We start from the raw sequence: 576,716 nt of genomic DNA, 5'->3' as shown, positions 1-576,716 counted from the left end.
AATGTCTATTTCTGGCTGAGCTGATCTAAGCTGGACCAATGATGTAAACTATTAGGAAGTGGGGGTGAAACCATGGTTTCCTCCAGGTGGAGTGGAAAGCAGAGAAGGACAGTTTACAGAAAAATAGAGACAGATAAAGTAAGAGTAAAAGACAGGTAGAATAAAAAAGTGAGTCTAGTTTCCACTACGTATCCACAGTAATTGCTAAAATGAACACACATAGACAATACCAAGTGTTAGTGGTGATATGGAGCAAGTGGAACTCACATCCACTGCTGGCGGGAATATAAAATGGTACAACTGCCTTGGAAAACAGTTTGGCAGTTTCCTATAAAATTAAACGCGCATTTATCGCATGACCAAACAATACTACTCCTCATATATTCCATACATGTGTGTGCACCAAGAAACGCGTACTTGGATATTTACAGAACTGTGATTGTAATAGTCTCAGACTGGAAATAACCCAACTGTCCATCAATAGTAGCACGGATAAATAAATTGTGGTATATTCACACAATGGAATACTCTATAGCAATGACAATGAGTAAATTACTGCTATATACAGCAACATGGATGAATCTCACGACTAAAATATTGAATGAAAGAAGCCAAAGTAAAAATAGGTGAAATTAATCCATGCTGTTAGATGTCAGGATAGTAGTTAGTATTAGGGACAGTAAGTGGAAGCATGGGTAAGCAAGACTTCCGAGATGTGACAATATTCTGTTTCTTGGTCTGATGCCAATTATGTGTGTTTAGTTTGTGAAAACCAGTCAACCTGTACACTTCTGATATGTGCACTTTTCTGTATGTGCAGTTCAATAAAAAGTTTTAAGCACATGAAATTTCATTAAAGATTTAAAAATGAGTGTAGGTATGGAGAGATGGTTGCCTGCTAATGTCAGTAGCATTCCTTACAGAATGAGAAATTTCACCCTGATCCAAAATTTCCTTTTTTGGACTTAAGAAATCTTGAGTGAGTTTCTCTAGGCTGGGGGAACAGTCCGTGATTCCTAAGCCTCTTCTACCAGAGGGGAGCTTTCCACACTGACAAAGACTGGGGACCAAAACTCTCACCTTCCCTTCCCCATGCCTGATCCTGGCCATCTTAAAAAGTGAACACAATTCGGGAAAAATAGCTAATGCATGCTGGGCTTAATACCTAGGTGATGGGTTGATAAGTGCAGTAAACCACCATGGCACATGTTTATCTATGTAACAAACCTGCACATCCTGCATACATATCCCAGAACTTAATAAACTAAAATAAAGAAAAAAAGTGGATGCATTTGTTCTCTGTATAAAGCAGATCATCTTCCAATTTTCAATCTCTAGTCTTCCATCAAGATCAAATCTCAACATTTATCAAATTCTGCCACAAATCTTGAGTTCTTTGAGGAAAGATACCCTGAATGTATAAATCACTGGTGACTTTCCTTACAAGTCACTCCAAAACAGAGGCAGGATCTAGAGTTGCAGACATTTTAGTTTCAATTAACCCACCAAATCCTCTACCTCCCCACATGGAAAGCAGCGTTGCTCAGATGCCTGGGATGTGAGATGGAATGCTTGTGGCCAGGTCATCAGCCAGCACAGTCTCAGGACACACAATCTGAGCTGTTTCAGAGTCAGCCCAGACACTGGATTGTAGTCAAAGCTGCATTTCAGAAATTTGGTTATTTATCCCCCAGTTCATTCCCCTGGATGGTTTCATAAGAAAATAGAAACCAACTCAGAGTCCAATTCTTCCCACATGATTGCAAGAGGACAGACCTCCAGCCCATGAAGCAGAAGTGGCAGGGCAATGAGGCGTTTACAGCCGAGTAAAGATCAGAGCCTTGGGACTGAGCCCTAAACCTCTCCAGATGGTTTGGCTGCCCAAAACTAATCCAAACACAGATAACTCAAGTAGCATCTTCTCTAGACAAGCTCAGGTTTATCCAACCTCATCCAATACAGTAAATAATCATTGTGAAGCAAAAGTTATGGAAGCTCTACTCTATCTGTTCTCTATGCATCTTGAATGACTATTTCCATCTGATCTTTCTTCTTTAATGGAATGGATGACCTCACTTGCCTTCAACCACAATGACTAAGACTCAAAGACTATTTCTTGTTGGAAATAAATTTGGCTTCACTAGCATCTTTCTGCCTCTATGTGGATTATATATCTCCAGATTTCCTTGTACTGTCTGGAAGACAGGGGGAGGCTTGGAGACTGGGTACTTCTGGAAAGTTCACTTAATGTCATGAAAGAGTGAGAACTTTATTCATTTACTCAACAAATGTTTATTCTCTGACATCAACCACTCTATGTACTGAGACTAGTCATGAACAAGAAAGTTCTTCTTTCATGGGGTTTACATTCCAGAGGGAGGGAGATAGAAAATGAACAAGTAAACAGTAAATTTTAAAAGAATTCCAGATATTAATAACAGTCATGGAAAAAAAGGAAACGAGATAAGATAAAGAGTAGCTAGGATGGTAGTTAGTTGCTTGGATAAGTGGTTGGAAAAGACCTCTCTAGGGAATATCCCATTTAAGCTGAGACTTGAATAACAAAAAGATGCATCCAGCAAAGATCTGGGGGAAGGGTATTCCAGGAAGAAGGAACAGCAAATGCAAAGGCTTTAAGAAAAGGCAGGGACAAGCCTGGCGTGTTCAAGAAAAAGGTCAATATGCCGGAGTGAAGAATAGAGTGATTTGAGATGAGGCCAAGGAGGTCTGCAGGGGCCAGATCACATAAGATTGCAGACTATAAGAAATAAAACTTGTCTGCCTGTTGTGGACAATCATTCAAATCTATTGGAGAAAATACAGTATTGAGTATGAGAGATGGTGTACAGCATAATGATTAGGGGCTCAGGCTCTGCAAATGGAACTCTTTTGGGATATATCCCTGCTCTGCCACTGTGCTGTGTGAGCTTTGACAAATGGCTTAGCCTCTCTGGGCATTTACCAGTGAAAGAGATCTGAGTTACCCCAAATTACTGTCAGTGAATCCATATGCGTCCACAGCAACTTCAGTCCTTGCCTCCTCCAAAGAAAGAATTCGACTGAGGGGCATAAAGCAGAAAAAGAGACCAAGCCAAGTTTCAGAGCAGGAGTGAAAGTTTATTAAAAAGGCTTTAGAACAGGAAAGAAAGGAAAAATTGCTTGAAAGAGACTGAAGCAGGCACCTGAAGGTCAAAGAGAGAAAAGAGAGCAAAAGAAGACAGCAAAAAAGGGGCCTTTAACCTTGATCCTAGTCTCGCCTCTTTCCCATGATCCCTCCCTTAGAGTGAATTTTCCGCATGCCCAGTGCTTTCTTACCCTTGGGAATTGAGCACCCGCAGTGCTTAGGGAGTTACCCACGTGTCCCTCTGAAGCTTTCTTTCCTTTTCTGGTGGCATGTGCCCCCAAAAGATCATACTTCACCGTTTTTGTCTCTTAACATGCATGCTGTTAGATACGAGTTCTAAATTTATCTTCAAAGACTCAATATGTCAGTATGTTCAGTTCTTTGCCTTCTACTTTTAAACTTAACTTCCTCATAAAGCAACCTTTTTCGATCACCTGCTCCACCCTGACTCACTCCGATTACCTGCTCTGCCCAGACTCATTCTCATCAACTGCCCCACCCTGAATCATTCCAATCACCTGCTCCACTCTGACTCATTCCGATTACCTGCTTCTCCCTGACTCATTCTCCATCCTGACTCATTTTGATTTCCTGCTCTGCCATAACCATTTTTCCTGCCAAACCACTCACCCCATCACTCTCTTTAAATTAGCCAATCGGAATTAGTTTAGCCTGTGCAGTCTAACCCCAGCCAATAGGGGAAGGACAGGGCAGCAGGTGCCACGTGCGTCAGGAGTAAGAACCCCTTCCCCTCCCTTGTCCAGGTGTGCGCTCACCATTGCTCCATCTGTGAGGGTGCACCCTTCTATAGAAGTACATTGCCTTGCTGAGAAGAAAAAAAGAAAATGTTATATTCGAGTGCTATTTCTCCCTGGGCCTGCATTCAATTGACATTTTGATGTTAACAGGTGTGGAGCATCAGGAAATGGCCTGTCAATGGTGCTGCTGAACTGTCATTTTTAGAGAGGCAATGAGATAATTGCCAAACCATCACCTGACATTTCCAGAGGGTGGTAGGCGGAGAGCCCTGTCCTGCCCTACTCATGCCTAACTACCAGTAACAGGGTCTCAACTTCTTCAGCTTTTAAGTTGGACATAACAATAGTTCTACCTCATAGACACTATTTTAAGTATTAAATAAATTTTTATATATAAAGAGCTTAGAACACTGCCTGGAATATAGTAGTGCTTGAGTTTTATTTGATTAATTGTTGCTGTTGTGATTGTTATGGACTTATTATTAATGAGAAAAGAACTTTCCATGGATTCTTCACTATGTTAAATTTATTTATTTTTTATTGAGACAGAGTTTCAGCCTCCCGAGTAGCTGGGATTACAGGCATGCGCCACCTCGCTCGGCTAATTTTGTATTTTTAGTAGAGACGGGGTTTCTCCATGTTGGTCAACCTGGTCTCAAACTCCCGACCTCAGGTGATCTGCCTGCCTCAGCCTCCTGCAGTGCTGGGATTACAGGCGTGAGCCACCACGCCTGGCCCACTATGTTAATTTTAAAAATGATTAGCAGAATAACATCATCATAGATTGCGTTATCTGTCCTTAATTCTTCCTTCCCTTCCTGCTCTTGCCAACCTTCAGTATTAGTTTGCTATAGTGACTTAAACAAAAGAAATTTATTTTCTCACAGCTTTAAAGGCTGGAAGTCTGAGATCAAGATGTTGATGGGGTTGGTTTCTCCTGAGGGCTGTGAGAAGAGAATCCAGGCCTCTCTCTTTGACTTGTAAATGACCATCTCCCCCTTAAGTCTTCACATTTTCTTGCTTTGTGTCTCTATGTCCAAATTTCTTCATTTTATAAGGACACCAGTCATGTTGGATTGGGCCTACTTTGATAACCTCTTTTTAAGTTGATTATCTCTGTAAAGATTCTATCTCCAAACAAGGTCATATCATGAGGTACTAGGGGTAAGGACTTCAACATGTGAAGTTTAGGGGACGCAATTCAACAATTTCCCTGAGTGGAGTACTCTTCCTCATCCCACTGATAATGGGCTTGGTCATATCTGGCTTTGGCCAGTGGAATGTGAGCAGAAGTGACACACTCCAGTTCCAGGATGACACCTTAAGAGATATCACATGTCTTCATTTGCCCCTCTTAATCTTGGGATGTCTGCTAATAGAAAGTTATGCCCCAGGTCATTTTGGTCTCTGTAGTCAGTCTCAGAAGGAAGATACATGGAGCAGACCTGAATCTAACTTAAAGTCTTGGATACAGTCTAGTCATGCTGACCCACATCTGGCCTACCATCAACCTGCCTACCAGTTGGCAAGAAATAAACATTGGTTGTTATAAGCTATTAAGAGACTGGGGGTTATTTGTCATGTAGCATTATAATAGTGAAAACTGGGTAATACAAAATTTAAAGTTTTTAAAACATTTTCACTCAGAATGTAATAATCAACTGCCTATGTTTTCACATCTCCATTCTTCCAATCTTGATCCTGATGCCTACATACAATTTAGTGATATTTAATTATGTGTCATTATCATTTTGTCTGTTAACACCATGTCAGACACTTTCATGCTGCTATGCAGTTGTCATAACAGTCAAATTTCTTGTTCACAAAACACCTCTCCATCTGCTCTTCTTTGGGGACCACCTGTGAACTCAGGCCATCCCTAGCACAGTTTGCTTAATCCTGAGTATTTTTACTGCCTCCAGATTGTTGCAATTATACACATCCTCATTGGGATGCTGAACACAAAAGGGAAGGGGGCCACACTGCCTGCAGGCCTGCCTGCTGGCTACCATGAGGCTTCCAGGATGACCTAGCTGATCAGTGAGTGGTCTTTGATCTTGCTGACTTTCAAGAACCCAAATAGGTTGGTGCTCCAAGATGAACAGATGCAGGGAGACAATGATGTAAATGAAACCTGGACATTTTCAGCAGAGAGAATCTCCCTATGCCAAGGATTGGATGATTACTATCCCAAGACCAGGGCTTCTACTTTCCCAATACTGATGTCTTTCAGCAATTACATTTGTTGTAAGATTGGCAAATTTGGAATCATTTCATTGTCAAAAATGAAAACTGTTGACGGCTATTTCATCCAGCCTGGGAGGGAGATCTAATGAGTGATAATGCAGTGTGGTGCTTGAGACCCAGGTCTCTCCTCAGGCCTGTGCTGGACACTTGTTGAGTTTCTTACTCTCTGATGCCATGGTGTTTCTACACTGTCTCCAGAGGAATCAGAGGGCCTCCGCTGGTGGAGTTGGGGTGAATTCCCCTTATCAAATTGCTTCTGTGTAGCTTAAATATGATTGCCACCACTTGAGATATTACATTTGAGCTCATCTAAAGTAATAAAACACTTGAAGAAGTAATCCCAGCACTGTGGGAGGCTGAGGTGAGTGGATCACTTGAGCTCAGGAGTTTGAGACCAGCGTGAGCAACATGGTGAAATTTCATCTCTACAAAACATACAAAAATTAGCTGAGGTTGAGAGATCACTTGAGCCCTGGAGGTCGAGGGTGTGGTGAGCCAAGATTGTGCCACTGCACTCCAGCCTGGGTGACAGAATGAGACCCTGCCTCAAAAAAAAAAAAAAAAAAAAAAAAAGAAGAAGAAGAATAAGGAAAAAGAGAGTGAATAGAAGGATGAGGCAGAGGAAGAGAAGATATTAATAATAGGTTCACATTGATAAATAAAACAGAGCAAAAGGGGAAAAAGGATGGAGCAATAAAGAGGATTGTCTTAGTCAGTTTGAGCTGCTCTAACAAAGTACCATAGATTTAGTGACATATAAACAACAGAAATTTATTTCTCACAGTCCTGGAGGTGAGAAATCCAATATCAGGGTGCCAGCATGGTGAGGTTCTGGTGAGAGCCCTCCTCCAGGTTGCAGACTGCTGACTTCTTATTGTATCCTTATGTATTAGTTCGTTTTCACACTGCTGATAAAGACATACCCAAGACTGGGCAATTTAAAAAAGAAAGAGTTTTACTGGACTTACAGTTCCACATGGCTGGGGAGGCCTCACAATCATGGTGGAAGGCAAGGAGGAGCAAGTCACATCTTACGTGGATGGCAGCCGGCAAAGAGAGAGCTTGTGCACAGAAACTCCCGTTTGCAAAACCATCAGATCTCATGAGTCCCATTCCCTATCGTGAGAACAGCACAGGAAAGACCTGCCCCCATGATTCAATCATCTCCCATCGGGTCCCTCCCACAACATGTGGGAATTATGGGAGCTACAAGATGAGATTTGGGTGGGGACACAGAGCCAAACCATATCACCTCATAAGGCAGACAGAGGACAAGATAACTCTCTGGGGTCTCTTTTATAAGATCCTATTCATGAGAGCTCTACTCTCATGACCTAAGTACCTCCCAAAGGCACCCCCTCCAAATATCATCACACTGAGGGTTAGGATTTCAACATATGAATTTGAAGGGGATACAAACAGTCAGTCCATTGTGAAAATGAAGAAGAAAGAAGAAAAAGCACAAGTGGAACAAGAGAGGAGGAAGAGGGAAGAGAAGGTATGAGGGAGGTAGAGACATACCTTCCAATATGAGCTGGTGCCTTAAGTTGGTTTCAGAAAATGGTCCACACCTTCACAAAGTTACCCTGTGGCATTGGTTACAAACTTTGCAGGTTCAGAAATGTAATTTTGTTGAAACACCTGGAGATAATCATGGGCTAGGAAATTGGTTCTTACTTAGTGTGTTTTATGCTGTTACAACAGAATACCACATACTGGATAATTTATAATGAGGAGAAATATATTGGCTCATGATTTGGGAGGCTGGGAAGTCCAAGTCAAAGGGCTGGCATCTGATGAAAGCTTTCTTGCTGTATCATCCCATGGTGGAAAAGTAAAAAGAGGGGAGGGGAGAGAGAGAGAACAAGAGGTGCCAAACGTGTCCTTTTATAGGGAACCTACTCCTGAGATGATAGCATTAATCCATTTATGAGGGTGATGTCCCCATATCCCAAACACCTTCCATTAGGCCCCACCTCCCAGCAGTACCACAGTGGGGATCAAGTCTTCAACACATCAACTTTGGGAGACACATTCAAACCATATCACTAATCAAACTCAAAGGATATTGATAAACTCCAGAATGCTACTTCATTATCTTAAAGATAACACCCCTTTCCAGTACTTGCAGAGTGATGTCTCCTCTCCTGAACTCCCTGTTCCTGGACTTAGATTACATAACTAGTGTATCAGTTTGTTTTCACACAGCTGATAAAGACATACTCAAGACTGGGAAGAAAAAGAGGTTCAATTGGACTTAGAGTTCCACATGGCTGGGGAGGCCTCAGAATCATGTCAGGAGGCCAAAGGCACTTCTTTTTTTTTTTTTTTTTTTTTTTTTTGAGATGGAGTCTCACTCTTGTTGCCCAGGCTGGAGTGCAATGGTGAGAGCTCGGCTCACTGCAACCTCCACCTCCCAGGTTCAAGCAGTTCTTCTGCCTCAGCCTCCCAAGTAGCTGGGATTACAGGTGTGCACCACCATGCCTGGCTAATTTTTATATTTTTAGTAGAGATGGGGTTTCAGCATGTTGGCCATGCTGGTCTCGAACTCCTGACCTCAGGTGGTCCACCCGCCTCAGTCTCCCAAAGTTCTGGGATTACAGGTGTGAGCCACTGCACCCGGCCCCAAAGGCACTTCTTACATGGCAGCGGCAAGAGAAAATGAGGAAGACACAAAAGCAGAAACCTTGATAAACTCATCAGATCTCATGGGACTTATTCACTATCACGAGAATAGCAGGGGAAAGACTGGCCCCCATAATTCAATGACCTCCTCCTGGGTCCCTCCCCAACATGTAGGAATTCCAGGAGATACAATTCTAGTTGAGATTTGGGTGGGGACACAGCCAAACGATATCAACTACAATCAAATCAGGGCCCTGACAAGTCCTGTGGGACATTTTGACTACCCAGTGGAAGGACCCAGACTCAGCTTTCCTTTTGGCTAAAATTTTCATTTCTACTTGTGACTTTCCATGCAGTAAGTACTATTATTGTGTTAAAATTTCAGAGGCTTATAGACACTGAGGAACTTACAAGGATTCAGATTTAGTTTCACTAACTGCAGGTCCTGAAGACATAACAGATGTGAGAATGGTTAGAACCACATCTGTCACACGGTAGACACTCAACACAGCTGCCCCCTCTACTACTAGATGCCACCACTGTGCTCAGGGAAATGGGCAGTTCTTGCCACTGCTATCCAGATCAATTTTCCACCATCTTTGTGTTTTGCACTTCTTGGTTTGGCTTTGGGTGCATCTTAGTAACTGAGCCTAAGTGATTTGTTGGAGCTTTCAGGATGATCTGGGGATTACCACATGGTGAGCAGGAAAATTCATAACCACTGACCCTGGCCTGATACACAAGGCATGTCCAAGCAGAACTATTATTCAGGTGAAACAAAATAATACAGCCAAACTAGTTGTTAAAATATTGAAATGCTTCTATATTGGTTGGTAAGTCATCACTAACCCCAGTTGCTAAGATCCCCACCACCATCCAGGAAACCTCAGTTCTCCCCTAAGACACCCTGGACCACTCCTCCCTTAATTTGGTAATTAAAGAGTTGATGGCACAGCATGGAGCCTTTGGGGCCTTCCTCCAGCCACTAGAGCAGAGCATCATTGTGACCGGCCCTCCCGCTGTGTGTGGGCTTCCCGCTGCACCAGGTAACGGTATCCCTCGAGGGCACAGAACAGAATGGAAGAGGAACTATGGCTCTGACCTTCTTCCACATCATGCCAGATCCCAGCCATTGTGCCCCCAAACAATGGTGCCTTTCCTTCCAGTCCAACAACACTGCCTGCTTCTCAGGCTTAAGTCAAATGCTTCAATAAGTCATTGCCATCTATAAGTGAAATCTAACGGGGAAATAGGCCACAGACAGGATATGGGGCATGGTTGCTACAAGGACGCCATGGTACACTGGTTTGCAATTGATTTGTGTTCTAGATCCAAACCCCAGTACCTATTAAAAAAAAAAAAAAAAAAAAAAAACTGTACCAAGAGCCCACAGGAAAAATAGCTAAATGTTTTCATTCTTGCTGGATCCATTCACACACAGGCTTATGTAGGAAGGAACTGCATGATATTTTCCATTCTGCATATAATTTCCCAGCAAAATCAGATGGAGAAAAATGTAATTAATTCAATAAGGAAATCAGTCTGTCACAGAAAACTTCTGCGGGAAGGGAAAAGACAAATCACAGGGAAGAAGATAAACTACCAAGTTTGTAGGGGAGTTGTGGTTCCAACATTCCTTCTCCTGTGGCCCATCTCAAACATACAGTGGTCAGAGGGTTTTCCAGGACCCCTGCCCACACTGCATCACTGAAGGTCTGTGTTAAGCAATAAAACAATCTCAACCTCAGGGCTTTAAAAAAAAACAAAATCAGTTCCTGCCTGTTCATGTGGGTTTAACTGTAGTCATAAGGCCTCTGGCTCTATTCATTCTGTGTAAGAGATGTGTTAAAAGAGAAAGAGTGTGTGTGTGTGTGTGTGTGTGTGTGTGTACGTGCGCACACACTGAGATTAAAGGGAGAAAGGATGGGAGAATAAGAATATGGAAAACAGAATGAAGCAGCATTTTAAACAGATGGAGGGAACTGAAGCGACGGTCAGAGCTGAGCATTCAGCACTGGCAAACCACAGGGAGCTATGGCAATCCAGCCAGGAACTTAGCAGAGGATCCTGAAGGCTCCTGCATTGGCCACTGTCTTGCCACTTTTCTAAGTTAGACAAGATGACCTGCAACTAACACCTTACATTCCCTGACAAGCTAGTGACAGCCAGCATTGCTTTTTAGCCTTTAAATATTTAACTTTTACGGCTGGGCGCGGTGGCTCACGCCTGTAATCCCAGCACTTTGGGAGGCCGAGGTGGGCAGATCACTTGAGGTCAGAAGCTCAAGACCAGCCTCACCAACATGGAGAAACCCCATCTCTAATAAAAATACAAAAATTAGCCAGGCATGGTGGCATGTGCCTGTAATCCCAGCTACTGGAGAGGCTGAGGCAGGAGAATCACTTGAGCTTGGGAGGCAGAGGTTGCAGTGAGCCAAGATCACACCACTGCACTCCAGCCTGGACAACAAGAGTGAGACTCCATTTCAAAAAAAAAAAAATTATATATATATATTATATATATATAATATAATATATATGTGTGTGTGCGTGTATGTACATATATTTTTAACTTTTACCTTTCTGCAGTTTTGGTATTTGTCTGATTCTATACTCATGGGATGGCGTAAGCAATCCTGCTGGTGCCAAGATGTTGAACAAATTCCAGAACCAGGGTTCTTGGCTGGCAGATGAAGGTCATAGGATGCTAGGAGCCCCAGAGAGAAAGAGCAGACTCCTGGGGTGCCTAAAGACAAAGGTTGCCACGCTGGGAGTAAAGGTGGCATAGGCTTCTTCATTCTCACCTGATAATGTTCTAGGATAATAAGGTGACAGGAAGGGAGTGGGAAATGGAATGGGAGAAAGGTTTCATTGGCTTAAAAAGCTTTCAGCTGGACTTGTGATGACTCCTTGACATGGTAAAATGGTGAAAAGTCATTTAAGCATCCCAAGGTTCTGTGAGGCAGCCGCATCTCTGACTTAGAGGAATTTTTTAATACCTGTGGCATTCATATGTTATAAAAGAATTATTTCTCTCTGAGCAGAGGGTAGATTGTATTTTTTAAAATACAACATCTTTCATTGTACATATTCTTCTATAACAGGGGCTGGCAAACTATGGTCTGGGAACCAGCTGCCCGTTTTTAGAATTAAAGTTTTATTGGAACATGGCCATGCCTATTTTGTCTATGGCTTCTTTCATGCTATAACAGCAGAGTTGAATAGTTTGCAAGAGACTGTATGGCATGCAAGTCTAAAATATTTACTGACCTTCTCTTTAAGAAACAGTTTGCCGAACTATTTTCTAGAGCCTTGCCACTTCCCACCTTCAACAAGAAATGTGGATGGGGAGGGAGGGTCTATGTTCCCTTGCACTGGGCTGGGTGGAACTTTGTGACTGCCTCAACCAGTAGACTATGCAGAGTGATGCTATGTGACTTCTGAAGTTGGATCGTAAAAGATCATAATGTTCCACCTCGCTCTTTTGAGACACCGGCTTCTGGAACCAAGCCTCCACACTGGATTCCAGGCTGGGATTTCTTATGTAGGGGAATCAGAGGGTAATCACATTACCAGTAGTTACATTGTTAGGAGAACAAACCAGCCTCCTGAATAATATTGTTAGGAATTTCCTGGGCTCCTGTTCTCTCTCTTATCCGAAAAGTGGGCTATTCTGATCAAGCAGAAATCATTCAATCAACCAATCTGGCATTTACCTTTAGTCAGCAATGTGTTGGTAGAAGTAACAATGTTTGCTAACACAAGACAGAATCCCTTCCCTCAAGGAGTTCACCAGCTGGCTGAGAAGACAAGGTTAATGCAAGTCAAACATTGTTACAAAATAATATAAATCTACATTATTCATATTATTACATAAAATAGAATATATTCTTGTTGTGATAATGACTATTAATAAAATGTAACTTTCTCATAGTTTATAGCCCTTTAGTGTTTAATGGGCATTTTCATACACTTTGCCTCATTTTTCCTCTCCCAATAAAGTACATAAGAATTTTTACCCACATAATGATGGGTAAAAATATGAAACTGAGGCAGATAGTTTGTAAAAGGAGATAGGGGCTCGAGGTGAGCCTTGTAGATGGGCCACCCTGGAGATGGAGATGGAATGAGAAAAAGGCAGGCAGCGGCAGGTGGAGCTGGAGGCAGGTCTGAAGGCAGACGGGTTGCGGTGTCATGTGGTCACCAGCCTGAGTGGAGTGGAGCTTGAGAGCAAAGAACCAGGACTGCTGGGCTCCCAGCTATTTTAATGGAAGGAGCGTCTAGGTGGCCTGAACTGCTTGAAAATCTGGATGTTGGCCTTCTGAACCCCCTCCCATATGGAACCAGTTACCATGGAAATTCAGCTACCATGTTCCTCCCTATACCCCAGAAGATTTTATTGCTGTCTGTCTGTTCCATGAGCTCTGCATTTCGGCAACTCCATATTACATTTTTCCTGCCCCAGAGTTGATCATAGCCAATGAGCATAACAATTGCTGGAGAGGAAAAGCTACTGTCTGTCCCTGTCTAACCAAGATTCCCTGCCCTATCTGTACCACCCAGCTGTCTCCTTCCCTACTCCTGCAGTCATTCTTCCAGGCAGCTGTGTCAGCCCCATCCCTGGAAGACAACTTTACCCTGCACTCTTTGAGAAAGCAGGGCCAGGCAGAGCCTGCTGTTATAACACCACCAGGTACTTCTAGAGAAGTGAGATGGTTATTTTATCTTCTAAATTTCTCAGCCCTTTCCTCTACCCAGCCCCATTCAGCCACTAGAATTCCAGACCAACCATCAGCAGGCCAACTCCCATCCAGCCATGGGAACCAGGGTGTCAGCAGCTTCCCAACGACCACCAGGTGAGTCCAAGCAGTATCGCTGCACACTCCCTGGCCTGGTGTTGGTGTGAGCCCTGGGCATCTGAGTGCCACCCTTGCCTCTGTGGGGCTTCCTCCAGCATTGAGCCTCCATCATGGGCCTCAGCCTCAGGTCCTGATCTCCACTCCAGCTCCCCCAAAACCCAACCATTTGTCTGGAGCCATCTGCCTAGTCCTTCCCTGTCTCCTCTTTACCCCTTCCACACTTCCTATCATTAGAATGCAGATATGAGGGTGTGCTACTCCCTAGATCTCAGATCAAAGAGAATGAAGAAAAGTATAAAGCCAGTCACTGAGAATGAAGTCACAGATTTAAAAGATGCTTTTCATTCAGGGAGGAATCATAGGGTTTTCCCCCACAGGGCAGCTTTTAATTTAAATTACTTCCAATCCATAGCAAGACTTGCCTGTATCCACGATCAGTCAGTTCCAGGATGGCCCGTGGCAAGGTCTGTGCAGCCAAAAGGTTGAACTGTCTTGGGAAGCCAAATGGACAGCTGAGAGCACTCAGGTGTGCCCTTAACCATGGGGAGGAACTGGCATGCTACCTCCTCGCCCCGAGAATTGGGGACAATTCCGAAGGATGGGCTATGTGAAGAGGCACATGGGTTCATCTGAAGGGTGGTGGTCTGGGCACAATTGGCAGAAACAGCCACTTGATTGGAAGACTTAAGATTTAGAGTCTGTTTCTGCTGATTTAAGTTGGTTTCTTCATGCATTTAGCAATTGACCCCTTCTTAGAATGCTCTGGAAAATGAAGTCTCTTATAGGATCTGCTGAGCATCTGGCTCAGATCCATAGCCTGTTGTTTACATGCTTTCTAGAATCAAATGAGAGTCTCCAGCAAAGGGCAATGACATTTGTGTAAAATGGCTTAGGTAAAATTCATTGACTCAGGCATACCCTTCTGTGGCATTTCTCCAGGTACAAGTTTTGGTTACTGTTTTTAAAGAATTCATTGTACCTGACTTTTTCATTATTAAGGGTAAAGAAGGAGAAAGTCAATGAGCCTAAAGACCTCAGCCTTGCCCTGGATCTGCAGGGATTTACACTCTTGGCATCTCAGTTTCTCTGTCCATAAAGATGATGTGAAATTACCTATCCAATAGGGATGTTCGGAAGGTCAAATGACAACCCTGGATGAAAGACCTTTATAAGCTGCAAGTTGCTAAAGATAAGTAAGATTATTAAAACCAGTTTCCCTCCTCTCAGATTCTCCCTCCTCCTTCCACACACACTAAACTCAGAATTTGCTGTTAAAGTTACAGAATATCAAACCCAGAAGTGTCTGATCATATTCCAGCAAATAAGTTTACATTTCATCCAAAAACCAAGCTATGATTAGACCAAGAGTTCAGGCTAAATGAGTCACAGATTTGGCAGGGTTTTCCTCTAGTGCTTTGACAAGAAAGTATGTATGGGGGCAGGGGTGTGTGTACATGAACACGTGTGTGTACTCTTAAATACCAGGGGTAACCACTCACTAGGTTCACTCTAGTTGATGGCATTTAAAAAATTGAAGGACTCTGCAAATGTGTCCCTTCAAGACATTCATTCAAGGAACATGCATACTGCACTCATCTTTGTACTCTGTTTCTTATGGACTCTCAACAAATAGCTGCTGGTGGAAGGCTCTGAGGGTGCTAAGATGGCCTTGGGCACTACTTCTGGACCCAGCTTGTTGTATCCTTGTGTTTCTATTGCACTTAGGGTTTCCATGACTTTATCTATTTTCCTTCATAAGCATTATTTTTGTTACTAAGTTGGCAGTAGTGCAGAGTCCCTCACAAAGCTGTCTGCCATAGTATACCTGCTGCTGCCCCGGAAAACCTCACTGTGGTTTGTGTCAGGTCTCTTCCCCTCACACTTCCAACATGAATCTTTTCACTGCAGGACAGAGCTCCCTGCCCCCAAGATAAATGGGCTGATTTGAGACAAGGAGGAAGAATTATAGAATCATAAAAATGTGCTTGGGATCTTGAATTAAAATTCCTCCACTTCTTCCTCTCTTGCTTATTAGGGAAAGATATTTTGGAAGAATGAACTTGGGTGGGAGGAGGGGAATGGCTGAGTAAGGAGAAGTGGGGCATGGCCTTGACTGCTCTGATCAGATGAATTTCCACCAGCTCTTCCTCTGGAACTCCAACTCTACTTCTGGTTAGCAACATGACCAGAAGATCCAGGCTGATGTGTCTAGTGGATATTGAGAGAGAGTCACGCCCTGGATGAAGTAACTTCAACACAGAGCCACAAATCCAATGCTCTCTGCTCATTTCTGATGCTTACCTTGATGGTGTCAGATTGGGAGGGGCAGAGGTCAAGGAATCAAATGACAATTTGGTGAAGTCCACAAAAAGGGCACAGCTGAACAATTTAAGAGAGCTATAACCCAAGGTGAGTTCGAGACATGATGTTTTCTAACAGTATTTGTGATCAAATGATTATTTTTTAATATATAAGTTATTACTGGCAGAGTTATTAGCAATCTTCCCCATCCACCCCCAAAAAGTTTGCCTCCATTTTTCAGACTATCAGATGTCTCAGTCTCTCAGATCAACTCTTATCCCTTCCGAGGCCACTTTCTCTCTTCTGCTCTGTGTGTACACCAACTCAATCTTCTATCCCTCTCTGCCCTCAAGTCCTTCCACTGAGCCCCTTGGAGCCCATGTTAAGCCATCACCAAAAGTTTCTGGAGCCCCGCCATCTTCTCTGAGCCTTCATGAAGGCTCTTGCCCTAACTCTGGAGCTTAAGTCTGCCCTGAAGACACCACCTCCCTTCAGCCCACCAAGTGGCACCTCTTTTGTTCTCTCACAGATGGTCTCCTTGCTTCCCATTGCTACTTCCAAGACATTTTCCAACATTCTCTCTTCAAAATCCCCAGCTACTCTGAAGTTCATGCTTCTGAACTAGACCACTCCAACTCATTTCTGGTCCTGTCCTCTAACAACCCTTAAGTGATCCCCTGAATCATGCAAGTTTCTGGCACCTGACTCCCTATTTTTCTCTTCACCCTGGCTCTGAAACCCTTCTTGGCAATGACTCACGCAACACTTGGCTCCTCTGTTCTTTCACTTCTTCACCTCCATTTCAGTTTCCTTCCAATGCCCCCCAGCTATCCTCACCATTGTCATTCTCCTGACCTTGTCACCACTAATAAAAGCACAATTCAGAAAACTTTCTGCTAACTCTACTCAGACAGCCCACTCCAACCCAATAAGCCTGCATCTTCACAGAGACCTTCAATCCAGAAGCCACTGTTTCCTTATCCATTAGCCCCCTTCAGTCCTAACCCTCCTTTTCCCCTCATCGTTCCATTCCCTGCCCAGCAATCTCCCCACCCCCTCACCCCTCTCTCTTTCTCTCATATGCTCACCTGATTCAATCTCAATTCAGATTAAGCCCAACCATCCACCCACTCCATACCTCCACCTGAGTAGCAGATTCCTGTTGGAGAAAAATGCATAACTGGTCTCACAAAAAATGCCAGCTGGTCTCACACTTAATTCATGATGACCACAAGTCTTAAGGGGGCCCTGCCTGGAGAGCCTGCTACACTGCCAGGGCATGCCCCACCACTCCTCAATGCAACCATTGCGAGCTTTCTTTTCTGTCCTCAAACTGCCCACATCCCTTCCTCTTGCTTCGCTCCCAGATGAGTATCTTGCCTGATATTTTACTGAGAAAATAGAAAAAGCAATCAGACAGAAACTCTTCCATCTTTCCACCACCAAATCTCCCAATTTGTCTGCATCTGTCTCTTCCACGTTCCCTCCATTAAAATGATGAAGTATTGCTGTTCCCATATACAGCCAATACCTCCCCCTCACCTTCTCAAGGTAGTCACCACTGCAATTATTTCTTATCCTTAACACTTTGGACAATCTTAACATCAAACTCATACACTCCAGTGTTCCCAGGAAAACTTCTTTATTTCATCGTCTTTGGGCAAGGCCAGTACTAGGCTGGAGCAAGAGAGGTACCGCGGGCACCTGTAAGTGGTCCTGGAACTTCAAGACCTCACCGCCTCTCATGCTTTCCCCCATTCATGGCCTTGTCTCTGGATTCTTCAGAAAAAAACTCCTCAAAAGACTCGTCTTCAGTTCTTCTTGCTATTTCCCAGTCCCTTTTCACATCTTTTCCCAAGACCGTGGCAAACGCCCATCTCCTTTATAACATTCATCACAATGATAATTAAATAGTTGTGTAATCATTTGTTTGATGTCCATCTTTGCTACCAAAATATAAGCTCCCAAGAACAGAGGACAGATCTACAAGGTCCCTGCCATAGCGCCTCTCTGTTCCTCAGTTTTCCTATCTGCAGCATAAGGATAATAATGTACCCAATAAATATTAGTTTTTATGATATGATATCCCTAGCATCTAGCAAGTTCCCAGGCAATCCATCAATAATTGTTGAATGAATCAATAAGTGAAAGAATAATTCCAGGACTGACATATGGAGGAAGATCAACAGGGTTGAATACTTTTCTGCCATAAAGTATAGTATGGTGTGAAAAAGTGGCAGTAAAATGGCCTAAGGATGCAAGGCTCCCTGCCATGTTTTGGTGGCAATGAAATGTACTCCATATCTTCCTTTCCCATGTTTTTGGTACCTTCATTCTGGCACCTAAGGTGCCTATCATCAAGTCAGGTCCAACCTGCCCTTTGCTTACCAGCCCAAGAGAGACTGATGGTGAAATCTTTGGGAAAACCAAATCATTAGTGCAGTTTCCACTGGCACACTGGGAAGGGCTTGCCACAGGTCTATAGGGAAACATAAAGGCAGAGAGACTGTCCTGCTGTTGCCACAACAGAGGGGTTACTAAGGAAACAGCCCCTGCCCCCTCCTGCCTCCTGGCTCCTCGGGACCTTCTCAATTCTCCCAGGGCCAACAAGACTTGGGAAGGTCCCTAGAACTCTGTCCCCACTGTCTCCTTCCTCTCCTTGAGAGGGAGAAGGAGGCACCAAGTGCTCACAGGAAGAAGAGACCCATGGAGGCCTTGCAGAAAGCCTCCAACACTCCGGGTCCCTCCTGGCCGTCTGCTTTCAGAGGCCTTGGGGTTCAGAGCCAATCCCTTCCTGCACCTTCCCCTCTCCATGTTCCTCCTCATAAAATCATTGGCAGGCACGACCATCAGAAAATGCTGAGGTGCAGGCGTTTGCATAGCCCTGCAGGGACTATTACAGCTTCCCCTGGCGTTTTCCCGGAGGATAATGATAGGTACAACTTGCTTGTAGTACCAGAAAGCAAGTGGCATTTAGAGGCAACTCCTTGGTCTCTGGCTGCGATTTTTCTTAGCTTGGCGGCCTGGATTACAGGGCTTGCAGGAGTCGGTTCAACATCACCCTCAGGTCCTGTGGCTGCATCTGCAAGAGCTCTTTCCTTTTATTGCTCCCCATCACCCACTGTTTCCCAATATAATTTGCAACTTGCTTCAGGTTTCCTTTGGGGTCAGGCTGTCTAATATTTGGTTTCACCCCAAAGGTGCTATGGCCATCCCTGTTGCCCTGCCTTGAAGCGTGAACCAAACCCACACGGCTGCTAACCTGGGAGTGGGCGAAACAGCCCCATGTTTCCCAGTTTTCTAAAACTGGCCCATTGTGTGTCTCGCTCTACCCATCAGCCCTTGCTTCGAGATGAACTGGCTCCAAGCCACCAGACTTGGCAGACGCCTCCTTTTCTCAGCTCTCAGAGGAAGACCTGTGGCTTTGTTATGAGAGAGAAGCTCTTTTAACAAAATATGTTGCAAAAAGAAAGCTCTTTAAATATTTGTTTTAAAATAAAATTCATAGAAAAACATACTTTTTCCAAACCAGCCTTTCCTCTGTATTATTCTGGAGGGACAATCCCAGATCAAAAGGAATAGGAGCTTTTTATTGGGAACAGTTCCTGAATGACTTGATTTCAGTCACAGAAATATCCGCTTTATTTTTTTGGTCAGAAATTCAGTGTTGGCTTTAACAGGACATTGAAAACTCACATTAATAGTGATAGCTCCTTGTCTTTCTGTGTGTTTCCTTTCTAAGGGGCCCCTGCAAGCACACCAGGTCTTTGGACAAATGAAATCAATTATTGCTCCAGCACCATGGCTAGGTTAAAAACGTCCTTGTTGCAAAACAATTCTGGACGTGGGAACAGGCAAAGATTACATGACGAAGACACCAAAAGTAATTGCAACAAAAGCAAAGATTGACAAATGAGATCTAATTAAGCCAAAGAGCTTCTGCACAGCAAAAGAAAGGATTAAGAGTGAAAGACAACCTACAGAATGGGAGAACATTTTTGCAAACTAGGCATCTGACAAAGGTCTAATATCCAGCATTTATAAGGAACTTTAAGTGTACAAGAAAAAAAAACTCATTAAAAAGTGGGCAAAGGACATGAATAGATACATTTAAAAAGAAGACATACATGTGGCCAGCAATCACATGAAAAAATGCTCAACATGACTGATCATTGGAGAAATGTAAATCAAAACAACAATGAGATACCATCTCATACCAGTCAGAATGGCTATTATTAAAATGTTAAAAAATAACAGGTGCTGGCGAGGTTGTGGAGAAAAAGAAACGCTTATACACTGTTGGTGGGAGTATAAATAGTTCAGCCATGTGGAAGACAATGTGGCAATTCCTCAAAGACCTAAAAACGGAAATACCACTTGACTCAGCAATTCCATTACTAGGTATATACTCAAAGGGATATAAATCATTCTGTCATAAAGAAACATGCATGCTTATGTTCATTGTAGCACACTATTCACAATAGCAAAGACATAAAATCAACCTAAATGCCCATCAACGGTAGACAGACAAAAAAAGTGTGGTACATATATATACCATGGAATACTATGCAGCCATAAAAAAACCACAAGATTATGTCCTTTGCAGGAACATGGATGGAGCTGGAGGTCATTATCCTTAGCAAACTAATGCAGGAACAGAAAACCAAATACCACATGTTCTCACTTATAACTGGGAGCTAAATGAGGAGAACACATGGACACATAGAGGAGAAAAATACACACTGGGGCCTATCAAAGGGTGAAGGGTGGGAGGAGGGAGAAGTTCAGGAAAAATAACTAATGGGTACTAAGCTGAATACCTGGGTGACAAAATAATCTGTACAACAAACCCCACAACACAAGTTTACCTATATAACCAACCTGCATATGTACCCCTGAACTTAAAAGTTAATTTAAAAAAAAAAAAAAAGAGGCCAGGTGTGGTGCCTCACGCCTATAATCCCAACAATTTGGGAGGCCAAGGTGGGTGGATCACTTGAGCCCAGGAGTTCGAGACCAGCCTGGGCAACATGATGAAACCCCATCTCTACTAAAAAATTACAAAAAAGTATCCAGGTGTGGTGGTGTGTGCCTGTGGTTCCAGCTACTCAGGATTCTGAGGTGCGAGACCTGATCACAGGAAGTTGAGGCTGCAGTGAGCTGAGATCATGCCACTGCACTCCAGCTTAGGTGGCAAGAGTGAGACCATGTCTCAAAAAAAAAAAAAGAAAGAAGAAGAGAAAGAAAAAGAAAAAGAAGATGTCCTTGTTAGGCATTTCAATCTGTGATCAACTGAATTGTAACAATGAGGTGAGCCACGATAAGCATGTGTATGGCCGTTCCTTACACACACTCATTACTTACACACTTGTCAGCTGTGAGAGCTTCCCCTCTCTGAGTTTTGGCCTCTTCAAATTTATAGTAGGAATAATATTGCTTCCCTCACACCATTTTTGCTAAGAATTACACTGGGATCATTTATGTGAAGCACTTAGCATGGTGCCTAGCACATAGCAAATGGGAGTTACAGCCAGAGATACAAAACAGATTCTGTTATGCAGGTTCAATCTGGGGGTGCTGAGGGAGGTTGATAAGGCACAAGACTCCTTACAACATAGTTGTCCATTAGTTTCATCCTGCCTGGGCCCCCTATCTTTAATACCTGAAGAGGTTCACTCACTAGGGACTTTATTAGGACAAGTATGGGTTTGACAAGGGATGTCTGAGTCCATAAAATAGAATGAAAACTGTATATAGTTGATTGTAGTGAACCAAAAATTGGGTAGTGAAGTAGCAATCAGGGATTTTTTCCCCTTCTTCTTTAGCAAAAGAAGCTGTCAAGTCACAATTGAGCACATCTTCAGGGCAACTCCTTGCTAGGAAGATGTAAGCTTGGGAAGGCCCTGCCATGGGGAAAAATACCTTTTATTTGACTAGGGAAGTTGTTTCTCCTGTGGCATGCAAAGGTCTGAGGAAGATCTGCATAAGTTATAAAAGAATCCCAGGGATCTCCTAGAAGAGAAAGGATTGATTGGGTTTCACCACTACCAACCATGGCCAACATCAGCCCCAACCATCATCACCACCAAAACTACCACCTCCACCACACCATCTCACCACCAGCCATGATCAGCACCACCACCACCACCACCTCCACTTCCATCACACAACCTACCGCCAACACTTCCGCCACCATTGCCATACCATATAGTGTTCCTACTATCACCACTGCATCACCACTAATCACCACCACCATCTTCACTCCCCTCCACCACAATCATACCACCTACCATCACCACCACCACCATCACCACCTTCATCACACAGCTCATCATTGCCAGAACCACCATCACATCACTCTAACACCATCATCAGTACTAACACCATCAGCCAGGTTAAGTGGCTCATGCTTGTAATCCCAGCATTTGGGAGGCTGAGGCAGGGGGATCATTTGAGTCCAGGAGTTGGAGGCTACAGCAAGCTATGATTGTGACACTGCACTTCAACCTGGGCAACAGAGCAAGACCTTGTCTCTAAAAAAATATATACATATATTACCACGATCACTAACAACACCACCCACCACTGCTGCCATTGCCACCATCACTCTCAACAGCAACATCACACCGATATGGTTTGGCTATGTCCCCACCCAAATCTCACCTCGAATTGTAATAATCCCCATGTGTCAAGGGCAGGGCCAGGTGAAGATAATTGAATAATGGGAGCAGTTTCTCCCATACTGTTCTCACCATGTAAGACGTGCCTTTGTATCTCCTTTGCCTTCCACCATGATTGTGAGGCCTCCCCAGCCATATGGAACTGTGAATCCATTAAATCTCTTTTCTTTATAAATTACCCAGTCTCAGATATGTCTTTATTAGAAGCATGAGATCAGACTAATACAGTAAATTGGTACTGGTAGAGTGGGGTACCCAAAAATGTGGAAGCAACTTTGGAACTGGGTAACTGGCAGAGGCTAGAACAGTTTGGAGGGCTCAGAAGAGGACAGGAAGATGTGGGAAAGTTTGGAACTTCCTAGAGACTTGTTGAATGGCTTTAACCAAAATGCTGACAATGAAGTCCAGGTTGAGGTGGTCTCAGATGAAGATGAGGAACTTGTTGGGAACTGGAGCAAAGGTGATTCTTGCTATGTTTTAGCAAAGAGACTGACAGCATTTTGCTTCTGCCCTAGAGATTTGTGGAACTTTGAACTTCAGAGAGACAATTTAGGGCATCTGGTGGGAGAAATTTCCAAGCAGTAAAAATGTTCAAGAGGTAACTTGGGTGCTGTTAAAGCATTCAGTTTTATGTATTCACAAAGATAAAATTTGGAATTGGAACTTATTTTTAAAAGGGAAGCAGAAATTAAAGTTCGAAAAATTGCAGACTGACAATGTGATACAAAGAGAAAAACCTTTTTTCTGATGAGAAATTGAAGCCAGTTGCAGAAATTTGCCTAATTACAGGGACCCAAATGTTAGGTGCCAAGACAATGGGGGAAATGTCTCCAGGGCATGTCAGAGACCTTCACAGCAGCCCCTCCCATCACAGGCCGGGAGGCCTAGGAGGAAAAAATGGTTTCATGGGCTGGGTCCAGGGCCCCCCTGCTCTGTGCAACTTAGAGACTTGGTGCCCTGCCTCCCAGCCGCTTCAGCCATGGCTAAAAGGGGCCAAGGTACAACTTGGGCTGTGGCTTCAGAGGGTGCAAGCCTCAAGCTGTGGCAGCTTCCACATGGTGCAGAGAAGTCAAGAATTAAGGTTTGGGAACCTCTGCCTAAATTTCAGAGGATGTATGCAAAGCCACAGGGGCAGAGCTGCCCAAGGCTGTAGGAGCACACCTCTTGCATCAGTGTGTCCTGGATGTGAGACATGAAGTCAAAGGAAATCATTTTGGAACTTTGAGGTTTCATGACTGCCCTATTGGATTTTGGACTTGCATGGGGCCTGTAGCCCTTGCTTTTGGCCATTTTCTCCCATTTGGAACATGTGTGTTTACCCAATGCCTGTTCCCCCATTGTATGTAGGAAGTAACTAACTTGCTTTTGATTTTACAGGCTCATAGGTGGAAGGGACTTGCCTTGACTCAGATAAGACTTTGGACTGTGGACTTTTGAGTTAATGCTGAAATGAGTTAGGACTTTGGGGGACTGCTGGGAAGGCATGATTGTTTTTGAAATGTGAGGACATGAGATTTGGGAAAGACGAGGGGTGGAATGATATGGTTTGGCTGTGTTCCCACCTAAATCTCACTTTGAATTGTAATAATCCCCACGTGTCAAGGGCAGGACCAGGTGGAGATAATTGAATCATGAAAGATTCAGTTTCTGGATTGAATGAAATCATTCATTCCCCCACACTGTTCTCATGGTAGCAAATAAGTCTCACAAGATCTGATGGTTTTATAAATGAGAGTTCTCTTGCACAAGCTCTCTTGCCTGCCACCATGTAAGACATGCCTTTGCTTCTCCTTTGCCTTCTGAGATGATTGTGAGGCCTCTCCAGCCATGTGGAACTGTGAGTCCACTAAACCTCTTTCCTTTATAAATTGCCCAGTCTCAGGTATGTCTTTATTAGCAGCATGAGAACAAACTAATACAACCACTAACAACAGCATCACCCTCCCCACCTCTATTCACAACATGTCACCACCACCATTTCCTCCCCACCTTCACCATCACTCCATCCCACAAAATGTAGAGTGTAAGTCTAGAAAAGGGGATGTTGGCTTCAGCCAAGATAAAACTTTATTGGATATTGATTTTGAAATTCAATCATTTCTGACCATAAACACCTTCTTGTTCACCCCCAGTGAGGCCAGCTTGGGAACTGGTCATGACTAGGATGACTATATGTCCCTATTTGCCCGAGAGAGAAGTTGTTTACACTCATTGTCCTGGCATAATTATCATTATTTTATAACTATATTGATATTGTGGTTGAGGTATAACTTAACATCAGTAAAGTATATACCTTTTAAGAGTACAGCACAACGATTTTTTAAATATGTACACACTCATGTAACTATTCTCCAGATCAAGATATAGAACACTTCAGCACATGCCTTCTTCAGCATAATTATTAACAGCATCACTTTTCACTCTCAAAAGTTCTTGATTTAGGCTGGGCACAGTGGCTCACACCTGTAATCCCAGCACTTTGGAAGGCCTAGGTGGGTGGATCACAAGGTCAGAAGTTCAAGACCATCCTGGCCAACGTGGTGAAACCCCATCTCTACTAAAAACACAAAAATTAGCCGGGTATGGTGGCGCATGTCTGTAATCCCAGCTACTTGGGAGGCTAAGGCAGGAGAATCACTTGAACCCAGGAGGCGTTGCAATGAGCCAAGATTGCGCCACTGCACTCCAGTCTGGGCAACAGAGCAAGACTCCGTCTCGAATAAAAAAACAAACAAACAAACAAAACAGTAAAAGAAAAAAAAGTATCTTGATTTGAATGATCAAGATGATAAAGAGTTACTTTAGTCATCCTAATAAAATCTTTCCATGGTTTCTCCTTGACCCACCTGAAGAAGGGTGGATTTCATTGCCCATTAACATTATACAGTCCTGTGGTCTTTGAGTAATATTTTATACTTGGCGGAGAATCAAAGTAAATATATTGCAGCTGTTTGGAAACCAGGGAGGGTTTTAAATTACATCAGCTTGACTTGATGGGCTCTAAGGATATGTGGACTCGGGAAGGTGGAAATTATTAGAACAAGCACCTTCATGGAAATTACCATTAACTCAAAGTGTCTGAACTTCCCTTTACCCCATCTCCACCACTCCAACCTTCCCCTGCCAAACTTTCCTTTCATTAAAGGAATGAGTCATTCCCAATGGGAATCATATAGGAACTGTTGGGGAAAGTATGAGATGTGGAGTGGTTCAGGCTTGGTCTTGCAACTTAATTTTATCATTTGCTAGCTCCATGTCTTTGGGTAAGTTAGTTAACTTCTCTGGGTCTCAGTTTCCTAATTTATAAAAGGGATAGCATGACCTACTTTGAAGAGTTGAGGTCAGGATTAGATATAATAAGGTACCTGGCACATGGGTATCAAATATATGACAACTAATATTTAAGCCAGATCTAAGGATCAAAATGAAAGCAAGGTATGGCAAATTAGATTTTCCAAATATGGCCACAGCAATGTTTCAAATCCTACCCATTCTTCCAGACATTGCTATTCCCCATCAAGAGGCAGAGTCTATCTTCCCTCCCCTTAAACTTGGGGAGAACTTTGTGACTGCCTCAATGAATAAAATGTGGCAGAATCAATGCTCCAGAATTCTGAGGACAGCTGAAAAAAGACAACCTACCTGTGCTTGACTCTCTCTTTTTTCTCTCAAGATGTCCATAGTGGGAATCCAGCCACCACGCTTGTAAGAAAGCCCAACTAGCTCACATAGAAAGATATATCCAAAGGCCCATGTGAAGGGGAAGTGAGACCCCCAACCAATGCCATTATTAATCATCAGACTTGTGAGTGAATAAGCTTTCAGATGATCTCAACCCTCAGCTGTTGAGTCTTTCAATGAGACCCCAGAAATTAGAAAAAATAATACAAACCATCCCTATCAGTTTGAATTATTGGTCCACACATCTATGAGCATAATACATGGTTATTTAAACTAAGTTTGCAGTTAATTTGCTTTGTAGCCATAGGGACTGGAATTCAAAGTAATCAGGGTTTCATGGATGGGGCTGATGTTCCATACATCTGAAACAGGCAGGGTAAATGTGAGCACAGCCCTTTGCTGTGGTCCATCCAAAACTTAAAACAGTGTATGAATCAGGATGGGCTAGCTGGAGAGTTCATTATACAAATCTGTCCTGTTGCTTCTGATTGGAGCCCCATGTACATATTTATGCTCACAAAATGAATTGGCTCCATTTTTCAAACTCAGAATTGTCTCTTACATCTAAATTCCTAGAGCCCTGTCTGTTCTTTGAAACTGACCATTTACTAGCCTGGAAGAAATGGAACCATAACATGATACAACTAGTTTTTATTGCTGAAAGTGCCTCAAGTTATATAGGCAAATTGCCGCTACCTTCTTCAAACAGCAGTTGTACAAGCTCTAATCCTATTTCTTGATTTTCTGTGTCACAATGATGGAAACTTTGTCCAGTGCTAAGAGTGCATCTGGAGGAGAGAGTTGAGGAAAACTAGCAAGACCCCAAGTCACAGCCAAGGGCTGTGAAGAATATCAGACCAGAAGTTAAGGCAGCAGCAGGACCAGCTTTCCAGACTGGCACAAACCAGGAAAAATGGGTTCAAGGGGCAGATCATGCAGACAGAGCCCAGTCATGGCCTGGAGCCTGTCACACGGCCATGGTAAGGAAGTTAGTGTGATGGAGTGAGGAGAACATGAGCTTTAGGGCAAACAGACTGGGTTCAAATCTGGTTTTTCAACACACCAGCTGTATGACCTTGGGTAAGTTACTTAACCCCTCAATTTTGCCACTTGTAAAAATAGTACTGTGTCCGGAATTTATTCCTTCTGGTGGGTTCTTGGTCTCGCTGACTTCAAGAATGAAGCAGTGGACCTTCGCAGTGAGTGTTACAGCTCTTAAAGATGGTATGTCTGGAATTTGTTTCTTCAGATGTTCAGATATGTCTGGAGTTTCTTCTTTCCGGTGGGTTCGTGGTCTCGCTGACTTCAGGAGTGAAGCCGCAGACTTTCGCAGTGAGTGTTACAGCTCTTAAAGGTGGCATGTCTGGAGTTATTTGTTCCTCCAGGTGGGCTCGTGGTCTCGCTGACTTCAGGAATGAAGCCGCAGACCCTCACAGTGAGTGTTACAGCTCATAAAGGTAGCGCAGACCCAAAGAGTGAGCAGCAACAAGATTTATCATGAAGAGCGAAAGAACAAAGTTTCCACAGCATGGAAAGAGACCCGAGCAGGTTGCCGCTGCTGGCTGGGGTGGCCAGCTTTTATTCCCTTAATTGGCCCCACCCATGTCCTGCTGATTGGTCCATTTTACAGAGTGCTGATTGGTCCATTTTACAGAGTGCTGATTGGTGCATTTACAATCCTTTAGCTAGACACAGAGTGCTGATTGTTGCATTTTTACAGAGTGCTGATTGGTGCATTTACAATCCTTTAGCTAGACACAGAGTACCGATTGGTGTGTTTTTACAGAGTGCTGATTGGTGTATTTACAATCCTTTAGCTAGGCACAGAGCGCTAATTGGTGCATTTTCAATCCTCTAGCCAGACAGAAAAGTTCTCCAAGTCCCTGCTCGACCCAGGAAGTCCAGCTGGCTTCACCTCTCAGGACTACTTGTGGCAGAGGCAGCTAGTCATCCACCTAAGAGATGTGTCCCTTTTGAATAGTACTACTGTGGCTGAGAAGCAGCTGCCCAGGATCTCAGTTGCTCCATGTGACTAGGTGGACATATGTGGCCATGGAATATGAGCAGAGGTCATGTGTGTCACTATCAGATTAAGACGGCTAAGTATCCTGTGTGCTTTGCCCAGGCTATTATCCCCTTTCATGGTGACTTTACAGGCCATAAGTTGAAGACAGCGACATCACAGGACAGAATATGCCTGGACCCTTGTGTCCCCACTTGGAAGAAAGCCATCCAACCAGGAACAAGTATATTAGACTTTGTATGAGTAAGAAATAACCTTTTACTATGTTAAGACACTAAAAATTGGGGCTGTTTGTTACATCGGCTAACCCACCCTGACTCATATACTGCTTTAGAGAATTGTTATATGCATAATTGTAGATATAATTAGAATGGGTTGTTTACCATTTGTCTTCCCTATTTGACTGGATGCTCCTTAAGATCCTTTTGACCCAGCTGACCCTTATTGCCACTATAAACCCTATTGACCAGTCCCTTACATGCATCCGGTACACACAAAGTAGTGAGTAAATTTGAATTGGTTTTCTGCAGCTTGACTAAAAGAAGAGAATTAGAATCTGGACTCTTTAGCAGTAGGAGAAAGAAAAGGTTGATGTTTAAAAAGAACATTACATCAACACTTCATTACCAAAATTAAACAACCAACCAAAAAAAAAAAAAAAAAGCCACTCTAACAGTTTGGCTTTTTTGCCTATTTGGCACTTTGATGCCACGTGGGACCAAAGAAATGAGTTTTCCTATTAGAAAGTTTTGGAAACCAATTTACTATTATATTTTCTTTAAAGTTCCACAAAGCTTTTATAAGTTAATTTAATGGTTGGCTTAACCACTGGTTCATGTTTCCAGCAGATAGGTGGTTTTATCTAGGGAGGGAAACAATTGTGTAAATGCAAACGTGGTAGCAAGAGTTGTACTTGAAAATGATACCTTACTGGGAACATCTGAGTTTTCTCTATCAATTATCAATATGAATAAACATACCTTGCATGTATATAGCACTTTTCTTTTTATTGCTCCCAGTGTGTTCTGACAAGAATCCTAAGAGTTGGGGCATATTTTTTTGTCATCATTTCACAGATGGAAAAATCGATAAAACAGAGAGAGTTGTGATTTGGCCTACGTCTCACGGCTCATGTGAGAATCAGAAACCAGGTCTCCTGAGTCTCAGCACAGGACTTTTTCTCTACCAGACCTCCCAGGTTGATATGTGTTCAACATGGATGACAGCCCAGTAGGAACCAAATCAAACAGACGAACTGTTTTCAAGCCCAGTCTGGGAAAAGTCTCATGCTTGGGTCACTTACAGGATAAAAAGTAAACTAAGACACAATCCTACAGCCTGACAATAGCCAAGCTAATGAGAAAATAATCTAAATAGGTGAATCATTAAAAATAAAGAAATAAATCATAAACTAGCAACGCCTTTTAATAACAGAAGAGATGGGGTAAGACAGGATAAGACTAAATGACAAATAAGTATCACAGTCAAGAAATGCGATGGTATTCTAACAAGGGAAAGAATACATAGGGCTAGGATACCAGAAAAGGCTTCATGGAGGAATTGGGATTTCCGAAAAAGGTAAAATTACGTAACACAAATTGCCATATCAGCTCAGCACTTCTCCCTTACCCTTTTGGAAATGTATCCCCCTTTCTTTTGGAAATTGCCCCTTCCCATTCCAACTATTGGGGATTATTCTGGGTGAGGCTGCCAATGTTAGCGTTCTGCACTTTAGCTACTAGAGTAGACATAGAATCCAATTCTAGACAATTAGAATTCTTAAAAACAAGACACACACCCAACTTGGAACTAACAGAGAGGAAGAGGTCCTGCTTGCATGAGATGTGAGGAAAAGCTACTGCCGGTCATGAATCCTGCTTTAAGAGGAGATTGGGCTGAGAAAAGGCAGCTGAGATTAGAAATAGAGCAAGACAGTGCTGATGACATTGGAGAACTTGGTTCCAGTTTTCTCACAAGCTCAGTGAACCTCTGCTTTCCCTACAAGTTACTCCACTGAGCCAATTATTTTCTTCTTTTCCCTAATGGTGGTCAAGTAAGGCTCATGCCACTTGCAAACATAGTCTTGACTATGGGAATAGGTGAAGAGGAGAGGGGAAGCTGCTCAGGCAGAAGCTACTAAATGAATCAAAACAGGAAGGCATGAGGCAAAAGCTTCTTTAAGGGACAATTTTTAAAAACTATGTTCTCATTTTTTTTTAAGTTCAAGGGTACATGTGCAGGTTTGTTATATAGGTAAACTTGCATCTTGGGGGTTTGTTTTAAGATTATTTTATCACCCAGATATTAATCCTAGTCCCCGTTAGTTATTTTTCCTGATCTTCTCCATCCTCCCACCTTCCACCCTCTGATAGGCCCCAGTGTGTGTTGTTCCCCTCTATGTGTCCATGTGTTCTTATCATTTAGCTCCCACTTGTAAGTAAGAATATGTGGTATTTGGTTGTCTGTTCCTGTGTTAGTTTGCTAAGGATAATGGCCTCCAGCTCCATCCATGCTTCTGCAAAGGATATGATCTCATTCTTTTTATGGTTGCATAGCATTCCATTGTGTATATGCATCAACTTCCTTTATCCAGTCTATCATTGATGGACATTTGGGTTGATTCCATGTCTTTGCTATTGTGAATAGTGCTGCAGTGAACATATGTGAGCATGTGTCTTTATAATTGAACAATTTATATTCCTTTGGGTATACCCAGTAATGGGATTGCTGGGTCAAATGATATTTCTGATTTTAGGTCTTTAAGGAGTCACCACACTCTCTTCCACAATAGTTGAACTAACTTACACTCCCACCAACAGTGTATAAGCATTCCTTTTTCTCTTCAACCTCACCAGCATATTTTAATAACATCATTCTGACTGGTGTGAGATGATGCCTCCCTGAGGTTTTGATTTGCATGTCTCTAGTGATCAGTGATGTTGATCTTTTTTTCATAAGATTTTTGGCCACATGTATGTCTTCTTTTGAAGTGTCTGTTCATGTCCTTTGCCCACTTTTTAATGGGTTTTTTTTTTCTTGTAAATTTGAAACCAGTGTTTTTAGATCTGAGGACTGGTATACCTAAATCCTCAAACTGAAATAGCAAGTTTTGAGCACACTGAATTTAACACCACAGCAGAACAAACCAATAGAGACACTGAGCAGGCAACCAAGATGTGGAAGATAGGTCTCCAGAGAGAAATCACAGCTGATAAAACTGTAGTGAAAAGAGCACTAGACTCAGAGTTAAAAAGACTTTGGTGTGAAAGAGCTTTTATATAGATTAAATAAGTTCATGGATTTGAGAAATATTAACTTGGGAACCATCTACATGCAGGTTACTGTTGATGTCATGGATACAGAAAATTACCAAGGGAAAAAGAGAAAAAGCCTTTGATAAATGCTCACAATTAGTCAAAGACAATAGGAGCATCAAGGAATTAGGGAAAAAACAGGGTCACAAAAGTCAGGTATGTAGAGTTTGAAGAGGGAAAGCTTGAGTAGTGGTGAAAAGAACCAAGAAAGCCATTGAGAAAGTTGAAGAGAGTTTATTGCACTTACAGAGCAAGACTTTATTGGTGAACTTGGAGATGGCAGAATGCCAGCCAAGTGATAGACAGAAGGATAGTTAAAGACATGCTGATGTGGCAGATGGTGTCAGTGCCCATCCATATTCCTCAGACTTTCCAATGGGCCCCTGCTGATTTTCCAGTGTGGAATCTGCCTCTCTGTGTTTGAGAGAGTTTTTTTCTCAGAACCACAAAAGACCATTCTGCTCATGAGGCAGGCCAGAAGTGGTAGGGAACTAACAGCTCTCAGGAGCAGCTCTTTGACTCAAGAGTTGGTGGAGAAATACCCCAACTCCTTTGCCCTGTCCCTGGAGTAAGACAATTCTAGGCATGCATTTCATATCATTTCCCAGAATTTTCCCCCAGATTAAGCTTCCATTCTGCACCGGGGTAGCTGGTTTAATAGCATACTCTTTATTAGCTGTGTTTCTTTCCTTGTCTTATTTCTCTAGTCTCCAAGTAGTATATTCACTGCACTTCCCAAATAAACTACAGCCATGAGATACATTAATCATGGGGATATGGTCTGAGAAATGTGTAATCAGGCAATTTTGTCATTGTGCAAACATCAAGAAGTACACTTACACAAACCTAGGTGGTGTAGCCTGCTACATACCTAGGTTATATGGTATAGCCTATTGCTCCTAGGCTACAACCCTGTACAGCATGTTACTGTACTGAATACTGTAGACAATTGTAACACAGTGGTAAGTATTTGTATATCTAAACATATCTAAGCATAGAAAAGGTACAGTAAAAATATAGTATAAAAAATTAAAAATCCTACACCTGTATAAAGTACTCATGATGAATGGAGCTCCCAGGACTGGAAGTGATTCTGGGTGAGTCAGCAAGTGAGTGAATGTAAAGGCCTAGGCCATTACTGTACACCACTGCAGGCTTTATAAACACTATACTCTCAGGCTACACTAAATTTATTTTAAAATATTTTTTGTCCTCTAATAATAAATTAACCTTAGCTGATTATAACTTTTTTATTTTATAAACTTTTTACTTTTCTTAACTCTGATTCTTATAATAACTAGCTTAAAACAAACGTCTTGTACAGTTGCACAAAAATGTTTTATTTCTTTATATCTGGTATGGTTTGGCTCTTGTTCCCACCCAAATCTCATCTCAAATTGTAATCCCCACGTGTGCAGAGATGGACCTCTAATCCCCATGTGTCGAGGGAGGGAGGTGATTGGATCATGGGGGCGGTTTCCCCCATGCTGTTCTTGTGATAGTGAGTTCTCATGAGATCTGATGGCTTTATAAGGGGGTTTTCCCCCCTTTGCTTCGTTCTTCTCTCTCCTGCTGTCTTGTGAAGAAGGTGCCTGCTTTCTCTTCTGGCATGATTATAAGTTTCCTGACGCCTACCCAGCCATGCAGAACTGTGAGTCAATTAAACCTCTTTCCTTTATACATTACCCAGTCTCAGGGAAGTTCTTTATAGGATTGTGAAAACTGACTAATATCTTAATTTACAAGCTTTTTCTATTTTTATTTTATTTTCATTTTTAAAGCTTTTTTGTTAAAAACTCAGACACACAGACACATTAGCCTAGGCCTACAACAGGGTCAGAATTATCAATGTCACTGTCTTTCACCTCCACATCTTGTCCCATTGGAAGATCTTTAGGGGCAACAGCATGCAGGGAGGTGTCATCTCTGGTGATAACAATGTCTTTTCCTAGAATAGCTCCTGAAGGACCTGCCTGAGAATGTTTTACAGTTAGATTTTTTTTTCAGTAAGTAGAAAGTGTACACTCTAAAATAACAATAAAAAGTAAAGCATAGTAAATACATAAGCCAGTAACATAGTCACTTATTATCATTATCCAGTATTATGTTTTATACATAATTATATGCGCTAACCTTTTGTATGACTGGCAGCTCAGTAGGTTTGTTTACATATGCACCACCACAAACACATGTATAACGTATTGTGCTACAACCTTACCGCAGCTACTACAATACATGCTGCATTGTTGACCTAAGGTAGTTACACAGCTCATGACCACACTTGTGGTTAATCTTTGTCTCACTGTCGGCTGCTGAGGGAACCCAAACTAAGACAGGTGATCTTTTAATTTATGGACTGAACTAGGATGCCTGTGGGAGAGAAAAGGGAGTGGACACTGTTAATAATTATGCCAGGACAACTGGCGCAAAGACAGGCTTTCCACACCTGAAGGTATGGCCTTCCTCGTTACATGCCTCTCCTTTGAGAAGATGGAGTGGGCCAGAAGAGATGTAAAATTTAAATACCAATTCCTTATAATAACAGAGAGCAAATAACAGAGAGTCTTTTATTTAGTGAGCATTTTTCGTTATGCACTATTACCTCGAGGGCTCTGGAAAGGAATATGCCAGCTCAAGAGCAGACAAATATCTCAGGAGGAGAATGGACCATAAGAAGTAGGTCAGTGTCCAGCCCAGCTCATGCATTTCTGAAATCCTGGGATTCAAGGCTCGGGGCCGCAAGCAATCCTGTCAACCGTAGTCAATAAGACAGTCATCTGAAAGCATCGCTGGGCGCCCCCCCTTGCTTCCTCTCACTTCCCATTAGTGATGCTAGTGCCTTCCTCTTTGTAGCTGCTCAAACAGAAAAACCTCCTTTGACAGCACATTCATATCCTCTCTGTTGGTCCCAGCAGCCCCAAGGATACCATCTGGAAACCTGGATCCTTTACTACCCAAAGCCTTTCCACTTCAGATGCTTCCCCATCTATTGTTTCATCATCTCTCTTCTAAAGAGATTTTCCTCTTCAAGAAAATCTTTCAAGAAAACCATTCCATTTCCTCGCATGGTTGAAAAGGAGCTGGTGCTGCAGGGAAGAGCCCCCTGGATGTGATGGTACTGAAAAGGGGGGCAAGAGACTCACATTTTTTTCCTTCCCTGTGCACGTATTAATTCCATCCCTGGATTCAAGATGGGAGTTTCCATGTGATGATGGTGGTGTGGTCTGAGATCTCTGCTGGGGAGGGGCCCTCTGTTCTCCAGCGCCAGGTGGCAGGCTGGCCTGTGGTACTGGGTGTCTCCAATGGTACCAGGATGCTCCTTTCCTGGGAGATGTGTCCCATCGCTCTGACTCCCTGCTCTTGACAATCTGGCTTGCAGCTGCCCCACTGGAATTTGGAGTTGATGCATAAATAGAAGGATCGACACACACGATGCTAAGTTGTGTCTATGTATTAACTCGCCTCACCCACACAATTCTATGAAGTAGATCTTGTTATTCATCCTGCGTTACAGGTGAGAAACTGAGATATAGAGAGGCTGTATAGCCTGCTCAGATAGTAAAGTGTGCCATTTAAGCAACTGACAACAGAAAAGCCCCTGGGATACTTCATAGATCTTTAGGTAAGGCTGGGCTGGTCAGCTGGGTTGGTTGCAGGAGGAGCTGACTTGATGGGTCTCAGTACCACAGAGCTCTCTTAGCTTTAGTGGATGAAAATCTGTTCTGTAGCTACATGCCTATCCTAGACCTTGACACCTGGGGGTATGAGCTCCCATAAAGGGCCCTGGGAGAGTTTATCAGGATGCCGGATCATGCTCACTAGTTTCCAATACCCAGCATCTTTCTGTCCGCTTTGCCTGGGTCTTAAAATCTCCTGTTAAAAGCACCCCTGACTTTGCTCCTGCATCATAGGCCCAATTCATGACCTCCTCAGAAAAAAACCCTGATGACTCTTCCACCCTCCCACTGCCCCTAGAGATTACACTCCTGCGTTCTTCCCTGCCTGATGTTTGCTCATCCTCCATCATAACAGACAGCAGGCAGTGGACATGGGTGTCTCTCAGCTGGACCTGCAATTGATGAGCAAGACATTCTCACAGGTGTCTCGGGGCGTCATGTTTATATTCAGAGGGGTACATGCTGAGCCAAGCCACTTAATTCTTCCCAAACACATTCACAATTTCCTGCCTTGATGTCTTTGTTGATGCTGTTCTTGCCCCTGTGAATGGCCCATCTCTGAAGGCCTAAACTCCAGCCATTTGTCCATGCACAGTACCATGCAGATACCACTTGATGTCTTCGTAAGAACCTCACTGGAAGTCTTCCAAACCTCCTCTGAACCTGTGTAGGTTTTCTGTCTGTATCCCTCTTCAGTAGTAGATGTAATGCATTCTTCTGTGAGATATGTATTTATGTTTATACTTCCTTTTCTAGCCTGTAAGCTCATGAAAGGCTGAATCAGTGAGTCATGATTCAACTATGCATCTTCAAATTTGCTTAGCAGAGAACCTGGCATGTAGGGTGTTTTTGAATGAAATGCACTTACACAGACAGGGGAAAAAAGCAATATCTGGTAAGGGAAACTTTGGAAATTTCAAATAACGTATTTGCAGAGTAGATTATGTACCTCAGGCATCAAATAAAATAAAATTTATATTTCAATTTCTGTCTTCCTTGGGCATGAGGTCCAGGGTACCACTGTTTGATCAGAATTCAAACAGATACTAACTCTCCACTTAAAAGAATAAATTCTATCATTTAATTAAATTATGTATGAGAGGGGACTTGAGGGGGGTTGTTTCAGAGTCAAAGCTTACTCAGTCTCCTTTCACAGTTCTATTTTTCTTTCTAATTAAAAATCAGTGGAATTTTGAGAAACCGACTCCAAACACTTCATACTTTCTCTGTAATTTTTCCCTTAAAAAGAGTAGTCTGATGCTGAACCAATTATATATTTTACACAAGCTTTATAGAAGGCTCTTCATCCCTCATTCTGTAGAAGCTACATAATCTCTCAGCAGATTTGGGGAGTAGTGGCTCATAATAATAATGCAATTGTATCAATAATAATAATAACTACCAGCATTTTACAGAATGCATTAGTCAGGGCACTTTGATCACAAGCCACAGAAACAGATTCTGGCTAATGTAGGCAGGAAAGGAGACACTGGGAATTTTAATAGTTGCTATTGGTGCTCCACCAAGATCCTTCTTACCTTTGGTGCACTCACCCACCAGCTGCTGTGAGCATTGGTTACAAACAGTGCATAACTGCCCCCTTCTCCAGCAAATTGCCCTCTGCCAACAAGAGTCCACTCATCTGGGGGATTACCCTCCACTTCCCATTGGATTGATATGGGAGATTTAAAAAGCCAACCACTTTGCCTGAAGGCAGAACTTACTCTGGTGTGCAATTCATAACTCACAGACTCTTAGGCTAAGGCCAGACTCCAGCTAAGATAACATCTTTATTCAGCTCTTTCCCCCATCCTATTCTGTTTCCCTCACTTTTTTATGATTTCTTTCAAGGGCATCAATAAATCATGTGACAAGAATTTCCCTCAGGCTCTGTTTCTAGGGAACCCAAGCTAAGGCCCACAGAATGGTGAGAGGACAGGACTCACAGTAGTACTGGGACTCTCGGAGAAGAAATTGAGTGCTGGCCTCTGGCCTCTTCAGCCTGCCCCCCACAGGATGAATCAACTCCAACCATTTTAAATGTTTTTTCCTCTCTACCGAACATTTAAATTTCCATAAAAAGAGTCTAACTGACTTATCCTGAGTCACATGCACACCTTAGCACAGAGAGAGGACAGGGCACTTCTTTCAACCATCCTAACAAACTATCCAGTTTCCTTGTGGTAACATTTGGGTACCTTACCAAAAAGAAAAACAAATATCACCTGGACAAATATCATCTCATTTAATCCTTAGGACAGCTCATGAGGTAGATGCTATTATAGTTGTTATACAAATGAAGAAACTGTGGCACAATTTAGGAAAGGCCAAGGAACTAGATCAGCACCCCCCAAATTTCTTGTTTTGAAGGTCTCCTACTTTGTAGGGTTGACTCTCCAATATTCATTCAACCCCTACCCGGTTAATAAACCTGTCATGGCAATCCCAAGCCTGTTTAGTCTGTTTTGTGCTGCTATAAGAGAATACCATAGACTGGTATAGCTATAATGAACAGAAATTTATTTCTCACTGTTCTGGAGACTTGAAAGTCCAAGATCAAGGGGAAGGCTTCTGACAAGGGCCTTCTTGCTGTGTCATAACATGGCAGAAAGCATCATATGGCATAAAAGCAAAGAGAGAGAGAGAGAGAGTAAAAAGGGGCTGAACTTCCCTTTCTATAACAAACCCACTCCTGTAATGACTACATTAATCCATTCACTCCACCCTCGTGGCCTAATCATCTCTTACCAGGCCCCACCTCCCAACACTGTCACACTGGGAATTACGTTTTCAACATACGCTTTTTGAGAAACACATTCAAACCACAGCACATACCCCTCGGCAGTTATTGGTTCAGGAATGGGTATGTGTCCATGTTCTGGCAACAGAATACGAGGAAAATTTTCCTGAGTCATCTGGGAACTATCTTCTTCTTCCTATGGAGACACAAGATGAGACCATCCCCAACTCTTCGTCTAGACATTGCTAAGTGTGCCTCAGACAACTTGCTCACCTCTGTGGTCAATGCTAGCACAAAGAGGTGGAAAGAATCTAGAAAGAAATGGAGCAGAGCTTACGTATGTCCTACCTGAAGTCCGCTGAACCTCTGTTCTCTGTTATATGGCAAAATAAAATTCCCTGTTTTTAAGATACAGCTTGAGCTGAGGATTTCTGTTACTTTTAGCCAAAAGCATCTTAACTGATACACTCACTACTCTGGGTTGAGAAAGATGCCAAAGGAATAAAGACATTTTCAAAGATAAGTCCCAGGACAACTCATGATTTTGAGAATTTCCATTGACTAGCTGTGTAACCCTAGGCAAGTCATCTAACTTCTCTGAATCACAGCTTCCTCAGAAATAAAATAGAGATAATACAGTTGGCCGTCTGCATCCATGGGTTTTACATCCATGGATTCAATCAACCACAGATGGAAAATATTAGGGAAAAAAAAATTCTGCAAAGTTCTAAGAGCAAAACTTGAGTTTGCTGCATGTTGAATACTATGTTGAGTTCATGTAAGCATTGTTTTAGGTATTATAAGTAATCTAGAGATGATTTAAAGTACACAGGAGGATGTATGTAGGTTGTATGCAAATACTGTGTTATTTTACATAAGGTACTTGGGTGTTCATACATTTTGGTATCCATGGGGAGTGCTGGAACAAATTCCCCATGGATATGGAGGGATAGCTGTGCTTGTATCTACTTCATAGTGTGGTCATAAGAATTAAACAGGATCAAACATTTAGAACAAACAACCCACTACCTGATGCTAGTAAGTGTGCAATAATAGCTGGCTATTAGATATACTCTTGGAAGAAAAGTTAAAATAGAAAAACTAATATCTATTGCTTTAACACTATTAGTGAATATTTAACTATTTTTCTGCATTCTCCCCTCACACATCATTTCTGATATTTATCTATATATGTACCTAATTCAGTCAATGCATCATCTCCTTTCAATGAGCATAACTCTGTCAGTGCCTCCACTTACAAGTTTGACCATATTTAAATTGTGAAAAGGCAAAGATTCCTCATGTTCTCTTTGTTTTGCTTTGAATAGCCCCCAGCATAATTCCAAGAACATGCAGACACAATATATTCTTAGTTCAGTGGCTTTTAACCATGGGTCAAAAATCAAATTCAACTGCAGTGGTTCTTAAACATTTGGGGGTCATGAACCCTTTTTTGAGAATCAAATAAATGCTGTGGACCAATTCCCGGACAAATGCACCGCCAAGCAAAATGTCCATACACGAGATGCCTCCCCTCCCCCAGGCACAAGACTCCCTGAATTAAAGTTTTTAAAATAAACCAAAACAAAATGATGAATAAGCACCACCACGTACCAGAGGCTTTACTAAATACCTCTAGTATCAAATCTTTGCATTTAATTATTTATTTACTATATGCATCCATTCACACATTCATTTAATCTTTACAAAAATACCAAGGTGAAGGGACTGCTCTTGCCTTTTGTGTTGATTCAGAGATGTTAGGTATCCTTCATGAGGTCACACTATCAGCTAAGTGGTTTCACTATTCTATCTTATAAGCCCTCCTTGTTGCCTCACAACCTTCCCTAGATCACCAACCAAAGTCACAGGCAGGAACAAGCATTTTCCCATCAGTTCTCCTGATTGGGAAATAAAGGCATTGTGAGGAGAAGGCCTCACAAGAAGTAAAAATGTTAAAATGAAGTCAACTCAGCTCATGGGAGCCTGAAGAGGCCTCCATTCACTGGCTCCTTTCTTCTTTCATTCTCTCAACACATGTGAGCTTTGCAGTGTGCCAGGCGCTATGCCAGGAACTGACATCATGCAGCATTACAGGAAGAACCCACAGAGAATAGATCTGAATTTCAGCTTCATCATTTAGCTGCTATGTGACCTCCAGGAAGATAATTAATTCCCTGAGCCTCAGTTTCCTTATCTGTAGAGTTACTTTAATCTTCCTTGCAGGGTTGTCCCACATATCAGATGTCAAGACAGCAGCCTGCCTAGGACGTGCACAGGATGGGCGCTGAACAGAAGTCAGTTGCTGACAGATTTCATACCTCTGAGGTCCAACAGAGATCCTTAGAGAAAAAAAAGTAAAGTCCTACTCATGAGAGAGACCCAGCAAAAAGGGCAGAGCAGGGGCCTGAGCTAACACAGGGAACAGCAACTTCCTCTTCTCTTCAGACCATTCAGCTGACACTCCTCTTAGTTTTCATGCTGAAAAGGGGAAAATATTTTCCAGGCAGTTGGGAGGAGAGTTTTTCCATTAATCTTCCCCTTGCACATTGCTTCACTAAGATCCAAAGTGACACAAAACTAACTCCAGGAGTTCACACCAAGGAGGATGGAAAAACATACCCCTGCCAGAGCTAAGGAAAGGAGCTCTCTCCAGGCAAGGGGGCCATTTCATCAGGGGAAGTGTCAGCACCGCCCTCCAACCCATCGCTGCACCCCAAGAGCACACATGAAAGCAGCATCCCACAGGCCTCCCTAGCGTGTCTGAACACAGTCCTGAAAGAGTGCTTTACAAATTTCTGGACATCCAAGCAGAAGCGACATGCCTAGGAAGTATGGGGGCTGAGAAGGAGGGTCAGCCAACCACATGAGCCCTGTCTTGTGCCCCAAAGCCTCCATCAGAGACTAGACCTCAACTTTTTTTTTTTTTTTTTTTTTGACATGGAGTCTCGCTCTGTCACCCAGGCTGGAAGACAGCGGCTGATCTCGGCTCACTGCAACCTCCACCTCCCAGGTTCAAGTGATTCTCCTGCCTCAGTCTCCTGAGTAGCTGGGATTACAGCCGCATGCGCCACCATGCCCAGCTAATTTTTGTATTTTTAGTAGAGATGAGGTTTCACCATGTTGGCCAGGCTGGTCTTGAACTCCTGACCTCAGGTGATCCCCCCTGCCTTGGCCACCCAAAGTACTGGGATTACAGGTGTGAGCCACTGCACCCAGCCAGATCTCAACTTTTTTATTCAGTTTCCCTCCAGCCATGAAGGATGATCTTTGAAGTGGACTCCTTCAGTCCAGCCTGACAGCCCATCCAGATCTGGGTACCCAGATTTCAAATGGATGCCCTCCACATTTATAGAACCAAATAAACAGGGAGGGAAGAAGCTAGCAGGAACTGCTATCCCAGAATCCAGTTGGGATTGACCAGAAAGTGCACTGAAGCCTTCCCAGTGTTTGGCAGAAAATCAGCCTCCTTGATCAATGGGATGGTTGTTTTGCTGCTGACAAGCTAGCTATTGATGGTGCCAGCTGGCCTTTCCTTTCACACCAAGGCGGAGCTGGGAGCTGAAGGGTAAGGCAGGCATCTGGAAGTGCACATCCTGGCTCTAGACACTCTTCCTGCTGCTTCAAGGGTGCTGGCCCAGAAAAGAAAGAAAAGACGGAATAAGATGCTCTTAACCTGTGCATCTCTCCCTCCAAGGGCAAGTGGTAAAGGGAACATGAGGCTGGCTCTAGTCCAGGCTCTACAACTCAAGTTGAGACAGAGTTTCGCTCTTGTTGTCCAGGCTGGAGTGCAACGGCACCATCTCGGCTCACCACAACCTCTGTCTCCCGGGTTCAAGCAATTCTCCTGCCCCAGCCTCTGGAGTAGCTGGGATTACGCCTGGCTAATTTTTTGTATTTTTTAGTAGAGATGGGGTTTCTCCATGTTGGTCAGGCTGGTCTTGAACTCCCAACCTCAGGTGATCCGCCCACCTCAGCCTCCCAAAGTGCTGAAATTACAGGCATGAGCCACCATGCCCGGCCCCACCTCTTCTCTTGAATTGCTCCCCGTGACAGACTGATCTGGAAACCCCTTTGTCATCAATGGGTCCTCCCTGCACTTTACCTCTATCTCCTTCATCCATATGTCTCTGTCAGAGACACCATTCAGTCATCCATTCACTCAGCAAACATTTAAGGAGACTTGGCCACAGTAGTGAGTGAGACTGATGTGACACTGCCTCATGCCACCTGCAGCCTGGCTTCTGCCCTTGTTCGAGCCCTCCCCACAACTTGTCTGAACCGTTGCCATTGACAGGTCTCCTCACCATCATTCTGTCTTCCCTCTACTCTGTCCCCACAGCTGCCAGAGAAATCTTTCTAAGGAGCGGCTTTGACCATATTACTTCCTCCCTCTTTCTTAGTCCCAATGTGTTATCTATAAAAACTCAGAAGGATAAGCAACATCACAGCATTGAGGTGAAGATAAAAGGAGATCATATTCTGTGAACACCCTTGGCTCCACAATAGGTATTTAAGAACAATTTGTTGAATTCATCTGATTTGTTTGGCTTTTGTCGGTTAGCAAGATGCCAGTAACCAGTGAGTGGCTTACTAGATCCCAGGTGCTGAGCCAGGCATTTTGTGTACATCATTTCTTTTCATCTTCTCATCAATTCTGTAAGGAAGGTTCTTTTCACTACACCCATTTTGTGCCTAAGAAAACTGCAGCCCAGAATGTTAAAGTAATCTGTCCATGGCCCCTTCTAGAAAGAAGGCAGAGCTAAGACTCAACTCTAAGTTCTGGTTTCAAAGTCTAACTCTAATGCTATGGAGCCTCTCTCAAGAGTTTCCTTTTTTGTAAACATAATGTTGGGGGTCTCCTCTCCTCGAGAAATGCCTGGAGAATTAAATGAGTTATATTTTAATGAGCTTGGAGGGCATCATCTCCAACCATCTCATTTTATAGATGAGAAAACCGAGGTCCAGGGAGGCAACTTACCCAAGACCCAGCAGCTGGTGCCAGAACCTGGAACAGCAGGTTCCAGTTCTGACACCCCCATGCTCTATTGTGAAAAACAGCAGGCATACAGAAAATAAAACTGCTTCATGGAATATCAAAAAACAGTCTTGCAACCACCAGCCATGTCAAAAAAGAGAACATTCCAGCATCCCAGGAACCCCCTCTCATACTCCTTTCCCTTCTAAAAGTAACCAATATCCTGACTTTTATGGGAATCATTTACTTGTTTTTCATTATAATATGATACATATATCCTATATATCACCAAACTATGCATTCCTAAGCACTATGGTTTAACTTTTCCTAACTTTGAGTTTTACAGTGTAACACCACAGTGCATACTCTTTTGTGTGTAACTTTTTTTCCTGAATATTTTGTCTGTGTTTCAGCCATGTTGCATGCAGCCGTAGTTCATTCATTTTCATGGCTGTATAGTATTTGCACTCATTGAATTGTGTCCCCCAAAAAGTTCACATCCACATAGAACCTCAGAAAGTGACCTCATTTGGAAACAGGACCTTTGCAGATGTAATCAGTTAAAATGATTCATACCGGATTGGGGGGCCCTTAATCTGATGACTGTTGTCTTTATAAGATGTTCATGTGAAGACATTGAGAGAAACAGGGAGAGTACCATGTGAAGATGGGGGCAGAGATGGGAGTGATGACAGCTACAAGCCAGGGAATGCCAAGGATTGCAGGCAAAGACCAGAAGCTGGGAGACAGGCATGGAGCAGATTCTCCCCGAGAACCTCCAGAAGGAACCAACCCTCCTGATACCTTGATTTTACACTTCTAGCCTCCTCAATTGTGAAATGATAAATTCCTGTTATTTTAAGCCACACAGTTTGTACTAATTTGTTATGGCAGCCCTAGGAAATGAATATAGTATTCCACTGTATAAACAGCTGCAGTTTACTTATAAATATACCACCATTTCTTGATCCATTCTGACGTTGATGTCGTTTGGTTAGTTTCTCATTTGGAGCTATTATGAGCAATGCCACTGTGAACATTGTTGTTCATGTGTCCTGGTGCAAGGATGTGCACTTCTCTGGATGACATGCCTCCACTGCCACCCTGCTTCCTGAGCAGTCAGCCCTCTATGGCTATAGCAGTAGAAATTCTGGGTCCTGGTAATGAAACAACTCAGATAAAGCAGAAAAAGACAACAGTGCAGCTAGCCAGAGCCCTGCTGGTGATGCACCCTCTGATTCACTGCAGCTCCAGCCAAGCTTCTCCTGCATGAATTCTCCATTCCTCCATCCCTGACCTTGCTGTGGCCCTGACTCCAGCAATCACTACCTCCCACTGACAGGGGAGGATCCTCTCCCTGATTTTGGCTCTGCCCTGCCTCCACCAGAGTCTCTACACCCCCTTTAGTCCCTTTCTTTTTTTTCTTTTTTTTTTTTTTTGCTAGCTGATCGAGTTTGGAACTGGTCTGTTCTTTGTTGCCCCCCTGGACTCAGCCATAGCATCTCAGACCAAAAGTTCCTAACAATGGTCCCTCCTTGCAAGGAGAGGCTTCCTGAATTATTTTCTCCCCCATTTACCAGGAAATCCACTGATTTTAGAGATTTTCCACCCCTAAGGACAGTAAGAACCTGAGGGCAGAGAGTGTAAGGCATCACGGGGCAGGAGAGGTGAGCATCTATGTGGTGGAAGCTGGGGTGCCGATGCACGTGGCTGCAACAGCATCTCCCAGTGGCCAAGTCACAGGGGAAGAAAAGAATGTTTGTGTCAACCACCAAAGGGCTGAGGTAAACAGTTGTCTTCACTCACTGCCCATTCCTGAAGATGAGTCACTTCCCAAACTTCCAGAGCTGTGACGACAATTGTTTATCTGACATGGACATTGAGCTTGTTTTCATTGCTGCAATACCATCTCAAAGCACACTGGGTTGTCCTTCTTCTGAGTAACAACATCCTCTTATTATGAATTCTGTATTTCATTTGGACCCACCTTCTTAGCATTTGTATTACTCCGTACAACTTGTTCTAGGAAATTGTGAAAATAGCAATATTGAGGTAAATAGAATTCTTTTTCTTTTTCATTTATTTTTAGGAAAATCTTACTGCTTTGATTTTAAAATCTGATGACAAATCTGTGGTTAACCCCACCCATCACTGTGCTGAAGAAAGAAATTGGATATTTTTTCTGTGGAATTTCAGCAGTCAATACTCTTTCCTTATTGCTCAAAGTCCTCCCACAGAGAAGTTCTGGGGAAATAGAGAGAAGGCAAAGGGTGGCAGTTGGGAGCCAAAATGCTTAGAGTTATAGTAAATGCAAAATGTGTTAAAAAGAACCTTGAGCTTTCAGTGGTACCACTGTCTTATATCCAACTCACAGAGCAATGTGGTGGGGGATGTATCAGGCAAGGTTCAATCAAGGAAGCATGACCACGATGAATGATGTAGAAAAACACAGATTTGCAATAGAGATTGGACCTGGAGTCATGATGGGAGCTGGTGGAGATGTCTGTGCAAGGCTGTTCCCTCTGCATTTGGTGGGCCAATCCTGAAGTTGCTATGGGTCAGCAGGCCAGGCTGTTTGGATGGAAAGCTGGGCATGAAGTGCAAAAAAGCAAGGAAAACGAAAATCTGTGAAGACAAAGAGGAATCCATAAGGACCAACTGAAATCCACAGGGACCAACTGCAAGTCATATCTGTCTTCTACCATCTCAATCTCAACCACATCGGTGACCCGCAAGCTGGGATCCTCCATCATGGAGTGACACACACTCCTGGCCAGAGCAGCTACAGGAGGAGGTCCAGAAGGAGGAGAGGAGGTGCAGGCCCAGCTGCTGCCCTGTGTAGGTCCGTGATGAGTGAAGACTGCAGCAGCCCCTTGTGTCCGACACCGACCTCCAGACAGTGATGGCTGATGCTCCACATTCACCTTCCAAATCTCACGCAGATTCCTCACATGGCACTCCTAATCTAGACCATACAGGGGAAGGAATTCTGGGAAATGTAGTTCTAGTAGCTAAGTTGACACAATACAAAACCATCACAGTGGTGGAGTCAGAAATACCAGGCAGATAGTTAAGTATGGTGCTCCCTTCTAGAGGCACCACTAAGCTAACACGCATACACTGCTTACAATGTGCCAGACACTCTTCCCAGCACTTGACACACACCAACTCATTCAATCCTCTGAACAGCCTGATGAAGTAGTTACTTTCATTATTCCTATTTCATAGATGAAAAGCTAAGGCACAGAGAAGACCACAAAGATAGTAAGAGGCAGACAAATTCTAGCATGATAGTGGTCATACTGGGCAGCCCTTCATCTGTACTTTTTATGGCCTGCTATTTTTAAATCCTGAATCCTGCTTTCTTCTAGTTTTCTGTTTTAATATGCTGTTCCCTCTCTGTCAGATCTGGGGGCCCTGACTGAATTTTCTTATGAGTGAATTATTCTGGTATGACTATAGCTCTCCTCTTCCCTGTAATCCATGTGAAAAGAAATGTATGTCTTTTCTCATATTGTCTTAATTCCAGGATAAAAATTTCTGCCTGAAAATAACTCACCTAAGTATTAACTAGGTTTATTTCTCAAGATCATATAAGGAAGTGATTAAGAGTATGGAATTTAGAGGCAGATTTGAATTCCATCTGCACTGGTCACTAGCTGAATGATCCTGGTCAAGTCATAGGCAAATTGGCTATTATTATTATTATTATTTGTAGCAGCCATTTATTGCTGGGTAACAAATCAACCCAAAACTCGGTGACTTAAACAACAATCATTAATTCTTGCTTGTGTGTTCAAAGGTTGGGTGTGGTTCTGTTAATCTAGTCTAGCATCAGCTAGGTATCTCTGAAGCAAGTTGAAGGTACAGCTGGGCTTGGCTCCTCACTGATTTGGGGCTCATGTCTACTCCATGTGTGTTCATCATTGCTAGGAGGCAGGAGCTTCCCAGGACAAGCTCTTCTCATGGTAATGGTAGAGATACAAGACAGGCAAACAGAATCAAGTACTGTCACTTAAGACAGACCCAAAACTTTGCCATATTATCACTTTCACTCACATTCCATTGGCTAAAGCACAAGTCTAGGTCAGGGAAGTACAAATATAGATAGTAAATATAGATGGCAAAGGGTGTGGACAGAGGGAGGAAATAATTAGAGTCAATAATTTACAATATTATTAAAAAGCAAATAGCTCTCCTGAGGTTCCCCTTTTAAGTATATTTCTAGATATCAGAAGTTTAACTTTGAGAAGAAATGCAAAAGTGAGTGGATATTTCAGATTGGATAGTTGATTAGGTGGATGACATTCAGAGAAGAATTTGGAGCATATTTTCCTGCTCTCCTTGCAATCACTTTAGGTCAAATTCTGCTGTGTGACATCCATCCTATATTCCTGTGATCCGTTGACATAGGTCCAGTCATTGATGTTGTTTACATATTGAAATCCTTCCCAGCATCAGTTCTGGGTTTGGCCTAGAGAACCAAAGACCCATTTTAGGCTCTCACCATCTCCCATTCCCTTACTACACATCTCACTCAAGGACATTTTGGCCGGGCGCGGTGGCTCACGCCTGTAATCCCAGCACTTTGGGAGGCTGAGGTGGGAGGATCACGAGGTCAGGAGATTGAGACCATCCTGGCTAACACGGTGAACCCCGTCTCTACTAAAAATACAAAAATTAGCCGGGCGTGGTGGAGGGCGCCTGTAGTCCCAGCTACTCGGGAGGCTGAGGCAGGAGAATGGCGTGAACCCGGGAGGCGGAGCTTGCAGTGAGCCGAGATTGCGCCACTGCACTCCAGCCTGGGTGACACAGCAAGACTCCATCTCAAAAAAAAAAAAAAAAAAAAAATTTATCCCACCAACAGAATTTGGACCACAATTCTCAAGGATTTTAGGGACAGACTGGGCCTCTAGGGAGAAAAGTCTGTTTCATCCTTGTGACTGAGTTACATCAGAAGCACACAGGTTGAATTTCCTGATTTCTAAGTATCTGCCTCCGGTGTCTTATTTATTTGTCAATGTATCATTTTTTTAAAAAAGAAAAAAAAGGTTTTGTTTCCATGATGAGATATGTCATCTACATTTATTCTCTTGGGTGAGCTTTATTCATTTTTTTTCTCCTAGAAAAAAAATTTAAGCATTTTTTAGAGCAGAATTAACGTTGGTCCGCTGAGTTCCCAGTAAATGAGGCAGCCCTCCCCCAGAGTAGCATCAAATCAAAACCAAACCCTGTTACCCATTGTCCACTACAGTATAAGCTCCTTGAGGAAAACAAGTCATGTTGTCTTCATGTTTCTATATGTACAGGGCCTGGCACAGTTGAAGCTCAAAATATCTTTGTTAATTAAATGACTAAATTCCAGGCCTCTGTGACAGAGTCCATTGTAACAAGACTTCAAAAAACAAGAACACTGTCATGTTGCATGGCTGTGGATGTAGGTTCTCATAGGAGACATTTTTTAGGGAAGAATTAATTCTTGGCAAAATTATGACATGGTCATAAAATTGTTTTCAGGTCTCAGCGTCTCAACTGTGTGGTCACCTCAAAGCCCTGCTACCCTATATCCCTCTGGTTTCTTCCCATGATGCAAAAATGTAGGTAGGGTTCAGGGACATTCATTTATTTTTTTATTCACATTGGTTTATTGAGCATCTATTATATGCCAAGCACTATGTGTTAGGTTTTAAGAATTAAAAAAATTAAATATAGCATGGCAACTGCCCTTAGGGAGTTAATAGTTTACTGACAGATATATACATGTAAGCTGACCATTATTACACAACATGACAAATTCCCAGATACTGTGGGAATTCAGATGGGATATTCCTAGTCCTTCCTGGAAGAGGTGACATCTGAAATGATTCTTGCTGGACAAATAAGAGTTGAGAATGAGGTGCGGTTCCAGGAGAAAGAACAACATGTACAAAGACTTAAGCTGGAGAGCAATGAACATTCTTGGAACACCATGGAGCTCAGCGTGACTGGGGAAAGGGGTGTGAGTCTGGGTGTGACCAGAGATGTGGCCAGAGAGGGAATCATAGCTGGATCATGCCTGTCAACTCTTAAGGCCTGCTGAGAAGTATTGATTTATCCTTAGGACAATGGGCAGTCACTGAAATTTGTAAACAGAAAAATGACCTGATCAGATTTGTGATTTTAAAAAGGTATAGACTTGAATCAGGGAGACCAATTAACTGAGATCGCCACAATTATCCAAACAAGAGGCCCCTGTCTAGAGGTTCCTGCATAGTGACAGGTCAGTTGCAGTGCAGGGTTTCACCTGCGAATACCCTGCGTGAGCTCTGGTCTACGTGCCTTTGACACATTACAAGCTTTGGCCACTCTACTCACACTTGACTTGAATTTCCGCCTTTGGTGATTATTTTTTCCTGCCAGGTTTGAAGTTGACAGCTTCCAGTGTTTGATAGATTTTTGGTACATCGCTTTCAGACTTTTTATTTCCTTTTAAGTAGAAAACTGTGGGGATTTTTCATACTTGAAACGCAAGATTGCATGAATGACTTAGTTCAAACTTCTCCCAAAATATTGACTTTGGGTAAAGACCAAATCTGAATTTCAGGCTGGAGCACAAAAACAGGTTTGGACATTGTTGTTGTTTCTTCTCTTTGAAAAGAAGGAAAAAAGGAAAAGTGTGAGCAAAGCAAAGAGAAGCAGAAAGTGAAAGGAAAGGGGAGAGAGAAAGCAGGAGGTTTTTCATTTCACCGTTCAAAGAATTAGCATCCGAATAATAAATAATATCCATGTGAACTTCCCTCATTCTATAGGAAACAACAATGCCAAATTCTGAACCTTCTGAGCAAAATGTCACAGACTTAATGTTCCCTATCGACACATGAATTGACTCCGGTTCCCTCCCTTCCCTGCCTTTCTATGCCTGCAGTCTCTCCCTAAATCACCACCACCACGATAGGGTCAAGTGTGGCCTCGGCTGCCTGTCACTGGGATAGAAAGGATTTCTCTTCTATTGATTCTCCAAAGAAACAATTATCAAGTAAAATGAAAATTTCATTTTCAATTTTCATAGGCCTACAGCCCTTGCTATCTGTATCTGATTCTGAAGTTCTATAAGGCTGAATATGATGCATTCAGTGTAATCTATTTACTGTCCCTTGCAAGGTTAACTATTACTGCATAAAACCACTCTAAAGCTTAGGGACTTTGAACAAAACAGTTTGCTATTTCTCACAATTCTGTGGGTTGATCCGGTGTGTGAATACTTCACTGGGTTTGGCTGGGGTAAGGTGTGTGTATACTAAACTAAGGTTGGCTGGGGGCATTGGGATTGTTAGAAGGCCCTAAATGGCTTCACTCACATAAATGTCAATTAGTGCTGGCTGTCAGCTGGGAGCTCAGCTGGGGCTGCTGGTTGGAGGCCTCAGTTATCCAGTTTGGTTTCTCACATGGCTAATTGGGCTTCCTTGCAGCACAGTAGCTGGGTTCCATGAAGGGGTGTTCCAACAGGTGGATGCTGCAGTTCTCTTATATAAAGTACTTCTGCTCTGTTCTGTATGTTAAAGCCATCCACATAGTCAGTCCAGATAAAGGAGAAAGAAAATGGCAAGGACATACCATAAATGCATGTGGGAATGAAAGATATAATTGGCAGAAAGAAAAAGCCAATAGGAAGAGGTTACATTGAACAGCTAACCTCTAAGTGTTTAGATCTGGATGGTACAGGATCAGACTCAGTTGTCCCTGGGGAATGTTCAGTGAGTAGCTAAGAACTAAGCCCTTTGTAAAAAGCCTCATTAGGTTCATAGCCTGTGAGATGATCATATATATCCTTTCTCTAAGAATTCTGTCAGTCTCTTTAATTTTGGCACAGTACACAATACACAACTTGATCCTGATGAAAGTAGTTATTACAGTTTCCTTCAAAATAAGTTGCCAAGCTCTAGGTCATAAGACCCTGGCCACAACTGATTGAACCAGGAGTCCAGGCCAAGGAAGCTGGACCTAAGGGAGACCAGCAGCCAATAACAAAGCCTAGTGTGAGACTCTGACCAATAGGACCACTTCTTATTAGATAGTATTAATCAACATACCCAGATCCTCACCCTTGGGAATTTTTAATGCAAAATGAATTAAGAGAGGGATAGAAAAGCAGAAAGATGTTCATGATGAGGCACTGAGAGAGAGAAGCCCATTCAAAAAGCTACTGAGTCATGAGGGTGACAGAATTAATGGAGTAGAAAAAAATTGATTTCAATTCTGTGGGGACAAGATATTTGGGGCACCAGTGCAACCACTGGGACTAGTGTTGAACACATTGTGGTTTTCTCTGGGCCTGACCTCATCTCCCAGCACTCACCCTTACTCCCTATGCTTCTGCCCCACTGGCTTTCTTTGTGTTCCTAAAACTTGCCAAAGTTTTAGGGGCATTGCAACAGTACCTTCCTATGCCTGGAAAATTCTGCTCCCAGACCTACTCCCAGCTGGCTCCTTCAGAACTCTCAAGGCTTGGTTACAATTCTACTTCCTAAGAAATCTTTCAGACCATGCAATCTAAAGTAGCCTCACACCCTTCTCCCTATCCCTCTTTACCATGTTACCAGATTCTTTCCTTCATAGCACTTACCACCATCTGAAGTCACCTCATTCATTTATGCCCTTTGTTTCTTATCCATCAAACATACAAGCTCCGTGCAAGTAGGAACCTTATCTGTCTTGTTCACTGCTAGAGTCCTTACAGCCTAGAACACAGTCATCACACAGTCGGTGCTCAACAAATATTTGTCGTGTGGATAACAGTGCACTTGCTGAGACAAAACAGCACTCCTCACTTTCCTTGTGTATCCTTAAAATGAATGTGAATACCCATCGTCAAATTTTCAACTGAGTATTCCCCTCCATTCCTTACAAATGGAAAGAGTCTCATACCTATGGTGGGGGTCCTAGAGACCTTCATGGTGGAAGACTTTGTGATGAGGGAACTATAGTGCCAAAGTCATGGGCCCCATCATTGGGAAGCAGCCTGAAGGTTCCCTAAAAATAAAACAAAAACTATTCCCCCAAATAAAGGCAAACCTAAGGACATTTGCTCCCCTTTAATTAACATTATTACTTTCCATTCACTCCCAAGGAAGACAGTCAGAATGAGAAGACAGTCAGGATGAGAAGACAGTCAGGATGAGTCAAGTAATTTCTGCTCACTGGAAATTTTGAGACTCTTCCTTCTCTCAACAGCACCACTGCCCTCTCCTCACCATAAACATACATTTTAAGGTCATGCTTATGTTTGCATTTGCAGGGTATTGCTAAAGGGGTATGCATACTTTATTTTTCATGTCTAGTCCTCTAGGCCAGTGTTCCATGCCTAGGACATTTTATCCACTGGCTCTACAGGCACAGTAATTTTGAATGCCCTAAGAAATATTTGAGACCTAAAAAAAATGATATTGTCTCTCAAATAGAATAAATATAATTCAATAAATGTTTAAGTGCACGTTGAACATTATATGATGTCAACTGCCACATCCATGTACTTCCCAAGGAGGTGGAAGGACCTTTTACTGCATTTGGGATGGTGCAGACGCCACCAAAGATCGCATGCCCAGGGCTGCCCAACATCCTAAAATGGCTCTCACACTAAGTCATGACTGACATGGCCTCATCTATGCATGAATTCTTTTGTATGTGACATTCTTGCCACACAAACAAGGTCTAAAGAAGTGAACTGGCATGTACCTGATTTTTTAGTTAGGGGATTCGTATGTGACCCATCACTAGGATTCCCAATTCCCTGGGACAGAACCAGTCTCAAGTACACCACATCCTGCTTTGCCCATAAGTACACTTGCCCTTGTCAGATCCCATGTCATTGCTTGGGTTCAGAAACCATAGCCAAGTATAGAGGACCAAGGTCCGAGGGTATGGCTGGAGAAGGCAAAGGGAGTGAAAGAGGGTCTCGGTTCAGTGTTCCCTTAACTGCCTCTCAGCTGCCTCCCTCGTCCCAGTCTCCTGCCTCCACATGTCTCTGTTAAAGCAGCGATTGGGGAATAAAGACCCATCGAGAGAGTCTTCTAGAAGTCTTGGGACCTAGATTACAAAAGAGGTGAGGAAATGAGGACAGAGCCTGGCGAGAGTATGCAGAGGTTACAAACTTCCTTACACAATTAAACAGAGGTAGGAGGTTACTTAATGGGGAAAAATCCTATCAGTCCCTCAGAGGTGAATTTTAATTTCCATTTGTGTGGTAGACATAATTTTCCAAACAAAGTTGTGTCCCTGGGATTTTCTGCCAAATATTAATTTCCTTCCTCTGCGTTGGAGCTCTAGTATCTGGGCATGTTGCAAAGCGTCTTCAATATGTGTTTAATATTGTACAGGCAATCAAAGGATGTGAGGACTTGCAGCAAATCTAAAACAGCTTAAACTCAAGAGTTGTTGAAAATTAAGAGCTTTGTGGTTGTCATGTTTTCCTTTTTTTTTTTTTTTAACAGACTGTCATTCCAGACCATTACAGAGTGAAGAGAAGTTATTCTATTTTTAAGGACCGCCAAAGTAGATTCCACTGTCTTCACAACCTATTCTGGTGTCTACGAGCTCTCAGCATTGGCAAGTTTTCCTTGGGATCTAACAAAATTCTGTCCATAGAAGCTCAGGCCAGCCAGCCAGCCATGGGAGCCAGAGAAAACTTCCACCACCCCAGATAAAATCTACCTCAGATTTTCAAGATGGTCCGTAAACCTCTGGAGCCATGATAATCCTAATTTCCACAGCCTCCTTTGGCATTTGGAGAGTTTGCTGTGGAAGCTCAATGCTGAACTTCCCCTCATAGGGAGACCTCTTCACCCACCAGAGAGGAGGGAAGCCAGCACCAAACAGCGCTTCAGCCTTGCTGAGTTTAGAGGGTGAGGGGGTGAGCGAGCCATTGTCCCGGTGCCCACAGAGGCCTGCCCGCTCACACCCTGGGCCTGCCAGCTGCTGTTGCTGCCCCCACCCCTCTCAGCACCCTCCCCTCCATGTCGAGGGACTGGCCCTCCCCCGCCCCAAGAGTGCCTTCCGGCCTTCAAGGAATAGAGGCCAGAAGTATCAAGGAAACATGGCCTCACCCAAGAGGAAAAGGAAGCTCAAAAACCAGGCCAGAGGGTGAGGTGGTGCTGGGGCATAGGATGCATCTGGCCGTCACATTACTGAGGGAGGAAGGGAGAAAAGGAAACCAAGTGCTGGTGGCCTGAAGGCTGCCCAGCCTCAGCGATTTCTTCACACATGCCTCTGATTGCCCTGACCGAGGTTCAAAACCGGCTTGAAAATTGCTTCCAGCTCACATTCTGATTCCAATATAAAGGTAACACATGAAAGACAGTGGAAATGATGACCAGGCAGGACCCTGAAAAACAAACATTTGTGAGTAAAAACTGTCTGCGTGGGGATAGACTGCCTGTACTGAAAGAGTAGCCTCGGCTGTATGCACAGTTTAGGCGTTCACGGATTCCCCCAGGCCTGCGGGGAGGATGGGCTCCAGAGTGCAAGGCATGTTAACTAGCACAGCTGTGGGTAGAAAGAGCACTGATCTTAACGAGAAAGGTCTGGGTTCCACCCCAATCTCTGGGAAGGCACTGGGAGTCTGTTTTCTAGGCTAGATCAGTGTTTCCACTGATGGATTCCTATTTTGTGCCCCAAAATGTCATGTTCCCTCCACATGTGGAGTAGCATCTTCTATGGTGAGCTGGCTTCAAAAGATAAATATAAGACAAAATGATTGCTCATGTAAAAGTTTCCCTTTAAAACTTCTTAAATTACTGACAAATACAGAAATACACTCTATCATGAGAGGTTTGGGCAAGAGCTGAAACCCACTGAGGGGAAGCAGTCACATCCACCAATCTGTGCTCAGCCTGGGCATCCATCCCTTCATGGAGCCAAATCACCAACTCTATTAAAAGACTGTGGGATCCCAGCACTTTGGGAGGCCAAGGTGGGCAGACCACCTGAGGTCAGGAGTGCAAGACCAGCCTGATCAACGTGGTGAAACCCCATCTCTACTAAAAATACAAAATTAGCCAGGCGTGGTGGCACATGCCTATAGTCCCAGCTACTCGGGAGGCTGAGGCAGGAGAATCCCTTGAACCCAGGAGGCGGAGGTTACGGTGAGTCGAGATTGCACCATTGCACTCCAGCCTGGGTGACAGAGTGAGACTCTGTCTCAAAAAAAAAGATGGTGGTTTAATTTCTGTTTTGCTGTTTGTAAGAATTTCTTTTTTCTCTTTTTCTTTTCTTTTTGTTTTGCTAAACCCACAGAGTCATGTTTGCATAGGTTCAATATGCATATAATGCAACTCAATCCTAAATATATTTTTAAATATATGTTGATTTTTAAAATATATTATGGGTCCAGCTGCAGTGGCTCATGCCTACAATCCCAGCACTTTGGGAGGCCGAGGTGGGAGGATTGCTTGAGACCAGGAGCTGGAGACTGGCCTGGGCCACATAGTGAGACCCCCATCTCTACAAAAAAAATAGCTGGGCATGCTGGTGCACACCTGTAGTCCCAGCTACTCAGGAGGCTGAGGCAGGAGGATTGCTTGAGTCCAGGAGTTCAAGGCTGCAGTGTACTATGATTGTGACATTGCACTCCAGCCTGGGCTACAGAGCTAGACCCCATCTCTTAAGAAAAAATAGATTATGGTAAATGTGACTGGAAACTCATGAAAGTTTTTCTATGAATTTGTGTTTTATTCATTGTAACAACATTCATGCACATTTACAAAAGAAAGAAATGATATACATGTGTGGTGAGATACGTGAATTATCCAGGCATAGATGATGCTAGATGCAGAGGGATTAGCTGGCCTCTGGCAGTGCAGCTGAGGTGGTCAAATGGGAGCCAAATGAATAAAATGGCCTAAATAATGCACAGCTTGAAATCTTGATGCATCTGTGGTCTCAACACAAGTCCATGCTCATTTCAACTCCATGCTTATACTTGGCTTTCAGCTCACATTTCAGAAAACTAATTTTGAACAAGGGAGATTGAAATTATTTTTATTTAGCCCCTGATTTTTATTATACTTTATTTGTTACTTGTCATTTTTAGGGTGCTTGTGTGCATTATTACCTGTGGGTCACAAAACACTCCCAGGAGGTAGAAAAAATGAGTATGTCACCCATTTGTCAGATTCAGAAACTGAGTCTCCAAAATCCAAGGGTCTCATCTGAGATCAGACAAGCTAAATAATGTTAGAATTGGAACCAGAATCCAACTCTTCAGATTTAAAGTCTGCCTAGATTCAAACAATTCTTTTTGACTTAAAACTTTAAATATCACTGTGCTTACCTGGAAAGGTTTGTTTAATTTTTGTCTAAAACAGAGGAACGCTTTACATGACCATTGAACTTCCCTTCCAGCCCTAGAATAAGTATTTACATTCTCTACCCAGAGTTCTAGATGGGTGCTGTGCACTGGACCCTGTTCGTCTGCCCCCCTCTGGTGGCCATTAAACAAATAACAGATCCTAGAACAACTCCTAGGGCAATGGTTGCTTTCTCTTTCGTCAATCATTCATTCATGCAAACAGCACCTAATATGTTCCAGGCTCTGCACGAGGACATACACAAATAAACAAGATAGAGTGCTGCCCTCAAGGCTGGTAGACAAACAAGTGAATAGATTATTATAAAATAGTAGGACAAATGTCATGCAGAGTATGCAGACAATGCTGAGAGTGTACAAAGGATGCCTGGACTGGCCTTTTGGGGGAAGGGCAGATATTAAATAGTTAGGAAAGGCAGGCGGTACCCAGGCTGAGTTCTGAAGGAGAGATAGGAGTCAGGGATGGAAGGAAGCATTAGGAATTCAGGGAGCTGCCAGGATGCCAGTTCAAGATGGTGGAATTTAGAGCACAGGTTTTAAGGGGGCAGAGCAAGAAGTGGGGTCAGGGACATTGGCTGGGCCAGATTAGGAAAGGTTTTTTATGTCACAGTAGCATTTGAGCTGGTATCCACTAGCCTAGTGTCCCCAAATGTTTTTTTAATCTTGTTCCCCATCAATAAAAATATCTGCAGATGCATCCCTAATTTGTGGGTATTTATTCCTTTATATATTTTATACCCAGGCAGTATAGCATAATGGTTTATTCATGGGCTCTGGAGCTAGACTGACCAGGCCCAAATTCTTCTCTAAGAAGAACTTAGGACAATGCCTGGTACATGGTAAGTGTTACATGTTAGCTAGTATTATTGCAGAATTATCCTATTTGGTGCCATCATAAAGGTAGGGTTGGGAATTACACCATGTAGTGGCTTCACCTACTCCAAGAAAGTCTCTTTTAATATAAATATACTTCAAAATATCAAGAACTACTCTAGTCTTCAAAATCTCAACCAGAAGAACAGACCACTCTCAACCGTCTCACCTACCCACCCACCAAAGAGCAAAGTAGCTCTGTCATCTCCTGATTGTACTTATGGCAAAACTCATCCACGCAGAGGATTCCTCCATTTAACTCAAAGCAATAAGATGAGGCCTGGGGTGGGGCTTGAGAATCTGCAGTCCTAATAAACTCCCAGGGGATGCCGATGCTGCCAGCCCAAATTCCACACTTTGGAATTTTAAAAGGAAAATATAAATAATAAACTGTTTTTTAGAACATTATTTTACAATAGACACTGAGAAATTCAAGAGGGGGCCAGGGAGGGGTAAGTGTTGAAAAATATCCTACTGGGTACTATGCACTGTACCTGGGTGACAGGTTCAATTGTACTCCAAACCTCAGCATCATGCAATATAACCTTTGTAACAAACCTGCGAATGTGCCCCGTGAACCTATCATAAAAATGTTTTCATGTTCATTTTAATTATTAGGGCACAGCATCTTTGTGTTCTCACTTTTTAAAAAATGTGTTTTAGCAAAGGTAAATATGCTTGAATTTTAATAATCATTAACACTGTGAGGTTGCTGTGTGCAGTCCTAGGTCTAAATTCACATTATTCCAGTACATGGCTTTGAAATAACTGAAAAGGGGCTTCGCCAATATGCATAGATAACAAATGAAAGAAGTGCTTCATGGGCTATGCCTAAAAATAGTGAAAATCATTTTCAGCCTCATTCACCAATTTTGCAGAGGTCTTTGTTAAAATTCAGCTAATAATTTCCATTTTTCCTGATGTCAATCAGTTGTACTTACAAAATAATTAGAAGATTTATCTTTTCACATTACTAAAAAACCAGTTTATTTTAGAAGATTTTTTATAAGGTTAGAATATCCTGTTTCCAAGTTTTTAAAGTAAACAGATACGATAGTTTTTATAGATGGCCTGCTTACGTCATTTTCAGCCTCGAAATCACATAACCCTGGAGACACTTTCACTCTCCATTTTCAGTATACTCTCCCCAAAGCATGAATTTATTTAAAAGGCTATTGTTTTTGCACCCTTGTTACAACATACCCTTGGCCTTGAAAAGACAAGTGTATTTATTTTTTCCAAATATCTTTTAGGTACATTTTATTGACACCGCTTTCATCACAAAAAAGGTCAGCAAACCTGGAACGTTTTCCATTTATAAAAGAAAAATTCATGACATGTTTAAGTTTGATAACTCTTTTAAGTACTTTGTCATAGGAAACCCTTTTTGCCTCATGTAGTATTAAGCTGTATTTCTCATCCTCATTTATTCTATTTCTAACTAGGGAGCTATAATTTGCTTTTCTCCACATCTTGCTGAAAAAATACATACACATACACCACACACACATGCACACACACAGCACCACCACCACCACCACACCAAACATATACATACACACGTACAGTTGAAATACATATCACTCCTGCTAGCATAATTTTAATCCGGCAGTGTGCTGTTACGTTAAAAACCAACTCTCTGAAAAGAAGACAAGGTCTTGAATTGTAGCATTTGCTAACTTCCATGGTCCAAATATTCCCACCATGGTCAATTTCAAGCTACTAACATGATGTCACTGATCACAGAGTTGAGAAGATATACACAGCAGCACACCATTATATAACATGCCCATGATGCAGATACAATAGATGTAAATGACCTCAAAAGCATACACAATAGCAAAATGTAACAAGATCATTAGGAAGTGATTCGAAGTTTTAAGAAATTATTACTTGTGTTTTTAAAATAATTTAATTGTGAGTTTATGTAATTTGATTTTTAATAATGGCTATGTTTATCAATCAGCTCACAAAATTCCTAAAAATGTAGTAATATATTCTCATGACCCACTTGAGCCAGCTGCACGTGCCACTTTGACATTATTTTGCTAAAATAGCAGAGCCATGTGTGTCTGCTTATGTGTTAGAGAGCACTATAAACAATGCTTACTTCTGAAGAAAATGTTTTTTAGACACACTTTTTAATGACTTTTTTAATATAATGAGTTTTTGAAATAAAATATTTTTCTTAAAAGAATAAGTCAGTCAAGCTCTGACAAAAATGCTGATAATGTATTTGGAATTTGCCAGATATTTGTAAATTGTCAGAATAATCAATACCTTTTTAATACTGACTTCCAAGCTACAAATGAGCATGTCTTTCCATGTATTCAAGTTTTCTCTTTACCTCTCAATAAAGTTTTATGCTGGTCCTTTTTAAGCATGCTGCTGGATAATACATAATTCTTCATCCCATGGCAAATACAATGTATTTTTTCCCAGATATTTCCAGATTGGCCATTGATCTTATATATGAATGTTATTGGGTTTTTTTTGGGGGGGTGGGGTGCGGAACTGAGTCTCACTCTGTCACCCAGGCTGGAGTGCAGTGGCATGATCTCGGCTCACTGCAACCTCTGCCTCCTGGGTCCAAGTGATTCTCCTGCCTCAGCCTCCTGAGTAGCTGGGATTACAGGCACGTGCCACCATGCCCGGCTAACTTTTGTATTTTTAGTAGAGACGGGGTTTCACCATGTTGGTCAGCCTGGTCTCGAACTCCCGGCCTCGTGATCTGCCCACCTTGGCCTCCCAAAGTGCTGGGATTACAGGCGTGAGCCACCGCACCTGGCCTATTGCTTTTAAAAATATATTTATTATATGTTGACAGCTTACTGGAAGATATTCTTTGGCTTTTAAAGTATGTAGCAGGGCTGGAGAAACTCAAGCAGCTCCAAAGTCAGATGGCTCAGGTTGGATCCTGGCTCCACACCTCACCAGCCACTGCCTTCTTCACCTGTCTGGAACTTAATTTCCTGGAACTTAATTTCCTTTTCTATAAAATAGAAACAATAATAAATGGACCTCACAGGATTCTTGTGAGGGTGAAATGAGATCATGCCTATGAAGCACTTAGCAGAGGGCCTGGCAGGCAGGAAGCACTGGCATATGCAAGTAATTTTTTATTGTTGAGCCTCTTGGGTTTGTCATGTAGATTATCACATCTGTAAATTTTATAATCCTTCTTAACAACATTGACATCTCCTCTCTCTCTCTCTCTCTCTCTCTCTCTCTCTCTCTCTCTCTCTGTCAACTAAGATTAGTGGGTTCTTTTTCTTTTCTTGTTGAACTGAAGTGTCCAAAATTTTGAAAAGAGTGTTAAATAATAATCATGTTATTGAATCCCAAGCCTTATGCCTGTGACTTTATTAGGTAATGTTTTACCCTTTCTCTGTGAAATATGATGACCATCATCATTTTAAGAAAGGTATTCCTGATACTATTTGCTTTAAAAGTTTTTTATCTTCCTTATTTACTAAGATGTTTTTCAAGGAATAAGTAGAAGGTAGAAAATTTTCTGGAATCCATCAAGTGTAAGTTTTTTTCTCTTTAGACTACTGATGGGATGAATTATTATAGTATGTTTTACATGGTTCTTTACCATTTAGTTACACAAATATTATTTGAGGATATCCTACTTGGAAAAATGTTAAACAATACAGAGCTAGATACAAAAGATAAAAGTTCTAGATCTAAGATGGTCGACTAGATGCAGACAAAAAGAGCATCTCCCACTGAGAGTGCAGACCGTCAAGAAGACTGGCCCACTCTGAGTTAAATAAGTGAGGCATGGCCCACTCTTGCCACGGGCCTCTGGAATCCTAGCTGCAGGAGACCCCACCATGCCCAGAGACATTTGAGCTGGCAGAGAGAGCTGCTTGGAGAGGTGGCAGGGATGGAACTCCTGCCTAGGTGGAGCCCAGAGAATTTGGTGTGGGAACAGCTGCAGTGGAGCATGGCCAGGGACGCCCCAATGCTCGCCACACTCCTGAGTGGGCTTTGCCCTTTATTGGATGTTGGACCTGGACAGAGCAGGGCTATCTTGCCCATGGAACTGGGCCAGTCTTGTCTTAGCACCCCCCTGTCTACTTGCCTCTCCTGGGATCCCTACATGGCCATGCCCGCTTGCAGCACAGCCTTGGCTGCCCAACCTGGGCACTTCCTGGTAGCCACCGCCATAGCTCCTTCGTCAGCAGACTCTGCCTAACCATTGGAGAACATCTCTTCAGAGAGGCCCCCACCAGCACGCACTTGCCCACAGCCTCCCCTCACCACTTTGCTGGTGTGACTTGTCCACAGCCTCCTGCCGCTGCATTTCCAGGGTGCACATGCACGTGGACTTTGCCACTGCTGCCCCACCACCACTGACATACATGTGTGTAAACCCCACCACACTGCCACCACCAGTGCATGTGCACATACATGGACGCCACCACACTGTCAACCCACCACCACCAGTACACACACATGCACAGACCCCAATGCACCGCTGCCACTGGTGTGCACGTGCAAGCACAGACCCCACTGTTACTGCCCCAACAAAGTGCTTTTTCTAGCATCCCTGATCAGTGTTGTTGCCAGAAGACCAGGAATATCTCAGTCCCTCCAGTGCAATAGGTTTATAACCTCGAGGTGCCAGAGAATAAAGCTATGGGCCTGGACCCAGTCCCCAAGGGTTACAGCATGCAGCTCAGGAGTGCTGAGCTGAATTTTAGCCCCCTAAATTCATCCAGAAATGAAGCCAGTTGACTAAACCCAAATTATATCACAGTCAAACCCTCAGGGGCATCAAATAATATAAAAGCAAAAAGCCCCATCCAAAGGATAGCAATTTCAAAGATTAAAAGAACATCATCCCACGCCAATGAGAAAGAACCAGTCCAAGAACTCTGGCAACTCAAAAAGCCAGAATGTCTTCTTCCCTCCAAACAATTGCCTTTCCTTCCTAGCAATGGTTCCTAAGGCTGAAATGGCTGAAATGACAGACATAGAATTCAGAATCTAGATGACAATGAAGATCATTGAGATTCAGAAGAAAGTTGAAACCCAATCCAAGGAATCTAAGGAATCCAGCAAAATGATGCAAAAGCTGAAAGATAAAATAGCCATTTTAAGAAATAACCAAACTGATTTGAGCTGAAAAGCTCACTACAAGAATTTCATAATACAATGAGAAGAATTAACAGCAGAATAGGCCAAGCTGAGGAAAGAATCGCAGAGCTCAAAATCCAGTTCTTCAAATCAACTCAGTCAGACAAAAATGAAGAAAAAAGAATTTTAATAAATGACCAGGCTGGGTGCAGTGGCTCACGCATGTAATCCCAACACTTTGGAAGGTCAAGGTGGGTGGATCACCTGAGGTTGGGAGTTCGAGATCAGCCTAGCCAACATGGTGAAAGCCTGTTTCTATGAAAAATACAAAAATTAGCTGGGCGTGGTGGTGCACACCTGTAATCCCAGCTACTTGGGAGGCTGAGGCAGGAGAACCACTTGAATCTGAGAGGCAGAGGTTGCAGTGAGCAGAGATTATGCCACTGCACTCCAGCCTGGGCAACAAGAGCGAAATTCCATCTCAAAATAAATAAATAAACAGAATGACCGAAAACCTCTGAGAAATATGGCATTATATAAAGAGAGCAAATCTACAACTCATCGGTGTCCCTGAAAGAGAAGAAAGTGCAAGCAAATTAGAAAACATATTTGAGGATATTGTCCACAAAAATTTCCCCAACCTTGCTAGAGATATCAACGTTCCAATTTAGGAAATTCAGAGAACCCCTGTGAGATACTATACAAGATAACCATCCCCAAGACACAGTCATCAGATTCTCCAAGGTCAATGCCAAAGAAAAAATATTAAAAGTAGTTAAAGAGAAGGGGCAGTTCATGTCCAAAGAGAACCCCATCAGGCTAACAGTAAACCTTTCAGCAGAAACTCTAAAAGCCAGAAGAGACTAAGGGTCTATATTCAGCACTCTAAAGAAAAGAAATTCCAACCAATAATTTCATATCCACCCAAACTAAGCTTCATAAGCAAAGGAAAAATAAAATCTTTTTCAGACAAGCAAATGCTAAGGGAATTTGTCACCACCAGGCCTGTCATATAAGAGGTCTTTAAGAGAGTGGTAAATATGGAAACAAAAGATCGTTACTGGCCACCACAAAAACATACTTAAGTACATGAACCATTGACACTATAAAGCAATTACACAATCAAGTCTGCATAACAAACAGCCAACAACACAGTGACAGGATCAAATCCATACATATCAGTATTAACCTTGAATGTAAATGTGCTAAACACCCCCACTTAAAAGGCACAGAATGGCAAGTTGGAGAAAGAAGCAAGACCCAATTCTGTGATATCTACAAGAGATCCATCTCACATACAATGACACTCATAGGCTCAAAGTAAAGGGATGGAGAAAAATCTATTAAGCCAATGGAAAACAGAAAAAAACAAGGGTTGCTATTCTAATTTCAGAGAAAACAGACTTTAAATCAGCAGTTATCAAAAAAGACAAAGAAGGGCATTGCCTGATGGTAAAGTGTTCAATTCAGTAAGAAGACCTAACTATCCTAAATATATGTGCACCCAATACAGGAGCACCTAGATTCATAAAGGAAATTCTTAGAGACCTATGAAGAGACTTAGCTAACCACACAATAATAGTGGAAGACTTCAACACCTTACTGACAGTATTAGACAAATCATTGAGGCAAGAAACTAGCAGATATATTTAGGGCCTGAATTTAACATTTGACCAAATAGGCCTAACAGACATCTACAGAACTCTCCACCCCAAAACAACAAAGTATACATTCTTTTCAACTGCACACAGCACATAATCTAAAACTGACCACACAATCAGACATAAAACAATCTTCATACCAAACACACTCTTGAACCACAATGCAATAAAAACAGAAACCAATCCTAAGAAGATCTCTCAAAACCACGCAGTTACATGGAAATTAAACAACCTGCTCCTCAATGAGTTTTGGGTAAACAATAAAATTAAGGCAGAAATAAATTCTTTGAAACTAATGAAAACAAAGTTACAACACACCAGAATCTTGGCCGCAGGTAAAACAGTATTAACAGGAAAGTTTATAGCACTGAACACCCACACAGAAAAGTTAGAAAGATCTTGAATTAACAACCTAACACCACAGCCAGAGGAACTAACAAAACATGAGCAAACCAACCCCAAAGCGAACAGAAGAAAGGAAATAACCAAAATCAGAGCTGAACAAATAAAATTGACATGTGAAAAATCATACAAAAGATCAAACCAAAAGTTAGAGTTTTGAAAGAATAAGATAGACCGCTAGCTAGACTAATAAAGAAAAAAAGAGAAGATCCAAATAAATGTAATTAGAAATGATAAAGAAAACATTACCATCAATCCCACAGAAATACAAAAAAACCCTCAGACTATCATGAATATCTCTATGCACACAAACTGGAAAATCTAGAATAGATATAGACATAGAGTCTTCCCAAATTGAACCAGGAAGAACTGAAACCGTGAATAGATAAATAATGAGTTCTAATATTGAATCAGTAATAAAAAGCCTACCAACCAGAAAAAGCCCTGGAGCAGATGGATTCACAGCCAAATTCTACCAGATGTATAAAGAAGAGCTGGTGCCAATCCTACTGAAACTATTTCCCCAAAAATCAAGGAGGATGGACTCCTCCCTAACTCATTCTATAAGGCCAGCATCATTCTGATATTAAAACCTGGCAGAGACACAATGAAAAAAGAAAACTATAGGCCAATATTTCTGATGAACGTAGATGCAGAAATCCTTAACAAAATATTAGCAAACCAAATCCAGCAGCACATCAAAAAGCTAATCCAGTACAATCAAATAGGCTTTATTCCTGAGATACAAGGTTGGTTCAACATATGCAAACCAATAAATGTGACTCATCACATAAACTGAACTAAAAACAAAAATCACATGATATCTCAATAGATGCAGAAAAGGCTTTCAATAAAGTTCAACAGCCCTTCAGGTTAAAAACCTTCAACAAAGTAGGCATCAAGGAACATACTGCAATATAATAAGAGCCATCCATGACAAATTTACCGTCAACATCACACTGAATAGACAAAAGCTGGAGGCATTCCCCTTGAGAACCAGAACAAGACAAAAATGCCCTCTTTCACCACTCCTATTTAACATAGTATTGGAAGTCCTAGTCAGAGCAATGAAGCAAGAGAAAGAAATAAAACACATGCAAATAGAAAATTAGAAAGGGAAACTATCTTTCTTCAAAGATGATACAATTTTATACCTAGAAAATCCCATAGTCTCTGCCCAAAGGCTCCTAGATCTGATAAACACCTTCAGCAAAGTTTCAGGATAAAAAAATCTATGTACGAAAATCACTAGCATTTCTACAAACCAATAACATCCAAGCTGAGACCCAAATCAAGAATGCAATATCATTCACAATAGCCTCAAAAAAAATACCTAGGAATATAGCTAACCAGGGAGGCAAAAGATCTCTACAGTGAGAATTACAAAACACAGCTGAAAGAAATCACAGATGACACAAACAAATGGAAAGGCATTCCATGCCCATGGATAGGAAGAATCAATATTGTTAAAATGGCCATACTGCCCCCAAGCAATTAACAGATTTAATGCTATTCCTATCAAACTACCAACAACATTTTACGCAGAATTAGAAAAAAAACTATTCTAAAATTCATATGGAACCAAAAATAGCCTGAATAACCAAAGCAATTCTAACCAAAAACAACAAAGCTGGAGGAATCACACTACCCAACTTCAGACTATACTACCAGGCTACAGTAAACAAAACAGCATGATACTGGTACAAAACCAGACACATAGACCAAGGGAACAGAATAGAGAACCCAGAAATAAAGCTGCATTCCTACAATTATCTGATCTTTGACAAAGTCAACAAAAGCAATGAGGAAAAGACTCCCTTTTCAATAAATAGTGCTGGGATAGCTGGCTATCCACAAGCAGAATATAAATACTGGACCCCCTACCATTCACCATATACAAAAATCAACTGAAGGTGGATTAAAGACTTAAATGTAAAACCTAAAACTGTAAAACTCCTAGAAGAAAACTTAGGAAATACTCTTCTAGACATTGGCTTAAGAAAAAAAAAATTTATGATGAAGACCCCAAAAGCAATGTAATGAAATAAAAAATAGACAAATGGAATCTAATTAATCTAAAGAGTTTCTTCACAGCAAAAGAAACTCTCAACAGAGGAAACAGACAACCTACAGAATGGGAGAAAATATTTGCAAACTATGGATCTTACAAAGGTCTAATATCCAGAATCTATAAGAAACTTAAACAAATTAACATGCAAAAAAACCCCATTTAAACATGGGCAAAGGACATGAACAGATACCTCTCAAAAGAAGATATACATACAGCCAATGAGCATATGAAAAAATGCTCAACATCACTAATCATTAGAGAAGAGCAAATCAAACCACAATGAGATACCATCTCACATCAATCAGATTGGCTATTATTAAAGAGTCCAAAAATAACAGACAGAGGTGAGGTTGCAGAGAAAAGGGAATGCTTATACACTACTGGTGGAAATTTAAATTAGTTCAACCCCTGTTGAAAGCAGTTTGGAGACTTCTCAAAGAACTTAAAACAGATCTACCATTCAACCCAGTAATCTCCTTACTGAGTATATACCCAAAGGCATATAAATCATTCTAACATAAAGACACATGCACATGTATGTTCATTGCCAACACTATTCACAATAGCAAAGACATGGAATCAACCCAGGTGTCCATCAATGGTGGACTGGATAAAGAAAATGTGGTACATATATACCTTGAAATATTACACGGCCATTAAATAAAAAAGAATGAAATCACGTCCTTTGCAGCAACATGGATGGAGCTGGAGGCCATTATCCTAAGCAAATTAATGCAGGAACAGAAAACCAAATACTACCTGTTCTCACTTGTAAATGGGAGCTAAACATTGAGTACACATGGACACAAAGAAGGGAACAACAAACACTGGAGCCTACTTGAGGGTGGAAAGTGGGAGGAGGGTGAGGATCAAAAAACTACCTATCAGGTGCTATACTCATTACCTGGGTGAGGAAATCATCTGTATACCACACCCTCACAACATGCAATTTACCCATGTAACAAACCTGAACATGTACCCCTTAAACCTAAAACAAAAGTTGGAAAGAAAAAAAAGTAGCATTGTATTTTTTTAAAAAGTCCCACCTCTTTGGCCCCCACTACTATCTCCATTGATCCCATTCTCATCTCTCAAGTTATCTTTTGTAGACAGATCTTCTTTATATTCAGTTACATTTACATGTGTAGATATATAAATATATAGCTCTATTTTTTAACTTTAATGGGATCATTCTATAATATGATTTAGCTCACAAATTTAGTTTTTTGTTTGTTTTATTGCTTTTAAAAAAAACTTAATGTATCAGAGCTTTTCCTGTTTCAGTACATAGAAAGTAACAGTCTTTTTAAACTGCTACCATGTATTCCTAAGTATGGTGGTAACACTGTGATTTAATCATTCTCTTACTGATGAATATTTAGACTGTTTCTCTTTTTTTGTATTACCAAGAAAAAATGTTGCAGTAAAAACATTCTTGTACTAACATCTTGTGCCCATAATTTTTTAGGATACAGATAACTGTAAGAGGAATTGCTAAGTCACACATTAGATGCATTTCTAAATTTGATAGATTGTACCAAATTATCCTCCCCAAAAGCTGTATCAATTTATTTCCCCACCTACAATGTTTGAGATTTTTCTATTATTGAACTATGCCTGCATTCTTAGAAAAACCCTGATATCATATTGTTCTTTTGTTGTTCTATTGAATTTGATTTGTTAGTATTTTACTTGGGATTCTTGGAACCATATTCACATCTGCGATTTTAGTAGATTTCTGCCACAAGTTTTGATACCAAGATTATGCTACTTTGGCAAAATTAAGTGAATCATGCTCCATTTTTTCCTATGCCCTGGAACAGTCTAAACCACATGGCAATGATGTGCTCCATGAAGTTCTCATGGAATTAGCTTGTAAAATCTAGACACATTTTGGGAGAGCTTTGACAACTTTTAAATTTTCTTCTAAGATCATGAGTATATTTATATTCTCTTCTTCTCTAATAAATTTTGTTTGTGTATGTTTTATTAGGAAATCATTCATTTTACCCAGATTTCACAACTTTTAGCACAGAGTTCAACATAATCTACAAAATAAAACCTCTAAATCTCCCCTTTACTTGTCATTATATTCTGTTCTCATCCCAATTGTTTGTTTTTTCCTCTTATTTATCTTGACTAGCTTTGCACATGTTTCTCTTTTTTTTTTCTGGTGTTTTAAAGAACTATCTCTGGTTTATTTTTCAAATTCATTTATTTTCTCTCCTCTAACCACTCATTTCTGCTTTAGTCTTTATCAATTTCTTCTTTCTATTTTCCCGGTCATATTCTCTTGGCTCTCTTTTTAACTTCTAGTTGAAAAATTTATTTCTATTCTTTTTGCTTGTCTAATTACAAAAGCCCTTAAAACCTCTAGTTGTTCTATGTGTACAACCTTGGCCTTCTCATTTATATAATGTTCTTGTTGTCATTGTTTCTGTATAATCTGTAATTATAGTTTTGATTTCTCTTTAATCTAAAAGTTATGTAGGAGTGTGTTGTTGGGTTTTTATTATTTTTAAAGTTTTGGCGTTAATGCTCAGTTTCTCTGCACCGTGTTCCAAGATTATGGCCTGCGTGATTTCTTGTCCTTGGAACGTATTAAAATTTTTCTTGTGGCTTAATAACTGATCACTCTTATTAAACATTTCATGGACCTGAGACAGAAGATGAATTCATTGCGGAGAACAAAGTGTGATAGGTATCTGGAGTTGGGAAAAATATTTTGATACAAACTGATTCAAGTAAGTCAATTGCTGAATGGAATTTTTAACTCAGAGCACACGTAAAGCATTTTTTATTGAAAGGGCCAGACTTTGTTGAGATTTTAGCAGAAGGCAAAGGAGAAAGACAAGGGGGAGGAAGAGGAGGCAGAGAGAAAGAAGAAAGGAAGGAAGTCAGTTTGCTTAGAATTCCAGAAACTAGGGTTTAAATATCATCAGCCAATCTTAGAGGACTAACCACAGAGATTTGTACTATGAACCACAGACTTGAGAGGACCCAAAAAATGATGTAAAAGCCATTTTCATACTCAAAAAAATAAGTGCTTAAGGCAGGAAGAAGGCTTGGAGAAAGGTAAGAAGTTTGGATGCAGATGAGTGTTTCTGAATGGGGGCTGTGGTCCTGCCCCCTCCTAACGTTGAAACCCTGAAGAGGGAAGGAAGGACTTAGGTTTGAGGGTCTGGAGAAAGCCCTGCCTCTCCCCTGGAGTGCTAGGAGGAAGAAAACCCTCCAAGTGTCCTATGCCAACATGAAGTAACCAGCATGGAGTAGAAATAGTGGCAGGGCTGACCTAGACAGAGAGAGGACCCACTGTTTCTCAGATGACAGCTGAGAGGGAGTGGAAGAGTTCACCAGGGCAAGGGGCACAGCAACCTGAATTGGAGGGCCCAAGTCACAGAGAGACCTCAAGGGATCTTCCAGAACTGAGGAGAGGCCCAAAACTCCCAGAGACCCTTAGGCACAGGTCAAGCCAAGAAAATGGACCAGCTGCGACCTTTGGCAATCAAGGAAAGAGGCCACTACCAAAGGCCAAGCAGGACAAGGCTGTTTAGCAGAGGCCAGCCTTGTTTCATGCAGCCCACAGACAAAATACCCATCCCTAAAGCCATGAGGTCATCTGAACCTCTTAAACCCAAAAGAAACCCAGAGGAATAGGAGAACAACCCTGAAAGATGCAAATTTTCTTCACATTTTTCATACCTCTGAAACAGGGCTGAGAGTTATAATCAATGGCCTCTTACAGTAGCATTTAATTGGCCATTGTCTGTTTAATGTGGAAGGTCAAACATACCAGCTTCAAAACTTGCAAAATGAGCAGGTGTTGGCAACTTTGGATAAAATCCCAAAGCAATGAAGAAGCAGTCATTACCTTTAGGAATAAAATGGTTGTAGGGAGGGGTGAGAGAAGCAGTCAATCAAACATTCCCCAAACAGGAGTCAAAAGTAGGTGTTGCAGATTGGGCTTCCCAGGAAGCAGACTCTGAAATGGATATAACTATGCCAGAGGTTTATTAGGGGATGCTCTTAGATTCACTACTGGTGGAAGGAAGCAGGATTGGACAGAGGAAAAAATTGAGTTGTGACACAGTCACAATAAAGGCCTCAGCCCAACCCATGAGGAACTCTGAAGCTGGGATGATCCTTTCTACTAGTTCCTATTTGGGACAAGGGACCAGGCCTTTATACCCATGTGTTGGCCAGTTTGGGGAAGGAAGCACAACCTTGGATGAGGTGGCCCTCTTTAAAGTGCCCCCTTCAAAGGCCCAGTCTCCAAAGGGGACTGACAGGTAAAGGCTCTCTGCCAGCAGCACTCCCAGCATCAGAGAGCATGCATGCTTCACTGCTGAAGGAGAATCTGGGTGGCACATGATAGCTCCCACCACAGAAGGCTGGCAGCACCTCACTGAAAATCCAGCTTAATAAGAACCCAGAACCAATGGCTTTTGGGTTTTTTAATGGATTGTTTAAAGAAATGCTGAGCCACCAAAGCTTCTGATGGCAAGGAGGATAACATTATGTAGAAAAGACAACACGAATGACTCAGTAAAAAGGTATTACAGAACAACGGACTCTGAATGTGGAGGAGACTTAGAAATCCTTAACCAATTTATTTTGCTTATATTTCTCTTTGTCCATATGCGTGAGAGCTCTATATGAAAAAAATCTGTGTCTAATGGTGTCTAAAAGAGTTTTTTCAATAAATATAAAAATTATAAGTGATTTAAAAAAGCACAAGGAATCTGAAATTTTCTTCCAAGCTTCTGATGCCTACCCCTTTTGCAAGTTCTGAGGCTTGTTCACACATGTACAGGCAACAACAACTACATCATGATGGCAACCACTTTATGACCACCACCCATCACAATTCACATCACCATATTTAGGATATTAAAATGTGAAAAGAATGTGTGTCTTATACATTAATGAAACACAGTACCTATATAGCAACCTATATAAAGTTCCACCTTAAAATTAATGACAACCTTAGATTTCTATAAACTTTTTCATGAAGTATAAACTTTGTGCATACAGAAAATTGTACATATCATAAGCATGTGGATCAACAAACTTCCAAAATTCAACCCCCATGTAATCAACACTCAGATCAAGAAACAGAACATGAGCAGCACCCGGGATCCCCATCATGGCCACTTTTAATCACAACGTTCCCATAACCATTCTCCTGGCTCCTCACAGCATGGATTCATTTTTCCTGGATTAAAACTTTATAGTAATGGAGTTGTACAATATGTACTCTTTTGAGTCTGGTTTAATTGGGGGGGTCAACATTACACGTGAGATTCAGCCACATTTTTGCATATGTTTGTAGCTTGTTTGTTCTGGTTGTTTTAATGTATTCCATTCTGTGAATATACCACAATTTATCCATTCTACTATTGGTAGACATTTGGATACTTTGCAGTTTTTTTACTATAGTTGATCCTTAAACAATACACATTTAAACTGCACAGATTCACTTTTTTTCCCAATAAATTTTACACTGAGTGTGCCTGCCTCCCATTCCACCTCCTCCACCTGTTCCACCTTTGCCTCCCCTGAGACAGCAAGACCAATCCCTCTTCTTTCTCCTCTTCCTCAGAGAACAAAGATGAAGGCCTTTCTGATGGTGACCTTACATTTAATGAATAGGAACAACTTTCTTTTCCTTATGATTTTCTTAACAACATTATCTTTCCTCTAGCTTACTTTATTGTAAGAATACAGTGTATGATACACATAGCATACAAAATATGGGTGAATCAACTATTTATGTTGTTGTTAAGGCTTCTGGTCAACAGTAGGCTATTAGTAGCTATGTTCTGGAGAATCAAAGGTTATACATGGATTTTGAACTGCATGGGGGGTTGGCACTCCTAACCCCCATGTTGTTCAGGAGTCAACTGTATCATGAATAGTGCTGTGTCTTAGTCTGCTCTGGCTACCATAACAAAATACCATAGATTGGGTGGCTTGAACAACAGGAATTTATTTTTCATTGTTCTGGAGGCTAGAAGTTCAAGAGGAGGGTGTCAGCATGATTGGGTTCTAGTGAAGGCTCTCTTCCTCGCTTGCAGGTGGCCACTTTCTCACTGTGTCCTCACAGGGTAGAAAGAGTGACAGCAAGCTCTCTATGTCTCTTTATAAGGGCACTAGTCCCATTATGAAGGCCCTACCCCCACATCTTCACCTAAGCCTGATTACCTCCCAAAGGCCCCATCTCCAAATACCATCACATTGAGCATATGAATTTCAGGACACAATACAGTCCATAGCATGAGCTGCTATGAGCAACCTTCTGATGGATACATACATAGAAGTAAATGGCTGGGTCATAGGGAATTCAAATGTTCACCTTTAATAAATATTCTCAAATACTTTCTGAACTAGTTGTACCAATTTGCATACCTACGAGGTATAGTGCACTTGAATTCCATTTGCTCCACATCCTTGAATTACAACTTAGATTTGAATAAACATAGTACCTGCTTCAAAGAAATTGAGTTACCTACATTCCAAAAGTAGCTAGGTTATTGTGTAAGTTGGGTCTTTGGGAAGCAGATGCTGAGACAGAGTTTAAAAGTGTAAGGGATTTACTGGAGGGTAACGCCTGTAAAAGATTTTTAAAAGGAAAGAAAGAAAGATCAGGAAGGAAAGTCTTTAGACTGTGATGCAGACCTTAAAAGAAAGAAGAGAGGAAGCAAAATTGGGCAGAAGGAGTCTCAGATCACAGTGCACATCTGCCAACATCTTAGCCAACCCAGTGGAAACTAAGATTGCCTATTGAAGGAATCTTATGTTGGGCAGAAATGGCAAGACCCTAAAACCTCCTGCCCTATTTAGTCATTGGCTAGGACCTTCCAAGAAGATTGTTGTCTAGACTTAACAGAGGCAAATCTGAAGGTATTGACAGCTGGAGGCTGTCAGCTAACTGACCTCCTGACAGCTGGATGGCAAGTTCTTTCATGAAGGAAGATCTCGGCACCACACCTCCATGACTGCCACAGTGCTCCCCTTGTGCCATGTGATTCCACTTTCATACACGTTTATAGAGCAGCTCTTCCTGGGTTCCCAAGGGCCTCACTTCTTATGGGAAAACTTAGAAGAGGGAGGTTCATGGGATGACCTACAGCCCACTCACTGTTGGTCCTGGAGTCACAACTAGTATTCATCAACTCCTTTGTCCACTATCCATTCTCAACTTCTCTCATTCTCAGCTACTACTCCAGCTGGACTGGGTGACTCACCTGGTAACATGAACCAAATCCTCACTCTTGAGGAATATGAGTCCCTGGTAATCACACCTTTATGAAGCTGGGCTGGCGGCACTTATCCTTCTGTAGTCATAATTCACCAGGTGATGCCACCTCACTTCCAAATATATTTCCCCATCCCCACTGTATAACATAGCCCTACCTCCTCCTTTTTATTAAGTCAATTAGCCCTGCCAACACGATGACTCCTTTTCTTGCCTGTTGGTCCCTAATCACAAGGAATTCAAAAATGCCTATATTTTAGTGTGTAGTTCAATTCTCCTTTGACATGTCCTCTGGAGAGAGTATTTTACCTTTGGGACCAGTACCACTCACACTGCAGACCCCAATGTTGTGGGTTAGGGAAGCATAAAGCCACACAATAGGTCACTGGGATTGATGCTACTTAGGACCACTTCTGCTTCTCCCCCTTGATTATCCATGTATTTTTCCCTGCAGGGGACACAGAGTCAAGTAGGGTTCTCTGATTCAGTGCTTAAATCATGTCTTAGAGGAAGGCACCCACACCCCATTCTCACAGAGTATTGCCTCAAGCGCCACCAGAACATTTCAATGCTCTATCAAGTGCCAGCTTCTAGGCCATATGGTAAGTGATACAACCAATGGATACCATGATCATGGGCCCATGCTGCAGCTCCTTCACTGTGAAATGGTTATCCTGATCAGATACTACGTGTTGTGGGATCCCATGCCTGTGGGCCAGTTTCTCCATACGCCACTGGATAATGTGCTGGATGAGGCTCTGCAGGCATGAAAGGTAGACCCACACCCAAAACAGGTATCTACTGCTATGAGAACAAATTGCCACCAAGTGATCAATTGGTGTCCCCAAAAAGTAGTGCCATATTTGGGGCTCAGCATTGATCTCTAGTACTGGCAGGTTAGACATTCAGAAGGGGCAATAGCTATGTCAGTCTTTTTAAGTGGTGGTCCATGCAGTTGCGTTCATGTGGGACCTCTATCTCTGCTACCATGACCACTCTATTCATGGGTCCATTTGACAATCTATCATGCCAGTTCTGGAGGAACCAATGATGAATGCTGACTAATGTAAACTGGCTGAGCATTTTGTCTGTTTGTATATCCAATGTCATTTCTGTGACAGATGCTTTATAATGGACATTAACACGTCACACAAAAATCTTTACACTTTATGCCCATTTCCACGGGTCTGTCCACGTGCCTCTACTCCAGATCTCCTTGTCTCCAAGTACCCAGTCATTTTCTTTCTAGACCTCTAACTGGTCCATTAAATCACTGGCCATTTCCCATGAGTATATATATGTTCTTATCTTGGCCACTTGTCTTTCCATGCAAAGTAGATGACCAGATGCATTACTTGCAGCTCCATCCATCAACAATATTTTTCTTCTCTACTTTATTTAGAGCCTACCCTGAGTGTGGTGGTTAATATAGTAGCTGTTCATTTTCAGCCTGTATTTGTATACTGAGCCAACCCAAATATAAACCAAGCTAAGGCTTTTTTCTTTTCCTTAGCTGGTCCTATGGGATCCCACATATGGCCACAGATGTGAGCTGAGGGAGGGGTGCTGATGCAGTTGTGATGGGCGACATGGGGACCGTTGCTCCCTGCCCATGCAGCTTCTCATGTCCTCTAGTCTTGCTTGGGCTCAGTTCTAGTTGTACCTTTTCCATCTTACAATGGATTGCTACTTAGCTTACCCAGATCTATGACTTGGCAAATCTAACAGTTTTCTACAGGAAACTTAATTCCATGTCACAATCAGAGCCCATAGGAGCTACTCAGTGAGAACCAAATTTTCTCCTTCTTTGCATTTATAATAATTATAGCATTTTAAAAGATGTACCAGGGCTCCAAGCTCCCAGAAGAAGCAGAAACAACGGGGATGGTGGAAGTTTGGCGATAAGGGATTTATGATGATGAGAACCGAGAATTTGGGGAGCAACTTCTGTGGCAAGACAGACTGGTTCCAAGCAGAAATAATACCTCTTCAGGGACAGAGTTGGAGGCAGAGAAATTCCTACAGTGAATGCTTGACTAAAGTGGGAGCATTTATAAATAGTGAGGTGCATATTTTGGGCACTTATATGCTCAAGGTTCCTTGAATACAACTTTTTTTACATATTTTATTTGCATCTTTTATTAAGCAGAGAGGTGAGATAAAGCACAACTGAAAGTGGAGACTGACTGCCTGTATTTGATTATGTAATGGATTAAATACAGTCATCAAGTCTTTGCCCCTCCTTTCAGTGAGAGGTAGAATCCCCTCCCCTTGAATATAGGCTGGCTTTGGCCCAGTTTTGACCAATCAAATATGGTAGAAATGTTACTGCTGTGCAAGTTCCATGGCTGCACCTTAAGACCACCATGCTGTGAGGGAGCCCAAGTCCCTGGAGAAAGCAAGGCCATATGGAGGAACCCAAGAACGCAGAAGCAGCAGAGATGTGCATGAGGCCAAACTTAGAGCTGAGCACAGCCACTAGCTGAATGCAGCCAAATGAATGATCCCAGCTGACATCACCTGGAGCAGAAAGACCACCCAGCCAAGCCCTGAATTTGTGACCTACAGAATTGTAAGCTGATTAAATGGATTCTAAAGTCCTGACCCATGGAATCGCAGGCAAATTAAACGGTTGTTGTCTTAACCAAATAAGTTTGGGGTAATTTATTATGCAATAGATAACTACTGCAGGTTGTTACAGTGTTTAGTGATAGAGGACCTTATGGAAACTAATCTCAATAATGACTCATAGCCCCCTTAGATAAATTAAAAATAAAATCATCAGCAGTCTGAGTGAGAAGTAGCAGAGAGGGAATTCAGAGACGATGACTCAATTAGTCTGTCTCTTAAAAACAGGAGTTTTCTATTTGGTTTCCCAGGGCTCCCTGTTATAAAGGGGGCACTGGCTTTATTAATAGAGCAGCTCACATGAATAAGCCAATGTTTCTAAATTCCTTCTCTTCAACTGCACCTCCCTCTCCCCGTCTCCACCACCACCACCACCAATTCCTTGCTTGAGAGTTATTCTGTAAGTTTTGACACATGAATATAGTATCATGCAAACAAAAGGGCATTTTCAAGACAATGTATTTAACTGAAAAACCACATTTTAGAGTTTTCACGTGGTCTTCTTGACCTTGATGAAAAAGTAAATGCAGGAAAATTCCAATGCTATCTATCTACTTGGCTCTGCAGTGAACTCCCTGGAACTTTCTCCCCTGAGTCCCACTGTCAATGAAAGGGAAGCAAGGATTAGCTGATGAATGTGGCTTCTAGCATGGAGGAAACTGATGTCTACTCCAAAATGCCTCAATAATGTTTGTGACTTAGAGTCAGCCTCAGATTCTTTGTCTTAAATGGAATATACTTCATTAAACAAATATTTATTGACTTCCTATTATATGCCATGCACTATTCTAGACAAAATAGGCACAAAAGACAAAAATCTATGTCCTCTTACTGCTTACATTTCTACTTGGGAGGGACAAACTATAAATATGATAAATATATAAATTATATGTTATGCTAGAAGATGATGCATTCTATGGAAATAATAGAACAGGATGACGAGGAACAGCAATAGAGAGGAAGAAGGCAGTTTGCAGCACTGCATAGTACCATACATGCCAGGGTGGACCTCGCTGAGAAGGTGATGTTTGCACAGATATGAAGGAGGTGAGCGAGTGAGCCACATGGATATCGGGGGGAGAGTGTCTTTGGCAGATAAACAATGAGGGGAAAGGCCTTGAGGCGAGAGGTGCCTGATGAGTTCAAAGAACAACAAGATTATTGTGTCTGCTGAGGAATGAGGGAGGGAGTGAATAGTAGGAAATGAGATATATAAAGGGCTGGGGGGATAGGAGCTGATCATGTAGAGCCTTTAGCCATTGGAAGGCTTTGGCTTTACCTCTGGTGGAAGGGAGAGCCACTGGAGAGTTCTGAGCAAAAGAATGGCATTTTCTGATGTACCTTTTAACAGAATCCCTCTAGCCTCTGAATTAAGAATAGATTTGAGGCCGGGCGCAGTGGCTCACACCTGTAATCCTAGCACTTTGGGAGGCCAAGGCAGGCAGATCACAAGGTCAGGAGTTCAAGACCAGCCTGACCAATATGGTGAAACCCCATCTCCACTAAAAATACAAAAATTAGCCAGGCATGATGGTATGCACCTGTAATCCCAGCTACTCAGGAGGCTGAGGCAGGAGAATTGCAGGAGAATTGCTTGAACCCAGGAGGCGGAAGGTTGCAGTGAGCTGAGATCGCGCCACTGCACTCCAGCCTGAGCTAAAGAGCGAGGCTCAAAAAAAAAAAAAAAAAAAGATTTGCAGGAGGCCAGGACAAAAGCAGAGTCTAGTTCAACAGTCCAGGGAAGAGACAATGATCTAGGCTTGATTTCTTTTTCTTATTGTGGGCTCTCTCAAGTCAATGGCAAATAAAAATAAAACTTGAGGGAAAGGACAAGGGCAAGGTAAATTATTTTTCCTGTTTTGTTTGACATGTCTACCCTGTGCTAGGCTGTGGCTGGAGGCTGGACAGGTCCCAGCTGACCTTTCTTGGAGTTTATGACTGACGGGAGAGAGGTAGTGAGGGAGAAAAGACAACTGTTTGCTTGCTTCCAAGCTTGTTTGTTGGCAACTGCTCATCTTAGAAAAGTGGCTGGCCAGCTGAGGGAAATCTGATCCTTGGCTGGACGTATATTTTGGGGAGATGGGTGATTGTGCACTTTTTGAACAGGAAACTCAGCCAGCCAGTCAATAATGACTGGGTTTTAAAACTGAAAATACTTCCCGACTAGAGGACTGGTATCCAGTTCCCTCCAAAAGGATGTGGGGAGGAGCCTGCAGCCAGGGCACACAGGAGGATGCAAGGGCTGGAAGGAGAGTAAGTTCTCCTGGGCTTTTGATGTTCCACTGTCACTTCCCTCACATATGATGCATGGAAAATCCAGTGCCTGCCACATTCAAGGAATTATTCAATGAATGTTATAAAGGAAACAGGAAGGATTGGCCACTGTGCATCACCCAAGACACATGTCAAATACTGGGAATGATATGATTACCAGGTGACTCGTCTTGTTCCTCTAAACACATGGAACCCCCAGACAAATCTACTCCATCAAGGGCTTTTATGGGTTGTGGTATTGGAAATCAAAGCTTGCTGTATTTTATACAGACCTTTAGGAACCTTAAGAAGATTTAAATTTTAAAAGATGATGTATAGTACTGACCATTGTGCCTTTTCTAAGTATGTGACTTCCTCCTTTTCTTTTTTTTCTTCCCCACCCACTGCCTTCAAGACTCTCACTGTTTCTTTTAACCAACACCTTTGGGTACCTCCTATGTACCAAGCATGGAACTCAGCTCCAGATGTTCAGAACTGAGTAATTCAAAGCCCCTGCCCTTCAACTGTATTTGTTCTAGGAAGGAGAAGGAACTTCACAGAACCCTAATGCATTGTGAACAAGGGCTATGACAAAGAACCCCAAAGAAGGGATAGATTTGTCCCTGAATTGGGTCTTGGAGGGTGAGATAAATAGGGAAGTATATTCATGGCAGAGTAAATAACAGCTAATAGTTACAATTCGCTCTCCCTCTCAAAATGTGTGCATATGTATATATATTTATATAAATTATACTAATAGAATGTGTACACAATTTACAAAAATAATGAAATATATAATACTTATTATTGTAAATTCCATTTAGCCAATGAATTCTCATAAAATGCTTTCAATGATTTTGCTGAACTCTTGTATCCATAGCCAATCTATGGTTGCAACTGACAAATGAGTGTAGCTGTGACAGATATGTTGGTTGATATTTTTGTTCGTATTAATAAGATAAAAATGAGACAAAAATGTACATCAGAACTTCACTCATTGGTCAATGACATGAGTAACTATAATTAGTTTGCTGAATCAGGTAATAGTCTTAAATACTGGAAGAACATTTTCTCAAATTTTTGTGCTGTTCATATTAGGTTGGTGCAAGTTATTGCGGTTTTTGCTATTACTTTTAATTACTGACATTTTCTCCATCATTTTTTAAGTCTAAACAATCAACAAAACAATAAACCAAACTTGAATTTGTAGCATTTGCTGATTTCTGTGGTGTAAATACTCCCAACATGAACAATTTCAAGCCACCAGTGTGACAGGAGATACACAGTAGCTAGTTATCATTCAGTAGCTCCAACATACAGACACAATAGACACGAATAACTTCAAGAGCATAAATAAGAGTAAAATAATTAGAATATGATAAGTTGAATTTATTGCCTTTGTTTTTAAGTGTAAGGTAATATAATTGAATTTTAATAATGGCTGTGTTTAACAGCTGTCTTGCAAAATTCCTGCAAATTGAACAATTAAGCTTCTCGTGAGCCTGTCCAAGCCATCTTCAGCACACTACTGGTCCTAGCACACAGTGAGAATTCGATAAATAACACATACTATTGGGTATTATGCTTATTACCTGGGTGATGAAATAATCTGTACACCAAACCCCCGTGACATGCAGTTTACCTATATAACAAACCTGCACGTGTAACCCTCAACCTAAAATAAAAGTTTTTTTAAAAAGAATTCAGTAAGTGACAGTTGAATTGTTTTTCTTTTATTAAGGAACAAAAAATTAGAAATGGATTAGCTAAGTTGGATAAAACAATGATTGGCATGAGTGCATGAAGAAAGGGTTTTCCAGAAAGCATGGTCATGTTTTCCCCTCCTCTGCCTGAGTGCTTTCAGTGTCATTTTCCTCTGGAAGTGTCAGGCCTTCTTTTCACTGTGAAGGAGAAAAGGCACCACGGAATGACCCACATGTGTCAGTCTTCCTCCTGAGCAGGCCAAGCATGATGGGCCTCCCCACAGAGCAGATAATGTTCCCACTTGGTGTGCAGACAATGCTGTTCACCCCTACCTGACCTCTCACACTGTGTCAAGTGACACCAATAGATTGTTTCCAGTGGTGCAGCCATCTCTATGCCCAGCAAGATCTGGAAATGTTTGTGACTTTGCTACAAAGAGTGCTTCTAAGGTGTCAGTCAAGAAAACACTCCCTCCTGAAATTTATGCAATAAAACCCATGGAGAGTAAGCTGCTAATATTGAAATAACAAAATCTATATGCTCCCTGGCAGAAGCTTGGGTTCTGAAATACACCTCACCATCTCTGTGAGCTGGTGCTTAACTCCCCAAGACACTTCCCGCAAGCACCAATGTGCTTGCTCTCAGGACAGCAAAGGAGCAAAGTGTTTCAAGTGATAGTCCAATGGTCTTTGTAAAATGTGCCAATATCTTTCACTTGGAAGCCTCAGCAAGTCTTCCTTTGCCTACAAGCTGGACGATGGGAACAGGTAAAGAGAAACAGAGAGAGTTCAGGAGAAGGCATGTCCACAAGCTAGGTTGTTAAATATGAATTCTAAATTTCTCTTCAAAGAATTAATATGTCAGTATGTTCAATTCTTTGCCTTCTACTTTTAAACTTAACTTCCTTGTAAAGCAACCTTTTTCAATACCTACTCCACCCTGACTCATTCCGACCACCTGCTCCACCCTGACTCATTCTGATTACCTGCTACCTGCTCTGCCCTAACTCATTCTCCACTCTGCATAACCATTTTTTTCCCGCCAAAGGGCTCACCCCATCATTCTCTTTAAATTAGCCAATCGGAATTAGTTTAGCCTGTGCAGTCTAACCCTAGCCAACAGGGGAACAACACAGCAGCAAGGGCCACGTGCCTCAGGGATTAGAACCCCTTTCCCTGGCTTGTCCAGGTGCGTGCTCACCATTGCCCCACCTGTAAGGGCCCACCCTTCTATAGAAGTACCTGGCCTTGCTGAGAATTAAAAGAAAATTTTATATTCGAGTGCTATTTCTTTTGTGGCACCAAAATTTGGGGGCTCATTCAGGATTATGTTCCCCTCTGAGGGCAGCCTCTGGTTCTCTCTGGTGCATGCCCCGCCCCTTGTGGCAGCCTCAACAGGGAGAAATCAGAACCCACCCAGTGCCAGGAATAACCCGAGCTCTCAGCAATGAAAAAAAAAAACAAAAAAAACAAAAAACTGGCCAGCAACCTAGCTTAAAAGATCCTCACATACTGTGGCAACGACTCTGTGCACAGACCAAGGAAGGAGAAGCCACGAGAGCCTGTAAAATATTTCCTTGGTGATCAGGACCAAGATAAGAAAGCTGCGGCAGGGGCGGAGAAGTATTCCTTGGTCAGGGTGGCTTAGAGGTTAAAAAGCGGTAAGACATCCCTACTGGGGGGAACTGAACCTCACACAAACCTCCAGTAGTAGAAAAGGCAATAAATTTCCAGTGGGGAAACTGAGCCTCACCCCAAAAGGTGAGAAATTTCCAGTAAGGGAAATTGAACCTTGAACCTTACCCCAAAACCATCAAGATGGGAAATACCCCAAGCAAGACAGGGAGCAAGGGGGATAAAGATGGTAACAAAGATATCCCCTCGGATAGACCCCTAGGTCTCATGCTAAAACACTGGAAGGATAATGAAAGGACTAAACATAGGAAAAAGCAACAAATGATAAAATATTATTGTTTTATTTGGACTCAGGGACCCATCCTCAAACCCTCAATCTTCGGGCCAAAGTTTGGGTCGAATGAGGATGTAATGTGTCAGCTTCTAATCTGATATGTTAATGAAAAAAGTCCAGTGTCTCAAGAAGAACTAGGTTATGTCCTTTGTTGGAGACAAGGACCTGCCCTCCTTTTTCCCTTAAAAACAAATAGGGAAGAACCCAATCTGGCACCTCAAAATGAAAAGTCAGAGGAGCCAGCTCTCATGCCTAAAGATTCCAGCACATGGGATCCCCTAGACTATCTTCCTCTGTTCAGAATCCCCAATCTTTCCCCTCAGACAGCCACTGCTGCCTCAGATTCCATTCCAAATTGCCCCTCTACTCACGTTATCCCTCTCCTTATACCCCTGACTCTTGGGAATTACAACCCCACCAGCCTGTTCCCTCCCAACTTAAATACCCCTCTCTAAAAGGACTCCAGCGTGAGGTAGAACAATATAAAAAAGATATTCAGAATTTCCCATTTCCCTCTGTACCTAACAGGTGAGCCCCAATGCTCTTCCCTTTGAAAGAGGTACCACAAGGCGGGGGCAGGCATTGGCTTTGTAAATGCTCCCCTAACCAGTTCAGAAGTCCAGAATTTTAAAAAGGAGTTTAAACCACAACTAGATGACTCTTACAGAGTGGCAGACCAAATTAACCAATACTTAGGACCTCAGTTATACACTTAGGTCGAGTTAATGTCCATCTTGGGCATCCTCTTTTCAGGGGAAGAAAGGAATATGATTTGTAGGGCTGCTATGGTAGTTTGGGAACATGAGCACCCTCCCGGTGAAACGTTCCTATGCAGACCAGAAATTCCCCGCCTGAGACCCCAGGTGGGACAATAACAACACAGATCACCGGGAATATATGCAGGACCTAAGGGAGATGATAATAAAAGGAGTTTGGGAATCAGTACCCCGAACCCGAAATCTTTCTAAAGCACTTGATATACAATAGGAAAAGGATGAAGGGCCTATGAGATTCCTAGACAGACTGAGGGAGCAAATGAGGCAATATGCAAGCCTCAATGTGGATGATGCCCTTGGGCAAAGAATGTTGAAACTCCAATTTGTCACTAAAAGTTGGCCAGACATTTCAAAAAAGTTACAAAAGATAGACCATCCTCTAAGTGAGCTTCTCAGGGAAGCTCAGAAAGTATACATGAAAAGGGACGAAGGAAAACAGAAACAAAAGACAAAACTTATGTTTTCCACCTTCCAACAGATGGCTCCAAACCCAGGTACTTCTAGACAGAGCTTCTAGAGAGCCAGAAACTATAAAGGGTCTGAACCCTCTCTTAAAGGACCCAGCCTCCATCTGGAGGACAAAAGTCCTCGTCTACCAGGCCCCCTAAAGAGTATAGGGGAGCAAGGTTAAAGAATCCCAGAACTAAGAAGGAGAAAGGACAAGATAGGGGCTAGAGATGTGGAAGAATAGGCCACTTCAAGAGAGGATGTCCTGAACTAAGAAAGGAGAAAGAAGCCCTTCCACTCATGACTTTCGAGGAAGAATGGGGGGTCAGGGGCTCTGTCTCTTTTATCTTGAGTCCCACCAGGAGCCCTTGATAAATTTGGAGGTGGGACCAAACATGAGCTTATCACCTTTTTAGTCAATTCAGGGGCTGCTCGCTCCTCTGTTTGTTTCCCCCCATGTAATGTTGTCTCCTCCTCAGAGGAACTTTTAGTCTCCAGGGTAAAAGGGGAAGGATTTAGAGAAAAATTTTACAAAGCACAGAAGTTAGATACCAGGATTGCTCAGGTCATATTCTGTTCTTGTTAATCTCTGAAGCAGGAAGTAATTTACTGGGGAGGGATTTAATGTTAAAGTTCGGCATAGGTGTACAAGTCAGCCCAAGAGGATTCCTTACCTCATTAAACCTACTCACCACTGCAGATGAAAAATATATTAATACTAATGTCTGGTTCAAAGAAGGAAACCGAGGGAAACTCCAAGTTCCTCCTATCCCTCAAGCTAAAAACCCCGAGAGAAGTAGTATGAAGGAAGCAATACCCTTTTCCCCTAGAAGGTAGGATAGGGTTGAAACCTATAATCAAAGGCCTTATTAAGGATGGGCTTCTCAAGCCCTGTATGTCCCCTTATAATACCCCAATACTGCCGGTCAAGAAATCAGACATGTCATACTGGCTAGTAGAGGACCTTAGAGCTATCAACCAAATAGTCCAGACTACCCACCCCGTTGTCCCCAATCCTTACACTATTCTTAGCAAGATTCCATATAATCATCAATGGTTTACCGTAATAGATTTCAAGGATGCTTTTCAAGCATGTCTCCTGGCTGAAGATAGCTGAGATATATTTACTTTTGAGTGGGAGGATCCCTACTCAGGGTAGAAACAACAATATCGATGGACAGTCTTGCTCCAAGGGTTCATAGACTCCCCTAATCTTTTTGGCCAAATTTTAGAACAAGTACTAGAAAAAGTTGTCATTCCAGAACAAATATGCCTTCTTCAATACATGGACGACATTCTTGTATCTGGTGAAGACATAGAGAAGGTAACTGACTTCTCTACACATATTCTTAACCATCTGCAGTTTGAGGGGCTACAAGTCTCAAAAAGAAAGCTTCAGTATGTACAGCCTGAAGTTAAATATTTAGGTCACTTAATAAGCACAGGAAGCAAAGAATAGGGCCTGAACGAATCAAGGGAATCGTGTCCCTACTCTTACCTCAAACTAAACAAGAACTCAGGAAATTTTTAAGGTTAGTTGGATACCGCCACTTATAGATTCACTCATATGCACTGCACAGTAAACTGTTATATCAAAAGCTTGCCCAGGAGAAGCCTAACTGTCTCCTGTGGACTTCTGAGGAAGCTGACCAAGTCGAGAGGCTGAAGGAAAGGCTCATAACTGCCCCTGTTTTAGTCTTACCCTCCCTAGAAAAGCCATTCCACCTTTTTGTTAATGTGTACAGCGAGGTAGCTTTAGGAGTGCTAAGTCAAGAACACGGAGGCCGCCGGCAGCCCGTAGCCTTCCTATCAAAGGTCTTAGACCCAGTCACTTGTGGATGGCCTCAACGCATCCAGTCCATCACGGCTACGGCAATACTAGTCGAGGAAACAGAAAGTTAACCTTTGGAGGGAAATTGACAGTAAGCATGCCTCACCAAGTTAGAACTATCTTAATCCAAAGAGCAAGGAGATGGCTTACTGACTCAAGAATCTTAAAGAATGAGGCCATTCTGTTAGAAAAGGATGATTTAACATTGTCCACTGATAATTCACTCAACCCAGCAGGTTTCCTAACAGGTAACCCAAATCTAAGGAGAGAACACACATGTTTAGATTTAATTGATTAGCATACAAGGTTCAACCAGACCTAGGAGAAACCCCCTTCTGGACTGGACAGCACTTATTCATAGACGGTTCCTCCCGGGTGATTGAGGGAAAAAGACACAACGAGTATTCAGTGATTGATGGAGAAAGTCTCGTAGAAATAGGGTCAAGAAAATTGACCAACCAACAGTTGGTCTGCTCAAACGTGTGAGCTGTTTGCACTCAGCCAAGCCTTAAAGTACTTACAGAACCAGGAAGGAACTATCTATACAGATCCCAGGTATGCCTTTGGAGTGGCCCATACGTTTGGGAAAATTTGGACTGAACGAGGTCTCATTAATAGTAAAGGTCAAGACTTTGTTCACAAGGAGCTGATCACCCAAGTATTGAATAATCTTCAGTTGCAGGAAGAATAGCTATTGTCCATGTTCCCGGACACCAGAAAAGCCTTTCTATTGAAAGTCAAGAAAATAACCTAGCAGATCAGGTAGCCAAGCAGGCTGCTGTGTCTTCTGAAATGTGTATTTTTCACTTAACTCCCTACCTCCCTCCTCCTACCATAATCCCCATTTAGTAGAGAAACTAATAAAAATAGGCACTAAAGAGAATTCAGAAGGAAAGTGGATACTGCTAGACCAGAGACAAATGTTACCTAAACCCCTTATGAGGGAACTCTTCTCCCAACTACATCAGGGGACCCACTGGGGGCCCCAGGCCATGTGTGACGCAGTTCTCAGAGTTTATGATTGTATTGGAATTTATACCCTGGCCAAACACGTTACAGATAGTTGCTTAGTATGTAAGAAAACTAATAGACATACTATAAAAAGATTACCTCTAGAGGGAAGGAATCCAGGCTTAAGGCCATCCCAAAGTATCCAGGTTGATTACACAGAAATGCCTCTAATAGGTCGTCTAAAATATTTACTAGTGATAGTAGACCACCTCACTCACTGGGTCGAAGCTACTCCTTTTCAAATGCAACAGCAAATAATGTAGTTAAGACCCTAATTGAAAATATAGTATCCAGGTTTGGACTAATAGAAAATATTGACTCAGACCATGGAACTCATTTCACCACACACATTATGAAAAAGCTATCCCAAACGTTAGACATTAGATGGGAACACCATATGCCCTGGCACCCACCCTCATCAGGGAGAGTAGAAAGAATGAATCAGACTCTAAAGAACCACTTAACCAAATTAGTATTAGATACTCGATTGCCATGGACCAAGTGTCTTCCTATTGCCCTGCTGAGAATTCGAACTGCACTAGGGAAAGATATTGGTCTTTCTCCTTATGAGATGCACTATGGATTACCTTATTTGCACTCCCCTGCTGATATTCCTACCTTTGAAACAAAAGATCAATTCCTTAAAAATTGTATACTTGGTCTATCTTCTACTTTCTCTTCTCTTAAAACTAAAGGTCTATTAGCACAAGCACCGCTCTTGGAGTTCCCAGTGCATCAACATCAGCCTGGGGATTACGCCTTCATCAAGAGCTGGAAAGAGGAGAAGCTTGAGCCAGCCTGGGAATGTCCTTATTTAGTGCTCCTAACTACTGAAACCACAGTCCGCACAGCAGAGAAAGGATGGACTCACCATATCCGGGTCAAGAAAGCACCGCCCCCTCCAGAGTCATGGGCCATAGTCCCAGGGGAAAACCCTACCAAACTAAAGCTAAGAAGAATTTAACTCTCTTTCATCTATTTTATTACTGTTTCTTCTTTCCGCGCTCTATCACTGACCATCTAGTTATTAACATAACCTAGTCAATTTTGCCTCAAACTATTGTGTTTGATGCTTGCCTTTTTATACCCTGTGGGGATTTCTCAAGTGAAAGACAGCTCTCTACTTCAGAAAAGTACCTCCGTCCCTCCTGGCTCTCCTCAAACTGGGCACTAGTGAATTGGTACCACTTAATCTGGGGAGATTTGGATAAAGACCAGGGTCAACCAGGAGTCTTGCCCCCGATGTAGAGCTTTTATGCCGTACTTGGTCCAGTGTTCTGTGGACCACTGAAGAGTGAGGATGGACTGCCCCAACTAGTGTTTGTAATTTCCTGAAACCATACATTCATTTTACTAAAGGAATAGCCCCCCACAACTGTCAGCTAAACCAGTGCAATCCTATACAGGTTATTATTTTGAGCCCTCAAAATTCTTCCCCTTTTCTAAGCCAGTTACCTTCTTCAAGCTGGTTTTATGGTATGGGGGCTGAGGTTTCAGGGACAGACCCTATTGGATTATTTGAAATGCATTCCTTTGATCCCGTGCCACCTGCACCTGCCTCTAAGCCTTTTTCCAAAACCTCTTACAACGGAACCATTGTTCCTCCTCCATCTAACAATAAGGCCAAGATAGCGATGGTAGAAGTTAAAGACTTAAAACAAACTTTGGCAATTGAGACAGGATACCAAGATGTAAATGCCTTGTTGGAATAGATCAAATATGCCATCTGCATGTAAACAAAAGCAATTGTTTTGCTTGTGCTCGTGGCAGGCCAGAGGCCCAGATTGTCCCTTTTCCACTAGGGTGGTCCTCTGGTCGACTGAGGATGGGCTGCACGGTAGCTCTTTTCCAGGATTCTACAGCCTGGGATAACAAGTCATGCCAAGCTCTCGCTCTGCTATATCCCGAAGTCCGGCACCCTGCGGGTTAGCCCCAGAGGGCCGTCCAGCTTCCGTCTCCCAACACTAAGTTCACTTTGTGTCTCTCACGACAGGGAGGAAACTTAGCATTCCTTGGAGACCTAAGGGATGCAGTGAGCTTAAGAACTTTCAAGAGCTTAGCAATCAGTCAGCCCTTGTTCATCCCCAAGAGGCTGTGTGGTGGTATTGTGGTGGACCTTTACTGGACACTCTGCCGAATAACTGGAGTGGCACTTGTGCTTTAATCCAATTGGCTATCCCTTCCACCCTGGCATTTCATCAACCAGAAGAAGGAAAAATAAGACATCGTAAAGCGAGAGAAGCCCCTTATGGATCTTTTGACTCTCACATCTATTTAGACACAGTTGGAGTCCCATGGGGGATACCAGATCAATTTAAAGCCAGAAATCAAACAGCTGCAGGATTTGAGTCAATATTTTGGTGGGTGACAATTAATAAAAATCTAGATTGGATAAACTACATCTGTTACAACCAACAGCGATTTATTAACTACACTAAAGATGCTGTTAAAAGAATAGCTGAGCAATTAGGGGCTACTGCTAGCCAGATGGCTTGGGAAAATAGGATAGCCTTAGACATGATATTAGCAGAAAAAGGAGGAGTTTGCGTCATGATTAAAACTCAATGTTGCACCTTCATCCCAAACAACACCGCCCCTAATGGAAGTATAACAAAGGCATTGCAAGGTCTGACTGCTCTATCCAATGAGTTAGCCAGCAACTCAAGGGTAAATGACCCCTTTACAGGATGGCTAGAGAAGTGGTTCAGTAAATGGAAAGGAATAATCCCCTCAATTCTTACCTCCCTTGTAGCCGTAATAGGTGAACTTATTCTTGTCAGGAGCTGTGTCATACCATGCGTCCATAAGTAGATGCAGAGGCTCATAAAAATGGCACTTACTAAAACCTCCCTTAACTATCCTCCACCTTACCCAGAGAAGCTTTTTCTTTTAGAATATCAAGCAGAACAACTAACTCAAGACATGTTAAATAAGTTTGAAGAGAAAGCTGTAAGAAAAATGCAAAAGGAGGAAGTTGTTAAATATGAATTCTAAATTTCTCTTCAAAGAATTAATATGTTAGTATGTTCAATTCTTTGCCTTCTACTTTTAAACTTAACTTTCATAAAGCAACCTTTTTCGATTACCTACTTCACCCTGACTCATTCTGATTACCTACTCCACCCTGACTCATTCCGATCACCTGCTCCACCCTAGCTCATTCGGATCACCTGTTCCACCCTAACTCATTCCGATTACCTGCTACCTGCTCTGACCTAACTCATTCTCCACCCTGCATAACCATTTTTTTCCTGCCAAAGCACTTACCCCGTCATTCTCTTTAAATTAGCCAATCGGAATTAGTTTAGCCTGTGCGGTCTAACCCTAGCCAATAGGGGAACAACAGAGCAGCAAGGGTCACGTGCGTCAGGGATAAGAACCCCTTTCCCTCCCTTGTCCAGGTGTGTGCTCACCATTGCTCCATCTGTAAGGGCGCACCCTTCTATAGAATTACCTGGCCTTGCTGAGAATTAAAACAAAATTTTATATTGGAGTGCTATTTCTTTTGCAGCACCGAAACTTTATATATAACATAGGTGAAGTACTAGCCAAGCTAGTAATCAATTCCCACTTCCCTGAATGAGTGTTCAGAGAAGTCTGCTCCATTTCCTTTCTCAAGGGCCACAAGAAGATGTCAGGGAGGCTGGATGAGGTGGCTCATGCCTGTAAATCATAGCACTTTGAGAGGCTGAGGCAGGTGGATCACTTGAGCTCAGGAGTTTGAGACCAGCCTGGGCAACATGGCAAAACTCCGTCTCTACTAAAATACAAAAATTAGCCAGGCGTGGTGGTGTGTGCCTGCAGTTCCAGCTATTCAAGAGGCTGAGGTGGGAGAATCGCTTGAACCCAGGAGGCAGAGGTTGCAGTGAGCTGAGACTGCGCCATTGCACTCCAGCCTGGGCAATAGAGCAAGACCCTGTCTCAAAAAAAAAAAAAAAAAAAAAAAAAGAAGAGGAAGAAGACGACGGCAGGGAGAACCAGCCACAGTGGACATCTATACACTGTTTGTCCTACCACTGTCCCTGCTTCTCTGGATCTTGCCTTCCCATTTCCTCAAGCCACATGGTTTCCATGAGAGTGGTTTGTTTAATATTATCCTGTTCCCTTAGCTCCAAGTTGCCAATTCAGAGGTAAGCACCATCACAATTTAACCTAATTAATCTTATCCCCTGGGAAAATGTGACTTTAGTCTTTGGAAAAGGGATGGGTCTCTCTCCAGGCTACTGAACCTCCTACACATAAAACTTTGGTCCAGTCGGTGGCCATATTGCTTGTGCAGATTAAGTAGAAGACAAAACCAGTCATCAGAAGACAGCAAGAGAGCAAGGCCACAGAGACAAGTAGAGGCAAGCGATGGCAAGAAGTTCCAACCATTTTCAAGTGTGTGGTTCCACTGGGATCCTAAGCCCCAGTGCATTACTGCTCTAGGTCCATATCTTTTTTAAGAAGCTTTTAAAGCCCTGAAGAAAGGAGGAAATAAAGAGCTGGCTTCTCCAGAAAATTCTGTGGTCACCAGCAGCATTCTCTTGTCAGTTAACTAGTCCACCATATTGCTTCCTGTGTGCCACTACGGAAAATGGTTATTTTTGACTGCCACTAATGATGATAATATAATAATAATAATATTTATGGAGCATTTAAAAGAAGCCAAATACTGCCTCAAGCACTATACATGAATTAGTTTATTTAATCCTCTCAACAATCCTATAAAGAATGTATTGTTATTATCCAGTTTTACAGATGAGTAGCATTGAGTGTTGGGATTTACCTGGTTAAGTTTCTGTATCTCATGTGTCCATAAAGTGTCTAGGCAGTTTCATCACTTGTGAACTCACATTTGTTATACTAAACATTCTGACTTTTGTTTCGTAATTATGGTAGTTTTACTTAATTTATGTTTTATCTTATTCCAGAAAAATTGAAGAGCACCTCATTAAAAACATATATGATGCTTACATGAATATAGTCAACTGATCTTTGTCAAAGGAGCAAAGGCAATACAATGGAGAAAAGAGTCAAAGAGTCTTCTCAACAAATGGTGCTGGAGCAACTGGACACCCACATGCACACACACACAAAAATGAATCTACACACAGACCTTATACCCTTTCACAAAAATCAACTCAAAATGAATCACAGACCTAAGATGTAAAACACAAAACTATGAAACTCCTAGAAAATAACAGGAAAAACCTAGATGACCTTGGACCTTGGGTTTGGCAATGACTTTTTAGATATAACACAAAGGCATGACTCATTAAAAAAAGAACTGAACTATTGTATATGATACTGCAATTACATATACGTCATTATACATTTGTTAAAACCCATAGAACTTACAACAGCAAGAGTGAACTGTAATGTAAATGATGGACTCTAGGTGATAACGATGTGTCAATTATAGGTTCATGAACTGTAACAATTGTACCACTCTGGTGTGGGATGTTGATGATGGCAGAGGCTATTCCTGTGTGGGAGCAAGAAGTAAATGGGAAATCTCTGAACCTTCTGCTCAATATTGGTGTGAACCTAAACCTGCTGTTACAAATAAAATCTTTTAAAATATATATATAATATAGTACAAATAACAAATTTAACTGAATTCTCCACTGGGACAAAGATAAAATGAGAATAAGATATGATGAGTGCAGGAGTGATGATGATACAGCAAAAGCATGACAGGGAGTTTAATGTGAAGGACACGTATCACAGCAGCATGGTTAATAATAAAAATTAGAAACTACATCTATGTCCCACATGAATAGCCAAAATAAATTATGGCACACGCATTTGATGAAATATACCACAAAATCAGATTAAAGACCTTGGAAAATACCCACAAAATATTTTTATGAATAAAATGGAATTGTTGTAACACTAATTTTATACAAATTTAAGGAATACAGGAACAAATTTCAGGCTACAAATTCAAGTCTGCAAAAAAATACTTCCTTATTTTTTGAAAGAACTTTCAAGTGGTAGAAACTGAATCACCCAGAGTTCCAGAATCCCCATCTGCTGCCAAAGATGCCAAGGCAAAGGGGTTGACAGAGGTGCAGGAAAGAATCCCTCTCTAGATCTCATCTTCTCTCCACACTGGCATTGGTTCAGATAGCCTCATTTCCACACAACCTTTAATTATTGATCCAAGCACGACACTGCTGGGCCACCCTTGTCCAGGCAACAAGAACACTCCAACACCATCAACTCTGAACCATAACCACACCACTCCTACCTGTGCCAGAATATTCTGCTCCTCCTCTCCACCTCTGAAGCACAGAAGCTTTACTGGCAGCATATAACATTCATCTACTCAGATATTTCCTCTGATCTGTGAAAGAAAATCCCCAAACCCTTGCTGAATTTCCAGACTGTCCCCAGGACACGGCACACAGACTCCCCTGTGTTTTGGTGGCTCCATCATTGTCTTCCCTAGGGCCTCAATCTAGTGAAGAAGAACCCAGGAGGCAAGACTACGTCTCAGGCATCCTGCCAGGGCCTAAGCTCTCTTTGTTTCCTCATGTGACTCCTGATTTCTAACTTTATTGATTAGTTTTCCATGGTTTTGAACTTACTATAAATGAAATATAAAATAAATACTCTCATAAATCTTGTTTCTTTCATTCAACATTGTGTTTGTAAGGCCCATCCATGTTGTTCCATATACAGTAATTTATCCTTTGTCATTACTAATAGCATTCCTTTGTACCTCCATGATATTTTATTTCTATAATAACATACCAGACTGATGAGGAAGGCTAGAGTCACAGGCATGCATCTCCATCTACCAATTCAACTGCATTAAAAAAAAAACCATGACTTATTTTTTCAAAAACTGTACCTAATTTCTACTTCAAGCATCTATTCTATGAGATGATAAAAACAATTTTTGCCTATTCAGGTTCTTTCCCCTCCCTCTTTCTTTTCCTTCTTTCCTTCCTTCCTTCCTTCCTTTCTTCCCTCCTTTTATCCTTCCTTCCCTTCATCTTTCTTTCTTTTTTCTTTTTTTTCTTTCAGAGATGGGATCTCGTTGTGTTGCCCAGGCTGGTCTGAAACTCCTGGCCTCAAGCAATCCTCCCATCTCAACCTCCAGTGTAGTTGGGATTACAGATACGAGCCACCATGCCCAGCCCCCTCCCCTTTTCTAAGAAACATCTAATTTCTGGAGAAGGAGCTTATGAGGATATGAAAAGGGACAAGCCAATTACACTTAAAAATTTCCAGAATTTTCCATAAAGTACAGTATATATGATTTTGAAATCCAACCCTATACAGGAAGAAGCATGAGTAAATATATTGTATAATGTACGCCATTATATACTATAAAATAGATATTCCAAAAATACCTGGAATCATACTTAATGTAACAAATGACTTAACCTTTGAAGTGATGACTTGGAATTGAGGCTGAGTCAACCGCAGATTCATGCCTTTCATACCACCCCCCGACCCCCCCACACACAAATACACAGGAATGATTGGATTAGCATAAGTAAAACATGTCTAGAACTCAACTGCACTCTATTCGAATAGGACCTCATTGTCTCTCCTACACCATGAATGCCTGTACTAGATGCCCAGCACCTCTTTCCTTCCCTAGGAATTGTCCCTTACTCATTTACATGGTGATAGTGATGACAGTATTGACTATGTTTTCCCGTGACTACGTTAGCACATTTTATTGGCTTACTGCCATGAAAACTGTGGCAGGCTGAGGTTTGTTTGTTTGTTTGTTTGTTTGTTTGTTTGTTTTAACAGACAGGGTCTTGCTGTATCACCCAGGCTGGAGTGCAGTGGGGCAATCTTAGCTCACTGCAGCCTCAAACTCCTGGCGTCAAGTAATCCTCCCACCTCACTCTCTCTAGTAGCTGGGACTTCAGGCATACCCCACCATGCCTAGGTAATATTTTTTCTATTTATTTATTCATTTATTCATTTTTATAATTCAACTTTTGTTTAGAATCTGGGGTACAGGGGCAGATTTGTTACAAGGGCCTATTGCGTGGGGCTGAGGTTTGGGATATGAATGATCCCGTCCCCCAAGTAGCAAGCATAGTACCAGTTTTTCAGCACTTACCCCCTCCTCCGCCTTCTAGTAGTTTCCAGTATCTATTGTTGCCATCTTTATGTCCATGAGTGCCCAATGTTTAGCTTCCACTTATAAGTGAGAATCTGTGGTATCTGATTTTCTTTTCCTGCATTTAATTGCTTAGGATAATGGCCTCTAGCTGTATCCACGTTGCTGCAAATGACATGATTACATTCTTTTTCTGACTGCATAGTATTCTATGGTGTATACATTTTCTTTACCCAGTCCACCACTGATGAGCACCTAGGCTGATTCCATGTTTTTGCTATTGTGAATAGTGCTGCAATGAACGTACAAGTGCATGTGTCTTTTGGTAAAATGATCAATTTTCCTTTGGGTATATACCCAGTAATGGAATTGCTGGGTCAAATGGTAGTCCTGTCTGAAGTTATTTGAGAAATCTTCAAATGGCTTTCCACAGTGGCTGAACTAATTTGCATTCCCACCAGCAGAGTATAAGCATTTCCTTTTCTCTGTAGCCTCGCCAGCATCTGTTTTTTGACTTTTTAGTAATGGCCATTCTGACTGGTGTGAGATGGTATCTCATTGTGGTTTTAATTTGCATCTGTCTAATGATTACTGATGTTGAGCATTTTTTCATGTTTTTTGGCCAATTGCATACTTCTTTGGAGAACTGTCCATGTCTTTTGCCCACTTTTTAATGGGATTACTTGTTTTTTTGCTTGTTAAATTGGTTAAGTTCCTTATAGAGTCTGGGTATTAGACCTCTGTCAGATGCATAGTTTGCTGATATTTTCTCCTATTCTGTAGGTTGTCCATTTACTCTGTTGATAGTTACTTTTGCTGTGCAGAAGCTCTTTAGTTTATTTAGGTCCCACCTGTCAATTTTTGTTTTTGTTGCAATTGCTTTTGAGGACTTAGTCATAAGTTCTTACCCAAGCCTGATGTCCACAATGGTGTTTCCTAGGCTTTCTTCTAGGATTCTTATAGTTTGAAGTCTTAAATTTAAATATTTAATCTATCTTGAGTTAATTTTTGTATATGGTGAATGGTAGGGTCCAGTGTCATTCTTTTGCATATTGCTGACCAGTTTCCCTAGCACCATTTATTGAATAGGGAGCCCTCTCCCCATTGCTTATTTCTGTCAACTTTGTCAAAGATCAGATGGCCATAGGTGTGTGGCTTTATTTCTGGGTTCTATATTCTGTTCCATTGGTCTATGTGTCTGTTTTTGTACCACTACTATGCTGTTTTGTTTACTATAGCCTTATGGTATAGTTTGAAATCAGATAATGTGAGGTCTCTGGCTTTGTTCTTTTTGCTTAGGATTGCTTTGGCTATTCAGGATCTTGTTTGGTTCTATATTAATTTTAGAATAGTTTTGTCTAATTCTGTGAAAAATGACATTGGTAGTTTGATAAGAATAGCATTAAATTTTATAGATTGCTTTGGGCAATATAGCCATTTTAACAATATTGATTCTTCCAATCAATGAGCATGGAATTCTTTTCTACTTGTTTGCATCATCTGTTTTTTTCAGCGATTTTTTATAGTTCTTCTTGTAGAGATCTTACACCTCCTTGGTTAGAGATGTATTCCTAGGTATTTTGCGTGTGTGTGGTTATTGTATTGTGGGACTGCGTTCTCATTTTAAATGGGATTTGGCTGGCTCTCGGCTTGAACATTATTGGTGTATAGATATGCTACTGATTTTTTTACATTAAATTTTTTTTTTTTTTTGGTAGAGATGAGGGTTCACTACGTTGCCCAGGCTCGTCTCAAATTTCTGGCCTCAAATGATCCCAGTGGGCCTCCCAAAGTGCTAGGATTACAGATATGAGCCACCATGCCCAACCAGGCTAACTTCTTTGTTTTTGTTTTTGTTTTTGTTTTTTTTGAGACGAAGTCTTACTCTGCTGCCCAGGCTGGAGTGCAGTGGCGTGATCTCAGCTCACTGAAACCTCCGCTTCCCGAGTTCTAGTAATTTTCCTGCCTCAGCTTCCCAAGTAGCTGGGATTACACGTGTGTGCCACCATGCCTGGCTAATTTTTTTTCTTGTATTTTTTAGTAGAGACAGGGTTTCTCCCTGTCGACCAGGCTGGTCTTGAACTCCTGACCTCAGGTGATCCACCCGCCTCGGCCTCCCAAAATTCTGGGATTACAGGCGTGTGCCACCACAGCTGGCTGCTAACTTGTTAATTTACAATTAGTGATGAGCCAATCAGAGGTCTTTACCAGACCAGAAACTACTTGTGACAGTCCTTCTTGGGTGATGGAAGACACAAAATGGAAAACTGAGTTGCCATCAATGGTCATTGCATCAGTAGATACTGCTGCATAACAAACAACCACAAGACTTTAGTACCAGAAGCATTCATTTAGTTCATGCTTCCTTGAGTCATTTAAGAATCAGTTGCTTCTGGCTAGGCTTACATGGGAAGTTCTGTTCCACATGTCTTTTATCCTCCTCCTGGGATAAATGTGCTAGCCATGGAATGTTTTTTCCATAGAGGCAGGTGGAAGAGAAAGAAAGCAAGTGGAAGCATGTGAGGCATCTCAAGATCTAAGCTTAGACACTTGAACTTGTTGTTAGACAGTTCTCCATGGGTCTCTCACGTTTCTGTACATCCTGCTAGCAAGGCATTGACTGCACCTTTTTCCAAACTTTGTACAGCAAATGGCCCTGGAAGATAGAGATATTGTCAACCTCCAGATCAAGGAGCAGATATACTTACAGTCTTGGAGGATAAAGATAGTGTCTCCCCCTAAAGCAAAAGGCAGACAAGCTTATTGTTGTATAACAAAGATAATGTCTCCCTCTAGGACAAAGATCAGACAGGCTTACTGTCCATTATAAAAGATTTGGGTTCCCTAAGCTCAGGGTTCTTCAGCTTGACACACCTACTGCAAATGCATCATCCACCTAGGTCCCTCCACATCATCCTAATGCAATTTGGTGGGAGGCAAGGAGAATTGATGCAAACATGAAGCCCATGCTGCTTGCTGTGTCATGAGTAATAAAGTCCTTTGTTTCTGTCACAGGAATCTCATGTCTTCTGCCTACATCAATAAAATGGTGGCATGCTAACTGAATATTTATAAGTAGGATAAAATCTCATAACCGTTACAGTTCTTAATGGAACTCTGTCACTTATACCTAATTCAACTGGCTAAAGCAAGTCACTTGACTGTTCCCAAAGTCAAGGATGGAGAATACATTCTACCCCTTTAGTGGGAGGAACTGCAAAGTCACATGGCAAAGGATGTGGATCCAAGGAAGGATGAAGAATTGGGATCAATGATGAAATCTGCCACTGCCATCATTCCTGTCAGATGGAGGAGGCTGCCCCATGATGACAGGGAATGAAGCTTCAGAGAGAGAATAGAGACGAGAGGAAGGCAGAGAGTACTGGAGGTTTCAAAGCCCTGGTTCTAGTATATGAGGCTCCATCTCAAAGCCTTATTGCCATACTACCCAAAGATTGGTTGTCCAACCTTGGCTTTGATTACATAAGGCACCCCAAAATTCTTCCTATAAAGGTCTTTCATTTGCCTACACAAGTTCAAGCTAGGTTTATGTTTGTTTCTACAGAGAGAATCTTAAATAACAGTTTTACTCATCTTTGTTATTCTCTAGGGTACAGTGCTTATCCCATCATAGCAGCTACTCAAGAAATGATTATTTGATTGACTTTGGCTTTTGTTGTACAACTAAGTGTAAACACCTAAGTAGTTTCTGACATCATGTACACCCTGTATCAACATATTTATCTATTACATGTAACACTGACAAGATAACTTGGAATTGTAGGTGCCCTATAGTTTCTAGTCCCCTACTCTCATCTATCACATGGATCTCTTTAAAAATAACATAAAAGTAGCACTTCCAGGATGATGGATAAGGACCTCCAAAAATCTACTCCTTCATAAAGCAATCAGAACACTGGCAAAAACTGGCAAAATCAACTTTTTCAGAACTCTGGAAATTAACCAAAAGCTTGCAAAAATTCAAGGAAAATTTCCCGAAAAAATGGCTGAATTTTGGTAAGAATTAAAAGCATTGTGGCTTGATCTCTTCCCATTCCCTTCTCCCTGGTTCCACAATTACTGTGAAAACCAATAGCCTCACAATCATATTATGTGTGAAAACCAGCAGCCTAATAGACACTGGAGGGTACAGAACAGGTTTGGGGTTCCTCCAGAAGGTCTATCCTCAGATAATTGTCACTATTTGACCTATCTGGAAGCTCCCTGTAAAAGTTCCATTCTTAGCGTGGGAGGACTCACATTTCCCAATTTCAAAGCTATAAAATTATAGTAATCAAAATGGTGTGGTACTGGCATAAGAATAAACATACAGATCATTGAAATGGAACTGAGAGTCTAAAAATAAACCATCATATTTATGATTAATTGATTTTTGACACAGGTGCCAACGCAATTCGATGGGGAAACAACAGTCTTTCCAACAAATTGTGCTGAGACACAGGATATCAATATGCAAAAGAATAAAGACAGACCCCTACTGATGTGGTTTGGCTCTGTGTCCCCACACAAATCTCATCTTGTAGCTCCCATAATTCCCACGTGATGTGGGAGGGGCCCAGTAGGAGATAACTGAATCATGAGGGAGGGTCTTTCCCATGTTGTTATCATGATAGTAAATAAGTCTCACAAGATCTGATAGTTTTAAAAACAGGAGTTTCCCTTCACATGCTTTCTCTTTTTTTTTTTTTTTTTTTTTTTTTTTTTTGAGACAGACTTTCGATATTGTCACCCAGGATGGAATGCAGTGGTGCAATCTCAGCTTACTGCAAGCCCCATCTCCCAGGTTCAAGTGATTGTCCTGCCTCAGTCTCCCTAGCAGCTGGGATTACAGGCACCCACCACCACACTCGGCTAATTTTTTGTATGTTTAGTAGAGACGGGGTTTTGCCATGTTGGCCAGGCTGGTCCTGAACTCCTGACCTCAGGTGATCCACTCGCCTAGGCCCCCCAAAGTGCTGGGATTACAGGCATGAGCCACCATGCCCGGCCCACACACTCTCTCTTTTTGCCTGCTATCATCCATGTAAGACAAGACTTGCTCTCCTTGCCTTTGCCATGATTGTGAGACTTCCCCAGCCACATGGAACTATCAGTCCATTAAAACGACTTTTTCTTTCCAGTCTCAGGTATGTCTTTATCAGCAGTATGAAAACGGACTAATACACCTACCTCACACCATTTATAAAAAATTAACTCAAAATGGATTTTTAAGTGGGTAGATGATTTCAATAGGCCCTTTTTCAAATTATATATTCAAATCACTTATAAAGACATGCAAAGATATTTGCCATCATTAGTCATCAAGGAAATGCAAAGCAAAATCGCAATGAAATACTATTTCACATTTTAGAGATTTCTAAAATTGAAAGGACAGGCAATAACAAGTGTTGGCAAGGATGTGGAGAAACTGGAACCTTCACACATTTCTGGTGGAATGTAAAATAGTGCATCCACTTTAGAAAAACATTTGGGAGATTTTTTAATGTTAAATATAGAGTTATCACATGATCTAGCAATTTCACTCTTGGAAACATACCCAAAAGAATTGGAAAAATATGTTCACGTAAAAACTTATACATGCGTGTTTCATAGCATGTACCCAAATATTCATCTACTGATGAATCAATAACCAAACTTTGGTATATCCATACAACAGAATGTAATTTAACAATAAAAAAGAATGAGGTACTGATGCATGTTACAATATGGATGAAACTCAAAAACACAATGCTATATGAAAGAAGTCAGCCACAAAAGGCCATGTATTACATGATTCCATTTATATGATGTGTTCAGAATAGGTAAAAGCATAGAGACAGAAAATAGATGAGTGATTGCCAAAGGCTATATAGTTTGGCCAGAGATAGGATGGGGGAGGCGGAATGGGGAGTGACTCCTAATGGATATGGGGTTTCTTTTTGGAGTTACGATGTTCTAAAATTAGATAGTGATGATGGTTGCACAACTCTGAATATACCTAAAAAAGAACACTGAATGGCATACTTCGAAATGGTGAATTTTATGGTTATGTGAATTATATATCAGTAAAACTATTATAGAAAACAATTCAGCTTTGTATTAAGATTAATAATAAAGGGTATGACAGTATTTTAAAAACAAAGAAATTATGTCATAAAAGATTACGGATGCAAATCATCACCCCAAAATGAGGCTACATATGCTTGCACAGTGCTTTGAAAGTGAAAATCATTAAGTATTTACAGTTAAGGCCCTGTTCTAAAGTGTGTAATTTATCTTGGCTTGAGACAATAAATGAGGAAGGTTGTATAGCAGAGGGTCTCAAGACTATGCTGCTGCTCATGTGAACTACACAATCAGAGTGGTTGGTATGACAAACAGAAGCAGAGTCTGAATGCAGAAGGGATGCTGACAGAAGAAAAGTATCCCAGAGCACTGAACCACATGAAGTTGCTATATTTAAAACAAAAACAAAAATTAAAAACCCAAGCACTTCTTTTTGTAGTTGTCTCTGACACTCTCAGGGTCTCTGACACTCTCAGGTTTTCTTTTTTCCCAATGATGGGGACTATTTGTAAGTTTTTTTTGAATAGTGATAATTTTATCAATTGGGGGCTACTGAAAAATAAATCAAAATTGCCAACAAATATTGGCACAACCATTAATTTCTCCTCCTACCCCATTTTGTTAATTACCCAAAAGACTGATCAGCTGTAAGTGAAATTTCTAGTTGAGTTTTTGCAACATCTTAGCTAATGATGCCTACTTTTTCCTTAAAAACACTGCTTAGGCAAACAAAATGAAAAAAAAATTCTGTGTACCTTGTACTTCTTTTACACGCTTTTAGCATTGTCTGTCTTTTCAGATGTTAATGAATGAACTCTAAAGCAGTTTTACAACTTTTATGTCCTTCTTTGCATTTCCTAATCCAACACATAGACACATACAGCAACACAGCTACACAGAGTTGTAGATACCTAGCATCCTGAGGATGTAAAGCTGCTATTCTAACTCTTCCCTTACTGTACCTTCTCCCCACTTCCTCTGTTTCCAATGACATAGACATTTATTTTGGCTACTTTGGATAAATATAAATAAATTTATTTGAAGATACATATAAATAAAATACTATATGTATTTGAAGATACATATACATATTTGAAGATACATATTAAATAAAATAAATTTTATTTGAAGATATATGTCCAAATATATCATTCTCCTGTGGTGGAATCATCCACCATCTTGCTATGGCTTCACGAAGGGTGGATACCTACCTCTTGACTTCGGGCTGGATCATGTGAAATGAACAGAGGCTTGAAATATGTTTGTATTGCTGGGCTGCTCTTTTGCACTCTAGTTATTTACGATGAGAGTGATTACTCCAGATAGTTGCTTCCTCTTTGGCCTGGGCCTCAGATTAAAACACACAGAGCTTGCCCGAATCCAATCTGCAGCCTGGAGACTGGAACAGAATGCCAGCCCAGCTAAGTTGTAGTTGGCCTGCCAAGTCATAAATATTTTTTAAAATATTGTTTTAAGCCATTGACTCTTGGAATGGTTTGTTACACAGCATTATTTTGGTAATATCTCACCAGTATATATATGCCACCCCATTTTCCACAGCAATTCTGCTACAGTAAAACCACTGAATCCAACCATCTTAAGAAGAAGAATGCACAACAAGGGGTTTATTCAATAAAGTTGTTTGGTGTGAGCAAATATCCTTGTTGTCTTTCTAACTTGATAACCTTCCCCATCTTGCAGGATCTATCCAAAGCGTGTCCAGAGAAGAAACAAATGGAGATGGCCCAGCATGACCTCACTAGACAAAGGTACATGCCAACTTCAGAAGTTCTGGTGAACATGAAAACATTTGTGAAAAGACTCCAAACCCAGAGTATCTTCCCATTTGTAGAGTGATAGACTCCTTTCTAGAGCACACTGCCCAATATCTTTGAGGACTAAACATAAGCATGGTTGTAAAGCTATGTCTGACTGATCCCCCCAGTGAGAATCCCAGATAGTTATTTAAAGCAGGAACAGGAAGCGGGGTGATCACTGGGGATGGGGCCAGCCTTGCAGCTGAGGGAAAGGACAGTTAAGTCAAAGAACTATGCCCAAAATGGGTCATCAAAGGAAATGGCGGTGAAGGTCCCTTTATCAGAAACTGAAAGAGACAAACGAAGTCCCAAGAGCTAAGAATGCAGAGGCAAGGAGCAGTGGGTCATCATGGGTGAATGGAAGGTGGTCTGCAAAAATTCCAAAAAACAGGGAAATTCCAGGAGACTTGCTTTCCATTCTCCTCATGAAGATGTGAATGGCTTTCCCTAGAGGCAGGAAACCCAGGCTCTGAGAGACAGGGGAGGGGATAGCCAATTAAGACAGTGGCAAAACTGGTTAAAAAAAAAAAAGAAAGAAAAAAACACTAAGTGTTCCTGGGTTTGTTTTTGTTTTGTTTTGTTTTGTTTTTTGAGATGGAGTCTTGCTCTGTCACCCAGGCTGGAGTGCAGTGGCATGATCTCCATTCTCTGTTCACTGCAACCTCCACCCCTGAGGCTCAAATGATCCTCCCACCTCAGACTCCCAAGTAGCTGGGACTACAGGTGTGTGCCACCACACTCAGCTAATTTTTGTATTTTTTGTAGAGATTATGTCTCTTCATGTTGCCCAAGCTGTTCTCAAACTCCTGGGCTCAAGCAATCAGCCCGCCTTGGCCTCTCAAAGTGCTGGGACTACAGGCATTAGCCACTGTACGTTGCCAAGTGTTCTGTTTAGAGTAGATAGTTAACAAATGTTTCCTTTTTTTCCCCCTAAATCTCTACCCCTCTACAATTTTTCTGAGTGCCTAAGAATCTCCGTCTTGACTCCTAATATTCAAGGAATTTTCTGTCTCTCTGACCCTCTAAGTCTACTGATCATCAGTTTTGCCCAAGTCTTTAGACAGCCAGTTTATCCAATTCAGCAAATTCTGGGTATTTCTGTGTATCATAGAGTAAAAGACTGCCTATGAAAAACAGTGTTCACCTGTGTTAATAAAGGTACTATGAAATAATGAAAATTTATAATCTCTTTCAGGTTAAAGTTGACCAAAGAACAGCACTAAAATTTGAGAACTGGTTTCTCTTTTCTAGCAGGATGTACTAGGGAAAATTCAAAAGGTTAGGTAATGGAGTATGTTTTTTTGATTTATAAAGACCATCTCTCCTATCTGGGCCTGCACTGCTTTCCCCCAGCAGGCCCACACAATTGTGTGAGGAACATCAATGTTATCAATTGACTCTAAAAATGGAAAAGTTCTGGTAACCCCAGGAAGATCAAGGGGGAGAAACACTGCCATTTCCAAGTTTTATTGATGATGAAAAGAGAGCTCTGACCCAAAGAGCTTCTCTGATAGACTCTGCCAGACAGGAAAGTGCAAAGGACTGGTGGGCAAGGGGCTATGAATAGTAATAAGAATTGTTATTTATTCTCACTTACTCTGCATTTACAATCATCACTGAATTTAATTCTCTCAACAGTTCTCTGAGGTAGCTATTATCATCTCCATTGTACAGATGAGGAAACTAAAATTCAGAAAGATTAAATAGGTTACTCAAAATCATTGAGCAAGTAAGTAGTACAGTTAAAATTTCAACTAAGTCAGTTTGATCTCCAAGGCCTACTTCTTAACCATTATACTGTACTCCCTGCCTGGGTCACTGTTATTCACTGAATTGTGTCCCCAAAAAATCATATTTTGAGATCTTAACCTCCAGTATCTCGAATGTGACCTTATTTAGAAATAGAGTCATTGTAGACATAATTAGTAAGTTATGACAAGGTCATATTGGAGTAGGGTGGGCTCCTAATCCATTATGACTGTTGTCCTTATACAAAGGGGAAATTTGGACATAAACACACACACTGGGAGAGCACCATGGGAACATAAAGGCAGAGATCTGGGTCATGCATCTATAAACCAAGGAACACCAAAGATTGCCAACAAACTTCCAGAAGCTAGGAGAGAGACATGGAAGAGATCTTCCCTCACAGCCATCAGAAGGAACCAACCTTGTTAACGCCTTACTCTTGAACTGGGAGACAATAAATTTCTGTCATTTAAGGCACCCAGTTTGTGGTACTTTGTTATGGCAACTCTTGCAAACCAATAAAGTCACCATCTTCAAGTGTACACCAAGGAAAGAGAACAAATATAAATGAGTCAAGTCACAGTGTTTAGGGGTGATGAGCTAAAAGTTTAAACAAATGTTTGGGCTTCCACTAGGACATGTCTCTCTTGACTTTGTCTCTTTAGAATGTTGTCATCTTATTCCCCTTGGGGTCAGTTTCATGCGCGTCCGTGTGAAGAGACCACCAAACAGGCTTTGTGTGAGCAACATGGCTGTTTATTTCACCTGGGTGCAGGTGGGCTGAGTCCGAAAAGAGAGTCAGTGAAGGGAGATAGGGGTGGGGCCGTTTTATAGGATTTGGGAAGGTAATGGAAAATTACAGTCAAAGGGGGTTGTTCTCTGGTGGGCAGGGGTGGATCTCACAAAGTACATTCTCAAGGGTGGGGAGAATTACAAAGAACCTTCTTAAGGGTGGGGGAGACTACAAAGTACCTTCTTAAGGGTGGGGGAGACTACAAAGCACATTGATCAGTTAGGGTGGGGCAGGAACAAATCACAATGGTGGAATGTCATCAGTTAAGGCTGTTTTTACTTCTTTTGTGGATCTTCAGTTACTTCAGGCCATCGGGATGTATACGTGCAAGTCACAGGGGATGCGATGGCCTGGCCTGGGCTCAGAGGCCTCACAGTCAGGAAGCCAGGAAAGACCTGTGGCTGCTTCCTGCTTTGAAGAGGTCTCAACTTTAGAGTGTCCTTTGTAAAGGACACAAAGAGGCCATGTGATCTGTGTATATTGTAGACATGGTCCAGGGATATCACATGGTATAAACTAGTTTACCAGGCCTAGAGGTCTCCAGAAAGAGCTTGGAATCAACATGCTATGTTCATTTTTCTGATTTTGTCCCTTGTGCATGTTTCTGCTTTGGGTCAATCAGAGAAGCCAACCAAATGTCCTTTCTTCATGACTAATATACTGGGGCTCATTTTAGGTTATGTTTCCTCTGAAACACTTGGATGTTCATCACAGAAGAGATAGTTGTAGTAAAAACAAAAAACAAAAAACAAAAAACAAAAAAAAAACACAGTCTGCAAGAAGAAAAAATCTGAGCAATCTTCATGAATTAACTTGGGTCCCTAAGAAGCAGACTCCTAGACAAGGATATGAGTGAAAGTTGTTATTGGGGTGGCAAAGGAGCAGAATTATTAATACTTATTATAATACCATTCATAGCTTGTTACCCATCAGCCCTTTGCACTTCTCCCTCTGGCAGACTCTCTCTGGCGGAACCTTCCCTCTGTCATCATAAAACTTGGAAATAGCCATATTTCTTTCTTTTGGTCTTCTTGGGGTTGTGAGGGCTTTTTCTTTTTCACAGTCAATTAATAACATTGATGTTCCTTGCTTGAAATGTGAGCCTGCTCAAGGAAATCAGTGCAGAGGAGCAGGGGAAAGTGAAACAGGGAAGGCGCATCTTCAATCAAGGGTGTATTCGTAAACCAGCAACCATCATGGGCTACTGTAGCTTAATGCTAGGAAGACACTCTGGGAAAAGTGGAGAATACAAGCCTTAGCATTCTCCCACTAGAGGAGCCATCAAATCCCATCAATCTTTGGTTGAGAGCTATTCCAGAGGAAGGGTGACATTAATCTTCTGACACTTCCAGCCTGCAGGGTGGGCAGACAAAGTCCTCACATAATTTCAAAGAACGCCCTCAGGCAAGAGATGCATATACTGGCAGTTGGAATTCGACCTGAGGCACAATGAGGGCCCTAGGGATATGGGAGAGGCAGTTCTGTAGAATTCCATCCTTGTTTAAACCAGCATCCCAATGGATTGGTGAACCATGTTATCGAGAAAATTAAAGCTGAGCTTGAACAGCACATGATCCAGTGATCAATATCACAAGAGCCACCACATTAAAATAAAAACTTATAGAAAATACTCATTCCTCATTAGAAGGAGCACTGCTGTCATAAGGCAAATTCATTATCTAAACAGTCCAGGGAACTCCATATGGGATTGGGATCATTAATGTCAATAAATCTGGTGCCAAAAAAGCAAGTGCCTGTAACTCCAGGGTGCTGGCCCCTTACTCTGAAGGCAATTTTAGAGCTTGGTATTATGTCTGGGTGACTTATGGGGTCCAGGCTAATTACAGGCAAGTGGTTGGCTTTATTGTTTCCAGCATTCAGAGAAACATTCTACTCACAAAATAAACTTCTAGACTTGTGTTTGGAATCTTTCCTCAATTCCTATGGTGCCCTTTTATCCACCTGGGATGAGGTTAAGTTCACCACTCCCTGCCCATCAACACTGTAGAAGGCACTTCATTTGGACATTTTCTCAGAACACTCTTCTGCTTTGGCAGGTGACATCAGCATGACACCATGCAGCAAGGAAGAAGCTGCCTGCAGGTCCAACTAAAACACAGAATCCCTTCATGTCAGCCCTACTTAAAATGGAGATAGGCTGCATTTGAACGCTAAAGTGTCCACTTCCTCTAAAATATCTGCTCTATCACTTATGTTATTATTACCTTATATTTTTTCTTAACTCTTATACTATTATTCAAATATCCATGCATATGTTTTGCTCTACAAGCCATCATTAGATCCTTGAGGGCAGAGACTATGAGTTCTATGCATTATGGCACTCCCATAACTTTCCCTCCTTTTTCCTTGCCAGTAGAATCCTAATTTTCAGGTGGTAACATGCCCAAATTTGGACAGTGAGACCTTGGGTAAGCCGGTTTTGAGGGCTTCTGGGAAAACCTGTCTTCTGATAAAACAGGCAGACATAGTTGATGTTACTGTTTTCCTTTTCTATTGTTTTTATTTTGTTTGTTTTGCCTTGAATAAAGCAGCTCCAACAATGGTCTTGTAGCCATGAAGGAAAATTCGAAAAAACTGCACAGATACTGATCCTGATTGATCCTGATATTGGTAAACTCATGGACAAATCCAATGATTGCCTACATCCAAACTTCTTGCTATCTGAGAAAAATAGGCTTCTATTTGCTTACACCACTGTAGGTGGGTTTCCTACTACTTTCAATTTCACAAACATTATTGCCAGAAGAAACAGTAGTAATAGTGAAAGCACAACCTCCACCTCACTATGTTCATTGCTGTTTCTCAAATTTCACACAAGTACATCTGCTTGGCAAAATCTGTCTCCTGTGAAACCTGAACTAAAAATGGGTGTCTGGGGAAATATGGAAATATCTTTGCCTTTCTACAATTTACCTTGCATACTACAAAAAGTTTGGAATGGAGGCGAGTGAGCCAGTCTGCAATATCTGCCATAACATCCATGATGAGTAGAGAAATGGAGATCCCCAGGGAGCATCTCCAAGCAATGCCTGTTACATTAGTTCACATAACACACTAGCTGCTGTAACAGACAAACCCCAAAATCTCAATGGTTTAGCACAATGAGAGCTTATTACTTAATCCTGTAAAAGCCAAAATGGATCTTGGTAATACCGGAAGCGGGACAGGAATGATGTATTCTCTGTAGTCACTCTGAGAACCAGGCTGACTTCTTTAAAATTCAACTGGTAGGAGAAGAAAAAGAGTGAAAAAGGAATGTCCACTTCTTAAAAGTCGTGGCCTGAAGGTTCATGAGTATGTAAATGGCCATGATTCCTATTAAAAGTAATAACCAACAGTTATTCCTGTAAAAAGCTTAGAAGTCATCACTCCATCCTAACAAGTAAAAAGCTGAATAAACTAAAAATCAACAACTCTTCTTAGAGAAGCATGGTCACAGGGCAAACTGCTGCCCCTAAAATGGAAGCAACAGAAAGGAGAACATAAGAAGCATAACTTGCTGCAGTAGAAATCCACAAGCAGGAATCTCAGGAACCAGTGCCAGGATAGGAACACCTGAACTGTAATTGATGAACAGCTGGAGGCTCAGTGTGGACACTAAGAGTTAAAAGCTCCAAGGGGACCTTGCATAGGGGAAGCCCCGCACTCTTGCAAGTTTTACCAGTAAGAGCTCAACCAGGTTCTCACAATAATTTTTTTTTTGTAATCTCCTCATGTTTTCAACAAGGAGAGGGGAAAAGGAACCATTCTGAAATACACACTGTTCTTGCCCCCGCCCGGCCAGCCGCCCCGTCCGGGAGGGAGGTGGGGGGCGCTTCTGCCCGGCTGCCCCGTCTGGGAAGTGAGGAGCCCCTCTGCCCGGCCGCCACCCCGTCTGGGAGGTGTACCCGACAGCTCATTGGGAACGGGCCATGATGACGATGGCGGTTTTGTCGAATAGAAAAGGGGAAAATGTGGGGAAAAGAAAGAGAGATCAGATTGTTACTGTGTCTGTGTAGAAAGAAGTAGACATAGGAGACTCCATTTTGTTCTGCACTAAGAAAAATTCTTCTGCCTTGGGATGCTGTTAATCTATAACCTTACCCCCAACCCCGTGCTCTCTGAAACATGTGCTGTGTCCACTCAGGGTTAAATGGATTAAGGGCGGTGCAAGATGTGCTTTGTTAAACAGATGCTTGAAGGCAGCATGCTCATTAAGAGTCATCACCACTCCCTAATCTCAAGTACCCAGGGACACAAACACTGCGGAAGGCCACAGGGTCCTCTGCCTAGGAAAACCAGAGACCCTTGTTCACATGTTTATCTGCTGACCTTCCCTCCACTATTGTCCTATGACCCTGCCAAATACCCCTCTCCGAGAAACACCCAAGAATGATCAATAAATACTAAAAAAAAAAAAAAAAAAAAAGAAATTTATGGCTTCTTTTTTAATAAAGATGACCAAAGTGTATAGGCTATGCCTACATCCTTGTCTTGATCTTCTAATGGTGCTACATTTTCTCTGGTCCTGAATTTTGTTTATTTATAGCTTTATATTTTTTAGTATATTTTCTTATGAATTGCCACAACTACTTCGTGGAAATAAATGAGTTATGAATAAATAAAAGCCCTTGAATACACATAAAAAAAAACTTTAAAAAAAAAAAAGAAATACACGCTGTTCTTAACAAGGCGTGCGTTAAAGAGAAACTACTTTACTAGAGCCTAAACAACTGGAGTTTTTTCAGAATCTAACTAACTTAGGGGAATGGAAATGCCCAACCTCAGCCCATTCTAGCCATCCTGTCCCAAGTAAGGGGAGGGGGCATCTAAGAAGCACTTGTGAAGTTCACAGTCCAGAGGCACAGGCTCACTACAAGACTGAGACCAAATCACAGGGTACAGAACACTTCCCCTCCACCCACACCTCACCACCATGTTACTTGAGGCCTATTTACCATAGTTCTTTTTTCCTAGTACATCATGTCTGGCTATCAAGAAAAAATTACAAGGCATACTAAAAGGCAAAAAATACAGTCTGAAGAGACAAAGAATCAGAACCAGAATCAGACATGGCAGAGATGTTGGAATTATCAGGCCAGGAATTTAAAACAATTATGATTAATATGCTAAGTGTTCTAATAGACAAAGAAGACAGCATGCAATAAAGGTTGGGCAATATAAGCAGATAGACGAAATTATAAGAAAAAATCAAAAACACAATAACAGAAATGAAGAATGCCTTTGATGGGCATATTAGTAGACTGGACATGGCAAGAATCCATGACTAGACAGCAACAAAATATATAAAATATGTGTAATAGGAATACCAGAGGAGAAGAAAGAGAGAAGGGAACCAAAGAAATATTTGAAGCAATAATGACTGAGAATTATCCCCGAATCAATGTCAGACACCGAAAATCCAGGAAGAGAACTACAAGCACGATAAATACCAACAACAACAACAAACAAACAAAAACAAACAAAAAACCTCTCACATGTAGATATATCATATTCAAACTGCAGAAAATAAAAAATAAAAATAAATATTTAATGAGGACAAAGGGGAAAAAAATCTTCCCTATACAGAAGCAAAGATGAGAATTATATCTGGCTTCCCCCAGAAACCACACAAACAAACAAACAAACAAAAACAGTGAAGAGGAATATTTAAAGTGTTGAGAGAAAAATACTACCAACCTAAAATTCTGCACCCTGCAAAACTATCCTTCAAACGTGAAGGAGAAATAAGGACTTTCTCAGACAAAAAAACGCTGAGAGAATCTGTTGCCATTAGATCTGCTTTGCAAGAACTGTTAAAAGAAGTTCTTCAGAGAGAAGTAAATTACATAGGTAGGAAACTTGGAACTTCTTAAAGAAAGGAAGAGTATCTAAGAAGGAACAAGTGTAGGTAAAATAAAATCTTTTTAAAAAAATTATTAATTGATCTAACAGACAACAGTTTGTTGAGAATAATAATAGCAACTATGTATTTGATTGTATGCTGTATATTTGTGTGCATGTGTGTGCATTTATGTATGTTCATGTATAAATAAAATAAATGACAGCAATGACATAAGAAACAAAAAGAGGAATTGGAATTGTTTTATTATTATAAGATACTCCCACTATCCATGAAATGGTATTGTATTTTATAAAAGTAGACTTGGATTAGCTGTAAATGTACATTATAAACTCTAGAGCAACCACTAAAACAAAAAGTATAACAGATACACTAAGAAAGGAGAGAAAGTAGACTCCTATAAAATGAAAAAAAGGGACAAAAAGAGTAGAAGACAAAAATAGGAACAAAGGACAATGGCAACAAGTAGAAAACAGTAATTAATATGGTAGATATGAATCCAACTATAATAATAATCACTGTAAACCTCAGTTGTCTAAGTACACCAATTAATATACAAGAATTGCAACCATGGATCAAAAACAAGAAACCCAACTATACATTGTGTACAAGAAATCTATTTTAACTATAAAGACACATGTAGATGAAAAGTGAAGGGATGGAGAAAGCTATACTATGCTAACACTAATCCAAAAAAAGTAGGCATACTTATATTAATTTCATACAGAATACTCTTCAGAGTAAGAGAAGTTATCAGAGATAAAAAGAAGCATCACACAGGCCAGGCACGATGACTCACGCCTGTAATCCCAGCACTGTGGGAGTCTGAGACAGGCGGATCACAAAATCAGGAGATCCAGACCATCCTGGCTAACACGGTAAAACCCCATCTCTACTAAAAATACAAAAAATTAGCTGGGCGTGGTGGCGGGCACCTGTAGTTCCAGCTACTCGGGAGGCTGAGGGAGGCTGAGGCAGGAGAATGGTGTGAACCTGGGAGGGAGAGCTTTCAGTGAGCCGAGATAGTGCCACTGCACTCCAGCCTGGGTGACAGAGCAAGACTCAGTCTCAAAAAAAAAAAAGAAGAAGCATCACATAATGATAAATGGGTCAATTCTTCAAGAAAACATAACAATCCTTAATGTGTATGTACCTAATAACACTGCATGAATATATCAGATGCAAATATATATATACAAGGAGAAATAAATGAATCCACTATCATAATTGGAGACTACAACACCCCTCTATCATAAATAAACAGATCTAGCAGGCAGAATATCAGTAAGAACATAATTGAATGTAACACCATCAATCAACTGGATATAACGAACATCTATAAGCTATTTTATTCAACAGCAGCAGAATACACAGTGTTCTCAAACTTGCATGGAACATTCATCAAAGTAGACTGCATTCAAGGCCATCAAACACAACTTAACAAATTTAAAAGAATAAAAATCATATGATGTGTACTCTCAGACCACAATGGAATTAAACTGGAAATCAATAACAGAAAGATAGCTGAAAAATCCCAACATATTTGGAGATTGAACAACACACTTCTGAATAACACATGGGTCAAGAAGATGTCTGAGGAGATAGTTTTAAATATTTTGACTAATACAATGTATGAAAATTTGTTTCCTCTCAGAAAACTAGAAAAAGAGCAAATTAATTCCAAAGTAAACAAAGGAAAAGAAATGACAAAAATTAGAAGAGAGATCAATGAAATTGAAAACAGGAAATCGATAGAGAATTAAAAAAAAACAAAAGCTGGTTCTTAGAATACATCAATGAAATCAATAATTCTCTAGCCAGGCTAAGAAAAAAGAGGACACAAATTACTAATATCATAAATGAAAGAGGGAATATTACTGAAGAACCTACAGACATTAAAAGAATAATACAAGGGCAAGCATAGTGGCTCACACCTGTAATGCCAGCACTTTGAGAGGCCAAGGAAAGAGGATTGCTTGAGCCCAGGAGTTGGAGAACAGCCTGGGCAACCTAGTGAGACTCCATCTCTACAAAAAAATTAAAAATTAGCCAGACATAGCGGCACACACATGTAGTCCCAGCTACTCAGGAGGGTGAGGTAGAAAGATTGCTTGAGCTTTGATCATACCACTGCACTCCAGCCTCAATGACAGAGCCAGACCCTGCCTCAAAAAAAAAAAAAGAAAAAAAAAAACAAGAATATTATGAGCAATGATATGTCCACAAATTTGATCACCTTGATGAAATGGACCAATTCCTTGAAAGACACAATGTGCCAAAACTCACACATGAAGAAATCAACAGTCTGAATAGGCCTACATCTATGAAAAAAAATGGAATAGATAATTAACAACATTCTAAAACAGAAAGCACCAAGCAGGCTCAGGTGGGTCCACTGGTAAATTCTACCAAACATTCAAAGAAGAAATCACACCAATTCTCTTTCAGATGATAGAAGCAGAGGAAATACTTCCTAACTCATTCCATGAGGCCACCAGTACCCTAATACCAAAACCAAACAAATGTGTTTGAAGAAAAGAAAACTACAGACCAATATCCTTCATGAACATAGATGCATAAATCCTCAACAAAATATTGGCAAATTGAACCAACAATGTATAAAAAGAATTATATACCACAACTAAGTGGGATCTATCCCAGGTATGCAAGGCTGGTTCAATATTCAAATATCAAATTATGTAAACCATCATATCAAGAGGCTAAAGAAGAAAAATTACATGATCATAATAATAGCTGTAGAAAAAGCACTTGACAAAATGTAACACCCATTGATCATTTAAAAAAAACAAAACTCTCAGCAAACTAAGAATAGAGGGAAATTTCCTCAAACTGATAAAGAACATCTATAGAAAACAGTTAACATTATACTTAATGGTAAGAAACTCCAAGCTTTCCTGCTAAGAACAGAAACAATCAAGGATGTTCCCTCTTACAACTTCTTTTCAACATTGTACTGGAAATATTAGCTAATGCAATAAGGAAAGGTATACTTATTAGGAAGAAAAAATTAAAACTGTCTTTGTTCACAGATGACATAATCATCTATGTAGAAAATCTGAAAGAATCTTAAAAAACTCCTGGAAATATTAAGTGATTATAGCAAGGTTTGCAAGAGACAAAGTTAATATACCAAAGTCAATCATTTTCCTGTACACCAGCAATGAACAAGCAAAATTTAAAACTAAAACACAATAACATTTACATTAGCTTTCCAGAAAATGAAGCACTTAGTTATAAATCTTACAAAGTACAGATGCTTCTTGACTTAGAATGAGTTTATGTTCTGACAACTCCAACCTAAGTTGAAAATATCGTAAGTTGAAAGTGCATTTAATCTAACCTACCAAACATCATAGCTTAGCCTAGCCTACCCTAAATGTGCTCAGAATACTTACACTAGCCTATAGTTGGGCAAAATTATCTAATACAAACCCTATTTTATAATAAAGTGTTAAATATCTCATGTAATTTATTGACTACCATACTGAAAGTGAAAAGCAGAATGATTGTATCAGTTGTTCACCCTGGTGATCATGTGGCTGACTGCAAGCCACTGCACTGTGGAGCACTGAAACAGAATGTCATATCACTAATCCAAGGAAAGATCAAAATTCAAAATTTGAAGTACGGCTTCTGTTGAGTGTGTACCATTTTCTCACCATTATAAAGTTGAAAAATTGTAGGTCAAACCATCATAAGTTGGGGATATCGGTATGTAGAAGATATAAATGAGAAAAACTACATAACTCTGATAAAAGAAATCAAAGAAAAACTAAATAAATGGAGAGATATTCCATGATCACGGATAGGAAGACTCGATATTGTCAAGATGTCAATTCTTCCCAAATTGATCTATAGATTCAATCCAAGCCCTGTCAAAACCCCAGCAAGTTATTTTATAGATGTAGACAAACTGATTAGAAAGTTTATATGGAGAAGCAAAAGACCCAGAATCATCAATACAATAATGAAGGAGAAGAACAACATCAGAGGACTGACAATATCCAACTTTAAGACTTACTATAAAGCTACAGTAATCAAGACAGTGTGGTATTGGTGAAAGAATAGACATATAAATCAATGGAACAGAATAGAGAGCCCAGAAAGACTCATATAGATATAGTCAATTGATCTTTGACAGAGGAGCAAAGGAAATATAATTGAGCAAAAATACTATTTTCAACAAATGGTGCTAGAAAAAGTGGACAGATGATATAGGAGAACACTTAGATGACCTTGGGTATGGCAATGACTTTTTAGATACAACATCAAAGGCACGACACACAAAAGAAAGAACAAACTAGTATTCAGTAAAATTAAATGTTTCTGCTCTGTGAAAGACATTGTCAAGAGAAATAGAAATCAAGCCACAGGCTTGAGAAGAAAGATATATTTTCTCCCACAGACTGGAAAAAAATCTGCAAAAGATGTATCTGATAAAGGACTGTCATCTAAACTATTCAAGGAATTAGAAAATTCAATGACTTTTTTTTTAAATCAGCCAGGCATGGTGGCTCAAGCCTGTAATAACAGCACTTTGGGAGGCTAAGGCAGGCAGATTGCTTGAGTTCAAGAGTTCAAGACCAGCCTGGGCAACCTGATAAAACATGACAAAACCCTTTGTCTCTACAAAAAATACAAACATTAGCCGGGTATGGTGGTACACACCTATAGTCCCAGCTACTCTGGAGGCTGAGGTGGGAGGATCACTTAAGCCCAGGAGGCACAGGTTGCAGTGAGCCAAGATAATACCACTGCACTCCAGCCTGGGTGACAAAGTGAGGCTCTGCCTAAAAAATAAAAATAAAAAATAATTCAATTAAAAAATGAACCAAAGACCTCAGCAGACACTTCACCAAAGAAGATATACTAATGACAAATTAAGCATATGAAAAGATGCTCCATATTATATGTCATCAGAGAAACACAAATTAAAAGAAAAATGAAATACTGCTACATACCTATTTGAGCAAAATCCAGAACACTGACAACACCAACTACTGGTGAAGATGTGGAACAACAGGAACTCTCATTGATTGTGGTAGGAATGCAAAATAAACACAGCTACTTTGGAAGACAAAACTAAACATACTCTTACAATAAGATCCGGCAATTGCACTCCTTGGTATTTACCCAAAAGAGTTGAAACTTACATTCCTGCAAAACCCTGCACATGGATGTTTATAGAGTTTTACTCATAATTGCTAAAACCTGGAAGCAACCAAGATGTCTTTCAGTATGTGATATGGTTTGGCTCTGTGTCCTCACCCAAATCTCATCTTGAATTGTAACTGCCACAATTCCCATGTGTCATGGGGGGAACCTGGTGGGAGGTGATTGAATTATGGGAGTGGGTCTTTCCTACACTGTTCTTGTGATAGTGAAAGAGTCTCATGAGATGTGATGGTTTTAAAAATGGGAGTTTCCCTGCAAAAGATCTCTCTTTGCCTGCCTGCCATCCATGTAAGATGTGACTTGCTCCTCCTTGCCTTCTGCCATGATTGTGAAGCCTCCCCAGCCATGTGGAACTGTAAGTCCATTAAACCTCTTTTTCTTTTCAGTCTCAGGTATGCCTTTATCAGCAGCATGAAAACAGACCAATACAGTAAATTGGTAACAGTAGAGTGGGGCACTGCTGTAGATACCTGAAAATGTGGAAGCAACTTTGGAACTGGGTAACAGGCAGGGGTTGGAACAGTTTGGAGGGCTCAGAAGAAGACAGGAAAATGTGGGAAAGCTTGGAACCTCCTAGAGACTTGTTGAATGGCATTCACAAAAATGCTGATAGCGATATGGACAATAAAGTATTGGTTGAGATGGTCTAAGATGGAAAGAGAAACTTGGGAACTGGAGCTAAGGTGACTCTTGTTGTTTTAGCAAAAAGACTGATGCATTTTTCCCCTGCCCTAGAGATTTGTGGAACTCTGAACTTGAGAGAGATGATTTAGGGTATCTGGTGGAAGAAATTGTTAAGCAGCAAAGCATTCAAGAGGTGACTTGGGTGCTGTTAAAGGCATTAAGTTTTATAAGGGAAGCAGAGCATACAAGTTCGGAAAATTTGCAGCCTGATAATATGATAGAAAAGAAAATCCCATTTTCTGAGGAGAAATTCAAGCCAGCTGCAGAAATTTGCATAAGTAACGAGGAGCTAAATGTTAATCCCCAAGACAATGGGTAAAATGTCTGTAGGGCATGTCAGAGGTCTTCACAGCAGCCCCTCCCATCACAGGCCCAGAGGCCTAGGAGGAAAAAGTGGTTCTGTGGGCCAGGCCCAGGGTCCACGTGCTGTGTGCAGTCTAGGGACTTGGATCACTGCGTCCCAGCCACTCCAGCTATGGCTGAAAGGGGCCAATGTAGAGCTCAGGGCCGTGGCTTCAGAGGGTGCAAGCCTCAAGCCTTGGCAACTTCCACATGGTGTTGAGCCTATGAGTGCACAAAAGTCAAGAATTGAGGTTTGGGAATCTCTGCCTAGATTTCAGAGGATGTATGGAAACACCTGAATGTCCAGGCAGAAGTTTGCTGCAGGGGTAGGGCTCTCATGGAGAACCTCTGCTAAAGCAGTGTGGAAGGGAAATGTGGGGTTGGAGCCCCCACACGGAGTCCCTATTGGGGCACTGCCTAGTGGAGCTGTGAGAGGAGGGCCACTGTCCTCCAGGCCCTAGATGGTAGATCCACTGACAGCTTGCACCATGCACCTGGAATAGCCGCAGACACTCAACACCAGCCCATGAAAGCAGCTGGAAGGGAGGCTGTACCCTGCAAAGCCACAGGGGTGGAGCTGCCCAAGACCATGGGAACCTACCTCTTACATCAGTGTGACCTGGATATGAGACATGGAGTCAAAGGAGATCATTTTGGAGCTTTAAGATTTGACTGCCCCAATGGATTTTGGACTTGCATGGGGCCTGTAGCCCCTTTGTTTTGGCCAATTTCTCCTATTTGGAATGACTGTATTTACCCAATGCCGCTACCCCCATTATATCTAGGAAGTAACTAACTTGCTTTTGATTTTACAAGCTCATAGGTGGAAGGGACTTGCCTTGTCTCAGATGAGATGATGAACTGTGGACTTTTGAATTAATGCTGAAATGACTTAAAGCTTTGGGGAACTGTTAGGAAGGCATGATTGGTTTTGAAATATAAGGACATGAGATTTGGGAGGAGCTAAGGGGGGGATGATATAGTTCGGCTGTGTCCTCACCTAAATCTCATCTTGAATTGTAACTCCCACAATTCCTACATGTTGTGGGAGGAACCCAGTGGAAGGTGACTGAATTATGGGGGTGGGTCTTTCTTGCACTGTTCTCAGGATAGTGAATGAGTCTCACGAGATCTGATGGATTTGAAAACAGGAGTTTCCCTGCACAAGCTCTCTCTTTACCTGCTCGTCATCTATGTAAGATGTGACTTGCTCCTCCTTGCCTTCCACCATGATTGGGAGGCCTCCCCAGCCATGTGAACTGTAAGTCCATTAAACCTCTTTTTCTTCCCAGTCTCAGGTATGTCTTTATCAGCAGCATGAGAATGTACTAATACAGTAAATGAATGGATAAATAAATGGTGATACATCCAGACAATAGACTATTACTGAGAGCAAAAAAGAAATGAGCTATCAAGCTATGAAGAAACATGGAGGAAACTAAAAAGCATAGTTAAGTGAAAGAAACCCAATCTGAAAAGGCTGCATATCATATGATTCCAAATTTGTAACATTCTGGAAAAGTCAAAACTATGAAGACAGTAAAAGGATCAGTGGTTCCTAGGGGCTAGGGGGAGGGAAGGATGAATAGGTGATGTACAGAGGAATTTTAGGGTTGTTAAACTACTCTGTATGATATGATAATGACAGATAATGTCATTACACATTTGTCAAAACCCATAGAATGTACAACACCAATAGTGAATCCTAATGTAAACTGTGGACTTTGGGTGATAACAATTGTTATTGTGGGTTCATCAGTTGTAACAAATTTACCCTTCTGGTGGTGGATGTTGATAGCAGAGGAGGCTGTGTATGGAGGAGCATGGTGTATATGGGAAATCTCCGTACCTCCCTCTCAATTTTGCCTGACTCTAAAACTGCTCTAAAACACTTTTTTTTTTTAAAGTCTTGGCCAGGACACTTCACTTCTGCTCACATTGTATTGATGAGGACTCACAATATCATACCCCACTTTACAAGATACAAGGGGGAGGCACATGTGGTCCCTGACTTGGCAGCAACCTACCAGAAACCACTCTACTATATGGAAGGAGAGAACAAATCCTTGGTGGACAACTATCTGCCATCAGCGAACCACAGAATCATTACAGATGGTTTCACCCCTAACATGGTGCTTCTGTGCTCAGTAAATTCATAATAGATAAATGGATGAATGAATGAATCTTGGCATCTCAATTCAATTTTTTTTTTTTTTTTTTTTTTGAGACAGTTTCACTCTAGTCGCCCAGGCTGGAGTGCAATGGCATGATCTCGGCTCACTGCGGCCTCCACCTAGTAGGTTCAGGTGATTTTCCACCTCAGCCTCCCGAGTAGCTGGGATTACAGGCACCCACCACCATGCCCAGCTAATTTTTATAGTTTTAGTAGAGATTTAGTGATCCAGCTAGATTAACAAAGAAAAAAGAGAGAAGATCCAATAAACACAATCAGAAATAATAAAGATGACATCACAACCAATCCCACAGAAATACAAAAGATCTTCAGAGACTATTATGAACATCTCTATATGCACAGATAATCCACAGGAAATGGATAAATTCCTGGAAACACAACCTCCAAAGATCAAACCAGGAAGAAACAGAAATTCTAAATAGACTAATGAAGAGTAACAAAATTGAATCCGTTATAAAAATGCCTACCAACCAAAAAAGCCCTGGAGCAGATGGACTAATAGCCAAATTTTACCAGACATACAATGAAGACCTGGTACCAGTCCTACTGAATCTATTCTCAAAAAATTGAGGAGGGACTCCTCCCTAACTCATTCTATGAAACCAGTATCATCCTGATACCAAAATCTGACAAAGACACAACAACAACAAAAAAGAAAACTACAGTCCAATATTCCTGATGAACAAAGACACAAAAATCCTTAACAAAATACTAGCAAACTAAATACAGCAGCACATCAAAAAGTTAACTTACCATGATCAAGTGGGCTTTATTCCTGGGATGCCAGGTTGGTTCAACATATGCAAATCAATGTGATTAACCACATAAACAGATTTAAAAACACAAAACATACTATTGTATTAATAGATTCTGAAAAAGCATTTGATAAAATCCAATATCCCTTCATGTTAAAAAACCCTCAACAACCTAGACATCAAAGGAACATACCTCAAAATAATAAGAACTATCTATGACAACCTCACAGCCAACATTATACTGAATGGGCAAAAGCTGGAAGCATTCCCTTTAAGAACTGGAACAAGACAAGAATGCCCACTCTCACAACTTCTATTAAACATATTATAGTACTAGAAGTCCTAGCCAGAGCAATCAGGCAAGAGAAAGAAATAAAAGGCATCCAAATAGAAAAATAGAAAGTCATTTCTCTTCACTGACAGTATGATTTGATACCTAGAAAACCCCATAGTCTGCCAAAAAGCTCCTAGACCTGATAAATGACTTCAGCAAAGTCTCAGGATACAAAATCAATGTGCAAAAATCAGTAGCATTTCTATACATTAATAACACTCAAGCTGAGAACCAAAGCAAGAATGCAATTCCATTTACAATAGCCACACACAAAAATAAAATAAAATAAAATATCTAGGAATACATCTAACTAAGGAGGTGAAAGATCTCTATGAGGAGGACTACAAAACACTGCTAAAAGAAATTATAGATTACACAAATGGAAACAAATGGAAAAGCATCCTATGGTCATGGGTTGGAAGAATCAGTATTATTAAAATGCCAATATTGCCCAAAGCAATCTGCAAGATTTAATGCTGTTCCTGTCAAACTACCAATGTCATTTTTCACAGAATTAGAAAAAAACTATTCTAAAATTCATATAGAGTCCAAAGCAATCCTAAGCAAAAAAAAAAAAAAAAAAAAACCAAAGCCAGAAGCACCACATTACCCAACTTCAAATGATATACAAGGCCACAGTAAGCAAAACAGCATGGTACTGCTACAAAAATAGACACATAGACCAATGGAAGAGAATAGAGACCCCTGAAATAAAGCTGCACACTTACAACAAACTCGTATTCAACAAAGTCAACAAAACTAAGCAATGAGGAAGGACACCCTATTCAATAAATGGTGCTGGGAAAACCGGCTAACCATACGCAGAAGAATGAAACTGGACCATTTACCATATACAAAAATTAATTCAAAATAGATTAAAGACTTAAATGTAAAACCTCAAACTACAAAAATTCTAGGAGAAAATCTAGGAAATATTCTTCCAGACATTGGCTTAGGCAAAAAAAATTATGATGACCTTAAAAGCAAATGAAACAAAAACAAAAATTGACAAGTGAGACCTGATTAAACTAAAGAGCTTCCACACAGCAAAAGAAACTATCAGCAGAGTAAACAGACACCAACAGAATGGGAGAAAATATTTGTAAACTATGCATCTAACGAAGGACTAATACCCAGAATATATAAGGAATTTAAACAAACCAACAAGAAAAAAAAACATCAAAAAGTAGGCAAAAGACATGAACCAACACTTCTCAAAAGAGGACATACAAGTGGCCAACAAATGTTAAAAAATGCTCAACATAAGTCATCATCAGAGAGACTGCAAATCAAAATGACAATGAGATACCATCTCACACCAGTCAGAATGGCTAGTATTAAAAAGGAAAAAAACAACAGATAATGGCAAACAATTTTTCACCACTTTTTAAAAGTAATAGTTTGTTTTCTCCTCCCTTCCCCCACCACCCTCACCTCAACCCTTGACCCTTACTTCCAGTTTTCTGGGGGTATTGGGTTGTCCTGTTCTCTTCTCAGAGGCTGGTGGGAGGACCTGTAGTTGAACATTCAGAACTCATTAGGGCCTGGACCAAGCAGAGCCCCAAGGAAAGGGGAAGCAGGGAAACTCATTCTCATCTGAATCCTCATCTCACATCAAATTACTCCTCAAGCCTGAACTGTGTGGACACTTTTCCAGATGACCTGAGGGCACCAAAGCAGCCTTTCAGTTTCAACTTCATTCTTCCCTCCCTCCCAGCAAGTCCAGGGTTTTCCGCCTGACCAGACGTGTTTTGCAATGAGGTGCATGAGTGTTGCTTTCCTCTCTGGCAAACACAGCTTCTCCTTACACAGTTCAAGATGTTAGTAAGTGCTATTAATTGGGAGCTAATTTGCATACTTTATGGATTATTTGTGGTTTGTAGCTAAGGGGATCAGAGCTTGCACACACAACCCCACCCTACCCACTCCTGTAGGGGCCTGAATTACCCCAGTCTGCTCTTCCATGCTGAGGGAGGGCAAGGGAATAACAGATTTATCATGCTAGGGCCCAGGGCACCCTGGAAATGGAGCTGACACACTCCCCTGAAATCCTGCATGACACAAAGGAAGCCCTTCTGTAGCACATGACTGGGAGGCTGGCTGCATGACATAGGCGCTGTGTGATTTAGTCCGGAGATTTTTGCCAGCACCCCTGCCCTGAGTCACGCAACCACAACCATGCTGGCATTAGAATTCTGAAGAGGTTTTTCAGCTTTTTGTTTCGGCTTTTTTTTTTTTTCATTATTAATCTCGGCCCTTAAGTGCTTTGTGTTTATAATTAGTCATAAGCCTTGGGATGGCACCATTCGCATCATCGTGCAGGCGTCCGCCCCCTTGCTTGCCCAAGTGCTGTTAATTAGCCCTGCAAAGATAGGCAAGCCTGATTGGCAGCAGCTTTTGCAAAAGACTCCCAGCGCTCTAGGCAACAAAGAAAACCATCTTAGCATCTCAGCATTATGGCTGTCATCTGGATTCTTTGCTTTCTCAGTCTGCCGCTGGTGAGGATTTCATGGATGCATTTATTTATTTTGAAATGTGAGCACCAATGTTTTGGCAGAAATTCATAAACCTATGTGAAAGTAATGTCCTGTTTGAGATTTGTCACAACTCTTAGGAAGGGATAGAACAGGGGCAGGAGCATTCACTTTTACATTAAGAATGGGGCTTACAGTTTGGAAAACTGCTTGACAGTATCACTAAAGCTAAACATAGACACACGCTATGACCCAGCAATCTCACTCCTAATTCCCACAGAAATGTGGCATGTGTTTCCCTGACAAAAGTATTAAGATGTACCTAGCTGCACTATTTGTAATAGCCCCAAACTGGAAATTGCCCTAATACCCATCAATAATATAATGAATTTAAATTGTAGTAAATTCATGCAATGGAACACTATACAACAATAAGAATACAAACTACAATTACAACAATATGGATGAGCCTCATAAATGTAAAGTCGAACAAAAGAAGTTAGACACAAAAGAGGATATATTATGGCATTGTGTTTATATAAAGAAAAAAACTGGTTAAAAGTAATCTATGCTATTAGTTCAAATAGTGGTTAATTTGCAGGAGATGGGGTAGTAGTGACACAGAGGGTTTCCTGGGTACTGTTAATATTCTATTCCTTGATTTGAAGGTTGGTTATAACAGAGTGCTAATGTATTAAAATGTATTGGTTGTAAGCTTATTTTTGCACTTTTCTGCATGTATATTATGCTTCAGTAAATAGTTAAAGAAAAAAATGAACTAGGAAGTTTTCTTCAGTAGGAAGCTTTACGGTTGATTTTAATAATTTAGTAATTGCAGCAATAAGGTTATATGGGCCTGGGATGTGGTATCCTAGAGAGAAACCTGGGTCTGCATTGAGGGTGGGGCTCCCTTTTCCATGGGCTGTGGTTCTGAAAGCCTAGAGAGCCATCTTAGCAGCATCTCAGAGAAGAACTCATGTAAAAACCAGATAGATGATCTGAAGAACTGTAACTATGGAAGAGAAAGTCAGAAATCAGAGACAAAAGGGATGTGACTATGTGTAAAATTTACCAGATTCATCTCCAGGGCATTCTAGACATGGGGTCTAGGGCCTGAGAGCGTCTCAAAATCCTATACAATTTTCTGAGGCCTTGAAAAATGTATGATGACTCCAAAATGCAAAACAGAAAATTACATAATTAAAATCAATAAATGTTTACAAAACAAGGATTATATCAAGTAATTCAGCATTTCTTAAACATTAATAAGCATACGAAACACCTGGGGATCTTGTCCGACTACAGATTATGATTTAGTAGATCTGGGGTGAGGCCTGAGAGTCTACATTTCTAACAAGCTCCCAGGTAATGCCAATGCTTCTAGTCCCTTGACTTTGAATAGCAAAGAAATAGTTAATTGCAGCTCAACTGAACTCTTCCATAGTTATAAATATAATTTTTAAAAAAACAACAAGAAAATAAAATGAATGGCCAGGCTCAGTGGCTCACGCCTGTAATCCCAGCACTTTGGGAGGCCGAGACGGGTGGATCATTTGAAGTCAGGAGTTCGAGACTAGCCTGGCCAATGTGGCAAAACCCTGTCTCTACTAAAAATACAAAAATTAGCCGGGCATGGTGGCAGGCATCTGTAGTCCCAGCTACTCAGGAGGCTGAGACAGGAGAATGGCATGAACCCAGGAGGCAGAGGTTGCAGTGAGCCAAGATTGCACCACTGCACTCCAGCCTGGGTGACAGAGAGAGACTCCATCTCAAAATAAATAAAATAAAATGAACATTTTATTTTTATAAAATTCAAAATAAAAATTTTATGGTGATAAAAATATGCATAAAATTTACCATTTTACCCAATTTTGAGCATATAGTTCAGTGGCATTAAACACATTCACACTGTTGTGCAACCATCATCACTATTCATCTCCAGAACTTTTCCATCTCTTCAAAATGAAACTCTGTGCCCATTAAACAATAATTCCCTATTTCCTTCTCTCCCCAGCCCCTAGCAACAACCACTATTCCACTCTCTGTCTCTATGAATTTGACTCCTCTAGGTGCCTCATATAAGTAGAATCATGCAATATTTGTCCTTTTGTGCCTGGCTTATTTTACTTAACATAATATCTTCAAGGGTCACTCATGTTGTAGCATGTGTCCAAACTGGATTCCTTTTAAAGGCTGACCAATATTCCATTGTATGTATGTGCCTGCTATGGTCTGAATGCTTGCCTCCCTCACAAATCCCTAAATCCCTATGTTGAAATCCTCACCCCTAAGGTGATGGTATTAGAAGGTGGGGCCTTTGGGCAGTTATTGGATCGTAAGGGCCATGAATGGGATTAGGACCCTCATATTAATATAAGAGACACCAGAGAGATTGCTTACCCCTTCGACCATGTGAGGACACTGAGAAAAGATGGCTCTCTATAAAGAGGGATCTCACCAGTCACTGAATCTGCTGGTGCCTTGATATTGGACTTCCCAGCCTCTAGACTGTGGGAAACAAATGTCTGTTGTTTATAAACCACCCAGTCTATGGTATTCTGTTACAGCAGCCTGAATGGGCTAAGACAATACCACATTTTCTTTATCCATTCATCCGGCAATGGACATTTGGGTTGTTTCCACCTTTTGGCTATTGTGAAAATGCTGCTATGAACATGGGTATACAAATATCTGTTCACGTCCCTGCTTTCAGTTTTTTTGGGTATGCACCCAGAAGTGGAACTGCTGGGGCATATGGTAATTCTGGGGGTTTTTTTAAGTACCAAAATAATAAAAACTTGCCATAGACTGTTATTTTGATGATCCAGATGAACACGTTCCCCAGTATTCATGTCCTTGTATAGTTCCCTCCCACATTGACTGTGGGCTGGGCTTGCCACTCCCTTGACTAATATAGAGGAAGTGGTACTATGCCAATTCCAGGACTAGTCCTTAATTGACCTGGCAGCTTCTGCTTCCTCCCTCTTAGAATGCTTGCTCTTGGAACAGTTCTTGTTGGACATCAGCCACCATGCTGTGAGGTGGCCCAGGCAGCCACATGGGGAGGCCCATATGGAGAAGAATCAAGGCCCGCAGCTGAAATCCCAGTCAAGCTCCATCTGACTCCTAAAGCCCTGGTATTTCAGACATTTCAACCTCAGCTGAGCTGTTGATCAAAACTTGGGATGACTGCAGTCACCCACTGTTCCCAGCTAATACCACTTGAAGCTGAAGAAGACCACACCATGAAATAGAATACATTGTTGCTTTAAGCCACTATGTTTTGAAGTCATTTGTTACACAGCATTAGCTAACTGAAACAAAACTCTTTCAAATGTTTTAGAGCAAGAGCAAAATATACCATACCTAATGTGGAATGTGAGCAGAATTTTAGATATTTGATATAAAGTAGGCCCAGAATCTTCAATGACCTTAAATATCTCAGGTCCTAACAAAAGAGAAGATGCAAAGCAGCTGGTGGGAGATGGGCCCTTGAATAACCCATCCCTTAAACCAGCAGCTGCAGCAGATTTTTGTAGTTGTTGTGATTGTTGTTTTGTTAAAGGCCCAGCTGGCCCAGAGCAGCACGCCAGTTAGCTGTTATCGTCCCTATACCAGAGAAGGCAGCCAGGGATTTTGTCACATATGTGGCTTGGCATATGGCTTCTGGGGGATTTGAACTCTTAATTAGAAGCTTCCTTTTGCCCAGAAATTACTGTGCAGCTGAGTGGTAAGAATGAATTCAACCAAGTCTGTTCTCAGATTCCCATAAGCACAGAAAATAAGCAGCCCAAACATGAAGCCTTGAAAGGGGTGGCTGAGGCATGATGCTCACTCACCCAGTCCCTGAGGCCCTGAACCCTCTCTCAATGCCAGACTCTGCAAGGAAATCAGTTGCCTCTCTCTGTTCTCCCCAGCTGGGGCCCTGTGATCCACACTGGCAGGAACTGCGCCGACCTTACACAAGAAGAATGGTGGGCAGAGGATTACTCACTATGCAATAACATATGTGGAGCACATACATTTCTGGAGCTCCTAAAGCCATGCCTGGTATGTAACAGGTGTTCAGTAAATTTGAGTAAGTAATGAATAATGACACAAAGTTGGCATCTCACCTTTTCACCACCAAAGAAAACATTTATTTATGTGCAACCTAGTGGTGATTTTACTTACTGTTCCCCATTCCCCCCAAAATTGCATTTAAGTGATCATTTGGACTTTTTTTTTAAAGGACAAGTATATACTAGCGGCCAATTACATCTACTGTTCTTCATGAAAAAAAAAATGGGGTCATCAGAGAGGGTTAATGTAACCCCACTCAGAAATAATGCAAGAGGGTATTTTTGACAAGAAAGTTTCTTACCCCAGGTAAATGTGTGATATCCAGTGGGCATTTGAAAATCTTGAAAATAGTGCACAGGCCCATGTTACTATTGTCACAAGCCTCAGATGGGCTTAATTAAGTTGAGGTCCTCCAGCCAGCATGTTAGAATATATTATCGAGGATTTCAAAGTCATTGTACCTCAGCTATCCACTGAGCACCCACCTGCCTGATGTGAACCAGGCAGAGGAGACGGAGACCAAACCAACAAGTACTTATACTGTGGTTCACACAATGATGGAGCTTGGCAGAGGTTGCTATGGGAACACATAGCAACCTCTATGGAGGACACATTGGAAGGACACATTACTCAACTTGGAAGGGCCAGGATGGAGCATTGCCTGGACGAGACATTTCCCATGTTGAACGTTAAAGGATAGGAAGTAGTCAGCTAAATGAAATGGGAATAGCTGGACAGATGGGGCAGCAAGGGGCCAGGTGCTCTGGCTCACACCTGTAATCCCAGCACTTGCCACTGCACTCCAGTCTGGGCAACAGAGTGAGAATCCGTCTCAAGAAAAAAAAAAAAAAAAAAGGCGGGAGGGCAGCAAAGGTATGAGCACAGAGGGGAGAAACAGCTGCAGTACTCAGAGGGCAATGAACAGCTCAGGTTGTCAGAGCAGAGGGAAAAGGAGGAAGAATGGAGGATGAGGTTAGCCTTGTAGCAGGAACCATTTGGTACAACATTGAACCTCTAATAATTAGATCCTGCCTTTCTCCTTTTATCCTCCCTGTCCTGGCATTACATCTGGGATCTGGTAAGTCACAGTATGAGAACCAGGGTCCAAATTTATGAAGAACAGCATGGACATTTTTGTCATTGGTATTCATTTCTTTAGAAAGAATTTTTTGCCAACACTGGAGAGTCTGAAGGTAAGCAATTTTTTCTCTTGTAACTCTTTTCACTCCTAGTAACAGCTAGTTTTTTAAAAGTCAGCATATGCCCATTAACTTTGAGAAACTACAGCAAAGAATGCAGGAAATTTCCATTGTTTGGACAACTGGCAAAGAAAATAGCCTTCTCCCAGTAGTGGGCAATAGTTTCACCCATACTGCAATTAGATAGAAGGATAAAGAGAAAAGAAGAAGAAGAGATTAGCATTGAATGGAACCCATTTTTTTTTCTGTTTTTTTAGAAATCTTGGAGACACAGATTTTGTTTTCTCCTTCCACAATGAAAATGTGAATATTCCGTGTAGCTTTATCTGCTTTGCTAGCTCCAAAACTTGGCCACTAAAAAAGGATCCATGATGCTGTAAAATCTGAAAGAGCAACTTCAGAAGAAGCCTGTACAGGGGTAGATTTCCAACTACCCTCCCAGACTGATCATCAAGGAGCAAACTAAATCCCATTTAACACAAACTGCTCAGCAAGAAAAATTTTGCCCATGTGTAAATCCATACCCAGAGTCCCCATTTAGTCTCAAAATCTGTCTATTTTGCTAGATTTACACACACATTGTGGTGCTTAGAGACTTGGAGGCACAACATTCCAGAAGGTGAGGGTGGGGCCGAGTGCTATTGAACATGTGAGGGAGACAGGGTCAGGCGGGCCTCAAATGAGTGTGCAGAATCTTCTCCCTCAACATGCTGCCCTGTGTCTGCTGGCATAGGGGCTTTGAGGCCTGAGGGACCAGAGGCAGGAGGCAGAGAGCAGCAGGGGAGGGCAGGATGAATGTCAGACCCATGGCTATCCAAAAGGGCATGAAGTCCCTTTGGCCCCATAGCACCATGACCCTCAAAGATAATGACAAAACAAGTTCCAGGATGAAAGTGAGAAGTTAACCTTGTAGTAATGTTGCCAGCTTTAGCACATAAAAATACTGGACTCTCGATTAATTTGCATTGCAGATACACAACAATAATGTTTAGAATAAGTATGTCCCAAGTATTGTATGGGATATATTTATGCTAAAATATTTTTCACTGTGTATCTAAAATTCAAATTTAACTGAGTCCCATATTTTTTATTTGCTAAATCTGGTCATTCAAATTTAACTGGATATCCTGTATTTTATCTGGCAACCCTACCTTGTAGGTCTCTAGTTCACAGTTCCCCAATATGTCCCATCCCATCCCTGCCCCTGGTGATTTCCTTTCCCCTTTCCCCCTCTTCTGGCCCTCATTCTTCCTCATCAATACAAGAAAGGATCTAACAACAGTTTCCAAAGAATTGGAGCTCATTAAATACTAATATGTTCTCTTGCCTCGATTTGCATATTTACTTTTTTTTTTTTTGAGACGGACTCTCGCTCTGTCGCTGGGCTGGAGTGCAGTGGTGTGATCTCGGCTCACTGCAACCTCCGCCTCCTGGATTCAAGCAATTCTCGTGACTCAGGCTCCCGAGTAGCTGGGGTTACAGACATGCGCCACCACACCCAAGCTAATTTTTGTATTTTTAGTAGAGATGGGGTTTCACCATGTTGGCCAGGATGGTCTCGATCTCCTGACATCGTGATCCACCCACCTCAGCCTCACACAGTACTGGAATTACAGGCGTGAGCCACTGCGCCCAGCCAACTTTTTTGTTGTTGTTGAAAGTTGAAAGACTTTATTCCCTACTAAAATTACCCCCAAGCAATCTGCAACTTGTGAGGGGAGATCTATGGGCTGCCTGCTTTAATAATTCAAGTACACCATTCTGAAATGAGAATAGTTTAAGCTGTTCTCACTAGGTCTTTTAATATATCAGCATCTTTCTTAAGAAATTCAGGTCACAGCCTCCTGATCCAATTGTTACTACCTCAAGCCTCCTCCTGCTCAGTTTTCATTTGGGGAATAGGGAGAAATGGAAAACACTGGAAAGAAGGATGCAGAGGCAGAGCACCCAACGATTGCATGATACTAGTTTGGATCTTTGTAATTTAGTTTATGTGAGTGTCAGAGTTTGCATGTGGGGTGATAATTAAATGGTAGGTGGTACTGGAGAAAACTATCAGCGTGGAGGCTGTTGATACGTACTGGCGACCCAAACAAATGGGACTATAAAAAGTTAAATGGGTTTGGCTGCATAGAAGTAATACTAATTACAGTCATTTCTGTGAGCTTTCCACCACACGGATGCCTAATTACCATATGGTGCCATAATACTTATGTGTATCATTATATGTGCCTTAAATTAACTTTGTTATAAAGTGTAATTTGGTTAGAACAGGAGACTCAGCATGAATTGAGTCTTCATAGTTTGTCATTCGTGCAGAATGGCTATCTACTACTCTTAAAAAAATCAATGCAACTATCGCCAGGGTCATAGTGAGAAAGGCAACTGTAGCAGGCAGCCTCTAAAATGGCTCCCAATCTGCCCCAAATCCTTGTATTCGTGCCTCTGTCCAATCCCCTCCACTTCAGTGTAGGGCGGGCTCCAAACCTATCCTTCTGTGCTCAGCTTTGTCCCACTGGGGCTGGGACTCTGCAAACCAAATTCCTGCTTTCTCTGTGACTCCTTGGTAGGCTATGCCGATAGGGGGCGTTAGAGGGAGACCGCGGGGCTGGAGGGGGGAAGCAGGGACTTCCTCCTTCTTGTCTGTCTCCATTTCTTCCCATTTCTATGAGCTTTACCCCAGCAACATTGACCCCAGCTGCAGCAGCTCCTGTAGCAGCTGTTGAGTCTAGCTTGCAATTTCAGCACTTGTAGAACCAGCCTCATGGTGCTCCTTGACACTGGCACCAGAAGAGTAGCACCTGCTCCTCAAGAGGTTTGGGTCTCAGGACCCTCTACGTTTGAATATTTCCCACCTCCTCCTTTTGCTCCCCTAGCCCACGGAGTGGTGGCTACTTCTTGCAGTTGCTACTTCCATGATACCTTCGAGTTCTAGAGTTCTATCAAGTTTGCCTTTTCGGTTACCTAATTAACAATTAATTCTATTAAATCCTGTTAAAAATACAAAACAAAACAAACAACAACAACAAAAAAAACATGGTGTGATGTGTCTCCTGATTGTACCCTGACATACAAGGGTTACCCTCTACCTCTGCTTCTGGCCAGGCAGCCTCAAGCTCAGTCCCAGCTTCCTTTTTTTTTTTTTTTTTTTTTTTGAGACAGATACAGGGTTTCACTCTGGAGTGCAGTGGTGCAATCATAGTTCACTGCAACCTCAAACTCCTGGGCTCAAGCAATCCTCCTGACTCAGCCTCCTGTGTAACAGCTTCCCATCTTAACCCTCCAAAGAGAAGAACTGCCCAGCCTGCACTTGCACAACCTAAGAAGTGAATGTGTCCTTAACTTGTGTGCCCTTGGCTCCTGTCTTGCCTCAGCCTACTCCGAGCTCTGCCCTCAGGAGAAATCCAGGGAAGTGATGCCAGAGCCAGACACAAAGATAATGGAGGAAGAGGAGAAGGAGGAAGGTCAGTGCAAAACAGCCAGAGGCCAGCTTGGGGATTGCTGGTGCCAAACATGTCCAATTTTAGCTGGGGTCACAGGGATAGCTGAGAGCAAGTGGCGGTGAGGAGCAGTGCTGGCTAAGGACCCACCTGAGGATCATATGGGTTATGGATCATCTGCTGCTTGCTGGGCTTACTTACTGTAAGGTACATCCATGTGCTTTGGTCAAGAATTAGGCCGAGGCAGACATCCAGGCCTGCATGACTCGGCGAGTTTAGGGTGCAGGTACATACTCTTATTTGTTATATAACCTGTTTGTGTAAGCTCATATTTGGCTCAAAGCCACTATTGTTTGGAAAAGGTATAACTGCCCTGCTGACACCGTACAGGCACTCTGGGGCATGGCTAAACATGGCTCAACACAGTGTGCATACTGTGCCCGGAGAGTAACGCTTCTGATCCCTGTAAGGGAGAGCCAGTCGCCTTGAAAGCGGGCAGAGGGGAGCCAGAAACCAGTTTGTGCCCAGAGGGAAAGAGTTAAGCTGCTGACCCTGAAGGAAGGGAAAGCTGGCCATACACCTGTGTGTGGAAGCAGCCAGAGGTGCAGAGCCAACTGCTGAAAGGAGCCACAGAGTCACAGCACACAACCAAGATAAAGGCAGACAGGGTGAGAGAGCTGCTGATGGGAGAGCTGCTGAATAAACCTACTTTTCACCTGCTTACGGCCCTCCAAGTGTTCTTACCGCTATGTGCCCATCCACCCACTCCCCTTGGACCTCAGCATGGGCTTCAACCTGACCCCAAGTATGACATTGGGCATAGTCATGGCAAAACACTTATGTATGCTGCATCTCCACTGCTGGAGCAAATATATACAGTCATCTCTTGGTATCCACAAGGTATTGGTTCCAGGACCCCCTCACATATCCAGATTTCCACATACTTAAGTCCTGCAGTTGGCCCTGAGGAACATGCATATATGAAAAGTCGGCCCTTGATACACGTGGGTGTCACATTCCAGGAATACTGTATTTTCGATCTGCGTTTGGTTGCAGATGAGGAATATATACACACAAACATATATATATTAATATATATTTATGAGTTGAGGGCCCCCTTATAAAATACTAGATTAGCAAGGGAAATGAGAATATAAACTGAAGTTTAGATGTAAAACTCACTATATCAGGCAGTGTCTAGCCAGGAAAACAGAACCTACTTTATTTATTTTCCATTTCAATAGGTTTTTGGGGAACAGGTGGTGTTTGGTTACATGAATAAGTCCTTTAGTGGTGACTTCTGGGATTTTGGTGCACCCTTCACACAAGCAGTATACACTGTACCCAATGTGTAGTCTTTTATCCCTCACATTTTCTTTATCCACTCATTGATTGATGGGCATTTGGGCTGGTTCCATATTTTTGCAATTGCGAATTGTGCTGCTATAAACATCCATGTGCAAGTATCTTTTTAGTATAATAACTTCTTTTCCTCTGGGTAGATACTTAGTAGTGGGATCACTGGATCAAATGGTACATCTATTTTTAGTTCTTTAAGGAATCTCCACACTGTTTTCCATGGTGGTTGTACTAGTTTACATTCCCACCAGCAGTGTAAAAGTGTTCCCTTTTCTTCACATCCATGCCAACATCTATTATTTTTGATCTTTGATTATGGCCATTCTTGCAGGAGTGAGGTAGCATCTCATTGTGGTTTTGATTTGCATTTCCCTGATAATTAGTGATGTTGAATATTTTTTCATATGTTTGTTGGCCCTTTGTACATCTTTTGAGAATTGTTTATTCATGTCCTTAGCCCATTTTTTGATGGGATTCTTTGTTTTTTTCTTGCTGATCTGAGTTCCTTGTAGATTCTGGATATTAATCCTTTGTCAGATGTATAGATTGCAAAGATTTTCTCCTATTCTGTGGGTGGTCTATACTGATAATTTCTTTTGCTGTGTAGAAGTAATTTAGTTTAATTAAGTCCTACCTATCTATCTTTGTTTCTGTTGCATTTTCTTTTGGGTTCTTGGTCGTGAAGTCTTTGCCTATGCCAATGTCTAGAAGGGTTTTTCCAATGTTATCTTCTAGAATTTTTATGGTTTCAGGTCTTAGACTTAAGTCTTTGATCCATCTTGAGTTGATTTTTGTATAAAATGAGAGATGAGGATCCAGTTTCATTTTTTCTACATGTGGCTTGACAATTATCCCAGCACCATTTGTTGAATGGGGTGTCCTTTCCCCACTTTATTTTGTTTGCTTTGTTGAAGACTCGTTAGCTATAAGTATCCAGCTTTATTTCTGGGTTCTCTATTCTGTTCCATTGGTTTATGTACCTATTTTATACCAGTACCATGCTGTTTTGGTGACTATGGCCTTATAGTATAGTTCGAAGTTGGGTAATGTGACGCCTCTAGATTTGTTCTTTTTGCTTAGTATTGCTTTGGCTATGCGGGCTCTTTTTTCATTCCATATGAATTTTAGGATTGCTTTTTCCAGCTTTGTGAAGAATGTTGGTGATACTGTGATGGGAATTGCACTGAATTTGTAGATTGCTTTTCGCAGTATGGTCATTTTCACGATATTGATTCTACCCATCCATGAGCATGAGATGTGTTTCCATTTGTTTGTGTCATCTATGATTTCTTTCAGCAGTGTTTTATAGTTTTCATTGTAGAGGTCTTTCACCTCCTTGGTAACAGGTATATTCCTCAGTATTTTATTTTATTTTTTGCAGCTATTGTAAAAGAGGCTGAGTTCTTGATTTGATTCTCAGCTTGGTTACTGTTGGTGTACAGCAGTGCTACTGACTTGTGTACATTAATTCTGTATCCTGAAACTTTACTGAATTCATTAATCAGTTCTAGGAGCTTTTTGGATAAGTTCTTAGGGTTTTCTAGGTATACAATCATATCATCAGCAAACAGTGACAGTTTGACTTCCTCTTTACTTTTTTGGATGTCCTTTATTGCCTTCTCTTGTCTGATTGCTCTGGCTAGGACTTCCAGTACTATGTTGAATAGAAGTGGTGAAAGTGAACATCCTTGTCTTGTTCCAGTTCTCAGGAGGAACGCTTTCAACTTTTCCCCATTCAGTATAATGTTGGCTGTGTCAGAACCTACTTTATTTAAAGAGATGGGGATTTAATGCAGTTAATTGATTACATGGATGATGCAAGAGCAGAGTGTCCAAATGGGACATGGTGAGGCCACCTAGAGATTAGCACCAGCAGGAAGCCATTCCCATCTCTAGGCTGGAGGCAGAGGGGAGAAGTGGTGTTGCAGGCCGGGCTCTCAGAAGCACTTAGAAATATACTGGAGTGCAAGGTGTTCATGAGGGGTCAACATCTGGGAAGGGGAAGGAGAAGCAACAGAATGGGCAGAGGCAGAAGCCACACAGTTATGCAGACCCAATGAAACCTCAGCCCACCTGTGTCCTCCAACAAGCCAGAATGGCAGGGCATTCAACACCCCACCTCTTCCACTCACCGGATGCCAGCTGCTTCAGGAAGGGCATGACCTCGAGCAAGGTGGTTCTCTGCAAGTAAGGCTGACCCTGTAGGGGCTGACAGCTGGATGCTGGCTGCAGCACCTGCCGTTGGGCAGCAAGTCCTTCCTTAAAGAGGACCTGAGTACCTCACATCTACCACAGTGGTGTGGCCAGAGCCAGGGACTGAGAGATTCCTTTATGGGAGCTGGAACCACAGTGAGCCTGCATAGGAGAGTTAGAACAAGGGAGAAGACAAGCTGCTAATGGAGTTCCTGCCCAAGGCGAAGAGGAAGGATGGAAATACTCTGGTTTCTCTGGTTTCCTCCTGCTTATGTCTGATCAGTGGTTTCTCCTGGTCAAACCTGCCAGAAACCAACTGATGGGGAGTTTGAGAGATGCAGCCTGCAGGTGTCAGCACCACTGGGCAAGCTAAGAAAAGGAAAGGACTCTGAGAGCACATAGGCCCAGGAAACCAACTCAGCAACTTTTTCTCTTATCTTCTCTCCAATGCAGCAAGGTTTAGACCTGCATCTATTGACTGCCCACCCCCACCCACCCCAGCATGTTGTGCTCCCCATCACCATGTGCCACCTTGTCTCACGGTGATGAACAGTGAACTGGCCCACCCAGATCCCCTTCAGGAAGGAAGGACTCCCTCCCTCCACTGCTGAGGAACCATCACTCCTGGTGCTGGGGGAACAAAAGGAAGAAGTTGAAATCATTTAAGTAGCCCTCAGCTGCCAAGGACTACTGTGGCAGAGGGGAGCCACCTCACCCAAGGTCATACTCCTTCCTGGGATGGCCAACATCTAATGATGGACTAAGGCGAGGCATAAAGATCCAGCCCCCAACTTGGGACCACCCCGAAGGGCCAGCCCAGCTTCAGAACTCCCGATGGCCGATGGAAACCTCCACTGAGACTGCACCATAGCCCAACTCTGTCCTCTGCCCAATCTTGCTGCCTTTCTTCCCCAGCAGGTGTTGATCCCGCAAGCATTCCTAATAAGCTTCCTAAACACTGGTCTTCATCTGAGAGTCTTCTTCCTGGGAAACCCAAGGTGTGGCATTCACATTAAGCACGTTAATCAAGTTAGCCTTATCTCGGATCCTTTTGGTTCTGGAGGAATCTTTGTTACGTCTCTTCTCTCATATCAGGAAGTGGAGATGCTCAATTCAGGCATTCATTCATGCCTGGAAAGTTCTTCCCCAAGCAGCCATCTCAATCCTTCACCTCATTTAGATCCATGCTCAAATATACGCCACCTGTGAACAGCAGCATTCTCTAAGGCTGTACTGTGCCTTATTTTTCTTTATATAGCACTTTCCATCTAACAAATTATTTATGATTGTTTGTGGATTGTGTGTCTCTGCCCACTGAAGCAGGGAATTTGGTTTTGTCCATAGCTCTATGTACACAGTGCTAGTGTTTAGCACACAGTGTGAGTTCAATAAAATTTGCTAAGGAATTTGGTCTGAGTGCTAAGTCCTGTGCCAGACACTGATGATGCCTTTGGAAAGTTCCAATCTAGTGGAGAAGTTAGACAAGTAGAAAAACAATTATAACACAATGTGACAAGTGCTGTAATTGAGCATAGCTGTCAACTGATGTGAGCAACCTAGGCTGCCTGGACAAAGCTTCAGAGAGCATGTATAAGCGACTGACTCTCTGGGGAGCCCTGGAACAAGTGAACCACAGACTGATCTGGGCAGGCAGGCAGGTAACAACAGAAGTCTCTAGGATATCAGGGTCAAAAGGATAATGAGAGAGAGGAGGCCAGGCATGCCTTAAGATCCAGCACTGCCCGTCTGGAAACGTATTCCTCAGAACATTAGCTGGCATGAATGTACAAAGATTTAGGTACATGGAGTGGGTGGGGAGGCGGTCACAGCCACATTGTTTACAATAGCCAAAAAAAAAATAATAATAATAATAAGGAGCAACATGAACATTGATCCGGAGGAAAAGAGCTGAATAAACAAAGGAACTCCCATACTTCGGCGTAATGACACTTTTTTTTTTTTTGACACTCATTCTGTTGCTCAGGCTAGAGTACAGTGGCACAATCACAGCTCACTGCAGCTTCAAACTCCTGGGCTCAAGCCATCCTCCTGCTTCAGCCTCCTGAGTAACTGGGACTACAGGTGTGTGCCACCATGCCCAGCTAATTTTTTAGTTATGGTTTCGTAGAAAGGAGTCTCACTATGTTTCCCAGGCTGGTCTTGTACTTACTGCTGGATTCAAGCAATCCTCCCCGCTCAGCCTCCAAAACTGTTGGGATTATAGACGTGAGTCCACCCACTGACACTATTAAAAAGAGATCAATCTATATGTACTGACATGTAATAATATGCATGATATATTAATGAAAAAGATTACAGAACTATATGAACATGTTGATACCCATTTTGTTCAAATATATATGCACATGTGTTTACATAAACATGGAAAATCATCTAGAAGGAAACTGAACTGCTCAACTGTTAATGGTGGGACTGGGGGATTGAAATAGATAAGGGAAGGCTTTTGCTTTTTGGTATTATTTGAATTTGTCACAACCAACATGGACTAACTTTCAAAGGAAAGAATCCAAGGAACTTATGGTCATCAAGCATCAGGGACGTGCTGGTAATTGATCAAAGCAGCTCATGGGGGTTAAAGCAAACAAGAGATAGGAGTTAAGTAGGTGAACTAATTCAAGACAAGGTCACTGGCAGGACGGTGGAGAGAGGCAGAAACATAAATGACCTGACTCCTGGAAAAGCACTGTTGACCCTTTGGCCTAGTGGCTACTTCCTACAGGTTTTAGGAGTGTTCAGACGCCTTGGCAATTGGAGCCACCTGCAGTTATACTGGGACTCTGATGGGTACAGGAATAGCAGAGTTAAGATGATGATGATGTTCTCATAAGGCAAGCCAAAGCCTTCTTGCTTTATCTAACCCAGCCCTTCCTTTATATATCCCTGGAAAAAAGACGTAGCATCTCGCCTTTTGTCTTTCTTTGCTCCATGCAAGACCTCTCAGAGACTTTAGTAAGCTTTCTGTTCTGTTTGCAGTGGAAGCTCCACAAGGAGAAGCCATATGCAACATTTCCCAACAATATTGGACCACAGAGCACACCTTTGTTAATATATTTTAATTGCCATCAAGTTTTAGTTATACAAATATTAGTGGATGATTTCTCCTTGTAAAGAACTCCAGGCTAACCTCTTGGAGGGAAAAGAACATGGAACAAAAGATGAAACTCTACATGAAGAGAGAAGCCACATGGAGGAAGTCTGAGAAACTCCAGCCGACACACAGCACCAAGGCCCCAGCCTTGAGGGTGAGGCCATCTTGGACCCACCAGCCCAGCTGAACGCAGACACATGAGTGAGCCAGAGACAAGCCATCCCCACCAAGCCTTGCCTGAAGTCTTGACCCAGAGAATCATGAACAATAACTGGTTGTTTTAAGCCACTATTTTAGGGTGGGTCTTTACATAGCTATAGATAACTGATACATTTCCCATCCTCTCCTCAGTGTCAGTCTCCCTCTCCATGAAGAAAACATTATCTTGAAGATGGTTTTTATTGTGATTTTGCTTGTTTTAAGCAGTTTTGTCAGGTATGTATATATCCATACACAATCCATTTTATAATTTTAAGCTGTATTTGAGCTTTCTAAATATGGAACCATGCTACATGTAGGGAGAACAAAATTGTGGAATGTTCCTCCACTGAATAATTACCATAGTGAAAATGATGTTGCTACACACGATACCATGGATGGATCAAACGCAGAGGCATAGTGTTATATTGAAAATGGCAGTTGGGGCCGGGTGCGGTGGCTCACATCTGTAATCCCAGCACTCTGGGAGGCCCAGGCGGGTGGATCACGAGGTCAGGAGATCAAGACCATCCTGACCAACATGGCAAAACCCCGTCTCTACTAAAAATACAAAAAATTAGCTGGGCGTGGTGGTGTACACCTGTAGTCCCAGCTATTCAGGAGGCTGTGGCAGGAGAATTCCTCTAACCCAGGAGGTGGAGGTTTCAGAGAGCCGAAATCGCGCCACAGCACTCCAGCCTGGTGACAGAGCGAGACTCTGTCTCAGGAAAAAAGAAAGAAAGAAAATGGCATTTGGGTCAGGCACGGTGGCTCACAACTGTAATCCCAGCACTTCAGGAGGCCAAGGCGAGCGGATCACTTGAGGTCAGGGGTTTTGAGACAAGCCTGGCCAACATGGCAAAACTTTGTCAAAAGTCTGCCATTCTGACTCATCATTTCCACTCTTCCTTTCACTCCTTCAGTCAAACTGTTGCAGTTGCACATGAACGACTTCATTTCATCTAAAATGGGCCCCCAGCCTCCAGAGCTACGCACTCTGCAATCAGGTTCACCTCCTTAAATTAGCTGGCGTGGTGGTGCAGGCTGGTGGTCCCAGCTACTCAGGAGGCTGAGGCACAAGAATCACTTGAACCCCGGAGGCGGAGGTTGCAGTGAGCCGAGATTGTGCCACTGCACTCCAGCCTGGGCGACAGAGCAGTGAGACTCTGTCTCAAAAAAAAAAAAGAGAGAGAGAGAAAGAAAGAAAAAGAAAGAGAGAGGAAGGAAGGAAGGAAGGAAAGAAGGAAAGGCAGAAAGGCAAGTTGCAGAAGACCACCATACACATCATTCACCTTTTCATAGGATTATTGGCCATTACCTCTTGAGTTTCTGATTAATTCACGTGTCCATTTTTCTTCTGGGTTGTCTTTTTCTTATTAATTTGAATTCGTTATGTATTTTAAGAAATGTTCCCCAAGTGTACATACAGTCCTAGGAATTGCTTGAATCTTGAGAAACTTTTTCAAGAATGTAGTTTAAAATTACCAAACAAAAAGACCACACCCTGGAAGGTATTGAAAAAAATAAAATAAAATAATGATAACTTACAGGTTCTTTCATTTCTTTGCCAAAAATTCCAAGCGTTAGAGACTTGACAGAGCTTTAGGCTATATTACCTGGTAAAAAGCCATTTACATAAATCCACAGTGCACAGAGGTACCTATTTCATATTTTCTTTACTACCGATAGAAAATGCATCATTTGAGATACAGCCCCCTTTAAACATTTCCTAGGGTAGACCAATGAATTACTGTTCTTTCTAGCCATGAATTTATATCGCACTAAGAAAAAATAGACTCCTTTAACCTCTGAAGAGTGACATTTCTTTCACTTGGGTCACTTGATAGAGCCATTATAGTCTCAGATAAGACATGTGGGACTCTGTTTAATATCTGGCAATTTTCTTGTGCCTCTTCATTTATTAAAAGAATGTATCCATTAGCGGTCATTAGTACGTCCTGTCAAGATGGGGGTTAAATTATCCTCAACGGCTTATGAAAAAAAAAACGCTTTTTCAAGAAAAATGGTGGCATTAATTGCCCAGTGGAATAGAAACGGCTTTCTTTGCCATAACCTCTCCCTCCCCCGCCTAGGAGGAATTGGACACTGCTTACCTCTGTCAACGATCCAGGCCACTTTCTCCTTACCCTATGAGTCAGCTCCATCACTCCGGCCTGTGGCCTCTCTGGTGGCAGGCCACTATCCGCAGGGAGTAAATAAAGCTCCTCAGTCCGTCACAGTGAGGAGCCTCAGACTGACTCTTCTTGCTTGCTAATTCATCCAAGGAAGAAAGAGGAAGGAGATGCCTCACTTAGCAAACAATCTCATTTGAAGGGGCAGTGTTTTAGCAACAGGAAGCAGCTCACATTAGAGAAATAATCACTCTCCCTTAGCTCCAAACTGAAACCGATCTCCTTTTTGACCTTTCATTTGAAACATATGCTCTTTGGAATTTGAACCACCCGGAGTGGTTCAAGGAGAGAGGTTGTCCGGTGCGCGTGTTGGGGGAGGAGGAGTATTATGTTTTCAAAATTAAAACAAGTTTTCTGTGTAGCTTTTAAGATTAAAAACCTTAAGGTTTAATTAGCAAAAGGTTTCCATCTGCTAAAAGAAGTTTCCAGGCTTTGTCTTTCTCTTCCCCCTTCTCAGGGCTCATCCATTCTCACAAGCATTAGTAATTATATCCATATCAGTTAAGATAAGCTGAAAATCATAAAATACCAACCAACAGTTAAGTAATAAAGACATTTAATAAATGTTAAGTGTAACGAGTCTGGAGGTCAGCACATCAAGGCTTGGTTCAGCAAATCCACAAGGCCACTAGGAACCAGAGGCTCTTACTATCTTTCTGTTTTGTCATCATCCGTGTGTCGGCCCCTCTCCAAAGTGTCCAAGCCCCCCTGGCCAAGCTCACTAGCAGGAAGGAGGAAGATGGAAGCTCAGGGCTCCGCCCTATGGTGGTCTCTTTACCAGGAGGAAAAAAAAAAAAAAAATCCCCCCTAGAGCCCTTTAGCCTCATTGGCCAGAACGGAATCACACTCTCACCCCTTAACCAATCAAAGGGAAATGAGATACCATATTTGGGGTCTGGCCAATCATGGCTTATCCTTTCCATCTGGGCACATGGCAGCCCAAACACAGGTGGAATTCTGTTAGGAAGGAAAGAGGACCATTTTAAGGCGGAAACAGCTCCCAGATCCTTATTTCCAGCCCTGACTGGTTTTCTTAACTTTCTTCCCCACTGCCTTCTGAACAGCCCCACCTCATTATCTTACTGTCACCTCAAACTCAGTCTATTAGGGAACAAATTCCTTTTTTTACCTCCTAATCCTGGCTCCCTTTTCTTTCCTGATTTTTCCAAGGGTAGTTTCTTCCACCATGATGAAGGCTGCAAACTTTGGAATCATCTTGGATGCCCTCTCCATCTGGACTTCCTTTTCCAGTTGGTCCCCAAGAGCTGCTGATCCTTTTTCTTCCTAACATCTCCCCCTCTGACTCATCATTTCCACTCTCCCTTTCCCTCCTTCAGTCAAGCTGTTGCAGTTGCACATGGACGACTTCATTTCATCTAAAATGGACCCCCAGCCTCCAGAGCCATGCACTCTGCAATCAGGTTCACCTTCTTAAAGCTCTCATCCCTCCCTCCTAGCCTCCAGTGCTAGGTTCCCATATGCTCACAGAAGCAAAAAAATGCAAACTATCTTGCTTGAGTTTTAAGATTTTCTACAACAGTATACTCTACCCCAGCTAGACTACTCAACTGACTGTTCCCTAAAGCATGCTTTATGCATTCTCATCACCGCAGATTTGTCCACGCTATTCACTTAGACAAGAGTACCTTTCTGCTTCCTCTCTCCCAGCTGAATCCTACCTGGCCAACTCAGATTTCACTGCTGAAACCTCAATTATTCTAGGCTACAGCGATTGTTTTCTCCTCTGAAATCTTATGTGCTTACTGTCTTTGTGGATCATGAGCCATTTTTTTTAAAAGAAACCTTAGGATTAAATGATTAGGCAAGATAACTCTGCGATGGCCATATTACCAATGCTTTGCAATGTGCCACAATAATACTTACATGGTAAATAATGATATAATAGCCATTATTGAAGTTTTTAAAATATCCTTTTAGTTAGTAAGCTTCGGAAAGTTCAGAGCCCCTTTAAAAGGTAAAGGTAGTAGTACTTTAGGGCTGCAATAGATTCTTCAGGAATGAATCTATACAATATGATGTCATCTGTCAGTGGAAAGACCATTCATTTATAGCCAGGAAATTACAATTTTATTGCCTGACAACTGTCACCAGAATTCTTGGCAGGAAAACTCTGTATTTAGGAAAATAACTTGACAAATTGCTTGGGGGTAGACAATGAAGTCCAGATAAGAATTTGACTACATTATTTGTATCAGGGTGCCATGCTCATATTTAGTCTAGTGGAGGACTTACCTTCTTTACCATTTCTTCATTTAAAAAAAAAAACAAGCTTCTGGAATAATTGGCAAGCCACATGGAGAAGAATGAAGCTGGATACTCATCTCTCACCTTATACAAAAATCAATTCAAGATGGATCAAAGACTTAAATCTGAGACCTGAAACCACAAAGATTCTAGATGATAACATTGGGAAAACCCTTCTAGACATTGGCTTAGGCAAAGACTTCATGACCAAGAACCCAAAAGCAAATGCAACAAAAACAAAGATAAATAGATGAGACTTAAGTAAACTGAAAAACTATACAGCAAAATAAATAATCAGCAGAATTAACAGACAACCCACAGAGTGGGAGAAAATCTTCGCAACATATACATCTGACAAAGGACTAATATCCAGAATCTACAAAGAACTCAAACAAATCAGCAAGAAAAAAAACGAAGAATCCCACCAAAAATTGAGATAAGTACATGAATAGACAATTCTCAAAAGAAGATATACAAGTGGAATGCAATACCGTCTCACTTCTGCAAGAATGGCCATAATCAAAAAAATTTTTTTAAATAGATGTTGGTGTGGATGTGGTGAAGAGGGAACACTTTTATACTGCTGGTAGGAATGAAAACTAGTACAACCATTACGGAAAACAGTGTGGAAATTCCTTAAAGAACTAAAAGTGGATCTACCATTTGATCCAGCAATCCCACTACTAGGTATCTACCTACAGGAAAACAAGTCATTATATGAAAAAGATATTTGCACATGCAGGTTTATAGCAGCACAACTTGCAATTGCAAAAATATGGAACCAACCCAAATGCCCATCAACCAATGAGTGGATAAAGAAAATGTAGTATATACATACCTCGGAATACTACTCAGCCATAAAAAGGAACAAAATAATGGCATTTGCAGCAACCTGGATAGAATTGGAGACTGTTATTCTAAGTGAAGTAACTCAGGAATGGAAAACCAAACATCATATGTTCCTACTTATAAGTAGGAGCTAAGCTATGAGGACGCAAAGGCATAAGAGTGATACCTTGGACTTTGGGGACTCAGGGGAAAGGGTGGGGTGGGTGACAAGGGATAACAGACTACACATTGGGTACAGTATGCACTGCTTGGGTGAGGGATGCACCAAAATCTCAGAAATCACCACTAAAGAACTTATTCATGTAATCAAACACCACCTGTTCCCCAAAAATCTATTGAAATAAAAAAATGAAAATTTTTAAAAAAGGAAATAAAAATAATTTTTTTAAAAACTCAAAAACATTTTCTAATTATCCAATTCTGGAAGGTATTAGAAAATAGAAAAAGAGAGACTTTTAAAAATTATATAATTGTTTAGGGAAATTACTTTTAAATACCTGAATCATCTTAAGAAAATGTTGAGATGTTCTAACATTAAAAATTGAATTGTCGGCCAGGCACGGTGGCTCACGCCTGTAATCTCAGCACTTTGGGTGGCCGAGGTGGGTGGATCACAAGGTCAGGAGATCAAGACCATCCTGGCTAATACAGTGAAACCCCGTCTCTACTAAAAATACAAAAAATTAGCCGGGCGTGGTGGCGGGCACCTGTAGTCCCAGCTACTCGGGAGGCTGAGGTAGGAGAATGGCGTGAACCCAAGAGGCAGAGCTTGCAGAGCCGAGATTGTGCCTCTGCACTCCAGCCTGGGCGACACAGCCAGACTGTCTCAAAAAAAAAAAAATTGAATTGTTTAACCAAAAAGGTTGAGATAAAGGGACAAATAGATTGTTGGAAGTTCTCATTATGAAATCAATAAGAGGTAGTCTTATTATGACAGAGAGAAGAAAGGATAGATCTTTAGTGATGAAAAAAAAGAATAAGAAGCATAGGAAAATAAGAGCATGGCATTTAGAAGAGAAGAAGTATAACAGGGTAGACAGAGACAGAAATAGAGGTAGAGGTAGAGAGAGAGAGAGAGAAACAGAGTGAGAGAGAGAGAGAGAAAATAAAATCATTTCCACAAGCTGGAGAGGCAAGTGGAATGAGGATACCAAGAACCTGGCATACCAGGCCAGAAGTTTTTAAATTTGCTCTGAGAGAGGTGTAGGTCTCAGGGCCTGGAAGAGACATGATGGGAATGTTCATCGACCAGGCATCTGCTTGGTGGTCCACCAGTGCCAGATGGTCACTACTGAGCCCACTTAGGGAATGACTGGAGATTGCTGAACTGCCTACGAAAGATGGATGACATATGACCATGATACCTGACCACAAGCCTGGGATGTCAAAATGAGATTATGATGTTTATTTACACATTTGATTTGTGCTGTAATCAGTTTCTATTTATCTTCTTTTCATTGACCCCTTTGACCAGCTCTACGCATTACGAATAAAGCAATCAGAACATAAATTGTTAAAAAAAAAAAAAGCCAAGTCACTTAAAGAAAAATGGCGAGGTTGTTGAGACAGAACCTTGTGTAGAAAAATAAGAAGATATACAGACTATTTTCTGTTCATATATTTTATAAGAACTATAGCAAGAGTAGCATAGCTGTTTGATTAGGTCAAGGTAGGGTCTGGTACCAGATTGCCCATTGGGTTTCTCTGAAGGAATTTGTCAAAGTATAGCTCAGTGTGTGTGTGTGTGTGTGTGTGTGTGTGTACATATGTGTGTATATATATATACGTGTGTGTGTACATATGTGTGTATATATATATACGTGTGTGTGTGTGTACCTATGTGTGTGTGTGTATATATATATATACATGTGTGTGTGTACATATGTATATATATACGTGTGTGTGTGTGTGTGTGTGTGTGTGTGTGTGTGTGTGTTTATGACTTATAAGCCTAGCAGGAATCCTGGCTCTGTAACTTGCAAGCTTTGTCAGAAGTCTCTGAACCTGTTTCTTCATTTGGAAGATAGAAGAAAGGAGGACTGTATTACATCCAGGCCTGCTCTGTATTTTCTTTTCTGTATTCACTCACACATTTATGTTTTATTTCCTAGGACTGAGTTCTTATTTTATGATTCACAATTCTTTGGTGAAATTGTCTATATTGGCAAGGATGCATTTGGCTGTGAGTAATAGAAAACTCTATTCCAACTGGCTCATACCCTAAAGGGGATTTATTGGTTAATTTAACTGAAAGAGTCCAGATGCTGGGTAGCTGTCAGGTGTGGCTCCATCAGCCTCCAAATCTGCCTCTCTATGATTTGCTTGGCCCCTTCCTCTTCTGTGGCTTGGCAACTTACTCGGGCCACCAGCGAGGTGACAGTAGCATTTCCTGGCCATAACAATGTCCACAGGAAGAGGGACCATATTACCCAGTAACCCCACTCTTTAGGAATCCTCCTATCCTGAAACTCTTACAAAACCTTCTACCTTATTAGTCACAATTTGGTCACATGCCCATTCCTGAACCAATCCCCTTGACCCAAGAATGCCACCCATAGATTATCTAAGGTCTGGATTCCGCTGTGGCAAAGGAGTAGAATTACCCATAGAACAGTGAGGCCCACACTGCAGCTGAAGGCAGGGTCAGCTTCCCTAAACCTCAGCTCTGCATGCGGGTAGAGGTATTCCTGAACAAAAATCAGAGTGCTGTTAGAAACAGGCAAGAGGAAATGGATGCTGGGTAGGCTTTTGAAAGTTCACTCTATGGAACGAAAATTGTAGAATATACTATTTTATCCCAGAGGCCACTGAACAGGATATAGCCATGTCTGATAACCAAAGGCTGTAATGTTCAAAATTAGAGTCTGCCAGATCTTTATCTAACAAAGTCTAAGAATTTCCATAAGGAAATTAGAAACATGTAAACAATTGCAGCTCCTTGGGTAACTGTATGCTAGCATATCTGAAAACAATTGTTTCCACTCCATATGGGATACTAATCAGCTTAATTAAATGGAAAGAAAAAAAGAAACCTCAGGAACCAAAACTGCTCCAATATTTCATCAAAGGAATACACAGGGAGCTTTAAAATACAGTCTCTTCAAACAGAAAAATAGGTAAAATATTGGAAAGGATTAATCAGAGTGAAGCAGTCTTTAACTGCTATTTTTTCATCAGGGGAACATAAAAGAAGTTGAAAAATATAGATATTCTGTTCAGATAGAAAAATAGATGTAATGTTGAAAAAGATCATTTAGAGACTGGGCAGTTTTTAATTGCTATTTTAATTGTCAATCAATAATATCCAATTGTATTCTGCCACTAAGTTTACATTCAGAATTTACCTAATGTTATAAAAATGCTATGTTTATCAATTTTGTGAGGATGGAGGACAGTGTGTCAATCCCTCCTTGCTTTGAGCTCAAATCAACTTAGAAGTACATGGAATCTGTTCTTCCAACAAACATCTATTGAGGGCCTGTGATGTGCCAGGCTGCCCCGGGTTCATGGCATAGCCATGTGTCAGCCAGCTGCCTTCCTTCCTTCCAGAGGAAGCAGGTACTTGGAGGCCATCGTCTAACATCCCTAGGTTTACATCCTTTGGGACATTAGATCCCTCTGTGGAGCAGCCTTGGCCCTTTCTCTGATGTCAGCTCAGTTGGGTCACTGACTTATTGAGCTCCCACTCCCAAAAAAGAACTATACAAAATGCTGTACATCAGAGCTTACAAAGTACAAGAATAAGCATACAGAGTAGGAGAATAAAAGAGAAATCATTGACATAGCTCTTGCTCTTGAGAACCACCAAGAAAGAAAGAAGAGCACATACATATCAAAGCACTGATGAACAGAGGCCCAAAGGGAGGTAGTACAGGAGTGAAACATGTCTTCCAATTCCCAGGTTAGCATGATATATTTTGGGAAAGGAGACGAATGAATGAATAGGATAAAGGCTAAATCGTGGAAGGCCCCAGAAGTCAAAGAATTAGACCCCGCAGACTAAGGGAAAGGCGAGCAGTTTATATTTCAAAAGGAGGACTGTGGCACAAGTGCTTTCTACCCATCTCATCAAAAGCCTGTTGATGCAGCCAATGTGGTATAGTGGAAAGAGCAAAGCCTTCCATGTCAAATCAGTGTGGAGCTGAATTCTGGCCCAACCACTGAAGAGCCATGTGACCTTGGGAAAGCTACTTATCCTCTCTAAGCCTCAATTTTCTCATGTAAATAAAGAAATGAAGTCTATATTATCAAGTTGTGCCATCTAGTGTGGTAGCCACTAGCCACATGGGTCCATTGCATTTAAAATGTTGCAAGTCCAAATTCTGGTATGCTGTAAGGATGAAGTACACACTAGGTTTAAGAGGCTCATATAAAAAAAAAAGACCTCCTAACTCTTTATGTTGATTACATACTGAAATAATAACATTGAATTACATAAATACATTGGATTACATAAAATACATTATAAAAATTAGTTCTGTCTTATTTCCTTTTTATTGTTATAGAAAATTCAAAATTACATAGCCATAATGTTAGACAAAGCAGAAAACAGTTCTTTTTCTCTAATGGAAATTGGAAATAGGATTTTGTTCCCTAATGTCTTTAAAATCAATGAGCGTGATAATTTGCGATCATGATCACAATTTCTATCCATGCTGTTTTTGTGTCCTCCCACTCTGACTTTGGGCTGGACACGTTACTTTTCCAATGGGAATTTAGCAAACAGAATACAGGCAGAGGATGTCACACTACTTGCACACTTACACACCAGGGCTTGCTCTCTGGCTGCTCTTGGGAGCCTTGAGACCATTACCACGTAAGTAAGCCCACACTAGCCTGCTGGATGATGAAAAGTACCCAGCCAAGTATCCCCACTGCCCCCCAGCCAACCATCAGATAATGTAAGTGAGGCCATTCTAGACCACCTAGCCCCAAATGAGCTGGTCCAGCTGACCCACAAATTTGTGAGAAATAATAAATGTTTGTTGTTTTAACATATATTTTAAGGTGTCTTACTCTGCAGTAAAAGCTAACTGGTAGATTTTGAATGAATCTATGACAAACATCATATTAGCAGAATCTTCATCAGAGTCTGAGAAAGAATAGAGACTGGTAAAATCCAGTTACCCTGATCTCTATTGGGGGTGAGCTTTGCAATCTCATTCTAGATAGATAGATAGATAGATAGATAGATAGATAGATAGATAGATAGATAGATCCCTCTTCCTCTCTCTCTCTCTCTGTCTCTCTCTCTCTCTCACACACAAACACACACACACACACATACAAACAGACACACATTTTGGAGGAGAATTGGAAATATTAGTCCAGACAGACTCAAAAATCTCAACCCAGGGTTTTCCAAACCTTTTAGACATGAACACCTCTTTTTCTGATAGCAAAAACACTTGTACTCTGGTGGTGTTTTGTTAATATCTGTTGATTAAGAACATACATAATTCCTATAGAGTCCTTGCTACTATTTGCATGGCTTTATGAAATGAAGTAAAAGAGGATCAATTATATGGATCCATTAGAAAATGGTAGTGCTTCCTCTCAGGGATGACTCAGCACCAAAACAGGACAAATGGCTCATGGAGGAGAGTTGTGACTGCTTCCAGCCCTTGTGTGAGGCCCCTCAGCTGGGTGCTCTTGGCTAGAGCTCAGCTTTAGCACTGGTAACAGAAAGACACTACGGATTCAGTAGGGCTTTGAAGTGAAATTGTGTTTGATTCATAACAACAGTGTCTAGATGCATTTAAAAAACAATCATTCTTTATTCTACAGACAAAGCTTTTGGGATTGAAATGAATTCAGACTTCTTATTATTGTATCATAACTTTGTGACCCACCCCCACCCCCACACCATGAGATTATAGTCCACAGCTGGGCTCAGACCACTCAAGGTTATGTCTAATGGCCTCAAGTGGGCAGAAATAGAGAGCAGACATTGTCCCTCTCTGGCCCAAGCTTACAGTTCGCAACTGCAGATCAAGTGTGAGACTTGAGGAAGGAGGTAAGGTGGCACTCTACCACTTTGCTCCAACAAATAAATCACAGCATTAGGTGCTAAATGAATCCTTTTACATTTTGTTCACACATTTTTTGTGTATGGAGAAAAAAATGCGTACAAATGAATAATTTTAACATAAAATTCTGAGTTATTAATAACCCTTCGTCTTACCCATGCATTTTTTATTTTTTATTTTTCTAGCTTTATGCCTTCATATCTATTAACCATTCTCTTGTGACTGTGTGATCTTTTGCAACAACACCTTTTGTTTATATAAGGTTGCTATGGGTTGAATGTGTCCTCCAAAGTTCATGCGTTGGAAATTTAATCACCAAAGCAACAGTGTTGAGAGGTAGGACCTTTAAGGGGCGATTAGGTCATTAGGGCTCTGCCCTCATGAATGGATTTATGCCATTACCATGGGAGCAGCATCCTTATAATGAGTGAGTTTGACTCTCTTTCCTCTCTCACATGCACTCTCTTGCCATACGATGCCTTCTGCCATGTTACTATGGTGCAAGAAGCCCTTCACAAGATGTGGCCTCTTGATCTTGGCCTTCATGGCTTTCAGAAAAATGAGCCAAATAAACTTCTATTGTTGGTCAGGCACAGTGGCTCATGCCTGTAATCCCAGCACTTTGGGAGGTCTAGGTGAGAAGATCATTTGAGCCTGGGAGTTTGAGACCAGCCTGGGCAACATAGTGAGACCTCGTAACTACAAATAATTAAAAAACTAGTTGGGCGTGGTGGCACACACCTGTGATCCCAGTTGCTTGGGATGCCGAGGTGGGGGAATCACTTGGGCCCAGGAGGTTGGGGCTGCAGTGAGTCATGATCATTTCACTGCACTCCAGTCTGGCTGACAGAGCAAGATTCCATCACACACACATACACAAAATCAATTGTTTATAAATTACTATGGCTGTGATATTCTATTATAGCAGCACAAAAAGGACTAAGACAAAGGTATTCACTTTTTTTAAGCCCTTTTATTAAACTACAAATCATAAACCACCGAATTATTTTAAGAGTTAAAAAATAAAGTTTTGTTTCAAAAATGATCATTTATTATCCTAATAATCTTATGAGATAACAAGGGAAAATATTATACTTTTGCCTGCTCCAGAGAGGGGGGATGTTGAAGGACAGAGGTGGTATTCTCAAATTATTAGCAGAACCAGTCCATGCAGAGCTCTTTCCACTACATGAAGCTGCTTTATATAGATAGGGCAAGGGTAAATCACAAGTAACATATTTTTCAACTTTTTCGTTAACCTAAGCAAGTGAAAATCCCTGGCAAAGCCCTAGCAAAGCATCTGCCAATTTCCATGGTGTAAATGCTCCCAGTGTGTCTGATTTCCAGCTACCATATGATGTGACTGAACATAGAGTTGAGATGTGCAGTAAGTAGCACATGGTTATTTAGTATTTCTACTATACATATATAATAGATGTAAATAACCTCAAGAACGTAATAGTTAATGTAGTAAAACAATTAGGAAGTGAAGAAATTTTGCTATTTATTACCTTTGTTTTTAATATAATTTATTTAATTGTAAGTTTATCTAATTTTTAATGATGTTGTGTTTAACAAGCAGCTCACTAAATTCTTGAAATTTTAACAGTCACTCTCACCAACTAGTAGGAGTGGATTCTGCATGCCACTGACTCAGGTCTTCCTTTCAAGTTATGTGAAATTTAAAATAAAATAAATATCACCCCTAGGGGGCACAGCTAGTTGTACACCTTAACACTACCCTCCCTCACCAACACACACATTTGAGAATTTCTGGATTGCACAAGTGAATGTATCATCACAGGGCAAGAGATGGCATGGCAATTTGTGGATGGCCTGGGCTGCAAGTCAGAAAAAAGCAATGGAGCCAGTGAGCTAGGACTGTTGATATAATTAAGATAGAGGGTAACTTAGGACTCTTCCTACAACCTTCTTGAACTGCAGAGCAAAGAAAATCCACCCTCCTATTGCAGAAAAACAGGGTACTTTTGCCCTGAATTATTCAGCTAGACTATTGACCAGGTTCAACTGGGTAATTACACGTGTCTTACTTTGACTGGTTCTATGTTGGCCTAAGCTTTAGGTTTGGGACATAAAATGTTAGCCCTGGGAAAGATTACAGAGATAACAAAGCCTGGCTCCTCATTTCACAGACAAGGAAACTGAGTAAACCTAGGGCTAGAGAAAGACAAATGAGAAACTAAGGTACAAAATTTAAGTCGGCACTCATTTTCAGGATAAAGTAAGTGCAGTCAGTCCTGAAAGTATATCCTTAAATTCTCCAGCCTAGGTATCCCTCTCACTTTACCCTTGTCCTATCCAAAACTAATACCCAAAGAGGCCAAGTTAACATAACTAGTTGTGATCAGAGCTAGAACTACTACATGTCTTCTAACTTCTGGCCTGGGATCTTCTTCCTACAGTAGGCTGCCTCCAGCTTTGCCCACCCTTCCAAGGAAAGACCTCCAAAATTTTTTTTAATGATGTTGTGTTTAACAAACAGATAGCTAAATTATTTTTTAAAATTTTTTTGCTAATTTCTTTTTTAAAAAGCTTGTTATTTTTTTAAAAAAAATTTGCTAATTAAAAAAAATAAATTAAATTAAAATGAGCAGAGAGCACCTTAGTCTGGATTAGGCCCAATTTGGTTATAGAATAGTGACCTGGAAGAGCATGGCAAGACCTCATGCACTACAAGGTGATCACAGTGTTTAAGCAGGCTGGACTTTTGCGCTCTCTGTAGAAATTGCACTCAGTAGATTTGCTTATAAAGCAAATCAATATGTGTAAACAAAGGAAATGTTTATCTTTCTTAAGAAGGAAGGCCAACAAACTATTTTTAAGTACTTATAAAATTATTTTGAAAAGAGCCATTTGCAAATGATGACTTTGCTAATTTACACATCACTCCTCCTACTGATTGAAACACATAGAAGATCCTTCAAGGCACAGAATGATTTTACCCTTTACATCAGTCTTTGTCATGTGTATTAGTCAGGGTTCTCCAGAGCAACAGAACCCAGATGATATATATAGACACAGGAGTTTGCGGGGAGAGAGAGTGTAAGAATTGGCTCATGCAATTATGGAGGCCAAGAGATCTGCTGTCTGCAAGCTGGAGAACCAGGAGCACTGATGTTCACAGGCAGAAGATGGATGTCCCAGCTCAAAAAGAGAGCAACAATTCACTGCCCTTCCTCTGCCTTTTTGTTCTACACAGGTTCTGAAAGGATTGGATGATGGTCACCCACGCTGAGGAGGATAATCTGCTTTACTCAGTTCGTCAATTCAAATGCTGACCTCTTCCAGAAACGCCCTCCCAGACACACCCAGACATAATGTTTTACCAACTATCTGGCATCCCTTAGCCCAGTAAAGTTGATGTATAAAATCAACCATTACATCATCAACCTGAAATAATCAAAAGGACCAGAATTCAGTTTAAAAGAGTCTATTGGCTGGGCGTGTAAACCCAGAAGTTTGGGAGGCTGAGGTGTGTGGATCATTTGAGGTCAGGAGTTCAAGACCAGCCCAGCCAACATGGTGAAACCTCATCTCCACTAAAAATACAAAAATTAGCCCGGTGGGTAGTGGCGCACACCTGTAATCCCAGGTATTCAGGAGACTGAGGCAGGAGAATCACTTGAGCCTGGGAGGTGGATGTTGCAGTGAGCCAAGATTGTGCCACTGCACTCCAGTCTGGGTGACAGAGTGAGACCCTGTCTCAAAAAAAAAGTTTATTCAAGCGCAAAGCTGAGAATGGCCATTTGGATTTGGATAACACAGGCTTCAAAGGAATGGGGTCAATACTCCAAAGTTAAAAATTAAGGTCTTGCTTATATAGGCAGGAAACAAAAAAATTTAATAGGATTATGACATTTTCTATACAAGGTTGGTTTACGAGTTAAAACAATTTAATTACAGTTTTTCTTTTATATCCAGCTTTTTTTCTCCTTTCCAATTTGAAGTAATATATTTAACATTTCATCTTAGACAATATGATAGTCAAGAAGTCTGTGTGAGAGAAGAAAGAGGGAAGTTAACCTACAACAAAGATCAATAGTTAAGAGAGAAGGGGTTCCTACCTCGGTGCCCGTTAGTAATTTCCAACATATTACAAAACAATGTAGGTAAGGAAAAAAGGCTAATCTATAATCAGAGACACAAAAGGTTATAGCTGCCTGTTTTTGTGACTCAGGTCCCATAATCACATTCCCTTAAGGCTCAAAATATTTTATAGTTCCAACAGCTTAGATTTTGAATTACTTATTTTCACATCATGAATCTGAGAGTAATAGTTCTATGTTTATTCAAGAATAATCTAAAATATAAGTTTTCCCACAACACAGGTAGACCCAGTAATCCCAATTTTACTCAAGAGAAATGTAAACTTTATCAAGTTGTGATAAAGTACCTGTGACACAGTTACCTGACTGTATGCATTTGTCAAAGCTCATGGAACTGTACACTAAAAAGGATAAATTGGCTAGGCGCAGTGGCTCATACCTGTAATCCCAGCACTTTGAGAGGCTGAGGTGGGGGGATCCTTTGAGCTCAGGAGTTCAGGACCAGCCTGGGCAACATAGTGAAACCCCATCTTTACAAAAAATACAAAAATTAGCTGGGCGTGGTGATGTGCACCTACAGTCCCAGCTATTCAAGAGACTGAAATGGGAGGATGGCTTGAACCTGGGAGGCAGAGGTGGCTTGAGCCTGGGTGACAGCGCAAGACCTATCTCCAAAAAAACAAAAACAAAAACAAAAAAAATCCATGATTTTTACTGCATGTTAATTATACCTTAATTTGCCAAATTGGAAATTTTTTGCTTTCTAAACTAAATTAGTCTCCATTATTAAAATAGACCTTCTGAGGGTGACATTTGTATTGCAGCTCAACATCTCCTCTGCTCTGAACTGAAGACCTGCTACCTTCATGATTGTGGGTGCGATGTTTGAAGCACAAGCTACTTGTCTGTAAGAACTAACAAAATCGGATATTAGAAATCACATAGTATAGGCCAGGGGTGGTGGCTCACGCCTGTAATCCCAGCACTTTGGGAGTCTGAGGCGGGCAGATCACAAGGTCAGGAGATCGAGACCATCCTGGCTAACACGGTGAAACCCCGTCTCTACTAAAAGTACAAAAAAAAAGAGAAAGAAAATTAGCCAGGCGTGGTGGCGGGTGCCTGTAGTCCCAACTACGCGGGAGGCTGAGGCAGGAGAATGGCGTGAACCCGGGAGGCAGAGCTTGCAGTGAGCCGAGATCGCACCACTGCACTCCAGCCTGGGCGACACAGTGAGACTCCGTCTCCGAAAACAAACAAACAAAAAGAAATCACACAGTATAATGAATAGCCTCTTAATTTAAATGCAACAATAATACTAACAAAAATTGAATGTTTGTCATGTGCCAGACATTGCAATACCCATAACAATCCTATGAGGTTAATGAAATGATCTAACTTATTTTTCAACAGGACCACTTGGGCTGCTATGTTGAGAATTGAATATAGGTGTGTGTTGTGGGTGGGGCAGCAGTGGACAAGAGTGGAGGCAGGAAGATGTATTTGGAGGTCATACAGTAAATCAGGTGAGCAATGGTGGCATGATCCATGGTGAAGGTGGTGGAGGGGGTGAGGCACAGTTGCTTCTTGGATGTTTGGAAGACAGTCCACAATCTTTGCCAATGGATTAAATTTGGGGCGTTAGAGAAGGAAAGAATGACTCACAGGTTTTGAGCCCCCGAACAACTGGAGGGGTAGAGTGAGAGTGGCCATTTCCTGGGGTGGAGAAGATGGAGGAGGAGCAAGTTTCAGAGGACAGAGGTCAGGGTTTCAACTTTGAGCATGTTAAGTTGGAGACATTTGTTAGCCATATGGGGGTTTTCAAATAGGCAGTTGGACAGATGAGTCTGGTGTTCAGGGTTGCGGGAGGATCTACAGCTGGGGGCCGTGGATGATCTACAATCTTGACACTGGATAAATTACCATTGGATGAGGGAGGTAGAAAAGAGAAGACATCCAAGGACTGGAATCTGAGACACTGCAACATTTAGAGGTCATAGAGCTAAGGAGGAAGCAACAAAGGAGACTGAGAAGGCGCTGCCAACAAGACAGGAGAAAATCCAGGAGAGAATGGTGTCCTGGAGGCCAAGGAAAGAGAGTGTATCAAGCTGGGGAAAGGGATCTACTGTCAAACTCTCCAATGAAGCAGCTGGAGGACTGAATGGCCAGTCCAAGAGGCCACTCTTCCTCCCAGTCACCTTGCCCATTCCTAACTCTGTCGTATATTTATTACATCCCCCTGTAGTCATCAGCTCTCTTGTCTATCTTGAGAGCCTCTTGTGCATTTCAGTATTTCCAGTGCCCAGCAGGTGCTCAATAAATGTTTGTTGAATAAATAAAAGATGAATGACTGAGTGAGTGTGTGAGTGAGTAGTGATCTCACAGGTTAGGGATGGTGGAAACACTACAGAATGGTGTGCTTCTGCTCATCTCTCCCAATACCGCACTCAGTGATGTTGTGTTGGTAGCTTGAAATTGACTATGGTGAAAACATATACACCACAAAAATGAGCACTTTCTACCAACTCAGGCTCCCTTCACCTGCTAGTGTCTGTGTTAAACATTTGCCATCACACTACTGGTTATACTATACTTCCCATAAAAACCTCCAGGAAGCAACCTTTCTTCTATGAGGAAAAAAAATCACTCCATTCTGTGGAAGACAGTATTTTCTTCTCTCTGTTTTTTTTTACTTGTGTGAATACCAGGTAGACAAAACAACCAACAGATTAACTAAATTTTTCTTTCTCTCCTACTGGTGATTTTGATGGGCAGACAGCTCATCTTTAGCACCACCAATCAAGCAATGGGTTTTGACATCACCAGTGATGACTTCTCCCACAGCCACCACTCTGTAGCCTCTTCCACTGGGTTCTTCTGAGAGAAAAAGTTGAGATTTATGAGAATCCACTCATTATTATTTAACTGGGTCAGCAGTTGAACTGGTTATGAAACATGTGTCTGGATCAGAAATGTGGATACAAAATGCCATGCTTCAAAGATTTTGAAAAAACATATAAGGAAAATGTGGAGAAGAGTGAGATTATTCCCTTTGAAAGCTGCTACCCCAGCCTGATTCCTCTCCAGGTCCCTTTCCAGCTCCCTGATGATGCAATTCATGTCCCCCACTGGAATGCATTATGCTCTCTTGAAATACTCAGAGCTAATGGAACGCTGAGAAAATCAATCCCTTCTTATTATGCAGGGCTGCTGTTTGGTAAATGGAAAACAAATTCTTTTTTCCTCCTAAGTAGGCAGATATAAGCCATGAGAGGCACCTTGATTACAGCCTCATGTCCTGAATGAGAGTCTACACAGGATTACTGTGCTTAACATGCATTTTATTCAAAGAGGTCAGGTATGTATCCACTCACAACTCAATAAGGAGACAGAACTTCTTTTTGCTGCTTCCCCTGCCACCCCTGAAGAGGGCACATATCATAATGCAATGCCTTTTGGAGAGACACATTCAATTGACATCTAACATCCATAATAATATCTAGCACTTATTAAGTATTCACAGCGTGCCAGGTATCATGCTTTAAATATATTCTTTTTTTTATTTTTTGAGACAGAGTCTCACTCTGTCACCTAGGCTAGAGTGCAGTGGTGCAATCTCGGCTCACTGCAACCTCTGTCTCCCAAGTTCAAGCAATTCTCCTGCCTCAGCCTCCCGAGTAGCTGGGATTACAGGTGTGTGCCACCACGCCCAGCTAATTTTTGTATTTTTAGTAGAGATAGGGTTTCACCATGTTAGCCAGGCTGGTCTTGAACTCCTGACCTGGTGATCCACCTGCCTCGGCATCCAAAGTGTTGGGGTTACAGGCGTGAGCCATTGTGCCGGGCCAACATATTTTTTTTTTTTTTTTGAGACGTAGTCTCGCTGTCGCCCAGGCTGGAGTGCAGTGGTGCGATCTCGGCTCACTGCAGGCTCCGCCCCCCGGGGTTCATGCCATTCTCCTGCCTCAGCCTCCCGAGTAGTTGGGACTACAGACGCCCGCCACCACGCCCGGCTAATTTTTTGTGTTTTTAGTAGAGACAGGGTTTCACTGTGTTAGCCAGGATGGTCTTGATCTCCCGACCTCGTGATCTGCCCGCCTCAGCCTCCCAAAGTGCTGGGATTACAGGCGTGAGCCACCACGCCCGGCCAACATATTTTTTTTTAATGGTAACTTTATGAGGTAGATTCTATTTTTGTCCCCATTTTACAGTTGAGCAAACTAGTTGACATAAAAGGACCAAGGTCACTTTAAGTAGCAGAATCCGGATTTGAACCAATTTCTGTTTGACTCCAAAACTAGGACCTCTAAACACGTTCCATGCTGATGATATGTCTCAACTAGAACCAAGTGAAAGCTATGAGAAGTTTCAGACTTAGTATAAAAGGCTCTCAGCTGAGACTGAGCATATTAATACATTCTCACACTGCTACAGAGAGCTGCCTGAGACTGGATAATTTACAAAGGAAAGAGGTTTAATTGACTCACAGTTCTGCTAGGCTGGGGAGGCCTCAGGAAACTTACAATCATGGTAGAAGGGGAAGCAAACACGTTCTTCTTCACATGATAGCAGGAAGAAATGCTGAGCAAAGAGGGAAAAGCCCCTTATAAAACCATCAGATCTTGTGAGAACTCACTCACTATCATGAAAACAGCAGCATGGGGGTAACCACCCCCACGATTCAATTACCTCCCACCCAGTCCCTCCCATGACATATGGGGATTATGGAAACTACAATTCAAGATGAGATTTGGGTAGGGACACAGCCAAACCATATCAATGAGAATACACAGCCTCGTAAGATAATGAGCTCTCTGACACTGGAGATATTCAAGGAGAACTGGAAAGAAGAACACTTACCAGTATGGTAGGTTTCTTGCTCTGAGAAGAATGGTTGATCAAACCTGCTGCTTGTTGAAGCTGACTGTTCGCCTGGGAAACAGAGAAGATATTTTTGGTAAGAAAGTAGACATGTTCCACAAAGCTGGATTAGAAATGAGGGACAAAATGAACAGATTTGGGCCATAATAAAGACGAACTTCTTTTTTAAATTATTGTTTAATTGACAAGTAAAAACTTTATATATTTTGTACAACATGAAGTTTTAAAATATGTATAAATTGTGGACTGGCTGAATTGAGCTAATTAACAAGTGTACTACCTCCCAGATTTATCATTTTTTGGGGGTAAGAACACTTAAAATCTACTGTCAGGGGTTTTCAAGAATACAGGTATACCATGGAAATAGTGAAGGTTCAAGTCCAGATCACTCTATTAAAGCAAATATCACAATAAAGTGAGTCATACAAATTTGTTATTTTCCCAGTGCATATAAAAGTTATGTTTACACTATACATGTATATATATATATATATATATATATATATATATATAATACCATAGTCTATTAAATGTGCGATAGCATTATGTCTAAAAAAAGTATATAGCTTAACTTAAAAATACTTTATTGCTAAAAACATGCTAACAATCATCTGAGCCTTTATTGAGTTGTAATCTTTGCTGGTGTAGAGTCTTGCCTCCATGTTAATGGCTGATGACTGGATCAGGGTGGCGGTTGCTGAAGGTTGGGGTGGCTGTGGTGATTTCTTAAAGGAAGACAACAATGAAGTTTGCCACATCAATGAACTCTTCCTTTTATGAAAGATTTCTCTGTAGCATGTGATGCTGTTTGATAGCATTTCACCCACAGTAGACCTTCCTTTTTTTTTTTTTTTTTTTTTTTTGACAGAGTCTTGCTCTGTCGCCCAGGCTGGAGTGCAGTGGTGCGATCTCGGCTCACTGCAACCTTTGCCTCCCAGGTTCAAGCAATTCTCCTGCCTCAGCCTCCTGAGTAGCTGGGACTCCAGGCGTGTGCCACCACACCTGGCTAATTTTTTGTATTTTTAGTAGAAACAGGATTTCACCCTGTTAGCCAGGATGGTCTCAATCTCCTGACCTCACGATCTGCCCACTTCAGCCTCCCAAAGTGCTGGGATTGCAGGCGTGAGACACCGCACCAGGCCAGAACTTCTTTCAAAATTGGAGTTAGTGCTCTCAAATCCTGTTGCTGCTGTATCAACTGTGTTTATGTAATATTTTAAATTCTTTGTTGTCATTTCAACAATGTTCACAGCATATTCACCAGGAGTAGACTCCATCTCAAGAAATCACTTTCTTTGCTCATCCATAAGAAGTAACTCCTCATCCATTAAAGTTTTATCATGATTGCAGGAATTCAGTCACATATTCAGGTTCCACTTTTAATTCTAGCTCTCTTAGTATTTCTACCACATCTGCAGTTACTTCCTCCACTGAAATCTTAAACACCTTAGAATCATTTGTGAGGGGAATCAACTTGTTCCAAACTCTTGTTAATGCTGTTATTTTGACTTCCTCCAATGAATCACAACTGTTCTTAATGGCATCTAGTATGGTGAATTTTTTCCAGAAGGTTTTTAATTTATTTTGCCCAGCTCTATCAGAGGATTCACTATCTATGGCACCTATAGCCTTACTAAAAGTATTTCTTTTTCTTTTTTCTTTTTTTTGAGACGGAGTCTCACTCTGTCACCCAGGCTGGAGTGCAGTGGTGCAGTATCGGCTCACTGCAAGCTCTGCCTCCCAGGTTCATGCCATTCTCCTGCCTCAGCCTCCCAAGTAGCTGGGACTACAGGTGCCTGCCATGACGCCTGGCTAATTTTTTTTTTTTCTTTTGGATTTTTAGTAGAGACGGGGTTTCACTGTGTTAGTCAGGATGGTCTCAATCTCCTGACCTCGTGATCTGCCCACCTTGGCCTCCCAAAGTGCTGGGATTATAGGCGTGAGCCACTACACCTGGCCTAAAAGTATTTCTTAAATAATAAGACTTGAAAGTCCAAATTACTTCTTGATCCTTGGGCTAGAGAATAAATGTTGTATTAGCAGGCCTGAAAACAATGTTAATCACCTTGTACATTTCCATAAGAGTTCTTGGGTGACCAGGTACATTGTCAATGAGCATTAGTATTTTGAAAGGAATCTTTTTTCTACACAGTAGGTCTCAACAGTGGGCTTAAAATATTTAGTAAACCATGCTGTAAACAGATGTGCCATCATCCAGGCTTTGCTGTTCCATTTATAGAGCACAGGCAGAGTAGATTCAGCATGATTCTTAAGGATCCTAGGATTTTTGGAATGGGACATGAGCATTGGTGTCAATGGTAAAGTCATCAGCTACATTAGTCCCTAACAAGAGAGTCAGCCTATCTTTTGAAACTTTGAAGGCAGGCATTGACTTCTCTCTAGCTATGAAAGTCCTAGATGGCATCTTTTTCCAATAGAAGCCTGTATGTCTACATTAAAAATCTGTTGTTTAGTGTAGCCAGTTTTATCAATTATCTTAGCTTGATCTTCTGGATAACTTGCTGCAGCTTTTACATCAGCACTTGCTGCTTCACCTTGCACTTTTATGTTATGGAGATGGCTTCTTTCCTTAAACTTTATAAACCAACCACTGCCAGCTTTCAACTTTTCTTCTGCACCTTTCTTACCTCTCTCAGCCTTCATAAAATTGAAGAAACTTAGGATTTGCTCTGGATTAGGCTTTGGCTTAAGGGAATGTTGTAGCTGTTTGGTTTTCTATCTAGATCACTCAAACTTTCTCCACATCAACAGTAAGGCTGTTTCACTTTCTTATTATTCATGTGTTTAATGAAGTAGTACTTGCAATTTTCTTCATGAACTTTTCCTTTGCATTTACAAATTGACTAACTGGTGTAAGAGGCTTAGCTTTTGGCCCATCTCAGCTTTCAACATGCCTTTCTCATAAATATATCACATTTTCTAAATCCATTCATCCACTGATGGACTCTTAGGTTGTTTCCATATCTGGCTATTGTGAACAGTGCTGCAGTTAACATGGGAGTTTGGATATCTTTTCAACATACTGATATCATGTCCTTTGAACATATACCCAGTAGTGGAATGGCTGAATCATATGGTAGTCGTGTTTTTATTTTTTTGAGGAACCTCTATACTGTTTTCCATAATAGCTGTACTAGTTTAAATTTTCACTAACAGCGTGCAATTGTTTCTTTTCTCCACATCCTCACCAACATCTTTTGTCTTTGATAGTAGCCATTCTAACAGGTGTAAGGAGATATCTCATTGTGGTTTTAACTGGCATTTCTCTGATGATTAGTGATGTGGGTATCTTTTCATATATCTGTTGGCCACTTGTATGTCTTCTTTTGAGAAATGTCTATTCAGTTCATTTGCCCATTTTTAAAATCAGGTTGTTTTCTTGCTATTGAGTTGTTTGGGCTCCTAATATATTTTGGATATTAACCCTTTATCGAATGGGTTTCCAATTTTCTCCCACTCCATAGGTTGTCTCTTCACCCAATTGATTCTTTCTTTTGTTGTGCAGAAGTTTTTTAGTTTGATATAATCTAATTTGTCTATTTTCCCTTGTGTTGCCTATGAGGAAGAACTTTTAGTTAACATGCTATGGACTAGGCTTCAAGAGGCTGTTCACAGGAAAGCTGACAACCATGCCTAGAGTTGCTTTTGCCTCTACCTTTGCCCAGGATTTCATCATCTCTCACCTGGAATCTTGCTCCAGTTTCCTAACTGATCTCTCCTCCAGTCTCTCCCCAGCCTAGCGCGTCCTCACACTGATCTGAGTTATCACCACCCAAACCAATCTTACCTTTCATTCTCTTACTTAAAGACCATTTAACCCCTATTGGCAGGGTGAGTTCCCAAGGAGGCTGAATGAGACAAAGACTAGCAGGCAGGATGTTTATTAGGGAGGGCTGTTGGGATTAATACCTGTAGAAGAGAGAGAAGAAGGCAGGATTGGACACACAGGGAAGTTGAGCTCCAAAGTCATCACAACAAAGCTTTAGCTAACCTCCTGGGAAGCTCTGAAGTTGGGATGGCCCTTCAGAGTTCTTCTGAATTGGAGTGAAATGACAGAGTATACTTCTGTGTAGACCACTCATTGGTTGCCCCAGGAAGCTGGTATGAGCTTGGGATAGACAGCTGCATGCATAAAAAAGAGATTCCAGAAGAGAGTTGCAAGTAAGGGCCATCTGCCAGCAGCACTCCCTGCAGCCAGGAAAATATGCCATTCAGGACTGAAGGTCATTACATTTCCCTATACCAATAGAATACCACCCAACTCTTCTACATGACATGCAAGGCCCTTCACAATCTAGCTCCTGCCACATCTCCAACCCCACCTTTCTCTACTCCCTACTGCTTAACCCAAGTACATTAAGTTTCCCAGGGGTGTCTTGAAAATGCTGTCACTTTCACAATTTGTACATACTATTCCCTCCTAATAGGATGCCCTCACCTTCTGTATTAGTTTTTAATGGTTGCTGTAACAAATTACCACAAACTTGGTGGCTTAAAACAATGCACATTTATTCTTTTACAATTCCTGGAGGTCAGAGTCCAAAATCAGTTTTACTGAGCTGAAATCAAGGTGTCAGCAGGGCTGTGCTCCCTCCACAAGCTGAAGGGAAGAATCTGTTTTCTTGCCCTTTCCAGCTTCTAGAGCCACATTATTTGCATTCTTTGGCTCATGACTCCTTCTTCCATCTTTAAAGCCAGCAGCACAGCATCTTGCTCTAGTGTCACATCAACTTCTGCTTATGCTGCTGCTGCTAAATCTACCTTTGCCTCTCCCTTATAAGAATACTTATGATTCCATTTATGGTCCCGCTGAATAATACAGAATAATATTTCCATCTCAAGATACTTAGCTTAGTCACATCTGTTAAGTCTCTTTTGCCACATTGTATGGTTTGGCTGTGTCCCTGAGAGGTGAAGCCAGCTGGGCTTCTGGGTCAGGTGGGGACTTGGAGAACTTTTCTGTCTAGCTAGAGGATTGTAAATGCACCAATCAGCACTCTGTGTCTAGCTAAAGGATTGTAAATGCACCAATCAGCACTCTAAAAACACACCAATCAGCGCTCTGTGTCTAGCTAAAGGATTGTAAATCCACCAATCAGCACTCTGTAAAAATGCACCAATCAGCATTCTGTGTCTAGCTAAAGGATTGTAAATGCACCAATCAGCACTCTGTAAAAAGGCACCAATCAGCACTCTGTATCTAGCTAAAGGATTGTAAATGCACCAATCAGCACTCTGTAAAATGGACCAATCAGCACTCTGTAAAATGGACCAATCAGCAGGATGTGGGCGGGGCCAAATAAGGGACTAAAAGCTGGCCACCTGAGCCAGCAGCAGCAACCCACTGAGGTCCCCTTCCATGCCGTGGAAGCTTTGTTCTTTCGCTCTTCACAATAAATCTTGCTGCTCCTCACTCTTTGTGTCCGCACTACCTTTATGAGCTGTAACACTCACCACGAGGGTCTGCAGCTTCATTCCTGAAGTCAGCAAGACCATGAACCCATCGGGAGGAACAAGCAACTCTGGACATGCCACCTTTAAGAGCTGTAACACTCACTGTGAAGGTCTGCAGCTTCATTCCTGAAGTCAGCGAGACCACGAACCCACCAGAAGGAAGAAACTCCAGACACATCTGAACATCTGAAGGAACTCCAGACACACCATCTTTAAGAGCTGTAACACTCACCACGAAGGTCCACGGCTTCATTCTTGAAGTCAGCAAGACCAAGAACCCACCAGAAGGAATAAATTCCGGACACATCCCCACCCAAAATCTCATCTTGAATTGTAATAATCCCCACATGTCAAGGGCGGGACCAGGTGGACATAATTGAATCATGACAGCAGTTTCCCCCATACTGTTGTCATGATAGTGAGTGAGTTCTCATGAGATCTGATGGTTTTACAAGGGGCTTCCTCCTTTACTCAACTCTCATTTCACTCTCTTGCCACCATGTGAAGAAAGATGTATTTGCTTCCCCTTCCACCATGATTGTAAGGTTTCCTGAAGTCTCCCCAGCCTTGCAGAATTATGAGTCAGTTAAACCTCTTTTCTTTATAAGTTACTCAGTCTTGGGTATGTCCTTATAGCAGCCTGAGAATGGACTAATACATCCTATAACCCCAGGCTCCAGGGATTAGGACTTGATCTCTTTGGGGACCATTATTCACCTACCCCATCTACCTTGGCCCACTTACATTTAAGTCTCAGCTCAATTGTCACCTCTTGTGTGAAACTTTTCCTGACACTCCAAGGTGGGTAGAACTGACAGCCATTTTTTTCCCCAGAACTTTATCCATATCTTTATTTATTAGTTTCCATGTTATGCTGTACTTCATTTATAAGACATGGATTCATTCATTCATTGAGAAATTTCTATGCGCCCAGGCATTGTTGTTAATTCTTAGGGTTAGAGAAGTGAACAAATTGGACAAAAGCCCTGCCCTTGTCTGACTTCTATTCTAATGAAGGGAGATACACAATTTTTAAGAGAAAAGAAAAACAAATAGTGTGTTAAAAAGAAACAAGTGCTGAGGGAAAAATAGTAGATCATGGTATAAGAGATTAGGCATGCAGCAGGGGAAGACGCAGGTAGGTGCAACTTAAAACAGGTGGTCAAGGAAGGTCTCATTGGGATGGTGACACTGAATAAAGTCGTAAAGGAGATTAAGATGGATATCTGGCAGAAGAGCCTTCTGGGTAGAGAGAACTGCCAGTGCAAAGGCTCTGAGGCCAGAACATGGCTTAGGTATTCAAGGAACAGATAGGGGAGCTCCTAGAGTTTTGAGCAAAGGAGTGACACAAACTTTTATCAGGATTCTTTTACCAGTGCTGTCCCAAGACTTGGGCCTGGACAAGATTGGTAAAGATGACAGGTGTTAAATGTAGGTGGGTGAGAGAATCCTATCAGCAGGTGAGGGAATCCAGGAGGAAATTGTTTCAGGTGGGGAGGAGAGAAAGTAATGAATCTAGTTTTAAAAATGTAGAACTGGAGATGAAGGTGGAACATCCTAGTGGAGAGGCTCAGATGAGGGTTGACAGAATTTTAGATTTGAAAGATCATCTGGTCTATCCCTTCATTCAAGAAATATGAGCCTGCAGTGGTGGCCTCTCATTCTTACCCCATTCTCCACCTGCCACCAAGTTTCTGCATCTTGCCATCCCTCCCCACTCCTAGGTTGCTTGCATGTCTTTTCTCCACTTCCAGGACTTACCTCCAAGTCCAACTCCTTTGGTAATGGTCTGTCTACGATTTTATCCTCTTCAGAATTCCTGTCCTTTATGATCTGATATTTGGCAATATCTAGGGAAAAGGTATTGTACAGAGAAAAGAATGCAAGTTTTGGAAGCAGACAGATAGGATTAAAATCCCAGCTCAGCCACTTCCTAGTGTGTGATCTTAGGAATTCATTCCTCCTCCCTGGGCCTTAGTTTCTTCATATTAAAATGTTTTTAAAGGATTGAAAATTATAAGTCTACTTCATAAACCTATGTGAGTATCCAAAGACAATGTTTACAAAGCACCTGGTATGTATTAGGCACTCAATGAATGCTGATTCCTCCTTCTCTGACTGCTTGCCCCTTGCCCACAGTTCCACTGTCTGCAGTGGGCATTTTTATTCTTTTCCCTTATTATATTTAGTGACTGTTTTATTTATAAATATATATTTGTGACATTTTATTCCAGGCCACAGCAGCCCAGGTTAGAATACAAGATTATGGGAAACCTTTTCTTGGTAATTATCTACTTGAATATACATAAAAATCACCTGTACAATTGTCCATGTCAATTTGTTAAAACTTATTTGAATATTTTCAAACATAGTCCACAGTAGAAGAGAATAATAGTACAATGTACCTCCAAGTACTTGTTACCCAGCTCCAATAACTGTCAACCTTAGCCAGTCTTGTTTTATCTATCTGCTATCCTCAATTTTTATTTCTGGAGTATTTTAAAGCAAAACTTTAGACATCATATTATTCCACTCATAAATAATTCAGTGGGTATCTCTAGTATATAAGGATTCATCTTAGTTTGCTAGTGCTTCCATAACAAATACCATAGCCTGGGTGGCTAAAACAATAGACAATATTTTCCTCTCATTTTTAGAGGCTAGAAGTCCAGATGAAGGTGCCGGCAGGGTTGGTTTCTCCTGAGGCCAGCCTCCTTGCCTTGCAGATGGCCACCTTTTCACTGTGTCCCCACATAGCCTTTTCTTTATGCTAGTGCCCTACCCCATGGCTCTTCTTCTTATAAGGACACTTAGGACCCCACCCTGCTCCCACTAGATTAGGTCCTCATTTAGCCCCTGTAACCTATTTAAAGGTCCTTCTTCTAATACAGTCAAAATGGGGGTTCAGGCTTCAATATATGAATTTTGGGGGAATATATTCAGTCCACAATAGGACTATAAAAATATATGACCACAACACCATCATCATGCCTATAATAATAATAACAACGGTTTAATACTCTCTAGCATTCTGTCCGTGTTCAAATTTTTCTGGTTGTTCCCCAAACATTTTGTTAATAGTTGGTTCGTTTACATTATAGCTCAAAAGATGGAGGATTTTTGTTTCTGTTTTTGTTTGTTTAAAGAAAGAGATTCCTAAGCCCCACTCTATGGGTGGTGATCTAGTTTTCGCCTTGCTGCCTATTCATCAGGCAGCTCCTGTGGGGTCATGATATTTTTCACTGTTATTGTTACCTCACTGGAAATTTGACTATAAATATTTTCATCAGAATTATGCCAGCATTGACAGACTTCCATCAAGAAAGTGAGTTTCTAGAACAAATGTCATTAGTAATGAAATTCACTGATCAATTTTTCATACGGTAGTTTCTAGTTTTTACCATTTTGTATATATTGTATTGATGTTATCTTAATTGGCATCAATTTTTTTTTTTTTTTTTTTTTTTGAGACAGAGTCTTGCTCCATCACCTGGGCTGGAGTGCAGTGGCGCTATCTTGGCTCACTGCAACTTCCACCTCCTGGGTTTAAGCGATTCTCCTGCCTCAGCCTCCCGAGTAGCTTGGATTACATGCACCGCCACCACGCCTGGCTAATTTTTGTATTTTTTTTAGTAGAGATGGGGTTTCACCATATTGGCCAGGCTGGTCTTGAACTCCTGACCTCAAGTGATCCACCCACCTCGGCCTCCCAAAGTGCTGGGATTATAGGCATGAGCCACTGCGCACAGCCTCTTTTTTTTTTCTAAATAGAGATGGAGTCTCACATGTTGCCCAGGCTGATTTTGAACTCCTGGCCTCAAGCAATCCTCCTGTCTCTGTTTAAATTTCCTGACAAAATTGGATTCGTTATCAAGTTATTGTCCATGTCAAATTTTACCAATTATAATATCTGTCTTCATGGATTTTACTTTGTGCCCGTTATTTCTACCGAATCCAATTTTTCTTGATCATATTTGGATGTCTACATTTTGTCAAGAAGATTTGATTCTTCAGGCAATTTTCCATCAATAACCATTTTTTTCTATGTGTAGTTTTAGCTGTTAATTTGTGTTGGTCATTTCCACCAGTAATATTCATTATTAGTTTGATAAATGGCTGAGAGCTTGGATTTATTTCTTTATGTATTCATGAAAAAATGTTATCTATCTAAGAGATAGCAAGGGAGATAAAGCGTGGGAGTTAGAAAGTGACAAAAAGACACGCGCGAGGGAGATGGAGACGCATTGAGAAAGAAGCTGCAGCTGTCTTAGGATAATGTTTGCTAAGCTCCCTGAGGGGCCCCCAAAGTATCTTGGAGGTCAAATGACAAGATTAAAACAATATGGTGGCTCCAATATGGTTGGTGAGAATGGACTGGACATATAGTTCAGGACTTTAAGTCCTGGGAAGTTAAACACGCAACTGTCATCCTGCCACTCCTAACCCTTTTCCCTTTTATGGATTTTTATTTCCTTCCTATTCCTACTCCCCTCTCTTCCTGTCTCCTTTCATTGCCCACAAAATACGTTTAGCAGAGGTGACCTTCCATCTGGGTTTTATCAGTGCCTAGCACAGTGCCCTGCATGCAATGAATGTTCAATAATTATTTGTTGACTAGTTTATCTTCAAGCGTCACACTTATGAGTTAAACTCCCATAAGCTAGGCCACTGTTAACAAATCAAAACACGTCGAACTCGACCTACCGCTTCCTGGGGGGGTAAGTGGGTGGAAGGAGCCAGATTCAGCAATTCTGCACTGTTGGGAGGCCTCTCAATCTGTCTGCAGAATTGAAGCTTCAAAAGTTTTATTTTTTGCCGACATTCCCTAGCAGATGCCTGCTGCACACCCACACACTTAGCCAGCAAGAAAAAAAAGAAGAGCTGCTGGAAGAATTATTCCTCTGGGACCAATAATCATAGGAACAGCATCCCCAAAGCTTTCCATCCAGCCTGAGCTCCCAGTTCCTCTAGTCCAGCCTCATACTAATCTGGGGATGAAGCCAAGGAGGAGGGAGGCTTTGAGAGAAGGGCTACAAATGGTAGCCCCTCCTGGGAGAGTAAGGCCTGGGTAGGGGCTGAGGGGAGGCAGTGGTAAAGGAAGCAAAGACCCAGCCAAGCTGAGAGAGAGAGGAGTAGATGAGAAGGGGACCACAAAGCTAAGTTTTTGGCTAATGTCTTAAATGGCTTGGAATGGCAGCAGCCTGAACTTAACCATGTGATTGCAATGCTAAAACCTGAGGATTAGGCCGGGCGCGGTGGCTCATGCCTGTAATCCCAGCACTTTGGGAGGCCAAGGCGGGTGGATCATGAGGTCAGGAGTTCGAGACCAGCCTGACAAATATGGTGAAACCCCGTGTCTACTAAAAATACAACAATTAGCTGGGCGTGGTGGCATGCACCTGTAGTCCCAGCTACTCAGGAGGCTGAGACAGAAGAATCACTTGAACCTGGGAGACGGAGGTTGCGGTGAGCTGAGATCACACCATTGCACTTCGGCCTGGGCAACAAGAGTGAAACTCCCTCTACAAAACAAAACAAAACAAAAACAACCCAAGGATTAGCAAAAAGGAAACAGAGGGAGCAAGGGAAGGATGCTGGCCTTTAAGAGAATAGGAGAAACGAGAGGGACAGGCTAGACCCAATGTTTCTCAAATTTAGCTGCAGATTGGAACCACCTAGGGGGCTTTAAAACACTGAAGCCTGGGTCCCACCACCAGATGGATTTAATTGACCTAGGGTGGGTTTTGAGCATCAGAATCTTTAAAAAGCTCCCCGGGGGTCTCATATGCAGCCAGAGCAGAAAGCAACTGGGCTTGATCACTGAAGATGGAAAAGGAAAGGAAATGTGATCTCCCTGTGTCTTCTGTGACCCAGAAGTGCAGGAGAGAGGGACCTTGGGCCTGCCTACCCTCTGGTGTCCCTGTGACAAATTGTGGTGGCTCCATGGAAAGAACTAGGTGTGTGAATCTCAAGGCCTGAGTTCTAGTTTCAGATTGGCCACTAGCCGCTGTGTGACCTTGAGGGCACGGGACACAGAAGACCCGAGCTCACTAATTCACTGAGTTGTGGGCTGGTCATTTCCTCTCCCTGCCTTCAGTTCTCTCATGAAAACTGAGGGTGTTGATCTGCAGCTCTAAAACATTCCAAATCTCTACTTTCATTAAAATAGCCCAGTCACTTCTAGTTCAACAGATTTTTTTTCATGAATTATTCAAACTTAGGAGTTGAATGTTGAAAATAACATGTTCGCAGTGTCCTCATTAGGAAGCTCTTAGCTGTGACTCTCCTTTCTTCCACTATATTTACAAAGCCTGACTTCTGCCAAGTTTTAGGGGTGAACACAGTCAGTCACTTACAAAGTCTCTAGAGAATGACACGTGGAAATCAAGTAAGTAATAAACACCCGATAAACAGAGATGGTGTAATAAAGTGAGCAGGAGGGAGTAGCTGTGGATGCTTGGAAGAGCTCCCCAGCCTTCCACCAGCTGCTCAGCCTTGCTGGCTTCGGTGTCGTCCTGTCCGTGAACATCTACTGCATGCCTATTTTGTAGAAGGGGAATGAGACAGATGACTCTTGCCCCTGATGAGCCCCAATCTGGGAGATTGAGGCAGACACATAAACAACCAATGATGATACAGAATATGAATCAGAGGCAGAATGTGGTACAAGCTTTTAACTTCTGGTCTTCTCCTTGACTTTTAACCATCAAACAGGAAATTCAAAATAAGCAGAAGTTGGGCCTGAGTGATGACATCCTTTGGAGGGGCCCAGAGTGTCTGTCTTCACACCTCCAGACAACACAGGGCTTTGGTGTAACTGCTTCTAGAGACAGGACTGTGAAGGTGTAGAAATAAAAACATAGTGATTTGTATACAATTTGTTATAAGGTTATAAATGTATTGTAACTCTAGAGGAAAGGTAATTTTGGGGTTTTTTGTTAGAGATGGGGTCTCACTATGTTGCCCAGGCTGGTCTCAAACTTTTGGTCTCAAGTTATCCTCTTGCCTCAGCCTCCTAAAGTGCTAGGATTACAGGCATGAGCCACTGCATCCAAACTAGGAAAGGTATTTCTAAAGAACAGAAGTGACAGCAGATTCATTTGCTTAATTTTCAGAATCCTTCTATTACTGCTTCATAATTAAACAACAGCCACCCAAGGCAACTGAGGAAGTTCTACCTAGTGACTGTGCTCATGCATATCTCTGCAAGAATCAGAAGACAATAATATCTGGGAATTTTCACAGTATATGTAAAGGAGGTAAGGAATCTAAAATGCTAAGACATTTATGATTCCACTTTGCTTTGCATTGGAAAAGATGGTTGTAAGCTGTTAAAATGTAAACCAGTAATTCCCAAACTCTAGCGTTCATCTGAATCACATGCAAAGCTTGCTTAAAACACTGATTGCTGGCCTCACTCCCAGGGTTTCTGATTCAGCAGATCTGGGGCGAGGCCAGATAATTTGCATTTCTAACAAGTTCCCAGGTGATGCTGATGCTGCTGATCAGGGACCACATTTTGTGAACCACTGATATTAACGCATAATTTTGCTATTCAAAGTGCTGCTCAAAGCAGCAAATAAAGTGCATTCAAGGACTCTCAGTATTGTGCTCCTTCTGCTCTACATATTATCTCTGTCTATTCATGTTCTGCCTTCCTAGTTCTATAACCCATAGCACTGATCTGTGGCTAATCAGCTGTAGAGAAATGGGTCCCTTCCTGGACACCATCATCTTAAATTATCATTAGTGCACAGGCACTATTGTAAAATCTGAAACTTGGCTCAGCAGTGTAGGTTCATTTTTTTCCCTCTAGTTTCTTCCACAGCAAATGTCATGATTTTAAAGAATATTCCCCAGCCCAAGAGCCTATGATTTTATGAAGCATTGATTTTAAGAAGCACTGTCCGTTTGTTTGAAAGGAGGAGGAAAATCACTTTTTTAGAGCATCCACTTATCTACACATATGCTTAGTCTCATTTAATTTTCCCATAGCCATTTGAGTTGATGGTCATTTTAGAGATAGAGACACAGAAGTCCAGGGAGCTTAGGTAAAACCAGGCAGGATTTGAACACTGAGCATCCTTGTTCTTCCCAGGATACTGCAGGATTTCCTGTTGGGGGTGCAAAGTGAGAATAATGTCGGGGAATGCTTCCTCCCACGGACTGCTCCTCTGCTTCCAAACACCACTGACACTTGGGTGTTTGCACCCAAGAGGGAGGCTTTGGCACCGGGCCCCCTTGTTTACAGATCTGGAATCCCACATATACAAAAAGTCAATGCAGAGCCAAGAGGGAGGGCCGAGGGCTAGGTCAAGCCTGGATGGCACAACTGTCAACACAGCAAAAATACAGGGAAAGGCAAAGACATTTCAAAAAATACAATCAGCCATTTTCTTCTTGCTAGAACCAGCAGCTTCTGATGCTCTGTTTGAATAGGCTTTTATTTTCCTTAAAAAAAATTATTCTATTTATAGCTCTCCTAATGACAAGGTCACAATGTTCACTGGGATGATAGGAGGAAACCTCTCCATGACACACACAGGTCTTGCCAATCTTAACATCCAGTAATTCAAAATCACAGGCTCGAGTGACACTCAAGGAGGAAAAAGGATCTCTTACTCAAATCTGACCATTAGTGAGAGGAAAATGATAACTATCAGCTACCACTTACTGAGGGTTCCTTAGGGACCACGATAAACAGTGTTTAAATTATTTGCAGAGTCAGAAAGCCCAGCCCAGTAGGCCTCACAGACTGCTGGAAACTAAACCAAGTGACTTCTTGGAGAACCAAAGCCAAAATTATGAGCAGAGGCTGCTCAAGAGGTATGTAAATGACTCCTACACTGGGAAGGAAACTGCATAACAGCCAATGTGTGCACTACAAGGTTTTGAGGGGAAGGAAGTGGCAGCAATCTGGACTTTAATGTGCTAGTGAATCGCCCTGGGATTTTGCAGATTCAGCTTTAGGAGGTCTAGGCTGGGGCTGAGATTCTGCATTTCTAACAGCTCCCAGGTATGCCAATGTTGCTGGCCCACAGACCACGCTAAAAGTAGCAACAATCTGGAAAACTTTACATGTGGAATCTTGAGTTGTTTTAAGGAAATCAATTTCCAGATCCTCAAAGCCTATTTGTACTCTTTCCTAAAATCTAAGAGACAGTGAGGTCAAGCTGTAAGTTGCCCTTTTACAATGGATTTCTTCCCACTTTACAAAAGAAAGGCTCTTCTCTCTTCCATCCCACATCTTACAGTGGTGCGTTGTTACCTCAGGGTGAAAACACCTCCAGGTTCCCAAGCAAAGGAACAATTTGAAATATTCATATGAGAAAAAAAAGCTTTTTATCTGAGGCATGTGGGCCCCTTTAAATTATCAGGCCCAGAGAGGCATTGAAGACGTAACAGTAGTCATGTCTCACTCCTCCTTGAGCTAGATAATTACCTTTTGAAGCCATTTGCTATGCAGGCTCTAGAATAATGCCAAGTAGCCATAAAGCGCCATACATCCTACAGTTCAACAAGGTATAGCCAATCACTAACAAATGTTATTTCTGTAAACCAATGAGAATTCCTGAAGAATTACCCACTCTCTTGATTTGTTCCTTTTATCTTTAAAAACTTGAGCCTCTCCTATGTTCCCCAGAGCACTCTCCAAGGCAACCTGGAAGTATGTCCTGGGGTGCAGTCTTCAAACTTGGCCCAAATAAACTCTCTATAGTAATTTTGCCTTAGCTTCTTCCTTTTAGGTCTACTGGTATTATTGTTGAGGAAGTTACTAACTCTCATAACTGGTTACAAATACTTTTCACAAGTCAATTGGTATTGAGTCATTGCTGTCAACAAAGTTACAAGAGATATGAATTATATAATAACAGCTGTTTAAAAAATAATTTTAAGAGAAAAATCAGTAAATAATTTTTGCTTTTTAACTCAAAAATAATTCAATAATTAAATGACATTTCTTTTCTTTTTGAGACGGAGTCTTGCCCTTTCACCCAGGCTGGAGCGCAGCAACACCATCATGGCTCACTGCAACCTCCACCCCCTGGGTTCAAGAGATTTTCCTGCCTCAGCTTCCCAAGTAGCTGGGATTACAGGCACCTGCCACCATGCCCGGCTGATTTTTGTATTTAGTAGAGACAGGGTTTTGCCATGTTGGCCAGGCTGGTCTCAAACTCCTGACCTCAGGTGATCCACCTGCCTTGGCCTCCCAAAGTCCTAGGATTACAGGCGTGAGCCATAGTGCCCGGCCTTAATGATATTTCTAAACAAAACTTCCAATTCCACGGCTTAAATATGAACAAAATTTCTCAGCATTTATATCTAATTAAAAAAAGAAAAAATAGGGTGAATATTGATGCTGAATACTATCTCATTCTAGCAATAATAGCCAACAATAAATATAATTGCCAAAAACGAGAGAGCAAAGAAAAACAACTCTACCTATCTAATTAAGAGATCAACTTCCCATAAAACTTTTCTTTCATAATCCTCAAAACATATATTTATGTTGTTTTGACCAATTGTATACCAATAATCATCATAATGACTCAATGCAGAAGAGATGTTTTAACACTTAGAGCTTTATAGACTGTATATCCTTGTTCATTGTTACAGAGAAATATGACACAAGGTATGTTTCATAGGATAAATTCTGTAAGGTAAAGAAATGGAAATACAAATCCAAGGAGAAGAAAGAATGATGTAAAATTTAAGAAGAGCTTGTTCTGCTACTTCTAAAAAGATGATGAAATCATTTGGTGTATAGATTCCATTAGAAACATTTCTTACACGATATATAAAATGTCAATACATTAAGAAGAGCTTGTTGTATTTTTTAAAAAAAGGATGAATATATATCAAATTAGTATGTAGATTCCACTGGAAACATTTTTAAAATATGAGGGGCTTGTTTTGAGATGCCAATACTTGTTGTAACAGGGAATTTCTTTACAATTACTTAAACTTATGATAAAAATTTTTAGATGTCAGCATAAAAACTGTGAGCAGTGCATAGCTATTTCAGATTTCCTTTAGAAGTCCATGAGCAAAACATAAACGTTTGAAGACCTCAGGTCTGAAAGCTTTTTCTCTGTCTTTCAAGACACATCAGGGCACAGAGTCATCTGGTCAGTGATGAAGCCCTCTGTTACCTCTCAGCAGGCAGAGCTAACCCCCTGTGACCTCATGCCCCCAACTCTGCTGGAGACCTGACTCCAATCTCACACCATCATCCTGCAGGGTAATTAGCTCTGCCTTTTCTTTTTGTCATCTCTAGCACCTCCTTATCCCTGCCATAAAGGGCAAACTCAATGAATGCTGGAGGAAAGATAAAGGATGGATAAATGGATGAACGCATAGGTATCTGCATGCTGCACAGAGAGACTCCAGACTTTGTAGCCAGCTATTCCGAGTTATTCTGAGCAAAAACACTCTGAGGGTTAAACAACAAGCTCTTCAAGACTCTTACTCCAAGGTTTCTCTCTATATAACTACATTTCAGCAGACTATCACTGCCTGATGTTCATATCATACAGTACAGGGTATACCTGTGATATAGTTTGGATATTTGTCCCCACCAAAATCTCATGTTGGACTGTAATCCCAGTGCTGAAGTTGGGGCCTGGTGGGAGGTGTCTGGGTCATGGGGGCAGATCCCTCATGGCTTAGTGCTGACCTGGGATCATGAGTGAGTTCTCATGAGACCTTGTTGTAAAGTATGGCATCTCCCCTCCCTGCCACTCTCTCTCTTGCTCCTGCCTTTACCATGTGAAGTGCCTGCTCCCGCTTCACCTTCTGCCATGAGTAAAAGCTCCCTGAGGCCTTCCCAGAAGCCGAGCAGATGCCAGTGCCAAGCTTATTATACAGCCTGCGAACCATGAGCCAATTAAACTTTTTTTTTGAGGGGGCGGGTAGGGGGAAGACAGAGTCTCACTCTGTCACCCAGGCTGGAATGCAGTGGTGTGATCTCGGCTCACTGCAACCTCTGCCTCCCAGGTTCAAGTGATTCTCCTGCCTCAGCATCCCAAGTAGCTAGGATTACAGCATGCTCCACTATGCCCAGCTAATTTTTGTATTTTTAGTAGAGACAGGGTTTCACCATGTTGGCCAGGCTAGTCTCAAACTCCTGGCCTCAAGTGATCCACCCGCCTCAGCCTCCCAAAGTGCTGGGATTACAGGCATGAGTCACTGCACCCAGCCATAAACCTTGTTTCTTTATAAATTACCTAGCCCAAGTATTTATTTATAGTAACACAAGAATGGCCTAATACAACCTGGCTATGAAGAGTCAATGTCACAGCAGAACATTTCCCTCAGCCTTCAGAAGGGCATCTTCTATTTGGTTATCTTGATTTTATAGATCAGAATTTTATTTGCTTTTTAAATAATTGATTCTACCCTTATTATATGTTATTTATTTATTTGATTTCCTTTTTTGTTTTTGTTTTTGGTAGAGGAAAGCAGAAGGAATGAGAAAGGGTTATAGAGAAGATAAAAGTGAATATTTGGCTGGTATCTTCAAAAGATATTGCTTCTTTGGGTTATTACCTATATAGCCATTCATTCCAGTCATCTTCTCATCTCTTATCTCCATTTTTCTTCCTCATTTCATACTTACAACAGTGTATAAAATGTATAAAGTATTAACAATAACAATATGAACCCCCCAGATATAAGCAAGAACGATAATGATATCAGTTCTTTTGAAATCCCCTCTATGCCCCTCCTCTGTGCCATTCTCCTGCCTTCTCTTCTCCCAAAAGTAATTTTGTTTTATCATCCCATTACTTTTGCCACACATCTTAAACAATAAATGGTTCCATTTTACCTGTTTTTACACTTTATATAAATGTTACATTGTATATATTTTCTGTAAGGATTTTTTCACCCGGCATTTTGTTTGAAAGACTCATTCATATTGATACACATAGCTGAAGTTCATTCACTTTCAGTGAAGCAAGGTATTCATTGAATAAGTATAGCAAAAATTATCCATTCTCCTATCAATAGGCTTCTAAATTGTTTCTTATTGTTTTGTTACTACAAAAAAAAAGTTATTATGACCATTTTTGCCCATGGCTCATGTTACACATGGGCAAGAGTTGGTCTAAGGGGTCTGTGTGTGTGCATGCATGCATTTGTGCATGTACACACACATCCCTAGGAATTGCTGGCTCATGGAACATATTATGCCTATACTCAACTTGATTACACAATACCAAATTACTTTCAAAAGTGGTTGAAATAATTTATACTCCCACCAACAGTGTATAAGAGTTTCTGTTATTCCACAGCTTCACCAACATTTTTTTTTTTAATATCTTATCAGCTTGGTGTGTGGCTCACGATTGTAATCCCAGCACTTTGGGAGGTCAAGGCCAATGGATCACCTGAAGTCAGGGATTCGAGACCAGGCTGGCCAACATGGTGAAAACCCGTCTCTACTAAAAACACAAAAATTAGCTGGGTGTGGTGGCACACACCTGTAATCTCAGCTACTCAGGAGGCTGAAACAGGAGAATCGCTTGAACCCAGGAGATGGAGGTTGCAGTGAGCTGAGATTGCACCACTGCACTCCAGCCTGGGTGACAGAGTGAGACTCCATCTCAAGAAAGGAAAAAAAAATTATCAATTTTAGGGATATAAAGTAGTCTGTCATCCTGGTTTAACATGCATTGTCCTAATTATAAATGAGCTTCAGCATGTTTGCCTATTGTTTATTGGACATCCTTGGTTCTCTTCTGTGCAATGCCCTTTGTGTATTTTTTCTACTGACTTTTTCTTATTGACTTTTAATATATTTGTTGTATATGATACATGCACGTGTTATAAAATGTATCTATGTATCATGTATAAAAAACTATATATAAGCCAGGTGTGGTGGCTCACGCCTGTAATTCCAACACTTTGGGAGGCAGAGGTGGGTGGAGCACCTGAGGTCAGGAGTTCGAGACCAGCCTGGCCAACATAGTGAAACCCAGTCTCTACTAAAAATACACAAAAAATTAGCTGGGCAAGGTGGTGTGTGCCTGTAATCCCAGCTACTTGGGAGGCTGAGACAGGAGAATCGCTTGAACCCAGGAGGTGGAGGATGCAGTGAGCCAAGATCTCGCCACTGCACTCCAGCCTGGGTGACAGAGTAAGACTTTATCTCAAAAAAAAGAAAAAAAATATATATATATATAATAAAATATAATTTTTTTCTGGGTAAAATTCCTTTGTTATATGTTTTGCATATTTCTTCTCCCAGATCATAGCCTGACTTTCACATTCTTTCTGCCAGCTTTCAATAAACACAAGTTCTTGATTTTAATAGAGCTAAATTTGACAATACTTTCCTTCATGTTTTGCACTTTTTGTTCTTTGTTTAGGAAACTATTTCCTACACTGACGTCAGACACATATTCTCTTATATTTTCTTCTAAAATTCTGAAGTTTTGTTTTTCACACTCAGGTTATTTGATTTACCTAGAATTGATTATTGGTAAGGTGTAAGATAGGACCAATTTTTTCATATGGACATCTGATTTTCTTAACATCAATTATTTAATGGGCCCTCTTTTTCCACCAATCTACAATGCCAGATCTATTGCATATAAAGTTCCCATTTCATGTATGGGGCTGCTTCTGGGAATCTATTCTGCTCCACTGGTTTAATTTTTTTTTCATCCCTCTTTCCTACAGTTTCTTTCCAGGTGTGCTTCAATCAATGTATGGAAGTCATACCTTTATTCCTATGTTGGCTTAGAGTTTTTAGGGATATCTGATAACTCTTTATATACCTCATACAATTGAAGTAAAGTAATCAAACAGGATATATAAAGTGCTTAGTAAAGTGCCCGGCACAGAGTAGCCTCAATAAACTGTAATTATCATTATCATGACACCTTATAGTGTTCATAATTTACTTGCTTTAACATTACAGAGGCCAGATTCCTCAAAATAAATTATTTGAGCATCTTCAGGAAGGAGCCAGCCATGTAGCATAAATTGCCTGCTTTATTCAGCAAAACTAATTAAAAGAAAAGAGGAGTTAGGTCATAAAATATGTGTGTGCATTATCAGGAAGAATATGAAATGGCCAGGAAGAGTAGAGGTTTCTATGTTCACATGGTATTTGCTTGAAAGGAGAAGTATTCTCTCACTTGTTTATCTTGCTTATTTTTATGAGGGAGGAGGAGCAATGACTTAGAATTGACAGGAGACTGATTTTTACAAAATGCTCCTAGACTCCATGGCAAATATGAAAAGGGAAAATGAGCAAATTGTACTCCCAAGTGCTACAAGTTAGTGTGTACTGAAAGGGAGACCTGCCTGAATTTCAATTAAGGTGAAGAATGTTTTACATGTACCAGACACATTTTAAAGCATTTTAGGTGCATCATGTCAATTCATCTTTGTCAACAAATATCTTTAATTTACAGATGAAGAAAATAAAACATAGAGTTACACAACCAGTAAGTGGGAGTCTGCCAAACTCCAAGCCCACACACTTAAGTTTATATTATACTGGAAGCTTATATGATAGCACAGATAATTGGTCTTATCATAGAATAACTAATTTCTACTATCTAATTTCAAGAACACTTATTGAATGGCCACAATGTAAGCACCTCACTACTCATTGTGACCCCAAATTAAATCGGAGTCAGTTCCTGCCCTTGAGTTGTGCACAATCTTAAAATGTGCCTGAGAGTTATCCACTTCTCCACCTCTGCTGCTCACTCTAGTCCAAGGAACCATCATTCCTCACTCACAACTCTATAGAGCAGAGTTTCAGAGTAAAATCCTATCCTCTTACCATGGCCTGCAAAGCCCCACAAGATCTAGTCCCTGTCTGTCTCCAACTTTCCTTTCTGCTCTATTATGCTCCTCCTCCCTCCACACAGACCACTTCTCCAGTCCTCAGGACTCCAGGCTGCCTTCTTCCTGGGAAGCTTATCCCACGCTTCCCATCCTTTGGATATCAGCTTAAATGTTACCTCCTCAGGGGAGGCTTTTCCAACCACTTATTTCAGTTGGGTCCACTTACCCAACCCACTTTCCCAAGTCAGCACATCCTGGGTTTCCTTACAACACTGTCAACGTTTTATATATTAATACATTTTTTATTTTCTGTCTTCCTCAATGGAAGGTAAACTCGAGGACAAAAACATGTTTAGCTAATTACACTATTTTATGTCCCACTTAACCTCTGTGCCTGCATACAGTGGGTGGTGAATAAATATTTGTTGAATGAATGAATCAATCAATCAAGTGAGGGAAAAAGTCAACAAACAATTACAACACAGGTGTTAACCATAATGGTTACCATTTCTCAAATGCCCCCAATGAGCCATGCAATGTATCACACATTTAAAATGTTCATTTATTTATTTATTTAAGACAGAGTCTCACTCCATCACTCAGGCTTGAGTGCAGAGGCATGACCTAGGCTCACTGCAATCTCTGCCTCTCAGGTTCAAGCGATTGTTGTGCCTCAACCTCCCCAGTAGGTGGAATTACAGGCACATACCACCACTCCCAGCTAATTTTTGTATCTTTAGTAGAGATGGGGTTTTGCCATGTTGGCCAGGCTGGTCTTGAACTCCTGACCTTAAATGATCCACCCACCCTGGCCTCCCAAAGTGTTGGGATTACAGGTGTGAGCCACTGTGCCTGGCTGAAATTTTCATTTATTGAGTTCCTATAATGATCCAAAAGCTTCACTAGACCTTAGAAGTATCATCTTTTGTTTCCACAAGAACTCTGCAAAGTAAATACCATCATACTCATTATTACAGATGAGAGCTCTGAGGCCCAGAGAAGTAACATGATTTATAAAGGCTACTTCACCAGAAAGTGGCAAAGCCAAGATGCAAACAGAGCAGTCTTACTACAAAGACCACATTTTTGCCCTATATCACATTGTCTCTCTAAAATTTGGTAACTTACAAAATACATTGGCTAAGATCAAATCCTTGCATCTCCATCATGCTATTCTAACCAACGAATAAAGAATCAGCTGTAACCAAGAGATATTCAAAGTGTTCTAGAACACCCTATACGCACTTAATGAAATATAATCACGTGTTAGTGTGTTTAAGTATATGAAGCATTTAGTGTTGTGCCAAATACAAGACAAGTGGCTACTACACTCAACAGGTGGTTACTATAACTGAGAGATACATGCTCAAGGTGGTCAATGGCAAGGACTTTGGAGCCAGGCTAAATCTGAATTTGAATTCTGGTCTCTCCAACTTACTAGTTATATGACCTTGGGTAAATTGCCTCACATCTTCAAGCCTCAATTTCTTTATAAGTTTGCTGTAAAAACTAAATGCATTTTAAATGCATTCAATTAATTAAACTCATACATGATAAACACCAATAATCAATAATTTTCATTGCTGTTAGCTGTTGAAGTATCATAGAAGGCATGCTTAACTCCCCTTGGTGCAGCTGCCTACTGTGCTACCTGATGTTAGTACCTCTGTATTTCAGGGTTCACACAAAGCATTGTGGTCAATGACATCAATGGCATGACGTCATTGAACTCAAACAACCACACCCTCCACTAGAGAGAGCTCCAAGGGACAGTTATTCAAGTCAGCACTGGAGAACACCACCAACTTTTTATTCTCTTGAAGCCTTGTCTCTTATTTATCTAAGATCCATGCAGACGTAGTTCAGTACAAGTCCTCTTGTTTAGCAAAGTGGAGAAATGTAGTTTGTCAGAAGAATTTTTTTTTTTTTTTTGAGACAGAGTCTCACTCTGTCACTCAGGCTGGAGTGCGGTGGCGTGATCTCAGCTCACTGCAACCTCCGCCTCCCAGGTTCAAGCAATTTTCCTGCCTCAGCCTTTTGAGTAGCTGGGCTTACAGATGCATGCCACCACACCTGGCTAATTTTTGTATTTTTAGTAAAGACGGAGTTTCACCATGTTGGTCAGGCTGGTCTGGAACACCTGACCTCGTGATCTGCCCCTCTCGGCCTCCCAAAGTGCTGGGATTACAGGAGTGAGCCACTGCACCCAGCCGTCAACAGAACTTTTAAAACTAAATTCAAAAAAAGTTAATTGGAAAAAATGAGGAAATCGTAAAAAAGAATATGTTTAATATTTTAGTCTGCAGCATTTAACTGTACCTTAATTGCCTTTTTTTTTTTTGAGACAGAGTTTTGCTCTTGTTGCCCAGGCTGGAATGCAATGGTGTGATCTCAGCTCACCGCAACCTCCACCTCTCGGGTTCAAGCAATTCCCCTGTCTCAGCCTCCCGAGTAGCTGGGATTACAGGCATGCGCCACCATACGTGGTTAATTTTGTATTTTTAGTAGAGACAGGTTTTCTCCATGTTGGTCAGGCTGGTCTCGAACTTCTGACCTCAGGTGATCTCCCTCCTTGGCCTCCCAAAGTGCTGGGATTATAGGCGTAAGCCACCGCGCCTGGCCTTAATTGACAATTTTTAAATATAGGGCTAAGGCCTTTTCTTTAAAATTGACCTCATTTCTCTTACATAAAGCCCACCAATAAGGTATCATCTAAAATTTCCAGTTATTGAAATTCTTTAAAGTGGATCAAGAATATAAAGACCTTTGTGAAACAACTTCAGAGCAGAATTCCTCCAGATTTTTACAATTCTTGCCACAATCACCATTGTCTCACTTACATATTATTCAATAGCAACTTCATTTTATATATATATTTACTTTTTGAGGCAGGGTCTCGCTCTGTCACCCAGGCTGGAGTGCAGTACCACAATCTCGGCTCACTGCAACCTCCACCTCCTGGGCTCAAGCAGTCCTCCCACCTCAGCCTCCCAAGTAGCTGGGACCACAGGCGCAAGCCACCACGCCCAGCTAATTTTCATATTTTTTTTATAGAGATGGAGTTTCGCCATGTTGCCCAGGCTGGTCTCAAACTCCTGAGCTCAAGTGATCCTCCTGCCTCAGCCTCTCAAAGTGCTAGGATTATAAGCATGAGCCAAGGCACCCAGGCTGCAACTTCATTTTAATCAAAACACTTTTGTCAAGTCTTTTCATAGCATCCAACTTAATTTTCATAAAAGGAAGAACTCATTTTTTGCACCTATTATTTAATTGGTTGGCCTAGTATTTTATTTAGCTGTATAATTATAAAATAGTACAACTGGCATAAGCAGGTTTGGGAACGAACTCAACTGACTCTAGGAAGAAAGCACATAACATAATTGGTCAGAGCAGAAGTGCTGAGCATAGAAGAGACTGGACTATCAGAAGATTTTAGGGATGTGGATATTCATCAGTATATTTTACAGAGAAAACAGCACATCTGCTAAACTGGCTAGTCTTCTTTCAGAATGTCTTCTTCTTCATTATCAATTCTAGAGTATGGGTTGCAAATTGGTGGTTTCATTTGGACAATGTGGTGTATTAAAACTTTTTGAGTCTGTTGCCAACACTCGAAAATTGGCAGATATACTAACACTGTTAGATCCCTTCCACCCTCTTTGACGTATGCTTTCACTAGAAGCATTGGAAGAGGCAGTAAATATTGTCTCCTATAAATTAAACACTATTGTAATAATTCCCCAAGTGGGGGTCAGTTAAAAGGACACATTGCATAAACATTCTTTTTTTCCCCCTTCAAATCATGTCTTGTGTAACTGATTGGATTAAGCTCTCTTAGATATAGTCACAATCCTCTCTTGCCTTCCTGAGACTACACTCACCTCTTTAGCCACCCAATGAACAATCATAAGTCAGGAAGAGTTCCTTTTAGATTATAACAAGCTCATTCTATAGATCCAAGTTTGGGACTCACTTTGCTGCAGCCATCATGTACTGCTCCCAGGAACTGCTCTAAGGATCAAATGAAACTGTATGTGAAAACACTGTGTAAACTCGAAAAGCCCTGATCTTACAATGAAGTCAATTTTGTATGTATTTATCACACCATCCCAATAGATTTTGGGTTCCTTGAGGATATGAATAAAATCACAACTATATATGTATGCTGGTATAAAGCCAGCCTCAGTATTGACCACATAGTGAGGATCCAGGTTACATGGGGATTGATCCTGTATGGATATACACAAATATTCTTTGTTGTCCTTATCTGCCAGGTACAAGCATGCACAGGGCAGAGGATCCCATCAATTCTGACTGTCCCATAGGTCTGGGAGCATTGTGAGTGCCCAAGAAAATAATGAATTTTACAAGATTCTCCACTCCAGAAAGAAACATTCTGGTGGCGGCTTCTGGGAATTATCAGTGATGACAATGGAGATTGACAAGGAAAATGAGCATGTGGTTTTGTCTGGGAGGAGTAACACTTTCACATAAAACCAAAGTGCTTTTTTAATATATATATACATTTTTATTTGCTCTCTTCCTATTCTATAAAAAGTCTTTTAAAAATAATTGAATATATTTTTTACAGGCAAAGTTTCTGTTTTTTTCAGGAAGGAAAGAAACTTGCCATTACTTACTTATTTTCCCTGGTCACTGGCAATACCTTTATGATATTTTTTTTCTTTTCTCCTTCTGTCACTTTTCTTTTGTTAAGGGGCAGGGGATAAAAGAATAAAATAAGGATGTGTCTGTTATAAGATAAAAAGAAGCTTAGTTCTTGAAGTCCCAAAGGAGGCCAGAGCAAGTCTTAGTCTAGGCTCAAATATCCTAAAGCAATGATTCTCAAACTTTAACCTGCATCAGAATCTCCTGGAGGGCTTGTTAAAACACAGGCTGCTGGACTCTGTCTCCATAATTTCTAATTCAGTAGGTCTGGGATGAGGCCCCATGAATTTGCATTTCCACCAAGTTCCCAGCTCATGCCATAGGTCCAAGGATCATACTTCCAGAATCACTGCCTTAAGCTCTAGAATGCTATTTCAGCTACCAAATATGAACACTTACAATATACCACACTCTATGCTGAGTGTACTGAGATGGGTGAGACTCAGTTCATGCCCTTGAGGAGCTCATAGTCTAGGTGGGGAAACAAACATACACACACATGAATATATTTATTTGTTGAGAACAGATAAGTAAACACAGCATCGGTGTTCTTTCTCTGGACCTCAGTTTCCCTCCTCATATCCCAGGCCTCTACTAGTGCCATTCATTCTACTCACTGTTTCAGCAGGAGAGCTGTTCCCAGATTATAGTTGATAAGGAACCTTGAGGGATATGTGGATGGAGAAGCCTGCAGCCATTTTTATTAAAATACCAATGCAGCTAGCTGCCTTTGCGGCCAGGAAAGCACTAAGGAAAGATCCAAGAGGGCATAGATACAAGTCAGCAGCACCTTGATGGGGAAGACTGAGTGGGTTGGCCAGGGATTACTTCCTTACTCCATCTCAAAACCCCCAATCTTTATCTCTTCATGTGTAAATGTCACTCTTTATTTAAGGTTTGGCTTAGATGCCCACCATTTCTGTGAAGCTTTTCACAACCTTCTACCCTCCACTGTCCTCAGTGACACCCCAACTCTGAACAGTTATAGCATTTGATTCTTGCCTTGTCTGTGGCACTGCTTCTTCCAGCTTTACCTCTGGCTATGAGTTCCACTTTTTCGCAGAATTCTTCACTGCACATAGCACTGCATCTGACACAGCACTCAATACACGTCAAAGAGTTAAAGAGTAAGTAAACAGAGAGTTGATACTACAGAAACTATTTCAACTCCCAAATTCACAATGTGATAGTGGGAAAAAACAAGCAAAAGGGAAGTTGGGATAGAAAGAGATCAGAAATGGCCAGTTCCAGAATTTGTCTGGAGGCTAGATAGAAGTAATTCCAGGTTTGCCAGGGGTTATGATTAGCCAGTGGAAGGTTATAGGAATTCTAGGATCCATTTATCCATCCATTCATTATTTAGTTTTTCCTTTGTTCGCTAGTATGCCAAGTGTGGCTCCCTTGGGCAGTATCTGTTCTCATCCCAAACCTTCCTGAAAACAGAACTCAGCATTTGATGGATCCCTCAAAACAGATCCACAATGTGTTAACAAAATAGCAATTTACTGAAGATTTTCGTGAAGGGAAGGGAAAGGGGATTGACTTCATACACCACAAAGCAAAGACTTCTCAGATTCCTCATTAGTTATCTTGGTTCCCTTCAGAATCCTCTTCGGTCAGCCCTCTCAGCTCTTATCATGTCTTCCCTAATAGCCTCTGAAATCCTGTCTGCTGTCCCTGGTACTTCAGCTCTTTTCAAATTGCGGCAATCCACTCTGCAAAATGGAAGGCTAAGAGTTGGCCCAACTGTTACAGGTAGGCATGAGCCAGGCAGGAGCGGGCTCTCTCCCCTGATCTACTAGAAATGTCAGGTGATGGTTCGGCCATTATCACATTGCCTCTCTAAAAGTGATAAATTGGCAGCCAGTGCCAGGGAGGGGCCATTTCTTGATGGTTCACACCTGTTAACATGAAAGGCTTAATTAAAGGCAGACCCCCGGGAGAAGCATCTTCCTGCGCATGCACATTAACAGGCGAAAATGGCAAAGTATGATTGTCTGGGAACACTCCACAGGAAAAAGGAAGAAAGCCTCAGACGGGCACATGTTCAGCCTTCTAAACTCACTGCACATGCTCACTTCCCAAGGGTAAGGAGGGCTCTGCACATGTGAGCAGCCCACCATGAGGGAAGAATCATGGGAAAGAGGCAAGCCTATAAAAGTCCTAGGACCGTGGTTAAAGGGGGCAGTTGACCTTCTCTCTCTCTTTAACCTTTACATGCCCTCTTAGATCTCTTCCAAGTGAACTTTCCTTTCTTTCTTGTTCTAAGGCCTTTTAAATAAACTTCCACTTTTGCTCTGGAACTTGTCTCAGTCTCTTTTTCCATCTTATGCCCCTCAGTCGAATTCTTTCTTCTGAGTAGGCAAGAATTGAAGTTGCTGCAGACCCATACGGATTCGCCGCCAGGGTAAATCAGATCTCTCCCACAGGGGTAATATAACCACGATCATCTTTGTTTCTCTGAGTATGTCCCTTTGGGAGCCCCACATTCAGTGTATACAAATGTAGAAACTCTTGTTAGCCAGCTTCCAAGCTGCTGTCAATGATCATGCCCTGAGGTGGTCCCTTTCCATAAAGAATTAGAGCTGGCCCCATGTGACAAATAGAATCAGGTAGAAGTAGACTGTGTAACTCTAGAGTTAGATCCAAATGTCCTTGAAACATCCACTGTGTTCTGTGGGAGCACCTGCTTTTGCAGCTCTGAATTGTGACATGAGACGTCCAACTCACCTGAGGCTATCGCCCTGGAAAGACTACACAAGAAACCTCACAGAGTGGCCCTGAGACTACACGAAGAGAGAGTGAGAGGCCCAACTAGCCCTTGGCTGTGCCAGCCTCAGCCATTTCCATCATCCCAGCTGAGGCCCCAGATGTGGCATGGAGCAGGGACAAATCATCCCTTCAGGTCCAAATTGCAGATTCCTGAGAAATGTCTATGGCATTAAGCCACTAAATTTTGGGATGGTCTGTTACACAACAACAAATTACAAGAATATCCTCCTACTTAACCAGCTGCCGGGGCACTGGGCAAGTCAGGGAGACCCCATCTCTTGAGGCTGCTGACACAGGGTGACCTTGGAAGATCCCACTGCTATCTCATGAGTCCTCGAGGGAGCTCCAGGGCCTTAATGCCCTCTTCCCCTGCTCCTTCAAGCTCTCTCTTTCAGGCCAACCTTCCTCAAACTTCCATTCTACTCCTGTGGCAAATCAAGCTCCTTTCTTAGAATCCCCAATGGATTTCATAGGTCCTAGGATAAAATCCAGGCTCCTCACTGTGGCCTAAAAGGTGATGCATGATTTAGCCCCTACCTAGGTCTCTCACCTCATCTCAGATATTTTACTTCATGTTTCCTCAGGTCATCACACCTCAGCCGTACTGGCTTTCTTCAGTTCCTCTGACAAACCAAACTCCCAATCAGTTTGTCCAGTTTCCTCACTTGAATATTCTCTCTACACTGCCCCCAGGACTGGCTCTTTTATCTCATCTTGTAGGTGTCTCTCCGCTTAAATGACACTCCTGTGGAAAGGTTTTTCTTTTCAGCCCCCATCTAAACGAGCCTATCTCAGTCCTTGTCAGTGGTATAACACTTATGATAACTCAAAAATATTTTAAAAATCTATCAGCTTACTTGCTTTTAGTCAATCAGCTCTGCTAGACTTTAGGCCCTGAGAGGTCAAGGACTGTGTCCATCTTGTTGGTAGCACCAGGAATATACCTCACTGTGGTAGATGCTTAATAAACATTTATTGAATGCTAATGTCAAGAACTCTTCTTGGATGTGCTTTCATGGAAGCTTTTATATATCCAGCAAACCTTCCTAGCAAGGTCTCCCTTGCTTGTAAAATCCTTTTATTGTCAATAAATCATAAATAAGTGGTATTTCTAGATATTTCTGAGTTTGAGAGAAAATAATTTTCTAGTTCTCATAAAATCATTTTTAAACTTTTTATTATGGATAATTTAAACATGTACCAAAGTAGAGAAAATGTATAATGAACCCACATGAACCCATTACCAGCTTTAACAACTATCAATTCACAGCCAATCTTGTTTCATTTATTTTATCACCTGCTACATGATATTTTTAAACATTTTATTGTTTTTAACTGACACACAATAATTATACATATTTATGAGGTACAGTGTGATATTTCAATACATGGGTGGAATCTGTAATGGGCAAATCAGGGTGATTAGCAAATCTATCACCTCAAACATTTATTTGTGTTGGGAATATTCAAAATCCTCTCTTCTAGCTATTTGAAAATACACAAAAAATTGTTAACTATAATCACCCTACAATGCTATAGAACACTAGAACTTACTTCTATCTAGCTGTATCTTTTAGACAACATCTCCCTATCTCTTCTCTTCTCTACTCTTCCCCACCTCTAGTAACCACTATTCTACTCTCTATTCTATGAGATCAACTTTTTAAATTTCCACATCCCCCTATATTTTTAAAGCCAGTTCCAGACATCATATTATCTGTAAAACTTTCAGTGTGTACCTGAATAAACTTGATTATGCTTAAAAGAAATAAAAAATTCCTTCTTAATATTATAACATATCCAGTGCTCAAATTTACAATTGTCTCACAAATGTCATAGTGTAGTTATCTCTTTCCATCTTTCTCTCTTTTTCTTCCTTCCAGTTTGTTTGCATCAGTACCCAAATAAGGCCCACACATTGCTACTGGTGGTTGTAACTTTTAAGTGTCTTTAATCTGTAAGGTCCCCCTTAATCTAGCTCTCTCTCTCGCTCTCTCTCCCACACACACACACACACACACACACACACACACACGCACTTTCTTGTTGCAACTTACTTGGTTTTTTGTTTTTGTTTGTTTGTTTGTTTTTTTGAGACGGAGTCTTGCTCTGTCGCCCAGGCTAGAGTGCAGTGGCACCATCTCCGCTTACTGCAAGCTCCGCCTCCCGGGTTCACGCCATTCTCCTGCCTCAGCCTCCAGCGTAGCTGTAGCTGGGACTACAGGAGCCCGCCACCAAGCCCGGCTAATTTTTTTGTATTTTTAGTAGAGATGGGGTTTCACTGTGGTAGCCAGGATTGTCTCGATCTCCTGACCTCGTGATCCGCCCGCCTCGGCCTCCCAAAGTGCTGGGATTACAGGCGTGAGCCACCGCGCTAGGTGCAACTTACTTGTTAAAGAAGCTAGATAGTCCTGTAAAGTTTCCTACTGTATTAGTTTGCTTGGGCAGCCATAACAAAACACAGGAGTCTCTCCTTATTCACAAGGGATTGGTTCCAGGACCTCTCTTGAATACAAAAATCTGCAGATGCTCAAGTCCCTTATATAAAATAATGTAGTATTTTCCTATAAGCTACACACATCCACCTGTACACTTTAAATCATCTCTAGATTACTTGGAGTAATCTAGTCTAGTCATCTCTATAGTACATAATACAATTTAAATATTATAAATAGTTGTTATACTGTATTTTTTACCATATGACAAGAAAAAAAATCTGTGCAAGCCCAGTACAGATGCAATTTTTTTTTCTTTTTAGAGTCAGGGTCTCGCTCTGTCACCCAGGCTGGAGTGCTGTGGCACAATCATAGCTCACTGTAGCCTTCATCCCCTGGGCTCAAGCAATCCTCTGTCCTCAGCCTCCTAACTGGGATTACAGGTGTGTGCCACCACCCCCAGCTAATTAAAAAAAAATTTTTTTTTTTTTTTTTTGAGATGGAGTTTTGCTCTGTCACCCAGGCTGGAGTACAGTGGCACGATCTTGGCTCAATGCAACCTCCGCCTCTCAGGTTCAAGTGATTCTCCTGCCTCAGCCTCCCCAGTAGCTGGGATTATAGGCATGCACTACTGCACCCAGCTAATTTTTGTGTTTTTAGTAGAGACGGGGTTTTATCATGTTGGCCAGACTGGTCTCGAACTCCTGACCTCAGGTGATCCACCTGCCACAGCCTCCCAAAGTGCTGGGATTACAGGTGTGAGCCGCCACGCCCAGCCTAAAAAATTCTTTTTTACAGAGACTGGGGTCTCACTGTCACCCAGGCTGGTCTCGAACTCCTGGCCTGAAGCAACCCTCCCACCTTGGCCTCCCAACGTGCTGGGATTACAGGCATCAGCCACCATGCTTGACCCTCAGATGCAATTTTCTTTTTCAAATATTTTTCAATCTTTTGTTGGTTGAATCCACAGAAACAGAACCCATGGATATGGAGGGCCCACCATACCACCTAATGGGTAGTCTAAACTGCAGAAATGTATTTTCCCACAGCTCTGGAGGCTGAAAGTCCAAGATCAAGGTGCCAGCAGGGTTGCTTTCTCGTGAGGCCTCTCTTCCTGACTTATAGACAGCCCCTCCTTACTGTGCTCTCACATGGCCTTCTCTTTGTGGGTGCATGGTAGAAGGGGGATTGGTGAGGCAAGGGGGAGGTGGCTGGTGCAAGCTCTGATATCTCTCCCTCTTCTTACAAAGACAATAGTCCTATTGGATTTAGGTCTCCATCCTTATGATGCCATTTAACCTTAATTACCTTCTTAAAAGATGATATGGTTTGGCTCTGTGTCTCCATCCAAATCTCATCTCGAATTGTAATCCCCACATGTTGGGGCAGGGGCCCAGTGGGAAGTAATTGAATCATGGGGACGGACCTCACCCTTGCTGTTCTCCTGATAGTGAGTGAGTTCTCATGAAATCTGGTTGTTTGAAGGTGTGTGGCACATCCCCCTTCACGCTCTCACTCTCACTCTCTCTCTCCTGCTCCACTATGGTAAGACGTGCCTGCTTCCCCTTTGCCTTCCACCATGATCGTAAGTTTCCTGGGGCTTCCCAGTCATGCTTCCTGTTAAGTCTACAGAACTGTGAGTCAATCAAACCTCTTTCTTCATAAATTACCCAGTCTTGGTAGTTCTTTATAAAATCGCAGTGTGAAAACAGACCAATACAAAACCCCTATCACCAAACACAGTCACATTTCAGGTTAGGGCTTTAATATATGAATTTTGAGGGATGTAATTCAGTTCATAAAATCTACAGTCTGGATTTGTTGATTGCATCCCCATGGTGTTGTTTAACATGTTCTTATCTCCTCTATATTTTGTTTATCTTGGTAGTTGGAGCTAGTGACTTGATAAAATTAAGACTTAATGTTTTGATAAAATGATTTCATAGTAATACTGCATACCTCCATCTGTAATATTGATTTATACACATAAACCCCAGGCCAGGTGAGGTGGCTCATGCCTGTAATCCCAGCACTTTGGGAAGCTGTGGCAGGCAGATCACTTGAACCAGGAGTTCCAGACCAGCCTGGGCAACATAGCAAAACCCCATCTCTACTAAAAATAAAAAAATTAGCTGCACTTGGTGGCACATGCCTGTAATCTAAGCTACTCAGGAGGATGAGGCACGAGAATCACTTGAATTCAGGAGGCGGAGGTTGCAGTGAGCCAAGGTCATGCCACTGCTCTCCAGCCTGGGGGACAGAGCAAGATTCTGTATCAAAACTAAATAAAAAAGTAAAAGGGGGTGGAGCCAAGACAGCCAAATAGGAACAGCTCCAGTCTACAGCTCCCAGCGTGAGCAACTCAGAAGACGGGTGATTTCTGCATTTCCAACTGAGGTACTGGGTTCATCTCACTGGGGAGTGCCAGATAGGGGGTGCAGCACAGTGGGTGCAGCACACTGTGCGTAAGCCAAAGCAGGGTGAGGCATTGCCTCACCCAGGGAGCACAGGGGGTCAGGGAATTCCCTTTCCTAGTCAAAGGGGTGGCAGACAGCACCTGGAAAATCAGGTCACTCCTACCCTAATACTGCGCTTTTCCAACAGGCTTATCAAACGGCACAACAGGTGATTATATCCCTCACCTGGCTAGGAGGGTCCTACGCCCATGGAGCTTCACTCATTGCTAAGACAGAGGTCTGAGATCAAACTGCAAGGGAGCAGCAAGGCTGGGGGAGGGGCACCCACCATTTCTCAGGCCTGAGTAGGTAAACAAAGCGGCCAGGAAGCTCAAACTGGGTGGAGCCCACCACAGCTCAAGGAGACCTGCCTGCCTCTGTAGGCTCCACTGCTGGGGGCAGGGCACAGACAAAAGACAGCAATAACCTCTGCAGACTTAAATGTCCCTCTCTGACAGCTCTGAAGAGAGTAGTGGTTCTCCCAGCACGCAGCTTGAGATCTGAGAACGGGCAGACTGCCTCCTCAAGTGGGTCCCTGACCCCCGAGTAGTCTAACTGGGAGGCACCCCCCAGTATGGGCGGACGGACACCTCACACGGCCGGGTACTCCTCTGAGACAAAACTTCCAGAGGAACGATCAGGCAGTGGCACTTGTGGTTCACCAATATCCGCTGTTCTGCAGCCACCGCTGCTGATACCCAGGCAAACAGGGTCTGGAGTGGACCACCAGTAAACTTCAACAGACCTGCAGCTGAGGGTCCTGACTGTTAGAAGGAAAACTAACAAACAGAAAGGACATCCACACCAAAAACCCATCTGTACGTCACCATCATCAAAGACCAAAGGTAGATAAAACCACAAAGATGGGGAAAAAACAGAGCAGAAAAACTGGAAACTCTAAAAATCAGAGGGCCTCGACTCCTCCAAAGGAACGCAGATCCTCACCAGCAATGGAACAAAGCTGGACAGAGAATGACTTTGACGAATTGAGAGAGGAAGGCTTCAGAAGATCAAACTACTCCAAGCTAAAGGAGGAAGTTTGAACCAAAGGCAAAGAAGTTAAAAAGTTTGAAAAAAAATTAGACGAATGGATAACTAGAATACCCAATGCAGAGAAGTCCTTAAAGGACCTGATGGAGCTGAAAACCACGGCACAAGAACTACGTGATGAATACACAAGCCTCAGTAACCGATGCGATCAACTGGAAGAAAGGGTATCAGTGATGGAAGATGAAATGAATGAAATGAAGCGTGAAGAGAAGTTTAGAGAAAAAAGAATAAAAAGAAATGAACAAAGCCTCCAAGAAATATGGGACTATGTGAAAAGACCATATCTACATCTAACTGGTGTACCTGAAAGTGACGGGGAGAATGGAACCAAGTTGGAAAACACTCTGCAGGATATTATCCAGGTGAACTTCCCCAATCTAGCAAGGCAGGCCAACATTCAAATTCAGGAAATACAGAGAATGCCACAAAGATACTCCTTGAGAAGAGAAACTCCAAGACACATAATTGTCAGATTCACCAAAGTTGAAATGAAGGAAAAAATGTTAAGGACAGCCAGAGAGAAAGGTGAGGTTAACCACAAAAGGAAGCCCATCAGACTAACAGCTGATCTCTTGGCAGAAACTCTACAAGCCAGAAGAGAGTGGGGGCCAATATTCAACATTCTTAAAGAAAGAATTTTCAACCCAGAATTTCATATCCAGCCAAACTAAGCTTCATAAGTGAGGCAGAAATAAAATCCTTTACAGACAAGCAAATGCTGAGAGATTTTTGTCACCACCAGGCCTGCCCTAAAAGAGCTCCTGAAGGAAGCACTAAACATGGAAAGGAACAACCAGTACCAGCCACTGCAAAAACATGCCAAATTGTAAAGACCATCAAGGCTAGGAAGAAACTGCATCAACTAACAAGCAAAATAACCAGCTAACATCATAATGACAGGATCAAATTCAAACATAACAATACTAACCTTAAATGTAAATGGGCTAAATGCTCCAATTAAAAGGCACAGGCTGGCAAATTGGATAAAGACTCAAGACCCATCATTGTGCTGTATTCAAGAAACCCATCTCACGTGCAGAGACACACATAGGCTCAAAATAAAGGGATGTAGGAAGATCTACCAGGCAAACTGAAAACAAAAAAAGGCAAGGGTTGCAATCCTAGTCTCTGATAAAACAGACTTTAAACCAACAAAGATCAAAAGAGACAAAGAAGGCCATTACATAATGGTAAAGGGATCAATTCAACAAGAAGAACTAACTATCCTAAATATATATGCACCCAATACAGGAGCACCCAGATTCATAAAGCAAGTCCTCAGTGACCTACAAAGTGACTTAGACCTCCACACAATAATAATGGGAGACTTTAACACCCCACTGTCAACATTAGACAGATCCACGAGACAGGAAGTTAACAAGGATATCCAGGAATTGAACTCAGCTCTACACCAAGCGGACCTAATTGACATCTACAGAACTCTCCACCCCAAATCAACACACTATACATTCTTTTCAGCACCACACCACACCTATTCCAAAATTGACCACATAGTTGGAAGTAAAGCACTCCTCAGCAAATGTAAAAGAACAGAAATTATAACAAACTGTCTCTCAGACCACAGTGCAATCAAACTGGAATTCAAGATTAAGAAACTCACTCAAAACCGCTCAACTACATGGAAACTCAACAACCTGCTCCTGAGTGACTACTGGGTACATAACGAAATGAAGGCAGAAATAAAGATGTTCTTTGAAACCAACGAGAACAAAGACACAACATACCAGAATCTCTGGGACACATTCAAAGCAGTGTGTAGAGGGAAATTTATAGCACTAAATGCCCACAAGAGAAAGCAGGAAAGACCTAAAATTGACACCCTAACATCACAATTAAAAGAACTAGAGAAGCAAGAGGAAACACATTCAAAAGCTAGCAGAAGGCAAGAAATAACTAAAATCAGAGCAGAACTGAAGGAAATAGAGACACAAAAAACCCTTCAAAAAATCAATGAATCCAGGAGCTGGTTTTCTGAAAAGATCAACAAAATTGATAGACCTCTAGCAAGACTAATAATGAAGAAAAGAGAGAAGAATCAAATAGACGCAATAAAAATGACAAAGGGGATATCGCCACCAATCCCACAGAAATACAAACTACCTTCAGAGAATACTATAAACACCTCTACGCAAATAAACTAGAAAACCTAGAAGAAATGGATAAATTCCTCAACACGTACACTCTCTCAAGACTAAATCCAGGAAGAAGTTGAAGCTCTGAATAGACCAATAACAGGCTCTGAAATTGAGACAATAATTAATAGCTTACCAACCGAAAAAAGTCCAGGACCAGATGGATTCACAGCCAAATTCTACCAGAGGTACAAGGAGGAGCTGGTACCATTCCTTCTGAAATTATTCCAATCAATAGAAAAAGAGGGAATCCTCCCTAACTCATTTTATGAGGCCAGCATCATCCTGATACCAAAGCCTGGCAGAGACACAACAAAAAAGAGAATTTTAGACCAATATCCTTGATGAACATTGGTGCAAAAATCCTCAATAAAATACTGGCAAACCAAATCCAGCAACACATCAAAAAGCTTATCCACCATGATCAAGTGGGCTTCATCCCTGGGATGCAAGGCTGGTTCAACATACGAAAATCAACAAACATAATCCAGCATATAAACAGAACCAAAGACAAAAACCACATGATTATCTCAATAGATGCAGAAAAGGCCTTTGACAAAATTCAACAACCCTTCATGCTAAAAACTCTCCATAAATTAGGTATTGATGGGACGTATCTCAAAATAATAAGAGCTATCTATGACAAACCCACAGCCAATATCATACTGAATGGACAAAAACTGGAAGCATTCCCTTTGAAAACTGGCACAAGACAGGGATGCCCTCTCTCACCACTCCTATTCAACATAGTGTTGGAAGTTCCGGCCAGGGCAATCAGGCAGGAGAAGGAAATAAAGGGCATTCAATTAGGAAAAGAGGAAGTTAAATTGTCCCTGTTTGCAGATGACATGATTGTATATCTAGAAAATCCCATCGTCTCAGCCCAAAATCTCCTTAAGCTGATAAGCAACTTCAGCAAAGTCTCAGGATACAAAATTGATGTGCAAAAATCACAAGCATTCTTATACACCAATAACAGACAGAGAGCCAAATCATGAGTGAACTCCCATTCACAATTGCTTCAAAGAGAATGAAATACCTAGGAATCCAACTTATAAGGGATGTGAAGGACCTCTTCAAGGAGAACTACAACCACTGCTCAGTGTAATAGAAGAGGATACAAACAAATGGAAGAACATTCCATGTTCATGGGTAGGAATAATCAATATCGTGAAAATGGCCATACTGCCCAAGGTAATTTATAGATTCAATGCCATCCCCATCAAGCTACCAATGACTTTCTTCACAGAATTGGAAAAAACTACTTTAAAGTTCATATGGAACCAAAAAAGAGCCCACGTTGCCAAGTCAATCCTAAGCCAAAAGAACAAAGCTGGAGGCATCACACTACCTGACTTCAAACTATACTACAAGGCTACAGTAACCAAAACAGCATGGTTCTGGTACCAAAACAGAGATATAGACCAATGGAACAGAACAGAGCCCTCAGAAATAATGCCGCATATCTACAACGATGTGATCTTTGACAAACCTGACAAAAACAAGCAATGGGGAAAGGATTCCCTATTTAATAAATGGTGCTGGGAAAACTGGCTAGCCATATGTAGAAACCTGAAACTGGATCCCTTCTTTACACCTTATACAAAAATTAATTCAAGATGGATTAAAGACTTACATGTTAGACCTAAAACCATAAAATCCCTAGAAGAAAACCTAGGCATTACCATTCAGGACATAGGCATGGGCAAGGACTTCATGTCTAAAACACCGAAAGCAATGGCAACAAAAGCCAAAATTGACAAATGGGATCTAATTAATCTAAAGAGCTTCTGCACAGCAAAAGAAACCACCATCAGAGTGAACAGGCAATCTACAGAATGGGAGAAAATTTTTGCAACCTACTCATCTGACAAAGGGCTGATATCCAGAATCTACAATGAACTCAAACAAATTTACAAGAAAAAAACAAACAACCCCATCAAAAAGTGGGCGAAGGATATGAACAGACACTTCTCAAAAGAAGACATTTATGCAGCCAAAACACACATGAAAAAATGCTCATCATCACTGGCCATCAGAGAAATGCAAATCAAAACCACAATGAGATACCATCTCACACCAGTTAGAATGGCGATCATTAAAAAGTCAGGAAACAATAGGTGCTGGAGAGGATGTGGAGAAATAGGAACACTTTTACACTGTTGGTGGGACTGTAAACTAGTTCAACCATTGTGGAAGTCGGTGTGGGGATTCCTCAGGGATCTAGAACTAGAAATACCGTTTGACCCAGCAATCCCATTACTGGGTATATACCCAGAGGATTATACATCATGCTGCTATAAAGACACATGCACACGTATGTTTATTGCAGCACTATTCACAGTAGCAAAGACTTGGAACCAACCCAAATGTCCAACAATGGTAGACTGGATTAAGAAAATGTGGCATATATACACCATGGAATACTATGCAGCCATAAAAAAGGATGAGTTCATGTCCTTTGTAGGACATGGATGAAGCTGGAAACCATCATTCTCAGCAAACTATCGCAATGACAAAAAACGAAACACTGCATGTTCTCACTCATAGTTGGGAATTGAACAATAAGAACACATGGACACAGGAAGGGGAACATCACACACCGGGGACTATTGGGGGGTGGGGGGAGGGATAGCATTAGGAGATATACCTAATGCTAAATGACGAGTTAATGGGTGCAGCACACCAATATGGCACATGTATACATATGTAACAAACCTGCAAGTTGTGCACATGTACCCTAAAACTTAAAGTATAATAATAAGAAAAAAAGAAAAAAAAAGTAAATAAACCCCATTTTTATTTACAGACTTACAGTTTAATTATCCAAAACTAGAACCCAATTCCTCAAAGCAACCGAAATACTAAATGTATATTTTTATATAACCCTGTCAAAATTTTCAAAGGTAAAATCATAGGTAACAATAATGATAGCTGATATTTATTGAGCACCATGTGCCAGACACTTTGGGTTTGTTTTTCAGAATAATCTTGTCATTCAGGAATATTATTTCCTAATTTTTCCAATGGAGAAAATAATATTTTAAGAAATTTTCTTAAACCAGTTTTTTAAAACATCTTCTCAAATATTTAGTCAAACACCAAGTCAATTGAATTCTCTTTTGGAAAAGCTTTAGATGTGAATTTGGTGGGACATTAAATCATTAGAGATTCTCCCTGAGAGAGCTAGATCAGGTGGTCAATAAATCTTCACCAATTTAAAGATATCAAGTTTGACCACAGCTGACTGATTCTTGGTGAAACTGAAATGCAAGGTGCAGATAGATATACCAGATAGATTTACCAATCTGATTCATTATATTTCCTGTTATTTGGGTTTCCACCATATGCCTATATTTTTTTCCAGGGGGCCATGATGCCACTGGCACCACAGGCATGCTGGTACAACATCTGCTTCACCACTGCCTCTCTCAGTCTGTAACTTCTGGTCCTCCATCACTCAGGCATGGCTCACACTCAGCTTCCTACTGGAGCAATGCAAGTCTTGAAAACTGGCTTACACATCCAGAAAGTTGACGTGCAAGCAAACCAGGACCCTCCTGTTGGCCAGTCTTCCATTTTCCTTACAGCAAGGAAGACTCATTAGAAAAAGAACTTTAGGTCAGAAAACCCAGAGCCAAGGAAAGAAATTAGGCAAGTTACACTGGATCAGGAATTGTGGCCCCGCAAAGGGAATTACAGTGGGCTGGAGAGAAGGGTGTGCCTAGTACCGCTGGAATGGAAGGAAAGAACCAAGATCCTGTGCTGTACTCTCTGCGTGCCCCCTGTCCTCTTCCGTGCCCTCGCTACATGTCTCTGCCCTTTTCTGTGTTCAGGGGGCTGACCTCAGTAGACTGCATCACCCAGGCTTGCTAATCAGTTTGGCTTCTGATTGGACACAGGAATGAGAGGTCCTGGCAGGCAAATGGAAGGTAGGAAGAGAGAGAATTCGGGGTATTTCTTCCCTCTCTCTCCCTCTTTGCACCACATCTCTGGCCTTGTCTGTGTCCTTCCTGGGGTTACTTGAGCCCAGGAAGTCAAGCTACAGTTCCTCCATGGCTCTAGCTCACAAAAGCTCTAGTGACACTCTCCCTTCCCTTTGCACTTTCCAAGCTGCTGATCTTTGGATGCCTCAAATCCCGCTTGTTCCTTTAACTTGGATTATATTTCTATATAAGCAGTTCCTTCATTAAGGAGTTTTCATTTGTACCATCTGGGGTGAACTTGGTTTCATGCTGCGATTGTAGGCACCCAAATGATGCACGTGTACTTGAAGAGGCTGGGCAAGGGTGTGTCAGAAGACCTAGTACAAGGAAAACTGGGGTGGGATTATTTGGGAGCTGGCTCTGCACCAAAATATAAGTGCCAGATATTTTCCAATTGTGGTGCTGGCTGAGCCCAACAGATGATTTTAGGAGGTCTTATGTATCATCCACCTATTTTAGTAGCCTCTTCCTCCCGTATAAGAATAACAAAACCCTCCTTTTATATGAGAATGAAAAGTCCAAGCCTCTTAATGTCCTTGCTGTGGCCAGTGAGGGCACCATTATTCTGGAACAGGACTGGAAAAATTCTCACAAGTGTTTTTGCTTTTGCTATGGCCCCAAACATTGCTGCCTGCCCTTTCTAGTGTAGTAGTTAGAAGTATCAGTGCTAGAACTAGAGTGCCTTGGTTCAGACCATGGCTCCATGCCTGGCTAGCCCTGTGACTTTGAATAAGTAGGTAATTCCTCTAGGCCTCAGTGTTCTCATCTATAAAATGGGGATAATAATGAAATTGGGGCAAGAAGTAAATGTCCTGTTACATATAAAGCTCTTAGCACAGTGTATGATGCCAGCAAATACTTTAAAGATGTTATCTCCACTACTTACATAGCCACATGACCCTGGGCAATTTACTTAACTTTCTATGCCTCCATTTCCTTCTCTGTAAACTGGAATAATAACACTGACGTCCTGGGTTGCATGAAAATCAAAAGGAAGAAAATGTCAATGAAAGTATTCTAGAAACAATAAAGCATCTTATCAATGCAATGTCTTTTTAAAAAATATACAATCATAATTGTCTTAATTTAAAAACTAGCCAGGGCCCCAAAGCAATGTTTCAATAAGCCTTAGCACCAATATCCATAACAAGATAGAGGAGAAAATTTAATAATAAGGTCATGAGAAGGTCTTAAAGAACAGACCATTTAAAAAAAAAAAAGGTCAAGAGAACTACTGAGAAAGGGTATTGGTTTCATTCTGAGGCTAAGTAGTTGCTGGAATGTTATTTCCACCACAATATATTATCCAAATTAACTGATCATTAAGCCAAGTATGAACGACGACTATAAAATACAATGGATCAGATGCACTGAAATAGGTATAGTCACCCCAGAAGAACTCTTTCCAGAGGTCCCCACTCCTACTTTCCAAGCATCCAGAGGGGGCCACTCCACCCTTCAGAGCAGCATACCTCCCTGCCCACAACTGCCCACACCTGCCTTCATTCATGAGTGCAGACAGTCACAGTCCAGGGCCTATTGCAATGACTTTGTTTGGAAGACTAGTCTCTCAAACTAGACTACTTTTGTCTTCTTGCCCTTCATTCTCTCCCTTTTCCTTCCTAATAAAAGCATTGATGTCATGGTCAGGGTTTTAACCTCTTACTACTCCAAGTACGATTTGTGGACCAGCAGTATCAGTATCACCTGGGAGCCTGTCAGAAATGTACAATCTTGGGCCCCACCCTAGACCTGTTGCATCAGAATCTGCATTTTAACATGATCCACGGCTGATTCATATGTTCATTAAAGTTTGAGAAGCACTGTTTTCTTCTTTCTGAAACTCATACTTATCTTGCAAGGTTATTGTGAGGATTAAATGTATTCAAAGTGCCTGGCAAATAGTAGGTGCCAAATACGTTATCATCTTCCTTCAGCCAGCACCTGGCACTGCCCATGCCTCTGCCTGAGCCCTTCGTCCTGGCCTAGGCTCTGAATGCTGACCTTAACTTGCTTTCTCAGACTTGGCCAGTGCCCCAGATTCTGACCTCAGCTTTTCCCTTAGAGTCCCTGGCAGGCTGGCTGTGCCCTGTTGCTATACTTTCCACTACTCTCCACTGACCTACGGCTTCCCCAAGCCCCACCTTTTTTGGCCTGTCCCTTCTTGTGGATACCTAAGACCCCACAGCAGCACTTATTTTAGTCATGTTGCCATTGCTCAAAATGGCCTTGGAACTGCTCCTTGGAATTTGTCTTCACAGCCTCACACAGTGCCCAGCCCAGCATAGGCACTCAACTAAATATTCCTTAGTGGAATGAATGAAGAACAAGGATTTGCTTCATAGTGGGCCATGCTGTTAGGGTTTAGTATCTCCCTTTGGGGATTCTCTTTGCTTTTCCTTATTTTCACTTTTCTTTGGCATCCAAAAAGTGTGATACAGAAGTCTGAGATTTAATGTTTACCTAGGAAAAAAGAGCCAAGGAGAATGCCTGACCTGTTTAGATTCTAGGCCTGAAGCCTCTATGCCAGGGAGCCTTGTGTTCCCACAGGGTCCAGCCCTGCTCACTATGATTCCACACTGAGGCTTGAGAACATATTGCCAGGAAGTAATAAAATGTTCTGGTCCTGGCCTGTTCCTCTATGCTTAGGTCACTGTAGGCCGTTGATGTCCTGCCAAAATCTCCTCACTAGCCAATACACACTGTGCTACGACTAAAAGCTTCTACCTGTGACCTTCTTTGGACAACTGCTCTTGAATGAGCTGTCTTACGTAGAAAAGCTTGGTATGCAGCCAATGACTGATGGATATAGGGGCACAAAAGCCTGGTCCCCCTGCCTCAAGGTGGGACAACTCCATAGTACAATTTGCATTTGCACTCCAGCGTCCCCATGGATCAAGTCAAGGCTAGAATTTACCTGGGAACACATCCCTGCTAGGCTCCTTCCCCTGTCTCGCCTGCTTCTCTCACTCCCTTAGAGCTTCTTTCCAGAGCATCCCTCAATACATTTGGTGTGCCTGAAATTTGTCTCAGGCTCTATTTCTAATCTGAGACAGTGCTCTTGGGATATATGAATGAGCGGCAGGACAAAATTCCTATTTTCAGGATCCCAAGCACCATGTCAACACCAGCTCAACATGACTTACACAGGGGTCTCCTCTCCACTTTCATCAGCCTACAGGGCACCAGAGCCAAGTCCAAAGGTGAGGGATGAGGATTAGAGCTACACTGTCTAAAATGGTACCCACCAGCCTAAGCAACATAATGAGACCCTGTCTCTTCAAAAAAAGGTTTAAAAATTAGACAGGCGCCAGGTGCGGTGGCTCACACCTATAATCCCAGCACATTGGGAGGCCAAGGCAGGTGGATCACTTGAGGTCAGGAGTTCATGACCAGCCTGGCCAACATGGCAAAACCCCATCTCTACTAAAAATACAAAAATTAGCTAGACATAGTAGTGTACACCTGAATCCCCAACTACTCGGGAGGCTGAGGCAGGAGAATGGTTTCAACCCAGGAGGTGGAGGTTGCAGTGAGCTGACATCATGCCACTGCACTCCAGCCTGGGCAACAGCGAGACACCATCCCCCCCCCAAAAAAATTAGCTACACATGGTGGCAAGCACCTGTGCACCTGTAGTCCTAGCTACTTAGGAGGCTAAGGCTGGAGGGTCACTTGAGCCCAGGAAGTCCAGGTTACAATGATCTATGATTGCACCACTGTACTCCAGCCTGAGCTACAGAGCCCTGTCTCTCTTAAATAAATAAATAAAATTGTACCCACTAGTGACAGGTGGCTGCTTAGCACCTGAAATGTGGCTAGTGCAAATGATTTCATTTAATTATAATTTTTTAAAACTGATAAGTTATTGGAAAACTTTTTTTTTTTTTTTTGAGACTCGCTTTTTTTTTAGTCTCGCTGTCGCCCAGGCTGGAGTGCAGTGACACGATCTTGGCTCACTGCAACCTCAGCCTCCTGGGTTCAAGTGATTCTCCTGCCTCAGCCCCCCGAGTAGCTGGGATTACAGGTGTGCGCCACCATGGCTGGCTAATTTTTGTAGTTTTTACTAGAGATGGGGTTTCACCATGTTGGTCAGGCTGGTCTCGAACTCCTGACCTCAGGTGATCTGCCTGCCTCAGCCTCCCAAAGTGCTGGGATTACAGGCATGAGCCACCGTGTCTGGCTTGGAAAACTTTTAAACATGTTTGGAACTATGTGGGTGTGTAATCTATTTTTCAATTGTAAATTTTATAAGACCTAATACAGATCAAATATTTCTGGTGAAAATTTAGTGTCTACATTGATATATGCTGTAAGTATATAAAACATACACTGAAATCCAAAGATATAGTATTTTGAAATAATGTAGGCTGGGCACTGTGGCTCATGCCTGTAATCCTAGCACTTTGGGAGGCCAAGGCGGGCAGATCACTTGAGCCCAGGAGTTTCAGAGTAGCCTGGGCAACACAGTGAAACCCTGTCTCCACACAAAAAAAAATCAATACAAAAATTAGCTGGGTATGGTGGCACGTGCCTTCAGTCCCAGCTACTTGGGAGACTAAGGTGAAAGGATCACCTCAGCCTGGGGGACTGCAGTGAGCCAAGATCATGCCACAGCACTCCTGGGCAACAGAGCAAGACCCTGTCTCAAAAAAATAAATAAATACTGGCCAGGCACTGTGGTTCACGCCTGTAATCGCAGCACTTTGGGAGGCCAAGGCAGGTGAATCACTTGAGGCCAGGAATTCAAGACCAACCTGGCCAACGTGGCAAAAACCCATCTCCACTAAAAATACAAAAATTAGCCAGGCATGGTGGCACGTGCCTGTAGTCCCAGCTACTTGGGAGGCTGAGGCAGGAGAATTCCTTTAACCTGGGAGGCAGAGGTTGCAGTGAGCCCAGATTGTGCCACTGTACTCCAGCCTGGGCGACAGAGCGAGACTCTGTCTCATAAATAAATACATAAATGATGTAAAAGATATCATTAACATTTTCAATGTTGGTTTCTTATGAAATTATTTTGTTAAATAAAATGTTATTAAAATTAACTTGGCTGGGCGCAGTGGCTCACACCTGTAATTTCAGCACTTTGGGAGGCCAAGGTGGGAGGATCATTCGAGCCCAGGAGTTCGAGGCCAGCCTGGGCAATACAGTGAGACTGTGTCTCTACAAAAAATTAACAAATTAGCTGAGTGTGGTGGCATGCACCTGTGCACCCAGCTACTTGAGAGCGTGAGGTGGGAGGATCGCTTGAGCCCAGGTCGAGGCTGCAGTGACCTGTGATTGTGCCACTGCACTCCAGCTTGAGCAACAGAGCAAGATCCTATCTCAGAAAAAGCTAAAATTAAAATAAAAAATTAATTTAATTTAATAACTTTAAAAAATTATTTTTAAAAATATGGCTACCAGAAAATTTTAAATTATACATGTGGCTCACATTATATTTCTTTCTTTCTTTTTTTTTTTTTTTTTTGAGACAAAGTCTCCCTCTGTCACCCAGGCTGGAGTGCAATGGCATGCTCTTTGCTAACTGCAACCTCCGCCTCCCAGGCTCAAGTGATTCTCCTGCTGCAGTCTTCTGAGTAGCTGGGACTACAAGCACGCACCACCACGCCTGGTTACGTTTTTGTATTTTTAGTGGAGATGGGGTTTTACCATGTTGGCCAGGCTGGTCTCAATCTCCTGACCTTAGGTGATCCACCTGCCTCAGCCTCCCAAAGTGCTGGGATTATAGGTGTGAGCCACTGCACCTGGTCATTATTTCCATTGACAACCCTTGTCAAAAACTTCAGCCTGGGATGGCCGCAGTGGCTCACGCCTATCATCCCAGCACTTTGGGAGGCCAAGGCAGGTGGATCACTTGAGCCCAGGAGTTTAAGAACAGCCTGGGCAACGTAGTGAAACCCCATCTCTATAAAAAATACAAAAGAATTAGCCAGGTGTGCTGGCGCATGCCTGTAGCCCCAGCTAACTCCAGTGGCTGAGGTGGGAAGATGGGTTAAGTCCAGGAAGTCGAGGCTGCAGTGAGCCATAATCAGGCTATTGCACCCCAGCCTGGGCAACAGAGCCAAAGTCTGTCTCAAAAAAAAAAAAAAAAGAACCTCAGCCTGAACAGGCAGATATAAAGAAAAAATAAGCTTCCATTTACCTCCAAGTACGTGACACATGCCTTCCAGTACCCTCCACGCCAGTGAGCTGTTGAGGGCCTTTAAGATTCCCTAGCCACTAAGTCATTAAGGTCTAACACTTTATCTAAATTTAGATGAGTCTTTATCTACATTTAACTTTTTAGCTATTTCTCTTCAGTTAGTGGTTAGACTGAATAAACAAAAGCAATGTCTTTGCAGCATTGTCAAATGTGATAGACTATTATGTTGGTAGCCCCCAATCACTCATGCCTCCCTATATAGTCACACCCTTGTAATCTATTCCCCATGAAGCTGAGCTGGTCATGTGACCTACTTCAGCCAATTGAAGTGATGCTGAGTCAGATGCTTAAGAAGGCCTGGCAGCTTCTGCTTTTGTGTTAAGCCAGCAACCATGTAAGAATTTGGAATTAATATTCCTGGCCATCAGCCCCCACTGAGTTCTCTCAATAGCCGCACCAAACTGCCAGGCATATGATTGAGGCCGTCTTAGAAGTGGATCCTCCAGCCTCAGTCAAGCTACCGCATCTGACACCGCATGAAGCAAAGATGAGCCTCCCCTGCTGAGTCCTGCCTAAGTTACAGAATCACAAATGGGAAATAAAATAGCTGTTACTTGAGCCACTAAATTTTGGTGTAGTTGGATACATGGCAGTAGATTAACTGAAATATTAAGTGTTCTGAGGGCAAATTTCTATATACGTTTCTGAAGACTTTTGCCTATCCTTTTAAAACCTAATGGACTGCCGGGCACGGTGGCTCATGCCTGTAATCCCAGCAGTTTGGGAGGCTGAGGTAGGCAGATCACTTGAGGCCGGAGTTCGAGACTAACCTGGCCAACATGACGAAACCCTGTCTCTACTAAAAATACAAAAATTAGCCAGGTGTGGTCGTGCACACCTGTAATTCCAGCTACTTGGGAGGCTGAGGCAGAAGACTTGCTTGAACCTGGGAGGCAAGGTTGCAGTGAACTGAAATCGTGCCACTGCACTCCAACCTGGGTGGCAGAGCAAGACTTTGTCTCAAAAAACAAAACAAAACAAAACCTAAAAACCTAATGGACTAATTGACTCATGCTCTTAAATTTACATCATCTTTGATAAGCTTCTTTTTAGCATATTAGGTAGCCCATTTATATAAATACAGTATTTGAAATTATTTCTGTGTCCTCAGAACAGATCCAGTTTTATACCAACCACTTCTATTTACCATATCCTCAATCTTGCGGGAACAAGATTGAGACTGGTTGCACTGTGTCCTTGCCTTGTTCACTCTTTCTCTGCTTCCACAAGCCACCCTGAATGATAATTGAGTGTCACACCTCTTTGGAGTTATAAAAGCTGTGTGCCCTGAAGAGGACTCTCCAGGGAGTTGATAAGAAAGTACCTGCCTCACCTACCACTCTCTTCTGAGGAAAATGTCCCCAAGGTGTTCTTTCAGCAAAACGCTCCTGTGGCTCCTGCCATGTGATTTGAATGACCCCACATGGATATCCTGACTCCACTTTGATAGGAACAGGGGTCAATGGCTGAGCTAAAGACAATTAAGTGGAAATGGGTCAGCTGCCTTTGAGGTGGCCTGGAGTAAAGCTCTACCCGTTAGAGGATTTTTGTTGTGCATGGTGGCATCAGGCCGATCAAATTATCCTTTGGAAAGGATAAATGCCAGAACCACAAGGGCAGGTAGGGCACTGGAGCCCAAACTGAATGTGACCAATGAGGGACTTGGAAACGCTGGGCACCAGAAATGGTGAGATGTCTCAGGTGTCCATGTATCTTCCCAGGAAATCTCTATGCTTCAGGTTGGGTTCTTTGAAATAGGCACTGAAATGAGGAGTAATGTGCAAAGCAATAATTAAAGAAGTGTTCCCAGAAGCTGGGTTGGAAGTGGGGGAAGGAAGACAGGGAAGGGAGAAAACCAAGTATGGTGTGATTTCAGGCAGTCCAACAGAGAGAGGCTGGGGTGGTTTCCACCAGATATGGCTAGAAGGGAGTATAAGTTACACACCAGAGGTAGTCCCAACTCTAGGTAAGGGAGGTCATACAGCAGTTACTGTAACTATAGTAGTTACCTATAGTAGGTCAAACAGTTCCAGTAACCCAAGGAGAGTTCTCATAAGAAGAGTTACAGGTACAGACCTGTAACTCTTGAAGGCAAAAAAGCACACTGCAACTGGGGAGGAGTAACCAGAAACTGTAAAGAGATTTGAGAATTCTCAAAGTGCATCAACATTATCCACTGTGCTCCATCACGGAAGGACACTTGAGTGTGTCTCTTCCCTGCAGCCTGAAATGTGTGTCTGGGTCAGCATGTTCTAGTCCTTCTTCCATTTATTTAAGTTTTCAGACTGTTCACAGAGTTTCCTCTTGTGGCCCTGTAAGTTCAGGAGAACCCAGGTGGGAAGGGATCCATTCCTTCTACCCAGCTGTAAATGGAGACATTCTACCTTTCTTTGTTTACATATTGTGCTTCCATGTGTGCTTTGGCTTAAAAACAGGTCTCCACAACTAAAGAAAGCCTTGAAAACTACCGTGATTGACCATGGTAAATGGACATATTAGTTTTTTATTGCTGCATAACAAATTACCAAAAACTTAGAGGCTCAAAACAATACTCATTATCTCACAGTTTCCATAGTTCAGAAGTCCAGATTCAGCTTAGCTGTGCCCTCTGCTCTGGGTCTCAAAAGGCTGCAATCCAGATGTTGGTCAAGGCTGTGGGCTCATCAGAGGCTAGACTGGGGAAAGAACTTCCAAGCTTCTTCATGTCATTGGCAGAATTCATCTCCTTGTGGTTGTAGGACTGAGGCCCTGTTTTGTTGCTGGATGTCAGTTGGGGGCCACTCTCAGCAAATATAGGCCACCTGCAGTTCCTTGCCATTGGCCCCCTCCATAGGCCCTCTCATGATGTGGCAGCTTACTTCTTCAAGGGAGCAATGTAAAGAGTCTTTCTAATGCATGCTAGCTACACAGAGTTATATATCAATACAATAATGTAATGATGAAAATGACTTTCCATCACTTTCCCACCACATTTTATATTGGTTAGAAGCAAGTTCTTGGTCCCACCCACACTAAGAGGAAGGGATTATAGAGTCATGAAAATGAAACCACACTAGGGTCTAGTCTGTCTACCACAATGATTATGGAGGGAGGACTTTTAACAGGAGACATCGTGGCCTCCGAATTCTTTCATTCATACCATGCTGGTCTTAAGCAAGCAAGGTCTTTCCTGTGCCTACACTGAACCCTTTTGATCTATTGCCTTGCTTTCTGACTTGTCATGTTGTGTGAATTTTGACACCTTCTCATTTGTCTCCTAACCACTGGTTCAGGCTGGGCTCTCTCTGGCTAATTATGTAATTTTGCCCTACCTCAGCATTCTTATAGCTGTTGCCTATGGTCCCAAACTGATAACTTTTGTTTCAGTTAATTTCCTACCTCAGTTTTCCTGTATCTGTGTTTGATCATAATTTTCATTTATTTGAAATCAATTTAAATAGCCATATGTAGCAAGTGACTACCACAGCAGACAGTATAAATCAAGGCCTTTCCAGTTTAAAAATAAGCAAACGGAGCTTCTAGATTGCACAGCTAGTTAATAACACAACTGCAACTGAAAGCTTTGTCTCTTCTCTTTTTCATTTTCCATTCTATTAATTCAAATTGAAGAAATCTGCATAAGTGATTTTCCCAGATATTTCAAATTTGCCACTTTGTTTGTTTGTTTGTTTGTTTATTTATTGAGATGGAGTCTAGCTCTGTCGCCCAGGCTGGAGTGCAGTGGCGTGATCTTGGCTCACTGTAACCTCCACCTCCTGGGTTCAAGCAATTCTCTTGTCTCAGCCTCCCGAGCAGTTGGGATTACAGGCACCTGCACCACACCCAGCTAATTTTTTTGCATTTTTAGGAGAGACGGGGTTTCATTGTGTTGGCCAGGCTGGTCTCGAACTCCTGACCTCGTGATCTGCCCGCCTCAGCCTCTCAAAGTGCTGGGATTACAAGTGTGAGCCATCGCGTCTGGACAAATTTGCCACTTTAAATGTCCATACCTGGCTAGATGCAGTGGCTCATGCCTGTAATCCCAACACTTTAGGAGACAAAGGCAGGAAGACCACTTGAGGCCTGCAGTTTGAGACCAGCCTGGGCAACATAGTGAGACCCCATCCATAAACAATTTTTAAAAATAGCCAGGCATGGTGGTGCACATGTGTAGTCCCAACTACTCAGGAGGTGGAGGTGGGAGGATTGCTTGAGCCCAGGAAGTAGAGGCTGCACTGAGCTATGATCGTGCCACTGTACTCCAGCCTGGGTGACAGAGCAAGGCCATATCTCTAAAATAAAAAGTAAAAATAAGTAAATAAATAAATAATAAATGCCCATACTTAATCATTAAAGAATGTAAAGTTTTCTAAAAGATATTACACACTTATCTACCTTAGAAAAAAGCCATGTGGGCATCACTGTAGACTTCTCTTAACGGCACAAGGTTGCAATTGTGAACTTTATCATTCTGGGTTACAGTAATGATGCCCTTAAAACAGGACCTGGTGGGCTCATGGGGCAATCTTCCCCATACTGGCATCTCTACAGCTGGCGTGTGATTTGGCTGCTGCTTCTCTCTCACATCTTGATGTGGTAGCTTCTGACACCATCCCTGGTCCCTTCACTACCTCAGCAATGAAACAAATACAGGAATTTGACCCATCATTGGCCTTTGCTTCACCCACTATTTCAAACCATTAGGCCTAAGGGATTGGGTGTTCACAATGAGTCAGGTACACAGAGTTTTGTGCAAATTTTTCCATAATGCACAGGCTTTTTTCTTATAGGTTTATAATGATGCAAGTCTCATAAAAGCTGATTGCTGGATACATGGTATGGTATCTTATGTTACGTTGTGCCACTCTTTGTGATGTCCAGGGTACCAGGGCAGGGTAGGATTGTGTGCAAAATATTTTCAGAAATGAGACCGCAATTAGGTATGAATTATTTTAAATTAGTTTTCTGAGCTGTTTCTCCTTAGTATAGTCGCAGGTCATGAAATATGAACAGTCTCATGAGTCTTTTAAAAATATTAAAAAACCAAAGTGAATTTTAAGAGCACTAAAAAATAAGATAAAATAAAATACATTCACTTCAGTAACTCTCATAAACAGAGGCCAGACTCACAGTGACTATATCTATCCAAAACATATCTGAGTGCATGGGAGCCAGAAAAGGGCTCAAAACAAGGGGAGATAGTTGTCACAAAGCCCATGCATTAGAGCCCATCACCTGTAACCAAGCGAAAGGAGACATTGATGGCTTTAAGCCTATGTCTCATGCTCCATGCCTGGAGCTGAAACTGAAGGTGAGTGAAAAGGGTGGTGAAGAAGGAAATCCAGGTTCTGCTACCAAATCCTGAACCACCAAAAGCCAGTAAATGAAATGTACTCTGTTCGCCACCTCTGGAGAAAATATAACCCATTTTAGAAAAATTTCCCTTACACAACTAAAATGTTCAGGGTTTTGGCATTTACAAGGTAGCTTTCAGTTACCTGGAAAAATTATTTATGTAAAATCACCACTGCCAGACAGGTGTTTCTGTATTTTTACTCACCCTTCTGGAACAGCTTGAGGATTTGCTCCAGGAAAGCACTCATTTTGCCTGTACGCTGCTTTAGAAAATAACTTCACTAAACACGTTCGTCGTTCCATTAGTTATTTATAGTCGAGTTTTGATTATCCACTAGGCAGGTTCCTGGCTCAGTTTTCAGCCCTCTGTTTGCCTTTCTCACCTCCCACTGACACACACTTGCTGCAGCTTGTAGCAACTTAGAATTTCCCCTGAGTCACAGCTCCCCTTCCCCCAGTTCCAGCACAGCTGCTCCCCCATCCCCACCAAAAGATGTCTACAAACCAAAACAACATTTACCTATTGCTTCCCCAACCTTTCCCAAGAATGGTACAAGGTTGCCAGAAAGAACTCGGCAGTGGAATAAATAAGGCCACCACTGGGTATCAGGCAGAGAGCCCCAGAGCTCAGGTGTTCCTGCAGCCTGAATGTTGGGGAGGGGTCACCAGCCAGGGCAGGACAGGGATATTCAATAGCTTCCCATCTCTTTTCACAGTGTGGCATCATTTTGTTGTTTGAAGTGTTATGTATTCCTAGACATGTGACTCACCTTCCAGTCCTCAAGTTCCAGATGAGCACAAAAACACATTCCTGGCCAAGCACAGTGGCTCATGCCTGTAATCCCAGCACTTTGGGAGGCCGAGGCTGGCAGATTTCCCGAGGTCAGGAGTTCGAGACCAGCCTGACTAACATGGTGAAACCCCAACTCTACTAAAAATTCAAAAATTAGCCAGGCATGGTGGCCCACGCCTGTAATCCCAGCTACTCAGGAGGCTGAGTCAGGAGAATGGCTTGAACCTAGGAAGCGGAGGCTGCAGTGAGCCAAGATCATGCCACTGCACTCCAGCCTGGGTGACAGAGCAAGATTCCATCTCAAAAAAAAATACAATACAATAAATAAATGAAACACATTTCTAACTCCCATCAGAATTTTTTCCCCAACTTTTCTGCACTTTGAACATCAGTGAAAGTGGCACTAGCACTTTTTTGTGCTGTGGGATTTCTTCTAGGTCTCCTAATTCCACAGATATGGCAGTTTCTATGCTAGCTTATAGTGGTACTCAGCCTTGGAATTCTGATGCCTGCGCCTCAGCTCAGAGATTGTTTTTCTAGTCTGAGATGAAGCCTGAGCACTGGAATTTTGAAATGCTCCCTAAGTCATTGTAACATGTAGCCAATGTTGAGAACCACTGGCTTGGAACCTCACTTGGTTAATAATGACTGTAAGTATGACTCTTAACTTGGACAGCTGTGGCTCCACTGATTTAGAATAAATGTTTAAATAGGAAAGGGAGGAAATGTGCATACACATAGACCAATTCAGAAGTTATTGTGCATTGCCAAGGTCAACATTTCATTCACTCCTTCACTTAACAAATATTTATTGAGGGTTGCTACTAGGATGGGAGAATGCAAAAATGCATAATGAATTTACTGCCCTCAAGGATATACATTCCCTGGAAGAGCACTCAGACATGTTCTCTAGACTCCTACAGTCCCCCACAGGCACGGTCAACTCTAGCCCTTCCTTCTTCCTCATTCATCCCTAGTTAGTATCTCATAATTCCCCAACATTTGCATATAATTTTACTGAACATGCATAATCCTGATGCCTGTAGTCTCTGGTTGCTCTATAGAGTGCAACTGCTTGAATTATGACAGTTATCTCTGTTAATAAAGTTCACATTTTTCCTGCAGAGTTATAAATATATATGCAGCTTGCATATTCAAGAAAGCACGTGGGAGGAAATGCTGAGCTGTGGGGCCCTTCTAGAACAGAAGCCACTCCCTGGCACCTGCACATACATAACTATCCTGATACCCTCCAAAAAGGCTTGTCCTTGTGGCTTTCTTATACAAAGGATTTAGTCTAAGCAGTCCTGGTGAGAAAATCAGATATTAGCACCTTTGACATCTGCATTCTGTTTTTTGGGCCCCCAAATGGACTCACAGTCATCAGCTTTCCTTTTCCCAGGGAAAAACTGGTCCTGCAGTCTCTGAGGAAACTGAAATGGAATTAACTGGGATGTAAAGTGGCAGCCAAATGAGATCAGGAAGATCAGCAGCAGAGAGAAGGGATGGCTGATCTTGTAAACTTGAGTCACGCAAATAAATTCATTAAATCTAGGATCTGCTGGGGTGCTGGCAAGGCATATATAAAAGCAGCAGACCAATAAATCTGTTCTGTTATCTGAAGAAGAGCTAATAGAGGAATTTTCTAAAAGAAGCCTTTTTACAGAATACAATAATACCATAAATTATCAATCAGCTGACTTTAGTTTTACAGTTTAGCCTGAAACCTGAACAACTTGCAGGAGTTTGTACCTTGTGGGTAATAATAGGTATGCATGGTCAATGTAATACAGCATATTTCTTTCTTTCTTTTTTTTTTTTTTTTGAGATGGAGTCTTGCTCCGTCGCCAGGTGGAGTACAATGGCACAATCTTGGCTCACTGCAACCTCTACCTCCCGGGTTCAAGCAATTCTCCTGCCTCAGCCTCCCGAGTAGCTGGGATTACAGGCGCATGCCACCACACCCAGCTAATTTTTGTAATTTTAGTAGAGATGGGGTTTCACCATGTTGGCCAGGATGGTCTCAATCTATTGACCTCATGATCCACTCGCCTTGGCCTCCCAAAGTGCTAGGATTACAGGGGTGAGCCACCATGCCCAGCCATATACAGCATATTTCTTTAAACTATATAGCTAGCTACTTTGGTAACATATATATTTATTTACAAATAAAATGATGATTATATTGTTATATAGTATGCAGTAGGCTCTGCTGCTTGTTTAACCAACAGCTTTTTCTTTGTTTTCCTTACTAGTCAAGCCCTGAATTGGGTGGGTTTCAACCCTTCCCCATGTGACACAGGTGAGAGTGCCACACTCTACCTTCAGGATCAAAGGTAAATTGTGATGGGCCTAAGGTAATCCCAGTGGCCTGTTCCCCTTGCTGGGGCTGGTTTAGAGGTGAGTATGCTGAATTTTTCTGCTGCCAGCAAAGTACTACCACCAGGCGTCCTAGAATCACCATCTCTGTCTCGTTCCAGGTTATTACTCATGAGAACAGAGGCAAGATTTGGAAAGAGAAGGACATTATTCCTCTGGATATGGTTATAGCTGTATAGCAGGGCAAATGAGAAATTCCTAGTAGTTTCCTGGCACAAACTTCAGGAAATATTAATATGCACCTAGGTGTTCCAGGCTAAGATCTTTGAGGGTCAGCAACTCTGACATTCAAGAATAGAGCTTTTGAACCTTATCCTCATATTCTACTCTCTGAGCAGTAGTGTATGCCATTAATTCTATATAAAGAATTAGGGGCCCTTTTACATCCAGAATGCATAGAGTCATTTTAGTTTTTCATCCTGAACTCTGACTGCTACAGTGGCCACGTGGAGTGGAAATTGGCTGGAGGGCTTTGTCTTGGTCCATTTTGCATTGATATAAAGGAATACTCCAGCCCGAGTAAGAAAAAAAGGTTTATTTGGCTCATGATTCTGACAGCTGAAAAGTTCAAGATTGGGCATCTGCATCTGTTGAGGACCTCAAGCTCCTTCCACTCATGGTGGAAGGCAAAGGGGAACCAGTGTGTATAGAGATCACAAGGCAAGACACTAAGCAAAACTGATGTGTGTTGAGGGGCGTGCCAAGCTCTTTGTTTTAGAGATGGGTTCTCACTGTGTTGACCAGGATGGAGTGCAGTGGCTATTCACAGGTGCAATCATAGTGCACTATAGCCTCCAACTCCTGGGCTCAAATGATCTTCTTGCCTCAGCCTTCTGAGTAGTTCAGACTACAGGTACACCACAACACCCAGCTAACAACCAGCTCTCATGGGAACTAAGAGAGTGAGAACTCACTCACCCTTAAAGGACAGCATGATTCTATTCATGAGAGATCTGCTCCCATGACTCAAGCACCTCCCATTAGGCCCCACCTCCAACACTGGGGGTCAATTTTCAACATGAGGTTTGGAGTGGACAAATATCAAAACCATAGCAGGCTTCTCCTTACTCCTGAAGAGACTCTGGAAAAAAGACAGTCCCTAACACCATTGGGATGTAATACCTGGTACAGCTGTCATGATGAGCTGCCAGCCTGAAATTGAGCCAATATGCAAGTAGATAGCAGGGCCAAGAGAAATGACCAGCAAGAGGAGCTGGTGTCCTAAGGTACCTGCACCCAATGGCCTTCTAATTGGTACAGACTCATGACTCAAGGGAGCAAATGTTTAAGAGAGGTTGACATTAGCTGCCATGTTTTCCAAGGATGAGACATAATATGGTCATTCACACCTGTCCTCTCTCTCCAGACAAATGAATACCCAGATAATCTCTGTCTCAAATGTGTCATACACCACCGAATAGCTATGTGAGTTACTGGTATGCATTGACAGGTGTGTCTACAATATTATTGTACCTTTTATCATTTTCCAAACTCCCATTATACTTTAAAATACACTTACAATGCTAAAACATAAGTATGATTCCATCATTTTGAATTTCTTGTTTTACCCATAACCAGGCAGTCCTCACTTTGCATGATAGTGCAGAGTCATACAGATGACCATGCAAGGAGACACTGTGCAAAGCGATTTTAATAATCATAGGAAAAATTATAACTGGTCCAAAAAATTCTGGCCCAAACATTAAAAATTCTCTTACTTTCAGTTGTAATTGTATAGGGATATTTCTAAAATAGCAAAACTAACATTTATTTAATAGATTATGATTTAAAACATTAGAAACATTGATAATTAAAGTGCTTTGTAAAAATCTTGTCAAGAGTAGTTTGAATAGTGCCTACCTTCAGAGCATCTTTTCTATGCCTTGGCAAATTGTCATATCCTTTCTATATTTGTACTAGTGTCCAACATTTTATCCTTTGCACTTTCAATAACATGAAGTATCCTTGAGAGTTCCTTTAATGTGATGCTTTTGCCAGTGTTACTTCCTCTTGGACATCATCTTTTTTGTCACAACCACTAATACATGTTGATAAATTTGCCTTCTAATGCACACTTAAAAGTTTCTTGAATGGCAGCGGTGTCAATAGCATGTCCACTGTAGAAACACATACACTATAGACACACACACACACACACACACACATACAGCAGAGAGAGTGTGAGAAAGTAAAAGAGTAAGAGAGAGAATGAGAGAGAGAGAGAGAGCAAGAGAGAGAGAAAGAAGAGAGCATGTATGTGTGCACAGGAACTTGGGCTTTGGAGTCAGATCTGGGATAAAATATTGGCATTTAGAATTTCATATCCAATCAACATTCATTGTGTCCCCACTATAAAATGGTTGCTGGTCTTAAAAAGTAAAACAGTAACACAGTCATTGTTCTCCAACAGTAAATAATCTAGTGAGCTCACTACGTAATTCCCTCTAAATGTCTTTTTTAGAGACATTTTCCACACAATGGTGAGACAGGCACAGTCATTAGTAAAATAAAGAAAACCTCTATCCACCTAGGATGATGAATAAATAATAGAATGTATGCAAAATGCTCAGCAAAGTACTGGGCTCATATTAAGGGTTCCCTAAGCAATAACTGGTGGAAGTTTCTAGTTGTCCACTCACCATCCATTATTCCCTTCCTTCTCACTAACTTACTGTCATATTGGAGTTCTCAATATGCCTAGGTAAAGATTATACTTTCTAGGTTCTTTTGCAGCCATTTGTGGGCATTTGACTTAATTCTAGCCAATGAGATAAATTCTAGTCAATTCTCAATGGGAATTATTAAGAGGGACTTCTGGAAAGAATCCTGTATTCCTTTCTTATTGCTGTTGTAATGAATTGCCAAATTTATTGGCTTACTAAAACACAAATTTATTATTTTACAATTCTGGCGGTCAGAAGTTGTCTTAGCCCATTTGGGCTACTATAACAAAATACTTTAGTCTGGGAAACTTATAAACAACGGAAATTCATTGCTCATAGTTCTGGAGGCTAAGAAGTCCAAGATCAAGGCACCAGGTGATTCAGTATTTGGTGAGGCTCCATTCTTCATCAATAGTATCTTTTCACTGTGTTCTCACATGGTAGAAGGGGTGAGCAAGCTCCCTTGACTTCTAAGGGCACTAATCCCATTCATGAGGGCTAAGTCCTCATGACCTAATCACCTCCAAAAGTCCCCACCTCTTATTACTATCACATTGGGGATTAAGTTTCAACATACGAATTTTAGGGAAACACAAACATTCAGACTATAGCATTCCACCCCTGCCTCCCCACCCGATTCATGTTCTCTCAAATACAAAATACATTTTTTCATCCCAATAGCCCCAGAAGTTGTAAGTCATTCCAGCATCAACTCATAAGTCTAAAGTCCAGAGTCTCATCCAAATATGTAAATCAGAAATGAGTGAGATGCAAGGTACAGTTTATCCTGAGGCAAATTCCCCTCCAGCTGTGAGTCTGCGAAACCAAACAAGTTATGTGCTTCCAAAATACAATGGTGGGACAGGCACAGGATAGACATTCCCATTCTAAAAGGGAGAAATAGGGAGGAAGAAAGGGGTAACTGGTCCCAAGTTAGTCCAAAATCCAACATGGCAAATAATAAATCTTAAGGCTTGAAAAATACTCTTCTTTGACTTGATGTCTCACCTTCTAGAGACATGGGAGTGGGAGTTGGGTCCCCAAGGCTCCAAGTGGCCCTGTTCTCATGTATTTCCTGCTCAAGTGACAGACAGCTCTCATGGATTGGAGTCTGATGTATGAGGCTCTTCCAGGCTGGAGATGCACATTGGTGGCTCCAATTTCAAGAAGGATAGCCTTGAAATTGTTCTGCCCTCAAGGACCTGGTATTCTGGGCTTATGATGGGTAGGGCAGCCCCAAAGATCTCTGAAATGTTTTCAGGATCAGTCATCATTGTCTTGATGAACATCATCTGTCTTCCTTCTATCCATACCAATCTCCTTATCAAATGTTTGTTTGGCTACACCCTTGGTGTTTTCTCCTGAATACATTTTCTCATTTTTTTATAGAAAGAGAATTTTCCAAATCTTTAATTTTCGCTTCCTTTTTGATAGCAAATTCCATCTTAAAATTTTTTCCCTCTTCTTGCATTTACTATAAGCAGTCAAGAGAACCCATGCTGCACCCTCAGTACTTTGCTTAGATATTTCCTCTATTAAATATCTTATTTCATCATTCAGAAGTTCTACTTCCTACAAAACACTAGGACACATACAATTCAGCCAAGTTATTTGTCACTTCATAATTAAGGATTGCCTTTCCTGAAGTTTCCAATTATATATTCCTCATTTCTGTCTGAGCCCTCATCAGAATGGCCTTTATCAGCCATATTTCTACCAACAGTCTGATCATGAGCACTTAGGTAGCCTCTGAGAAAACTGAGGCTTTCTCTACAGCTCTCCTCATCTTCAGAGCCCCCACAAGAATCACCTTTTCAGTTTATTCATGGCTATATAGGCTTTCTCTAGCATGCTCTTCAAAACTCTTCCAGCCTCTACCTATTGCCCAGTTCCAAAGCCACTCCACATTTGTAGGTATTTGCTATAGCAACACCTCACTCCTGGTACCAAAATCAGTATTAGTCAGGGTTCTGCAGAGAAACAAAGCCAATAGGATGATGGATGGATGGATGGATGGATGGATGGATGGATGGATGGATGGATGGATGGGTGGATGGGTGGATGGATGGATAGATAGGTAGATAGGACAGATTTATTATGGGAATTGGCTCATGTGATTATGGAGGTTGAGATGATACATAGATAGATAAATAGATAGATAGAAGATTTATTATGGGAATTGGCTCATGTGATTATGGAGGTTGAGATGATAAATAGGTAGGTAGGTAGATAGATAGATAGATATAGGAGAAGAGATTTATTATGGGAATTGGCCCATGTGATTATGGAGGTTGAGATGATAGATAGGTAGTTAGGTAGATAGATAGACAGACAGATAGATAGATAGATAGATATAGGAGAAGAGATTTATTATGGGAATTGGCTCATGTGATTATGGAGGTTGAGATGTCCCATAATATGTCATCTGCAAGCTGGATACCCAGGGAAACTGGTGGTATAGTTCAATCCAAGTCAGAAGGCCTGAGAACCAGGGAAGCCAATGGTATAACTCTCAGTTTCAGGCAGAACACTTGAGAAACTGAGGAACCACTGGTACAATTCCTGGAGTCTGAAGGCCAGGGAATCTGGAGTTCTGATATCCAAGGGCAGGAGAAGATGAGTGTACCAGCTCCAGAAAAGAGAGTGAATTCACCCTTCCTCTGTCTTTTTGTTCGATTTGAGTCCTCAACAGATTGGATAGTGTCCACTCAAATTGGGTGAGGGCAGATCTGCCTTAATTAGTCTATTGATTCCAATGCTAATCTTTTCCAGAACTACCCTCACAGACATACGTAGAAATAATGCTTTGCCAACTAACTGGGTATTCCTTAACCCAGTCAAGTTGACAAAGTTGACACCTACAGTTAACCAACAGAGAAGTCTAAAATATCAGGGCTATATTCCTTCTATAACTTTAGGGAGAATTTGTTTTCTTGTCTTTTCAGCTTCTAAAGGCTGCCTGCATTACTTGGCTGCAGCCCCACATCACTCCAACTTCTGCTTCTGTCTTTACATCTTCTCTGACTCTTTCATGCCCCTCTCTGATAAGGGCCTTTATGATTATATTGGACCTACCCAAATAATGCAGGATAATCTCCCCATCTCAGGATCTCTAACTTAATCAAACCTGCAAAGTCCCTTTTGTCACTGATATGGTTTGGCTCTGTGTCCCCACCCAAATCTCATCTTAAATCATACTCCCATAATTCTCCAGGGTGGGAGATAATTGAATCATGGGGGTGGTTCCCCCATACTGTTCTCGTGGTAGTGAATAAGTCTCATGAGAACCGATGGTTTTATAAGGGGTTTCCGCTTTTGTGTCTTTCTAATTCTCTCTTGCCGCCACCATGTCAGAAGTGCCTTTCACCTTCTACAATGATTGTGAGGCCTCCCCAGCCACATGGAACTGTGAGTCCATTAAACCTTTTTCTTCCCAGCCTTGGGTATGTCTTTATTGGCAGTGTGAAAAAGGACTAATAAGTCATATAAGGTAACATATTTATAGGTTCTGGGAATTAGAATGGACATATTTGGGGTAGCCATTATTCAGCCTACCACAACTTCTTAGGACAGAACTGGATAAATCCTCTTGTCCTTCCTCTTTCTTCCTTCCCACAGCAAATGTACTTCCGCAGCCACATTTGCCCATAAGGTGACATACAAATGGAAGGTTGGCCATTCTACATACTTTAAAATGACAAAATGATAGAAGGGATCTGTGTTCTCAATGGCTTGAGAGTCACCATACAAGTCTGGGTTTGCCTTCCTCTGGAGTTACTTACATGTAAGAAAAATAAACTATCTTGTTTAAGCTACTGTTTGGGGGGCAATTTCTATTATTTGCAGCCAAAATAATCCTAACTGGTACAGGAATTATTATTACTATTATTGTGGTAAATTCCATACTCCTGTTGAGTTCAAAATCACAGATCGTAATAGAATTTAAACAGACCTGTGTAGAAACCTGTTTAGAGCTTGCTTCTGGAAAACCCAAAAAACATGTTATAGGAATTTTCCCATCCTATTGAGTCTAGACTTCCTAAAATGCCATTTTTCTTCCTCAGGTTCCCAAACTTTCCTCAGGTACACAAACCTTCTGGATTGGTTTTAGAACCTATCTACTCTCTGGGAAGTAGCAAGAAGGGAATAAGGACAGGGATTCACCAGAGGAAAGCCAGCTGGATGTTGAGAAAAGCAGTTTTGTTAGGTCACTATCATCCACACCAGCAAATCAATAGGGTCTCACAGGTCAACTGGCAGTAGCTTTCTAGAGCACTGTGTTAAAAAGTATTTTGAGGCTATGTCTAGGCTCAACACAAAAGAGCAACAGAAATTGATTTTCGATGTCTACTGTAGTTAAGGGAGAAGAGAGTGAGCATGTGTGCTCTGCACAGGCTATTCCTGGACTAGAGTCCTGCTCTCAGTTGTCAGGGTCAGATATTCAAGTTTGCCAGCATATCAAAAGGTATTTGATCTCTCAGGGATAAAATCTATCAACCAAATTAATAAGACACTGGCTTATAAATCAGAAGGTCAGTTTATTTATCTGAATTAGAAATAAAACTATAAATGTGCACCTGTTATTAAGTGGAAATCTGCATGGTGTAGGAAAGAAATGCAGTCTCTGGAGTCAAACAGACCTAGTTTTGTATCATGACTGCATCCCTCAATAGCTACATAGCTTCTTAGAGCAGAGATGATAAGGACATTGATGCTGTGTCTGAGATCTGTAGAAAAAAAGGCCTGATTATGGATAACCCATTTACCATGTGATTATTACACATTGCATGCCAGTACCAAAGCATCTCATATACTCCATAAATATATACACCTTCTATATACTCACAAAATTAAAAAAATAAAAATAAAAAATGTCCTGATTAACTATGTCTGACCTAGTGAAGGTAGGAGAAGTGGGAGTGGCTATTGTTGGTACGTATTAGTATATGTTCTAGTTTTTACCAATCAATTCATGCTCCCGTGATGGAAAGTCTAATTTCTAGGATTGAAAAACTGCTTTGTGAACATGGATATAAAAGATGTTTGCTATATAATTTTTATGGCTCATATTACTGAGTTATCTTCACAATATAAATACAAATGACACAGAAATAAGAAATGATGATTTGTGGTTCTGAACACCCACTGCCCTGTTCAGACCTGGAGGAAAAATGGTCAGTTTTTTTCTCCTACCCACCCTCCATTTTATATGTGCCTTACAGATCAGTGTGAAAAGAAATATAATACAGGTCACGAATGTGAGCTACATAGGTTACATTTTCTAGTAGCCACATTTTAAAAAGTTAAAAGAAATAGACACAAGTTTTTGCAAAAATTGTATCATACAGATTTTTTTTTTTTTTTTTTTTTTGAGACGGAGTCTGGTTCCGTCTCCCAGGCTGGAGTGCAGTAGGGCGATCTCGGCTCACTGCAACCTCCACCTCCCCGATTCACGGGACTCTCCTGTCTCAGCCTCCTGAGTAGCTGGGACTACAGTCACGCACCATGCCTGGATAATTTCTGTATTTTGAGTAGGAACGGTTTCACCTTCTTAGCCAGGCTGGTCTCAAAACTCCTGACCTCAGGTGATCTGCCCACCCTGGCCTCCCAAAGTGCTAGGATTACAGGCATGAGCCACTGTGCCCGCCACCACGCCTGGCCTCATACAGCTTTATTATCCATTATCCCTAATCTAGGTATTCTCACTCTCAGAGAATAACTTTTATACTTAGCTATTGGCCTTGGATTTCTTGGGTTAAGGATTGGTATCTCAGAGAAGGATACTGGAGACCTCCATAAGTCTCTAGTCTGCACTTGCTCCTGAGTGGCAGACAGCAGCTATCCAGTTTAGTGTTTGCGGTTCTCTCTGTGAAGCACTGGTTTCTCCACAACGACTGTTCTGCCAGGCCTCCAGCCAAGCTAAACTTTTTTTTTTTTAACCTTAGATGCTCTCAAAATTTCCTCTGTAATCAGCCTTTTTTTTTTTAAACTTGGCTAAAGGACAGGCTTCTTTCTCCTTCTTTAAACTAAATTTATGGAACAATTACTAGTTTTCTCTAAACCAGTGATTCTCTAACATGAGCAAGTATTAACATTACCTGGAAGGCTTATTAAAACATAGGTCACTGGTTCAGCTCCACAGTTGCAGAATCAGTAGGTCTGGAGTGGAGCTTGAGCAGTTGCATTAGCCAGTTTCCTGGGAATGGTGATGCTGCTGATCCAGGGATCACACTTTGAGAACCACTGATATAGGTCATTCATTTTGGTTCAGAGAAGAGATAACAGGTATTTGAAAATGAAAGAAGTTTGTAACCTAAAAAGCATCAGATTACATCTTCCCTCCAAAATAAGCTATACCCAGTCTGCTGGTATTCTTTCCCCAGAATCAGCATCTTAACAGGCTCTAACATCCCCTTTCAAGATTTCTCCTCCCATCTCCTGCTAGGGGAAGAGCAACCAGGCCCTTTCTATGTCCTTTCAAAGACCTCAATTATAGCCCTGTTATTCCATGGTACTGTAAGCATCTGGGCTTGCATGTTGACAGTTGTGTGCTGCAGGGCTGCAGACTCCTGTTAGCTCGCAGCACCATTTCCTAATACCAGCAGCTCTAAAAGTAGTCACTCAAAAAACAAGTCTTAAGGCTGGGCATGGTGTCTCACGCCTATAATTCTAGCACTTTGGAGGCCAAAACAGAAGGATGGTTTGAGCCTAGGAGTTTGAGACCAGCCTGGGTAACATAGTGAGACCCTGTCTCTACAAAAACATAATAAAATTAGCTGGACATGGTGGCACATGTCTGTAGTCCTAGCTACTTGGAAGGCTGAGGTGCAAGGACTACTTGAGCCAAGAAGCTGGAAGGTCAAGGCTGCAGTGAGCTGTGACTGTGCCACTGCACTCCAACCTGGGTGACAGAGTGAGACCCTGTCTCAAAAAAAAAAAAAAAAGAAGAACATGTTGATTGAGTGAATGAATGATGATACATGTTTGGAAGAGGAGAAAGACTATTCATGGTAATTAAAACTGTAAAACTTTTACTAAGAGACAAAAGTGACACTGGAATTTTTTTTTTTTTAAAAGCCCAAAACAAAGCAAAATAACAAAAACGCTTTGTCTTCTGAAAATTCATTATAACTTCAAAATCACTGACATGATGTCAATCACAGACAGTTCCAAATACTCATCGTGGTTTTACAGATATAACTTCCATTTTATATAGATGGGGTTTACTTGGAGTAATAGATGTACGGTATGATACTGTGAAGAAAATGAATTCAGTGCCCTTAAAATGCTGGGTCTCAGAGGCTTTCCTTTTTACTTTAACTTTTCGTTTTGAAAAATTTCAAATACACTTGGCCCTCTGTATCCATGGGTTCTGCTTTTGTGTAGATTCAACCATGAATGGAAAATATTTGATCCTAATACAAAGAAATAACAAATGTTTGAGGTGATGGATATGCTAATTATCCTGATTTGATCATTACACATTGTATACATGTATCAAAATATCACACTGTATCCCATAAATATGTATGATTCTTGTGTGTCAATTAAAATAATAAAAACAAAAAAATGGAAACTTTTTAAAATATTCAAAAAACAATAAAAATAATATAACAAAAACAATACAAATTAAAAAACAATGCAGTATAACAACTACCTATATAGCATTTACATTGTATAAGGTATTATAAGTAATCTAGAGATAATTGAGTATACCAGAGGATGTGCATAGGTTAAATAATACTAGTTTATATAAGAGACTTGAGCATCCACAAATTATGGTATCAGCAGGGGGTCCTGGAACCAATCCCCCATGGATACCAAGGGATGACTCTATATACAAAAGTAAAGAAGACAATAGAATGAACTTTAATGAACCAATCATCCAGATTCATTAATTACCAACTCACGGCCAATCCTGTTTTATCCGTAACTTCACTAATTCATCTAATTATTTTTTAGCAATTCCTAGTGTAATATCATTTCATCCATTAAAAACTTCAGTGTGTGTCTAATATATAAAGCTTCTTTTAAAAATATAACCATACTATCATTATCATACCTAAATAATAATTCCTTAATAGCATTGTATGTCTAACCAGTGTTTAAATTTCCCTGTCTCAAACTTTTTCAGTTTATTTATTCAAATTGGAAAACAAATTGGTTCATAAATTGCAATTGGTTAGAATGCCCCTTAAGTTCCTCTTTTTAATCACAAGGTTCCCATTCCATCCCTTTTTGTTTTCTTTAAATTTTACTTGTAGGAGAAACTAGGTTATTTGTGCTATAGTTTCCCACAGTCTAGAGTTCTAGAGCTTTTGTTTTCTGTTTGTTTGTTTGTTTGTTTGTTTTTGTTTTTGGTAGAGGCGTTGAGACCTGCTTGATTTATTCCAATTATTTAATACACAATGACACAACTGTGATCCCAAAGTATGCAAAGTTAAAGCCTTCAACAGCGGCTGAGGAGAAGGCAGGAATGGTACACCTGGGGATGGTGGTGAGTCAGGAATGACAGGCAGGTGGCCATGACCAGGGCAGCCTCCTCCCCAGGGCCAGGGACAGGGGAGCTGCCTGAGGAGCAGGACCCAAGGGTAGCCCAGGGCCAGGGAAGGGGGCAGAGACCACTCCTTGGTCTAGGTCAGGAGCTAAGAAGTGCCACATGGCTGAGGGGGCAGCGGCCCGGGAAGGGCCAGAGGCAGGGCCAGGAGAGCACCATTTCCTGGGGGGCTGGGGGCAGGGAGGTGCTCTACAGGAGAAGCCAGGAGGGGCTGCCTGCCCCCCAGGGTGGGGGCCGGGCTGGAGCAGGCTGCAGCAAGAAAGACCTGAGGCAGGCACCTGAGACCCTGGCTGGCTGGGCTCAGGGGGCTCCCAGGGCAGCCTGGCCCAGGGAAAAGTCCTGACTGCAGGGGATGCTGAGCGAGGGGCTGCAGACCCCTCAGGACCTCCCCTCCTCTCTCGCTGGAAAGGAGCTGGGGAACCTGTAGTGCAAATCTGTGGACCACTCAGTTATGGAGGGAGGCAGTGCCCGAAGGTGGACACTGGGGTGCACCCCCTCCACCACCTCGACCTCCACCGCTGTCCTTAGTACAGCCGCTTCTCCTAAGAATGCAGGCCGTGGACGCCACCCTTGATCTGGGCCAATATGGTCCACTTCTCAAACTTGAGCTCCCCTGAGTACATCATGGACCAAAGGGCAGACAGGCTGTGGGCCCTGCTATCCTGGCAGCCTTGCTGGATGTCCACTATGAGGTAGGACACGAAGTTTTGAATGGACCCTTTGTCCTGGATGGAGTTTGAGACATCCTGCGCGATCTTCACCTTATCCCCCTCGCCGAAGTATCGTTTCTGGCTGCTGCTGCTCTTCCCCATGGCATCCAGCGAGCCCATGCCACGGTACTTCTTGAGCCACACCCCATCTGAGAAGAAGTACTCACCGGGGGCCTCCATGGTGGCAGCCAACAGGGAGCCCGTCATCACTGTGGAGGCTCCAAGGGCCAGGGCCTTGACCATGTGCTCCACGATCTGGATGCCACCATTGAATATGATGGGCACACCAAAGTGCCAGGCATACTCGGCCACCTTGTACATAGCAGTGCCCTGGGGCCGACCACAGGCCATCACTTCCTGGGTGATGCAGATAGAGCCACAGCCCGTGCCCACTAGCAGCCCATCCACACCAGCGTCAGGTTCTTGGCCTGGGCTGCTGTCACCATGTTCCCCCCAGTCACCTGGAGGTGGGGGTACTTTTGTTTGATGTAATGCACCATGGTGATCTGATGTGCCGAGTTCCCTGGGACGAGTCCAAGACTATACGTTGAGACCCGCCTGGAAGAGCAGGTCCAGGCAGTATTTGTCATCCTCACGGGTGCCCACAGCTGCCCTGCACAGCAGCTGCTTGTGGGAATCCTTGGAGGCCAGAGGGTAGTCTCTGTTCTTCTTCAGGTCGGAGTGGGTGATGATGGCCACCAGTTAATCGCGATCATTGACGATAGGCAGCTTCCCTTTCTCGCTACACTTAGGATCTCTTTTGCCTCTTTCAACGTCACACCTGCTGGAGCCACCACCAGCTCAATCCTTGGCGTCATCACCTCACTGAGGAGGGTGGTGTTGTCCTTCTCAGCAAGAAAGTCAGTGTCTCGGGAGGTGACGATGCCCACCAGCTTGGTGCCCGTCTAGTGATGGGGATGCCAGAGAAGCCATGCCGCATCTTGGCCTCCAGCACATCACCCACAGTGCGCGAGGGGCTCAGCACCACGGGGTCCGTGATGAAGCCCTGTTCAAACTTCTTGATCTTCTGTACCTCCTTGGCCTGGAACTCTGCGGTACAGTTGTGGTGAATGAAACCAATAGGTCCCATCAGAGCCATCGCGATGGCCATGTCAGCCTCTGTCACAGTGTCCATAGGGGAGGAGATCAGCGGCGTCTTCAGCGTGACCTTCTGGGTCAGGGCTGAGGTCAGGTCCACCTCATCAGCTATGAAGTCTATGAATCCTGGAAGAATCAGGAAGTCGTTGTGGGTGAGGCCGTCAGCGCCGACGAAGAGCTGGGGCACAGTGAGCCCATCCCTGGGCACGTAGCCGGTGCTGCTGGTGATCAGGTAGTCCGCCATGCTGCTGCCAGACCCCGAGACCCGACAAAAACACCCACGCGGCCGCCCGCTGCTGCTACTGCTGCTGATGCTGATGCTGCACCGCGGCCACGCTGCTGCCGCGGGCTGGGCAGGCCAGGGGCGGGGACAGTCTAGAGTTTTAAGATTATATTTCTGTGTTATCATTTACCCCATCCACTCCCTCCCCTTAAGGTAATAACTTCTTTTAAAGCTTTTTTTTTGTTTGTTTTTTGTTTTTGAGACAGAGTCTCGCGGTCACACAGTCTGGAGTGCAATGGTACAATCTCAGCTCACTGCAACTTCCACCTCCCGCGTTCAAGCGATTCTCCTTACCTCAGCCTGCCAAGTAGCTAGGATTACAGGCGCCCGCCACCACGCCTGGCTAATTTTTGTATTTTTAGTGGAGATGGGGTTTCACCATGTTGGCCAGGCTGGTCTCAAACTCCTGACCTCAGGTGATCCATCCGCCTCAGCCTCCCAAAGTGCTGGGATTACAGGTGTGGGTCACCACGCCCGGCCTAAAGTTTTTATATTTTATCTTTTCTTTAAAAAATAAGTTACACGGCCGGGTACGGTAGCTCACGTCTGTAATCACAGCACTTTGGGAGGCTGAGGCGGGCGGGTCACGCTATCAGGAAATCGAGACCATCCTGGCCAACATGGTGAAACCCCGTCTCTACTAAAAATACAAAAAATTAGCCAGGAGTGGTGGTGCGTGCCTGTAGTCCCAACTACTCAGGAGGCTGAGGCAGGGGAATCGCTTGAACCCAGAAGGTGGAGATTGCAATGAGCCGAGATCGCACCACTGCACTCCAGCCTGGTGACAGAGCCAGATTCAGTATCAAAAAAAAAAAAAAAAAAAAAAAAGTTAAACAATGGCATATCATACCATACATAATTTTCTGTGCCTGCTTTTTTTCATTCAACTTTATACCTTGGTGATTACTCTACGGCAGTTTACAGAGGTGTTCCTCATTCCTTTTCTATAGCTGCATATTACTTCATCATGTAGATGTTACATAACATATTCAACGAGTCCCCTGCTGATATACATTTGAATTGTTTAAAGTTTGTTGCCATTTTAGGTAGTATTGCAATGAATAGCCAATATGTCTCTTTGTGTTTTTGCCAGAGTATCTTTGGGATAGAATCCTAGAAGGAAGACTGCTGGGACAAAATATAATTGCATCATAATTTTGCTACAAATTGCAGAAGTGCTTCTTTTAAATGCAATGTATTTCTGGAAGTTTTATCATAAAAGAAATCCTGAAACAGATCCTATTTCAGTTATCTACTGCTATATAACAAATCACCCCCAAAAGTATGGCTTAAAACAAATCACCCCCAAAAGTATTATTTGTCATGATTGTGCAACTAAGGTGGGACTCCTCAAGAATGGCTTGTCTGTGCTTCATGGGGTGGCTGCTTCGTGACTCCTGAGGAAGCTGGGATAGTTTCGCTAGAGCTAGAGAATACAAGATGGCTTTATTCACATGTTTTGCACCTCACTTGCAGTGGCTGGAATAGTTGGGTGCTAGCTAGGCTTCTCTCTCTCCATGTGGTCTTACATCATCCAGAAGGCCAAGCTTCTTAAACATGGTGCCCAAATCTCAAGACAGCAAAACTGGAAGTTGGAAGGCCTCTTAAGGTCCAGGTCCCAAAGTTAGATTAACATCACTTCTACTGAATTCTATTAGCCAAAGCTAGTCACATGGCCATCTATATTCAAGTGGGGAGGAAACAGACTCCATCTCTTGTTGGGAAGAGCAATGTACATATACAAAGATGAACGAAATTGTTGATGGTCATCTTTGCAGACAATCTACCACAGATCCCAACTACATACATGCATTCTACAGACCATAAATATATGTCCTATTCTTACCTACTTGAGCATCAGCAGAACCTGTGGGAAGATTCCATGAAGGTGATATGAAGTGAAACACTTCTGCATATGGTGGTGTTAAAAGGGGACCAAAAGTGGAGGTTATGTCTACCAAGGAAAAGGGTAAAAGTCTTGCTTTTAGGCAGGGCACTTTATCATCTGTCTAGACAACTATAAACAGCTTTTATATTCCTTCATTCTATTTGCGTTTATTCAAGAATACTGTTTCAGACTGCAAGAGTACAGTGATGAACATAACAGACAAAATCCTAGCTCTTGTGGTATTTACATTCCAAATGGGGAAATACAGAACATGATAAGGGATAGAAAGACATGTAAGAATATCCTGTCCTTGAGGAAATTATAATGTTGTTGAAAGCGGGGGTGATAGGCAATCATTGCCTAGTTAGAGATAACAAGAAGACAAATACAAACTTTGTATAAATAGAGATAAACAGACACATATTAGAGCATCTGCTCTGCATAAGTAGCTACACCACCAGGAAGAAAGTCTGCAAAGGTCCAGAAAGTAACGAGGAAGAAGAGTTAGGAGAAGGAGGGATCACTGTGGCCTGGGAGAGTCAGGGAAGACTTAGGATGAGAGAGAGGCATAGTGGAACCAGAATCTTTCTTTGTGTATCTGATGACATACTGGCAAGTCCCAGGGGCTGCTGTGTGATTAGAGCTTCTCACCAGGATAGCTTCCTTCTAAGATGGCCTCCCACTACTTGCTGAGAGAGGAAGACAAAGTGGGTTTTTAAAACTGGCTGATTTGCCTGGTAAATAATGTACTTCTAGTCTATAGAATACTGTATTTTTCAAAGGCAAAAATATTCAAGGCTTAGTCCTTGCTGCTCATATCAACATGCTCTCCCTTGATGAGCTCACTCAGTCTTGTAGCTTTACATAGCATCTAAATGCCAATGACTCACAGGAGGATAATATCTTCAGTTCTGACATCTTGCCATACTCATATATCAACCATTTTATCTACATATCCATTTGGAGATCTAACAGGCACTGTAAGCTTCACATGGACAAAACCAACTGCTTGATTTTCCCTAGAAAAACTCTGCTCCTCTCCCAGTTTCCCTGTTAGTGGCACTACTACCACCAAATTACTCAGACCAAAGCAATGGAGTCTTTCTTGTTTTTTCTCTCACTCCGTATCCAATCAATCAGCTGTCGAACAACAGTTGAAGAACAACAGCTGAACGATCCTGTTTGTTCTATCTTTTGAATGTATCTCTCAAACTCCTAGCCTCAAGTTATCCTCCCACCTGGGCCTCCCAAAGCACCACCACACACAGCCTACTAGAATATATCTCAAACTCAATTACTGCTCAATACTTCTTCCCCTGCACCAGCCCATTATCAACACTCATCTCCTAACTGATCTCTTGCTTCTTCTCATGCTATTCTCACTCTATTCCCTACAAAACTGTCTGGGTAAACTTTTAAAGATAAAAATAAGGTCATTTAAAATCCCTGACTAAAATTCTTTAGAGAAAAAAGGAAATAAAATTAGAGGAAGAAAACATGACCAGAAAAGAAAGAAAGGAAAAAAAAACCTATAGTGGCTTATCACAGTAATTAAATTAAAATTCAAACTTCTACCCTTACAACTTTCCAGCCACACTGACCTTCCTTATGTTTCTTAAACATGCTGAATTTGTTGCTTCCTTGGGAATTTTACATTGCTCTTCCCCAGATCTTTGGCTGAAAATTCCTTATTTTCTACTTCTCAGCTCTCAGGGCATCTTACAGATACCTTTTCTGACTGTCCTACCTAAAGAAGTCCACAGCCAAAACTCACTAACCAAGGCACAGTGGATAATTGATAAATATAACAGACAAGGTCCTAACTCTTGTGGTACTTATTTTCTAAATGCGGGGAATGCAAAACATGGTAAGAGACATCTTGTTACTCTGTTTTATATTCTTCATAATGTTGATCATGCTCTGAAAAAATATCTTATTTATTCATTTTCTTGTTTATGTCTATCTTTGCCATTCAGTATATATTAACAAAAGGAGATAGGACGCATACCTTAGCTCTCTTGCTCTCCACAAAGCCACTAGTCCTTACAGTAGTAGTACCCAGCATACAGTTGGATCTCAAAGCATCACTGAATATGCTTGTACATATTCAAAAATGTAGGAGTAACATCACAGCTATAAAGGAAAAATTCATTATAGTGGAAAAACTGTTAATGAACCCCTTTACCCAAATAATATCCTTCCCAACCTTGACATCTAATCCAACCCCAGAATTTTCTGATATCAAGGGTTAGTGGACCCATTCCTTATATTGGCTACCAGGGAAACGTATGTCAACCTAATTACATCAGAGCAACACACATTTCCTAGAGGGCAACACACTTCTTTGCTTCCTGTAAAAATGTATTCAAAGTTGTGTTAAACAACATTGTTACAGTTACAGATTCTTGTCGTATTTTCTTTGTTTCTTTGACATAAGCAATCATGACCTAGCTAGAACCAAATAGAGATAACGGAAAGACAAACAAAAATTTAGGAAAGTGGACAAACACCAACACAGATTAGGCCATCTGCTCTGCATTATATGATCTAACACAAACAACAATGAACCTGACTTTACATTCTGATGCTGGACAAATTATGTAGTCCTTTGTGGTTCATGTTCTTCTGTCTGTAAAATCTGGACAGTCGTGCTTATTTATTCTCCCCAATTTCCGTGTGAAATAGCTATTATTTTATTTCATAGAATTATGAAATGTTATGCCCTGCAGAAGCTTGAGAATCATCTCATCTGTATCCAAATGTGGAAACTGAGGCCTAATGAGGTTAACTGATTTACCCAGGCTCACAGCTAATTACTGACAAAGCTGGAACTTATAATAGAAATCGGATTTTCTGACCCTTAGGCAAGTGGTATTTCTGCCTCACCATACTGCAATGTTTGCCTTACTGTTTCGTTTTTGATGGAGGAGTATATTATCTTCCAATTAGCATGTAATCCTTGAGGATGTGGTAAGTTGTTCTCCCCACAGTAATTAGTTGGCCATATGTAAATAAATATTTATTAAATAAAGGAATAGTTTGCCATCAGTCAATGGCACCTGCCACCCCTCTATGTTGCAATCATCTACTGACCTTTCAGTCATTTCCTCTCATTCATTCAAAATTTTAGCATACAGGTCCCTGTCTCTCCACTGTGACTTGTTATTCTTGGTGACTTCAACAAGCACTAAATGATACATCTGACACTCTGGTCATTCAGTTTCTTGACTCCTCATCTCTAATGATCTTTTTCTCCACCCCACCTTAGCTACCCACTCCCATGCTCATATACTATTACTCTAAAACCTTGATTTTAGGCATTCCATTATTTGACTACCTCCTTCTATCTTCCTAGTTCACTTATTCTAATACACTCTAACTCTTCTTTAATCCTAGCAGGAACTCTGATCCTTTGGCCTCATCAATTTTTCATGGGGCTTCCTTTCCTCACTGTCCTTTTTATCCAGCCTAGATTCCATGGTCCATGACTGTATTCATACTAATTAAGGGTTTGTCAGTGTACAGCCCCTAAGGCCCTTACCACATTCTTTCTCCATCATACTGTCCTAAAAAAAAACTCCAATCTTGGTTAAAGCCAACTCTCTGCGTGACCTTTCCCTGCACTTAAGCATGAAATGAACCTGGATAAAACAATCGCAATTGTGTTGACTGGTTAAATTTATGATCACACACTATAGGAGTGTCTTCAGCAGTACCCAATAATTCTACATTTCCTTGGCCAACCCTCTCCTTCTCTTCTAGGCAGCTCTATCTCTCTTTAAACCATATACTCTTGATGCCCACTCCTAAATTTTACCTGATACCTTCATCTATTGATTTGCTAGGGAAAAAAATAAAAGTAAGCAAAAAAGAGGTACTAGAATCTTTTCCAATAATCTATCTTCCCCACCCCTCACCCTCTACCATTTAAAATGGATGAGGTGTCCAAGCTCTTACTAAAGGCTAAACTCTGTTGAGAGACAATTCTCTAAGAGTCTCTTAAATTTCCTTGTTCCAGACTATGTAATCAAGGATTGAATGTTTCATAGCCTTGGAAGATAGAGATAGTGTCTCCCTCTGGAACAAACAGCAAGAATGTTTACTGCTCAAAATAATAAAAACAATGTCTCTAGAGCAAAGGGCACACACCTTTATTGCCCAATATAAAAGATTCGGGTTCCCTAAGTTCAGAGTTCCTCACTTGTAATGCAACTCAATGCATATGCGGGTGTCATCTGGCCCTCTTCACATTGATCTGGGGAACTGGGGTGTAGGGAACTGGTGGTGTGAGAAATCAAAGCCTTTGTCTTTGACCCAGGAGTTTCCCATTTGCTGAGCCTCCATGAAATAGTGGCAGGCTAACTTGTTAGCTTACAAATACAGTAAAATCTCAGACCCTTCAGAGTTCCTGACATACTTTGCTTCTGAACTACATCTCATTCCCTCCTGCCTTCTCAAGGACTTTGTGCCTGCAGGTATCTACTCTCTCTTGCATCACCAACTTTTCCCCCTTTTACCTTTCAATTACTCCTCAGTCTATACATATAATATCTCCCATCTTAAAAGACAAAAACAACTTCCCTTAGGCTTTTCATCTCTCTCCCTACTACTCCAAATCACTGCTGTCCTTAATTTTAACAAAACCCCTTGGAAGAGTTGTCTGTATTCATTTTTTCCACTTCTTCACTTCTTATAATGAGTTCTGTTCCAAGTCATTCCAATTAGATTTTTATTTATGCTATTTTCCCAAAATCCTTCCTAAGGTTGTCAACAAACCACATGGCCTAATCCAATGGTCAATTCTCATTTTCTTTTATAGGAATTAGCAGCACTCAACCAGTTGACCACTCTGTCTCTATTGAAATACATTCTCTCTTGGTTTCTGGTTTCTCTTATCCCAGTCTTCTTTGCTGGCTCTTCCTACTCTATTGAGAAGATCACGTGGAGTTTTTTTGGTGCTTTATTCCTCCTTCATTCTTGATTTTGGTAATTAGTAATGTTTCTCTTGTTTCCTTGGTCAGTCTAGTTAAGGGTTTGTCAATTTTGTTGATCTTTTGAAATAAAAAACTTTTAGGGATTTAAATTTTTTATCTATTGCTTTTCTACTCTAATATTTATTATTTTATTCCTTCTGCTTGTCTTGGGCTTAGCTTGCTCTTTGTTTTCTAGTTCCTTAAGGTGGAAGCTTACATTTTTTATTTGTCTTTTATTATTTTCTGATATAGGAATCAAAGTTATATTTATTTCTAAGTACTATTTTAGATATATCCCATAGATTTTGATGTTGTGTTTTTGTTTTCATTCAGTAAAACTTAATTTCCCTTGTGATTTCTTCAACTCATGGGTTATTTAGAAGTGTGTTGTTTAATTTCCAAATATTTGATGTTTTCTCAGGTTTCTTTCCCTTATAGATCTCTAAATTCCATTGTGGTCAGAGCACATGCTTTGTACAATCACAATCTTTTTAAAAATTTTACTGAGACTTGTTTTGGGCTCTATCACATAGTCTATCCTGGAGAATGTTACATGTGCACTTGAAAAGAATGAGTACTCTGAAGTCATTCAGTGGAGTGTTTTATAAATATCAGTTAATGATAGTGTTGCTAAAGTCTTCGTTTTATCAATTATTGAAAGTGGGGTACCGAAATCTTTTAAAAATAATTCTTATTGTGTATATTTAAAGCATATGATTTTGTGAAATACATATAGATAGTAAAATGGTTCCTATAGTGAAGTAAATTAACATATCCATCATCTCACATCGTGTGTGGCACTCACATTTTGTGTGGCAAGAGCAGCTACAGTCTACTCATTTAGCAAACATCTCCAAAGCAATACACAATTATCAACTATAGTCCTCATTTTGTACATTAGATCTCTAGACTTATTCATCCTACATTGTAGCATTTGAACTACATCTTCCATTTTCTCTACTTCCCACCTTCCTCCTAATAACCACTGTTTAGTCTGTATCTCTGTATACTTGAATTTTTTTAAAGATTCTGTATATTAATGAGATCATACAATATTTTTCTTTCTGTGTCTGGTTTATTTCTCTTAGCATAATATCTTCCTATCTTCCAGGTTCATCCATACTGTGGCAAACAGCAGGATCCCTCCTTTATTTTATTTTATTTATTTATTTTTTTAAGACAGTCTCGCTGTGTCACCCAGGCTGGAGTACAGTGGCACGACCTTCACTCACTACAACCTCTGCCTCTCAGGTTCAAGCGATTCTCCTGCCTCGGCCTCCCAAGTAGTTGGGTCTACAGATGCCCTGCACCACGCCCGGCTAATTTTTTTTTTGTATTTTTAGTAGAGACAGGAGTTTCACTATGTTGGCTGGGCTGGTCTTGAACTCCTGACCTTGTGATCTGCCCAGCTCAGCCGCCCAAAGTGCTGAGATTACAGGCATGAGCCACCGCGCCCGGCCAGGATTCCTCCTTTTTTAAGGCTGAATAATATTCCACTGTGTAAGTATATGTAACACATTTTCTTTATTCATTCATCCATTGACAGACACTTAGGCTGTTTCCAAATCTTGGCTGTTGTGAATAATGCCACAAAGAACATGGGAATGCAGATATCTTTGTGGGATTTCATTTGAGTATACACCCAGAAAGGGGATTTCTGGGTCATATGGTACTTCTATTTCTGTTTATGAACTTCTATACTGTTTTCCATAATGGCTGCACCAATCTACATTCCCACCAAAAGTGTACAAGGGTTCCCTTTTCTCCACACTCTTGCCAATACTTATCTCTTGTCTTTTTGATAACAGCTGTTCTAATTGACGTGAGGTGGTAACTCGTAGTAGCTTTGATTTGATTTCCCTGATTAGTGGTATTGAACATCTTTTCATATACCTGTTAGCCATGTTTGTCATCTTTGGAGAAACAGGTCCTTTGCCCATTTTTATATCAGCTTATATGTTTTCTTGCTATTGAATTGTGTAAGTTCTTTATAAAGTTTAGATATTAGCCCCTCGGCAGAGCTATGGTTTGTAAATTTTTTTTCCATCTGTAGGTTGCCTTTTCATTTTGTTAGTGGTTTCCTTTGCTGTACAGAAGCATTTTAGTTTGATATAGTTCCATGTATTTATTTTTGCTTTTGTACCCCAAGCTTTTGGTGTGATGTCCAAAAAATTATTGCCAAGGCCATGTCAAGAAGCTTTTTCCTTATGTTTTCTTCTAGGATTTTTATGGTTTCAGGTCTTATGTTCAGATCATTTACCCATTTTAAGCTGATTTTTGTGCATGGTATAAGGGTCCAATTTCATTTTTTCACATGTGAAAATCCAGTTTCCCCAGCACCATTTATTGAAGAGATCATCCCTTCCCCATTATGTCCTCTTGGTGCCCTTGTTGAAAATTAGTTAATCATGTATGTTTGGATTTGTTTCTGGACTATTCTGTTCCACTGGTCTATGTATCTATCTTTATGCCAGTACTATACTATTTTCATTACTATAGCTTTGTAATATAATTTTAAATCAGGAAGTGTGATGCCTCCAGCTTTTTCTCTTTTTCTTTTAGGATTTTTTTCTATTTTAGGATTGTTTTCTATTTCTATAAAGAAATATATTTGTTTTATATATATTTCTATAAAACAAATTTTAGGATTGTTTTCTATTTCTATGAAGAATGCCATCAGGATTTTGATAGAGATTGCATTAAATATGTATATTGCTTTGAATAGTATGAACATTTTAACAATATTCATTCTTCTGATTCACATGCATAAGATATCTTTCCTTTTATTTGTGTCTTCTTCAGTTTCTTTCATGCTGTTTTATAGTTTTCGGTGTATAAGTCTTTCACCTCTTTGGTTAAATTTATTCCTAAGTACTTTTTAATGATATTATAAATGAGATTTTTAAAATGAAATCTCTACTACTGTTGAATTTGCTTCATCCATTTATTTTGGAGGTCAGTTCTTATATAATATTTATTATTCTAGATGTATTGACCCCTTATCAAAATGTCTCCAGTAATATTTCTTAAGTTTAGTTTACTATTTTGATATTAATGTAGCCACTCCAGATCTCTTATGGTTACTGTTTGCATAATGTATCTTTTCCATCTTTCACTTTCAACCTACTTATGTCCTTGAATCTCAGGTGTATATCTTGTTTTATTCAGTCTGATAATATCTGCCTTTTAGTGGAGATGTCTAGTTCATTCATAACCAATGTACTTATTGATAAAGAATTTCTTTTACCATTCTGAGTTATTTTCATTGTGTCATGTCTTTTTTTATTCCAATGTGGCAATATAATTATTAAAATTTAAGTTTATATAAAACGCCAACATATTTGGAGACTAATGATTTCTCACTAAAGAAAACATGCAAAATACAGATAAATGAAGAAATGACTCATACTTCTGTCATTCAAACATAATTTCATTTAATACTATGGTATACTGTCTTCTGGTCTTTAGTTTTTTTCTATTCATAGATGTTTGCTTATTTCTGTTTATTTTTTACAGAGTTTATATTATACTATGTATACAACTGTTGCATATTTTTCTTATGTAGTCTATTATTTATATTTTTCATCTACTTCAACCACAGAAAGGATGTCAGCAGCAGAGAGATACTTGTAGTAGTTAAGCAGAGATCCTCTTGAAAAAGCTTTTGAATAAATGAAATGGTTCTGAATGGCCCTATTTTTAAAATAACTGTACTTGGATGTCAGAGGGTTGGGCTGAAATAAAAGGTATCTGAGAAGCATTTGCTGCATCAGGAATCTCGGTGTTAATACACTTGATGTTAGCCTCTATTTATGAAACAAAACGAAGAAAGGTCATGTTTGGTAAAATTCACCTCTAAAATGGCTGGACTTCGTGTCTTGGGGGAGTGGTGTGAACTATTGATTATATATGTGTGTGTGCATATATTCTCACATAATATCAAGCTTATTGATTTTATGGCATTCAACCCTTTTGTCTGTTTCTCTCGCGGCTCACTGCAACCTCCACCTCCTGGGTTCAAGTGATCCTTCTTCCTCAGCCTCCAGCTGGGATTACAGGCATGTGCCACTACACCCAGCTAATTTTTATACTTTTAGTAGAGATGGGGTTTTGCCATGTCAGTCAGGCTGGTCTTGAACTCCTGACCTCAAGTGATCTGCTAGCCTTGGCTTCCCAAAGTGCTAGGATTACAGGCATAAGCCACCGCGCCTGGTCTGTTTTTAATGGGGCATTTGCCAATTACTCTATGTAGTTTCAGCAAATTTTGCTTAATGTGGTTAAATGCACACAAGTTCATGACTACATGGTGGCTGTTTATCTTTTTGGTGGACAGTTCCTTTTATGATGACTACACATTACTTGTTAATTCCTATCAATCCTTCTTTCCTTAAATTCTTATGCCTGATATGTTATTAGATGAATAATATTTTGATTAATATTTTCTTGGTATACAGTTCTTTTTAAATCCTTTCCCTAAACTTTTGCAATATGTTTTAACCATATATCTTGCAAATAGCTGGTTTTTAAAAAAACTCAGTCTGAATGTGTTTGTTGTTTTTTTATAGACAGATCAAATCCATTTATATTTATTGTGATTAACAATATCCTTGGACTTCTTTGTACAATCTCATTTGAGTTTCCCATTTATCATACCGTTAATTTGCCTCTCTTTATCTCTTTTGCCTACTATTTCATTAACTAAGTTTTCTCTAGGCCATTTTTTTTTTCTCTATAGGTTTGGAAGTTCCACATACTAGTTTATTTTGGTGAATACCTTTAAATGTTTAACATGTGTATCAGTAATGGATTGTGTTATAGTCATGGTTGCCATAATCTTTTAAATAACCTTTCTATATTTGGGATACTTTTCTGATTATAGGTCCTACCTACCCAGGATAGAATTGCGAACTCAAATTTCCTGCCTCTCTTGCGGTTAGAATGCAGGCCTGTGACATTGGCTCTACTTACTAGATGTACCCATGGAAATGTAAGGAATGTGAGGATACAAGCTCTGCAGACAGCTACTACTCTTCTGGCTACAAGATCAAGTTCCAGACACAGAATTGACACTGATCCTGGGAGCAGGAGCAAATGAAGAAAAGTCGAGCTCCTGATATTTGGAGCTTGATGGGAACAGCATGCCAGTTAGTTCTGCCATGGTTTTGGGCATTTTTCTAGAAGTTTAGCCCAGGATTGTTTTTCCAGCTCTCTCAATAATTTTGTTATAAATTTTTAAAATTCCTGCATGGATTCTGTTGTTTACAACAAAGAACTTTAACCAGTATAACTTGTCAAAGTCTAAGGTGAAGGAATATTTCATTGCCTTTGAATAAAATAACTCCAGAATATTTTAGCTCAGAACTCCCTCCTACCATCATCTACCATATTTTAATAGATATTTTAATTTCACCTGGTTTTAAAATTCTAAAATACTAGCACTTAAAAACATACTACTGATTCATATTAACCAAGATACTTGCTAATTTGTTTATTTTTTTCTTCAGGTTTCAGCTTTTTTCTTGTTGCAGTATATTTCCTAGGACTTCTTTGAATGAGTATGTGTGCATCCTAAATTTTGAAAATGTGTTTATTTTGTCCTTTCTCTTGAAAGATGGTTTAGCTAGGTATAGAATTCTAGTTTCTCAGTTTTGGTCTCTTAATACTTTGAAAATATTTTCCATCATCTTCTGTCACAACTGTTGGTGATAAATCTGCTGACAGGATGATAGTCATTTCTCTTAGGGTAATTTGACTTTTCTCAGTGGTAACTTTTAACATAATTTTGTTATGTTTGGTATTCTTTAATTTCATTACTATGTACAGGTCTCAATTTCTAAAATTTATTCTGCTTGAGACAATGTACTCCTTTGATCTGACAACTCACATTTTTCAAGTCTGAAAATTTCTCAGACATCATCTCTGGAGATCACCTCTCCTTCCTTCTCTCCTCCTGAAACTCTTTTAAATATATGTTGGACCTTCTACTTCCAGCCTCTGGGTCTCTGAACTTACCTTTGCTGCCTTTTCTTTTTCTTTCTTTCTTTTTTTTTGAGATGCAGTCTTGCTCTGTCATCCTGGCTGGAATGCACTGGCATAATCAGAGCTCACTGCTCAGCCTTGAAGTTCTGGGCTCAAGGGATCCTCCCACTTCAGCCTCCCAAGCAGCTAGGATTATGGATATATGCCACCATGCCCAGGTAACTTTTATTCTTAGTAGAGATGAGGTCTTGCTACGCTGCTCAGGCTGGTCTTGAACTCCTCACTTTAAGCAGTCCTCCTTCCTTGGCCTCCCAAAGTGCTGGGATTACAGGTGTGAGCCACTGTGCTTCGCCCTTTTGCTGCTTTGTTAGTCTGTTATATGCATTTTCATAAGATAGGGATTATCTGGCTAAAAAGCCTTAAATATTTATCTATTTCCTACCACATAAGCTGCTCTTCTGGCTTTCAAGGTCCTTATGCATCCAGGCTCTGCCATTGATTAGTTGGGTAACTTTGGGAACACACAACTTCTTTGGGCTCCAGTTCCCAACATAAAAAGGTTAATAAAAAATTTAAATGAAGCAAGCATATAAGGTGCTGTGCAAGTGCCCAACAGTAAAAATAGTAGTAGAACAGTAAATAAAACGTGGTGTGGCTGCCTAGCTCACAGCAAATACCCTGGCGGTCACATCTGTATAACATCTTTCCTTCTATCATTTTGGACATGAATTCTGAATGGAGATTGTCATCAGCCCCAAGACCTTGCAGTAGTGATTGGCTGAGGCATGAGCACATGAGTCTAGTCCAGCCAATTAGTCATTACTTCAGATGTCTCAGGAATATTGACTCTTTTCTTTTTATCACTGCAGAGTACTTAAAATGTGTCAGTGGAGCTACTGGCTGTAGTAATAGAGAAAAAGAAAGAGACGTGGAAAACAAGAGAGAAAAATTGATTACTGGCAACAATTAAGTTCCTGGCCCCATTGGCTTCGATGATACGGTTTTTTTTGGTGTTAAGAATTTCCCTAATATGTAAATATTTCATTATAAGCAGGAATAGCCTTATAATGAAGATTTTAAAAATATTAGAATGTGAATATGCACCTTATTTTTGCTCAATTGCATAGTTTTTTTTTTTTTTTTTTTTTTTTGAGACAGAGTCTCACTGTGTCACACAGGCTAGAGTGCAGTGGCACGATCTCAGCTCACTACAGCCTCTGCCTCCCAGGTTCAAGCAATTCTCGTGCCTCAGCCTCCTGAGTAGCTGGGATTACAGGCATGCGCCACCACACCCAGCTCATTTTTGTATTTTTAGTAGAGACAGGGTTTCGCCATGTTGGCCAGGCTGGTCTCAAACTCCTGGCCTCAAGTTATCTGCCCACCTTGGCCTCCCAAAGTGCTGGAATCACAGACATGAGCTACTGCACCTGGCCGTATAGACTTTTTTTTCCTATTTTTTTCAGCAGCTATGAAAATGTACAAGGCATCTTCAAAAAGTTCATGGAAAATGCATATTATGAAAAAATATGCATGGATTTTAATTTTTCCTTTTTTTTTCTTTTTGAGACAGAGTCTTGCTCCATTGTCCAGGCTGGAGTGCCATCTTGGCTCACTGCAACTTCTGCCTCCCAGGCTGAAGTGATTCTTGTGCCTCAGCCACCCAAATTATTGGTATTACAGGCACGCACCACCACATCTGGCTAATTTTTGTATTTTTAGTAGAAACAGGCTTTGGCCACATTGGCCAGGCTGGTCTCAAATTCCTGGGCTCAAGTGATCCACCTGTCTTGGCCTCCCAAAGTGCTGGGATTACAGCCATGAGCCACTGTGTCTCGCTGGATTTCAATTTTTTTTCACCAACATAAACTTATATTAACTTGTTATAATGTATCTGAACAGGATACAGTTTGCAGCACTAAGAAGGATAAGACGTCAGTTTGAAAAGAGCCCGTATCAGAACAACATGAATTCTGTTAAAATTGAGGCAAGAACAAACCTCAAGTTTATGGTGAAGCTTGGGTGGAAGAATGGTGAAATCATTGATGCTTTATGAATAGTTTATGGGGACAATGCCCCCTGCCCCCCAAAATAAGCAGTTTACAAATGGATAACTCATTTGAAGAAGGGACAAGACGATGTCAAACATAAAGCCCACAGTGGCAGACCATCCACATCAATTTGTGAGGAAAATATCTTGTTTGTATCCTAATTGAAGAAGACTGACGATTAACCGCACAAACAAGAGCCAACACCACAGACATCTCAATTGGTTAAGCTTACATAATTCTGACTGAAAAATTAAAGTTGAGCAAACTTTCAACTCAATGGGTGCCCAAACCATTGGGCCCAGATCAGTTTCAGGCAAGAGAAAGGCTGTCAATAGAAATTTTAAACAAGTAGGGTCAAGACCCTAAAACACTCGTACACTTCTTCAAAGAATTCTAACAGATGAAACATGGCCTTACTATTATGATCCTGAAGACAAAGCACAATCAAAGCAATGGCTACCAACAGGTGGAAGGGTCCAGCCAAAGCAAAAGCAAATCAGTCAAGAACAAAGGTCTTGGCAACAGTCTTTTGGGATGTTCAAGAGATTTTGCTTGACTTTCTGGAGGGACAATGAATGATAACATCTGCTTATTATGAAAGTATTTTTGAGAAAGTTAGTAAAAGCTTTAGCAGGAAAATGTTCAATAAAGCTTCACTAGAGAGTCCTTCTCCAACATAATGCTCCTGCTCATTCCTCTCATCAAACAAAGGCAATTTTGTTAGGATTTTGATGGAAACCCGTTAGGCATCCACCTCATACTCCTAATTTGGCTCCTTCTGACTTATTTTTGTTTCCTAATCTTAACAATTCTTTAAAAGGCATGCATTTTTCTTCTGTTATTAACATTACATTATTACTGTAAAAAAGACTGCATTGACATGAATTCCCAGGACCCTCGGTTCTTTAAGGATGAACTAAATGGCTGGTATCATTGCTTATCATCTTGAACTTGACAAATCGTATGTTGAGAAATAAAGTTTATATTTCAATTTTAACCTTTAATTCTATTTCCCACAAACATTTGAAGTACCCTGTAATTGCTGTCATAATAATAATATAGTGTAATGGTCCTTCAGAGTTTTCCACAGCCTTTCATATCACTATCTTATCTGATGGTGTGAGATGAGTAGGCCAGGAAATGTTAAGCTTAGTTTTTTTATGAATGTTGAAACTGAGACACAGAGAAGTTAAATGGTGCTCATGGTGCAGAAGGGTGAGAACCCAGCTAGGTGTGAAGCATCATCTATAAGGAGAGCTCCATGCCTACTATAATGCAGATGGTACATCATAAAACATTTTCATTAATTACTGTTAATTAGAAAATTTCAAAAGAGTCCTGGAAAGTTTCATTAGCTTCAATCACAAAATCTATTAAAATGCATATTTAGTCCATAAATTCATACTCTCAAACACACTTACATTCTCCCAAAAAATCATCTTTGCCATGTTCCTAATCAGGTTCTCATTGTGTTTTTAAATTCTAGAAATTTAACCTAGAGGAGAGATTATTTGGTGGGAAGAGGAGGGCTATATTAATTCCTGGCTCAACATCCATAGTGCTTAACAGGCTTACTTATAAATGAGGGTAAATCCTAACACTCCTAGGCCAAGATAGAACACGACTGGATATGGCACATTGGTAATTATTTACAAAGCTAACTTGTAATCACAAAGTACTGTAGTAATATTATCACAACATCTTTGTTTTGGAGAACTCAAGTGCTTTCACGACATTAACTCATTCACCCTCACTGAACTGATAAGGAGGGGTTGGGTGACAAATAGTATCTCTATTTTATCTGCTGGAGTTGAAATAAAGGGTAAAGGAGCTACTGAAGAGAATGCAAAGCAAGAGCAGTTTGATTTCCTTTTTAGCCTCATTATGACGGTTAGATCACAGTTATGAGAATTCCTCCATTTTAAGTAGAAAATATCATGACGAGGGACATAATTTTAGGTAAGAAATTGTTTCAATGGAACCATAGCATGGATATCTCAAAGAATATTGGAAGGGTCGTACTATCAGTTAATCAGGTGTGTTTTTTTATCTTGCACTCTATTTTCTTTTTTTTTTTTTTTTTTGCGTGGCTAAATCTAAGTTTTTTGTTATAAGTGCAGCATTACAATAATCTGATAGTCCTGACGAAGATCTCCATTTCTCTAGACTGCCATTAGGCTCGAATCGATTCTCTAAAGTCCATCCCAAGAGACACAACTGATGTAGTGGGTAGAAGAGACTTTTAAAAACCGACCCTGACGTCACACGTTTGTGTTTTAACCATCTGCACCTTTTATAAACCAGAGGCTGGAGCCGCCCGGGCGGACAGACCCAGGCGCACAACAATCTTCTCCCACACGAGCCTGGAATGGCAACAGCGTGCGGCTGGCTAAGAAAGAAAAGCCGTTTCAGAGCTGCGGGGTGGCGTGGGGGTGTGTGTGGCAGGATGAGGGAGTCATTCCTCTTCTCCTCCATCCAAGGATGCTATTTATTAGAAATCCTGCACATCTTTTTTTTTGTTTGTTTAAGAAAATTGATTTCTCTCGAGTGGGAGGCAAAATGCTTCAGATGCGAAAGGGGTGGAGGCAGCAAGCCTGGCTGGGGAGCTTTCAAGGGAAAACCACACAGCTTAGCTTCGGATTGGGACTACGGGCAGAAAAACGATTGGGCGTCCACAACCTGTTCGGCTGCGAAGACGACGCCCTTCCGTCCAGAGTGCCAGCATCACCCCCGCCCCTCACCCGGTCTCGGCCTGCAGCCCCCGGGGAGGACAGCAGCGCCCCCCATTCCGTGACCACCTCTCATCCCACTCCTTGGCTCCCCACCCTCCCCAAACCCAGGGGCACATTCTCACGCTTTCTCCACGTGCAAGTCCGGCTCGCCCATCGCCACTCGCCGCAGCCCCCAGGTGCCCACCCCTTCCAGCCCTTCCGGTCCCTCACCCAGCTCCTTAGTCTTGCCCTGGCTGAGGGAGGCGTCCGCGCTCCACCTCCACGTGCGAGTCCCGGGCCGTTCCCCACCTCCCCACGCCACCTCCGCCCCGGACTCCGCCTACCACGCCTGAGGCGGCAGCGCCTGGGAGCCGGGACACCTGGCCGCCCTCCCCCGGCCCGCACCCCTGCCGACTCCCCCGCCCCGCCCGAGCCGCGGCCCCGCGCCCACCCTTGCGGCTTCCTCCGCATGCCCCTCCCGTCGCGGTAGGCGGGGGGGTCACCAGCGAGCGCGGCGGCGTGGCCAATGGGCGCTCGGCTTACTCTGGCCTCTCCCCCGCGCGGCCGCCAATCGCGGCGGGCGGTGGTGGTAATATTGTGGAGTTTGGATGCCGCCGCTGCCGCGGGCTGGAACGGCGCGGCCGCGGGGGCTGCCAGGGTATTTCGGGAAGGGGGCGTGAGGAGGCGGCGGCGGCAGCGGCGGGTAGGGCAGGCAGCAGAGGGAAGGAGAAAGAAAGGAAGGAAGAGGGCGGGGAGTCCTCAGAGGAGGAGGCGGGACCGGCCGGGCACCTCACCTCTCGGCGGCGGCGGCGGCGGCGGCGGCGGCGGGCGGCCGGGGAGGCGGCGCCGCCCCCTGCCCGCAGGTCTTCTCAGCGCAGTCGGCCGCGGACCCGCTGGTCCCGGGCAGCGGCCAAGGCTACTGGGGCGGGAGCAGTGGGCCGGTCGGCGGCGGCAGCGGCAGCGGCGGAGGAGGAGGAGGCTGGAGTGGGCGCGGAGGCGACCGCCATGGCGTTCCTCAAACTCCGTGACCAGGTAGGTGAGGGGCTGCAGGGCGGGATCGCGCCGTCCGGGAAGGAAGGGAAGCAGGGCGGACCGGCGGTGTGGGCCGCTGGGACGCCCGCTCGGCGGGGTGGTTGCGAGGGAAACGGGGGTCCTGCCCCGGGGACCTGCGCGAGACGGCGGGCCGGGGTCCGCGGGCGACCCGCCTGTCAGAGCTGCCGGGGCCTGGGTGAAGCCCACGTGCCGACGGGGGTCTAGCCGCTGCAGCAAGAGGGGCGGGTTCCACGCTCACCGCCCTCGCGTCGGGCGAGCTGCCGGGCAATCGCTTCCTCTTTCCTGCCAGGTGAGGCTCGGGCCTAACAGGTGGCTTCCCCGCTGCCGGGCGGGAGCGGTACTGGCGGCCGTGACCCAGGGTCACGACCTTGTTCTGTTTGCTTGGCTGGGTAGTGCGAGGGACTCTCTCTCCGGGTTAAAGGCAATTGATTCCTCTTAGCGACTAGTTACTCAATGCAAGTTTCCAGACTTGTTTTCTTTTGACATTTTGTGCACCATCTTGTTACTTTTCTTGACTTATGAAGAGCTGGTCAAAGAATACAAGTCAAAATGACTTGTAATTCTCTGGAACTGAAAAACTACTTTGTATCTAGGAACGAAATCGCAACTGTATCTGAATGTTTTGTACACCTAAACATTTGGAAAGATGGGTAATAAGGCTTTTGAAGGATCCGGACGCTGCCAAACATTTTCCCCCTCTTTTAAGGAAAAGGAAAATTAATGTGTGACATTTACACATTAATTTGTCGCAGGACACTTACTAGTGTTGACAACTTATTTTTGCCATTGTTTTCCTGAACAGAAGATGTTGAACAGATTTGAAGGGAAAATAACTTGGATGTTTTGGAAAACTATTTTGAAAGTGAGCACCCCGTTTGCGAAAACAATGGGGAAGAACCTGAGACTATTTTTTATATTACTTAATAAAGATTGCACCTTAAATTCTGAATCTAATATCAAGAATTCTCATTTCATAAGTGAATTTTATGTTTAGGCTGATCGCAGACCTTGTGTATCATTAGGTATCAGAATGGTCTTGCCTGGTGTTAACATCAGGTCATGATACTTTGAAAAACTACGGTTTAGTCAATACAGTTTATACCTTGTATTTCAAATTATACAACTGTTCTGTCCTATAAGAGAGCCACTAGCCACATGTAGCAATTTAATTGAAATTAAACCAAGTTCCATAGTTTTGCTAGCCACATTTTAAGTGCTCAGTAGACATATGTAGCTATTGGCTATTGTATTGGATAGGACAGACATAGAACATTTATCTCATTTCAGATAGTTCTACTGGACAGCAGTGTTAGAGAATAGCAGGTAAAGCACAGTTATAGCAGGAACCATTTCTGCTAATTCCAGTACAGTCCGTGCATCTTATACTCTTAACAGTGTGAAACTCGAGATCTGGGTTTTCCAGTAACCTTTACCAGTCAAATGGCACTTTGTGCTTCCATTGTTAATGGTTGAAGTAATGACTGATCGATGTTTTCCTTTGTTTCTAGTCCTGCATTTTTGACAAAGTTGTTTTTGTGATTTAGATTACTATGTGCATTAGAAATTTGGTGAACTTTTAGGAGAGACTCATATTTGATTCACCATTAGGTTTTAACAGAAACAGGATTGTGTTTTTCAGGATTGTGTTAAGCAAAAGTGCAACTGGATTTTATTTTGGAATTGCAGTTGTGAGAAAATTGTGATGCCACTCCAGTCTTATGTATATCCATTAATCTTCAGTGGTAATATTGAACTTTAAAATGCCACTTGCGGCCAGGCGCGGTGGCTCACGCCTGTAATCCCAACACTTTGAGAGGCCGAGGCAGGCGGATCACTTGAGGTTAGGAGTTCAAGACCAGCCTGGCCAACATGGTGAAACCCCGTTTCTCTTAAAAATACAAAAATTAGTCTGGTGTGGTGGCACGCACCTGTAATCCCAGCTACTCTGGAGGCTGCGACAGGAGAATCGATTGAACCCGGGAGACAGAGGTTGCAGTGAGCGGAGGTTGCACCACTGCACTCCAGCCTGGGCGACAGAGCGAGACTCCATCCCAAAAATAAATAAATAAATGTCACTTGTAAACCTAATGGCTCAGGGAGAACGAACATTGAGGTTTTCCTCTAAACTACTGAGTAATTGGCTCATCTGGTCTCTCTTGGAAGACTTTGAGAAATAAGTTTGGTTTTGCCTAGTTTAAAGGGAATAGCTGTTTTTAGAGGGCATCTTATATGTTGTTTTATTAGCCATTGGAATTGATGGTAAAAATGAAATAGAAAGCAAATACTCTTAAACTTTCCCGTCTACAGGAAAAGCAGGTCAGCTAGATTATTTTGTTTGGAGTAATGAAGAAGATACGGGTAAGGACATACAGACTTCTAAAGCTGGATGGTACTTGCCATAGCTTTTAGCTCAAAAGCCTTATATACACTTGACATAGGAAGTAGTAGAATGTACTTTTTTAGGTCTGTTTCGCTGTTCACCTTGTATTTTGTTTTCTTTTGGCTTTGTAAACTACAGTTTAATACATATAAGCTACAAATGCAAAAGGGTTGTTTTTCTTTGTGCATTTAAGCATCAGGAGGGTTCTAGATGGTTTAAACATAAAATCAGTAAGTAAAGCAATTTGTTCTCATAGCCAGTCAATTTGAATAAGATAATTTTCTCTCATTTTGTGCCACCACCTAATTATGGGGGTAAGAAGTTATTACTGCATTGCTTTCTGACTGTGAGTAGATGAAAATGATTTTTAATTGTAAACTGAAAATAATTTTTTTTCTGTTTATAGGAATGGACACATTTTTTCCTTGAATTTTCACTTTAGTTTGAATAAATTTGTGACAATTGCAGGGTTTTTTCTAACAGATATCAGTGTTACAGTTTTTATTCTTGCAGTTGGTATGTTAAAATGTAATCATCCACAATTACATTTTAATTTATCAGCAGTACACCCTAGTAAGAAGGGTAGAAGATCATTGTTTAGGGATCACAGACTCACAACCAGTAAGCTAAATGGTAATTGACATTGGGCTTCAGTGTTTAGAAGACAACAGGGAGTAGTGGACATCATGGCAAATAAGAACAACAAGTATGTTAGTGGCTGCCTAGCTTCAAGCCATTGTTGCAGTGCTGGTGTGCCTAGCATTTTTAGAACTCCATTTTTTTTTTGGAAGCCAGAAATCCAGATTGCTAGACAAAACCTCTCTCTACAGGTATTTGTAAACGTTGGCAAGTCGGTAGCTACCGTTGACAACAATTAATGCTTTGGTTTTAAAAAGGGACTAGTAAGGAACCAGTTTATAACTGCTGGTTTAGATCAGTATGAAAAAACAAAACTACAAAATAAGATTCCCGTTAAATACAGTTTTCTTCTAGATAAAACAGCCAGTGTGGTCAAAACACTTTTTAAAAATTGCGATAAAGCCCACATACCATAAAGTTCACCCTCTTAAAGGGTACAGTTGAGTGGTTTTTAGTATGTTCACCAAACTGGGCAAACCATTATCACCATCCACTTCCGAAATATTTTTATCATTTCCAAAAAGAAACCCCATACCCATTAGCTGTACCTTTCATTTCCTCCTTCTCCCAGCCCTGGCAGCCACTAATCTACTTTCTGTCTCTGAATTTGCCTATTCTGGATATCTCAGATAAATGGAATCATACAATATATGGCCTTTTGTGTCTCATTCACTTAGCATATTTTTAAGGTTCTTCCATGTTGTGCACGAATCTGTTGGTCATAAATTTTTGTATCATGTTTAGGAATTCCTAAAAGAAGTTCCTGTACTCAGGTCATCTCACTGCCTTCCGTGGTATGCATATGTGTAATCTGGGATAGTATTTATTTCTGTTTTTGGAATTTGTTTTATGAACTTTGTTTGCAGCAGTACTAAAGGGTAATAGCTTTTACATTTGGATCATTTTTGTGTAGGAGCCATCTTTGTGTGCTCCCTTATGGGTTAATGGTGAGGACTGATATGTTTAAGGTGTTGGGTTTTTTTTTGTTTTGTTTTGTTTTTTTAAACAGGGTTGGCATATATCAGTGAGAAAGGTGTTGGATGGATGTGAGTAACTTAACCACTATTTTGGATAGTTAATAAGTTCTTATTTGATCAAGTACACACTAAGAGTGGAACATTGTTTGAGGGGAAAAAACACACACAAAAAATGACGGTTCTTGGGAAATCTTACAATAGGGGATACAGAATGCATGAAATACTTGAAGAAGAACACTGATGCCCAGATATTCAGGTACTCTATGTAGGAGGTGTCTTCCTGTTTTGTTTTTGTTTTTGTTTTTGTTTTTTGAGACGGAGTCTTGCTCTGTCACCAGGCTGGAGTGCAGCGGCACGATCTTGGCGCATTGCAACCTCTGCCTCCCTAGTTCAAGCAATTCTCCTGCCTCAGCCTCCCTAGTAGCTGGGACTACAGGCGCCCACCACCACACCCAGCTAATTTTTGTAATTTTAGTAGAGACGGGGTTTCACCATGTTGGCCAGGATAGTCTCAATCTCGTGACCTTGTGATCCACCCACCTTGGCCTCCCAAAGTGCTGGGATTACAGGCGTGAGCCACCATGCCTGGCGTGTCTTCCTGTTTTGTGCTGGAGATGACAGGGGACACAAGGGTGAAGTAGCTACCATCTCTACCCTTACAGATCTTAGAAGAGGGGAAAAAAAAAACACATAGATGTAGGGTAAGTGAGATACATCACATGAAGAGACTTATAGAGGCTGAAGGAAAACATGTGGAGCATATTAATTGAAAATGTAACATACAGTTCAAAAACAAGTTCTGTGTTTCCTCACTTTTTGGATACCTTTTGCAATACAAAATAGAACCTGGTGAGCTCTGTAAGAGGTGCAGATAACATGTTTCAGAATTTAAAGGATCAGATAATCTGATTGTAAGTGGAGGGAAACCCTCATGGCAGGGGAGGTATTTTAGGTTCACCAGAAGTATATGTGGATGTTGAAAGCAAGCAGTTGTCAATGAAAGCAACAAGAGGGAACTGTGAAGGCAAGCCAGGAAGGATGGATGGGATAATCAGGAGATAGTCTTGATTGGAGTGTGTAGTTGGAAAAGAGAAGATAAATTAGTTAACAGTGACTACATTAAGTACTTTGAATCCCAGGCTGAGAAGTTTGGACTTCATTGGTAAGTGATGGGACGTTTGAGCTGGGCCTCCTTAAAATAGGGCCTGCGAAGGTTTTGGCAAGAATGTGCAGGTATGGATCCTCAGAGGGGTCCATGATCACTGAAAGTTAGATAACCATTACAGGTTTTGGAAGAGTAGATTACAAAAGGCAGACAAACAGGGACACCCAGGACCAGTTAGGTAGCTACTGCTGTAAATCAGAACATACGTAAAATATTTTAGTACAGATCGAGAACATTAAGTACTAGGCAAAAGTTTGAATGAGAGTGAGTATATCTTAAAATATTTCTCATAGCTATATTAATGACCTGTTTGTATCTACAATTGAGAGTGTCTTGGATTTGTATGATAATTGGTAATTTTTTGGATACATAGTTCCAGTAGGGTAAATTCAACATTATGAAAATACAATTAAACATTGATTTTAGGGCCGGGCGCGGTGGCTCATGCCTGTAATCCCAGCACTTTGGGAGACCGAGGCGGGCGGATCATGAGGTCAGGAGATCGAGACCATCCTGGCTAACACGGTGAAACCCCATCTCTACTAAAAATACAAAAAATTAGCCAGGCGTGGTGGCGGGCGCCTGTAGTCCCAGCTACTCGAGAGGCTGAGGCAGGAGAATGGCATGAACCCAGGAGGCGGAGCTTGCAGTGAGCCAGAATCGTACTACTGCACTCCAGCCTGGGCGACAGAATGAGACTCCATCTCAAAAACAAAAAAACAAAAAAAACCATAAAACATTGATTATGGTAGTTAAAGAGCAGATAACCCAAATAGTTAGATTTTGGATACATTTTTTCAGCATTTTGTCTTATTTCCTTTTTAATTTTCTAGTCTAATGTAAAATTTATATTCAGTGAATGTACTCATTCTGGACTGGGGTGAGATGCCCATGGAAAATACCCTGTACCTGGAGGAAATAGTTCAGGATTAGGTCTTTTGTTTTGAATAATGTATCCTATGGGCGGTTCACATCATATCAAATCAGTAACAAAGTAATACCTTAAATTTAAAGCCAAAATTAATGAAATTATTAGTTACTTAAAACAGTAATGTTTTAAACTGTTACTGGGATATTGTATACAATGTAAAGTTGAAGTGGTTTAATTTTCAAATATTTTAGGTTTAATTTCCATTCCCATCCCTCATCCCCAATTCTTAGTTATGCTATTAAATTATTCATCCACCCTCCTTAAGCGATACTGATTTAAAAAAAAGTTACCAGGATTCTTCTATGTGTATGCTGATTGGCTTACATAGTAGAGTCTGGATAGAATTATTATGCCTATTAGCTTTTGTGAGAAGGCTACTTTTGCCTAGTCAATTTAAGTTGACATTCTTTTTTTTTTTTTTTTTTTTTTTTGAGACAGAGTCTCGCACTGTCGCCCAGGCTGGAGTGCAGTGGCACAATCTCAGCTCACTGCAAGCTCCACCTCCCAGGTTCATACCATTCTTCTCTCTCAGCCTCCCAAATAGCTGGGATTACAGGCACCCGCCACCATGCCTGGCTAATTTTTTGTATTTTTAGTAGAGACGGGGTTTCACCGTGTTAGCCAGGATGGTCTCGATCTCCTGACCTCGTGATCCGCCCGCCTCGGCCTCCCAAAGTGCTGGGATTACAGGCGTGAGCCACCATGCCCGGCGTAAGTTGACATTCTTATTGGTAAGGGTTTACTCGTCTAGATTTATCTATTTATAAATTTAAAGATATGTATTTTCTATTCCTCAGGATTTAAGTCCAAAGATAATATTAAAACATCTAGCACAAGACAGTTAAAATACTTTAAAAAGGCAATTGAGTAGAGAAATTCAGAAACTTAGAATAAGAGTTGTTATAGATGAGAATTACATTTATTTCCTGTTACCAAAAATACTAAAGAAATACAGGTTTTATAATAAGGAAGCATAAATTAGTATAGAGAGGCAGCCTTTTCTCTTGAACAATTTCTATATTAAAAAGTTTGATCTTTTTTATATTTTAACCAGCATTATTGAGATGTAATTCACACACAAACTTAAATTGTACAATTAAGTGTTTTTTAATATATTCACAAAACTGTGCAAGTACCACCAAAATCCATTTTAGAACATTTTATGACAAAAACCTTTTACCCCTAAACTATCAACCCCCGAACCTCCATTCTTGCCAGCTTCTTGACGACTACTATTCTGTCTCTGTAGACTTTTCCTGTTTCACTTGGTGTGTTTTCAGGGTTCATCCACTTTGTAGCAAGTATTTGTATTTATTTTTAATTGGTGAATAATATTCCATTGTATGGATATACCATATTTTCTTTATCCATTCATCAGTTCATGGACATTTGTGTTTACATTTTTTGGTTGTTATGCTGATACAAACATTTGTGTACAAGATTTTATGTAGACGTAAGTTTTCATTTCTCTGGGATATAGGAATGGAATCATTGGGTAGTATGGTAACTCTGTATTTAGCCTTTTGAGGAACTATTCTGTTTTCTAGAGTGGCTGCACCATTTTTCATTCCCAGCAGCGTATGAGCATTCCAGTTTCTCCACATCCTCAATACTACTCGTTATTGTCTGTCTTAAATTATAGCCATCCTAGTGTGTCTGAAGTTGTATCTCTTTTATTTATTTATTTATTTATTTATTTATTTATTTATTTATTTATTTTGACACAGAGTCTCACTTTGTCACTCAGGTTGGAGTGCAGTGGCATGATCACGGCTCACTGCAGCTTCAACCTCCTGGGCTCAAGTTATCCTCCTGCCTCAGCCCCCCAAGTAGCTGGGAGTACAGGTACATGCCACTATTCACAGCTAATTTTTTTTTATTTTTGGCAGAGATGGGTTTTTGCCGTGTTGCCCAGGCTGGCCTTGAACTTACGAGTTCAAGCCATGTGCAGCCCTCCCCCTCCCCAGCCTACCAAAGTGCTAAGATTACAGGTGTGAGCCACTGCACCCAGTCATGAAGTAGTATCTTACTGCAGTTTTGATGCCTAATGATGTTGAGCATCTTTTCATGTGCATATTGGCCATTTGTGTGTCTATTTTGGAGAAGTATTTATTTGTGATAAGGATATAGGAAAAAACAAACCCAGTTTCTCTTACTATAATCTGACAACATAGAATGCTTTTGTGAGCAAATGTGTCACATTTCAGTTTTCCCCCACATACCAAGGAAGCAACCAGTTCTTCAGCAAATTCTCCAGTGTACACCAGCTAGATGTCCTCTCATTCAGTTTAGTTCTGACACTGTCTACCTGTAGATATTGTCAGATCCACAAGTGCAGTCCCACAAGACTGCCTCCACTTCAGATGCCAGTTGCAAGCCCCAAGTTGTTTTACTTGGGCTTCTGATGACTGGCTATAAATTGGAGTTCCCATGACCCCCTCCTTGGGTTTGATTAATTTGGTGGAGCAGTTCACAGAACTCAGGGAAAACCTTATTTTTACTTATTTATTCTAAAGGATGTTACAAAAGGATAGAGATGGAAGAAATACATAGGGTGAAGTATGGCAGAAAGAGTAGAAGCTTCCATGCCCTCTCTGGGGATGCCACTGTCCAGGAATCTCCGTGTGTTCAGCCCAGAAGCCTCCTGAACCCAACAGAAGAGAAGACAGAGACAGTAGGTGAGAAGGCCATGTAAAGATGGAGGCAAAGGTTGGAGTCATACAGTTCCAAGCCAGTGAACTCCAGGAGCCCAGATGCTGGAAAAGGCAAGGAAGGACTTCCCCTTAGTGTTCAGAAGGTCACCTTGATTTCAGGCTAGTACTCTCCACAACTGTGAGAGAATACATTTCTGTTTTTTAAGCTACCAAATTTATGGTTATCTGTTATGGTCATTTGTTAGCCCTAGGGAGCTAATATAAGGAAAAGTTTTTAGCTCTTACATTTAGGGCTGTGATCCATATTGAGTTGTTTTGTATATGCTATGAGGTAGGATTTCAACTTTCTCTCTCTCTCTCTCTCTCTCTCTCTCTCTCTCTCTCTATATATATATATATATATATTTTTTTTTTTTTTTATTGCATGTAGATACCCAGTTGTCCCAGTGCCATTTGTTGAAAAAGGTAATCTTTCCCCCATTGAATTGTCTTGGCATCTGTATCATAAATCAGTTGACTCTAAATGTGGGAGTTTATTTCTGGGCTCTCAGTTCTGTTCCATTGGTCTATATGTCTGTCCCCATGCCAGTACCATGCTGTCTTGATAACTGTAGGTTTGTAGTGTACAGAGTCAGAGATCGCTTCCAACCCTGCTTTAACCTCTTACTTGGCTCTTCAGCTGAGTCTAGAAACCACATTGACACCAGGCAGATTAACAAGAGAAAAATATACAAATTTAATAAGTTTTCCGTATACATGGTGATCTTCACAAGAGATTGAATTCTGAAGAAGTGACCAAAGCAAGATGCTTTTATACTTTTTAGACAAAGAATGATAAATTTGAGGAAAAATGATAGAACAAAGAAAATCTGGCTGGGGCAGAAAATTTTCTAGGGGAGTTAACTAGGAGATATATTGGGGAGGGGTGTGAAACAGGTAGAAGATAAGGATTACTTCCTTAAGAATATTTATTCAGGTCCATTGTAGCTTCCAATTCCAACTCTCTGGAAGTAAGGGTTATTTTTCTCTCCCTGGTATGGTGAGGGTACCCCTCCTAGAGGAATCTTTATGTCTTGGCTGCGTGTAGGAAGAGACAGGTTAGCTCACCCTGTCTTTGTAGAAAACTACAATTTCTCTAATGTTTTCAACTCAAAATAATCACTATACCAATCTGACTTATATCTTGGAATGACAGATCCTTCACTCCTTCAGTAGTAAGTTTGAAATTGGGAAGTGCAAGTCTTCCAATTTTTGTTTTTGTTTTTTAAGATTTTGGCTTTTATGGGTCACTTGCATTCCCATATTTTAGCATCCATGGGTCAATTTCTTCCAGAAAGACAGTTGTAATTTCGATAGGTATTGTATTGAATCAATAGATCAATTTGGGAAATACTGCCATCTTAATGATAATAGTCTTTCCATGAACATGGGATGCTTTCCATTTATTAAGGTTCTTTAATCTCATCGTATCTTGTAGTTTCAAGAGTACAAGTTTTGGACTTTCTTAAATTTCTAAGGTTTTAAAATGCTATTGTGTATGGAATTTTCTTATTTTTAGATTGTTTATTGGTAATATATAGAAATACAAGTGATTTTATATATTGCTTTTGAATCCTACAACTTTGTTGAACTTTCTTATTAGCACTAATACTTTTTTAGTGGCTAGAGATAATTTTCCGTGACTAGAGATAATTTTGCTTTTTTCTTTCCAGTCTGGATGCTTTTTATTTCTTGCTTACTTGCCCAGACTAGAACCTCCAGTACGGTGTTCAGTAGAAGTGGTGAGAGTAGACATCCTTGTCTTGTTCATGATCTTTCATCATTAAGTATGATGTAGCTGTTGGTTTTTCATAGATGGTTTTTATTAGGTTGAGGAAGTTCCTTCCTATTTCTAATTTATTGATTGTTAGCTGCTGCTATATTTTTTTTTTTTTAAGTTAAGGTCTCACTTTGTCACCCAGGCTGTAGTGCAGTGGTGTGATCATGGCTTACTTGCAGCCTAGACCTCCTGGGCTCAAGCGATTCTCCCACCTCAGCCTCCTGAGTAGGTGGGACCACAGGCATGCACCACTATGCCTGGCTAATTTTTTAATTTTTTTGTAGAGATGGGTCTCCCTCTGTTGCCCAGGCTGGTCTTCAGCTTTTGGGCTCAAGTGATCCTCCTACCTTGGCTTCCCAAAGCACTGGGATTACAGGTGTGAGCCACTACATTCAGCTATTGTTAGCTTCTTAAACATGGATTAAATAGCCCCTGTCTTGCACAAGGTAGCTATTTGGGTATAATGAAAGTTTAGGAAAGAAAAATCCCCTGGTTTTAACCAAGATCACATTATTGTCAGAGTTTCTTCATTCTTAAGACTTCCAAATACTGTTTCTTTAGTGGTGATTCCCAAATTTGTGGTTCTGGTTTTGAGTTTTCACCTAAGTTTGAATCTCTCTAACATCTGCCTATTTGATAATTCCAGTTAGCTACATTTGTGTTGCCCCAAATTCAGCATGACTGTTTGTAAATTTATTTGACTCTGATTTTATTGTGCATCAAGTGCTATACCAGACTCCAAAGGACACAAGAGTGTGTTTGGAGAACTGTCAAGAAGTAAATATGGTTGCAACACAGAGGACTTGAAGTGAGAAGAAATGACCCTGTTGGAGATAAGGGCCAAATCATGAAGATCCTGTGTGCTGAGTTCTAAGTTGGAACTTTATTCTGAAAGCAATCATGAGCCACTGGAAGAGGCAAAGCAGGGAATCGGTGCAGGATTTTGTTTTGAATCAATTCTGGAAGATAGTATAGAATATAGGTTTGTGTTGAAGGTGAAGCTGGAGGCAGGTGGAACTGGTAGTAAGTGTTATCCATTTGAAAAGTGGTTTTTACCTAAGATACTGGCAAAAGGGATGGATTCCAGAGATACTTAGGATGTAAAATTGATAGGACTTGATAACTGGATAGTAGGGGCTGAAGGAGAAGGATGACTCTTCAGTAACTCCTGGGGATTTGACTAGAGGGCCTAAGATTTAGAGCATGCTGGAAGAGCTGGTTTGAAGGTGAGGTGAATTCAGTTTTGGATATATTGAGGTCCTTGTAGGACATCTAAATGGAGAAGTGTTGTTACAGTAGACAGTTAAATGTGAGGCTGGGCTTTTAGGTGATAATTAAAGTGAATGAGGTCACTCAAGGAATGAGAAAAAGCTCATGGCCCAGCAGAGTATCATGGAAAATATGGAATGAATGGAGGAAAGAAAATCTAAGAAGCTGCTAGAGTTAGGAAGAAAGCCATAAGAGATTGCTATCACAAGCAATCCCAGTTGCACCCTATATTCTCTTAGACATGAAGTCTTAATTTTTTCATCACTTTTTAGTTTTTCTTTATTTAGTACATTCTTTTAAATTTTTCATGGAAAAGTTTCTTGTTTGCTCCAAGTTCTTTACTTTCTAAGCCACTGTTTCCTAACTTTGGAGCATACATCAGAGTCACTTGGCAAGCTTAAATACATATTCTTTGGGATCCTATTAGACCTGCTGAATGATGATCTTCTGGGGGTAATGCCCCAGAATCTGTGTCTTAAAACCTCTTGTGGTAAAGACTAGCTTGCTGTTTACCAAACTTGTTTTCTTTTCTCCCAGGCCCCAGATAACTTATATTTACTAGACCTTTTGTGTTTGGGGATGGCCATATGATTGAAATCTGGCCATAGGAAATAAAGCAGAAGTGTTGAGTGTTACTTTAGTCCTGGCAAATAGAAACCTCCCTTGAAAGATTGTCTTTCTTTTCCACCTGCTGGCTGGGTGGTGGTTGCCAGAGCAACTTTGGAAATGAGGGGTCAAAGAGAACTGAACTTCTTTCAGCCTGGGTTGTCTCCAGCCTCCTCAGGCACACCCAGCTGATCATTAACATAGATTTTTTGACTTTATGTGAGCATGAAATAAAAATAACCTATTCTGTTATGTGATAATTTGGGATTTATCCATTACAGCATCCACTATTACTTTAATCAGTGGAGCTCTTTCGATTGTTATAAAATGGTCAGAATTTAGGAACTGTTGCCCTTGGTTTATACTGTTTGTATTTTTTAACTCGTTTATATGGTAGGTAAGCTTTCAGCTGTTGACTTCCAGACCCTGTATATATTGTGTTTGTGAAAGCAGCCTCGGGGGCTTTACCCTGCAGAGCCACAGGGGCAGAGCTGCCCAAGGCCTTGAGAGCTCACCTCTTGCATCAGTGTGCCCTGGATGTGAGACATGGAGTCAAAGGAGATTATTTTGGAGCTTTAAGATTTAATGACTGCCTTGCTGGGTTTCAGACTTGCATGGGGCCAGTAGCCTCTTTGTTTTGGCCAGTGTCTCCCATTGGAACAGGAACGTTTACCCAATGCCTGTACCTCCATTGTATCTTTCAAGTAACTAACTTGTTTTTTATTTTACAGACTCGTAGATGGAAGAGACTTGCCTTGTCTCAGATGAGACTTTGGGCTTGGATTTCTGAGTTAACGCTGGGACGAGTTAAGATTTTGGGAGACTATTGGAAAGGCATGGTTGGTTTTGAAATGTGAAAAGGACATGAGATTTGGGAGTGGCCAGGTGTGGAATGATATGGTTTGGCTCTGTGTCCCCACCCAAATTTCTTCTCAAATTGTAATCTCCATGTGTCAGAGGAGGGGACTGGTGAGATGCTATTGGATTGTTGGGGCAGATTTCCCCCTTGCTGTTCTCTTGATAGTGAGCGAGTTTTCACGAGATGCAATGGTTTAAAGTGTGTGGCACATACCCCTACCTCCTGCTCCACCATATTAAGACGTGCTTGCTTCCCCTTTGCCCTCCACCGTGATTCTAAGTTTCTTGAGTCATACTTCTTATTAAGCCTGTGGAACTGTGAGTCAATTAAACCTCTTTTCTTTGTAAATTACCCAGTCTCAGGTAGTTATTTATAGCAGTGTGAGAGTGGACTAATACGTGAAGGTTAACAACAGCTGGCTTTTAAAGGATGTATAAGCAGACTTCAGCATCAGAGTGAGCAGTGGAGTTGAAACCAGATAGAATAGCAAGTGTGGTATTAGTCAAGTAGATCTAATAAGTAGCCTAATCCAAGGCATAGGCAGGTAGTTAGAAACTAGCATGTCTGTAAGTGCCTGAATGATTGAAATAGAGATGTCTGGAATCAAGAAACTTCAACAGATAATGCCAAGGAGCTGTAACCTTTTAGACATTCTCAGGACAAAGAGGGAACCTAGTTGGAGTATTTCCCAATTGAGAAGCTAGTCAAGAGGGATAAATGTAATATGGAATATATATATATATATACTTTAGAAATGTTCTGGAAGATTGTGTATATGTTATGTAACAGTTAATCCACTCATTTAATAATAGGTGACTTGCTATTTTGAAGAAATGCATTGTAAGTTATTTTTAAAATAGTGATATGGTTTGGATTTGTGTGCCTAAATCTCATTTCTAGTTATAATCCCCAGTGTTGGAGGTGGGACCTTGTGGGAGGTGATTGGATCATGGGGGATTTCCCCTTTGGTACTGTTCTACATTCTCGTGAGATCTGGTTGTTTAAAAGTGCCTAGCACCCCCGTGTCCCCATTTTGCTCCTGCTCCAGCCATGTAAGATATGCCTGCTTCTCCTTTGCCTTCTGCCATGATTATAAGTTTCCTGAGGCTTCCCCAGAAGCAGAAACCGCTATGCTTCCTATACAACCTGCCAAACTGTGAGCCAATTAAACCTCTTTTCTTTATAAATTACCCAGTTTCAGGTATTTTATAGCAGTGTGAGAACCGACTAATACAAATAGAGTCCCTTAATAAAACAAATTCCCATTCAGTTAATCTTTTATTATAAAACTGAATTTCTGTATATCATCTTCACTTAAATTTAAGTGCAGTGACTGTTTAACTATTACAGATTATCAATACGGAGATTATTTTACATGTCTTGGTGTATTATTGGTTTTAGAACCTCCTATGTTTTAACTATTAAAGTATCGCTTTTAATGTCACTAATCAACCTGTTCATATTGTTGTCTCCTTACTAACAATATTCTGCCTTATAAGCCTTCCAGATCCATTACAAAATCACATGAACCCTTTACCTGCTCACCTTCTTGTTCTGTTACCTCCTTGGAGCCTTAGTTTTGAAATTGAGGTGTTTTGTTTTTTTTTTCTCTGACCACAACTTTTTTCATTGTCAGTTCTCCCACTTCTTTACCTACAGTGAATCTGAACTCTGCTGTATTGGAACCTACTTCATCTAATCTGTTTGGTTCCCTTTCGCCACAAACTGACCTCTTGAGAAGTCTTGACCTTGTGATTTGAGCAACATTATGTATAATAGTGTTTTCTGAAGTATGGGACAGTTTTTACTACCGGTATATTTCTTGAGATTTTGTTTGGGTGACCAGTCTACTTTAATTACTAGATATTGATTGATACTTCTTTGCTCACAGTCCAGAATCAGTCCAGACTGGGTGTTGTAGGCATAATTATCCCATGCCTGCATTATTCTGGGCTATTTGAGGGTCTCCCAGCTCACTTCATATCAACCATTATGGAGCTTTATTCTTCATTTTGTTCTCTACAACACCCATCCCCTTTTTCTTCAACTATCACCTACCCTACCCAGCTTTCGTTCCTGCATTTCCACCTTAACCTCCCTTCCTTTAGCCCTTTTGGCCCAACTTTTTAAGCCTTAACTCCTAATGTACACACGCTTTCAGTCTTCTCCTTTTCATCTCCATCTTCTGCCTCTTGCAACTTGCCCATTGCTTTCGTATTGATACCCTTGCTTATTGTAAATTGTTTTATTTCTACATTTTGATTTCTGCCTCTTTTTTTTTTTTATTATTTTTGGCTCAAACTGGCCTACTGTACTCTTAATTCTATCTTTATCTGAAATTTAGATGTATTGTTTATCTCTTATTTGTATTCATTTTTTTTACCCATTGCTTTCTTATTGATACCTTTCCTTATTGTAAATTGTTTTATTTCTACACTTTAATTTCTGCCTCTCTCTCTTTTTTTTCCCTTATTTTTGGCTCAAACTATTCTGCTGTACTCCTAATTCTATCCTTATTTGAAATTGAGGTGTATTGTTTATCTCTTATTTTTCATTTTTTTTGTACTTCTCCTCCTGCCACTACATATTGTTGTATATTGGTGTCCGGATGGACGCTATTAAGATTCTGATGCTCAGATGGGGCAAAACCAGGTGATAGAGTTTGGATGTGTGTTCTTGCCCACATCTCATGTTGACATGTAATCTTTAGTGTTGGGATTGGGGTCTGGTGAGAGGTGATTGGATCATGGGGGCAGATTTCTCATGAATGGCTTAGCACCATCCCCTTGATGATGTCCCTGTGATAGTGAGTTCTCATGAGATCTGGTCATTTAAAAGTGTGTGGCACCTCGCCACTTGATCTGTCTTGCTCCTACTTTCACCATGTGATGTGCCTGCTACCTCTTTGCCTTCCACCATGATTGAAAGCTTCTTGAGGCCTCCCTGGAAGCAGATACCACTATGATTCCTGTATAGCCTGCAAAAGGATGAGCCAGTTAAACCTCTTTTCTTATAAATTACCCAGTCTTGGATATTTCTTTATAGCAAGGCGAGAACAGTCTAATATACCAGATAAGCAACACTCATTACATAATTTAGCCTTAACAAGGCTTGTTTCTGTCCGGGTGTGCTATATATAACAGTATAACTTTAAAAATCTTGTTTTCTTCAGTGTAAAGCAGTAAATCAAAGTTGTTTGAGTTGAATTTCTTTGGTTAGTGAAAACATTCATTCCCATCAGCATATGTCAAGTTTAAATATTAATATATGTAATATTCCAAAAAAACCAAACTTTTATTTATGTTTTAAAAAATTTTTGTTTTTAGCTTTTGTGGGTACACAGTAGGTGTATATATTTATGGGTTACAGGAGCTATTTTGATACAGGCATGCAGTGCATATACTAACCACATCTGGGTAAATGGGGTATCCATCACCTCAAGCATTTGTGCTTTGTGTTATAGACAACCCAGTTATGCTCTTTTGTTATTTTAAAATGTTCATTTAAATTATTTTTGACTATAGTCACCCTGATGTGCTGCCAAATGCTAGGTCATATTCATTCTTTCTATTTTTTTCTACCCATTAACCCTCCCCACCCCTCCATCCCCCAACTACCCTTCCCAGCCTCTGAGAAAGGATGGGTCTCAGAGGATGGTCTTCCCAACCATCCTTCTACTGTCTGTCTCCATGAGTTCAATTGTTTTAATTTTTAGCTTCCACAAATAAGTGAGAACATGCAAACTTTGTCTTTTTGTGCCTGGCTTATTTCACTGAACATAATTACCTCCAGTTCCATGTTGTTGCAAATGACAGGCTGTGATTCTTTTTTATAGCTGAACAGTATGTGTGTATGGACCATATATTCTTTGTTAATGGACATTTAAGTTGCTTCCAAATCTTGGTTGTTGTGAATAATAACCAAGGTTTTTATATATAATGTGCATATTATATATCAATTATTATAAAATAATATAAAAATTATAAAATAAAATTATATATAAATTATGTTATATATAAAAATTATACACAATATATAACATTATACATATAAATTATGCCTATATAATAACATGGGAGTGCAGATATCTCTTCAATATACTGATTTCCTTTCTTTGGGTTATACCAAGCAGATGGATTACTGGATCATATGGTAGTGCTAGTGCCATTTTTAGTTTTTTGAGGAACCTCCAAACTGTTCTCCCTAGTGGTTGTACTAGTTTGCATTCCTACCAACAGTGTACAAGGGTTCCCTTTTCTCCACATCCTCTCCAGCACTTGTTATTGTCTGACTTTTGGATAAAAGCCATTTTAACTGCGGTGAGATGATTGTAGTTTTGATTTGCATTTCTCTGATGCTCAGTGATGCCGAGACCCTTTTCATGTACCTGTTTGCCATTTACATGTTTTCTTTTGAGAAATGCCTATTCAGATCTTTTGCCCATTTTTTTTTATTGGGTTATTAGGTTTTTTTTCTGTACATTTGTTTGAGCTCCTTATATTCTCTGGTTATGAATCCCTTGTCAGAGAATTAGTTTGCAGATATTTTCTCCCATTCTATGGGTTGTCTCTTCACTTTGTTGATTATTTCCTTTGCTGTGCAGAAGCTTTTTAACTTGATGTGAAAATATTTTCTCCCATTCTGTGGGTTGTCTCTTCACTTTGTTGATTATTTCCTTTGCTGTGCAGAAGCTTTTTAACTTGATGTGACCCCATTTGTCCATATTTGCTTTGATTGCCTGTGCTTGTGGAGTATTAGCCAAGAAATCTTTGCCCAGTCAGTGTCCTGAAGAGTGTCCCAGATGTTTTCTTTCAGTAGTTTCATAGTTTGAGGTCTTGGATTTAAGTCTTTAATCCATCTTGATTTGATTTTTGCATATGGCAAGAGGTAGGGGTCTTCATTCTTTTTTTCTTTTTTTGAGACACAGTCTTGCTCTGTTGCCTAGGCTGGAGTGCAGTGGCGCGGATCTCGGCTTACTGCAACCTCTGCCTCCCAGGTTCAAGCAGTTCTGCCTCAGCCTCCTGAGTAGCTGGGATTACAGGCGTGCACCATCATGCCTGGCTAATTTTTGTATTTGTAGTAGAGACAGTGTTTTGCCATTTTGGCCAGGCTTGTCTCAAACTCCTGACCTCAAGTGATCCGCCCACCTCGGCCTCCCAAAGTGCTGGGATTACAGGCGTGAGCCACCACACCCGGCCAGGAGTCTTCATTCTTTTCCATGTAGAGATCCAGTTTTCCTGGCACCATTTATTGAAGAGACTACCCTTTCCCTAATGTGTGTTCTTGGCACATTTGTCAAAAATGAGTTCATTGTAGGTGTGTGGATTTATCCCTGGGTTCTCTATTGTGTTCCACTGATCTATGTGTCTTTTTATGCTAATACCATGCTGTTTTGGTTAGGATAGTTCAGTTGCATAATTTGAAGTCAGGTAGTGTGATTCCTCCAGTTTGTTCTTTTTGCTTAGGCTAGATTTGGCTATTCTGGGTCTTTTGTTGTTCCATATAAATGTTAGGATTGTTTTTTTTTCTATTTCTGTGAAGAATGTCATTGGTATTTTGTCATTGGCATTGCATTAAATCTATAGATTGCTGTTGGCAGTGTGAACATTTTAATGATATTGATTCTTCCAATCCATGAACATGGAGTATCTTTCCATTTTTTGTGTGTCTTCATCAATTTTTTTGCATCAGTGTTTTATAATTTTCATTGTAGAGGTCTTTCATTTCTTTGGTTAATTCCTGGTATTTTATTTGTAGCTGTTATAAATGGAATTACTTTCTTGATTTCTTTTTCAGATTGTTTGCTGTTAGCATATAGAAATGCTACTGAGTATTGTATGTTGATTTTTGTATCTTGCAACTTTACTGAATTTATCAGTTCTAATAGTTTTTTTGTGTGTGGAGTCTTTAGGATTTTTCAAATATAAGATCATATCATCTGCAGACAAGGATAATTGGACTTCCTTTCCAGTTTGGATGCTCTTTATTTCTTTCTCTTGTCTGATTTCTCTAGGACTTCCAGTACTATGTTGAATAACAGTGGTGACAGTGGGCATCCTAGTTGTGGTCCAGATCTTAGAGGATAGACTTTCCAATTTTCCCCATTCAGTGTGATACTAGCTATGTGTCTGTGGTATATGGCTTTCATTATGTTGAGGTATGTTTCTTCTGTATCTAGTTTTGTGAGAGTTTTTATTATGAAGGGATGTTGAATTTTATCAAATGCTTTTTCAGCATCAGTTGACATGACTATGTGGTTTTTGTCCTTCATTTTGTTGATATGATGTATCATATTAATTGATTGCATGTGTTGAACCATCCTTGCATCCCTCGGGGGATAAGTCCCACTTGGTCATGATGAATGATTTTTTTTAGTGTGTTGTTGAATTTGGTTTGCTAGTATTTTGTTGAGGATTTTTTGAGTCAATATTACTCAGTGATATTGGCCTATCGTTTTCTTTTTTTTTAATGTGTCTTTGTCTGGTTCATGTATCATGTTATTATTTACCCTGCAGATGGAAATTTGACCCACTCTTCAAGTAGCCCTCTATCTGAGCCACATTGATTCTGAAATGTGATTATAGTTTTCATTGGTTTGGTGTTCCTGTGTGCTGAATCAACATGTCAGAAAATCTTCCCTTTTACCCACTTTGGTTCTCTCCAGCTGTAATTCAGTTGTTTTTTGTTATGTCTTCTACAGCTAAGGTCCTGAACAGCTGATCAGCCTTTTAAGTTGGATTAAAAGAGCTGGTGATTGGTTAGATCAGTGTGTTTTTTTTTTAACAGTTTATTGAGGTATAATTTATATACCATAAAATTCATAAAATGTCTTGAGTGCAATTTGTTTTCAGTAAATTTAAAGAATTTTGCACTCATCATTACAAACCAGTTTTAGAGTATTTTCATCACCCCAAAAAGATACCTTGTACCTACTTTGCAGTTACTCCTAGTCCCACCTCCAGCCCCAGGCCACCATTGAATAATGGTTTTATTTTATAAACTTTTATGGACATTTTATATAAGTGGAGTCATATGATACGTGATCATTTTTTGTCTGGCTTTTAAAAATTTGGTATAAATGTTGTTGAGGTTCATTCATGTTGTAACATGTATTAATTGGTTCTTCGTTGCTGAATAGTATTCCATTGTATGGATATATCACATATTGTTTATCCATTCACAAGTTGATGGAAATTTGAATTGTTTCCCATTTTTGGCAACTATGAATAATACTGCTATGAATATTCATGTATGAGTCTGTGTATGGACACGTTTTAACTTCTCTTGCGAAGATTTTTTTTTTTTTTTGAGACGGAGTTTCGTTCTTGTTGCCCAGGCTGGAGTGCAGTGGCGTGGTCCCGGCTCACTGCAACCTCTACCTCCTGGGTTCAAGTAGTTCTCCTGCCTCAGCCTCCCAAGTAGCTGGGATTACAGGCATGTGCCACCATGCCCGACTAAGTTTTTTGTATTTTTAGTAGAAATGGGGTTTCACCATGTTGGCCAGGCTGGAGGCTGGTCTCAAACTCCTGACCTCAGGTGATCTGCCCGCCTCGGCCTCCCAAAGTGCTGGGATTATAGGTGTGAGCCCACCATGCCTGGCCACAAAGATTCTTGAGTAGAATCGCTGGGTCGTATAATAAGCTTATGTTTAATGTTTTAAGAATAGCCAATTTGTATGATTCCTATTGTATGCTGCTGGATTTGGTTTGCTGATATTTTGTTAGGATTAAAAAAAATCTCTATTCGTGTGATATCTTTGTCTGGCTTTGGTATTAAGGTAATGTTAGCCTCATGGAGGGAATTAGAAAGTGTTTTCTATTGAAGTATCTAGATGAGTTTGTGAAGGATTAATATTATTTCTTTAGTGTTTGGTAAAATTCACCAGTGAAAGAAACTATGTGGGCCAAGGCTTTTCTTTGTGGGAAGATTTTAATTACTAATTTCTTTAGTTGATAGAGTTCTATTCATATTTTCTGTATCTTCTTCAGAGTCAGTAATTTGTGTCTTAGAATTTATTTTTTTCTAAGTTGTTTACATTTGTTTGTATACAGTTGTTCATAATATTCCCTTAAAATTCTTTTAATTCCTCTGAGTTCGGTAGCGATACCCTCTCTTTCATTCCTGATTTTGGTAATTAGTATCTTCATTTTTTTTTTTTTTTTCTGGTTAGCTTAATTAAAGGTTTGTCAGTTTTCTTGGTCTTTTTAAAAAACCAAATTTTGGTTTTCATTTTCTTCTTTTTCTTTTTTCTGTTTCATTGATTCTTCCTCTAATATTGATTGTTTTTTCCCCTGCTACTTGTGTTGGGTTTGGTTTGCTCCTCTTTTTCTAATTTCTTAAGGTTGAAGCTCACTTGAGAATTTTCTTTTTTAACATCACTGTGCCCAGCTATAATTTTCCCTCTAAACACTGCATTGTCTGTATCCTATGAGTTTTGATGTGTTTTGTTTACATTTTCATTCTGCTCAGAATGTATTCTAAATTCCTTTGTGATTTTTCTCTCTAGTCCATTGGTTATTTACAGGTGTCTTGTTTAATTTTCAAACATGTTTGGATTTCTGAAATTTCTTTTTATCTTTGATTTCTAATTTACTTATACAGTGATTGAAAAACATTTTTTTGTATCAGTTCAGTTCTTTTAAATTTGAGACTTGTTTTATGATCTAGCATGTGATCTATTTTGGAGATTGTTTTATATGTGCTTGAGAATAAGTTATACTGCTGTTGGGCAGAGTCTTCTATAGATGTCAGTTAGGTCAAATTTATAGTGTTGTTCAGATCTTCATTGCTAATTCCCTGCTTTCTTGTTTATTTATTGTTAGGGTGGAACATAGAAGTCTCTAATCATTATTGTTAAATTGCCTGTTGCCCCTTCATTTCTGTCATTTTTTTGATTTCCCTATTTTGGGACTGTTTTGTTAGCTCCGTATGGTTTTTATGGTTTTTTTTTTTTTTTTGAGACGGAGTCTTGCTCTGTTGCCCAGGCTGGAGTGCAGTGGTGCGACCTCGGCTCACTGCAAGCTCTGCCTCCTGGGTTCGGGCCATTCTCCTGCCTCAGCCTCCCAAGTAGCAAGGACTACAGGCGCCCGCCACCATGCCCGGCTAATTTTTTGTATTTTTAGTAGAGCCTGGGTTTCACCGTGTTAGCCAGGATGGTGTCGATCTCCTGGCCTTGTGATCTCCTGACCTTGTGATCTGCCCGCCTCGGCCTGTTATTACAGGTGTGAGCTGGGATTACAGGCGTGAGCCACCACGCCTGGCCTGTTAGCTCCATATGTTTATGTTTATCTTCCTGTTGAATTAATACTATTAATGTTAAAAAAATGTTCCTCTTTGTCTCCAGTAACTTTTTTTGACTTAAAGTCTGTTTTGTCAGGTACAAATATAACTCCTTCAGCTCTCTTATGGGTATTCTTTGTGTGGTATATGTTTTTCCATCGTTTCAGCCTGCTTGTGTCTTTGAATCTAAAGTGTTAGGTAGACAGCATACAATTAGGTATTGCTTTTTAAATCCAATCCAACAATCTCTCTTTTTAATGGAGTGTTTAATCCTTTTATATTTAATATTACTTTTGAAATGGTTGGATTTGTATCTCAGTTGCTATTTGTTTTCTATACATCTCATGTCTTTTATGTTCCTCTTTTATCACCTTTTCTATTTTCTATTTTTTATTTGATTTTTAAAAATTATATTTTTAGCGTTTGTTCCATCACAGTCTACCTCAGATTAATAATGATTGTTACATAGTAATAGTCCTCCGGTATAACTATTTTCTCTCGTCTCTTTTACTGTTGTCATATATATTATGTTAATTTATGTAATAAACCCAACAGTAATGTTTTAATTATTGCTTTGTATAGAGTTTATCTTTTAAAGAAGAAAGAGAAAAACATTTATAGTCTTTTATATTAATGTATATATTTACCACTTTCAGTATTCTTTTTTATTGTGGATTTGAGTCACCATCTAGTGTCATCTCTTTTTTTCAATATAATTCACTCCCATTTTTGTGCTTCATTTTCATATGTTTATATGGGATAAACTTGACAATACAGTTTTATAGTTGTTCTATGCAGTTACCTCTTAAGAGAAGAAAAAAGTAGAAGTTATATTTATACAGCCTTTTATACTGTCATTTTTCCTTTACCTGTAATTACCATTACCAGTGCTCTTTATTTCTTCCTGTGGATTCATTACTGTCTAGTGTCACTTTGGTCCTGGAGAACTTCCTTTAGTATCTGTCTTTCATCTATATCCCCTGAATAATACATTTTAGAGTTAGCCAGTTTACTCCCATCTTCTCAATTGGGGATCATATTCCTCATGATCTTAAGTGTGGTATTAGTTGACTAAGGATTGCGAAGGGATGGCACAAGATGAGGCTGGGAGAGAAGTTATGTAGACGTCAATTTCTAAGTATCTTACTAAGCTATGAGACTTGAACCTTATTCTTATAGCTGTGGGGGCAACCATTGGAAACTTTTATACAGAGTTCTGTCCTCAGATGTGAGGAAAGGACTTTTCAAAGATGAGTTCTAAATGTTTGTTTAGAGATGGCAGCAACAAGCCACAGGCTGTAAGAGGAACGTGAATCTACCTTTTTTTGTTGTTGTTGTTGATTCCTCCTTCTCTATTGTTTCAGGCAATTAAAAGCTATTTATATCCAAATAGCTGTTTTCTTGTAGGCATAAAATATTTGCCTATTTGTGGCAGAATGCGATATAGTTTGTAGAATGGGAACCATGATAGCATTCTGTGAGATTTGCAAAGCCACTATTATAGGATGAACAGATTGCTTACTGTTTGTGTATATGGAATGAGGTGTGTATTGAAAAATTAGATAAAACATCCTCTGGCATCTGACCTTTGTTTTTAATTCTCTCTTTCTTTTTCTTTTTTCTTTTTTTTGATACAGAGTCTTGCTCTTTTGCCCAGGCTGGAGTGCAGTGGTGCGATCTCAGCTCACTGCAACCTCCATCTCCCAAGTTAAAGAGATTCTCATGCCTCAGCCTCCCGAGTAGCTGGAATTACAGGTGTGCGCCAACACACATGGCTAATTTTTGTATTTTTAGTAGAGAGAGCATTTTGCCGTGTTGGCCAGGCTAGTCTCGGACTTCTGGCCTCAAGTGATTTGCCCACCCCTGTTTTTAATTCTTAAAGGAAGGTTGGGTATTATCAGCAGTTCTTTTTATTACTTGTGACATAACAGGGAAGTGTTTGATCTTTACTTTTAAAAAATATATTTGGTACCCACAACTTTAGTATTTTTAACCATAGAAATATCCTTTCTATAAATGTATAAATAGCTTTGTTTTTGCTTCTTAGAAAAAACTGAAGAGCAGAAAATTTTTATATTCCTGGGTTTTGCTACCAGTTTTTCATAGAAGTATGAAATGAAAGGAGAAAAATGTCCCCTTCTCCAGTCTTGCCAGATTCTGTTGTAAACAATCCTTATGATGATTAGCTTTTCAGTGGATTTTTTCCCCTTTGATTGACTTCTTCAGGAGCTCTTTTTATTCTTGTTAATAAAATCATTAAACTCTCCCATGTTCAAGAGCACGTGGAGGCATCACATTATCTGACTTCAAAATATACTGCAAGACTATAGTAACCAACACAACATGGTACTGGCATAAAAATAGATATATATATTACTGGAACAAAATAGGGAACCCAGAAATAAAGCCACATACCTACAACCAGCTAATCATCAACAAGAATATACACTGGGGAAAGGACACTCGATTCAGTAAATGGGTCTGGGAAAATTGGATAGCTATATGTAGAAGAATGAAACTGGACCCATGCCTCTCACCATATACAAAGATTAACTCAAGATGGATTAAAGAGCTAAACATAAGACCTGAAACTATAAAAATACTGAAGAAAACCTGAGAAAAATTCTGGACATTGGTCTAGGCAAATAATTTATAACCAAGTCCTCAAAAACAAAAATACACAAATGAGACAATTTTAAAAAAGCTTTCACACAGTAAAAGAAACAGTGAACAGAGTAAACATACAACCTACAGAAAGGGGAAAAAATATGTGCAAAATGTGAAAACTGCATCTGACAAAAGGCTAATATCCAGAATCTACAAGGAACTTAAGAAAAAAACAAACATTAAAAAATGGGCAAATAACACAAACAGACATTTTCCAAAAGAAGACATACAAGTGGCCAAAAAACATGAAAAAATCCTCAACATCATTAGTCATAAAAGAAATACAAATTAATCCACTTATGCCTAGTGTTCCATTATTGGAACACTAAGCATGTGGGAGTTATTTATATCCTACTGCTCAAGGTCATTGCCAAGTTCTGATTTTTCACTCATAATTGCAGCTTCCAGCATAAATGGGTTAAAACCATCTTATATGAGTCAGAATGGTTAGTTACTATTAAAAGGTCAAAAAAACAACAGATGTTGCCAAGGGTGCTGTATTAGGGTTCTCTAGAGGGACAGAACTAATAGGAGATATATATATACACACACACATTATATATATAAAAAATAATGTATATATTTTATATATATATAGTACATAATATGTAGTATATTTTTATATATTATATATATATGAAGGGGAGTTTAAGTATTAACTCACATGATCACAAGGTCCCACAGTAGGGCATCTGCCAGCTGAGGAGCAAGGATAGCCAGTCCGAGCCCCAAAACTGAATAACTTGGAGTCCAATGCTTGAGGGCAGGAAGTATCCAGCACAGGAGAAAGATGTAGGATGGGAGGCTACACCAGTCTAGTCTTTTCACGTTTTTCTGCCTACTTCATATTCCAGCTGTGCTGACAGCTGATTAGATGGTGCCTACTCAGATTAAGGGTAGATCCGCCTTTCCCAGCCCACTGACTTAAATGTTAATCTCCTTTGGCAGCACCCTCACAGACACACCCTGGATCAATACTTTGCATCCTTCAATCCAATCAAGTTGACACTCAGTTTTAACCATCACAGGTGTGAAGAAAAGGGAATGCTTATACACTATACACTATTGGTGGGAATGTAAGTTAGTAAAATCCTTATGGAAAATAGTATGGAGATTTCTCAAAGAACTAAAAATAGTGATACCATTTGATTCTGCAGTCCCACTACTGTGAATATACCCTAAGGGAAAGAAATCATGTCAAAAAGGTATCTACACTGGTATGTTTATTGCAGCGCTATTCACCGTAGCATATACGTGGAATCAGCCTAAATATCCATCAACAGAAGATTGGATAAAGAAAATGTGGTGTATATGTATAAAGAATGAAATCATGTCTTTTGCAGCAAACATGGATGGAATTGGAGCCCATTATCCTCCGTGAAATAACTTGGAAACATAGTCAAATACTGCATGTTCTCACTTCTAAATGGGAGCTAAACAAGGGTATATGGGACATACCAAGGGGATAACAGATATTAGAAACTACAAAAGGTGGGAGGTGGGCAAGGGTTGAAAAATCACCTGTTGGATACAGTGTTCACTATTTAGGTGATCTCTACACTAAAAGCGCACTTCATCACAATGCAGTAAGTGCATGTAAGAAATCTGCAGTGTATCCCCTAAATTTATTTTTAAAATTTAGCATAATGTTTTCATTGAACTGATGGAAATTAGAATTGAAACTGGGAGGGAATTTACCTAATCTTGAGCTTAAAGATTCCCAAAGAGTAGGGAGAGACACTTTTGCTCAGCACCCCTACACATAAGGAATTTTAAATGTAGGTATGTAATTATGTCACAGGCTTTCTAAATAATAAAATGCAAAATAATATTTTCACTTACCACATTTAACTTTGAATGTATTTCTGCAGATATTGCTGAGAATGCAGAGAAATTTCTTCCTTTATTCTATTTATTTCCCTGTAGCACTATCTGAAGTGATCTTATTTGTCTATATGTTTATGAAATGTCTCACTCTACTGGAATGTGAGTTCTTCAAGGGCAAATACGATGTCTTTTATTTACTGCTGTGTCTCCAGCACCTGTAACAATGCTTTGGCATATAGTGGACACTCAATTGCTGGATAAATAATGAATTCTGATTAAGTGTGTCTGAGATAGGACCCTGGCACCTATATTTTTAAAAACTACTGGGGGTTATTTTGATGTATACTCCCAAGGTTGAAGAAAACTAGTCTATCTTCCCTCTGTGGTGTGCATAAGATACAGAAAATATATATGTATCCTTATTTAAAGATCATTGTTAGAGGCTTCTCCTTCTCTTGAAATTGGTAATCTGACTGAGTTCCCCAGAAGGAAGAGTTTTTAGTTCACCACTTCTATCCAGATATTTTTTGAAGGTAGAACTCAGAATGTGCAATTGCTTTCCATCATCAAATAATTAACATTAGGAAAGGCAGGAAGGTAGAGCTAAAAGTGAATTTATTCCCTTTTTTTGTAAAAGATAAGGCAAGGTCAGACTACCTAGGTGAGTTTCCTGAAACAGTGATTTTCAATATTGAGGGGAGAGCGATTTTTCTCCTCAGGGGAATTTGACAGTGTCTGGAGACATTTTTTGTTGTTACCACTGGGAAGGAGGGAAGGATACTATTGGCACCTATTGGACAGAGGCCAGGGATGCTGCTAAACATCCTACTGTGGACAGGACGTTCCTCTATAACAAAGAATCATTTGGTGAGAATCCCTGCTCTAAAACAAGCTGCTTGGAGAAGGGGCTGGTAGTTATGTGGAGTTTGGCAGTGCAATTTGGATCTGTGCACATATGCACAATAGTTTTTGGTCTTGGGCAAAACAGTGTCTTGTGTAGAGAAACATGTAGGTGGGGATTGGCTTTTGTTATATATACTCAGGAGTTTGATCTTGACCAGCTTGTTTAGTTTGTGGGAGATTGTGCACTCTCAGATTTGATAATTTGCTTAGAAAGACTCACAGAACTCAGCAAAGCAGTTAAATTAATGGTATGGTTTATTACATCAAAAGAATACGGATTAAAACCAACAGTGGGTAAAGGTGCATAGGACAGAGGTCCAGGAGAGTTTCAGGCGTGAACTTCCAGATGTCCTCTCCTAATGGGGTTGTGCAGACAGTGCTTACTTTTCCCAGCAACAATATATGGTGACACGCAAGGAGTATTGCCAACCAAGGCCACCCACGTGAGGTTTGCTGTCCAGAGTTTTTATTGAGAAGTCAGTCACATAGGTATGGTTGACCACACCTGTGGCTGATGTTAGTCTCCATCCCCTCCAGAGGTCAAGCTGATACTCCGTGACTTAAAGGTCCCACCAAGAATCATATTGTTAGACTATCTGTCATGGACCAAAGCCCCCAGGTAAACAACGACTCTTTATCAAGCAGGACATTCCAAGGGGTTAGCAGTTACCTCCTAGGAGCTGAGCAAGGGCCAAACCTTTCTTTGGCCAAAATTAATCCATTACTGCAGCAGTCCCCAGTGTTTTTGGCACCAGGGACCAGTTTCGTGGAAGACAATTTTTCCGTGGATGGGGGTGCGGTGGGGGGTGGGATGGTTTTGAGATGAAACTGTTCCACCTCAGATCATCAGGCATTAGTTAGAGTGTTGTAAAAAGCACATAACCTAGATCCCTCAGATGTGCAATTCAAAATAGGATTGGCAGTCCTATGAGAATCTAATGCTGCGCTACTCTGACAGGAGTCAGAGTTGAGGTGGTAATGCTTGCTTGCCCGCTGCTCACCTCCTGCTATCCAGCCCAGTTTCTGACAGGCCATGAATGGCTAGCAGTCCTCAGTCCAGGGGTTAGGGACCCTGGTCTAAGAGACTTCTCATAGTGTGGTCCATGAACCCCTGGGAGTCCCTAAAGTCAAAACTGTTATCATAATAATAAAATGTTATATGCGTTTTTTACTTCGACATTCGCATTAATGGTACAAAAGTAATAGTACTTACTGCTGATGTATTAGGAATCAAGTTAGTGGCACCAGACTGTGTTTTTCACTGCCTTGCTTACAGTTAAGGGGAGGGAAAAGCCTATTTCCCTTAAGATTGTTTTTAAGTATAAATTACTTACATTACACTTCACCCTGGGGTGTCTGTATGATAAAATGAGTATATGCTGCACAGGAAAAATGCTTATGTGATTGAGTTGCTAGCTGGACTAGACTTTTTTTTTTTTTTAATAGAATACCTTTTTACTTGAAAAAACAACTAACATTATGGTTATTCAGATTTGGCTCTTTGGCAAACCTTTTATTGAAAATATTCCTTGAAAAGGAACAAAGTGAACTTGTCACTTCAAGGAAAGCCACTGTCAATATTTGTTACAGATGATGAAATTTGAGCTTCCAAGCAAAATTAGAATTTGAGTAAATCTGTATCGGCCACCTTGAGCTTGCTACCTTTACAGAGCTTAAAGATGTTTTGTGGTGGCTTTGGTAGTAATATTAATAAATATGACTTTTGATATTGTATATCATGAAACGTGTCAGTAATTGAAGACCTTCGTAAACCAGTGAACCAGCATTTTCCAAATTACTGATATATGATATTGTAAAATGACACATGGGTTAAAAAAGATCCATTCAAAGTTCAGTTAGACCAATGGATTTTAATGTGAAAAAAGTACTAAAAGCTCATTCATATGGCTTCATAATTCACATTATAGTTAACTTCTAAGAGATATCACTTGTCAAGCTTTGATGTAATATCAAAGATTGTCCACAAGTATCTAAAAATATGCTACCATGAGTATAGATTTTCTTCATATACTTGAACCATGATAACTTATTGCAGCAAATTGAATGCAAAAGCAGCTGTGAGATTCCACCTATTTTCTGTTAAGCCAGACATGAACAGTGCTACTTAATTTTTTAAAAAAATAATTATTTTAATAAAGTTATTTATATTGGTATGTAGTGGATATATTAGTAAATAAATTAAAAATAATACTTTTAAGCAATTCGGTAGTTTTGATTTTGAATACAGTAGACATCAGTAGAAATAATCCTCATAAGCAAAACTTTTTGGGCTCTTCAATAATTTAAAAATGTGAAGAGGTCTTAAGACCAAAAATTTTAAAAACAGCCTTCTAATATTGGTCCTGCAGATATCTAAGTTTGTCTCTCTTGCTGGGTATGGTTACTACAGGCTAGGAGATTTAAATTCCTTGGGCTTTGTTGGAAAGTTCTGGCTATATATTTCAGACGTGAATGTACTTTCTGCAGATGTTTTCTTATCTATATAAAATTAAGCAGAGTTACCTTGATTTAGAGTCTTGGTCTTGATTACACATTTATAAAGGGTAAGTTTGGTTTGTGCTTTGGTAAGGTTTCAAGAAATATCTGTGAAGTCAGTGAACAAGTGCAGCGTGGTGCAAACCTGTGGAGGATACAGAGGAAATCGGGAAAATCTGTCAGAGATTAGGTTAAAAATGTGAAGGCAATAATCCCCCCCACCCCCCCAGATACTAATATTTTTGTTAAGCTGGTGTTATAGAAAGAATTGAGGTCAGGAGTTCAAGACCAGCCTGGCCAACATGGTGAAACCCCATCTCTACTGAAAATACAAAGGGTCTCAAAGTACTGCATATAAAAAATTCAAGCCCACAGTTTATCTTCATGGTTTAGAGAAACAGAAAACATATTTAGAATAAAGCTGTAGTGTACTGACTACTAAAGTACTCCTATCATGTCACCTTTTTATGAGTATGCAATCTCTTACATGTAAGGTGTTTAACTTCATGTTTCTGCCCACCTCCCAAAGTGCTGTGATTACAGGCATGAGCCACCGCGTCCAGCCCTAACTTCATGTTTCTCTGAGACTTTCAGAAGGTAATAATTTTTCCATAATCATTCGCCTGTTTTGACCTCTAGAAAATAACTTATTTACCATTCCCTGCAATTCTTTGTCATTCTTTCAGATCTAATTCTCCATTCATCAGATCTGTAAGTGATGCTTTTTTAGCCATATGAAGTCAAAATTTAATCATATTAAATTCTGCCATATATTTTATACATTAACTCTAAATAACTTTCAGGATCACTTCCATAGTACCTACTAACAATTTTTAATAATAGCTATTCTCGTGTATGAAGTGGTATTTCATGACTTTGGTTTGCATATCCCTAATGATTTGTGATGTTGAACATCTTTTCATGTTGTTGATTGGCCATTTGTATACCTTTTGATAAATGTCTATTCAAGTCCCTTGTCCATTTAAAAATTTGTTGTTTAATTGTAGGATTTCTTTATATATTCTGGATATTAATCCCTTGTCAGATTTGTAATTTGCTAATATTTTCTCCTGTTCTCTGCATTGCCTTTTCACTCTGTTGATAGTATCCTTCTCTGCATAAAAGTTTTAAACTTTGACAAAGTCCAATTTAACTTTTTTCTTTTGTTGCCTGTGGTTCTGGTGCCATAGCCAAGGAATCACTGCCAAATCCAATGTCATGAAGCTTTTCCCCTGTGTTTTCTTCTAAGAGTTTTACAGTTTTAGCTCTTACTTTGAGGGTCCCAGGGCCATTCAATGGGGGCAAAAGACAGTCTTTTCAACAAATGATGTTGGGGAAACTAGATTTCCCCACATGCAAAAGAATAAATGTGATCCCTTACCTCACAAAAATTAACTCAAAATGCATCAAAGTAAGGGCTAAAATTAATGCAGTGACAGGACTTCCTCCTCCTTTAAGGCTGAATAGTATCCCAGGGTGTACATATACCACTTTTTTTTCATTTATTGATGGACACTTAGGTTGATTCTATGTTTTGGCTATTTTGAATAATGCTGTAATGAAAGTGTGAGTGCACATATCTCTTTGACATACTGCTTTCATTTCTTTTGGTTATATACCCTGTAGTGGGATTACTGGATCATATGGCAATTTTATTTTTAATTTTTTGAGGAACCTTCATACTGTTTTCCATAATGGCTGTACTAATTTACATTCCTCCCCAACAGTGGGTAGGGGTTCTCTTTTCTCCACATCTTTGCCAGCACTTACCTTTCTTTCATCTTTTTGGTAGAAGCTGTTCTAACAGGTGTGAGATGATATCTCATGGTTTTAATTTGCCTTTCCCTGGTGATGAGAGAGTGAACTTTTTAAAAAATATATACTTGGCCATTTGTGTCTTCATTTGAGAAATGTCTAATATAGGAGATTTTAAAGAAAGGAGAATGACCTACAGGCATACCGTACTTGCATAACTGTATGAAGAACTCTGTAGTCCTAATTTGTATGTATATGTAATATTGATCTCTCCCTTGCACTTTCATGGCTTTAGTTCCTGCTGCTGTCATTTCTTATTGGACTAATGCAGTAGTTCTCTGGCCAGTCTACTCTTCTCCAATTTTGCCGCCATTTCAGTTCATCTTCTACACTCAGACCAATCAGTGATCTTTCTTGAAAAATGGTTTTAATCAAATAGAAATGTTCAGACACACAGGATAAAATAAAATATAAACCTAACTACCTATCACTAGGAATAAACAGCTGTGAATACTTTGCCATATTTGCTTTGTGTCTCTTAAAGAATGAAATATTTACATATATAACTAGAGCTCTGCTCCCCTTTTTTCCTAGGTAACCACCTTGGAAGTTAGCTTTTATCATCTAGGCTTTTTTCACTTATACTGTGTTTACATATCCATAAACAGTATAATATTACTGTTATGTTTTCTAAAATTTTAAATTAATGGTATGCTTTATGTATCTTTTTATCACTGCTTTTAAAATTTATCCATGATAATACATTTGTTGTAATTTCTATATATCTGTATCTTTGGGGATACCCCAAAAGCCCTGATTTGACCACTACACAATCTGTGCGTGTAACAAAATTGCACTTGTGCCTGATAAATCTATACAAATAAAAATAATAGTTGCTGTATATCTGATACAAATAAACTGCTGTTTATCTATTTTCTTAACTTTCTATAGTTAGGTATCTTCTAGTTTTAGTTATTACAAATAGTGATGTAGAAATTCTAGTATAATGTGTATCTTTTTTTGTACAGTTTCTCTGAGATAGATATGTGGAGGTAAAATTGCTGGGTCATAGGATATAGACATGTTCACCTTTATTATGTAATTATTATTTTCTTCAGAGGGGCTGTACTGATTATATTGTCACAAGCAATTGAGTAAGAGTCATTCTTTACTCTCAAACTTGCCGATAATTATTTTAGTTTGACTTTCATTTTGGCATTCTGATGTATATGAGTGATACTTTGTTTTAATTTGTGTTTCCTGGATTTCTAAAGAGATAAAATATATTTTTACATATTTTTGACAAGTTAGATGTTTTTTGTGAATTGCCTATTTTTTCTTTGCTTTGTAGTGGTAAGTATATATCTCTATTATCTATCTATCTGTAGGTAGGCTATGAATCTTTTATTGGTTTTGTTATACCTCTCAATCTGTGGCTAGTCTACTTTGTTTTAGGGGTCACTCATTCAGAACTTTTAAATTATAGTATGATCATTCTTATCAATCTTTTATGGGTTTTTCCCCCTTTTTTGTGTTGTGTAAGAAACAAGGTCTTAAAAAATATTCTGTTTCTTCTAAAAATTTGCAAATTTTTTTTCCATTTAGTTTTCTGAATGACCTAGAATTTTATTCTTGTATACGATGTGCAGTTCAGCCTTCCTCCCCCACCGCCCCGAATTGGCTCTTTACTCTTTGGTCTTCCATATAAATTTTTAAAACATTTTGAAGTGCCATGAAAACTGTTGAGCATCACTGATATTCCATTGAGATTATGGATTTAATTTGAAAAATTAGCGTTGTACAGTATTGAATCCAGAAAAGGCAGATGTTTCTTAATGCAACAGCTGCTTCCAACCTCATGCCTATCGTCTGCCCATGAATTTACTCCCAGTTGCCATCAGACAAGAATTGCTTTTCTTTCTCTTCATTTAATCTTGCATGCGTGAGCCTCATTGGCAGACACTATCCTTAAATCATTCCATAAAAAGAGATTCTGGGAAATGTAGTTTAAGATTTCTGCCCTGTGATGTGGAGAGTACTGGTAACGCAAATTTTACAACAGATAAGCCAAGCATATCAAATCTATTCTTGATTTTCTCCCCCTTTTAACACACAAGTTGGCTTATTTGATTGTTTTGTACTACCCCTCACCCCCAATATATCTTGGAGATCTTTTTCAGTGGGATGTGCATTGAAAATTTTGCTAGTGATTGCCAGTTGCACAGAGGCTGTATCAATGTATATTTCTACCAGTCTGTCCTCCTGCATCCTGGTCAACTTTGCATCCTGCCCTCTATTAGGAATGCCTTTTACCAATGAGTTTAAACCAACTCCTTGTTCTGTAAAAGTAAGTCGTTTTGACATAAGTGATACCTGATAGCAAATGTGCACATGCACACACTCAGCACACCAATAGTGTGTTTTATTATTTGTAAATATTTTCCTTGTGTCCATTTTTAGGCCTGGGCCTTCTTAGTCATCAAACTATCAGAGCTAATTTTTTCCTAAGTTTTATTCTTTCTGATGCTAAATAGAATTGCTTTCTTAATTTCTTATTTTTGGATTGTTCATTGCTGGTATATAGAAAAGCAACAGATTTTGTGACTTTATCTTATATTCTGCAACTTTGCTGAATTTGTTCATTAGCTCTGATAGTTTGTTTTTTTTAATTCTTGGCCAAGCATAGTAGCTCACACCTATAATCCCAGCACTATGGGAGGCCGAGGCAGGCAGATCACTTAAGCTCAGGAGTTCAAGACCAGCCTGGGCAACGTGGTGAAATGCCGTCACTATCAAAAATACAAAAAACTAGCCGGCTGTGGTGGCACATGCCTATGGTCCCAGCTACTCAGGAGGCTGAAGTGGGAGGATCGCTTGAGCCCAGGAGGCGGAGGTTGCAGTGAGCTGAGATGGCGCCTGCATGACAGAATGAGACCCAATCTCAAAGAAAACAAAACAAAACATTCTTTAGGATTTTCTATGTATAACATCATATCTGCAAATAGAGATGATTTTTTGGTTTGTTTTATGACTTTCCAATTTGAATGGCTTTTATTTCTTACCTAGTTGATCTAGTTAAAACTTGTAGAACAGTGTTGAATAAAAGTGGTGAAAAGTGGCATCTTTATCTCTCTCCTGATCTTTGAAAGAAAGCATTGAGTTTTTCACCCTTAACTGTGATATTAGCTGTGGGTTTTTAAATAAACGATCTTTATCATGGTAAAGAAGTTCCCTTCTATGATGTTGAGTGTTTTTTATCATGAAAACGTAGTGGATTTTATAAATGCTTTTTCTTTGCATCAGTTGAGATTATAATGTTTTTATTCCTTTCATTTTATTAATGTGATATATTAAATATTTTAAAGTGTACAACCACCCTTACATTCCTGGTATAAGTCCCACTTGGACATGGTCTACAATTCTTTCAATATGCTGCTGAATTTGGTTTGCTAGTATTTTATTGAAAATTTTTACATAATCATAAGGGATGTTAGTTTATTGTTTCCTCATGATGTCTTTTTCTAGTTTTGGTATGAAGTGTCTAGTTTTGGCCTCAAGAAATGTGGATATCCAGTTGTCCTAGCGCTATTTGTTGAAGAATATTCAAGTTCTCCCTCTTCTTTTATTTTGAGAAGAATTTATGTTGATTCTTTAAATTTTTGGTAGACTTCATCAGCAAAGCCATGTAGTCCTAGGCATTTCTTTGTTGGGAGGTTTTAATTCTTTATTCAATCTCTTTATTTGTTATAGCAGGGGTCCGCGACTGCCAGGCCACAGATGGTCCACGGCCCATTAGGAACTGGCTGCACAGCAGGAGGTGAGCGGCCTTCAAGGGAGCATTACTGCCTGAGCTCTGCCTCCTGTCAGATCAGTGGCAGCATTAGATTCTCATAGGAAGCCTATTGTAAACTGTGCATGCAAGAGATCTAGGTTGTGCACTCCTTAGGAGAATCTAATGCCTGATGATTTGAGGTGAAACGATTTCAGCCCAACGCCCCCCGCTCCATGGAAAAATTGTCTTTCACAACACCAGTCCCTGGTGCAAAACAAGGTGGGGGACCACTGTGTTATAGGACTGTTCAGTTTTCTATTTCTTGGGTCAGTTTTGATAGTTTGTATGTTTCTAGGAATTTGTCCATTTTGTATAAATAGGCTAGTTGGCTTACAATTAAAATAGTAATCTTTCATAAGGTCAGTAGTAATGTGCCTACTTTTGTTTTTTATTTTAGTAATGTGGGTCTTCTTTTTGTCAGTCTAGCTAAAAGCTTATCAGTTTTGTTGATGTTTTCAAAGAACTAGCTATTTTCTATTTTAATTATTTTATTCTTTAGCTCCAGAATTTCTATTTAGTTCCTTTCTGTGACTTCTATTTTTTAACATCAATATTCTCTAATTGGTGAGATGACATTCTGGTTCCCTTTAGTTCATTGTCCAGGGTTTTTTTTTTAGTTCTGTGAGCATATTTAAGGCAGTTGATTTAAAGTCTTTGTCTAGTAAATTCAGTGTCTGGCCTTCCTCTGGGACAATTTCTGTTAATTTCTTTTTCTCTTGTGACCAGGATATAGTTTGATCTTTATTTGCATGCCTCAGATGTTTTTGTTGGAAATTGGATATTTTGAATATTGTAGCTGGAGAGCCAATGTTTCCCCCTCCCTGGGGATTGTTATTGCTGCTTGTTCTGGTGGTTGTTTAATGAGTCTTTTAAAACTATTTTTGTAAAGTCTGTGTTCTTCATTGTGTTTGTCCACTGAATTCTCTGTTCATTCTCTTGGCAATCGGCTATAATTTGGCAGAGGTTTTCCTAAATGCCTCGATCTCCCCCCAACAACTCCCCAAAAAAGCCCAAACAAAAACAAACTCTCCTAGATTTTAGAAATTGCTTCTGTGTTGGGGTACATAATGCTCAGCCAAGCTTCTTACAGTTCTGTCCTAGTCTTCACTTTTTACTTGCGCAGAGCTGAAAGGTCAGCCAGAGGTGAAAGTTTAGGGTCTTCATGAGTCTTCTCTGAGCATATGGCCAGTCCTGGACACGCATGTGGCCTCTAGGTTTTCTATTATATATGGGAGCTTTCAAAACCTTTATTTTCATATGCATCTCCTTCTCCAGCTTCTTCCTTCCTGGGTCTTTAGATGTTTATTGTTTGCCCCAGTTGTTACCTGTTACACACAGATGAGAGAGATATGCTTTTGACAGACACCACTGGGAAAGATGCTTCAGTACTAGGAATCTCCAAGCATGGTGGAACAAAGACAAGCCCTTGACCCAATCCTTCAGGGAGCCACTACATAGTTCAAAACATACAACCACAGTTTTTTGAGAATAAGGTCCATATTAGTTTATCTGGTACCCACAACAGGCACCAGATGTGGGCTGCTATCATGGATGCTGCCATGTAGGGGGAGTTGGGAGTGGTGTGCAGTAAATTAAAATTCCACAGCGTTTTCCTATGAAAACCTAGCAGCATCTTTCTTCATTACATGTTCCTCTGGTTGTTATAAGGTTTTAATTGAATTCTAGAATTATGAAAATGTTGATTCTGGCTGTTTTGCCACCTATTCATTGCTTTGTGAAGGGATGGAGATTTGGAGTTCTTATTCTGCTATATATTGTGATGTTATTCCCACTTTTTTGAGTGAGCTGAATATAAGTAGATATAATGTTCATTATCTTGAGCCATGAAAAAGCCTAATTTGTTTAATATATTGTGTTTAAAAGTAAGGATTGTACATCTTTACATTTTCTAAAAGGTTAAGCCTTTCTTCAGATACTTGAATATTCCTGTTAACATAGAGAAAAATACCATTTGTCTGTTGCTGGCTAGTCATTTTATTGAAGTTGTTTTTGCCAGATTTTAAGGAACGTAACTACTGAGTTCCTTTTGCTTTTTGTAGTAAGCTCACCATTCTAAGAAATCATTAATTTAAATCAGTCTTTCTCAAATGAGGGGTGTTATTGTTCTCCAGGGGACATTTGGCAATATCTGGAAATATTTCTGGTCATCACAATTTAGGGGAATGAGTTATGCTACTGGCATCTAGTGGGTAGAGACCAGAGATGCTACTAAACATCCGGCAATGGATAGGAGTGGACCCCATGACAAAGAATTATATGTCCTAAAATGTTGGTAGTGCCAACATTGAGAAACCCTGATGTGGATTTACCAGATCTAGATTTCCTTAAATTGGTTCATATATGTATTGCTGTAAAGTTTAGTGACTAAATTTGGACCTAACCACTTTAACTTTTTCAGAAGGAAGTGTCAAAAAAGGAAAACAGTATTATCTGTGAATAGGGTAATAGGGAGATGTCAATCTAAAATTGCATTATTTTCTTTTTTTGTGATATCATCATATAATTGAATTTCTTTAATGTTAATAATTTAATTATTAAACTTTGTCATGCGGAAAAGACATTAATGAACCCCTGTGAATTAAGACCAGTTACCAATTTTACCATTCCTCAATGTCTTTGGAGTATTTTGAAGCAAAATTAATTTGCATTTCATTTTGTGTGTGTGTCAGATGTCTTGAAGGTTAGTTTGTTAGAATAGATCTAAACAGGATTTAAACATTGCATATGATTAGTTTCCTAAGTCTCTTTCTCTACTACGTTCCCCTTCCCTTTTAAAAAATGAATGTATTTATTGAAGAACTTGTGTCATTTGTTCTGTAGGATTTCCCACATTCTACTTTAGCTGATTGTATCTTCACAGTGTTGTTTAACATATTCCTCTTTTTTTTGGTAAATCAGTAGCTTTAAAGATTTTATTAGATTCCACTGTTGTTTGTTTTTAAGAAAGACTGTCAGGTATAATAAAGCAATTGTCAATATGCATATAGCCACCTATCACTTTATCCTGTATGCCATGTGTATTATAGGTTGATATATATGCATATATATACACACATACAGACATGTAGATAAACATACGTACATTATTGCACAAGTGGGTGCATAACAAGTTGCTCTATTCCTAGTGATAATACCAGTCTGTACAAATGTTGTCAACTTGATTCATCATGTTTCCTACCAACCCTTTACCTAATGTTTTCATTGGGGTTTAGCAAAAATTATTTTTCTTAAATTATTTCCTTTGTAGTACCATGTGACCAAATTAATATTCTATGTACATTCATTATATCTTGGTCATTTGCTTTTGCCTTTGAGGGAAGGAAATATTTTATTAACTCAGCTTGGTCAGTACAGTGCATTGCATATGATAACCATGCCCTATGATTGGTTCTAAACCTTAGCTCTGAATTAGAATCACTTGTTTGAAATTATAAATTCCCAGGCTCCACCCCTAATGATTTCTGATTGGTTTAACAGCCTTTGTGCTGGAAGAAAACAGACTGGCAGAGTAAAATGTATCTGTTTCACACATTTTAGTAATTTATTGAGGAAAGCATTGTTTTTTGTAATTCTTAATACATTGGTATGCATCTGATTCATCTGTGTAACTTGTAACAGGCAATCATAGTTCATGATTTACAAGGAATACAAACAGTATAATGTAAAAATTGTCTCTTCCATCTCTATTCACATCAATCCCAAGTCATCTGGTTTCCTGTACTGTAGCCAACCAATATTATTTTGTTTATACCTAGAGATTTTATGACTATATAAGCAAGTATCAGTTACCCTCATTTTCCAAATGAATTATCCAGTTGTTTCAGGTTGATTTGTTGGAAAGATAATATTTTACTGTCTTGAACTGCCTTTGTACCTTTGTCAGAAATCAGTTGACTATATATGTGTAGCTCTATTTATGGACTCTTCTGTCGCCTTCCATTGGATCTATATGTTTATTCTTACTCCAATATCACTATCTTTGCTTTCTTTCTTTTTTTTGAGAAAGGGTCTTGCTCTATTGCCCAGTTTAGAGTGCAGTGACATGCTCTCAGCTCACTACAGCTTTGACCTCCCAGGCTCAAGCAATCCTCCCACCTCAGCCTCCCAAGTAGCTGGGACTACAGGTGGACGCCATCATGCCTGCTTAATTTTTAATTTTTTTGTAGAGACAGGGTCTTGCCATGTTGCCTAGGCTGGTCTTGAACTCTTGGGCTCAAGCAGTCCTCCCACCTTGTCCTCCCAAAGCACTGGAATTATAGGCGTGAGCCAATATGCCTGGCCTTACTGGAGCACTCTAGTAGTATGAATCCCTCAATTTTATTGATTTTCAAAATTGCTTTGGTTTTTCTAATTTCTTTTCCTTTCCATATGAATTTCACATCAGTTTATTGATTTCTACAAAAAAGCCCACTGAGATTTTGACTGTGATTACTTTTCACCTATAAATTAAATGAGGAAAAATTGAAATTATAAGAATATTGAGTCTTCCCAACCATGAGCATGGTACAGTAGTTTCCCATTATCCACTGTTTTGGTTTCTATAGCTTGAAACACCTGCAGTCAATTATGGTCCAAAAATATTAAAGTATCTTGTGAGAGACCACATTCATCTCACTTTCATTTTACAGTGTGTTGTTAAAATTGTTCTATTTTATTATTAGTTGTTACTAATCTCTTATTTTACCTAATTTATCAGTTAAACTTTATCATAGGGTATGTATGTACAGGTTGAGTATTCCTAGTCTGAAATGCTTGGGACTAGATGTGTTTGTGATTTTGGAATATTTGCATAAATGTAATGAGAGATCTTGGAGATGGGACCCAAGTCTAAACACGAAATTCATTTGTTTCATATACATCTTATACGTGTAACCCAAAGGTAATTTTGTAAACTATTTTAAATTTGTGCATGAAACAAAGTTTCTGTTAAGTACTTATTTGTGGAATTTTCCACTTGTGGCGTCATATGAGCACTCAAAAAGTTTCAGAGTTTACAGCATTTCAGATTTTGAATTGCCAGATTAAGAATGTTCAACCTGTGTCGGACAAAACATAGTATATATAGGGTTCAGCACTACCTGAGATGTTTGGGCTTCCGTGGAGTGAGGGAGGGGTGGCATATATCCTCTGTGGATAACGGGGGAGCTCCTGTATCTGTTTTCTTTACGTTGTCTCTGATGTCTTTCATCAGTATTTTGTGATTTTCAGCATACATAATCTGTACATATTTTGTTGAATTTATACCTTAGTATTTTTGAGTTTTGGGGTATTATTATAAATGGTACTGCTTTTTGTTTTGATTTCCAGTTGTTCATTGGTAGTATGTAGAAACAGCAATGGTAATCTATGACTTTGCTAAACTTATTAATTCTAGGCATTTTTTAATAGATTCCATGGAATCTTCTATAAAGACAATCATGTTGTCTGTGAATGCAAGCACTTTTATTTCTTCCCTTCCAAACTATATATCCCTTATTCCTTCTACCCTTATGGCAGTGCTCTTTCTTTCAATATGATATTAAGTAAGAGTGATTAAGAGCAGGCATTCTTGCTTGTATCTCATCTTAGGAAGAAATTAGTGGTTTCCTGGTAATTTTATATTTATTTAAATATATAAATCTCAGTATAGCGATCACTTAGCAAAGGAATCTTAGTTAATTTTATTTACTAGGTTGCCCTCCAGTTTTCCTCATAGGATTCATCAACTGGTATATCTTGTGATTCCTAAGGAACTGTATGTCTGTCTGTCTCCCTCTGTCACAGATACACACAACAAACTTTTAGGAGAGCACTTATTGCACTGCTTTGTAGTTTACTTTTTATTTCTCTTTTCCCTTATTAGAAGGTGAGTACTTAGAGCAATAAGAAATGGTGCCTACCGGTAGCTCTAGGAACTTAATGTTGTGAGCAATTGATATTAGGTTGGACCATATGAAATTGCCGATGTTAGTTTATAACCTATAAAATTTTCTATCTAGTTGGGACAAAAACAAAATAACAAGGAAAAAAAAACCATGGTACTTCTACTGACAAGATAAAATCATCAGTATGTGAAATGTTTGTGCGTGAGAAATTGTTCATCACTGTTACATGTTAAGGAAAATCGTAGAGTGGACATACTGATGAAATGAGTGAGACACAGCCCCTACCTTAAACGATGCTCACTCTGTGGAAGACTGGGCCTTTACAGTATTCAGATGTGTGCTTTTGTTTGGGTTTCTTTTGGTTTTGGTTTTGTTTTCTTACAGAGACAGGGTTTTGCTGTGTTGTCCAGGCTGGTCTCCAACTCCTGAGCTGAAGTGATCCTCTCACTTTGGCCTCCCAAAGTGCTGGGATTACAGGCATGAGCCACTGTGGCTACCTCCCTCCTCTTTTTTAATAGAGATGGGTTTTCAGATGTGTTTTAACTCTATGATTAATCTATGCACAACCTATGCACATATTTACTCTCAGTTTGGATTTACTCATTATCCTAGCTTCCTATCTCTCAGTGTCTTGGATTATAAGACACTTTGGCAATAACTTCTATATATAAATTGAGACGATTGACATACTTTGATAATTTTATATGAAAAGATGCTCTTATACATTTTTCAGTTTCATGTAACTTAAATGTTTGTTAGTTAGCATCTAGTGGGTTAAATAGTGTAGTAAAATAAAGGGCACCAAACACTTTTCCTTTTGAAGCAACTTTATAGAACAGAAAGACTTTAAAGCAGTCATAGTCATAGCAGGAAAAATAAAACTTTCTTACTTGAATATTTCTGTGTAGTGTTTTTTAAATTGTAAATTATAGGTGAAGAGACACTGTAGTATTTTTTATCCTTAGGCTGTTAACTTAAGCTGGTCTTAATAACCCCATATTACAAATCAGGGAAAAGGAAATACATGAGAGATTTTGTGTAAGTTTCATGAAACCTGAAACTATTCTTGTGTTTACTGCTATATTCCGTGCATTTAGCATATAAATAGTTATTAACAAACAATTATTGAGTAAATATTTGTGGAGGTAGGAGGCTAGGCTAGGTGGATTTGGTTAAAGTAAGAAAATTTAATTTTTCTATAAGATATGTAAATTTTAGTTAATACAATGAAAATCATTGCAATTACATGTTGCCTGATAAGCATCAAGAGCCACATAGTTTTTGAGGCAGTTTGATTTGGTAAATGCCATAGTAACAGAAGGCGGTTTTCAATCAGTCAGAAATACGCTCGTGATATTGTTTTGAGCTTGACTATTAATATAACAAGATTAAAACATAATTATGAAAACCTGTAAAGCCTCTTCTATTTGAAACCTTTGTTTAAAATACATGACTCAGGGAAGACATTAACTTTTTAAATGGACGTACTCAAGAAATTAATTTTCTTTGGTATTTGCTGCCACCATATGGCAGACTAATTCTATTACCATATCTGTTACATGCTGTAGAACCTAAAATAATGTACCTTTAATATTTTCTGATGAGGTTGATTTGTTCATAAATAATTTTGACAAGGGAAGAAATAACAGATTTTTATGTTTAGAACTATAGCTGACCTTCCTCCAACTATCCAAGGATAGTTTATGTCTTCTAACATTTTAGAAGGCATTAATTACTACAATAGTAATTACTATAACAAAGATGATTCTTTGTCATAGCATTGATGACGATTCTTTCAGAACAATAAGAAGTGTGTGGGTGGTGCAGTGGCTCACTCATGTAACCCCAGCACTTTGGGAGGCCAAGGCAGGAGGATCGCTTGAGCCCAGGAGTTTGAGACCAGCCTAGGCAACATAATGAGACCCCATCTCTACAAACAAATTAAAAAATTAACTGGGTGAGGTTATGCATGCCTGTGGTCGCAGCTACTGAGGAGGCTGAGGTGGGAGGATCATTTGAACCCAGGAGGTTGAAACTACATTTGGGCCACTGTACTCCAACCTGGGTGACAGGGCAAAATTTTGTCATAAAAGAAAAACAAAAGAAATGTGGTTGGCCCCACACTTTTATGTAGGGAATGTAATTCTGACATTTGTTCTTTCTAGGTCATTGCACTTGAGAATTATGGCTCCATAATTTTTTAGGCCTAATTTTATTTATGTGAAGACAAGCCATTTCACTAAAATTAACTTGTGGGAATTTTATTTTTTATCTTGGGAAAAGTATTATACAAGAATATATAATATTCTTAGAAAAATTATTATATATGAATTTTAAAATAGAAGCAACCCAAATATTTACTCTTAGGAAATTAAATACAGTATTTTTGAATGGAATGTCATATTCAGGGTGTTGCGGAATATTTAAGGTCCACATTGTTAAATGAGGAGTGATGGAGACAAGCAAGTTACTAAATAATATGTATGTATTATCCTAACCTTTAAAAAAGTATATATATATACTTTTTATATATAATATATGTATAAAATTACCAGAGTTTTCTTTGAGAGATATTGCAGTGATTTCTTAAATTTATGTATTACTGAAATGAGTATGTTCTACATATTCAAAAAGCGTATAGATTGAATATTTTAAACTTTTCATAGGCAGTTTCTTAAATCAACACGTCCCCATGGGTAAATAATTGCTGATTAGTAAGTAACTGAATATATTATTAGTGAATGCATTTGAAAAGTTTGTGTGTGTATATGTGTGTGTGTGTGTTTGTGTTTAAGATTTATGAGAATGACTTGTTGCTAGGAATTCTAAGAAACAAACACCACTTTTTAAGTCTCTTCTGGGAAGCCAATTCTGTTTAATATATAAAGAAAGCCTTTAAAAAATGTTTTGTTGCCCAGATTAGTATTTTTTTTCTTGATAGAAGGATAAAAGTAAATTCTGAATTAATAAAATCCAAAGTAAGTTTTTGAATATTATCCAATAATTCAATGTTTTGTTAAGGTACTAGTTATTTATAAATAACATAGCCCTTAATTTCTAGGATCAGCGTATTCTTTCTTTTGATATCTGTTTTCTGCTACAGGCCTGTGATTGGAATTGAAACAGTACAACTGCCTCCACCAGAGGAAAATAGTATGGGAATTCCTATTATGGTAGGTTATTTTCTAGTAGTCTCTTGCAGTAATATAGGCAGCTCTTGTAATTTGTTAGTTTGTTGCTGTTTAAGCCTCCTTGTAACTTAGCTTTCATACATAACTGTATGTGAGTAAATAGTTAGTGTCAGCCAAAAAGTCCTTTATTGTAGAAACATTTATAGTAGTGGACCCTGTGTTAGTGGAAGACTTAGTATAGCCGTTTTATAATTCAAGTAAATTTTCAGTGGAGGGGGCTTATAAATCTAAGATCTCTGTCTTGGAGAAGAAAATGTTAAACAGCTGAAAATAATGGTATCGCAACTAGTTTTATTTATTTTGTTCTGAAATACTAAATTACTAAAGGTTTTCAAACTTTGGTTTAGATGTATGCATCCTTTTGCTCATAGCTCATTCTCTTACATGTTAAATGATTGTGCTGCACACTTTAAACATTAACAGTCATTCAGTAATCACTGGGGAACCTCAATTATTTGAGTGACTCCTATGTTTTCATGAAAGTAGTTTTTAAAAAATCTCACAACCTCCAGGTGTGTTGGACTGCAGGCACTAGTGAAGATAGGATAAGCTTGTTTGATATCATTGGTAGTATTTGTTAGGCTTCTTATGTCAGATTCAAACATATTGAAATATTTTTTAGAGTATAAAAGGAGAAAATTATGGCCCAGTAATTGATTTTTTTGTCATTACCAAGGTGCAGTATGCTGTACTTTTTGTTAAATATCTTATGATCCCAAACAGTAATACCATTTGATATCAAGTAGACTTGATGTAAAGTTGTTTCAGAACAAAGAATCATCCTTACTGGGTTTCTGTAATAATTTGTTTTTGGTTTCATTAAAGTTTTGGGGTTTTGGTTTTTGTTTTTTCCTTTGCAACAAGGTCTCACTGTTGCCCAGACTGGAGTGCAGCGGCATGTGATCAGGGCTGACTGCAGCCTCAACCTGCCGGGCTCAAGCGATCATCCCACCTCAGCCTCCCGAGTAGCTGGGACTACAGGTGCATGCCACCATGCCCGGTTAATTTTTGTATTTTTAGTAGAGATGGGGTTGTACCATGTTGCCCAGACTGGTCTTGAACACCTGGGCTCAAAAGTGAACTGCTCACCTCAGCCTCCCAAAGTGCTAGGATTACAGGCCTGAGCCATTGTATTAAACTTTTTAATTTTTTCTCTAAAAAAAAAAAAAAAAAAGGAGGTGATTAAAAAGCTGTTATGTTGGAAACTGCAGATTTTATTCATCTGTTTTCTGATAGGATAGGGGTAGATTATTGGGAACACACCGTTTACCTGATTGTTTTCTTCAAATTGGAGTGAATCGGGTCACATTCAGGATTCATGTTCCTTTTAGAAATTCTGAATTCTTTATGAAATCTCTGATTGTGAATCTTTACCTGGCCTTTTCAGGAGGGTCTAGATTACCTACCCATGATCACCTTTTAAAAAAGTACATAGAATGACTTATTTGTTGTTCTGTGGGATGGCTGTTGGTAACTAGAGTTCCATTGGAAATTCACCCCCTCACACACTTTTTAAACCATTTTCTAGCCTGTGGCTTAATAAAGGCTTTAGATGAATTTTAACAATGCCCCTATCCTAATTCTGTTCCCAAACGAGCATTTGGATAATTGGTAAGCAAGACAGAAAAACAACAACGAAATGCCAACTTAATATAGTAAAATTTGATTAAGAAAATGGTAACAAATAGCAGATACCCTCAGTATTATATAGCCAGTTTACCTTTTCTTTCCTGGAATGTGTGTTGGAGAAAAGGCAGAGTCACAAATCATTTAGCTAATTTTGCTTTTAATAACTGTATAAATTGTAATTATCATCTTTTACCACTGGATGGTGCTTTTCCATTGGTTACTGCAAACCCTTTCTAAATTTACCTAAGGGCACCATTTGAAAATTCATTTAAAAAACAAATGAAATTAAGATAATGGTATAGTTTCCCATCTCAGCCTCCCAAGTAGCTGGGACTACAGGTGTACACCGCTGTGCCCAGCTCTATGATGCCATCTTTGATTATCATCTTAGAAACATTTTATTGTTGTTTTGGGTTTCGTTTTGTTTTGTTTTGTTTTGTTTGCCAGAGTCTCACTCTGTTGCCCAGGCTGGAGTGCAGTGCCTCAATCTCAGCTCACTGCAACCTCAGCCTCCTGGGTTCAAGCGATTCTCCGACCTCAGCCTCCTGAGTAGCTGGGACTACAGGTGCGTACCACCACGCCTGGCTAATTTTTCTATTTTTAGTAAAGATAGGGTTTTGCTGTGTTGGCCAGACTGGTCTTGAACTCCTAACTGAAGTGATCCACCCACCTTGACCTCCCAAAGTGCTGGGATTACAGGCGTGAGCCACTGTGCCTGGCTTAGAAACATTTTAAATGTATTAACTTTTTAGGTGGTACTATCATTTACATGGCATCTATAGAAAACCACAATTTCTTAATTTATAAGGTTAAAATAAAGGTTTTAAAAAAATTGTCCCTGGCCAGGCGCAGTGGCTCACACCTGTAATCCCAGTACTTTGGGAGGCCAAGGTGGGCGGATCACGAGGTCAAGAGATCAAGACCATCCTGGCCAACATGGTGAAACCCCGTCTCTACCAAAAATACAAAAATTAGCTGGGCATGGTGGCGTGCACCTGCAGTCCCAGCTCCTCTGGAGGCTGAGGCAGGAGAATCGCTTGAACCCAGGAGACAGAGGTTGCAGTGACCTGAGATTGTGCCACTGCACTCCAGCCTGGGCAACAGAGCAAGACTCTATCTCAAAATAAAGAAAAATTGTCCCTGGTAATTATTTTGTCTTTTCTCCTATCCAGTAGCTGTTCAGACTCCTTTCACTGAAGCCCTTTTATTTCACAAATACTATTTTCAAATTCTGCTTTTTTAGCTACCAAATGACTTTTTGTTAGCTACCCTACTTAAATGAGTTGAGTACTTAAGTCTATAGAGTCTATTTGTGATTGTAACAGATTATGGAGATCTTAATTCAGGGAAATAATTTCTTCTAATAAAGCATTCTCTTATTCTTTTAAAGATCAAAATAAAACAGACTCTAGAATAACAGTGTCCCTTAACAACTTACTCTGAGGCCTTGTTTCTCCAGTCTGGTGTGCTGTTATTTCCTTTTCTGTTCTTTGTAGGGTTATTTAGATAAAAAATAAAGTCATAAAAACAAGCATCTTAAACTACCCTGTTCTGTAGTCTGCTCTTCATTTGCTATTTTATAGCTTTTGAGTTATGAATTTATAGGGGATTGTAGGTCAGCAAGTTTAAAGTCACTCACAGTAGGCTTGGTTTGCCTTTGAGTCTCAGGCTTACAGGAGTTATGGGTTAAATGACTGGCTTTGCAGGTTTGCTTCTTGGCAGTGAGTCTTCACATAGGCAGTGTTCAAGTTGTGGTCTTAACTCTTAGAATGTGAACTTTGTCATGTAACCACTCTAGGCCTTATTTTTCTTACCTATAAAGTTGTGATTTTGTTTAGCAAATAAGGATCATGGCTAAGGACAATGTTACTTAGGGGAAAAAAAAAAAAAAGGAGAGAACAAATTACTCATAATCCTGCCACTGACCTAACTCATGTAGTGTTGATGCTAAAAATGAAAAAGAAAAAAAGTCTTCTATTTAACGTAATTAAGATTATTTTGTTTATACTGCAGTGTTGTATTCCATATAATATTTTTTAGTATATCCCATGTTTTAGAAATTCTTTAAAGATTTTATTTTTAAATATTAGATATAGTTTCACTGTGTGATATATACTGTATTTTAAATCATTTTATTGTTCAGCATTTAAATTTTCAGTCTTTTGTTGTAAATAATGCTTCACTGAAATCTTGATATGTAAATTTTTATAGGCCTCACATTATTTTCTTATGTCTCAGTTCCTACAAGTAGAAATGCTAGCTTAAAGTTTGAAATACTTATCAATGGTATTGATAGCTGTTGGCAAGTTTTTTTTTTTTCTCCCAGAGAAGTTGTCCCAGTTTACTGTTTCACCATCCTACATGGCCTCTGGTTTAAACTAATTGTGATAGCCTACTGACTGTTTTCTCTGCCTTTAGTATCACCTTATTTTTAGGTCATCCTGACACTGTATGCACAGTAAGTTCTTTAAGATACAAGTCTTATTTTATAACTTTTTGCCTTAAAATTCTATAGGTTAAAGTGTATTTACTCGGTGTCATTCAACACCCTTCATGATCTCGCTGCTGTCTAATTTTCCACCTTATTTTATGCAAACCTATACATTTTGTGGATGAGGAGGTGGGAGGGGGATGTGCTAGGCAGAGGAAACAGCATCTGCAAGGGCATAGCTGCATGTAGTGGCATGGTATACTTGAATTGCAACAAGCACATTGATATATGTGAAACTTAAAGGCAGGCTGCTGGAAGTCTTTAGTATAGCATACTCAAACAAAATAGTTGACTAAATAAAAGTAGACAACATTTTATCTATGATTTAGAAAAGTAACTGGTGGTGTAGATAATTGTTAATCAGGACTTTTGGTTACAAATGACAGAAATCCAACTCAAATTGGCTTAAATGCAAAAGTATATTTACTGGCCAGGCAAGCAGAGCTAGATCCAGGACTTGGTGACAGTGGGTTTCCCATCCTCCCCCATTCTTTCATTCCTCCTATGAGCAGTTTTTGCTTACTGGGATTGTGTCCTCACAATCCCGAAAGAAAAGAGAGTATTTTTCTCTGATAGCCTTGGCAGGAAAGTGAAGTCCTGAGGAAGACATTGTCTAGTTTCAGTCATGTGCTCTTTCCTGAACGAGACATGTTGTTAGGGGTGGGTAGTACTCTGGTCAGGCTTGGGTTTCTTGTATGTCTCAGGACCAGAGACTCTCCTTAAAGGAAAGGATCTGTGTGAAAGTACCTGTGTCTGTTACAAGGATGTATAGAACTAGAAGGAGAGTCAACAGTTGAGAGGCTAGTTAGGAGGTAGTTATGATAGCTTAGGTGAGGACTGAAGTGGGTTTGAATTAGGTCACTGTGAAGACAGAGTTTAGGAAAACTTTATGTAAAATGCATAGAACTTGGTGACTGACTAAAAGTGGGAGATGAAGTAAGGGAAGGCTACTGTGTGTTGGGCTACTTTGTACATGGTGATGCCATTACTATTAACCAACATGGGAATTCAGAAAAAGAACACTTTGGGGAAGTGGACTGCAGATGATAAGTAGAATTTTGACATGAGATTGTCCAAAAAGAGATTAAAAGGAGCTAGAAAAAAAAAAGGGGGGTGTGTGTAGAAGAAAAACCAAGTGAAAAGGACCAGAAAAGGGACCAGAAAAATAGGTAAAAATATTATGGACGCAACAAGAAGAGAGGTTATTGCCCAATATTGTAGAGTAGTTGAGAATAATGATGATTTTGTAATAAATTATCATTGATGACCTTGGAGCAATTTCATTTGATTGGTGGAAAGCTAGATTGCAGTGGGTCGAAACAATTAAAAACAAACAAACAAACAAAAGGAGTGGTAGCTTGGTGAAGAGGCAGGAAAGCTTTCTATAGGCCAAAATAAAGGAACAGAAGGTTAAACCAAAGCTGTAAGAAAGGAATCAGAATTGAAAAAGTAAGGTCTATTAGAAGATAGATACAGTCTTGAATGAACCTTTTCCTCTGCAACTACAAGGTCTTCCCATTAGACTGCAAAGTCTTGAAGATTTGATGCCTGAGATGTAAGAAGTACTTAATAAATGAAAGATGACTATTGAATAAATGAAAGATCATAGAGAAAAAGTTGAAAATACAAATATGCTTGGAGACAAAGCAGAGGGAAGTTGATAGGATTCATCTTTGTTTTCTTTTTTCCTCTCTGAGGTAGAAAGCCAGGGGATAAGGCCTTTCTCCAACTTACCTTAAAGCATTGCTGTGAGGAACCAGTGGGAAGATCGATGTGAAACATTGTTAAACTAGAAGGTATTGGTCAAATGGAAGGAAGTAATACTTCATTTCTGGCATCTTAATTTTGAATAGGACTTCAAATCCGTTGATATTTGGTTCTCACCAGCTCAAAAACCCCATTTGCTTCCTTAACAACTGCTAATTTAACTTCTCTTAGGTGTCTGGTGTGTGGGAAGAGCCAAGCTTCGGAGACAGATGGGTCTGGGTTAGAATCCAGTTTTCCCTACTGCTTAGCCTTGTGATTTCCAGTGTTTAATTGGTCCAACTCAGATTTTTTGTCCGTGAAATTGGGATTTAAAAACTAGTTTGCAGGCATGTTGTTAGAATTAAGTGAATGTACATAAAGTGCCTACAACCATAGTAGCTATTCAAGTTACCTGGGATGTTTATCCCTGCCCCATATGAGTAGCCAACCTTATTATGCCTTCAGACTGAAAAATGCCAGATAAAAGTATTATCTTATATTGAAACATTTCATCTTCCTGTTTATTATTCATCGATTTAGCTTATCTCTAAAACTGTGTAATTGTCTTCACAGTGACAGTACTTCAAATATTTTAAAGTTTTCATGTTCTCCCTGATTCCTTTTCAGACAATATCTTCAGCTTTATCAACCCTTTATGAAATGGTTTCTAGATTATGCATTATACTGGCTGCCCTTCTTGAAGGTATTCTAGTTTCATTGCTCTAGTGGTAGTCTGCCCAGTGTCTAGTAATTAGCCTTGCTTTTCATAGAGAAGGAAGATGAGATTAATAGGAAACATTTTGGAGATAAAACTCTCATTTTAACAGGTCAAAATTAAGGTGTATTTTACTATTTCATCCTAAAGTATTCTGTTTTCTTATGTTTGACATTTTTCTTGTATGTCCATGGCATTTATAAAATGATTTCCTTGCAATTACCCTCTTCCTTCTTGCATGCTTACCCCCAATTTTGTTTGTATGTCCACGTCTATCCCACATCGCTTGGGGAAATCCCGAATATTACAAGCTAATCAGGGTAATCCTATTCTGCCTAGTAGTGATTCATTTGGGAAGGGACATGTGATCAAAGCCTGGCCCTTTGCATTTCAGGGAAAGTCAGCTTGTGGGGCTTCTAGGAGTCTTCCTCATACCTGAAAAGGGAGACACGGAAGGATATTTCCACTTCTACTGCATGACAATATGTGTTTAATAGGATCCCATGAAGTATAACAATTAACATGTGGCTATGAAGGGAGTTATCCTAAGGTTCTTGCTGAGTCTGACAGAGGGAAAAGCTGAAAGGAGCGTAGGTCATATATGATGGCATTGGATAACTGAATCAGTCACCCTAAAGCCACCTTATTTTAATTCTTGATGTTTGTGATGATAATCCCTTTGTTTAAGCCAGTTGAGAGTAACATCTTATTTTATAAATTATTTTTGGCTTAGGATAGGCCTAATATTAACAAATGTGTTTAATATTCTATTACATAGAAAGTAGACACTGGTGGAAGGCCCATTAAGATGTCATGATGGGCCGGACATGGTGGCTCATGCCTGTAATCCTAACACTTTGGGAGTCCGAGGTGGGCGAATCACCTGAGGTCAGGAGTTCAAGAGCAGCCTGGCCAAAATGGTAAAACGCTGTCTTTACTAAAAATACAAAAATTAGCTGGGCGTGGTGGCATGCGCCTGTAATCCCAGCTACTCGGGAGGCTGAGGCAGGAGAATCACTTGAACCCAGGAGGTGGAGGTTGCAGTGAGCTGGGATTGTGCCACTGCACTCCAGCCTGGGTGACAGAGTGAGACTCTGTCTCAAAAAAAAAAAAAGATGTGATGATGGCAGCAGTGTTGGTATAGTGGTGAGCATAGCTGCCTTCTAAGAGGTAATGATGAGCGTCTAATTTTAAGATCAGCTATATGGGGTTGAAAGTTTTATAAGTAGTCTTACAAAACTGAATGTTCTAAATGTAAAACACAGACACACAAAAAATTTCTACAATACAGTAACTGATAGCGGATTTAACAACCTAGTTAGGAATGGGCTAATTATCAATTCTTATAGGGGCCTCTTCTTCCCATTTAAGAAGTTCAAAATTGTCTACAGCTAAAGGAGTTGACATCGTTTTACTCTGAATTAACATTGTTACAAGCATGGCTTTTTAAAAGTTTATCGAAGGCGTGAAAATTTATGTATAAAAGAAACTCCACACCTGAGACACATTACAAACATACCTTCCTTCTTTCAACAATAGAAGGTGCTATGTAAAATTACAGCACTCTTTGATAAAAGGAACTAAAACTCTCTGAGTCATTACTTGAATTTAAAAATAGCTATGGTCAGTATTTTTGTCTCCAATATGGTTCAGAAAGACATGAATCATTTTTTTTTTAGTATTTCCCAAACGATAGCCACTTTGAAACGGAAGTGATGTATGCAGTTGGGTTCAGTTTGTTTGTGAAATAACGAATGTACACTTCAGATACTGATCTTACTGTACTTTCGGGAATTCCTTGGACATCTCACATAATTATTGCTTATAAAGGTAAACATTTTGTAACCATAGCAACTTATTTTAAAACTGAAAATTTTCTCCCTTCAGCTTTTAAAGTGCATTAACTTCATACTACATTTACTCTGGCATCACCACATTGTAAAAACCAGAATGAATTGCACATAATCTTTCCTCAATCTTTTTTTAAGAAGGGCAAAATTCAGCCTGTTTAAAATAAAAATTTTGCACTCAACTGATTTTAATATGAGGGCTAAATTGTCTTTGATACAGTTGCTGAACAATAATTAACTTTGCAAATAATAATGTAGATTTCAGAGAATGTGTTTATCCTTGGCCTGATAGAACATAAGTCATATGTCAGAGATACTACTCATCACATATCTTAGCTAAAAATTTTACTAATCAGATTGACTAGGATATTTTAAAAAGTATCACAACTTTAAAAAAAAGACCTCTAAAATGATGAGTCCTTTTCCTTAATTTCAAACTGCTTCTCAAGGTAATCAAAATTATGAAGAAAATAACCTAACTTTTAAAGACATTACTTAAATGCAGTACTACATACTTGCTAACAGAGTAGTTTTTCTCCCTTTGTTCCTTAGTTTTGGCATATTAGGTGTATTCTAGAAAACTAACCTGTGTTAGTTTGGCCTGTTGAATTTTTTACTTATATTCTTTTGGAAGGAAGTAATTCTCTTAAGGCTGAAATCTAAAAATAGTCATCTAAATATTGATTTAAACCTTAAGTTCATATGTGTAACTGTTGAATCTACACTTACTTGGAAAAGTCAGTGAAACTCTGTTTTCGTAAGTACCTGCTACGTAAGTACATGTGTGTTGGGAGGAGGAAAGAGCGCAAAGTCAGCATTCTTCTAGTCCCCCATTATAGTGTTAAAATGTTACTAGTCTGCCTGTCTATAAAAACCTTCCTTCCTTTGAGGCACATACCATTTGGCTAGGTGATCCTTCTATTTCTTGTTGCTATCATCTGTCACATCTCATACCCCAGTTCCACATCTGGATCATGTTTGTCTGTCATCTAGGTGATTTCATTTCTTTGTAGATGACATTTTGAACATACTTAACTATTTAACAACCTCCACACCAGCAGTCATCTGTACTTGGCTGTAACCACCTCCACTTGGCTGTAACCACCTCAATGACCACATCCTACAACTTGTCTCATTTGCTGTAATTACCTTTGCTTCTGTATGTTTGTTCTTATCTATCCTGGACACCGTGAGCCATTGCTTTTAACTGCTCAACAGTCACTTATACTCACTTTTAACAATTATATATTATAAATGATAGTTTTGAATCTTCAACCATTTTCTGAAAAATGTGATAGAGTTTTTACATGGAATGTTCTAACTAGCAGACCATTGATTTCTTTGACAAAGCACCCTTCCTATAAATTAAAGGAGGAGCAAAATAATGAGGTTTATGGAGAGTTTTATTAAAATATCCATTTTTTTAGAGAATGGACAGTTAGAAGGTATCTGTATATGTCAGTTACAATTAATAACTTCATATGCTACACTCTTTCCTATGATGGACTTGGTAGCAGGTATAGTCTATATCTCGGCCTTCAGTATATACTGTCTTTTACTGTCTTTTATCTTGTACTGGTTAGATTTTTACGTGTATGACATAATGCCCTATTTAAGTTGCATAAGGAGTTTGAAGGTGATATATGATACCTTATAATTCCTTGGCATGGTATGTATAGTAGAGATATGAATGTCTAATAATTGTTTAATCAGTGCTGTGGTATTTTTGTTGAGTGTTTTAAAAAGTAAGGTATTCTTGCCAAAAGACTTTTAGATAATTTCAGTGTACTGGATTGAGTAGAATTGAGCCAGATCTCACCATTCTTTATGAATTTTTTTAATATTCACCTAGATGTAGGCAACTTTGGGATTTAACATTTCATTTAGAAGTCATGAGGGTAGATGCTAAGATAATGGGCTCTGTATTAAGTTTAAAACAGAGTTTGAGAGCATGAAATGCACCTTAGATATTGATGTAACAAGTAACATTCTTCATTGTATAAATTTGGAAACTAAAAAAGTCCCAAATTTCTTAAACTCCAATAAGCACTGGTTGCTTAAGTCAAAAACCTGGGAGGTTTCTGATTATCATCTTCTCCATCACTCTTGTAGCCAGTCTATTAACATGTCCTATAAATCCTATTTCTAAAATATATTTCTTTTTTTTTTTTTTTTTAAATGGAGTCTCGCTCTGTCGCCAGGCTGGAGTGCCGTGGTGTGATCTCAGCTCATTACAGCCTCCACCTCCCAGGTTCAAGCGATTCTCCTGCCTCAGCCTCTTGAGTAGCTGGGATTACAGGCACGCGCCACCACACCCAGCTAATTTTTGTATTTTTAATAGAGACGGGGTTTCACCATGTTGGTCAGGCTGGTCTCAAACTCCTGACCTCATGATCCGCCCACGTTGGTCTCCCAAAGTGCTGGGATTACAGGTGTGAGCCACCGTGCACGGCCTCTAAAATATATTTCTGTCTCTCCACCTATATGATCATGTCCTAATTCAGATCACCCACTCTGTTGGATTACTGCAGTGGTCTCCTAACTAGTCCTTTGACTTCCATTCTTCTACCCCTTTAATCCGTTCTTCGTATCAAAGCCACATAATGTTTTTAAAGCAAAAGCAAATCATGACTTCCTTAATTAAAAATTTTTAATGAGTTCTCAATTGATGAAAAATACAAACTTTATAACTTGGTTTACAAGGCCTCTCTATCACATGACCATACCCACTTCTCCAACTGCATGTGATATTGTCCCTCATGATTGCTTCCCCAGCCACATGGGCCACCCATTAGTTCCTTGTCTTTCAGACATTTTTTTTTATTCGAGAATTTATCACAGTTGCAGTCATATAGTATTTATTTGTGTGTATGGTTCATTAGAACAAGGATTGACTATTCATAATTTTGTTTTCTCAGCTTGGCAGAAAGACTGGCACATAGTAGATGAATGTATACTAGGTGAATGGATGGGGCAGATAAGTGATTGGCTGACTAGATGTTACTGAGCCTGTTTCTCATTTAGAGATTTGATAACAGTACCCACCAAAATGGTGGCTGAAGATGATTGAGAATATTTGTGGTAACTGTTTCCATCTCTTTCTCTCTCCTCTGATTGTCCTTAGCTTATCCAGGAAAATATGAATTATTTTCCAGCAGATTTCTGATTATTGTTTCTAGTACAATATGTTACAGCTCAAGTTTCTAACTCATTTTATTTATTGAAGATTTAAGTAGCCACATTGTACTGGAGTATGGATGTTGGAAGAACAGGGCTCGAAGGATATATGTCCACTCATAGATAATTAAAGGAAGAGTAAGATTATCATTTAGAGTTAGGCTCAGCTCCAAGTACCAGAGATGCAAAATTACAGTTTCTTAAACAAGGCAGGACTTTTTATTTCTCTCTAACATAAAAGTCAGAAAGTAGACAGTCCAAGGCTTGTATGGCAGTTCTGTTTGGCAAAGTCCTCAAAGACCCAGCTCCCTTCTAGTGTAGTTTCACTACCCTAGACTATGGTCCTTGTTTGGTTTAAGATAGTGGCCAATCATCTTTGTTCCAGGAAGCAAGCTGAATATGCTAGTTGGTCTTTAAGAAAGTTTTCTGAAAGGCACACAACACCTACTTAAAATTTTGGTCAAACTTTTTCATGTGGCTCCTAGCTACAAGAGAGCTGAGAAATGTAGTCTTTATTGTGTGAGGCTCTGTACTTACCTAAAGCTGAAATGGAAGCCTGGAGGAATGGACACAAAATACAGATCTCTGCAGAAAACACATGTAATATTAGAATGTGCTAACAATCTGCAGTATACAGTACTATTAATATTGGAAGGGTTAACAATTTATTATTACGAATGTAACGTACCAGTGGGATCACACCACTTGAGATCGTCAAACGATATTGGTTAATGGCCATTTTGGCATTATGACTGCATAAAAAATAAGTGTCCTGGATCATAAATATATTACCTGCAGAGAGTTAAGTCTGATCTATTATGAGGATTTTGAGTTGTGTTTTGAATACCTAGTGACTTTCTTGCAGTGGCTCTAATAATCACATAGATAATTGCATGGATTCTGGCCTGTGTAGCCTAGAAAGCAGCTATTCCTTGATTTCTCCCCACTCACCCTCTACCTCATTTTCTTTTAACTCTGTTCATAAGACTTTTTTTTCCTAAAGTATATGGATAGATGAGGCGTAGCTCAAGAAGATTGGTGAGGATTCTTGATCTGTCAGAAATGTTTTCTATAACATTGTTTGAACCCACTTCCTTACCATCTTTCACCACAAGCTTTTTATTTTCAAATACTCAGAGACCAGCTTGTTACTTGCCACAGAGTAGCCACTTAATATACCCTGAGTATTCTATTCTATGATAATACGGAGTTCACAGATGTGTAAGACAAAAGGTGAGGTTTAGGTTGGATCTTGTTGCAGAAAGGAAAAATCGTTTGTGTCAAAAAAAGAAATTCAGGTGTAACAATTAGGAACCCAAAAATTATCTTCCAGTGACTTAATGTTTTTATAATCAGTAAAAAGGTTTAAGCCAGCTTTACCATTATGTGATTCCATTAATAGTAGGAGTAAGCTCTTAATAGGATACATTTTAGTATAAAGAATAGAAGGATTATAAAGCTGTCAGAGTTGAACTTGTTAGCTTATTAAAAACTTAATCTAATATGGCCTAAAAAATAAGTACCAAAGAAAATAACCACATCCCCTTGATATTTCTCTAAGTGGAAAAAAATGTTGAACTTACAGTTTGCACAATCTTTATCAGCAGTTTTTTATCAGAAGTACTTTCTCTGTTTCTAAGTTCTTAAATATTCACTTGTCTCCTTTTAAGATGTGAGTTCCTTGAGGGTAGGAGCCTGTCTTATTCAATAGAAGAAGACACAAAACAGTGCTGCTAATTTAAATAATTTAAAAACTGACATATTTCTCTTAGTATTTTTTATCTGCTTTTGATTTTATAATATACCATGGGCTAGTACTTTCTATCCTTTTTCCCAAAGGAATTTTACAGTCCCTAAACTGTAAAATCTAGTGAAGGTAGAAGAATGGAAGAACCTGTAGTCTTTCTTGCCTAAGTTTACTGCTCCCTCTCCCCAATTAACACTTAGTATGTGCTTGTCTAGTTACTAGAGTCTAAAATGAGCTTTTAGCAGACTCTCAAGAGATCACTGAAAAGTGTGGGGACTTGGCAACTGAATGGGATCTCCAGACATTAATCTGAATTACCTCACTTGTACTGGGTCAAGAGGAGGAGGAGTTTAATAGCCTTTGATCCACTCACTGGCTTCACAAGGGATATCATTCAGCTATCCCAAATATCCATAACAGTAAGGTTATCTTGTTTAGATTTCACAACACTATGAAGTAAATTCTGTTAATGTCATTTAATAGATGTTAAAATGAGCACAGAGAGGTTACTAAATAAGTGAGTAGCCCAGGATCCCAGAATTAGGTTAGTGGGAAGCCTGGATTAGAACTTCAGGCAATTTGACCACAAAATAGCCTACATTCTCAAGCACTGTACTGTTACTCTATTTCTCTTAGACAAAAATCTTTGCAGGTTATTTTTTTCTTATATAAGTGTCAAGAAATTTAGGCTTAGGGAATTTAAGTGGTTTGTCCAAGGACACAGCTAGGAAATGATGGAAGCAGAATTGAACTTCAGGTGGGCTGACTCCTGAGCCCTTAGTTTTAACCATCACCCCATACCTTTGTTTTATATCCTGTCAACTTCTGAAATTTTAATTGTTCACTTATTAGAGATATGAAACTCACTTTGTTGCACCTTAATGCCACCTATATTTTCTGGTTAAAATATATGTATACCAACACACCCCCACTATTCTTGTTTATAAATCTCCACCCTTCCAGAGTCTCGTGACGACAGAATTCATTTCAATGAAATTATTTATAGGTGGAAGAAAGTGGAAGGAGACAATATGTATGAACACAGTCCCTACCTTCAAGGAGTTTGTTTTCTGGTTGGGAAAGACCTAAGTGTGGAGGTTGACTTAGAACAAGAAACAGGATGTACCTGCTTAAGTCTAAGTAGGTGAACTTAGGTACTAGATACTTTGGAACAAGTTAAGATTGTTAAGATAAAAAGAGATTTTGCTTTGTGGGCTTGGGAACCCTGAAGATGAAATATAGGATATTGTTACTATAGTTGTTTCACTTTCAGATATTTCAAATATTAAGATTTTTTGATTCAGCTATGTGGAGATGGATAACATAATTGATGTATGTTCAATATTTACATACCTTTAATTTGGCATAAAAGTATTTTATATATTTTAAAATATAACTAATGAATTGTTAGCATGTTTTAATTGGTACAAATATGTTAGAGTTATTGCTTCTTCCATAGATTGATACATTTTATAGCTTTCAATGGTTCTTGTTTTAAATTCTGACATTCTTATATTTGTATCATGCTGGGATTTTTTGTTTTTTTTTTCCTTTTTATGGTTTTAAGACTTGCTTTGAAGTACCCATTTAAAAATAACTCGTTTTAGAATATAGCAATAAATAGTATATTCCTTTGTTACCTAAACTTTTCACAACCTTTATAGGTTACCTGTTTGTTAAGATCACTTTTATAAGCTAGTATTACAGGTTGCAAAGATCTGGAGATGAGTGGAGAGAAGAGAGTGTGTCTGTATGTGTGTGTACTCAGTGATAGCAGAATAGATTAGAAAGAGTATGTGTTTAAAATAACACACAACTTTATTAATTTATACAACTTTGGGTAAAATACATCATTTCTGAGTCTGTTTTTCCCTCTATAATGGGAATACAGCAAGGTTATTGTATTAAATGAGAATGTACAGCACATAGCATATCACAGATGTTCAAAAGTAACTATTATGTTTATTATTGTTTATTAATAAAAATGCTAGTTAATATGAAGAACACAGATTGAAGGGGGACCATGGTATTTTCTTTGTAAGTTTTCTCTTGAGAAATATCCCCCATGTTGGGTAAACAGAGAAAGAAGAAAAAAAACGATGAAATGATTGGCTTTGACATTTATTTATGGCTTTGGGAAATTTATAGGGAGGGAGATTATTTGTATTACCCTGTGCCCTTTTGACATAGGTAATTCAGGACGAAGGACATTTTTTTTTTCATGTACCTCTTTAACAGATTTTTAAGGCTTTATTCCCTATCCAAATGGGAAGGTAGGATTATTTTATTTCTTCAGTGAAAAATCAAATGATTTATATAATTTTAGAGTTAGGATTTCTACATTATGAAATTTTTGCTTTTCCCTTTAAAATATGAATCAATGATTGATTAAATTCACCAATTTAGAAATTGTTAGACAATCTTAAATTTCATTTGTTTAAGCTTTGCATTCTAGAAAATAAAATACACCTGGCAGATTAAAACTGATCTTGGTAAAAATATGAATAAAACAATTTCATGGTTTTTATAATCTAATAAAATATTTCTCCATCTTTAAACCTTTTTTATGAGTCCATTGCAGGCATATTCTTACTGCAACTGTCATTATAGGGTTAAACATTTGCTTTATTGTAACACACGAAAGCAGTTAAGCCGTTTGGAATTGTTTACTTGCTAAAACCACTGTTAGTCAGCAGAGGCAGTACACCAGATTTCCTTGTGGCTTTTAGTGGAAAATGTTAAAAGCGCACTCATTTTTCAGTTATAGAATTTTTTAGTTTGATTTGGATTAGTCACAGAACTGGCATGAACCTTCTAATTGTGAAGGCTGTCCAAATGCACTATTTTTTTCTCCTGCTAGAGGAAGTTACATCCCGAGAAGTAGCTCAGATCTCTGGTAAGTGTAACATGTGAGCATTACTAGGCATTTCATCCTGTGGGTCTGCAGTCTTTGCTCTTCAGACTGTTGCTCCGTTGGAATGCTTCTGTGGGACTGATACTGAGGTTCTATAGATATTTTTTAAGGACCTACTCATTTGGGGATGTCAGTGGTGTTTTGCAAGATCATCTGAGGAACAGGAAAGCATTTGAAATCTGAAAAGGATAACTGTGGCGGTTTTCACAGTGGAAGGAAACTATATTGGCAAAGAGGCAGATGACTGAATAAAGTAGTTGGCTCAAAGAAGATGCACAGTCTGCTATTTTTTTCTCTGAATGAAGACTGTTTAATGGAAGCTGTATTCATGTGGAGATCAAAGGAAACACTGGAATGATACACTACTATGTTTTTCCCCCCCCTTTTTTTTTTTAAAGAAAACAAAAAGCCTGAAGCAGTAATTTGAGCTCAAATGCCTTCTAATTCCTTCACAGCCTGCTTGTTCTACTAGGATTCTCCACTAACACCATTTCTGCCTGGTGCCTGTGCCCTTTTGCTGGAGCAGCCACAGACAACTGCCTGATGGAGAAAGAATGAACGCTCTGCCTTGCTTATGCTATCGATGGGAATAAAGCTAACTGTGTTTCTTCTATTATATGGGAAACCTGGATTAATCAAGCTGTATTCTAGTACCAAGAGTCGTATTGTCTCTTGTGGTCTGACTCATCACATGTAAACGTACTGCAGCTTTGCTATTAATGCAGAGTGGTTTTTTTTTTTTTGTTTTTGTTTTTTGCCCCTTTCCCAAACACTGAAAGAATTGTTAACCTCTGAGCTTCATTTTCAGGATTTGTGCTGAGCTCTAGATCTTTTTTCTGTGAATAGTATCTGCATTAAACCAGTGATGAAGAAATGAAGACAAATTAGAAGTGGAAACAGAATAGTGAGATTTTATTTTTTATTTTCAATTATAAGCAAAACAGCTACTGGTAACTATATGACCTTGCAGGCAAGAGTGGGTATCGCTGTGATCATCTCTGTCACAGCAGTTGTTTCTCATTTCATTCTATATTGTGTGGTGTTGTGTCACCAAAAACAATGATTGTTTTGTGCAAGTAAATTTCAGAGATAGAGCAATAAGACTATTTTGGTAGAGGAAAAATATTTTTAAATGAGCTTGGACTCAGTTTTAGTTATTGACATGTTGGTGTGAAATTTCTTCTTAAGTATTGCAGTAATCCAACAGAAATAATAGAATTTCGTTATATTTAGGAAGTTACAAATTATGTAGTCATAATTTTAAACTTGTTTTTCCAGTAGTACTTATTAACTTTAAAAAAAAAAAAAACCCAGCTGTGCTGTTCAGAGAATGTTTGTAAGTGTTGTACAGAAGAGGAGGAAAAACTACTTGTGCTCTTCCAACTGTGACTTTTATCACATAGCTTGGAATTTAGTGTTTTAAAAGATCGAATGAGTCGAGTGTGTATTGTTGTTTTGGAGGAGGTAGAAGATGAATCTCCTGCATTCATTTCTAAATTGCCACAGGAAAATAAATCCCTACATTCTCCACCTTCTGGAAATGTATTGGTAAGATATGTAAGTTTATATGTTTACTATATTCTACTGAACTAGTAGTATAAATCTTGTTTTTTAAGAATAGATGTAAATTTCCAATAGTTTCTTTACAAACCCAAATTAAAGCAATACGTGTGTAGATATGATGCAGTATTTTTGTATAAAATGCACATTTTTCGTTTTTACTTTTTTGAATGCTGAGATAACATTTCAGTCTTTACTATGTCTTAATCTCTTTAAAAGACTGTTTAAAAATAATTTGAGAATTAGTAGTTATGGCAACCACGTTTCTGTTTTCATTTTGTGGTTTCAGAAACTGATGTAACAAGAATCAGGAACTCTGCATATTTTAGGAAAGGTTGACTACCCCCAGCAACACTAAGGCATGGCCTTTTCTGTAATGAATTTTATGTATTTACATATAAGACTTTATATGAGATTCAGTCTTCATCTTTAACCTTGGTTTTAGTGCTACTGTCAGCTGGCTCCTTGACTAGTATAGTATACCTTATCAAGAGGCTGTATCGTTGATTAAGAAATTATTATATTTAGTTATGCATGTGTTTGTCTTTTCAAGTTATTTAAGTATCCAGTATTTTTTGGTCTTTGATTAGTGGCTATTTTCATCAACTGCCAGGTTTGCTTTCTTGGGATTTGTATCTTTATACATGTAATGCTAATCCATGTAAGATAATTTGATGCCCCAAACAGACCTTTTCAAAAAAGCCTTCCTTCATGGGCTGGAAATTGCTTAAAAAGTTCTGTCCCACAAGTAGATGTTGAGATCACACATTTGTATTTGGAAGAGTCTTTCTTTTTGTCATATACAGAAACAAAAGGCTTCTACTTACAAGAAATAAAATCTGATTTTGTTTATTATACTACCTAAATTGGGTCAAACTGAATTGATTTTTTTTTTTAATTAGGCCTTTTTTTTCCAAGTAGGAATCCTGTACTTTGACATGATTTGGTTTTATGAAACTTCTGGCTAATGTCAAAAGTGATTATTGCTACAGGGAAGAAAACTTGTAGATTCCAGAACTATGTAAAATATCCTTAGTCACCCCACATGGATGATTCTAATGTTTTTATTACTCTCTTCTATTTTAGCCATCACTGGTGCAAGCTATATTTAACGGAGATCCTGATGAAGTTCGAGCACTAATATTTAAGAAAGAAGATGTTAACTTTCAGGTAAAACAGTTAATTCACTGATGCCAGCCTTTAAAACTGCTTTTTAAAATTCTTTCCTAGAATTGTGATTTTTGTTTACAAGACATAATATAACTCTGTAACAGTTGTTTTAAATGAGGGCAGGAAGGTATTGAGGCAAAAGGGAAAACACTGGACATATACTCAGGGCAGTAGCAGCCAGTAGGGGTCTTTTGTTCTCCCAGCTTTTTACTTTGAAATTTTTCAAACATAGGGAAGTTAAAAAAACATGCTGACTACCCATATACCTTTCACTTACTTTTGGCATTGATAACATTTTGCCACATTTGCTTTCTGTATTTATTAATATACAACTTTTACATATATATGTAGTAAGTTGCAGAAATCATGATACTTCACCATTAAATACTTAACTGTGCATTTCAAATGAGGATTCTTGTAAGTGTATATCTAAATATAAGATCAGATTTGCTTTTTGTAAATAATCATGGTGAGTGTTTTACAATGGTGCTTGATTAATTTTTGTCAGATTAGGTTTTCAGTAAAGTCATTGTTGGAAAAGTTTTCAGACTTAACGATACAGTAGTATATTCAGTGCTGACATGATGGACAGTTTTAGAAAGGTGGATATATGGATAATTTTCTCTCTCTGTTATGTTTTTTCAGTGGCCAGTATTTAGTTTACTAAGTTGTGGCTGAAAGTACATTACGTACTCTAACAAAATTACATCCACTAATGTATATATTTTTACCAGAAACAAATGTACCCCTGAGTTATGGAGGGGGTGAAAAGTCATATGATTCACAAAGTCGCTGTGGCAACACCAAAACAGATGACCTAGAAATGATTGTGGTTTTAAGAAAGCACCCATTGCAAGCTCATTTTTAACTCTCATCTTTCCTCCTTTTTTTTTTAATATAATACTGCTGTGACCACTTAATGTTAGGTAGATACAAAAAAGTTTTACCTTATTTTTAAAATAATGAATTATCTGAATAGATTTGAATCATTGGCTAAAACTGTTGTTAATTTTAACATTGGGTAATGAACAGAATGCTATCATTATATATTTTTTAAAATTTTTTCTAAGTGAATTGCCTTCAAGTTTATATTTAGTTGGAAACATGCACCTAATTCAGGATTTATGTATGTATGTATGTATGTATTTATTTAGAGACAGAGTCTGGCTCTGTTGCCCAGGCTGGAGTGTAGTGGCATGATCTCCGCTCACTGCAACCTCTGCCTCCCGGGTTCAAGCGATTCTCCTGCCTCAACCTCCCAAGTAGCTGGGATTACAGGCACCTGCCACCACGCCCGATTAATTTTTGTGTTTTTAGTAGAGACAGGGTTTCATTCACCATGTTGGCCAGGCTGGTCTCAAACTCCTGATCTCAGGTGATCGGCCCGCCTTGGCCTCCCAAAGTGCTGGGATTACAGGCGTGAGGCACTGTGCCGGGCCATGATTTATTTGTTTTAAATGAAGTGTCTGGCTACTTTACCCAGGGTATACTGAAGAGTATGCGTTTCTTAGAAAATAGCTCAAGGGGTATAGACGCATGAAAAGGTGGAAAACATGTTTTCCATTTAACTCCTAAGGTTTTCTTGTTATTTTGGTTTTATTTTAATAGTACTGACAAATACTACCTTGATTAGAAAGTTTGAACTATAATTCCATTTACCAGGGCTAATTTCTCCATCATTACAAAGTTTATTGTAGCTGACATTACTTTTATGTTATATTTAATCAATTTATCCTAAATTAAAAAAAAATTCAGAGTCATTGAGAGCATCAGCTCACTCATCAGTAGGCCTTTCTTGAGAGTAACTCTTTGACAATTGTCTTCAGTGATACAAAGGTTTTTGACAACAACTTTTATGATTGCTTTTAGGCCTTTTCTCTCGTGACCCTTTCTTAGTAGTTGAGAGTGTTGCCTTAAAGTCAAGATTTGTTAACTTTTTGGCCATTATTTGAATTTAAGATGGTAAATATCATCTGATTTTGTCTGATAAGGAATCATATGGGGTTTTAAAAGGCAATGGGTGTTAAATGCACTGACTTTTAATAGGTAATAAAATATTTTTAAGCTTTATGTCAGTGTGACAGTCGTGTTTTTCCAAAGTAAATTTATTTAAATAAGTATTTGGAGAATAACGTTGGACTTTTTGAAACTCAGGTTTCTCTTAAGTTTTTTGAAGTTGTTTTTATTCATTTTTAGAATGGATATAAGTTCAGATTTATTTCTCTACCATTAAATAGTCATTGTATAATTTTAGATGAGTTTCTTTAGTCACACCCTGAGGTTTTGAATATTGTAGACCACTAAACAGCACGTTTCTTAGTAACACACCTAATAGATTTTTCTTCTTATTTTAGTGGGTTTTAAAAAAAATTTGTGGGTACATAATAGGTGTCTATATTTATGGGGTACATGGGATGTTTTGGTACAGGCATGTAATGTGAAATAATCATATCATGAAGAATTAGGTATTCATCCCCTCAAGCATTTATCCTTTGAGTTACAAACATTCCAATTACATTATTTAAGTTATTTTAAAATATACAATTAAGTTATTATTGACTATAGTCACCCTATTGTGCTATCAAATAGTAGGTCTTATTCTATTTTTTTGTACCCATTAACCATCCCCACCTCCCACTCAACCCCCCATTACCCTTCCCAGCCTCTGGTAACCATCCTTCTGTTATGTCCATGAATTCAGTTGATTTGATGTTCAGATCCCACAAGTAAGTGAGAACATGTGATGTTTGTTTTTCTGTGCCTGCCTTATTTCGGTTAACATAATGATCTCCAATTCTATCCCTGTTGTTGCAAATGACTGGGTCTGTTTTTTTATGGCTGACGAGTACTCCATTGTGTGTATGTACCACATTTTCATTATCCATTCATCTGTTGATGGACACTTAGGTTGCCTCCAAATGTTAGCTATTGTAAACAGTGCTGCAACAAACATAGGAGTGCAGATCTCTTCGATACACTGATTTCCTTTATTTTGGATATATACCCAGCAGTGGAATTGCTCGATCATATGGTAGCTCTATTTTTAGTTTTTTGGGGGACCTCCAAACTGTTCTCCGTAGTGGTTGTACATTCCCACCAATGGTGAACAAGGGTTCCCTTTTCTTTACATCCTCACCAGCATTTGTTACTGCCTGACTTTTGGATAAAAGGCATTTTAACTGGGACAAGATGATATCTCATTGAGTTTTGGATATCTGATGATTAGTGATGTTGAGAACCTTTTCACCATTTGTGTGTCTTCTTTTGAGGAATGTCTATTCAGATCTTTTGCCCATTTTTTATCAGATTATTAGGTTTTTTCCTGTAGAGTTGTTTGAGCTCCTTATATTCTGGTTATTAGTCCCCTGTCAGAGGGGTAGTTTGCAAATGTTTTCTCTCGTTCTGTGGGTTGTCTCTTCACTTTGTTGATTACTTCCTTTGCTGTGCAGAAGCTTTTTAACTTGATGTGATCCCATTTGTCCATGTTTGCTTTGGTTGCCTGTGCTTGTGGGCTATTGCTCAAGAAATATTTGCTCAGACTAATGTCCTGGAGATTTTCCCCAGTGTTTTCTTGTATTAGATTCAGTTTGAAGTATTTAATGCATTTTGATTTGAATTTTGTATATGGCAAGAGATAGGGGTCTGGTTTCATGATTTTGCATGTGTTTATCCAGTTTCCCAGCACCATTTATTAAAGAGACTTGTCTTTTCCCAGTGTATGTTCTTGGCACCTTTGTCAAAAATGAGTTTGCTGTAGGTGTTTGGATTTGGTTTTGGGTTCTCTGTTCTGTTCTATTGGTACACGTGTCTGTTTTTGTGACAGTACCATGCTGTTTTGGTTACGATAGGTCTGTAGCATAATTTGAAGTTAGATAATGGGATTCCACCAGTTTTGTTCTTTTTGCTTAGGGTGGCTTTGGCTATTCTGGGTCTTTTCTGGTTCCATATAAATTTTAGTATTTTTTCTATTCCTGTGAAGAATTCCATTGGTATTTTGATTGGGATTGCATTGAATCTATAGATTGCCAGGACATTTTAACAGTGTTGATTCATCCCAATCCATGAACATGGAATATTTTTCCATTTTTTGGTGTCCTCTTCAATTTTCTTCATTCGTGTTTTATTGTTTCCATTATAGAGATCTTTTACTTCTTTGGTTAATTCCTAAGTATTTAATTTTATGTATGGCTATTGTAAACAGGATTACTTTTTAGTTTCTTTTTCACATTGTTCACTGTTGGCATATAGAAATGCTAGTGATGTTTGTACATTGATTTTGTATTCTGGAACTTTACTGAATTTATCAGTTCTAGTTTTCTTGTGGAATGTTTAGGTTTTTCCAAATATAAGATTATATCACCAACAAACAGGTATAATTTGACTTCTTCCTTCCCAATTTGTATGCCTTTGATATCTTTCTCTTGTCTGATTGAGCTAGATAGGACTTCCAGTACTATGTTAAATAACAGTGGTGACAGTGGGCATCCTTGTGTTGCAGGTCTTAGAGGAAAGATTTTCAGTTTTTCCTCATTCAGCATGATACTAGCTGTGGGTCTGTCATATATGGCTTTTATTATGTTGAGATATGTTCCTTCCATATCCAGTTTTTTGAGGGTTTTTATCATGAAGGGATATTGAATTTTTTAATCAAATGTTTTTTCAACATCAGTTGAAATGATCATATGGTTATTCTTTATTTTTTTGATATGATATATCATGTTAATTGATTTTGTGTTTTGAACCATCCTTGCATCCCACAGATAAATCCCACTTGATCATGATGAATGATCTTTCTAATATATTGTTGAATTCAGTTGTGCTAGTATTTTGTTGAGGATTTCTGCATTAATACTCATCAGCGATACTGGCCTGTAGTTTTCTTTTTTTGATGTGTCTTTGTCTGGTTTTGGTATCAGGGTAATACTGGCCTTGAATGAATTTGGAAGTATTCCCTCCTCTATTTTTTAGAATATTTTGAGTAGGATTGGTATTAGTTCTTCTTTAAATGTTTGGTAGAATTCAGCAGTGAAGCCATTATGTCCTGGCCTTTTCATTACTAGAAGACTTTTTATTACAGCTTTGATCTCATTACTTGTTACTGGTCTGTTCTGGTTTTGGATTTCCTCTTGTTTCAATCTTGGTAGGTTGTATATGTCTAGGAATGTGTCCATTTCTTCTATATTTTCCAGTTTATCAGCATATATAGTTGCTTACAGTAACCACTAACAAGCCTTTGGATTTCTGCATAAGTCATAATGTCTGTGTAAGTCGTAATTTCTGTGTAAGTTGTAATGTCTCCTTTTTCATTTCTGATTTTATTTGGATCTTCTTCTCTTTTTTTCTTAGTCTGGCTAAAGATTTGTCAATTGTATTTTTTTAAGTCAACTTTTTGTTTCCCTAATAGATTTTTAACAAACTTTAATTTTAAAAAATTATATATTCATATTATTTGGTATGACATGAAGTCTTCTAGAAGTCATGTAACATAGTTTCACTAGCAAATACTAGAGTTTTATATTTGGCAGATTTTGGCCACAGATATAATAATTGACTACCTGAATAAATAGAGGTTTTTTGCTTGTGTAATAATTTAATCTAGAGCATGGTAATTTGGGGTTGTTTAAAACAGCAATGTCAGAGCTCTGGGTGAGCTTCTCTGTGAAACTCTTGGCTTTCTCATAATAAAGAGATGACTGCTGTATCATGTACTTATGGGAGACAACCAAAGACATTGGAAAAGAGACTCTCCTGTACATTTTCTTTTCTTTTCTTTTCTTTTTTTTTTAAAAAAAGGAGAAAACCTCTCTTCGAAAGTCCCCACAAAATTCCTTCCTAAGGTTCCATTGGTTACAAGACTACTCTAAACTAATTCACCAGCAAAGCAGAATGGGGTTCGCTTTTTGCTAGATCAGTCTTGGTTCATCACCTGGTTCATCCCCTGGAGCAGGAATAGGGCTTCAGTGGACTTTATTGAATATATTGCCATATTCAGGAGTAAATCAGGATTTTCATAGGAAGGAAGAAAGGGAAAATAGTTGTTTGGATAGGAACCTAACTGGACGGTTATTAGTTGCCTAAAAACTGTTGAAATAGCAAAATTTTGGAAAAATAAGTCACCTGGATGTGGAAGAAGCACTGTAAACCATAAAAGGGTGAAATGCAATCAAAATGTTTTAAAAGCAGAGTGGTACATAGAATGTGAAGAACAGTTGGACTCTAAGTTGAAAGACCTAGATTTTCATATCTTCTTAGCCTTATTGGCTATACAAGTTGAGTGAATCCTGTTAACTTCAGCCCTCACTCTTCTTTTTTTTTGGGGGGGTAAATGTGTAGGGTTACATTAATGATCTTCACAGTCTTTCCCCACTCCAAATTCAGGACACTCTAAAAATTCTAAATGACTTTCAGTGACCTCCTGCTTTTGCCCAAAAGCTTTCATTTGTGTTTCTAGATTTTCGTGACCAAAATAATAAATGCCTTTCCCTAAGATTTACTAGAACTTAATGCCATGTTGTAGAACCCAAATAGGTTAATCTGAAATATTAATGATACCACATTTTAGAGGAAAACTTTGATTCTTCTTTATAAGAAAATTATTTTCTACAAATATTAATTTTTTATTAAGAGTATTAAAATTGGTGTTAATTGTAGAACTTTACTTTTGAGACAGACATAGGCATAAGCCATTTTGTATTACTCAATTTAACTTGTACAACAGTTTTATAAAATTGACAGGTTAACATTTCTACTAAAATTCACAAAAATTAACCGTCTGCAGAATCAGTATAGCAGAATGGGAATTTGAACCCATGTCCGACTTAATAGTAACTGGAGAAATAAAGCATATTGTTGAGAGAGAAATATTTTTTCTTCTGCCAAATAGTACTATAAAGCAATAATAGTTGGAAAATGGATGTTTCTCTCTAAAATAGTTATGTCTGTGCCCTATGAACTCCTGCCTTTTAAGCTGTGATACAAAGATAATCCTAATTTTTATAATACCAAGTGCTGTTACATTTTATCATTGCAAACAAGTGATGAGACAAATAAGACACAAGCCTTCTTTAGTGCCATATTTTTTTGGTAGATAAAAATGTCAAAGTAGTATTACACAAGGATCCAGCCAAACTGTTTTTAGTGTTTAAACATAGGAAGGCTGAGATTATGAGCAACCCTTTTTAAACTCTAAAGAGCTGATTTAAGAGCTAAGCGGTAGATCTTAGATGTAGCATATAACTTAATATTTTTGAAAGTGTTACCTTGTATATTCTGCTTATTGGCTTCTGAATTTAGATATACTTTATTATTCAAAAATGAATTGCAAAAGTAGTCCTCCAAATTATTATCCCTTGTTTTCAAAACCGCTTTCTGAAATCATTGAAATGATGTTCATTTTACATTTTTCACATGAAGTGCTCAGCAAATACAGTCTTTTCTGAAAATTAGCAAGAAGCAGTCTAATCTTGAACAAGTCTTTCTTAGTGGCCACATGTTGCTTCTGCTGACTGTCAGTACACCAAGCTGTTGATGTTTCTGAGCTCTTAAAAAATCTCTTCACTCATTACTTGAGGCTGTGTGCACTCTCTGTCCTAAAACCATATGTGTGTACATGGTCTTTTCTTATAGCTATTCACAGTAACTAGTGTTGGAGCCCACAACCCTCCATCCCTATCTCAGGTGTATCTACCCAGCTTTCAGCTGGCTTGTATGGAACGTGGAGTGAAGGTGGGGGCAGGCATGGGAGAAGAACCAACTCAGCTTTCTCCCAGGAGAGAAATGACACCTCCCTCCAGCTCTTTGTGGCCAGTGCCTCTAGATTCCAGTTTCAAATTTGTAAATTATCTTCGTCAATGTTGAGGTTTCTCCCAAGATCCATAACCAAGTATATGTCCTATGTCACTATGACTAAATGATTACTCTGATGGTCCTGAAACAAAGAAGGTATTATCCACTGGAACCAGCAGTTTTTGGAGGTTCAAAATACAGAAATTTGTATTCCACTCAGGTATTTATTTTTAGTAAGCATGTTATACATGAGTTCTGCATTTTCCTTTTTCATTCCCAGTGTATTTTAGGAGTCAGTCCATATTAGTCTATAGAGACTTTCCTCATTCTTTATAATTTATTTCATAGCATAATTTATTTAACTAGCAGAACTAGTTCCCTCTTAGAGGGCATTTGGGTTATTATTAACCCTCTTCATTGGTAATAAATGAGATCTTTTCATCAAGTTAACAAAAATTCTACTTAAATGGACAAGCAAAAAATTTTAAATGTATTTATTATCTGTTATTAAATATATTATTAACTTCATAGACTACCTTTCCTCTAGGTTCAGTATTTAAAGCAATTTTAGTGCATATGTTTATATGAATTGGTGGACGGTAAATACTGGCATTTTCTATAAAGCTCAAGTATCAATACTTGCATACTCAGAAGTAATGCTGATGGTTACTTATACAGATGTTGATAGTTATATGGTATAGCAAAAATATGATAAATTATGTCCTAAATTTCATACTGAAATGAAGTAACTTTGGTCTGAAAGTTCTCAGCTAGTGCCTCAGACTATTTTTTTAAACTTTTATTGAGATACAATCGATGTATAATAAACTGCATATATATAAAGTGTAAAATTTCATAAGTTTTGATACATGCATACACCTATGAAACCATCACCACAGTCAAGATAGTTAACATTTCTATGGCTCCCAAAGGACTCCATTTGCCCCTTGGAAATCCCTTCCTCCCTCCTCTCCCTGGTAATTACTAACCTGGTTTGTACATTTTGTTTTTTCCTAGAGTGTTATATAAATGGAATTACACAATATGTCATTTTTTTGGTCTGGCTTTTTTTTTGTAATAGATTTTATGTTGTAGAGCAGTTTTAAATTCACAACAGTGTTGAGAGGAAGATACAGACATTTCTCATACACTTTACTGCCACCACAAATGAATAGCCTTCCCATTATCAACATTTCCCATTAGAGTGGTACATTTGTTAAAATTGATGTACCTACATTAATACATATCATTATGGCTCAAAAACCAGAGTTTACATTAGGGTTCACTCCTGGTATTATACATTGAATGAGTTTGGACAAGTATATAATGACATGTATCCAGCATTATAGTTTCATACAGAGTAGTTTCACTGCCGTATCCTCTGTGCACCCTCTATTCGTTCTTCCCCCCAGTCCCTGGTAATTTTTTTTACATTGTCTCCATAGTTTTGCCTTTTCCAAAATGTCATATAGTTGGAATCATATAGTATGTACCCTTTTCAGGTTGGCGTCTTTCACTTAGCAGTATGCATTTACATTTCTTCTATGTTTTTTTAATGGCTTGGTAGCTCATTTCTTTTTAATCCATTATCTGAATGTACCACAGTTTATCCATTCACCTACTTAAGGGCATCTTGGTTGCTTCCAAGTTTTGGCAGTTATGAATAAAGCTACTATAAACTTCCACGTGCAAGTTTTTGTTGGGACGTATATTTTCAGCTTCTTTGGGTAAAATCAAATAACATGATTGCAGGATCATAAGGTAAGAGTATGTTTAGTTTTGTTAAAAAACCTGTCAAAGTGGCTGTTTACCAGTGTGCACTCATAGCAGGTATAAATGAGAGTCTCTATTGTTTCATATCCTTGCCAGCATTTGGTGTTATCAGTGTTCTGGATTTTGACCATTCTAATAGGTGCGTAGTGGTGTCTTATTGTTGTTTTGATTTGCAATTCCCTGATGACATGATGTGGAGTATCTTTTCATATGCTTATTTGCCATCTGTATATCTTCTTTGGTGAAATGTCTGTTAAAGTCCTTGGTCCGTTTTTTAAACAGGTTTGTGTTCTTCTGGTTAGGTTTTGGGATTTCTTTGTAGATTTTGGATAACAGTTCTTTATCTGATAGGTCTTTTGGAAATATTTTCTCCCAGGCTGCCTTTTCATTCTTAGGCAATGTCTTTTGCGGAGCAGAACTTTTGAATTTTAACGAAGTCACAGCTTATCGATTCTTCTTCATTGAACATGCCTTTGGTATTGTATCTAAAAGGTCATCCCCAAACCCAAGATCATCTGGATTTTCTATTTTATCTTCCAGGAGTTTTATAGTTTTGCATTTTTATAGTTTCATAGTTTGGGCACAGGTACCTGCCATGGGGCTGAGATGTGGGTTATGGGTAGCTGCTACTGTGCTTAGAACTGAAATTGACCAAAATTAATTGCAATTTACCATGACCACAGTAAATCATAATTTACCCCTCTGAGTCTTTCCTTGAAAGTAGCAAGGCTTCATTATATGACAGAGTTCCAAAATAGTTATATTGGACAGATTCTGCCAGTGGAATTGTTTTCTAGTTGGGGAGACAGATTCCTGGTGCTTCCTACTCTGCTGTATTCTCAGAATCCTCTCCATTCATTTACTTTTAGCCTACTATTTGCATCTTTATATTTTAAAAGGTTTTTTACAGACAATATATACTTGGATATTGTTTTTTGATCGAGTCTGACAATTTTTGTCTTTTAATTGGTGTTTTTAGACCATTGACATTCAGAGTGATTCTTGTTATAGGTGGATTACTGTTTATCATTTTTGTTACTGTTTTGTATTTGTTACCATTGGTCGTCCATTCTTCTTCTGCCTTCTGTGGTTTTAATTGAGCATTTCATGTGATTATATTTTCTCTCCTTTCTTAGGATATCAGTTATACCTCTTTTTTTTTTAAGTAAATGTCTTACAGTCTACAATATGCATATTAATCTAATGGACATCTAGCTGTCAAATAACACTATACCACTTGACAGGTAGTATGAGGATCTAACAACAAAAGAATCCTAATTCCTCCTTATCATTCCTTGTATCACTGCTGTCATTCCTTACACTTACATATAAGCATACATGAGCACATATATGTGAGCATTTGTCATTATATTGCTGCCATTATTTTGAACAAACTATTGTCTGTTAGATCAATTCAAATAAAATGTTTTTATTTAACTTACTCCTTCTTTGATGCTCTTCCTTTTTTATGTAGATCTGAGTTTCTGACTATAACATTTTTCTTCTGAGAGAGAAGTTCAGCTGACAAATTCTCTCAATTTTTGTTTGTCTGAGAAAGTATTTATTCTTTACTTTTGAGGCAATTCCCAGGGTACCAGAATTCTAGGTTGGTGGTATTTTTTTTTCTGTCAATGCTTTAAATATTTCTCCGGACTCTTTTCTTGCTTTCATGGCTCCTGAGGCGTAGTCAGACATAATTATTATCTTAGCCCCTGTGTGGGTAAAGTTTTTTCCTCTGGCTACTTTCAGAGTTGTATTTATCTTTGATTTTCTGCAATTTAAATATGATATGCCTTGATATATTTTGGGGGATATTTTTCCTGTTAGTGTTCTCCTGGATCTGTGGTTTGTTATCTGACGTTCATTTGGGGGAAACTCTGAGTCATTATTACTTCAAATATTTCTTCTGCTTTTTTCATTCAGCATAATTATTTTGAGATTCATCTAGGTTGTGGCATGTATTAATAGCTTATTCCTTTCTTTCTGTTGCTGAGTAGTATTCCATTGTAATGATATACAGAATTTGTTTATCCACTCCTTTCGTAAACATTTAGGTGCTTCTCTGTTTCATCTGTTACAATTAAATGTACTGTGAACATGTGTGTACAAGTCCTTGCATGAATGTGTGCTTTTTTTTTCTCTTGTGTAAATGTTTAGTGGTGGAATGGTTGAATATGCTTGTTTAACTTTTTAAGAAACTGACAAACTGTTTCCCAAACTGATTGTATCATTTTACGTTCTCACCAGCAGGATATGAGAATCCTAAATTTTCAACATTCTCACAAATATTTCGTATAATCAGTCTTTTAAAATCTTAAATATTTTAATAATAGTAATATCTCAATTTGGTCTTAATTTGTATTTCTGTAATCTTTTCGTGATCTTGTCAGTCCATTTATCTTTGGTGAAATGTCTTTTCAAATGTTCTTGTGAGTTTTTTTAATTGGATTGTTTTCTTACTCTTGAGTTTTCAGAGTTCTTATTTATATGTTCTGGAAACAAATCCTCGATCTGTGGCTGTATTTTCATTCTCTTAAGAGTGTTTTTGAAAAGCTCAAGTTTTATTTTGATGACATCCACATTTATCAATTCTTTTATGGATCTCGGTTTTGGTGTTGTATCTTAAAAAAAAACTGTCCCATTGTCATGTTGTTTTGCTCATATCTTCTAGAAGTTTTATAGTTTTAAGTTTCACATTTATCAACAAATCCACTGAAAAGGATTTTCTTCCAAAAAGGAAAGAGGCTTTATGCCAGCTAACAGTTTGTACACCAGGAAAATGCAGCCTTCTGTACAAAACAAAGGTGTGTTCTAAGAGAATGAAGAGAAAGTTTGTCTTTTATGGCAAAAGTTCTCGCCCAGGTTCCCACTCTGATCTGCTTGTACAAATGAGGGATGCAAACTCAGTTAGTTCTGATTGTTTGAAACTTGTTGAGTTCTGATGGTTCGGCACAGATCACAGTCTATTGATTGATTCAGGTAGCATACACAGAACAGACAACTATGAAAGTCCCAAAGTTTAGTGAGTATGGCATTTTTCCCTGAACACTCAGTATGTGTGTAACCTCTAATTACCAAATGGCTGCTTGACTGTATTTCAAATTTAGTTCCACTTAGCCACTCAGGATTCCTCTTGAAGGATTGACCCTTTCAGAGTTCACACATTTAAATGTGCTATTTTGACTTAATATTTGTGTATTTGTGTATGATGCAGAGTATATGACAAAGCTTATTAATTTCTCTCACCAATATTTTGTAATTTCATTATAAATGTCTTTTGTCAGATTTATCTGTATTTTATAATTTTTTGTCCTAATGTAAGTGGCATTTTATTTAATTTTAAAATATCCGAATAATTCTGCGCTACTGAAACAAGTTTCTCCTGAGTACTCTACTCCATGCTCCAGGAATTATTAGTTTTCCCTAACTGGCTAGTTGGAACAGAACACTCTGTTCTCTGTGATCCGTCATTCTCGTTGGAGGTGATATCACTCCTAATTGAGAGGAAATAGATTCTTTGTGGGTATGTAGGTATATGAAAAATCTTACATATTCCAATGATTTGTGGCCCTCTAAATGGCCAAAATGCATAACTTAGAAATACAGTGGTATTAAGATTTCATGGGGAATGATTAGGAAAAACTGTCAGAAAAGAGTAGTAAGGAAGAAAAGGTTGAAAAACACTGCTGTTTCTTTCACCAGCTTCAGGTAGTATTCTTACACTCCTTTCCCACTCAGTACTCAGTTGAGTACTAAGGCGAGATTCTGCAGATCTTTGGGAGTCTCTCCATGTACTACTTTCTCCTCTGTTGCTCTGTCCTGAGAATTCCAGCCCCTTTGTTCGCTGCAGACTGTCTCCTAAACTCACAGGGAATTAAAAACAACAACAACAAAACTTTGTATACAGCATTAAGAATTTTATTGATTGAAGCAGCTGACATTCCACTGAATGTTTTCAGACTTAGACATTACATATTTTGTGAAATGGTAATTTTCTTTTATATTCCAGCAGTACTTCTGGAATAGAAATTCTAAACATTAGCCTGCCGAACAACTGGATTGCATTTGATGATTACAATTGTCCAGTCACAGATGGCATCACCTCTACTTTTTATTATTAATATTAGTTTTAATTGCCAAATCATAATTGTATATATTTGTAGAGTACAATGTAATATTTTGGTATATGTATACAATGTGGGATGATTAAATCAAGCTAATATATCCATCACTTCACTTATTGTTTGTGATTTTTTTTTTCCTTCACCTTTTTGTTCCATCCAGACCTGCCCACAATGAGGGCAGATCTTCCCCACTCAGTCCACTGACTCACATGCCAGTCTCCTCCAGAAACATCCTCATGGATTTCTACAGAAATAATGCCATACCAGCTATCTAAGTATCCTTTAATTCAGTCAGATGGACACCTAAAATTAGTCATGACAGGTCCTTTGCCTCTTTTAATCAGGTTGTTTTCTTGCTTTTGAGTTGAGTTTATTATATACTTTGAATATAAATTCTTTATCAAATATACGGTTTGCTAATATATACATGTGATTTTTTTTTTTTCTGTGCAAAAGCTTTTTCATTTAATGCAGTCCCATTTGCCAGTTTTTGTTTTTGTTGCTTGTGCTTTCAGGTCATATCCAAAAAAATATTGCCCAGACCAGTATTGTGGTGCTTCCCCGCCTTGTTTATAGTTTTATAATTTCAGGTCTTATATTTAAGTCTTTAATGTATTTTGAGCTGATTTTTATATATGGTATGAGATAAGGATCCAGTTTCATTCTTCTGCATCTGGATATCCAGTTTTCCTAACATCTTTTATTGAAGAGGCTGTTCTTTCCACATTATGTGTTCTTGGCACCTTTGTCAAAAATCAAGTGACCATAAATGAGTGAATTTATTTCTGGGCTTTCTGTCCTGTTCCATTGGTCACTGTGTCTGTTTTTATGCCAATACTATGCTGTCTTGATTACAGTAGCTTTATAATATATTTTGAAATCAGCAGTGTGATGCCTCCAGCTTTGTTTTTTTCGCTGGTTATTGTTTTTAACTATTCATGGTCTTTTATTGTTTCATATGAATTTAAGGGTTGTTTTTTCTATTTTCTGTGAAAAATTACATTGGAATTTTGATAGGGATTGCACTGAATTTGTGGATTGCTTTGGATAATATGGACATTTTAACAATATTAATTTTTTAGTTCATGAACACAGTATATCTTCTCATTTATTTGTGTTTTCTTCAATTTGTTTTCATTAATGTTTTATAGTTTTTAGTATACAGATCTTTTACCTGTTTGGTTAAATTTTCACCTAAATATGTTACTTTTTTTTGTTGTTGCTATTATAAATGGGATTGTTTTCTTAATTTCCTTTTTAGATAGTTTGTTGTTAGTATACAGAAAGGCTACTGATTTTTTTTGTATGTTGATTTTGTATCTTGCAACTTAATTCATTTGTCAGTTTCAGTCATTTTTTGGTGTCTCTTTAGGGATTTCTCTGTGTAAGATCATGTCTGCAAATAAAATTTCATTTCTTTCTTTTTTATTAGGATGCCTTTTACTTCTTTCTCTTGCCTAATTGTTCTGGCTAGGACTTGCAGCACTATGGTGGATAGGAGTGGTGAGGGTGGGCAGCATTCTTGTCCCTCGTCTTAGAAGAAAGCTTTCAACTTTGTACGTTAAGTGTGATGTTAGCTGTGGGCCTGCCATTTTTGGCCTTTACAGGACCTGTTATTGATGTGTAATTTTAGTGTTTTATTATTCTACAAAAAGCAAGTAAGCCTTAGAAATATCTGATTACTGCTAAATTTGTAGAATGGAATAAATTCAGTACTTAGAATAGGATGCTGTCTGTATTTTTATATATTATTATAGAGCAGTGTCTAGATTACAACATGAATTAATAACTAGATTCTAAAATACCTACAGGGAATTTGTCCTGGGGCAAGAACCATGCCTTCCATATTGTAGGATAGTCAGCACTGGAAAGGGATCTTAAAGATTAAGTAGTTAAATCAACTCCGTTACAGATGAGGCAAAACTAAGGCCCTTGGAATTATTTGATTTGGTTGCTTCCATTTGGTCACTTTCCAAGATCTCAAAGATATCTTAACGCAGTTTTCTTTATGTCAAATTTAGTTTTTTGTCCATATTGTCTGCCCTGGTATGTCACCTCTCAATTCTACCTAGTGGCTTAGCATTATAAGTAATTTCTTTTCTCTTGTAGCTATAAGCATATAAGCTCTTTAGTAAATACTTGCTTGTTTAATTTGATAATATTTGGTATGTTGGTTTATTCACTTGTCTAGTAATATGTGCCAGTTACTATGCTGGTTCCTGTGAAGGCAAGTCCAATCATGCATAATTTCTTCTCCCTGCTTTTTAATGTTATTTCCTTATATCAGATTATCAGTTGTACCTGCATTCTCACCCTCTTCCTTTGCCTCGTCTTAAGCTTTCAGGCTGCAGTTTATGGTAGGCAGACTTTTAAGATGGTCCCCTGTATTATTTCTGGTATTGTAAGCATGATAGGGTATTGTATGAGTTTGTTCTCCCTCTGCTATGAAGAACTACCTGAGACTGGGTAATTTATTAAAAAAGAGGTTTAATTGACTCACAGTTCTGCATGGCTGTGGGGGCCTCAGGAAACTTACAATCATGGCAGAAGGCACCTCTTCACAGGGTGACAGGAGAGAGAATGACTGCCAGCAGGGCAAATGCTACATACTTATACAACCATCAGATCTCCTGAGACTCACTTATTATCATGAGAATAGCATGGGGGAACTGCCCCCCATGATTCATTTACCTCCACCTAGTCCCATCCTTGACACGTAGGGATTATTACAATTTAAGATTAAATTTGGGTAGGGATACAGAGCCAAACCATATCAGGTCTCATTCCTGATTAGTTTATGTCATCTGGCAGAGCACAAAGCTGACTCTAGGTAAGTGAGATTATCTAGATGGGTGTGCCCTAATCACATGAACTCTAAATCTGGGTCTAGAGTTAGGAACAAAGAGAGTAGGAGATTAGACGTATGAGAGGGATTTGATGTGAAGGATATTCTCTCTTGCTGGCTTTGAAGATGGAGGGAGCCATATGGTAAGAACTCAGGCATTCTCTGCTAGTGGAGGGTGACCTCTGGCTGACAACTGGGAAAGGAAAATGGAGGTCTTAGAAGGACAAAGAACTGACCATTTCCTGAATGAGCCAAAAAACAGATTTTTTTTCCTTTAGTCAGGTCTCTAGGTGAGAACACAGCCCATCAACACCTTGATTTCAACTTTGTGTAACCCTCAGCAGAGAACCCAGTCACACCATGCCTGAATTACTGCCCTTAAAACTGTGAACTAAAAGATTATTTGTTTTAAGCTGTTGCACTTTTTTAAAATAGCTACTATTTATCATACTCTGGGTATAAAAACAGGGAATAAACAAGATTCCTATCTCCAGAGTTAGAGCCATTGAACATGAAACAAGTCAATTAATATGATGATTGTTACAAGGGAGACGTTCAGAGTGCTATGGACACCTATTAGGCTGATGTAATACCAGCTGGGAGACCACGAAAGGAGCTCCAGAAAAAAGATACTTATGTATGATACGCATTTTTTATTGCTGCATAACAAATTACTAAGTGTTAGAAGCGAATGAATATAAAGAAAACATAGCCCCTGACTTCAGCAAGTTTATGATCTAAAGGTATTTGGTTATATTATGTGTGGGTATTGACGGGGCTAGGGCGGAGAGGGTGTGTGTGTGTGTGTGTGTGTGTGTGTGTGTGTGTGTGTGTGTGTGTGTGTGTAGTTTGGTTTTGGTGATGGGAGCAGTCAACTGTCCAGGTTGCCCCTCTGAAGTCACTGCTCTGACAGACCATAAACAGAAAACTGCAAATGATAACAAACTTACTATTTCATAAGAGAATACTACCATTCTCCATATTTCGGGTACACATGTGTTTTGTTTCGCCCTTTCTGTTTCAAGTTTATTGAAAAGAAGCCTGTTTAGCTTAATTGTACTTGGGCAGCTGACACTTGACTAGTTCAAAAGATAATAAACTCATCATTTAGAACACATGTGTCTTTGTATATGAGAAATAAATAACAGTTACAAATACTGTAGGTCAAGGTTTCATCATTGGTTTGGAAGATAAATATGTACAGTGAGGGTTTGGGGTTTTATTTACACAGAAACTAGATTACTTCCCCCACACCCTAAGATTGCGTTGCACAGATCTCTGGTAATAAAATTTCTACTTTTATTCCTGATTCCGTGTAGAACCAAATTGATGCTTTGGGGAGGGGGCATGGGTAGATAAAGGATAAGTAGTTTTTTCAGTTTTCAGGTGACTTTTTTCTTTTTTTTCTTTTTTTTTTTTTTTTTGAGACGGAGTCTCGCTCTGTCACCTAGGCTGGTACAGTGGCGCAATCTCAGCTCACTGCAAGCTCTACCTCCCAGGTTCATGCCATTCTCCTGCCTCAATCTCCCGAGTAGCTGGGGCTACAGATGCCCACTGCTAAGCCCAGCTAATTTTTTGTATTTTTGTAGAGATGGGGTTTCACCACGTTAACCAGGATGGTCTCGATCTCCTGACCTTGTGATCCACCCACCTCGGCCTCCCAAAGTGCTGGGATTACAGGTGTGAGCCTCTGCTCCTGGCCCAGGTGACTTTTTTTCATTTTGAACATTAGTTCAGGAGAACAAAACTTCCTAAACCAACAAAAGCAACGACTGTTCTTAGGCTGGAAATATCATTTCAGAGCTTTTGTTTTCTGTCAATTCTTTGATATATTTTACCTCTTAATTCAGATGTGTTTTAATTGATATTTTGGAAGAATGGTTACACTTTCATAACCAACTTTTTCCTCCTCCTTTTAACTTTTTTAAAATTAGGAAATATAATAAACTTATGTAAAACAAATGTACAATTTAATGAATATGTGAATGTCACCACGACCCAGATCAGAAAACAGAACATCATTAGCACCTCAGAAGTGCCCTTGTTGGTGACCACTTTATGATCAAAACTTTCCACCCCACCCCTCAGTGTTACCCGTAAATTTTTATAATAGTCTCTTCTGGTTTTCTTTATAATTTTGCCACCTACTTATTCTTCCCCAAGCAATATAATTTAGTTTTGCATATTTTGAATCAAATGGATCATACAGTATATTTTCTTCGAGTCTGGGTTCTTTTGTGCAATGCTATTTTGTTTTAAAAATTGACCTGATTCCACTGAATGCATCCAACACAGTTTATCCATTCTGCTATTGATGGATAATTGGGTTGTTTCACATTTTTTTTCTATTTTGAATGATGCAGCTATTTGTAAACTTGTCTTCTGATGCACATAAGCGTGCATTTCTATAGTATAAATACTTGGCTATACATATATTCAGCTTTACTTGATAATGTCATATTATTAAATAACTTAAACTTCCATGAGCACTGTGTGAGAATTCTTATTCATCCACATCTTTGGACCACATTCTTGGTTTTTGAAGTATGTAGTGTACGATATGGTAAAGTGTTTATTTGGACATAGTCCAGTTTCCTAGCATACAGCTTCTAAAAAACCCTTGTAATTTCTGGGGTGATAAGTGTCTTTTTTATGCTTATGAGGTGCTATCTGAGCTATTTGAGGCCCCTCAGATAGCTTAAAGATGAGGGCTTGTCACCTGAAAGACCAAAGCATGATTAGAGGGCTTGAACTTTTCAAGCCCCCCACCCCCCAGTCTCTGGAGAAAGAAGAGGGACTGAATGTTGAGTTGGTCACCAGTAGCCAGTTATTTAATCAGTCATGCTTATGTAATGAATCCTCTATAAAAGCCCAAAAGGACTGGGTTCAGGGATTTTCCAGTAGCTGAACATGTGGCAGTTCCTGGAGGGTGGTGCACCCAGAGAGGGAATGGAAGTTGCACGCCCTTCCGTGGAAGCTGTGTGCCTTATACGTCTCTTTCATCTGGCTGTTCATCTGTACCCTTTTTTGTGTTATTAATACATCAGTAAATATAAATAAAGTGTTCCCAGAATTATTTGAGCTCCTCTAGCAAACTAATCAAACCTGAGAAAGAGGTAGTGGGAACCTCAATTTATAGCCAGTTGGTGAGAAGTATAGGTGAAAACCTACTAGTAGGGACTGGCATCTGAAGTAAGGGGCAGTCTTTTGGGACTGAGCACTCACTTTGAGATCTGATGCTATCTTCAGGTAGATAGTGTCAGGATTAAATGGAATTAGAGTACACCCAGCTGGTGTCCTCCGGGGAATTGCTTTATGAGGAAACAACCTCCACACATCAAGTATCAGTTTTGTATTGAGTGGTGTGTGAGTAGAAGGGGAAAAACTGATTTTTCCTCCTACATAGTTGTATGTTGTTATTTTAGCTTGCTTTTTTATGACAGTTTCAGGCACATTTTATATGTTAATTAAGCATGCATATAGCCAGCCTCTTTTATGAAGTACCTGTTAAATCTCCTGGGCCGGGCACAGTGGCTCACGCCTGTAATCCCACCACTTTGGGAGGCCAAGGTGGGTGGATCATTTGAGGTCAGGAGTTCAAGACCAGCCTGGCCAACATGGTGAAACTCCATCTCTACTAAAGATACAAAAGTTAGCCAGGCGTGGTGGTGGGCACCTGTAGTCCCAGCTACTGGGGAGGCTGAGGCAGGAGAATCGCTTGAATCCTGGAGGCAGAGGTTGCAGTGAGCCGAGATTGTGCTGCTGCACTCCAGCCTGGGCAACAGAGTGAGACTCTGTCTGAAAAATAAATACATACATACATAAATAAATCTCCTGCCTACTTTTCTTTTGAGTTGTCTCTTATTAATTTGCAGCGGGTCTTTTTATATTCTGGATATGAGCCCTTTTTGACTTGCGTGTGTTGCAGATATCTTCTCCCATTCAAACTTGTCTTTTCAGAATTCTTTATGGTATAATTAAACATGAGGTCTTAATTTTTTATGCCTTGTTTTTCAGTTTTTTAAAAATAGTTAATGCTTTTGATATCTTGTTTCAGAAGTCTTTCCCTAACTTGAGTTGTAAAGATAATATTCCATATTCATATATGAGTGCTTTTAACATTTTGCTGCTTACATTTAGTTTTATAATATATTTGCAGTTAAATTATACATATAATGTGAGGTAGTGTTTGGGTTTGGTTTTTGTTTTCATTCTTTTCCAAATAGGTACCACATTGTCCCAGCATAATTTAAATGCCCATATTTTGTTGGGTGGTTTTCTTATTTTTGAGTTTTGAGAGTTCTTTATATATTCCGAATTCAAGTTCTCTGTCAGATCTGTGATTTGCAAGTATTTTTTCCCAGTGCATGCTTTGTCTTTTTATCCTCTTAACTATGTCTTTCTCAGTACAAAAGTCTCATTTTGATGAAGTTTAATTCATTAACTTCATGGATTTTGCTTTTGGTATTGCATCTAAGAGCTCTTTACACAACCCACAATTTTCTAAGTTTAATAATTTTAGATTTGGGAAATAGGTCTATGATTCCTTTTAAGTTAATATTCATATTAGGTGTTAGGTATAGATGGAGGTTAATTTTGTGGCATGTGATTATCCAGGACTATTTGTTGAAAAGATTATTTCTACATTGACTTGCCTTTGTACTTTAGTCAAAAATCAATCATATTTGTGTGGGTTTATTTCTAGACTCTGCTCTGGTCATGTCTGCCTTTTTTCTCATACCACCCTCCCTTGATTACTTCACTTTTATAGTAATTATTGCAGTCAAACAGCGTGAGGCCCCCAACTTTGCTGTTCCTCCTAAATTGTTTCTGCCTTTTTAGTTTGTCTTTCTACGTAAATTTTAGCTTTTTAATATCTACAAGAAATCCTGTGAGGATTTTTATTGTGATTGCATTGAATCTATAGATCAAATTGAGGAAAACTGGCATTTTAGCAATAGTGAGTCTTCCAATTCATGAACATGGTCTCTCATCATTTACTTAGGTGTTCTTTGATTTTTTTCTTGCGTGTTTCATAGTTTTCAGCATACAAATCTTGAAATTTTTTTTTTCTTTTTTGACATGGAGTCTTACTCTGTTGCCCAGGCAGGAGTGCAGTCTTGGCTCACTGCAACCTCCATGTCCTGGGTTCAAGCAATTCTCCTGCCTCAGCTTCTCAAGTAACTGGGATTACAGGCGCACACCACCACACCCAGCTAATTTTTGTATTTTTAGTAGAGGCAGGGTTTTGCCATGTTGGCCAGGCTGGTCTTGAATTCTTGACCTCAGGTGATCCGCCCACCTTAGCCTCCCATAGTACTGGGTTTACAGGAGTGAGCCACTGCATCTGGCCCAAATCTTGCAAATTTTTATTAGATTTATGCTTAAGCATTTATTTTCCTTCTTTCTCTTTTTACCTTTTGATGCTATTCTAAATGATACCTTTTTTTTAGTATAACTTTCACTTATTAATTGCTAGTAAGAAATATAGTTGGTTTTGTATATTGACCTTGCATTCAACAACTTTTCTAAACTTAGTCTAGGAATTTTTTTTTTTTTTAGATTCCTTGGGATTTTCTTTATAAATAATATGCCATCTATGACTAGAGATACTTTTCTTTCTTCCCTCTCAATTGATAAGATTTTTTGCTTTTCCTTATTTTACTGACAAGTACTTGGGTAGGAGTGGTGAGAGTAGACATTTTTGCCTCATTCCTATCTCAGAAAAAAACATTCACTCTTTCACCATTAAATTACCTGTCAGCTGTAGATTTTTGTTGTACCCTTTATCGGATTAAGAAAGTTCCCCTCTAAGTTTGCTGAGAGTTTTAAAAATTATGAGCTAGCTGGGCGTGGTTGTATGTGCCTGTAATCTCAGCTACTCAGGAGGCTGAGGCAGGAGAATCGCTTGAACCCGGGAGGTGGAGGTTGCAGTGAGCCGAGATCGCGCCACTGCACGCTAGCCTGGGCAACAGAGGGAGACTCTGCCTCAAAAATAAATGAATAAATAAATAATTTTTTTAAAAATCATGAGTACATGTTGGATTTTGTTAAATGCGATGATTATATGACCTTTCTTTTTATTAGTCTGCTAATATGTTGAATTACACCAGTTGGTTTTAGTTGAATGATACTTGTGATCCCAGAATAAACTCCAGTTGGTCGTGATGTAGTACCCTTTTCAAATATTGCTGAATTCAATTTGCTGATATTTAGTTGAAGATATTTATGTCTCTGTTGATGGGGGATATTCATCTCTGGGTTTTTTTGTTTTTTGTAATTGTCTGGTTTTGGTATCAGGATGATAATGTTGGCTTCATCTTTTTATGTTTTGGGGATTTTATTGATAATCCCCTCTTAGTTATGATACAGACTATTTTTTCCTTTGATCATTCTGACTTGAAGATTACTAATTATATTGATCTTTTCAAAGAATCAGCTTTTGAGTTCACTGATACTCTGTTTTTGTTTTGTTTTCATCTTTATCATTTTCATCCTTCTGCTTTTTTTGCTGGTTATTTTGCCCTTTTTTCTAGTTTAAGTGAAAGCTTAAATTATTGATTTAAGACCTTCTTTTCTGATACAAACATTTAATATATAAATTGCTCTCTATTGCTTTAACTTTATCCCCCAAATTTTAATGTGTTGTATTCATTTTCATTCCATTCAAAATACTTTTCTAATGTTCTTGGAGACTTCCTCTTTACATGGGTTATTTAGAAGTAGTTTTCTACATTTATTCTACTTTACTACTGAAATATGCTTTGAATCCCAAATACTTGGCAATTTTCAAATTGTCAGGTTATCTTTCTGTTATTTATTTCCAATTTAATTTTGTTATGGCCAAAGAACATACTTAGTATGATTTTGCTTTATTTTAATGTGTTAAGGTTTGGTTTTGGCTCAGAATATGGTTTATCTAAATGTTTCAAGTGCTTTTGAAAATAAATGATATCGTTTGGATGTTTGTCCCCTCCAAATCTCATGTTGAAATGTGATCTTCAATCTTGGAGGTGGAGCCTAATGGGAAATGTTTGGATCATGGGGGCAGATCCTTTATAAATGGATTGGTGCCTTCCCAGCAGTAAATGTGAGTGAGTTCTAGCTCTCCTACTTCATGCAACAGCTGGTTGTTTAAAGAGCTTGGCACCCCCTCTTCTCTCTCTTGATCACTCTCTTCACCTTGTGACACCCCTGCTCTCCTTTTGCCTTCTACCACCATTGTAAGCTTCCTGAGGCCCTCATCAGAAGCAGATGCTGGTGCCATGCCTTTTTTTTTTTTTTTTGAGACAGAGTTTTGCTCTGTCACCCAGGCTGCAGTGCAGTGGCGGGATCTCGGCTCACTGCAACCTCCACCTCCCAGGTTCAAGCGATTCTGCTGCCTCAGCCTCCCAAGTAGCTGGGATTACAGGTGCCCGCCACCACGCCTGGCTAATTTTTGTATTTTTAGTAGAGATAGTGTTTCACCATGTTGGCCGGGTTGGTCTCCAACTCCTGTCCTCAGGTGATCCGCCCGCCTGGGCTTCCCAAAGTGCTGGGATTACAGGCACGAGCCACTGCGCCCTGCCTGGTGCCATGCTTCTTATACAGCCTGTACAACCATAAACCAAATAAACCTCTTTTCTTTATAAATAACCCACCCTCAGATATTCCTTTGTAGCAGTGCAAAACAGACTGATACAATGTTCATCCTTTTGTTGCATGCTATAAATTGTACAATAATTTTACACAGTAAATAAGATGTGTTAAGTGCTTTATGCAATGGCTTGCACTAATAAAAATCTTCAGGTTTGCTCTCCTTCTCTAAGACACTCTCACCATTCTACATAGTTACTACAGGAACTGCCATGTTAATCTTCCCCTACTTTCAGTTAATATAGAAGTAAGCATTAAATTTATGAGCAAATTTGGTGAGCACCAAATTAAGCCAATCAGATATTCTTCCGGGAGATTGAATTAAGAGACTTCTCCTTGGGCTGCTGAAGTTCTAAGAGTAAATATCAGGAGTTGGGATGGCTTATTCCCTACCATGAAAAAAAGTGTTCTGTGAAGACAGAAAAAGCAGCTCATGTGCAGAGAAGAAACAGAGACAAAAGTGTTTCAAGTGTTTGATTTCAATTGTTCTTACGACCTAGCCACATGCCTGCCTTTCCTCAATTTTGGTTGTTCAGTGCTCAATTCCATTAGATGCTTCAGTGTCCTTCCTTTAAATCGATTTTGCCTAAACTGGTTTAAGTTAGATTTCTGTACCCAGTAATGCTATCTAATATATATATATATATGTATATATATGTATTCAATACATAGTAATTATTAAGGATGATAATAGAAATGTGGACTATTTATGATTTTTCTTTAAAGTTACATTGCTCTGATAAATGCTAATGATATTTCATATTATAATCTGAAACTTTAAGGTTCCACAGAGGTTTTCAAAGTATTCCTTGGAGGAAGAGGATCATAGCATGCATCTTGGAACTAGTTTTAACAGTTGTTTTACAGTTGTCTGTCAGAGGTAGTTCTAAAATGTGCTTCATTCTCATACCCAAAGTCAATATGGAAGTCTTCTACAACCTATATGGCAAGTGTTCTCCACTAACATAATTTGTTAAATCCTTTCTAGTGCCTATAAGGTACATAACTTTTTTTTTTTTTTTTAAGTTAGACCAAGGCTTTTTCAATGGATGTGGAGTCCACTGACAGGTGTTCAGTGTACTCTTCCTTGCTCAGACCATACTCACAGTGCATTATCTATAACTTCCATTTTGAGTTTCTGTAGCTGATGTGAGAAATTAGACCCTTAAGAAATAATCTTAGGGCAAAACCCCTAAGGTTTTTACTGTTCACTGTTTGCCTTAGTGTTTCCAATTGTCTCAGCCATACCCAATTCAATAGCACTTCCCTTTTTTCAGTAGTTTGCTTTTATTGATTCTTCAGTTGTGGTAACAAACACAGCTTACCCTTGATAAACATACCCCATCATGGGAGCAAAACTGTGTAGGCTTGTTAGTGGTAAACTACTAGTCAGAATATTTAATGTGCCAAAGTCATCTATTAATTTTACTCAGGAAGCCGAGGATATTGGTTAATCTTGTGAGTCAGTTAAATAAAGATTAAGAATTTTTTGTGTTTTATAATTTTAGGTAACCATTTAGTGGGCATTTAAGTTGTTACTAGCATTTTGCCTCCTACAGTGATTCAATAAATATACTTAATCATTTTATCTGGATATGTAGGCTTTTTTTAAAAAAGCCTTAAAATGGAATTACTGTGTCTAAGGGGATCGTCACTTTTTAATTTTAATACATTTTGGTGAAAGAAATCTTAAATATTTTATTACCTAATTTTCAATGTTTAACTGTAGTAAAATATGATATATAAATTCTTTCTTTCAAAATTAGCCAGTTGTATTTCTCCCTTTTCTTCAAATTGATTTGCAGAGAGGAAAAACTGTGTTCATATGAATCATAAAACACATTAATGGGATTCGAGAGGCATTGAGTCATAGAATTCCAGACATCCCTCACACACAGATGACTCACTTTCTGTGTTGTTGTGCTATGTGTGTGGTTTATCTGGTGCAATAGATGTTTCTCAGTTTGACTAAATCTGATCATATTTAAACACTCTAGGAAGTTTGCTGTGTTAATGAGTAACACTGAAAAGCCTAGGCAAAGTATCCTTTCTTTTAAAAAAATGACTAAATTAGGACACATCTTTGCATGTATTCTGTTACTTTAGTGGTTCTGTGTTAGCTCTTTCAACAATTGTTGAATAATTTCTGTGTAGAGCATTCTGTTTCCTGGGGTGGTATATGTTGGAATAAAAAACAAGGTCTTGTGCTAATTGTGGTGAGAGAAAGAACCCTTAGCTTACTGAACAATTTAACATTATTGGCACTATATCAACCTCCCTTTACTGGAACACCTGTTACTATTTTAAGGACAAAAGCAGCATTAAAATTATAGGAAGAAATGTTTGAAGAGACCAGTGATAATTATATGTTACACACATTTGCCCCCCTGCCCCACCGCCGCCCCCCGCCAGAGAAGATCTTGCTCTGTTGCCCAGGCTGGAGTGCAATGGCATGGTCATAGCTCACAGCAGCCTCAAGCTCCTGGACTCAAGCCATCCTACCTCAGCCTGCCGAGTACCTAGGACTACAGGTGCATGCCACCAGCCCAGCTAATTTATTTACTTATTTATTTTTTTGTAGAGATGAGGTCTCACTATATTGCCCAGGCTGATGTAGAACTCCTGGCCTCAAGTGATCCTCCCACCACAGCCTCCCAAATGTTAAGATACGTCTGTATAATAACATCACATACTACAGCTAAGCCTTTTTTGGATTGCCTGTAGATATTTAATCCTTCTTTTGCCTAGCAAGCAGGTTTTTACTTTAATTCTCAATAGCCCAACTATTTTTTCTTAAAGTAATTAAGGGATTCCTAAACAAGAAAATTATTACAAAATGAAGTATAATTTTTCATTTGTTTAAATCTTGAAAACTGTATTAGTATTCTAATATGGTAAGAGGCCCCCCAAATATACTACCTACTTTAAATAAGTTTATTTATCTTAATAGCATGAAAGTCAGTGATCCAAGCTAGTAAGGCAGCTCTTTTCTGTAGGATTATTTATTCCAGATCTTGTTGCTTGACAGTATGCTAGTATATTGGCCTGCATTTCCATGGTCAAAGGGGCTCAGTTTCACATGTGCCTTCCAGCCTGTGGGAAGCAGGAAACAATTAGCCCCTTTCTAGAGTAGTTTTGTTTTTGTTTTTGTTGTTTTGTTTTGTTTTGTTTTGGTGACAGAGTCTCTCTCTGTCATCCAGGCTGGAGTGCAGTGGCGCCATCTCAGCTCACTGCAAGCTCTGCCTCCCGGGTTCATGCTATTCTCCTGCCTCAGCCTCCCAAGTAGCCAGGACTACAGGCACCCGCCACCACGTGCGGCTTTTTTTTTTTTTTTTTTTTTTTTTTTTTTTTTTTTTTTTTAGTAGAGACTAGGTTTCATTGTGTTAGCCAGGATGGTCTCGATCTCCTGACCTCGTGATCCACCCGCCACCTCAGCCTCCCAAAGTGCTGGGATTACAGGCGTGAGCCACTGTGCCCAGCCTAGAGTAGTTGTCTTTTAAGTTGAAGATGACCTGGAAGTTGTGCCCATTATTAATTTCCACTCACATACCATTGGTCCACACCAAGCAACAACTTCAAGGGAGGCCAGGAATGTATTCTCTCACTGGGTGGCTAAGTGACCAGCTAAAATTTTATTCCTGTGGACAAAAGGAAGAACATAGTGGAAAACAACTAACTATCTGTCACAAAAGCCTTTATCAAAAATGAGGGATGTAAGTTTCAATGTGAGTATTTCTGAATAGTTTTTTTCAAATGCAGCCAAGTCAGTAATACTCTGTTGTAACTTTAGATAGGGTATCTATGAATTAAAAATCCCTGAATGTGACATTACTCTAAAATCTTGCATCTTGAACTGGAGAGCACTGTTGTTTTCTGGTAGGAGGTCCATGAAGCATGCATTAGAGGTAGCTTCTTTTCCTGGAGGAAGATTTGGATGAGTATGTATTTTTTATATTGAAACAGACATGAATATATTTTGGAGATGAAAGTAAAACTAGCAGGAATGTTAAGAAAAAACTTAAAATTGCTTTAAAGTATAATGTCGAATCCCCCGAAATATTTTCCCTTTTTGCCCCTAAGGGTACTGTTGTGAAAACATTTTGATAAGCAAATCTTTTGGTTTGTTTAGGTTAACAGTTCTAAACTGTAAAACTGTGGAAATATACTGACGAAAAAATTAGTATGAAGTAAAATTTTCCTATATATATCAGCAGCACAAGCATCTTTATTCAAAGAAAGTGTTGCTATTTCTTTGTCATTTTAGATTTTTATTTTTATTCTTTGCTGGACTTTATACCACTATTTTAAGGTCAAGTATTTTTTTAGGCTTTTGCCTTAGCAAGGAAATACCCTGTGTTTTTGTTTTGTTGTTTTTTTTTGTTTTTAATAGAGACAGGGTCCTGCTCTGTTACCCAGGGTGGAGTACAGTGGTGCAGTCATGGCTCACTGCAGCCTCATTCACTTGCAGGCTCAAGTGATTCTCCTAGCTGGAACTATATGTGCATGCTACCATGCCTGGCTAATTGTTAAAAAAAATTTTGTAGAGACAAGGTCTTGCTGTGTTGCCCGGGCTTGTCACATCCTTTTATTTTATTGGGACTTGCAGACTAGGCTAGAGTTATAGAAGTAATAAGTTGATAGTTAATAATGGTTTGGTGGGGGGAGGGGTTGTTGTTGTGGTTATTAAAACTATTATTAAAATTAATCTTATTTTAAAACTTATTTCCCACCTTTCCTTATTATCACAGGACAATGAAAAGCGAACCCCATTGCACGCCGCAGCTTACCTTGGAGATGCAGAAATCATTGAACTTCTTATTTTATCTGGTATGGTAACCTCTGAGTAATAAGAACACATTATGTATATTTTTGTTATTCTTAATGTTTCTCAATCATAATTGACTATTTACTGCATGGCCTGTTGTTCATATTTGTTTTATCAGCTGAAACTTATTTTTATATTCATTCCATAAATACTGATCACATATCTTTTTCTGGGTGCTTAGAGTACATTAAAGAACAAAACAAAGATTGCTGCCCTCTTGTAGCTTATACTCTGATAAGGAAAAACAAGCAATAAATACAAGTGAATTTTATAGTATATTAAATGATGATGAGTGCTTTGAAAAAATTGAAAGGTAGATCAGGATAATCGGGGTGGGATAAGCATTATATGTAGCGGGTTTTTTTGGTTGGTTTTTTTTTTTTTTTTTGGTTTTTGGTTTTTGAGATGGAGTCTCGCTCTGTTGCCAGGGTATAGTGGCACGATCTCAGCTCACTGCAACCTCCAGCTCCCTGGTTCAAGTGATTATCCTGCCTCAGCCTCCCGAGTAGCTGGGATTACAGGCACATGCCTCCATACCCAGCTAATTTTTGTATTTTTAGTAGAGACGGGGTTTCACCATGTTGGCCAGGATGATCTCGATCTCCTGACCTTGTGATCTGCCTGTCTTGGCCTCCCAAAGTGCTGGGATTACAGGAGTGAGCCACCATGCCCGCCTACATAGGGTATTATATGGAACAGTTATAGTAGGCCTCATTGAGCACAGAATTATAGGAGATGGTTGCAGTTCTCCTAGGTGGAGGTAACGGTGGTTTATAGCAAATACAACAGTGGAGACAGTAAGAAATAGTCTGATAGTAGATATATTTTGAAGGCAATGCCAGTAAGATTTCTGTGTTTAAATAGCTTTTATCTAACCCTACTTGAGGGCTTGTAAAATGCTTTTAGTCAATTATACTCCTTTATTATTTTTTCTAAACTATTTAAGTCTTTATAATATGAAGTAATACTAGAACTGTCTATGATAGAATAGCTCCTATTGTGGTCAGACTACGTGCAGTCCCAAAAAAGGCAAGCAGACAGACAGAGTTTAGAAATACTTTTGTTATAGCCAGATGATTGTAATGATATTTATTGGGAAAGGATATATGTCATTGATTTGAGCTTGTATTGCCAAATTGCATACCTACATGCATAATGAAATTGGATTAGTAGTAGTATTCCTTTGATAGTTTGTGGAAAGGAGGGCTCAGAGGGAGAAATTTTGTGTGAAGATTTCGTTAAATAATAGCCCAGAGTTTTGCCGTTACAAATTCATAAAAATTTAAGAATCAGTTGGATTTTTAAAAAATACCTTATTTCTATATCAGATTTCATGATCATATAAAATTAAATATGGTTAAACATGGACCTGGCTAATATTTTGTTAGCTTCTTTATGAATAATTTCACCGCTGATGTACTTCCCTGAAGATGCCTGTTCCTTATTAATTTTCAGCTAAAATTTACTCAAGATAAGAACTGAGGAGGTTGACAAAATTATTTCTTTTAATAATATAAATTAATGGGACTCAAGTTTATGGAATTTTCTACACAAACATCATCCAAGAAACAGTTTAGGACTGGATAAGAAGTCTACTGCTGCATTTTTTATTTTAACACAGAATTCTGATTATTTTTGTTTTGTCATAAATATTATTTTATATGATTCCACGTGGAGGGTTTGTTTTTTTTTTTCATTTTTTATTTTTACACCCAGGAGAAACTTTTCAAATGCTCAAAGTTGACTTAATCCCTTCCTTTTAAAAGTGAATGTTTGCAACAAGGATTTTTAGTTACTTGTAGAAGGTTGACTTCCTGGTTTCTGTAAGTATGATGGTCAAATGAGTCTTATCATGAGCATGATAGTATCTAGATGTCAGCTGTGAAATAAGCATTTGAGAGAATGCTTAGTTTCTTCTGAATAATCCAAGTACAAATCATGTGTAAAATTAACCATGATACTTGTATAAAAAGCTATTTGAACTTACCTTTAAAAAATACTTTTTTTATTTTTCTTTGAGACAGAATCTCGCTCTGTCGCCCAGGCTGGAGTGCAGTGGCACAATCTCAGCTCAGTGCAACTTCCCGGGTTCAAGCGATTCACCTGCCTCAGCCTCCCGAGTAGCTGGGACTGCAGGTGTGTGGCACCAGGCCTGGCTAATTTTTGTATTTTTAGTAAGAGATGGGGTTTCACCATGTTGGCCAGGCTGGTCTTGAACTCCTGGTCTCAGGTGATTTGCCTGCCTCAGCCTCCGAAAGTGCTGAGATTACAAGTGTGAGGCACTGTGCCCAGCCAAAAAGTACTTTTAATGTTTTATCAGTGTAAAGAGGTAATATAGCTCATGTAGCTATTTTTCAAAGGAAAAATACAATTTTGGATGAATTCAATTGTTCTCAGTTCTCAATAAAAAAAAATTAAGTTTTTACATTGGCCTTAGAGCTGTACATTATCTCCCCACCCCAGATTTCTTCTGACTTGAATTCCTGCTACTCTCTTTTTGTTTGCTCTGCTCTAACCCTACTGGCTGCCTTCTACCTCTGGTTCTTCGCACTGCTGTTTCCTTAGCCTTAAACCTTCTTCAGCCGCTTACACCATGAACCTTTTCATGTCCTTGCTCAGATGTCGCATCATCAACAAGATCTTCCTTGGTCACTACCACTACCACCTAATCCCCCTCGCCTGTGTTATCTTTTCTCCTAGTGTTTATTGTTACCTGACATCCTTTTTAAATTACTTGTTTACTGTCGTTTTATCTCCTCCAGAATGTAAACTCCAAGAAGGCAGGCAGTTAGTCTACTTTGCCTTCCTAGCATATTTATTTAAAGTGCCTGGGATGGTGATTATAGCAATATAAGCTTAGACTGTGTCTCCTTTTCAGAAATTTGTTTACATTTTGGTTTGTTTCTCAAGTCTTTAATGGAAATGAGAATGGGAGAGGTGGGGATGGGTAGAAGTTAAGGGTTGAAGGGTATCAGGTAAGTGGAAAGGGAAAGAAGGCGAATGATTTGTCTTTGAGTGCAACTCAGGGTCTTAGACTTTTTTCTCTTTAGACTTACCAGTTAGGCTCTAATTTAGGAAAAATAAAACAAAAACTTACATGGGTTTGGAGTAAAATTAGCTGGAGTAAAATCCAAGGCTAGATTTCTATTGAACTAGAACCTCAGCTTTCTGCTTATAAACAAAAAAAATAAAGAAATAAACCAGGCTTTGTGTTGCCATGAGAGACACTACAGATAGTGTGAATGTCACAAGCTCTTTTGCCAGACAGATTTGGATACAGTCCTGGCCTTACCTCTTAGCACCTCCATGATCTTTTGAAGTTTATTTGCTCTCTGAGCCTCAACTTCCTCATCTAAAAAAATGGGAATAATATAAAATTTATAGGCTTAAAGAAGCAAATGAGATTATGTCATTAAGATACCTAGAAAAGTCCCTGGCATATAGTATTCAAAATTATGGCTATTTTTTTTTAAGGAGCATTTCTATTTTTTCCTTCACTTTTTTGGTTCTGCCAAGTAAATAAATTCCTTGATATCAGGAATTATCTTCTCTGTGACTTTTAGATATGCTTTCTTAAAAATTCTCCGCTGTCAGTTTTGAAGTCCAGTTATTACGTTCTGAAATGATAAAGAGGAAGGAATGACTTACCTACTGGGGGAAAATGAAAAATAATTTATTTCCACAATCTAGAAAGACAAAGGTTGAAAAAAAATAGACTCTATATACTCTGGAGAAGTGTATTTATATGTTTTAAATTCTACAATCAAGAAACAGCCTTTAAAGCTTTAATATGATATAAGTACCTTCCTGAACAGGGTAGGTATTTGCTCCCCTGAGGAAATAGTAAGGGCTCCTGTAATTTATGGATAACAGAGCTCTAACAAAAAGATAGGTAGTAATCAGGATGTGTATTTAACTTACGAAAGTTGACACTATAGAGGATAACTCCCATAGCCTTTTATAAAAATATCCTTTCACATAAATGAGGAAGGAACCAGGAGAGTTTTTTTTTTTTTGTTTTGTTTTTTTTTTTTTTTTTTTTTTTTTAAAGACATAGTCTTGCTCTGTTACCCAGGCTGGAGGGCAGTGGCACCATCTCTCGGTTTACTGCAACCTCCACCTACCAGGTTCAAATGATTCTCCTGCCTCAGCCTCCTGAGTAGCTGGGATTACAGGCATGCATCACCAGGCCCAACTAATTTTTGTATTTTTAGTAGAGATGGGGTTTCACCATGTTGGCCAGGCTGGTCTCGAACTCCTGACCCCAGGTGATCCACCCACCACGGCCTCCCAAAGTGCTGGGATTACAGCTGTGAGCCACCATGCCCAGCCCAGGAGAGATTTTGAAATCTGAACCAGAAACCTGATCAGGAAGGAATTTTGATTGGTGGATATTTCTTCAGTTCATTCATGTTATATCCATTTTAAATTCCTATTAACTCTTTAAATTGAAAGTTGATTAGGACAGTTTTACAGAAGATATACTACACATTTTAGAAGTCAAGTATAAGCTAACCAGTGAATTCTTACTTTTATATTGGAAATAGATTTCCAGAATAGCAGGGTAGTAAAAGACTAATCGTATCCAAATTTTAGTTCAGAATAAATATCAGAAGAATAGTCTTCAGACAATATATAGTATATAGACTCATAAGGTTCTGTATAGATGCTCCAGGAGTTCTGCTTAAATTTGGTTTGAATGCCATGGTTGCTGAGGCCCAAGTTAAACTGACTGATTTCTATAACCCTAATTTTAAATTCTGGATCCATCAAAACAGCCTTTTAATGAATTATGGTAAGTTGAGTTATAAATTAGAATTGAAACTAGATATTTGATCTGATCAATTCTCTAGGTAAAGATGAGAAAAAAATACATGAAGAGAAATATAGGCAACAAAATTAGGCTAATTTGTTTATAGTTAGTAATGAAAATTTAGTGTAGGTGTTTACACTTCATGTTAATTACCAACACCACATTTTAGTAGCAGGTAGGTATAATCTTAAGTAAATTAAGCAATATGAAATAATGCTTATTTGTATAAAAGTCGTGTAAGATTGCATTAAAGTCATATGTTTTCATAAGAACATACAATAGTCAGTTACTGTAATTTTGTATTTTAAAAACTACTGCGATATCCATAGCAAGAGTTCTATATTCTCTAAATATATTTCTCTAACATAAAAAAATAGAAAGATTGAGATTATTTTAGAGTCATTTCCTTCTGTGTTCATATTTCAGGTTTTTATTATGTCTGACTTGTGATTAAAAATTAGGAAATAAGGATATTTATATTTTCTCCAATTGGTTTCACTCTTTTGTGTTGCCTTGGCCCTTTAAGTGATGTGGAAAACCAATGGAGAGTTCTGTTTGGAGTGGAATAACATGCTCTGACTTATGTTTTTAAAGATTGATTCTCTGGCTTTGGCTTCAAATTCTTGACCATTTTAAGTCATGTTTATCCTACTTTTTGTTATTTCTAGGTTTTTATCTTTAATAGTTTTCCTTTTTTCCCCAAACTCAGCTAGCTCTCATAGTCTCTCTACATTGTCTTATCTCTTTCTTGTAACTTTTCTTTGAGGTCTCCTCTTCAGAACTTAAATTCAGTGAAGTTGAGTATATAGAGTAGCTCATGAATTCATCTTATTTTCTGGGATGGTTTTTTCCAACTGCATTTCTCCTAGTTTACTCTACTCTGTATATTTTTATCCTAGTCCTGTGCTGGATGCTTTCAGATTCTTACGTATCTTCGAGGAATATGCCTCTTTGCAGAACAGAAAGGAAGGGGCAAAAAGTGAACATCTGTTAGGTTTGTTTCTTCAAATAACTCTCAAACCAAATTTTAAGTTCAGGAGTACATGCACAGGTGTGTTATATAGGTAAACTTAAGTAACCAAATTTTAAGTTCAGGAGTACATGCGCAGGTGTGTTATATAGGTAAAGTTAAGTCATGTGGGTTTGTTGTACAGATTATTTCATCATCCATATATTAAGCCTAGTTCCCATTATTTTTCCTGAACCTCTCTCTCCTCTTATCGTCCACCCTCTGATAGGCCCCAGTGTGTGTTGTGTCCCTCTGTGTGTCCATATGTTCTCATCATTTAGTTTCCTTTTTTTGTTGATATACCACAGGTAGTTGGGCTGGCTCAGCAGCTTCTTAGATCAATGAGTTCTTAGATAGTAATCTGCTGGTGATTGGCTGTTACTCTCCCTCATCTCCAGCTGGGTAAAAAATTAATAAAGATGCCTTCTTGGTCTCTTTTTTAGCACTGCCCCACTTTATTCTTATGCAGTGTGAGGTTAAGAGTTCTGTAGGTGCTTTTCCTGTGAATTACCCAGACAGCTCTAGATCGTCTGAAAGATTTTTAGGGATTTTAGGACACAGCAGAGAGAAAGGAGCAAATGGGACACACATGCAAACATGACTTTTTAGAGGACTCGGTAACCTTCCCAAGATCTGAAGAAGCTTCGCTTGACTCAGTGTCCTTCAGTTTGGTACACATTTCACTGTTATTGATAGAAATAATTCATAGTTTGGTTTGTGGTTGTAACTGTTTCCTTATTGTATTGAAGATGGTATCTCTTCTCATTCTCTTTTATATTTTGGTGACTTGTTTTAGAGTAAAACTACTCACTTTCTTTAACTTGCAGTCCAGAATTCTTCAGAAACCAAGTATTTGTACATGATGCAACTCTAAGATTTGTGGATGAGAGGTATAATTTTTGGCGTGGCACCTGTAATCAAACAAGTGAATACATCCATAGAATCTATAGTAATACTAGAGTCCACTGGAATTAATGTTAATAATTATTATGGAATGGGGTGAAATAATAGCAAACAGTGAGCTTATTACATTTTAAATACTGTTAAATTTAGCCATTTCACTAATCTCATTTTAGCCTAAATTTGTGAAGGTATTATATAAGGAAACTAAGACATTTAGCTTTTAAACTTTCAAAGTTTTTATACTGCTAGTAAAAGCTAGAGGCAGAATTCAGATCCAGGCAGTTTGACTACAGAATCCGTGTTCTTAATCCTGCCGTAATCAGAATCTTCCTTTTTTCTTCCCACCATAATTTCCACCCTCCTCCCCCAACCACCTATTTAGCTTTTAGTAAAATTTACATGTGAAGTCACTTTTATTGAAGAACTTTTAAAGACTATTTGCTGGCCACTGAGGTATAGATATTTTGTTTGGGAGCTTATTCACTTAATGCTTGCATTCAAAACTATATGGTTAGCAGTACCTCAGACCTTAGACTGCCTCCAGTAAGTATTAAGTCCTTAAATGACTGCATTGTGGAAGGCATTTGTCAAAAATTCATTCGATTGGCCTTTTATAAAAAATACTCTCCTTACTAGAAAACACCGTTCTGATGTTTCTGGCATTAAGAATGAAACCTAAAGTATGTGTCTCTTCTTTTTACTTCAGTGCTGGTACATTAGTTTGGTGGGGCTGCTGTAACAAAGTACTACAAACTGGGCGGCTTAAACAATAGAAATTTATTTACTCAAAGTTCTGGAGGCTGTAAGTCTGAGATCAAGGTGCCGTCAGGATTGATTCCTTTGGAAGGCTGAGAGGGAAGGATCTGTTCAGGGTATCTCTCTCTGGCTTGCAAAATCGCTGTCTTCTCCCTTTATTTTCCCTCTGTCCATGTCTTTTTGCAAATTTCTTCTTGTAAGGACACCAGTCATACTGTATTAGGGCCCACCCTAATGACCTCATTTTAATTACCTCTGTAAAGAGTCTATCTCCAGTTAAAGTCATATTCTGAGTTGCCAGGGGTTGGGAGTTGAACAAACCCACAATAGCTGGTATCCACAACACTCTTAAAAGATACAGTGCAGCAGCTATTTTTTTCAGCATTATAGTTGGAAAAGTGGAAATGTCATTGGTTTTTGCTCATTCTACTCTGAGCCTGAAAACCGAATCTGAACCTTTTGCCACTGCACTGTTAGGTAGCCAAAGAAAAGCATTATTTCCAGTTTGGGAAGAGGGATAAAAGTACTTAGCTTCTGGCCCAGCTCACTGGTTATGGACTATCTCCTCTGTGATTTAGGAGCAAGGAAGAAAACAATTCTCTGCAAATAGAAGTTTTGGAAAATGATTTGTGAGACTATTTATAATTATTACAAACATGTATAAAGTTAGCAATAACTTTAATAGTACCTACTATCAAGTTCTTAGCCTAGATCAGAGGTTGGCTAACGTTTTCTGTAAAGGGCCAGATACTAGTTACAGGCCATACAGACTCTGGCAAGATACAAGTTACAGGCCATTCAACTCTGTTGTCATAGTGAAAGCTACATATTTAATATTTAAATTGAATAGATGTGGCTCTGTTCCAGTAAAACTTTACAAATTAGGTGGCTTGAAGCCTGTGGATAGTAGTTTGAAGACCCCTAACATAGATCTTTTTAATGTTAGAGTGAGGTGTCTTAGTCCTTTCGGGCTGCCATAACAGAATATCACAGACTGAGTGACTTAAAAATTTTTCTCAGTTCTGGGGCCTGGGAAGATCGTGATGCCAGAAGATTTGGTATCTGGTGAGGGCCCACTTCTTATTTATAGCCAGCAGTCTTTTTAGTATAACCTCATATGGTGGAAAGGGTGAGGGAGCGCTCTTGGGCCACTTTTACAAGGGCATTAATCCCATTCACTGCCTTCATGACCCAATTACCTCACAAAAGACCTCGCCTCCTAATACCATGACATTGGGGTTGGGATTTTAACATAAATTTTGGGGGAACGCAAACATTCAGACCATTTGACAAGGTTTAATAAGTATGACATAATTTATTCTGAATATTCCAAAATAGGATAGAACGTTATAACTGGAAATGGATCATAAGGATGATTTAGCACAATGCTTTATTTTACAGGTATAGTTGACCCTTGAACAATGTGGAGGTTAGGGGCACTGACTCCCCCAACCCCAACACAATAGGAACTTTGAATATAACCTTTGGCTCCCTAAAAACTACTAATAGCCTAATGTTGACCAAAAGCCTTACTAATAACATAAACAGTTAACACATATTTTACATGTTATATGTATTATATACTGTATTCTTACAATAAAATAAGCAATAAAATGAAAATACTAAGAAAATCATAAAGAGAAAACACTGTGTATTGAATGGACGCAGATCATCATAAACATCTTCATCCTTGTCATCTTCACATTGAATAAGGTGAAGAGGAAGTGGAGGGCTTGCTGTCTGGGGTTGCAGAGATGGAAGAAAATCTACATATAAGTGGACTCATGCAGTTTGAACCAGTGTTGTTTAAGGGTCAGCTGTAATTGAGGTTCAAAAATCAAAGAATTGGAAGAATTTAGTGACCAATTAGATTAGGAGAAAATAAGTCAATCAGTTGTCTTGCAGAATGAAATCTGGAGTCAAATGGGATACTCCTAATAGAATTGCTGACTGTAGAACTTCGCAGAAAGAGTGCCCTTTGTTGTTTAAATCTGGGGCCCATCCTCACCCAATCCTGTCCATACATATTCATATCCACCTCCCCCTCACCTCACCACACACACAGCCTAGGAGCAGGGATTATGATTTGCAAAATGAAGACCCAGGCCCCAGGAAACACTTCCAGGTCACACAGCCAACTAGTTATACAGCCATTATGAGATCACGTATCTCTCCTGCTCCAGTGTTCCTTCCACTAACCCATGACTGTGTCTTCACAACGTTAGACCTCTCTTCAGCTGCATTGCTGGCTGCCTAGAGCCCTAGACTAATGTAAGTAAGTAAATCAAGTTTTTGTTTTTGAATTTATGTTTTATTTCCGAATAGCTAGACATTTAATTCTAGATTTAGGTAACCTTTTCTTTTACAAAACTATTGTTTCAGAGTGCACTTTTATATGGGTGAAATATTACGTGTAAAGATTGGGTGAGAGGAAACTGATTAGCTGGGTTTTCCTATATAATCTATAACTGTGGTATGAAATGGATACAACCTGTTTAGGTGATCCTGCAGTTGATTTTTAGTTGTGTTATTTATTGCATGTAATATCAGAAACTCAGTCACATCTCTACTCTAGAAAGGTGAATCTAAATTCAGATATATGTGTGAGGATAGGCTCTGGCCGTTTATCTGAAGGGAAAGTTCAGTTGGTATGCATAGATTTGTGGGGGACAAGAAAAGACTTGTTAAAATATTGATTATACAGTTGGACATAACCATTTTGAATTTAATGAGGTGCTTCTGGCATGTAAGTTTTCTGTAAATATTGGTTTATAGTACTCACTGATGGTATCTTTCTTAAATTGCTATGTGTGTTGTCTTTTGTTTCTTAGCAGTGCTTTTTCGCACCACAGGCTATGCCAGTAACCTAACTTCAACAAATGACAAGGGACTGCTGTTTTATATTCTTTTCTGTCTTAATGAGTAGGAAATAGTAAAGAAATTAATCTTCTGTTGGTTACTTAAGGTCATCCTTATAAACCACAAATACTATCTTCTACCATGTAGAGGGCATGTGATTATGCCACCAGAGGCGGTTAACGACATTTGGTTTTATTTCTCTCTACAAAGACTGTTTTTTGTTTTAAGTGGGTATGGTTTCTCCCTGCCTCCCCTGTATCTCCATCCTCATTATTAGCTGTTGTGGCTGGTGTTTAATACTCCAACTAGCTATTGAACTAGTTAACTATATTCTGGAAATGTCTTTTCCATTTCTAGAATGAATTTGTCGTTTAAAGTATATATGAATATATAGATAACTTTGGAGTATTCTGTGTGGAACAGAACTCTATTTAGCTTTAGACAGCCCACTGACATGAGCTCTGGGAATCTGAACCATCTGAAATGTGCTGCTATGTTTGTTGCTTTTACACTCTTTTTCATTTTACAGGAACACAGCCAACTGCTGCTCTTGTAGTGTACATTACTGTGTCATATTTATCTGTTTATATTGTAAATCACATGTTAACTAATGTTGGTGGGGGAATATTGTTTCATTGTTGCCCTCAGATATAGCCCTGATTTCTCATATAGTTGACCTTTATTTTCCAAGGAATTAAAAACATTTGATTAGGCTCTTAGAAGAAATGCATGATTTTTTTTATTTTTTATTATTTTTTTTCTTTTTGAGACGGAGTTTTGCTCTTGTTGCCCAGGCTGGAGTGCAATGGCACGGTCTAGGCTCACTGCAACCTCCACCTCCCAGGTTCAAGTGATTGTCCTGCCTCAGCCTCCCGAGTAGCTTGGAAGCTTGGATTGCAGGCGCCCACCGCTGTGCCTAGCTAATTTTTTTTTGTAATTTTAGTAGGGCCTGGGTTTCACCATGTTGGCCAGACTGGTCTTGAACTCCTGACCTCAGGTGATTTGCCCGCCTTGGTCTCCCAAAGTACTGGGATTACAGGCGTGAGCCACTGCACCCGGCCGATATATACATATTTAAAGGTATAATATAAAGTTGCATTACTACCCTAGTACCTCCATATGCCCAGTTTTCAATGTGCCTCCCACCACCAACACAAACGTATAAGCACCCCCTCTCATTAATATCTTAGCATTCCTGTAGGGTTTCTTTATGCATATTAAGCAAATACAGTAGTACCCCCTTTTGAAGAGGTATGTTCCAAGACCCCCAAGTAGATGCCTGAAACCTCAGATAGTACTGAACCCTATATACTATGCACAAGTTTCTTTTTCCCTCTTCAGAATTTCAGGTAGAAGATTTGTTCTTACTGTAGATCTTAGCAACCTCAGCATGATTTTTTTTTTATTGAGAACTTACATCTTTTCACTTAAAGGAAGCATTTTACTGCTTCTTTTGGCATACTCAAATTTCCAGCATCACTACTCTTGCACCTTGGGGCCATTATTAAGTAACGTAAGGGTTACTTGAACACAAGCATTATGATACCATGATAGTCAATCTGATAATCAAGAGGGTCCCATAAGGAAAGGGTGAATGGCATATGCAAGATACGATGGACAAAGGGATGATTCACATCCTGGGTGGATGGAGCAGGATGGTGCCATATTTCATCATGTTACTCAGAACAGTGAGCAATTTAAAATTTATGAATTATTTATTTCTGGAATTTTCCCTTTAATATTTTCAGACCATGGTTGACTGGGTAACAAGCTGTGAAAAGTGAAACAAGGGGGGACCATTGTGTGATAAGATAAAAATAATTATCTCTTCCTTTTTCTACATAAAAGTAAAGCGTACTAGTCATACAATTACTGCTTTTTTACTTTTTGTTTTCAGATCTTTATTAACACAGAGTCTCCTCAGTTTTTTGTGCCAGCCACCTTCTGTTTTTTGAGACAGAGTCTCACTATCTTGCCCAGGCTGGAGTGTGTGGTGCAATCTCGGCTCACTGCAACCTCTTCCTCCCGGGTTCAAGTGATTCCTGCCTCAGCCTCTGAGTAATTAGACTTACAGGTGCACGCGGGCCACCACATCTGGCTAATTTTTGTATTTTTAGTAGAGGCAGGGTTTCACCATGTTGGCCAGGCTGGTCTTGAACTCCTGTCTTCAAGCAATCTGCCCACCTCAGCCTCCCAAAAGTGCTAGGATTACAGTCATGAGCCCCTGTGCCCTTCTATTCTCCTGCTAATTAATACTTTGAATCAGACTTCTCAGCATCCCTCATGAGACCTCATTTCTTATTTACCTTTGTTGATTCAGGATACTGTCTGTACTAGGTGTCTGTGTTGATACCCTTTGGGCCTTACTGCCAGAGCTTTCCGTTCTACTGTGTATAGATATGCATGTGCACATAAATATAAACCTGTAGAAAGAGGCACAGGGCTTAAAGAGAACCATTGAAGTCCTAAGCAGATAAGTGGGAAAACGAAAGACGCTAGCTTCTGTGTCACTCCTTCACTATCTGTAGGGTTCCAGCTTCCAGCTGGCAAACATTTCAAATGTGTGTACTTTGTACATTCCGTCTTCTACCCAAAACAAACGTTGGCATTACTGTGATTAGGCAGTTTGTGTTTTAACCATCTAGGGTTCCACAGTGCCTGGCAGATAGTTGCCCAAATATTTATTACATGGGTATGTCATGCTCTCTGACTGGTTCTTTATTTGCTGTCTTCCTTTCCTTCTTCCATAGCCTAACTGTGAGCATTGTTCAAAGCTCTCTAATTAGCTCTTGATTCTTTGTGTCCTCACTGCCACTGCCCACAGAGAACTCAGCTACTCTCAGCATCTCAACTACTACATTTGTGGATGTTTCTTACACCTCCATTTCATTTATTTTCTCTCATTTTTCAAGGCTTTAAAGTCTACCTCTAACATATTTGCTATTATGTACTAGGCACATTTATTATATGTTAATCTTTGTGAAGAAACTTGGGTTCAGAGGGATCACACAACTACTTAGGGACCCAGAGCTACTAATTGAAGGCATTACTTGAAGTCACTGCACTTGATTATTCCCTGACTCCTCACACTCAAAACCTAGAAATAATGTAAGCGTTAGGAAGTATGAAGCTTTGTTTCTGTTATAGTTGACCCCAACGTTAGGTTATTTTGTATACCTGTATTTCATCATTTAGAAAATGAGTGATTTAGGATTTGGGATATAAATCTAGGATTGCTTATAGGATAGGATCTGTCAGCCAGTTCTATACTTCCAAGAACCAGGGCTGTTTCTTCTCTACTTAGATATATTAATAGAATTATCCTACCATGCATGTGCTGCTTTTATTTGATTTGGATTTAATATGGGAGATAAATTATTCCCTCCTCGAATAATGTAAATTTTTTTGTCTTAATGTGTTTGCATTCTATTAAGGTTAATTTTTGTCCATTGACTTAATGATTTTTAAACAACTGTACAAAATTGATTTGTTTAAAAAAATTTCTTTCTTAAGCTTTAGGTATAACCTAGAAAGACATGAGTTGGTTCATTTCTTTCTCAATTATTTTTCTAAATCTGTAACCATTGTTTCTATCTTATACAATGTGTTTTAAATCATGGCTGGAGAACTATTTTGATGTTATCATATTACCTTATGGCGTGATATATTCATTAGTAAAGAAATGTAATGAAGACTTTAAAATAGTCTGCATTTTATCTCCAAGTATATTCTTATATTCATTTATTTGATTTTTTTAACACACATTCTAAAATGGGGTCTGATTTCTACCTTGGATATGCTCTGTATAAAGGTGGCTTTTCTAACCTATATATAAAATGATGTTTATTTTGTTTTAAATTAAAAAACTAAGACTTTATTGGACAATTATATCAATTTAAAAGGCTAATTTTGTTTTATATTCTAAGGGTAATTTTATCAGCAGAAAGTGTAAAAAATAAGTTTTTTTTCAATTGTCATTTATCCAATTTGGATTATATATAACTACTATTTCAGGAGATTTATTAAAAATATTTTATGTACAATATTTCAATTTATTTTTTTCTTCTTGTTGCAGGAGCTAGAGTTAATGCCAAAGACAGCAAATGGTTGACACCTTTACACAGAGCAGTTGCATCTTGTAGTGAGGTATGAAATTTCTCTTAGTAAATATGTTTTATATGAAAACATTAAATAGGCGTACCCCTGAATCCATATTCAAATTCTATGTTTTCAAAAGAAGGAAAAGCTACTGAGATACCTTGACTGGTCATTTTACTTTAGAATTTGTACAAACCAAGTTAATTGTTTCATTTCTTCTTTTGTTTATAAGGCCTCTTGCAGTCTGAAGTAGCAGAGAATAGAAAACCCTATCTCTGTCCCTTCTACAAGAGAAATCATTTTTCTGTCCTATATATTCTTCCTCAGGGCTTTTCTCTACCTATTTACAATAGTCTCTTACAAAGGTTTCACTGATTGTGATCAAGAAAGAATCTCATCAGTGTATAATAATTAATTGAAATGTTACTTAGCTAAATACTGAAATTAGCTTCAAAACCATTACTTGATTGCACATTTTACTGGTTATAAATATATAACTTTAAAATGTTTGAGAGGGATTACAAGGAAGAATAGTTCCTTCTTGTGTACAGCCTTGTATATTGTTTGCTTGTTGAGATAACTGACATTTTTAGAAAATGTTCATTATTTGCACAGTATTTTTATATTTCTCATATCTTTCAGTCCTGAGGACATCTTTGTAGGATAGACGTCTTGAGGAAACTATATAGTTAATGATTCATGAAAAACTACTCAGCTGTTAAATGATAGAGATGAGACAAAAACCTGAATCATCTTTTTTTTTTTTCTGTTATTTTACTTTATAATGTGTATTCGGTGCTTTTCTAAAATGCATTGTGTCCAAAGTACCCATTTTACCTACTTTACAGTAGTTGTAACTTGTTGCAAAGCTTAAAAAATAATTTAAAATACAAAAGTATGTGATAGTATAAGTTTATGTTCATCTAGTATTTCTTTAGTTATTCAAATTGTGAGGTTAAGAAAGGAACTCCTAAGTGTAGCTACTGCTTCTTCTGTCCATCATGGGACTATGTAGTTTGGGAGAAGGAAAGGGAACTCTAACTAGTGCCTCATGAGAAACTATGGAGCTTCTGTCTCTTTGTCCTTTGTATTCCTCATTGTGAACTACATCTTGAACCCAGAGCAATAGCTGGGCAAGTGAAGAGTCATAAAGGTGAAATGTGACTGAGAAGGATTACAAACCCTGTAATTAACAGAGGCAATCTATTAGCTGTAGCCTCCTAGTTAGGAGAAGGATGGGGACAGTGGGTGCAGTTGAACACACAACCTAACTCTGAACTGGGTCCTTGATGTGCTATAGCTTATGAACTTATGGAACTTAGATTTGGAGACACTGGCTTCAATTATTACGTGCAACTTTTCAGCTGTGCGATGTTGGACAAGTCTAGGAATTATAAAAACTAAGACATACTAGCCAAAATACTTTGAATTCTGAAATTCCATTGTAATGTTATTAATTTTGTGGTTAGCTCTCCATAAAGATGTTTATTTAAATAAAAACAGTTAAGATAAACATTACTGTTATTGGAACATATTAATGTTAGCCATACCTACGCATTTTGTTTTAAGATTCTTGGGATTATGGCTATTAAAATAATGGATTTTTACCAGATTAAGTCATAAGAAGGTACAATTTATATATTTGCAGAAGTTGTAAAACAGACCAAAAATTACTAAAGAAAAATTAACATTAAAGGAAGACAGCAAATTCTGCCAGAGACTTAATTCCTAATTTTTAAAAACTATGTGCTCAGCCTGAATTTAAGGGCAAGTTGTAGGTTAGAAAGCAAATAATCCTAGTAAGTTTCTTAATTCTACTCTTCAGTCTAAAAATTACAAGGCAGATGACTAAACAGAAACACAACCAAGAACCCTCAGAGTCCGCTTCACTCCCCTGCTACCTCCACTGGAGCAGGTGCTAGTATCCACAGCTGAAGGACCTGAAGACAGATCACATCACAGGACTCTTTACAGACATTCCCCAGTACCATCCCGGAGCCTAGTAGCTCCACTGGGTTACTAGACCCAGAAGAGCAAAAACAATCACTACAGTTTGGCTCTCAGGAATACCCATTCCTAGGGGAAGTGGGAGAACACCACATCAAGGGAACACCCAGTGGGACAAAATAATTTAAACAGTAGTCCTTGAATCCCAGATCTTCCCTCTGACATAGCCTACCCAAATGAGAAAGAACCAGAAAAACAATTCTGGTAATATGACAAAACAAGGTTATTTAACACCCCCAAAATATACCAGCTCACCAGCAATGGATGCAAACCAAGATGAAGTCTATGAATTGCCAGGAAAAGAAGTCAGAAGATTGATTATTAAGCTAATTAAGGAGACACCAGAGAAAAGTGAAGTCCAACTTAAATTAAAAACATAGGCCGGGCGCGGTGGCTCACGCCTGTAATCCCAGCACTTTGGGAGGCCGAGGCGGGTGGATCATGAGGTCAGGAGATCGAGACCATCCTGGCTAACAAGGTGAAACCCCGTCTCTACTAAAAAAATACAAAAAATTAGCCGGGCGCGGTGGCGGGCGCCTGTAGTCCCAGCTACTCGGGAGGCTGAGGCAGGAGAATGGCGTGAACCCGGGAAGCGGAGCTTGCAGTGAGCCGAGATTGCGCCACTGCAGTCCGCAGTCCGGCCTGGGCGACAGAGCGAGACTCCGTCTCAAAAAAAAAAAAAAAAAAAACAAAAACATAATATAGAATATGAAAGGAAAATTCTTTAGTGAAATAGGTAAAAACAGTCACAACTTCTAGAAATCAAGGTCACACTTAGAGACATGCAAAATGCACTGGAAAGTCTCAGCAATACAATCAAACAAACAGAAGAACTTTAGCGCTTGAAGACAAGGCTTTTGAATTAACCCAATCCATCAAAGACAAAGAAAAAAAATTTTTTTTTAAATGAACGAAGTCTCCAAGAAGTTTGGGACTATGTTAATTTTCCAAAGCTGAGAATAGTTGGTGTTCCTGAGGAAGAAGAGAACTCTAAAAGTTTGGAAACTATATTTGAGAGAATAATTGAGGGAAACTTTCCCAGCCTTGCAAGAGATCTGGACATCCAAATACAAGAAGCTCAAAGAACACCTGGCAAATTCATCACAGAAAGATTATCACCTAGGTACATAGTCATCAAGTTATCTAAAGTCAAGATGCAGGAAAGAATCTTCAGAGCTGTGAGGCAAAAGCATCAGGTAACCTATAAAGGAACACCTATCAGATTAACAGCAGATTTCTCAGCGAAGCCCTACAAAGCTAGAAGGGATTGGGGTTCTATTTTTAGCCTCCTTAAACAAAACGATTATCTGCCAAAAATTTTGTACCCAGTGAAACTAAGCTTCATGAATGAAGGAGGGTATACAGTCTTTTCCAGACAAAAATTCTGAGAGAATTCACCACTACCAAGCCAGCGCTACAAGAACTGCTAAAAGGAGCTCTAAACCTTGAAAGAAATTCTTGAAATACTCCAAAATAGAACCTCCTTAAACCGTAAATCTTACAAGACCTATGTAACAATAATATGATTTTTAAAAAAAGGTATTCAGGCAACAAATAGCATGAGGAATAGAATAGTACCTCACATCTCAATACTAACATTGAATGTAAATGGCCTAAATGCTCTACTTAAAGGATACAGAATGGAAGAATGGATAAGAATTCACCAACCAAGTTTCTGCTGTCTTCAGTAGACTCACCTAAGAGTAAGGACTCACAGAAACTTAAGTAAAGGGGTAGAAAAAGATACTCCATGCAAATGGACACCAAATGTGAGCAGGGATCACTATTTTTATATCAGACAAAACAGACCTTAAAGCAACAGCAGTTAGGAAAAAACAAAGAGGGACATTATATAATGATAAAAGGACTAGTCCAACAGGAAAATGTCACAATTCTAAATATGTATGCTCCTAACACTGGAGCTCCCAAATTTATAAAACAGTGACTACTAGACCTAAGAAATGAGAGAGCAACACAATAATAGTGGGGGACTTTAATACTCCATTAACAGCACTAGACAGATCATCAAAACAGAAAGTCAACAAAGAAACAATGGACCTAAACTATGCCCTACAACAAATGGACTTGACAGATATTTACAGAACAGTCTACCAAACAACTGCAGAATATGCATTCTATTCATCAGCACATGAAATGTTCTCCAAAATAGACCATATGATAGGCCACACAACAAGTCTCAGTAAATTTAAGAAAACCTAAATTATATCAAGTACTCTCTCAGACCACAGTGGAATAAAATTGGAAATGAACTCCAAAAGGAAGCCACAAAACCATGCAAATATGGAAATTAAATAACCTGCTCCTGAGTGATCGTTGGGTCAACAAGGAAGTCAAGATAGAAATTGAAAAATTCTTTGAACTGAACAATAATAGTGGCACAACCTATCAAAACCTCTGGGATACAGCAAAAGTAGTGCTAAGTGGAAAGTTCATAGCATTAAATGCCTATATCAAAAAGTCTGAAAGAGCACAAATAGACAATCTAAGGCCATACCTCACAGAACTGGAGAAACAAGAACCACCCAAACCCAAACCCAGCAGAAGAAAAGAAATAATGAAGATCAGAGCAGAACTAAATGAAATTGAAACCAAAAAAAAAAAAAGGAAAGATAAATGAAACAAAAAGCTGCTGCTTTGAAAAGGTAAATAACACTGATAGACCATTAGCAAGATTAACCAAGAAGAGACAAGATCCAAATAAGCTCAATTAGAAATGAAATGGGAGATATTACAAATGATACTACAGAAATACAAAAGATTATCCAAGGCTAATGTGAACACCTTTACGCACATAAACTAGAAAACCTAGAGGAGATGGATAAACTCCTGGAAATATCCAACCCTCCTAGATTAAACTAGGAAGGTATAGAATCTCTGAACAGACCATTAACAAGCAGCAAGATTGAAATGATAATTTTAAAAATTGCCAGCAAATAAAAAGTCCAGGACTGGATAGATTCACAGCTGAATTCTATCAAACATTTGAGGAAGAATTGGTACCAGTCCTATTGATACTTTTCCAAAAGAGGCAATCCTTCCTAAATCATTCTATGAAGCCAGTGTCACCCTAATACCAAAACCAGGGAAGGACGTAACAAAACCACAGACCAATATCCCTGATGAGCATAGATGCATAAGTCCTCAACAAAATACTGGCAAACCAAATCCAACAGCATATCAAAAAGATAATCCACCATGATCAGGTGGGTTTCATACCAGGGGTGCATGGATGGTGTTATTAACATACCTAAGTCAGTAAATGTGATACACCACATAAACAGAATTAAAAACAAATATCACATGATCATCCCAATAGATGCAGAAAAAGCATTTGACAAAATCCAGCATCCTTTTATGATTAAAACTGTCAGCAACATCAGCATAGAAGGGACATATCTTAAGGTAATAGAAGCTGTCTATGACAAACTCGCATCCAGCATTTTACTGAATGGGGAAAAGTTTAAAGCATTCCCCCTGAGAACCAGAACAAGACAGGGATGCCTACTTTCACCACTTCTATTCAAAATAGTACTGGAAGTCCTAGCCAGAGACATCAGACAAGAGAATGAAATAAAGGGCATCCAAATCAGTAAAGAGGAAGTCAAACTGTCACTGTTTGCTGATGATATGATCGCATACCTAGAAAACCCTAAAGACTCATTCCAAAACCTCCTAGAACTGGTAAATGAATTTAGCAAAGTTTCAGGATACAAAATTAATGTACACAAATCAGTAGTTCTGCTATACACTAATGGCGACCAAGTTGAGCATCAAATCAAGAACTCATTCCCTTTCACAATGGCTGCAGAAAAACAGTAAAATAGCTAGGAGTATACCTAACCAAGGAGGTGAAAGACCCCTACAAGGAAAACTACAAAACAGGGCTGAAAAAAGTCATAGACAACACAAATAGAAACATATCCCATGCTCATGGATGGGTAGAATCAATGGTGCAAAAATGACCATGCTGCCAAAAGCAATCTACAAATTCAGTGCATTTCTCATCAAAATACCACCATCATTCTTCACAGAATTAGAAAAAAAAAATTCTGAAATTCATATGGAACCAAAAAGGAGCCTGCATAGCCAAAGCAAGACTAAGCAAAAAGACCAAATCTGGAGGCATCACATTACCTGACTTCAAACTATGCTATAAGGCCATAGTCACCAAAACAGCATGGTACTGGTATAAAAATAGATATATAGAGCAATGGAACAGAAATAGAACCCAGAAATAAGGCCAAATACTTACAGCCAACTGATCTTTGACAAAGCAAACAAAAACAGTGGGGAAAGGACACCCTGTTCAACAAATGAGGCTGGGATAATTGGCAAGCCACATTAGAAGAAGGAAACTGTATCATCATCTCTCACCTTATACAAAAATCAACTCAAGGTGGATCAAAGACTTAAATCTAAGACCTGAAACCATAGAGATTCTAGAAGATAACATCAGAAAAAACCCTTCTAGACATTGGTTTAGGCAAAGACGTCATGACCAAGAATCCAAAAGCAAAAAATAGATGGGACTTAATTAAACTGAAAAGCTTCTGCACAGCAAAAGAAAACAATCAGCAGCATTAACAACTCACAGAGTAGGAGAAAATCTTTGCAATCTATACACCTAACAAAGGAGTAATATCCAGAATCTACAAGGAACTCAAACAAATCAGCAAGAAAAAAACAATCCCATCAAAAAGTGGGCTAAGGACATGAATAGACAATTGTCAAAAGAAGATGTACAGAGGGCCAACAAACATGGAAAAATAACATCACTAATTATCAGGGAAATGTAAATCAAAACCACAAAGCGATACCACTTTACTCCTGCAAGAATGGCCATAGTCAAAAAAATGAAAAAATAATAGATGTTGGTGTGGATGCAATGAAAAGGGAACACTTTTACACTGTCGGTGGGAATGTAAACTAGTACAACCATTATGGAAAACAGTGTGGAAATTCCTTAAAGAACTAAATCTACCATTTGATCCAGCAATCCCACCACTTAGATATCAATCCAGAGAAAAAGAGGTCATTATAAGAAAAAGATACTGGTACACACATGTTTATAGCAGCACAATTTGCAATTGTAAAAATATGGAACCAGCCCAAATACGCATCAGTCAATGACTGGATAAAGAAAATACTGTATTGGCCAGGCGCGGTGGCTCACGCCTGGAATCCCAGCAGTTTGGGAGGCTGAGGTGGGCAGATCACCTGAGGTCAGGAGTTCAAGACCAGCCTGGCCAACATGGTGAAACCCCATCTCTATGAAAAGTACAAAAAAAAAAAAAAAGCCAGGTTTGGTGGTGCCCGCCTGTAGTTTCAGCTACTCTGGAGGCTGAGGAGGATCGCTTGAACCTGGGAGGCAGACGTGGCAGTGAGCCAAGATCGCGCCATTGCGCTCCAGCCTGGGTGACAAAAGTGAAACTCTATCTAAAAAAAAAAGAAAAAGATAACTAAAAATTACAAGGCTATGTAGTATTGATACTCTTTTGCAGGATTATGAGAAACAGCTATAAAATGTGGCCATTCCAAAAAGATATAACTTCTGTAAACACTGAGTATCATTTTTCTTTTGAAAAGAAGGTCTCCTAAGTAGTAAAACTGCTAGAAAACCTAGTCATTAGTGTCAAGAGTATCACTTACACCATCGTTACTTATTTTCATTAAGTCCTGAGAGCAAAAGTAGCTATACTTATTACATTTAACAGAAAATATAGCTATGGCCACAGAAAGATGGGTTTTTCACCTGTAGGTGGCTTTTGGTTTATATTTTTGAGATACCATGGGAGAATTAAATCCTGTGCAAGCTGATTGGAGTGACTGTTTTCTAAATTCTCCTAAGGACAGAATAGCTAGCACAGTGATAGATGCATAGAAGAGAACTTAACTTAGCACATACCGTACTACCTTAGTGCTTAATTACCTCACTGAAACTAGGTTAAGAAAGACTGCTTCAGGTTAAATATTCCTAGACTCCCCAACTCTCCTTCAGTGACATAGTTTCCACACCACCTCCTACTAGCTGGCTATCTCAATCTGTCTCTACTACTATGATTTATGACTGTCATTCTTTAAGAGTAGCATATAGTTCAGCTCTGTGTAAGTACTGCATATTTTTCTGAATAAATGGATATCCGAGTATTAGGAGTTGGGTTTTGTTTTTGGTGTGCGTGTGTGTGTGTGTGTGTGTGTGTGTGTGTGTGTGTGTGTGTGTGTGTTAAAAAGCCACACTGCACTGCTGGAGAGCATACGACTTATATTTTAACCTAATCAGGAATTACATTTTAGGTCTGTCAAGATAACTGAGTTTAAATTCCATTATCACATGAGATATTGTGTGGTCTCTCCAAGCTTTGTGTTTATTTGCAAATATGTTTTGTTTTTTTTTGTTTGTTTGTTTGTTTGTTTTTTATTGATCATTCTTGGGTGTTTCTCACAGAGGGGGATTTGGCAGGGTCATAGGACAATAGTGGAGGGAGGGTCAGCAGATAAACAAGTGAACAAAGGTCTCTGGTTTTCCTAGGCAGAGTGTTTGTGTCCCTGGGTACTTGAGATTAGGGAGTGGTGATGACTCTTAACGAGCATGCTGCCTTCAAGCATCTGTTTAACAAAGCACATCTTGCACCACCCTTAATCCATTTAACCCTGAGTGGACACAGCACATGTTTCAGAGAGCACAGGGTTGGGGGTAGGGTCACCGATCAACAGGATCACAAGGCAGAAGAATTTTTCTTAGTACAGAACAAAATGAAAAGTCTCCCATGTCTACCTCTTTCTACACAGACATGGCAACCATCCGATTTCTCAATCCTTTCCCCGCCTTTCCCCCCTTTCTATTCCACAAAACCACCATTGTCATCATGGCCCGTTCTCAATGAGCTGTTGGGTACACCTCCCAGACGGGGTGGTGGCTGGGCAGAGGGGCTCCTCACTTCCCAGTAGGGGCGGCCGGGCAGAGGCGCCCCTCACCTCCCGGACCGGGTGGCTGGCCGGGCGGGGGGCTGACCCCCTCACCTCCCTCCCGGACGGGGCGGCTGGCCGGGCAGGAAGCTCACACCCCCACCTCCCTCCCGGACGGGCAGGCTGGCATGGGCAGGGGGCTGATCCCCCCACCTCCCTCCCGGACGGGGCGGCTGGCCTGGCAGGGGGCTGACCCCCACCTCCCTCCCGGATGGGGTGGCTGCTGGGCAGAGATGCTCCTCACTTCCCAGACGGGGTGGCTGCCGGGCGGAGGGGCTCCTCACTTCTCATATGGGGCGGTTGCCAGGCGGAGGGTCTCCTCACTTCTCAGACGGGGCGGCTGGGCAGAGACGCTCCTCACCTCCCAGACGGGGTCGCGGCCAGGTAGAGGCGCTTCTCACATCCCAGACGGGGCGGCGGGGCAGAGGCGCTCCCCACATCTCAGACGATGGGCGGCCGAGCAGAGAAGCTCCTCACTTCCTAGATGGGATGGCAGCCGGGAAGAGGCGCTCCTCACTTCCTAGATGGGATGGCGGCCGGGCAGAGACGCTCCTCACTTTCCAGACTGGGTAGCCAGGCAGAGGGGCTCCTCACGTCCCAGACGATGGGCGGCCAGGCAGAGACGCTCCTCACTTCCCAGACGGGGTGGCGGCCGGGCAGAGGCTGTAATCTTGGCACTTTGGGAGGCCAAGGCAGGTGGCTGGGAGGTGGAGGTTGTAGCGAGCCGAGATCACGCCACTGCACTCCAGCCTGGGCACCATTGAGCACTGAGTGAACCAGACTCCGTCTGCAATCCCGGCACCTCGGGAGGCCGAGGCTGGCGGATCACTCGCAGTTAGGAGCTGGAGACCAGCCCGGCCAACACAGCGAAACCCCGTCTCCACCAAAAAAATACGAAAACCAGTCAGGCGTGGTGGCGCGCGCCTGCAATCGCAGGCACTCGGCAGGCTGAGGCAGGAGAATCAGGCAGGGAGGCTGCAGTGAGCTGAGATGGCAGCAGTACCTGCAAATATGTTAAGCCCTTGTTTTTCCTGTGCTTTCCTTCAAATCAATGGTAAGAATTGCTAAAAAAAAAAAAAAAAAAAAAAAAAAAAAAAAAAAAAAAAGGATAGAACCAAAGGGGAAAACTGGTACTGTGGAGCCTCTTCTATACTGACCCCATGGTAATAATAAATACTCTCTGAGTACAGTTGTTTAACCTTCAGTCATTATCCCATATTTCATAATCTCATTTGAATTAATGTCATGGAATGTTTACTTAGCTTTTAAAAAAAATCAAGACACACCAGCAGCATTTCTTACACATTCCCTCTAATAACTGAAAATTTAGAATTTAGATTACTATAATAATGTTTTTTGTTAATAAAATCATCTGTGCCGTTAGTTATCCCCACATTATTTTCCGTGTGCTTATGATGATACACTGATAATATGATGTAGAATTATCCTAGGGTATGACAGGCTCTTTGATTTGTAGTTCTAGAAATTCACCTCTTCTTTTTTAATGTCTCCAACCTTTAGGGATTTTCTTCAGTTTTCTCTGAATTTTCAAAGATCACTGCTATTGTGATCTGACACGTTTTTTGTTTTTTGTTTTTTTTTTTTGAGATGGAGTCTCGCTCTGTCGCCCAAGCTGGAGTGCAATGGCGCGATCTCGGCTCACTGCAAGCTCCGCCTCCCAGGTTCATGCCATTCTCCTGCCTCAGCCTCCCAGGTAGCTGGGACTACAGGCGCCCGCCCCCCCACCTGGCTAATTTTTGTATATTTAGTAGAGACGGGGTTTCACCCTGTTAGCCAGGATGGTCTTGATCTCCTGACCTCGTGATCCACCTGCCTCGGCCTCCCAAAGTGCTGGGATTACAGAAGTGAGCCACCGCACCAGGCCTGTGATCTGACATGTATTACTCTGAGTAGGAAATAATGGATTCAGGGTTCACACCTTGATCTGTCTTGATACTCTAGTGTCTTAATTGCTATGTTTATTGTCTTATTTAGGTGCCCACTTACCTACGCTTACCTACTGTGAACCAGATTTGTTCTTGCTTTTTAGTGAAACAAAAAAGTAGAATTGATTTTCCTGTTTTTACTAATGGAACATAAGTATTTCCCAAACTTTCCAGAAGCTTTAATGTTTGTGTTATGAATTCCAAAATGGGAGTGGATAAGGCAAGGCTGACATCTCTAGTATTCTGTGTTTGCCCAGTTTATCCAATTACAAATTGTTCATTTTATTTTAAATTATTTATTATATCCACTAACATACCTACTAACATTTCCCAATATAGTGTTAGTTTTAGATCCCCCAAGTCACAATGTACTGTTCTCAGAGGTGAGGATCAGGAATCTTGATAGTGTTTATACCTTGTTTTCCATAATTTTTGTGAGTATTCATATATGTATTCTTTCCATATTCCTTTTTAAATTGAAATATAACTTACAATTAAAATGCATGAATTTTTTAGTGTACACCCTTAAGTTTTGCCAAATGTATACACCTGTGTAACCTTTATCCCAGTCAAGATATAGAAGATTTCTGTTACCCCAGCAAGTTCCCTCATGTCCGTTTTCAGTCTTCCCTGTCCCCAGAGGCAACCACTGTTCTGATTTCTCTTAGCATAATTTCCGTATTCTAGAACTTTATAAAAATGGAATCATACAATATGTATTCTTGTGTCACGACTTCTTTTGTTCAACGTTTTTGAGATTTATCCATGTTTCATGCATTATTGGTTCATTTTCATTGCTGAGTAATAGTACAGATATACTGTTTGTTTATCCATTTTTCTGTTGATGGACATTTGCATTTCTGGTTTTTGGTGGTTAGGAATAAAACTGCTATGAGCATTCTTGGATGGATTTTTTAAATCTTTTGGATAAATCACTGTTGTGGAATTGTGGAGTGATAGGCCTCCATATATCTTTGATTAGCTGGCTGACTTCCTTAGCAATTCGATAGATGACTGGGCATTTCTTCAGTCTTTTGCCATCCCTGTTAAGTACTGGTGCTATTTCCCATGTTTCAAACTGTTCTGACTACTTTTTATTTCAGAGGCCTAAAATGGTATGGGTGATTCATGGCTAATAGCATTTTGTTCAGTCTTCCTTGATGCTCTGTATATTTATAGCTATTTTCACTTTCTAACACTTTTCATGTACATTAGTTTATTGTGCTTTATAGCATACTTGAAAAGAGTGGTAGGCAGATGTTATTTCCCCCACCCCCATCTCCTTTACAGATAAGAACATTTAGGGTTAGTTTTATAGGACTTGAATAGTATGCCTTGTAAATAATAGAATTGACATGAGAACCCAGATCTCTTTCGGTTTTGGTCGTTTTCATTTTCATATGTAGTTTGGCATTCATTTACTGTTGCGGGAAGTCAGGGACCCCAAGTGGAGGGACTGGCTGAAGCCATGGCAGAAGAACATAAACTGTGAAGATTTCATGGACATTTATTAGTTCCCCAAATTAATACTTTTATGATTTCTTATGCCTGTCTTTACTGCAGTCTCTGAACATAAATGGTGAAGATTTCATGGACACATCACTTCCCCAGTCATTATTCTTGTGATTTCCTATGCCTGTCTTTACTTTAATCTCTTAATCCCATCATCTTTGTAAGCTGAGGATGTACATCACCTCAGGACCCTGTGATGATTGAGTTAACTGCACAAATTGTTTGAACGATATGAAATCCGGGCACCTTAAAAAAAGAACAGGATAACAGCGATGTTTAGGGAACAAGGGAGATAACCATTAGGTCAGGCTGCCTGAGAGCCGGGCGGAACAGAGCCATATTTATCTTCTTTCAAAAGCAAATAGGAGAAATATCGCTGAATTCTTTTTCTCAGCAAGGAACATCCCTGAGAAAGAGAATGCATTCCTAGGGGGAGGTCTCTAAAATGGCTGCTCTGGGAACGTCTGTCTTTTTACACTTGCAGATAAGGGATGAAATAAGCCCCAGTCTCCCATAGCGCTCCCAGGCCTATTAGGAAGAGGAAATTCCCACCTCATAAATTTTGGTCAGACCAGTTGTCTGCTCACAAACTCTGTCTCCTGATCAGCACGGGAGTTTTGACCTGCTCTGTTTCCGACCTGGGCCGGTTCACCCCTCCTTAGGCAACCTGGTGGTCCCCCGCTCCCGGGAGGTCACCATATTGATGCCGAACTTAGTGCGGACACCCGATCGGCATAGCGCACTACAGCCCAGAACTCCTGGGCTCAAGCGATCCTCCCACCTCAGCCTCCCGAGTAGCTGGGACTACAGGCACGCGCCACTGTGCCCGGCCCCTGTCTCCTGATAAGATGTTATCAATGACAATGTGTGCCCAAAACTTCATTAGCAATGTTAATTTCACCTGGTCCTGTGATCTCGCCCTGCCTCCATTTGCCTTGTAATATTTTATTACCTTGTGAAGCATGTGATCTCTGTGACTCATACCCTATTCGTACACTCCCTCCCCTTTTGAAAATCACTAATAAAAACTTGCTGGTTTTGCGGCTTGGGCATGTGATGTCTCCCCAGACACCCAGCTTTAAAATTTCTCTCTTTTGTACTCTTTCCCTTTATTTCTCAGACCAGCCGACACTTAGGGAAAATAGAAAAGGACTCACTTTGAATTATTGGGGGCAGGTTCCCCGATAATTTACCAAAAATTAGGATTATCACTGAAAGAAAAATTTTGTTGAGTTTAGTTCTGATTATATTGCTTAATGTTGATGGCATACTGAATTCCTTGGAATCCTGCCATGAGTCCAATTTATAGAGGTAGTGTTGTGATGTTTTCCATGCGCTTCTGGGAGATAAATCCCTTGGACAGTAGACTCTTAAATTGCCTTAACTTTCTCTCTAAGCAGCACTGCAAAAAGAACCTTGTCTATGTTGTGTCTTTTTTTTTTTTTTAATGAAATTGATCCTAGTGATTTTTCATTTTGTCAAATATAGCATGTATAATACATTGAGAAATAGTATGTTTTTAATTTTTATATATGCAGTGTAAAAAATCTATTGCTTAAAATTGTTCAAAGAGCCAGGTGTGGCTCTATGACTGGCTCATGTTTGTAACCCCAACACTTCAGGAGGCCAAGGAAGGAGGATCACTTGAGGCCAGGAGTGTGAGACCAGCCTGGGCAACATAGCAAGACCTTGTCTCTACAAAATAACTAAAAAATTAGCCAGGGGTGGTGGCATGCACCTGTAGTCCTAGCTACTCAGGAAGCAAAGGTGGGAGGATCACTTAAGCCAAGGAATTTGAAGTTACGGTGAGCTATGATTGCTCTCTTGCACATTTTGATAGGAATGTTTATGCATTTAATGGTAGGGTAGGGAAAGGGAATGTTTGATCTTGATGCATCTTATATGGCTCTGAGTACTCTCAGTATCGCTTTACATTCAAAATATTTTCTTTCCTTGGGTAAATTCCTACTTGTTTATAGTGAGTTCTATGAGAGCTTTTTTATTTTCTTCATATGTAGATACATATTTATACACACACACGCACACTATATATAGAAATAATTTCTCAAACTCTTAACTCATTTGTCTTTTATAACTTTTCATATGTTTTAGGAAGCAGTTCAGGTACTTTTGAAGCATTCTGCAGATGTTAATGCTCGAGACAAAAATTGGCAAACCCCTTTACATATAGCTGCTGCTAATAAAGCTGTAAAGTGTGCTGAAGCTTTGGTACCTCTTCTGAGTAATGTAAACGTATCTGATCGAGCAGGGAGGACTGCATTACATCATGCAGCTTTCAGTGGACATGGTGAGGTAGGTGGCATTCAATTAGACCATTATTTTTCTCTCCTCCTGTCCACCCCCCACTTATTAAAGAACTTGCATTTTTGCATAGTAAAGGCATACAGAACTATTTATCTTTCTCATTTTTGTCTAATTTTGCCTCCTTTTATAACTTTCTCAAATTTAGAAATGTATGTAGTAGATACTACTTGTGCACAGTTAACCTGTGGTGACCAAGGAAAACAATACCAACTCTTAACACAACAGGAAAAGTATGTTCTATTATTGTGGCAGGAAAAATATGTGAAGACAGAGATATGTTATTGTTCTTCCAGAAGTAAATAGCAAAGGAAGGCAGAATTTAGAAAACATGCTTTTTAGTAGTTTATTAACATTTAGTCAAGATAATACTTTAGTGACAGAACCATCAAAACAATTTAAGAAAATTGCTATTTAGTTATCTTACACAACAAACGTTGTCTGTGCTAGGTGTCATAGCAAAGATTGGGGTTTATGTGTACACCAAAGATTTAGAGAAGGTAACAGAAGAACCTTTGAAGCCAACTTGTCTAGTCTTTCATTTTTGTTGCAGGGGTAGGAACTTATAGGTAAAGTAACATTCCCAAGATTCTGTGGCTGGGAGCTAGTGGCTGCCATGTCTTTTTCAAAGTAGTTCCCACTTATCTACAGAGGATATGTTCCTGGACCCCCTATGGATGCCTGAAACATTGGATAGTACCAAACCCTATAGATACTGTGTTTTTTTCCTATACATACCGATGATAAAATTTAATTTATAATTAAGGCACAGTAAGAGATAATAATATGGAACAATTTTAATACAAGTTACATGAATGTAGTCTATCTCTCAAAATATCCCACTGTAACTGTAGTGTAGTCACCTGTTTTCAGACTATGGTTGACAGCAGGTAATTGAATGCAGAAAGTGGAACTGCAGATAAGGGGAGACTACTGTACTTCTCTGATTTTCCAGTGTAAAGAATCCTTGCCTCTACTGCAGTTAAGGTTACAGATGTATCCCTATTTGAGATCTGCGGTAGCCTTCCAGTGGAGAAATTATTGTAAATATGGTTAGTTGCAATTATTATTTTTGGTACATTGTGAGGTAAGCAGACTATGCAGTGACTGACCTTCAGGTATAATTATACTGTAGGCACTATGTTTGTGTTTGAATTAAGTTTAAGACATTTCTAGAATGAGAATGCACTTTTAACATTTTGGACTATGAATAGGAACAAAACCTCTTATTAAATATTTCAGTCTTAGACTTTCCAGATTTGTACTTAGTTCATAAAATACCAAGGCACAAAGTGGCATCCTAAAAAGGTACTGATGCCTGACTTCAGTAGCACCCACAGTTAACCTTTTTTTCATGTTTTGTCCTGTTATGTTAAATGACCTTCAGTATTTAGTCTAGCTCCTTCTGTTCAGCAACTGCAGAAATTTAGTGCCAGAGAAGTTGAGATAAGTAACTGTCAGAAATGTACATTCATAGACAATTGTGCTTCACAATTTTGATGACACTGTGTTTACTTCTATTCCAGATGGTCAAACTACTCTTGTCTAGAGGTGCCAATATTAATGCTTTTGACAAGAAAGATAGGCGTGCTATCCATTGGGCAGCATATATGGGTATGTACTTTTTAAATTTAGTTTTTGATATTATATATTTAGAAAAGTTGTACATTTCAAGTTCTTGCTGTTTGTATAGCATTTGTCTTTAAGGGTACTGAAAAGCTACACAGTATCTGAGTTTGATGCCCAGGTAGAACAACCCTGGTAATGGGGGAGGTTTGGAGTACACTGGGTCCAGTTCATCTAAAAGCTGTTTGAAATTAATTCCATTTACCCTTAAAAAAAGAGATGTCCCAGACACAGGCCTGGAATACATAATTTAGGATTGATGTTTACTAAAGCCCATTCTTATACCCATTTTTGTTTGTATGAGAATATAAGGTAAAAGTAACAAAGATGCATTAAGAAGCCTATTATTTTGGGCCAACCAGTGGGTTAAATGTGTATTACCATGTTTGATTTCTATAATAGTAAATTTATAGAAAGAAACTGGGGCTTGGAATACAGACTTTTTTGCTGTAACATAATATATATGTTCTTGAAAAATCTTACAGTCTGCAAAATTGTACTCTAAAACTAATAGAGCTCATGGGAATAATAGGCCTGGGGTAGACCACCCAAAACCTATGCAACCGTGTGACCACAGCACTAACAGAAACATTAATTGGTTCTTGCAGAGCCGGGGAGACAAATCAGCCTATTACAGGATATTTTTAAATGCACAAAAACAGCAGAATAGAAATGCTCGCTTCTGGATGCTAAAACTGCCGAGGAAGGTAGATCTCTAAGTATAGAGAAAGTACACCTTGCCATAAATCCTTAAAGTCCTATAAGGCTGGGGTTGTGCCTCTGGTAAGAAGCCATGGTTGTAGACATTCATTTTTCAAGGTTCTTAAAACAGCTGAAAGAACTCACTTTGCAGCCATAGAGCTCAGGGCTTTTTTTCTTCCTGCCAGAGGTTATAATCCTGTGCTTCTGCTATTTTAACTCCTGGGTGGGAAAAAGCACATATGAACTGACATGTTTTCTGTGTAATATTTGTATCATTCCCTGATTTACCAGTCACATTACCTGATTACAAAGACATCTAGTTAACCACTTTTCTAAGAGCCATAGCCTATCCTCATTACTTTCTGTTCTTGGTTTTGTCTTTTCTTGACTCTCATTTAAAAATAAAAGATTAACAGAAGATTCAATGGAGGAATATTAACTCAAGAACTATATAGTCCATCCCTCATATATGTGGAGGATTGGTTCCAGGACCACCTGCTTATACCCAAATCCTTGCATATGGAAGTCCCATAGTCAGCCATGGGGAACCCCTATGTACAAAAAGTTGGCTCTCCGTGTATGAGCGTTTCACATCCCCTGAATACTATATTTTTGAACCACATGTGGTAGAAAAAAATCCATATATAAGTGGACCCACACAGTTCAAACTTTTGTTATTCCAGGGTCAACTGTATAATATGTAAAATAGATACAAACCAGTTATAATACACTCTTTCTAGATAAATAAGTCTATACATAACATGTCTGTATATTTCAAACCAGTTATAGATACCCACAAGGCCCAGGGAAATCCTATGCCTATAATGAAAACAACCAAAAGCAGTAGAATCCTTTTTCTTTTTTAAGAAAAGTTTTGAAAATCTTTATTCAATTCCAGTATAGTTACTCTGAAAAAAAAATTCTACATAGGTATACTAAATTGAAGATTGTGATGTACAAAACCCACTCTCATTACCAATAAAACATTTAAAATAAGGTGTCAACAGTGATTTTTTACAAAAGCAACAGCATTCATGCATCAGAGACCTTACCTTATCTCTCTCCTTTGTATCAGAAAATTACTACATTTTGAGAAATGATATCAATTGAATAGATGAAATATTATCACCGAAGAATAGTCACATAAAGCATGATTAATTTTAAGAAATGATATTTGAAGAAAATATTAAAGTGCCTTCAATATTTCTAACAGTATGTCCACAGAAAAGAAAAACATAGTTAGAATTAAGCAGATAAATGATGAAGTTGGGAATAGACGGTAATATGTCATTTTTCGTTCCCTTTTCAATAAGCCTCAGAAGGCAATCCCAGATCAGCTCACCACAACCAAAGTGAGCATGCTGATTTTCCCACTCTTGCTTATCCCCATATGACAGTATTTCTCCTTCGAAAAGGTTCTTCAGTAGTTCGTAAGAGTATTTCAGAGGTCCATGGTGAGCAAGAACCTGAAGTAATCTGTAGTTAGCAAACATGTAATACTGGAGATGTGTTTTTGTTTTTGTTTTTGTTTGAGACAGAGTCTTGCTCTGTCACCCAGGCTGGAGTGCAGCGGCACGATCTCAGCTCACTCAAGTCCACCTCCCAGGTTCAAGCGATTCTCATGCCTCAGCCTCCTGAGTAGCTGGGATTACAGGCACCCGCCACCACACCTGGCTAACTTTTTTGTATTTTTAGTAGAGACACGGTTTCACCATGTTGTCCAGGCTGGTCTCAAACTCCTGACTTCAGGTGATCGGTCTGCCTCTGCCTCCCAAAGTGCTGGGATTACAGGTGTGAGCCACTATGCCTGGTCTGGAGATGTCTTAAAGCAGCCATCTCCTTTTTCTTCTAATACTTTCCACATATCTGTTACAAGGATTTGGGCTTGTTTGTAAAAATAAACTTTCTTCCCCTCAAATGGGAAAAAACGTGCCTCCAGACGTTTTCAACAGAATTTTCCTGGCTTCATCGAGAATCCAATGCCTCTCTTCTGTCAAAGGCATGAGAGGAAACATTTGTTTCAGAATGAAGTATATGCCAAACTTGATCTAGGGTTGTTAACTGTGGCATAGTATGAGGTAATAGTAGTTGATGTCCCTTTGCTGAAGGATCTGTTGACTGCCGCGACTGCAGGGACCAATACCATATGTTCTCCCCCATACCTCACAACACACTTTTGCGTGTCCTGCTCTCACCAAATAGCAGATAAGGTTAAGTGTGTCTGTCATGAACACTGAGTTGACCATGGTCTTACCAGCTCCCCTGGGATTGGGATTTAGCTCATGAAGCATCTTCCACCTCTCCACATACAGCTCTGGCCCCTTCACCTTGGCCAGCAGCGGTTCTGCCACCCTGTGTATGTATGCCTCTGCTTTCAGTGAACACATCCCAACTGTGTTCTGCAGTGAATTTAATTTAATTCCCTGGGTGATAGAAGACTGTGCATTCTCCCCCTCCCCTTTCAGACTGTGGAGTGATGCTTTTGACCTCCATTGGGGCAAACTCTTTCCTTTCTAAGCGGGCAACATCCAGAGTCCCTCTGTACTTCAGAGTTTCTACCCACTATGGGGTCATCACCCTAAACAGGGTCCTGCTCTCTCCGGGAGTGGCACTGAGAACTGAGTGCAGCTAAAGTACAGCCTTTCTCCCATCACACTTGCATGACTAGGAAACTGTAGAGACCATGTAGCCATGCACTGGGCAGAAGCCCGAGAATCCATATTGCATTGCAGCTCTGACCTTCAGTGTGAGTGTAAAGGAAGATTAAAAAAAAAATGTAACATCCTTTTCAAATGTCCCCTCCCCACACACCCCCCCCCCCTTTTTTTTTTTTTTTTTTTTTTTTTTGAGACAGTTTCACCCTTGTTGTCCAGGCTGGAGTGCAATGGCGTGATCTCGGCTCACTGCAACCTCCGCCTCCCAGGTTCAAGCGATTCTTCTGCCTCCGCCTCCCGAGTAGCTGGGACTACAGGCGCCTGCCACCACGCCCAGCTAATTTTTGTATATTTAGTAGAGATGAGGTTTCACCATGTTGACCAGGCTGGTCTTGAACTTCTGCAAATGTCCCTATTTTTAAAGCTGAAAGCTTGGTGTATGGTGGTTTACACCAAAGATATGTGCCGCTAGTTATGTACTGGGCCATTTTCTTGTGTTAATTGAAGGTAATAGCCAGAAGCAAGTTCCGTATTGCATCTTAAGGTCCCTTTCTCACAGCCTGTAGTTTTTCATCTTGGTCTTTCTGAATATTCTGGTGTGGCTTACTCTTCAAGACAGGAACAACCAGGTTATGTGATGTAAAACTGTACATCTTACGTTAAGAGGCTTACATGGTAAGCAGAGTGCATCAGTGTTTTTACCTACTAAGAATTAAGCTTGACTAAACAACTGTTTTCATACAACTGAAGGCCAGGGGGATTTTGCAGGTTGCCTGTAGTTGAGCTCCCAGAATAGTTGAATGTGTGTATTTCAAGGGGGCCAGAATGGCTCTGTTGTTTCTCACCCGCTAAGTGTCACTTTTTAGGCATCTCAGTTGAGGTTGAAAAAGATATTCTGTGTTTCCTGGACCTCACCACAAGTTTTAGTCTATTTTGTGCTACTAAAATTAAATGTCATAGACTGGGTAATTTATAAAGAACAGAAATTTTATTTCCTTACAGTTCTGTAGGCTGGGAAGTCCAGGATCAAGGCACTAGCATCTAGTGAGGGCCCTCTTGAAGCACCACATTGTGGGGAGTCAAACTCATCTTTTTTAAGGAGCTCGATCCCAAGATAGCATTGATATGTTCGTGAGGACAGAGCCCTTATTGCCTAATCACCTCTTAAAGTTCCCACCTCTTAACACTGTTGCCTTGGGGATTACACTTCCAACATATGAACTTCGGAGGACACATTTAAACCATAGTACCATATAGCACTGCCCATTTAATTTATGAGCATAACTAGGCAGAGATTTATAATTATCCTTTTTCTGTCTCTTCCTTCCCTGAAGCACAGAATAAGATGAATATCGACATATAGCTTCTAAAACTGTTCAGCCATTCTAGGTATGCAGGATTAAAGAGTTAAATATGTGAAAGTAAGAAGCTATTGACTGGTCACCTCTCTTACAGACAAACCTAAAGTACAAGCATTGTCACCTCTAGGTTATATTCAGAGAATTCATCAATGTTAGTGTAAGAGACATTGGGGATTATGTGTAGTCTTGTAATTTATTTATCCCAGTTTTCCTTATTAGCCCTGGCTTTCCATTTCCTGGTTGAGGCTCCGTTAATTTCCTTTTAGGCCCTACCTCTTATACTTATGCTATTGAATTATTTGTCATTGTTCCCTAGCGCCCCACCTCATCTCCAAATGAATTGATCATTTTCTTCTTCCCACCTTGTGCTTGCTCCTGCCATCAACCTTTGTCAAGGTCCCTTTACACATTCATCTTTCCTGTTGCTTTCAGTACTTTTAGAAATATTCAGCCAAGTTTAGCTTCAAATTACTTTATTGTGATGACTTTGACACAGAAGGTACTGAATAAATATTTTTTACCATGGGCTGGGCATGGTCACTTATGCCTGTAATCCCAACAACTTGGGAGGCTGAGGTGGGAAGATCCTTGAGCCCAGGAGTTGAAGACCAGCCTGGGCAACATAGTGAGACCCTCTCTCTACAAAAAAAAGAAAATTAATATTAGCTGGGTGTGGTGGCACACACCTCACTTGAGCCCAGGAGGTCGAGGCTGCAGTGAGCTGTGATCGCACCACTGCATTCCAGCCAAGGTGACAGAGCCAAAACCGTCTCAAAAATTTTTTAATTGATTTTTAAAAATTACCTTAACACCTCATTGCATTATTTCTTTTCTAGAAACATAATAGTAGATATTTCTTTTTCATATTAAAATGGGGGGAAAGAGGCTGTAAATATCTACTTTAATTGATAATTTATATATAAACAACTGAATCTGCCTGGTTCTTTATGCGTCTTGCAGTATCTTGGCTTAATTTTTTTGAGGGAGGGGTGCCTCTGTTTGAAAGCCTCATTTATTAACTTTTTATAGACTCATTATCTATGAAGGGATTTTTAAAATGACATCACGAGCAATTTCTTCAATGTAACTAATATATTTTGGATGCTTGTTTTCTATGCTGCTCTTGGCCTTGTGGAACATATCAAGAAGTAGAACAGCCTTCTGAAAGTATATATTTGGGGATTCATGCACAAAAAGTAATTAAAGAGTTAGTAATTAATGATTCCGTTTACGAAACATCACAAGGCTTATAGGGCTTCTAGGGAAGAGAGTTGATTGGGTTGGTCAGGAAAGGTTGGATCTGACATGTTTCTTCAAGGACTAGTATAATAGCAATGATTGGGAGGAGACATCCAAGCAGAACGTTCCACATAAAGAAGGTGTTACATGAACAAAGACACAGAGGTGGGAAGGATTGTGGGAGAAGGAGAAAACACTGTATAATCTAATCTGACAAAAAGTGACAAGTTATGAAAGGAGAATAGTGGTCCTCTCACCTTCCAGATACATGGCCCCCTTCCTGGCCTTTCTATGTAGTTGAGTGGGGCCTAGGACTAGTTTTGGCTAATGGATGAAAGCAACATCAGTCTGGGCTGGAGCATTTAATTACTGATGGGAAACTCTGCAGTCTGTTTCCCTTTCTGGCACAGTGACCAGCCACATTCAAGATGATGTCAGTTACATGAGCCTGGGTCCTTGAGTAACTGAGCAGAGCCCTCTTGCCAACCTGTTATGGTTGAGAGAGAAATAAAAACATTGATTGTTTAAGCCACTGAGATTTGGGAGTTGATTGTTAACCATCACACAGTATAACCAACCCTTTCCTCATGGTTACAATGGTGAGTAAACTAAGTTGGTTAAGATCTGGTGGAAATTATAAGGAAAAAGAGTTTTTTGGCTGCATGTTCTAAAGAGCTAACATTCTGAAGAAACAAGCCCAAGAAACCCCCAGATTGAAACGATTCCAGTAAGGCAGAGATCAGAGAGATTGTGAGTTTGGTGCTAAACTACCACAACAGAGTAAATACAGCAATAGGCAAATCACAAAGATTTTTTGGTTTCCCAGTGCATATAAAAGATATGTTTAGTCTCCCTGCAGTGGCTCACACCTGTAATCCTAACATCTTGGGAGCCCAACGTGTGAGGACTGCTTCAGGCCAGGAGTTCAAGATCAGCCTGGGCAACAGAGCAAGACCCTGTCTCTACAAAAAAATTTAAAGATTAGCCCAGTGTGGTGGCATGCATCTGTAGTCCTAGCTACTCAGAAGGCTGAGGTGGGAGGATCACCTGAATCTAGGAGTTTGAGGTTACAGTGAGATTGATCACACCACTGCATTTCAGCCAGGGTGACAGAGCAAGACCCCGTTTCTAAAAATAATTAATTAATTACAAAATATGTTTATGCTATACTATAGTCTATTAAGTGTGCAATAGCAATACATCTAAAACAATATACATGTCTTTGTTTTTTCTTTTTTATTAATTTTCAGTGTTCTTAATTAAAAAATATGTTATTGCTAAAAAAAAATGCTAACTATCGTATGAGCCTTTAGCAAGTCACAATCTCTGATAATGGAGAGTTTTGCCTCAATGTGAATGGTTGCTGAAGGTTTGGATGGCTGTGGCAATTCCTTGAAATGAGACAAAGATGTGCTGCATCGATGGACTCTTCCCTTCACAAAAGATTTCTCTGTAGCATGTGAAGCTGTTTGATAGCATTTTACCCACAGTAGAATTTCCTTCAAAATTGGAGTCATTTCTCTAAAAGCTTTGTTGTCATTTCAACAACATTCACAGCATCTTTGGGAGTAGATTCCATCTCACAAAACCACTGTCTTTACTCATCCATAAGAAGCAACCCCTCATCTGTTCACATTTTATCATGAGATTATAGCAATTCAGGCACATCTTCAGACTCCACTTCTTATTCTAGTTCTCTTGCTATTTCTACCACATCTGTAGTTATTTCCTTCGCTGAAGTCTTGAATCCCTCAGTCATCCATGAGGGTTGGAATCAACTTCTTCCAAACTCCTGTTAATAATAATACTTTGACCTCCTCCCATGAATCAGAAATGTTCTTTCTTTCTTTCTTTTTTTTTTTTTTTTTTTTTTTTTTGACAGAGTTTCGCTTTGTTGCCCAGGCTGGAGTGCAGTGGTGTGATCTTGGCTCACTGCAGCCTCTGCCTCCTGTGTTCAAGTGATTCTCCTGCCTCAGCCTCCCAAGTAGCTGGGATTACAGGCACCCGCCACCACACCTGGCTAATTTTTGTACTTTTAGTAGAGACAGGGTTTCACCATGTTGGCCAGGCTGGTCTCGAACTGCTGACCTCAGGTGATTGGCCTCCCAAAGTGCTGGGATTACAGGCGTGAGGCACCGCACCTGGCCAGGTATGTTCTTAATGGCATCTAGAATGATGAATCCTTTCCAGAAGGTTTTCAATTTACTTTGAGGAATCACTATTTATGGCAGCTATATCCACTTCAAATGTTATTTCTTAAATAATAAGACTTTGAAAGTTGAAATTACTCTTGATTCAGGGACAACAGAGTGACTATTGTGTTAGCAGGCACGAAAACAACAGTAATCTCCTTGTCTGTAAGAGCTCTTGGGTGGCCAAGTACATTGTGAATAAGCAGTAATATTTTGAAAGGAATCTTCTTTTTTCTGAGCAGTATGTCTCAACAGTGGGCTTAAAATATTCAGTAAACCGTGTTATAAACAGATGTGTTGTCATCCAGGCTTTGTTCCATTTTAGAGCATAGGCAAAGTGGATTTAGCATAATTCATGTGGGCTGTAGAATTTTCAGAATGGTAAATGAGCATTGACTTAAAGTCATTAGCTGCGTTAGCCTCTAACAAGAGAGTCAGCCTGTCCTTTGAAGTTTTGATGGCAAGCATAGATTTCTCTCTAGCAACGAAAGTCCTTGATGGCATCTTCCAATAGAAGGCCGTTTCATCTGCATTGAAAATCTGCTGTTTAATGTAGCCACCTTCATTAATAATCTTATATCTTTTAGATAACTTTTTACAGCTTCTATTAATACATCAGCACTTGCTGCTTCACATTGCACTTTTGTTACAGGGACATCTTTTTTCGTTAAACCTCATGAATCAACCTTTGCTGGATTAAACTTTTCCTCTATAGCTTCCTAACCTTTCTCAGCCTTCATAGAATTGAAGAAAGTTGAGGCCTTGCTCTCGATTAGGCTTTGGCATAAGCGAATTTTGTAGCTGTTTTGGTCGTCTATCCAGACCACTAGTACTTTCTCTGTATCATCAGTAAGGCCACTTATCTTTCTTATCATTAGTCCATTCACTGGTAGCACATTTAATTTTCTTGGAGAATTTTTCTTTTGCATTCACTACTTGGTAACTTTGTCACAGGAGGCCTAGCTTTCAGCCTGTCTCACGTTTCAACATGCCTTTCTCACTAAGCTTAGTCATTTCTAGCTTTTGATTTAAAGTGAGAGGTATGCAACTGTCTTTCACTTGAACACTTAGGGGCTGCTGTAGGGTTATTATTTGGCCTAATTTTAATACTGTTGTGTCTGAGTGAAGAGGAAGGTCTGAAGAGGAGATAGATGGGGGAATGGAGTAGTTGGAATATACAACATTTATTAAGTTAACCACTTTTTTGGAGACAGAGTTTCACTCTGTCATCCAGGCTGGAGTGCAGTGACATGATTTTGGCTCACTGCAACCTCCACTTCCAGGGATCAAGTGATTTTCGGGCCTCAGCCTCCCGAGTAGCTGGAACTACAGGTGTGTGCCAGCATGCCCAGCTAATTTTTGTATTTTTAGTGGAGACAGGGTTTCACTATTTTGGCCAGGCTGGTCTCGACTTCTGACCTCAGGTGATCTGCCTGCCTCAGCCTCACAAATTGTTGGGATTACAGGCATGAGCCACCGTGCCTGATCAGTTCACCACTTTATATGAGTGCAGTTTGTGATGCCCCAAAACAATTACAGTAGGAATGTCAAAGATCAGTGATCACAGATCACCAAAACAGATAAAATAACATTGAAAAAGTTTGAAATATTGGCAAGAATAACCAAAACATGACACAGACACATGAAATGAACACATGCTGATGGAAAAAATGATGCCAATAGACTTGCTTGACACCGGGTTGCCACAAACTTTCAATTTTTAAGAAACAAGATGCAATATTTGCAAAGCACAATAAAGCAAAGTACATACAATATGGTATGCCAGCATTAGAAATGAAAAGCTAACTTTAGAATTTATGAAGGTATTAAACTAACCTTAGACCAAAAACAAGATCTAGGCAAAAGGAAGATGATAGATTGCAGGGTTATCACTGAATAACATAATCAAAGGAATTATAGTTGTCCCTTGTTATCCTTAGGGTATTAGTTTCAGACTCCTTTGGATACCAAAATCAGAAGATACTCAAGTTCCTTATATAAAATGCCATAGTATGTACGTATAACCTGTTCTTTAATTCATCTCTAGATTACTTATAATACCTAATACAATGTAAATAGTTGTTGTACTGCATTTTTAATTTTTTTAACTGTTTTTATGTTTTCAAATATTTTCAGTCTGCAGTTGGTTGAATCTGCAGATATGGAACTAGTGTATACAGAGGGCCAACATTCTTTTTAATTACTAATTGTCTCTGCCAACACTTACCAAAATTATCCTGAATTCTATTTTTTTGTCTTGTTTTGTTTCGAGATAAGGCCTCGCTCCATTGCCCACCCTGGAGTGCAGTGGCATGATCACAGCTCACTGCAGCCTTAACCTCCCAGGCTCAAGTAATTCTTCTGTCTCAGCCTCCCAAGTAACTGAGACTACAGGTGCATGCCACCATACCCAGCTAATTTTTTTTTATTTTTGGTGGAGACAGGGTCTCACTGTGTTGCCTAGGCTGGTCTCAAATTCCTGGGCTCAAGTGATCCTCCCACTTCAGCCTCCCAAAGTGCTGAGATTATAGGCATGAGCCATTATGCCCACCCCTAAAGTCTTAAAATTTTCCTTCTGTCCTCTCTCAAGTTAACATGATTCATTGATGACTTGTCATGCATCATCTATTTTGCATTTTTTAAATTTGCTTAAAGATATTTGGGATTATATTTAATAGTTTTCATATGCTCATCTCTATTTTTTTCTTCAAAAACACATTTTTAGGTCACATTGAAGTAGTGAAATTGCTTGTGTCGCATGGAGCTGAAGTGACATGCAAGGATAAAAAGTCTTATACACCTCTTCATGCAGCAGCCTCTAGTGGAATGATCAGCGTAGTCAAGTACCTTCTAGATCTTGGAGTTGATGTAGGTATATTAATTGAACAGTATAAAATTATGGAACCCTTTTATACTTACTATTACATTATTGACAAGTTATTTCAGGTTTAAGAAATTATTTTATACAATGTTTTCATGTTTTAATTGGATATTTATAGTCCTTTACATAATATCTAGTGCACTGATTTATGATCAAGGCATGTAAATAGTCAAAGCATGTTAAGAGGTAAAATACACTTCAAAGGTGTTTTATTGCCAGTTTTTCTTCTATATCACGTTCCAGGCCCTGTAGTTCCATTTCATTTATGGGAATCAGCAGATCAGACACACTTGTATTATTAGATAGCTGGGTTATTGTTAGTCTTCTTTGCCTAGTCTCATACTCTCTTAAAATGACTGTAGCAGTTTGCATTACAGAATATTGGCAAGAGCTAGGCAGGAAAACAAGAGGTTTTTTGCCCACCAAGTGTAAGTATTCCTTACTATATAATTCTGTTTGGTTAAAAGGGGATGCTGCTTTATTTGGACATATTTGATTCCTGAATTGAGATAACTTAGAATACCTGTAGCTTTTCACAAGCCATCCTTTAAACATAAGTACTTTACTCCCTTGTTTATTTATTTATTTTATTATTATTTTTTTAAACAGGGTCTCTGTCTCCCAGGCTGTAGTATAGTGGCACAATCACAGCTCACTGCAACCTTGAACTCCTGGGCTCAAGTGATCCTGCCACCTAAGCCTCCTGAATAGCTAGAACTACAGGCTAATTTTTTTTATTTTGTAGAGATGAGGTCTTGCTGTTACCCAGGCTGGTGTCTAACTCTTGACCTCAAGTGACCCTCCTGCCTTGGTCTCCCAAAGTGCTGGAATTACAGGCATGAGCCACCACACCCAGCCCACTCAGCGTATTTATTCTTACTTCAGGGAGAGTTCTGACAAAGTCACTGATTCTTCAAAACACACATTTTGAAGAACTCATTGGTTCTTTAATAAAACAGTAAATTAGAAGATGTAGCATAAGGATCTGCTAGAGGGATACAGTTTAGATCAGCTACAAAAAACTAAGAAAAGTAGGTGATAGCCTGGTTGGACAAAGAATACATGACAGAACTGTAGGGCTAAATAGGCTCTTAACTGATGGACCATGTGAAACACTTTGCCTGAAGCAAGCTAATAAATACTGAAAGTGTGAGGATCACAAGAAGACGTTGCAAAAATCTCAATTCCTGTACCTCTGTTTCAGCAGAGTGAAATAATATCTTAAAAGACCCTTGATCTAGATAAATGAGGCAACTTTGTTTCTGATTACTGTTTGAAGTCCATTCTGGTGCAATTTTTAAAACTGACTTTATTGACAGTCAGTTACATTTGTAAACTCTGGTGACTATTTGTTCATCAAAATAAGTGGCCAGACTTAGAGCCTTTTAGTAACATCTGGCCCCCAATTGTGTGGTGTTTTTTTGTTTTTTGTTTTTTTTTTAGTTTCGTAGAGAATTACCACAAACTGGAGGGCTAATAGAAATTTAACTTCCCAGAGTTTTAGAGTATGGAAGTTCTAAATCAAGGGGTCAGCAAGGTTGGTTCCTTATGGAGGCTCTGAGGGAGAATCTGTTCCTTGTCTGTGTTCTACCTTCTTGTGAAAAAATCTAGGTTACTTTGATTAAAATTAAGTGTTAACTTTTTTTCTTCCTCTGATTTCTATTACCAGTGATCCCAGAAAAGAAAATGTTAATTAAAGCTGCATTATGTTGGGGCCAACTACAAGATTAGGGTCCAGAGTTTCCACACAAGGCCACCCTTTACTTATGACCAACTATAAGTTTAGAGGGCTTTCAAAACCACTTTCAGGTTTGATAATTCACCAGAAAGTCTCACAAAATTCATTAAAAGCTTTGTACTCATGGTTGTGGTTTATTACAGGGACAAGATACAAACTGAGATCAGCCAAAGGAAGAGACACATAGGATAGAGTGCAGGAGTATTCTAAAGGCAAAATTTCCCTTGTCCACTCTTCACGGAGTCAGGACACATTACTGTTCTTCCCTGGCATCAGTGTGTGACAGTATGAATGAAGTATTTCCAACAAGGAATGCTCACCTGAGCTTCATTTTCGGTTTTTATTGGGGCTCCATTATATGGCTTGATTGGTTGTCCATGTGGTTGATTTCAGTCTCCAAATACATGATACCTGGTGACCCAAAGCTCCCACTCTAAATAGAGACTCTTTTATCAGGAATATCTTAGATTACCTACCTCCCTGAAGCCAGGGGCAAAGGACAGACCTCTCTTTGGGAGAGGTCAGATTCTTTACTACACACTAATCATATAAACTATTCCCTTATTTATTAGAAATAGAAAAACAAGGCTGGGCACAGGGTCTCACGCCTGTAATCGCAGCACTTTGGGAGGCCGAGGCCGGTGGATCATTTGAGGTCAAGAGTTCAGGACCAGCCTGGCCAACATGGTGACACCCCGTCTCTACTAAAATACAAATATTAGCCAGTTGGTAGTGGTGTGTGCATGTAATCCCAGTTACTCAGGAGGCTGAGGCAGGAGAATCACTTGAGCCTAGGAGGCAGAGGTTTCGGTGAGCTGAGATCGTGCCACTCAACTCCAGTCTGGGCGACAGAATGAGACCCTGTCTCAAAAAAAAGAAAAGCAAAACCCTTAATTACATGAATTGTTTCTCATTTTTGAGCATACTCTTTTTACTTGTGATAAAATACCTGCATATGACACTGGAAGATATTTAGAGCCCAAGTTTGTGGCAAAAAATGAATTAAATAAATAGAACATGCCGTTCATTTTTTTTTAAATCTTGATCTGTACTTTATTACTAAGGTTAGCCTTTGTCACTGCAAAATGAAAAAGATGAAAATGTGCATGTTACTGAATATACCTCAGAATCTTCAGTTTGTGTTCATTTTTTATGATTATAATTAATTCTATAGTAAATCCTTTACCTAGAACGCCTTTAAAAATACATTAGTTTACGTTTCCCTGAAATACCTCTTTTGTATTATTCAGTTTTGTCATGAAGTAGACATTGTGTATGTGAATTATATTCCCTGAATGTATAAAATCAATGTAATACCAAAATGCTTGTCAAGGGTTTATTATTTTAAACCAACTTTAGAATTATAAGCCTTATCTCTGTACTTATCTTGTCTCCGTTTCTCACTTTAGTAATTTGATTGCAACCACAGGTTGCTAAAATAGCTCACAACATTGATAATTAGCAAAACTACTTTAACATTCGCATTTTTTTCCCTTCTAATAGATGAATGAACCAAATGCCTATGGAAATACACCTCTTCATGTAGCCTGCTATAATGGACAAGATGTTGTAGTGAATGAACTTATAGACTGTGGTGCTATTGTGAATCAAAAGAATGAAAAAGGATTTACTCCTTTGCACTTTGCTGCTGCATCAACACATGGAGCATTGTGTTTAGAGCTTCTAGTTGGCAATGGGGCCGATGTCAATATGAAGGTAAGGAACAAAATCAGAATCTATAAGTATTTCATATGTCACTGTTAAAACAACATCAATGGTGAATACCATTGAGCAATAAAAAGGAATATTGATAAACTCAAGAACATGGATAAATCTTTAAAATATTATGCTGAGTGAAAGCCTTACTCAAGAGTATGTACATTCTTTCCATTTATGTAAGGTTCTAGAACCAATAAAATTCCATTTATATGGGGTTCCAGAATCTATAATTGAAAAAAATCACAACAATTATTGCCATTGTGAGGAGGGATCAACTGGGAAAGGGGCATGAAGGGACGTTATGTGATGATGGTAATGTTTTGTATTTTGGCAGGGGTTTATGTTATATACATTTGTCAAAACTGATAAGGTGGTTCATTTGTATGCTTTCATAGCATATAAATTTTCTCTTAGAAGGAAAATACTAAACAGATGTTTAACCCTAGTTAATGTTGTGTTTAGAGGTGACATGTATGATGTCTGTATCTAATTTTAAAAAGCATCAAATAACTGGGTGGATGGAAGGATAGATGAATCTACAATAAAAGACATAGAGTAAAATACTAGTGGTACAATTTAGATGGTATGTATATGGATGTTCACTCTACAGATCTTTTCAAATTTTACAGTGTTAGGGAAAAAAAACTGTCAGTGTGTTGCACATAAGGAATAGTTGCTTTTTGGTTTTTTTTTGTTAGAATCACTTTCAAGAGTAAGCATTTGGATTTTAGAATTATGTGAAAATTCTGGGCTGGCATAGTGGCTCCTACCTGTAATCCCACCACTTTGGGAGGCCAGGGTAGGAGGATCACTTGAGCCTAGGAATTCAGGACTAGCCTGGACAGCATAACCTGGCTCCACAAAAAAATAGAAAATGAGCTTGGCATGGTGGCTCATGCTTGTAGTCCCAGCTACTTGGGAGGTTGAAGTGGGAGGATTTTTGAGCCTTGGAGGTCAAGGCTGCAGTGAGCTGAGATCATGCTACTGCCCTCCAGCCTGGGTGACAGAGTGAGACCCTGTCTCAAAAAATAAATAAAGGAATGAATGAAAATTTTGGCCGGATACAGTCTGGCTCACGCTTGTAATCCCAGTGCTTTAGGAGGCCAAGGCGAGAAGATCACTTGAGGCCAGGAGTTCAAGACCAGCCTGGGCAACATAGCAAGACCTCTATCTCTACCAAAAAAAAAATTAAAAATTATCCTGTAGTCCTAGGTACTCAGGAGGCTGAGGCTGGAGGATCACTTGAGCCCAGAAGTTCAAAGTTACAGTGAACTATGATCGCACCACTGTACTCTAGCCTGGGCGACAGGTGAGACCTTGCCTCAAATGAATGAATATTCTGTACCCAAATAAATATGCTTTCACTATATAATTTTATAAGAGAGCACATGCAATCCAGATTTTGAGCATTGCTATTTTATAATATATAATCATTTTATTAGATTTTTTAGAATTCGTTAGTTGTTTCTGTATTAATTTTATCAATTCATCCTTTGAGCACTTGCCAAACTGTATCTGGTGGTATGAAGAAAACCAGACACAAAATTGAGCCATTTAGGATTAGTAAAAATGTTTAAGCTTAAAATGTGATTTTCAGAGCATTTTGATTACATGAGATTTTCTCACCTAACTTCAGTGAAGCCTTTAATGATGCCACGGGTCAATTCTGACAGCTGTAACAGCAACAAATCCATCTGTAATTAGGCCATTGCTTTAAATTGCCCTCTCAACTACAGGACAAAATGTATACATACTACACCCAAGGAAGAAAAAACATGAGATGTCACAAAGTGCCCTAATATGATTAGAGCTAAACCATCTTTTTAAAAGTTTTTAGGTCTCGGTCAAATCACCTAGTAACATTTTTTATAGTTTAAGTAATTACTAGAAAGTTTATTTATTACAGGTTTGAACTGCTTATTTTAATTTGAAGAATTCCTGCACTTTGGATAATCAGGGCCCAGAAAAATATCTAGACAGTTGTGAGGAGAAAAGTTAGTTTTTTCCTCAAAGGCGCAGTAATGTTTCTTTAATGAAAGTTAGGCTATTTCAAAAATAAAAGATTTGGAATTAATCTTGACATTTTCAAAAGCAAACGTCACAACCAAGTTTTCTCAGTCTCTGTGAGACCTGTTTACGATAGTGAATGTGGATAAAATCATCTTTGTGTGTTAGTATTATGGAAATTACGGAACTTTACCTGTGTCGTCAGCTACTATGCATTTTTTGGTTCACATGATGCTGTCTTTAAAAGGTAGAGATTGGGCTTCCTGTTTTATGCACTGCCATTTTGGCATGAATATTTAATATAATTTGATGATAATGAATCACTTGATTCTGTTAGTGTCTACTTAGGTGACTATAGTACCTGTGATTGTTTTTAAGTCTGTATTTTCTTTTGAAATGTAGAATTGAGAATCAGTCCTCTAAGAGGCCCACTTAGAGTAAAATGCTCAAACCAGTGGTCCTATTTGAAGTTACCTCCTTAATAATTTAGAAAACTCAGTGGTGAATTTCATATATGACAAGTGAATTTTTTAGCAAAGGCATTAAGATATATTTAAGTAGATTTGACAGCAACAGCCTGTGATGTTGGTTTCAAAACAGATTTCACGAAAGTCATCTTAACTTCACCTAAGGGTGTATGACATCTCATTTATATGCAATTGTCCAATTATTTTATTGTCAAATTTTGTTGAAACACATTTCCCATGTTGATTTCTCAGATCCCTTCCAGCTCTTACACACAATATGTTGATAGCTGTGAGTTTTCATCCAGCAAGAATATATATTCATTCCTGACAACTGTATTTTTTATAATTTGTAAAATCGGTGTTATTAAGTTATTGATTGACTATGGGGACACTTTACACTTGCCCTTTATTATAAAAATTTGATTTACTAACCCTCATATTCTTACCATATTATCTCTTTTTTCCTGCTTAATCTTTTCCTCCTACTACATTCTCCATTTTGTTGTTTCTGACCTTGATCAAGTTATAGATGACTAGAAATTGGAATGTGAATTTAAGTTTGTAATAACTCAGTTTCTAAGGTTATAAATTCATTTTCCTGCAAAGTGGTAGAGGTAAAATGAATCAGGTTTATAAAGCAGTATAGGTCTGTTTTTTAGAACTGCTTGACATGAGCCTTACTGCACTGATTGCTTCATTTATATGCACACGTTTTCCCACCCACATTGTTCTTTAAGAATAGATTTTGGTCAGCTAAGCAAAATACACCAAATGCTTGTTTTGAAATTTAAACCTAAAAAAATACTGTGAAGTGTTTGGCTTGTAGTTACTGTTTTTGGTTGCCTGTGAGATCAACTGTTAGGATTTTTGTAGCTCTAAATTTTGGTTTTTGTTATTTTTCTTTTTTTTTTTCTTAATACTCCTAGTTTTCTGCTAAAGTGATTTGAGGTGATTAAGAAAAAGAAAACTCCACATTGTTTCTCCAGTTCAGAAAGAAATAACTGTGCCTTCTCCCCGCTAACGTGTCTTATGGCAAACTTTTTAGTTAGTAATCTGAATCTCTTTTTCCTTTGTATACTTAGAATAGGTTTTATTATCAGTATGTAGAAAGTAAAAATGTTGATCCAGTGCCACATATAGGCTTATAATAAAGGATTCTAACCAGGCCCAGTTGTGTGTGCCTTTAGTCCCAGCTACCTTCGGAAGGCTGAGGTGAGGGAATCACTTGAGCCAGGTGTTCAAGTCTAGTCTGAGCAATATAGCAAGACCTTGTCTCTAAAACAAAATAAATAAATAAATAAATAAAGGACTCATCACTTATTAGCTATGAGACCTAGTAAAATCACTTAACCCTGGGGCCTACATTTCCTCATCTATAAAACAAGATTAATGGTATCAATCTGATAGGGTTGTGAGAATTAAATAATATATATGAAGTAGATTTGGTTTTGGCTTTTTAGGAGGAAGGGAGATGGGGAGACAGAATCTCACTCTGTTGACCAGCCCAGAGTGCAGTGGCACCATCATAGCTCACTTCAGCCTCAAACTCCTGAGTTCAAGCAGTCCTTCCGCTTTGGCCTCCCCAAGCGCTGGAATTATAGATATGAGCCACCGTGCCTGACCATATGAAGTGTTTTAAAACTGTGCGTGAAACGTGCTATGTATACATAAATGTTAACTATAGTTATATCTTCCAAATTTCATCATTTTGTTAATCAAATTATTATTACAAGTTTTTATTTGTTTTGTTTTGAGTTGTGGGGGTTGTTTAGTTAGTTTTCCTCTTGTTTTTCTTATCCTTCTTATCAATGGAATCTATGTTTTTCCTTATGTCTGTAAAAATTGGCTATAGCTGGCCAGGCATGGTGGCTCACACCTGTAAACCCAGCACTTTGGGAAGCCAAGGCTGGAGAATCACATGAGCCCAAGAGTTCAAAACCAGCCTGGGCAACTTAGAGACCATCTCTACAAAAAATAAATTAGCCAGGTGTAATGTTACATGCCAGTAGTCCCAGCTACTCCAGAGGCTGTTGTTAGAAGATCACTTGAACCCTAGAGTTCAAGGTTGCAGTGAACTATGATTACACCACTGCATTCCAGCCTGGCTGACAGACCAAGACCCCCATCTCTTTAAGGGAAAAAAAAAAAAAAAAAAAGTCCAGGTGCGGTGGCTCATGCCTGTAATCCTAGCACTTTGGGAGGCCGAGGCGGGTGGATTACTTGAGGTCTTGAGTTCAAGACAAGCCTGGCCAACATGGTGAAACCCCATCTCTACTAAAATACAAAAATTAGCTGGGCATGGTGGTGCATGCCTGTAATCCCAGCTACTCAGGAGGCTGAGGCAGGAGAATCACTTGAACCCGGGAGGCGGAGGTTGCTGAGAGCTGAGATCACACCACTGTACTCCAGCCTGGGCAACAAAGCAAGTCTCAAAAAAAAAAAAGAGAGAAAAAAAAGGCCATAGCTAAAATATTAACATTAAAAATTAGGATATATCCTATCTGGAACATTTTGGAAAGACAGAATCCTTTTGCCAAGATGCTTTTTTGCCCTTTTTTTTTCTGGTTGAACAAATAACAACTGGTACATGAAAAATAATGGTAAAACAAATATATCCTGAGAAGCACTGATGTGTTATCTGAGTGTTTTACAAAGGATTATTGTATTTACTCTGTACAACAGACCAGTAAGATGTAGATGGTATTATCCTCATTTTCAGTTGAGGAACTGAAGGCACAAAGAAGTTAGGCAACTTGTCCAAAAATCTTGCTTGTGGTAAGTAGGAGATCTGAGATTCATGCTTAGGTTATTCTGACTCCAGAGCCTGTGCATGCATGCATCCTCTCTCCTCCTCCCCTTCCTTTCTCGTACTGCCTCCAAAAGATTAGAACTTCTGTAAAATTACTTGTCAATTGGATGGCTTGTTTACTTGAAAAATTCATATTATGGAATCAAACACTTAAGTAGATACTTATGATGTTCTAATTATTATTATAAAGACATGAGGATTTTTAAAGAATATCTGCGTTGTACAGTGTTAGCATAAACTTAGAATACTTGTGACATTTCCATTTTAGTACCTATGCAGAAGGCATGCTGAATGTTGCTGTGAGATTAGGAAGCTGCTAAGTAGTTTATTTCCTTTGCGTTGGTAACATGTATGTTTTGGTTAACTGAAAGATTTTAGAAAAGAAAAGACACTACCTAATCAGAAGAAAAGATAACCTAAATCAGGGATTGTTTTTCTTCATATTTGGAACTCCTTTAGAACTTCTACATGAAATATATATGTGTGCAGCCAGTCTGATTTATTATTTTAAGTGATTTGAGAAAATATTTAGTACACGTAACTATAAACAAATATATGTAGTTTTAATTATTTGTATTTATTTTTTTAAATGTATCCACACAAAATTCACGAAGTTAATTCTAATACTCACTTTTACTTGGTCAAGGAAGGATTCAGAATTTCTTAGAATGGAAATGTTGGAGCAGTGTGAAATTTTGAATCTGAAACTTGGGAGACACATCCTTACTGTCCCACTCCCAATTTTTATAAATTGTAAGCATGGAATTTTTGTATATTTGTGTTTTATGATACACGTGCTAAAAAAATTAATTCCTAATTTTAAACAGCTGTTTTACCTCCATAGGCCTCAGTTAAACTTAATTCATGTAAAATAGTTATAAAAATAAAGATGCAAGAGGGTATTCAAAGTAAAACTAAGGTTTACACATTATGGATATAGTAGAGTGAGTAATTTTTTTCTTCCCCCCCCAGAGTAAAGATGGGAAAACCCCACTACACATGACTGCTCTCCACGGTAGATTCTCCCGATCACAAACCATTATCCAGAGTGGTAAAAAGTATTTCTGTTTTTTTTTTGGGGTTTTTTTTTTTTTTTCTTAAATGTAGTAAAAACATCCACCAAATGAATGGTATTGAGGAATTGTCATCGCATTTTGTGTATTTTTAATACATGATTTCAGAGCTCATGAAAATAAAATATTAAAGAGTATAAAATACCACGTAGCTGTATCTTTCATACTTTTGTTTTTTATGTTTTGTTTCCCTGAACTGTGTTATTTCTTCAGCAGTTAGTATTAGCTTTTTTCAATATTGCTAAATAGAAAATTACTTTCTACCATAATTTGTATTATATATTAATGTGTGTACTCTGTATATACATTATACATGTATCATTTTCCCCTGTTGAGTATCTGCAACTATTTTCAGGATTTTAATTTCTTGAGTTTGTATTCTTTTGTGTTTAAATTAATATCAGGCAAGCTAAACTTTTAAATCAAAAGAACTTTTAGGTGTATTACTTTAAATCAGTGTTTTCCAAGGCATATTCCAAGAAATTTATCCTCAAGATAATAGGTGCTATGGTTTTGCAGGGGAAAAGTTGAAATAGGTTCATGATCCAATATTTTTTGAAGCATTGCATGCAGTCTTGATGACAGAGTATGCACATTAAAGCTCTGAAGTCTTGCTCTAAAGAAACGTGTTTAATTTTGTTTTAATACAGTAGTTTCCAAACTTATTGGACCCCAGAACCCTCTTGTCAATTTAAAAATCTACTAAAATCTTATGCTTAATTCACACAATTGCTTTAAGTATAAAAGCTATAAATCCATTGCCTGGCCCAATAAATGAGCTATGAATGAAATCTAGTTAAAATTGCTGTATCTATTAGTTTGTATGTGAACAGCATTTTTTATTACTTTTCATGTAGTACGTTTGACCTGATCTTTATATGGTCCAGTGTCTGACAGTAAGTCCTATATTGCAGGAGCTGTAATCGACTGTGAGGATAAGAATGGAAATACCCCTTTGCACATAGCAGCACGGTATGGCCATGAGCTGCTGATCAACACTCTTATTACAAGTGGTGCTGACACTGCAAAGTAAGTACTTACCGAGGTGTTGATAACTGATACAGGCAAGCACAAAGGGAAGTGAACTGCAGTTTTCTAGACATTTCACGTGGAAATGTGGATTTTATCCTCAATGTTGTATTAATTGCTTGAACTTTCTTTTGTATTGACAAAGTGGTAGGTTAAAATGTTTAAATACAATTTTATTTGGTAAGCCAGTGTATTTTTATGTATGTTACCCCAGTTCTTTCTCACTTTGAGTAATAACGCAGTTTTGATCAGAGCTGTTAATTTTTGTGATCTCTTTATTTTTAACCTAGAAGTACTTAAAAGTCCCAGAAAGCTGTATGTGCCAGATGCTTTTTTTTAATCCAAATACTATCTGTAGATAATACTTTTCAGGCTGTGCTGTGCCAAGCTCAGGGATTCCTTGGAATCCTACGAAGGAGTTCTTACCCCCACCCCCATTTTGGTCAGAACAGTTTGCTTGTATTTATTTTATAAATTAAAGTTCCCATTGTAATATTTTGTTTGAAAGATGAGTCCTCCTGCTAATGCTCTGCAAGAAACACCATACTTAAATTTATGTTTATCATTCTTTGTATCACATTTACATGTGTTCATTAACAAGTTTTAAATCTTTTTTACTTTCTGTAATGGTATGGTACTGCACCTATCTGTTTTGTAACTTTTTCCAAAAAAATTACATGAGCTTATTAATTTAGCCATCTAGATAGAAATTTAGGCCTTCTTTCACATCTGTACAAGTTGCTCTAGTTCATTTATTTTATAGAATTATTGTATAAAGATTTCACAATATATTCATTCTCCTTATTTGCAAATACAAGTTGCTTACAGTTTTTCACTATTACAGAATTACTACAATAAATATTCTTGAACATGTTGCATTATGGAAATGTTTCAATGGTGGGGTGACAGGGTAGTGAATTTTGCTCCCTAAGCAAATGTCCAGATACATTTTTGGTTGTCACAATTTGGGGAGGAAGGTGTTAATGTTAATGACATCCATTGGGTAGAGCCCAGGGATGCTGCTGAACAGCCTGTAAGCCTGTATGCACAGAATGGCTTCTCACGTTTCCCCAGCAAAGTCCATAATGACAGTAGTGCTGAAGGTGAGAAACCTGACTTTTGGAGAAAAATAGCTGGCTAATAAGTTATGCCCACCATCAAACTTTAACCAAATTACTCTCCGAAGTGTTAGACATTTTGGCTCTTAGTTATCTTTCACTTAAGTGGTCTCTTTGTAATGTATTTAACTGATTGTATTTTTCTTGTGTTAAAATGAAGATACTGTCCTGTTCTATTAACTTTAGGCGTGGCATACATGGAATGTTCCCCCTCCATTTGGCAGCCTTAAGCGGCTTTTCAGATTGCTGCAGAAAACTTCTTTCTTCAGGTAAGTGTAACCTTTGCAGCCTTTTGTATGTCTCCTCAAACCCCTCAAAATTTTTAGATGGTCTCTATCCTGCTTTTTAAAAATTAATGCAGATGGGTCCAGTATGGATAATTTAATAACCCCTTTTAGAACGTGTTGGGTTCAGGTCTGGCGTGGTGGCTCATGCCTGTAATCCCAGCACTTTGGGAGGCCGAGACAGGCAGATCACTTGAGGTCAGGAGTTCAAGACCAGCATGGCCAACATGGTGAAAGCCCATCTCTACTAAAAAAAAAATACAAAAAAAAATTAGCTGGGCGTGGTGGTGAGCACCTGTAATCCCAGCTACTTGGGAGGCTGAGGCAGGAGAATCGCTTGAACCCAGGAGGCAGAGGTTGCAGTAAGCCGAGATTGTGCCACTGCACACTAGCCTAGGAGACAGAGCGAGACTCTGTCTCAAAAAAAAAAAATACAGAAAACCTCTTCATCCCCTGTTAAAGAAAGACCATTAGCAGTTAATCTCCATTTCTTTCTTCCCTCAGCCCTAGGCAACCACTAATCTACTTTTCATCTCTATAAAATTTGCCTGTTCTGAACAGTTCCTATAAATGGACTCACCCAACATGTGATCTTCTGTGACTGGCTTGTTTCACTTAATATAATGTTCTCAAGGGTTATTCATGGAACAGTATCAGTACTTTATTTCTTTTTATTGCTAAATAATACTCCATTGTATCCTATTGCCTTTTAAACAGGCACTCTAGCACTTAAGAACCCATAGTTTTGTTTGGGATTGGAGGGGAGGATGTGATTCTTGATGTTTCATGACACAATTCTTTAGTGTAAAATAATATGTCTGTTATAAATAAGATGTATTCATTCTTGTAGGATTTGATATAGATACCCCAGATGATTTTGGCAGGACTTGTCTACATGCAGCTGCAGCTGGAGGGTATGTTAATAGTATTTTTATTTCTTTAAGAAAAGATAGCTGGTCATGGCAGGTTTTCTCTTATCTTTGTTCTTTTTTATTAATTCTGGGCTGCCAGAAAATAGAAAACAAAACAGGAGTTGTTTGGGAAAAAAAAGTCCAGGGTGGCAGAATACTTTTTTTCATCTTATTCCAGCCAAGTTGTAGGTTATGAGTGAGAGAGAGAGAGAGAATAAACCTACAAAAGGAAATACTGCCTTCTGTAAAAGAACATAATTTCTGGATAAGTAAAACTATTTCTTTAAAAAGTATGTTCTCAAATGAGAACATCAAAATACTGGGAATATTCTGAATAATACAAGTACTCTTTAAGTAGATTTGTTAATTTTTTTTTCCCCCAGGAAAAAAATGTTCATTTTGTGCTGTGTCTTACCTCTACTAGGAAGAGGAAAGTTTGAGATTGGAAGATTTTGGACTAAGTTTTAAATAGTACCACCAGGGAAAAATTAGGCAGTTGGTTCATACGAGCAACAAACTTCAGCTAAAACTCATGGCCTCTGGAACATGCTTCTTATCTAATGCTTCTGATAATTTAGATCTGTGATAAGCCATTTAATTCATGATTTCTCAAAAGGACATTTTGCAAAAACGTTATTCTCAATGATAATTTCTTAAAAATTTTCAGTGATTTCAGAGGACGAGTACGTTGAACCAAGAGTACACCAGCACAGTCTAAGTTGTAGAGATGGATTGTGAGCATGTGACTGGTTTTCTTGTTCTTCCAAGGTCGCCAGAGAACCTTCCAGTTAAAACCTAACTTCCACGTAACTTGCCTACAGAGAGAGGGACAACAGACTTGAGTGTCTGATCACTTGACAGTTACAGTTTTCATTGTAACATAGTAATTTGATGTTGAGGTTTATACAGTTAAATTACAGAAATACTTAAGTTATATCCTTTCCTCCAGTATTAACTAAAGATACATATATGTAAACAGTCATAGTATAGGAGAAGATAAGGGAAAGCTGACAGGACTCATGCAGTGGCTCACAGCTGTAAGCTTAACTACTCAGGAGGCTGAGACTTGGAGGATCGCTTATATCCAGGAGTTGGAGGCTGCCGTTAGCTATGGTTGCATCACTGGACTCTAGCCTAAACTATAGAGTGAGGCTCTGTTTCAAGAAAAAAAAAAAAACCTATAAGCAAGTTGTTTCCTAAAGCCTCCTCAGAATCTCTTTTGCAAATGTGATCTTCCTTTTAAACAATGACAACATGAATCGTGTGTTATTTCCTCAGTGTGCCAATATGTAAGTATATAACTTTCTAAATTCTAGATAAGATGAATTTCAATGTTTTATTCTTCATAGAATGTAAATCATCATTTTTGTCACATTTATCTTCATATAAAAACATGCTTTCATGCTTCTTTAAACCTACCAATTTCATTATAAAATCACTGTCAATTAAGTTTTCTAACTGTATTTTCTCTCAATAGGAATTTGGAGTGCCTAAACCTTCTGCTGAATACTGGTGCAGACTTTAATAAAAAGGACAAATTTGGGAGGTAGGGTATGATACAGTTTCTTTATGGAGCCTATTTTTACTTAATAACTTGATTGACCTTCTAACTGGCTTCTGAAAATTAACTGAACAATTTAGCATCTTGTACACTGATCATGATTCATTGAGAGTCCCAGCTGAAGTCAGTAACTTCCAAATATTCGTTCTCACCCACAGTTTTCTTCTTGAGTCCCTACCACAGCCCTAGCCTACCAACCACAGCCTTGGCCTTATAAATGCCTCTATACTTGCTATCACTTCCCCCCCTCCAAAAATTATGACTATGGAAATGTAAAGCCCCATAGAACCTATGTTTTTTCAAGAAACTCACAATACCTAGAAAATAATGATACAGTTCTCCTTTCTCCAAGTCATTTCTTGGTGAGGGATTCTACTGCCCATATCTTGTTCCAGAGCAGTAGTAAGAGGGAGGAAATAGGTTATAAATATATATGTGTAATTTTTCTTTCTCCTCTTCTATATAAATCTCTCACACACATATATCCACACATCCCACTAAGTATTTCACAACAGGAAGGCAGCTGTGAAATGACAGTCTTTGTAGTCATTCAGCAGGCCTCATTGTTGAGTATTTGTGGTAGCAGTATTTAAAACTACTGTTAAGTTACTTAGAGTAGGAATTGACACAGAGTGCATTAGAACCATACAGGAAAGAATTGAAGGCAGTTGGAATTGGTTTGAAAGAGATGACAGTATAAGCAAAACTGTGTGTGTCAACAGTTTGAGAATTATACATAGCAAAGTGTATGAGAAGGAAGGGTGTATGTCAGAAGAAAATGTGTGAATATATGTCAATGCATGTGATAGAACCAGTGCAGAAGAGAAGTAAAAAGAATTATGCATGGTAGGAAATCAGAAATGAATAGAAGAAAATAAAAACTATTTGACACCATAATTACTTTGAAGAACAGATTGCTCTCATAAGCCTACTTAATGGAAAGAACTAATGACCCACAAAAATAAAAAAATCACTTTGGCTTTGGAATGCAATATTTTTATAGCTAATTTGCTTTTATAATTATACTTTAATCCAGTTTATATTAATTTTTAGTACTTCAGGCATTCTATACTACAAATAACAGAGAGGGCTTCTGAAAAATGCTTTGAGTTGAGAGGGTTGAAAGTAATTCAGGGTTAATTACATTTTTTTTAATGTTTCTTCTATTTTTTTCTCTTACCTTTTGTTCTTCTTCTGAGACATGAATAGAAATTGCTACCTCTGTACTGTGGAACATTTTTATTAATGTAGGGGAAACTTTCCTAAAATGAAAGTTTTCACATTTCTGAGCAGAATATGAAGGTTATTTGAAAGTCACTCAAAGGACTGGGACTGGGATTGCTGCTACTGCCTGGAGGCGATGAAATAACTGCATTTTCATCTTATTTCATATACTTAAAGGTTCTCTGCCACCTTGCTTTCTTCTTCTAGCTTTATGTCCAGTCCTCCGCAAGACTTAGTATATGGTAGTCTAAGTCTCACTGTAAATAAAGTATTTGTAACTGGGAGGAGTAAGAGTCAACTATGCTTTTGTTTACTAGTTATGTCTCTGGCTTTTATCTTTCTTGTATTAACTTGGACCCAAAAGATCTCCACTGCACTACGCTGCTGCCAACTGCAATTACCAGTGCCTGTTTGCTCTTGTGGGATCAGGAGCAAGTGTGAATGACCTTGATGAAAGAGGCTGCACACCCCTGCACTATGCAGCTACATCAGACACAGATGGCAAGTAAGTACCATAGGAGTGAGAGTGGAGGATCAATATTTCTATAAACTGGCATCTTCCATATGGATGTTTTTGTTGCAAATTTGTGTTTCCTCTTTGTATTTTTTGTTGATTATCTTTGCCCTAAGTCTATTTTGGGAAATAGATTGGTTTCATAGTTATTGATAAATCATAGTTATTACTACCTATTCTCAGCACCAGCCTTACTAGCTGATCTGGTGGAAGAAAGATAAAGGTCCCTTCTTGTCCTATCTGCCAAAAGAGCATCTTAATATCACTTTTATGTTTTTTTCCACCTGACTTCTTAGAGGCTACAGCCGTGACTATATCATGGGGAAAGGGAGAGAGGAGATATATGAGTAATGTCATCAGAAGATTGGGTAGAGGTTGGAATACAAGTATCCTTCAGAGGTAGACAGTTCAGATTTGCAAGGAACCCTTGTAAATTGGTGTCCAAAAGGTAGTAATTGAACTGGCAGAATCTGGTACGTAGTAGGTACTACATGTTGCTTAAATAGGTAAATTAGATGGCAGAATAAGTAAATGTTGGCCAAGAATGAATAAGTGAAAACAAGAATAAATGATGCATAAACTGTTTCATAAGTATAATAATATTCACCTAAAGTTATCAGACCTATCTGTAATACCTTGATACATATTTTTTTTTTCTTCTTGCACGAAAATAAACTCATTGAAAACAGAAAAGATTTTCAGTGTCTGGTAATTCCCTATGGTGTGGGTCAGTGAAAAGTAAAAATACCATTGGCAGAAATAAGTAATGGTTTCTGGGGAAAGATGTTATAAAATGTACTTCATATAACAGAATTATTTATTCGGTTTTTAACATTTACTTTTCGCCCTCAAAATAAGAAGCATAATTTGATTCTTCACAAATGTTAATTTAGTATAAACTCTTTAATTTCAAAACCATTTTTATAAGTAACTTTTTTTATGTTGGATTGTGGCTAAAATTCTAGGGGTTTTTCAAACAACCCCATCAAAAATTGGGTGAAGGATATGAACAGACACTTCTCTAAAGAAGACATTTATGCAGCCAACAGACACATGAAAAAATGCTCATCATCACTGGTCATCAGAGAAATGCAAATAAAAACCACAGTGAGATACCATCTCACACCAGTTAGAATGGCAATCATTAAAAAGTCAGGAAACAACAGGTGCTGGAGAGGATGTGGAGAAATAGGAACACTTTTATACTGTTGGTGGGACTATAAACTAGTTCAACCATTGTGGAAGACAGTGTGGCGATTCATCAAGGATCTAGAACTAGAAATACCATTTGACCCAGCCATCCCATTACTGGGTATATACCCAAAGGATTATAAATCATGCTGCTATAAAGACACATGCACACGTATGTTTATTGTGACACTATTCACAATAGCAAAGACTTGGAACCACCCCAAATGTCCATCAATGATAGACTGGATTAAGAAAATGTGGCACATATACATCATGGAATACTATGCAGCCATAAAAAAGGAGGAGTTTATGTCCTTTGTAGGAACATGGATGAAGCTGGAAACATCATTCTGAGCAAACTATCGCAAGGACAAAAAACCAAACACCACATGTTCTCACTCATAGGTGAGAATTGAACAATAAGAACACTTGGACACAGGAAGGGGAACATCACACACCGGGGCCTGTCATGGGGTGGGGAGGAGGGGGAGGGATAGCATTAGGAGGTATACCTAATGTAAGTGACGAGTTAATGGGTGCAGCACACCAACGTGGCACATGTATACATATGTGCCAAACCTGCATATTGTGCACAGGTACTCTAGAACAAAGTATAACAATAAAAAAAAGATTTCAGAATCACACACACACAAAAAAAAAATTCTAGGGGTTTTTTGTTTGTTTTTGTGGGTTTTTTTGTTGTTTGTTGTTTTGTTTCGTTTTGAGATGGAATCTTGCTTTGTCGCCCAGGGTGGAGTGCAGTGCTGCAGTCTCAGTTTACTGCAGCTTCCACCTCCCAGGTTCACAAGCAATTCTCCTGCCTCAGCCTCCTGAGTAGCTGGGACTACAGGTGCCTGCCACCATGCCTGGCTAATTTTTGTAATTTTAGTAGAGACAGATTCACCATGTTGGCCAGGCTGGTCTCAAACTCCTGACCTAAGTGATCCGCCCACCTTGGCCTTCCAAAATGCTGGGATTACAGGAGTGAGCCACTGCGCCCAGCCTAAAATTCTAATCTTAAAGGCAATAGTAATGTGTATTTTATTTGCAAGAATATAAAGTATGTTTTTAGATAGCAACTATTTAAATAAAATCTGTGATAAAGACTATAAATCAGAAAATATTTTGGTAAACTTGGATAAGTAGCTTATCCCTAATTTATCAGTTTTATAATTTCATGGTTTGATTTATTGATTTGCTTAAAATAAGTTATACCTTTTATCACCATCTGTAGTCCTTTACCACTACTTTCACAGACTGGTTATTGGGTACAGCTCAGCATGATCCAGATTCCGCTGAGAGATTGTCTCCCACATTCCTTCCCCCAAAAAAAGATTACACTTTGATCCTTCTGCCCTTAGACAAATGCACTAAACCTGAATTCACACACACACAAAACCACAAAGGAATAACATATAATTCAACCCATAGTGTTGGAGATGTGTGGTTTCATTGTAAGCCAATCTACTTTTCCTATAGAAGGGTACTAGTACTAAAATCACTAGTTTTCTTACTGAATATAAACGGTTTTGAGCAAGTAAGCAATGACTTTTATTATTTAAATATTTAATCCTCAGTATGTACACTAAACAGCCTGATACACTGGAAAGTATCAGGCTTGATACTTGGGATCCGAAAGACCCAATTTAAATCTTGGAGTTTCCATACTGTACCCATTTGAGTATGAGCAAGTAATTGCTAAGCCAAAATATTCTTTATTTGTAAAAGGAAAATGAAACCTCCCTGTTAGAGTTGCTGGGAAAACTAAATGAGACTGTGCATAATCTAGCACTGTTAATGGGAGCCTCTGTTTCCTATCTTTATTAAGTATCAAAATCCCAGAGAGCCTGTCGAGTGCCATCATTTATTGATTCAATGATTTGTTCCATGGGAGCCTAGTGGAAAATATAAGCCACAGTAATTATTCTGGGATACCAGAGGCATCCTTTTAATAAGTGATTGTTTTGGAGGCTTAAACAGTGGCATTAAAGGATTTATTTTTCTTAAATTGTAAAAAATATTTTTCTTAAATTGGGTACAATTGTACCCAATTGTAATTGTATTCCCAGGAATAGCTTGAGTAATAAGAGAATCAGGCATAACTCATTCTGCCAAAGCAACAATGAAATATTTTCTAAAAGAAGAGACAAATTCCTCAGAGCTTCCAATTGCTATTATTCAGTAATGTACATTTGCTTATTTGTTTTTTAAATGGTTTTTTAAAAATCCCCTGTCAGCATCACAGTTTCTACCTTTAAAGCTCCCCAGGAAAAGTTGTTGTTTATACTTTGGAATTTTTAACAATCTGACATTGGTTTTCTTTTGTTTAGGACCAACATACAGTAATTATAATTCTGCTCTGCCTTTTATCCCTTCATCCTCACTTTGAGTAAATAATTGGAAAAATACATGAAATCTTCCGTGACTCATTCTAGTCATTCTGCTTGTTACCCCCATTGTCCTGATGCCTGCGTTCTTGGTAGACAGTCATTCAGCAAGTCCTCTGAAGTGTCTTTATTTTACATCATGTAAGAATCCAGCAAACAAATATATGGCTGCTATCGCAATGAACATATTAAATATGTGAAATATTAATAAATAAAATTATATTTGCCTGTTGCAGATACGTATAGGGCTGTCTTTGAGCAGGATGTCATGTGGGTCTTCTCCACACCTGTGTGTAGTATGTATATAAGAGAAGGAAAGGTTGAGGGCTGTTTTTCCTGATTATAAGGAAGAAATTCCCCTCATACCAGCTCTCCTGAGATAACCATCATCAACAGTTATATTGCTCTGTGTGTATGTAGATTATTTTATGTCCCTCACAGCCTTAATCAAAGTTGAAGTCCTGGTATATGTTATAAAGCCTTTTCTATATCATATATAATTTTTTAAAATATTTTATGGGTTGTTATCTCTAGCCCGCACTTCATAACTCTTCCGTCCTCTATCCATTACCCAGTTCCAAAACCTCTTCCACATTTTAGATATTTGTTTCAGCAACATCGTAACTTCGCAATAACAATTCTCTTAGTCTGTTTGGACTGGTATAACAAAATACCAAAAACTGGGTGGCTTATAAACAACAGAAATCTTATTTCTCACAGTTCTGGAAGCTGAGAAGTCAAGAATATCAAGGCACCAGCACATTCAGTGTCTGGAGAAGGCCCACTTCCTCTTTGAGGGCATATTCTTGCCATATCCTCACATGGTAGAAGGAATGAGAGCTCTTTTGGGCCTTATTTATAAGGACACTAATCCCATTCATGAGGGAGGGCTCTGCCCTCTTGACCTAATCACCTCCTAAAGGCCCCACCTCCTAATAACATCACCTTGAGGTTGGAATTTCACCATGTGAATGGGTGTGGGGGGACATAAACATTTAGACCATAGCAACACTCTTAGGAAATGAGGCTACATTTTGACTTCTAATGGCAGTTTATTTTTGTCTGTTTTCAAACTTCATAAAAATGGGATCATGCAGTTTTTTGTGTGTAGAGGTTTTGTAATGCTGAGATTTATTCCTATGTATCTGATATTTTTTATTACCAAAATCAATCTTTAAATTTTTTTGTGTTGGTATATAGAAGATATATTTGCCTTTTGTATGTGACTTACATTCAACAACCTTGTTAAGCTTATTGTGTATATATATGTAAGAGCAGTGTTTGATACTAGCTCTGCCTTTTACTATGGGGACCTTCAGCAAATTACTTAACCTCTCTGTGCCTATTTAATCTGTGAAATGGAGATACTAGTCTAAACTCTGTCACGACTATGTAGAGTTTAAAATGGTTTAGTATATATGAATTGTTTGGAACAGTTCTGACGTATCCTAATCTTCCTATAAAGGTTAGTTGTATTTTTTAAAACTGATTTTTTGGGCCAGGGGTGGGGTGGTGGGGGGTGGTAAGAACTGTTGTATGCCATGATGGGAAGAGTAGAGAGGAGGGAGGGCCTCTTGGAGTGACAATACCACATCTGTTTTCCTGGCTGAGTGGTCCTTACCCAGGGCTCTGACTAGCCATGGGACACATGAATTTGAATCAGTCTGAACTTGCCTCAGAACTCAAAATAGTAGGGTTCATGAGTGGTAGGGTAAGAGTAGGAGAAATTTAAATAGTTTGAAATGCATTCCGATTTTAACCTATGTGGTTAGTGGGGATGAAGATATTTAATTTGCCTAACATTGAGGAAAAAATTGTAACAGAATATTGTTTAGCCTTAAATATTTTTTCAGATTTTGTGTATATATTTTATTTCAGAGGACAGATTATGGAGAATCTTCATTTCTTAATTGTCTGCGTTTCATAAAATGAACATGTGTTAATGTGCAAACAGAAAAAAGAGTATACAGACTCTTCTGCCCCCACCCTCTAATGAAGTTCACATTTTCAAGATCAAGCAATTTTGTGATTCAGTATTTTATAAGCACCCTAGTTAACTTACCACTGTAAGTGATTAACCACTGTTCTAAAGCTTTGTGGGAACATAGAACAATGGATAAAGGGAAGACCTGAGGTGGTTTAGTCCTTGGTTTGCCATATTCTAGCCAAAAGGATTTGGGAAAAGTCATTTAACTTAGTGTCAGTAATCTTTTTCATTTGTTAGAGATAATGCTTACCCAGAGTAATTATGAAAATTTATATTGTTTAGCAAAATCTGAAAGGTATGCCAATAAAAGAAATTGTATTAGAATAAGTTTTGTATTCAGGTCTCAGTAAGGAAGACCCATTTCTGTTTTATCACTAACATCTAGAGAACTTGATTAAAGATTTTTTTTAAATGCCCTTGGGTAAAATGTTTTTGCCTGTAAAGTATTCCTACAGACTTGCAGGCTTTTTCTGCATCCCAGTGAGCACTGTCCTCTGAATTCGGCACCAAGGAAGGCTGTGTACAGAGTTTACACACTGACTGAAACACTTCCTTTTCCTGACATGTCCTCAGAATTAGTTTGTGAAACAAAACAAAACACCAGTCTTATTACCTTAGAGCCAGACGTGGGTTTTATTTTATTTCTTTATCATAGTGATACCCACTTTAACCTTTTTATTTTATTTATTTATTTATTTATTTTTTGAGACGGAGTTTTGATCTTCTTGCCCAGGCTGGAGTGCAATGGTGCAATCTCAGCTTACTGCAACCTCCGCCTCCTGGGTTCAAGTGATTCTCCTGCCTCAGCCTCCCGAGGAGCTGGGATTACAGGTGTGTGCCACCATGCCTGGCTAATTTTGTATTTTTAGTAGAGATGGGGTTTCTCCATGTTGGTCAGGCAGGTCTTGAACTCCCGACCTCAGGTGTTCCGCCCACCTCCGCTTCCCAAAGTGCTGGGATTACAGGCATGAGCCACTGCACCCAGCTTAATCTTCTTTTTTTTATTATGCTTGACTCCAAAGAATTTTAGCTGTACATAAATATCAAAATTGCACTTAAATGGATGAATATTTGCTGCCATTGAAGATATTACAATGAAGATTCTGAAAGTAATTTCTAAGAGGTCTAAAGCATTTTAAGAAATTCAGCATTTAAAGAAATAAGTGTTAGCATTGAAATAATGGCTCTCATATATTTGTGAGCTAGAGTTACTGAAAGATCAGTTACATTGCTTTAGAATTTCTTTTCATTTGTTTTTATATGACTTCAGTGTGATTTTGGAAACTTTTAATAAGGAGTATTTGATTAAAGAATTTTTTCCCCAGGTAGTTTAATATTTGGGTAGACGTATTTGAATACCAAACAAATTATCACTGAATAATTATAGACTTGGAATTTGAACATGAATACACTTTAGATTATTTAGCTGGCTTCTCCATGTATCAAATGAATAAACAGAGGCTATTTCACTTTTATGGCCCAAGATCACTGGTACCAGTGCTATTTCAGTGCTTTTTTTTTCTGCTGTAATAAAATGTATTAAAATTGTAAATTATGGCCTATATACTGTTGTGTTTCTTTTGCAGTCTCACTCTGTCGCCAGGCTGGAGTGCAGTGGCGCGATCTCTGCTCACTGCAACCTCCGCCTCCTGAGTTCAAGCAATTCTCCTGCCTCAGCCTCCCGAGTAGCTGGGACTACAGGCGCCCGCCACCACACCCAGCTAATTTTTGTACTCTTGGTAGAGACAAGATTTCACCATGTTGGCCAGGATGGTCTTGATCTCTTGGCCTCATGATCTGCCCGCCTCAGCCTCTCAAAGTGCTGGGATTACAGGCATGAGCCACCGCGCCCGGCCCTATATAGTGTTTTTTAATTAATTTTTTTTTTTTTGTCATTATACTTTTAAGTTCTAGGGTACATGTGCACAACGTGCAGGTTTGTTAGATAGGTATACATGTGCCATGTTGGTTTGCTGCACCCATCAACTCATCATTTACATTATTTACATTAGGTATTTATCCTAATGCTATCCCTCCCCCAGGCCCCCACCCCGGACAGGCCCCGGTGTATGATGTTCCCCTCCCTGTGTCCACATGTTCTCATTGCTCAACTTCCACTTAAGAGTGAGAGTTGTGTGTGTAATGTTCCCCTCCATGTGTTCTCCTTGTTCAGCTCCCACGTATGAGTGAGAACATGCAGTGTTTGGTTTTCTGATCTTGTGATAGTTTGCTGAGAATGATGGTTTCCAGCTTCATCTGTGTCCCTGCAAAGGACATGAACTCATCCTTTTTTATGGTGGCATAGTATTCCATGGTGTATATGTGCCACATTTTCTTAATCCAGTCTATCATTGATGGACATTTGGGTTGGTTCCAAGTCTTTGCTATTGCAAATAGTGCCGCAGTAAACATACGTGTGCATGTGTCTTTATAGCAGCATGATTTATAATCCTTTGGGTATATACCCAGTAATGGGATGGCTGGGTCAAATGGTATTTCTAGTTCTAGATCCTTGAGGAATCACCACACTGTCTTCCACAATGGTTGAACTAATTTACACTCCCACTGACAGTGTAAAAGCATGCCTATTTCTCCACATCCTCTCCAGCATCTGTTGTTTCCTGACTTTTTAATGATGGCCATTCTAACTGGCGTGAGATAGTGTCTCATTGTGGTTTTTATTTGCATTTCTCTGATGACCAGTGATGATGAGCATTTTTTTGTATGTCTATTGGCTGCATAAATGTCATCTTTTGAGAAGTGTCTGTTCATATCCTTTGCCCACTTTTTCATGGGGTTGTTTTTTTCTTGTGAATTTAAGTTCTTTGTAGATTCTGGATATTAGCCCTTTGTCAGATGGGTAGATTGCAAAAATTTTCTCCCATTCTGTAGATTGCCTGTTCACTCTGATGATAGTTTCTTTTGCTGTGCAGAAGCTCTTTAGTTTAATTAGATCCCATTTGTCTATTTTGGCTTCTGTTGCTATTGCTTTTGGTGTTTTAGTCATGAAGTCTTTGCCCATGCCTATGCCCTGAATGGTATGCCCTAGGTTTTCTAATAGGGTTTTTTATGGTTTTAGGTCTAATATTTAAGTATTTAATCCATCTTGAGTTAATTTTTGTATATAGTGTAAGGAAGGGATCCAGTTTCAGCTTTCTACATATGGCTAGCCAGTTTTCCCAGCACCATTTATTAAATAAGAAATCCTTTCCCCATTGCTAGTTTTTGTCAGGTTTGTCAAAAATCAGATGGTTGTAGATGTGTGGTGTTATTTCTGAGGCCTCTGTTCTGTTCCATTGTTCTATATACCTCTTTTGCTACCAGTACCATGCTGTTTTGGTTACTGTAGCCTTGTAGTGTAGTTTGAAGTCAGGTAGCATGATGCTTCCAGCTTTGTTCTTTTGGCTTAGGATTGTCTTGGCAATGCGGGCTCTTTTTTGGTTCCATATGAACTTTAAAGTAGTTTTTTCCAATTCTGTGAAGAAAGTCATTGGTAGCTTGATGGGGATGGCATTCAATCTATAAAGTACCTCGGGTAGTATGGCCATTTTCACAATATTGATTCTTCCTGTCCATGAGCATGGAATGTTCTTCCATTTGTTTATGTCCTCTTTTATTTCATTGAGCAGTGGTTTGTAGTTCTGCCTGAAGAGGTCCTTCACATCCCCTGTAAGTTGGATTCCTAGGTATTTTACTCTCTTTGTAGCAGTTGTGAATGGGAGTTCACTCATGATTTGGCTCTCTGTTTGTCTGTTATTGGTGTATGGGAATCTTTGTGATTTTCGCACATTGATTTTGTATCCTGAGACTTTGCTGAAGTTGCTTATCAGCTTAAGGAGATTTTGAGCTGAGACGATGGGGTTTTCTAAATATACATTCATGTCATCTGCAAACAGAGACAATTTGACTTCCTCTTTTCCTAATTGAATACCCTTTATTTCTTTCTCTTGCCTGATTGCCCTAGCCAGAACTTCCAACACTATGTTGAATAGGAGTGGTGAGAGAGGGCATCCCTGTCTTGTGCCAGTTTTCAAAGGGAATGCTTCCAGTTTTTGCCCATTCAGTATGATATTGGCTGTGGGTTTGTCATAACTAGCCCTTACTATTTTGAGATACATTCCATCAATACCTAGTTTATTGAGAGTTTTTAGCATGAAGTGCTGTTGAATTTTGTCGAAGGCCTTTTCTGCATCTATTGAGATAATCAGACAGACCGCTAGCAAGACTAATGAAGAAGAAAAGAGAAGATTCAAATAGACACATAAAGGGAATATCACCACCGAGCTCAAAGAAATACAAACTACAATCAGAGAATACTATAAACACCTCTACGCAAATAAACTAGAAAATCTAGAAGAAAGGGATAAATTCTTGGACATATACACCCTCCCAAGACTAAACCAGGAAGAAGTTGAATCTCTGAATAGACAAATAACAGGTTCTGAAATTGAGGCAATAATTAATAGCCTACCAAACAAATAAAAGTCCAGGACCAGATGGATTCACAGCCGAATTCTACCAGAGGTACAAAGAGGAGCTGGTACCATTCCTTCTGAAACTATTCCAAACAATAGAAAAAGAGGGAATCCTCCCTAACTCATTTTATGAGGCCAGCATCATCCTGATACCAAAGCCTTGAGAATTTTAGGCCAATATCCCTGATGAACATCAATGCGAAAATCCTCAATAAAATACTGGCAAACTGAATCCAGCAGCATATCAAAAAGCTTACCCACCACAATCAACTCGGCTTCATCCCTGGGATGCAAGGCTGGTTCAACGTACGCAAATCAATACACGTAATCCATCACATAAACAGAACCAATGGCAAAAAAAAAACAAACACATGATTAAATTTATTTTTATTGTATTTTATTTCAATAGTTCCTGGGGAACAGGTGGTTTTTGGTTACATAGATAAGTTCTTTATTGATGATTTCTGAGATTTTGGTGCACTGGTCCCCTGAGCAATGTACACTGTATCCAATGTGTAGTCTTTTATCCCTCACATGGAGTAAAATATGATGGATAAAAGACTACATATTGGGTACAATTTGGGAACTTCCCCCTGAGTCCCCAAAGTCCATTCTATCATTTTTGTGCCTTCGCGTCTCCTCATAGCTCCCACTTATGAGCGAGAACATACGATATTCGTTTTCCATCCCTGAATTGCTTCACTTAGAATAATGATCTCCAACTCCAGGTTGCTGCAAATGCTATTATTTTGTTCCTTTCTATGTCTGAATAGTATTCCATGGTGTATATATACCACATTTTCTTTACGCACTCGTTCGTTGATAGATAGCCTAAATAGACTTGTTTCATATTTTTGCAATTGCGAATTGTACTGCTATAAACATGCATGTGCAAGTGCCTTTTTCAAATAATGACTTCTTTTCCCCTGGGTAGATACTCAGTAATGGGATTGCTGGATCAAATGGTAGTGTTACTTTTTGTTCCTTAAGGAATCTCCATACAGTTTTCCATAGTGGTTTTACATATAGTGTTTTTTAAAATTATTTTCCTCATATTTTATTATCACAGAAATGAAATGAAGTATCTCTTATGGATACCTTCTTACCACTTTACTCTGTTTATATACCTCTTCTTAGTCCTCTAATTCAGATTCATTGAGTTCTGACCTTGGTTTCTTGAGGTTTTGTTTTGTTTAACATCCTTTCTTGAGCTTCATGATGAAAAATTTACTCATTCTGTGTTCTAGATAGATAAATAGTAATATTGCCAATATTATGTACTCACCACCACGAAAAGTTTAATCCTATCCAACATTGTTTAGTAGAATAGGTGGTGGTATAGATAGAGACTGTGTAAAAGATAGCCTTCACATATGAAAAAAAAAGCTGTCTGACAGACTTTTGAGGTATCCACTTTGAATCAAGAAGATTCTCATGAATGTTTCATTTGCATTTTTATGATACTTTAGTCAGTGTCATTTAAATGACATTTTTATAGTGTAATACATTTATGATTTTTATATTACTCAAGTATAAGAAAAATTGTCAGTTTTTAATTTCAGTCTCTTTTTATCATTGGTTAATATGCAGGATTTAGGATTTTCAGTATGTTGTTGTTGTTGTATATAGGTGCCTGGAATACTTATTAAGAAACGATGCAAATCCAGGGATCCGTGATAAGCAAGGATACAACGCAGTTCATTATTCAGCTGCTTATGGTCACCGTCTATGTCTTCAGCTGGTAAGATTCCTGAATTCTTGTGAAAGACCTAATGGGAGTTTATAGTCTAATAATGTAACAAAAATGAGAATAAATGGATCAAGGAACAAATTCCATTTTGTTTTTTAACATTTTCAGAATTTATATACCTCTTAAATTCACACTTGCTTTAGTAAGATATATCTCATTCTCTTTTCCTTTTAAAAAAGGAGAAAATTAGATCTCTGAAGAGGGCTACTGATTACCCCATGTTCATGTCTACACTATTTACTTCTCCTGCCCCTTTAAATTAATATTCCTCATAAGTTTCTAAAAAACTATAACTGTGTCTTTTGTGAGAAATAAAAGTCCCTGTGAAAGGAATATCTCCCCCATATATTTAGGGAATTCCAAAAGGCACATTTATTTCACAACCCCTCCTAACAAGGGAGACTCCACTTCTGCAGAGGACGTTTTTATTTCTGCTGTGGTCTGATTCTGGAATAGAATACCACCATTCACCCAAATTTACCAAACCAGAAGGAAAGTCAAGGAAAAGATATTCATGTGTGTAACAGATACTTTAGGTTAAAGATGCTCTTATTTAGACTTACCTTATAAATTACATTAAACTTTGCTTCCCTTCAAGGGGAAATAAAATTCAACGAGCGTAGATATAAAACAAGAAAAGGGAGGTTGACAATTTAATATAGCACTTAGAGCCCTGCTACAAAAATAACTATTTTCCTACGTTATGGATATTCACACCAAAATTTTAGACCTATGTATATAGATTTGACGTCTGTTGTGATATAAAATTGTTTATTCAAAACACCTAATTTTTTGGAGCCAAAGGAAGCACGGGTTTAGGGTAAAAGTTAGCAAAGCTCTATATAAGTTGAGACTTAATATAGATGAATACTTCCCAAGCTAAATATTTTTGTTTTGACTTTTATTTCAGATTGCAAGTGAAACTCCTCTAGATGTTGTAAGTATTAGTCAATTCCCTCCCACCAATTAGTATTGGTCAGTTCCCTCCTACCAGTTATGTTTATCTGTTTGCTCTCATTAGAGCTGAAAGTGTTTTTACATATTAGGCACAAAGACGGTGACAGAAATCATGTGTACAGAGGAAAGGAAGATGTTTACTTGGTGGCAATTAAGTAGCATTTCCCCCAAACTCTTATGCCTGTCTTCAAAGCTCTTAGTCTGTGGTCCTTAGTATACTTTCATAATAATCATGTTTTATAAGTTTGCTGAGTTGCCAAATAATACTCTAAGGTGGATTTGAACTGGGTGGGTGGGAGAGAATAATTGCTGTAGTATGTCTTTCTGACATTTAAAATGCCTCTTCTTTTTCAGTTAATGGAAACCTCAGGAACAGACATGCTGAGTGATTCAGATAATAGAGCAACAATAAGCCCTTTACACTTGGCTGTGAGTACTGCCTTCATAGCCGACTTGATGGCTGCTGGTTTACTGAAAATATCTAATAACCTATTTGTGTTGACTCAAACTAGTACCATAAACTTTTGGTCCATGTAATAGTTATCATGGAATTAAAACTTTGAGAACTTTCTTTAATTCAGAGAATTACTTAATGTGCTGGGTTTTTGTTTTTGTTTTTTCTGTTTCTTGCTTTAGAAAAAAAAAAAAAAGACAGACAGTGATCCTTAGGCTTCCCCCAGGGCCTTCTGGGGAGAGAAAGGGAGAAAATATGGAGAATATGCCTGTGATGGTGAATTTTAAAATGTGCTGCCCTAGTGGAATGCCTTATAAGTTGGCTAAGCAGATGGTATACACACACATTCTGTGGTATTTCTACAATTTTTTGCTTACTTTGTGATCTTGGGGTGCTAACTTGTTGTGTGTTCACTGGTCCTTTAGTTGCTCACACTATAGGATTTGGCTACATTGTCTGTTATGTCCCTTCCACTTTAAGATTCCTCTAAATTTTTTTTCAGTGTCAATCACTAAATGGAGAAGGTTAGGGAAGAATGTGACAATTTTTTAAGTCAAATGAGAATTTATTACCTTAAATTTCAAGTAGATCCTAATCTAGCTTCCTGTACAGAAAGAATTTATTTTTGAGACAAAGCATGTTAGAGTTGTAGGGAAGGGGGTACTTTGAGAATCAGGAGACCAGGGTACTCTCACCAGGTGTTTGTGAGATCCATGATTTTTAGTAAAATGCTTATAAGGATGTATCCTTAATTTAATGTGGAACACTACAAGTTCAGTTATTCATTTGATTGTTTCTTTTCATATGTACTATTATTTTTTATCTTAATATTCTCCTTGCGGGTGTTTTAACACTGACATATATACATTAAATTTTCTGCCATTTCTCCCTACTGATACTTCCTATCATGTTCTAAATAACTAAGAAAGCATTCTTGAAGCTTTCTACTTCTTTGCCCTTTGAGTCCTTGGAAACACCATCACCTCTCCCAGACATGCATAGTAAATAAGTCTGAAAAGGCAAAGCCAGCATGGAAGAAATAGCCATTTTACTATTGATGAAAAGAAATGAAGACTGAGCAGCATTAGCAGCAGCAGCAGCAGCAGCATTCTCATTATAATAATTTCACTGTCATTTCTTGAGCACTTTCTAGGTGCCAGACTATTTCCGCCTTGTGGAGATTCAACTAGTAGCATATTAAAGACTCCCAAAAGCCCTGCAGTCTTTAGGACTTAGTTATCAGTTTAATGATGTTGTTTCCTTAGAAATTCTCATTTGTATTCTACCCCACCCTTCAATTTGGCAAGTTTCTCTTTTTGTGCTTGCAAGTTAACAGTGTGCTATACATTGATTAGTGGGTCGGTCTCTCTCTCTCTCTCTCTCTCTGCCCCCCCATTACTATTTTTTTGTCAGAGATTTTGTATGTGTATATGGTGGTAATGGTAGAAAAAAGAAAACATAGCATAAAACGTACCTTCTTAACCATTTCTAATTGTACAGTTCAGCAGTGTTAAGTATATTTACATTACTGTACAACCAATCTCCAGAATCTTTTTATCTTGTAAAGGTTAAAACTAAAACTCTGTACCCATTAAACATCTCCCTGTTTCTCCTTTCCCCAGTCCCTGGTAATACTAGCCTACCTTCTGTTCCTATGAATTTGACTAATCTAGACACCTCATTTAAGTGGAATCATAACAGTATTTTTTTGTGTTGTGTGACTGGCTTATTTCATCTAGCAGGTTTCATCCATGTTGTAGCATGTGGCTGAATTTCCTTATTTTTAAGCTGAATAATTATTGTTATGTATATAGCACATTTTTCTTTATCCATTCATCTGACAATAGATGCTGGGTTGCTTTCTTCTCTTGGCTATTATGAATAAGTGCTGCTATGCCATAGGTATACTAAATAGTGTTTTTAAACTAAAAATTGAAATAATTTAGTGATTAGGCTTAATGAAATATGATTATACCACCACTTTTGCATTTCATATCTATCTCTAGGAGGTTTTCAGAAGTTACTTTAATTTCTTACACGAAACTCTCCCATTCGGGACAACTTGGTACAGTGAAAACATACTGATCTGAGGCTTAAGGAGACTGGCCTTGATTCCTAATTTTAGTCATACTGGACATTTGGACTTCTTCTCTCAGTCCCATACAAGGATATCATGGGGGGAAAAGCCCTGTGGCAAATCATCATGGCTCCCATTTATTTCTCTTGTCTTTTCATTTTTATTTTTTATTTATTTTTGCTGTTGTTTTTCATTGTCTCACTCTGTCATCCAGGCTGGAGTGTAGTGGCACAATCACGGCTCACTACAGTCTTGAATTCCTGAGCTCCAGTGAGCCTCCCTCCCTCAGCCTTCTGAGTAGCTAGGACTATAGGTGCACACCACCATTCCCGACTAATTCTTTATTTTTTTGTAGAGACAAGGTCTCACTGTTGCCCAGGCTAGTCTCAAACTCCTGGCCTCAAGTAATCCTCCTGTGTTGGCCTGCCAAAGTGCTGAGATATAGGTGTGAGTGACCATGCCCAACCTCATTTTTTTTTTTTTTTTTTTTTTATTTAGAGATACAATCTCATTCTGTCACCCAGGCTGGGTTGCAGTGGTGCATTCCCAGCTCACTGCAGCCTGTACCTCCTAGACTCAAGTGATACTTCCGCCTCAGCCTCCTGCATAGCTGGGACCACAGGCATGTGCCACCAGGTCCAGCTTATTTATTTGTTTGTTTATTTATTTTTGGCAGAGATGAGATCTCACTGTGTTGCTCAGGCTGGCCCCAAACTCCTGTTCAAATGATCCTTCCACCTCAGCCTCCCCAAAGTGCTGGGATTATAGGTGTGAGCCACCACAACTGGCTAAACTCTTCTTTTTATATTGTCTTTTATATTTAATGTATGATTCCTCAGAGTTCATTCTTTCAGTAGCATAATTTTCATTGACCTAGTATTGAGGAACAAAGTTAGATGTAATCCTAAAACAGTAGAATTCCGTGACCTACAGTCACTTTAATCTTTGAGATAGTCAAGCTTAAGTAGTCAAGTTTCTACACAGATTCATTATAAAGAGATCAGTGAGGCCCAGAGCAAGTTTATCTCTTGCTGCTACTTTCTGACATTTTCTACAAGAAATGGCATTATAGTCCTTTGAAGTTTATTTATTTCTTTATGTCCTGCTCAGCATTTAGTCCAGTGTAAATAATATATGTTCAGTTGCCATGTTGGATTTTGAAAAGACTTTTCTGGAAAGCCCTTTTATTAGACTGTATGAAGAAGGCAACTCGGGGCCGGGCGCAGTGGCTCACGCCTGTAATCCCAGCACTTTGGGAGGCCGAGGCGGGCGGATCACAAGGTCAAGAGATCGAGACCATCCTGGCCAACATGGTGAAACCCCGTTTCTACTAAAAATACAAAAATTAGCTGGGGCATGGTGGCATGCGCCTGTAATCCCAGCTACTCGGGAGACTGAGACAGGAGAATCGCTTGAACCCAGGGAGGCGGAGGTTGCAGTGAGCTGAGATTGTGCCACTGCACTCCAGCCTGGTGACAGAGTGAGACTCCGTCTCAAAAAAAAAAAAAAAAGACAACTTCAGTCTGACAAATCTTCAGTCTTACTTTTGTACAGCTAGGACAATGCCTGGTATGTGGTGATATTCAAGCAGGGCTCGGTTATGCATTTCTTTGCTAAAAGAATTACTTCTTTTTTAGCTATGGCACATTATGGGGTGGGTATGGTCAGTTTAATTTGAGAAATCCGAATATTCAAGCACTGACTCAAGTTGCTAGCTGTCTTTGCAGTTGATGTGGAGCACTGAACTGTGATTAAGAACACAGGCTTGGCTGGGCACAGTGGCTCATGCCTGTATTCCTAGCACTTTGAGAGACCAAGGTAGGAGGATGACTTGAGGCCAGGAATTTTGAGACCAGCCCGGATAGCATAGCGAGACCCTCATCACTACAAAAATTAAAAGAAAAATTAGCTGGGCATGGTGACGTGTACCTCTGGTCCCTGCTACTCAGGAGGCTGAGGTGGGAGGATCACTTAAGCCCAGAAGGTCAAGGCTGCAGTGAGCTATGATCACGCCACTGGACTCCAGCTGGGGCAACAGAGCAAGACCCTGTCTCAAAACAAAACAAAAAAAACACAGGCTTTTTAGAATCAGACTTGAAATCAAGACTTTAAATGAATCCGTGTCACACATCCATTGAATGTCTGCCGTGAGCCAAGCATTGTATACTCATGAAAAGATGACCTGTCATTTGAACTTGTATTATTTTTAGAATGCCTGTTCCCTAACACAGTAGCCTACTATGTTGATTATTAGAAAGATCTGTAGTTAACTTCCTGAATTCTCGATGTAGAAGTTTGGATTATCTCAAGTAGGATAATAATATGAAGACAAGTTTGCTTATTTACATTTATTCAAGTATTTAGGAAGTCAGTCTAAATATGTATGTTTTAAATTTACATTTTTATTTATTTCTAGGCCTATCATGGTCACCATCAAGCACTGGAAGTGTTGGTACAGTCTTTGTTAGATCTTGATGTCAGAAATAGTAGTGGAAGAACACCCCTAGATCTTGCAGCTTTTAAGGGCCATGTTGAATGTGTGGATGTACTCATTAATCAGGGAGCCTCAATCTTAGTAAAAGATTACATTTTGAAGAGGACACCTATTCATGCAGCAGGTATGCCAGATATTATGCTTGATTTATTTATAACTTCTATCCAATACTTTTTTTCAATTTCTGATATATAATATTTCCAGTTAATTGTCTTTAAAATTTTGACCTTTTTTTTTTTCAAATCATATATGGATTATTTGACCTCACCAAATAACTTTATTCACACAAATGAATTTACAAAGCCTCCGTCATTCATAAACATTAGGAGTATCCCAGTGTTCAGGGAACTTAAATACAGTGTATTATATCAACCCAAGTAAACCAAGCACAAAAAATATTCATATAAAGTTGTTTACATGTAGGTCCTAGACTACCAGCTTCTGTGTGAAAAAGGAAATAAAAATAGATTTATTAACTAGTGTTTGAAACTAACTTTGTGCCTGGCTTAAAACCTCCCTCATGCTCCAGCCTGTCCCACACAAGTGTTTAAGAAGTCATTAAAACTGTCCTGCTCTCATGAAAAGAAGCTCCTCTGCACAAAAGATGTAAGTGCCCCCAAGTAGCTCCCTTCCTCCTGTGGCCTCTCTTGGAAAACAACCTTGGCAGCCTCCTTGCTGATACCTTCTGCAATTTTAGGGGCCCCTCAGGGGGCAGTGGCAGTGGATTCATCTTTTGATGATGGCTGCAGATGCTAACATTGGCCAATTCTATGTCACACCTACTGGTTACTCTTTGAAGGCATTTCTCCAGACAGAAGCCCCACTACCGTCAAAGCTTAGGTAGGGCAGGATCAGAGAGGCGCCTGTGTTGTTTTGAAGGTTGTGCTACAGCCTGGACTTATCTCTGGACTTCTCCCTCTAAAACCCAGTGGCCCAAAGAGCTGAAAAATGTCAGCTTGGCTCTTCAAAAGTTTCCAGACCCAAGGAGATTACCAAGAGCTACAACTGTCTGGGGAAATTTTTGACTTTAAGTGGTAAAATGATTGTATTCTCAGGGAATACCAACAACAAGACTATCATCACTTAAAACATTATCTGCCTTAGAAGTTGGGTTTATGTAATAATCTAACTTCTGAAACACTTTATCAACAAAACAATGCAGTATTTATTTCTTTCTGGTAGAAGTTATTTTGGATTGGTATAATCTTTCATTTAACAAGTGATACACGTTTTGACTTATTTTACCAGTGTACTGCATTAAACATTTATGCAGACAGGCTTTACAGAGCACTTTATGCAAGAACTATTCCATATTGTGATATTATGATGTAGCAGATACGTTAAAATACGAAGGTCTATAACCAAGTCAGTTAAATGACTTGCTACCCACTGCGTATCACTGGCAGATGCAGATTCACAACTCTCTATTTTTATAGAGTGATCCTTAAGAATACATTTGAATATATGTCTTGGATTTTTTTTCTAGTCCTTTGGGAAGCTTACATTTTAGAAGACTATTGATAACACCCACTGTTACTCCCAGAGCCGCCCTTCAAAGCTATCAGATGTTCAAGTGGGGCTGAGAAAAATATTTTAATAATACATTAGAACCTCTAATAAACATATATACACTACTATATGGTTTGAACAAGAGGTTAAAATGCATTACTTGCTGTTACCTTATTCTGAAAAAGAGTGAAGTTATATATCACTTTGCAAAGCCAAACTTGGTGGCGCATGCCTGTATTCCCACCTAACTTGGGAGGCTGAGGCAAGAGGGTCACTTGAGTTCAGTTTCATTGCACTCTAGGCAACATGATGAAACCCTGTTCCTAAAATATAAAATAAAAATCAATTTTGTACACTGGATGGGATCTGTGAAAAATAAGTACATTTTAAAAATATTAATCTATAGCTAGAAAAATTATAATTGCAGATCATATGCAGAACTAATTTAAAGCTTGCATGGAGTGGTTGCACTCTCAATAGGTAAATATTGAACTGAGACATTAGCCAGTCCCTTAGAAGTAGTTAACCAATGCCATATAGTTCAGCATAAATCCTACCCACAAAAAGAACCACAGGTTACTCTTAGTGCCTATCTATTCAATAAATGCAAGCCTTGTATCTATAGATGCCTTTCAAATTTGGAGGTCTATAGAGAGCATCTATAAGCCATGAAAAGAACACTGAGGGTTTTTTTTCCTGGAGGTTTACCAGTCATTTCCCACAGAGATGCTGTGCTTGCTGTTTGGGTATTGAACTTAGATGACACAAACATTCATCAGTAGCGACTGTGAACTGAGTGTAAATGAACTGATTTGAAAAATGATGGGCCAAACAAGTTCTTCTTGAACATCCCCAAGTGTTACGACCCTGTTTTTTGTTGCTAAGCTGTGAGAGCTGCTGGCAGAGTGCAGCATACAGATTGGACTAGGGTAGGAGAGGTGATTTAAGCCACAAGTTTAATAACTATTAGTATTTAATATAACTGTGGGAACATACTGTGGAATATTCAGCACCTAGCTTGCTTTTGCTAGTTTTGTCATCTTTTAATTAGAAGAAATAGTGATAGACGTTCTTTTCTGTATCATATGCAAGATACATTTTTTTCTAATGTATTTCTTTAAACTTCAGACTTTGTATATATTAACAGGACCTGAATTTTGCAGAGGATTTAACTTACTTCAAAAGCTCTTTTCTTTGGACTACTTCTACTTGTACCCTTGCCCATTTTATGCATTTGGACTTAACACATGCATTCTTTAGATGGATCATTTTTCTTGTACTGTATGTATATATATATATATCATTTGAAATTATTTCAGCCATAAATAACAGAGTACCCTACTGAAAATAGCTTAAGGGGTTTAGTGTCTCATATACAATGTCGAAAGGCAGGCTGGGCACGGTGGCTCATGCCTGTAATCCCAGCACTTTGGGAGGCCGAGGTGGGTGGATCATGAGGTCAGGAGTTCAAGACCAGCCATGCCTAGATGGTGAAACCTCATCTCTCCTAAAAATACAAAAAAAATCGCCGGGTGTGGTGGCAGGCGCCTGTAATCCCAGCTACTTGGGAGGCTGAGGCAGAGAATTGCTTGAACCCAGGAGGCGGAAGTTGCAGTGAGCCAAGATCACACCACTACACTCCAGCCTGGGCGACAGAGCGAGATTCTGTCTCAAAAAAAAAAAAAAAGCAATATCAGGCAGATGCAGTTCCAGGGTTGGTTGATTCTACAACGGTGTCAGAGCTCTGGATTAAATTCTGTTATTCTCTTACATTTGCATTCATGTTGTGGGATTATTGCTGCTGCTTTTAAGGATTGCATCTAAAATCAGGAAGGAATGGGGGCTTTTCATTATTAAAGATAAAAGTATTTCCCAGCAGCCTCTAGACTTATCGGCATCTCAGTAGTCAGACCTGGTTCCTGTGCTGCTCACCTTAAAACTGATCACTGTCAGAGGAGAATGGGGTTCTTGTGATTGACTTGGTCTAATCATGGTATCATCCCTTTGCTGGAGTCAAGGCACTCTTCCTGACCACATTGCCAGAGAGCTAAATAAAATGAGCATTCTTTTAGAGGCAGATGATAGGGCATGGGTGCTGGGTAGGCGGTCTGCCTGTCATGTTTTACTGTGAGGAATTCACATTTATTCCAGCTTTAACAGTCAAAGGCCGTAGAAACCTTCTTTTTACCTATAGTTTTCATTCTTGCATATTAAATTCAGTGCAACTATCCCAAAAGTAAATTCTAGAAGATGTGCTTTTAGATGGACATTTTCTATTTTATCATTATATGTAATTACTGAAATGTTTAAATTTCACTTTACAGCAACAAATGGTCATTCAGAATGCTTACGGCTATTAATAGGAAATGCAGAACCACAGAATGCAGTGGATATTCAAGATGGAAATGGACAGTAAGTTTCGATAAATAATTGTTGCATCACAGAAGGGCGTATTTCGAAAACCAGAGTACAGTCTTAAGTGACAGCACTGAACCTATTCCTGTTGTTGCTCAGGACGCCTCTGATGCTATCTGTTCTCAACGGGCACACAGACTGTGTTTACTCATTGCTGAACAAAGGAGCAAATGTAGATGCCAAAGATAAGTGGGGAAGGACAGCGTTGCATAGAGGGGTAAGCAGAAATATGCTCTTTCCTTTCAAAAAGCTTTTATGACCTCATATTACCTAGAACTGAACTAGGTTATGTTTATTTTTTCTTCATTAAATGTTCGTCAAATAGTCTTTACCATTTCTTTCAGTATCTTAGTTTTTAAATGCTAATTTTGAACAATTACAGAGTACAACTTAATCTAGAGAACAATGTTAGAACAAAATTTTAAAACTCTAAAACTTTTAGTAGAATTAATGTCAATTTGACTTTTTCCATTATCTCACTTATTTTCTTATACACTTTAATCTTTTTTCACCTTTGAAATATCATTATTTTCATTGAATACCAAGTTTCTCTCTTCCTGTTTTCATACTATTTGCATTTTAGAAGGGTTCTTGCTTTAACTGAATTTTTAAACCACTTCCAATAAAAATACAGAATTACTCATAAAATGATAAATGGCTTTAATTGATGGAAGGATATGGAGAGTATGGTCTTTAAAGTTTTTAATTAGCTGAAATTGGCATGTAATGTTTAGCATAATATGTTTGACTACCTTTAAATTATTTTCTTTCAGGCAGTTACAGGCCATGAAGAATGTGTAGATGCATTACTTCAACATGGTGCTAAGTGCTTACTTCGGGATAGCAGGGGCCGGACGCCTATACACCTGTCTGCTGCCTGTGGACACATTGGTGTTCTTGGAGCCCTTTTGCAGTCAGCAGCATCTATGGATGCAAATCCAGCCACAGCAGACAATCATGGATATACGGCACTTCACTGGGCTTGCTACAATGGTTAAGTATACAAACACAAATGCATATCATTGTGTAGTGAACAGAGATAAAAGAATGACATATTTATAAGGCAAATTTTAAGTTTAAAATTAGCAAAAACCTTGGGAATAATCTACTGTATAGGCTCACGTACTAATAATACTTAGTACGTAGGCTCACTCCTGTCCTTTGTCATGCTAAAGCCAAGACACTAGTTGTCAAAGGTGTTCTGAGATAAGCCATGAAGTATTTTTGAGGTTTTTCTTTTCTTTTCTTTTCTTTTTTAGTTTTGGTAGGATCTTGCTATGTTGCCCAGGCTGGTCTTGAACTCCTGGCATCAAGTGATCCTCCCACCTCAGCCTCCCAAAGTGTTGGGATTACAGGCATGAGCCACCATGTAGCCTGAAGTTTTTCTTAGATCCTTATTTCCACAAATATTTTGCATTTTTAGGAGGTTTTTAGAATGTTTCCATTGCTTTTATATAGTGTGCTTGTATTTTGATTGTGTTCTTTTACTATTTTTTTTTTTTTAAGAGTCCCACTATGTTGCCCAGGCTGGTCTTGAACAACTGGGCTTAAGCAATCCTCCCACATCAGACTCCCCAAGTGCTAGGATTACAGGCATGAGCCATTGCACCCAGCCATGTTCTTTTACTTTCTAAATACAATCATATTAGGGGAAAAATAACCAAAAGTAGGAGAAACAGTGAGATGTATCACATTCTAAACTGAAATCTATGTATGTTTTCTGAGCACATTGCAAGATAACATTCTTATATTACCAGTAATATCCATGTTCAATGTTTTAAAGGAATAAATCCCTAGCAGGTCTTAGAATTAGAAACTTTGATGGGTTAACTCTGCTACATGGTTAAAAGAGATTTTCTTTGGCCTCCTACAGGCTCACAGTCACAGTCATCGCTTTTATAGGTAGACTCATAAAAGGTCACGTAGGGAAGCATAAAGCTACTTTGAAGTTATAGATGTTAAAAATGCAGTTTGGCTTATGAAATGCCACTAATTAAAATAATTTATGCAATGAAGCATGTTGAGATATTTTTAGATTTGATCATCTTAGAAAACTCAAGTACATTATATACAGTGCAAGCATCAGTGTTGTCAAAGTTCAAGCTTCAGGCTTTAGTAGAGAAATTAGAGGTTTTTAAAATTTGTTTTCAATTTCAGTGTAGCTTCAAGATTAATGTTAATTATGACAGCAGATCTACAAAGCTGTAGTTCACAATTCTAATAACCTTCCCTCAAAATGCAGAGAAAATATAAGTTGTCTCTTTATATAAATACCCATTTGCTAAAAATAAATAAGTATAATATCTGTTGTAAAATCAGACTGCCTTACCAGGAAGTTGAGATTTCCTATCTTTCTATAATATGCTGTTTCATAGTTCTTTCACTGGGAGCTGTTCTGACAAAGTTATCAAGTTAAAGCAAAAGAGGAAAAAGCTGAATCTTGTAAAATTATAACTTCATTAAATGTTTCCACAAGTATTTCTGAGATACAATATTTTGATTTTCATATTAGTCCTTATGCCAAAGTTGGGAGTTGTATTCTTTTGCCGTTAGAACATTTTGGGTTCTTGAGGTTTGTCCTGTTATACTGTTGGTTATCCTTCAGCTGAGTACTGATAGCACCATAAAAACTTGAATAGTTAAATCTGTTGCTCATTGAACAAGCTAGTTTAGTCTCTTTGTTTTTTACTACCTTAAATCCTTAACCAAAACAGTTTTGAAAACTATAAAACCTTTGGGGTTTAACTTCTCTTTTTCCCATTTCTACTCGCTAAGGCAAGTAGAAATGAGTGTAGTGAAGTGGCCAGAGACTAGTACTCATACTAGAACAAAGAAGATACTGTATTTTGCCATTGATGTTTGATTTGTTTCTGTAATGTGACTTGACATTTTACAAGTATAAGGAAAACCCAAAATATCTAATATAGTGGGAAAATATCTACAATTGTGAGTTGTGTTTCTGTAAAAAAGTCAGTGAGATAAAACTGTTCAGAAGCAAAGACTTACTGCTTGGTTTTTAAAAAAATATATCCCTGAAGATTAACCATTGGAAAAATCACACAGTGAGATATTTTTCCTCAGGAAGAGCATTTAGTTGTAAATGTACTGCTGTAACTGTCCTTTGGAGAGTTGCTTTCTATTACAGTGTTTGTTATCAGATCTATATGTAGAACATTTTCCCTAAAGTGAGTTCCTACTCTATCACTGCTAAATTTAGACTCTAAGCACGTTTTGTGCAAGAGACAGAATTTTGCAAGAACTGCATGCCTGGTTGCCATTTAAAGATCATAACAAATGTGTCTGATTTTCAGCCTGTAGCAAAATTGTGGTGATGCTGAATTTGAGCTGGAAGGAATTTAATGTGTGTTGGCTATATGCAATAAGCGACTATATAGACAGCCTAAAATTAATACCATATTTATAGCCAAAAGCCCGTTTTATAATTTGGCATTCTGAAAGTAGAATATGTAAAATGGTTTTTACTTTAACTAGTAATTATTGTACAGCTGGAAAGAAAAGTGGAAGCATGCCAACAGAACAGAAAACAACCTCTTAAAATTAAAATGAAATGATGGCCAAGTTTTAGAAAAACACTGGCTGTAGATACTAAAAGTTCACAATTTCAGTTTATATAGTCATTCAATCACAGAACTTAAGAATACTTATTATTCCTTTAAAAAATGTGTTCATTTTTATGAAGCTCTAAACATCCTCAGACTAGCCTCTGAAACTCAGGAGGACCCAGTTTACCATCCTATCTATCTTTCATAAATGATGATAGAAAGTTATGAGATTGTCTGCTTGATATCACCCAGTAATGATTTCTGGAGGTCACAAAGGGGCCCCACTGTTCCCTTTTCTCAGTCTGTACTCAGATGGTGAGTGGTTCTCAAACCCTTTGGTCTCAGGAACTATGGATTGATACTGACTGTATTAGAAATTGTAATTGAGAAATTTTTAAATACTTACTGATTTATTTAAAAATAATGTCTATTACATGTTAACATAAATAATCTTTTTTTATGAAAACTATTTTCCAAAAGTATTTTCTTTTTAGTGAGAAGAGTAGTACATCTCTTCATAGCTAATTTAAGAGAATAGTTGGGTTCTCATCTGTGTTTTTATTCATATTTTTTTTGCGTCACCCCAGGGTTCCCTAGGCCACACCTTAAGAACCCATATACCTGGAGAATGAGGGGCTCTTAAGTCAACAATGGACAACTTTCCATTGCTGTATCTTAGTAATGAGTTAACATTCAGAACGATGGCATTAAAGGAGTTTCTCAACCTCAGCACTATGACGTTTTGGGCCAGATGATTGTTGCAAGGGACTCTCCAGTGCATTGCAAGATGTTTAGCAGCATCATTGGTTTCTACCCACTAGATGCCAGTTGCACTGCCCCACCTTCAGTTGTGATAAACAAAAATGTCTGTAGGCATTGCCACATACAATATCTGCTGATGGGCAAAATCCACTTGAAAACTACTAGATTAGAGAAAAGAACTGACAAAAGATGGAACACAATTACAGGTTTTTCTAAAAATTACTTTTCCACAATTATAGGGTAAAGTTTAAGCTGATTAAGTTTGAGTAATTTAAAAAGAAAAGAAAATATAACATCACTTTGGTAGGCAAATATTAAACCATGAAAATGTATAAAGAGGCCATGTAAGAATCTTATTCCTAAAGTAGATCCCAAATGACTAATGAAATAAAATAAGCAACATTTTATTTGTAGTAATTAGGGTATTAAATTAAAACCCTGGCTCTGGAATTAGGGTAAGAAAATTTGAAATTTGGATTTTTCTGTTTTTGAAGTTACTGTTAAAAACTATGGACCAGATATTGATGAACAGTCAATACAGTCAGCCCTCCATATCCATGGGTCCCCCATCGGTGAATTCAACTGAATGTCCATCAGAAATATAGTTAGGCTGAACATGTACAGACTTTTTTTTTGTCATTATTCCCTAAACAATACAACAACTATTTATATAGCATTTACATTGAATTAAGTTGTAAGTAATCTAGAGATGACTTAAAGTATATGAGAAGATGTGCATAGGTTATACACAAATAAACCATTTTGTACAAGGGACCTGTATAAGGGACTATGGAGTTTTGCTGTCAGTGGGGAGTCCTGGACCCAATCCCCCAAGAATACCAAGGCTGGATACTTCTCCTTTACCACAGCAATATCACTTTGGTAGGAAATTGTCCTACAAAAATACTTCCTAAAATAAAAACAAAATGTTGGCCGTGGTGGCTTATGCCTGTAATCCCAGCATTTTAGGAGGCTGAGGCAGGCAGATCACTTGAGCTCTGGGATTCAAGACCAGCCTGAGCAACATGGCAAAACTTCATCTCTACAAAATATCAAAAAATTAGCCAGGTGTGGTAGCCTTGCACCTGTTGTCTTAGCAACTCAGGAGGCTGAGGTGGGAGGATCACTTGAGCCCAGGAGGTTGAGACTGCAGAGAGTCATGATCATGCCACTGCACTTCAACTTGGGCAACAGAGCAAGACCCTGTCTCAAAAAATTGTTTTAATAAAATAAAAAAATACCAGAATGTTTCATTACAGCGTTGTTGATAATATCATGAAGAATTTTTTTAAACTAGCAATCACTTTAAAATCCATAATTAGATTAAATAATTTATGATATACTTTGATACTGTGAAGCTCTTCAGAACATTAAAGAATAAGATTTTAGCCGGGCATGGTGGCTCACACCTGTAATCCCAGCACTTTGGGAGACTGAGGCAGGTGGATCACCTGAGATCAGGAGTTTGAGATCAGCCTGACCAACATGGTGAAACCCCGTGTCTACTAAAAATACGAAAAAAGCTAGCTGGGCATGGTGGTGGGCGCCTGTAGTCCAGCTACTTGGGAGGCTGAGACAGGAGAATCACTTGAACCCAGGAGGCAGAGGTTGCAGTGAGCCAAGATCGCGCCACTGCACTCCAGGCTGGGCAACAGAGTGAGACTCCATCTAAAATAATAATAATAATATTTCATATATGCTATTATGGAAGGATATGTGTAGTTAATATTAAGTAAAAGGCAAGTTGCGGAATTAAACATCCCATTGCCATTAAGAAAAAAATAAAAAAATAGCACAGTCATTTCTCGTTTGCTGTTGAGGATTGGTTTCCAGGACCCCTTGTGAATACCAAAACCAACAGGCGCTCAAGTCCCTTATAGAAAATGGGATAGTATTTGCATATAACCTATGCACATTCTCTGCTATACTTTAAATCATCTCTGGATTACTTATAATAACCAATGTAATGTAAATGTTATGTAAATAATTGGTATGCTGTATTTAGGGTATATGACAAGAAAAAAAGTCTGCTCTGTTTTTTTTTTCCCCCAAATATTTTTAATTTGGGGTTGGTTGAATTGATGGATGCAGAACCCACGGATACAGAGAGCCAACTGTATGTATTTTGTGCGTGCAGTTGTATATGCCTAGAAATTTTCAGGAACTACTGGTGGCTTAACAGCTACCAATGGTTATATTCCAGAGAGGGGATCTGGGAGATGGGATGAGGGAGAGACTTTTACATTTTTCCTTTAAACACTTACATGTACCTGTGATTTTTGCCAGTATCTCCTTTGAATTTTAATACCTGGTTCTTTACACCTATTTAGGTCACGAGACATGTGTAGAACTGCTTTTAGAACAGGAAGTTTTCCAGAAAACGGAAGGAAATGCTTTTAGTCCATTGCATTGTGCCGTGTAAGTAAAGCCAGAATGAATCAGATTTGGTTTGAGTGTTTTAAGAAATACACCATTGCTGTGAGAATGATCACCTTGTTACCTTACACAGGATAAATGACAACGAAGGTGCTGCTGAGATGTTAATTGATACATTAGGTGCCAGCATTGTGAACGCCACAGATTCAAAAGGAAGGTAGGAATTCAACTATGTATTAAATAGTTTTAGCCAGGCACAGTGGCTCATGCCTATAATCCTAACAATCTGGGAGGCTGAAGTGGGAGGATGACTTGAAGCCAGGAGTTTAAGACCAGCCTGGTCAACATAGCAAGACCTGCATCTCTACCAAAAAAAAAAAAAGTGCATGATGATGCATGCCTGTGATCCCAGCTGTTCAGGAGGCTGAGGCAGGAGGATCACTTGAGCCCAGGAGTTTGAGGCAACAGTGAGCTATGATTGCACCACTGCATTCCAGCCTGGGTGACAGAGTGAGATCCCGTCTGGGCCCTACCCCCCAAAAAGGTTTTATTTTCAATAAGAAATAAATTTTAACTACTGGCTGGTGTGAGAGAATTTACAGAAAACCCATTATTAAAAGTTGATTTTTATATTTGCGAGTATAAATTGTTATAAGATCTCAATTATTTTTACATTATAAAAGGTTTTTCTATTTATAGATTTTAGGAAGTTTTCCTCCTTTAAACTATTTTAACATGTAAATATTTTTCCCTCTCTTTCGAATTTGTTTCCCAAAGATTATTGTTAACAAAGTTAACAGTTTTCTAAATGGGAATAAAGCCTGGAAAAAAGTCCAGCAGTTGTAATAAGTGGTGGTATTCAGATTAGGATTTATTTCTTTCAAAATTTCCTTTAATGATGTAATGTTATTTTAGCAATTTTGTAATTAATCTTTACTTCATACTAGTTCTAGTTTAATTAAAGCCTTCTGTATTATTGAAAGTACAAATTTCTATGAGAGAAATTAGTAAGCTCCATTGAGCCTATTTGTTTGTGTACAGGCAGTGCTTTTGTAGCCTAATATGTAAACCCTTAAAAACAGCATGTCACAAATTAAAGAATATTTTTCCAGCATATATAACATTCAAATTTAGTCATATATTTCAATTTTTCTTTATCACAGAACTCCTCTCCATGCAGCCGCCTTCACAGACCATGTAGAGTGTTTACAGCTGCTGCTCAGCCATAATGCTCAAGTCAATTCTGTGGACTCTACAGGGAAAACACCTCTTATGATGGCTGCAGAAAATGGACAAACAAATACAGTTGGTAAAGAAACTTCTTTAAAATTGTATTTTCCTAAGTATGTGTATCACTTATGTATAACTTAGATCCCAAGACTTCTGACTTCAACTAGTTATCTTACCACTCCTAAGACTTAAAACCTTTTACCTGTTTGCAATCCACATTTTCATTTAGGGATACAATGTTTTAGTTTGCCCTGACTATTGAGGAGTCTACTTTACCATGGCCTTATAACATAGTGGTTAAGAACACTGGCTGTGGAGTTGGATTGCCTGAATGTGAGTCCTAGATCTTTCAGCTAAATGACCTTATGCCTCAGTTTTCTCATTTATAAAATGAGAAAAATAACAGTATCTACTTGGTGTGTTGTTGTGAGGGTTAAATAAATTACTTTAAATCCAGAGCATATAAAACAGTATTTAAAATTTAGTGCACAGTCACAAAATAAATGTTAATTGCCATTGTTAGAGTGTGTGACTTATACAACAATATAATTGTCTCATACAATTATATGAAGATATATATGTTATATATTACAATATTTTTCTTGTACTTAAGTTTTTGTGAGAGGGACTTTTTTGCTTTGTATCTTCATTTCTCTACAGTGAGTTATTGGTAATCTAAGAAACATGTTCATAAACATAAGAATTGATGCACTTTTTCCTCCCAGAGATGCTGGTTAGCAGTGCTAGTGCAGAACTGACTTTACAAGATAACAGTAAAAATACTGCCCTCCATTTGGCTTGTAGCAAGGTATGTATACATCTTAAGAATATGTTTCCATTGTTAATATTAACAGTGACCTTAAAAGTTTTTTGACTTCACTAAAATGAACAACTCAGGACCAAACCTCTCTAATGATCACTGGTATTAGATTTCTTGAACAAAATTGACTTATAAGGCACCATGGCGTATCAAAGTCTCCAGTAAGCCAAATAAGTTTTGGAACACAAGTCTAAGCATAATTATCCTCTTTCCTTAATCTTAATTTTGTCCTCTTCTCCTACCCTCACTCCCAAGATGTGTTTGGGCAAATATTAAGATATTAGCCAGGAAAATTCATGGTATATGTATGGTGTTGTACATAATATATGGACTAGGATTGCAGATTGTTGGGTGTATAAATGTATCTTTAATGGTGCTCAAGTTTTTATAACTTATCTGCCACAATTATAGGGTCATGAAACTAGTGCCTTGTTAATACTGGAAAAGATAACAGATAGAAACCTCATCAATGCAACCAACGCAGCCTTGCAAACGTGAGTACTGTCAGTATCTAGTATAAACTTTGTGACCTATAATTATAAAAATGATAAATGGATTTTTTTAAACATGTGACTATTGGAATAGGTTTCATTAGTCATAGAAGCAATTTTAATAGTTTTACAACTGTCAAAACTCATTTCTAAAATGATCACAACTAAAAGCCATATTATTTAAAATGCTTTTGAACTGAAATTTTATTATAACATTGACAATAATGTATTTTTTTCCTTAATCCACCTACCTAATTTTCTGAAGGAAAGTAGTACTATTTTGTGTATTCTGTGGAAATCAACTGTAATAATATGTTACTTGAAACTAACAATAAATGAGGTAAGAAGCTTTATGTGTGTCTGTAAGCCAATAAGGTTTCTTAAAGAATCAAAATTTTTAATAATGTGAGCAGCCAACCTCCAGATAGACTGACAGAGATCTTACATCAGTGTCTCTCATTGTCCCTTGCTATTCCATTTTGAGGTTTAGTAAAGATAAAAATCTTAGAATATTGTTGCCCGTTCTGGGATTAGTCAGATCCCTTGAAGGTCCAAAAATTAGTCATGATGCTTGTAAGCTGTTTTCAAAGCCTATTAGAATTTATGCTACTGCAGTTTACAGTTTTTAATGTATAGTCTGTATCTTTACCAGCCTCATTCCTTAACAACGGAGGAATGCAATTTCAATGGTAAAATGTTTTTAAACATTGAAAAGAAAAGTAACAAAAGGATTGGGTGAAGGTAGGGACCTGTCGATGGGACCTATGGCTGAGCTTGATGCCGAGCTACACGTTGACAAGGTGTGACAGTGCACTGCACAGAGGTTCTGCTCTCCCTGCCCCCATCTTTGTTATTAGGACTAGGTTTCTCGAGTTTGTACCTCTTGGTCTTCACAAGTTGACAAAAATGCTCTTTGACAGCCAGGTGTGTATGTGTATGTGCATGCACATGCACATATGTGTACATGTATCATGTTTTTTCCCCTAGACCTCTGCATGTTGCTGCCCGAAATGGGCTAACAATGGTGGTTCAGGAACTTTTGGGAAAAGGAGCAAGTGTGCTTGCAGTAGATGAAAATGGTAAGTTGGTTCTATATTCTCTTCCCTTAACCTAGAGCTTTTATCTTTTGATCCATATTTGAAGAGAAATAAACTTGGATATTTTTTATTGGTCAAAGAGGAGAGCTAAAGTTAATATTGAAGAGTAGTTTGTGGCAAAGGAATAAGGGCAAAAGAAATAGGAAAAGTTATCTAACAGATGTACTTCCGAATTCCTATATCATCTGTTACAGCAAAGTTAGTATTTACTGTTTATACTTGCCACTTTCTGTTGTTTTAGTAGCCAAAGATTTTGTTCTTTCAGCAAATATGTATCAAGATCCTAGTTAAGTACTAATATTCTTATTTAAAGCCAGTGTTTCTACTCATGCACTAGATCCTGTCCCCTTTTGCCTACTTCATAATGTCAGTTTGACAGTTCTCTTTTGTGTCCTGGAGTAACATTTTTCGCTCTCTTCCTGTATTATTCCTCTCAGTATATAAACATTAGTTCCCTCATCCTTAAAAAATAATTTATAAATCTCACTGCTCCTGCCAGCTACTGCCATATTTCTCTGTCCCCTTTTGCAGCAAAACTACTCTCTTGCTGTCCGCAGTTATTCCTCTCATTCTTCCATTCTTTTGTTGTTGTTGTTGTTGTTTGTTTTTGAGACGGAGTCTAGCTCTGTTGCCCAGGCTGGAGTGCAGTGCCATGATCTCGGCTTACTGCAACCTCCGCCTCCTGGGTTCAAGCGATTCTCATGCCTCAGCCTGCCCAGGTAGCTGGGATTACTGACACCTGCCACGACGCCTGGCTAAATTTTGTATTTTTAGTAGAGACGGAGTTTCACCATATTGGCCAGGCTGGTCTCAAACCCCTGACCTCAGGTGATCTGCCTGCCTTGGCCTCCCAAATTGCTGGGATTACAGGTGTGAGCCACAGCGTCCAGCCTCATTCTTCCATTCTCTCTTAATTTCCGTATAGTCAGGCCTTCTCCCCCTCACCCCTACACATAGCAAAACTGTTCCCATCAAAACCACCAATGACTTCTACTGTGTTAACTACTACTTAGCTCTCATTTTACTTGATAGATCAGCTTTTGGCACAACTGATCGTTTCCTTTGATAAATTTTTTTACTCTGCTTTTTGAACCCCACTCTTCCTTGGTTTTCCTTCTACATTACTAGTTATTCCTTCTTAATTTCTTTTACAAAATTTCTCCCTCTTCTTCTAGGACTCAATTCTTCGTTCTTTTTGCTTTCTCTATCTACATTGACTCCCTAGTGCTCTCATCAGTTCCTTTGGTTTTAAATACTACCTATAATGCTGAGGATTCCCAGATTTATATCTCCAGCCCAGACTTCTCACAGTCTCTATATATCCACGTGCCTAATTGACACATCCATGTGGATGTCTGATAAACAGCTTAAACCTAGAATGTGCAGAACTGAACTGTTGATCCTTTCCCACTCCCCTTGCCAGACCTACTCTCCCCACAGCATCATGCTCTCTCCATTGAAGACAATTCTCATTCTTAACAGTGGCTCAGGGCAAAACCCCTAGAGTCATCCTTGATTCCTCTCACTCATACTCAATGTATAGTCCATCAGCATATACTATTGACTCCACCTCTAAAGTAGATCTAAAGTATGCCCACTTTTTTCTTTACTGCTACCAGACTGACCTGGATCCTTTTAAAGTATATGAGAACATGTTACTCTTGAATTTCGGTTCTTCTTCTTTTTTTTTTTTTTTTTTTTTTTTGAAGAGGCAGGGTCTCACTCTGTTGCCCAGACTAGAGTACAGTGGTGAGATCATAGCTGATTGTAACCTTGAACTCCTGGGCTCAAGAGAACCTCTCACCTCAGCCTCCCAAGTAGCTAGCACTATAAGTATGCATCACCAGGCCTAGCTAATTTATTTTTTGTGCTGACAGACTCTCACTATATTGTCCAGGCCGGTCTTGAACTCCTGGCCTCAAGCAATCCCCCCACCTCAGCCTCCCAGAGTGCTCCACCTGGCCCCACTCATAGTTCTTAAAATGACCTTACTAGGCCCTACATGATGTGTCCTCCACCTTGTTACCTTTCTGATATTATTTCCTACTCTTCTCCTTTCTCTACTTCATTCTGCCATGCCAGCCCCTCCATAGCAGGGTTATACATGCATTGTGATCTTCATTCTGGCTGTTTACTCTGCCTGAACACTCTGTCCCCAAACATCCCATGACTAAATTCGTCACCTGTTTCAAATCTTAGCTCCAGTTTCATCTTCTCAATGAAGCATATTCTAACTATTCTTTACTACAACTTGCTAGATACCCCTACCATAGCATTCTCAGTCCTTGTTAACCTGCTCCACTCTTTCCTCTTTTTTTACATAAAGCTTTTAACATATTGTATATAATGTACTTTTTTGTTATGTTGATTTTGTGTCTTCTCCACTAAAGTGAATGTAAGCTCCACAAGAACAGTGAAATCTTTGTCAGTTGCATTCACTGATATATTCTTAGTGTTCTAAATAGTGCCTGAGCAAGTGGAGGCTCAGTGAATATTTGCTGCATGAGTGATTATGCCAAGCACTGTACTAACTTCTGATGATATAGTGTAAAATAAGACATAGTCTACTCCCTTGAATGGAGATAAGAGTGCAAACAGCCTATTAACGATGCACTTAAAATAGTTTAATTGGAATAAGCATAGAATGCTATGAGAGTACTTAAGAGGGTCTTCAAATCCTTTCTTGCAGGATCAGAGAAGGCATCCCAAAAAATGCAACTGCTAAGCCAAAATCCAAAGGATAAGGAGAAAGTGGGGGAGGAACTTTCTAAGCAAAGAGAGTGGCATGTTAAGAGATAAAACTGGCCGGGCATGGTGGCCCATGCCTATGGTCCTAGCACTTTGGGAGGCACAAGGCGAGTGGATCACCTGAGGTCAGGAGTTCGAGACCAGCCCCGCCAACATGGCAAAACCCCGTCTCTACTAAAAATACAAAAATTAGCCAGGTGTGGTGGCATGTGCCTGTAATCCTAGCTACTTGGGAGGCTGAGGCAAGAGAATCGCTTGAACCCAGGAGGCAGAAGTTGCAGTGAGCCGAGATCATGCCAGTGCACTCTAGCCTGGGTGACAGAGCCAGACTTCGTCTCAAAAAATAACCCCCATGCAGAGGAGAGGAGCCTGTTTTTAGTCATATTCTGACTAGAAAACACACCTGAAACAAGCTTCTTTCCCCACTCCCGCTCTCATCCAAGGCATCCTGGCCTATGTAATGGGTTGTTCTGCCTGCCAGCAGCAGGAACAGCAGCAGGCACCTTTAGAAGAACCCTTGAAAGAAGTGTGGGCAGTGAAGCACTCCCCCAGCTACTTTGAACAAATAAAATTTAATTAAAAATACGGACAGCCTTCAGCCACTGCTGCCAAACTTGGAAGGACATCAGTTGTTCTCTTTGACCCTTGACAAAATGGGAACTTTACAAAGGGGGAAAAATTACTTTTTGTGGCTGGGCACAGTGGCTTACTCCTATAATCCCAGCACTTTGGGAGGCAGAGGCGGGAAGATCACTTAAAGCCAGCAGTTTGAGACCAGCCTGGGGAACAAAGCGAGACCCTGTATCTACAAAAAAGTTTAAAAATTAGCCAGGCATGGCATGTGCCTATAGTCAGAGCTAGTCAGGGGGCTGAGGTGGGAGGATCACTTGAGCCCAGAGGTTGAGGGTGCAGTGAGCATGATCATTATACTGCACTCCAGCCTGGGTGACAGAACAAGACCCTGTCTCAAAAAAAAAAAAAAAAATCCTTTTTTTATCAAGGCCAATATAGCATAGATGAAAATATGTGGGAGAACTGGAAGCAACCAGATGCCCAGTAGTTGAAATGTATAACTAAACCATAGTATAATCACACAATGAAATACTGTATAACAATGAAAATGAACCAACTACAGTTACATACAACATTGATAAATTTCATATAATGCTACACAAAAATGCCAGATATGAAATAATACATACTACATGATTCCATTTATATTAAGTTTTTTAAAAACTCTAAACTGTAGGCTGGGTAAGGTGGTTCACATCTGTAATCCCAGCATTTGGGAGGCCGAGGCAGGCAGATCACTTGAGGCCAGGAGTTTGAGACCAGCCTGGCCAACATAGCGAAATCCCATCTCTACTAAAAATATAAAAAATTAGCTGGTCATGGTGGCACACACGTGTAATCCCAGCTACTCAGGAGGCTGAGGCAGGTGAATCACTTGAACCCAGGAGGCAAAGGTTGCAGTGAGCCAAGTTTGCACCACTGAACTTCAGCTTGGGTGACCGAGCAGACTCTGTCTCAAAAAAAAAAAAACAAAAAAAAAACTATAGTGTTTATGACTCCAAGTTGAAAGCAAGGAAATTACTACCCCATAAGTCAGGATAGTAGTTACCATTGTGGAAGAAGAAAGGTGTAACGACTGGGTAGAGGATATATGGAGGCTTCTGGTATGCTGGTAATGTTCTCTTTCTTAATCTGTATGGTGGTTATACAAATGTATGTTATGTGATAAAACTATTAAAGTTCCATATGGTATAATTGAAGCTTGGCATCACACTATTATCACTTCTCTCCCGCTCCGTCCTCAAGACTGAGTCTTGTACCAACTGAGGTACCAAATGTTTCCTCCTTGGTTTGCTGTGTTGACACTTTGTGGTAACTTACGACTAAGGTCAGTTGTCTTCCGCTTAAAAAAAGGGAATATTTACAAAGGAAATATTTGTTTTGATTTAGTAGTTTTTAAAGTTCATCTGCTTAGTTTGTCTACTGTTTTTCTTCAAGAGACTGTGACCCCAAGAGAAAAGTTAAATTGACAACTAAGTGTCATTCATTCAACACATATCTTTTGAGCACCTGCCCTGTGGCTGATTCATGAAGCTGTACACATTTAAGATTTCTTAGCATCAAAAAGTTTCCTTACATAACTACAAATTAAATTTTTTTATTTTTTCTTACCTTGACACTGATATAACTGCAAATTAACAGTAAATCTCTGCCTACCATCCTGAAAGAATATTCACGATATGTGGTGTTTTTCTTATTCTAGCCCAGTTTTTTCTGTGAATTCAGATGGATACGGATAAGTTGTGAGACCTTGGGGAATCATTCTTCTCTGGGCCTGCTTCCTCTTCTGTTGTCTAGTCTAACATCCCCTTCCACCCTAGGTTTCTATGGCTATTCTTTTTCTACTTATTAGAAACTTGCGAATCATGCTGGTTACAGCAATTTATTATAAGCTAAGTAATGTAAAATATGTCTAAAGTTGAAGTACTTTAGGCTTATTTCCTTGTCTTTGGTGAAATACATCTCAGGATGCTTAATTTTTAAATTTTATCTTTAATTCTAGGCTATACCCCAGCTTTGGCCTGTGCTCCCAATAAGGATGTGGCTGATTGCCTGGCTCTCATTTTGGCCACCATGATGCCTGTCTCATCAAGTAGTCCTTTATCATCCTTAACATTCAATGCCATTAACCGTTATACCAACACCTCAAAAACAGTCAGCTTTGAAGCTTTGCCCATCATGAGGAATGAACCTAGCTCCTATTGCAGTTTCAATAACATTGGAGGGGAACAGGAGTACTTATACACTGACGTGGATGAGCTCAACGACTCCGATTCTGAGACCTACTGAGAGGCTGAGGAGGAGGGAGTTCTCACAGTAAAGCTTCAAACTGTGCTTTTTCAGGAAAAAGGCACTTTGATATTCACGTAGAAATTCAACCTAAGAGGAAAGATCCCACAGTGAGCCAATGTTAAGAGATCTGATGGCATTAGGAGGAAGAGTTTTAAAGGCAAGTTTTACAAAAGGAACTTCTAGAATCTTGAAATAGACCTGACTGAGGAAAACACATTGATGTCAGAATTCTTTGTGGAATTGTTTAATTTGGTTTTGCAGTGCCAGGAACAATTGGGGACACTGTGCACTCTAACCTGCTTACACAAGCAACACTATTGTAACAGAAGAAATAAAGACACTAGATTTAAATTTTATCAATAAAATTACAACTAAATTTAAAGGCAATAAAAGTTTGGTACAGTAGGCATTATGTGCACAGCAAATTGCAAAAGGACCAAATAACTGAAAGGTTTTTTTAATAAAATGCCATTTTGTGGAAACTGGAGTAGATTAAATGAAACATTACCTAAACCAAACTGCAATATTTCTGGAAATGAAGCTGAGATTTGGTTTTAAATGTTGAGTTTTTTTGGGTTTTGTTTTTTTTTTAAGAAAACATCTGAAAGCCTTCCAATGCTGTATTAAACCATGAGAGAAAGCAGATGTATTTTTACATTTTTTTCTTTTACAGAACTATTTCAAATTTCCAATTTTTATACTATTAGAATTAAAAACCAGCTGACTGGGTGCAATACGGGTGAAAATACTTGTGACATAGACATTGAGATGGATTGGGGTCAGGCTGTTGCCCTGTTTTGAATGGTTTGGGTTTAAAATAGTACTATTTTTGTTTGAAAATGTAAAGAATTTCCTAGAAAAAAATTCATGAAATCAAAAAGTAGACTATTTCACCCTATTGCAGCTAAGTGGTCCTGGGGCATGGAGTCTTCAACCTCTCTATGAATGGCACACCTTAGTCACTTATGTTACTTTTGTGTCCCCACCATGGGTTGGGGGATTTTTTGTTTATTCTGATCTATGAGTTTTGAAAAAGTGAATAATCAAAAGGAAAATAATTCCTTGTTGTTCATAAATTAAGCATCACTAAAGTCTCTTGAAAGGCATTTCTGTATTGGGCAAGATTTAAAATACTAAAGCCTTAGGTCCTATTCATATTTAAAGTAGCATGTTTGTAACCTGTTACTATTTGGAGAGAGAAGCAGTTGCCTGCCAAATTGAAGACTACCTTTCAAATAGCAAAAGAGAGAGAGAAGGCTGATATTTCGGCTTTTAAATAAAGATTTGTGTGGTTCTGCTTTTACTGTAACTGTCACTTTCCCAGTGAAAATGATTTCATATACATTGAGGGTCTTACAGGTATGGGTAAAGTTCTATAAATTGCAACAAAATGATACCCAATTTCATTTTATCCTTTTTGTATTGTGAAACTGGAAACTTTATGACATTGTAAATTATCAGCTGGTTTTTCTGAATATAAAGTGTGAAAACACAGAACAGTATTTTGATCTATTTGATAATTTTGTGGGTTTTTTGAAGAATTAATGAGCATGTACATAGAAATAGTGACTGCTTGAATACTGTATTTACTTGCACTCTTTCAGTACATCAAGATTCCTGTATATTTTAGAGTATAATAAAACACAGATGTGAGTTGTATTTAATGAATAATGTATTTGTATCTGTGCATATTATCTACAAATCTATAAAGTTTCTAGGGCATTGACTACTAGATTTTAAGCATTTTTTCTAAAATATTTACAGAAATTATAAATCTAATCCCCCATCTTTTCTTTATAATATAAAGAAGTCATAATGAACCCTTCCTAATTATTAGTAGTAGGAAGGTGAATATGCATTTTAATGACAGTGGACTACATTTTCTATTGTACCTTTTGAAAAAAAAAAAAATCAAGCAGATTCTAAAAGTATACATATGTGTGCTTTCTCTTTCCTTTTAGGAATTCTCTTCTGAATTCCCTGAGGGAATTTTCTAGAATCTCAGAATTGAAAGAGACCTGAGGTTCATCCAGTCTCTAACCTCTTAACAAATGCAGGAGTCCCTTCTACAAGGGTGATCTTTCCACCTTGAACACTTCCAAGTGACTCTACCTCACCAAGCAGTCCATTCAGTTGTTGAGCAGCTCTAACTGTTAGAAAGGTCTTCCTTAGATGGAGTTGAAGCCTCCCTCCCGGTAACTTCTGTCTTTGGGCCTGGGTCTGTCCTCCAAGAGAACCCTGAGAATGTTGGAAGGATGAATCTCGCACATTCTGCCATGTCTTCTCTTTTACAGGCTGTTTGACTTCTCTGCTGAAGTGATTTCCAGAAGGACTCATTTGACACACTATTAGATTTACCACATCTAATGAAATCCAAGGTGTAGCTATAAAGTGACAAGCTGTTTTTAATTTATCACATACACCAGAACTTCTATCCTGCATCACTTATATGTAAATGATGCTGTTACCAAAAACATTAAGGTAGTTCTTGCGAATGCCACCCCACTAAGAAAACTATTTCATTACTTTTGTAATCCATCTGTGAGAGTCTGCCCCCCAGCTTAACCACTTCCTTTGGTCTGCACCCAATGAAGGGAAACCCCAAAGTACTGTCTCAAATGGTATTTGAACTACGCCAGTATTGTTGGAATAAGTACATTAATTACTTGAATGAATGAACACAGCACCGTAGAAATTTCCTTTATGGTTACACCTTGTATGTCTAAAGCATTCAGGCCCTGTTCTGTAGTGTTTCTTATCCTCACACAGAGTAGAAAAGCCTGTTTGCTTTATTTAACTTATACATAAAAGATGACATCTGAAATATCTGATGTGTATTATAATACCAGCTTCTGCTCTAGAACTACTTTGGGTGAAATGGTGGTAATAGCAAATGACCTCCTTTAACAAGACACTCATCTCAAACAATGCCATTTAGTTCAGGAGATCTCTAAGTGTAGCTGTAAATTTTGGGGTTAATTTGGCTTATATTGGACCTTTTAAAAGAAATAAAGTTTTTTAATGCAATAAATCAAGTGTCTGTCTCTTTTACATGCAAACTTCTTTTCCCTTAAACTGTCTAGCATTGAATTGACAAGTTTTTTTTCCTTTTCTAATAAAAAAATGACTTTTTAGCAAAGTTGTTTTAGACTTAAATGAACCTATCTATATGGGATTTTCAAATATATTTATTCAACAAATACTGCTTGCCTGCTGTATACTTGGGAGTGGGAATGGGCAGAAAACCAAGAAATTGTGATCTTGTCCTTTAGGAGCTTACAATTAATTTCATTGTGGAAAGGTATAAGTAGAAAGTAATAAAAGTGTAATTGAGGTAGAGATTAATTGATAAAAGGTACAGAATAAGATCACATTGGGAGGGAAGATCAGAACAGGCGTCATGGAAGACTAGGTGCGGACATTGAGAATCAGATTTGAACAGATGGAGAAGGGTGCAAACCCTATGTGAAAAGAACAAAATCAGCAGCTCTTTAAATGGTTGGTGGAGTTGGTGGAGGGGCGCTCTGGGATAGAGTAGATATATTGGCACTTAGCAATCCTGAGCATGGAAAGATGATGAAAATATACAAGAGAGCTAATTGGAAACACGTACAAGATTAGATAATAGAAGTGAGAACAAGTAGATATAAATAGGCGATGGGAGGAACAGGTGAAGAGGGCTTTAATAACCTTTCTCAAAGTGGTCTTTATGCAGGTAATAATAATAGAAAATGCCTATGCAGCATTTATCATGTACCAGGCAAGGTTGTAAGTACTTGAAATAAATTATCTCTTAACCCACACAACTGTTCTACGTGGTAGGTACTATTTATAGCACCATTTAACAGATGAGGAAAGGGGGAGATGAAGTAGTGTTTGCCCAAGGTCACCTGGCTGGTAATTTGTGAAGCCTAGATTCAAATCCAGGCAGTCATGTCCATTGTCGGTGCTCTTAACCCCCTAATGACTGCTGACGTGCAATCTGGTCTTTGTTGAAATTGTTGATTTTGAAGTTGAGACACACACTGAATACTAAATTATGTAAGTTCCCCTCATTTTATTCTCCTAGATTATTTTTAGGAGAAACATGTAAATCTGACTGCAACAGGTGTTTATTGAACACCTGCTATGTGCCAGGAACTGTGCTAGGCTCTTGGCATACAGCAGTAAAGGGGGAGGTAACATAGTTTGCCCTCAGGAGTGGATCCTAAAAGAATGATGTCTTCTTACATTTCAGTTGCTGTTGCCACCTAACCACCCCAAATCTAAGTTGTTTAATCACTCTTACTCATGCCTCTGCAGATTGGCTGACATCAGCTTGTGTGGGTAACTGCTTCAAGCTGGGTCTCTGGCTGGGCTTTACTACCTGCTGTGAGTTGTGCTTCCAGTTGCTCCCATCTATGTTCATTCTTGGGCCTGGGCTAAAATAGAAAAGTTATACAGAAGTTTCCACACTGATGGTAGAAGCACAAGAAGGCAAGCCCAACCACACAAGTATGGTTTGTGCCTTCTGCGTGCATCACATCTGCCAACACTCCACTGGCCATAACAAATCGTGGCCACGCCCTACCTCCGTGGGATGGGGCAGTATTCTCTGCCATTTTGGGGAGTATAGTTTGGGTTCCATTTCCACAGTTAGGCCAAAGTGATGCCAACCGATTTGTTGCTGTTTCAACTTTTCCATGGGAATGCTTGGTAGCCTTTCCTTTGTTCCTGTTCCTTCTCTTTTTGTGGTACCCTTACAGTGTGGGTAGTCCAGATATAAAACTGGGCAACAAACATGTATTTTGAGTTGGAAAGTTCTTGCTTGGCAGTGCTACTGATTGGTTGGTTGGTGGATCTGCCCTTTTTCAAAGGTAGAAAACCAACCTCTTCCCTACTTCAGTCTCCAGAAGAATGTAGCACCAGTCCCCTCTCTGGTGTGTTAACTGTGTTCATCCCTTTCAAAGCACAACCTAATCTGAAAGAAGATAGGAAAGCTTGGCTAGTGACTACTTTTAAGACAAAAAATGCTGATATCTAGTGCTCTCCCTTCTAGATCAGTTCTCCATCTCTCCCTCTCCAGCACTTAAAAAATGTCTCCATTTCTCTGCTTCATTCCTCTTTTTGTGTTACTTCTCATTTCCTTGTGGTTGTCTCATTCCCCTTTCCCCTATGACTCTTACTTGTCTACTATCTTAATTAGAATTGAAATACCTGTCTACTAGCTTAATTAGAAAAGAAATATTTCCTTAATTTGAAACTAATTTTTTAAAACATTTTATGATCAAGGGAACATGTGCAGGTTTGTTATATAGGTAAACTGCATGCCGTGGGGGGTTAGTGTACAGATTATTTCATCACCCAGGTAATAGGCGTCGTACTTAATAGGTAGTTTTTTGAACAGTCTTCCTCTTGCCACCTTTCACCCTCAAGTGGGCCCTAGTGTCTGTTCCCCTCTTTGTGTCCATGTGTTTTCATTGAAAAAAATAGTAATTTAATCTTATATTTCTTTCTCTTTACCCTTCTTTAAGAAAAATTAAATTTTCATCTTTTTTTTAAATCCCTTCATGGAAGCCAACATAAATTTTCATCTTTAAAGCCCAAATGGTCAAAAAGCTTTTGCTAAATGATGTCAGTGAAAATGGCAAGAGGAATGACCTCCGAAAACTAGCTGCTTCATAAGAGCCGTGATAAAACTGGCAAAATTTCTCAGAATCGACTGTTTAGAAGTCTGAAAATTAAAGGCTGTCAGCAATCTCAGGAGCATTTAGTTCAAGAAAAACTACTGAATCTACCTAAGACCAACAGCCTTGGTCATGTTTTAACTTGGATTAGTTGCCTTTTTCACTGTTCAGCTGTAGAAGCCCTGAAAACTAACAGCCCACATTCCTGTTGCAGCCTAGCAGCCACCAGAAGGAACAAAACAAAGCTAGAGCTCTTTCAAAACCTCATTCTCCATTATTTGACCAATGCACTTAACAACAGAGTATCAAAGTATGTGAGGCAAAAACCGGTAGAACTGCAATGAGAAATAGATGAATCCACTATCATAGTTGGAGACTTCAACACCCCTCTATCACTAATGGACAGAACCAGCAGGCAGAAAATCAGTAAGGACATAGTTGTGCTTAACACCATCAACCAGCTGGATCTAGTGAACATCGAGACCAGCCTGGCCAACATGGCAAAACCCCGTTTCTACTAAAAATACAAAAATTAGCCAGGCATGGTGGCAGGCACCTGTAATTCCAGCTACTTGGGAGGCTGAAGCAGGAGAATTGCTTGAACCTGGGAGGTGGAGGTTGCCGTGAGCTGAGATCGCGCCATTGCACTCCAGCCTGGGCAACAAGAGTGAAACTCTGTCTCAAAAGAAATGTTCTAAAATCAGTCATGTATGTGTTCACCTTAGGAAACTAGAGAAAGAAAAGCAAAATAAATCCAAAGTAAGCAGAAGACAAGAATTAAGAGTAGAAATCAATGAAATTGAAAAAATATTTCAGTAGAGAAACAACAAAATCAAGACTTGGGTTTTTTTAAAGATTAATAACATCAGTAAAACTCTAGCCAAGCTAAAGGGGGAAAAAAAAGGACACAACTAATATCAGAAATGAGAAGAGACTTCAATACAGAGCAGAGCCCATAGATGTTTAAAGGATAATAAAGGAATATCATGAACAACTTCATGCCAACAAATTTGATAACCTGGATGGATCTTAAAAGACAATTTGCCAAAATGTACACAAGAAGAAATAGGCCTATATCTGAATGGACCTATATCTATTAGAGAAATGGAATCAATAATAACCTTCCAAAACAGAAAGCACCAGACCCAGATGGATTCACTGCTGAATTCTACTGAACACGCAGGGTGAAATTATACCAATTCTATACAGTGTTTTCCAGAGATAGAAGCAGAAAAAATATATCCTAACTTGGTCAAGGAGGCCAGCATTACCTCAATTTCAAAACCAAAGATTATAAGAAGACTGTAGGCCAGGCGCGGCGGCTCACGCCTGTAATCCCAGCACTTTGGGAAGCCGAGGCGGGCGGATCACCTGAGGTGAGGAGTTCGAGACCAGCCTGACCAACATGGAGAAACCGTTTCTAATAATAATAAAAATTAGCCGGGCATGGCGGCGCATGCCTATAATCCCAGCTACTTGGGAGGCTGAGGCATGAGAATCACTTGAAACCGGGAGGTGGAGGTTTCAGTAAGCCAAGATCACGCCATTGCACTCCAGCCTGGATGACAAGAGCGAAACTCCGTCTCAAAAAAAAAAATATTTCTCATGAACATAGATGCAGTAATTCTCAGCAAATCAAGATACTAGCTAGATACAACACAATCATGATAAAAATTCTCAGTAAACTAGGAAAATGGGAACTTCCTCAACTAGATAAAGAACATCTATTAAAAAAAAAAAAAAAAAACCTCCAGCCTGGGCAAGATGATGAAACCCTGTATCTACAAAAAATACAAAAATTAGCCAGGCATGGTGGCACACACCTATAGTTCCAGCTGCTCAGGCGGGTGAGGTGGGAGGATTGCTTGAGCACAGGTGGTCATGGCTGCAGTGAGCCATGATCATGCCACTGCACTCTAAGATCAGGAACAAGACATGGATGGCCCCCTTCACCACTGCTTTTCAACATCATACTGAAAGTTTTAGCTAATGCAATATAAGACAAGAAAAGGAAATAAAAAGTATGCAGGTTAGAAAGGAAGAAGTAAAACATTTTCACAAATGACATGATCATTTATGTAGAAAATCAGAATGAATTTTAAAAGTTGGAACTAATAAGTAATTATACCAGTATTGCAAGATACAAGGTTCATATACAAAAATCAATTACTTTCTCATATGCCAGCAGTGAACAGTGAATTTGACATTTAAAACACAATACTATTTACATTTGTACCCAACATACAAAGTACTTAGGTATAAAACTTGTAAAAATGTATAAGATCTATATGAAGAAAACTCCAAAACTCTATTGGTAGAAATCAAAGAAAAAATAAATGCAGAGATAGTCCGTTCATGAATAAAAAGACTATTTTTAAGATGTCAGTTCTTGCCAACTTTATAGATTCAGTGCAATCTCAATTAAAATCCCAGCAAGTTATTCTGTGGGTATCAACAAACTGATTTTAAAGTTTATATGGAGAGGCAAAAGCCAAGAATAGCCAACACAATATTGAAGGAGACGAATAAAATGAGAGGACTTACACTACCCAACTTACACTACCCATACTATAAAACTACAGTAATCAAGACAGTGTGGTATTGGTCAAAGAATGGACAGATCAGTGGAACAGATAGAGAACCCAGAAATAGACCCACATAAATATAGTTAACTGATCTTTGACAAAGGAGCAAAGGCAATGTGACAGAGTGAAGACAGTATTTTCAACAAATGGTGCTGGAATAATTAAGACAACTACATGCAAAAAGTGAATCTAGACACAGATCTTACATCCTTCCCAATAATTAACAAAATGGATCACAGAACTAAATGTAAAATGCAAAACTATAAAACTCTTAGGAGAAAATCTACCTGACCTTGGGTTTCACAATGACTTTTTAGATATAACACCAAAGGCACCACCCATGAAAAATGATAAGCTAGACTTCATTACAATTTTTAAATTTCTGCTCTGTGAGACACTGTCACAGAATGAAAAGGCAAGCCATAGACTGGGAGGAAAAAAATTGCAAAAGACGGATAAAGAACTATTATCCAAAATATACAAAGAACCCTTAAAACTCACAAATAAGAACACAAGCAACTTTTAAAATTGGACCAAAAACCTTAACAGGCATCTCACCAAAGAAGATACAGGTGGCAAATAAGCATATGAAAAAATGTTCCACACATCTCATCAGGGAAACAAAATGAGATGCCACAACACACCAATTAGAATGGTGGAAATTCAGAACACTGACAACACCAAATGCTAGTGTGGATGTGGAGGAGCTCTTTTTCTTTTTCTTTTTTTTTTTTTTTTTTTTTTTTTTTTGAGACAGAGTCTAGCTCTGTTGCCCAGCCTGGAGTGCAGTGGCATGATCTCAACCCACTGCAGTCTCCACCTCCCGGGTTCAAGTGATTCTCCTGCCTCAGCCTCCCGAGTAGCTGGGATTACAGGCATGCACCACCACGCCCGGCTAATTTTTGTATTTTTAGTAGAGACGGGGTTTCACCATGTTGGCCAGGCTTGTCTTGAACTCCTGACCTCAAGTGATCTATCCTCCTTGGCCTCCCAAAGTGCTGGGATTACAGGCATGACCCACCATGCCCAGCTTGGAGGAACTCATTCATTACTGGTGGGAACGCAAAATGGCTCAGCCACTTCGGAAGACATTTTGGTAGTTTCTTACAAAACTAAACATACTTAAACCATATGATCCAGCAATCCTACTCCTGGGAATTTAATATGGCATGCTGGAAAAGGCAAAACTATGGGGGCAGTAAAAAGATCAGCGGTTGCCAGGGGATATGAGGGAGGAAAGGAATAGGCAGAGAACAGAGGATTTTTAGAAGAGCAAAGTTACTCTGTATGATACTTTAAACAAAACCACCTGTAAACTTGCCACTAAGAGATCATAAACACATAAATTGGTTTTATATTTTCCAAATCTATAACTATGAATATGAGTCATTTTTAAATGGAGTCATATGTCCGGTTTGTAAATTTTTTATTTGCTGTAAATTTCTGTGTCAACACATTGTATATAAACACAATAAATGTGATCCTTGGTGGCTTCTTAGTGTTCAATTGTAAGACATTGGATATGTAGGCTATTGTGTTTTAACATGGATTCAAATGAAATGAAAAGCAGAGGGTTCTGAAACAAGACTAGACCTGTGTCTGGAGTCGAATCAGAAGTGGAAAAGGTCAGTTTTCCTGAGTTGTAATTCCCTTCATGGGTAGCAACGGATGCAGAGAAAACCACATGAATAGCAGCTAAGGTAAAGCACCTTTCCGTATGGCTGGGACAGTATTGCCACGAGTGGGAGGCAAGAAGGAGGGAGCACATGGGCTCTTGGAGCCAGTTGGTCCCAGCAGGAATTCTGGCTCTGCCACTTCCTAGCTGGGTGACCCTGGGCAAATCTCCTAACTTCTCCCCACCACAGTTTTCTTGTCTGTGAAATGAGGACCATAGTACCTCCCTCATGGGGTTGTGGTAGGAATTAAATGAAAAAATACATGGGAAGTGCCTGACACCTAAGCGTCCAGTGAGTGTTAGCTTTTCTTATTCTTGCTTATATTTTCCATTGGGTTTATGAGAAGAATTAAATGAAATAATAAACAGTCTAGAATCTGAACGCTGTCACTTTTTGGCTGTGTGACCTTTGGGCAAATAATTAAACCTCCCTGAACCTCAGATGTCCTATCTATGAAATGATAGGACAGTCATTAGTAGGATGACCTATCATAGGATAAAAGGAAAGTCATCCTACTGATCTCACAGCACTGTTGGAGATTGAAGGGAAGACTGCATATAAAGGACTTGGCACACTGCCTAGTATGTGGGACACACTCCTGAAAGGCATCTTAGAAAAGAGGGATTTGCTGCTCTGACATTCAGTTCCCTAATCTACATGGTCATCTTAGAGTGAATAGAAGTCGTTAATGATAAGGAAACGAATAAAAAATTGAAATATTAACTCTGTTAGTCTGGGTCCTCCAAAAAGCAGATGTCAAGACAGTTTTAAACATGCAAGAATTTTACTAGAGAAAGCGCCTATGTGAAAGGAAATAGAGATGATGGAGCCAGGGGTGGCTGGAAAGCTGTCAAACCACAATGCAAGTCTAACCCCAGTGAAGGAGATTAAGATCAAAGGTTGAGTGGGAACATCCTACCTGCCATGTGTGTCTAATGAACATTTGGCAAAGCACTTGGGAGTCTTTGAACTGAAGTGAGCCACTGACCTAGAGTGCCCCCCTTCCCAGGCATGGATCTGCCTTATTATCCCCCCCACACTCAGTCATGGATGAGAAGCCATGTGTGGAAGCACGACCTTCATTATAAGCACAGCAATGGATTTCAAACTGCACCAGGAACCCTAGGTCATTATGCTTCCTAGAGTAGGTGTGTGAGATATACTAATTTTGAGTTAGGATTCTTGGGCCCATAGAGCCCTGGAGATGCCCTCAACCTTTATAAACTTGATTCAAGCATTTACTGAGAATGTACTAGGTCCTGGGAGCCTTGCTCAGCACCAGCCCCAGGCCTAATGGAGTTTACAACCTGATGGGGAACTGGACATGGGGACAGATACATACAGCCCCCTGTGATCAGTGGGAGGCAGCAGGGCTGTGTGGTCAAATTTGTGGACTTTTGAGGCAGACAGGACAACCTGTATGATTTTTGGCAAGTTACATAACCTTCCTGAGTTTTCATCGACTCTGTCAAATGTGAATGGGAAGACTCCAGGGTTCTGGTATAAATGAGATGAGTTGATTCCCAAAAGTATTCTGCAGAAAGAGAGTGACATAGTAAGTACTCAATAAGCTATTCTAGAGGAATGCATTGAATACAGATTGGAGAGCAGTTCGTTTTCCCAGAAGAGTCAGGGAAAACTAAAGGGATAAGGTAGCATTGAAGGTGTGCCTTGCCTGGGAGGACTGAGCTCAGTTCCTCAAAGTGTCAAGCAGCCTTGCTATTGGGCAGGGTAGCTTCCACTCTGTGTTGTTAGGGGATCTTGGATTAAAGGGGTTTGACTCACTCTGAATATCCGGTTTAAAAAAAAAAATCGGTCTGAAGTTTGGGCAAGATAAAAGTGGGCTACATGTACAAAGGCTATACCCGAGTGCCTGGCAAGATTGCCTTGGTACTAATTTCCATGGCACCCAAACGTTCCATTGTCCCTGTGGGGCAGCATGGCGTCACTCAATTAACAGGTGCTGGAAAGAGATATTCTCTCACTAACCAGGTAATAGCCATCAGGGGGCTGAAACACATGTTCCACGCAGAACAGGGCTTTGTTAGCTGTGCCATCTGTAACTTGTCCATAGGACACTGTGGACAGGAGCACCAGTGTAACTTGTATTCTCTCTCTGAACTCTGAAATTCCCTCCATTTCCTTTTTCTTTCTTTCTTTTTTTTTTTTTTTAGATGGAGTCTCACTCTGTCACCTCAGGCTGGAGTGCAGTGGCGCAATCTTGGCTCAATGCAACCTCCACCTCCCCGGTTCAAGCGATTCTCCTGCATCAGCCTCCCGAGGAGCTGGGATTATAGGTGTGCACCACCATGCCCAGCTAACTTTCGTATTTTTAGTAGAGATGGGTTTTCACCACGTTGGCCAGGCTGGTCTCCAACTCCTGACCTCAAGTGATCCGCCCACCTCGGCCTCCCAAAGTGCTGGGATTACAGGGGTGAGCCACCACGCCCGGCCCCCTCCAACTGTTTTGTCAACCTGTTATATCTTGGGTTTCTGGTACTCTTTTTTTTTTTTCAGTGTTGCTTGAAGACTTTTATATTGTTTGCAAGATTCATGCCTAGAGAAACTGACAAAGATTCCTGTGGAAGGTGCCCTCGAACAGTCCATCACTCACCCATAGGCACAATCTTCTGAGCCCACAGCAAAAAAGCAGCTGGGACCATCCCCACCCAAGAAGGGTGCTTACCTGGAATATGGAAAGGCTACTTACTTGCATAGTGCTTGTAATGTGCCTTACCATTGCTGTAATAATTACATGAAGTTATGATAATAAATAGCCTAATTAGCTCATTAATTTCCCATGTACAAACTGCTTATGTTCAAAACCTAGCTCACATACAGCTCTGGGGGGCATTGAGCCAGTTGTTCAGCCTCTCTGTGTCTCAGTTTCTTCATCTGTAAAATGGGATTAATAAAGATATCTATCTTACAGAGTTATTGGAAAGATTCAAGGAGCTACTATGCCTGCTAAGCACTCAATAAATAAAAACTGACATCAGTACAGCAGCCTACTTTGAGGTAGACTTTAAATAGCCACAAATTCTTTTACACTCCTCCCACTGATGAGTGGGCTCTGTATTTCCTCTCCTTGAATCTAGAAGGGTGCTGTAGCAACTTTACTGATAGAATATGGCAGAAGTGCCACTGTGCCTGTTTCTGGCCACAGCTTTAAGAAATTGGCAGCTTCCTCTTCCTGTCTCTTATAATACCCTGTCTGGGAAACCTGAGATGTCTTGTTAGAAGTCTGACTATCCTCAGACCAGCATGCTGAAAGACCACATGGAGAGGCCCAGAGGAGCCTTCCAGCTGCCCTGTCAATGTGCCAGGGACCTGAGTGGAGAAACTACCCTGGAAGTGGGTTCTCCATCCCCCACCACTCCGGCCAGAAAGAGGTGGGCTGCATAACTGAGTCCTTCCCAAATTCATGAGCAAAATAAAATGGCTGTTCAAGCCATTACGTTTCATAGTTGAAACTTAGAAACTAAGTGGAACTTAGTGAAACTTAAGTTAGTGGAACTTAATGAAATGAAGTGACACTTATGCACTTAGCAATAGATAATCACAACACTGATTAAGAAAATCTAAACATATTAAACAAATGAATGAGTTGGGAGGGGGTGGCTAGCCTCCAGCCCGGAGGGAGAGGATTCATATTACAAATTGAGTCTTTGTTTTTGTTTTATAAAATATTCTATGTTGGATATAAAAATGCTCTAGGAATAAGTGCTCAGTGCCGCAAAGTAAAACCAGCACCCAGGCAAAAGTTTTCTCAGCAAGGCAATTTACTTCTGCAGAAGGGTGCCACTTGAGTCAATCAAGATTGCAAGAGCACAAAGAACAAAGGAGACCAGGCAGTTTTTATATCCTTAATGCAATCCCTACCTCTGTGTCCCTCCCGCATGAGCTGGGGTCAGACTGCGCAATCTGAGCTGACCTGACTGGCTACTTGGAAATATTTTTCTAAATATGGAGGGGAAGGGGACGTGAGGTACAGTGGTGAAGTGTGTGAGACATGCAGTTTGAGGGGAACAATGGGTGCAGGTAACCAAGGCAACAGATGTGAGGTATTGATTAGAACTGATGGGAAGGGGGTAGGCTATTTTACAATAACTAGGGGCAAGGAGGAACAGAAAAGTTGAGGTTTGAAAACAAAGGTCAAGGAAGTTAGCAGGCTAAATCTTTAAAGAGAAACTCAGAGAAATTCATTGTATCTTACATCTATAATAATAACAAAGTAGGCTGGGTGCAGTGGCTCATGCCTGTAATCCCAGCACTTTGGGAGGCCGAGGTGGGTGGATCACTTGAGGTCAGGAGTTTGAGACCAGCCTGGCCAACATGGTGAAACCTTGTCTCTACTAAAAATACAAAAATTAGCCAGACATGGTGGCAGGAGCCTGTAATCCCAGCTACATGGGAGGCTGAGGCAGGAGAATTGCTTGAACCCGGGACGCAGAGGTTGCAGTGAGCCGAGATCATGCCACTGCACTCCAGCCTGGGCAACAGAGTGAGACTCTGTCTCAAAAACAAAACAAAGTAAAAACAACAAAGTATTCTCTGTCATACATGAATACTGTTTCGTTTCTTATTTACTATTAGAAAAAGCATAATTTACAACTAGAAAACAATGAGAGTCTCCAAGGATATTTGAGCTGAAATCATCTCATGTAGTCCCCTCTTTTACAGAGAGAGGACCTTAGGCCTTGAGAGGCACAGGTACATGGCTGAGGTCACACAACAATTTAAAAGCAAGCCAGGCCTGGTCTCTGGGCTCCCAAGCCAGCGCATTCAAAATCTGGGTTTATTTTTTCACTTCTTATTTTTTATGTAAATTTGTAGGAATAAATCTGTTTTGTGACATATGTCCCTTTTACTATTCAATATACACTGCACCAAGGAAAGATCTGAAACAATTTTCAGGGGCCAGTAGAACACAAGGGCCACATTTTGTGGTATTAATTGCAAAACAATGAAGTTCTTCACCCTTTTCAGATTCATTTATAAATGCCAAAATACTGGCTTTTATTATAAGTATCTTTATATTCCATCAACCTAATAATTTTCCTTACATACGTCAAACTCCCAGCATGCTTCAACCCCTAATATGCAGCAATTTAGAGGATATGCACATTATAATTCAGAGGACACAGCCTTCTTTGTTCCTCTAATAGTTACTAAACAATTTGGATTGCAACCATTCTTTGAAGATGTGCGTGTTTACTGAAAACAAAGCCTTTCTGTTGTGCATGAATGTAGGGGCTTTTCCTCCTGTGGCTTTGACGTGTCTGATGTCTTTTAAAAACTGATGCAGGCCGGGCGCGGTGGCTCATGCCTATAATCCCAGCACTTTGGGAGGCCAAGGCGGGCAGATCATCTGAGGTCAGTAGTTTGAGACCAGCCTGACCAACATGAAGAAACCCCGTCTCTACTAAAATACAAAATTAGCCGGGTATGGTGGCGCATGCCTGTAATCCCAGCTACATGGGAGGCTGAGGCAGGAGAATTGCTTGAACCCGGGACGCAGAGGTTGCAGTGAGCCAAGATCATGCCATTGTACTCCAGCTTGGGCAACAAGTGCAAAATTCCATCTAAAAAAAAAAAAAATTAGCCAAGTGTGGTGGCAGATGCCTGTAATCCCAGTTATTCAGGAGGCTGAGGAAGGAGAATCGCTTGAACCCGGGAGGCAGAGGGTGCAGTGAGCCAAGATTGCCACAGAGTGAGACTTCATCTCAAAAACAAAAAAAAGGATGCAGGACTATATTAGAAAATGTTAAGCTTAACATGAATAATTCCAAAGAAATGTTTTGGTTTTTGTCCCTTAAACTGCTATTATAGATTTTTTAATTGTTATTTTTCCCTTAAATAGCTATTTATTACATTCCCCTCAGTGAGTCCTCATGGCTTGGATATGAGGTGTGACTGACTTAGGAGGAGGTGAAGCATCTGAAAACCTGTCATCAGCCAGAAGAATCATTTTAAATGACCATGTTATTCCCCTGCCTAATCCCCTGCAATGCTGTCTGCCCACATAAACCCTAACTCTTCCCCCAGCCTGCAGAGCCTGCAGAACCAGCCAATGCCCTCTCCCCTGACTCCATGCTCCTTCCCTCCCCTTCACTTGCCCCAGTGCCCAATGTTGCCTTACTGGCCTTTTACATTTTTAAACTTGTTAGTTCTTCAAATACTGTTGTAGCCATTTGGAAAAATAAAATCTGCACAAATATCTTTTAGCAATTTGTTTTGGGGGTTGTGTGTGTATTTAAATCCCATGTTTATATGAACACTAGGTGATAATAAGCTCTCGCTAAAGGTAACAGTCTTGGCCGGGCGCAGTGGCTCACGCCTGTAATCCCAACACTTTGGGAGGCCAAAGCAGGCAGATCACTTGAGATTCAGCCTGGCCAATATGGAGAAACCCTGTCTCTATTTTAAAAAATAAATTTTAAAAAACAGTAACAGTCTTATGTGACTTTGCATCCTCCACAATTTCTAGCACAGTATTTTACACGGAACTAATGCTTAACTTTCACACGTGATTTTTTGAGAGTTGCAAGACATCCATAGTCGGATCAACAATTTTTAAAGAATTAGAACACCCCCAAAGTTATACCTTATCTTACAAATCACATTATACATAATTACATCTTTCTTTAATTATCAAAGAATCACTTTAGAACATTAGAGTTCTTCCAGATCACTGAATAGGAATTTCAACCATTACATTCCAGTACTTAGAGAAAATGTAAATATAATTGCCTTTAGTCAAACAAAACAAAAATAATATATTTGGATGATGAACAAGTCACCCAGAAAGGGCTGAAAATTAGCATGACAGGGAGAGAAAACATTTCTGGGTTGGCGACGTTGAAACACTGGCTGTGCATTAGTCCAGGTGTGGGAATTCCAGCCTCGTCCTATGTTGCTGGGATTCTGTTTAGTCTCAGGCAAGGACTTGCCTTCCAGGCCTTAGTTCCTTCTTCTGTAAAATGGACACACTTGCCTGTTTCAGAGGACTGAGGTGATGATTAAGACCCGTGCACCTGCTTTGGTATGCACCGCATTAGACAGTGGGCTCACACTTGATTAGGATCGGAATCACCTGGAGGACTTGTTAAACACAGATTGATGGGCCCTACTCCCAGAGAGTCCGATTAAGTTGATCTGGGGTGGAGCCCAAGAATTTGCATTTCCAACAATTTCCCAGGTGCTACTGGTGCTGCTGCCTGGAGCCCACCTTTCGAGAGCCCCTGGTCTGCACCATACCAGGCTGTTGGATAACTCTGTCTGGGGTGGATTAGACAAAATTCTGCGGGCAGGAGGTTTTCCTGGCCACTGTCAGAATACCTCCTCTAGAACTTCCGATTTCAAAGCAAACAAGTTTGTTCAGCATGGACCCTTCTTTTTGTTGTTCTCCCTCTATCTGAGAACATCTCCCTGTTGCATTTTGCTATTCAAAACCAGAAGAAAAGAGAGTAGATGTAGATGATTTCTGGCTTTGTGTAACCCAACAAATAATAGCCACTAATAGCACTTGATATATATATAGTGGGAGAGATACCTGTATAGGAGCAGTCAGGATAGCTGGGAGATTGAGTGTTGGATGAATTTTAACTTGGATGTGGGAGATTAAGGTGCTGGTAGCAAGACTATTGTATTAGTTTTCTATTGCTGTATAATAAATTACCTCAAAACCTAGGATTTTAAAACAACACACATTTATATTTTATAGTTTCTGAGACTTAGGAAATCAAGAGTGACTTTGTGGGGTGGTTCCGGCTCAGGGTCTCTCATGAGGTTGCAGTCGTTTCCCAGGGCAGTGGTCATCTGGAAGCTTGACTGCAGCTGGAGGACCCACTTCCAACATGGCTCGCTCATGCAGCTAGCTGGTGGCTGTTCCTTGCCAAATGGGTCTGTCCATAGGGATCCTTGGGAGATGGCAACTGGCTTTCCCCAGAGGGAGGGACCCAAGATAGCAAGTGAGCAACCAAGATAGAAGCTGCAGTATCTTTTTTTTTTGGAGACGGAGTGTCGCTCTGTTGCCCAGACTGGAGTGCAGTGGTGCTATCTCAGCTCATTGTAACCTCCGCCTCCCGGGTTCAAGCGATTCTTCTGCCTCAGCCTCCCGACTAGCTGGGACTACAGGCGTGTGCCACCATGCCGGCTAATTTTTGTATTTTCAATAGAGACAGGGTTTCACCATATTGGCCAGACTGGTCTTGAACTCCTAACCTTGTGATCCGCCAGGCTTGGCCTCCCAAAGTGCTGGGATTACAGGCGTAAGCCACCGTGCCCGGTCTGCAGTACCTTTTATAACCCAATTTCAGAAGTAACATGCCATCGCATCTGCCATATTTTATTGGTTACACAAAACGACCCCAGAAAAATGTGGGAAGTGTTGTACAACGGATACCAGCAGGTGGGGAGCACTGGGGGCTAATCTTGAGACTAGCTACCAAGGTTATTTTCATTAAGAAGCTTCTCTCTCCCCTAACTCCTCTATTTCTTCTCAAATGAACTGGTCCATGAGCTTGCAGAATGTTCTGGAAGAACCATGCCAGGGCTGCATTTATCTTCCCTGCATACTCTACCCCTCTCCATTCTGTTCTGTGACCTCCCCAACACTGACTTCTAGATAGCACCAACCAGATTCTCTTATCCTCTGCTTTCCTGTTGGGTCCAGCCAGTGGGAGGCCGCAGCAGGAGTCAGGAGCGGAGAAGAGAGAGGAGACAGGATATGGATCGCCTGGCTCTCTGCCTGTCACACCGCTACGGTCTGGCTGTCTCTCTCACAGCCCCTGCTCCCGCCAGCCTGCTCTCTCCATAAGCTTCCCTCTCCTGCTTCTGGTAACCATTTCAGCCCTTCACACCTTCAGGCCTGGGGTGCTCATAGCTCCTGCTGTCGCTGGCCGCTGGGTAGTGCATTATCCTTTCTGGGTTCCCCTACATCCTGCCCACAGCTGTGTAAATCACTCTGTTCTTAAGATCTCCTCAATCAAGATTTGCAGTCTCCCTCCTGCTATGGCCCTTACGGCAGCAATACCTGACTGGCATCACAGTGAAATTTCTGCTCAGAGGAAAAAAGCCTCGTGGACATTTACTGTTTTGGCCCAACTATATCCCACTCCCCTTCCCCTGGTAACGCTGTCCCAGTGTTCCCCTGGGAAACAGTCCCCACCCCTCAATCCATGAATTTCAGGTCAGAGCTAAGCCTATCATCCCTCACCCTAATAGTGGCCATGTGACTCAGTGCTGGCTGATCAGAATATCACAGCCCTGGCCGGGTACGGTGGCTCACGCCTGTAATCCCAGCACTTTGGGAGGCTGAGGCAGGCAGATCATGAGGTCAGGAGATCGAGGCCATCCTGGCTAACATGGTGAAACCCTGTCTCTATAAAAATACAAAAAATTAGCTGGGCGTGGTGGCACGTGCCTGTAGTCCCAGCTACTCGGAAGGCTGAGGCAGGAGAATCGCTTGAACTCGGGAGGCAGAGCTTGCAGTGAGCCGAGATCATGCCATTGCACTCCTGCCCGGGCGACAGAGCAAGACTCCATCTCAAAAAAACAAAAGAATATCACAGCTCTCTGGCCGATCATTGATTCAGGATGGGCACGTGCCCTAAGCAAGAGCCCAGGTTGTTCATCTCTGAGACTTTAATTAGGGACTGTGTAAAAAGAGGAGCTTCTTCTCTAGAGCTGCTGAGAGGGGCAGATGAAGCCTAGAAGTCATGGCCATTGTTGCAACTACACGAGAGTCTGTCTGTGGGAGAAAATGATAAAGAAGAGTGCAGAGTAGAGTGTGATACTGTGTCCAGAGACACCATTTGAGCCCCTAGATTCAGCAATGGCTGAAGAGAATTTATTCTTAGACTCCCCAGTTACGAGTTAATATATTCTTTTTTTTTTTTGCTCAAACAAAAAGAAAAAGATGAAGAGAATGAGAAGGAAAATGAGAAGAAAAGTTATCTACAAAAAATTATATATGCATGATGCCTAGAGTTCATATATTGGTAATTTCATTTTTAACGGTGCAGCTGTTATTCAGATTTTTGTTTTACTTCAGTACTGAACACAAAAATAAAAAAACTTTCCAAACGGAAATAATGTTTCGTTGTGTTTTTTCTCAGCCTGTCTGAGAAACATTCTAAACATTCTTTGTGACTACCTATTCATTCATTCATTCATTCAGCAGTCAGCAAGCATAGAGCAGATTTTGTAAGCCAAGACAGTGCCATGCTGAACGCTGCAGAGACAAAAGATGAATAGGACACTGGCTCTGGTCTTAGAGGGTGGGTCTCCGTGGAGTCACGATAAAGATGCAAATCCAAGACTCAGCACATATTTGCATGTGGGCAATTCATTAATATCTCTCTGTCAGTTTTCCCCATCTGTAAAATAGCTGTAGCAAACCTTCTTTAGGGCTCATGGCAGTTAAGGGAGACCATTTATGTGCATCCAGCACAGAGCTGTCACTCACTACTAGGTGGCTACTCTAGGCATGGCTCATGTTCCGGCAGAGGGAACTCAGATAAATAGTTCAATGAGAAAGGGCTCTGTGAACTGGGAATGGGAAACACCAGTTCAAAAAGTGGAAGAGTCACAAGCTGTGATGAGAGAGTAGACCTTGAAGGATGGATGAGTGTTCATCAGAAGACGCCATTTCAAGCAGACAACAGTACAGGGGCCAGACTGTGCTCAGCACACTGGAGGAGCTTAAAGAAGTAGCTATGGCTGGACCAGAAACCCAGGTTCACAGTAAGGGCCATCATGTGAGCTCAGAGGTCAGGCGGAGCTGAGGCTGTGCAGAATGTGAACTTTGGCCTGAGGAACAGCAACTGTTGGGAGGTGAGAAACGGGAGAGCTGTGATTTGGATTGAGCAGAGTGGCAGCCCACCTGCAGGATGGTACCCAATGAGGTTCACCTCTGGGCATCTAACACCCTCTGTCTCTTTCCATAGGGAGCAGGGCTGACCTGTGTAACTCAATAAGATGGTGCCAAATGATGCAGTGTGACTTCTGAGACTAGTTAATAAAAGACATCATGGCTCCACCTGTGCTCTCTTGGATCATTTGCTTCAGGGGAAGCCAGGGGCCACATCATGAGGACACTCAGCTATCCCTATGGAAAGACCCAAGTGGTGAGGAGCTGAGACCTTTTGCTAGCAGCCAGCACCAACGTGCCAGCTGTGTGAATGGGCCATTTTGCAAGTGATCCTCTGTATTTGTTTCCTAGGTCTGCCATATCAAAGTACCCTGAACTGGGTGGCTTCAAACAACAGAAACTTATTGTCTCATAGTTGTGGAAGCTGGAAATCCAAAATCAAGGTGTTGGCAGAGCCATGCTTCTTCTGAAACCTGCAGGGGTGGGTTGTGTGTGGGGAGTTGTTTCTTGCCTCTTCTAATTTCTGGTGTTTGTTGGCAAGCAATTTCTGGTGTGCCTTGTCTAGTAGAGGCATCCCTGTGATCTCTGCCCCTGTTGTCACATGGTCATCTTCTCCCTGTGTGTGTGTCTTCTCCTCTTCTGATAAGGACATGTCATATTGGATTAAGGGCCCAGTTACTCTAGTGTGATCTCATTTTAACTTATATCTTCATTGCATCTGCAAAGACCCTATTTCCAAATAAGGCCACATTCTGAGCTATTGGGGGTTAGGACTACAACGTATCTTTTTTGGGGAAGACGCAATTTAATCAATAATATTCTCCAAATCCAGTGAGGCCTTCAACCGGCTGCAGCCTTGGTTGATATCTTCACTGTCACCTCGGCTGACATCTTGACTGTAGCCTCATGAGAGACCCGCTTTCCTGCCCCACAGAACTGGGTGAACTAACAATGTCCATGCTTGTTTTATGCCATTAAGTTTTGGGGCACTTTGTTATGTGGGAATAGGTAACTAACATTCAAAGGGAGGTTAGGGAATGAAAGACTGAAGCCAGGAGACCAGGACCTTTCTCTGGCCTGAGAAGGAACATGGCCTCCCAAGCAGTCCCACTCACAGATCTTCAGGCCACATCAGCTCTTGTCTCAAATCTAGGCCTTTGTGCACAAAACATTTCATACTTTTATGCCTATTTTGTCCTATATAAATCCACTTTGTTGAGAAATTGTTCTTTGAGTGGTCATTTCACTTGAGCGGTTCTGAGTTTCATTGAGAATCAAGAGCGGCCGACTCACCATCGGTCCTCTCTGAGGAGATCTTCTGTGCAGGGACACCTCCTGGGCTACTAGCCAGTGCTCTGATTGGCTGGCCTTGGGCTGGGTGCCTCCTCCTGGTTCAATATACCATGGCTGGGGGGTGGGGGCACAGGTACCAAGCAGGGCCACCTGTGGGGAAAAGTGGCCTGGGTGGGTTTCCCTCAGCAGGGGCTCTGGACAGGCCTGTGTCTTGAGAGCAGACATGGTGGGCTCTGGGACTTGGCAGTCTGTGAGGAGGCCTGGTTTTTTCCTCTCTAAGAACAGGGCTTTTAAATCCAGTGTGAATACAGCTCACTGTGCCTCTCACTTCCCGTGTGAGAAAAACCACAGAAAAGCACAGCTGCACCTACATGAGAAACCACGCAAACCAAGCCACTTCCCCCAAGTCTGGTTTAGCCAAAAATGCATTTGATTTCCTGTCTCCATGTTGTGGTCAAGATTGCCATTTGCTTCCTGAGTTTCAGGATCACAATCGACAAAAACATAATCACAACCATTAGTCATAGATATATTTTTTCCCTGAAAATGATTTATTTTCCCGTCCTCTACTTTGTTCTGTCATCTGGCAGCTACTTCTTTTAATTGTAAAAATTACTTTGTTCTACCACCATTAGTTGCTTTTCCCCTCATTTCTACTTCACGAGCAATTCATTCTAAATTGTTGGTAGAAAATAACTCAGGGAAAGTTCGTGGTGCTCTGCCCAGAAGGGCAGAATGAGGATCCTGCAGGTGCTGATTAGATGTTTACTGGGTGAAGTAGTTCTGCCAAGTCTGTATTTAGCGCTGGCCTCTCTTTCTCAGGCTTATTTGAATCATCTTGGCATAAGGCAATGATATGCATTTTTAGGTAATTTCTGTCTCCCTGGGGTTTGAGGCAGGGAAGCAGACTGGGCGGTGGGTAGCCACATCTGGGGCCGCTTCTGGACTGCCAGCTCACGCCTGGTGGGAGCTGCGCTGGGCGAGAAAGCGAACTCCGTCATCTGGTGGGAGAGGTCCTGCTCCCCTTCCAGAGGGACTTCCTAGGGCGTGGGGAACCCAAGGCTTGCTCAGGAATTCCAAGTCCTTGCTGCTTATTCCCTGAAGACTTGACTCATCCCAGACCTTTCCGAGGGATCAGTGAGTCAGCAGGGGCTGGTGCTGGCTCTGCTTTTTCCCACATGGTTTATTCAACATGCATTCTATGAATAAAAAACCGAGGCCCAAGGTCTCCCCAGTGAGGAGTTAATGGTGAGGCCATGCATGGAAACCCCATCAGTCTGACTGCAGAATCCACATTGTTAATTGTCCTGCCTAAAAGCCAGAAAAGGATCTGGAGGCCTACACCGTGGGGGAATAGGGAGATCATTTCATTTTTCTTGCTTTATAAAATCGTGTGATGTTTAAGCATATACTGTTTAAAATAACTAAAAAGGAGTTCAAACTAAATGGCCACATTTAAGAGGCAAATCACTGAAGACTAATTATCCATTCTGTACTTAAAAAATGATCTGAAACAGCTACTAGGCATGCAGTCAAAATCCTTTTTTAAATGGCTTTGAAATATTGGACACAAATTACACAGAAATCAGTGGCCTAAAAATGTCTTCACCATATTGAGTCTGATAATTTTGCATCTGGAATTCCTAACATGGGAAGCTCCTGCTCTGTGCCTGTTGGGTGATTGAATAAATGCATGACTAAAGTGGGCCACCCTTCATGCCCTTCACGGCAGTCCCTGCAACTTATCTCTATGGGGTGCCAGGCATCGCTGCAAAGCAACGAGATCCTCTATAGGGCTCCAGATCAAATTATACCAGCATCAATCCATCCTGCACAGTCGGGCAACGTGCCCAACTCTTGCCCAAAGCTACCGTGATTTATTAAGGTCCCTGGAATCCCTGGATGAGCTGTGTCGTACAGAAAGAATTCTATTACTCATACCTTCCCATGGCTGCCCCCGTCTCAACATTTCCAGTCCCCACCCGCCCTTCACCCCGAAGCGTTGCACTCTCTCCAGTTATTCCAGGTCCTGCCTACACATTCCATTTACTGACAGAAAATTCCATTACTGGCAGATGTGAGGAACGCTTCTTTTCTATTTTTAAAAGCCGCTTTAAGGTCTACGTTTCTGACGTTGCTGGTGGCGCTAGCATTGCCATTTCATCTGGCTAGAGTTCTGGTCGACCAGAATGGGAAGGTTCCCCACAAGGGCCATTTCTAATTGAGCTTTTGCTTTGAGAGCTTGTTTCTTACCTCAGGAAATGTTTAAGGCTTATGAAATATTTACATGTCCTGGGTGTCACTTGATCAACAAGATAAAAAAAAAAAAAAAAACCCCAAGCCACTGCTTTGTGGATGTGTAAAATATAAACTGACATTTATTTTTGTTTTAGCTTGAGACCAATCGCATACTGAGAGATTTGTTAGAGGAAGATGTGGCTTGAAAAAGATAAATGTGAACAGAAAATACCCCCTAATGTCTCGATGATTGAGGTTTAAGAGGAAGACACTGAGGGAATCTGCCTCTCCTACTTTTTCCACAGTTCCCAGGGTGGAATCTGGTGCCACAGAAGTGGGCTCCTGCCCTTAAGGCAGAAAGATGGTCCCAGGGCTTGTAGCCTGTGGAAGTGCAAGGCTGTCAACATGATGGCCAGAGTCCGCCCCACAGACCACACACTTTTCCTAGTCCCTCTCATACAAGCGCCCATAGAGAGCCGCCGTCACCAGCCCAGAGGACAGCCTACTTTTCCTCAGGAAATAGTGGTCATTCTCCCAGCCAAGCTGGTCAGGGACTTCTAGGGTCATCCCTGAGGTCAGAAACAAAGGAAAGATATAGGAAGTACTGAAGTTGCCCCACAGGTGAAACTCAAATATCCCCGTGGCCTCTGTGATTTCCTGTCCACAGGTGTCGAAGCCAAGACCCCCACACCTGACCAGGGCACACACTTGGATGTAGTAAGTGCCATGTACTGTGTGAAGCCCATCAAAGACCCCCAGGGCATACAGCTCTTTGGATAAGGTGGGCCTCTCGTAAAGTAAATAACAGCAGAGGCCATTGGAACAGACGTGGAGATAGCCTTCCTTTCCCCAGACAGGGACCAGGGTGAAATTGTCATACATCATCTCAGAGTGAAATGTGGGAGGAGCATTCACGTTCCACTTGGTGGCCTCATCACAGTGGACTTCCTGAGCATCCTTCTCACAGTACGGATCGCCTGACAAAATTTTTAAAAACTTACTATGGGATGGGTCCGTTTCACCTGTTGCATTCTCTGCACCAATGAGACCCACTGGATTTTTGGCCACCTGGGCAATTATAAGGTGACTTTTGGGATTTTCCATGTCATGGTACCAAAAGGACTCCAGAGGGGTGTGTATGCCACTTCCTGTCATCCCCAGAACTGGGTGGTGGACATTAGCTGCCAGAACGTTGATGCCAAAGGCAACAGCAAAAGCTTTCTGAATCTCAATTGCTGCCAAGAGTGGGAGCTGGTTCATCCAGGCAGTTGGGTACACAACATGCTTCACCTTGTAGTCTCTGAGGACTCTGATGGCAGGGTCAAAGAACAATATATCAAAGCATGTGAAGATGCCAAACCTGCCAGCAAAGGGGGTATCAAAGGTGATGAGATCCACTTTAAGAGGAACATCGAATGCTGCCTCAAAGTAGAGGTTGTGTTTACGGTAGCGGTCAACAAGGGTTCCATTATTGCTGAACACGACATTTGTGTTGAACTGGTATCTCCCATCTTTTGGGCACCTTGGGTCACTGCTATGACAAGGCTCCTTTGTCCCAAGATTGGCCACCAAGAACATATCTCCCCTGATGGCCATACAACTCAGGCGCTGGAGCACCTAGAGGAAAAAAAGGTGTAAATAAATGAGGTTTTTGCCTGTAATCCCAGCACTGTGGGAGGCTGAGGCGGGTGGATCATGAGGTCAGGAGATTGAGACCACCCTGGCTAACACGGTGAAACCCCATCTCAACTAAAAATACAAAAAATTAGCCGGGCGTGGTGGTGGATGCCTGTAGTCCCAGCTACTCGGGAGGCTGAGGCAGGAGAATGGCGTGAACCCAGTAGGCGGAGCTTGCAGTGAGCCGAGATCGCGCCACTGCACTCCAGCCTGGGCGACAGAGCAAGACTCCGTCTCAAAATAAATAAATAAATAAATAAATAAATAAATAAATAAATAAATAAATTAAATAAATGAGTTTTTAAAATCCTTCCTTTTGCTTCCTCTTCTTTTTTTTTTCTTTCTTTTCTTTTTTTTTTTTTTCAGAGACAGGGTCTTGTTACATTGCCCAGGCTGGACTCAAACTCCTGGCCTCAAGCAATCCTCTCGTCTCAGCCTCCTAAGAAGCTGGGACTACAGGTGTGCACCATTGTACTTGGCTCTCACAATTTTTAAATATAAAAGTACTTATATTTATCCATAATAAACAGCTATCATAAATCAATAAGAAAAAAGCAACCACTACTGAAAATGTGCAAAGGATATAAACAGGTGATTCACAGAAGGACAAAGAAAAGTGACCCACAAACATCTCAAAAGATGCTCAATCTCATTAGTGAGAGAGAAGTGCAAATTACAACAATGAAATAGCTATCATTTCTCACCTTCATAAGACTGGCAAAAATTCAAAAGATTCTTCTTTTTCTTTTTTTTTTGAGGCAGGGTCTGGCTCTGTCGCCCAGGCTGGAGTGCAGTGGCACAATCTTGGCTCACTGCAACTTCCGCCTCCCAGGCTCAAGCCATCCTCCTATCTCAGCCTTCTGAGTGGCTGGGACTACAGGCATGCACCACCACACCCAGCTAATTTTTGTATTTATTGTAGAGACGAGGTTTCACCATGTTGGCCAGGCTGGTCTTGAACTCATGAGCTCAAGCTATCCACCAGCCTTGGCCTCCCAGAATGCTGGGATTACAGATGTGAAGCACTGTGCCCAGGCTCAAAAGATTATTCTATCTTGCATTGACCAAAGGATGGAAAAAGAGGCACTCATACTGTATGACTGGGGCTGTAAAGTGAAATCAAAGTTTTTTAAGCGGGAAATTTGGTACTCTTTAATATAATTTAAAATGTACATATCCTTTGAGGGATTCCATTTCTTTATTTTATTTTATTTTTTTTTTTTTTTTTGAGGCAGAGTTTTGCTCCTGTTGTCCAGGCTGGAATGCAGTGGCGCGATCTTTCTCACCGCAACTCCTGCCTCCCAGGTTCAAGTGATTCTCCTGCCTCAGCCTCCCAAGTAGCTGGGATTACAGGTGTGAGCCACCACACCTGGCCTGAGGGATTTCATTTCTAAAAATTTTATTTTACAGAAAAACTTGAACATGTTTACAAAAATATAATAGCAAAAATTTAAAATGAATAAGCATATAGTATGCTTAAAAAGAGGATGTCAAGGCCAGGCACAGTGGCTCATGCCTGTAATCCCAGCACTTTGGCAGGCCGAGGTAGACAGATCACAAGGTCAGGAGATCGAGACCATCCTGGCTAACATGGTGAAACCCCATCTCTACTAAAAATACACACACAAAAAAAATTAGCCGGGCGTGGTGGTGGGTGCCTGTAGTCCCAGCTACTCGGGAGGCTGAGGCAGGAGAATGGCATGAACCCGGAAGGCAGAGCTTGCAGTGAGCTGAGATCGCGCCACTGCGCTCCAGCCTGGGTGGCAGAGTAAGACTCCATCTCAAAAAAAAAAAAAAAAAAGAGGATGTCAATAACTATGAAATGCATAGAAAAGAATACAACTGAATGCACATCAAATTGTTGATGGCAGTTTCTCTAAGCAAGGGCATGGGATGAGGTGCAGGCTGTGGTGAAGATGAACTTTTCTTTTTTTACTTTTGGTTTGGTTTAAGTATACATTCCTGTATTTATTGTGTAATTAATAAATGGAAAGATCCATAGATGAATAACTGCCTTGTAACGTCAGACATTCTTTAATGGAATGAACATGTGGCACATGGATCTTTGGGAGTTTGGGTTGGATTTTGGGGATGTTAAGGTCTCCTATCAATCTTAGTTAACATGTCACAGCTTCTGGTCCCTGACTTAGATCACCTCTGTGTACCCTCAGCCTACTGAGGAAAAAGGCAGGAATCACCTCTGTGTCATTGAAGCGGTGAGGCTCCAGGCATGGGTTCCACCTGACCACCTGGGGAGACGGCATGAAGTCCAAAAATGGATAAATGGATGTTCTTGTAAAGTTGAATCCATGAATGCCATCTTCTGGAAACACTATAATCTGTACATCCTGAAAATGAAAACATCAAAGAATAGTCTGTTATCAGATGGCAGGAAGAACCGCTGCATTCATTCATTCTTCTGTTCATTCTTTTGGCAACCATCAGGAAGTTACTCTGTAGCAGGAACCAGAGGCACAGAGATGGTGTCTTTACTCTCCTCAGAGATCTTAGTCTTGGGGATACTGTCTCACTCCACCTGATCCCCAAGGAACAAAGACAAAGTCCTCTAGGAACAACCATTAACTGTGCCTGGGGTCATGTGAGGGAAGGAGGGAATGTGTAAGCTCCATTGAAAGTAAGCTCAGGAGTTTGACAAGCGAATAGCTAGAAAGGATTTAGAGTTCTTAGGATACCAGGGGAGATGGGGCCAACTACTGGGCCTTGAATACATTGGGCCCATTAACACACGTGGTATCTTCAGTCTGGTGGTTGTCAACTTCCATTGTGCATTTAAATCAGTTGAGGAACTTCTGAAAAACCACTGATGCCGGGACCACCCCTACAAAGTCTGATTTGATTGACTGTGGGTGGGATAGTGGCAACAGTGTTTGTTTAAAGGTCCCCCGGGTGATTCTCATTTGTAGCCAAGGTTAGGATCCACTGGGCCAGTGGGTAAGAGGCAAGTGTGCTCATCTCAGCCTGGAAACAAGAACTCGCTTGAAATCTCCATTCCCCAACTGGGAATTAGGAGGCTCCCTTCGGGACTCTGACCACCCTAAAGGCCTTTTCCCACACCTGGCAACATCCTGTGTTCCCTGGCTGTGATGGCCCGGAACTCCCTGTGACATCTACAGCAACCTAAGAAAATACAAACAGGGCCGCCCTCAGCTCTCAGGGCTGGGGCATCATTCTTCCACTGCTCTCCACTTACAGGGTTTAAAATGTCAAGCCGGGAACACCAGCCCCAGGGAGGAAGGTGGAGAAGGCAGGCAGAGAAGGCATGAACAATTCAAATTAGCAAAGTTTGAGACACTTATTTCTGGAATGCATTGCAAACTTTTAAATTTTTTTCCTGGTTATAAAAGCTTCAAAAGTTTTACTGTAGAAAATTTGGAAAACGGGAAAAAACAATCATAATTCTATAACACAGATACTTATTGTTAATATTTTGGTTATTTTCATTACTTTTTCTCTCTGTATACATGTATGTGTGTATATAATGGAGATAATAATAAATATATGGTTTTACATCTTGACTTCCCTCATTAAGAACTTTAAAAAATACGGCCAAGCATGGCAGTTCACGCCTGTAATCCCAGCACTTCAGGAGGCCCAGGTGGGCAGATCACCTGAGCTCAGGAGTTCAAGACCAGCCTGCCCAACATGATGAAACCCCGTCTCTACTAAAAATACAAAAATTAGCCAGGCATGGTAGCGGGCACCTGCAATCCCAGCTACTCAGGAGGCTGAGGCTGGAGAATCACTGGAACCCGGGAGGCAGAGGTTGCGGTGAGCTGAGATCGCACCATTGCACTCCAGCCTGGGTGACAAAGTGAAACTCCACCACAAAAAAAAAAGGAAAAAAAAAAAACTTTCAAAAATCCATTTGTAATGGGGCCACATCATATTTAAGAGGACGCCATAATTTATCCTCTATTATTGGAATTTGAAGTGTTCCCAACTTTTTGTAATAAAAAGAAAACTGTGGTGACCATCTGCATAGTGTGCTCAAAACACTTATTGCATAATTATACACTTCACACAAATCTTTGATTGCATCTTTTGATTATTTCTTTGGAATAAAGTCTTACAAGTGAAATTACTGGATCAAAGGGTATAAAAATTAGAGTTTTAAGTTTTGTTTTGTTTTTTGAGAGAGAGTCTTGGTCTGTCGCCCAGGCTGGAGTGCAGTGTTGTGATCTCGGCTCACTGCAATCTCCGCCTCCTGGGTTCAAGTAATTCTCGTGCCTCAGCCTCCTGAGTAGCTGGGATTACAGACATGCGCCACCACACCTGGCTAAATTTTGTATTTTTAGTGGAGATGGGGTTTCACCATCAGGCTGGTCTCAAACTCCTGACCTCAAGTGATCCGCCCGCTTTGGACCCCCAAAATGCTGGGATTACAGGCATGAGCCACAGCACCTGGCCTAAAAATTAAACTTTTAAGTTCTTAACACACACTGCCAAACTGCTTTCCAGAAATACTATACCAATGTATGTTCCTTCCAGTACAGTATCATCTCATTGCACACTTAGCAATGACCATGTAAAGAAAAATTATCTCAAACCTAAAAATAAGGCAAGATGGAGATGCAGCCTTTCCAAATTATACTAGGGTACTGTTTAATAGGCTCACTCAATTATTCTTTAATTAGCTGGAGAATGTACCACCGTTTGACTTTGCTATTTAAAAGATCACCTCAAAGATTACAATGTTTTGCCCTATAGGACATTACCCAGTTTTGCATCTATTAGGAAATTCATTTCAACAATCACTGGACTGACTGATATACACATTTCCATTCCTTGAATTTTCCTTTGAACCAGCTTTACCATCTTACTGGTTCCTTAATTAATGAATTAAATAAAAGCTTTATTCATTCTATATTTGTATGAGTCATCTTTTCAGATTTTTGAAAATTATATTTGGATAGACATTTTTCTTTATTAAAAACAAAACTTTGGTTTTTCATGGAGAATAACATTTAAATTATGTATACATACTAGATTATTATCAACCAGGAATGAGGAGAGGAACCAAACCTGAGCTGGGCAAAATTTTGGGTCTGATGTGATGAGTAATCCTATCTAGGAAGTAAGTTGCATTCTTGATAAATGGCTTCAGCAATTTTCTGGTAGATCTCAATGAGATCAAGAACCCCTTCCTTCTGAGGAATGAAGGTTACAATCCCAAGTGACTGCCCAGCCTAATCATCTTGAAACTAGACTCCGTTTTTCCCCTATGAATGCCCCTACTGAGACAGAAATATAGTCATGCACTGCATGATGACATTTTGGTCAATGACAGACCACATATGTGATGGTGGTCCCATAAGATTATAATACTGAATTTTTATTGTACCTTTTCTATGTTTACATATACAAATGCTTACCACTTGTTACAACTGCCTACAGTGTTCAGTACAGTAATATGCTGTAAAGGTTTATAGCCTAGGAACAATGGGCCATACCATATAGCCTAGGCGCATAGTAGGCCGTACCATGTAGGTTTGTGTAAGTACATGCTATGATGCATGCACAATGACACAATGGCCTAATGATGCATCCTTTCAGAACATATCCCTGTCATTAAGCAATGCATGACTGTATTTCAATTGGTTTGCTCAGGAACCTCTTATAACAACTTTGATATAAAACTTTCACACAAACTTGCCATCAATTTGTCTTAGAAGTTGTTTTAAAACATATAACCAGATTTGCTTAATACCCTGTACATATCTTTGATTTCAACCCTTAGTACATGTGGCTTGGTCACTTTGTGGCTAAGATAAGAAAGTGCTTGTGGAAGACAAGTCTGTGGCTTGGTGAGTCTGCGTGGCCAGCAGTCTCTGATCTGTGCAGGGTATTAATACGTCAGGGCTGCGTGTTCTGGGATTTCTCTGGAGGCTGGCAAGGGCTCCTGAACCAGTTGTTTCTGTTCTGCCGGTCTGTAAGGGTTGGAAAGTCCAAGACTTAGGACCCAGTTTCCTTTCTTAGCTGATGTTTTCTGCCAGAACACCATGGGCTGTTACTTGTCTGAGTTGAAAGTGGTTTGCATTTACACCTGTAAATGTATTCATCCTTTTAATTTATGTAAGGTTTTTCTGTATGCAATTCTCGATTCTTTGAAGAGATGACAACAAATTTTGGTTTTCTACTGTTATGTGAGAACAATAGGCCCCAGCAACATGTCATCGTGTAAGGAAAAATAAAAGTGCTGCTGGAAAACAAACAAACAAAAAACATATAACCACGTATGGGAGCTGAGATATCTGTAAATTCTAAAAGTGATCATATCAACAGCTTAATCCTGGCCCCTGGAAAACAAATAGAGACGGAGTGATGCTGTGCAGCTGGCGTGGTTTCAACAAAACCGTGTTAAGTGTTTCCTCTGGGGGCAGATTATTGAAAGGTGAATGCAGGAGAATTCTACAGCCACAGTCTGGGTTTCAGTGTGTCATTTGCCAAATGTCTCAGAATGGTCCGGTGGATAGGGGAGGGAAGCAAGAGGCAGATGACATTTCAGGTGCTGGACTCAGTGCCATGCAGGCAAACATCTCTATCAAGAGAATGCCTGCCCTCTAGGAGATCAGTGTCATCAGGAGGTCTGAGGGCACAGCCTGGGGTTTTTTTACACTGACTTCAGCATAGACATAAATGAGGTGTGTATCATATGTGTGAATGACGTAAAGGTAACTGATACTTGGGATGTCAGTAAAGATCCCTAAATAGCCCAACAGGCTGGAATGATGAAATTTAACAGCATAAATGTGAAGTCTTGCCCTCAGCTTAAATCAATCACCTTTATAATTTATAAGTACAGGATGGCAATGGCAGCATGTGTGTCTGCTCATGTGAAAAGGTGTTTTAGTTGACAGCAAGTGCCTTATACACCCATAATGAGACATGTGGCTGCCAGCAGTTTTCTGGGGACAACATCTAGAATGCGACAGGTGAGAGTTCTCTACCCTGCCCTTATTAGACAGAATCGGGATAGCTGCATACAGTTCTGAGCACAGAGAAAACATGGAAGTCTTCAGTAGAAGGTTTGGAAACTGAGTCTCCTAAGGAACTGTGGAAGGGACTGAGGATACAGCCTGGGGGACAGATGCCAGGGGGATCATGACAGCTGTCCTCAAAGGTGGAGAAGATGGCATGCCGTGATAAGGGACACGGTCCTGCTCCCTTTAGCTCTGACGATAGAATCGTGGTGGCAGTTACGGGGAGGCTGACTGCTGCTCATTGAAAGGAAGACCTGTTCAGAAGTTCCCACCATTGGAACAAACGGACCTGTGAGTCTGAGCCACTGAAGGTGTTCAAGGAGAAACCGTATGTCAGGTTGGGACTAAAGAAAAGTGTCACCCTTGCAAAAGTTGTCTTGGTTGAAAAAAAAGAAGCTGGACCAAGTCTTCAAGTTCCCTTTCAACATCATGTTATACACACATACACACCCCCTGCCCCCAAACACCCCCCCACCCCATACACATAGCCTTTGTATATATATTATAGACTAAAATTTTAAAATGTTGCAATTTTTTAATTGCTGTGGCTGTCCAGGCCATCCCGACCACCCTGCTCTAAGGCAGGGACTGTTTGGGGCAGGACCTGCTGGTTCTGCCCTTTAAGTTCACAGAGAGCAGGAAAGTGTTGCTCACAATGAGTTTACATCCTGTTGAGGCACAGCAGGGCTTCCTCAAGCAGCTGCGCTTGGTCACCCTGCCACCAGAGTTACAGCCCAAACTTCCCTTCGGGTTTGTGTTTTCCAGCAGGGCATTTTCTTAGGCAACCTCTGATATTTCCCTCTTTGCCCCCAGGGGGGCCTCTCCTTTGTCCCCACCCTTCCTGAAGGGAGCAGGAAATTCAGGCCAACCAGGAAGCCTTCACAAAGGCTGGCACTGACCTTCCCTTTGTCAGTTTGGGGTCAGTTCTATCTGGGCGAAGGTCTCAGACTGATCGTAGTCCGACATAGAGACCGGAAACGAGCCTCAAACAGTCTGAAGGGAGCAAACGGCATTCTTGCAGATGCTTACTACTTCAGTGAAGCTTCGAATGACTCAGAGAGGTCATCACGCCCAGTCATCTTCAAATTTTTCTGCACATTAGACTGCACTGGGGAGCCTTAAAACAATCCCAGTGCCAGTCCACACCCCTTCCACACCAATTACAACGGACTCTCCAGGACCCGGGCAGCCATAGTGTTTACCACTTACCTCGTGATTCTTATGTACAACCACACTTGAGAACTGGGGATCTAGTCCTGGGCTTCTCATACTTGCCATGTGAAAGCATCACCTGGGGATCCTGCTGCAATGCACATTCTGATTCAGTAGGTCTGGGGTGCCGCCCAAGATTTTGTATTTCTAACAAGCTCCCAGGGGATGCCGGTCCACGGACCACTCTCTGAGGGGTAAGGCTCCTAATTCAACTGACTAACTCAACTCAGGTTAACTACCTGGATGCTTTTTCAGAGGGTGGTAGGAAGCCTGGGATTACCCAACCACTGATCAAGGGGTAAAGAGCAATCTGCTCTGTATGAGAGAAACTCAGGTTCCGAGGAGCATTCTTGCCTTTTGGGCTGCAGTCATCACTTGCTGTTCATAGATGTCAAGGTTCTGGTTCATGAGCTCCAAGGCCTCTTGGCGGCTGATGAGAGCCAGAGGGTTCAGACTCAGGATGGATGGATGCTCATACACGGCAGCCACATAATATTCAGCCTCGTGATGGTCAGCCACGCTCTCCTCCCCGGTGTGGGCTCCCAGGGCAACCACGTAACAGCCGCAGAGGAAAAGAGCAAGCTTACTTCTGGCTCCAGACATAATGCAGACCACAAATCTGGAATGTAATGGGGCAAGGGGAAAACAGCTGAATAAAGAATCCTGCCAAGAATTTAACGTTTGCAGCTGTGATTTATTAATCCCAGCAATTAAACTCACTCGCAGTGATACTGCGGCTCAAAGAGTTTGTTTCATGTTCCTAATAAAAGAGTATGTGTTTCTCTCCAAACACGTAGCAAGCCACATTTAAAATGGCTCACTGTGTTAATAGTCTGGTTTTAGAACATTTCCAAAACAGACTCAACGTTTGCTATGATTTTCTTACCCAGTGTTCAGCAAGACTGTAGTGCGTCACTACCCACTTTTCTAGCTGTGCACTTAGATTTTAAGCAGTAGTAACTATCCAGATTATTTGACATAATTCTGTGATATATTTCACACTCTACCCTCTGCCCTCTATCCATACTACAGGTCAGCCATCCGTAATGTCTGTGATTGTCATGACCCTAATAACACAGCTTGGCTTTCCTGGCCATCAAAACCTAATGAATTACAATTCTCCCTGCATTTCTTTGGTTAGTAATAAATACTATGGATAACTCTCCCTTTATTCAGCACAAAATTATTTATTTGGTGCCAAGAAACTGCTGACTTCTACATAAATGCCAATAGCTACTTTCTTTTATAGACAAGCAAAGTATCCCAATAAAAGCATGTTATTTTTTCTCCTTGAACTTGAGAATCGCCATTGCACATTATCACTTTCTTAACCCCATCTCTGTGACTCCAAAACTCTTGCTCAAAAGCCTACTCATTTGGAAATAAAATCCTTTTTGCAGTGATAAAATGCAATTTTCTAGAAAATAAACTACAAATTTCCAGAGAGTAAACTCAGCTTCATAGCTTCTACCAGAAAAGACTAGAAATAAATGATACTTCTGTGTGTCTCCTCCTTCCTCCCAGAATAGGAATGTTTCTTTCTAAACAGTGTGCATTACTGTTTTAGAGTAAATAGTCCAATTCTGCCTTTAAAAATCAGCCTGGCCTCCCAGCTAAAGCGTCCTCTCAGGCAGAGATTTACTGGGTAGTGTGCCAAGGCCAGGCCACCTGCCCATGGAGATGTCCTGGGGCTGAACAACTGCCCAGGAATCCGGATTAAAAGTCAAGATAACAAAGACAAATCAAAGAATCATATTGCTGCCCTTTAAAAAGAAAATGACACCCTGTCCAAGTCTCAACTCATAACTCCTGTGTTTGCATTTTAAAACCAAACTCCCCAGGCTACAAATTTCTTTATTTTTTATCAAAAGTTCCAGAAACAAACCATAGCTCTTTTCGTCAACAGACTAAGAACTAGAAATGCTCATCTTGGCAAAATTAAATATTCCTCAGAATGAGAAGTATTCTCCCACCCCAACCCGGTTCCATCTCAAACTGTTATTTCTTTCCCCAGGGAAATGTACCATCCAAACACCAAACCCCAGGATTTGTTGCCATTCATCTGGGACACTGTAAACAATGTTTTAAGATAAGAACAAGGAGTCTTTGAGTGAGCAGTCATGAGTTTTTGAGTAGAAACAAAAGTATAATTGATAAGCTTTCTTATCTGAATTTTGCCTCTAAAGACAAGCAAGGAATAATTTAAAATGTCTCAGAAACCCATTTTTCCATTCCATCTCTGGTTTCACAATGATAACAGAGAGTGATTTTGGGGGCAAACTTTCATCTTCAAAGTCATACTGACAATATTTCTGAAGTATAACGCAAAGGCCTCACTAAGAGGTATGGAAACTGAGGCCAGGAGAGGAGGGTATGAACCAGTCCCCAGTGGGGGCAAGTGAGGAGTGCCTGGGGCCAAGAGTGGCATTCACATTACATCTCTTTCTCAACTGAGAGCTGGGTACCACCGATGTCGGGGTACAGAACATTTGTTTATGTCTAAAGGACTTGCAATCCAGCAAAACAAGGAAACCGCAAAATCCGCAAGGTATCACATTTCTTTCTATCTGGAGAAGATAAAATTTATTTTACAAAAGGAGCCCGGTAGGAGAGCTCTAAGTGGCAATCATTTGTGTGTGAACAAAGGTAGGTCGATAATAAGAGGTTATGCAGATTCAACCAGGTATTCATGCTTGAAAGAACCAAGCTTAATGAGGTAGAAGAGAATGAGTAATTACAATAAAAATAGGTCTAGTCAGCCGGCCCTCAGTATCCATTGTTTCTGCATCCATGGATTCCACCAACCTTGGATTGAAATTACTGGGGTGGGAGGGGGAGGAGGGAGCCCAATAAAAATAATAGCACAACAATAAAAAATAATAGCAATTTAAAAAATACAGTATAACAATTATTTATATAGCATTTAGTTTGTATTAGGTAGTGTAAGGGATCTAGAGATGATTTAAAGTGTACAGGAGGAAGTGTTTAGGTTACATGTAAATTCTACACCATTTGATATAAGGGACTTGAGCATCTGAGGGTTTCGGTATCCACGGGGTCCTGGAACCAGTCCCAACAGATACTGAGGGACAACTGTACATCAATTTGCCCTTCCCAAAGAAACATTTTACCCAAATTAGCAAATGCTGCTTTTCTCTCTTTGGCATCACACATACCTTCTCAGGAAAAAGTAAATAGGGCCTGTGGCAAGGACTCTGAAGGGTTCAGCAGGCAGCAGCGGGAGGTGCTCAGTTGTAAAGTGGCAGGACTAGAGGTAGGGCTGGAGGGGCCCAGGCATCCCCCAGAAGCCTTCCAGCAGCTACCAGGTGCTGGCCCGTGAGGTTATGCACGGGACGACTGGGGTGCGGGGCCTTCCTGGGAACAAGGGGCCCTGGAAGTCATGGGGTTCTTGGAAATACAGCAGCTGACCCATCTTTAGAGCTGGTCAGGACCTGGACCATAAAGAAAATGGTAACTAGAGGTGTGACAAGGTGGCAATGTACTTGCTTTCATTGAAGGGCATCTGACATAGGAGAGTAAACTGCAGGAAGGGTCCAGTGTGAAAGCACAATTGAGGCAACCATGTGCACGCCCTCTGAGATGAGGGCCTTGGCTCGTGGGGTGTACTGAACCCCACTTCCAGGGAACAGCAGAACCAGGAAGGTGCTGGCTTCAGACAGCCATGCAATTCCCAACTGTGGGCCAGCCCCAGGGGTTAGGTGTCAGGGGTCCAACAGTGGACAAGACAGACCCTTCCTCGTGGGGCTCGTGCTCTGGATAACTGTGTGAGATGGTGATTAAGCACAAAGGAGAAATGAGGCAGTGAAGGTGGTAAGGTGAGGCGAGGGGGACAATTTTAAGCAGTGTGGTCAAGGAAGACCTCGATGAGAGGGTGATGTTTGGACCGAGGCCTGAAGGGGGTTCGGGAGGAAATCACGTGGGTCTGCGAGGTGAGAGCACGGCAGGCAGAGAGCCTGAGGCAGGAGCATGCCTCACGGGCGGGTGCAAGAAACAGCAAGGACAGCAGGGGGCTGGAGCCAAGGGGACAAGGAGAAAGTGGCAGCAAAAGGAATCACAGAGAGAGAAATGACAGGGACCTGCTTAGTGGTCTCCTAACATCCCCCTGCATTTGTCCTCATCCTCTTCCATTCTGGACTCATAAGAGCAGCCAGTGAGATCCAGAGAAAGCCTGAGTCTACCAAGGTGCACCTCTGAAACTCTTCCAGTGACTCCCCAGTTCACGTAGCGCAGAAGTCAAAGTCCTTACAATAAGCCAATAGAAAGCATCTGGGAGACAGGAAACACTTGGCAGGTGGGGAGAGATGCAGAGTGGCATCTTGAAGTAAGCATCCTGATCTTGGACGGCCCTACAGAAGCTCTGCTTCTGATTTCATAAGGAAAACATTCCCCCAACACCAGTCCTGATCAGGAAGGTTCTTTCCATCTAATAGGAAAAATCAGTCTCAATTACATGGAAATCTATTTCATGTAAATTTGGTAATATGTCAATCACTAGATATTTTTACACACAAGGGATTTTTCCCCACCTTGCTAAATGATTCATCTTAATAATTAGCTGTGTTTCCTTCCTAGCCATGCTATTACAATAGTGTCTTCTGAAATAAAATGAGAGGGATTATTATTAAGGCATTCTTAATAATTTCAGAGGCAGATACATACATTAAAAAATCTTTAAAAGATAAATAAAACATCTTTTTAATAAAATATCTTGTCATTCTTTACTTGTCAGGGAGAATAGCAATCCTATGATTAGGAAAGGAGGCAGGAAAAGTTGGCAGAGGAGATGTCACATCCTGTGGAACAAAGCCTGAGGGAACTGCTAAGTCATTAGGAACCGGCATAGTATACATTTCTATGTGTAGTGACTGAATGCCAAGAAAAACATTGGGAAGTTCCAACAGTCTTTAAATTATTCTCATGAATTTCGTGACTTCATTGTCTAAATTCTTTTACATAAACAGGAGAAATAATGTCTATCTTCACCTAATTTATATGATCTGAATTTAAAGAAATCACAAAAATGATCTTTTATTTCCCAGAAAGTCTTCTCTTGCCTCTTGTTATCTGATTGTCACATCTGAGTGTGCTGGTCATGAGCTTGTCCGTGACCGGCCCCTGGAACAAGAAGCTCCACAATGGTTCTCGCGTGGGCAGCTTTGTTTAAACCCACCCACTACCAAGACGTTTGATGTCTCATTCGGAAAGTTCAAGGGTAAACACTTGTGAGTGACAGCTGATGATTTAAGCCTGAACTCACCAGCAACTGTGAATAAGTTATCAAGCTAATATGTCCTCTGAGTTGAGGTGGTAAATTGTAATTTCACTTTCAAAAAAAATTCCAGCTATTATTTTAAAAAAAGAGAATGATATACAGAAGTGTAACTGTGCACTGTGCCTTTGATTAGCCAGTTTCTGCTCCATTGGCTAGAATAATTTATCCTAGGAAACCAAATGTGCAATCAAAGGATCTTGACATTTCAACTGAAACACGTTATATCTTTCTTTTCCTCAAATGAGAAACTGCCTTCACAGTTTAAGTCAAATAAAACTTCTTCCTGAAATGCCCAGGTATTTAATGTAAGAAGGCTTTTTTGCACATGGAATTTGAATAACAGTCTGTCTTTCACTTTCTATAGACAGAAGGAACCCCGGCTGAGACTGATTCTCAGACAGTTGCTACTGCCACTCCGTGGACAAACTGAGTATCATTAACCCAAGTGGCTACGCATGTGACCTTAGGTATCGCAATAGCAGAGCCATTCTTAAGCAGTAAATGGATGGCTTTTCCCCCCTTTCCTTCTCCATTTCTAATACTTCATCTATCTCTTTTACAGTTAAACAAGACCCAGAAAGCATCTGACTTTCAAGATTTGAGTTTCATGAAAGCTGTTTTTTACTCACCACACTCCCACGATGGCATCTTTTTGAATTTGTTGCAATTTCATACAATATGACTGGATGTAAAAAGTGACGCTGCCCATTCCCCCTGTGACACACAGCGTCTGCGTGGGGAAATCTGTCTGAATTAAGGGATCTACAATCAATGCCACATTGCATTTTACATGCAATATAAACCGTTTGAATATCCATTATTATTATTTTTTTATCTTCCTGCCACACAAAGCAGAGAAAGCAGATGGTAAAAATTCCATCTTCATGGTGAGGGAAAACTCCAGGACTGGTTAGTAATGATAATGAGACTGGGAGCCAGGTCTCCTGGCTTCTGGTCCAGCCTGCCTAGTGCATGTTGAAGAACCAGGGCAATTTAGTGGTCAAGCTTTAATGACCACTGCGGAGGTGAAACCCTGTCTGTACTAAAAATACAAAAAGTTTGCCGGGCATGGTGGCACGTGTCTGTAATCCCAGCTACTCCGGGAGGCTGAGGCAGGAGAATCGCTTGAACTCGGGCGGCGGAGGTTGCAGTGAGCCCAAATCGCACCATTGCACTCCAGCCTGGGTGACAGAGTGAGATTCCATCTCAAAACAAAACAAAACAACCACCGTGGAGTCTTCAATACGCTGCAGGGGAAATAAGCAGAAATTTCAAGGTAGCTCTCCCAAGGGAGATTCTGGGTGATCAGACCAGAGCAGAGGGTCTCAAATGTAAGCACGCCATCAGAGTCACCTGAAGGCTTGAACACACAGATCTCTGGAGCCCATGCCTGGAAGTTTTGATTGAGTAGGTATGGAATAGGGTCTGAGAATCTGCATTTTATGGCAAATTCCAAGGTGATGCTGATGCTCCTGGTCTGAGTCACACTTGGAGAACCAATTGAGTAGAAGATAGAGGAATGTATATCCTATATTCTGACTCCTATTGTTCCCTTATGTCAAAGAAAGTTATGAGTCAGAAACATCATCTTCATTTCTCAGGTGCCTCTCCAATAGGGCTGATGGAATCTGGGCAGATTTCAAAGTATTTCTACCATATTTAATGAAAATAAGCAGCAAAGAAAGCATTAAACACTCAAACTAGAAGGAAAAATCTCCCCTAAACAATTTGATGCAGGTCAGTTAAAGGACTCAGTGCTTGTCTTAGCTATGGCAGGAATACCATTGAAGAACCAGGTTGTTATTGGTTTTTACTTAAATAAAATTCCTGATTTAAAAAAAGGTGGGGGGCAATATGGTAGACTAGATAATCTGAAAAATGTTTCAACCATATCCTGCAAAAATGAAACAGATTATTTTTAAATGCATATTTGAGTTTGCAGGAAAGTTAAAGGAAATCTTCGGTGGTCGAAAATGAACTGTGAAAAAGTCTTAAACTATTGATTGGAGACCTTGACCAGGCAGCAAGGAAAATACACACACATAAAGCTTTTCCACTGTCAGTCAGTCCTGGGACACATGAATGGTGGGGGCACTTCTAGCTACTCTGTTCTTCTGGAATGCTTATGGCTTCCAAAAACCATCGTCAAATTCTCTGAAATGAGTTTCAATGAGTGTCAGCAAGGTATTGCTTTTAAAAGCCTTTGGGAAATTTCTTACCCATTTCCTTCTTGGACTACCTTAAAGAACACCTTCTAGATAATGTGGACCTGAGGGCTTGACATCCAGAAGAAAAAGAACCAGTGCATGGAAAATGTGATGTCCTAGAACTACGTGTCAAAATTTTCAGGGAAGATGTGCTCAGAAATGTGGGCCATGTAATGGCTTTGTGATTATTAAATGTATGATGGACACAATATTGCTGATTGTATAGTGCACACAACATCTCTAGATGTATGGTGGATGCAACATAACTGTATGATGGATACAACCTCTCTAAGCCTGTGGTGGATACAGAATCTCTAAGCTTGTGGTGGATGTAACCTCTCTAAGCATGTGGTGGATACAATGTCACTACATCAAGTCCCATTACCCTTGTGCTCATCTCTGCCAGTACTCAGGAGTGAAAAATGCAGATGGAGATGCTCAGGATGCAAAGAGTGGAGAACAATGTGGTGGGTAATAGGGCCAAGGAACCCTGTTCCCCAAATCAAAAGAATAACCCTTGGGGCTGGGCATGGTGGCTCATGCCTGTAATCCCAGCACTTTGGGAGGCCAAGGTGGGTAGATCACCTGAGGTCAGGAGTTCAAGACCAGCCTAGCCAACATGGTGAAACCCCAACTCTACTAAAAGCACAAAAAATTAGCCAGGCGTGGTGGCAGGCACTGTAATCCCAGCTACTTGGGAGGCTGAAGCAAGAGAATAGCTTGAACCTCGGAGGCAGAGATTGCAGTGAGCCGAGATCGTGCCATTGCACTCCAGCCTGGGCAATAAGAGCGAAACTCCATCTCAAAAAACAAAACAAAACAAAACAAAAGAATAACCCTTAATAGGATAGGCTAGAAACACTGACGCTGGATGATAGTAGAAATTATGAAAGAAACAATTTAAAAAGCTAAAGTAAACCACAGTGCTGGAAATAACACATCAAAGGCCACCTTCTCTCATGCAGAGGCCAAGAGGCATATATTTAGGAGTGGCATAGTCAAAATTACCAAGAGAGGCCAGGCACAGTAACTAATGCCTGTAATCCCAACACTTTGGGAGGGTGAGGCAGGAGGATTGCTTGAGCCCAGGAGGTTGAAACTAGCCTGGGCAACATGGAGAAACACTGTCTCTACCAAAAAAAAATTTTTTTAATTAGCTGGGCATGGTGGCATGCACTTGTAGTCCTAGCTACTCGGAAGGATGAGATGGGAGCATCACTTGAGCCTGGGAGGCAGGGGTTGCGGTGAGCTGTGATTGCAGGACCCTGTCTTAAGAGGAACAGCAAAAAGCAGGCAAATGGGTCCTGGTGCCGTAGCTTCTGAGAACCTGTGGAGGTGCTCTTGATCCATGCGTGGTGGGAAGCACGGTGAGCCGGCATGCCGTGGCTGCTCAGGGGTGTTCGGTTGGAGGGCAGAGCTCAATCAAGAATGATGGTAACCTTTCCAGATCTGTTCACCAACTTGGCTGTCTTCTTCACCCATGGCATGGCAGATGTGTAGAGAAATGATTAGTATCTCTATCTTTGCCTTTCTTCCTGGAGGCATTGGACATTTTGGTTTTCTTCTGCTTTGGTCAAATGAGTAACTATTTGCATGCCTTTTTTCCTCTGACAGACGGTTCCAAGTCAGCCATAGCTGCATTCTGGTTCTAACACAAGTGCCATTGCCTTGTGCCATCTAGAGTCTCAGTAGGACAGACATATGACTAGCTCCCCTATGTCCTATAGCTTCTTTTTCTTTTCTTTTCTTTTTTTTTTTTTTTGAGACAGGGTCTTGCTCTGTTGCCCAGGCTGGAGTACAGTGGCATGATCATACATAGCTCACAGCAGCCTCAAACTCCTAGGCTCAAGTGATCCCTCCCCAACAGCCTCTCAAGTAGCTGGGACTACAGGTGCATGCTACCATGTGTGACTAATTTTTTAATTTTTTGTAGAGATGGGGTCTTGCTATGTGACTCAGGCTAGTCTCGACTCCAGGCCTGAAGCAATCCTCTCACCTAAAGTGCTGGGATTACAGCTGTGAGCCACCATGCCTGGCCTCTGTCCTACAGCTTTACCTGGCATGAGTGTCTGAGTCCTCCAGAGGTGGGGCTCCCTGAGGGTGCTGGGAGTACAGGATTGGGTAATGGAGGTTTCAGCGTCTTCCATGATAGTTGTAGGTGCAACATTCCTCAGCATTAGAGGCAAAGCAGAGGATCATCTAGCTCCTTTTGTGAAGAAGTTACTCTTAAAGTAGAAGGAGACTGCTACCCATAGCCAGGATTTCACCCAAATCTATTCTGACCAAAAGCCCACATGCTTTTTAATGCAACCACACTCAAAATAGTGGTGGTGGTGGGGGAGGTTGATTGAATATGATACTGGGATGGATGAATAACAACAGGAATAATAGCATCTTAGGCCATACACAAAAATAAACTCAAAATCAGAAGTTGAATATCAAATGTTAGAAAAGCTAGCATAAATTAGAATTAGGTATCAGATACTTGAAACAACTTTCTAAAATTTGGAACAGTTGAAATAAAAGAAGAAACAGATTGACAAATTAAAATGTACATGCAAAAAATAAACATCAAGACAACACTTATAAACAGGCAATGAACAAGAACAGATTTTAACAAGAAAATAAATCATAAACAAACACTTTGGAAGGCTTTGAACTTATATGCAAAATAAAAAATTAAAACTGGGCCAGGCGTGGTGGCTCACGCCTGTAATCCCAGCACTTTGGGAGGCCGAGGCAGGCAGATCACGAGGTCAAGAGATCGAGACCATCCTGGCTAACACGGTGAAACCCCATCTCTACTAAAAATACAAAAAATTAGCTGGGCGAGGGGGCGGGTGCCTGTAGTCCCAGCTACTTGGGAGGCCGAGACAGGAGAATTGCTTGAACCCGGGAGGTGGAGATTGCAGTGAGCCGAGATCGCACCACTGCACTCCAGCCTGGCATGAGAGTGAGACTCCGTCTCAAAACAAACAGAAAAAACAAAACAAAACAAACAAACAAACAAAAAACAACTCCAGAGGGACCCAGTCTTAGATGGAGGCACCCGCACTTTTGTAGGTTTTACCTCTAGGAGTTCTACCAGGTTCTCACAATGAAGACTGGAGAAAAAAATCCTCCCATGCTTCTGCCAGAGGAAGAGGGAAAGGAAACAAAGCATTCTGGTCTTTAGCAGGCCTCTCCTCCAGAGAAACTATTTTTACCTATTGGGGTTTTATCAAAGCTTAACTGACCTGGGGGAAGGGAAATACCCAACTCTAGCCCCATTCTGTCCCGCCTGAGTGGGGTTGGGGGCTGAGAAGCACTTGTAAAGTTCACAGTCCATAAACACAGGCTCCCTAAAGATCCCTAAAGACAATAGAACACATTCCCTCCCACCACATTTCAATTAAATGCCTTTTTACTGCTGTTCCTTTACTTAGTACATCGAGTCCAACTTCCAACAAAAAATTACAAGGTATACTAAAAGGTAAAAAATTGAGTTTGAAAACAGAGCAGGCATCAGAACCAGAGTTAGGCCAGGTGCGGTGGCTCATGGCTGTAATCCCAGCACTTAGGGAGGCTAAGGAGCTTAAGGCCAGGAGTTCAAGACCAGCCTGGCCAACATGGCAAAACCCTGTCTTTACTAAAAATACAAAAATTGGCCAGGCTTGGTGGCACACGCCTATAGTCCCAGCTACTTGGGAGGCTGAGGCACGAGAAATGCTGGAACCCAGGAGGCGGAGGTTGCAGTGAGCTGTTATCACACCACTGCACTCCAGCAGTGACAGAGGGAGGTGACAGAGGGAGACTTTGTCTCAAAAAACCTCCCAGAAGAACCAGAGTCAGATATGGCAGGGATGTTGTAATTATCAGACTAGCAATTTAAAATAAATATGATGAATATGCCACAGGCTCTACTGAAAAAAAAAACAACAGCCAACATGCAAGAACAGATGGGTAATCTAAGCAGGGAGATGGAAATTCTAAGAAAGAATAAAAAAAGAAATGCCTGAGATTAAAAAACACTAACAGAAATGAAGAATCACTTTAATGGATTCATTAGTAGATTGGACATGGCTGAGGAAGGAATCCCTGAGCTTGAGAATATGACAATAGAAATGCCCAAAACTGAAAAGCAAAGAGAAAAAAGACTGAAAAAAAGAAAAAAATCAACAAACAGTGGACTACAAAAGTTATAAATATGTACAATGGGAATACCAGAAGGAGAAAGAATAGAAGCAATATCTGAGGCAATAATGACTGAGAATTTCCCCAGATTAATATCAGACACTAAACCACAGACCCAGGAAGCTCAGAGAACACCAATCAGGTTAACTGCCAAAAACGAAAATAAAAAATAAAAAAATCTACATGTAGGCAAATCATATTCAAATTACAGAAAAGCAAAGATAAAGAAAAAATCCTGAAAGAAGCCAGAGGGAAAAAACATCTTATCTATAGAGGAGCAAAGATAAGAAAGATATCTGACTTCTCAGAAATCATGTAAACAATAAGACAGTGATGTGAAATATTTAAAGTGTTGAGAGGAAAAAAGTACCAGCCTAGCATTGTGCGTCTGTATTAGTCCATTCTCACACTGCTATAAAGAACTACCTGAAGCTGGGTAATTTATGAAGAAAAGGGGTTTAACTGACTCACAGTTCCACAGGCTGTACAAGAAGCATGGCTGGGAAGCCTCAGGAAACTTAGAATCACGGCAGAAGGGCAAAGGGGAAGCAAGCACATCTTCACATGGTGGCAGAAGATGGAGAGAGCTAAGTGGGAAGTGCTACACGCTTTTAAACAACCAGATCTCATGAGAACTCTATCATGACACAACACTAGAGGGATGGTGCTAAACTGTTAGAAACCATCCACATGATCCAATCACCTCCCACCAGGCCACACAACTCAACATGAGATTTGGGTGGGAACACAGAGCCAAACCATATAAACATCCTACAAAATTAACCTTCAAAAGCAGAGAAATAAGATACTTTCAGACAAAATCATGTGACAAAATCACATAAAATGTTCAATTAAAACACCAAAACTCAGAAAAAGACTGGAAGACAAAAACAGGAACTACGAACAAAGGCAGCAAGTAGAAAAAAGTAACAAATATGATAGATAATAATCCAACTATATCAATAATCACTTTAAAAGTCAATGGTATAAATATATCAATTCGAAACAAGAGATCATTACAGTAGATAAAAAACATGACTCAACTATATGTTGTCTACAAGAAACCCACTTTATAAAGACACATGTAGATTGTGTAGTAAATGGATGGACATACCATCCTAATAGTAACTGATATGGTTTGGCTGTGTCTCCACCCAAATTTCACCTTGAATTGTAGTAATCCCCATGTATCAAAGGTGGAGCCAGGTGGAGATAATTGAATCATGGGAGTGGTTTCCCACATACTGTTCTCATGGTAGTGAATAAGTCTCATGAAATCTGATGGTTTTATAAATGGAAGCTCCTCTGCACAAACTCTTGTCTGCTACCATGTAAGACATGCCTTTGCTCCTCATTTGCCTTCTGCCATGATTGTGAAGCCTCCCCAGCCATGTGGAACTGTGAGTCCATTAAACCTCTTTCCTTTATAAATTACCCAGTCTCAGGTATGTCTTTATTAACAGCATGAAAACAGACTAACATAGTCATTAAGAGAAAGCAAGAATAGCTACATAAATTTCAGACAGAGCTGACTTTAGACCAAGGAAAGTTATCAGGATTAAAAAGTGGGTCACAAAATGATAAAGGGGTTAATTCAACAAGAAATAAAAATCCTTAATGTGCATTGTGCCAACAATGGAACATCAAAATACATGAGGCAAAAATGGACAGAACTGCAAAGAGAAACAGATGTATCCACTATTATAACTGTAAACTTCAACACCCCTCTATCAGTAATGGATAAAATCCAGAATGCAGAAAATCAGTAAGGACATAGTTGAATTCAGTAGCACCATCAATCAACTGTATACAAGGGACATCTATAGACTACTTCATCTAATAACAGCAAAGTACAGACTCTTCTCAAGCTCACATGGAACATTTACCATGACAAAACACACTGTGAGCCATAAAACACAACTTAACAGATTTAAAAGAGTAGAAATAATACAATATCTGCTCTCAGACCACAGTAGAATTAAACTAAAAATCAATAACATAAATTTAGCAAGAAATACCCAAAATACTTGGAAATAAAACTGCACAGTTTTAAATAACAAATGGGTCAGAAAAGAAATCTCAAGAGAAATGTACAAAAGAATTAAGATATAAGATCAGTAGTCTAAAGTTTTACTTCAAGAAACTAGAAAAAGAAGAGCAACTTAATTCCAAAGTAAGAAGAATGACAGAAATAATAAACACTAGAATAGAAATCAATGAAATGTAAAGCAGGAGATCAATAGAGAAAAATGAAACTAAATTCTGGTTCTTTGAAAAGATCAAGAAAAATCAATAAGCCTCTAGCCAGGCTAAGAAAAAAAAATAGAGAAGACACATATTACTGACATGAGCAATGAAAGAGGGCACATAACTACAGATCCCATGGACACCGAAAGAATAATAAAGGAATATTATAAACAACTTTATGCCCCAAAATTTGATAACCTAGATGTCAATTTAAGAAACTGATGTCCGGGCACAGTGACTCACGCCTGTAATCCCAGCACTTTGGGAGGCTGAGACAGGTGGATCACCTGAGGTCAGGAGTTTGAGACCAGCCTGGCCAACATGGTGAAACCCCATCTCTACTAAAAATACAAAAATTAGCCAGGCGTGGTGGTGGGCACCTGTAATTCCAGCTACTCAGGAGGCTGAGGCAGGAGAATTGCTTGAACCAGGGAGGCAGAGGTTGCAGTGAGCCAAGATCGCACCATTGCACTCCAGCCTGGGCAACAAGAGCGAAACTCCATCTCAAAGGAAAAAAAAAAGAAAATGATAACCAATTTCTTAAAAGACAGAATTTACTAAAACTCACACAAGAAAAACAGACAATCTGAAGAGGCCTATATGTATTAGAGAAATTGAATCAATAATTCAAAATATTTTAAAACAGAGATCACCCAGTCCAGGTGGGTTCATTGGTGAATTCTACCAAACATTCAGAAATAAATTATACCAATTCTCTACTATGTCTTCCAGAAGACAGAAACAGAGGGAATACTTCTTAACTCATTCCATGAGGGCAGCATTACCCCAATACTGAAACAGACAAAGACATTACAAGAAAAGAAAACTACTGTGAGGATTAATTTTAGGTGTCAACTTGAATGGATTAAGGAACACTGTAGAAACCTGGTAAAATGTTACTTTTGGATGTGCTTGTGATCAGCATGAGGAGATGAGTGTGTGAGTCTAAGTGCACTAGGTAAAGATGAGCCACCCTCACAATGTGGGCAGGCACCATCTAATAAGCCAAGAGACAAGAGAGAACGAAAACAGAAAAAGCAAGTGTGTTGATTTATCTGCAGGAGCTGGGATATACCCTTCCTCTCCTGCCCTTGCGTGTTAGAACTCCCTGGCCTGTGGACTCCAGGACTTGCACCAGCAGCCCCCTGGGTTCTCAGGCCTTCGGCCTTGGACTGAGTTATGCCATTGACATTCCAGGGTCTCCAGCTTGCAGATGGCCTGTTATTGGACTTTTCAGCCTCCATAATTGTGTGAGCCAATTCCTCTAATAAATCTCTTTCGTATATCTCTCTATATATATCCCATTGGCACTGTCTCCCTGTTATGGGAAGTCAGGGACCCTGAATGGAGGGACCAGCTGGAGCTGCGGCAGAGGAACATAAATTGTGAAGATTTCATCTTAATATGGACATTTATCAGTTCTCAAATAACACTTTTATAATTTCTTATGCCTGTCTTTAATCTCTTAATCCTGTTATCTTCGTAGGCTGAAGATGTATGTCACCTCAGGACCACTGTGATAATTGTGCTAACTGTACAAATTGATTGTAAAACATGTGTAGTTGAAAAATATGAAATCAGTGCACCTTGAAAAAGAACAGAATAATAGCGATTTTTATGGAACAAGGGAAGACAACCATAAGGTCTGACTGCCTGTGGGGTTGGGCTAAAAGAGCCACATTTTTCTTCTTGCAGAGAGCCTATAAATGGATGTGCAAGTAGGAAACATATCGCTAAATTCTTTTCCTAGCAAGGAATATTAATATTAATACCCTGGGAAAGGAATGCGCTCCTGGGGGGAGGTCTATAAACGGCCGTTCTGGGAATGTCTGTCTTGTGCAGTTGAGGTAAGGATTGAGATAAGTCCTAGTCTCCTGCAGAACCCTCAGGCTTGCTAGGGTTGGGAAAACTCAGCCCTGGTAAATCCGTGGTCAGACTGGTTCTCTGCTCTTGAACCCTGTTTTCTGTTGTTTAAGATGTTTATCAAGACAATATGTGCACCGCTGAACATAGACCATTATCAGTGGTTCTGCTTTTGCCCTTTGCCCTGTGATCTTTGTTGGACCCTTATCAGTGGTTCTGCTTTTGCCCTTTGCCCTGTTCCCTCAGAAGCATGTGATCTTTGTTAGACCCTTATCAGTGGTTCTGCTTTTTGCCCTTTGAAGCATGTGATCTTTGTATCTACTCTCTGTTCTTACACTCCCTCCCCTTTTGAAACCCTTAATAAAAACTTGCTGGTCTGAGACTCAGGCAGGCATCATGGTCCTGCTGATATGTGATGTCACCCCTGGCGGCCCAGCTGTAAAATTCCTCTCTTTGTACTGTCTCTCTTTATTTCTCAGCCAGCTGACACTTATGGAAAATAGAACTTACGTTGAAATATTGGGGGTGGGTTCTCCCAGTATCTCCCTAGAGAATTCAGACTAATACAACTACAGAGCAATATCTCTCATAAATATAGATGCAATAATCCTTAGCAAAATCCTTAGGTTGGTGCAAAAGTCATTTGCCATTACTTTCAATGGCAAAAACCACAATGACTTTTACACCAACAAATATTAGCAAATTGAATCTAACAATCCATAGAAGAAATTATACACCATGACTAAGTGAGATTTATCTCAGGTATGAAAGGTTGGTTCAATATTTGAAAATCAATTTATGTAATCTATCACATTAACAGGCTAAATAAGAAAGATCACATGGCCTAGGAGGTGGAGGCTGCAGTGAGCTGTGTTTGTACCACTGCACTCCAGCTGGTGTGACAGAGTGATACCCTGTCTCAAAAAAAGAAAAGAAAAATCACATGATTATATCAATAGACACAGAAAAATAGATGTCAAATAGATGTATTTGACGAAGTACAATACCCATTTGGAATGATAATAACTCTCAGTAAACTACGAATAGAGGGGAACTTGCTCAACTTGATTTAAAAAACCACCTACAGCTAACATCACAGTTAGTGGTGAGAAACTAGAGACTTTATACAAAGATCGGGAGCAAGGTAATGATGTCCCTTCTCACCACTGCTTTTCAACATCATACCGTAAGTCCTAGCTAATGCAAAAAGCAAAGAAAAGATACACAAACTGGGAAAGAAGAAATAAAACCGCCTTTGTTCACAGATGAAATTGTCATCGATGTAGAAAATTGGAATGAATTAATAAAAAATATCTGGAACTAATAAGTTATTATACCAATGTTGTAGGATACAAGGTTCATATGCAAACATCAATTTATTTCTCATATATCAGCAAAAAACAGTGGACTTTTAAATTTAAAACATAATACTATTGGCTGGGCACAGTGGCTCACGCCTGTAATCCCAGCACTTTGGGAGGCTGAGGCAGGTGGATCACGAGGTCAGGAGATTGAGACCATCCTGGCTAACATGGTGAAACCCCATCTCTATGAAAAATACAAAACATTAGCCAGGTGTGGTGGCAGGCGTCTGTAGTCCCAGCTACTCGGGAGGCTGAGGCAGGAGAATGGCGTGAACCCGGGAGGTGGAGCTTGCAGTGAGCCGAGATCGCACCACTGCACTCTAGCCTGGGTGACAGAGTGAGACTCAAAAAAATAAAAAAGAAAAAAATTTTAAAAACCATAATACTATTTATATTCGTACCCTACATATGAAATATTTAGGTATAAATCTTTTAAAAATGTTTAAGGTCTGCATGAAAAAACTACAAAACTCTGTTGAAAGAAATCAAAGCAGCACTAAATAAATGCAGAGACTCAATATCGTTAAGATGTCAGTTCTTGCGAACAACTTGATCTATAGATTCAACACAATCCCAACTGAAATCCCAACAAGTTATTTTGTAGGTATCAACAAACTGATTCTAAACTGCATATGGAGCAGTGGCTTATGCCTGTAAGCTCAGCACTTTAAGAGGCCAAGGCAGGAGGATCATTTGAGGCCAGGAGTTTGAGACCACCAGCCTGGGCAAAATAGAGAGACCCCATTCTCTACAAAATTAAAAATAAAATTAAGTTAGCTGGGCAAGGCGGTGTGTGCCTATAGTCCTGGCTATTCAGCAGATGGAAGTGGGAAGATCACTTGATCCCAGGAGTTCAAGGTTATAGTGAGCTATGATCACGCCACTGCATTCCAGCCTGGATGACAGAGCGAGACCTGTCTCTAGATAAATACATAAAAATAAATTGTACATGGAGAGGTAAAAGACCAAGAATGGCCAATACAATATTGAAGAAGAATGAAGTCAGAAAACTCACACTACCAACTTCAAGACATTATAAAACTGTAGTAATCAAGACAACATGATATTTTATCAATTGGCCAAAGAACAGACAAATAGATGGAACAGAATAGAGAATCCAGAAATAGACCCACATAAATACAGTCAACTGGTCTTATTTATTTATTTATTTTACAAATGAGGTCTCGCTATGTTGCCTAGGCTGGACTCAAATTCCTAGGCTCAAGCAATTCTTCTACCTCAGCCTCCTAAAGAAAACTATTGAACTCTACTGAGCAGCTGGGACTACAAGTGTGTACCACTGCACACCAGGCTATAGTTAACTCATCTTTGACAAAGGAGCAAAGGCAATGTGATGGAGCAAAGACAGTCTTTTCAACAAATGGTGCTGGAACAAATGGACACCCACATGTAAAAAACAAATCTAGATAAAGATCTTATACCCTTCACAAGAAGTAACTCAAAACAGATCATAGATCTAAATATAAAGTACAAAACTATAAAACTCTTAAAAGATAACATAGGAGAATAGCTAGATGATCTTGTGTTGGACAAAAAAGAAAGAATTGATACACTGCACTTCACTAAATGTAAAACTTTTGATCTGCAAATGAAACTATCAAGAACAGAAGAAGATAAGCTACAGACTGAGAGAAAATATTTGCAAAAGATTTATCAGATAAAGGAATGTTATCCAAAATATCAAAGAACTGTTAAAACTCAACAATAAGAAAGTAAACAACTTGATTAAAAAATAGGCAAAAGGCCGGGCATGGTGGCTCATGCCTATAATCCCAGCACTTTGGGAGGCCAAGGCAGGCAGATCACGAGGTCAAGAGGTTAAGACCATCCTAGCCAACATAGTGAAACCCCCGTCTCTACTAAAAATACAAAAAATTAGCTGGGTGTGGTGGCTCGTGCCTGTAGTCCCAGCTACTCGGGAGGCTGAGGCAGGAGAATTGCTTTAACCCAGGAGGCGGAGGTTGCAGTGAGCCGAGATTGCACCACTGCACTCCAGCCTGGGTGACAGAGTGAGACTCGAAAAAAAAATACATAAATAAAATAAAATAAGCAAAAGATCTGAACAGACATCTCACCAAGGAAGATACACAAATAGCAATAAACTTATGAAAAGATGTTCAGCATCATATGTCACAAGGGAATTGCAAATTAAAAATTAGATACCACTATGCACCTATTAGAATAGTCAAAATCCAAAACACTGACAAGACTAAATGCTTAGTTTGGTGAAAGGAAAAAAACAAAACTTTTTTTTTTTGAAGATGAAGTCTCGCTCTTGTCCCCTATGCTGGAGTACAATGGTGCGATCTTGGCTCACTGCAACCTCCACCTCCCAGGTTCAAGAAATTCTCCTGCCTCAGCCACCCGAGTAGCTGGGATTACAGGCGCCTGCCACCACGACCGGCTAATTTTTGTATTTTTAGTAGAGACAGGGTTTCTCTATTTTGGTCAGGCTTGTCTCAAACTCCTGACCTCAGGTGATCCACCCACCTCGGCCTCCCAAAATTGCCGGGATTACAGGTGTGAGCCACCGCGCCCGGCCCAAAACAATTTTTAAAAAGACCAAATGCTGTTGAGAATATAGAGCAACAGGAAGTCTGATTCATTGCTGATGGGAACACAAAATGATCCAACCACTTTGGAAGACAGCTTGGCATTTTCTTACAAAATGAAGCATACTCTTATCATATGATTCAGCAATCGTATTCTTTGTATTTACCCAAAGGAGTAGAAAACTTATGTCTCCAAAAAAACTGCACAGGAGTGTTTATAGCAGTTTTTTTCATAGTTACCAAAACTTGGAAGCAATCAAGATATTCTTCAGTAGGTGAATGGATTAATAAAGTGTGATACATTCAGACAATGGAATATTATTCAGTGCTAAAAAGAAATGAGCTATCAAGCCATGAAAAGATATGGAGGAACCTTAGATGTATATTACTAAAGGAAAGAAACCAATCTGTAAAGGCTACATACTGTATGATTCCAATATGTAACATTTCCAGTGGTGGAAAAAGCAAAATTGCAGAGATGGTAAAATGATCAGTGGTTGCCAAGTGTTAAGGGAGAAAGAAGTGAATCCTAATGTAAACTATGGACTTCATGTTATAATAATGTGTCAATGCAGGTTCACTGATTATAACAAACATACCATTCTAGTCTGGGATATTGATAACAGGGAAGGCTATGCATGTATCAGGACAGGGAGTATATGTAAACTTTCTGTACTTTCTGCTCAATTTTATTGTGAGCATAAAACTTCTCTTTTAAAAAAAGCATTTAAAAAATAAAAACTAAAATCAAGTAACTGAAAACTGGAGTGGTGAGGTGATACTGGAACATGTCCCAATCTTGATATCCAAGGGGTTTAGATTTTAAAGACCATGAAGGACAGAAAGACAAGATGTGGAGGTTGGAGTGAGATCTGTGCATATAGCTAGGAACCTTAAGGAATGATTCCTTTATTGAAAGGATGGACAAAAACAAATATCTGCCTGCCTGCCAAAGTAACTATCTGACGTAGAAACTTGTACATCTCATCTTGGGCTCTGAGCAGGGGAAAATAGTACTCCTTGAAAGTCATAACCAACATAATCAAAGGTTTTCCTTATGTGGGTTCATGATTCAAAAACTCACAACATACATGACCCAGGTAACTCTATGCCAAGAAATGAGCACAAAGTGATTTTGAGATGTTATCAGTCCTAAGATGCCTGGAAAAGCCTATCCACATACTCTCTTCTTGAAGACTGAGTGTCCTGGGTTGAAGAACAAGGTAAACAAGAGCTCAAAATTCAAAATTACAAAACACACAAGGAAGCAAATATTATGCAAGAAAGTTAAAGAATACAGCAAAATCAGGCCCCCAACAACTTCAGATGGAAGGATTACTAGTGAAAATTTTCAAATAAGTACACTGAAGTTGATTAAAGAAGTACTCAGAGGACTCTAAAACAGGTAAAAGAATAAGATATTGTTGGCTGGGAGTGGTGGCTCATGCCTGTAATCCCAGCACTTTGGAAGGCCAAGGCAGGAAGATAACTTGAGCCCAGGAGTTGGAGGCCAGCATGGGCAACATGGCAAAACCCCATCTCTACAAAAAATACAAAAATTAGCTGTGTGTGGTGGTGCATGCCTGTAGTCCCAGCTACTTGGGTGGCTAAGGTAGGGCGATTGCTTGAGCTCAGAGGCGGAGGTGGCAGTGAGCTAAGATCACACCACTACACTCTAGCCTGGGTAATAGAGAGAGACTCTGTGTCAAAAAAAAAAAAAAAAAGAAAAAGATATTGTCAAATAAAACCAAATGGAGACATTTTGTGGCATGGCCGTTAGAATCATTAAAAAATTTGTTTAGAATGTACCACAGAGATGACAAAAGGGAAAAAAAGAAGATGAGACATGGAAGACATATATGATGTTCCATGATATTTCTAATTGGAATTTCAGAAGGAGAAAATAGAGGCTGGGTGCAATGGCTCATGCCTGTAATCCCAACACTTTGGAGGTCAAGATGAGAGGATCACTTGAGGCCAGGAATTCAAGACCAGCCTGGGCAATATAATCTCTACAAAAAGTAAAAAAGTATTAGCTGGGCATGGTGGTGTACACCTGCGGTCCCAGCATCTCAAGAGGCTGAGGTGGTAGGATTGCTTGAGCCCAGGAGTTTAAGGCTGCAGTGGGCTACGGCTGTGCCACTGTACTCCAGCTTGGGCGACAGAGCAAGACCTTGACTTAAAAAAAAAAAAAAAAGAAAGAAAGAAAGAGGGAGAAAATACATAAAATGACACATGACACATTACACATGTTTGAAGGTATAATAGGTGAGAATTTTAATAATAAAATACAGAAATCCATAGATTCAAGACAACCAAAAAGAAATCTATACACAACATAAAGAAACCAGAACACGAAATATTTGAAGAAGAAAAAAATCTTAGACGCAACCAGAGGGAAGAGAGATTGCCTTCAAAGATATGGTGATTTGAAAACAGCAGACTTTTCAAGAGTAACAATAGAAGTAAGAAAACAAAATCTTAAATGTGCTAAGAAAAAATAACTGTGAACCAGAATGGCCTTGTTCACACATAAACCTCCTACAGTAGAGGAAAAACTCACTCAAAAATGAGTAAATAAAAAGCTCAAGATCTTTTGAAAGATACTATACGAAAACAAAGGTTATACCCCAGAAAATTGCCACAACACAAATAAAAACTGTGACAAAACATTCTGCCACGAGTGAAAAAAAACTGCTTATATTAAATAAAAGCACAAAATAGACCAAGAGAATTAAAAGATGAAAGGGAAAAAGGGGAGAAGGGGAGGAAAGGAGGAGAAGAGGAGAAGGTAAGGAGGGGGAAGAGGGAAGAAGAGAGAAGGGAGAAGGGAGTGGGGAATAGAAAGCTGGGAGACAGATGAAATATTATCTGGCAGGGCTCAGGAAAGAAGCAGAAGAAAAAATTAAAACATCAAGAAATTATGGCAAAGATAGAAGCAGCAAAAGAAATCAGATGATGCTGTAAATAAATAAGCAACATGAATGGAAATACAGAATTGAAAAGGAGTCCACAGAAAATGATAGACAGGGAGAACAGTGAACGAGATCCATCATATGCATAATTGGAAAATGCATAAAAGAAAAAAATAATGTGTGGTGGACACACCCTAAGGTGACTCCTTGTATAATCCTCTTTTCTTGAGTGCAGGTGGAAATTGTACTCTGTTACTAGCCAATAGAATATGACAAAGGTGAAGGGCTTTCACATATGTAGTTAAAATCCCAAGCCAGTTAATCTAGTTAATCAAAAGAGATTACCCTGGTGGGTCTGAATTAATCAGGTCTTTAAAAAAAGAACTGGGGTGCTCCAAGATTTCAGACACACTCTCTCCCCGGCTGACCTTGAAGAAGCAAGCCACCATGAATACTACAACTGCAAGGAAATTCATTCTTTCAACGATCAGTTGAATTTGGAAGAAAACTCAGCCTCAGATGAGACCATGAGGTCAGCTGACAACTTCACTGTAGCCTTGTGAGATGCTGACCAGAGGATCCAGTAAAACTATGCTCAGACTCCTGACACATAGAGACTTTGAGATAATAAATGGGTCTTGTTTTAAGCTGCTGAATAGGTCGTAGGGTAAATTTTTATACAACAATAGACAACATATAATGAAGCAAAAAAAAAAAAAATTAAAGATGTAATTGAAGAAAACTCACCAGAAATAAAAGCATATTTCAATTTATAGCTTGAAAAGAGATAGCAAAACTCAAGAAAGAAAGGAACAGAACATCAACATCGGCAGATAGCCTAGCAAAATTCTTGATCTTCAAAGATAAAGTAAGAATCATTTGGGAAGCTAAATAAAAAGATCAAGGGTATTTATTAGGGGCAAAATAATCAGGCTGTCCTCAGACTTTACTACAATAACATCAATGCCAGTAAAAGCCTATAGAATCCTTCCAGAAAATAAAATATAAGCCAGAAATTATATATTATGCCAACCTATGGTTGAAGTAAAGAAAAAAACCAGATAATAGGTATGAAAATATAAGAACTCAGGGACTATTATTCTCATCAGTCTCATCAGCCTTCTTTGAAAAAATGCATAGAGGGTAATCTTCGGCCAATTAAGAGGTGAATGGAAAAACTGGCAAGAGCCTTGAATGTAAAATAAACATGAGGATTATATTTATAGAACACAGTGCAAATGTTATTAACTCTGGCAATGTAGAAATTGTAAAACTAACAAAAGGTGGTAACAGTGAGGAAAAGAGTAATGGCATGCTCAAGAAAGCAAAAGGAAGGAAATAAAAATAAGAGTGGAAATTAAATTAGAAAACAGAAAAATGACAGAATGAATAAGTATGTCCAAGGAGTTGTTGTTTAGAGAAAAAAAAAGGTAAAGACAAATGATCGGCTAGCCTAATTAAGAAAAAAAAGAGAAACAAATATACAAAACAAAGAGAAATCTATAAATGCAGAAGAATTTTTTTTAAAAAAGAATAATCACCTCATTCAATCCTATATTGATAAGCTAGAAAATTTAGACGAGTAGTTTCCTAGAAAAAAAATACATTATTTGTTTTTTCTTTTTTTTTTTTGAGACTGTCTCACGCCATCACCCAGGTTGGAGTGCAGTGGTGCAATCTCAGCTCATTGCAACCTCTGCCTCCTGGATTCAAGCAATCCTTGTGCCTCAGCCTCCAGAGTAGCTGGGACTGAAAAATATATTTTTACCAAAACTTCGGATAAAAGAAAAAACTAAACCATGCCAACAATCATAGAAGAAATAGTTATCAAACAATCATTCCCTCCCATTCTCCACCCTCAAAACAGGCCCAAATAGTTTCTAGAAGAATTCTTTCTAACTATAAAGGAAAAAATAATCCTAATGCTACTCAATGTGTGTGAGAATATAGTAAAAGAAGGCATTTTTTTCTTATGAAGTGATAAAAATCTGATAATAAAACCTGACAAAGGCAAGAGTCATGTAGGACCCAGGATCCCTCTCTTTCTGGGCCTAACTTCTTGGCATGTAGCTTCCATTTTCAGAGTCATCTTGTGGTTCCAAAATGACTTCTACAACTCCAATTATCATGTTGTACAGAGGAAGAGTACAGAGGGTACTTGCCAGTTTCATCAGCTTTCCTAAAAGCCCTGCCCAGTGACTCCTATTTAAATTGCTTTGGCCCATGTGTGGACGCGTGACCACTCCTAGCTACAAGGAAGGCTGGGCAATGTAAACTGCATTATCACCTTGAATAAAATCAGGATTTTTCCAGGTAAAATACAGGTGGCCCAGTTAAATTTAACTTTCAGATAAATATGTTGGAACATACTTACGCTAAAAAAAATTATGCATTGTTCATCTAAAGTTCAAATTCAACTGGGAGTTTTGGAGTCCTGTTTTTTTTTTTTTTTCTAAATCTGACAACATTACCCATGAGGGATCAAGTAACCATGACCCTGACTTTTATACTCATCACTTCTTTGTTTTTTAAAATAGCTTTATCACCCAATGTGCATCCCTAGACACTGTAGTTTAGTCTTGTCCATTAAAAAATACCCTATCTTTTAAATCTCTTTTAATCTAAAGGTTCCTCTTCCATCCCCTCTAGTTGCTTAAAATTAATATAATAAACAAGATGGCTTCAAAAGAATGAAGTCCAGGGACTACTTGTCCTACCAACATCAAGACTTATTTTAAAAACACAGAAATTAAGATAGTGTGGGATTGGTGTTAGGATAGGAAAAGAACAGAGAGTACAGAAATACTCCCATAAATATGCGAGCTTGACATTCCACAGAGGGGAAATTATGTATCACTGGGATGAGAATGAACTATATTATGAATGGTGCTTGGACAACTGGATGTTATGGTAAATTGACTATAAAAAAGGCCAGCAATTTCTCCCCTCTCTGTATCCATGTTCCATTATCATGTAACTCGAATGCCTTTAACTTAGAGTCTGAGCCCAGCCACATAACTTGCTTTGGCTAATGAGATGTTAGCAAACACCGCACATAGAGGCTTGCACAATGAGGCTCATTCCCTTTTGCAACCTGCTGCCATCCAATGAAGAAGTCCAGCTAGCCTGCTGAGTGGTAGAGCTATGTGGCTCACTGGCAATATGCCCGCTATCCCAGTGGACAACCAGCTAACCTCCAGGGGCTGAGTGACTCAGTTCACTGGCAACTGACTAACAGATACATGGGTGAGCCCAGTTGAGACCAGCCTCATAGGAATATATGTTAAATAAATGGTGGTTCTTTTAAGCCACTAAGTTTTGGGGTGGTTAATTACACAGCAAATCTAATTGACATATTATATGGATTCTTACTTCTCAACAAACAAAAATCAATTCCAGGTAGTGACTTAAATATGAAAAATAAAACTTTACACTTTTTGATATAGAAAAAAATCTTCATAACCTCAGGTTACAAAAAGTTTTCTTTAGCAAGTTACCAAAAAAATAAAAAAATTAAAAAAAAAATAAGGAAGACCAGTTGTCAAATGTGACTATAAAAAAACCCTTTATACCTCTAAAATCACTATTAACAAAGTTAAAAGACAAATAATTAGCATTCAGAATACATAAAGGACATCTACAAATCAAAAAGCAAAAGATAATCCAATAAGGAAATGTGCAACAGATGTAAACACGTAATTCACAGAAAAAGAAACACGCATGGCCAATATATATATACAAATATAACTTAACCTCATTTGTAGTCAGAGAAATGGAACTGAGAAGCCATTTCACATTTAAAAATTTTTAAAGCTCCACAGTTGAGACTATGGAGAAAGGGTAGCTCTCATACACAAATGTTGGGAGTATAAATTGGTACAATACTTTGGAGATCAAATGATGATGACCTCCACCTTGATATATATGTAGAAACTCTCACACATGTGCACAAGAAGGAAACATGCAAGAATTTCAGAGCACACTGTTTCCAAAAAAACTAAAAATGACCAAATATCGATCATCTAAAGAATGGATAATGTGGGAACTACAAACACCAAATTCAAGATAGTGGTTACCTCTGTAGGACAGGAAAGGAGGTGTAATGGGGAAAGGACACACGGGGGTTTCATTATATTTGTGATGTATTTCTTAAGCCAGGGGCTGGGTACATGGGTGTATATTAATCTCTGATCCTATTCATGTGTCTGAAAGATGTCATAAATGTTAAATGTATTTTTTTTGAAGTGAAAAGAATAAATCACAGCTAAGCTCCAAAGAAGAACTCAAACGTTATGATGTAAAAAGAAGTTTAAGGGCTTAAGTTCATCATGAAGATGTCCCCAGTTCAACCCCCAAACCCTGGGAATCACTCAGAGATTCTTCCCTAGAGATAAATCTTTGTTTTGCTGACATGGAGAATAGATTATTATCAAAACAAAGCAATAAAGTACAAATTAAAAAGTTAAAGGAAAGGGCTGTAATGAATGCTAATGGCAGAAGAAGCAAGTGAAAACAGAAAATATTTCAACACTAGTACCATATTACATGGGTGATAGCTGCTTGCCTACCCTGTGGGACACTCCCCCGAGTATGGAATTCCATCATACGGAGAAATACTATGATTTCTTTTTTTTTTTTTTTTTGAGACGGAGTCTCGCTCTGTCGCCAGGCTGGAGTGCAGGGGCGCAATCTCGGCTCACTGCAACCTCCAACTCCTGGGTTCAAGTGGTTCTCCTGCCTCAGCCTCCCCGGTAGCTGGGATTACAGGCGCACATCACCATGCCCAGCTAATTTTTGTATTTTTAGTAGAGACGGGGTTTCACCATGTTGGCCAGGATGGTGTCAATCTACTGACCTCGTGATCCGCCTGCCTTGGCCTCCCAAAGTGTTGGGATTACAGGTGTGAGCCACCGCACTGACCTATATTTTGATTTCTAAGCCATTTGAGATAAATCTCTTACATCCTCATAGCACAACATACAGTTGTCACTATTTCCTGGTGCATTTTACACAAGTAAACGTCCTCGTCAGTGATGTAATGACTGCTGCTGTCAAACTATCTCAAATGTTCTTAAAAAAACACAAAAAACAAAAAAACCCAAAACCCATAATGGATGAACACAAAGCTAAAACAAGGGAACAACATTCCTTCTGTTTTCTTCCCACAGCACTCCCTTCTCCAGTTCCAGGTCTCCCTGGCATTAAAATGTAGAGTAAAGGCACAGGGCTTGCCAGCCCAAGCCAAAGGCAGGAATCCAAGCTTTCTCTAGGTCACAGGGTACCTGGGAAAACTCCCAGTGTCTGTCAGCTGGCATCAGGCACTGGGAGTTTTTATTATCAAGCTTTTTTATTAATGAGTTATTACTGATATCAATCCTCAGCTCAATAATAAAGTTGCTTTTCACTGGGTTTGTTTCAAGCCTGTTGCTGAGCTTTGGTACTCTGAAGTCCACAGATTTAATGAGAAGCAAAGAAAATCAATTTAACCCACTTTATTCAAAGAACCTTTTCATTACATTATTTTACTTCCTATGTTGACATATTTCCTACAACACATTTCCGGCTGTACAGTTTTTGCATTGCTATAAAAAATAGTGTTCTACATAGACTCCTTTTTTTGTTGTTTCCGCCTTTTTATTTTTAAGATATTCAGTATCAGTTTTATCTTATGTCAGGCAATTTCATTTTTAGCTTCTATAATGTATCACAAATGACCTTGATTCATTTCCTCATTTGATAAGTAAACATTTCACATTTTGATAATACATTTGTGAGAATACTTAATCACAAGTTCAGCTAGTGTTATGCTTTAAAATAATCACAAGGATTTTTAGTGTCCTTGTTAGTATACGGAAATTAAAATGCACTATCCCAATTTGGGGGCTTTAAGAGTTACTGCCTGTAGAAGCTGCAGTCTTTAGAGAATAAATTGTCTCCAGGCACTATATTTGCAATTCTTACTAAATTACCTGGTTGCCTGGATATCTCCCTGGCCCAGAGAGAAGAAAACCACCAATTTGCTCTTTTTCATAATCTCAAATCCAGAACCTACAAATAGAGTAATTGGTATGCAGATTCTTTGATGACTAGCTCTGCTCTTTGGAGAGCATGTTATGAGTATTTTAGCCTTTTCTTTTAAAAAGGTTAGATTTATTCATCCTTTGACTTCCTCCCACCAATCAGTAAATAAGCAAAAACAAGTAACATTTCAGTAAAATATCCAACAAATAAAATTTTATACCTATTGCCAATGAAAGTAATAAAGAATGTGGATAGTCCTTACGGAGTATGCACAGAGGGCCTCTGAGAAATTACAAAAGAATCCTGGAATCCTGTCAGGGGTATCCAATCTTTTGGCTTCCCTGGGCCACACTGGAAAAAGAAGAATTGTCTTGGGCCATACATAAAATACACTAACACAAATGATAGCTGATGAGCTAAAAAAAAAAAAAAAAACCAAAAACAACAACAAAAAAAAGGGTCGGTGCATAAATCTCATAATGTTTTAAGAAAGTTTATGAATTTGTGTTGGGCCGCATTCAAAGCCATCCTGGGCCAAGGGTTGGACAAGCTGGCTGTAATTACAATTGGATTGCAAAGGACTTGCTCCTTGGCCCTGTTAATCCAGTGAGCCAGAACTCAAATCATTTCTTTCTGCTGAATCATCAAGCCCAAGTTAACAATTGAACACTGCATCCTGAACTGAAAGGTGCAAAGGTGAAAGCAAGTTTAAACAATCCCAATGATTTTTCTCTTTGTTAAATGGCAGAAAACAACCAGTTGAGTATTTATCCTTTTGCAAAACCAGTTAACTGAATTCCAGTTATTTGTTCCAATTCAGAGTTCAGTTTTCATTGCACTTCATACTGAGTGGTTCTGTCACTGTTTCTTTTGACACAGAAGTAGGCCCAGTGAACTGACTACCATCGATACAGCTTGTTCTGTCAATGTCAAATCAGTCTTGAACCTGTCAATCCAAATTAATCAACAGTATTACTTTGGTGACAGGCAATCATATGTTTAATTAGTAACTCATGCTTCTGGCATGAAAACAGAGCTAGGGTTCTCAACTCTGGGCTGCAAAGCAAAATCAGGTAGCAGCTTTTAAAAAATACAGGTGCCTGACTTGTCCTAAGATGCTGATTCAGGAGATCTGGGGTAGGGCCCAAGTAACTATTTGGAAAAAGCTTTCCAAGTGACTCTAATGCAACAGGGGCAGAGACTGTCACAAAAGGTACTGATATAAATAATACATGATGGAAGGGGAAGTCTGTACTTCTTCAACAAGGACAGGAGGCATTGTGTCAAGGACTACTCAAAGTGCAAAGATGATTTCACATCTTTTTTTTTTTTTTTTTTTTTTTTGAGACAGGGTCTCGCTCTGTCACCCAGGCTAGAGTACAGTGGTGCAATCTTGGTTTACTGCAACATCTACCTCCCTGGCTCACACGATTCTCCCACCTCAGTCTCCCGAATAGCTGGGATTACAGGCATGTGCCACCACACCTGGATAATTTTTGTATTTTAGCAGAGATGGGGTTTCACCACATTGGCCAGGCTGGCCTCGAACTCCTGACCTCAGATGATCTGCCCACCTCGGCCTCCCAAAGTGCTGGGATTACAGGCATGAGCCATTGTGCCCAGCCCGTTTCACATCTTTCTGGAATGTCAATTTTACTTGACAGGTAAGCAGTTTAAAATGTCATTTTTATTTTGGGTGGTGATTTCATAGATATATATATATATAACTGTCAAAACTCATCTAACATTTAAAATCTGGACATTGAATTGTATCTTTATTATATCTCAATAAATGTCATTTTAAAATTAAAATATGGATACATTCTAGAGTATAATACAAAATCTGCATTTTCTTTTTAGATACACTCTGAGACTTGAAAGAAGTCACCCTCTGAGATGGGTCCCTGATATGGTTTGGTTATGTCCCCACTCAAATCTCATCTTGAATTATAGCTCCCATAATCCCTACATATCATGAGCGGTACCTGGTGGGAGGTAACTGAATCATTGGGGAGGGTTTTTCCCATGCTGTTCTTGTGATAGCAAATAAGTCTCAAGCTGTGATGGTTTTATAAATGGGAGTTTCCCTGCACACACTCTCTTGCCTGTCGCCATGTAAGACGTGCCTTTGCTCCTCCTTCATCTTCCACCATGATTGTGACGTCTCTCCAGCCATGTGGAACTGTGAATCTATTAAACCTCTTTTTCTTTATAAATTACCCAGTTTTGAGTATTTCTTCATAGCAGTATGAAAAGGGACTAACACAGAAAATTGGTAATGCAGAGAGTGGGGCACTACTGTAAAGACAGCCGAAACTGTGGAAATAACTTTGGAACTGGGTAACTGGCAGAAGTTGGAACAGTTTGGAGGGCTCAGAAGAAGATAGGAAAATGTGGGAAAGTCTGGAACTTCCTAGAGACTTGGAGGGCTCAGAAGACAGGAAAATGTGGGAAAGTTTGGAACCTCCTAGAGACTTATTGAATGGCTTTGACCAAAATGCTGATAGTGATATGGACAATAAAATTCAGGCTGAAGTGGTTTCTGATGGAGATGAGGAACTTATTCAGAGTTGGAGTAAAGGTCACTCTTGCTATGCAAAGAGACTAGTGGCATTTTGCCCCTGTCCTAGAGATCTGTGGAACTTTGAACTTGAGAGAGATGATTTAGGGTATCTGGCAGAAGAAATTTCTAAATGGCAAAGTGTTCCAGAGGAAGCAGAGCATACAAATTTGAAAAATCTGCAGACTGACGATGCAGTAGAAAATAAAAACCCATTTTCTAGGGAGAAATTCAAGCTGGCAGCAGAAATTTGCATAGGTAATAAGAAGCTAACTATTAATCACCAAGACAATGGGGAAAATGTCTCCAGGGCATGTCAGAGACCTTCACAACAGGCCCTCCCATCACAGGCCCAGAAACCTAGGAGGAAAAATGGTTTCATGGGTCAGGTCCAGGGTCCCCCTGCTGTTTGCAGCCTAGGGACTTGGTGTCCTGCATCCCAGCCATGCCAGCCATGGCTAAAAAGGGCCAATGTACAGCTCAGGCCTGGCTTCAGACAGTGCAAGCCTGAAGCCTTGGCAGCTTCCACATGGTGTTGAGCCTGCAGGTGCACAGAAGTCAAAAATTGAGGTTTGGGAACCTCTGCCTAGATTTCAGAGGATGTATGGAAATGCCTGGATGTCCAGGCAGAAGCTTGTTGCAGGGGTAGAGCCCTCATAGAGAACCTCTGCTAGGGCAGTGTGGAAGGGAAATGTGGGGTGGGAGCCCCCATACAGAGTCCCTCCTGGGGCACTGCTGGTGGAACTGTGAGAAGAGGGCCACCGTCCTCCAGACCCCAGAATGGTAGATCTACTGACCACTTGCACCATGTGCCTAGAAAAGCTGCACACACTCAATATTAGCCTGTGAAAGCAGCTGGGAGAGGGGGTTGTAGCCTGTAAAACCACAAGGGCAGAGCTGCCCAAGGCTGTGGGAGCCCACCTCTTGCATCAGCATGATCTGGCTGTGAGATACGAAGTCAAAATGATCCAAAGATCATTTTGGAGCTTTAATATTTGACTGCCCTGCCAGATTTTGAACTTGCATGGGGGCTTTAGCCCCTTTGTCTTGACCAATTTCTCCCATTTGGAACGGGTATATTTACCTCACTCCCGTGCACCCATTGTATCTAGGAAGTAACTATCTTGCTTTTATTTATTTATTTTTAAATTTAATTTTATTATTTTTTTTGAGACGGAGTCTCGATCTGTCCCCCAGGCTGGAGTGCAGTGGCCCAATCTCAGCTCACTGCAAGCTCTGCCTCCCGGGTTCACACCATTCTCCTGCCTCAGCCTCCTGAGTAGCTGGGATTACAGGCGCCTGCCACCATGCCCGCCTAATTTTTTGTATTTTTAGTAGAGATAGGGTTTCACCGTGTTGACCAGGATGGTCTCCATCTCTTGACCTCATGATCCGCCCGCCTCGGCCTCCCAAAGTGCTGGGATTACAGGTGTGAGCCACTGCGCCCAGCCACTAGCTTGCTTTTGATTTTACAGGCTCATAGGCGGAAGGGACTTGCCTTGTCTCAGATGAAACTCTGGACTGTGGACTTTCGAGTTAATGCTGAAATGAGTTAAGACTTTGGGGGACTGTTGGGAAGGCATGATTGGTTTTGAAATGTGAGGATATGATATTTGGGAGGGGCCAGGGGCAGAACAGTTTGGCTGTGTCCTCATCCAAATCTCATCTTGAATTATAGCTCCCATAATCCCCACATGTGGTGAGAGGGACCCAGTGGGAAGTAACTGAATCATGGGGAGGGGATTTTTCCCATGCTGTTCTAATGATAGTAAGTCTCATGAGATCTGATGGTTTTATAAAGGGCAGTTCCCCTGCACACGCTCTCTTGCCTGCCACCATGTAAGACATGCCTTTGCTCCTCCTTCACCTTCTGCCATGATTGTGAGGCCTCCGTAGCCATTTGGAACTGTGAGACCATTAAACCTCTTTTTCTTTATAAATTACCCAGTTTTGGGTATTTCTTTATAGCAGTATGAAAATGGACTAACACCGTCCACATATGCAGGGAGGCAACCACTTCACTCTCCTCTGCTTGGGGTGGGGTTGAGGGGTTGAGAAAAAGAGGGGAAGACCTTTTGAAAAGACCCAGGACTACAGTTTGAAAATGTCTGGGTTTAGAAATCGTTTCACTTCCAGTGCTTCTCACTCATTTCACTACCCATGACCCACTCCCCTCTCATCTCTTTACTGTCCACTTATCACTGTTCTTTTTGCTTAAAATGACTCCAAATCCTCAAAAAATTAAAAGTTCCACTGTTTATTACAATTGGAAATTTTATGTTTATTGTCACTGAGCAGAGGGTCTAATGACTCCAAGGCAGTAGTTTCAGATATTGCACATTGCAAACGATTTTCACACAAAAATGTTTTAAAAGGCTATCGGGTGCAGGGCTGGTTGTAGGTAGGGACCCAACCTAAGAATTATGAAACGCCATAGTTCCTAATTTTGGAAAGATATTAGCGGAGAGTAATATGGATTAGTAGCAAGGGCTGGAGAAAACAGTGCTCTATACTACCTTCAAGGTGCTCTTTTCATCGCTTGTGACCCAATGGCTGAATAGTGGGTAGGAAACAGGATTCAGGATCTCAGGCACGGTCTGGATCTACTGACTCTGAGCGTCATTTTATCTCTTGCTGGGGTACACATCTGCTTCTGGATTTAAGTAACGTGCGCTACAATAATTTAAGGACTATAAAACCACAAGGTTATGAGAGCGTAAACCACAAAGCGTGTAAGTAAATGCCTAGAAAACGCAACGCGGTAGCACAGCAGCAACGCACAAACAGCCCCAGCAAACGACGCGCGCCGGGCTTCCCAGCTCCCGGCAGCCTTTGCGCAGCCCTCCCCAAGTCCAACTGGGCGCCCGGGGCGGGGTCTGGACCGCACGCCCTTACCACACCCCCTCCGCGCCGCACCACGCCCCCTCCGTACCTGCTCTTAGCGCGCCTTCCGCCCTGAATATGCGCATGCGCCATTCTCCCTTTACAGCCCCGAAAACGCTCCAGCTGGCCGACTCGGAGACAATGGCGAGAGGCCTCAGAGTTCGGCTTCTTACCTGCTTTGCATAGGCAGCAATCTCCTGCTAGTCCCGCCTCCCTCTGGCATTCTGGCGCGCGAATGGAGGAGCCGAGAAGAGAGCGCAGTTCTGATTGGAGAACGCGCGTGTTTACATTCTCACCTCTCCCGGGAAGTGGACGAATTTAGACCGCCTCTTCCTTCCCGTTGTTTAAGGCAGTTGGTTGCCCTCCTGTCCGTCAGAGGTGCAGTACCAGAGGTGGCGTGCTGCCGATTTCGCGTTTGCCTTGCTGGATGATTCCGCTTGTTTGCCGGCTGCGTGAGTGCTTAGAGCTTTTCGGTGGAAGATGCCGGACAGTAACTTCGCAGAGCGCAGCGAGGAGCAGGTGTCTGGTGCTAAAGTCATCGCTCAGGCCCTGAAAACGCAAGTACGATGGACCTTCCTGGAATGAAAGGCTCCTACGGAAGCTGGCGGGGACCGCGATGTTGTCTTGGAGACGAGTAGAAATGGGCGATGGGGGTCGGGGGGTTTTCCTTTTAGCGCCCGGGAGGGAGGGAAGGATGTGGCGATATGGTGGGGCCTTGGGAGTTTACTCCCCTGTTCTTCGTTCCTCAGGATGTGGAGTACATATTTGGCATCGTAGGCATCCCAGTGACCGAAATCGCCATTGCTGCCCAGCAGCTAGGCATCAAGTACATCGGGATGAGGAATGAGCAAGCGGTGAGTATGGACTCAGGTGGCTGAATGCGTTACTGGGAATGATCAGTAATAGCGGTAGGTATGCATTGCAAACACCCAGATAGCGCTTACCACTCTTCTGCTACTTTACATATATCATATCAATCACTGTTGAATATTAACTGTTGTTACACCAAGTTGACAGATGAGAAAAGACACAGGTTAAGTAAAACTTGCCTTTGGTGACACAGCTGGTAGTAGCAGAGCCAGGGTTTGAACCCACGTATTCTGGGTCTGAGTCCATTCTCTTACTACTATACTGTATGTCATGATTGGAATGGACAGTTTATGAGTAAAGTCTGACTTCCCTATTAGGCTACAAGCTCCATTAGAGCAGGGATATTATTTCTTCACGACACATCTGTACCCCCAGTGCTTAGTGTGGTGCCTGCATAAGAAAGGTGTTCAGAGATTACCTGTGGGATAAATGAGTGAAGGCCAAGGCTTTGTTGTATGATTGGTTCGGGGCAGGGTGGAGGATATCACAAATGGTAGTGCCTTGATGGAAACTCAGATGGCTCAGATCCTAGCCTGATGCTTTTTCCACCACATCATGCTGCCACCTTTCTTAGAGGCTTATTTGGAAGCAGGATAAGGAAGATACGACGTTTTGTCAATCCACTTTAAGTGCATCCTCTGCCAATCCACCTTGCTCTTCTCTCAGTAGTGCGGGCTTGAAAGGTCAAGAATCCACTTCTGTGATATCACATACTCTCAGTCCAGCTGAGGCTAAATATTCCTGCTTTACACTCCCACCGTTGCCTTCTAATTTAAATTCTTGCCTCCTCTTGCCCAAACAACTGCCTGGCCACCCTAAGTGGTGCCTTTTGCCATCATACATGAGTGCCTGGAGGGCAGAAGTTGTGATTCATTTGTTATATCACCACAGTGCCTGGCTTGGTTTGTGCTTTCACGTGGTGTAGATGCTTAATATTATACATTATTTATTAATTGAATGACATTCTTTATTGAATGACATTCTTTATTGAATGACATTCTTTATCTACAAGGTTTGAGATTTGTATTTTTTAATCTTAAAACTAGGAGGTTTTGAGTTTCTGTTGCTTCTACATTTTACTTGTCTTTGTTAGAACAACATTCTGTTCTTTCATCTGTGTGAAAAAATGAAGCTATTGACCTATGAATGGAACCTATACTTAACTGTTTTTGTAGAGATGACATATCTGCCACTGATTTCTTCATACAGCAAACATTTATTGACTAAGTACTGTATACTAAGGATTGTGCTACATAACCTGTAGGAGAGAGGGATGTAAAGAAGGAGTGAGGTTTAGTCTTGATCTTCACGTTGATCAGTCCTGGAAGGTGAGGGTAAGACTTACAGAAAAAGACTCATCTATTATAACTCTCACAATAGATGTAGTAGCACAGAAGGGGTGACTGGTTCTCTTTGAGGACAGAGAAGATTGCCTGTAGAGGTAATGTTAGTTCATGTGGTTCCCTCAAGGTAGGTAAAGGCATGGTGAGCTGTGAGACTGGTAGGTAGGTTGAGGGGAGGTTGTGGGAAATCTAAAAAGAGTTTGAATTTTTTTTTTTTTTTAACAGTAGGCAATGGGGGAGACTAAAGGTTTTTCTAAACAGGTGGGCGATGTAATTAGATTTGTACTTCAGAAAGATGATGCGAGGCATGGTTGTACATGCCAGTAATCCCAGCTACGAAGGGGGCTGAGGCAGGAGGATTACTCAAGTCCAGGAATTAGAGGCTGCCTGGGCAACATAGCACGACCTCTGTCTCTAAGTTTTATTTCAGCCCCTATAAGCTTAGTTGAGGGTTCTTTAGGTCCCATGTGCTGTGTTGGGTGCTGGATACAGAGATGAATGATAGTTCCTGGCTTTAAGGGGCTTACAGCCAAGCTGTGGAGACAGACACAGACAATTGTATTATAAGGTGGTAAGTGCTGTGATAGAGAGATATCCAGGGTGCTATAAAGCCCAGAGAAGGAGTACCCAGGCTCAGCTTCCCACAGGAGATGATGTCTGAGCTGTCCTGAAGGATAAGCAGGCATTAACCAGTTAGGAAAGAGGAGGCAGGCTCCTCTGGAGATGATTCCTAGATTTTGGGCTTACTTGATTGATTGTGTAGATCATATTGTCTGTGACTGAGACTGGGAATATAGAGGGAAGAGCCAGCTTGGAGGAGAAAGGTGATGTTCAATTTTGAACACATGCATTTGAGATGTTGGTGGAACATCCCAGTGCATATGTCCCTCAAGCATCCTGACTCTATGGTAGTCAAAGGAAGACTTAAATGGTACCTGAACTAAGGGTAGTGACAGAATGATTCAGAGGGAACATGAAAACAGGCTAAGGCATTCAGGACATGTTTGTGATAAAGAGAAAGATGTAGTTGGGTGTGACTTCATTGTCTTTGATTAGATCCATAGAGTAATCAAGACATACTGACCAATTGGCCAGCAAGTAGGCAGATTGTCAGCAAGTTCATTGTTCTTGAGAGCTTACTGTGTGTGGGCACTATTTTGAGTGTTTTACACATACGAACTGATTTCATCCTCACAGCAGTGCTTTGAATTATTTTCATTTTATAGATGAAGAAACAGAGATTTAGAGCAACTTGCCAAAATTACACAGTAGAAAGTGGGGAAGCTGGGATTTAAATCAAAACAGATTGGCTCGAGAGTCCACTCTCTAAGTACCATGTACACTGTTCTGCCTGTGAATGGAGGTAGTTTAGTAGAGGAACAGATCTTTTATGGTCATAAAACCAGTTATGGCCAGGCGCGGTGGCTCACGCCTGTAATCCCAGCACTTTGGGAGGCTGAGGCAGGCAGATCACCTGAGGTCAGGAGTTTGAGACCAGCCTGACCAACATGGAGAAACCCCGTTTCTAAAAATATAAAATTAGCCAGGCGTGGTGGTGCATGTTTGTAATGCCAGCTGCTCGGGAAGCTGAGGCAGGAGAATTGCTTGAACCTGGGAGGTGGAGGTTGCCGTGAGCCAATATTGCATCATTGCACTCCAGCCTGGGCAACAAGAGCGAAACTCCGAAACTCTGTCTCAAAAAAAAAAAACAAAACAAAACAAAATAAAACAAAACAAAACAGTTACCTCTCAACTTTTGACATTTCCTACCAGAGGAATATACTTTTTGTTACGTGTTGTTGTATATTTTGCATTGCCTAGCAACATTTCTTACCTAGCTATCATAAGTGGGCAATTCTTTTGGGTGTCTAAATAAAGTGTTCTTATTGCAGCAGGTATTTACATGCCTGCATTTCTTAGGAGTTGTCTTATTCTCCTAATGTGAATTTGGCCTTATGTGCAAAAGGAAAGAGAGATGGGGCCAGTAGAGAATAGCGACACAGGAAAAGAGCAGAGTCTTTGTGCAGGTTCTCAGTGGGTGTATGATAGTAGAGCCAGTTAAGATTATGATCCATAAACATTTCCTTTTTTTTTTTTTCCACATTTATGTCGTTAATGTGGAGTTCTTTAAGACAGTATACTACTTCATTTAAAGCTGAATGAAGGCTAGGAAATACGCAATTCATTATTATTTCTAAAGAAATGAGAAGAAATAATACTGGGAAAAAAATGATGTCCCAGACTAAGAAGAATTTGAGAGAGCACTCAGCATTTTCCCAGGTTATCTTGTGTGCATTTAATTTAGTGCCCCCTCTCTTCCTGATTATGAGCTGAAGTAGAGTTACAAGGTAAAAACTATCCATATGCAGGCCATAAAGGAAATCTCAATAAATCGCCAAGGATTGAAAGCGTGCAGTATATGTCACCTGACCATGTGGAAGTAAAGTGGAACTCAATAAGAGATCACTAAAAAGAATCTCAGACCTTTGGAAATTAAGCAACATACTTTTTGGTATTTTGTAAATATTTGAAAAGATTAACAAAATGAATAAACTTCAAGATAGACTGATTGAGAATAAAAGAGAAAACAGATTACCAATGTCAGGAATGAAAAAGGAGGTATCACTACAGATCCTAATTAACCAATGGGTTGAAGAAGAAATCACAATGGAAAGTAGAAAATATTTTGAATAGAATGATAATGAAAAGATGCAACTCAAACTTGTAACCTATAACTAAAGCAGTTCTTGGAATCATTTTAAACAAATTATTAGTAAAGAAAATTAAAAACCAGTGTTCTAAATTTGTATTTTAAGAAGCTAGAAAAAGAAAAGCAAATCAAATTCAAAATGACTGAAATAATAAATACAAGAACAGAAATCAATGAAATAGAAAACAAACAATAGAGAAAAACCAACAAAAATTTTCGAAGAACTAAAAAAATTTGTTCTTTGAAAAGATGGATAAATTTGATAAACCCCTCATGAGACTGATGAAGAATAAAAGAAAGAAAACAAATTACCAATATTGTTAATAAAAGAGGACATTCCTATTGATCCTGCAGATATTTAAGCAATTGTAAGAGGATGTTTTGAATAACATACATATGAACAAATTTCCTGAAAAACTAAAATTTAGATAACCATTATTTGAAATTTATGTGTAGAACATTTATTACTAAGGTTGGAAATATTTTAATTCTGCCTTTACCACTATGTTCTTGTCTATTATTTAATAGTAAGTTGCTGTCATAAATGTACTATAAGGATCCCAATATGCTCAAGTCCCAGTGTTGTTTTCTCGTAGGCTTGTTATGCTGCCTCCGCGATTGGATATCTGACAAGCAGGTAAACTAAAATTTGTTTCACTTCAATTACTTTAATATTTTGGGGTAGAACTATTACGTCTTTCAGCTGAAGGATGAGTTCATTTGGAAAGATTATAGAAAAATATATTAAATAACAAAGGATAAAAAACATTTAAAACTCTCTGAGGACCACATCAAAAGAATAATGATACCAGAAGTGTTTCAGAGTGGAACACATTGCCATTTTGTAGAGTGAATCACTGGTGATCAGATAGTGAGTTGATGTATGATACCTTGTCTTGGATCTCACAACTACCCCAGCACACTTAATACAAAAATGCTTGGTTCAAAATGTGACTGTTGAGAGCTGTTCCACACGTTCTGATTTTTTAGTGTGTATCCATGTTACCTAACTACCACCCCCTTTTTATTATTAAAAATTAATACATTTTTAAAATGTCCATTTTGGAAAACTTGGAAAATATAGAAAGCACAAAGAAGAAAATGAAAATCGACTAGGCACGGTGGGTCACGCCTGTAATCCCAGCACTTTGGGAGGCTGAGGCAGGTGGATCACCTGAGGTCAGGAGTTTGAGACCAGCTTGGCCAACATGGTGAAACACCATCTCTACTAAAAATACAAAAATCACCCTGGTGTGGTGGCATGCGTCTGTAATCCCAGCTACTCGGGAGGCTGAGGCAGGAGAATCGGCTTGAACCCAGGAGGCGGAGGTTGCAGTGAGCTGAGATTGCGCCACTGCACTCCAGCCTGGGTGATAGAGTGAGACTCCGTCTCAAAAAAAAAAAAAAAAAAAAAAAGGAAAAAAGATGAAGAAAATCACCTATGATCTCAGAACTGTTAAGAATTGGTCATTTTCTTCCAGTTTTTTCCCTTATCTATGTATTTTTTAAGCAGAATTTGGACTCTCACAGGAATGTGTATCATACTTTTTTCACATATGTTAGTTTTAATACATTTTTTTATTTCCAAAAATGAAACTAGTAATTCAGTTGCTAAGAAATGCAAACTAATAAGATTCTCAAAGTCTAGACCTCACCAGAATAGTTTTTTTTCTGTGATAAGGAACTTGTGAATTTGAACCTGAAAAAAATAGGCCATCAAGTAACACTATTGTCACTGTTTTCTGCCGCTTTATTTACATATGACAAATATTTTAATCTTTTCATTTAGCTTGGAAAGCATTTAAATTATAGTTATTAATTAATGCCTTAATGTAAAAAATGCTAGAACAATGATTAAGAGAATGGTTAAAAGTTCATACTTTTTTTTTTTTGAGATGGAGTCTTGCACTGTTATCTGGGCTGGACAGTGCAGTGGTGCAATCTCGGCTCAGTGGAACCTCTGCCTCCTGGGTTCAAGCGATCCTCATGCCTCAGCTTCCCCAGTAGCTGGGATTACAGGCATGCACCACCACACCCAGCTAATTTTTGTATTTTAGTAGAGATGGGGTTTCACTATGTTGGCCAGGATGGTCTCTGTCTCTTGACCTCATGATCTGCTGGCCTTGGCCTCCCAAAGGGCTGGGATTACAGGCGTGAGCCACCATGCCCGGCCGAAAAGTTCATATTTAAAACATTTTTGCTGTTTGAATGAACTTCTGGAGCTGCACTGGCAAGTATAGTAGCCACGAGCCGTATGACTTGTTTACATTTAAATTAATTAAAATTAAATAACATTTAAATCATAGTTTATCAGTTTGTAGTAGCCACATTTCAAGTGCTCAGTAACCATGTCAGTAGTGGCTACCGTATCATACTGCAAATGCAGAACATTTCTATTACTATACAAAGTTCTGTTGGATAGTACTGTTCTAGAAGTTTAGTTTACTTGGTGGTAATTACTTATTTTCAAGTCTGTCTTAAACAGAAATTTTTAAGAAATTATTTTATAAGTGTAAAATGGTGAACTGAATTATATTGAGATACCTTTTTCCCGAGTGGTTTAAGCTTAGAAAGTCACACTGAAGGGTAAAACATTCAAGTTCAATATTTATTTATTTGGAGTCTCACTCTGTCGTCTCCATGCTGGAGTGCAGTGGCACCATCTCGGCTCACTGCAAACTCCACCTCCCAGGTTCCAGCGATTCTCCTGCCTCAGCCTCCCAAGTAGCTGGCACTACAGGTGTGCACCACCATACTCAGCTAGTTTTTATATTTTTTAGAGACAGGGTTTCATCATGTTGCCCAGGCTGGTCTTGAACTCCTAGACTCAAGTGATCCATCTGCCTCAGCCTCTCAAGATGCTGGGATTACAGACGTCAGCCACCGTGCTCAGCCTCAAATTCAGTTTTAAAAGATTTTGGGGACCAGGCGCGGTGGCTCATGCCTGTAATCCCAGCACTTTGGGAGGCCGAGGCGGGTGGATCACCTGAGGCCAGGAGTTGGAGACAAGCCTGGCCAAACATGGTGAAACCCCGTCTCTACTAAAAATACAAAAATTAGCCGGGTGTGGTGGCACATGCCTGTAATCCCAGCTACTTGGGAGGCTGAGGCAGGAGAATCACTTGAATCCGGGAGGCGGAGGTTGCAGTGAGCCGAGATCACACCATTGCACTGCAGCCTGGGGAACAAGAACGAGACTTCGTCTCAAAAAAAAAAAAAAAAAAGACAAAAAAAAAAACACAAAACATTTTGGGCAGAGCACTGCATTCAGAATTACTTTCCTATCAAAGATCAGTCGACGTTATATTTATTTGTTAAGAAATGAAAAAAAAACCTTTTTTCATACAAAAATGAACTCAGCAGTCAAAAATTTGCTTCTGTATACCATTAACTTGATTTAGTCCAGATGTAGTCCAGATCAAAATAAGTGGTTAGAGACATAAGGTGTGAAAATGATAGGTACCTTATTTCTCACAAGAAATCCGATATCTTTCTTTTTTTGGGCCAGGCATGCTGGCTTATGCCTGTAATCCCAGCACTTTGGGAGGCCAAGGCAGGCAGATTGCTTGAGCCCAGGAGTTCAAGACCAGCCTGGGCAACATGGTGAAACCCCATCTCTACCAAAAAAAAATACAAAAAATTAGCCGGGTGTGGTGGCATCTGCCTGTAGTCCCGGTTACTTGGGAGGCTGTGGTGGGAAGATCACCTGAGCTTAGGAGGTTGAGGCTGCAGTGAGCCCTGATCATGCCACTGCACTCCAGCCTGAGCAACAGAGTGAGATGCTATCTCAAAAAAAAAGTGTGTATATATATACACACACGCACATATATATGTGTGTATATATACACACATATATACGTATGTGTGTATGTGTGTATATATACATATATACGTATGTGTGTGTATATATACACACACATATATGTATATGTGTGTGTATATATACACTTTTTTTGAGATAGCATCTCACTCTTGCCCAGAGTATATATGTACATATGCGTACATGTGTATACACGCACACATGTGCGTACATGTGTATACACGCACACATGTGCGTACATGTGTATACACGCACACATGTGCGTACATGTGTATACACGCACACATGTGCGTACATGTGTATACACGCACACATGTGCGTACATGTGTATACACGCACACATGTGCGTACATGTGTATACACGCACACATGTGCGTACATGTGTATACACGCACACATGTGCGTACATGTGTATACACGCACACATGTGCGTACATGTGTATACACGCACACATGTGCGTACATGTGTATACACGCACACATGTGCGTACATGTGTATACACGCACACATGTGCGTACATGTGTATACACGCACACATGTGCGTACATGTGTATACACGCACACATGTGCGTACATGTGTATACACGCACACATGTGCGTACATGTGTATACACGCACACATGTGCGTACATGTGTATACACGCACACATGTGCGTACATGTGTATACATGTGTATATGTATACAAGTGTATATACAAGTGTATATGTATACAAGTGTATGTATACGTGTGTGTATGTATACGTGTGTGTATGTATACGTGTGTCTACATGCATACGTGTGTGTATACGTGTGTCTACATGTATACACGTGTGTGTATACGTGTGTCTGTATGTATACATATATATAGAGTATACTCTGGTGCCCAGAGTATATATACATATATGTATACATATATATACGTATGTATACATATACACGTATGTATACGTATATATGGATCCATATATACACGTATGTATACGTATATACGTATGTATACATATATACACGCATGTATACATATATACGTATGTATACATATATACATGCATGTATACGTATATACGTATGTATACATATATACACGTATGTATACGTATATAGTGTGTATATATACGTATATAGTGTGTGTATATATACGTATACGTATATACGTATATATACGTATATAGTGTGTGTATATATACGTATGTAGTGTGTGTATATATACGTATATAGTATATACTATAGGTATATAGTGTGTATATATATACACTATGTATATAGTGTGTGTATATATACACGTATATACGTATATATACACTATATACATATATAGTGTATACACTATATACGTATATGTGTGTATGTATATATATCGCGATATATATATATCGCCTTGTTTTTTAATTAAAAATATTCTAATAATTGTTTTATCAGTTATAGTAAAGACTTGTATGTCCTTCCTTTGAAGTCCAAGATTGCCATGTTTCACACTAAAGTGTTATGAATCAGTTGTTACATTTGACCTGATTTTAATAAATTCTGTTTTGCTTTTAGGCCAGGAGTCTGCCTTGTTGTTTCTGGCCCAGGTCTCATCCATGCCTTGGGCGGTATGGCAAATGCAAACATGAACTGCTGGTAATGACATTATTATTACTGAAAACATTTTCTTAAAAAGGTCACTGCAGGATTTTACTGAGTAGAGCTAATGCTGATCTAGGGTAGAAAGACTTGGAAAAAAAAAACCCCTTCAATTCTTAGAAACTGAAAGTAGAGTTAGTTACCGGGGAGGGAATGAGGAGGAGGAGGGGGAATAGGGAGATAGGTCAAAGGGTACAAAGTTTCAGTCAAGTACGATAAAGCCTGGAGATCTAATGTACAACATGAAAGCCATAGTTAATAATATTGTGTATTGTAAATTTGCAAAGAGAGTAAATTTTAGGTACTTTTACCAAAAAAAGTGACTATTTCTACAATATCTTAGGAAAAAAAGTAACATGAATATGTTAATTTGCTTGACTGTAGTAATCATTTCACTATATGTACATCAAAATATCATATGGTATACCTTAAATAGATATAACTTAAAAAAGAGTATTAGGAAGAAAATTCAAAGCACCAGTAATTTAGTTACTTAGAGATAAACACTTTCTTTTTTTGAGACGGAGTCTCTCTGTCGCCCAGGCTGGAGTGCAGTGGTGCAATCTTGGCACACCACAACCTCTGCCTCCCAGGTTCAAGTGATTCTCCTGCGTCAGCCTCCCAAGTAGCTGGGATTACAGGCCCCTGCCACCACGCCCGGCTAATTTTTGTATTTTTAGTAGAGAAGAGGTTTCACCATGCTGGCCAGGCTGGTCTCAAACTCCTGACCTCAGGTGATCCACCTGCCTTGGCTTCCCAAAGTGCTGGGATTACAGGCATGAGCCACCGCACCCAGCTGCCATAAACACTTTTAACATTTTAGAGTTCCTAATATGTGTGTGTATGTGTGAACGTATGTGTAGTTCTATTTACTTTAAGTGAAGAATTATTTTTTTAAAGATCCAAGCTCAGTGTGTAAAATGTGGCTAATTTTTCACCTTGTTTTGCATAGGTAGGAAGATATTTGAAATTCTTATATTCATTTAGTTTGCTTTATATATAAACTATTTAGTACTTATTCTCTGATCTTGCCCTTAACTCCGTCTCTGGCACTTTACCAGTGAGATCAGGTTGAGGGGGGTTAGGTTCTAATCAATTTGGAACATATTTAATCTTTCTAGTGGAAAGGACATTGTTTTCTTTCTTGCCCTGTGTTTCTTATAGTTTCTTCTTTACTTTCCTTTTGATCTTTCTCTTCTTTATCTACTTTAAGGTGTTATATTTTTTAAGTACCTTAAGGTTTCCCATATCTTTTTTTTTTCCACATTGAAGGATAAGAATTTCATTGCTGAGGAATGTCACTTATTTTGCAATTTCTAAATAGATTCACTTAGGAAAGTGTAAAATTTTTCTTCCCCTTATCCCAAGAATAAGAAAGGCATAAAAATTTATTTTATGTCAATATACCTGGAAGCTTAGCGTCAGCATCCAAAAGGGGAAGGGGAAGAAGGGAAGGAAAACATTTACTATACATTTTGTCTTTTTCTGATATTAAGGAAAGTTCTCTCATATCAGGTTGCTTCTTAGATATTTTTTAATCTACAATTTCTTTCTTTTTTTTTGAGACAGAGTCTTGCTCTGTTGCCCAGGCTGGGGTGCAGTGGCACAATCTCGGCTCACTGTAACCTCTGCTTCCCAGGTTCAAGCAATTCTTCTACCTCAGCCTCCCAAGTAGCTGGGATTACAGGCGCCCACCAGCACGCCTGGCTAATTTTTGTATTTTTTGTAGAGCTGGGGTTTCACCATGTTGGCCATGCTGGTCTTGAACTCCTGATTTCAAGTGATCCACCCACCTTGGCCTCCCAAAGTGCTGGATTACAAGGGGTGAGCCACCTCACCCAGCCTTAATCTACAGTTTCTAAGAAAAAAATATAATATTCTCTCCCTTTAACATTTATTATTTGTTGTGAATTAGACACTGTGTTTAGTGTTTTACATGATGATCTAATTTGTAATTATCTTGTTAAAAAAATGATTGTTTCAGGCCCTTGCTTGTGATTGGTGGTTCCTCTGAAAGAAACCAAGAAACAATGGGAGCTTTCCAGGAGTTTCCTCAGGTATCCAACTTTAAGATTTTGGTTTTTTTTATTTTTAATTTTTGAAACAGGATCTTGCTTTGTTGTTGAGGCTGCAGTGCAGTGGTGCCATCTCAGCTCACTGCAGTCTTGACCTCCTGACCTCAAGCAATCTTCCCACCTCAGCCTCCCAAGCAGCTGGGACTACAGGTTCACACCACCATGCCTGGCTAATTTTTGAGTTTTTTGTAGAGACGAGGTTTCACCATGTTGCCCAGGCTGGTCTTGAACTCTTGAGCTCAAGCGATCCACCTGCCTCAGCTTTCCAAAGTGCTGGGATTACAAGCATGAGCCACCGCACTTGGCCTGCAACTCTTAAGATTTTAGTAACACAATACATACACACCATTAAGAGGTAGAGAGAAGATATAAAAAAGCCTCCTGTTTGCAAAATAAAATAAATAAATTAGAAGTACCTGAAGTAACTTAAAGGTAATTATCTTGAGCTACTATAAGACAACTTCAGGGTGGATATTAAGGGTGAGCTTAGGCCCTGCTTAGAAACAAGCTTTCAAGAAATACACCTTTGTGACAGGATTTTAAGCTCTGAAAATAGGCTCTTAAAGGAGTCAAGAAGATGTAGGAATAAAAATGATTTTGGACTATGCCTCCCAGACTTTAGGGAAATAAGAGGAAAAAACTTACTCAAAATGATTATCAGTAGACTCTGGACAAGTATATTTTTATTTTAGAAGGAGGAAAGAAAGCATGTCAAAATTAAAAGAAACTTGAAAGAATATGTCAACAAAATGCTACAGTTTTAAGAATAAAGCTGGACACGTGGTTCGTAACTGTATTCCTAGCTACTCAGCTACTAGGCTGAGGAGGGAGAATTGCTGGAGCCCAAATGTTTGAGACCAAACATATGTCTGTACAACATATTCAGGTCTTATCTCTGTCTTTCTTTCTTTCTTTTTTTTTTCTTTTTTGAGACAGGATATGGCTGTGTTGCCCAATCTGCAGTGCAGTGGCGCAGTCTTGGCTCACTGCAGCCTTTACCTCCTAGGCTTAAGCCATCCTCCCACCTCAGCCTCCTAAGTGGCTGGGACTATAGGCACACGCCACCATGCCCAGATAATTTTTGTACTTTTTGCAGAGACAGTGTTTTGCCATGGTGCCCAGGCTGGTCTTGAACTCCTGACCTCAAGTGATCCACCACCTTGGCCTCCCAAAGTACTGGGATTACAGGCGTGAGCCACCACACCCATCCAAGATACCGTGTCTTTAGAAAAAACAGTTGTTGGAAACAAATAGCTGAAAGTGAATGATTGACACTTAAGATATAAATATATTTGAGCATTTACAGGACAAAGTTAAAATCATTAGACAGCCGGGCATGGTGGCTCACCCCTGTAATCACAGCACTTTGGGAGCCCCAAGCGTGTAGATCACCTGAGGTCAGGAGTTTGAGACCAGCCTGGCCAACATGGTGAAACTCTGTCTCTACTAAAAATACAAAAATTAGCTGGGCTTGGTGGTGGGTGCCCGTAATCCTCGCTACTTGGGAGGCTGAGGCAGGAGAATCACTTGAACCCAGGAGGCAGAGGTTACAGTGAGCCGAGATCGTACCACTGTACTCCAGTCTGGGTGACAAGAGTGAAACTCCATCTCAAAAATAAATACATAAATAAAATCATTAGACAAAGTCTATTTGTAAATCAGAAATCATTACTGAGAACTTCAAAAAATAAAATTTCATATATGATAAACTAAAATACTGAACTCTAGTATAAGTTAATGCAAAAGTTATATTTTTATACTCTTAGAAGGGAATCGAAGTTTTATTTAGTTAATAGTAGACGATAACAGTTATTTAAAAGATGCTTATGTGTTTGGAAAATAAGTAGAGCAGATTAAGTTAATTAAAAGGAAATCTAAAGTTACTGCAGAAACTATATACGTGAAAAAGAAAACAGGATAAATGTCCACTACATATTTTTTTCCTGAAATGGAAAATAATAGTTTATTAGATCAAATTTAAAAACAGAAGAGAAAGAATCCAAGTATCTGGTTTTTGTGGAAGTCCTTAAAACTAAAGGGCATGAACATAGACTGAAAATCGGAGGGTGATCTTAATTTTGTCATGCCTGTGGGACTATCAGCTTTTCATAGATTTCATACTAAAACATCAAGAGAAACAGTTTCTATATAATGCCTCAAGATATATAGATCTGAGGCATTTTCCTGAAATGGAAAATAATAGTTTATTAGATCAAATTTAAAAACAGAAGAGAAAGAATCCAAGTATCTGGTTTTTGTGGAAGTCCTTAAAACTAAAGGGCATGAACATAGACTGAAAATCGGAGGGTGATCTTAATTTTGTCATGCCTGTGGGACTATCAGCTTTTCATAGATTTCATACTAAAACATCAAGAGAAACAGTTTCTATATAATGCCTCAAGATATATTAAACAGTGAAAAATTATCACTACTGAATTCATATATTCGAAACACCATAGCAAGAAAGTATATAAAAGGAACACTGGCAGAAATGTAAGAATAGATTATTATTATAACAAAATCTAACAGATGAAGTTTTATATTCTTATCTGTGAAATTGCTGGATCCAAAGATATGCTGATTTAAATTTTTTGTAGATTTTAACTTCCTTTCCCATTTATAGTCTCACCAGCAGTTTATAGAAGTGCCTATTTTCCTGTGTTGTGTTAGATGGTGGGTATTATCAGACTTTTGCATCTTTGCCAAAAGATTTTGCATCTTTGGTATGATACGCTTCCTGAATCATACCAAGGCAAAACTTTGTACTTTGAATAGGCTTTTAAGGGACAGTCTAGGCAATATATTTTCTCCATCTTGCCTCTAAACATAAAAGAAATTAATGACTTAACATTTTGTCTTCTTTCAGGAGAGTAACATGATTGTGAGCTGAATTTTAAGTGATTTTCATTTTCCATGTAGGTTGAAGCTTGTAGATTATATACCAAGTTCTCTGCCCGCCCAAGCAGCATAGAAGCTATTCCTTTTGTTATTGAAAAGGTACAGTATTTAATAACAAGCTCTCCAAGTCAACTGATTTTTCTCAGTTGCTCATACTTACTGTTATTTTTATTCTCAAAAGAATGAGTGACAATTAGGAACATACCCAGGCAGTTAAAAATGGCATTGTTAGAAAGCTATTTACATTTTAGTGTTCACTGTCATTACATTTAATTATAGAGAGGTAAAATAAGTTATTTTTGGAAAAAGTTTCTCCTGTGTTTTAGTTTTTAAAATTACCTTTTTAATTATACAAAAGTAAAGAGAAAGGTTTATAATGAACCCTTGAGTACCTTTTCTCTTGTGCTTTTGCAAAAGATTATTTTTGAAAATTGGGATTAAACCAAAACCCTCTAAGACCCTCCGTTAGTTAATTAATACAGCATACAGGTTGATTATTCCTTACCTGAAATGCTTTTCAGAAGTGTTTCTGACTGCAGATTTTTTCAGATTTTAGAATATTTGCATATATATAATGAGACATCTTGGGGATGTGACCCAAGTCTAAATATGAAATTCATTTATTTTTCATATGTACCTTATACACATAGTCTGATGATTATTTTTCCCTTGGGGATGCTGAATAAACTGTTTAGACACCTGCATTTTGACTGTGAGCTGTCACATGAGGTCAGATATGGAATTTTCCACCTGTATCATCTTCTTGGCACACACTAAGTTTCACATTTTGGAAGATTTTGGATTTTTGGATTACAGATACTCAACCTGTATTATAAATTATAATCAGCATTTATACGTGAAATTACATTTTAGCTGTTTCAAAACCAGGAGTTACAGAAACCATTTGATACGTGTAACAGCATCACAGTTTCTGAAAACACTGCCAGATTACTAAGATTAGGAAGCAGATGAAAGTACATATTACAGTGCAAAAACTTGGCAGGCAGAGCCGGGTGAATAATTTCCCAAGCTAAAGTGTAATAGAACATGAATTTTAAAGCCCTAAATGAATACTTTCTTATCTCTCTCCCTTTTAAACAAAAAATCTTTAAAAATGTAGTCAATAGAGGACATTTCGATTTTCATCATAATTATTTTTTTCTCCACAAGGATGTCCAGAAAAATGAAAAGTGTTCATTTTCCAGTTTTAAATTATCTTTGAGTAGAATATGATAAGACTGAGATTTTACAAATCTTTTCTTCTACTTGTAATGAACGTAGGCAGTGAGAAGCAGTATCTATGGTCGTCCAGGTGCTTGCTATGTTGACATACCAGCAGATTTTGTGAACCTTCAGGTGAATGTGAATTCTATAAAGTGAGTAATAGTTATGCTGGAATTCTTTCTTCAATGTACATGTATTATCATAATGCCTACCTTTTTAGAAGAATTTACCCAGCAGTTTATAAGTTAATTTCCATTTGTCTTAACTTGATTATTTAGTAATTAAACTGAATCCTAGCCAAAGGGTTAATTTTCTTAATTAAAATGATATTAGTAGTTATTTATGGATTTAATTACTAAACCAAATACTTAGAACTTCCTGAACTCCTCGTTGAAAATATTCCTCCAGTAACCATAAATATACATCCCTCGTTAATGTAATATGGGTCCTTGAGAATCTTTATAATGTAAGCCAAGAGGTTGGGTGATTATTAAAAAGTATTAGGACTCAGGATAAAAAACATCTAGCTGTCTCTCTCTGTGGTTAACAAATATTCCAGTATAGAGGTTTCTATGATTTCTCATATTCTCATATTTCTTAAATAAACACTAAGTGAAAAGAAGTACAAAAAGCATTTTTCACTGGTATCTAAATCATCCCCTGATAGAGATAGGTACTTAGGGTTAAAGCATCATGGGTACTGTTTAGTGCGTTTCTGCTGTTGTGGACCAAATGGTTCTCTAGTGACTACAGAGAGTCAGTGGGTCTTACTGTATACTCTGTGTACCAAAGAGTGATTTTTTTTTCAATTTGAGACTGAGTCTCTCCCTGTTGCCCGGGCTGGAGTGCAGTGGCACTATCTCAGCTCACTGCAACCTCTGCCTCCTGGGTTCAAGCGATTCTCCTGCCTCAGCCTCCCAAGTAGCTGGGATTACAGGCGCCCGCCACCATGCTTGGCTAATTTTTGTATTTTTAGTAGAGACAGGGTTCCATCATGTTGGCCAGGCTGGTCTCGAACTCCTGACCTTGTGATCCACCAACCTCGGCCTCACAAAGTGCTGGGATTACAGGCATGAGCCACCGTGCCCAGCCAGGAGTGATTTTTTATTTCGGAGAGTCAGATAAAAAAGACACTTGTTTATTCTGCCTAATACCTGAACATGATAATCAAAATACTACTAAGGGGAGGAGGGTAAGCTCAGGTAAGTTAACTCTGTAAGCCTTCTTCTAAATTTTATACAGATTGTCCTTTTTTATTATATGTCTAAATATTTTGACAATATGTCTAAATTTTATACAGTATAATTTATATTAATTAGAATAAATGAAATAGCACAGGACTTGGTGTCCAGAAATACTTAACTGTGACAGTTTGAATATTTCTTTTACTAATGCATATTATGATACTAAAATATTAACACCCAGTGAGTGGAACTGTAGTGGGGCTGGGTGCGGTGGCTTACACCTGTAATCTCAGCACTTTGGGAGGCCGAGGTGGGTGGATCACCTGAGGTAGGAGTTTGAGACCAACCTGGCCAACATAGTGAAACCCCATCTCTACGAAAAATACAAAAATTAGCCAGGCTTGGTGGCATGTGCCTGTAGTCCCAGCTACTCAGGAGGCTGAGGCAGGAGAATCGCTTGAACTTGGGAGATGGAGGTTGCAGTGAGCCAAGTTCGCACCGCTGCACTTAAGCCTGGGTGACAGAGTAAGACTCTGTCTCCACAAAAGAAAAAAAAAAAGAAAAGAAAAAAAAAAAAGAGAAATGTGGTAAGGTGTTTAAAAGCATGGACTTTGGAGACAGAATGACTAGTTCAGTCCTGTCTCTGCCACGTGCCATCTGGAGATCTTGGACAAGTTACTTTCTCTGAGTCTTTTTTTCCTCAGTGGTGAAATGGAGATGATGTTAATACCTAACCTCATTGTTTTGACAGTTAAATGAGAATAAATGGCACATAGCAAATATTAGATTTTATTATGTTTTTACTGTTAGGACAGCTACTGCTGCTACTACAGTACAAAGCCATTAACTCAGATTTTCTGTTAATGAATTGGCCATTTCACTGGTTATTAGATGATATCAGGGAATAACTGTTAATTTACTAGATGTGATAATGATGTGATAGTTGAATATAGGAGAAGGTCCTTATTCACAGCTGCATGGAGAAATTTTTAAGGGTGAAGTGTCTTGATGCCTATTTACTTTAAAATAGTTCATGAAAAATAAATGCATGTTTATGTGTGTATATATGAAACAAATGTGGTAAAATGATATTAAGTTGTTAGATCTACATGGGGGTGTATGGAGATTTATTGTACTATTTTTTCTACCTTTCTATATATTTGAAATTTTCACAATAAAAAGATCATAGTTGGCCTCTTTTAATTAATAGGGCTCTTTTTTTCCAGGTACATGGAACGCTGCATGTCACCTCCTATTAGCATGGCAGAAACCTCTGCTGTGTGCACGGCGGCTTCTGTTATTAGGAATGCCAAACAACCCCTTCTTATCATCGGGAAAGGTAGCATGAATAGAACTCTAAATCTTGCTAGGCTTTTGAAAGTGCCAATTCTTTTTACAAACTTTCATTGTTTATTAATGTCTATTCTAATGTTTGAGATTGGAATAAGAATTCTCTTCATCCATTTAGCATTATTTGTTTTGAAATTACAGACTTATTCTTTAATGCCCAGAGATTTCACCCTTTTAAGGAAATACTACCTATTTAATTTCTTTGGTCTTATTAGTGAAATGTGCTTATTCTATTATAAAACATTTTGGAAAAATCAAGAAAAGTAGAAGTTCCTTCATCTAAGGTAACTTTTTAATATTTAGTACATTTCTATTCCTTTTTACACATAGATTATGTACTGTGCTCATATTATAGACCGTTTTATATTCTACCTTATTCATTTAAGATTATAATATTTTTCATCTTAAAAGTATTTCCTAAATATAATTTTTAATGTCTCTTCATGTGTACGTTAACACTTACTTTCCTGGCAAATATTTAAATCTTTGCCAGTAACTGTTTAGAGTAGCTGTGGCAGACATGTTTGTGCCTAAAGCTTTTTCTATATTTAGGATTTAAGTTTCCTAGAAAGAAAAGTTAGAGGGTATGAGTATTTTTAAGACTTTTAGTGTATATTGTCATATTGCTTTCTCTGGAGGTGTTGTACCAACCAATTTATACTCCTGTCAGCAATTTATTATAGTATCCATTTCGTGTTCTGGAACTGAGGCTGCTGGGATCACCTATGACCATGCTAATCAATTATCAACTGCTTAGGAACTAAATCTGTAGAAACTAAAAATAGTTTGATAGTGTATGACAAAAAAATTGAGGTCAGAACTGAGTGGAATGTGTTGTATGATGTATTAGCTCTGTGACTTTGGGAAACAACTGCTTTGAGTCTCAGATTGCTTCACTTGTAAAATAGGGATATTAACTACCTCAATAGGATATAATTAAATAGCAAAATATGTGGAAAGCACTCAGTGGATGCTAGTTTTCATTCTTCTTTTAACAAACATTTGATGAATGCTTATGATAAGGCAGGGATTACACAAAACATTCATGAGGGATACAGAGAAATAGTGGTTCCTACCTATTGGGGAGGGGAGATAGACCTGGTAACAAGTAAGTGCGGTATGTTCTTGCGTGGTGTGTACAGAGAGGTTGAGGTGGGTTTTCAAGGAAAGCAGCAACAATTTGCTTGTGTAGATAGTATGGAAGGACTATCCAGAAGAGATGACACAACAGCTGCATCTTGAAAAAGCAGACAATAGTTCACCAAGTGGACAGAGACCAAAGGCAAAGCAGGAAGAGAGAACTGAGTGTACAAAGACATTGAGACAGGAAGGAGAATACAAGAAAACTTTCTGGATTAAAGAAAAGGAACTATTTTTCATCATACATGTATGAGAAGGGATTTTAAGGTAGTTTTGTAGAGTGGAGCATTATATTGAATCTGCAAGTGCATGATACTGTTTACTAGGATTCAGTAGAGAATTATATATACAGAATATGGAATAATATACTAGCCTTGAAAAATTATAAAATAGCAAAAAAAAATAGTGGTCTTGATGACATTAGAAATGGAACATTTGAACAATAAGGTATTTTTAATGTCATCAAGGGAATAGGGCAGAGGGTTATTCCCAGGCACATAACTGTGAAAACAAATGATAACGTGGGCCGAGTGTGGTGGCTCACGCCTGTAATCCCAACACTTTGGGAGGCCGAGGTGGGCGGATCACCTAAGGTCAGGAGTTCGAGACCATCCTGGCCAACATGGTGAAACCCTGTCTCTACTGAAAATACAAAAATTAGCTGGGCGTGGTGGCAGGCGCCTGTAATCCCAGCTACTTGGGAGGCTGAGGCAGGAGAATCGCTTGAACCCGGGAGGTGGAGGTTGCAGTGAACCGAGATCGCGCCATTGCGCTCCAGCCTGGGTGACAAGAGTGAGACTTTGCCTCAACAACAACAACAAAAAAGATAATGTGTCCCACTGGGGTTAGCTCTGTTACAATCACAGAATTACAGAGCCTGTAGAAAGATCTGCAGATCTTTAGAAACTTAATGCACCTTAGAATTTCCATGCCTGGACTAGGAGGCCTTGTGTAGAGGAGGTTTACTGGAGATGAGGACCAACATATGAGGGTAGAGAGAGCCTTTCTCTTTCAGGGCAACATTTTTCCCTGGCCACCTGGGCCTCTCAATGAAGATAGTGTGTTCAGGGACTTGTAGAGTGTAGTTTAGTAGGACCATAGCATAGAATGGGTAAGTGACAGTAGCAAGAGCTGTGAGATGTGACTTTTGTTTTGGGATAGACATCCTTCAGGATAATTGAGAGTGTTATTGGTGGAAAATTAGAACTCTTACTTTGTTAAGCATTTTAAAATACCAGCGATAAAAACTGTAATCACAATTTGTTTTGAGTTTAAGCCCAGGTATAGGCAGAAGGAGAGTATTTGAGAAGATCTACAAGTAATTTCTTAGGAGGTCAAGGAAGGAGGATTGCTTGAGCCCATGAGTTCAAGACCAGCATACCAGCTGGGCAATATAGGGAGACCTCGTCTATACAGAAAATTTTAAAAGTAGCTGAGTGCGGTGGTGATGTGTGTCTGTAGTCCCAGCAACTCGGGAAGCTGAGGAGGAAAGATTGCTTGAGCCAGGGAGGCAGAGGTTACAGTGAGCCAAAATCATGCCACTGCACTCCAGCCTGGGTGATAGAGTGAGTCCCTGTCTCAAAATATAAATAAGTAAAAAGCAATTTCACATGAACTTTTTTAAGGGTCACAGTGCCTATAGCTTAACTGAATTGTCCAATACATTTGCATTTCTTATAGGTGCTGCTTACGCTCATGCAGAAGAGAGTATCAAGAAATTGGTGGAGCAATATAAACTGCCATTTTTGCCCACCCCTATGGGGAAGGGTGTTGTCCCTGACAACCATCCATACTGTGTAGGTGCAGCCAGATCCAGGTGTGTGGCATTCCAGATTTTAAATACAATGGCTTGGTAGATTTTAGGCTAATTTAAATTATTTTGTGATCTTCATCTAGGATGGAGTTCTGAAAGAATCATGGAATTTTAAGCATACCTGTTTATTTTTGGACTATCTTCTGGCTTTCATTTCATATGAGAAATCTGCAGTCATTCAAATTATTGTTGCTCTGTATGTAATATGTTGTTTTTCCATGGCTGTTCCCAAGATTTTCCTTTGTCTTTTGTTTTCAGCAGTTTAAGTATGATGTGCCTGGAAATGGTTTATTTTAATTTAGCCTTTTGGGATTCTCAAATCTTGAATATTTAAATTTATGTCTTTCTCTAAATTGTCTTTCTCTAAATTTGGAAAGTTTTCATCATTCTTTCTTCAAATATTTTTTCTATGTCAACCTTCATCCATTTTGATACTGTCTGACATGTCCCCGAGTATCTATCTGTTCATTTCTTTTTAATCCTTTTATTTTATATTTTGCTTCTCTGCTGAGATCTTCTATTTTTACATTTCTTTTAAGAATATTTTTCTATACTTCATGATGGGGTAAATTATAATAGTTTCTGCAGTCTTTGTTTATTAATTCCAACATCTGAGTCATCTCAGATTGGCATCTATTCATTATCTTTTCTTTTGAGAGTTGATCACATTTTTCTGGCTCTTTTTGTACTGAGTAATTTTGGATTGTATCCTGGATTTTTGGATATTGTATTTGGAGATTCTGGGTCATATTAAAATCCTCTGTAGAATGTTGATTTTTGTTGGTTTCTCTTAGCAATCAGTCAACGTGATTAGATTAGCTTGACTACAAATCGAAGTGTGAACTTAACCATATATAAGTAGTTCCAGGGTCACTTCAGTTTCAGAGCCTTTGCTGTGCTGTTTTGAGTCTGTCTGCACATGTCCAGCTCAGGGGTGAGCCCCAGACATGTACTGGTTCATACCCAGAATTAGGGATTTATTTTCTCTCCTCTGTAGGCTCCACACCCCCACTCTCCCATTCTCAGTTGCCCCTTTTCCTGGCTCTTGCTGCTCCCTTATAGTATCACATAACTAAAGCTGCCCTCTGAACAAGCTGCAGAAGAAAAAAATAATGGGGATTGTCCCCATACTCTTCAGACCACAGGGACCCTTTTTCCCAATCCCTCTTGCCTCAAAGATGACGTTTCTCTTGGAATTTCAGCTGCTTGGGAGCCACCACCATGCAGCTCTGCAGTAAGGCTGCCCTCAGAGCAGAGCTTGGAGATAAAGAAAAAAAGAAAAAAAATCTGACATTTCCCCCCATACTCTCCAGCTTGCAGTGGCCCTTTTCCTGATCCTTTGGCCAAAAAAACAGTTTCTCTGCAAGTTTTCGCTGCTTGCAGTTCTGCAACTAGGGCTGCCTTTGAGTCAAAGCCAGGAGACAAAACACGGGGGAGAAATACCTTGGAAACTTACCCTCTGTGTGGGTTGCTTCTTCAAACTTAGCCAATCTTGGCTGGCATTGGAAGTTTCCTCTTTTTAGATTTTTAAGGCATGCTTTTTAATATACTATAACTTTTTTCTTTTTAATTTCTTGAAATGTCTTTATTATGAAATATTCTAACTATACACACAGGAAGAGAGAATAATGTAATGAACACTTACATAACCACCACTCAACTTTATCAGCATCAACATAAAAAATATAGACAGATGAATCTCTAAGTAAAAAAAGGTTTCATTTGGCAGTAATGTATAAGAAGTAGGATTGCATCAGTTATTAACATTGTTTTATATTGCTTTAGGGTTTTTGGTTTTTTTTTTTTTTTTTTTTTGAGACGGAGTCTTGCTCTGTCACCCAGGCTGGAGTGCAGTGGCGCGATCTTGGTTCACTGCAAGCTCTGTCTCCTGGGTTCACACCATTCTCCTGCCTCACCCTCCCTAGTAGCTGGGACTACAGGCGCCTGCCACCACACCCGGCTAATTTTTTGTATTTTTAGTAGAGATGGGGTTTCACTGTGTTAGCCAGGATGGTCTCCATCTCCTGATTTTGTGATCCGCCCGCCTCAGCCTCCCAAAGTGCTGGGATTACAGGTGTGAGCCACTGCGCCCAGCCGGTTTTTGGGTTTTTTTTGGAGACAGGGTCTTGCTCTGTTGCCTGGACTGGAGTGCAGTGGTGCAATCACACCTGATTGCAACCTCTGCCTGCTGGGCTAAAGCAATCCTCCCACCTCAGCCTCCCAAGTATTAATAGCTGGAACTACAGGTGTGTGCCACTACAACCCAGCTAATTTTTGTATTTTTTGTAGAAACGAGGTTTCACCGTGTTGCCCATGCTGGTCTTGATCTCCTGGGCTCAAGGAATCCACCCTTCTAGGCCTCGCAAAGTGCTAGGATTACAGGCATGAGCCACCATGCCTGGCCTAAGGTGTTTTTTTTTTTTCTTTTTAGGAAGCAAAAAATTATGGATTCATTTGCAGTCCCCTAAATATCTTTTTTGATGCCATTTCTTGCTTCCCTTTCTGTAGTTTATTACTGTCATGTGTTTGGTGTTCTTCATATTTTCATTCATGGGTTAAAATTAATTCTGAGGGTTTTTGATTTTTATTTTGTAGAGACAGGGCCTCACTGTGTTGCCCAGGCTGGACTCAGACCCCTAGGCTCAAGTGATCCTTCCACCTTGGCCTCCCAAAGTGCTGGGATTACAGGTGTGAGCACCTGGCTTCTGAGGGCTTTTTAAATGTAATGTTTGCTGCTAGATCTTTAATTGTTCCTCACTTAATGCTATCTTAATATGTTGTATTTTTATTTATATTACTATATACAGTAACCAAGTTAATTCTTACACTTAATTTTTTTATACTTAGGTTGAAATGAAGTTTATCTTCAGTCTAGCCAGATTTTAAGAGGATAATATTAATGACATTACCAGTGTAAAAAAGGTTACAAGGGACTATAAATAATTGAATCAATGATTTCAAGAGTTTTAGAGTATCAGTAAGCAAGTCCGTCCTGCTGATTGCAGTTATCTGTTTGTTAAATTGGGTCTCATAGGACTAATACAATATTAAAGATGATTTTTGAGTATGTACTCAATTTATGAGTATATAATTTCTGTGAAAAATTGCATTTATCACTGAAGAAGACAAAAGCAGTAGATACAGATCCTGTATGGCAAAAGACAGGAAAAAGGGGAAACAGATAAAAAGCAGAAAAATGAGAAGTGAAAAACAAAACAAAACCCACAGCAATTATGACAATTATGATAATAAACTCTCCTGGAAAAAGGCAGACATTCAGATTAGATTAGATTAGTAATAACAGCAACTGTATGTGTTATAAGAGCCACATCGGAAACGTAATGATACAGCTTTAAAACAAGACTGGGCAAAGATATGTGAAGTAAAGAAAAAGAAAGCAAGGGTGGTTGTTTACGAAAGTAGAAATCATTAAAAGATTAGAAGTTATATTGACAAAAGTATTAAAATATATAAAATAAAACTTAGAAATCTAATTGGTGTAATATTTTAGAAAGCAATTCTGGAATATGAATCAATAGTCTTAAAAATAACCTGCTTCTAGGGACCAATGTGAAGAGTGCATTAAGACTTAAGTGTGAAGATGTGCAAGCCAGCACTATTAATAACAAAATATCTAGCAATTGAGAAAACATTAAATAAATTTTGGTATATTGTGTTCAGCAAAATATGTAGCCTTTAAAAGTTGTATTTAAGAACTTAATGAGAAAGGAAACCTTTTTTTTTTTTTTTTTTTTTTTGAGACAGAGTCTCGCTTTGTTACTAGGCTGGAGTGCAGTGGTGTGATCTCGGCTCAGTGCAGCCTCGACCTCCCGAGCTCAAGCAATTCTTCTGCCTCAGCCTCCTGAGTAGCTGGGACTACAGGCACGCACCACCACAACCAGCTAATTTTTGTATTTTTAGTAGAGATGGGGTTTCACTATGTTGGCCAGGGTGGTCTCCATCTGTTGACCTCATGATCCACCTATCTCTGCCTCCCAAAGTGTTGGGATTACAGGCATGAGCCACCGCACCAGGCCAGGAAAACATTTATGTAAGCAAAAGTATATGAGACAGCCAGGTGCAGTGGTTCATGCCTGTAATCCAAACAATTTGGGAGGCCAAGGTGGGCGAATCACTTGAAACCAGGAGTTCGAGACTAGCCTGGGCAAGATGGCAAAACCCCATCTCTACAAAAAATTAAAAATTAGTCAGGTGCAGTGGCACGTGCCTGTAGTCCCAACTGCTCAGGAGGCTGAGGTAGGAGGGTTGCTTAAGCCTGAGAGGAGAGGATGCAGTGAGCCATGACTGCACCACTGCATTCCAGCCCGGGCAAAAGAGAGAGAGACCCTGTCTCAAAACAAAATAAAAAAAGTGTATGAGACAGTATTATAGTATATAAGCTCAACTATGTAAAAATGTATTTGCGTAGAAAACAAAAGTAGATGAAAATTTGCCAGTATATTCATAATAGTTTATAAGTTGAAAGTATTATGGGGTGATTTTGTTTTTTGCCTTATACTTTTTCTGTTTTTTTTCTGGATTGCCTACAGTGTACTTGTACTAATTTTTCTAATTATAAAAAAGTAATAAAAGAGTGTAGATACAGCTTATGGTAATGTTTTTTAACTTAATTTATATTTTAGATAACTATTTATATAGAATGGTTTTATAAATTATTTTAGCTTGAAAGATCAAATATACCCTAGAAGCTGATTCTGAAGTCTGATGTAAGCTCCAAATGATTTAGACTTTTCAAATACTTCAGAGATGAATTTTCGAATAATTCAAATAAGAAATGTAGTTATACTTTCATATCAATTTTTTTAATAGGGCTTTGCAATTTGCTGATGTAATTGTGTTATTTGGTGCCAGACTAAATTGGATTTTACATTTTGGACTGCCTCCAAGATATCAGCCAGATGTGAAGTTTATCCAGGTACTTAGAGAGGAGGAACTTAAAATCAGAAATGTCTATGTTCATTATTCTCCCTATCAGCCGTAATCAGCTCTGTTATCTTCTTGATTACTATTAAAAAAACTGTTCTCTTTTTACACAAGTAGAATTTTACAAATTGTCTAACATAATTATAGGTACCAAAATAAGCTTCCTTTTCTAGCCTATGAAATATAGTGTGCCACTTCTAGCCAGAAAACCTTTCAAAATCAAGTTTCAAATAGTTTAGAAAGCATAATTTGTCTTTTATTCACAATTCAAGTATATTTAAAGGTAGAGAAAAGAGACTTAAGTAGGATGGTAGACTAGAACAAAACATTTGGCCTTGTTAGGGAGTGAGGTTTTCTTTCAGATGCCAAAACTTTCACCCTTCCAATGGGAATTTCTAAATGACACTGTTTTACAAGTCATTAAACAGCATCCGGAATGTATTCTGACCTGTCTTTGATGATTCTTGTATCATTATGACCCACCTTATAAGCCATTTTCTTTACTGGTGTGGAAAGTACTACCTGCATAGTGGTGTGCAAACCTTTTTGCCCTACACGGATTCGCCCCATTTTACTTGATGTTTTTGCTTGGTTGTTTTTGAGACAGCATCTTGGCTCTGTCACCCAGGCAGGAGTGCAGTGGCACGATAATGGCTCACTTCAGTCTCAACCTCTCGAGCTTAAGTGATCCTCCTGCCTCAGCTTCCTGACATGCTGGGACTATAGACGCGTACAACAATGCCTGGCTAATTTTAATTTTTTTGTAAAGACAAAGTCTCGCCATGTTGCCCAGGCTGGTCTCAGCAATTCTCCTGGCCTCAAGCAATTCTCCTACCTCAGCCTCCCAAAATGCCAGATTACAGACTTGAGCCACTGTGCTTGGGTTGCTTGATGTTTGATGAGCCAGCTACAGTTGCCCTTTTCCCAGTCTACCTTTTACTTCTTAAGGAGTCAACTTCTAATTGCTCCTTTCCCAGCTGAGCCAGTTGAGAACTAAAACTGCAGACAAACAAGACAGAGTTACCTGGAAGATGCCAATACCTCTTGATTGCCCTCTTGATTATAGAATGAGATACATCCCCTTTGGGGTGGCTAAAGTATTCCTCCTTGCAGAAGCCATCATTTGTCCATGGCCATCCAGACATGGAACTTCTGAGTAAATGGAGAAGTAATCGTGCCATGTTCTTGGAATTGTTCTCTAAATGTGGTTCCCTGGGCCAGGCGCATCAGCACCACCTGCGAAACCTGTTAGAAATGCACATTTCTGGACCCTACGCCAGACCTATTAAAATAAAAAACTCTGAGGTAGACTCCTACAGTTTATGGTTTATCAAGCCCAGAATATACCAGGTGACTCTGATATATGCTTATATTTGAGAACCCACACTCTAGATAGGAATTCCAAATGTAATTCAATAGAACTTACTGATTAGATGCAAAACTATAATTGATCAGGTCAAATGCATTCCCTATGGGTATAATGAAGCAATACCAAAATTCCATAGAGTAGATTTTTAAATGAGGGAAGATAATGAGGCTCTCTATACTAGCTATGATACTAATATAGTTCTATGGACTTTTACTTTTTTTATTAAGGAACTTCTGAATATCAAATCTTCTTTATCATGTGTTCTATATACACAGTTCATTTATTCAATCGTAATTGCCTTCTTACATATTTTTCAGAATAAACATGGGTTGTTCTTTAGCCTTGTCTCTTTTTTAGGTTGATATCTGTGCAGAAGAATTGGGGAATAATGTAAAGCCCGCTGTTACTTTGCTAGGAAACATACATGCTGTCACTAAGCAGGTGAGAACTTTTGTTTTAGTTTATGTGGAGTGCTTATTAGGGAATAGTCAATTCTTGAAAATGTTTTAATCTTGATTCACTTGGTAACGGGTCTACTATTCATATCTGTTTTAAACAAAATGTATGATTGAAAACTATTCTTAAATACAACTTTGGAACTTGTTAAGTCCAACTTCTGGTACATAGCTCATTTTTATGTAAGTTAAGCATTTTTGGAAGATGATTGAAAATGTAACATCTTTCAGTAGGCAAACAGTAATATACTAAATTTACTAATTTATTAAATAGCATCCAGCTATCTGAAAAAGTATACCTTCCAAAGGAACTGAACTTACTGCCAAGAAGTGGCAAGAATGGCTTAGCACTGGAAAAATCTAAAAGTATTTCTTTAGGTAAAAAAGAGCTTTTTACTCTTCAAACTAATCAGTGACTTTTCCACAGGTTGTTATTATTTGTACATAGTTTGTACATTTCACTGTGACAGGAGATAAAATATAGTCACATTTATCACTTGATTTTGGATGATACAATTTGGTATTGTTGTCATGATTACACAATATAGGATATAATCTTGAATCACATATTAAATCACTCTGGAGCATTTGGTCTGTACCATAGGAGTCCGTGGTTATTTGTTGGTTTTCCTGCAAGAGTTCTGTGGAAGGAGTGGTTTTCCTTCCAGTGTCAAAGACCGAGGAGGGTTTCAGAGCCCTTGCTTGAGGTGTGGAGGAGGTAGCACTCCAGTCTGTCCTATGGGCATCCCAGCATCTGGCAGAAACCCACACTGACCAAACAAAAGCCTTCCATGTTACCCATTGATTTTCTATCAGGTGTTAGCATCTGGCAGACACCCACACTGACCAAACAAAAGCCTTCCATGTTTCCCATTGATTCTATCAGGTGTTTACTAACTGGAAGAAAAAAAGAGTCTGAGTAATGTGAAGGGTAGTATGGCCGTATAGTCTTCTTTAAGAAGATACTTCCGTGTTAATATGATTTAAATTTATTTTTAAAAAGCAGACTGGGCATGGTGGCTCATCCCTATAATCCCAGCACTTTGGGAGGCCGAGACAGGTAGATCACCTGAGGTCAGGAGTTCGAGACCAGCCTGGCCAACATGGTGAAACTTCGTCTCTACTAAAAATACAAAAATTAGCTGAGCATGGTGGCAGGCACCTGTACTCCCAGCTACTCAGGAGGTTGAGGCAGAAGAATTGCTTGAACCTGGGAGACAGAGGTTGCAGTGAGCTGAGATTGCGCCACTGCACTCCAGCCTGGGTGACAGAACGAGACTTCGTCTCAAAAAAAAAAAAAAAAAAAAAAAAAAAAGAAAAAAAAGGCAAAGAAAAAGTTTATGTGTTTGTGTGTGTGTGTTTTTTTTTTTTTAAGCTTTTAGAGGAACTTGATAAAACACCATGGCAGTATCCTCCAGAGAGCAAGTGGTGGAAAACTCTGAGAGAAAAAATGAAGAGCAATGAAGCTGCATCCAAGGTAAAATCGGACCTACTGACGCTCAATAACAGGTCAGGCTCATGATTCAGTTACTTCTGCCGTAATGTGACATGTGCATTCCTAAAAATCACCTTGATGTGCAAAATTGTGCAGTGAAAACCCCAGGTCTCATGGAAAAAGGGATTTAGTGGCACAACTCTCAAAAACTTTGTGTAACATAAAAATAAGATAAGAACCTAATGTTTTAAACGTGTTAAATGGTTAAGAAATATATGCCAATGAATATAGCATTTTACCTTGAAAAAGACCTGAAGTTTCTGAAAGGTTGTAGCTTGTGAGTTACTGTGAGCTGGTGGAAGGAAGGTGATTGGACATTGGATAGAAAGTCATAATAGTGGAAGTGGATGGGTGTGCCTTCAGTTTGATGGTGGCATAGAACATCACAATTAAACACCTGTAATCCTAGTGCTTTAGGAGGCCAAGGCAGTAAGATCAATTGAGGCCTGGAGTTTGAGACCAACCTGGGCATAGCAAGACCTTGTCTCTACAAAAAAAAAAAGAAAAGCCAGATGTGGTGGCACACACCTGTTGTCTTGTCTCCTCAGGAGGCTGAGGTTGGAGGATTGCTTGACTCTAGGAGTTGAGGTGGCAGTGCAGTAGTAGATCATGCCACTGCACTCAAGCCTGGGTGACAGAGTGAGAACCTGTCTCTAAAAGAAAAACAAATTAACTATTAAGTGGTTTTTTTTTTTTTGAATCCTTAAATCTTGGGTTGAGATGTTTTTCTGCTTTTAAGATATAGGTCCTTCAGGGCGTGCTATTATAATAGCTGTTTCATAAAAATTGAAATTTTGATCCAATGTATAGCCTTCTTTTTTATTTAACATTTTTATCACTGCTGGAAATTTTTTTGCAGCGCTCTCATTTGCACTCTTGGCTTTGCCTGGTAGCTAAGGTTTTGGAAATTGTAGTGATGATACTAGAAACCATCAAACTGTCTACTACTAGCACTAAAATGAGTCAGTGCTGCAGGATTTGGCGATTTCTAGTAAAGTGTGTGTGTGTGTGTGTGCATGTGTGTGTATTGTGCTTTCCCTATGTGAGAAAGGTGGTTTTTTTTTATTGTTTTGTGTATTCATATGTATCTTTGTTCAGCTGGGTGCAGTTTTCTGTGTCTTATGCGTGATTCCACCAGTGTTTCTTACTGGTGGAATCACGCATAAGCAAATATAAAATTTGAGTTATGCTCACTTGGTTCCCTAATATATCAATTGTCTTAGAATAAATTCACATTTTCGCATCAAACATTATAGCAGAATTGATTGTACATGAATCTGTCTTACATTGGAATTTTTTTTTTTTTTGGGGACAGAGTCTCACTCTGTCGCCAGGCTAGAGGGCTGGAGTGCAATGGCGTGATCTTGGCTCACTGCAACCTCTGCCTCGCAGGTTTAAGCAATTCTCCTGCATCAGCCTCCCAAGTAGCTGGGACTACAGACGTGTGCCACCACGCCCAGCTAATTTTTGTATTTTTGGTAGAGATGGAGTTTCACCATGTTGGCCAGGATGGTCTTGATCTCTTGACCTCGTGATCCGCCCGCCTTGGCCTCCCAAAGTGCTGGGATTACAGGCATGAGCCACCGTGCCTGGCCTACATTAGAATTTTAATCAATGACTGTTTCTATCTGGAGCCAGTCTCAATTTTTTTTTTTTTTTGAGATGGAGTTTCACTCTTGTTGCCCAGGCTGGAGTGCAGTGGCGCGATCTCAGCTCACTGCAACCTCTGCCTTCCAGTTTCAAGCAATTCTCCTGCCTCAGCCTCCCGAGTAGCTGGGATTACAGGTAGCTGGCACCATGCCTGGCTACTTTTTTTTTTTTTCTTTTTTGAGATGGAGTCTTGCTTTTGTTGCCCAGGCTGGAGTGCAATGACACGAGCTTGGCTCACCGCAACCTCCGCCTCCTGGGTTCATGCAATTCTCCTGCCTCAGCATCCCGAGTAGCTGGATTACAGGCATGTGCCACCATGCCTGACTAATTTTGTATTTTTAATAGAGACAGAGCTTCTCCATGTTGGTCAGGCTGGTCTCGAACTCCCGACCTCAGGTGACCTGCCCACCTCGGCCTCCCAAAGTGCTGGGATTACAGGCGTGAGCCACCGCACCCAGCCAATTTTTGTATTTTTTTTAGTAGAGACAGGATTTCACCATGTTGGCCAGGATGATCTCGAACTCCTAACCTCGTGATCCGCCCGCCTTGGCCTCCCAAAGTGCTGGGATTACAGGCGTGAGCTACCATGCCTGGCCACCAGTCTCAATTTTATTTCCTGAGTCATATCATGACTAATCTTTTCTTTCGCATAGGAACGATGTTGGTTTAAGATAGAAGGGACTTGCTTCTCTTCTTTAGTGCAGGAGTATAGGAGGGTCCCTCTTTACCTTGTGTATAATCTCCAGCAGAACAAAGTAGCATAGGTGAAGAGGCAGTCCTGGGGCCAGATGGGACTGTTGCTGCTAAAGCTCTCTATGGCTTTTTCTCAGCCCTGAAAGGCATGTGGCTAGACAAAGGCGTTTACCTTGCTGTTTTTCTCTCCATTCAGGGACTCTTTAGAATAGTGGGGGTAAGATAGCTCCTTTAACTCTTAAGTGTGTTGGGGGAAAAACTAGATTTTCAGATTGTATTCTAAAATTGTGACATTTTAAGTTTAGGGTCATAGTTCAGATGAAAATATTCTGGAATAAATTTCACTTTTTCTAAGGCACCGTTTTCCTAAGAGTGCTCAAATAAGAACGTTTAGTTTTATGTAACCCAGTGCTTCTCAGCTGTCTTTACTGTAGGACTTCTCAATGTCTTTAATACACTCCTGTGCATTGCAGATCTCCAAGAGGCGGGATATTCCCGAGCTTATTTAATTGTGTTCCCAACTGGGACTGTGGTACACATGTCCCCCAGGGCTGTTCACAGGTCAGCCAACTTCTCAGAGTGGCCATTTTATAGCCATTTGGAAACCTTGTAGCTTGTAGTTGTTGCGTATTTCCAAATAAGTTTGATAGCATCTTATTAACATTGGTTATTTTCATTGTATCCCAATTTAATTTGATTATATTCCCATCTACTTTTCAGGAACTAGCTTCTAAAAAATCCCTGCCTATGAATTATTACACAGTATTCTACCATGTTCAAGAACAACTACCTAGAGACTGTTTCGTGGTAAGTGAAGGAGCAAATACTATGGACATTGGACGGACTGTGCTTCAGAACTACCTTCCTCGTCACAGGTAAGACTTCTAAAGAAGAAAGAAGTCGTAATTCATTATAATGTGTTTAATATGAAACTGTAATAGTGCAGATTAAGAAGACGTTTGAGAATTAATACATGTTTAGTATGTAAGGACATATTTCATAAAAGTATCCTTAGGTGAGGTTTTGTAGAGTTTTTATGCTTGATGTGTTCTTGGTATCATGATAATTGTTTACTTAGTATTCTAGGAATATGTTTATAGTCTTCCAAGCAAACATGGGTGGCTTTTTTCTATCCTTGACAAATTAGTTCCTAGCAGTCTAAAGATTTTATATTGAAGAAAGAGAATGTTTTTATGGTTCTTCATTTTTCCATCAACCATGTAAATATGACTAGAAGGTTTGTGCCAATCCCATCCTCTATGACATGCCCCAGAGGGTTTCATTTTAACTTTGTTCTCCAACAGGCTTGATGCTGGTACTTTCGGAACAATGGGAGTTGGTTTGGGATTTGCTATTGCAGCTGCCGTGGTGGCTAAAGATAGAAGCCCTGGGCAATGGATCATCTGTGTGGAAGGAGACAGTGCATTTGGGTTTTCTGGCATGGAGGTAGAAACCATCTGCAGGTAAAACATCATCCTGAATCAGAGCATTTGATTCTCTAGAATATGAAAAATGACACACAAGACCCAGTCACCTGACAAATACTTATGAAGCGTTCACCAGGTGCCCTGTGCACAGCACTGTGTTCTGTCCTGAGGATGCTAGTGGCAGTAACCCACGGTCTTTCTCTTCCAGAACCGTATCTTTCTGGCCTCCTCACTGTATGGTAAAAACCTGTAAAACTGTGGGGAGTGGTTTTGAGGTCACTGAGAAAAAAATGTTGGGGACTGAAAGAAGCTTGTTTCCTGTGGGAAATAGCAAGTGTGGTGGTTGAAGAGCATGGCTTCTGCCAGTCATGGTGGCTCACACCTGTAATCCCAGCCCTTTGGGAGGCCAAGGCAGGCAGATCACTTTAGGTCAGGAGTTCAAGACCAGCCTGGCCAAAATGGTGAAATCCCATCTCTACTAAATATACAAAAAAAAAAAAAAATTAGCCAGACGCAGTGATGCATGCCTGTAATCCCAGCTACTCGGGAGGCTGAAGCAGAAGAGTTGCTTGAACTGGGAAGTGGAGGTTGCAGTGAGCTGAAATCGCACCACTGCACTCTAGCCTGGGTGACAGAGCGAGACTCCATCTCAAAAAAAAAAAAAAAAAAAAAAGGCAGCATGGCTTGTGGGACAAATGGCCTGGATTTAAATACTGGTTCTATCAAGTCAGAGCCATGTGACTTTAAGTCACTTAACCAAGGCTGGGCGTGGTAGCTCATGCCCGTAATCCCAACACTTTGGGTGGCTGAGGTGGGCAGATCACCTGAGGTCAGGAGTTAGAGACCAGTCTGGCCAGCATGGTAAAACCCCATCTCTACTAAAAATACAAAAAATAGCCAGATGTGGTGGTGCATGCCTATAGTCCCAGCTATTTGGGAGGCTGAAGGCAGGAGAATCGCTTGAACCTGGGAGGTGTAGTTTGCAGTGAGCCAAGATCGCACCACTGCACTCTAGCCTGGGCGACAGAGCAAGACTCCATCGCAAAAAAAAAAAAAAAAAAAAAGTCACTTAACCAAGCCTCAGTCTCCTCTCTTCTAAAGCAGGAATAGTATCCTTTAGGCAGAAATTCCTTGAAAAAAAAAAAGTAGGAATAGTAATAGTTCCTACCTTAGAAAGATGATTATGAAAAACAAATGAGGTAATCCAAGCAGTTTTTTTTTTTCAAGATGGGGTCTTGCTTTGTCACCCAGACTGGAGTGGAATGGCGCAACTGCGGCTCACCGCAGCGTCAACCACCCAAGTTCAACGGATCCTGCCTCCTTAGCCTTCTGAGTAGCTGGGATCACAGGCATGCACCACCATGCCCAGCTAATTTTTTGTATTTTTTTGTAGAGACAGGGCTTTGCCATATTGGCCACACTGGTCTCAAATTTCTAAGCTCAAGCAATCCACCCGCCTTGGCCTCTCTAAGTGCTAGAATTACAGGTGTGAGCCACCATGCTTGGCCCCAGCTAAATTCTGAGGTGATGCTCAGTGAACATGAGTCATTTGGATCATGTGTGTAGTTATGAGAATTCATGGAGAAACTCATGAATTGTAGATCCTCACTATAGAAGGATGGGGGTTTTATTTTTCCAGCTATATTTAAACTGTAGTAAAACCATTCTATTCTTAGCCAGGGCTCTTATTAGGGCTTTTGTGAATCATGTTTTGGGGTTGGCAAAGCTTTGGTAGATAAAACGTTCAAGATTTGGGAAGGTATAGTTGTCCCTCTATATCAGTGGGGGATTGGTTCCAGGACCTTCCTCAAATACCAAAATCCAAGGATGCTCAAGTAAGTCCCTGATATAAAATTGTGCAGTATTTGCAAATAACCTATGCATACCCCCCATATATTTTTAATGATGTCTAGATTACTTTAAAATACTGAATACAATATGAATGCTATATAAATAATTGTTGTGCTGTATTGCTTAGGGAATAATGACAAGAACAAAGTCTGTGCATGTTGAGTACAGATCCAATTTTTTTTCCCAAATATTTTTGACCCGCAATTGGTTAAATCCACGGATGCAGAACTCAGATAATGAGGTCTGACTGTATGTGTCTGTTAGAGTGTCTTTATTGACAACCAAGTGATATACACAAAAAAGATGACTTATGGGGAAGTTAGCCTTTTAGTGGATAATGACTCCTTTTGAGCATGGAGAGCAAATAATTACCACAGTCCTGTTATTTAACAGTATGCAGTTTAGTTTTGTTTTTACCACTTGCCCTTGGAAATTATGTTAGAAAATAAAACCTACATTCTTTTCAGTCAATAACATTTAATCAACCTTTTCTTTTTTGTCTTTGCTATACTGTTTAGCACACTGTTAAATACTCCTTTTCTGTACTGACTACACCATGTAATGTGTTTCTGATTATGTGTGTGGTAGTTTGAGTGCAGATTGTGTGTGCTAGTTACTTGTGTATCTTCCACAGCATCTAGCAAGAGCTGGGTGTCTGTGGGGAGCTCAGTAAATAGAAAGGTACGTTTCAAACACTGTTCCTAGGAACCAACTAGAAGTGGTACTTTAGAGAGTATTAAATAGGGAAGGTGTTCTTCATATACCATCTAGACTTATGAAAACCCAGATTCAGAAAAGCTCAGTGATTTGTCTGAGGTTCATAGCTAATAGCTAAAGGACTATCAACTTTTTTTTTTTTTTTCTGAGATGGAGTCTTGCTCTGTTACCCAGGCTGGAGTGCAGTGGTGTGATCTCTGCTCACTGCAACCTCCGCCTCCCGGGTTCAAGCGATTCTTCTGCCTCAGCCTCCCGAGTAGCTGGGACTACAGGCACATGCCACCATGCACAGCTAATTTTTGTATTTTTAGTAGAGACGGGGTTTCACCATATTGGCCAGGCTTGTCTTGAACTCCTGACCTTGTGATCCGCCCACCTCAGCCTCCCAAAGTGCTGGGATTACAGGCATGAGCCATCATGCCCAGCCAGGACTAACAACTCTTAATCTTGCATTCTTTCTGCCTTTCCATGATGTTTCTGTTAATTATTTGATATTCTTTCTTAGGATAATAAATGCTTGATTTTTAGTCTTCCTCTAATAATACAAAAAGCTTATAGGAAACTATTCATTTTTAAGTTAAAGTTTCAACCCAAAGAAAAGAAATTACTTTAAAATGAAGAATGATTTCCTTCATATTTTACTCTCACTTTAGGTACAACTTGCCAATCATACTGTTGGTAGTGAATAACAATGGAATTTACCAAGGTTTTGATACAGATACTTGGAAAGAAATGTTAAAATTTCAAGATGCTACTGCAGTGTAAGTAACCAAGACCAATGTCTGTTTACTTTCTCTTTCCCGTTTTAATCTCTTTTTAAAAAGTCTTCTATATTGGCAGTAATGTGCCTACATGGTATGAGTATTGTCCGTTTCGATTGTCAGCCCTTCTAAAGAGAAGGAATCCTGTCTTAGTTCCTCTTTGCACAAATATCCATGATTAGGTGCTTCAGTAAATAATCAGGGAGCCACTGAAGACTCAGATAAATGAGTGTGATGTCTGAGCCTTGTTAATGAAAAGGCTTATTGCAAAATGCTCCCTGGACTGGGAGCAATAGTAGGACTACTGATTCCTGTTACACCATTTGGAAATGTGGATGTTTACGTATTATTTGTGTTCCAGAGGTCTACCTTCCTTTCACCACTTAGCTAAATCTTGATCATCTGATGGCAGAGCCAGATTAAGACAGTATTGTAGCTGGCCGTAGAATGTGAGACAGATATGAATTTGTGAGCCAGCCTTGGGGTGGAACAGGGTATGGGTGTGTCTATTTATGCCTCACTAACTTTATTTGTTGTTTTCTTATTATTTGTTGTTTTGCAGTAATCTTTTTTTTTCATGTTTTTCTTCTGGATTCATAATAGTTGATAATGTAGCCTGTGCTGTCTAGTATAGTAGCCACTAGGCATGCTGCAACTGTTGCAAATTAGATTTAAATTACTTCAAATTAAATGAAATTAAAAATTTAGTTCCTCAGTTTAGTCACATTTCAAGTGCTCACAGCAACAGGTAGATAGTGGCTACTGTCTTGGATGGCACAGGTTTAAAACATTTCTATCATCACAGAAAGTTCTACTGGACATTGCTATATAGACAATTATAAATATAGGAAAAACTCAGTGTACTGGCATCTCAGCTTAAGTGTTGAAGATAAAAGTATGCCTTTGAGTTCAGCTGAAATTTTTTTAATGAAGTATTTCAGAGAATGACTTTTTTTCTACAAGGTTTAAGATTTAAATTTCATTGACTCATGACCTTGTTTTTCAGGGTCCCTCCAATGTGTTTGCTGCCAAATTCACATTATGAGCAAGTCATGACTGCATTTGGAGGCAAAGGGTATTTTGTACAAACACCAGAAGAACTCCAAAAATCCCTGAGGCAGAGCCTAGCAGACACAACTAAACCTTCTCTTATCAACATCATGATTGAGCCACAAGCCACACGGAAGGCCCAGGTAAATACAGTTGCTAAGCAGAAAGCAAGAAATGCATCTGCTTCCCCTATCCCCCTCCAAAAAGTATCTACCAAACAGAACACCCTCTATCATCCACAGAGGTCTTTCTAAACCATTTCTGAGTTTGGCAGTTTCATGTACTTGTTCAGTGAATATTGAGATATGTGTTAGGTGCTACGAATAGCATGGTGAGCCAAACCAGGCTCGGTCCTCACGACTTCATGGAGCTTTTGTAGTCTGGTAGGGGAGAGGGACAGTCTGGTAACCTCACAACTGAACACACTATGACAGAGTGAAGCAATTACTTGGAAGGAAAGGAATCCAGTTCTGAGCAAACGTACCACAAAGGAATCAGATTTATGTTGGGGTTACAGGGAAGGCTTCTCAGAGGAGGTGATTCTTAAACGGAGATCAGAAGGATAAGCAGAGACTAACTCGGCAAAGGGGAGAGGGAAGAGATGTGCAACAGGCTCTGTAGCAAGAGGAAAGAGGAAGCATGGCAAGTCTGAGGAAGAGGGAGATGCAACTGTAATACAAGGATTTGTGCAGGTACATTCAAAATTAGTTACTTTGACCTCCAGGGTGAAACTGCAGTGTTGATTACAGCAGTAAAGTAAATGACAAAGTTCATAGCATGAGCCTCTCCTATCCCAGAGTAAGTTGCATTTCATACTTAATTTTCTACTGCCATCCTGGTTCTGCCACTTGCCGCCTCATATAACCTGTCTTCCGTGCGAACAGTTTGTGTATCAGCCACTCTTATCAGAGCAGATATTTTTTTCAAGTACTTTCTGTCTTGGTTCTTATATATATGGAATCTCTTTCTTTTGTGAACAAAGCGGTGGATGAATGGGTAAACAGATACCTGGATAATCAATGAAATATAAATTAACTAATTTAGACACTAAAATATATAGAATTCTATTGAAATTCTATTTGTGTAAAAACAGATTTCAATGACTTTGGCATTTACTTCCTAGCAGAGAGAGGAGATACTCAAGAAACCTAGTGATGAGGAAGATGAATGCAGAAAAACTAGCCTAGTAAGCTGAAGGGCAGGGGGCATTAGCAGGGATTTCTGTGGAGCAAGCAGGCAGACTGTTTTAAGGGAGGGTCTGCCACTTTCAGAATCTATCTGTACTCCTGTGGGTTTGTGGATTGCCTTTTCTTTTTTTAAGTTCTATTTAAAATGATTTATGCTAGTCAGACACTCAATAGACAGGCTTTTTCATCTCATGCCACTTTATGGATTTATAACTAGGTTTATACTTTCCAGTGACTGGGATGTTAGTTTGGTAACCAAAAACACCCTCCTCCGGGCATCAGGCCATCAGAGCCCTGGGGAAACTAAAGCCACTGTAAGAAGCTTAATGAATACATATAATCTTGATGGCTGGGCACGGTAATCCCAGCCCTTTGGGATGCCAAGGTGGGCGGATCACTTGAGGCTGAGAGTTTGAGACCTGCCTGGCCAACATGGTGAAACCTGTCTCTACTAAAAATACAAAAATTAACTGGGCATGGTGGTGCATGTCAGTAATCCCTGCTACTCAGGAGGTGGAGGCACGAGAATCACTTGAACCCAGGAGGTGGAGGTTGCAGTGAGCTAAGATTGTGCCACTGCACTCCAATCTGGGTGACAGTGAGACTGTCTCTCAAAATAATAATAATCATCATCATCATCTTGAGACCTATGTTAATCACAGAAAAGCCCTAACAAATTCTGTCATCTCTGCTAGTGAGTTCATGCTATTGATTTGCTTCCAATGATCTGTTCTACAGTTTCTCTATGAATTTTGTTTGGATATTGCTGGATATTGCTGGAGAAATATGAGTTCTCGTCTTCCTCTTTTACAATTCTATGAGGATTATTTTTATATTTCTTACATTTATCACTTTGAAATTATTTATTTTCATTCCAGTGGAATTTACATACATTATACTTTCCAAACTGTTGATTTTTGTCTTTCTGTCCGTCTGCCATTTATCATTGATTCTCAGTGTAGGCTGGCCACTTCCTGCCTCAATATGGGAATGCCTATATCTGTGCCTGTGTCCAGGCCATATGTATAGGATGGTGTTAGTTCTGGAAAAGACTTCCGTGCACAGTTCTTCCTACTCATGTCCTCAGACCTGGGAGCTCAGCCCTCTGTGGGCCTCCTTCATCTCCCTTCTCCTTCTGAGTGTACTTCTGGTTCTTTTAGACTATAGTTTTTGTGCTCTGATTACTGTGAATGGAAGAGGACCCAGAATGCCATTTTAGGTTGTTTTATAGGACACAGCAGGAAGATTCACTAATAGGTTTTTAGGTCCTTTTTGGGAAAAGCACCAGAACAAAGACAAACCTCATTTTGCCACCATTGTGTAGGACTTTTAGGTTTTAGAACAAGTGAAACAATGAGGATATAATTTGAGACAATCATTTCTTTTGACTGAATGTTTGTTGTCTTCTTTTTCTAGGATTTTCATTGGCTGACCCGCTCTAATATGTAAATAAAGACGCCAGTTGGTGGTCTTGAGTTTTCTCTTTCTTGCAAGATGAAATTTTATTTTCCACAGCAAAATTACTCTACTGTTAAAATTGTGCAAAATAAAATAAACATTTAAAATGACATTTTACAGTAAAGGAATTGATTAAAAACAGAAAAAGTTAGAAAAAGTAACAGAAAAAGTTATTCTGCCACAAAACTACTTACAGATGAATGGAGAGCTTTTATTACATAATAGCATTGTAACTGCCTAAATGTTGATTTACATATCAATATTATTTTACTGCTATAGCTTGGATGTTTGTTCCCCAAAACCTCATGTAGAAATTTGATCCCCAGTGGTGGAGGTAGGGCCTAATGGGAGGTGTTTGCGTCATGGGGATGGATCCCTCATGAAATGTTTGATGAGTTCTCAGGGTAATGAGCTCTCCCTCTATTAGTTACCACTAGAGCTGGTTGTTAAAAGGAACCTAGTGGCCAGGCACAGTGACTCATGCCTGTAATACCAGAATTTTGGGAGGTTGAGGTGGGCAGATCACCTGAAGTCGGGAGTTCGAGACCAGCCTGACCAACATGGAGAAACCCCATCTCTACTGAAAATACAGAATTAGCTGGGCATGGTGATACATGCCTGTAGTCCCAGCTACTCAGGAGGCTGGGGCAGGAGAATCGCTTGAACCCAAGAGGTGGAGGTTGTGGTGAGCCGAGATTGCACCACTGCACTCCAGCCTGGGCAACAAGAGCAAAACTCCGTCTCAAAAAAAAAACAAAAACAAAAAGGGAATCTAGCACCCCGCAGGGAACCTAGCACCTTCCCTGCCTCTCTCCTGCTTTCTCTCTCCCTGTGTGGACTCTGCACACACTGGCTCCCCCCATGAGTGGAGGCAGCCTGAGCCCTCATCAGATGCCCAGTCTTGAACCTTCCAGCTATCAGAACTGTGAGCTAAATAAACCTCTTTTTAAAACAAGTTACTTAGCTTTAGTAAATATTCCTTTATAGCAACACTAAACAGACTAAGGCAGTTACCTGTCTTTTAAAAATTGAAGAAAAAAGCTGTAAGAATTGTCTAATGTAGAGACATGTTCAGTTAGTTGAGATACATAGGCTCTTTCTGCTTCCTATTTTATTTTTTGACCACTCAGTACCTAAGTGTCACCAGTATTTAATGGGGCTGGTCCTATATTTTATGAGGTTGTTTTTTTTTTTTCCTGGAAGGAATTTACTGAGCCAAAGGCAAAGTCACATCACACCCAAACTAATAATTTCAGGATATATTTGGACTAGCGACCTAAGTTCAAGCATACCACATTTAGACCAACAGAGTTAACCTTAATCTATAAAGAACTCAGACTAGGGACAGTGGCTCACACCTGTAATCCCAGCACTTTGGGAGGCTGAGGCGGGTGGATCACTTGAGATCAGGAGTTCAAGACTAGCCTGGCCAACATGGTGAAACCCTGTCTCTACTAAAAATAAAAAAGTTAGCTGGGCATGGTGGCACACTCCTGTAATCCCAGTTACTCAGGAAGCTGAGGCTCGAGAATCGCTTGAACCTGGGAGGCAGAGGTTGCAATGAGCCGAGATCCCGCCACTGTTCTTGAGCCTGGGCAACAGACTTAGTGTGACTCCCTTTCAAAAATAAAAAAATAAAAATATAAAGAACTCTTATATATAAGAAAAATATTAAGGTGCCAGTAGAAAAATGGGCAAAGGGCGTGAATGTACAATTCACAGAAAAAATATAAATGCTCAGTAAAAGCATGAATATGAATATGTAAGTTATACTGAAAATCCCTTTTTTTTTCCTGGCCTATCCACTTGGCAAAGAACTTTCTAAATTAATCTGAATTTTGGTGAAGTGGAAGTGAAAATGGAGACTCCTATGCTGCTGATGGAAGTTGAAGTTGGTACATTTCTGTAGAGTAATTCTAGCATTGCAGGTATTTGGAGTCTTAAAAATGTTCATACCGCGTAAGTTTTGACCCCGTGAGCTTTTTTTTTTTTTTTTTCAAGACAGGGTCTTGCTCTGTTGCTCAGGCTAGAGTGCAATGACATGATCACGGCTCACTGCATCTTTGACGTCCTTGGACTCAAGTGATCTCTCCATCTCAGTCTCCCGAGTTGCTAGGACTACAAGCGCATACCACCATGCCTGGCTACTCTTTTATTTTATTTTTGTAGAGACAGGGTCTCACTATGTTGCCTAGGTTGGTCCCAAACTCGTGGGCTCACGCTATCCTCTTGCCTCTGCCTCCCAGAGTGCTGGGAATATAGGCATGAGCCACTGTGCCAGGCCCCATTGAGCTTATTTGGGAATATATCCTGAAGAAATAATAAAATATTTGGTCAAATATTTATATAAAAGGCCATGTAGCGTAGTTTTATTTAGGAACAATTCCAATGTTTAATAGTAGGACATTGGTTACATAAGTGATGGTCTATCATCATAAAATAAAAATTGTATTATTTATTAATTGAAAAATAATCACAATACAACGTGTGAAAAGGGCAAGCTACAAAATGAAATGGAGTGAAGTAAGGAAATAACCATAATCATGCATACCTGCTTGCTTACAGAACAGAGATGGGCACAAAATAAACTAAAATTGTAATACAACTTGGTAGATGGAATTGTAGGCAATTTTTATTTAATTTTTTCCTTTATAGAATTTTAAAAATAATTATGTAATTTTTATTATCAGAAGCAGGCACTATTTTAAAAGAATATTTGAAATGGAAAAGCATCACTTATTTTCAGGGTCATTCGTGTTTTTTATCTGCAGTTTTACATAAATTGAAGCATAGGACTTTATATCAAAATTCAGCTTGTTTGCACCACCCATATCAGACTTGTCTACACTGGCTAGTTTAGGCACAAGTGACCACCATGAAGTGGTAGACTTCAGTTTTAGGGGTGAACCCAGAAGATACTGTGACTTGGCCCCTGACAGGCTCGTGGAAGCAGCCTCATTTCTCAGGTATTCTTATGTCCTGCACAGGAGGAAGAGACTATGAAAAGGAGCATTCAGACTGGATAGTTCATGTAACCTCATCAGTCTCCTCCCACTCTGCCTCCGGACACACCTCTGGCAGCCGAATGCAATATAAGATTTTGCCATTAGGTGGTGTAGAGGGCTTGATTAATATTTGTAAGTTGAACTGTGTAAATTTGTTACTAAATACTAGATAAAATTTGGGGAAAATGCCCCTTTCCTAATCATACTCTCAGAGAAAAAAAAAATGCTGACAGGTTATTAGACTGTCCAGCAGAGGTCAGTCTAAGTGTATAAAGACCACATTAGTCCAGGGGCACTAATTGACAGAGTCCATTGACTGCTTATTTAGTAAAAATGATCTTGAAATTAATCTCCTCATAGAAGATTTTCCTTAGAAGGATAAAATATTGAAAATACCCCTCTAAAATGAATCTATTGGTTGATAGATATTTGATAGAATATTTTGTAGCCCCTAGTTTAATAATGAATTTCTTATGTGATCCTATTATATGTGTTAATAATATCCAATTGCCTCATAAAAACTGAGCTTCGAAAGATTATGGCAGTTTTCTTAATTTAGAAAAACCCAGAATCCAGGGTTGAGGAGATGAATGGGAAATGAGTTTTATTATTATTATCATTATTTTGAGACAGCGTATTCTTATGTTGCCCAGGCTGGAGTACAGTGGCACAGTCATAGCTTACTGCAGCCTCGAACTCCCGGGCTCAAATACTTCTCCCACCTCACCCTCCCAAGTAGCTAGGACTACAGGTACATGCCACCACAACTGGCTAATTTTTAAAGTTTTTTGTAGAGATGGGTCTCACACTGTTGCCGAGGCTGGTCTCAAACTCCTGGGCTCAAGCTGTCCTCCCACTTCAACCTCCCAAAGTGAAATGGTTTCTTAGGTTACTTTCTCTACTAATAGTCTTTCCAGAAATCTTTCATATTTCATGGGGTTATTTGGGGATTCAGAAAGCCACCCAGAAGCTCCTAGCCCAATGCCTGGCATATAAAAGGCACTCAATAAGTGCCACTGCATTTTAGGAAGGTGAGAATTTAGAGAAGAGAACACCACTTGGAATCCCTGCTTAGCGGTGAATGTGAAAGTAGACATAGTGGTTTCCCTTTTCTCAAGTGACTGGGTCTTACTTCAAGTAAATTAGACATTTCCTGGAGATCAGGGGTTGTGTATTTTCACTTCTCTATATAGCCATAGTACTCTTTAAGAGTTCACTAACTACGTGTTAAATGGGAACTCATGATGGTTAACAATAGCTCAGTGGAGATGTTCTACAGTTATTTCATACATGCTACTTTGAAGTAGCTCAGCTTATTTTGTGAAGTGAGTGTATGTGCCATAGGGAAAAAAAGTCTCAAATCCATTGCAAGAAAATGGTAGGACTTTTGGACACTGAAGGAAAAAGAAAATGAAATGGAAAATTATATTTAATCCCAAATTGTTTTTGTTCCTTTATTTTCAAGACAGTTAGGCAGTGGGGAAGCAGTGCATGCCAATGAAGAAGCAGCCCATGACTCTGAAATAATGCAAATGTAAAGTGATTACAGTAGAACATCATATGACTGTTTTAAGAAAGTAGGAAACCAGGCTGGGCGCGGTGGCTCACGCCTGTAATCCCAACACTTTGGGAGGCCGAGGCGGGCGGATCACAAGGTCAGGAGATCGAGACCATCCTGACTAACACGGTGGAACCCCGTCTCTACTAAAAATACAAAAAATTAGCCGGGCGTAGTGGCGGGCGCCTGTAGTCCCAGCTACTTGGGAGGCTGAGGCAGGAGAATGGCGTGAACCCAGGAGGCGGAGCTTGCAGTGAGCCAAGCCATTGCACTCCAGCCTGGGTGACAGAGTGAGACTCTGCCTCAAAAAAAAAAAAAAAAAAAAAAAAGAAGAAAGAAAGTAGGAAACCAGTTACATTCCAGATGGGAATTATGACTGAGAAACCCCAAGAAAACTGACTACTGACTATTACAGAGAGTAAAATACAGATGAAGTGTAAATTATCTGGTGTTTTCTGGTTGCATTTGCTGCTGCTAATCTGAATAAATGGAATAATGTGGAAAGAAGAAATTGACAATCCTATAAACTTTACTCTGGGAAGAGATGGAGATAAAAGTGTATGCCTTGGATTCTGATCTGACTGGCAGGATTGCCTCTGGCTTTTGCTAGATTATCTTGAATCTTCCCTCCCTTCCAGGGCCCTCTCTTTTAGAAGAGGCGCTAGCTGGCCAGTGAACCCATGGCACATCCAGGTTGTATGGTCACTCTTCCATTTAGGGAGCTATGAAAGGAACACATAGAAACTCCTGGATCTCCTGTTTCAAAGTTTGAAGGAACCACTTTAAATTTTGATTCAGGGCCTAGAAATACCTGCAGAGATGGCAAGATCCATGATTTTCCTTCTATGCAGTGGTTGCTGGAGCCTGCTCTGTGGAGTGGCTAATCTACAGCCATGTAGTTCACTCCCAAGGCTCACTTCCCTCGTCCCTCCATATTTGCAGGAATTGCCTCCCCATTGCACAGTCAAGTTAGACTCAAGAAGTCAGACCTGGTTTCACCTCAGCCCCAGCTTTGCTTGTGCTGTTTCTGCTGTGATGCTCTGTACACACCCACCCATTTTTGCCGTGTGGAGTTGGCTATATGCTTCAAGGCCCAGCTCAACAGTCCACTCTTCCATGAAGCCTTCCTTTCTCTGAATGTTCCTGCCGCACCTGGGGTGCACCCCTGTCACAAACTCAGTGTTCACGGTGAGCTAAATTCCCATCTCCCTCACCATCTTGTTTTGGGAAGGAAGTAATCCAGGAAGGGTTTATATCACAAAAGCTATAGCAGACAATTTTAAACAAGGATGCAGGGTGAATGGATGAACTACCAAGGATCAGAGGTCCACCCTGATGCCTGGGTATTAAGTAAGCCCAGCGGTTCTTAGAGCAATGCTGGGGATGGGGGGCTGGTGATCGTGAGGCCCTAAAATGACTGAAGTTTTATTTCCACCCTGGCAAAATGAAGGTCAAAATTAAAATTAGATAGAATTACTGAAAATAAATATTTCTTTCACACTGTTGTGGACTGAGATTTATATCCACTACATTCATCAAACCATTTAATGGTTCGTAGTGCCATCCCTGGCTCCCTACCCTCCATCAGCCACTCCATCCATCCCCTCTCCACACCACCCTACATTACTCTTGCGTTTCAGAATTTTTATGGTTATTTTATTTGTTTATTTTGAGACAGAGTTTCCCTCTGTTGCCCAGGCTGGAGTACAATGGCGCAATCTCGGCTCACTGCAACCTCCTCCTCCTGGGTTCAAGTGATTCTCCTGCCTCAGCCTCCCTAGTAGCTGAGATTACAGGTGCCTGCAACCACACCCAGCTAATTTTTGTATTTTTAGTACAGACGAGGTTTCACCATGTTGGTCAGGCCAGTCTCGAACTCCTGACCTCGGTGATCCACCCGCCTTGGCCTCCCAAAGTGCTGGGATTACAGGCATGAGCCACCAGGCCCAGCAGTTATTTTCACTTGATGATTTTTCCATATTAACCTTAGTAGCAAAAAAATCTGATATTTTAATTACAGTGTATTTTAAAATATAGTGTGTTAACAGAAAATATTCGGTAAGGCCAACATATCAGGAGACTGTTGGTATTGAAAAAATAGTTATTACTCAGAGTTCCCAAGAAGAGGTCTCAGGTAGAAAGAGAATGAGAACTAGTGGGCTAAAACCCTATTGTGATTACTGCAGGAAGAAAGAAGTGAGGCAGGGTAAACAAGTTTAGGATTTGTTTATTTGAACAATGTCGATATGCTCAGGAATGGTGTAGAGGCTGTCCCTAGCTGTCTGAATGCGGGCCTGGGGTGATTGGGTAGGGAGATAATCTCCCAGAATGTGAGAGCACCATAAAGAGGGCCATGAAGAGGGAAGTTGGGGTTATGAGCTCTGGATTGGTTGGCTTGTGTATGAAAGGCGAGTTGTTTGACCTCTCCAAGGTCAGTAAGGCTCAAGCAGGTGAATCATTTGCTATCACTGGGAATTGTCTAACCCTGTGCTGGGCAGTTCTTTCAGGGTCATTGAGGCCTAGTTGTCAGTGGAATTTTAAAGTTTTCATTATATTGATCTTACACAATTTTTGTTAAATTTGTTTCTAGATATTAATCTGTTTTGTTGCTATTTAGTGGCATTGGCAAGTACTTCCAAAACAAGGCTAAATGGCATTGGTGGGCACGCACCATTTTCCTTCTAGGTGTTTTAGAATCAGCACGTCATTTATCTACTTTCCTCCTTCAGGAGGGAGTAAAAGATGACAAGAAAACCTCCCTATTAGGAGTTACTGAGGCTGCAGGGTTGAAATACATGACAAGATCAAAAAAGAATACCTACTACCATTTCCAAGTTGGGGCTTGTGGTCACCTGCAATAACAAGTGACTTATTGGCAATTAACCCCCAGTCAGGGCTAGTTGAAATGCTAGTCAATTACTTGTTGCCTAAACCACCTTCCTTCATAGCACTGAGACCAATGACAAAGGCAAACATATTGAGAAAGCTGCTCCTCTGTAGTCTTCACCTTCAAAATCTCAGACCAGAAAAGAGGGAGGAGGTGGCGCAAGATGGCTGAATAGGAGCCTCCACCAATCATCATCCTTGCAGAAACACCAAATTAACTATCCACACAATAAAGCACCTTCATAAGAAGCAAAAATAAGGTGAGAAATCACAGTACCTGTTTTTAACTTCCTATCACTGAAAGAGGCACTGAAGAGGGTAGGAAAGACAGTCTTGAATTGCTGATGCCACCCCTCCCCCATGCCCCAGCAGTGGTTGTGTGGCATGGAGAGAATCTGTGCATTTAGGGGAGGGAGAGTGCCGTAACTGTGGGACTTTGCATTGGAACTTAGTGCTGCTGTGTCACAGCAGAAAGCATCATGAGGCAGAACTCAGCTGGTGTCCATGGAGGGAGCATTTAGACCACTCCTAGCCAGAAGGGCTAAAGTACTCTGGAGTCCTAAATAAACTTGAAAGACAGTCTAAGCCACAAGGACTTCAATTCCTGGGCAAGTCTTGATGCTGTGCTGGGCTTGGAGCCAGTAGACTTCAGGGGCACACAGTCCAGTGAGATACCAGCCGGGGTGGCCAAGGGAGTGTTTATACCACCCCTTCCCTTGCCCCAGGCAGTGCAGCTCGCAGCTCTAGGAGAGACTCGTTCCTTCTGCCTAAGGAGAGGGAAGAGTAAAGAGGACTTTGTCTTCGAGTTCAGCCACAGTAGGGTAGGGCACCAGGCAGTCCTGAGGCCCCCATTCCAGGCCCTAGGTCCTTGATGACATTTCTAGACCTACCTGGGCTAGACCCCTACCACTGCCTTGAAGGAAAGGATCCAAACCTGGCAGGATTCATCACCTGCTGATGAAAGAGCCCTTGGGCCCTGAATAATCAGCAGTAGTAGCCAGGTGGTACTCATCATGGGCCTTGGGTGAGACTCAGATGTGCTGGCTTCAGGTATGATCCAGCACATTCCCAGCTGTGATGGCTACTGGGGGAGACTCCTTCTGCTTGAGAAAAGGAGAGGGAAGAGTAAAGGTGTCTTTGTCTTGGAGCTTAGGTACCAATTCAGCCACAGTGAATAGAGCACCAAGCAGGCTCTTGGAGTCCCCAGTATGAGGCCTTGGCTCTTGGATGGCATTCCTAGTCCTGCCCTGGGCCAGAGGGGAGCCCAGTGACCTGGAGGGAGAGTCCCAGGCCTAGCAGTATTCATCACAAGCTGACTGAAGAGGACTTCAACCTTGGGTGAACATTGGCAGTGGCCAGGCAGTAGTTGCTGTGTGCCTGGGGTGGTGGTGACCACAAACAGACTCTTCTTGTGGAAATGGGAGGGAAGTGTGGGAAGGACTTTGTCTTGTGACTTGGGTGCCAGCTCAGCCTCAGTAAAATAGTGAACCAGGTAAATTCCGAAGTTTTCTGACTCCAGATCCTGTTCCCGGATGGCATCTCTGGACCCAGTCAAGGCAGAGGGGACCTCACTGCCCTAAAGGGAGGGACACAAGCCTGGCTGGCTTTGTCCAGCTGATTGTAGAGCCCTAGAGCCTTGAGTGAATATACACAGTAGCCAGGTAGTGGTTACCGTGGGCCTTGAGCAAGACCCAGTGCTGTGCTGGCTTCAGGTCTGACCCAGTGCAGTCCCAGTGGTGGTGGACATAGGGGTGCTTGTGTCATCCCTCCCCCAGCTCCAGAAGGAACAGCACAGAAAGATTACATTTGTTTGGGAGAAAGTAAGGTAAGAGAACAAGAGTCTAGGCCTGGCAATTCAGAGAATTCTTCTGGATCTTATCCAAGACCGCCAAGGTCTTGGGGTATTACACAGCATTACTGGGCCTGGGGTGCCCCCTAATGCAGGTTTGGCTGCAGCAGCCAAAAACTTGGATCACAACACACAAGTTCCTTCAAATGCCTGGAAAGCCTTCCCAAGAAGTATAGGTACAAACTGTCTCAGGCTGTGAAGACTACAATAGATACCTGTATTAGTCCATTTTCATGCTGCTAGTAAAGACATACCGGAGACTGGGAAGAAAAAGAGGTTTAATTGGACTTACAGTTCCACATGGCCAGGGAGGCCTCAAAATCATGGTGGGAGGCAAAAGGCTCTTCTTAAATGGTGGTGGCAAGAGAAAACGAGGAAGAAGCAAAAGCAGAAACCCCTGATAAAGCCATCAGATCTCCTGAGACTTACTATCATGAGAATAGCACAGGAAAGACCAGCCCCCATGATTAAATTATCTCCCCTTGGGGTCCCTTCCAAAACACATGGGGATTCTAGGAGATACAATTCAAGTTGAGATTTGTTGGGGGACACAGCCAAACCATATCATTCTGTCCCTGGCCCCTCCAAATCTCAATGTCCTCACATTTCAAAACCAATCATGCCTTCCAAGAGTCCCCCAAAATCTTAACTCATTTCAGCATTAACCCAAAAGTCCACAGTCCAAAGTCTTATCTGAGACAAGTCAAGTAAGTCCCTTCTGCCTATCAAAAGCAAGCTAGTTACTTCCTAGATACACTGGGGGTAGAGGCATTGGGTAAATACAGCCATTCCAAATGGGAGAAATTGGCCAAAACAAAGGGGCTACAGGGCCTATGCAAGTCCTAAATCCAGGGGGCCATCAAATTTTAAAGTTCCAAAATGATCTCCTTTGACTCCAGGTTTCACACCCAGGTCACGCTGATGCGAGAGTTGGGTTCCCATGGTCTTGGGCAGCTCTGCCCCTGTGGCTTTGCAGGGTACAGCCTCCCTCCTCGCTGTTTTCGTGGGCTGGCATTGAGTGTCTGCAGCTTTTCCAGGTACATGGTGCAAGCTGTCAGTGGATCTGCTGTTCTGGGGTCTGGAAGACAGTGGCCCACTTCTCACAGCTCCACCAGGTGGTGCCCCAGTACGGACTCTGTGTGGGGGCTCTGACCCCACATTTCCCTTCTGCACTGCCCTAGCAGAGGTTCTCCATGAGGGCCCTGCCCCTGCAGCAAACTTTTGCCCAGGCATCCAGGTGTTTCCATGAATATTCTGAAATCTAGGCAGAGGTTCCCAAACCTCAGTTCTTGTGACTTCTGTGTACCCACAGGCTGAACACCATGTGGAAGCTGCCAAGGCTTGAGGCTTCCACCCTCTGAAGCCACAGCCCGAGCTGTATGTTGGCCCCTTTCAGCCATGGCTGGAGCCGCTGGGACACAGGACACCAAGTCCATAGGCTGCACGCAGCACGGGGACCCTGGACCCGGTCCATGAAACTACTTTTTCCTCCTTGGCCCTTCAGGCATGTGATGGGAGGGGCTGCTGCAGAGTTCTCTGACATTGCCTGGAGACATTTTCCCCATGGTTTTGGGGATTAACATTAGTCTCCTTGCTACTTATGCAGATTTCTGTAGCTGACTTGAATTTCTCCCCAGAAAATGGGTTTTTCTTTTCTATCGCACAGCCAGGCTGCACACTGTCCAAACTTTTATGCTCTTCTTCCCTTATAAAAGTGAATGGCTTTAACAGCACCCAAGTAACCTCTTGAATGCTTTGCTGCTTAGAAATTTCTTCTGCCAGATACCCTAAATCATCTCTCTCAAATTCAAAGTTCCACAAATCTCTAGGGCAGGGGCAAAATGTTGCCACTCTCTTTGCTAAAACATAACAAGAGTCATCTTTGCTCCAGTTCCCAAAAAGTTCCTCATCTCCATCTGAGACCACCTCAGCCTAAATTGTATTGTCCATATCACCATCAGCATTTTGGATAAAGCTATTCGACAAGTCTCTAGGAAGTTCCAAACTTTCCCACATTTTCCTGTTTTCTTCTGAGCCCTTCAAACTATTCCAATCTCTGCCTGTTAGCCAGTTCCAAAGTTGCTTTCACATATTCAGGTATCTTTTCAGCAATGCCCCACTCTACTGGTACCAAGTTACTGTATTAGTTCATTTTCATGCTGCTTGTAAAGACATACCCGAGTCTGGGAAGAAAAAGAGGTTTAATTGGACTTACAGTTCCATATGGCTGGGGAGGCTCAGAATCATGGTGGGAGGTTAAAAAGCACTTCTTACATGGTGGCAACAGGAGAAAATGAGGAAAAAGCAAAAGCGGAAACCCCTGATAAACCCATCAGATCTCGTGAGACTTACTATCACGAGAATAGCATGGGAAAGACCAGCCCCCATGATTCAATTACCTCCCCCTGGGTCCCTCCCACAACACGTGGGAATTCTGGGAGATACAATTCAAGTTGAGATTTGGGTGGGGACACAGCCAAACCATATCAATACCTAACTCTTCAATGTGCATGCACTGATGAACATCTGCAAGCATCAAGACCATCCAGGAAAACATGACCTCACCAAACTAACTAAAGCACTAGGGACCAATCCCAAAGAGACAGAAATATGTGAACTTTCAGACCGAATTCAAAAGGAACTCGGTTTTGAGGAAAGTCAAAGAAATTCAAAATAACACAGAAGGAATTCAGAATCTTTTCAGATAAATTTAACAAAGAGATTGAAACGATTAAGTAGAATCAAGCAGAAATTCTGGATTTGAAAAATGCAGTTGACATGCCGAAGGATGTTTCAGTCTCTTAACAGCAGAATTGATGAAGCAGAAGAAAGAATCAGTGAGCTTGAAGACAAGCTACTTGAAAATACATGGTCACAGACAAAAAAAAAAAAAAAAGAAAGAAAGAAAAGAATGAAGCATGCCTACAAGATCTAGAAAGTAGCATCAAAAGGGCAAATCTAAGAGTTATTGGCCTTAAGGCCGGGCATGGTGGCTCACGCCTGTCATCCCAGCACTTTGGGAGGCCGAGGTGGGTGGATGATGAGGTCAGGAGATCGAGACCATCCTGGCTAACACGGTGAAACCCCATCTCTACAAAAAATACAAAAAAATTGGCCAGGTGTGGTGGCACGTGCCTGTAGTCCCAGCTACTTAGGAGGCTGAGGCAGGAGAATCACTTGAACCCGGCAGGTGGAGGTTGCAGTGAGCCAAGATTGTGCCACTGCACTCCAACCTGGGTGACAGAGCAAGAGTCCGTCTCAAAAAAAAAGTTATTGGCCCTAAAGAGGAGGTAGGTAGAGAGAGAGATGAGGGTAGAAAGTTTATTCAAAAGGATAATAACAGCTTCCCAAACCTAGAGAAAGATATTAATATTCAAGTACAAGATGGTTATAGAACACCAAGCAGATTTAACCTAAAGAAGGCTACCTCAAGGCATTTAATAATGAAACTCCCAAAGGTCAAGGATAAGGAAGTCAGCCTACAAGCAAGAGAAAAGAAACAGTATACAATGACGCTTCAGTACGTCTCGCAGCAGACTTTGCAGTGGAAACCTTACAGGCCAGGAAAAAGAGTGACATGACACATTTCAAGTGCTGAAGGAAAAAACTTTTACTGTAGAATAATATAACCAGCAAAAATTTCCTTCAACTGTGAAGAAGAAATACTTTCCCAGACAAAAGCTGAAGGGTTTCATCAACACCAGACCTGTCCTACAAGAAATGCTAAAGGGAATTCTTCAATCTGAAAGAAAAAGACCTTAATGAGCAATAAGAAATTATCTGAAGCTGCAGAATTCACTGTTAATAGTAAACACACAGAAAAACACAAAATATTATAACACTGTAATTGTGGTGTGCAAACTCATATCTTAAGTAGAAAGACTAAATGATGGACAAGTCAAAAATGGCCAGGCACAGTGGCTCTTGCCTGTAATCCCAGCACTTTGGGAGGCCAAGGTAGGCAGGTTGCTTGAGCTCAAGAGTTCAAGACCAGCCTGGGCAACATAGTGAAACCCTGTCACTACAAAAAAATACAAAAAATTAGTTGAGTGTAGTGGCATGTTCCTGCACTTTCAGCTACTCAGGAGGCTGAGGTGGGAGTCACCACCCTGGAGGTCGAGGCTACAGCCAGCCTGGGCGTTAAGTGAGAGCCTATCTCAAAACAAAACAATAACTGCAACAACTGTTCAAGACAGAGTTCAGTAAGGTATAAATTAAAACAAAAACAAAATAAAAAGTAGAGGGAAGAAGTTAAAGTGTACAGATTTTTTATTTTTATTTCTCACACTATACTGATGTAAAAAGTGTAGCATTTTAATTAGTTTTCTCTTTGCTTGTTTATACAAGTGTTAAGTTGTCATCAGTTTAAAGAAATGGGTTATAAGATATTATTTGCAAGCTTCATGGTAACCTCAAATCAAAAAACATATGATTGATAACACAAACAATAAAAAGGAAGAAATTAAAACATACCACTAGAGAAAATCACCTCGGCTAGAAAGGAAGACAGGACAGAAGGAAAGAAGGAAGAGAAGACCACAAAACAACCAGAAAACAAGTCATTACTTATCAATAATAACATTGAATGTAAATGGACTAAATGCTCCAATCAAAAAGCATAGAGTGGTTGAATGGATAAAGAAAAAAAAAGACCCAATGATCTGTTGCCTACAAGAAACACACTTCACGTATAAAGACACTCATAGACAAAAGAAAGGGATGGAAAGAGATACTCCATGCAAATGGAAATCAAAAAAGAGCAGGAGTAGCTATACCTGTATCAGACAAAATAGACTTCAAGACAAAAACTGTAAAAAGAGGCCAGATTATTATATAATTATAGAGGAGTCAATTCAGGAAGAGGATATAACAATTATATATGCATCCAATACTGGAGCACCCAGATATATAAAGCAAACATTAATAGAGTTAAAGAGAGAGATAGACCCCAATATAATAATAGTGGGAGACTTCAACACCCCACTTTCAGCATTGGACAAATCATCCAGACAGAAAACAAAGTAACATTGGACTTAATCTGCACTGCAGACCAGATGGACCTAATAGATATTTATAGAACAATTCATGCAATGGCTGCAGAATATACATTCTTCTCCTCAGCACATAGATTATTCTCAAGCATAGACCATATGTTAGGCCACAAAACAAGTCTTAAAACATTTTAAAAAACTGAAATAATATCAAGTCTCCTCCCTGATCTCAATGGAATAAAACTGGAAATCGATAATGAGGAATTTTGGAAACTATACAAACACATGGAAATTAAACAGTATGTGTCTGAGTAACCAATGGGTCAGTGAGGAAATTAAGAAGGAAACTGAAAAAATTATTGAAACACATGATAATGGAAACACAGCATACCAAAACCTATGGAATACAGCAAAGCAGTGCTAAGAGGGAAGTTTATAGCTATAAGTACCTACATCAAAAAAGTAGAAAAACTGGCTGGGTGCAGTGGCTCACGCCTGTAATCCCAGCATTCTGGGAGGCTGAGGTGGGTGGATCACCTGAGGTCAGGAGTTCAAGACCAGCCTGGCCAACATGGTGAAACCCTGTCTCTACTAAAAGTACAAAAGAAAAAAGCTGGGTGTGGTGGCACATGCCTGTAATCCCAGCTACTCAGGAGGCTGAGGCAGGAGAATTGCTTGAACCCAGGAGGCAGAGGATGCAGCGAGCCAGTATTGCACCACTGTACTCTAGCCTGGGTGACAGAGCAAGACTCCATCTCAAAAAAAAAAAAAAAAGAAAAAATAGAGAAACTTCAAATAAACAACCTAACAATATATCTTAAAGATTTAGCAAAGCAAGAGCAAACCAAACTTAAGATTAGTAGAAGAAATAATAAAGAGCAGAGCAGAAATAAATGTAATTGAAATAAAGAAAACAATGCAAAAGTTCAACAGAACAATTTTTTAAAAAATAAAATCCTTTCGCCAGATTAAGGAAAAGAGAAGACCCAAATAAATCAGAGATGAAAAAGGAGACATTACAACTGATATCACAGAAATTCAAAGGATCATTGGAGCAACTATATGACAAGAAATTGGAAAACCCAGAAGAAATGGATAAGTTCCTAGACACATACAACCTACCAAGATTGAACCATAAGTAATACCCCACAAGCACAGGCAACCAAAGCAAAAATAGACAAATGGAGTCACATCAAGTTAAAAAGCTTCTGCACAGCAAAGGAAACAAAGTGAAGAGACAACCCACAGACTGGGAGAAAATATTTGCAAACTACTCATCAGAATATATAAGGAGCTCAAACAGCTCTGTATGGAAAAAATCTAATACAATTAAAAAATGGGCAAGAGATCTGAACAGACATTTCTCAAAGTAAGTCATACAAATGGGAAACAGGTATATGAAAAGGTGCTAAATATGGTCATCAGAGAAATGCATATGAAAACTGCAATGAGATGCTTTCTCACCCCAGTTAAAATGGCTTTTATTCAAAAGACAGGCAATAACAAATGCTGGAGAGGATGTGGAGAAAAGGGAACTCTTGTACACTGTTGGTGGAATATAAATTAGTACAACCACTATGGAGAGCAGTTTGGAGGTTCCTCAAAAAACTGAAAATAGAGGGCCGGGCACAGTGGCTCACACCTGTAATGTCAGCACTTTGGGAGGCTGAGGAGGGTGGATCGCTTCAGCTCAGGTGTTTAGACCAGCCTGGGAAATATGGCAAAGCCCCATCTCTACAAAAATACAAAAATAAAAAATTAGCCAGGCATGATTGTATATGCCTATAGTCCCAACTACTCGGGAGACTAAGGATGGGGGATTGCTTGAGCCCAAGAGGTAGAGGCTATGGTGAGCCGAGAGTGTGCCACTGCTCTCCAGCCTAGGTGACAGAGCAAGACCATGTCTCAAAAAAAAAAAAAAAAAAAAAAAAAAAAACCCACTAAAAATAGAGCTACAATATGATCCAGCAACCCACTCCTAGGCTTATACCCAAAAGAAAAATCAGTATATTGAAGCAGTATCTGCACTCCCATGTTTATTGTAGCACTGTTCACAGTAGCCAAGTTCTGGAAACAACCTAAGTGTCCATCAGCAGATGGATGGATAAAGAAAATGTGGTACATATACACAATGGAGTACTATTCAGCCATAAAAAGAATGAGATCCTTTCATTTGCAGCAACATGGATGGAATTGGAGGTCATTATGTTAAGTGAAATAAGCCAGGCACAGAAAGACAAACTTCACATGTTCTCACTTATTGGTGGGAGCTAAAAGTTAAAACAATCGAACTCATGGACATAGAGAGGTTACCAGAGGCTGGCAACAGTAGTCAGGAGAGAGGGCAGTGGGGATGGTTAATGGGTACAGAAGAATAAAAAGAATGAATAAGACCTAGTATTTGACAGCACAACAGGATGACTGTAGTCAACAATTGTACATTTTACAATAACCCAAAGAGTATAATTGGATCGTTTGTCACAACAACAACAAAGAAGGATAAATATGTGTGGTGATGGATACCCTATTTACACTGATGTGATTATTATGCATTGTATGCCTGTATCAAAATATCTTGTGTACTCCATAAATTTATACACCTGTGTACCCACAATTTTATTAAAAAATTTCAGACCAGCTTCCCCTTGATGAGTCAGCAGATGACCTTTTCTCTCCTCGCCTTCCCCACTGTGATGTGTGTATAGTTGGGGGCACCATTAGCTAGGGGCATTTCTGTTGTCCAGGTCCTCTGGAAAGTAGATGCCAAGGTAGGATTAAATACATGAGGGACTTTATTAAGGGAAATGCCTCTGTGAGAGAAAACAGAAGAGCTGGAAAAGGCTGAGAGCCATCAGACTGCAATGCAGGTCAGACCTCAATGAGGAAAGAGGGTAGGAAGGATGGGCAGAAGCATCCTGGCTGGGTGCCATCTGAGGAGAATTTGGCAAGACTTTTATCAGAGGAGTCCCATGCCTCCCAGGAACAGGGCCACCTTCATATTTCTACTGGACATTGGAGAGGAGCAGCACAATGCCTGGGAAATGTGGCCTTAGCGTAAATGTGGGTGACAGATTTCAGAGAGTGGCAGCTGGGGCTCTTGGTCAGTTATGCTCCCGTGATTGGAGACAGATTCTCATGGCTGCACAGGTACTTTCTGGAGGTCTCTTTGTTGCTGCCTTTAGACTGTTAGAACTGAAAAATCGGGAGGTGAAGTTTGCTTAGCAGCACTTACAATCTAAGGATCTGACCCAAGTCCATCTGCATCTCTCCCTCTTCGACAGACAGATGGTATGTCGGAAAGTGTTGAGTGTGGTAAGCTGGAGTTTCTATTCTGGCTCTGCTTTGGGTTATACAACCTCTCTGAACCTCAGTTTCCTCATCTCTATAATGTGGGTTCCAGAATGCCTAACTCTATAGAGCTAAGACCATATGCTGTTTATAGAAATGCTTATTATGAAACCTGGCACCAAATAGCTCCTTGAAAAACATAAGCCCCTCTTCCTTCGTTCCGTCTTTATGCCTCTGGTCCCCCTCCCTCTTAGAGTATAGGATGAGGAGAAAGCTAGCTTTGCTCCATCGTGGAATCCTCTGTTAGACAAGTCCCTACATCCATATTGTTACTATGTGCCATTGACACCATGTCTGTTGCCCACTGGAGAACTGGCTGCAGCCGGTGTTTAATTTGGCCACCTTCCTTCCACATCTCAGCACAGAGCTGGGTTGTCAGTGTCAGTGCAGGAAAGAGCACATTCATTTCGACCCAACTGAATTAGCCAGGCCAGTCGGCAGCCAGGAAGTCATGTGCTGCTTTCCCGAACCAAATATAAATTATTTTTAGATTATTCATTGTTTGGTATTGTCCATACCACAGCTCCCTCCTATTAGAGCACATCAGAGAAAATTGGCTGCAGCCAATTAATGGATATTTAGCAAACCATTTGCCAGTCCTGGGCCTCTGTGTTCTCATTTGTGAGAAGAGTGGTTGAAATTGACCCATAATTCTCAACCCTGGCGGCACATTGAAATCACCTGGGGAGCTTTTAAAAATCCTGATTCCCAAGCCACACCTCAGACCAATTACATCAGAATCTCTAGAGTGGGCCCCAGGCATCAGTATTTTTTAAAGCTCTCCAGGTGATTCCAGTGTGCAGCCCAGTTTTGGAACCAGTGAAGGAGGATTTCAAAGCTTCCTTCCATCTCTAATTCCAGGGATGATGATCTTGAAAAGGGTATAGTCTACTTCTAATTTAACTCATTGAAATAGGAGTTACAAGAATGAGTATTCCAGCAATGTTATAATTTTATATTCTCAAGTTCCCTGTTCTTAATCATGTTTCTGTTTGGCATCTTGGTCACTCACTGTTTAGATTCATAAATAATACTTTTTTTCTATATAAATATTTGTTTACTTCATGTGTCTGCCATTCTTTGTTTTCACTTATGTTGTGGCAGGTGTACATTTCACAGAATTGGTGAACTTTTCTTTATTACTCTATAATAGAAATTAGCTCCTGAACTCCATTTCCACTTAGTATTTAAGTGTACAGCTCGGTGAATTTTTCATATGTATGTGGCCATGTAACCACCACCCAGATCAAGGTATAGGGCATTGCCAATAATCCAGAAGGCTCCCTCATGCCCCCTCCAGCCAACCCATGCATCCCCCACAGCCATTACTCTTCTGACTTCTATCAGTAGAGGTTAAAACTCAAGTCTCTTTTGAGTAAGTCTTTAATTTAGGCTCATTCCTCTCCCTTGTTTTCTTCTTCTCTGGGGACGATCTAATTTTCAGGGGCCTTATTACCATCCTGCCATCAGGGGAGAGTTCTTCTTCAAGAATGACTGATTCTTTAATCTGTGTATACGCAATAAACCATCCCAAACCAGAGTGACTAAATCCAAGACATTATTCTCTCATATTTTGTTGGTTGACTGGATTCAGTGGTTCGGCTTATCCTGCTTGAGCTGTCTTATGCAGCTGTGGGCAGATGGCAGCTAAAGCCGGATCCTCTGGAGGACAGCACTGGGCTGGAAGGCCTGAGTTGCCTGCCTTCTTCACTCTGAGAAAATAAAAATGAGCTTGGGCTAAGAATGTAAAAAAAAAAAAAAAATCTGCCTAAATAGGCATCAGGCTGGAATAACAGATGCAGATTGACATGATTTGAATCTGTGTCTCCACCAAATCTCATGTCGAATTGTAATCTCCCATGGTGCAGATGGTGGGAGGTGATTGGCTCATTGGGGCAGAGTTCTCATAAATGGATTAGCACCATCCCCTTGGTGCTGTTCACATGATGGTGAGTGAGTGAATTATCGTGAAATCTGGTTGTTTAAAAGTGTGTGGTGCCCCCACTCTCTCTTCCTCCTGCTCTGGCCACGTAAGACACGTCTACTTCCCCTTCACCGTAATAGGTTTCCTTAGGCCTTCCCAGAAGCCAGGAAGATGGCAGCATCCATGCTTCCTCTACAGCCTACAGAACCACTAGCCAATTAAACCTTTTTTCTTTATATATTACCCAGTCTCAGGTATTTCTTTATAGCAGTGTGAGAATGGACTAATACATGGATAAAGCCAGATGTGAAGTTAACAGGAGGAAATTTTTCATCCCGAGGCACACTGCAGCTATAAGTGGCTAACAGCTGCCTTTCTTATTCAGTGAGAAGCTTTGTTTTCTAAAATCATAGATTATTAGAAACTTTTATAAGTAAGAATGACATACTCCGTGCCTGGAGGAGCTAAGTCACTTTGGCACAGAGAAACAGTTTTAATTTGCAACTCAGATGCAGAGGGTTTTCTGGACACAACATTCTACATCTGCCATAGCTTTCTAACATACAAGGAAGCAGGAGGACCTTGGCATTTCCGTCATAGTCCAGACCTGATGTTGAAACCTTTACACAGAGCCTGCTTTGCTTTGAGACCATCAACACTCAGATTCAATACTAAAAATCAGTGAATTGTATAGTCTAAAATGGTGACTTACGTGAATTTATGGTCTGTGGAATATGGCATCTCAATTTGTTAAAATGACAGACATTAAAAGACTTTGAATGTTGTATATGGCTTTGCATCTGTTGGCACTTCCTGGGCCAGTATTGTCTTATTCTTATTAGTCGGCTCCCAGCAGATCTCCATTGCTTCAGTGTGTAACCGGGCTAGCATACCTAAGGTTCCCTCATGCCCCTCATCCCTCACCCTCTGGTCTATACCCATCTCATCCTTTTATTTTATTATTTTTTTTTTTTTGTCGAGATTGGATCTCGCTCTGTTGTCCAGGCTGGAGTGCAGTGGCACAATCTCAGCTCACTGCAACCTCCACCTCCCAGGCTCAAGTGACCCTGCCACATCAGCCTCCTGAGTAGCTGGAACTACAGGCATGTGCCACCGTGCCCAGACAATTTTTGTATTTTTTGTAGAGACTGGGTTTCACTATGTTGTCCAGGCTGGTCTCAAACTCCTGGTCTCAAGTGATCCACCTGCCTCGGTCTCTCAAAGTTCTGGGATTACAGGCATGAGCCACCGCGGCTGCCCCCTACTCATTTTTCTTGAGCCCCCTTCTCATCTATATAATGCACATATATTCTTCAAATGCTTTGTGTGAAAATTGTTTGACTCTTAATGTCACTTTTGAGTTTCCTTGATGACTTCAATTTATAGAACAATTTTTCAGTTCAAAAACAAGCAGAAAAAAATCTACTTCATTTAAATTCCACCTTTTCCCTAAATCCTGTACTAACTCTACTTTACATTTGTTTGGTGAGCTGCCCCACGGTTCCTCTGGGCTGCTGTCTCCCTCATTGCAATGGATGAATAAACCTGATTTTGTTAGACTTCTTATTTGTTTCTGACAGCCTTAAGCTGATTGGTCCAGGACAACTGTGGCCCCTTGGTACTCCTCCATGTGGTCTCTCTCCAGAAGGGTACCTGGTTTTTCTCATGAGGGCAAAAGTAAAAGCTGCCAGGCCTGGAACTGGCACAGTATCACTTCTGCTGCATTCTAATGGTTACAGCAAATGACAGGACCAAGTGAGGTTCAGTGTGGGAGGGGACTACACAGGAATGTGACCCCTGGGAGGTGTGGTTGACTGGGGGCCATCTTTGGAGACCAGCTACTATAATTGTCCCCTCTCCTCATGGAGTTCCCATCCTGAGGCTCCACTTCTAATTTGCTAATGGATCTACTCTTTGCAAACAGGACTTTTCCAGTTTGCCATCTGCTCAGCCCCTTCCCATGGGGACATGGGAAGTTTCTGGCATCATTCCTCATGCTATGCTGGGATGTACAGATCTCTGCAGGTCTCTCAGGCCCATCTGCCTGGACTTCTCCCTCAGACGCTGGAATGCTGCCACTGGATGCCATGTTGGGCATGGGCTTCTCCTTGGGGTCCACACTCTGGAAAGTCAGGCAATGGTCTCTTCTGTTCAGGGATTCCCCAGACTTGGCTGACCCATCCACTCCCTGAGATGACCCAAGGAATGGAGGACTTCAGGAAAATAATAAGAAAACATGGAAGAGAAAATGGCTAATGTTCTGTTTTAGGTAACTGTCAATGTTGCTTACTGGTATTGTTTTGATCTAGATTTGAGGGAATAATGATAATCAAGTTTACATAACTCTTAGGAGGGTTCATACACATAATTTTATTTCATTCTTCACAGAAACCTTTTGGAGGGAGTGGTATTATTCCCCAGGTAAGGAAAGAGGCTCAGGGAAATTAAGTGGCTTTTTCAGGGTCGCATATGGTGTGGTTTTATCTTGAAGAGTGCAATTTTAAAAGAGAAAAGATTCAAAAGAGAATAAATGGGGCTGTGTTTTTAAGTTGAGAACTTTTGAATTTTTTCCATTTTGATCTTCTTGCAAAATTCTGGGCTTAATATTTAGGTGACAAAACTGAGGATTACCTAAAGAACAAGCAATGTCAAAGTACAAGGAGGAGCAGTGATAAAGTGGTAAAGAGATAGATCATAACTCTTTTATATCATTCAGCTTCTACTGAGTCACCGTTGTGTGCCATGCACTTTGCTAACCTTGTGTGTAGCAAGATGTGAGCCTCTAGATTGCTCATCTGAGAAAAGACACTAGACACAGTTCCCACAGAACAGCTAAAGGGGCGACCAGACAAACTATTGGCTGAGATTTGATTCAGTGAGATTGATAAATAAGAGAAAGCAGGGGAGATGGTGCTCCTCAAATTGTAGGAGATGTGAGGTGGGCTTCTCCAGGGACACAGGCTTCAGGGCGCTGAACAGTGACCACTTAGGGGAGACATCTAGCACCTAAGCAACAATAACGTGGCAGTGTGCATGAGGTGTGCATCTGAATCTCCTCCTCAGAGTCGTGGCAACACGGAACTCAACACAACAGGAGGGAGCTTTGATGAGTTCCAGCCAGTGGGATGAAAGTGCTCACCAAAGACTTTGGTATTGGGATCTTTGAAAATTTCTTCCCAATGGATATTTTAATATATCTTCATCCTGCCATTAAGTCATTATGCAATAAACACTTTACATTCATGTTTTAAAAGACTTTATTTTTTAAAGAGCAGTTTTAAGTTCACAGCAAAATTGAGAGGAAGGTACAGAGATATCTCATACACCTCTGGTTTCCATACAGGCATAGCCTTCCCCACTATCAACAGCATTCATTATTTATTATTATTATTATTGAGACAGAGTCTTGCTCTGTTGTCCAGGCTGGAGTGCAGTAGCATGATCAGCTCACTGCAGTCTCCACCTCCTGGGTTCAAGTGATTCTTCTGCCTAAGCCTCCTGAGTAGCTGGGACTACAGATGTGCACCACCACACCCATCTGATTTTTGTGTTTTTAGTAGAGATGGGGTTTTGCCATTTGGCCAGGCTGGTCTTGAACTCCTGGCCCCAAACAATCCACCCACCTCAGCCTCCCAAAGTATTGGGATTACAGGCATAAGCCACTGCACCCTGCCAGCATTCATTATTTTTAAAAGCCAGACTCCATTTTTAATAGAAATAGATTACTAGCTGGCTGGAGAGAGAGGTTATCAATAAAAACAATGTTATATGCTGGTGTAGTTTTCTTTTTCCTTTTCTTGCAAATATGTTAAAAATTGTACATCAGGAATATAAACCATTCAGCTTTCTTTGACAATTTGACTCAACTGGAACAAATAGGGTTGAGAATGATCCAGAGAAAAGTAAAACAAATTGGCTATTTATGGAGCCAGTTACTAATATAAATGGAAATGCTTTTAGAACAGGCTCTTTCCAGAAATCTCCCAGACTGACTGAAATAGAGCAGAATAAAAACAGAAAATTACTTTAGAAGGTCATTTGCATATTAGATGCTACCATTTGTTAGTTGCTTTGAGTTTGTGAAGTTCCTAAGTCAAGTACTTTGCAGATTCAAACTGATAGGAAAGGGGAGAAATGTAATGGAAAGTTGGAGCACGTAAGAAAATCCAAAAAAAAGTAATGAGATATGCTTTTAAGTTGGCCTCAATTCAAAATGTGTTTTTGAATTTGCAAACCACAGGGCTTCCTCCAAGGCGTCAGTTCTCAGAATTTGTGTACCAATAAAGTGAAAGGCAGTTATAAACAAAAATCTAAAAGAAAAAATAGGTTATATATGCTTTTAGGGTGGATATATTTAATGGAAGGGGAAGAACATAGGAAGGAGATAAGAGACCAGAAGAACATAGCCACAAAACATAATATTCCAGGGAAGTTGTAAGTTTGTCCAAATTACCCTGCTGAAAATGGCCACCTGGATAAATGTGCCCCAATAATTCAATCACTGTAGGTGCATTCATTTCACTCAATTAACCCTTATACCAGTGATTCTCGCAGTGTGGCCCATGGACGAGCAGCAGGAGCATCATCTGGAAACATAAGAAATGGAAATCCGCACCCAACTCCCAAGACTTTCTGAGTTAGAAACTTGAAAATCTTTGTTTTAAAACATTCTCTGAGTGACCTGATGCATGCTAAGATTTGACCTCTCTGCTTACCCACTGGGTGATATGTTTTTAGTTGTAGGTGTCTAAGAAGAAAAATTGGCCCATTTTTCTTCTATGCAGGTGTACATGGATGTTTGGCCTCATTCCTGAGGCACAGGATGGTCAAAAGGATAGGGAAGTGGAGTTTCGGTGTAAGTTTGTTCTGGGCCACGATGGCATACAAAAGCAAGTGTGCTGGGCTAGGATAAAGACTGTGTGCCCCTACAAATTCGGGGAGCTGGCAGAGAGGATGCTAGGATTCATTTGCATAACGAACTAGGGAGCCTTATGAGAAGGAAGTCACTCTAAGGAAGGAGAACCTTGGTGTACACAAGTTTGACTCAAGAAAAGCAGATGAATGGGAGAAAGTGATGGTTTTGAAATATGTCTACAGATTCATTGGTACTCCTTCCTTCAAGTGGTGAAGCTTAATTCTCTCCTTGAGTGTGGCCTGGACGCCTGGAGGCATTTTCCTTTATATTCCTCTTGGATCGCTTGCTCTTGGGTAAGCCATTTGACATGTCCTGAAGACAGTCATGAAGCCCTATAAAGAAGTCCAGGTTTCTGAAATCCTCCAGCCCCAGCTAACTCTTCAGGTAACTGCAGAGACTGAGCTCATTGCATCCTCCTGCAGCCTGACTCATATTGCCTGTCTCCACCCTCTGCTGCCTCTCCCCACCCACACTTGCACTGGAGCCCTCAGTTTCAGTCTGTATTACATTTTAACATGCTTTTTAAAGATCACTTTATAAGAGGTTTGGGATTTTTTGTGGGACAAATGGTAAAAATCAAGTGAGATGTAAGATTTTATTCAAAGGGGATAACTCAATTAGGAGAGTGCTTTGGCTTGACCCTTGTATTGTGGCAAAAGTTGGAAGATCTGAATTTTTGGTGCTTTGAAGAAGGATTAGGGATATAAGATACCAATGAGACAAGAAATAAGAAGTACTGATAACTAGTTTATTGAAAGTTTGGGGCTCTTAAAAGAGCTTTATCACATCTCCCTTTCCCAGATTTTGGGTTATAGTTTAAGCAGGAATCATAGCTTTCGCTGTTCGTTTCAGCTATTAACCAGATATCTCATTTTCAAGCGTTAGAAAGTCCAGCCGTGTCTATATCAAAACTTCTCATTCAATTCAAATAGCAAGGGAGGTCTCTACCTAAAGAGAGGTACTGGCTGTCTCTATGTGCCTGATAATAGGTAGCCTAAAACCTGATCCATTTCCTGTGCCTGGCACAGTGACGCCCCCCACCAGCACAGGAGTAGGGAAGATGTCCTTAATGCATCTGCTCCATAGCGGCCTTCTTTCTCCTTAGGCTAGGGCAGGGCTAAAGGGAGCCATGAGCACTCCTCCCTCCTCCCCTCTCTTCCCCAGGGCTCCATCAGCAAGTTGCCATGTGTATTCGAGTCCAAACATTCCCATAGTGGGCTAAGGGGGAAACTTTCCACATGACCATTCCTTTGATTCTCACAAACCCAGGAACTCCAGTTTGCAAATGAGGAAGCAAAAACTCAGACAGGTTTAACAACTTGCCCATGATCATATAGCTGGGAAATAAATGGACTTAAATTCAGGTCCTTCTGACCCCAGAGATGTGTGCTTTCTTCCACAGCTGAAACCAGTTAAGCTGGGTGTTACGGGCTGAAATGTGTCTTCTCCAAATTCATGTGTTGAAGCCCTAACCTCTAGTACTTCAGGTATGACTGTATCTGGAGATTGGGTCTTTAAGAAGTGGTTAGGATAGGCCGGGCGCAGTGGCTCACACCTGTAATCCCAGCACTTTGGGAGGCCAAGGCAAATGGATCATGAAGTCAGGAGTTCGAGACCAGCCTGACCAATATGGTGAAATCCCGTCTCTACTAAAAATACAAAGAAAATTATCCGGGAGTGGTGGCGCATGCCTGTAATCCCATCTACTCAGGAGGCTGATGCAGGAGAATCGCTTGAACCTGGGAGGCGGAGGTTGCAGTGAGCTGAGATAACACCACTGCACTCCAGCCTGGGCGACAGAACAAGACTCCGTCTCAAAAAAAAAAAAAAAAAAAAAAAGTGGTTAGGATAAAATAAGATCATGAGAGTGGGCCCCAATCCAATCCAATTGGTGTCCTTATAAGAGGAGGCAATTTGGACACATGAGGCACCAGGAATGTGTACACACAGGTAAGACCACTCGATGACACAGCAAGAATGTGACCATCTGCAAGCCAAAGAGAGAAGTCAGAGAAGAAACCAACTCTGTCTGCATGTTGATCTTGGACTTCTGGCCCCCTGAACTGTGAGAAATAAATTTCTGTCGTTTAAGCTGCCCAGCAGGGGGTACTTTTTATTATGGCAGCCCTAGCAAACTAATACACTTGGCTAATGCATTTTCCAGGCAGTGTGTGGAGAATCACAGGCTGTCATTGGGGTTATGTCATCATGTCAGCATCTTCCCATCTGAAGACTATTTTTTTCAAGGATCAATGACCTGGCACTTCCTGAAGCCAGAGCTGAGGAGAGCTGGTTCTTTTGTCCCAGGCTAGGTGACATCCCTGATATGGGAGATGTCTGGCATATTGTGGAGAGAGACTGGGGGAGGCAGGTGGGCATCAAGGCACTCACCCAGCTGCCGGCTCACACAGAGGGCCCTGGAACCTCACATTCCTGGGCCAGACTTGTGCAAGGTGCCTTCCATGTGTCATTCCATTTAAAGCAAAGGCCCGTGGGGCTGCAAACCCATGATTCTCTTGGCAAGAACCACATCTGTTCTGAGACTTTATAAAGGGAAACTTGATCCAGGCTGAATTAGCTTTTTTTTTTTTTTTTTTTTTGAGACGGAGTCTCACTCTGTCACCCAGTCTGGAGTACAATGGATCACTGCAACCCCTGCCTCCCAGGCTCAAGCAATTCTCCTGCCTTAGCCTCCCAAGTAGCTGGGATTATAGGCGCCCACCACCATGCCCAGCTAATTTTTGTATTTTTAGTAGAGATGGGGTTTCACCATGTTGGCCAGGCTGGTTTCGAACTCCTGATCTCAAATGATCCGCCTGCTTCCACTTCCCAAAGTGCTGGGATTACAGGCATGAGCCACCGCGCCTGGCCTGAATTACTTTTAAGGTTCTAGATATATGCAGTGTAGTTTGTCTAACTTGCATGCGTCATGCAAATCAACTCATTAATTCATTCAACACTATTGAATGCCTTCTGTGAATCAGATTTGGCACCTGGAGGAATAAAGAGATAAAGCAGCAAGGGCCTTGTGCTCAAGAATTAATAATCTACTTAGAGAAATAAAGCACATACCTAAATAATTACGGCTATAGACCAAACATTTGTGTTCCCCCCCAAATTCATATGTTGAAACTTAATCCCCAAGTGATGGTATTAGGAGATAGGGCCTTTGGGACGCGATTAAGTCATGAGTTTAGAGCCTTTATGAATGGGATGAGTGCCTTTAAAAAAGAAGTCTCAGAGAGACCCCTTGTTTCTGCCATGTTGAGGACACAGAGAGAAGACTGCCATCTATGAACCAAGAAATGAGCTTTCTCCAGACACCAAATCTGCCACCACCTTGATCTTGGACTTCCCAGAGCTGTGATAAATAAATCTCTGTTGTTTATAAGCCACCCAGGGAAAGATATTCTGTTATAGCATCCCAAACAGACCAAGACAATTATATTGCAAGGTTGAAAGAACAGACTAGAGCTTCATTTACATTTACACATATACATACACGCAAACCTCAATATTCATATTTTGGAATAGTTTAGATCACTCCTGCCACATGGCAAGACATTCTATAAGGTTTTTTGTTTGTTTGTTTTTTTGAGATGAAGTCTCACTCTATTGCCCAATCTGAAGTGCAGTGGTATGATCTCAGCTCACTGCAAGCTCCGCCTCCCAGGTTCAAGCAATTCTCTGGCCTCAGCCTCCCAAGTAGCTGGGATTACAGGCATATGCCACCACACCCAGCTAATTTTTGTATTATTACTAGAGACGGGGTTTTGCCATGTTGGCCAGGCTGGTCTTGAACTCCTGACCTCAGGTGATCCACCCATATTTGCCTCCCAACTTGCTGGGATTACAGTCGTGAGCCACCATGCTCCTTTATAAGGTATTTTAGATGCTGTGTGTCTAATCCATACTGTTGAAGAGGAGACGCCTTTCCCCACATTTCTGCCTGGGCTACCACCATCTAAGTCCATGCTCCCATGCCCTACAAGAAAAAAAAGGAGTTATCAGTTAGATTGATCAGAACCAAGGACACTCTTTGGGTCATTTTACTCATGGGTGGGTGTCACCCCACCATAATGATCAGCACCGTGGCATGGGCTACCTTTGTCTCATGCTTATGGTCAGGAGGCTTCCTAGCAGCTGCTTACCCAGATCTGGACTCTGTGTGCCACCTCTCTCCTCCCTATCCCTGGAGGGGAGGCAGACAGGAGCCCAAAGAGGAGCTGGCCATCTTAGATTCCATGGGGAGGAAGCAGGCAATTCTCTGTGGTCTCCAGGCCTAACCCACATTCTCCAACTTTAGCAGAACCTGTTTGGTTGTTACCACTATTATTAAAAGGTGACCTCCCATTTCCATTTGGCTGCTAAGGCTTACATGGAGCTTCCCTAGTTAGGGGTCCTGAAGGAAGGAGGGAGGAGGGCTGAGTCCTGAGATCTGGATAGTCGTTGTCCAAGGAGCCTCAGCAGTAATCTCTGACACTTTATCGAAACCCCAGAAGGATTCCTTCAGAGGAACTCTGAAGAGTTTCCTAGCTAATGAGTGGCAGAGCCAGGTATCAAAACAGGTACTGTCTGCTTTAAACCATGGTGCTCTTGCCCTCAAGCCCGCTGCCCAAGGAGTGCCAAGGAAGAAAAGCAGAGCATGAACTAGGCAAGTTCCCAGAGGGAACACATTTCTCCTGGCAAAGGCTTTGTTGAGGGGGAAACATTTAAATTTGGGAGAGCTGGGAGGATTTGGACATGAAGGGATGGGGACAGGAGGCTTTCCAGGTGGAGAAAGTGCAGGGATTCTGGAATAGGATGTCAGGCCAGGGAAAACACAGGGCAAGCTGTCCTTGCTAGCAGTTCCCAGCAGGAGCAGGAGCTGGAGTGCAATAAGCCCAAATAAAATGTTCCCCCACTGTCCAGCCGTCCAAATTTGGAAGTGGTCTTCTGCTATGCTGAGCCACCAGAATCTGTCAGCAGTCTATCATCCAAGCATACCTCATTCTATTTCTCTTCAAGGGCTCCCAGCCAAGAGGCCCTGCCACTGCCCCCAAAAGGGCCATGATCATGCCCACACTGTGCCCTGGGGTGGGGCAGTTCACTCACCTGTCTCCCCATTTCCCTACTGTGTCTGGTCCTGGAGCTGGGTAGTGTGGTGTAAAGAATACAGGCTTTGAGGTATGTGGGCCAGCTTTGTGTTCTAGCTCTGTGGCCTTGAGCAGATTACCTAAGCTACCTTTGTCAACCTCTATCCATAGAGAGAGTAATACCCATCTCATAGAGTTAGCTCAAAAGCCTAGAGGCTTCCAAGAAATCACATCTGTAGGAATATCATAGGTATTTAATGATTGGTGGTTGTAGTTGGTATTTTCATCCCTTAAGGTCAGAAATGACTATTCCGTGAATACTTCCCAGAGAACTACAATTAAAGTTCATCTCTTACCTTCCTCATCGACTCTGGCACTCCTTCCAAATTCCTGTAACTCAGATGGCAGTCAAGCCTCCCAGATCACCACTGACCCCAGTTCCATAGCTCTGATCACGCTAAGTCCTCTCCAGATTTCTGCAGCGTCTCAGGAAAGACTTTTCTCCCCGTCCCATCCCTGTGTTGTCGTACGCTAGCCTAGAAGCCAAGCCTGGCACCTGCACCTGTGTCTGTGAGAAGGCTGCTCACTGCAAGCCCTTTCTGTGTTCTGGTAACTTTAATAAAGGCCTGGAGGCTGGGGAGAAGGAGGTGTCAGGTTGGGGTGAGTGTGACCTGGAAAACAATAGAGGTGCAGAGAATTGGGAGGGGAAGGAGCCAGGGTTCAGAGAAGGAAAACACACACCACCTCTCAAGGAGAAGCAACAACATTCCATCAGAAGAAGACAGGGGAGGGTGGGGTATTTGGTGGCGCTGCAGACTTTGGAAAATACAATCTGCTACACGACCTTAAATATCTATCCAATCTGATCATTACTCACCACCTCCATTGTCACTTCTTGGAAAACCAACCATCATCTCCACCTTCAGTGTCCTCCTGTTAGGCCTCCTACTTCCCCCTACAATCTACTGTGGTGAAGCCAGGGGTGATCCTGTTACAACACAAATCAGAGCTGCCACTCCTGTTCAAAACCCTCCACTGACTTCCATCTTAAAACAAAGTCCAAACTCCATGCGTGGCCTACAAATGCCACATGACCTGACCCCAGTGGCTTCTTGGATCCTATTTCCTTCACTCTCCCTCTTGCTTACTCTGCTCGAGCCACGTGTAACTCCATTCTGCTCCTCCTGGAAAAACCAAGCTTGTTGGTGCCTTAGGATGTTTGCACCTGATGCCTTAGAATGCTTTCCTCCCAGATATCTGCATGGCTCGTTTTCTCAGGTCTCTGCTCCGATGTCACCTCCTCAGGGAGGCTCTCCATGATCAATTATTTCTCTCCATTATTCTACATTACACTGAACACCAGTGTGCTTCTGTCTTGAGACCTCCTTAGAATGTAAGTTCCCAAGGGCAGGGACTTTTGTACACTCTGTGCATGCTGAATCTACAGCTTGTAGATCTTGGCCTGTGTTGTGATAGGAACACAGTAAATATTTATTGAATGAAAAAATAATGGGCCAGGCATGGTGGCTCACGCCTATAATCCCAGCACTTTGGGAAGCCGAGGCAGGTGGATCACATGAGGCCAGGAGTTCAGTACCAGCTGGCCAACATGGTGAAACCCCGTCTCTCCTAAATACACAAAAAAATGTGCCGGGCATGGAGGTGCACATTTGTAATCCCAGCTACTCGGAAAGTGAGGCACAAGAATGTCTTGAACATGGGAGGCAGAGGTTGCAGTGAGTTGAGATTGTGCCACTGCACTCCAGCCTGGGTGGCAAAGTGAGACTCTGTCTCCAAAATAAATAAATAAATAAATAACAGGAAAACAGAAAAATAATGAGTGAATGAATTCTCTGACCTCTCTCTTACCTTCCTGAATCATTGCTTTTCTGTTTCTGTCTTCTCTAGTTTAACCTTGTTCATCTACTTCCTGAGGACACTCTTGTGGTTTTAAAACTTCACAGTTACATTTAGTAACTCTTTATATAAGGAAACAGATTGCCACATAATCCATGATAACTGGGTGGAAAATTTTTAATCTCTCTTGTACTTAAAAAAAAATCACCTGTTCCTCTTACCTGAGATTGCATATGTTTACATTTTGGCCTTGGAGATAACCCTTTCCCTGTGGCTGAGTATTTTTAAAGCACTTTAAGGCCTTAAGTGGATTAAATACAGAACATACTGTGACCTCAGGTTTGTGCGACTTGTACTACAACCTGCAGGATGGGAGGAACCTCCTTGTCACAGGGATTGTAAGGCTTCATTGGAGCAGCGTGGGTGCCTATGTATGTTCTTGTCCATCTCTGAGGAGATTATTTCCTACACAGCCAGCCTCAGCTAGTAGGTGACTCTACGATACTCCCTAGCAGTGCCTGATTATTGCGCATATTGGCTAAGCTCTCTCTTCTCATAACTGGGATGCAGGATGCATAATTATATGCAGTAAGAGTGGTTCCCTTTCTTACCCTTTACTTCTCAGTCTTGGTCAGCATTAGCCTATTGTTATTAAAGGTTTTGCCAAACACAGCCACATGCCCTTGATCTCCACCTTTAGCTGGGCAGAGACAAGATCCAAGCTTTGAAAATGGCTTTGGGCCAAATCAAGTTGCTAGGTGGGCCTTCCTCCCCACCCCATCCAATCTCCTCAAATGCAAGAGGAACCATCTCTCCAGGAGGCAAGGTG

The 576,716-nt window shown here is 40.1% G+C and overlaps 3 protein-coding genes, 2 long non-coding RNA genes, 2 other non-coding genes and 2 pseudogenes across 91 annotated transcripts, besides 20 other annotated features; 3 read left to right on the top strand and 6 right to left on the bottom strand.

Annotated features, from left to right (window-relative positions):
* Window positions 3,282-4,481: an enhancer, noted in NCBI's record as "P300/CBP strongly-dependent group 1 enhancer chr3:16142361-16143560 (GRCh37/hg19 assembly coordinates)". NCBI's record gives its function as "activates an origin of replication core promoter dependent on BRD2, BRD4, P300/CBP, MED14 and CDK7 cofactors, with strong dependence on P300/CBP, by STARR-seq in HCT116 cells {active_cell/tissue: HCT116}" and the evidence as "EXISTENCE:reporter gene assay evidence [ECO:0000049][PMID:35650434]".
* Window positions 3,519-3,813: an enhancer, noted in NCBI's record as "tiled region #11264; HepG2 Activating DNase matched - State 9:DNaseU, and K562 Activating non-DNase unmatched - State 24:Quies". NCBI's record gives its function as "activates a minimal TATA promoter and a strong SV40 promoter by Sharpr-MPRA in HepG2 cells, with weaker activation in K562 cells {active_cell/tissue: HepG2 | K562}" and the evidence as "EXISTENCE:reporter gene assay evidence [ECO:0000049][PMID:27701403]".
* Window positions 44,485-45,684: an enhancer, noted in NCBI's record as "BRD4-independent group 4 enhancer chr3:16101158-16102357 (GRCh37/hg19 assembly coordinates)". NCBI's record gives its function as "activates an origin of replication core promoter dependent on BRD2, P300/CBP, MED14 and CDK7 cofactors, and independent of BRD4, by STARR-seq in HCT116 cells {active_cell/tissue: HCT116}" and the evidence as "EXISTENCE:reporter gene assay evidence [ECO:0000049][PMID:35650434]".
* On the bottom strand, window positions 132,560-245,221 carry LOC107986064 (uncharacterized). Of its 4 annotated transcripts, XR_007095831.1 has the most exons (10): window positions 245,070-245,221; window positions 231,224-231,348; window positions 165,737-165,825; window positions 162,431-162,709; window positions 158,480-158,551; window positions 158,143-158,200; window positions 140,335-140,491; window positions 139,539-139,724; window positions 134,853-136,116; window positions 132,560-134,711 (listed from the first exon to the last, which is right to left on the bottom strand). It is a non-coding gene; the product is annotated as an uncharacterized LOC107986064 (long non-coding RNA). The 4 variants fall into 4 exon arrangements; XR_007095833.1 differs by lacking the exons at window positions 158,143-158,200; window positions 158,480-158,551; window positions 162,431-162,709; ... (1 more) ...; window positions 231,224-231,348; window positions 245,070-245,221 and adding an exon at window positions 141,296-143,191; XR_007095832.1 differs by lacking the exons at window positions 158,143-158,200; window positions 158,480-158,551; window positions 162,431-162,709; ... (1 more) ...; window positions 231,224-231,348; window positions 245,070-245,221 and adding an exon at window positions 142,666-142,706 and having other exon boundaries at window positions 140,335-141,369.
* Window positions 135,457-135,626: an enhancer, noted in NCBI's record as "experimental_65770 CRE fragment used in MPRA reporter constructs". NCBI's record gives its function as "activates a minimal promoter by MPRAs in K562 erythroleukemia cells, with activity observed for both the introgressed and non-introgressed 3:16011301 variant alleles {active_cell/tissue: K562}" and the evidence as "EXISTENCE:reporter gene assay evidence [ECO:0000049][PMID:34662402]".
* Window positions 152,139-152,433: an enhancer, noted in NCBI's record as "tiled region #11154; HepG2 Activating DNase matched - State 9:DNaseU". NCBI's record gives its function as "activates a minimal TATA promoter and a strong SV40 promoter by Sharpr-MPRA in HepG2 cells {active_cell/tissue: HepG2}" and the evidence as "EXISTENCE:reporter gene assay evidence [ECO:0000049][PMID:27701403]".
* Window positions 225,040-227,410, bottom strand: IMPDH1P8 (inosine monophosphate dehydrogenase 1 pseudogene 8; annotated as a pseudogene).
* Window positions 231,486-231,564, bottom strand: MIR563 (microRNA 563). Its single transcript, NR_030289.1, has one exon. It is a non-coding gene; the product is annotated as a microRNA 563 (primary transcript).
* Window positions 245,204-245,523: a silencer, noted in NCBI's record as "silent region_14112". NCBI's record gives its function as "represses an Ori minimal core promoter by ATAC-STARR-seq in GM12878 lymphoblastoid cells {active_cell/tissue: GM12878}" and the evidence as "EXISTENCE:reporter gene assay evidence [ECO:0000049][PMID:35858748]".
* ANKRD28 (ankyrin repeat domain 28) lies at window positions 245,521-438,099 on the top strand. Of its 36 annotated transcripts, none has more exons than XM_024453419.2 (30): window positions 245,521-245,958; window positions 291,026-291,095; window positions 308,889-308,930; window positions 310,029-310,112; window positions 339,023-339,101; window positions 353,515-353,585; window positions 368,102-368,302; window positions 369,838-369,925; window positions 380,811-380,953; window positions 384,208-384,420; window positions 390,679-390,757; window positions 391,694-391,808; window positions 393,113-393,195; window positions 394,061-394,124; window positions 395,599-395,667; window positions 397,271-397,411; window positions 409,090-409,201; window positions 410,121-410,147; window positions 410,522-410,596; window positions 415,115-415,316; window positions 419,026-419,113; window positions 419,216-419,333; window positions 419,890-420,109; window positions 425,772-425,859; window positions 425,951-426,034; window positions 426,981-427,126; window positions 427,773-427,855; window positions 428,279-428,361; window positions 429,346-429,437; window positions 434,779-438,099. In XM_024453419.2, the coding sequence occupies exons 2-30, from the start codon at window positions 291,078-291,080 to the stop codon at window positions 435,063-435,065; spliced, it is 3,195 nt and encodes a 1,064-aa protein (XP_024309187.1). In that variant the 5' UTR covers window positions 245,521-245,958; window positions 291,026-291,077; the 3' UTR covers window positions 435,066-438,099. The 36 variants fall into 36 exon arrangements, 32 of the variants coding, with proteins under 32 accessions (XP_024309187.1, XP_024309186.1, NP_001336208.1 ...); XM_024453418.2 differs by having other exon boundaries at window positions 308,889-308,939; XR_007095653.1 differs by lacking the exons at window positions 291,026-291,095; window positions 308,889-308,930 and having other exon boundaries at window positions 434,779-435,225; window positions 437,030-438,099.
* Window positions 245,604-245,883: a silencer, noted in NCBI's record as "silent region_14111". NCBI's record gives its function as "represses an Ori minimal core promoter by ATAC-STARR-seq in GM12878 lymphoblastoid cells {active_cell/tissue: GM12878}" and the evidence as "EXISTENCE:reporter gene assay evidence [ECO:0000049][PMID:35858748]".
* Window positions 245,944-246,193: a silencer, noted in NCBI's record as "silent region_14110". NCBI's record gives its function as "represses an Ori minimal core promoter by ATAC-STARR-seq in GM12878 lymphoblastoid cells {active_cell/tissue: GM12878}" and the evidence as "EXISTENCE:reporter gene assay evidence [ECO:0000049][PMID:35858748]".
* Window positions 258,442-258,941: an enhancer, noted in NCBI's record as "H3K27ac hESC enhancer chr3:15887901-15888400 (GRCh37/hg19 assembly coordinates)". NCBI's record gives its function as "activates a minimal SCP1, AML or CMV promoter by ChIP-STARR-seq in primed H9 embryonic stem cells {active_cell/tissue: H9 hESC(primed)}" and the evidence as "EXISTENCE:reporter gene assay evidence [ECO:0000049][PMID:30033119]".
* Window positions 259,430-259,509: an enhancer, noted in NCBI's record as "active region_19538". NCBI's record gives its function as "activates an Ori minimal core promoter by ATAC-STARR-seq in GM12878 lymphoblastoid cells {active_cell/tissue: GM12878}" and the evidence as "EXISTENCE:reporter gene assay evidence [ECO:0000049][PMID:35858748]".
* Window positions 299,291-299,340: an enhancer, noted in NCBI's record as "active region_19537". NCBI's record gives its function as "activates an Ori minimal core promoter by ATAC-STARR-seq in GM12878 lymphoblastoid cells {active_cell/tissue: GM12878}" and the evidence as "EXISTENCE:reporter gene assay evidence [ECO:0000049][PMID:35858748]".
* Window positions 300,568-300,707: an enhancer, noted in NCBI's record as "active region_19536". NCBI's record gives its function as "activates an Ori minimal core promoter by ATAC-STARR-seq in GM12878 lymphoblastoid cells {active_cell/tissue: GM12878}" and the evidence as "EXISTENCE:reporter gene assay evidence [ECO:0000049][PMID:35858748]".
* Window positions 303,026-303,125: a silencer, noted in NCBI's record as "silent region_14109". NCBI's record gives its function as "represses an Ori minimal core promoter by ATAC-STARR-seq in GM12878 lymphoblastoid cells {active_cell/tissue: GM12878}" and the evidence as "EXISTENCE:reporter gene assay evidence [ECO:0000049][PMID:35858748]".
* Window positions 310,742-310,891: an enhancer, noted in NCBI's record as "active region_19535". NCBI's record gives its function as "activates an Ori minimal core promoter by ATAC-STARR-seq in GM12878 lymphoblastoid cells {active_cell/tissue: GM12878}" and the evidence as "EXISTENCE:reporter gene assay evidence [ECO:0000049][PMID:35858748]".
* Window positions 336,306-336,355: a silencer, noted in NCBI's record as "silent region_14108". NCBI's record gives its function as "represses an Ori minimal core promoter by ATAC-STARR-seq in GM12878 lymphoblastoid cells {active_cell/tissue: GM12878}" and the evidence as "EXISTENCE:reporter gene assay evidence [ECO:0000049][PMID:35858748]".
* Window positions 343,149-365,954, bottom strand: LOC101927647 (uncharacterized). The gene is made up of 2 exons (XR_001740422.2): window positions 365,072-365,954; window positions 343,149-347,180 (listed from the first exon to the last, which is right to left on the bottom strand). It is a non-coding gene; the product is annotated as an uncharacterized LOC101927647 (long non-coding RNA).
* Window positions 366,549-366,820, bottom strand: RN7SL4P (RNA, 7SL, cytoplasmic 4, pseudogene; annotated as a pseudogene).
* BTD (biotinidase) lies at window positions 382,819-503,974 on the bottom strand. 43 transcript variants are annotated; one of them, NM_001407366.1, is made up of 7 exons: window positions 503,441-503,590; window positions 503,025-503,198; window positions 475,215-475,329; window positions 472,469-472,744; window positions 469,647-469,911; window positions 463,278-463,427; window positions 451,621-461,019 (listed from the first exon to the last, which is right to left on the bottom strand). In NM_001407366.1, the coding sequence occupies exons 5-7, from the start codon at window positions 469,893-469,895 to the stop codon at window positions 459,847-459,849; spliced, it is 1,572 nt and encodes a 523-aa protein (NP_001394295.1). In that variant the 5' UTR covers window positions 469,896-469,911; window positions 472,469-472,744; window positions 475,215-475,329; window positions 503,025-503,198; window positions 503,441-503,590; the 3' UTR covers window positions 451,621-459,846. The 43 variants fall into 43 exon arrangements, 41 of the variants coding, with proteins under 41 accessions (NP_001357681.1, NP_001394308.1, NP_001357682.1 ...); NM_001407369.1 differs by having other exon boundaries at window positions 475,215-475,315; NM_001407370.1 differs by having other exon boundaries at window positions 475,215-475,333; window positions 503,025-503,181; window positions 503,565-503,590.
* MIR3134 (microRNA 3134) lies at window positions 407,964-408,037 on the top strand. Its single transcript, NR_036085.1, has one exon. It is a non-coding gene; the product is annotated as a microRNA 3134 (primary transcript).
* Window positions 446,473-446,642: an enhancer, noted in NCBI's record as "experimental_65637 CRE fragment used in MPRA reporter constructs". NCBI's record gives its function as "activates a minimal promoter by MPRAs in K562 erythroleukemia cells, with activity observed for the non-introgressed 3:15700285 variant allele {active_cell/tissue: K562}" and the evidence as "EXISTENCE:reporter gene assay evidence [ECO:0000049][PMID:34662402]".
* Window positions 457,399-457,693: a silencer, noted in NCBI's record as "tiled region #6531; K562 Repressive non-DNase unmatched - State 23:Low". NCBI's record gives its function as "represses a minimal TATA promoter and a strong SV40 promoter by Sharpr-MPRA in K562 cells {active_cell/tissue: K562}" and the evidence as "EXISTENCE:reporter gene assay evidence [ECO:0000049][PMID:27701403]".
* Window positions 458,120-458,653: an enhancer, noted in NCBI's record as "H3K27ac-H3K4me1 hESC enhancer chr3:15688189-15688722 (GRCh37/hg19 assembly coordinates)". NCBI's record gives its function as "activates a minimal SCP1, AML or CMV promoter by ChIP-STARR-seq in naive H9 embryonic stem cells {active_cell/tissue: H9 hESC(naive)}" and the evidence as "EXISTENCE:reporter gene assay evidence [ECO:0000049][PMID:30033119]".
* Window positions 503,219-503,861: an enhancer, noted in NCBI's record as "H3K27ac hESC enhancer chr3:15642981-15643623 (GRCh37/hg19 assembly coordinates)". NCBI's record gives its function as "activates a minimal SCP1, AML or CMV promoter by ChIP-STARR-seq in primed H9 embryonic stem cells {active_cell/tissue: H9 hESC(primed)}" and the evidence as "EXISTENCE:reporter gene assay evidence [ECO:0000049][PMID:30033119]".
* Window positions 503,318-503,377: a silencer, noted in NCBI's record as "silent region_14107". NCBI's record gives its function as "represses an Ori minimal core promoter by ATAC-STARR-seq in GM12878 lymphoblastoid cells {active_cell/tissue: GM12878}" and the evidence as "EXISTENCE:reporter gene assay evidence [ECO:0000049][PMID:35858748]".
* On the top strand, window positions 503,766-544,636 carry HACL1 (2-hydroxyacyl-CoA lyase 1). 5 transcript variants are annotated; one of them, NM_012260.4, is made up of 17 exons: window positions 503,766-503,952; window positions 504,141-504,245; window positions 508,911-508,951; window positions 513,655-513,735; window positions 515,723-515,795; window positions 518,733-518,810; window positions 519,993-520,087; window positions 522,346-522,458; window positions 525,290-525,425; window positions 530,253-530,358; window positions 532,093-532,176; window positions 533,566-533,667; window positions 536,749-536,903; window positions 537,333-537,491; window positions 540,677-540,784; window positions 541,791-541,977; window positions 544,438-544,636. In NM_012260.4, the coding sequence occupies exons 1-17, from the start codon at window positions 503,872-503,874 to the stop codon at window positions 544,468-544,470; spliced, it is 1,737 nt and encodes a 578-aa protein (NP_036392.2). In that variant the 5' UTR covers window positions 503,766-503,871; the 3' UTR covers window positions 544,471-544,636. The 5 variants fall into 5 exon arrangements, 4 of the variants coding, with proteins under 4 accessions (NP_036392.2, NP_001271342.1, NP_001271344.1 ...); NM_001284413.2 differs by lacking the exon at window positions 513,655-513,735; NR_104315.2 differs by lacking the exons at window positions 515,723-515,795; window positions 530,253-530,358.
* The last annotated feature ends 32,080 nt before the right edge of the window (window positions 544,637-576,716 follow it).

The sequence above is a fragment of the Homo sapiens genome, chromosome 3 (assembly GCF_000001405.40).
Source record: "Homo sapiens chromosome 3, GRCh38.p14 Primary Assembly".
NCBI classification, from domain to species: domain Eukaryota; kingdom Metazoa; phylum Chordata; class Mammalia; order Primates; family Hominidae; genus Homo; species Homo sapiens.
The sequence above is the reverse complement of the archived record's forward strand: the minus strand, read 5'-3'. Positions and strand labels throughout refer to the sequence as shown.

What these genes read in the sequence shown, in the direction of transcription:
- ANKRD28 (NM_001349277.2), top strand. Translation starts at nt 308,814, where the DNA reads ATGAGTCGAGTGTGTATTGTTGTTTTGGAGGAGGTAGAAGATGAATCT. An exon ending in CTTTCAGTGGACATGGTGAG is followed by an intron (nt 368,303 to 369,837) that starts GTAGGTGGCATT and finishes CTTCTATTCCAG; the next exon opens with ATGGTCAAACTACTCTTGTC. An exon ending in GGGCCGATGTCAATATGAAG is followed by an intron (nt 384,421 to 390,678) that starts GTAAGGAACAAA and finishes TTCCCCCCCCAG; the next exon opens with AGTAAAGATGGGAAAACCCC.
- BTD (NM_001407365.1), bottom strand. Translation starts at nt 469,895, where the DNA reads ATGTCTGGAGCCAGAAGTAAGCTTGCTCTTTTCCTCTGCGGCTGTTAC. An exon ending in TGATGACTGCAGCCCAAAAG is followed by an intron (nt 463,428 to 469,646) that starts GCAAGAATGCTC and finishes TTTCATTTTCAG; the next exon opens with GATGTACAGATTATAGTGTT. An exon ending in ACCGCTTCAATGACACAGAG is followed by an intron (nt 461,020 to 463,277) that starts GTGATTCCTGCC and finishes TTTTTCCTCTAG; the next exon opens with GTGCTCCAGCGCCTGAGTTG.
- HACL1 (NM_012260.4), top strand. Translation starts at nt 503,872, where the DNA reads ATGCCGGACAGTAACTTCGCAGAGCGCAGCGAGGAGCAGGTGTCTGGT. An exon ending in TTCCTTTTGTTATTGAAAAG is followed by an intron (nt 518,811 to 519,992) that starts GTACAGTATTTA and finishes TAATGAACGTAG; the next exon opens with GCAGTGAGAAGCAGTATCTA. An exon ending in CAGATGTGAAGTTTATCCAG is followed by an intron (nt 530,359 to 532,092) that starts GTACTTAGAGAG and finishes TCTCTTTTTTAG; the next exon opens with GTTGATATCTGTGCAGAAGA.